This window comes from Nyctereutes procyonoides, unplaced genomic scaffold (assembly GCF_905146905.1).
Source record: "Nyctereutes procyonoides isolate TBG_1078 unplaced genomic scaffold, NYPRO_anot_genome, whole genome shotgun sequence".
NCBI lineage: Eukaryota > Metazoa > Chordata > Mammalia > Carnivora > Canidae > Nyctereutes > Nyctereutes procyonoides.
The window spans coordinates 48598090-49055298 of NW_026575146.1; the positions used below are offsets into that span (position 1 = coordinate 48598090).

Sequence of the window (457209 nt, forward strand, 5' to 3'; positions counted from 1 at the left end):
TTATTTTTATTTTTTTATTTTTCGACAATGGAAAACTTTAATTGTGGATGGCAAAGTCCCAGAAGATGAGTCATGATTTTTGTAAACACAGCAGGGTAATCAATCTCATTACTCTTTATCAGATATTTGCTTTCAAGCCTTCTTTACAGCTAAGGTTGGCCACAGGACCTAGTTCTGGTGTATACTCTGAGCTCACGAGGCACCTATATGCAATTGTTTTTATACCTATAATCACTCAACAGATATTTGCCTTTATACCAAGAGATATTTGCTTTTGTACCATTAGATCTGTAAGTCACTAAGGAAATAGAAGTAAACAAAACAGACGTCATCCCTCTTATCTTTCTTCTTCATCTGTATAACTTTTTGTTGGTGGTTTTTTTTTTTTTTGCCTATGTTGAGAACAATGAGACATAGGTAGCTTTATTTATTTATTTATTTTTAAATTTTTATTTATTTATGATAGTCACACACACACAGAGAGAGAGGCAGAGACATAGGCAGAGGGAGAAGCAGGCTCCATGCACCGGGAGCCCAACGTGGGATTCGATCCCGGGTCTCCAGGATCGCGCCCTGGGCCAAAGGCAGGCATTAAACTGCTGCGCCACCCAGGGATCCCCATAGGTAGCTTTAAATGTGAAACTCCAAATACATCCTTAAATTTTGGCCTCATTTATTCATTATCAGATGTTGTTGATATGTGGTGATCAGTTAGATTCAAAGTCTGTGCCAGGCAGGCATTAACAGAATTCTTCTTTCTCTTTGAAACACAATCTATTTATTTCATTTATTTCATTTTAGTGAAAATGCAGAATACTGTTTATTTTAATTGATGGCATCTAAGCTTGGGTAGGACACTGCAGTTTCTTTTTTCATGAACTCTGGAGCAGACCTCCTTAACTCTGAACTGATCTTGAAATGTCTATTTCAGTGTGAAATTTATGCAATAAGGACGTAAGTCTTTATCTTGAGTTTTAATCTGTTAACTTATATATAGTTAATGTCTACAATTACCTAAAAGGATTTGTTTCGTCCTTGACCCTCAGGCAAGATGATGCCCTTGAACTGCAGGATCTCATTCATGCTCACTGGCATCACCCTTGGTGATTCATTGTTCCTATAAATTCTATACCGTTAAAACTAACCTCCAAATGGGAGAGATACAAGGATTACTGACAGAGGCTAGGTTCATTCTTCAGTTAGAAGAAAAAACAGGGACTTGAAAGTCCTAGATTCAAATCCCAGTTGGATCACTCGCAAACATTCTGACACCACCTTGGTTATCCATTTGTAAAGAGAGAATCATATTACTGCTCCATAGCATGTGTGTTGTAAAGATTAAATAAGATCATATGAAAAAAGTGCCTATGACTATGTTTGACACATAGAAGGCATCAAAAATGGTATTGTTATGATTTTTTTTTTCCCAAACTAGATCAGAAGCTCCTTAGGACCCAAGATCTGGTTGGTTCCACTTGCTGGTGTTTCCTAGGATCTAGAACGATGTCTGGCACATAGTCAATTCTTAATACATACTTGGTAAACTAATATTATCACTACTCCCATCATGAAATTCAAATCAACTACTTATTAACTCCAGTGAGTGTTTTGAGGACTATCTTCCACATCCTCTTTTTCAAATTAAGTCAAAGCATGAATCTCCCCCATGAAAGCACCCACCCCCTAAGGCTTGAATTTGCAATTGTCTTGTACTTCTCCTGCTTAACTGACACCACCTCTCCTCCCCCTTCCCACTTAACTCTGCACTCAGGACCATTATCATTGTCTAGTTGTTTCATATATGTGAACCCTGGCTTCTTATAATTCAATTCCACCAAGAGTTCTTGATTTCTCACCAAATTTTGGGCACTGTGCCAGGTTCTGGAAAGAGAATAGTTGGCACCCTAGGGAATCAAGTAGCTACCCCTCTTTTAGTAGATACAGATATATAATTAAATAGTTACATCACAATGTGATGTGAGAAACTGTATGCACAGAGCATATAGATAGCAGAGAGGTGAAAAAGTGATTGATCTTCAAGGTGGTCAAAGGAGACCTCCCAGAGAAGTTAGAGGAAGGAAAAGTGATTTTAAAGGATGGTCAGGAAGTTTCCAATGGAGGGAAGAATATTCCAAGGAGAATGAACAATGTGTGCCCAAGGATGGGAAATAACAAGATGTTGTCTTGGATAGCTTAGAAGCAATTCAGGACACATGGGGAATCTGGAAAATAAGGAGAGGTGAGAACTGGTGGGTAACAGAGGCAGTGGCTCTGTCTTGCAATATTTGAATGTCAAAGTCAGCATGGATGATGGGGATCCCTGAATGCAATGGGCTCGTGGACCAAAGATCTGGTGGATCTTTGATAGAGGGATAGAGGGTAAATTGGGAGAAATAAAAAGACTGAAGTTCAGCAAAATTCAGGAGGAAGCAGGAAAGGTCCAGATGAGAGAGACTGCGGACCTGAGTCAGTGATGGTGGGGTTGACAGACAGATTGGACTGATTTTTAGGAAGAAGCTTCATAACTGCTATGACTAGCTTTAGTCATTGAAAATAGAAAGACAAAAAGAAGAAAAACAGTGCTCTTAACAAACAGCATTGTAATGTGTACCTTAGTTGGTAAAGGATACTACCAAGCACACAATGTGCTCTGAAATAAGCTGTTAATAAGCCAGTCCCCATTCCATTATCTGGTCTTGATTTAATTTTGTTTCCAATTTTAAAATTGCTTTATATGAACTGGAACCTTCTAAGCCCTTGCTCAGCCTCTTGGTGCATTTCCAGTCTATAAGATCCTCTTAATATTTCCAAGTTATTTGCAAACAGAAAACCAAAAAGTGACTTTGTTTTCCAACCGCGTATTTATCTCTTTAGACAGTTGTTCACATAGTATGCAAAAGAAGTCTGAGGATAACGTGGCATGATCAAGAACAAAGAAGGAAAGATGTCAGACGGTACCAACACACAATACTAGCCTTTTTACCAGGCTCACATAAGGTAACAACACAATTTTTCTTTGTATTCATGGTTATCTCAACCTCATTTAATCTTTACCTGTGTTTCATAAACACAGATTTTTTTTTTCCCTTGGGAAACAATTTCCAGGCTGCACAAAGAAATGGTCCAACTCAGTCTATCAGGGCTTTAGAATTAATCAGGGAAGAAGAACAACACAGAACAAAATTGAACAAAATTACTCTTTTGCATAGACTATAATTCTGTAATTTTACAGCAAAGGATAAGAAAGGCTTCCATTGATACGATGGCTATCTTACACCTATTTTTAACTTCTAAGGATTGAAAAGAGAACTATTAGAACTTCAGATAGATTTTGAAGAGATGATTTTAAATGATCAAAAATGCTGGAAGTATATCATATGTGTATAAAAACACATGGACTCTTGAGAATGTATATATATATATATTTTAAGATGAGGTCGGCAGATATTTATTTATATTTTTTTAAAGATGAGGTCGGCAGGCTAAGTCTTTTAGCCAGTCTGGCCCATTACCTGTTTTTGGACTCCCCTGAGCTAAGAATGGTTTTACATTTTTAAGTGCTGGAAGACAAAAAAATATCAAAAGAACAACAATATTTCATGGTATGTGAAAATTACCTTAAATCCAAATTTCAGTGCCCCTAAATAAGTTTAATTGGAACACAGCCCATTATTTGTTCTGGATTGGCTACCTTTGTGCCACATGGCGGAGTTGATGGTTGTGCAAAGCCTAAAGTATTTACTATCTGGCCCTTTCGAGAGAAAAGTTTGCCAACCTTTGTTTTAAGAGAATTCCCCTAAAGAAACACCGAGGCCTTCAGTACATGGAAGGCTTCTTCACAGAGATTTTCTGCATCAGTGATACGTTATATTAAAAGAAAAGGAGAATGCATGAATTTAGTAAGGGTAATATTGTTGCCATATCATGAAATAAGATAATATACACTCTTTTACTACATTTAGGTTGCTTCTTATTATATGCCAGTATGGTATAGCTACTAAGACTATGCACTTCAGGGTCATTCTTTTTCCCTGAATCTTGATTAGCTTTCTATGACCTCGGGCTATTTACTTACCCTCTCAAAAGTCTTAGGTTTCCTATAAAAACAGGATAATAATGGTGCTAAACTCATGCAGTCATGGTATTAAGTGGGGTGACTTTCTTCTTAAAGGAATTATGTAGCTAGATATCTATTACATATGAGGTGTGTGACAAATTTTTTAATGAGCAGCATTGTCATCTGAAAATGTCATTTTTCGTGATCCCTTCACAGGACTGCCTGTAACTTCTGCTTGGATAAGAAAATCTGCAAAATCCTGAGTATGTAATTTCACACAATGGCCCAGTGCACAAATCCAAGCATGTACTTGACAGGAGAGTGGACCAAGGAGAGCCTAGAATGTCTAGAAATGGATCAGAGTGGTAGAGAGTGCTGGAAGGCCAGTGGGCGGCTGGATTAGGCTCATAAGCAGGACGTTGGGATTTCCCACGTTAGAGAATCCGTTCCGACTTTTTCTATAAGGATCCTCTTAATATTAACAAGTTGTTTGCACGTCTCTCAGGGAGCTCTCAGTCTGTGACAGGCTGTCGATGAAAGCTTTTTGATTTGGTAGCTAAAAACTTTTTTTTTTCAGAGTGGATGTAGTTCTCGTCATTTTATCCCATTTTATGTTGGGTTAACACTACCATTTTTCTTTTATTACTTAATGTCTTAGCTGGTGTTTCCAACCACAAAAATCATGAGAGTGTAATGCTGTAATTCTTGGGAATGTAATGATTCCTGTCCTACTGGCTTGCTGCTCCCTTGTCCTGCCTGAGCTTGCTCTGTCCCTAGGACAGTGACTGTGGATTCCTACAGAGGAGCCAGAGCCCAGGGAGCACATAGTTCCTTGGCTCTGATGCTGGCTCCCTTTTTGTGCCTCATCTCCAAGTAGGTTGTGAACACCCTTAGCGCAGGTAGTGTCTTCTGCTCCCCAGGGACAGTCTGGAGGCCAGTGATAAAGGGCATGAGGAGGAAAACCTTTAGCTGGTCCTAACAGAACTGACCTTTGCCTAAAGATAGCTAATGGGGGAGAAAAATCTCCTGAGACAAACAACTCTTTTGTCTCCCCATCCCCCCAGAAAATCATTTACAGAAATATCAGAATCCCAGAAGGCAGAAAATATCTCCGCAACATAGCTGAGAAACAGAATCCCTAATAGGTCCACTTTTTTTTTTTAATCTCATGAAATGTACAAATCTCACTTTTTTTTTTTTACTTTCTGTAATTTTGATTTATTATTCTGAGAAAAATCCCTCTGAATTTTATCCTTGTTTCTCAGTTATGGTTGGTTGAGTTTAGCCGCTCCAAAGAAGAACTAATTATTTCAGCTTTCTTCCATACTTTAGCTGGACTTGTGGTTAAGGGGACCAATACAAACACCCACACGTCAGCCTGTCGTGTGGGGATAAAACCCCCAAACTGTAACACCCGCATACATGCCTGTGAGTGGAACGGGGCAGAGTTGGGGGGCGGGTGGTCTCTTGCCTACTGGTAGGAGTAACTCTCATCATCGTATTCCAGCTCATCCTCCTCATCATCATCCAGCAGCCCATACTTAAATTTCCGGTAAACAGTGCCATCTTGGCCCATGTAGACGATGTCATCATCATCATCTTCATCATAGTCCCTGTCCCTGTACTCAATCACCTGATCCTCTTCAAAGCTGGTGGTTTCATGATGACTGCTCTTAAAGGACACATATGACTTATTAGGGTCAGCCAGCTTCTCATAGCCGGGCTTTGCCACGGGCTCACCTCGGCCCCGAGATTTCTTCCAGACAATCACAGCTGCCCCGAGCAGAAGCACCAACATAACGGAGGATGTGATCAACAGGGCAGTCTTGGTATGCTCACCGGCAGGCCCTATTTCACTTGATTGAAGGATACACTCCTCTGTTGGAAGAAGACCCCAGAGAAGGGCAGAGAGGGGAAGGGTGGAAGAGGAGAAATGGAATGAGGAAAATTAATTTCTGAGGTAAAAAGCTTTGCTTTATCTTTGAAAACCAAAATGGTAGAATCACTGACTCTGATTTTCCTAGAGTGCACACCATGCTACAGAATTGCATTGTGTACCCCCCTGAGAGTCCTAGTTGGCATCTGGTGATACCAACAAACCCTTCTAGGATGAAGGTCAGTTTGAGAGATAGAGTCCCCTCATCCTCATACCATGTGAGTCAGTCACCAAGTCTCCAATCTGACCAATCGATTTTTCTATTTCCCTCTTAAGAAAAATATTCCATCTGGGCTTGTGCTTCAGTTACTGCTAAATGCTGTTTTTTGTTTCAAATCCTACTTTCTCTAAGACTGATTCCTCTCCCCAGGTGTCTTCAACCTGGTCCAATATTCAAGGGCAGAGAAGATTATTTATAAAACCATTGACTTTTTTTTTTTTTAAAGTAGCCTCTATGCCTAATGTAGAGCCCAAAATCATGATCCCAAGATCACGAGTCACTTGCTCTCCTGATTGAGCCAGTCAGGTGTCCCCAAACCATTGACTCTTGAAGCTGTGTGGGGCCTTAGAAATTACTTAGGTCAGAATTCCAGAGAAGATGGTGGTGTAGGGGGATCCTAGGCTCACCTCAACACATCTAGATAACACCCACATCAATGTAAATAACCCAGGAAATGACCCAAAGACTAGCAGAACAGACTTCACAGCTGAATGTAGAGAAAAGGCAAATCAACCGGAGAATTAGGTTCATTGATTGATTTTTAATTAGGCTCCACATACCCAGTGTGGAGGGCTCAACACAGGGTCTTGAACTCATGACCCTAAGATTAAGACTTGAGCTGAGATCAAGAGTCTGATGCCCAGCCAGCTGAGTCACCCTGGAACCCCCGAAGATTTGTTTTAAATATCAAGTTGTGTTACTCAGGCAAATTGGTAGCACTCAATGAAACAATAAAAAAAAAAAAGAAAAGAAAAGAAAAGAAATTAATTACGTCAATCTGTTTCTTGACAGTTGAGGAAACTGAGGCCCACAGAGAGGAAGTGACTTGTCACTTGGTAGAGGCAAAAACTTGTTTGTGAAGCAATCAAAATTTGAACCCAGGAATCCAAATTGCATGCTATAGACTGGAAACATTTGGGCAAACATTCTGACAACTGTGTTTTTGGTGTCATGGCATTCTGTAGCTCTAATCTGACAGGAAGAGAGTCAGTTTCTTTAAATTCTAATTACCAAGTTTAATAATAGGGGACTCTTCTATCATAATTCAGATTTCTGAAGTTGAGAGCTCTGCCCCTTGTTGTTCATTCACTGGTCTCTGTTTCAATGCCTTGATCAAGAACATGGAGTAACCAAAACTAACAGAAGGAAGGACCAAACAATAAGTTCAGTGATGAGCTCATTTTTCTTACTTTTCACTCATTTATTCAGGTGGTATGATTTGGGTAAGTTACCCACTTCTTTTCCCCTCTTCTTTAACTCACCAGAGGCGAGAATAAAAGAGAGTATGAGAGCACCAGGGAAAAAACTAGCAGGCTCTGTTGGATGTACAAGTTAAAATACAGGGTAAGTTTTCCATAAGTGGTTTCTAAACCACCTGGGTCTGCCCCCAGGATTCTTTTATGAGATTCTAGGTATGTTATATATACTAGCTTAATGGATGTAATTCTGCTGCCAATTATTTTAGGGGCAATTATTTTTGCTAATTACATACTGGCCAATTGGATCTGATTCATCACCACTGTGTATTTCCCACTCTTTTTGCTGGTGATAAATAAGTTGCCTATTTTATCCCAACTTTCATTCTTATGGGATTTTTGCCCATCAAGCAGAATTTCCTCTTCTAAAATAATAGCACTATCATAATTGTTTTTGTCATTAGCAATACCAGCACAGAGTTTTTCTCTGGAGGAAATACTAAAGCACCAGAGGGATGGATAAGCAATCTGTGTGCAGAACTTGGAGATAAATACTGCCTAGGGCAGGAGAATCAATAAAAGATGTTTCAAGATTGTTTCAATTACTAAGGCACCATATGCAATCATGTCGTACTCTTCTCCAGGCTTAGGTCTGCAGAGTTAGGGTCAGACTCTGTGATCTAGTTTCTTTGAAGGAGCAGAGTGTCTCAGTAAAAAAATGAGCAGGTAATCAAGAGTATTTAGACTTATGCAGAGTTGCCCCAGGTGGATCTCCAAGTGTTGCAGAAGGCCCAGGAAAGCTGAGTAAATAGTTCTTAGTTGGAACGTTTCTGAAGAAACTCTGCACCCAATGTGCACACACTTCTGGTTTCATTTAAAGCCATTGATGTAATGAGGGTTATTATTCTTAGCTGACATAGTGTGGATATCAGGCAATCATACCCTGAAGGTGGATATGTATGAGGGGCTGGAGGAACCAGCTGTTTGTAGGGGTAGAAAAGCTAAAAGAAGGAAATAATCAGTTTTTGGAAATATAATCTTTAGAATTTAATTGAAAGGGCCAATAAAAAATAAAAATGACTAGTACCAGCTATGGGTCTGAGATTTACTTCACTTATGGACAGGCTCACATTAATATGATGTCTCTTTGTCAGGCCATGATACATCTGAACCCCAGAGAAATGATCTGCTTTTGGACTGGAGAATATATTTTAAGAAAAAAAAATATATAAATAAAAATATATATTAATCATATATATATCTTAAAATATATAATATATGTATAATATATCTATAAATATAGATAATAATATATCTATAAATATATATATCTTAAAAATATACATATATACTTTTAAGAGGGAATCACCCCATTTGGGATCTTTCTGAGTTTGTGGCCTATGAAGACCAAGTACCCATATGCATATGGATGGAATTGGAGGTAGGAGACAGCGGGGGCGGGGGGCCTGGGAATTGGTAAAAGGGGTTTTGTTTCTTTCTAGCTTTGATGAAAGTTCATTTTAAGTTCATCAGAGACCTTAAGTTCTCTAAGAGGAGCCTTAGATTTTGGCTAACTTCCATAGAATGAGTCTACAGAAGAATCAAGGTAATATTGGTATCAGCTTTTTTGATAATTCTTTTGCTTTATTTCCCCAGGAGGGAAGGATAAAAAGAAGAAAGTGAATTTCTAAAGATGAGATTCAGGGGGCACTTGGGTGGCTCAGTTGGTTAAGTGTTCAACTCTTGGTTTCAGCTGAGGTCATGATCTCAGGGTTGTGAGATGGAGCCCTGAGTCCAGCTCCATGCTCAGTGGGGAGTCTGCTTGAGATTCTTCCTCTCCCTCTGCCCCTCCCCCTGCTTGCTCACTTGCCCTCTCTTTCTATCTCTCTCTCTCTAAAATAAATAAATAAAATCTTTAATAAAAAAATGAGATTCTAGACGAACTTGAGTTCTTATTTTAGAGGCAGCACAGCAGTGGAAAGAATGCAGGCTTTGTAGTCCAAAGGGCCTATATTCTAATTCCAGATGAGCCCTTAACATTGCAACGGACTCGAGTATGTTAATCAAACCCTTAGAGCCTTGGTCTCCTCATCTGAAAAACGGTATTAATAATAGCTACTTACAGGGGCACCTGGCTGGCTCAGCAGGTAGAGCATGTGATTCTTGATCTTGGGGTCATGAGTTAGACCCCCATGTTGGGTGTAGAGACCATTTTAAAAAAATCTACTTGGGACACCTGTGTTGCTTCGTTGGTTAAGCTGTTGACTCTTGATTTCAATTCAGGTCATGATCTCTGGGTCCTGGGATCAAGCCTTGAGTTGGGTTCCAGGCTCAGTGGGGAGTCTGCTTGAAGATTCTCTCCCTCTCCCTCTGGCCTTCCTCCCTGCTTGTGCTCCCACACACTCTTTCTCAAATAAATACATTAAAAAATTAAAAATTAAAAAAATTGCTCAGATGAATTGATGGATAGAAAGCTCTAGGTACAGTAAACACATTGCAGGCACTCAATAAAAAGGTAGCTCTATTTATTCTCCAGAACTTTCCAACCTCCTCTCTCCTCTGCTCTCATCCCCTTCCAGAAGAGAGGCCCTTCCTCTGCAGGCTGCTCTTCAACTCCCCTCACCTGTGGTGTCCCGGCAGTCACAGCACTCCTGGGTGTGGGAGGGATCAGAGACATTACAGCAGTGTAGGCAACGGCCATCATCCATTAGCAGCAGCAGGCTGGCGGGGCACACGGTGCAGTTTTTGGTTCCAGGTCCCTTGCATTCCACGCAGCTTTCGTGGCATTTTTCACAGGTAAAATTGTCCCCCTGTTAAGAACAATCAGGAGATTCTTTTTGAGTGTGGATCAATCAACAAGGCACTGGAGTTCCCTGGTGCGAGTTCCATCTTGTCCCCATGAGGGAGGGAGAGAGGCATGTGGGGGATAGTAGAAAGATAGCTTGTTGTGGGTCCATTTTAACTGTTGAGAATGAAAGATAGACCCAACTGTCCTCACTTGAAGGAAACCGTTGATGGCTCTTTCCATCTGAGATCCACTGATAACAAGAGTGGGAGAACAGGCTTCTAGAATAGCTTAAGTTACTAACTGACAGCTCATGTGCTGTATCTGGTCAAGAACAAGTTTTGTCTGGCTCATACTAAATTGACCTTCACAGTTTAAAAAACTTTTGATTCATTGCCCGCATTTCAAAATTAGAGTATTTCACTTGTAAATCAGTTCCTAGTTTCTCTTTAAAAACTACACTGTCACTGTCATCACTACCACATGGTAGCATCACAGACAGCTGAACGGCAGTGGCCCTCTTTTTGTGCTCTCCTGGTTGATTGAGTCCTCAGCACTTGCTCTGATGTCACCAACATAGATGACACTCAAATTCGACTTTTTTTTTTTTTTTTCAAATTCGACTTTTTATCAAGCCTGTGCTGGGATTTTTCTTTGACCCGACACCCTTCACTCATGTGCGTTAAGCTGATTTGCCTCTGTGGTTATTAGATTCTTGTGGCCCTGCCTCATTATAATATTTGTGACTGTTCATCTGAAACAGTGAAATCTCAGTGACAATAGTTGAGAGAGAAGGAGAAAGTGGCTTCGTATCTGACAAATTGCTCCTTCGGTGGTGCTAAAAATGTAGACAAGGGAAGATATCTTCCTATTTTACTTCTGTGCTTTGGAAGGGTGGTATGGTAGAAAAGGAAGCACTTTGCCTTTGTTGAGCACTTTGGCATATTTCGGGTGCTGATAAGGTGCTTTCTCAGCTGTAATTATTTTACCAAATCCTGGATTAGCCACCAGGCCCCCTGGTTTCAATACCAGCTTTGTTACTTACTACTCATGTGATCTTTAGCAATTATTTAATCTTTCTGATCCTCAGTTTCTCCAAAGTGTAAGGATTTAATGAGAACTCCTAATGTGAATATGTTGGATCATGTTAATTTCACCATGGCGAGATTTACTTAATTTCTAAAGTTTGGAAACACAAGAAGTTAGTGAACTCAGAATATCCATGGTTTCTAGGCAAGGAAATCAAGCAATATCTCTCTTAGTACACCATGCAGGGGGGCAGGAAATGAAAGATCAACAGCAGTTGTGTAGTTCTGACATTATTCAGGCTTTTCAGGTCAGACAGCAGAGGGGTAGGAGAGAAGATATTTCTTCCTTCTTCTTCTTCTTCTTCTTCTTCTTCTTCTTATTCTTCTTCTTCTTCTCTCTTCTTCTTCTCTTCTTCTTCTTCTTCGATTTATTTATTTGAAAGAGAGAGAGAAAGCGAGAGAGAGAGAGCAAGCTTGAGTGGGGGAAGGGCAGAGGAAGAGAGAGAAAGAATCTCAAGCAAACTCCATGCTGAGCACAGAGCCTGACATGGGCTCAATCCCAAGACCCTGAGATCATAATCTGAGCAGAAATGAAGAGTTGGATGCTTAACCCACTGAGCCCCCAGGCACTCCTAAACTTCTTAATTCTGATGTAGTGTTCCTAACAGGACTTCTAAGATCATGAGCAATGAATGTAAAGGTAAATCTGAGGTCCTTTTCATCTAATTTCTCCATTATTTATCTCAGGTCATCTCACTTCCTTTGACTGAAATTGAGGCCACTGGTGGGTAGCACCATTATTCCATGATGCAGAGGTAGAAGATTATAAAACTAGAGCAAGTGTAGGAATTTTAGGACTTTTTGACTTTGCCCAGAATGACAGGCCAAAACTAGCTCCCATGCCTCTGCAGAAATAGAGGAAGGCACACCATGTCCAGCTCTCTGTACCTTTCCCACTCTGTATTCCCCCACCAGACAGTCTGAGGCACAGATTCCTCCCATTAGGTGGTAACTCCACACGCAGGATAAGCAATTCCATGCTCCTTTTCCTGAAAGAAAGAAAGAAAAAAAGAAAAAGATTCTAAATTATGAGGGCTGACGTTAGATTTCAACCTCTGTCTTGGGTTCAAAACTCTTAGGAGCAAGGACTATGTCAAGAAAATTGAAGTAGAAGGATGATTGATTGAGGAGATGGGGGAGGGGGAAGTCTCCAGGACACCGAGTGAAGACCTAGAAATTATCCAATTAGTCAATCAATGTAAATTCCCATTTGGAAATTGAGGGTTTGGAAGGAATAGATCTTTTATGACAGCAAAAAGAAAGATTTTCAGAAAATGAGAAATCATGTGGAAAGCTTATAAAACTTTTGTCATTCTGCTTATTGTTTTACTAATATAGAGGAACAGAATGATACCAGATGATTTGGAGGGTCCCAATACTCATTCGGTGAGAAAATCATGGTTAGGCAGTCTCTAAGAAATACCAGACTTAAAAAAAAAAAAGAAAAAGAAAAAGAAATACCAGACTTAGAATTTAAAATGCCAGGGCTAAGAGAATTTAGCAGATCAGTTTGTCCAGTTGTTCTTAATTTGGGGAGGGTGGTGGTTGTGGTGACAGATTCCTTTGAAATTCTCTTGAAAGCTAGAAACTTTCTTTTCAAAAATTGGAATGCTGTTATTTATTTATTTATTTATTTATTTATTTATTTATTTATTTATTTAGAGGTAGAGAGGTGGGTAGGGGCAAAGGGAGAGGGAGAGAAAGAACCTCAAGCAGGATCCATGCCCAGTGTGGAGCCCCACACAGTGCTCGATCTCACAACCCTAAGACCACCTGAGCTGAAATCAAGAATCAGATGCTTACCTGACTGAGGCACTCAGGTTCCCCTATTATTTTTTTAAAATAAATGAAAAATAAGGCCCAGATATGTCAAGTTATCCATTTAAGGTTACATAGGTAATGGTCAAGAATCAAATTCAGATTTGTTGACCCACAGTCCAATGCTCTTTCAGTCATACTATCTGCCTTAACATCTTATGACCCATTATATAGAGGAGGTCTGAATCTACAGGCTCTGTGTTTGTGGTGGTAATATCCTACTCCTAATTGAGAGACCCCAAGAATGATTGACCCAAGCATTACCTTTTGCCCAGATATTAAGGGATACTTCTAGAGAGGGTTTTGAGACAGGAGACCTGAATTCTCAACCATTCCCTTAGGAAGGTCCTGGTGTTTTTGCTGAGAATTTCAAAACGAGCAGGGAGATAGACGGGGGGCATGGAGTGTGTCTGGTATTGTGAGTTGGAACTTGATATAGGTTTTCCCATCAGAAGAATATTGTACAGAGTCGTTAGTTGCATTTGAAGTAGATCCAGGAATCTTGACCTTCACAATCACTATGGAGTTAAATCAACTTTTCATGTCTAATCTATGAACTCAATCATTTATGATGTTTCTATGGAAGAAAAATTCTGAGCTCTGAACAACAGTTTAGAGAATAAACCTTTATTATCCAATTGCTTTTTAGATTGGGAGCTGCTTGTAGTGATACAAATTTTATAATAAAGCCATTTTATTATTTTTAAGTTTTAAATCAAAGTGTAGTTGACATACAATATTATATTAGTCTCAGCTATACATCAGTGATTCAACAATTATGTACATTACGAAGTGCCCACCATGCTAAGTATTGTTACCATCTGTCACCACACAAAGTTATTACAATATTATTGACTATATTCCCCATGTTGTACTTTCCATCTCTGTGACCTACTTATTTTATAACTGGAAGTTTATACCTCCTAATGCACTTCACTATTGTACTCCTCCTCCCACCCCGCTGCCCTCTGGCAACCACCTGTTTGTTCTCTGTATACTTATTTGTTCATTTATCTTGGTTTTTTTTTTTTTTTTTTGGATTCCACATAAAGTGAAATCATGTGATATTGGTCTTTCCCTGTCTGACTTATTTCACTTAGCATAGTACCCTCTAGGTCCATCCATGTTGTTGTGAATGACAAGATTTCATTCTTTTTTATGGTTAAGTAACATTCCATTGTATAAATATACCACATCTTCTTTAGCCATTCATCTACTGATGGACACTTGGGTTGCTTCCATAATTTGGCTATTGTAGAATGCTGCTATAAACTTAAAATGCATATATCTTTTCACATTAGTGTGTGCATTTTCTTCAGATAAATACCCAGAAGTGAAAATAATGCATCCTTTGGTATTTCAATTTTTTATTTTTTGGCAAATCTCCATACTGTTTTCCATAGTAGAACATGAAACATTCCTACTAATCGTGCACAAGGGCTCCCCTTTCTCTACATCCTCACCAATACCTGACATTTCTTAGCCTCTTTGGTACTAGTCATTCTGACCAGTCTAAGGTAGATTTCTCATTGTGGTTTTGATTTTCATTTTCTTGATGAGTAATAACGTTGAATATCTTTTCACGTGACTACAGGCCATCTGTATGTCTTCTTCAGAAAAATATGTATTCCAGATCTCTGCCCATTTTGCTATCAGATTATCTTTTTGTTAAGTTGTATGAGTTCTTTATATATTTTGGATGTTAACCCCTTATCAGATATATCATTTGCAAGTATCTTCTTCCATTCAGTAGGTTGTCCTTTTGTTGATAGTTTCCTTTGCTGTGCAAAAGCTTTTTAGTTTGATGTAGTTCCAATTATTTATTTTTTGCTTTTGTTCCCCTTCCCTGAGAAGACAGATCCAGAAAAATACTGCTAATACATGTTGCTGATAAATATTGTGATGTTCAAGAGTTTTCTCTGTGTTTTCTTTTAGGAGTTTTATGGTTTCAGATCTTACCTTTAAGCCTGTAAGCCATTTCGAGTTTATTTTTGTGTAGAGTGTAAGAAAGTAGTCCAGTTTTACTCTTTGGCACGTGGCTGTCCAGTTTTTCCCAACCCATTTATTGAAGACACTCTCTCTCTTCCCCACTGAATATTCTTGCCTCCTTTGTTACAGATTAACTATGTAAGCATCAGTTTATTTCGAGGTTCCATTAATCTATGTGTCTATTATTGTGCCAGTACCATACCATTTTTATTACTATAGATGTATAGTATAGTTAGAAATCTGAGAAAATCATTCTATTTTTATCTTACCTCTAGCTTCATAGAGAAATTCTTACATGTTCTGGAACATATTGTGGTTTTTGATAAAAGAATCAATCTTCCCCTCCTTCTTTCTTCTTTCCTTTTCCTAACCTACATTCTTCTGAAATATAGCTTAGGTGTCTTATTTCAATTTTTTTAAATACAAAAGATTTTTTTTTTAATGAAGAAAAATACGGAGTAGAAAAAAATCAGAAAAAAAGTAGTAAAAAGATTAGATCACAGTATTTGTGTCTTAAGATTGCTTCTATTTTACAGAAGACGAGCAGCAATTCATCTGAAGCTTATATCCTGAGTGATCCCCAAAGGCCCTACATGTCACCAGTTACATGTCCTATATTGACTTATTGCAAAATCTGTACACTGAGGGTACAGATCCTTTTGCTAAAGGCAGTTTGTTAATTTTCAGACTGTTTTCTATTCCAAGTTTAACAAGCTATGTTTATCATTGCTTCTAAGGATCTGCAAGAACCGTGCGACCTAAAAAGATTGTTTTGAAATTTCCTCAGAATTGAGAATTCAACTATTAGTTTTTCCTGGAACTAACCCCTGCGGGATGAGTTCAGCACTGCAGAACAACCCCTGGGGACATCCATGGTGTCATTCCACACAGGAAGAGGAAGCTGGAAAGACATAGGAAGGTTGGCTACCAGCTTTGATTTTTATTTCAAACAGTTTTGTGAGGAGGATAAATAAAAAGTTAAATGTGTAAAGGTAAGGAATGAGCTAATTATGGAGGAACCAACTGCATACAAAGGTAATATTTGGCTTTATCCCCACCCTGACCTGTTCAGTGCTTTGACATATTTATTATTATTTTTTTTCTTAAAAGATTTTATTTATTTATTCATGAGAGACAGAGAAAGAGAGAGAGAGGCAGAGACACAGGCAGAGAGAGAAGCAGGCTCCATGCAGGGAGCCCGACGTGGGACTTGATCCTGGGTCTCCAGGATCACACCCTGGGCTGCAGGCAGCGCTAAACCACTGAGCCACCAGGGCTGCCCTATTATTATTATTATTATTATTATTATTAATTATTATTATTATTATTATAAATACCATTGGACAGTCAAATGTGAATGAAATAAATCTAGTTGGTAAATTGCTTATTTAGCTTGCTAAATTTTCTCCTGGAAATTTTGTGCATCCTCATTTCTTAATATGACAGCTAATGTTTTAGCTTTCTTTTTCTCTTTTTAGCACTGAATAGTATTTCATTGTCTGCATTTGTTGATGAGCTTCTGGGAGTGAGAATCCTCAGAATTCCCTTAATCCACCAAGGAAATCTCAAACCTACTTAAAAAAATTTATAGTTTTTCAAACTGTGCTGACAAGATCACTAATAATTTCTATAATCCCTAAAAAAAAAAAAAATCTTATAAAGCTAGTGTTCTGTTTTGGCCGGCTGAGGTTGAGACACTAATTTACCTAATGATGGTTGCCTGGTCTTAATTAAAAACTCAAGGGCTCCAGCCCACTGCACTGCCCTAGGGCATTGGGATTAGGGTTGTCAGATTTAGCACATCAAAGCAGAGTGTTTTATCTGGCAATCCTAGTTAGAATAAAGGCCCCACACGTCTAGTAATGATGATATATAAAAAAAAATCTAAAATCTAATGGAAAGCCAATACCGTATTTACTATGATATGGCCAGTGATAATGCCAACTTTCCACCACCCTCTTACCCCACGCCCACTCCAACCCCCCATTCAATGTATTCTTTCATTTATCTTATTCTGGTTAGAAATTTTGAGCAGCAACTATAGGTGCCCCTGGAATAAAAAGAAGACAACACAAATGAATGGTTACTTAATGCAAGATTTTTCAGAAGGCCCTTTTTCAAAGATTGGAGTCAACTGCAGATGGGGGAGGGTGGGAGCCACTGTGTGGCAGAGTTTTTGTGGACTTGCCTCAAGGACTGCCTGTAAGTGGTATGCGGCGGGGGCCCATGAGCGGATTTGAAGTGGGGCTCTTGAGATTCCAACTGTGCTCCACGCTCCAATCTGGGCTGCCCTGCTCTCGTCAATTTACACAATAGCATTCAGCTTAAGGTTTCATCTGAAGAAGATGGACCGCTGCTAAAATGCCATCTGAAACCATTACTCTAAATTACTCATGTGCTGTCCAGTGCAGGAGCCACCAGCCACGTGTGGCTATTGAGCCTTGGAAATGTGGCTAGTACAGCTTGAGTCGTGCTGTACATGTAAAATAAACATCGGATTTCAAAGATTTTGTATTAAAAAACCTCTCAGCTTTGGGATGCCTGGTGGCTCAGTGGTTGAGCGTCTGCCTTTGGCTCAGGGTGTGATCCCGGCTCCCCGGTCCAGGGATTGAGTCCCACGTCGGGCTCCCCTTGAAGCGCCTGCTTCTCCCTCTGCCTATGTCTCTGCCTCTCTCATGAATAAATAAATAAAATCTTTAAAAAAATTCTTAGTTTTTATGCTGATTACAGGTTCAAATGATTATTTTGTGGATATATTGCCTAAATACATATATTATTAAAATTTATTTTACTTATTTTTGTTCTTTAAAATGTGACCACTGGAAAAGATTTAAATGTGTGTATGGTTTGTATTATGTTTTAGTTGGATGGTGCTGGTACACCATGTTGGGAGTTACTCAGAAGAAATTCTAGGGCTGGTATGAATAGCGTGTTACCACTCCCAGGCTAGTTTACATTGTCCACTAGTCTGAGCATTTTGCAGCTAAGAATAATATAATGTTTATGTCATTGATAGTCATTCTAAAATAATAAAAAAATATTGAGGACTCTCTCCAGCTTTTTTTTCCTTCTTGGTATTTAGACTTATTTTTTTTTTTTTTGTTATGGTTATACCAGCCGAGGAAAGTGGGGAGGTGGGTCGTGACACTGACTCCATGTTTCAGAGAAACGCACAGGTGGCAGCCCCAAGCAGGAACAGGTGGTTCTGGAGCTAAATATCAAGACCAAGACCAACCACGCCCTGCGGGCAGGTGTCCTGGCTCAGCCCAGCAGCCCTGCAATGAACCCCATGGACTCAGGTTCCTCTGAGCAGCAGCTCCTACTCTTCCAGCATCACTTCCTCTTGTAGCTTTTTCTGCTCTTCTGCTTGTAGCTTCTTGGGCTTTTTCTGATTCGGAAAGAATTCACGGCCCCTCTGCTTCCGTTCCTTCTTGGGAAGCTCCTCCTCTCTTTTTCTTTCTCTCTCCAATTCTTCCTGTTTTTTTCTTTTCCTTGGCCCTGTTCTCTGCTCCTCCTCTTGGTGCTTTTATCTTCTTGGCTGTTCCAGTTCCTGAAGCCTCTCAAGCTGTTATTTCCTCAGTGAGGCATCACTCAGGTGTTTGGAGTCAGAGAAACTTTTTTTTAAAGATTTTATGTATTTATTTGAGATAGAGAACATGAGTGGGAGGGGGGGGAAGGCAGAAGGAGAGGGAGAAACAAACTCTCCACGGAGCAGGGAGCCCAAAGTGGGCCTCAATCCCAGCACCCTACCTGAGCTGAAGGCAGACACTTAATTGGCTGAGCCACCAGGTGCCCAGAATCAAGAGAAACCTTATGTAGTGGCAATTGCCTGGCACTCCTTGCCTTTCTACACGACCTTTGGCGGCACAGGGCACTCAGGGCGTGGATGAAGCCCATGTATGTACTTGCAGTTTGCAACCTTGGCTTGGAAGTTCAAGTGTTCCAGAAATTGGAGGTGTGGAAGTTCTGGCCTGTCGTCTCCTCCCACTGGGGGGTCCAGCATGGGGATGTCCATGTTCCATATTTCCCCTGACTTATCAAGCACTTTGACCATGACCAACTTGCTGAGCTGACTCCTCAGGGCAAATAATTTGCAGGGCAGCCCCCTCCAAGTGACAGATGCCTGGCCTCTCTCTGGGTAGCATTTCATTCTCATCCTTTTCGTCATGGAAGAAAGAGTTCCCTGGCATGTGAGGAAATTGATTTTGAACTTGGCGGCATGCATTGACTTGGAGGAAGTCACCAAGCTTAATGACCTTGCCATGGAGGCAGGCCAGGAAAGAGGTGACCAGATTCTTGTCTACCTTGCCTTCCAAGTGGATGAAGTCCATGGTGCTTTTAGAAATCTGCAGGGTGGAGACCTAGTGATCGTGCACCATGGTCGTAAGACTTTTCATCACTTCCTTGGCTGCTTCAGCTGTGGAGGGCCATGTTGATGGTCACCTTCATGATGGGCCTGAGACAGAGGCTGACAGAAGACAGAACGCCACCATCCTAGATGTGTCTTGGACTGTGGTAGCTGCTGCCTTAGCCCAGCAGGAGCTCCCCACTCGGCACCACCACTGTTTCCTGAAGGTGTCCTTGGCGCCACTGCCTGCCACCACTGCCTACCCCTATGTCTGTGCTAAGTGCTAGAGACACAAAGGTAAGTGAGACATATTAATTTGTGCCTTTGAGGACCTCAGTTTAGACACACAGAGAGAGATAAAGAATAAATAACATAAAATATGCCCTCTGGACTCCAGAGACCTGACTGCCTTGTTCACAGCTGAATCATTGTCTGGGCCATACTGTAAAGATTTGTTGAATACATAAGTAGATTAATGAATGCAGAGTACTAAAGGAACACAGAACAGAGGGAATAAGGAAGGTTTTGTAGAGGAAGTGCTGAGTAATGGATTAGAAAGAGGTAGCCAGGCAAATCAGGCTGGAGAAAGTATTCAGGAAGGAGAAAGGGCAAGGTTTGCTCAAATTTGCAGTAACTGATTATACCTGGTTATAGAAGGTGGTGGAGGAAGTGGTGAGGGGTGAGGTGAGTCCTAGATGAAGAACTTCATATGCAGAGTTACTAAGTTAAGATTCTATCCAAAAATCAATGGAGAGTCACTTTTTTTTTAAAGATTTATCATTTATTTGAGAAAGAGAATTTAAACAAGCATGGGGGAGCAGCAGGGGGAGAGATAAGCAGACTCTGTACTGAGTGTGGAGCCTGATGTCGCGCTTAATCCCGGGACCCTGAGATCAGATCCTAAGCCAAAACCAAGAGTTGGATGCTTAACCAACTGAGCCACTTAGGAGCCCCTGTTGGAGAGTCATTTTTAAGCAGAGAAATATTATTATGTTTTTTTGTCACATAGAAGGATCAATCTGAGAACATAATGGAGGACTAGTTGGTTACAGAATGGCTAATACTGGAAGCAAGAAGACCAACTAGAGATTGGTGAATAACTCAAGTAAGGGGAGATATGAGTTTGAAATAAGGCAGTGATACTACAAAGTAAAGAGAGGGACTGCCAGTTGCATTGCTGATGGCATCTGCACTGTTGTCAGTATCCCCTTCAGGAATGCTGAGATGTTCTGTTTCTGGACTGCGTTTCAGGGTGGGAGGCAGGGGTAGTGTTAACCAAAAAACTGCTAGACTGACAGGAGTAAGGATAAAGGGAGAGAGAGAGAGGGAGAGAGAGAGAGAGAGAGAGATGAAATTTTTCATTCAAAAAGAACGTAAGGCCAAAAATCCAAAGTATATGGAAAAAATGAACATTAAGATGACAAACACAACAATTATAACATGAATTTACTTTAAAAAATACCAATTTTATAGAGAATTTTAAAAAAGATTTCTATTTATTTAAGAGAGAGCAGAATGCACGCAAGAGAGAGCACAAGCAGGGGTGAGGGGCAGAGGGAGAAGGACAAGCAGACTCCCCACTGAACAGTCTCAACCCCAGGGCCCTGGGATCATGCCCTGAGCAGAAGGCAGATGCTTAACCGACTGAGCCACCCAGGTATCCCTCAATTTTATAGAGAAATTTGACAAAGTTTTAAAAATCAGTATGTTGAAGGTATTCAAAGAATAAATGAAGTCATGATATCTATAAAGAAATGATAAATAAGAAAAAACAAATGGGAAGATGTGAAACAAAAAGATAGGGATATAAAAAGAAATAATTTAAAAGTAAATCATTTAAATAAAACTAAAATGATAGATGGGCTGAACGTTAGACTAAACACAGAGAACAAATTGGAGAAATGGAATAAAGCACTGAAGAATTAACCTAGTATAAACTATAGAGAGTGAAAGAAATAAAAACAAAACAGCAGGTAGGAGACCTAGAGATCAGGAAAGTCTGAGTAATGTTAAATAAGGAATTCCAGCAAAGGAGAATAGAGGAAAGGGTGGAAAAGCAACATTTGGAGATCTAATAACTGAAAAATTTCCAATCTGAAAAAAGACTGGGATTTGTTTATCTCGGGTTCATTCATTCATTCAGCAAACACTTAATGAGCACTTACTATGTAAGTGTTGGAGAGCAGGTCCATTGACAGAAAGAGTGACTATCAGAGGAAGCCCAGATTGTGTTTACTCTGGGACATGTTGATTGAAGAGTTCTCTGGGACAGAAAAGTAGGTATCAGGAAAGTAAGAATGGAGCTCAGGAGAGCTGGAGACAGACATCTTAAGCAGTTGTTGAAATGAGAAAAATAAAACTCCCTAGACAGATTCCAAGTTCAACAAGTAGAGGAGGACAGAGCAGGTGGGAAACACGTCTTGGGGGAGATGAAGCCTGCGGATGGGAGGGTCTGAAGAGAGTAGTATAGCGCAGGGCAGCCCACGGTGGAGGGCAGATGCAGATGAGCCCGAACAGAGGATGCAGCTGATGCTGGGGGCGACTGGCTGGATTGGCAAGCCAGAGAAAGCCCTACAGGTGATGGAAAAAGGCGGACCAAGCGCGAAGGAATCCTATTTTTCCATTCATATATGCAAAATGACAGATACGCCCTCACCTTCGCATTTGTCGCAGGTTGGGTGGCATCTCTCACATGTCTTGGTTTTTTGCTCCGCGTAGTAATGCTCTGGGCAGGTGGGGTGACACTCTCCCTCGGAGCGGAGCAGAAAGAAAAATGTATCGCAGGACAGGCAGTCGGTGGGCCCCGGGCCCTGGCATGCCTTGCAGCTCTTGCTGCACCTCTCGCACCGTCCAGTGGAGATTTCTGCGTAATACCTGAAACCGAGCGGGGAAGCAAAGAATGAACCCGGGGCTTTGCTCTTAAGTTGGGTGTGGTGGGAGAAGGCAAGATCGCGGAGGAGTAGGGTCCCCGGGTCACCTGGCCCCACCAACTTCCCTAGATAACTTTCAAGTCATCCTGAAAACCTACGACTTCGGCCTGAGATTTAAAGAGAGAACATCTGGAACGCTACAGAGAGAAGAGTTCGCGCTTCTATCAAGGTAGGAAGGTGGAAAAAATAAAAGAAATTAAAAAGACTCCAGTGGGGGAGGGGCGGGCTAAGGGGGGCCGCGAGAGCCCCCAGGACAGGAAAGCCCAGGCCGGGAGAAGCAGGAACTTTAACAATCTTCCCGGATGGAAAGGCGCTCGCAGGGAACTTGGGCAGGATCCCAGGAGGGGCAGTGGAGCCCCCAGGTTCCCGGGGTCACTAACAGAGGAGGGGCGCCCGGGGGAGAGCGCACCGCACCGCGCAGACCGAGCTCCCTAAAGGGCTGCAGCGCCCGGCGGGGCCCCGGGAGCAGCGCAGGCGGCGGCGCAGGCCCCGGAGCCCAGGGCGCCGGGGACACAGCCCAGGATCTGGCGCTCCCCTGGGACAGGCGGAGGCGGGGAGGGCACAGGACAGCGAGGACCTCCTGTCACCTTCAGGCCGCCCGGAGCTGTGCAGGTCAGCGCCTCGCCCCGGAGCATCCAGGCCTGTGCAGACTGGGAGGTGTGGTAGTTCCTGCAGGAGTTGACTCATGGGCTGGAGAGCTGACCTCCGCCAGTGTGGTTGTTCCTCCTGGTGTCACCCTGTGCCTGGGAGGGGCGGGGCAACCAGGGAGCAGGGGCCTCACAGGATAAACAGCTCCCACTGAGCCCTGCACCTGGCAGGGGGCGGGCATCTCCCCCAGGTGCACACACCTGAGAATCAGCACAGCAGGCCCCTCCCCTGAAGACCAGCTGGAAGGACAGGGGAAGAGCAAGTTCTTAGCTGAGCAGCGCTAGAAAGCTCCGGGGAAAGTCGAGGGATTTACAGTATATAGAACCAGAGGATACCCCTCCTTGTTTTTTGTTTTTATTTGTTTTTTATTTTTCTTTCTTCTCTTTTTTTTCCCTTCCTTTTTCCAGGAAAACTTGTTTTTAGCCACTCTGCACTGAGCAAAATGACTAGAAAGAGAACTCACCACACAAGAAAGAATCAGAAACAGTACTGTCTCCCACAGAGTTACAGAATTTTAATTGAAGTTCGATGTCAGAAAGCCAATTCAGAAGCACAATTATAAAGCTACTGGTGGCTCTGGAAAAATGCATAAAGGATTCAAGAGACTTCATGACTGCAGAATTTAGATCTAATCAGGCCAAAATTAAAAATCAATTAAATGGGGGATCCCTGGGTGGCTCAGTGGTTTAGCGCCTGCCTTTGGCAATGTGTGATCCTGGAGTCCCACGTTGGGCTTCCGGCATGGAGCCTGCTTCTCCCTCCTCCTGTGTCTCTGCCTCTCTCTCTCTCTCTCTCTCTCTCTCTATCATAAATAAATAAATCTTAAAAAAATCAATTAAATGAGATGCAATCCAAACTGGAGGTCCTAACGATAAGGGTTAATGAGGTAGAAGAAAGAGTGAGTGACATAGAAGACAAGTTGATGGCAAGGAAGGAAGCTGAGGAAAAAAGAGAAAAATAATTAAAAGATTATGAGGAAAGGTTAAGGGAAATAAATGACAGCCTCAGAAGGAAAAATCTACATTTAATTGGGGTTCCAGAGGGCGCCAAAAGGGACAGAGGACCAGAAAGTGTATTTGAACAAATTATAGCTGAGAACTTCCCTAACTTGGGGAGGGAAACAGGCATTCAGATCCAGGAGATAGAGAGATCCCCCTGCTAAAATCAAGAAAAACCATTCAACACCTTGACATCTAATAGCGAAATTTGCAAATTCCAAAGATAAAGAGAAAATCCTTAAAGCAGCAAGAGACAAGAGATCCCTAACCTTTATGGGGAGAAATACTAGATTAACAGCAGACCTCTCCACAGAGACCTGGCAGGCCAGAAAGGGCTGGCAGGATATATTCAGGGTCCTAGATGAGAAGAACATGCAGCCAAGAATACTTTATCCAGCAAGGCTCTCATTCAGAATAGAAGGAGAGATAAAGAGCCTCCAAGATAAGCAGAAACTGAAAGAATATGTGACCATCAAACCAGCTCTGCAAGAAATATTAAGGGGAACTCTGTAAAAGAAAGAGGACACCCAAAGAAATAACCCACAAAAACAGGGACTGAATAGGTATTATGAGGACACTAAATTCATATCTTTCAATAGTAACTCTGAACGTGAATGGGCTTAATGATCCCATCAAAAGGCGCAGAGTTTCAGACTGGATAAAAAAGCAAGACCCATCTATTTGCTGTCTATAAGAGACTCATTTTAGACCTAAGGACAACTACAGCCTGAAAATAAAAGGTTGGAGAACCATTTACCATTCAGATTGTCCTCAAAAGAAAGCAGGGGTAGCAATCCTCATAACAGATAAAGTTTACCCAAAAGACTGTAGTAAGAGATGAAGAGGGACACTTAAAGGATCTTTCCAACAAGAGGACCTAACAATCAAGAATATTTATGCCCCCAATGTGGGAGCGGCCAAGTATATCAATCAATTAATAACCAAAGTTAAGACATATTTCAATAATAATACACTTATACTGGGAGATTTTAACACGGCACTTTCTACAAATGACAGCTATTCTAAGCACAACATCTCCAAAGAAACAAGAGCTTTAAACCAGATGGATTTCACAGATATTTACAGAACTTTACATCCAAACGCAACTGAATATACATTCTTCTCAAGTGCACATGGAACTTTCTCCAGAATAGACCACATACTGGGTCACAAATCAGGTCTTAACCCATACCAAAAGATTGGGATTGTCCCCTGCATATTTTCAGATCATAAAGCTTTGAAACTAGAACTCAATCACAAGAAGAAATTTGGAAGAAATTCGGAAGAAATTCAAACATGTGGACAGCCCTGATGGCCCAGTGGTTTGGTGCCACCTTCGGCCCGGGGTATGATCTTGGAGACCTGGGATCGGGTCCCACATCAGGCTCACTGCATGGAGCCTGCTTCTCCCTTTGCCTGTGTCTCTGCCTCTCTCTCTCTCTCATCAATAAAATAATAATAATAAAAAAACACGTGGAGGTTAAAGACCATCCTGCTAAAAGATGAAAGGGTCAACCAGGAAATTAGAGAAGAATTAAAAAGATTCATGGAAACTAACGAGAATAAGATACAACTGTTCAAAATCTTGGGGATACAGCAAAAGCAGTCCTGAGAAGGAAATACATCACAATACAAGCATCCCTCAAAAAACTGGAAAAACCTCAAATACACAAGTTAACCTTGCACCTAAAGGAACTGGAGAAAGAACAGCAAATAAAACCTACACCCAACAGAAGAAGAGAATTAATAAAGATTTGAGCAGAACTCAATGAAATAGAGAACAGAAGAACTGTAGAACAGATCAACAAAACCAGGAGTTGGTTCTTTGAAAGAATAATAAGATAGATAAACCATTAGCCAGCCTCATTAAAAACAAAAAAGATCTAATTAATAAAATCACGAATGAAAGAGGAGAGATCAAACCAATACCAAGGAAATACAAACGATTTTAAAAACATATGAGCCGTATATTATACGCCAATAAATGAGGCAATCTAGAAGAAATGGACGCATTTCTGGAAAACCACAAATTACCAAAACTGGAACAGGAAGAAATAGAAAACCTGAAAAGGCCAATAGCCAGGGATGAAATTGAAGCAGTCATCAAAAACCTCCCAAGACACAACAGTCCAGGGCCAGATGGCTTCCCAGGGGAATTCTGGGAAGAAACAATACCTCTTCTACTAAAGCTGTTCCAAAAGATAGAAAGAGACAGAATACTTCCAAACTCGTTTTATGAGGCCAGCATCACCTTGATTCCAAAACCAAAGACCCTACCAAAAAGGAGAATTATAGACCAATATCCCTGATGAACACAGGTGCAAAAATTCTCAACAAGGATCCAACAGTACATTAAGAGGATTATTCACCATGACCAAGTGGGATTTATCCCTGGGATGCAAGGCTAGTTCAACATGTGTAAAGCAATCAGTGTGATAGAGCATATCAACAAGAGAAAACACAAGAACCATTTGATCCTCTCAGTAGATACAGAGAAAACATTTGACAAAATACAGCATCCATTCCTGATCAAAACTCTTCAGAGAGTTTTATAGAGAAACTCTATAGAGAGAACATTCCTCAGCATCTTAAAAGCCATCTACAAAAAGCCCACAGCAAATATCATTCTCAATGGGGAAACACTGGGAGCCTTTCCCCTAAGATCAGGAACATGACAGGGATGTCCACTCTCACCATTGCTATTCAACATAGTACTAGAAGTCCTAGCCTCAGCAATGAGGCAACAAAAAGAAATAAAAGGCATTCAAATTGGCAAAGAAGTCAAACTCTCCCTCTTTGTAGATGATATGATACTGTACATAGAAAACCCAAAGACTCCACCCCAAGATTGCTAGAACTCATACAGCAATTCGGCAGTGTGGCAGGATACAAAAATCAATGACCAGAAATCAGTGGCATTCGTATACACTCACAATGAGACTGAAGAAAGAGAAATTAAGGAGTCAGTCCCATTTACAATTGCACCCAAAAGCATAAGATACCTAGGAATAAACCTAACCAAAGAGGTAAAGGATCTATACCCTAAAAACTACAGAACACTTCTGAAAGAAATTGAGGAAGACACAAAGAGATGGAAAATATTCCATGCTCATGGATTGGAAGAATTAATATTGTGAAAATGTCAATGCTACCCAGGGCAATTTACACATTTAATGCAATCCCTATCAAAATACCATGGACTTTCTTCAGAGAGTTGGAGCAAATAATCTTAAGATTTGTGTGGAACCAGAAAAGACCCCGAATAGCCAGGGGAATATTACAAAAGAAAACCAGAGCTGGGGGCATCACAATGCCAGATTTCAGGTTGTACTACAAAGCTGGGGTCATCAAGACAGTGTAGTAACTGCATGGAGTCAAAGCCAAGCAATTCCACTTACGAGCTGTGCGACCCCGGGCAAGTCACACAACGTCCCTGTGCCTCAAGTCTGTAATATGAGGCTAATGTTAGTAGCTAAAATTAAGTAAGTTATTATTGAGAAAATTGTTAGAACCGTGCTGGGTTCATTATAAGTAGCACATATTAGTGATAATTATGAATCATATGATTAAATCTAAAAGCAAACCCAATCCCTATTTTACAAAGGAGGCTCAGAGAATTTAAACGGTTGGCTTAATGTCAAGCTTGTGAAGCAGGCTACTGTGATTTGAGCATATCTGTTACATACCTGCTATAACAAAGCAGGGCAAAGTAAGTAAAAAAAAAATTTCCAGTAAGATAGAAGAGAGAAAAGAAATCATTGGCAAAGATGAGCTTCCATGGGTCATCTGATGCTTCTTGGCATCTCTGGACACTTAAACTATCCTAGAAACTGGAAGGTTTGCCCTTGGCTTCTCTGATGTGAAACTATTTGCTACATTAGTTTCCTTAGAATTTATTTCATTTCTTCTAATTTGTTGGAAGCTAAAACCCTGGCTAGGTAGTGCTGAGCCTGCCTCTACCTAGCCACCTGTCACTGACCTGAGCGAGGGCTCTTGTACTTCAGTGGCCTGGCTTGTGGCAAATCAGGCCTTGCTTTTCCTTCTGCAGTTAGGTAAGAAGCAATTATTGCCCAGTCAATCAGTAAGAGACAGGGTGATGAAGGGAGGACAAAGAAAACATCAATCACGAACTGAAGAGCTGATAAAGACCACAGAACAGAAGGTCCAAAAGAGAGCCACCGGAAAAGGTAGAAACCCACATTTTCCCACACAGAGAATACATGGGCTTGAAGTCAGAAGATCTGATTTCCCCTCGTGGCCCTACTATGTATTAGTGGCCTTGTGACTTTGGGCAAGTCACTTAAGTTCCTTGAGCCTCAAGTTTCTCATCTGTAAAATGGGGAGAATAAATCAATCTCTGAGGATTGTTGGAGAACCAAATCATAGTTTAAAAATATATTCTGAAAAAAAATAAAAATATATTCTGAGTAGAAATTCTTTGTAAACTCCAAAGCAGCGTACATGTTCTTTACTAAAGTTACTAATGTGATAAGTTGTTTTTAAGATGAAAAGCATTAGTAGGGACTGTGGGGAAGAGAGCTTATTAATACACCATTTTACTTTTTTAATACACCATAGGTCTTAAGAATTATCAGAGGACAAGACAGTGGAGAGTGGACTAGGCATGATTAAAAGAGTACAACACCACTTCTTCCTTCGATGACTTGTGTGATGTGGCAATGCAATCTCCAGAGCCTCCATACCTTGAATCAGATTTTGTGCACAAGCGCAAACATTAATTGGAGGCTTCCAAAACTTGCTCTGTGGTAAAAGATAATTATGTGTGTGGGTAAAGGGTTCAGAGGATCATTTACCTGCCTTTTTAAGGCAAAGAGATTTACCATACGAAGTTGATGCGGTGCAAGAGGAACATTGATTTTATAAGAGGAACCATTTCTATTAAATATTTCCACTTATACCTCATTGATATCCCATTTGTTCCCCATTAAAGAGATTTATGGCAACCTGTGCCTCTCTTCTCAGTGGGTAATTTCACACACTTCACAACGGAACAATTGTCTTCTTAATTCCGTGGTCCACAGTCTATTTAGATCACAGGATTATACCCTTTTGTGTAAAGAGTATTTAATGACTTGATTTGAAGGAGATGGAGATTACTTTTATTGGATCCAGATCTTTTCAGGCATTTTCTGGAATGAAGATAAAAGCTAACCGAGGTGGCCCCATCTCCCTCCCTTGTTGGGTAGGACCCTTTCTTCATGGATCAATTTGGCTGCTGTTTTTGAGGGGTGAGGTGTGTGACTTTGTGCTGTGTGTTGCAGTAATATGTATGAAAAATAAGAGGTTTTTTTTTTTTTCAGGTGCTTTTAACTTTCTTGGTAAGAAATCTATGGGAAAAATCCATTCCTTTTTGTATTTTAAGATTTGTTTGGTTTTTAAGATTTGTTATTTATTTGAGAGAAAGTGAGAGAGAACATGAATGGGGGTGGGCAGAGGGAGAGGGAAAAGTAGACTCTTTTGAGCAGAGAGCTTGATGTGGGGCTGGATCCCAGGAGTATAAGTGGGAATATTTAACTGAAATTTTTCCCTTTGTAAAATCAGTGCCCACATACATTACTTAGACTTCACCTATTAAATCTGATCGGAACAAATCCTAACGCAGAAGAGAAAGAAACTACATGTATAGTCTTAGACTTCTCTAAGGGAAGAGTGCTTTGCCTCTGTCTTGTGATCTCCTGTACCTTCAAATTAGTAGTGAAGTTTGACACGTGATTCTGACTTGATAATCGACCCTTAATGTTATCTCACTGGGTCACTCTGCCTCTCTTCTGTCCTCATTCATTATATGAACTAGCTGAAATCCTTTTTTTTTTTTTAAGATATTTATTTAAGAATCTCTACATCCAACGTGAGGCTCAAACTCATGACCCCAAAATCAAGAGTTGCGTGCTCTACTGACTGAGCCAGCCAGTCAGTAGAGCTGATATCCTTTAGGGACCATTAGACCTCAGTTGGACTCTCCTCTTCATTTCTTAGTAGCACCGAGACTTCAGTCTGGTGTTGTAGAATTTAACTTCCTCGTCGGCCAAATGAGTTTGCCAAGAGTGCTGTCTAGAGTGGTTTTGGGAAACGAGTGTGGAGCACCTTACCCTTCCCTGCAGTAGAGGAGGCACTCCTTTTCCAGTTGGAATAAGCCTGGCTGGCAGGAGAGGCACTGTGTGCTGCGTCTCCCTTCACATGTCCTACAGGAGTTGTGGCAGGGGACACACTGGTGGGTGTCCTCATCAGCGTAGTAGCCCTCGGGGCAGTCCTGCACGCAGGTGGTGTCTGCCAAGGAAGGAAAAGAGTCTGCCTTGATATCAGGTATGACATGTGTCTCCCAAACCTCCTCTCTGTGCTCCCCTCTGTGAACCATGGTGGGAGTGGTGGATGCAGGAGGAAGGAGACGATGTCCCTGTGAGTATCTTGCTTCTCAGGTCTCCTGGGTTGGGGAGATAGATGCTAACACTTTCCAGATCTTGGGCATATTTGTCTCCCCGCCCCCTGCTCCTCATGCTCCTCCACTACTCCTTCTTCTGGCTGAGTGAATTTTGCTTCATTTTCTTTCTCACATGCCTGTGTGAAGCCTAATCATGGTATTCCTGGAAACCTGAGGGCATTGCTTCACATCAGAGATAACCTTCAAATATGATCTGCTGGAGGTGGCCAGCCTCAGACCATGCCAGACTTCAGAAGATTTATTAATCACTGGTTGCAAAAGCCGGGGGAAATTCTGATGAGGGGCTGAGTACCCGCATGTTTGTAAAGTGTCTCTCCACCGACTGCTTATTAATCCAAGGGAACATAGTAACTAAGTAATGGAGACATTGGACAGCACTCTGAACAGATGACCACAGCTAGCATCCCTGTTGAAGTATTCTGGCTGAGAATGCATCATCTCCATGCAGCTGTGGGCAGCCTCACACAGGCTCCAATGGACGGACAGGGACCATATTCTTCTAAAATGTTGATATGATGTAGAAAAACTGTCTGTGGAAATGTTTCAGATTAAGGGGGGCTTCAGAGAGCAATACCTGGTTGGAAACTGGCTCCTGTTCCAAGGGGGAATTGCCACACTTATAAAAGAGATGATATAGTAAAGTAGTGATGTTAAATTCACTTGCATCGACAACTGTACCATGGCTATGTAAAAAAGCATCCCTATTTTTAGGAAATACAGACCAAAGTATTAAAGCTAAAGGAGCCACAATGTGTAGGTCACATCCTCAGATGATCGGGAAAATATTTATTGGAGATTGAGAGAGAGCAAGAATAAGCTAGTGATTGAGTAAATGGGGTACAAGATGAGGGGTGGGCAGAGTGGGTGAAGGGTACATGTGTGATGTTCTTTGTATTTTTGTTTTTTCTGTAGGTTTGAAAATTTTCCAAATATAAAGTGAAAAATTAGAAAGATACCAAATACCTCCTGGGCACCAGTTTTGCAGCTGGAGGGAAAGAAAGAGCCAGCCCGCAGCCGAGGAAAGGTAACTCACTGAGAAGAAGGCTGTCCCTTGGGCAGGAGTGACACTGTTCCTCTGTGGGCCCAGTGCAGCGGAAGCACTTAGCATGGCAGGGCTTGCATTTCAGAGCCTGCACATCCCAGTACTCAGAGTGGGTGCATTCCTTGTGAGGCATGCAGGTCCCGTGGCTGTTGACCTGCAGGCCTTCCTGACAGGTGATGCACGTCCCAGATGACAAGCAGGTCTGGCAGGACTTGTGGCAATCTGTTGGCACAGTGAGAGCAGAAGAGCTAGTGAGAGAGGGCTGGGGTCCCTGCTGGAAGGTGTGTTTCCATTCCTTCCTCCTCTGTTTCAGAGATTTCTAGGGTTCCAGGTCAAGGACATGGGGCCACCAGTTGGGTAGAGCTCTGGGGCTCTGGGTAGAGCATTCTGGTCAAATGAGAAGGAAGATGGCCATTGCACATTCTCTATACTATCTAGGGAGCCCCTTCTTGCACCATCCAGAAATACTGGACTCAGTGTAGTTACCAAAACTGCAACAAAATAATAAGCTGGTTTGTGGCCTGCTCACCCTGTAACTCTTACGCTATGGTCTTCCACTGACCTCTCAGAACCCCTGCAGCTTAATACTAACATAACAATTGTTGGGGTGTATTATAATTATCTGTTGATCAAAAAAAAAAGCCTCTTTTGTATTCATTGATGAGCGCACAGTCCCCTGTGAGGGGGCCTGGCATGTAGCAGGTGCTCAGTAAATTTTTGTTAGGCAAATAAAAACAAAACCATTCATTTATCCTGGGAATTTTAGCAATTGCTGTTCCCTCTGCCTAGAATAAAGGTGCAGTTTATTTCCTTCTGTTTTTCTTTTTTATCCTTTTCTTTTAAAAGGATTTTATTTATTTATTCATGACAGACACACACACAGAGAGGCAGAGACATAGGCAGAGGGAGAAGCAGGCTTCCCAAGAGGAACCTAATGCAGGACTCAATCCCAGGACCCCAGGATCACACCCTGAGCCAAAGGCCATCGCTCAACCGCTGAGCCACCCGGATGCCCTTCCTTTTATTTTTCAATGATGTCTTCAGGCTGCCTTCTCTCTGATTTCAACTCCATGTTGGCCAACTTCCTGTTCTCCTGCCCTGCCTTTCTTTTCCTTTTGACTTGCCTTTTTTGGGGTCTGTCTTCCCTGCTGTGTTCTGTCTGTATTGCCTCCTGCTTTTCCCCAGGCCCGGAGGAGCACACAGCACATAGTAGGCCCCCAGTAAGTGCTCACTGAATGAGCAGACACATGGCATTATTGTCATCTCATTTTATCTAGATCAGCAAATTGAGGCTGAAGTTGTTAAGTGTCTTGGCTGTGGAAGGCCCAGCATTAGAGGGTGAACCCAGGAGCTTAATCAGAGCTCTTGCTGTTTCTGCCCCAGTGCTTTGGGACAGTGCCTTGAGAACCCCCAGTAGGATTCTCAGAGGTGCCTATGCTCCCTCATAGAAGATAATCTGGATGATCTAAATGGATCCCAAGCCCTTGTGTTTCTTAGAGGAGATTCTGCTTGGTTCCAGATGCTTCTCTACACCTATCCAAATCTTAATTTTTCAGGTCAGACCTTTGTTTCTTCTCTCTGGAAAGTCCAATAGTCACCCTGTTTCTTCCAGTACCAGCTCCCCTCAGCCTGCCTTTGGACTGGTGAAGGAGCCATACATAGCCTTGCTGGGAGAGCTCTCAAGTTAGTTCCCAACAGCTGAGCTGGCCTGAGGGGAGCCCAGGCATCTGTACAGTTGTATTTTCCTGTTTTTTGAAGCTTCCCAGGTGATTCTAATGGACAACCAGGGATGGAGATCAGGGGCCTTTCTTAGTGAGAAAATTAGGACAGGTAAGTCAAGTACATGTACATGTACTGTGAGGCCTGCAAAGTTCTCGGTACGGCCAGTTCCCTTTGTTGCTGAACACCAGAGAAAGACCAGAAATCGACCCTTTTTTCCTGCTCAAGCATAGGCACGATGGCTTCTCAGGTCTTTGACCGAGCCACTAAACTTCTCTGGCCCCAAGCCCTCTCCCACCCCATCTTCTGCCCATGTTCTAGTCCATGCTCTTTCAGCTGGAACATGGACACTAGAGTGCCATACGTAAAAACACGCCAGATCATCAGGCTAGAGTAGAAAGCTGTCAGGAGTCCGCTACATCTTCATGTCCCGTGATATGAAAAACATTTTCCTGGGACACCTAGGTGGCTCAGTGGTTGAGTGTCTGCCTTCGGCTCAGGTCATGATCCCGGGGTCCTGGAATCGAGTCCCGTGTCAGGCTCCCTGCAGGGAGCCTGCTTCTCCCTCTGCCTGTGTCTCTGACTCTCTCTCTGTGTCTCTCATGAATACATAAACAAAAAGTCTTAAAAAAAGAAAGAAAAGAAAAAATAATTTCTCTGAGTTTGTCCTGGGACATGGGGGGCCTGGGGTCTCTCTTGCCACATGGGTGCACCCTCAAGCTCCTGCTGCTGTTGGGACCACCTGTGTACATCTAAGCAGTGCTTGCCGAATGGCAACACGGGGCCAGGTTACTACTGGCTGCCTAGCTGGAGTGAAACTCCAGGAAACTCCAGTTTTCAGGAAACTCTGGGAGAAGTTCACCCAGGATGATTCATTTGTTTTGCGAATTCTGACAATAGACCACTTACTGTATTTTTCCTGTTCTGAGGCAAACAGTTGATACCTAGGCCAAACATCAGGAACAAGGGCAGATCCCTGCTTGAGCAGGGAGGGGTTGACCTGCTGGGGGGTAGGGGGGCGTATGGGTCCCCAGGGTCCTCAGGGCAGGAGCTGCCAAAGCACATAAGGAGCCATGGAGGGGAACAGATCCATGAGTGACTCAAGACACACCAAGAAAATCCTCTGTGGCACAGCTCACCTCATGCTGCTGTAAAGTGGCTTCAAGTTTTAAGAAAAAAAAAAAATCTTCCATTTTGGGTGACTTGTGAAGGCTCATCTCTGCTGTGAAACTTCACATGAGAATTCTTTTTGATCAGTAGTTCAGAGCCCCTTTTGTGAGGAGGGTCAGTCTGATGTGTTATTAAGAAAAGTTACGTGGTCAAAGCTTGTGAATGATTCATGTTAAAAGTAAATAATAAATTAGGGCAGATTCAAAGTCTGCTTTCTTGAGCAGGAGGGAAATGGATGGGATGACAGCTTTGGAGCTGGAACCCTGCAAACCCCAGCACCTGCTTCATCTCAGCAGAAACCCACAGTTGTGTCAGGCTCCCTGGGATGCTTGGCCATGCCCCCGCGAGTCTTTACCTCTGCAATCCTTAGTCTCTTTTTCATAGTAAGTTCCCACTGGGCACTCGTCCAAACACTGTCCATCATAGAAAACCAAGGAGGGCTCAGCACAGAGGTCACAGTCATCGGCTGAGGGGCCACTACACTCCAGACAGTCTTCGTGGCAGGGGACACACTGGCCTAAGTCCGCATAGAAGCTTTGGGGACAGGATTGATGACACATATCCTTGTACAGGAACGATTGAGGCATACATTCTAGGGGAAAGAGGATGCAGCAAGTTACCCCCAGGACACAGGAGAAAGGAATTCATTCCTTTTGTAGTGGGCTGGCCTGTCCGGACCACACCGGCTCCTTTGTTCTGAGTGTTTCATGTACGTGCCCCATGACCTCTCTAAGCTTTGGGAGAGAAGACCACATAGGGTGGCCTGATGATGTGGCGCTGGGTTTACAGCCTGAAACGATCTGCCCCTTGGAGGTGTAAAAAAAAAAAAAAAAAAAATGCAGTGCTGTGGCAGACCAGCTATGGCTGAGGTGCTGGAGGTATTGTTGACGACCCAGAAAACTTGCTCTATTCAATCCAAAAGTGGTTTAAAAATCCTTGCATTAGTTAAATTTTCATTCAATGATAGGGTAGGTCAGTGACATAGACATGGTTGCTCAGTGTGAGGAATGCATTGTGGGTTTCTTTCATTTGTATTCATTCTCTTGAGGGAAACCAAGAAAACATACTCAGTCACACCAAGAGAATCCTTTCGATAGAACAGCACCAGTTAAATGAATCTTGCTCTGGAAAGGAAATTAGCCCTTCTTGGAGATAATACCAGAAAAAAGAATTCCTAGCCAGAGTGCTATTCTGTCACCTGAACTTTTCTTTCGTATCTTTTGTGACAGTGGCAATTCTCTAGCTACCTCTGTGTTCCATTAATATCAGCCTCTTCTATAAGATTTTGGGCTCAAAGAGGCAGGAACTTTGGGTTCTTATTTTTATCTCTAGCAGCTGGGATGGTGAGTGGCACACTCCTAAGTGCTCAGTACACCTGTGCGGAAGAAATCATGCAGCAAAGGGGTTTGCATTTGTCTTGGCTTGAAGAATCTATATGGGAAGGCATTAAACTCATCTTTGATTTCCTCAGTGATGTGCACAGAGGTGGTTATATTTCAGTAAAGGTAGGGAGACTGGTTCTCTCCATTCTGCATGGGCACCCTCCCCACCCAGCTCAGATCATCAGTCCCCAGGGAGGGTGGTTTGTGAGAGCCACACTCTCCCCTGGGATGCTCCCAGGTACCTTTGCATGTTTTCTCATGGATGCAGTCCTGACACATCTCAGGGCAATGCTTGCACACCCCCTCCATGGCCACGTGCCTCTCAGGGCAGGCTTCCCAGCATGCTCCCTGGTGCAGGATGAGGCTTCCTTGGCAAGAGTGGCAGTTGGTGGCATTTCCTTCACATGTTCTGCAAGGAGAGCTACAGGGCATACACGTACTGTCTGCTGCGTAGAAGCCCCTGTGTGGAGGACAGAGCACACCTGGAGAAGCTTTCCAACTAGGGAAATGAGTCATGCTTGGTGGCACAGGATTTGGGACTTGAAGAAAAAACTAGAGGGACTATTGCTATTGTGGGACCGAATGAGGCCATCAGACTTCCCAAGAAAGAGCAGTTAGAAATCAAATCTGGGAGGAGAAAAAGGAAAGGTACAGGCATTATCCTTGTGAATTTGGTTTGTTTAAAGACAATTTGTGTTAATTTGCGTAGAGTTTGGCTATCTTCCGGGTTCCCATTTTATCTCCTAATTTCTTTTCTTTTTTAATTAGAGCCTTATGTTAGAGTAGAAGATGCTTTTAATGCATTTTTAATGAAAAATTTTAATTTAATAAATTACTGAATTTAGTACTTAATATAAAATGATCATTCATAATTAGGTTAAGAAGTTGTTTTTAAAAAGCTCCAAAGGTTTAATGCCCTATAAAATTGGAACTGCTTTTGCTTTCCGATGCTCTCATCCAACCTCTGGTGGCTTCTTTTAAACACACACACACAACATTAGCACACAACATCAAATGTATTTACAGTAGCTGTCAGTGGAGTATATATTTATGTGACTGACTTTCTTCAAGGTGGATTCTGATGTCTATATGTATATTATACCTCTGAATGATTACATTATCATGCCATAGACATCTCTCACTGATTGGTGAACATAGTACATATGAAAGCCTCAACCTTTTCAAATATATCAAAGATGAAGGAAATATAAACAATTTCTTTGAGGAAGAAAGCTGAAGGAAAAGCTAGAGCTTGCAAAACAGGAAAATCATAAACCAGTGTAGAGAATATGGACTTCTGATGTTCTAGGTATCTGTTCCAATTGTTTCCTATAATTTTCAACCTGTTTGTCAGCTATTGCCGTAATAGTGCTGTGTGACAAAACACCCCAAAACTCATCACCCGTGCATCTGTGGGAAGGCAGATCTAGGCTGAGCTTGTGCTCAACGAGGCATATGTCATTGTACAGGGAGAGCTCAGGCATGTACTCCAGGGGAAGGAGGCTTCGCCCTGCGATACACAATGGACCCAGGTCTTCTTCATGTCCCTTTATCTTCCCTAGCATAGGGACCTACTGGAGCACATTCTTCTCTTAGCCAGAACAGAGCACAAGAAGGCAGGTTCATCCAGGCAAACAGGTTTTAAGCCTCTGCTTCCCTTCTGCTAATATCCTGTTGGCTAGAGCAAATCAACCCGGCCCAAAGTCAAGTGTCAGAGAAATCCATTCTGTGTCTTGCTGCAAAGTGACAAGCAGAGGGCACGGGGACTTGGAGGGGTGAAGAACTGTAGCCAATTACTCAGCCTACTAGAGTCCTTTTTGAATCCATGCCAATAAGCAATCCTATATGACGTCTTGATGTTTTAATGAACTCATTCACATCTGTTCAATCATTCTTTTAGCCATTCTTCTATTTATTCAGTAAACAAAAATAAACTGAATGTATCAGGAAGATATAGGACAGGGGTGAATAAAGGTTACATACCTAATGTAGTTTTAAGAAAGAAAAATTGAAAATGAAGCAGTTTAGGAGAAGAGGGGGAACCAAATAGTATCTGGATGAAAGCTACAAGCAGGCTCCCCTATCCAGTAGTATCTTAGGTTTTTTTGGACCATGATGGAGAACAAAGACACCACTGCTGTGTCCAATCAAGGCAATCTGTTAAAAATGAATTTGGCGAGACAGTGGATAGAAATACTTTACACACCCAATAAAAGTTTGATTAAATTTGAGAAATTTGAAGGTAGGTGGATTTAGTGCATTCTCAAAGCTATCATGTCTTCTACCTGAATGAGAATTTGGAGGATTCATTGTTTCTGTGTGTGTGGAGGGATTTGACTCCACCCCAGGAAAGGTCTGGCTTTCCTCCCTAGTGAACCTCTGAATTTGTAGAATTTCCCAAGTGGTAGGAATGTCCTTGTTATTCATCATTGTCCTTGTTATTCATCATCCTTTCTGGAAAGGAAGGACTCAGGGTGGGACTGGCCACCCCCTGTAGTTTTAGAAGGGGGCACTGACCCCCCCGAAGGCCAAGAGATTGGAGGCTTTGGGCCACGTGATGTTACTTGACCTCTGGGGAATTTTCAGCACTACGCCTAGTCAAGGTCTCTGCAGATTTGTTTCTGGATACCAAACACAAACAGTTTGAGTAAGAATTTGTAAAGATGTAGCGCTAAGAAACCTTTTCCAGATTCTTCTCCTAGGAGAGTCTGTGCATGTCCTACAGTATGCTCAAATAAAAGGAATGGATTCAGGCAAAAAAGAGAAAAAAAATATGAAGTGCATGGGATCAAGTTTGCTAATCTGTTGATTTAAATAGAAAATTTATCCTGGCTAATCAGGGTGAGTCAGGATATTCACAAGGGTCTAAAACATGGAAGAATGACGAGAAATAGAAAAATGTCCACGTGATTTGATATGAAAAAGACTCAAATGGATATTATTTTTTTCAATGGTTTGTTTAGTGATTCTTTCCCTACTAGCATAACATTTTATCCACTTCTAATGTTAAAGCACAATACAAAAATATTGAAGACTATTGCTAACTAAAAAATATGTCAATCCCAGAAACTTGTCAGGAGGCAGCCATAAGGTTCTTCACTTTCTGAAAGCAGCTTTCTCTACACATGTTATGGAGAACAAAGGTAAAAGAAATATAGGGGAAATAATTAAATTTCCTGATAACTTACAGCCCATTGACAAGTACTTGGACAGGCAGAGTGAATTTTCTCCAGGACCTCAGCTGCATCAATGTCAATACTTTGCTGGAGGTCCAAGGCAACCTTAGCTTGACATTAGCTCAACCTGCAGGCTTCTGTAAAATTCCTTTGGAAACTTCCTTTCTCCCCACACTCCACCCTCCTCTTCAAGATACATGTTAGCAATCATCCCCCAAACATAAGGCCCACTGATCTACATCTGAAGGGCTTCCAGGACTAAGGTTTTACTAGACAGGAGTAAGTGAGTTTTCCCCAACAACAGCTAGCCCCTCAAGGTCCTTGCTTCTGAATCCTTAGAGACTTATACTCTCCCTAACCCCCTTCCAACTTGAAAATATATGAGTATCCATTCCTTACGACTCCAGTATGGCTCTTTCTGCCCACAGGTCTTGTCCCTGTGCTTTAATAAAACCACCTTTTTTTGCACCGAAGATGTCTCAAGAATTCTTTCTTGACCATTTGCTCCGGTACCCCAACATCTCACATCACACAGATCTTCCCAGTGATCTGCCCTCCTGTCTTCTCCCTGCATTTACAAAACTTTTTTTGTTAATATTTTATTTCATTGTTTAGTTAAGAAGAAAAATAATATTTCTTTTGAGAAGAAATGGCCACTTGCCTTAAATTGTTAATTTCAAAGTACTCTAGACTGAAGTTTTTCAGCCCAGACAAATATATGTAACAAAAGCTGAATAGTTCTGGAGCTTCACCTCCAGACACTTTTATAGACACCTATGACAGTGACTGCCAGCACTTAAAGTAAGACTGTATTTTTCTTCTATCAGAGCTTCATATCTTTCACATTTGGTGAATTTGAGCACACTTTTTTTTGTTACCTTTTAAACAATCACTATAATGATGTATGTTACTACTTAAACTTTTCTTTTTTATGAACATATACCATATTTGAAAAAGTGGTGGTCACTAATGCTGACATGGTAATTTTTTTAAAAATTTTATTTACTTAAGTAATCTCTACATCCCACTTGGGGCTCTAACTCATGACCTGGGGATCAAGAGTCACATACTCTTCTGACTGAGCCCGCCAGGCACCCTGACTTAGAAGTAATTCTGAACATTTGGGTACCATTTCATTGCAGGTTATGTTCCTGTTACAAATATTACTGCTGGTTTATGGGGGATCACACCCAAAAGGGTGATTTTTCAGAAATAGCAATGAAGCTATGAAGCCAAACTGGATATTATATGTTTCTCAGACTTTATCTTCCCTGTTTTTTTCTGTAAACACAAATGTAGGGGACCTACAGTAACAAAGCTACCCAAAGCAGGGGAACACTTGCTCATGACTCTGTAGTCTGCAGGACTTTCAGACCTGTTAGTAGCTTCCCTACTGCTCAGAAAACACAACAATTTTTGGTTACTGTGTATCTGCATACTCTCCTATTGCTTCAGAAGAGTGGCTTGATCCAGATTTGGAGAAGTGTTGAGTAATCAACTCATTGGAGGAAGGCAAAATGCTGCTCTTCCTTCTTCACTTTACTGCATTGTCTATTCCTATAACATTCAAAGAATCCAAGATAGAGTTGGTGAAGGGTGGTTATGATTAAATTGCCACCATGGCAAAGGTAAACGAAGAGGCAGAGATTGACTTTGGGACATAGATTATTGACCTTCACCTTTGTTTTACTATCATGTCTTGGCTAACTTTGCTGCAGCTAGAATGTGGTTGCTGGAGCAGCAGGGCTGGGAGTTCCCTGACTCTGTCTTACAGCATCCTTCCTCATCTCCCTGGGTTCTCTTACTCTAAACTTTTCCTTCCATTCCCCTACATTTTTTCCCTGAGAAAATCCTTCAAGAGCTATTCACCAGGGGTGCCTGGGTGGCTCAGGTGGTTAAACATCTAACTCTTGGTTTCAGATCAGATCATGATCATAGGGTCATGGGGTTGACCTCTCTGCTCAGCTTGGAGTGTATTTGAGATTCTTCCTTTCTGTCTCCTTCTCCCTCTCCCCCCTTGCATGCACATGCATGCTCTCCCTCACTCTCTCTCTCTCAAATGCATAAATAAAAATCTTAAAAAGGAAAGAGCTATTCACCAGTATTGGTATCTGAAAATCCAGATACCCAGGTAGGGAGGTACCGAGGAAATATGCTATGTAAAAGAAAGCAGCCTCAAAGATCCCCTTTTGTAGGATTCTATTTGTATGAAATGTCAAGGAATAAGCAAATCTATATAGAGAAAGTAAATTAGTGGTTGCTTAGGGATGGGGGAAATTGGGAGTTTCTTTTTGGGGTGATGAAAATATTTTAAAATTAAACATGTTGATGCTGCACAATTCTGTGAATATACCAAAAACCATTGAATTATACACTTTGTATGAGTGAATTCCATGGTATGTGAATTGTATTTCAAAAAAGCTATTCTTAAAAAAAAGAAACCCCAGTTAGATGAGAAGTTGGCATTGTATAATGACTAAGCACATGGGCTTGAGTGCTAGGGAGATTTGGGTTAAAATCCTAACCAAACCACATATTTGTTGTGTGATGCTGGCATGCTACCTCTTCCCTCAAATGGCAGAAAACAGTAGTATCTGGATAAGAGGATTCTTGTGAGATTAATGGTCTCGTACATTTGGAGCCCTTAGCCCTGTGCCTGGACAGCACAAGCACTCAATAAGTACCTGGTTTTAAGTGGCTTCCTTTCTCTTGGAAGTTCTTAGCCCTTTGTGTTATCTAGGCCCTAAGAAGTATGACACTGATTGATGTAAGTCTCCCCTACTGGACTCTAAGCCTTTTGCAGGCTCTGACTTCTTTCAGTTAACTTAACTTAGCTTCTACTATCGATTCTTATGCTAAATATTTATCTGCAGAATTGAACTGAATATGCTTGGTTTCTACACTAGATTGGAAGCTTCTTGAGTACCCTGACTTATGTTTGTACCCTACAGGATCTATATAAGCAGAAGCAGATACAGATACTGATGATCTATCTCTAGCCACGACTGAGATAGATCTTGTAGAGTGATCTAACATCAAACTCTTTTCATTGGTGAGCAAATGAAATTTCGAATTCCTTAAGACAGATTCTGTTGATCACCCCTCCAAACTCCTTTCTTGCCTCCCTCTTTCCAGTCTTCCTGGCTGTCAGTGTTCTGATATTATTTGAGTGTTTAGGAGTGAATCTTGTGTAGCCTAAACTGATCCTTCTATTTCCATCCTTCTTGCCAGATGTAAGTGATGCATTCTGGCTAATGAGATGTGAAGGGAAGTCAGAGGAAGCTTTCCTTCCTTTTAAAAAAGAGACAGAGGAGAGTCTCTGGTTGTTGCAGAGTAGGGCGGTGAGGTTTGGAGACGGGGCAGACAGCGTGGCTCAGGGGAGGGCAAGCTAAGAAAGATACAAGAGCAAAATGGAAAGACTGTGGGTGTTTAATGAAGTGTTGGCCACTGATGTAACCAATGCTGGATTTTAAACTTTTGTTATATGAGATAATAAACCCCACATTGTCTCAGTCATCCTTCTTAGAATTTCTGCTGCTTGTCACTGAAAAGTTTCGTGACACACTTTTCCATTTGCTGTTCCCACTTCTTTTTTTTTAACCCCTGGAGGTGGAAGCATTCAGGGGAAGAGAAAGGCATTACAAACCAGAGGACTGAGGAAACCACGAGAAATCAATAAATAATTAACCAGGTATTATTCTATATTTATTATTCACACCTCACACCTCACCTACTGTAACCATTTAAAGAGAGATTCATGTGTCCACAGCCTCAAAGACAACTCTTTGATCATAAACACCAGGTGGAAAAAGAGCATACTTTCACAAAAGTAAAAAACACGTACATATAAGAGCCACCAGGGAGAAGCGTGCATCTGGCCTTATGTACGTTTTGGCTGCTGTGGCGCATGGTGATGTCAGAGGCACGAGGGGACACTTCCAGAGGCTCTGTAACCAGGGAGGGGAGGAGGTCTTTGGTGCCAGAAGGAATCGCTGTAAAAGTACCGTAGGAGGAGGAACCCGAGTGGGACGTGGAAGGAAGAGGGAAACTTACTCAGGGCACGTGGTGTAGCACCTGCCTTCGTGGAGGAAGACAGGGAAGTCTGGCCAAGTCTGGCACTTTCTGCAAAGATTGGCTCCGGAGCAGGATGCGCAGTCCTCGGTACAGTTCTCACACCTGCCATTCCTCGCCGAGGGCCAGGTGCCTTCGGGACAGGAGGAGACACAGGCTTGGGCCAGCAGATAGGTGCCTAGAAACCCAGGGAAGGAGGCAGAGCAGACGGTCATCGTGTGCCTGGTCCAACGGCGCACACGTCCATGCAGAGAACAGATGCTCACAACTGCTGTTTTAAACCTCTCCAAAGGCCTACATATGGGGAACACTTAATTCCAGCAAACCAAAGTATTTATTAGTGATGCTCAGTCTTCCACAGTGAGTTAAATCTCCAGAAAAGAAATAGACAGTGGGAGGCTTTTGCCTTGTTTCTTTTACTTTCCTACTGGTGTTGGTGTAGGTCCCTCTGGGGCCTCCCTTTGCCCATTTGGGTTATTCACACCATCGCCTGTCTTCCTGTAAGGCAGTTACCCCTGTGCGGCTCAATGGTGTCTATTCTGCTTCCCCAAAGCCTCTCCCGCTCGACACTAACATAGAAGCAACTCTTCCATCCAACGCCACCTGGAGTGGACAGTCCATCTTTTTATCTTTTTATTTTTATTACTTATTTATTTAAATTCAAGTAGCCAACATATAGCATATCATTAGTTTCAGGATGCTGTGTTCAATAATTTATCAATTGCTCATCACACCCAGTGCTCATCACATCATGTGCCCCTGCTTATGCCCATCTGGATCTTCATTTTTAATTGGAAAAAAAATGGGGTAACATCATTATTGAGGAAAATGATTTTAAAATCACCCTCGACTCCAAAATCCCAAGAAAATTCCTTCAATTTCTGTTTGTAAACTTCTATATTTCATACTTTTAAACGGTTTTGCCTCCCATCCCACTATGTACATTGCACATTCCCACACAATGACCACTTTAATGGTCACTTTTAATTCTTAAATTCTCAATAGTGATGTTAATAAAATACCTCCTGAATTCAGGGAAGTTGTTTCTGATGTTTTGTTATTATAGAGGATGAAGCAGTTCATCTGTTGAGCTGTTAGGTTGTACTTGAGTTTGTTTTTTTTTTTTCCTCCTCTAAATTCAGAAATGAAGAAGGGAAGAATGGGTAGGGTATTTACCCTCCCCTGGAGTCTCTACCCTAAGTTCTCTTGTTTTGGCTAATGTGCTTTAAAGAGTAGTGGAACCCCTAGAAATGTCAGGTACCCAGAGACCCTAACAAAATCTGTGGCCAAATCAACAGATAAGTTCATCACGCCTTTGGATAAGAACATTAACATTTTTCTTTTCTTTTCTTTTCTTCTTTTTTTTCTTTTTCTTTTGAAAGCCAGTTGCTTTTAGGTTTTTTTTTTTAAATATTTTATTTTTAAGTAATCTCTACACCCAACATGGGGCTTGAACTTACAAGCCCAAGATCAAGAGTTGCATGCTCCACAAACTGAAAGGTGCCCCTGAAAATCAGTTTTTATTAGAGGTCACTCTTTGGGTCCCTGCATTTTTCCAGGGTATCTAGTGTGACAGGAACAGTGAGGAGACTCGATCAAATCCTGCAAACCTTTTACATAATGATGCTGATGTACATGAGAGACAGTGAATTGGCTTGGCCACTGCCACCTCTTGGCATATTCCACACTGACCTTTTGGACATGAAGTGCACTGGGTTGCAGATTCACCACAGGTTTTACAAGAAGGATGACATGGCTGGTGTTCTCTTAAAATGTCTGTGTAGGGACAGAAACCAGAAGTCAGTGTCCTTTGAACAGGTTCATACATTGTATTAACATGTTGGAAAGGATCTCATGTGTAATCTTCCTTCCTGCCCTGAATAGAACCTCTTCAATTTTGCATTGGTTCAACACTGGTACCTGCTCATTACCTGCACGGTAGACTTAATTCATTTATTTTTTCTCTTTCTTCCAATGGATTATCAAGACATTGTTTGCAAACGTCCAGTGACAGGATAGCCTTAAATACAAGGAGGCTGTTTGAACTAACCGGTGTTCCTTCTTTCATATATTAGAAATCTGTAGGAGTGTGTGCTGTGTGTATGCATGCATGAAAGAATTTTCTAGTTAAAGGTCATCACTTCTCAAGATTCTTAGGTGACCATTTCTCTTCACTCCAAGATGATAACAGAATTCATTGTGTCTTTTGTAGAGTAACTTTTTCTTTCCTTCCTCTCTGCACGCCCCCCCCCCCCTTTTTTCTTGTTCTTTGGAACCAGGTTTCATAATCGGTCGATGTTTGGGTTTCTGCGTTCTTCAGAGTAGCCACTGTGGAATGCAAACTTAAATTTATCTCCTTCTAAATCATCATTAAACATTCACATAATGGAGCCACCTGTGAGCTTTCTGGTCGATCAGGTGATCTGTAGGCCATCCCAGGTCAAGGCACCATTAACCTGGGAAACACTAGAGGTGTTCTTTTCTGCCTTACCCCACCCCCAACTTGAGAGCATTAGGTGGCCAGGCTTTTCCAGAGAGTCAGCAAGTCCACAGGACAATGTCAAAGAGCTACAGACTAGCCTTAGTGGCATCACTCAGTGAGTACATGAGATCTTGACTGAATCTCTGGAGCTGCTTGGAATCAGCATGAGTCTCACAGGAGAAAATTTGAAAAAGAAGTTCTAGCTCAGGATGTGTGATATGAATGACCCTGACCCTCAGTCAATTGTTCTTGTTGGCATCTCCCCATCCCTCTCCCTTCCTTCCCTCCCTCTCTCGCTTCCCACTCCTTCCTGCTTCTCCTGAGAGTCAGTCTGACACAGTTGGTTCTGTAGTCACACCTGCCTTCAGAGCCCAGCTGTGCCGCTTACAGGAGGGTAACCATGGATACGGTAATTAAACTCAGAGAGTCCTATTTTCCATGCCTCTAGAATGAGAGCAAATGGTGGTTCCCTTACAGAACTGTCGTGGGAACTGAATGAAACAGTGTGTGTAACACGCACACACAGCGGCACAGTAAATGCTAGACCTTCTGCTTCCTTCCTGCCAGTTTCCTCTGAGGTTACCCTACCTCCCCATTTCCCAGCCTTGGACTTGAGTTCTCTTTTCCCTCCATTCAATATGGAGTGACACCAGGGGGCATTGCTTGGTTTCTCTGAAGGCTTGGTTAATTAGCTGCAGAGATTTGCCACAGAGAAAACTAGGGGTAGGTAGGTAGACAGATTGGTGTGGGTGTAGATATAGACAGATAAACATCAATGACCATCCTGCCATGCTAAGTGTCAGTTCTCTTTCTAGTCTGGAGAAAGAAATATACCCTGGTTTTCCAGAAGACTGAGTCACTGGTGAACGGTCCCTTGTGGGAGCTGGGAAGAGTTCAATTAGCCTTGTGCACAGCAGTACCAGGCATAGGAACCTCACAAGAGACAGCGGGAATCTCCACAGGACCTAGTGTCTTCCCGAAGGCCTTTTAAACCAGCAATTCCACTTTTGTGTAAATAATTGAAGGAAATGAAATCATAGTCCTCAAGAGGTACCTGTACTCCCATGTTCACTGCAATAGTCAAGACATGGAAACCACCTAAGTGTCCATCGGTGGATGAATGCATAAGGAAGATGTGGTATATGTATACAAAGAAACACTATTTAGCCATAAAAAAGGAGATTTTGCCATTTGCAACAAATGGATAAATCTTGAGCATTATGCTAAGTGAAACACGTCAGAGCAAGAAAGACAAATACTCTGTGATTTCGCTTCTGTGTGGAACCTAAAAAGAACCCAAACTCCTAGAGTAGATTGGTGGTGGCCCTGGGTAGGGTAGGGGTAGGGGTCAGAGGAATGGATGAAAGGACACCAAAAGGTACAGACTTCCAGTTATAAGATGAAAAAGTGCTGGGGCTGTAACATCCAGCATGATGTCTATAGCTAATACTCTTGTATATGTGAAAGTTGCTGAGAGAGTAGCTCTTAAAAGTTCTCACCACACACACACAAACACACACACGCACGCACACGCACACACACAAGGTAATGTTAACACTACTGTGGTAATCATTTTACCATATATATACATCAAATCATCACATCACACACGTTAAGCCCGCCCAATGTTACATGTCAATTATATTTCAATGGAATGAAAAACAAGATACTTCATGTCTGAGAGGAGTTCTTAAAAAAATAATAGCAAAATAATACTTATCAGACACCTTGAAAATCTTTAGTATTGTATATTGAGGCCAATGGCCAAATTTTTCTCCCTCCAGGTATTGAATTTATCATTTTTATACTAAACTTTTTTATTTACAAAGATATGAGATTTTAATGAACTTTCTCAGTTTTTGTTAAATATAATGTATATATCTACATATATGCATGTGTTTATAATTACATACGTCTCACATTCTGGCAATTTGGTATTTTACTGTGAAACGTTGGTTATAAAATTCTGTAATGCCTGCATGCTACCACTAGAGGGAGATCTGTACACACAGTTAACAGCAATTACGTGCGGCAATGGATTGTCCCTGCCAGACAGGGACTTTTTTCATAAAAGATTAGTGATTTAATCACAACAAGTAAAATTTGACCTTGAGCATAGTTTTTCTTTTCTTTTCTTTTCTTTTTTTTTTCTTTTTCCACTCCAGAAATTCTGGACTGGACAAGACCTCAAAGAAAAAAAAATTACCCTGACCAGGAAAATGTAGTGTCTCTTCTTCAGAAACGACTATAGCTAAACCATATAAAACAGAAGTTTTATTTTTAAAAACTTTGTTTTAAATAAGCAATACTAACACAGTTTAAAAACCGAATAAAGGGAATATATCGTGAAGTACCTCTCCGTCTTTTTCATATAAACTATATCTATTCACACTGTTTATCACATTGCCTTTTTTTTTTTTTTTTTTGTAATGTATTTTCGGGCCCATTCTCTATGGCTATATAAAGAACCCCCTCATTCTTCTTTATGACTCCATATTGTTCCATTGCATGGATGTATCATAGTTCATTTTTCTAACTGAGAACTCTTGGTGACCACTTAGTGTTTATTTGTTTTTTCCAATCTCAGCTCTTCCAAATAACACTACAGTGACAGGGAAGGCAAAAAGCGCTCTTCCAGCCTATTCTTATAGAGCTGCAGGACCAGAGCCTTCTCTTTCTCTTGATAGCCTCTCCCAGAGATAACCACTCAGCACATCAGGAATTCTCTTAAATGCTCCAGAAAGCTCCATTGCTGAATTTCCTCCCAGTCTTTGGCCTTTGAGTGCCTACGTTGTGGTCACCACCTCTTTCTGTTTTCCTTTTAGGAATTCTGCACCCCATTTCCTCCTTGTAGCCCAGCTTCTTGGGTTAGTTTCTATATCACAAAGGTTTTTGATTCAGTGCGATTGTCTTCTCCCTACTTCCCTGTTACCTCTTTTGATTTGAAACTTCCGCCGTGGCTTCTGTGGCAGGCTCTTCACCAAAGATGGACTTGCAGTGGGCACAGGCTCTTTTTTTATTAAAAACAAACAAACAAACAAAAAACAAAATAAAGTGTTTTATTTTTTTAATGCAAGAAAGATAAAGGTCAGTTTCGCCTCTCACCTTACCACTCAGAAGTGCCAGAGATGTGTTCTTCAGCCCGTAGGTTTCCCATCTTCATATTGAATGTGAGTGTATAATTACACATGGATGTGTGCATGTAATCATCTACGTCTTCTGCAAATACCATACTGACCATTTTGCATTTGATATTATTTTATAGGCATTTTTGCTATTAAAATTCTTCATACACTGTATTTTTAATTGTTTATGTATTTGCATGAACCGTAATTCACTTAATTTTTTCTTTTGTTACATTTTTAGATTGCTCCATCCCCCTCTTTTTTTGGTTATTATAAATAACTCTGTTATTGATATCTTTATACACATTATTAAGTCAAGACTCTGCTTGGCTCTTAGGCATCCCAGCTGACCATTATTTGCTGCCTTCTTTCTGGAACTATTTTTTCCCTGACCTAGCCTCCCCAAATTACTTGCTTTCTCATGACAGGGAAGATTGTTTTAAAAGTGAACTAGTGTTTCCTGTGTGAAGACAGGGTCAGGTTAAAGGGTTGGGGAGCAGTATAACTTTTATTGTGTCTTATTCTGTCCTGGGAGCTTTCTGTGTGTTCTCTCATTTAATTCTCAGATGACCTTGGCTGAAATAGTTCCATGTTCCTATTTTATGGGTGAGGGATTCGGACAAGATGAGTAACGTGTTCAAAGTCACACAGTTAGTAAAGAAGAGAGCCAGGATTTGAATTCTGGTACGCTGAACTCTAAAACCTACATGCACTAGAGAGACTTTTTAGTGATTTAATTAGGATTTTAAAATAGTTGGGAAAGAGGTCAAAGCAGTGGTGTAATATGACTTTTTGGAAAATAAAACAAAAAACTTGATTTGTAGTGTTTGCCAATTTCTGTGGTGTAAATACTCTCACCATAATGGATGTCAACCTACCAGTGGTTTAGTGATCCCCCAGTGAAATTCCTGGATATTTAACAATCAGTGCAAGTGGAGACAGGTGGTTCCTTCCTGGATCCAGTGGGCCACAGGTAATTATTTACTCATCCAGGGTCATGGGTTTTCTTCACTGAGTTCTGGTTTGTTAATTAAGTAAAAATAATGTTCTTATTTCTAAGTGAGGCAACCAGATAGATAGATAGATAGATAGATATAGATATAGAGAGATCTACAAAGTCCTTCTAAAAATCAGATTTTTGTGGCATTCTTAAAGTTCTCTAAGATTCGGGATCCCTGGGTGGCGCAGCGGTTTGGCGCCTGCCTTTGGCCCGGGCGCGATCCTGGAGACCCGGGATCGAATCCCACGTCGGGCTCCCGGTGCATGGAGCCTGCTTCTCCCTCTGCCTGTGTCTCTGCCTCTCTCTCTCTGTGTGACTATCATAAATTAAAAAAAAATTTAAAAAAAGTTCTCTAAGATTCAGTTGCTCACAGGCAACATATCTCCCCACCATTGAGATTTATTATTTACATGTGGCTCTCAGTGTTGTGACTGATTCTGGAATTCTAGGCTTCCTCTGGGCATAGGAATTAAGATCAAAAGACAGTCTAGTGAGAAATTGTTAGGATGTGGTCAAAGATAAAAAGTTAATTTGCCATGTCTGTATTTTGTAGATTAAACTATCATCATAATATGTAATTGGAGCCTGTGACAAACAAGGTTTTAATCGATGATGGAAATAGGTGGGTAGAGGAAATGTGCAGGAATTATTTCTGGGACTTCCCGGCACTACCAGGGGGAAACCACTTAAGAAAATCCACATGATTTAACAGTAATAGGGTAAACTGTTTCCATTCCCAACAATGGTTTCAGGAAAGCAGCCGAATCTGGGGCGTGCCACACCCGAACGTTTTCACCAATGGTTGCTCTGTGATGCCTGAGTCACTGCTAAAGCCTTTAGCAGCCTATTTAATGTTGGTTCTGCTGTCATGCAGGGACAGAGGGCTGAGTAATCTTCACAATAGATTGTGACTAAGACAGGGGATCCAGTAGGCATCTATGCTTCCATGCAAGGGATTCTTTGCTGGCAGGAGAACAGAGTTGGGCGGCCATCTTTGGAGATTCCTTTGTCTTGGCTGGAGGATTTACCAGGCATGGCCAACATGTGGGGAAAGCTCCATCCTTGGGTTGGGATGGGAGGTATTCCCACAGCGTGTGTAATTACAAAGAATGATGGTCCTCTCATTGTAAGTAGCCACCTCACTGAGAGAGGGGTTCAGTGAAATCTAGTTGGATTTTTATTTCAAGGCTATTTCCCCAACACATGCTGGCACAGATGATGGGGGCGGTTGCAGTCTCTGGATGCAAACAAGATCTTATTGTTTCCACTGGGAAGCCATGTGGGTGGAGGAATGGACTGAAGTTTGTCCCATTTCACCTTTTCTACATGGATCTGCAACTGTGTTGAAAACCACAATACCTTGCTGAGAGCACATAGGCAGCTATATTCTTTTATAACTGTTCTATACATTGTTGGAGCTCCCTCTGAGTTGACCCATGATGACTGCAACCTGCTTAGCATCATTTTAAAGGTGTGGCTAATTAGTGCCTGTTTTCTGGAACCTTCTGCCCTCCTATTACAGCCTCAACTTTGTTTTGTTTTGTTTTGTTTTGTTTTAAGAGAAGTCAGGAGTAAGATGTAGGCATTGGCTCAAATACACCCAGGACTTGAAGGAGTGCATTTCCACTTACTATCTACCTCAGTGGTGTCTAAATTCTGCTGGGGTAGCTGAGCTACCTCCTTACCTTGCTCAGTGAAGAAACAGTTTTTCCTCACTGTTAATAGTCTGCATGTCTGATTTCCTAGATCATAGAAAAGTACATCCATGTCATTGACTTTATTGCTTTTGTCCAGCCATGAGAAACATTCTCATCTGCTTCCCAAATCCCTTATTAGTGCTGGATCCCCAAATGGACTAACTCCTTCCTTTCTTCAAAAACACTATATTTTGACACTAGAAAATGCAGAGGGGTGGGTGTGGTGCTCTGACAAAGGGGAACAATCAAGGCTTGATTTCTGCTTGCAAAGTGCGTAGTCCAGTTGAAAGGGATGTGTAATCATTTGGGGAATCAAATCTGCTCTGACTCTTGGCTCCCTGGACCTTTTCATCATCTGGATGCCAGATAAAATACAGATGTTCTGAGCTAGAAACACAGCACCAGACTATTTTCCTCTTGGCTTGCACTGCCTCTTAAATGCCTGAATGCCAGACAAACTCGTTTTCAGCATTTGGGTCCAGTTATAATTCACAGAAGATATCCCAATCTGGATTGAATGATTGTCTTCCCAGCTATGTCTCTGAAACTGGCCCATGTTCTCCGTGGCCCTTGGCTGCTGGGTTTGTGATGGTCTCTGAGCTGCTTTTCCTTTAAGTCACACATGGTGACACTGTCGTGGTGGATAGTCGCCATGGATGTCCCTCCTCTGAAATCCAGCAAGAGCCTTTCTCCTGCCTGGGATCTATCTGTCTCCCCAGCCCATTGAAGACTCATCCTGGGCAGACCTCCTCTGCTGCTGCACTGAAATGACCTTTTTTTTAAAAAACAAATCCTTGCCTTGAAATCAAACGGGAGAGCATCCCTTGTTTTCATGAGCATCTCTGCATAGAATGTGAGTCAGATTTTTTCCAGCAGGTTTTGTTATTTAACCACCGGAGACACAGAGAGGTAATTGGAGTTTGTAACTACCTTGCAGAGAGGTCATTGGAGTTTGTAGCTTCTTTGCAAGGAAGCCTGTGACTGAAGCTCCTGTGTGAGGAGGTCAGTATTGAAGATGCAGGTAGGAAAGAACATGCATGAGCCTTTACTATTATATTGCAAGCTTCCACACCCTTCCTCCTGCCCCCATCAAAAATCCCCACTTTCCTTATCTGCAACTGGAGGAAGACTTTTATTTTATTTGAAAGACAGGGGAGGGGCAGAGGGAAGAGGAAGGGAGAGAGAGACACTCAAGCAGACTCCCCACTGAACGTAGAGCCGGACTCGAGGCTCAATTTCATGACCTGGAGATCATGACCTGAGCCAAAATCAAGAATTACATGCTTAATCAACTGAGCCACCCAGGCACGCTTGGAGGGGAGCTTTTAAAAGGCAACCTTGAATGATGCTAAGTTCTAATCAGCCAGCCAGATTAGCTGCCTCAGCTTAAGATCTAGTACTTTAGAGTGATTCTTCCTTGCCCAGCTGAAAAAGCCCACCCTTGCCAGTCGTTTTCCTTTCCCTTGGATCAAAGCTACTCTGAAATCTTTGAGACAATGGTCATTGGGCCATTCCCCTACAGTTCTCTCCTTACCTGCTCCGAGGTCTCCTCCACCGGATAGGCACTCCCTGGCCATACCAACCGAAAGGTGTGCTTGGGTTTCCCACCAGGTCAGATGCCAACCAACCACAGCCTCCTACCCAATCCTGCCCAAACTGGATTCCCACTCTGAGCTTTGGTTCACTGCCCTGCCTTTGTCTCTGGGATATCCCAAAAGCAAGTGTTAAGGTGGGAGAAGGCAGGCAGAGAAGGTAGCCAGACACCTGCTCATACTCTACCTCTCTCTTTCTTGGGAGGCACATACCATTCCAGAATTTGCCTTCCACGTGGGGCTGGGCAGGACCCACACACGTCCCATGCTGCAGCTGCAGTCCTTCCTGACAGCTGCTGCACTGGTGGGGGCCGAGGCCAACGCAGCTCTTGCAGGCCGGGTGGCAGGGCTCACATTCTCCCACTTCCGGGTTGCCATAGAAGCCAGGGCCACATCTCCTCACACAAGTGCCACCTGCATGAGAACAGAGAGGGGGCATGAGGGTGAGTCCCTGCCAGCTTGGCTTGGTGCTCCATGCAAGGCTGAGGGGAATCTCAGGACCAATTTTTTGTTTGAGTTTGTTTTTATAGAAACCAAAATGACATAAGCCTATTTCAACCAAGAAATGTGTCCTAAATCCAATATTTCAGTCCTCTTTCAACCAAACATTTAAGTTTGCTCAAGGGGCTAAGGGGTTAAGAGCATAGAGTAAAGAGCTTTAAATTCTTAGGGCTTAGGAAGAGAACAAATAAAATGAATCTCTGTGCAGAACTGCTGGGGATCAATGTGGGCTGTCCGCCGCACCATCTTCTCCTGCAAACATTCAAGAGCACTGGACTGTTAGTCCCTTGACTGGAAGACTCCTAGTGTGTTTCTTTCCTAACCATCTGGGATTGCCCAAAACCGAAGACAAAGGATCCTGTTTAACTTTTACAGTGCTTAGGAATATATAGCGTGGATTGAGTCTCAAGGCAAGAGTCATGGTTCTGAATATTCCAGGTGATTCATTCCAAGGCATTTATCTTCAATGTTCCCACCACCCACCCCCTTCACTCTTGTTTCCATCAGCTTGGAGATGTTTGAAATTAATTAGTGAACTAGGAACTCTGCTTCAGTAATAAAAGCAGAAGGAAGTAGTCCTGGCTAATGTTTATTTTCAAACCAAATTAAAATCCATCCTTGGACAAGAGGCATAGGAAAAGTCTGAAACCAATCAAGCAAGTGCTCTTATTTCTGGATGGGGCTTGGGAGCCTTCTTCTTCCTTTGTGCTATGCCATTCTCGGGCTTACCCAGGAGAAAGAAGCCCTCTTCACACCAGTAGCACTCATGCTGGTCACAGTTGCTACAGTTGGTATCACATGCTTTACATTCAAATTCTTCACTGTAGGTCTTCTCAGGACAGGTTTTATAACAGTGGTGGTCAAACCTAGGGAGGAAGAGATGGAGTTTCTTCCATGAGCTATGTTGATGTATTTCTCTCAACCACCACAATTTAATTTAATTTAATCCTTACATTTGTCTACACATCATTTTTTAACAGGTATAGATATTTGGGTTTCAAAGGCAAAAACTTTGTCTTGGTCTATGTATGGTCACTAAGCAAGTCATGAACCACCTTCCTCTGGACCCTGAGGACCCTTCACCCATCAGCTGTGAAGAGGCTGGGGAGAAGGAAAGGGTACTAATATTCATTTATGGAGTATGGATTTTGCATTAAGGCCTCATTTCAACTTCCATGCAATTCCCATATGGTGGCTATTACTCGTCTTGAATTTCTGGTTAAGGGAACTGAGTCTCAAGGTTAAGTACTCAAAGACCCATAGGGAGTTAAAGCCTTACCTGGGATTTGAATAGCTTGTGTGCTTTTGTCACATGGCAATAGGAAGGGGAGGTGATATTGAGACCTACCATCTTTGACTTGTAGAGTTGAATTCAGGGGATGATTCAGAGCTCATAAAGTACCTGCCTTCATCCTGGATTTTCTGACTCCTGATAGGGACAAGGTCTCCATGCAAACACTAGGAAACGGCTCAGTGTTGAGTTCAAGTAACATACCAAAATGTCTACAACTAGATTATTTATTATTATGATTTTTTACAGCTAGATTATTAATATTAAGAAGGAAGTGTCTTAGCTTGTACGTATTTATATTTTTATGCATATTATCCCTTCTTATTCTACATTCTAAGTGTTGTATTTCAGACTCGGTTGAATTACAGGCTCATGTGAAGGGGGAGTGGAATCAAGCTGATCTTTGCCCTTTGATGAATTTCAGAGCAATGACAAGGTATCTGAGGAAAGTTTTTATTTCTTCACTAACAACTTCTATTATATAGTGTTTTATTCGCTATCTTCAGAGTTACTAAACCTTCTAAAGGGTTATAAATGCATGTTTCTTGAAACAAGTATCTCATGTTTTACTCTCAGTGATACTGGGCACGTTCTTTCAGTGTGTTCGTCTCTCAAGGGGTTTTCTGGAACCTGCTCATTAGTGGCCAGCAGCACGCAGGAGCAGGGCTGGCTCCAAGGTTGAAGGGGATGCTCCCGGGTGACAGGGGAAGTGGATGCATGTTCGAGGGGTGTGCTCTCATGTCAACATGAGGAAGTGTGCAGTTAGGCTGGAGGGATGCAGTGAAGAAGAACCAGGATGGAGGAACTCCTCACCCACTTTTTTCTTTCTGTCATCCACTTCTGTGTCGTCACTATTTGAGTCTAAATTCTCCTTTCTTCATTCTTCGAGAAATATTCTGTGCCCCCAACCATGTGACCTCACCAAAGAATGTTTGCATTTCTGCTGTTGGTCTCTGCCCCAGGTGGTCTGTGGCGGGCTGTGTGCTGGGTAAATGCTGACAGATTGCTTTCTGCTCATTTACTTTCATCTGTACTACCTTATAATAATTAAGTTTGGGGGCCTCTTCTCCATCCTTCCTCCCCTGTTTAAATGGAGCAGTAAATTAAATCAGTAGGTCAAGAATGTGGAGATGTAGACCTAGTTAATGTAGAAGGGAACAGGCTACTCTACAAGAGTTGAATGACAACTATACGCTTAGGTAATGATAAGGCTAACTGATTCTTTTTGAATCTTGATGTGATAGAGGTGAAAGGCAGTGTGGTGACAGGAGGACCCAGCCCACTAAAGTTGAGGCGACCTAAACCTGGACCCCCCCCGCCCACTGGCTTGTGGTACAACATGAGGAAACCCACAGCCTCTCTGACCTTCAGTTTCTTCCTCTGGAAAGTAACATCAATCCCGTGTCCCTAGCAACATTTGTGGAAAGGTGAAGAGAATAACTGGTGGATGAGTTTACCATAAAACTCCCCTGTTCCTAGCATGACAGGGAGGAATTATGCAGCTTATGCATTATTTAGGCCTTCCTTTTCTTCTCCTCTGCCTTCTTATCTTTTCTCCCAAGATAGGCACCAGTGTGCCCTAGGAGGTAGACTAAGATAGGAAGGGGAGGTGATGTTGAGACCTACCATCTTTTACTTGTAGCGTTGAATTGGAGACCTCTGGGAATGATTATTATCTGTGTTTCCTTTAACCTAGTGGTCCATGTGTCTCATTACCCAGAAGATGATTCAGAGCTCATAAAGCACCTGCTTTCATCCTGGACTTTCTGACTCCTGTTAAGGACAAGATCTCCAAGCAAACATTTGGAAATAGCTTGCGTGGGGTTGGGTATATTGTTAAAGTTTGTCCATGAATAGCAAGGTCTGAATCCTGGTAACCCATGGCAGGATTCCTAGACACCAGTGTCAGGTTGGGTGACTTCCAGGACCAAGAAAAAGAGGGCCTCCTTTTGAGGCGAGAAAACAGCTGGGCTCTTATTGCTAAATCCAAGAATTGTTCATTAATAGCCTGACAGGGCAGAGTCGCTTCAGGCTGCACGGCCTCTTTGCTTTAATCACTGGATTTAGGATTAAGTCAGTAATGCTTAAACTGCAGAAAAGTTAGTGCCATGAAAAAAAATGCCAGACTTACATGTAATACCCCGTAGTGCATGATGTACACGTTCCTGGATCATCTAGAAGAAAATTATAATAATGAAACATAATAATTACCAAGAGTCCATCATTTGGAAAAATGGGCTTTGGAGAAGTCGTGGCTTGAGACCAACAATCTTATGGGATGTTTCATGAAAGGCACTGTCCAGAAATGATATTCGCACAGATTATACCATTTTTAATTAGTAACAAGATGTATGCTATGACTTAGCTTTATCAAAGCTAGTCAAATAAGAGTTCTCGTGAAGAGTTGGCCCTGATTTCCAAGAAGTATAGTCTCAAGCTCCTAGGTCTTCAAATTGCAGAGTAGGAACCATCCTCATGAAGCATCTCCTGGCTTCTACTGAGGGAAAGGCATCAAACATCCACACATGTGTATTTGGAAGGGGCTATGGGCTTCCTACTCTGAATGGTAGGTTTTCCATGAGCTACCCTAAATGCCTGGCAATGTGAGGGATTGTGATCTGGGAGGCTCCTTTGAAACCTGGACAATTATTTTTTTCCAATACAGTATCTACTTTGTGTTGGGTACTTCACAAACCTCTTGAAGAGGCTTACATTACTGTCCTGTTCTCATTAAGTACAATGATTCAATGTGTCCCTTTTGGGTCAGAGAAGGGACTCTTTCCTACAGCTTTTGGGGACTTAATGAGAGAGAAAGGGCTTTGAGAATCACTAATTCAGTCTATTTCCCTTCGTTATAACCCTCCCTGAAAGATGCCAATTCCCAATCCAATTATTAAGGGAATTCTATAATTTCCGTTGGCTGGCCCTGCAATTCCTGTGACTCACAGAGCTACCTCCAGTTAAGTTTCTGTGATATTCCAGTTCTGCGCTTTTCATTCCAATAGGAGATGGAAAAAATAATTACTCCTCTTTAGAATGTGAAGATTGTATGCGACCTTTAACTTTACTTAAACCAAACAAAATTATGTCCTGTGAACTTTGTGCACTGCTTTCCTTTCTAATCTACTCTAGACTCTATTTTGGTTTTCACAAAGTCTGTCCCTCACTCAAATCTTTAGCCAAATGTCCATCTCGGGTTCTCCTAGGGATGTTGCAAGGCAATACTATTGCATATGACACATCATATGGCTAATGTATTACACCAAAAGTTGTTGTGAAAAAATTTCTATGAGAGGCTCTGCCACTTATCCAGGGATTGATAGGACATTCTAGAAATAGCCTAGTGATGATGCAGTGGAGAGGGTACTGGCCTGGGAACTGGGCTATCTGTTTCTAGTTTGAAGTTTTACCCCTGGCTTAACTGCCTTGTGAACTTGCATAAATGTTGCTCTGCTTTGTGGGCTCTGATTTCTGCAGGTACAAAATGATCTGGTTGGAGAAGATGGTTGCTAAGACTCTTCTAAAGTTAAAAATTCTGAAAATGAGTCTAGCGGGGTTTGGCAATGTATGATCCACACTGGGGCCAGATCCAGCCATGCCCCTTATATAGGAAGGATTGAACAAGAGTCAAGACAGCCAAGGACATAGCCAGACCATGTAATGCAGGAGACCATGATATGCTTACTGTAGGGAAATGGTTTTCGTGTCTGTTAGATGGTGACATGGTTTGTTATAGGGCGACCAGAGCTGGACAGAGAAATGAACCATAAAGCAGGCTAATTAAGTGATATAAGGAATCTGACGCTAGAGGTACCATGAAAAAGAAAAGCACACCGAAATTCTTAGAATTCCTGAGAGTGTGTAGAGGGGGCTTTATGCATCTATAATCCATTGTTTGGGGATCTGAATCCATTTTAAGGTGGGATACAAATGCCCCAGAGAACACTAGTGGTTCCACTGGGTAAGTTTATTTCCTGCTACAAGTCTATGCTTGCATCTGCATTCTTTTCAGTTCTATTCCTAAATAAGCTGCTACTACTCAGCTCACAGTTGGGCAGCTTACTTTTCCCTGCCTGTCCCCGATGAACATATTTGACTCTGACAGTTTTGCTAATTTGGCAAGGGCTGGGGAAATTCTAATCCTGTTCTCTAATGTTCTGGCCATCCCTCCCATCTAGGAATTTAATGAGTTTGCTCTCTGCTCCTTTAAGCAGGTCACTGATGAAAATGTTAAACAGAACCAAGCCTCAGAAATGTGCATACCAATGTAATCTTGAGTCCAGGGACCTTTCCAGCCCAGATGCACAGTGAATTTGGTACCTTCACAATAGTTTGCATAAATGAATAATGCATAGTACAGGAAGTATGTCTTATAACAGCTTATGAATGCCCATTAGTCTTTCTCATTATTACTGGCTATTCTGAAGAATAAGAATTATTTAAAAAAATTTTCCACCCCAGAAGATCCACAAGTCAGACATAAGCTAAATGGATTTAGCTTGACCACTGAGAAGCAGCTGTTATGGGATTAAGGAAAGGTAACAGTCCCAAACCTAGAAGTTGACTCTAAGTCAAATTGGCATTTGGATGGTAAGGAGGGTTGGCTTAAGGAGAAAGATGAATTTTCCTGGCTTGTAGTGGTGTGTGTGTGTGTGTGTGTGTGTGTGTGTGTGTGTGTGTGTTTGGGAGCTGGGGGTGGAAGAGTCTAAACAAGCTAGAATCATGGACTGTCTTGGTGGTGGTATCCAAAGTTTAAATGTTTAAATAGCTCTGCTTACTTGGTGCTGTCAAACTTTTGAGCTGAGAGAACACAGTTTGAAGGGACATGGGGCAAGTTCAGTCAGAATTCGGAGAGAACCTCACACATTTGGGGAAAAAAAGCCTTCAGAAACAGTTACTGGCTTCCAGCTGCTCACATCCCCACTAAGGAGAATGTATGAGCAGATGCCTTGTCATGATGGAGATACAGCCTACTTTACTGAGAGAACTCTTTCTATTGTAGAAAGAGTTTCTATGGGGTGGGGTGGGCAGGACTACGATGTCCCCTCTCTTTGGAGAGGTCTTTGTGATCCTTTGTGTCACTTTTCCATAGTTTCCTTAGCTTTGTCAGTGCTGGGGCTCATGGAAAAGTCATCCTTCTCATGGAGATGTTGACTGCTGCTGTCACCTTCACCCTGTGGTCAACTTACACCCTCTGCCATTTTGTTCTCAGTAATACCTATAGGCTTCATCCTTGTATACGGATGGATCAGGGCTACATTAGGAGTTATATATATCAGGGATGCCTGGGTGGCTCAGCGGTTTAGCACCTGCCTTTTGGCCCAGGGTGTGATCCGGGAGTCCTAGGATCGAGTCCCACATCGGGCTCCCTGCATGGAGCCTGCTTCTCCCTTTGCCTCTCTCTCTCTCTCTCTCTCTCTCTCTCTGTGTGTGTGTGTGTCTCATGAATAAATAAATAAAATCTTTAAAAAAAAAAAGGAGTTACGTACATCTAACTCACAAAATGCATTGGAAAAGTGGTATTTTAAACTTGAAATGGAGCCAAATTGTCAAAATGTCCAGAGAAGAAGAATGTGTTGCTTATGGTTTACATAAACTTGGGAGTCACATAATTAAAGATACATAGAAGCTAAAATTATTCTAATTTGGTTTTCTAAATTATTGTATATTCATTTTTCACTTGAAGGAGACAAAGGAGACATTCTTTTTTTCTAATTTAAAGAATAGCCCTTTATCATTATAATATCTGGATATGCCAGAATTAGCCATGGATCAGGTATATTGGCTGAGTGGAATTGCCTCTGCAAAACTGTGGGGAAAAGTTAAGGTCAGCATAGTTTGTCTTTCAAGATTTATTTTCAGGCTTCTGGATTTCCATCCAGACCCCATGGTAGCCAGGCCTCCTTACCACTGCCCGTTGAAACTTGTCAGTTCTGTAGTCCTTTACTGCACAGACCGACTATTACTGCCCCAGGATGATAGACTACGGACACGTTAAATTTATGCTCTTGAGAGGCTTCCAGGTTCTTCCCTACTTCAGTCCTTCCTCAGGTGTCCTAGACTCATTAGGCTCCTTTGGCTTTGACCTCTTAGGCCACACCTGTAAGCGTTCCATAAAGCAGCACCTGCTTTATTGTAATTCATCATCCCTAGATGCTTGCTTTTCCCACATGACTTCAACCTTTTGGCTTAGTTACCTTCCCAGTTCCAATCGCCTGTATTCCAGACTCGACCGTACTTGGGCCTGTGTTTGCCTTCCGAGTGCTTCTCACACTAAAGCAAAGTAGTGGGCCAAACTGATGCTTCGTCCATTCTTCATAGGTTTCTAGCCCCACAATACTCTTTAAGTTCCCTAATTCCAGAATCTAAAGTAATAATATCCATACTGTTTTGACTGATCACCTCATTAGTTAAAAAATTTAGCATATGCCTGCAATGTACATATGTGTGTGTATGAATTATTTGTGTGCTAGTGCATGAATGTTTTACATTTTAAAAAATATATAGTAGAAGAATAAAATAGAAAATGTAATAACAAAATGATTGTAAATACAAGTCCTGTCTTTTTCTGCAGGTCAGTGGGCTGTCTTGCATATTTCTATTCAGAGATGAGTGACTTAGGCCATACCTAACAGAATGCCACACCTGAGGTCATAAATTCATATACTAATTTTCCAGAAATATGTTTTACACTTGATTCTTTAAAGTAGCAACCAGAAGGTATGGTTCTCTGATGGGTTCACACATCTCATGTGTATAAGGACTTCCTCCACTAGACTTTCAGCCCTTCCATATTTATAGACAGACTCTATGATTCTAATTAACTTGTTCACCTAGCATTTTGGGGTTGGGAAATAAGTTGAAAAGATAGATGTAAATGAGCATATTTGAATGATCTGACTAGATTCCACTTTTCTCACCCTCCCATTGCCCTCCACAGCTTTTGTACGTAAATGTGTTCTCCAGAGAAAACCTTCTAGATTTAAATAACCAGTGATTATGTCCTATGAAAGACAACATGAAAATTCATCTGATGAGAATACTTTAGAAAAGTATGATACACTTATACATTAAAATTTTGTTTCTCGAGGATATTTAATGACATGGAAACATTTTCATGGTAGGCTATGTGAATAAGGATGATAATCCACATCTAGATATGTATATAATATGTATGCATATCTATCTGCATGTACAGATATGACTATCAAAAATCATAAGAAAAAGCTAGTGTTAATAGTAATTATTTCTGATTTTATGTATGTGTGTGTGTATATATCTACATACATGTTTCTATATTTTCCTCATAAATGTGTGCTATGGAATTAGTTAGAAAAAGAAATATATTAAGGAAAGAAAGTGCATGCTCATGTTATGAGTTCCAGGAATCATTTATGCCACATGTTTGGAAACAGTCTTCTCCAAAGACCTCTCTCCCCAGAGAACTGGTCTTTTGGTCACAGTCTTCATTTTCTGTCCCTTTTTGACACACTTCTACTTTTTCATATTTCCATTTTGTTTCTCAGCAATTCCTAAGTCTGTATCGCCAGGACAAGACAGACCTTCCATGAGGTTTGGTTAAAACCATGGCAGATGTTTATATAGACTTCTTTTTAAAAATTCACTTTTAATTTGAAATGTGTTTCTGATAGGATTCTGTAAATGAGACAGAGCACCAGGAAGTGGGGTTATTCTTGGCTCTGCCTCAAGACTGGATAAGACACTGCCACTTGGGCCAAGCATTCTTAAACTGTTCTCTTTATGAGCACCTGCGGCCTTGTTGGCGCATCAGCAGAGTGTCCATCCCCTACTGAGATGTACTACTGTTCCCACAAGCAGCCAATACTTAAATTGTTTTGGAAGTTAATTAAGCATGTTGTCAATAATGCATATTCTCCCCGAGTAAATGTGTACTTAGTTATTGGATGGTGCTATACAAATCTGTAGGAGAGGCACTGGCGTTCTTCATTCCATTCAAAAATAATGACTGGGTAAGAGATTTATATGCCCATAGAGTGCAACTAATTATAAGCCCCAAATAGCACTAAAAAGTATGTAATTCGGATAGGCCTTGTCACTCAGAATTGCTTCAGATTGCTTCAAAAACACTCACATACAAAATGGACCTTTGATCAGCTTTGCCAAAACAAGATTTTTCTGGAAGGTTCAGTGGTGCTGGGATACAAAGTACTTAGGGGGACTGTTGATGATTTTCAATCATTTTGTCCTCACCGGTGTCCAAGGACAATGAGTAAATATTTGAATTGGCAATAATGTAAATAGTACAGCTGACAATGGGGTACAACCCCCTGGAGGGACACAGTAGTAGAGAGACCAGAATAAATAATCTAAATCATTGTCTACAAATGTTTGCTAAAAGAGGGCTCAGTTCTCTATCGGACTCTAGTCTTTACCATGTCCCCTGGTTCCAACAGTAGACTATCATAATAGGCAAACTGTTTCTAGATTTCCAATCCTCTCTCAACCAACTAACCAACAGGTGGAAGTGATGGATTAATAATATACACAGCTGAGTGCCTATGAGGATCGTTCACTACAACTGTTTGTTCATTCACTTATTCCATCATTCTGAAGCTTACATTTTAGAGGGAAAATAGACAATAAAAGGAAAATTAGATAATTATTATAATGTAAACTAAATGTAAGTCTCCAATAAATGCACAAAACAGCCAATAAAATGCAGGCTTCATGAGGACAGGTGGTTTTGCTTTGTTTTCTTGTACCTCGGTGCTGTGAGTGTTGCCTGGCATGTAGCAGAAGCTCCAAAAATATGCATTGAAAGAAGAAGAAAAACAAGTAAATAAGTACATAAATTTGGATAAAAGGTTAGAGAGTGATGAGATTAGAATGGAGATAAGAGGTCTTAATTTGGATAGGTTTGCTGGGGAGAGAGCCTTTCAGGAATTGACATTTGAGTGGAGATCAGAATGGGAACAAGGAGATAGCCATGTGGGTTCTGAGGGTAGTGTTTCAGATAGAGGCTAAGAAAGCTTCCTCTGTCCAAGGGACATTGAGAAGGCCATTGGGGCTACAGTGGATAAAGAGAAAGAGAGAGAGTCAGGAGATGAGGCCAAGGTCATAGGCAGGATCAGATCAAATATCATCTTCTAGGCCAGGCTTAAGAGGTTTGCATTCAATCTAAAAGTAAAGAGGAACCATGAGAAAATTTATAAAAAATATCTGATGTGATCTGATTTTCTTAAAATGATCATTGTGCATGCTGCATGGAAAATGACTTCTTTAACGGTGCAAATGGTTATATCCATTAAATCTCATAAAACTAGGATTCTATGTAACACATTTGAGAAACACTCTTAAGGAAAATACTGTAGGAGAAATGGTTAGGCATAAACTCAGACTACAGCTGCAGTAATTAAAATAAAGCAGATTTGAGAGAAACTAAAAAGATACAAATTGAGGAGATCAGGTCATATGATGTGGGAGGTGAGGAAGTTGGATGGCCCCTTGGCTTTGGCTTGAGTGCTTGGGTGGAAAGGAGGAACATTCAGCAAGGGATGGATGTAGGAACAATAAACAAATACTTAACAGATCCTGTATGAGAGTCCATACGCTGCTTTGGTGATTATAAGGAGTATATACTGACAAGAAATGCAATCCCTACCCTTAAGGAGTTTGATGAGGAGATGGTAATTAGTAAAGCTAATTAGAGAAGAAACCACAATGTGGCAAAATATAGAATAGATAAATCTCTAATCTAGTATACCACAGAAATATTTGCTTAGGGCCTGAAAGAAACCACATCATGATTCTCTTTCTCTCTTACCACTTAATTAAGCTTTATCTCTCTTTTTTAATAGAAAAATTTAGAGCATTTTTGTGAGAGTTATTCTTGCCAGGTAAAATACAAGACTGAAATGGGAACCAAAGGATTACAGTTTCAGTGTAAGGATGAATGAAAAATAAAATTGCCAGAAGAAGGGGACAGCAAAAAACATCATCCCAGACTTAGCACTGACATTGGATAGATGAAAAAGCAACAACAAAACCTCCTCTGAGAATGTCTAACTGTAAGCTGGATCTCACATATCTGAATTCGTGTTATCTATGTGTTCAGGAACATCTCAAAACGAAAATTCAATTTAAAGTAGTCCTAAGTAGATAGTGTCCCAAGGCAATTAGTGGAAGCAAATGCAAATCCTCTCTAGAGAAATATAATCTTAACAAGATCGCAAAGTATTCTTGTAGGTAAATTTTCAAGGAAATTGGTCACATTTTAAAAACAAGAAAATGAGGCACTCTGAGAGAAATGTGTCAGAAATAACAGACATCACAATCAGACCCACAGAGACCACTGATCTTGAAATGATATGACACAGAATATAAAAATAGCAATTGTTTAATTTTTTAAAAAAGATTTTTTAAAATTTGTTTGAGATAGTGAAAGAGAGAGCACGAGCCATGGGAAGGGGCAGTGGGAGAGGGAGAAGCAGGCTCCCCATTGAGCAGGGAACCCAACATGGGGCTCGATCCCAGGACCCTGAGCTGAAGGCAGACACTTAACAGACTGAGCCACCCAGGTGTCACCAAATGTTTAATATTTTTATTTATTTTTAAAAAAGATTTTATTTATTTATTCATGAGGGAGAGAGGCAGAGACACAGGCAGAGGAAGAAGCAGGCTCCATGCAGGGTGCCTGATGTGGGACTTGATCCCAGGTCTCCTGGATCAAGCCCTAGGCTGAAGGTGGCACTAAACCGCTGAGCCACCTGGGCTGCCCTGTTTAATATTTTTAAAGAAAAAAAAATAACATCTTGAAAATAGAAAAGTAATCAGTTTGGAAAAGAAGCAAATATAATCTTTATACGTGGAAGACATAAAAATTCAAAATTAAAACTCGGTGGACATATCAAACTATAGATTAGGCATAGCAGAAGGAGAATGAATGATCTCAAAGATAGATAGAAAAGAGAAAATTCAGAAGGACAAAAAGGTAGAAAACAGGAAAGAGCAGTAAGATACAAGGAGGTTAGGATGAGAAGTTTTGATATATCCTAGTTTCAAAAAGAAAGAGTGGTGAAGAGGCAGTATTCAAACAAAAGGAAAAATAAGAATGCCTGAGAGTTTTCCAGAATTGTTAAAAGATACCAACCATTAGTCCCCAAAACTAACCATATGTATATATTAGACACGTATTAATAAGGCAGGCACTTAACCAACTGAGTTAAGTTGCCCCTATTTGTTTCTTTTGAGTTCTGTAGTTCTTCTGAGAGAATGAGCGTTTTGTTTTGTTTGAACTTCCAATAAACTTAGTACTGCTGCTATAGCTATGATCAAGTTGGGGTGTGGTGAATGGTGAATGGTCCGCATTGTCAGTAAATATATCTTACTCATCTCAGCAGCCCTAGTGCTGTGTGTTATGTCCGCATGTTATGGTTTCTTTCACAAGTATATTTTCAGTCCTACTATTCACTAGGGCTAAGATAATGACTAACTAATTCCTAGTATGATAGGGAGGTCAGGGTGTAGGGGGGAATGCAGCAAGGAGAAAGATATTGCCATGAATGCTATGTAGTGTTACTAATGGGATTGTGAACAATTGACTAAGAAGAAAATAGGGTGATACCTAAAGCAGGGTGTGTGTTTTGGGGGAGGGGAGTACGGTTATGAAATGGTTCCTGAAGGAAGTGAAGGCTTCATGAGTTTGAAAAATGAATTTGAAGGACAGAGGGCAAAATTCTTGCCATGTAGAAATACCTGAAGGTAGAGAGGTATTTCTACTAAATGTATGGAGATGATTCCTCTAGTAAAATGGCTCATGAGTCTCCCATTGAAGAAACTACAGAGGGAGGGGCAAGATATTACCAGAATACAGCCTGGTTGCCCTCTCCTTAAAAACACACAGGATTTTAAATAAAAGAATAGAAGAAGTACAAAATAAATTGCCAAGAGTTTAGGGTAGCTAGAGTAATGAGAAAGCAAGAAGAAACAAGGAAAAGAAGACAGAAGAGATAGGAAGCTGGGTCATGAAGAAGCTCCTATGTCACGTAACAGATTTGTTCAAAGCCATGGGAAATCATTTTAGATTTGTAGGTCATTGTAACGATCAGGTTTCAATTTTAGAAAGAACATGGTTATTGTGGCATAGAGAATGGATTTCAAGAGTGAAAGAAAAGAAGAACAGAGATCAGTGAGAAGATGATGATTGCATTATCCAGGTAGGATATGTGGGTAGCCTAAAATGAAGTAGTGGAGACGGATCAAAGTGGAGAAATGAAATATATGTGGGAAGTGGAAATGACTTGGTGACTGCTGTGGATTGAGTTACGTCCTCCAAAACAGTAGGTTCAAGTCCTAAACTCTGGTAGCCATGAATATGACCTTATTTGGAAATAGGGTCTTTGTAGGTACAAAGACATTAAGATCAAGTCACACTGGATTGGGGTGAGGGGGTGCTAATTCCAATGATTGCTGTCCATAGAGGAAGGTCAGGTGAAGACAGACGGATAGACACAGAAGGAAGACAGTAATGAGACCGTCAAGGCAGAGATTGGAGTGTTGCAGCTGTAAGCCAAGGAATGCCAGGGATTGTTGGCAACCACCAGAAGCTAGAGAGAGGTGAGGAAGGATCCTCCCTTAGAGCCTCCAGAAGCACTCAATCCTTCTGACTCCTTGATTTTGGACTTCTGACCTCTAGAATACTGAGAATGAGGTATCTGTTTATTGTTTTAAGCCACTTTGTTTGAGGTACTTTGTTACAGCACCTTGGGAAATTAATACAGTGATACAATGAGAATTTACAAACAGCATCTTCCCCCATGTTTCTGCTTTGATCCTTGCATATTGGGGAGATAGCTTCTAGTCCTTTCTAATTCACCTACTTCTTTTTAATGGAAAGAGGAATGCTTTATTCTCTATGCTTAGTAAATTTGAAAGAATTTTGTGTGTCTGGCAAGTTGGATGCAGGGCAGGGAGGGTTAGGAAGCTTACTGTTCACATATCTAATTCACCATGTTAGCTTCAGAAGTACTCAAATTGATACTTTGGTCTTTTTCTATATATGCCACCTCAGCCCCTTCTTCCCCAGTCTTTGCGTTCTCTTGGGTCTCAATCTTGGAAAGAGTTCTTTTTAACAAAGCTCAGACAATGAGAGAGAGAGAGAGAGAGAGAGAGAGAGAGAGAATGAGAGAGGGAGAAATGGAGTATCCTACAATTTGGGCTCAAGCAGCTGAGTGGTTTTATATTCTGAGCCATATCACTCAGGAGTAGGGGCTTTTGGGGACACAGGTGAGAGATGATGACATGTAGCATATGCTCGCTGAATTGATGGTGGTCCAACTTCCTCATTTTAAGGATGAGTAAGCTGAGCCCCAAGGGACCTCAGTCCCTTGTCCACTATCCTACAGAACAAACACAGACTTGGAAACTTCCATTCCTATGAACTCCAAATGATTTCCCTAACCCCTCCACACTGAATACATATCCTTGCTCAAAAATATTTAATCACCCACTCTAAAAGACCATATTATGCAGCCTTACCATCCTACTCAAGATCATTGACCCCTCCTCTGATTAGCAAAAGCCCACATCGCAGCATTGGCTAAAGACTGGCCAGACCATGGGCCTTGGGACACTTAGCTGGGCTTCGTACCAACCATTTACCCAAATCATTCAATTAAGAGCCTTCCACCACCTACAGAAGGGGTCCCCAGGATATTTTATCATTACAGTTTTCATTTCGAGACCTTGCTTGGAATCTCCAATCTATTTAGGATATTCTGCCAAAGTTGAACAGCCTGGAGCAAAACAGAACAATCCTTTTGGATACTGAAATAAGTGTCCGGGGCAGCAGGAGCCAAGCTGGAGAAGGCTAAGGGACTGGGTGTGCAGTCCCACCGAGGTCATATTTTTTTATTACTTGTCCATTTAGACAACAAGAGAAGGCTACAGAAAGCCTAACCTTTCATTTCCTGACTCTGCTTAGGTGCATTTCACATTCTCAGCATCCAAGGAAACTCCAACAAAATATATTGTTAGGAAAAAGAAAACCAAGACAACATACATTTGTCTCCCTTGCTGCCTAAACAGAAACAAAACTGCTGAAAAACAATTTATTCTCCAACAGACATATTTTCTGGTCATTACTTTTTGCCCAAATTGCTGGTTTGTGTAAGCAAACTAAGGCTTGTGTAAACAAGTCCGGTTATCTGGGGAAGCAAACAAACAGCCATCTTCTGTGATGTGCTCTTACGGGGCAGGGGTGGTGGGGGGTGGTGGAGAAGGAGCCTCTTACATTTTAAAAAAGATATTTTTAAAAACTCTACCTATTCATCATCAGGAATATTTTAAAGAAATGATGTTTTCTTTTGTGTATCTTCAAGTTGCTATAGCAACTGGATCACTTTTTACTCATTAATCAGGAGGCACCAACCAGAGAGTCTATCCTTCCCCCTAGATTTGGAGCCTTTGACTATTATCCTACCTCTTTAAAACTTCACAGATTTTGAAAATGGTTGTCTTCAAAAATGTTTCCCTTGATCTGAGAGTTTTGCTGTGTTTGGTGCTTTCTTCACTGCTACACGTTTTCTCTTCTGGGTTATTTGATGGCTTCTCTGGACTCCTAGGTGTGTTTCAATTGTTCCTTTCTCTGTACTTCTGTGCTTTTATTTCTAACAGCTATGGAAGCTTTTGCTGAGTCTCCAGAGTCAGTTTGGTAGATTGTACAGAACCCTTCTGCTTCCTCTTCCTTACACAGGCCATCGGCCAGAAGGGCTCTTTACAGCTAAAAATTGAGTTTTGTGTCCTTTAATTGTTCTTTCTAAACAACTTCTCCTTCTCAAAAGTCAGTAGTCCCATCTGGATTTTCATTAGTAACTCTTGGACCTGCTGAAACAGTGATGAGTGATGAGCAAAATTTGTAATCATTTTGATGGCCTGAGGGACTCAGTGACCCTCTTTCCCAGGTCCATACGCTCTTCTGAATACTTGGTTTGCATGCCAATTGTTGGGTGACTCCAGACAGCATATAAAATAAGAAAGAAGGACCTGAGTGTGTCTGTAGGCCAGAAGCTGCTAACTAATATGTTTTGTTGGCGAGCACTATGTTGACCCGTACTCTGTTCAAAGAAGTCAAAAGATTTCTCAAGAAAGTTTGGATACTTGAAGTTCTGCCTGTAGCACTTGACTGGCTGAGCTGCAGACAGCTCCTAGGTGGGTATTCCCCAGTGGGTCTGAGTCCCCAGCTGGCCACCTGATCCTGCTACCTGCTTAGTACCACTAGGTATTTGAATTTCAGACCCTTGATTTGTTCAATTTCTACCTCCTTACCTCCCCCCTTTTAAAAATAGATTTTGAGATCTAGAGTTTTCAGGACTTGACCAAAACCAAACGATCATTGGTGGTAACTTGAATACTAAATCTAAGTCACTGACCACTAGCCTGGTGTGTTAAGTTTGTGGAAGCTCAAAACCCTGTGTTATAGTTTCTTTTTCTCCTACAGAGTGGAGTACACACTAAGTACTCAGGAAATACGTTTTCAGCTATGACCAAGAACTGTATAGATCTCCGCAGGTAAATGTCACACCAACTCTTGTCACTCTGAGCATTTTGAAAGATGCTCAGTGTGTTATTTACAATAAGAAGGGCACTATTTTTCAGGTACAGAGAAACACATCGCCAGGTGCAGAGTGTGCATACGTGCATATGCATGAGATAGGATGGGCAAGAAGAAAGGAGAGAGACCCTCGGAGCACATTTTCCAAAAAGTGGCAGCTTTTCAAGATGCTTTGAATGCAGCAGATTGATCTGAGGGCTAAAAATTAAGAAAAGGATGAAATAATGTTGGAAGCAGTACTATAAGCACAACACTGATCTATCTAGAAGGTAGTGAAACATTAGAAACATTTTTATGTTCCTTGCTCACCAATTAATAAATGGCACATGTCCTGGTCTCCAGCACAAAGGGAGTCTATACACCTACCAACCCTGTGTTAGCACAATGCTATGCCTATAGTGTAAGCGTTTGTGTGTGTGTGTGTGTGTGTGTGTGTGTATTCCTACAAGCATGTATGTAGGTTTTGTGAGGGTGGGCAATAAATTACTGAACACAAAGGTAATACTCTTCAAATTTTGGAGAGCCCCTTCTCCTGGTAGCCATTTGTGAAGAGAACAAAAATTAATAAACAAATCCTGGTTGTTTGGATGCTGCAGGAACTAAAATGAAAAGTTGGCCATAAAGGACCTCAGGCTGTGGTAATACTTAATCTAAAAGATTCATGGGGAAATGAAGCCATTATCATAATAAAAATAAAAGCTTAGCACCTGCCAATGAGACAGGCGACCAATGAGACAGGCGACCACTGAGACATTATATCTTGGGGGTGGGGGGTGGGATTGCAGGGCTGGAAACACTGCTCTACGGTAGCGCCTACAATGGCCTTCACACAGGAGCTTTGTGATGACAAAGAAAAGATTCCATGGAAGAGCCGAACACCCAATCCCTGCAAAGCCAAGCTCCTCTTCCTAATGAACCTCATGTGACCACTCGAACAGCATTCCAGGGGCACTTAGGTCTGAAAACAAGGGAGATTTCACAGTATGATTAAGTCTACACAATAACACAAAGTAAAAAGCAAGTTGATGATTATCTGCCAAATTTGGGGAGTGCTCTGTCCCACCATGATATAACTGAGATCGGCTGGGTATCTAGTCTGGTTCTTTGGATAATTGCTGGCTACGTCTTCCCTTCATTTCACATTTTATGGGCCTGATTGTTCCGCGAAACTCCTCTATTTTTCTTCTCCATGGCATAGGAACACCCGAGGACTGCTTTGCAGGGTCCACTTAGAATAAGAGCTCCATTTCGTTCGGCTGACCATTCTGCAGTCAGCTGAGATTCCTCTCTCTGACACTCCAGAGATTCTGTCTCTAGGGCCATTGTTCTTCCTGTCATTTCGCAGCCCTGCAGGGGCCTCCATTCATATTGGCAGGTGATAAGCTATTTTCAAGGCATGGGTAATCATCGTAATTCAGCGTTTTTCCTTATTAGCTCCACTGAATGCAGAAAGTGCACGGAAGCTGCTCATCTGTGCTATTTCTTTTCTCTAGGTTTAGAGCTTTTATGCTCCAGATGGGCTATGTTGTTAGTCCAAAGGGATTCAATGAAAGAGAGTCTCCCAATTTTTCTAATGGTCACAAATTACATGGATGAGAATGCTGTGTTTCTTCCACTGTCATTTTCATTCCTGGCTCTTGAGACACTATTGAATGAGACATTATCAAATGCTAGATGCACACATGGGTGCCTAAGTGTGGGAGTCTTCGTTGTTGGCGATGAGGCAATTTTCCCAAGCACCGATACATTTTGGGAATCTCTAGCATTTTCTAAAAATTTTGGCCCTGATGGTAGGGGGACCAGCTTGACCACAGAAAGCTCAAATGCTCGCATACTTCAGTTACATGAACAGAAGGGAACAGGATTCGGTTTCTACAAAAATGTTGCCACAGACATCAGTGTGCTTTACCAACACTATAAAAGGTGGAAGGACTTATTTGTAATAAGAATTAAATAGGCACACACTTAGGAACATTCTGACATACCTGTGATTACGTAAGCCACCACGATCCCTTCTCTGGGCCCCTTGTTGTCAATTATGTCTACGTGTGAGTACGTGCAATTACTTTTTACAATGAACCATTTACTTCATTCATCTAACACTTCTGCTGACAGCCTTGCCACCTATTCGGGGAAATATGCTTATTTTGCCTATGACATGAATATTTCTCAGCACTATGCTAGCGGTCCAGTGTCTTGGAACTATCACATCTAAAAGGAGTGGATTATTTGAAAATTGTACTTTCATTGACCAGGACTTATATTTAATATGCCTACAGGGAAGCTTGAGAACATTTTCTGTCTTAGGCTAATTTTGGAAGCTATGCATTTGAAAACACAGGTGGTCATAATAAGATAGGTTCAGATGGAATGACAAATTGGAAGAAAACATGTAGCTTGAATGGGCATTATGTGTTGACGGTTCCTTCTCTTTACTGGATGGCAAACTCGACTGATTTCTCTTTTATCACTTTATTTGATGATAACTTCAAACTTACAGAAAAGCTGGAAGAATGAAACAATTTACCCTTTACTCACATTCGCCAATTAACTTTTCATCCCATTTGCTGTATCATTTGCACACTTGCTCTCACTCTGCATTTGTTTTTATTTTTTTTATTTTTATTTTTATGAGTCATTCAAAGTCAGATGCATCCATTGTAGCTCTTTACCCCTAAATATTTTAGTGCCTATTTCCTAAGAATAAGAACTTTCTCTTGTGTAATCACAGTGCAGCCATCAACTTCCAGAAATTTAATGTTAATATATACATTTATATAATCTGATGTCTATATTCCATATTTTTTTCAATTGGCCCAATTCTAGGATCACATATTGCATTTAGTCCCCTGGTCTGTTTGATCTTCTCTAATCTGGAACAACTCCTTGGCTCGTCTTTGTCTTTTGCAACACTGACATTTTAAAAAGGCAACATGTCCTTTTTTATAGTATGTTTCTCCTTTGGCATTTGCTTGGTATTTCCCCTTGTTTACATTCAGGTTAAGTGTTCCCAGCCAAACTGCTCATAGGTCACGTGGTGTCCTTTTCAGGTGTCCTATCCCGAAGTATTCCCTAGCTAGCTATTGCTCACTAGTGAGTCTCATTGGCACCATTGGTTTTATTTTTCAGGAAATTTCCTCTCATTTCATTACAGCACAACACTCAGTCCATGAAGCTGGTGACAGATTCCCCAAGACAGTTAAAAGGGAGCTATTCCAGGAGAGACAGGACAAAGAGTTTCAGAATTCAGAGCTCAGCGTCAAGGCAGAAAGAGATTTTTTGAGATTGTAAACAATATTAATAATTATGCCATTAATAATGTTTATAGAAGGGGAACCTGGGTGGCTCAATGGTTGAGCATCTGCCTTTGACTCAGGTCGTGATCCCAGGGTTTTGGGATTGAGTCTTTCATCAGGATCCCCGTAGGGAGCCTGCTTCTCTCTCTTCCTGTGTCTCTGCCTCTCTCTGTGTCTCTCATGAATAAATAAATAAGATCTTAAAAAAATAATAATGTTCCTAAGAAATATTGGTGTTTGTTGAATCCTTACCATGTGCTATTCACTTTGTTATGTATTTTAAATAGTGTAACAGTTTTCTATTGCTGTTATAACAAATTACCACACCATGAACAGCTTAAAACATTACAGATGTCCTGTGCTACAGTGTGTGTGTCAGAAGTCCACTGCAGGACTCAGTGAGCTAAAATCAGAGCCGTCACAGGCTGGGTTCCTTTCTGGGGGCTCTAGCAAAAGGATGGTCTCTTCGGTCATTCGAGTTGTTGGCAGAATTCATTTCCTTGTGGTTGTAGGACTGAGAACCATGTTGTGGTTGGCTGTCCACAAAGGGTTATTCTGGCCTTTTGATGCCCCTGCATTCAGCTTAGGGGAGGGAGCCTAAAACTAGAAGTGATGGATTTCTGCTCTCTCATCTCTCTCTCTGACTGCGGCTGGAAAGCTTCTTTATTTTCAAGGACTCATATGCTTAGCTCTGGCCCATCTCAATAACCCAGGATAATATAGCCCTCTTAAGATATTTAGCCTTAATCACATCTTTGAATTCCTTTTGCTGTTAAGGGAACATATTCATAGGTTTATTCATAGGGGTTTATTTAACTTGAGCATTTAAAATGTTATTTAAGATGACAGGCAAGCCTCTTTGGCTAAATTCAGATATAGTAGATGATTTCAGAGAATGGAGCTACCAGACCACCAATCCCATCCCATCTCTCTGCTTCCAGATTAGTATGTGAGGTCCAGAGACAAGTTGGAATGATTTGCCTGAAGTGAGTCTGAGACTGGAGACTGGCTCTTCCACCCTCTCCAAGGGCTCTTTCAAACTGTGCACCACAGTGGACCTGGTAGGAGTCTGTTTCTTTATTCATTCAAAAATCATGTATTGAGCATCTAATTTGGGGTAGACAGGATTATAGGTACTGTTATACAAATGAAACAAAGTTTCTGCCTGCCCAGGAGTTATATTTTAGTGAAGGAAGAATTATAGTAAGTTTTAAAAGTAAATAAAACAATTAAAATATCAGATCATTAAAAATAATAATAATAAAATAAAAATAAAAAATAAAATATCAGATCATTGTATATGATCTGCCTGAATTAAAATAAGGTGAATGATGTGTGTATGTGTATGTGGGGACTGCGAGGTCAGGGGAGGAGGAGAGAAGGAGGGAGAGAGAATGAGATGCTGCTTCCTATGGATTGGGTACTGAGGGGATGGAAGCCTCTTACAGCTGATATTTGAACTGAGATGTGATGATGGGAAAGAACCAGCCCCATTAATTTAATGTCTCAAGAAGAGATTTTAGGTCAAGGAGCAACAACAGCTAGTGCAGGGTCTGGGAGCAAGAATAGGCTAGAAGCAATCCAGATCAGGGCCCTCCTGTGTGTCTGGAGAGTGAGGGGGAGAGGTCAGTGATGAGGTCAGAGATGTGGAAGAGATTACATTTGTAAGGCTCTTTTGATTAAAGCACACATCTGTCGGTTGTCAAGCAATATGTAACAGTTCTAGCTTGAGCCATGGAATTCCCAAGGAAAAGATCACTGGCTCCTTGGCAATGCAAAAGCAGAATGCCCCATCAGATTTTGTATTTGTTCATTGGACAGGGTTCTGAAGCTTTTTCCCAGTGAGTTGCTAGATTCCCAAGTGACCCATCCCATTGATCCAGATTTGGGCACATAAGAGGACAGTTGGACAATGGCTTTGGGCAACTGTCATTAGCCACACATACCATGGTAAAGTTATGCTGTCACTGACTTCATGGTTCTGATTTGCATTTTAACATTCAAGGGGGGTAAATACTATCCTTAGTCCCAAGGAATAATTGACAGATTTTATGTTTGAAATTTCAGTAGGTCAAACTTCCCATTTATAAAACTTCTCAGTTGCTCCTTTGCTGAGCACATAAAATGAATTTACTTCTGAACCGAGACCTTGTATGCCAAAATTTTACAGCCTTAAATATAGTATTTTATCACTACTATAAATGGTTCTTGATTCACCTCCCACAGACCCATCAGTGCTAAAGGCAAGAGGCCTCCCTAATTCACTTGTTTCAATTCATGGAAGATTTCTAAGTAGAAGCCAGGTCATGTGGATAATATTTCAAATGTACAGGCTGCATTCTGCTAAACATAATAAATCTGCAATTTTACAATTGGCTTGGACAGCTAGCACGATTGTACTGGGCTTTCCAATAAGCATCTCTTCGAAACAACCTCCTTTTTCTTGTAGGTCTCACCTTCAGACCTCACCCAAAGGCTCAATGTCATCACTGAAATGTTGGGGACATGGTAATAAGGCGACCACAATTTAGGTTGATTTATTTTTCTAGTGGAACATCCGGGTTTCTAGCAATTATTTTAGGGCATAAAGTTCTATCATGGTGATAAATCAAGCTGTCAGCTCGTTCTGGTCCAAATTAGAAGTTGGAGAGACTGAGAAACTTTTCTACTCTAATATTCCACCCTTTGCATCCCCAAATTATACATGTTACCCCTCTGGAGGCAATGCTATTCTTGGATTTGCTTGTGCTGGTGATCTGTTTGAATGCAGGGTGGGGTGGGTGGGGTGGGGGTGCTTCTCAGTCAGAAATTCTGCTCTCCAAGTACCCTAATGGGCATCCCAAACCCTGATGGCCCTGGTGAGATATCTCTTCATTGCCTGCCTGGTTCACACAAAACATTACTCACATGTCTCACCTAGTGGTGGATAGTTTATGGATAGTTGGAGCATAGTTTTTATGGAAAAGATTTAGAAAAAAAAAAAGTTGGCTGCTACAGATGGCCTTGGGCACAGCTGGGAGGATAAAAAGCTTGATTGACCCAGTAACATCACCAGTGGGAACATGACTAGTATTTGGAGATGTCAGCCTGGATACCCCCTGCCTTCCAATACTTTGACTCTGGATACTTAGCCAAGGGCTGGTAAATGAGACATTGCCCTGCCCAGACCCTTTCCCTGAGCCCTCTGCCTCCTCCAGCATGCTGTGCTGTTTGGTCCCCATTCTGCTGCTCACACCCTGGATTGGCCCATGGTGCTGGAAGCCGTGCTGAAGGCTGTCGGTAGGGCTGCAGCCAAGGTTTGTCTGGTGGGAGTTGCAGGGAGACTTCATGGAAAGGATGAGTCTGGACTCATACCAAATTACACTCCCGCTGACTTTTGGAAGGCTGGAATTTCAGACTCTAGAGGTGCAGAGGCAATTTACTGACATTCACTGTTGGCCTAACTCTTAGTTGGAGACTTGCCTTTTGAGCAGCTGGGTATCAATATGCAGATGCTCCTCACCCACACTCAGCTTCTCTCTATTCTGGTGTCTGCTCTGTGGCTTACATCAATTTTTTTTTTCTCTTCAACCAGTGGAGCTTGAAGCTCTTCCTACCATCTGGTAAAGGATTTGAAGTGGCTATGTGGCAGTGGCATAGGGGGATGGGACATTGGGTGAAATGAAGCCCCCTAACAACAGGCTCAGACGCTACATGTTTGCTGGATGCCTACCCAGCGTTAAGCGCTATACTAAGTGCTTATGATACAGTGGCACACAAGTTAGATGTGTGGCCTCAGATATACCAACAGGCCTCTTAATAATGGCAGATATGATAGGAAAGAAAATGGGTGGAAATGGAGAGAGAGAGAGCAAATAAAATTTTATTTTGGTAATAACAGAGCCTCTTGGTTTCTGTCTTTTAAAGAACTTGAATTATGAGTCTCTTTTAGTTTTCATTATAATCTCTAGAGCCATACTAGAAGGTAGAAGGAAGGCAACTTACAGATGGTTTCTTTCATAAAACAGAATGGAATTAAGAAACCAAAGAGTATACGACTTGCCCAAAGATTTTCACTGTGGTAGAGGAAGGATGGAGGTAAATAGATACTAAGATTTCAGACTCCATTTTTTACAATTCCACAAAATCAAGTTGGACCCAATCTTCCAAAGTTCTAGTCATTATTGTTGGTCTCACTTTTACTTTTGTTTTGAACTTGATAGACACAGGCTGAGATCTTGGTTGCTGAGGGATTTTAGAAAAATAAAAAATATTTCACCAAAAGAAAGTAATTTGACAACGTTTTTCCAACTTTTTGCTCTTAAGCATGTGAAAGAGATGCTCTCACTGGTTTCTAGATACTTCTGTAAAAGTGAAGTCCATTCCATCAGCCCAAATGCCCCTGCCCCCAGTCACTGGAAGTTTAATGCCACAAACCCCACATTGCTCTCAGGAATGGCAGACGGTCTTCTGAACCCCTCTGCCCTATATATTGTGCTCGGCCACACTCTATGCTTTTGTTTCACTAGGTTTGTTTTGGAAGTACTTGGCTCAGTTCTCTTTGTACAAGCATACGTGATCCAGACAGCCTTGGCTTGCAGCTCAACTTTGCAGGTCAGTTACACAACAAGTAGGAGGAATTTTGATTATACCCGGCTCTGGGGGAAAACAATGTAATAACACCAGGAGCCAAGATGGTGAGCTCATTGCTCTAGAATTGAACTTAGAATACCTCGCCACTATTTTCTTCTCCCCCGTAGCCATAAGAATGTGAACTTGAACATAGGACAGGGAGCAAAGGGAAACTTCACAGGGCACAGCTATAGAGCATAGGAGAGTAACAAAGAATGAAACAAATATGGCAGGTTGACCTTTCCATGACTGTCGTTTATATTCTTTAGAAAAATGGTGTATAAGTACAGTCTACTCTGAAAAAAAGAGCAAATTATTTGGATGTTCTGTGGGTCTCGAGCCATACAGTCCTAGATTTGAATTTGGCTCTAAACCTGGCTAGCTCTGTGACCTTGGGCAAATTACAAAAACTCCCTGGGTCTTGGTGCTCTCATCTATAAAATGGAGGTAAGGATTTCGAACAGAGAGGATCATATGGAGGATTAAATAAATATCATGCTTGCAAAGTGCCTACGTAGCTGAGCACCTAACATGAAGTTGACAATAAGTTATAATTATTATAATAAATCTACCTCTGCTTCAGCTTCCATTCTCAACAAAGTATTCTAAACATGTTGAAATTATGTGTTTCTATGCCCATCTTAATCAGCGGTTTGTGTATACCCATCTTAATCAACTCTGATTGCATATTAGAATCACTTGGGGAGTTTTCAAAAAACACTGATGCCTGAGACTTACCCCAGACCGATGAAATCAGAAACATTGGGAGTGGGTTCCAGCATTGCATTTTACCTCTCCCTCAGGGAATTTGAATGTGCATCTAGGGCTGAGAACCACTGGCCTTCTCCATTTACATGTGAGCCCTTTGAGAGTAGAGAACATGCTTTACTCTCTTTCATATCCCCATCTTAGCCTGATGTAGATGCTTAGCAAATATTTCTTGAACCAAAATTTTAAAAATGAAAGAAAGTTGTCCAAATTCCCAAGACTGGGCTCATATGGACACATTCCTTGGGCAGCAGATAAAGGCAAGGGTACTAGCTTATTGTTATTCTCACAACAGGGATTTGAAAGAGTGGGGTAAAGAAAGGTCAAGGTTCTTTCAGCTGACAGTTCACCACCCACTGACCACATGTCATTTATCACTGGTCCTTTTTTTTTGATTCTTCAGCCGCCAAGGGATCAGAGAAGTGAGAGAGAGCATACTTTGGGAGACTCCATCAGTTAAAAAAGAAATAGCAACTTCTTCAGAAGAATTCTTTTGATAGAAGGAAAAAGTGAGACACTGCCAAAGGAGGATAATAGGCAAGGTCAGAGGGGCATAAGACAGCAATCAGTAAAACACAGCGGGCACATGTTTGAGACAATTTCACGCACAAACATATGACGTGAGACCTCGGCATACACCAGTAACAGTCCCAGTCATCACCATGGTGAGAATGGCATAAGACATTCGTGGTATTAGTTCCTCTCTTTATGTAGGAAGATTGCATTTCCCCATCCTGTGAGCTCAGTCATGGCCACATGACTCGCTTTGGCCAAAATAAATGTGAGCAGTTGTTACAAGTGTCACATCTTGGGGAAAGCTTTAAGAGCCAATGTACTTTCCTTTGCCATGACAAGGTAATGAGTACTCCATCAACTTGAGCACTGGGTCGAGGACCATGAAGAGCAGAGCTCCTAACTGACCCACAATGGGGACATAGCACAAGTGAACAAACACCTTTGTTGTTTTCAGGCTCCTGAGATTTGGGGGTCATATGGTATCAGGGCACAACCCTGCCGATCCTAGTGTGTACATGTGACAAAGAGCTTCTAAGTCAACACAGTAAACAAAGTTATGCGCAAGTTGCTTAGGGCTGACCATCTAATCATTCTGTTACTACCTACACTCATAAAATGGATCGAGTTTCAAGACTTCCCTAATCCTCAGTTTCTCCATCTGAAAACATCATTAGATTGTAGATGTGAGGACATATCATCTAACATTTAGTGTTTAGTAGTGTGCTGGTGAATGATGATGCTTGATAAATACTAGGTTATTCGGTCCTATTATTTGTGGAATAAACTGAACAAGTGATGGGATGGCAGAAAGCACAAAAGCATGTAATAAATATTTGCTAAGTGAATTTATGAAGAAAGCCAGGATGACTAAGTGACCATGACACTGCAGAATTTCTGCAAATTCTTCCAACTTTTGGTCCCCCCTTTTTAAGTTTTTCTTTTTCTTTTTTAAGATTTTATTTATTCATTTGAGAGAGAGTGAGTGGGGTAGAGCAGAGGGGGAGCTGGTGGGGCATGCAGATTCCCTCTGAGCTAGGAGACTGATAGGGAGCTCAATCTCATGATCCTGAGATCATGACCTGTCTCAAAACCAAGAGTTGGGCGCTCAACTGAGTGAGCCACACAGGTGCCCCTAAGGTTTTCTTTTTTCAAAACCCTCATCTTTGAAATGAGTTTTCATTTAGAAAATGAAGGGAGAGGAAGGCTCTAATGAAAAAGACAAGCAGTTTATGTTGTTTTAATAAATCACTCTCTAATGGAGCTTGCTTGTTTCTCCTTTCTTCAGCAAACTGGTGACAGTGCATTTAGATTCTAATCCTTCTTCTGAAGCTGGCTTTTGTTTGGCCATTTATTTTATTTATTTATTTATTTATTTATTTATTTAAGATTTTATTTATTTATTCATGAGAGACAGAGAAAGACAGAGAGAGAGAGAGAGAGAGAGGCAGAGACACAGGCAGAGGGAGAAGCAGGCTCCATGCAGGGATCCTGATGTGGGACTTGATCCTGGGACTCCAGGATCATGCCCTGGGCTGAAGGCAGGCACTAAACTGCTGAGCCACCCAGGGATCCCCACGTTTGGCCATTTAAAGAAGAGAGATCCTGAACTGTCCATGGAGTTCAGGTATAACCATCCAAGTCATACACTAAGGTTGCCTGGCTAGAGAGTGATGCCTTTGGTTTGGAAGGTACCCAAACTGTTTGATACTGGTTCCCCCCCTCCCCAAAAGTTTTTGGAAAAGTTCCAGTGGAAGATCTGCGTAGTGAAATAAATAGAGATCTGTGATCACGATATCTGATTTGAAACTCTGTATGTTTGCCCCACTGGAAAACTAAAATGTGAACTTGTCTCAGATGTTCATTTCTTCTATGAACGAGGTCTCACTCCTTCATACAACGATAGAGTAGCAAGCTTCAATGAGATTGGTTCTCTAATTCCTGGACCTGAAACTTGAATTTAATATGATACAGAGTGGGGAGAGTTCACCTCATATTCATGTGGAGGAGAGAGGGTTATTTCCTGCCAATCATACCCCTATAAGGGCAGTGGGGGAATCCAGAGCTAATTGAGAGCATGTCTGCCTACTTTCTGTTATGGATTCCCCTGTCTGCTCTGCCTAGTGTCAGAACATTCCAGATGTATGTCCTTAAGGCTGACAGCTTCAGGTGAACCATGACCCCAAATCAATTTGCATGGCTATTATCAACAGTTTCACTGTTTGCCTGGTAAATTCAGTCATGTCATTGGATATAAAGCTGTAGCCCAATGAAGTACAATGGTTATTGTGTGTAGACCTGAGGAAGGGGGCAGGAAGTAAAATTTTCTTTTATCTTTTTATGATTCCATAAAGCATAATGCTCTTTTCTCTAGAATTAGAAGGGAAGAACATTCAGTGGTATAATAGAGTAGTTGTCAAACACACAGGTTTTGGTCTTGGGCTTTGTAGAATCAATTCCTACTTTTAGTAGTTAGCAGCCCTGTGACTTTATGCAAGTTGCTTCACTGTTCTAAGCTTAATTTCTTCATCTGCAAGATGTGAACAACAATGACATATACTCCTTAGAGTTAAAAGAGGTAATATACTTAAGGAACTCAGTATAGCACCTGAAACATTAGTAGAGTGTGCAGTAAGTGCTAAAACAGTTAGGTTATTATTACGTTAAGCCATGTAGGGACAAGAAAGAGGAGGATTAATAGTTTACTGTAACATTACACTTTTTAAGTCAGATTTCTTGAAATATTTTCATAGTGTAATATTTGTCCTTTTTAGGTGTATAGTTCTATGAATTTTGACAAATGTATAGCCATATAATCACCCCTAGCAGTCAAGATAGAGAACACTTCCAAAACCCCAAATAATTCTCATGCCCTTTATTATGATGACATAATTATTATTAACTGAAGTCCATAATGTATTCAGATTTCCTTAGCTTTTAGCTCGTGTCTTTTTCTATCCCAGGATCCTCTCCAGGATACCATGTTGAATTTAATTGTCATATCTCTGTAGTCTTTGCTTGTCTGTGACAGTTTCTCAGACCTGATCTGTTTGATGATCTTGACAGATTTGAGGAGTGCTAATCAGGTATTTCACAAAGTATTCTCTATTGTGATTTGTCATGTTTTTCTCATGATCAGACTGGGGTTATGGGTTTTGGGGTAGAAGACCACAGGAGTGAAGTGCCATTCTCATGACATCATATCATCATATCAAGGGTATGTGTTGTTTTTTTTTTTTTTTAAAGATTTTATCTATCTATTCGAGAAAGAAAGAGATATTGAGAGAGAGAGAAAAAGAGCACATGAGCAGGGGGAAGAGCAGAGGGAGAGGGACAAGCAGACTCCATACTGAGCATGGAGCCTGATGCAGGCCTTGAGTCCATAACCCTGAGATCATGACCTGAGCCAAAACCAAGAGTCAGATGCTCAACTGACTGAACCACCCAGATACCCTGGGTATGTGCTATTAGTATAACACTCTTGGTGTTGACCTGATCACCTGGTTGAGGTAGTGCTTGTCAGATATTTTCTATAAAGTTCTTTCCCCTCTCCCTTTCAAAGTGTGCTCTTGGAGGTCACTACATGAAATCTACACTTAAGGGGTGAGGGTTATGCCCCACTTCCTGGAGGGAGGAGTGCTAAATAAGTTACTTGGAATTCTTCTGCACTGAAGATTCATCTCTCTTCTCCATTTACTTATTTATTCAACCATTGACTTATTTATATAAATATAAACTTAAGAAATTTTATTTTATTGTTGGCTAATACTATTTTATTTATATTATTGCTCAAATTGTTCCTGCCTTGGCTATTGGGAACACTTCTAGTTCCTTTCCATGTCCCTTTGATATACCTTCTACACCGTGGTGTTTTTCTTTCTTGGAGCATTTCCTTACTTTCTGTCACTCCAAGATGCCGTAGGCTCATCTGTATTTCCTGCCCAGTCCCAGAATCATCAGTTCTCCATGAGCCTTGGTGTCTTTTTTGGAGAATTGGGTTAGGAAATCAAGATCTGGACCTGTGGTATACTTATTGCTATTTGGATGTCTTTGCCTCTGTATCCTCTCAGCTGAGAGCATGAAGTACTTTTATTCCTCCAGCTTAAAACAATTTTTAAGCTACAAAATGGCTGAAATAGTGCAATGAACAACTTTGTATGCTTCAGCTAGATCTTTCTTCCCCCTGAACCCTATTTGAAAATAAGTTGTAGGCATCATGACATTTCATCCCTAAATACTTTTCCATCCATCTCCTAAACAAAGGAACAGCTGCTATTTAATACAGCACAATTGCCACAGCTGCAGAAATATTAATTCAATATTATTCATTTATATTCAAATATTCTTAATTGTCCCCCAAATATTTTTTAAAACTTTAAAAATCCAATCTCCAACAAATATTTACACTTGTTTTTAGTTGTTTTAGCTCTTTATTCTCTTGATTGACTCCCTTTTTTGTTTTTGTTTTGTTTTGTTTTGTTTTAGGAGTGTGGGTCAGTTGTCTTATAGATATCTCACATTCTGGATTTATCTTGTAGTGCTCCTCAGGCTAAATACGAGTTTCTCAACCTCAGGATTGACATTTTAGACCAGATGATTTTTTGTTGTTGAGGCCATCCTGTGTATTATAGAATGTTTAGAAGCATCCTTGACCTTTGCACACTAGATGCAAGTAACAACGCCCTAGGCGTGACAACCAAAAATGTCTCAAAACACTGACAAATGTCCCCGGGGTCATAATCATCTCTAGTTGGGAATCATTGGTTTAGACAAGGATAATAGGATACTAGATAATGTTGTGTAATGTTGTCAAGGATACTAGGTAATGTTGTGTACTTGTTAACGTATCACATCAGGAAACACATGGTATCAAGTTGGATGGAATTTATGATATGAAGTGTAATAACTTAAGTTAGTAACCAGCAAATCCCCCCCCATTGTCATTAACTATGAAGTACTCTGAGTCTCCACAATTATTGTGTTCCCAGTTTTTCACCCACTGATGACTTTCTTTTGAGTCAATACACTAGGGGGTATAAAATGATAACCTACTTCTTTCCTTGCATACATGCCAGCTAACACTGTTGTAAAAAGCCATCCCCTTTATTTTCCCTCCTTTTTCCTTTCTCTCGTCTTTAAACATCATTATTGATGCATGGATTATTGTTATTAATTGAATTGTGATTCTTTATCATCCATGTTTTGACAATCAAATTATCCCAAAGTGGCCAGTGGGGACCATTCACACTAATTAGTATGTCATTTCCTATGAATATAGAAACCCTTACAATGATTCCAATGAAAACTCTGTACAAAGATATATCTAGAGTAGCTTTCTTCCCATCTCCTTCACCTCTTCTGGTTTATTCAAAAATAAACAAAAAAAATGTATATAAGCTCACAAGTATATCCAAAAGGTAGAATACTGTGTATGGTTTTTTTTTTCTCCTTGCCTTCTACATAGCAGTACTTTGTGAAATCACTAACAATTCGTATGGATCTTTTTTCTTTTCATGGCCACACAGCACTCCCCAGTGTATGTGTACCTTATTTTATTCAACCAGTCTTCCATGAGTGAGCACTTAGGATGTTTCCAGTGATTAACTACCACAGATAATGCTACAAAGAGTAACACAGTGAACGTGCTGTTTTGAATGTGTGGATGTGCATCTTCAGGGTAAATTCCTAGAAGAGATGCCATAGGGTAAGGATAAATGCATATGTAATTGTGTTATATACTGCCAAAATCTCCTTCAACAGTAGTTGTAAGATTCTATCTTTCTAATAATAAGAGTAATAAATAAGAGTGTTTGTTTCCCTACAGCCTTGCCTATACAGTGCATTGTAAGCTTATAAATTTTTGCCAACCTGACAGGTGAGAAATGGTATGTCATGGTGGTTTTAATTTGCATTACCCACAAAATGAACAAGGTTAAGCATTTTTTCTTATGCTCAAGAGCCATTTGTTGCATCTAGCTCTTAAAACCTAGCTCTTTCTTCATAATTTCCTGGCTGTTACCTTAGATCAGGCTCCTGTTACTTCATACCCAGATTTCTGATAATTGGCTGATTTCTCTGCCTACTGCCATTCTTCCTTTCAATTATCCTGGCTGTAGTTAACACAGTTGCTAAGTTAATCTTCTTAAAACACCTTTTCAAAACATTCTCTCTCTTTTAAAAGAACTTTTAATTATTCCCTTTTAGCCACAGTATACTTTAAAACTTACTCAACCAGAATTCAAGATACGGTTTTCCACCTGTTCTCTAAACTTCTTTGTTTTTTCTCTTATATTTACTTTATAGTACTTCCCTCTTATCTGTAGGGTATATGTTCCAAGACTCCTATGGCTGCCTGAAACCATGGATAAAACCAAGCAATATATATATATATATATATATATATATATATATATATATATATATATACTATGTTCTTTCCTATATGTACATAACTGTAATAAAGTTTAATTTATAAATTAGGCACAGGAAGAGATTAACAACACTAAGAATAACTATAATAACATATACATATAACATATAATAAGTTATGTGAGTGTGGTTTTCCTCTCTCAAAAATGTTTATTGTACTGTACTCACCCTTCTTGTGATGATAAAATACCACGTGATGAGATGAAGTGAGGTGAATGACAAAGGCATTGTGACGTGGTCTTAGACTACTACTGACTTCTGACAATACGTCAAAAGGTGGATTCCCTGCTATTGGACCTCAGTTGACTGTGACAAACTGAAACCACAGAAAGTGAATCTGTGGATAGGGTGGTGGTGGGAGGAGGGATATACTGTATTCCTTCTGCAAAACAGGTACACTGAGTGTCCTACAATCCATGGGAAAAATTCTTCCCTCTGGACCTTTTTTTCCCCTCTGTTTTCTGATTTGAAAGCCACTCCATAATGTAGCTCTGCCTTCTTATCTGTTTAAAGTCCATGCAAATTCCAACACCCATCCTCTTGGAAACTTTCATTGACCATTTCAGTGCCCAGAGGTTCCCTCCTTTTCTAAATTCTATTGCTACAGATGTTGGTCTCCTTATTTAGCACTTAATTTATTTGAGCTTTATCTTGTAAAAAATGTTTATTATTAAGTACAGTTGATATACAATATTCAGGAGCATAACACAGTGATTTTAAAATCTATACATTACATAATGCTCACAATGACATAAGGGTAGTCACCATCTGTCACTATACAATGTTATTACAATATTATTAGCTGTATTCCCTAGCTGTACTTTCTAAAATTTTTTTAAAATTCTTATTTATTTATGATAGTCACAGAGAGAGAAAGAGAGAGGCAGAGACATAGGCAGAGGGAGAAGCAGGCTCCATGCACCGGGAGCCCGATGTGGGATTCGATCCTGGGTCTCCAGGATCGCGCCCTGGGCCAAAGGCAGGCGCCAAACCGCTGTGCCACCCAGGGATCCCCCTAGCTGTACTTTCTATCTCTGTGATTATTTATTGTATAACTGGAAGTTTATACCTCTTAATCCCCTTTACCTGTTTTGCTCACTCCCTACCCTCCTTCTCTCTTCCAACCATTGATCTGTTCTCTGTATTTATGAATCTGTTTTTATTTGTTTGTTTTGTTTTTTAGGTTCCACACGTAAGTAAAATCATTAAGATATTTGTCTGTCTCAGACTTTTTTCACTTAGCATGATATCCTCTAGGTCCATGTATAGGTCCTATAGGTCCATGGTGACAAATGGCAAGAGCTCATGTTTTTTTATGGCTGAATAATATCTCATCGTGCATGTGCATGTGAGCATGTTTGTATACACCTCACCTTCTTTATCTATTTATCTACTGATGGACATGGGTTGCTTCCATATTTTGGCTATAGCAAGTAATGCTGCAATAAACATATGGGTGCATATGTCTTTATAAATCAGTGTTCTCATCTTCTTTGCATAAATAATAATGAAATTACTGGATCATATGGTAGTTCTATTTTTAATTTTTTGAGGAAACTCCATACTGTTTTCCACCATGGCCATAACAATTTACACTCTTACAAAAGTGCCCAAGGGTTCCTTTTTCTCCACATCCTCACCGACATTTGTTAATTCTTGTCTTTTTGATTATAGCCATTCTGACAGGCATAGGTAATATCTCATTAATTTTAATTTGCTTATCTTTAGTAATTAGTCATGTTGAGCTTATTTTCATGTGTCTGTTTGCCATCTATATGTCTTCTTTAGAAAAATATCTATTCATGTGCTCTGCCCATTTTCTAACCAGATTGTTTTGGGATTTTTTTGGTGTTGAGTTGTATAAGTCCTTTATATATTTTGGATTTTAACACTATTGGATGTGTGTGATTTGCAAATATCTTCTCCCATTCAGCAGGTTGTCTTTTCATTTTATTGATGGTTTCCTTTGCTGTGCAAAATCTTTTCATTTTGGTGTACTGCCAATAGTTTATTTTTGCTTTTGTTCCCCTTGTCTCAGGAGGTATATCCATAAATATTTTGCTAAGGCTAGTATCAAAGAGACTACTGCCTATACTTTCTTTTAGGAGTTTTGTGGATTCGGGTCTTTAACCAATTTTGAGGGTTTTTTTTTAAGATTTTATTTATTTATTCATGAGAGACACACAGAGAGGTAGAGACACAGGCAGAGAGACACAGAGACAGAGGCAGAGACACAGGCAGAGGGAGAAGCAGGCTCCCTCTGGGGAGCCTGATGTGGGACTGGATGCTGGGATGCTGTGAGCACACTTTGAGCTGAAGGTAGATGCTCCACTACTGGTGTCCTGAGTTTACTTTTATGTATGGTGTTAAGAAAGTGTTCTACTTTCATTCTGTTGCATGTAGCTGTCCAGTTTTTCCCACCACCATTTGTTGAAGAGACCTCCCCATTGTGTTTTTGCCTCCTTTGTCATAGATTAATTGTCCATATAGGTGTCAATTTATTTCTGGGCTCTCTATTCTGTTCTGTTAATCTCTGGGTCTGTTTTTATGCCAGTACCATACTGTTTTGATTATCATATCTTTGTGGCATATCTTGAAATCAGGGAGCATGATACCTCTAGCTTTCTTTTTTTTTTTTTTTTCATGATTACTTTGGCTATTTGTGTTCTTTGTGGTTCCATACAAATTTTAAGATTACTTGTTTTAGTTTTGTTAAAAATACTATTTGGTATTTTGATAGGGATTGCACTGAATCTATAGATTATTTTACATACTATGGATATTTTAACAGTGTTAACTTTTCCAGTTCATGAGCATGGAATATCTTCCATTTATTTATGTCCTCTTCACTTTCTTTCATCACTGTCTTATAGTTTTCAGAGTATAGGTCTTTCACCTATTCAGTTAAATTTATTCCTAGGTATTTTATTTTTTGATGCAGTTATAAATTGGATTGTTTTCTTAATTTATCTATCTGCTACTTTGTTATTAGTGTATAAAAATACAACAGATTTCTGTATATTGATTTTATATATCCTGCAACTTTACTGCATTCATTTGTTCTCTCAGGTTTTATTTGGTGGAGTCTTTAGAGTTTTGTGTATATATAGTGTTATGTTATCTGCAAATAGTGACAGTTTTACTTCTTCATGATTTGGATACGTTCTATTTATTTTTCTTGTCTTATCATTGAGGCTAGGATTTCTAGTACTAGAGATGGTTTCCAATGTGTTGATGCTCACTGTTTCATTCCCAGTGCCCTGAATCTATAGATTAGGAATGGACATTCTTGTCTTGTTCCTTATCTTAGAGGAAAAGTTTTCAGTTTTCAGCATTGAGTATGATATTAGCTGCGAGTTTTTCATATATAGCCTTTATTATGTTGAGATATGTTCCCTCTTAACCTATCCTGTTGAGAGTTTTTATCATGAATGGATATTGAATTTTGTCTCATGATTTTTCTGCATCTATTGAGATGATCATGTTTTTTAATCTTTCATTTTGTTAATGTTACTATCACGTTGATTGATTTATGAATATTGAGCTATTCTTGCAACCTCAGAATAAATCCTACTTGATCCTTTGAAAATATTGTTGAGTTCAGTTTGCTACAACTTTGTTGAGGATTTTTGTAGCTATACTCATCAAGGAGAATGGGCATTAGTTTTCTTTTTTTGTTTTTCTGTGGTATCTTGTCTGATTTGGGTATCAGGGTAATACTTATCTCATATAGTGAATTTGGGAGATTTCCTTCCTCTTCTATTTTTGGTCCAGTTTGACCCTTATTGCCTTTTTCTTTTATTGCAAGTACTTAAAGTTTTTCAATTTGTGTATATTTTCTCCCAAGAGTAGGGACTTAAGCCATTTAAATGAGCAAAAATTAATGGAATTTTATCACCTACTTTTAAGCAAGATAAAGGCATATTGACATTTATTTTATTGACAAGGTAAGGAAGTAAGCACATCTTAGTAATTTGATTAAAATCAATTATTAAGTCAGTGGAGTTGTAAGTATAGGCCCTAAGTCTTTGGCTATAATCAGGTGTCATACCTATTATTACACCCTTTATTTTATTTTATTTTTTTAAATTTTTTTTAAATTTTTATTTATTTATGATAGTCACATAGAATGAGAGAGAGAGAGGCAGAGACACAGGCAGAGAGAGAAGCAGGCTCCATGCACCGGGAGCCCGACGTGGGATTCGATCCCGGGTCTCCAGGATCCCGCCCTGGGCCAAAGGCAGGCACCAAACCGCTGCGCCACCCAGGGATCCCTTATTACACCCTTTAAATTAAAACCAAAAAGGCACCTCAACACATTAAGTAAAAGTGAGTCCATTTACTTATTCTCTCAATTAATGAAGAGAGATAATTTCAAAAACTTTGATTTATCTTAGTTAAAATTTCCATTCAAGATACTAGCTACAATGAAAAAGGATGTTGCATCCAATCATCTTGGAACAAGATGGCAATATATAAAATGCTATCTGTTTGTTCAGACTAATAAAGAAAAGAAATCCAAGGGAGAACAAATTGGTGGTCACCAGAGGCAGAGGGTGAAGGATGTCAAAAGATACAAACTTCTACTTATAAAAGAAATAAATCCTGAGGATATAATGTGCAGCATGATGACTATAGTTAATAATACTGCACTGTATATTTGAAGTTGCTAAGACAGTTGATTGTAAAAGTTCTCATCACAAGAAAAAAATCTGTAACTCTAAGGTGACAGCTATTAACTAGACTTCTTGTGGTGATCACTCTACAATGTATATAAACTTTGAATCATTATTTGTACACCTGAAACTAATTTTCTATGTCAATTATATCTCAATAAAAAAAGAGAAATCTAACCCCATAATAATAAAAACATCTTTGTTTTATCCTAGAATAGCAAATTCAATATTTTCCTCAAAATACAACAGCCACTTTTTAATTTTGTTTCCTTTTATCTCCTCTTTCTGGTAAAGTTTTCCTCAGAATAATAAATAACCCCACCGAGGACCTAGACAAGATCAATCTGGAATTTGAGTTCTTTTTTATTGGGTGTAAAAAAATCTTAATCTATAGTTGCACTAAATATCTGGAAAGCAATAAAAAACCTCAGAAAAAATGTCACTATTTCCAACAACTAATCATTACATGGTGTAGAAAAAAATGTGTCAAAGCAACTGATTTCACTTTTCTGTAACTCTTCTAGAGGTTATCTAGCTCAGGTTTAAAGATGAATCTACATTATTAAAATGGAAGAAAATGGAGCTCTTTCTTTCTAAAGGATGATGTCCCTTCTCATAAGAAGAACCTTAGGAAAATCTATGGTAAATTATTTATATCTTTTAACATTTATGTTTGTATCTTATTAAAAATATGAAATCCAATAAACCGGGTCCCTTTCAAATCTCCCTTCTAGTTCTAATATTTTATGAATAATTATTTATTTCTACATCACATGATTTATTTACTCTTCTTGGCCCATTAAAGTTTGAATAGAGAAAACATCATATCTAGATCCCTGGGTATCTTGAGCCGTGCATCTCCATTTTAAGTTTCAGCAACTCTCAAATTCAATTCAATGAACATTATACATCATACATCTATTGTACATTTATTATATCCTAGGCCTGCTGCTAGTTCTTTTGACAGCACAGTGCATAAGTCATAGAGTTTATTCTAAGTAGTTTAGTGTCCAGGCAGAAAGATAGGTATGCACCAAATATTACACAGATCAGCTGTAAAAAGTTTTATCATTGGCCTACAAACAAGGGGAAGCAAGAAAAGAGATTTAACTCAATTGCAAATATCAACAAAGACTCCAAAGATAAGGTGATAATTGAATTCAGCCAGGGCAATATAAAAATATACAAGGTCCAACATATAGAGACTTTATAAATTAAAATAAAATTTCTAATTTAAAAGGAGAAACTGGCAACATTTAGAATATTCCAGTCCTTTTCCTGTGATCTCACTGAACATTGTACCTCTCTCCATTCTGGCAAGTTGCCCTGTAAAAGATTTAGTTCCAGGTGTGTCACTTGTTAACAGCCAGAGAGGCCCTTATAGTAGGATCACAGCCACATCAACTTTATATTCCCAGTGCCCCAGTGAGCATCAACACACTGTAGACCGTTTAAATTTCTTCAAAGAGTGAGTGAACTAAATATTTCAATAGCTCTTTGCAGAGTGAATCAAACTTTCTAGTTTACCTCTTTTTATAGGTTGATTCTTTGGGATTTTGAGTCCCCAGATGGCTTATATCTGATATGGATTTTATTTTCCAGTGGCTACCCCTGGTCTCATCTGTAGCCAGATCAGCTAAGGGAAGGGTGGGCACAATGTAGATCCCTAGTGATCATGCTTGTCACTGTTTGCAAGTTTTATGATTTTACAGACAGGCAGGTGTGCACACACACATACACAGACATAATCACACCCTTCTCTGTGATACACAAAGGTGCTAGCATGGTCACATAACATATAATAAGAGCCAAGGTGCAAAAGGAGACCACAAAAACTAGCTGGAATATGAAATCTGATGGGGAAATATAGTTTGAAATAGGCAAAATGTGAAATCAAGATAGTCAAGACATTTATCCTTGCTCCATGAAAGAAATACCACCTCCTATAACTTTACAAAATACATTAGAATTTGCTTATCTTTTCAATTTTAGTACTTTTATTGCTTATGTTTTGGTCTATTTTTGCTTCCCAGAAAATTCACATTTTACCCTTAAATCGCTTACTCTAAATGTTAACACTTAACTCTAAATGTCACACTTCTTGAGTGTGATTTCTTTATTATATTTTATTTTCCAGTAACATATGCCCCATTTCATAGTGGAAGATAATGGGAGAATGGTATTCAAGTTCCTAAAACCTCTGTTTTGTAGTTACAGATACTATAGAAAATATATTATTTCCAGGTAGGGCAGAGAGAACCCGTTCCAGCCATCAGATAAATTATAATTCATGTATAACATTTAAGAATTCAAGGAAATTCATTAGGTAAAGCCAATAAAAAGTCTACTTAATCCTGGCATAGCCTGACCTCTTGCAACCTCATGAGTGTTTGATGAAGCCTTGGCTTCACCAGGCAGCTTATTAGAAATGTAATTCTCAGGCCCTACCTAGATCTGTGAATTTGCATTTTGCAAATCTCCCATGGGATTTGTGTGCACATTAAAGTTTTAGAAGGAGGAGTTAACCAATAATAGAGAAACTCCATAAATAGAAATAACTCCATCAATCTTTAATTTACGTTGGGTTTCCTTTCAAAGATCTACAGATCCAAATGCTAATTATTTTAAATATCTTGACTAAATTTGCATTAAGATACATTCTTGGAATCTGGTGGCCTCTCTATATTTCATTTTACATCCAATCCAGTGGTTTTGTATGGTACAGACTGTCCCTTTCCTCCTATCCACAGAAAAGCAGGTATACATGGGGAGAAAGAGATCAGTGATTTGAATTAGAGAATTATGTGGAAGACTGACAAAGACAGTTTTTTTTTTTTTGTTTTTTTTTTTTTTTTTTATGGTGGGGATCTCAACTCATTGTCAGCACATTGCTTTCTTCTCAAGGGTTGTCTTAGGCTTCAACCAGTGGAGCCATTTCTGCAAAGGAAAACTCCCAAAGTTGGAGGTTTCTGAATCACATGCCAGATGAGTTAGATTAACTAGGCATTTCTTTGCCTTTGAGCTTCTTTCTTCTACCACTGTCTCCTACCATCATCTCCATATTTGTGACATTGAGAAGCCAAGGAGAGGCCACATCCTATGCAACTGGAAAGATGGTTGCGGAGGGTATCCCCTGCCAGATTACCAACAACTGGAGGAAAAGATGCCTGTACTTTCCTAAACGTGGGTTTCATGAAGATAAGTGACCTCTCCTTTGTCTCAAAAGGGAGCATCTCTCACCACGACCCTGTTTGCATGGGAGTGAGCCTACTTAATGGGTATCAGTGGTGACACCAGTGATGACAAATTCCTGTTGAAAAAATTACGTTGTGTGGGAAGAAAGAAAAAAAAAAGGCTATTTAAATTCTTTAGGCAACAAAGAAAGGTGGCATACCCAAACTGCATCCCAGACATCCTTCTTCACAAGGCACGCACTCTTCATAGTCTGGGTCTTGGATTTGACCTATACAAGAGGAATGAGAAACAATTCATTTTTGCTAAGTGGAGACACATTCATTGCTATGAAACTATATTGGTATGCAGCTTATTTTCTTCCCTTTCCCTTTTCTCAGAGACAACAAATTTTAATTATTTTAGCTGTTTCTTGTAGTTTTTACCCCTGAATCTCTAAATAACATGTTTATGATGCTACCTCTTGATTTTATTCTTCTGCATTATCTGTAGTGGTCAAGATTCGCTTTGTTTCACCACAATCCCAACAAACACAGACATACTTTTCATCCTCCCAAATTATAAATTTTGCTAGATTAATATTCAGTATTTATGTTGTAATGATTATACTATTATTATTCATATTCTGATGACATTGGGGTTTTTATACACTTTATTGTTTTCTCTTGTGCTACTATTTTCTGGCATCTTTGTTTTCTCAATATCTGTTCTTAATTCATCCTCAACTGTATCACAAGTAGAAATCTTGCAGCTATTGGATTACTATCTTGTTTACTGTCATCCTGAGGATTCCTTTCATCCCTCTCCTCCTTTGGATGTCCCATTTTCTGGACTTTATGTTTTCTAATTTCTTGTTCTGATTTTTGGTGGAACATATCCTCTACAAGTAATTTTCCCAAGAAAGGATACATGGGAGTTAAAGCTTTGGAAAGCTTACATGATTGAAAATATTTCTACCCTCACACATGACTCATGGCTTGACTGAATTTAGGATTAAAAAGAAAAATAATTTCTTTTCTCAAAAGTTTGAAGTTTTTGTTCCATTTTTATATTTTAGTTTCCAGTATTGTTGGGAAGTTCAATGTCACTCTGATAGCCAATCCCTCTTGTATAACCTGCTATTTCCTGCTACAGGAAGTAGGAGTTTCTAAGATTTTCCTTTTGCAGAAAAAAATCTATTTTCCAAATTCTTACAGTGATATGTCTTGATGTGTGTCTTTTAAAAATCCATTATGCTGGCATGCAGAAGGCTTGTTCAACGTAGAAGTTCATGCCTTTCAGTTCTGGGGAAATTTTCTGGATTATTTCTTTGTTAATGTTCTCTATTCTGCTTTTGCTGTTCACTCTTTGAAAAACCTACATCATTTGAATTCCTGGGTTGACTCTTAATTTTTTTCCCTCTTCTTCATTTTCTACTTTTTCTTTTGGTTCTAGTATCTCAGTCATTTTTAAGTTTTTATCTTTCTACCCCTTCTTCATTTCCATTCTTCTGTAATTGTTTTTTTAATTTTTGAAAAAATTTAAAAAATATTTTATGTATTTGGGAGAGAGAGAGAGAACGAGTAGGGGCTGAGGGGCAAGGGAGAGAGAAGGAGAGAGAAAGAGAGAGAGAGAGAGAGAGAGAGAGAGAAGCACACTTCCTGCTGAGCAGAAAGCCCAATATGAGGCTTAATCCCTGGACCCAGGAATCATGACCTGAGCTAAGTTAGATGCTTAACTAACTAAGCCACTTAGGTGGCCTCTATGATTGTTTTTAAATATTTATTTATTTATTTGAGACAGCAAGAGAAAGAGAGAGAGAGAGAGAGAGGGAGAGAGAGCCAGAACGTGCACATGAGTTGGGGGAGGGCAGAACGAGAGAATCCAGACTCCTAGCTGAGAATGGAACCCAACATGGGTTCAATCTCAGACCCATAAGATCTTGACCTGAGCCAAAACCAAGAGTCTGATGCTTAATCGACTGAGCCACGCAGGTGCCCCTGTTTTTCTTCTATATATATATTTTAATGTTTTCAAGATCACATTTTTGTTTTCTAAATATTCTTTTTTAATGTATTTTTAAATTATGTGTTTCAGGTATACATCATAATTTGATATCTGTATATACTGCAAAGTAATCATTCTGAAAAATCCAGTTACCATCCATTACCCTATAATTGGCCCTCTTCAGCCCTTTCTCCCATCGCCATGCTTCCTTCTCTCAACCACCAGTCTGTTCTCTGTACTATGAGTTTGTTTTGTTTCTTAGATTCTATGTGTGAGTGAAATCATAGGGTATTTGTCTTTCTCCTGACGTATTCCCCTAGCATAATGCTCTCATAGTCCATCCATATTGTGAATGGCAACATTTTATTCTTTTTTTTTAAGTTTTTATTTATTTATTAATGAGAGACAGAGAGAGAGAGAGAGAGAGAGAGAGAGAGAGAGAGAGAGAGGCAGAGACACAGGCCGAGGGAGAAGCAGGCTCCATGAAGGGAGCCCGACATGGGGCTCCATCCCGGGTCTCCAGGATCACACCCTGGGCTGAAGGCGGCGCTAATTTATTTCATTCACCTGTTGGTGAACATTTAGATTGTTTCAGTTTTTTGGCTTTTGTAAAAATTGGAGCGATGAACACAGGGATGCATATATGTTTTCAAATTAGTGTTCTCCTATTTTTCAGATAAAAACCTTGTAGTGGAGTAACTGAATCATATGATAGTTTTATTCTTAATTTTTTGAGGAATATCCCTATGTTTTCCATAGTGACTACATCAATTTACATTTCCACTAACAGTGTACGAGGTTTTCTTTTTTTCTGCATTCTCTCCAGCACTTGTTATTTCTTGTCTTTTTGATAATAGCCATTCTAACAGTTATGAGGCGATATCTCATTGTGGTTTTGATTTATGTTTCTCTGAAAATTTAGTGATGCTGAACATCTTTTCATGTCCTCATTGGCCATCTGTCTGTTGTCTTTGGACAAGTATCTCCTCAGACTCTGCCCATTTTTAAATTGGTTTATTTGTTCTTTGTCTTGAGTTGTATTAGTTCCTTATATATTTTGAATATTAACCCTCTATTGGATGCATATGACTTGCAAATATCTTCTCCCATTCAGTAGATGGGCTTTTTGTTTTGATAATCATTTTCCTTTGCTGTGCAAAACCTTTTTAATTTGATGTAGTCCCATTTGCTTATTTTTGTTTCTTTTTCTCTTGCCTTTGGGGTGTGATTCGTAAAACCATTGTTAAGACTGGTATCAAAGAACTTACTATTTACATCTTCCTCTAGGAATGCTATGGTTTCACGTCTTAAATTCAAGTCTTTAATCCGTTTTGAGTTAAATTTTGTGTATAGTGTAATAAAGTGGTCCACATTCCTTCTTTTGTTTGTAGCTCACAAGTTCTCTCAGCATCATTTATTAAAGACTATCCTTTCTCCACTATGTTCTTGGCTCTTTTGTCATAAGTTAATTGTCCATATATGTGTGGGTTTATTTTGGGGCTCTCAATTCTGTTCTATAGATCTATATGTCGGTTTTTTGTGCGTGTCAGTACCATCTATTTTGATTACTATAGCTTTGTAATATAGTTCAAAAAAAGGGTTATGATACCTCCAGTTTTTTTGTTCTTTCTTAAGATCACTCTGGCTATTCAGTATCTTTTGTGGTTCCATATAAGTTTTAAATTTATTTATTTATTTAAGTTCTATGAAATCTGCCATTGAAATTTTGATAGGAATTATATTCAATCTATAGATTGCTTTGGGTAGTATGGGCATTTTTTTTTTTTTTAGTATGGGCATTTTAATAGTATTAATTCTTCCAATTCATGAACACAGAATTTATGTCTTCGATTTATTTCATCACAGTCTTATAGTTTTCAGTGTACAGGTCTTTTCTCTTCTTGGTTGGATTTTTTTCCCCTAGATATTTGATTCTGATTGAATTTTACAGTTACAATTGTAACTGCACTTAAGTTTTCTTAATTTCTTTTTCTGATAGTTTGTTATTAATGTATAGAATGCCACAGATTTCTATGTATTGATTTTTTATCCTACAACTTTACTGAATTCATTTATTCTATCAGTTTCTTTTTATTGAATTTTTAGGGTTTTCTATATATAGTATCATGTAGTCTGCAAATAGTGACAGTTTTAGTTCTTCATTTTTAATTTGAATGCCTTTTATTTTTTTCCCTTGTATAACTGGTTGGAAATTTTTTGCTTTCAGCAGTTTGAATATGTCACACCACTCCTTTCTAGCCTGCCTATAAAGTTTCTGCTGAAAAATTTGCTAATAGGCTTATGAGTTTTCCCTTGTATATTAAATAGTTTTTCTGTACCTGCATTTGAGATTCTCTTTTTAATTTTTACCATTTTAATTGTATATCTTGGTGTGGTTCTCTTTGGCTTCATCGTATTTGGAACTCTCTGGGATTCTGGGGCCTAAATGTCTGTTTCCGTCCCCAGATTAAAGACATTTTTAGCCACAATTTCTTTGTATATTTTTTCTGTGTCTTGATGTGTCTCTCTCTTTTTTTAAAAAAATATTTTACTTATTTTAGAGAGAAAGAGAGTGCATGTGAGTAGGTGGAGGAGCAGAGGGGGAGGGAGAGGGAATCTGAAGCAGAGTCCACACTTAGCATGGAGCCTGATGTAGGGCTTGATCTCATGACCATGAGACCATGACCTGAGCCAAAACCAAGTGTTGAGTGCTTAACCAATTGAATCACCCAGGTGCCCCTTGATGTGTCTCTTTTATCTTTTGTTGTAGAGGTGTTGTTTATCTATTTTTCATGTCCTTTTTTGGGGAAAATTATTCTTCATGTAGCTATAAAATTGTTGTATCTGTAGGAGGAGATGAGTTCAAAGTCTTTTTACACCACCACCTTGAATTCTTCTTCTTATCTCTTTCCATTAATTTAATAGATTGGATCAGCTTGATTGGTACAAATAAAACAAGTTGGACTATATGCCATGCAACTAGTTTTGACATCAAGCTGGTAGATTTTATTTATTAAGAAAATAAGTTCTAAAAAAAAATAAATAAGTTCTGCTTCTGGGAATGTGGAATTGGGTATATAAATGAACAGATTCTGTCTTTAAATCTGCCTTCTGAAATTATTGTTTTAAATTTTAAATCCTATGCAACATTAGTAAACATAAAGCAGAAAAAGGAATGTGTCTCTTAATTATTCTAGAAACATCTTGTAACTCTTTTTAGCACCAGACCAGGCATAATTCTTATACAGATCAGAGAAAGTCTTACATGGAAAAGAACAAAAACTATAAGCTTTGTTTTTTAATCTCCCTTTTTCCATGTAAGATAAGGAATTGGGGAATAGCAATAACACATATGATTTGCAACATTTAATATTTTCCAGTAGCTTTAGGTAGGCTTATTTCATTGACTTTTCACAGCAACCATCTTGGTGCAATCTCACCCTTTCACACATGAAGAAAAAAAGGCATAGAGAAATTAGATTGATATTGCATGGGTCTCATAACTAGTAACTGGAAAGGAGAAAATTGTTGGTCAGGACCTTCAGATTCTAATTTTATTTTCTCTCCACTATACCCTGCCCACAAACCCTTCATTCAATATTAATTTCTCTGTGATTAGCTGAATTCCTATGTCTCTTGAATGTGAAGAGACCCAGAGGATGATATGTGGAGGAAGAGAGAAGAAAAGCCATCACTGTCCCCACTGGACATACGGTCACATGAAGTCATCCCAGGTGCCAAAGTTAAAGCCAAGAGGTCAGTTCAAATCTCCATCCAGGGGGCTAGCTCCTCATACTACCTCCTGGTATAAGACAATGGACCATAGCAGCCTTACCTTGTCCACACTGCAGCTTCTGGCAGGTATGGTTGGTGGGCACTATGAAGTAGCCACTCATGCATCGTATACAGATGTGTGCACTGTGGCAAAGCTCACAGTTGTCTGAGCAGGGTCGGCAGGTGTGCCCCTCGGCAGGATAGTGGCCTGCTGGGCAGCTCTCCCAACATTCCCCCTGATATAGGAAGCGCTCCTGGCCCTGGTTGTCTGAACAGATAGAGGGGCAACAAAAACAAGTAAAATGTACAAAATTAACTGTGTAGCTAATACAGCCTAAGATATTTTATTAAAAAGAAAAGATGTAACAAAGTGTTTTGTCTGCTAGGGGATCAGGAATATAAGAATGCATTTAACAAAAAGTAGAATATATATATACACACACACACACACACACACACACACTTATGGTTGAAAAGTTTTCCTTGCAGGGAATAATTTTTGAATATTTTGTATCTGAGTGAGTAGAGACTACCATCTGGGATGTCACTGCAAAAGCAAAAACCACACTCTGTGGATAAATATGAGTCAAAAAGTGTTTAGCTTTCCCAAGGGCTCCTTTAGGTATCTGTGGAAGCTCTCAGGCTTGGGAGCTATAGAGACCCTATGAGAATAAACAAATGCTTACTGATAGAACCACCTTTGTAAGAGTGCAGTCTTTTAGATGATTTTGAATTCTGTTATCAAAATCACACGCTTGTATTAACTGTCCAAAAGTCTGAATTTTTGCATTGTTGCCAACTCCTACCATGACAGCATATCGAAGTGCTAGACCAAGCACACCTTTTTGACTCCTTAAATGGTTTTTTGAATGTCCTGAGCTTCTGTCAGGATTGGAGACTACATGGAAAGAATTAGCAATATGTTGAATATGAGACTATGGGAATTTGCTTGTGGAGGGAATAGAAAATTCTAACCAATTATAAACTCACAATTAATGAAAAAGGATTATAATCAGTTTATATGTACATAAAACAAGATTAACAAGATGTGTAACCCTCATCCTACTGCAGTTTTTGTTTGTGTTGAGTGTGTATCCATCTTCTCTGTATCAAGCCTCCCATATGCTCCTGCCTCTGCAGAATAGCTGACCTATGTTACCCAAAATAACTGGCACTAGTGTTCACTCGTGATATACCACATGAAGATCCAGAACCATTGACCTTCAAGGTGCAAGGCAGCTGAACCTGTGGATGAAGATATCACTAACCCCATGTTGCAAGTGCAGAATCTTAACATCAGTACAATAGATCGAACGACACGAAATTGCTGACATTCAAGTATTTTTGTGTCCATAAACTTGGCACTCTCAAATTATCTAACCTGATATATGTCCGTAATTAAGCCCCTAGTTCAAATCCAATTTAAAATTTACACCCTTGGATTATGGGCTCTGAAGCTCTTTCTTTTTTGTGATTTCAAACCAGAAAGTCTACTGGTTTGTTCCCATGGGACAATGCAAGTAAAGAGGACTTCCAGAGGGTGGTGCAAAAAAGTGTCTGCCCTCTCCAAGTCTGAGTTGGAAGAACATTAACCTTTAAGGGAAAGAGAGGGTATGGGAGGATGTAATGCACAGTTGGAGATTCTACACCCACAGGTTGATATGCAGCACAAACCCCTGCTCTGGTGGAACATGGAATCTTGGCACCACACAAGGGTCAACCTTCCAAGCCGTGTTCTTCTCAGATGCTTTATGAAACCCTAGCAAACCCCATTTCCACCAAGACCCATTCAGAAAAGATCCTATTTATCAGGGGACCAAACTTCTCAGATATAGGCAGGAAGATTTGAGGAGAACAGTGAGAAGCTACTCCCTTTTCCATTCAGCAGCTGCTGTCCATTCTCTATACCCCCATATATCACCTCAGGATCCAGAAGCTTAGAACAGCCCAGCATATGCTGAGTATATCCTGAGTTTTAAATGGAGATTTGTTGCATGAATGCACGAGTGGCTAAGTGCATTAATACTTAGCAATATTCCTTTTTTTCTAACATATCCAACTGGATCAACAATATAAAAATTAACAGTGATAGGTTCAGATATCAGAGGAAGTATTCTCAAATCCCACTTGTATTGTTCAGACATGGCTTTATTATTTGAACCACTTTGGGTATTACAATTTGAGTTTAAAAAACAGATATGGATGGTCTTGGTATTTAAAATACATGACTGTTTAAAGGAGTTAACTTAGATACCTTGATCATGGGCAGCTTTGAGCTAGAGAGATTCACATGCCCACAGGAGCAAGTAGGTACAAACAATAACAGTGGTAGTAGTAGCAGTAGTAAAGGTAGTAGTGAATATTTATTGAGTACTTCTTATGTGCCCAGCCCTGTTTAAGTGCTTTATTATTTTATCTCATTTACCCTCATTTCATTTTCATAATCTTAAAAGCAGAGAAAACAAAACAGGATAAAACGAAAACAAAACTGGATAAAACAAAAACAAACAAAAAAACAAACCACCAAGGTTTTTCTTTGTAGTTCCCCAATTTTTAAATTTGGCTCAAGTGTTAAAAATATCAAATAAAATATGAATCTGACCCACATGAGCTCAAAGTGGGGGACATACATATGAGGGGAGGTTGGAAAGGGATTCAAGGGTCAAACTGCAGAGGACATTTGAGATCATGGAGTATAATCCAATGACAGCAGAACCTTGACTTGTTAAAGCTGAGACAAAAAGTAATATTTTTGTATTGAAACAATTCCTTTGTTCCTACAGGAGGGCTCTGACAACTTCTAAAAGGCATAGCTCAGGGCTGAGGAGACCTTGACACAGCTTCTATTTCAATAGTTCTCTTAAAGACTGAATGTGTCTCCCTTAACATCCTCGCTTTTCACTTTCGCCTCAACAAATCTTAGCTTTACTGACAGTCACATGTCTGACATCATGTCTGAATGACCTTTCTTTCTCCTTCTCCATAAAGACATCTCTTAGCTTCTCTCTCAACTCCTTAGGGGCAGTGAGTCTGTGCCTGCAATAATGTGAATTCGTTTCCTGACAAGAAGCAGAAATTTCAAGGTTATACACACTCTCCAGTGAACAGCTGTCTGATATCAACTCCTTGTCCCCAGAGTTGAAGCTTCTGAGTCAAACCAGTGGGGGAACAGGTTTGAAGAAAGGAAGAAGAGAACAGCCAGACTTCCTCACCTACTCCACAGGAAGTGCAGTTGGAAGGCTCATTTCCTTGGCATTCTTGGCAGGTATAATGGCATAGATGGCATTGGTTCTGAAATTCAAATTTCCCGGAGGGACATTTGAAAACACAGCGGCCTTTGTCAAGAATCCTAGAGGAAGAGCAGATTTCAGAGTTTGTAAGGGTGACTTTCTGGAATGGCTGTAAGTATTGGAACATGTGGTGTTCATGTTTCACTGCACAGACTTGATTTCGTTGTTCCAGAAACCAGGAGGATGTCTGGGACTGATCATCTTAGAACATGTGGACTATTAGTCACGTACCCATCCTTGGCCCAAGGTTTGGACCCAACAGCAGGCGTGCCAGAAACTGGCTCAGGATGCAGTCTTGATTCTGATTCCAAATAAACTAACCAGTGCCTGCAGGGATTAAACCCATATTGTGGGCCCTAGCCAAACATAGTCCACAGTCAGATGGAGGTCTTTAAGCTTTCAAGACACTAAATAGGTCTCTGAATCCAGAGGCCTTGGAGAAAATATTCTTCCTTTGGTTATCAGCAGGTGTACACTTTACAAGGGAAATGTCAACATCAAGGGCTCTCAAAAGGATAGAATGAAGCACTGTCCTGTAGCTCGCATACTACTTATAAACTTGCCCTGTACATATGGCGAGTAACCTGTATACTCTGATTTTGAGCATCATTTTTGCAAGTGCTTCCTGATGTATAAAGTACCAACTTATTTAATCTCTCTTGCAAACACCCACAAGGACACCCCAGATGAGTTAGTGTGTGGGCTTCTAAAACCTTTGATTTTATACACATAAAATACGTATCATAATGTTATTGCTAACATGTTCATAGTTTTGCTTCTTTTCATCCTTGCAAAGTAGTCCCAAGAACAAATGTGAGTAAGTAAATCATACCCAAGAACTTTGCTCAGAAATATACAAAATGTTTACCAAGTCTAAAAGTCCGATAGGTAATGCAGATAGATGAAGTGAGCTGTGGATCTCCACCTCCAGAGTTTCTAATTCAGCAAGTCTTTGGGGGAGAGAGCTGAGAATTTGTATTTTTTAAGTTCCTGGGTGATGCTCATGCTGCTGGTCGAGGGAACACATTTTGAGAACTGCTGTTCTGCCTTCTGCTCACTGATTGTATGGATTACTGTGGAATTTGCTAAATGAATTCCAAGTTAACACAGGTGGTGCCAAATTGGGTCTGTTCGAGTTTCCCTATAGTAGTAGTGATCATATCAGTTGTGAGGCTAACTGACCATGTAGCATACATATGTCCCCAAGGGCATAATGTTGGCATCCAGGCCTGAGAGAGCAGAGGGCCTGTCAGCAAAGGTAGGGCTCCTTTCTCTCTCTACCACTTCTCTCCACCCAACCTGGATATCCCATAGAAGGTCAGATGTAGGCCTGAGGTGCACTGGCATGTCTGAATCCCATTGTTCAGAGCCAGCCCTGAACTGGGGATGGGCCATTTCAGTCACAGGGTTGGAGGAAGTTGGAACGGGAGCAAGGCAACCTGAAGACTATGCTGCTTGCTATCTTCCGTCTTGTCTCCACACCCTGAAAGTCTGTGTCATTTGCATCTGTTGGAAACTATGGGATTAAAGCCAACAACATAAGACAGACAGCCACCTCATTCTTGCATTCTCTGCCCTTCAGGTTCTGGTCACCACATCAAGCTCCACTGGAGTGAACAATCCTTTTGGCCCACTGCAGAGCGTGGAGTCCCAGCCCTAAGCAGACACGTATGCACATCTGGTTGTCCATGTCAAAACAGATCCCCTGTGCCATGGTGTATAATGAGAAGGCTGTGCTCCCAGCCCAGACTTTTAGTTGATGGCACTAATGCCAACTGGGAATATCCCAGCCCCACCCTGGCTCCGGTTTCTGAGCTAGGAGATTTTTCAAGGAATCATTTGGATGTGACTAGTTAAAAAAACAAAAATTGCCCTTTAAAAAAAAAAAACTGCGTAAAAGCTTTCTGAGGTCTCTAAACAAGGAAGCTACTAGATAGATGCTCTGCTGGAAGGAAGAATGGGAATGTTTATTGTGAGGGCTCCTTATTTTCCCTCTAAATTCAGTTGAAAAGGGAATGAAAAGTGTATCATCACTTTTGCCTTTTATAGGAAGAGATGAATTTGTTTAGGGGGGAAATCATTTCTCTTGGGAGAGGTGATCTAATACTCTCACTGATGGGAACCATTTAGAAGCATCCACAAAGTGGCGGTGGCAGACTGGGGGGTGAAGCCGATGGTGTAATACTTTTGTGTTTATATATGGATGGGGCTGCCTTTCTTACTTGAGTGCTTGATTTTTAAGAAAATATCAAGCACATAATTGTGCTTTAAACCACCTCCCTTCATATCTACCCTAAGGAAAGCATAGGTGAAGTACATTGTTTTTTGTAAGAATGTGATTCTTTGTAGAGCTCAAGAAAGAGAAGGAACACAGTCATGCTTTGGTAAAGGCACTGAATTACATCATCCCCTGCATGCTTATCCCCCTCTAGGAAAATTGCTAAGGAACTTGAGAAATTTCAAGTGACTTGATTTCCACTGACACTAACATATCTTCCCTAGTGGAAGAGGATAGATGCTTTGCTCTAGGCTCCATGGGATTGAGGACAATTTCCTATAAAGCCAACTCTAGCCATCTTTAGGATTGCTAGTCATCCAGTCTGGACTTCTGAGAAATTGGAAAAGCTAATCTCTGCAGGGGAGGCATTTCTTCCCCCAAGTTATGCATGCTCTTTGCCTTTTCATAAGCAATGAACCATTCCAGTTCCAACAGGGCTTATGGAAAGGAAGAAGTCAGCAATATCAAGTGCTAAAGAGCTGGACAGTGGTAATGTTCTCAACATTGGCACTAAATTTTCTAGACATCCCAGTGTGTGTGTGTGTGTGTGTGTGTGTGTGTGTGTGATACAAACTGGAACAGAAGAGAAGGCAAGTCAGGGTTAGTGGATCCTCTGCTGATTGTTGTTTTGGCCTAAATAAGCCATCACAAGGCACAAAATTTAATGGCTTAGTACTTTAATATTAAAACAGAATGAAAAAAAATAAATAAAACAGAATGAAATCTGGCAAAAAGTCTTTTTCTCTCCTGACTTCATTGAAATAGATCAAATAAAACATTTGAGGGTGGGTCAGAACAGAGGTGCTTCTAATGCTTTTAATCTAATGCTTTTAGTCATAGAGTTCATTGACTCTATGACTGGGTTGGGAAACCAGCGTGGGCCAGGAAGACCATGAGGACCACGAGGACCATGAAGATCATGGCATAGCAGGGCTATGCATGTTAGATAGCAGTGCCAAAGGAACCTCTTGCTTCCTCCAAGTTTTTAATTGTCTCTAAGGAGCTAAACCCAAGGATTTACGGAAATGTAAAGAGAGAACTAGAATACAAAGAGAAAGCTTCCTAAAGTTTGATTTTCTGTAAAACAAGTTCAGGGTTACATTATTTTTTAAAAATCTTATTAAGGAAAAAATTAAATATACACAAAATAAACACATATACAAGATACAACAGTACCCTGTTCCCTGTACTCATCTTTCAGCTGCAACAATTTCAGTATGTGGCCAATCTTATTTATATCCCCACCGATTTACTTCCCTCCCATATTATTTTGAAGTAAACCTATAAGTTAAATATGAACACTCTTTTCCTAGATAAAAACTCTTTTAGAGATGATTTTTTTTCTTATAGGACTAGAGATATTCAAAAGCTTAAGACTCAGAAGAAACTCAGACAAACCAACTGACCCAGTTATTCTGTCTCCTTATCCTTGCTGCAGATCCATTTATTGTCACTCTCTGTCCTGCTGTGTCCTTGAAATGTGCCCACTAGAAAATGCCTCCCCATGCTTACTTCCCTCACTTGTAAGTGGTGTTTCCCATTGGCCTCGTTAGTTTTTTTTTTTTTTAATTTTTTATATATTTATGACAGTCACACACAGAGAGAGAGGCAGAGACACAGGCAGAGGGAGAAGCAGGCTCCATGCACCGGGAGCCCGACGTGGGACTCGATCCCGGGTCTCCAGGATCGCGCCCTGGGCCAAAGGCAGGCGCTAAACCGCTGTGCCACCCAGGGATCCCTGGCCTCGTTAGTTTGAGACAGGGAAAATGCCAGCAGATCTGAGAGACAGGTTGGGGGTATTTATTCCTCCTGGAGCTGCAATTCTGCTTTCTTCTTCCATGGTTCTGGAGTGGATGTGTCCCCTACAACTCCAGTTTCTATCGGGCATCCCCTCTTCTGGGTTGCAGTTTTTGCTTCAGGCCTAGGGTATTAAAGCTGTCCCACCTTTGCTTGTCCCTTAGTGCTTCGCCATATCTTGACCTTGACTTCCTAAGCTACCTATAAAAATTCATAGACCTTGCACCTAACTCAGAGTTGGACCTAAAGCAGGTGCAAGACCATCTGATTCCACTCAAGGAAATGGATCTGACTCCACTCAAGAAAATGCTTTGGAAAATACTTAAGAAAAATACTTTGCTGCCCTTTTAAGAACAAATAGGTCAACACCAGCATCTTTCAAAATAGTTTTAATTCCTCATCTTCTCAACCCTGTTCTAGGGGTTGAGGGGAAGATGCAGATTAAAAAGTCAGGGGGCACTGAGGGAGGCACTTGATGGGATGAGCACTGGGTGTTATTCTATATGTTGGCAAATTGAACTCCAATAAAATAAATAAATAAATAAAATTTTAAAAGTCAGGTAGTTGCCATGATATGGTGCCCTTTCTTGGACATATTTGCAAGTAAATTTCATCAAGGAAGAGAGATTAGTGAAACAGAGCACTCAGAGAAATGAGAAGAAAATTCTTTTTAGGAAATAAGATTTCCTTAGGAGGACACATGAGTTCAAGATCCATGAACATGCTTTCTTTAAAAGGTAAATCATAAAATAAATAAATAAATAAATAAATAAATAAATAAATAAATATAAAATAAAAGGTAAATCATGAGCTGCTTAAGCCAGTTATACTTCTTCAATGGCCCAGGAACTATATCTCTGGTCTTTGTGTACCAATGGGCTTCAATTTTGTTAATGGCTGCTTATAGTAACAGAGGTTTTTTTTTTCTCATTTTTGATGAGGCTGGGACAATCATGACTTCTGCAATATACACTGGATGATGGTAGCTGCCTTAGTAAACAAATGCTAATAAGTTCCCTTAGTTCAAAGATGTCCAAACATGCAGTAGAACTTTATTGTTGATATGGTGAGGAGTTAGGAGAAACAGGACTCATATTCAGAATGATGTTTGCAACTAAGAGTATGTTCTGAAGCTGCTTTGCAAATCCAATATTTAGAGGCATAGATATCTAAAACAGACACTGGGAAAATGTTACCACAGCTGGCATGGCCAATTCTTAAGACTGTTCTTTGGTGTCCATCTCCCTTCCTCCCTCCATCTCTTCCTTTCTTCTTTCTCTTCCTGAGGGAGCTATTTGGAGAGCCAAGCCCATGATTTCAATTACACACTTTATCATTTCTTGAATTATTACTATGCATTGATCACTGTGGGGTAATGGGAACAGGGAGACAAATACAACCACAGTTCCTGCTCAGGATATTAGAGTCCTGAGGAAGAATTAGATGAAAAGAATGTTGTACAAAGCAGAGGCAGTGTCTATCCTAGAGATTCATCTGCCACTGAAGCAGCCTCATCGTACTGGTCTTGAGAGAGACTGTTTCCTGTGTATCTAGCAGAGCAGTGATGGGGCTATTCATTCAAACATTCAGTCAGCCAGCAAATATTAAGTGCTCCAATCAGAGGAGTGTTGACTAAAAATGCAACAGGCCTCCAACTCTCTATGCTAGAAATTCCCAGTGTAAAAAAAAAAAAAAAAAAGAAAAAAAAAAAGAAATTCCCAGTGTATTAGCAAATTCTCATTCCTTTCAGATACTTGTTATTTCCCCATTCATTCGGCTACCAAACATTTATTGGATACCTACTATTTTCCTTGTGCTGTGATAGGTAATGGAAATAAAAAGATGAGTATTTCAAGGGGCTCATAGTAATATAGCCCCTTTATAGCCATATAGAGATTTGTAAATTGATGTTTTAAAATGTCACAGGTGCTCTTATGGAAATTTATACAGAGCACAGAGGAACAAAGAGAAGGTTAATCCTGGGAAGAGGCCAAAATGTCCTCTTAGAACAGTTCACCCTTGAACTGACTCTAGAAATATGAGTAGATATTTGATAAGCAGATGGAGATGATGGGTGTGTGAGAGGGGATACAATTGCAGGCATCAAAGGCACCATTATTTTCATTGATGAGAAAGTCCCTCTAATGTCCAGGAAACTGATTCTTGCAGAGGGTATAGGGCATCACGGGGAGAAGATGCTATAGAGGTGAGTGGTGGCCAGATCATGGTACGTTTTTGTGTTATGGGTAGGAGTTTGGTTCTTTTTCTCTGCAGGACCAAGGTGATGTCTTTAAGGTGGTGAACACCTCTGCTCTCCATACTGCCACCCATGAGCTCCCAACCACAGGAGATACTGAGAGGCCACTTACCTTGTGATGGGGCAGCTAGTGCAGTCTTCCTGAGTTGGCCCCCAGCACGTGGCACACGAGGCTTCACAGATCTGGCAGTGGCCATGCTCATCATTGTATTCTCCTAGGGAAAAAATCCAATTGTTTACTTCATTTCTACATGGCAGTGCTGCTTGGGCTGTCAGTCTGAGAGCAGCCAGATCTCTCTGTGGCTGCCTGAAAGCAATGGAAATAACACAGCGAGGAGACCTTGAATGGCTTCAGTTGTCGGTCCTAAATCCTGACCTTCCAATAACAACTGCTCTTCTCCCAAGGGCCTTGGAAGTTGGATCCTCAAAAAGTTATGAGGCAATGACATAATTTTGGATCTAGTCAACATGTGTTACAGATTTTATAAGTAGAGAGAGGCCAAGGGGGGCTTTTTACAGGACCCCTTTACTGATCTCTTTCTGATTTTCCTGCTAAAGGTTGAGGGTTCTTGGACCTCAGAGACCCCAGTTATAGCCTTGGTTCAAGCCAAGCAACAAGCAGGACCCACCCACAATTCTGAGGGTATTGTTACTAGTTCAGAGGGGGTGTCTAAGCTTGCCTAACATTTGACAGATGTGAGCTGCCTCTTGTCCTGAAAGAATAACTAAACTAACAGTGAAGAGATAGCCAGAGAATTCTTCATTTAATTGGAAGGTTTATCTTTCCCTAGGAGGCCTTTCTACAGAAGCAAGTCCAGCCTCATGAGCTCTTTATGAACATTTAAGAAATTACTTTCATAGTAAAGATAGTAGAGTCAGGCTAACCTCTTTGAAGGTGATAATCCAGTGATAAAAACCAATGATGGGTCTCTACTCATTGAATTCAACCCTCTACTCCTACTACACATGTCCTCTCCTCCCATTGTCCTAAAGAAATCAACAAGTTTCATCAGTATGATCCAAAGGGCCACTCTGTATGGTTTGGAAACTGATCATGCTCAGAAAATATAGTTTCAGATTTCAGCAGAATCACCCCACCCCATGAAAGTATGCCTGAACATTACCAATCTGAGATCCAGCTAGAATATTGAGATAGTACTTACTTACCCATGGTTTAACCAGGTCATCTTACTGAAACTCTAAGATTTGCTGCCTGATTTATTGCAGTTGCTTTGAAGCATGGAAACATAGACTTGATTGGTGAGAAATGGAGGGAAATCCACCCCTCTGCATTGTCCCGTTGTTTTACTGAACTAGTGCAGTTGGGTGAGGTAAACCTTATATACATAAATCTTTCCCTTGCGCTAAACCACAAAAATGAAAATGAAGAGGTAGGAGTTTATCCTTACATACAGAAAAAGCCTTTAATGTAGCGTTATTCTATTAGTTTTGTTAACTAAAGGGGAAAGTACATATTCAGAGCAATGCAATTACCTAAGGGTGGCACACCCTGTGTATTCTAGACTCTGCTTTTCTTTGTCTTCCAAGTTGTTGCCAGGGAGTCTAATATATAACTTTTAGAATGAAACCATGGTTTTTAGCTTGGGAGCGACTCCCAGGAGCCTGAGGCCCAAAACTGTACCCAACGGAGGCAAAGAATGTAGATGAGTAAATTGCTCACTGCACAAGGTGACTGGCCCAGTGATCAAGTAGAGGCAGAAATCCAGTCCAGGGTCACCTCACCAAGCCATGCACTCTGGTGTTGGCTGCCTCTGCTTCTGTAGGGGATGCCTTTTATTAATTCACAAAAAGGAATTAGAATGGACTGGATGCATTCTTGGTAATCAGAAAAAAAGCTTGGTTTCCAAGGCAGAAAAAGGCTAGAACTTCTCTCTAGTAGGAGTGGGAGATTTCAAGTTAACACTGCCACTCAATATAGGCATCATATTTATGCAGTCTTTTATTTATTCAGGTTCCCCATTCTACTTCTTAATTATTGCCTTTGTTGTAATCTCTTCCATTTTTGTCACAGTGTGACCTTTGCCACAACCAACTGAGCAGTAATTTTCAGTCCAGACATTAACAAGATAAAGAGCAGAGGACCTCGAAAGACCTGGTAGGAAGAAGTAGATCTTGCCTACATTGCCAATGCTGATAATTTGTTGTTATGAAGTTGGATGACAGCTATATATCTTTCAAAAGGTGTGTGCTGAGCGGGACAGGACTGAAAGATGGTTATGCAGAAGCTTTGAACCCCAAAGAAAGTGTACTCTAGAGAAACGTAGGATCATAGATTCTTCATTCATTCATTCCATGGATATTTTTTGAACAGCAGTACACTAGGTACCAGGTGAAATTTAGAGATATACAAACTGAAAAGATCCTGCTCTTGGGTTCTCAAAGATTTTGGAGAATGATTTGTAAAGAAGTAATTCAAATACTAACCAGGAGACTCTGACTTCCTTGGGGAGTCTAGATTAGAACAGAAAAGCAAGGGCATACACCTGACTCTCTGCTAGACCTAGAAGCAATGACTGTTACTTTGCCTTGGTGTGCATGCCAATAGGAACGGACACAGTGGTTTGGTTTTCCTAACTCCTGATATCCATCTACCTTAATCTCCATGGTGTCTTAGATCCCCTGTTAGGGTAGGATTTAAGCTAAATGCACCTTGCTCTGCTAAATCGAATGCTATTTAGATGGTCCTGAGAGTGATTCCATATCTATACCTGAAGTGTCCTTTGTAATCACAGAGGATACATGGCTAGGTCAAGCAAGTGTTATTCAGATAGTACTGGGAACATTTTAGATTCTCTGTATCTTCTTTGCCTCCTCATTGGCTTCCATAAGCCAGTAGGTGGCACTGATACCTTGGCTTTGTACCTGATCTGCTCAACTGTACTGGCCTCTATGGGCACTCAGAAAGTACACCTTAGATATAATCATCACCTGAAATAGCCCCATTTTTGAGATTTCAAATAACACCTCCAAAACACCCACTCTGACTTTAGCCCACCCTGCTGGATCACCCTTTCACTCATCAGTCCAGTTGCCTCTTGCCTTTCTTACTGGGGCTAGGCCTAAACTTCCCAAAACTCAAGTTCTACTCATTCTTTTTCAGAAGGTGACCTCACTACCTAATTTGCTGATAAGGTACGGAGTTTCTCCAGCATTCTTTTTCTCAATGCCAAAATTTGTCTCTTTTCTGAGATTGTTCATTTGTCTCCTCTCTATGGAAGGTACGTTGCTCCTGGTCATTGTTGGCTGTCCATTTAATGCTCTGGATATTCTTTTCAGGATAGTTCTCTAACAGTCTCTTTGTCTTCAATCATTTCTTCACATCTCCCGTCATCCTCTGATCTACAAAAGTTCTCCCTAACCCAAGACCTTCCCAAGCACTTTTCTTCCCTGATAACCGACTCTGAAAACATGTTTTTCCCTCCTACCATTTGGACACAAAATGAAGAAAACCCTCATAACCTTGAGGCTGATGTAAGTGAGTCAGTGTAGGACAGCTAAGCTGTACACCTCTCTCAAGCCTGCATGCCTCTTAACTCTAGAGCAAGTCCTAGCTTTGGAACGGATGAGAATAGAGGGACCTGCTCCGATTTCCATAATTATGCAGATGTCCAATTAGTTACATAAACAAATGTCCCCAACCCCAGCCCATGCAGGCACAAGTTTTCCACTGCACATCTGAAACCAAAAAAAGGCAGATTCAAAGGATATAGTGAAGTTTTTTTAAATTTTTTTTCCTGGTTCCTGGAGCAGCAAACTCTTGTCATCTGTCTTCATTGCACAATGAAACTAAATGTTTATGACAGGCGTGATATACAAAATTCTTGGAAAAAATCACTTTTAGCACAGACTTCAGGGGCCAATATTTTGTTCTCCACTTCATCCTACAAGCTCTTCCTTCTGGAGTCTTCATCTATTATTCAGCCCAAATTATCTTTCTACTGTGATCAAAAAAATTTCATTTCCCTTTTAGTTCCTTTCTCATCTCATCCTATAATAGTTCAAAGGACATGAAGGAAGTGGTGTCTCACGGAGAGAGGTGATGTCTCAAAAGCTGATGACATAGCTTAAAATTAGTACTTGTCAATTGAAAAATTTACCAGTAAGTGGCTTGCTGTGCTTGGTCTACCTCTTGTTAACATTACACAATGTGTTCATGTTTACAGATCTAAGTTATAAGTAAAGTCTATGAAATCACCCAGAATATGTAAACATTTATTATATCATCCACAGCTACCAAGTATGATTGAGACTCACATAATAATTTTTAGGCAGACATGACCAGGAGAACTTCCATTTTTCCTGCAGAAATGCTATGCTTTCTTTTACACTTTGTAATATCCTTTATTGATTTGGGTCAAATTTGTAGTAGCATTTAAGCAGATATGTATATTATACACACATATAGAGTCTAAATAAATTAATAAACACATAAGTAGATAATGATGTGAGTGTGAAACAACTTTTTACCAAGGGTGATTAGTAAGAGAAGATGGAAAGAACATTTGATGGGAAATCAGTCATTTGTTTTAGACTGGTTATTTCAGTGAGCAACCTTGGGATACTGAATTATATGTAGTCTTCTATATATGTGCTTTATCACTCAGATGCCAGGAGTCATAGAGTGTAACTTTCCTGAATGACTCTACAACCACAAGGGCTAATCAAGGAACACTGTTTCTTTGCAAGGATGCCAATACCTAGTTTCCAACTTAAGATACTGTTGTGTGAAGACAGTTGTCATGAAAAGAAATCCATACATTTATTACTTTTCACCAGCTATAATAAATACTCAGTAGCTTTCAAGTTATATACTAATGAAATAATTCAGTTTTTAAAGCCTTGTTGAGTGTGACATTTTATAGCAAGGCTCAAAATATGAGGCCATAGAGTGAGACCACAGCAGCTTTTACTTATAAGTCTACACAATTATTCTGCCTTCAAAAGGAAGGAAATTCTGAAACATGCTACAACCTGGATGAACCTTAAAAATGTTATGCTAAGTGAAATAAACCAGTCACAAAAGAGCAAATGTTGTATGATTCCATTTATATAAAGTGCCTGGAAAAAAATAAAAAAAAAATAAAGTGCCTGGAGTAGTCAGATTCAGAGGGAAAGAAGGTAGAATGGAGGTTGTCAGGGACTAAGGGGAGGGGGGAAAATGGAATTGTTGTTAATGGGTATGTGGTTTCAGTTGGGGAAGATGGAAAAGTTCTGGAGACAGATGAATAATGGTGTTGGTTGTGTTACAAGGTGAATGTAATTAATGTCACAGAATTATACACTAATAATGGTTAAAATAATACATTTTATCTCATATACACCCCCCCCCCCAATAAATCTAAACACTGAGTTTGTTCTGTAGCAGGTCAATACCTAATCTTAACAAAAAAACTCAGGCTTGTCTGCCCTTTGGGGATGAGTCCAAAGAGCACCAACCATCTTGGGGAGCCAGTTTGTTGAGCTGAATCTTGGGAGACATCCTGTGATAATGGAGATCAATAGATAAATGGATAAAGCTCATGAAAATGGAGACATCTGACTGATGGGACACTGCTGTTTCCTTAATTTGTTACTGTTGTTTGTTTTCCATTGAGGACTACAAATGCAGAATAAATATCAAGCAGCTAGAAGGAGAGATCTGGTGGTGTCTGGGGGTCACTGCTTTTCTATTTTGTCCTCTTAACAGGACTTTCCATCCCCTCCAAGCTTTTCTGATTGACAGGAGGTATACTTCCTTGTCCCATTGCTTTTTTTATTCTCAGGTGTTGGCATTCATCCGGGTGGTTTTGCAGATGCTCTGAAATGCTACTCTGGCACCGCCCATGGGTTGGCACCTCTGCAAAAAGGGTGGATTATAATTTGTGGCTCTAACACACTTGCAAATGTTTGGTTTCCTCCTGCCTGCATATTGTCCAAAGAGCAAGGAATTAATAAGAGTTGATCCTTTTTGTTTCCACCACTCTTTGGTCCCTGACCACAGTCAGGCTGCTTAAAAAAAAATGTATCCAAAGTGAAGTCTTGGCCAACACACCTGAACATAGTGGTGATGTAGCAATCACACAAGTTCTTATTCATTGACACCTAGTATATTACAAAGTGCTGTTCTATGTACTGTTTAATCCAGACAACAGCCCTTTTATAAATGAGAAACAGATGAAAATCAAAGAGATGAAAATCTTGCATAAATTAATGCAACTAGGTAAGTGCAGAGTTGGGCCAGGTATGTCTGAACCTGAGCCCATGCTCTTTCTGCAGTATTTCCTTGGTGTGGATTCATTTCCCTTTTGGGTGTTCCAAGGCACTTTGCTATTTATAAAAAGAAAGAACTTGAGCACAAGCCCCATCTAAACCATTTGGTGAGGTAAGGGAATCAAAAAGGAATGCACTGTGAAAAAAAAAAAAAAAAGGAATTCACTGTGAAAACAAATGAACTTAGAGCACGCATATTGCGCAAAGCAGATTTACTCAATGATTGAATATACCCTCCAAATTTATTTTCTCTGATAAAATGTCCACTATTTATTAAAAGGCAATTCCGTTTATCAGACTGAGATTTTACAAGCAGTTTGTTGTTTCCACTAGGTTAGAAGCTCCTAAGAGGAAACCCAAAATGGTTTTTTTGAGTGAATAAAATAATGAGCTGGGGCTCTGCTGGGGATTTTCTATACTACTTAACTGCTGTCAAAAAACAAAATAAACTGACTCCTCAGAAATAGTTTATAACCAGACTTGTAGCAACTTCTCTCTGGTATTCCAATGTATATGGAAATCTAGTATGAATGGATTGGTTCCTATATATCTTTTCCTCAATTAAGAGAATTTTGCATTACCTCTATTTTTGTGAAAAGTCCTTCTAAGTCCTAGCTTAAGGATGCCTAAATTAAAAAGACACTGAACAGTTGGTTGCAAAACCAGACACAAGAGGGGACAAAAGACATGGGTGTGGTTATTAACGGCAATTAAACAAAGCTTATCATCCAATCTGTGGAGTCATGAATACTTTCCTATAAAAACAGTATGGTAGATGGAAATCCATTTGTTGCCCATCAGAGGTGTATAAAATTGTCTTGCCATTATCTTTATTTAGTGTTCTGTCTTTGTTATTCCTGCAAGTGAACTTAGAATTTCTGTAGGTTCTCTAGTGCTCTCAATCCCCCTACTGCTCAGGTTTGATGCTATTCCCCCCAAAACTCCCACCATTTGTGGCTGAAGTGGGACCATTTTCATGGGGAAACTGTACAGCATCTGATTTGTTCACAGTGAGGGGATTTGGGGGTTCAATACACAGTGACAGAAGTAGGTGACCATCTTTTGGAAAACGTCACTGATTACCTGAGGCAGGTCCCAATTGGGTGAGATGTGAAACCCACTAACTGAGAATGTGAATGACTTGGAAGGACAGGCTGTGGGCAGAGCTCCTGTGTGCACCCCAGTGAGCACCGTGCTATGGAGCCCGAAGGGCTGTCTCACATCCTCCCCTCTGGAAGCAATGAAGGATGGCAGTTGAAATTCTCAGAACCATTGAGCATTCCTGACACTCTTAAACTCAACAAGGGTCCTAGCATGCAGATCAGATCAGATAAAGCCCAAAGGCTTTCCTGAAGAGCTGAAAACCATCAAAATGGTCTCTGGTGGTAGGAGTCCTGCAACACAGGCATAAGGATGAGACTTGTTATCATCCACTTTCATTTCTATGGTGAACCAAAAGAGCTTCCCTAACCTCTCATTTATTACTTGCTCTTAAATCCTTCAAAGCACTGCTGCTGTTCCCCACCCCCATCCCAGAGGAGGGAACATCCTCAAATTACCCTCCTTCTCTACTAGTTTAGCCACAGGCCTCTGGAAGTTGCTGGCTTCACCTTTCTTCTCCCACACTCCCTTAGTCTTTCCTCAAGCCCAGCCAGCTGGTCTAAAACATTGCAGCCTAATCATTAATTAAGAGAAAAGAAGAAGCTCCTGGAAAGAGAAGGAATTTGCATTCCAAGACCTAGGGCTTCATGTGCGCTGTAGCTGGTAATTGACATTCAGTGTTTTATTGGGTCATCATTACTGCTGCCCACTCACAGGCAGTGAATGCTGCCTTCTAAGGGATCCATTGGTTGGCCTAGTGACAGGTCTGAGTGGAGCACAGCCCCCAGGACACCTCAGCCCATTAGTGACTGGGTAAGCATTTGATTATTTAAGATGCTGTATGTTTTACTGGGAGTAACCGAATTGTGCTCTTTAAAAAGCCCAAGTGTGGACATAAAAAGAGGGAACCAAAGTTTTTGTTCCATTGGGTACCAGCACTGTAGGAAGCACTGGGTTGGAGAAATACATTTTTTGAATCATCCCCACATTTTGGACTCATCCCCACCTGGGTTTGATTTGGGCTTCCTCTTCCAGCTGTCTGACATTAATCAAGTCACAGATTTCCCTGACATTCTTCTTCTATTGTGGATTGTCTCTTATAGAATTTGGTAAGGATCAAATGAGAAAGTGGACCTAAGCACCTAGCACAGTGTATTTCAGAATATTAGTGATGATTCTCAATACTTTAGTGTGTTATCGCATTCCACCTCCAATAATAACATGCGGTAGGGCTGTCAACCTCATTTGACCAAATAAGGAATTGAAATGTCAAAATGTTATCTCTTTGAATGATGGTTCAAACCCTTGTCTGCCTGGATCCCAAATTGTGCCTTACCTACCCACCTTCCCCCTCAAAAGAACTTGAAAACTATATTGGCTGCACATGGTGGAGCAATGGGGCAACCACAATTACTGGCCCTGTGTATCGAGAACCACAACCTCTCAAAGCAATTCAGCTACAAGTTGCCACCCATGCAAGTTAATCTTGATAAGCAGCCCTTTGGAGACAGCCTGCCTGCATCAGAGCAAAGAGTGTCAGCATTTCCAGGGCCCTGGAGCCACAACTGTGCTCTTTCCAGGCTGTTGAGGTACAACTTTGTCAGAAGTAGGTGGACCTCTGTGAGCCGGGCACAGAAGATGACTACTTCCAGGCTGAATTTCAGAGTCAGGTGCACAACGTGAGGTTCCTGGTCCTGTTGTGGAGCTGGTACCATGCTAGGACTGACTTCCTGCTTCTCCTTTAGGTGAGGTGCTCTGGATGGACTATGCTTCCTCACTTGCAGGGCTTTGGGACAAATCACAATTTCCTTTCTGTCTCAGGGAGGGTGGAGCTCATAAACAGATGAAAATGAAAACGGGCAGCGTTGTTTGGTTGTGAGTGTGTGTGTTCTGGGTGTGGGGAGGAGGTGGGTGGAGAAACCGTGAGGAAAGGATCTCCCTAATCCCTAGTTGTCAGAGACAAAGAGTCTCAGGTGCTTCCTGCCTACCAACCTTCTTCTACACAGTTTGCATTTTAATAGAGCTTTAGATTCTGTGTCCAGCACATGGAATCCAGGACTGAAATCTCACTGGGCCCTGCCATAGACAGAATGTTCCCCTCCATGCCTAAAAGATTCCTCTCATTCCCCCTGTGTGCTTAGATGACTATGAGTCATCCCTCTCCCCACTTGAGGGAGAAATGTGATACAGGTGAAGTGCATGTACCTGGCACCAGATGTCCTTGAGTTGAATCTTTAGGGCTGCCTTGTGCAAGTTGTAAAAAAGTTACAACTTTTTAAAAGTTGTAAAAGTTTACACCTTTCACAAGTAATATAACATCAGTCAACTCATCTCTAAAATGGAAATAATCACAGTTGTGTCATAAAATTGTCGGAAGGGCTAAATACATTGATATGTGAAATGTACTTTGACGGACACCAGCACACAGTAAGTGCTCAGTAAAAGTTAGCTGTTACTACTGTTACTATAGCTGTGGGCACAACCAGGTCCCTTAGATAAGCAGCAAAAGAAAATGAAAAAACCTTTAGAGCCAACCAGCCTCAACTCACTTCTTACTGTATAGGTGGCTTTGAAAAATTTATTTGGCCTTTCTTCATCTGTATAAAGTTCAGTTGCCCCAAACTTTGTAGCTCCCTGTTTTTTTACTTGCCTTAAGAGCAGGCAGTAGTGTCCTTTTTTCTACTGTGATTAGCTTAGAACTTACATGGTAGATACAAAAGTATCTAGAAAAGATTTCCTTCCTCTACCACTGTTCAGGGACCACTTAGAAGAATAGACTCCAACAAGTTTATTAACCATTATATTAACTTTTAACAACTCAACAGGTGTGGTCCTGTATGATTAGCATCAAAGTGCAGTCTGTTCCGTTCAGGGAAATGGCAACCCTCTGCCCTTTCACTATCCACCCTAAATCCACAACTCTAGAACTATTAACTTGCTAAAAAACTGTAGGCACCCCAAACCAATATTTGACTGCAAAGGCAGGTCAGCTGTTCTTCTGTTGCCCAATATTATACCTCTTGTTGCCTTTTGGGGACATTTATTAGGAATAACTTAAAATTTCCTGTGACTTTAACTGGTCTTTAATCGGCTCTTAACACAGTGGTCAGGGATTGATAGTGAATTTTTTTTTTGATTGTGAATTAATTTGCACAACCTCAACATGAATCTAAGAGATATCCCTTAGGCATTATTAATATCACAAGAGGGTTTTGGCCCTGTCAGAACATTCCAGAATGATATGACTCAACGTGCCCTTGTCTTACCTTGTACCTTAATGCCTTGCTATCTCCTTTAGAAGTCCAACATGCATCCCTGTGCCCCAAATACATCTCAGAGAGCCAGGGTCTGCAGTGAAATTACAGCCTGTGCATCCCTCCCTCATATAGACCTGAGAACTTGCCCTCTCAACCTACTCAGAGAAGTCCTGCAGAGAATGGAGGAGGACATTGCAAAAACCCTTTGCATTCCGCCAGAAACCAACAGCTCTAGGAAGTCTACAGGAGCCTCGAGAACAATTCAGCTCCTCTGAGAGAAGAGCCAAATAAATGGCTGGAAGGCAGAGATCTAAGTACTTGAGGAGGTCAGTATGAAGTCTTGCCCCTTTGGCCTAACCTCTACTCTCCTGCCAGGCCCACCGTGAGCAGATCCTTGGCATTTCCCTAAGGGACTGTAGCACCTTCCTGCGCCGGTTACCTTGCTGTCTAGGGGATGGGGACTCTTCAACATTTCTAGGGAACATGCAGTCAAGGCAAAAGTCTGGGCCCCATTTTAGTGTGTCCTGGGCCTTTAGAGCCCAGCCCTTGGCTCAGGTTCAGAGCCGCCAGGCAACAAGGCGGGGTTCAATGTCCAGAGCTCAAAAAGCCCGAAACTCCCTGGCAACTGGGCTCCCAGATCCCTGCAGGCAGAACTGGTGAGTCAGGCTCTCCTCCTCTTCCCAAACTCCCTGCAGGGGCTGCCTGACCTGCTTTGACTCCTTTTTGCTTTCAAGGTTGCTCTTGATACTCATCTTAACCTGATTTTACACAGTGTGATGTGCCTGGGGCCCCAAACCTTTCCCGGAGAGGGCTGATTCTTCTCTCCTGCTGTTCAGTTTGCCAGAATGGGCAGGGACTGGCTGCAGAAGAGCTGCCTGTGTGCTCTGGGAACTTGAATGGTCTTTTGCTTATGCAATCATTCAGTGTAATTAGATTGTAATTTTCTAAAGATGAATTTGTAAGGGGCCCATTTTCTATGGGATGAAAACAAAATAAGCACTTACTACAGTAGCACAGATGATGGGCAGGTGCAGTTGCTAAAAGAAGAAGAGGCAGGAGGAAGAGCTCCTTGCAGTGTAGCGGGGGCATTAGAAGCCCAGGCCTTGAGTTAAAGATAGGGGAATCTTTTCAGGCAAAGCTAGGTGCTTTCTCAGTGCTTCCACATTTAATTCTCTGAGCAGTTTATGGTGATGAGGACTGTTGTCATTTTAAGGATGAGAAAAGGGAGGCCCAGAAAATTTGTCATTTGCTCAAGGTCACTGAATTAGTACTAATCAGAATAGCTAGTACTAGTGACACTCCTATGCTACAAATTGTCCTGAATGCTTTACACAGATGTACTCACTCCTTAAAATAATAATCCTATGGGGAGGAAGGGGGCATTGTGGACCACTGTGTGCCTCATTTTTCTGTGAAAAAAAGTTGAGGCAATGAATTACTAAATGAAAGATTATTCTGATGGCCGAGCTGGGACCTAAACTCATGAGGTAAGACTCTATTCCTCTAACCAGGATTTGCTGCAATCCTTTTCCCCAGAAAGTGGTGGTGATGGGGTTTGATTCCAAGTCTGTCTGATTTCAGGTGTTGTGTGCACCTTCAGCATTGCTGGAAATCCAAATAATTGGTGGTATGTGTGTGTGTCTGAGTGAATATGAGGATAAGTTCAAAACATGCAGTCCTAGACCCCTCAATCATACAATCCATAACTATTGCTTGCCTTCCACTTTTTGGAAGCTGTGTTAGAAGAGCTCAGCATGAGCCCTTCAGGAGACAGAATCAGCTCACATAACCAGGTACATAAACTGATATAGAATCAAGTGCTTAAAATCTAATGGTTGCATAGAACAGCTGGTTCTGATTGCAGTCTTCCCAGAGGACAGGGCCATTTCTTGTTCATTTCGGGGTCCCCATGGCTTTGCTGCATGAGTAGAAAATTGTTCTTAGACTTGATTTGTGTTTTGGGGGGAGAAATTCATTAAAGTTTTTTTTACTGAAATGAAACTGACTTGGGTCTGAAAAAAATGGATGTGGTTAGGTGGTCAAGGGGAAAGTAGAAAATGTTTTAGGAGAGTAGAACAAAGGATTTGAGGCTGAAATAAGCATGATGTCTTGACCCAGGCAAATGATTGGATTGACAAGCAGAAACAGAGTTTGAGCAAATGAAAAATGAGTTTGGATAGAGGCTGTAGATAGGTCATGGAACATCAGACAAGGATGTATCAAGTGGGTGTGGATGGCCAAAGGGAGCCATTGAAGGTTTTAGAAGAAAGTCAGTGATGGGAACGAATTTGGCAGATCACCCTGGTCAAGTCAAGCTGGATGAATTGGAAGGGACAGCTGGGAAGTCAGCTAGGAGATGGCCTCAGTAGGCCAAAGTGAGGGGATGGAGCTCCAGTGACCAACATGGTCAGGACAGGGTGGTTCCCACAAAACAGTCCCAGGATCTTGGGGGAGGGACAGGTTTTAGAGCTTGTCTGCTCTAGCTGCTTCCTTTTCTCCTCTCCCAGGGATCAGGCTTAATTGTCTCAATGATACTCTAGTCTAGTGACTGCTCAGTGTTTGTATAAAAATGGAGAGTCATGGAGAACTCACTATCTCTCCTTTCTGCTTTTGGAGAACTGTCTCTGAAAGGTCTTGGTATAAGGCCAAAATTGGCCTCCTAGGGAATTTTGTACAATGGTCATTTCAAAAGAAAGAAACAGCTGCTCTGAGTGAAAAGCATGATATGTATGGGAATAGTAAAACAAGTCAGAAACCGAGTCCAAGGCTCAGCTGGGCTGGCCTTGAGCAAGTCAGGTGAACTCTACGTGAGTTGTGACTTCTGTGACAATGAGGACAATACATGTCCTGCCTTATACTCTGGTCTGTTTGGATGATCAGACAATATGCTTGTGACAATGTTTTAGAAACTTCAAAATGCCTCCTAAAGGAAAAGAACACATGACTTTTATGCTCCACAGAAGGGAGCCGAGTACAGTTGAGTGCCAGAGAAAGCTGGATCCCAATTCCAGCTCTACTACTTCCCAGCACTGTGATTTGGGGCTCCTTCTCCAACCCTCGTTTCCATAACCGCAAAATGGCATAAATATCATAAATACAGTCCTGCCTCAGGAAGGTGTGGCAACGAAAGGCGTCTGTAAGCACTCAGCACAGGCTGCGCCTGACCTATGATGATGACCTGTAACCTGATGGCTGTGTAGAGGAGATGAGTAGAAAAGGAGTCCGATCCATGGCCTTGAGCTTGAGTGAGGAAAGAGATGATGGTGATATTGGTGGTCTGAAAAGGGGAGGGAAGCTGACTGATGATCTGGCAGATGTTTTGAATCTGCGGCTCCTGGCATAGCTCTTAGGTTTACACCCATGACACAGGCACTGTTTTGACAGTGGCCGTTCTTCAGGCCCGCTCTATATTGGGTGGTCATGCTCCCTCTCTGATGCCCAGTCGGTTAGGCTGCAACGTAGCGCAGGCGCTCACAGCCCATCCTGCCCAGAGCAGTGCCATAAACAACAGGGTGCTTGCTGCACTGTCACTGGTTAGAGTGTCCTGTTGAGATGCCAAGATGGTGAAAGAAATGTCATCACCTATGTGTTCCTACCGAGGGACTGTCCTATTCTTGGCCAGGATGCCTGTTTGGCAGAAAAGCCAAGCATTTGTAGACCCTTGGACGTAAAACCTATGCTGAAGGGAGGCACATTGTCAAAAAGGGCTCTTATCACAGTGGTTTCAGCTGCCTGCTTTGCATTTTCATCACATTCTGAAAGCTGTTTCTTCACTAAGGAACCAAGTCTTAGGTAAAGGATGAACTGGTATCGGGGTTAAAGGTGCATGCTGGTGCTTCCAGTTTCAGTGAGGAGTGACCTTTTACCAACCAGGCTAAGTGCCTAGTGAGGTAAGGGCTTGAGTTTGATAACTTTTTGTGTTCAGGAGAGCAAGCAAGCTTTGGAAAGTCCATCTTTCTAGAAAGTTTCTTCAATTGACCATCAGACAAGCTGGTCTCCACCTAGGAGGCCCCCTTCCCCAGATGAAGAAGCCAATCATAGCATTTAAACAACTTGCCCCAAATCATACAACTTGTCTTACTCTTCCTTTCTATCCAACTATGCTGAGGGTGGGGGGAAAGCATCATTGTGGGAATATGTAAAGAGAAATAAAGGCAAAGCAATACTCAGAGACCATCGATAATGATGCTATCTCTAGGTTGGCAAAGGAATTTGTACTAGAAGGGTGGTGAAGTAACATTTAATGGACTCCTATGGTAAATGTCTAGTTGTTTATTCTGAAATTTCTTCTGCTTCCCTGTCTTCAAATATCTTCCATAAAGTGGATATTTGAAAATAGCTTTTCACAGTCCAGATCAGTCTCCTGAATTCAATAAGCCTGCATTCATGGCCCACCAGCCTCTATGCGTGAATACTTCGCAAGTACCTCCAACACCACATGCTCCACAAGCCGAAGCACCTTCCTTCAGTAATTGTACTCCTTCTATACTACCCATCTCAGGGAGTGCTTCCAACCGTCCACTCAGGAGAGCCAGTGTAGAGAACTGATCCTCAGCTCCATTCTCCCCTACGTCTAATCTCACGATTTCTGCCAACTCTATCATCTGAACATCTGAGTTCTGTTGTCTCTTCCCTGTCTCCAGCACCACCCCTGAATTCTAGCAGTCTCTCCTATTTCTTTTTTTTAAGATTTTTATTTATTCATGAGTGACAGAGAGAGAGAGAAGAGAGAGAGAGAAAAGCAGAGACACAGGCAGAGGGAGAAGCAGGCTCCATGCAGGGAACCCGATGTGGGATTCGATCCTGGGACTCCAGGATCATGCTCTGAGCCAAACGAAGGCAGGCACTCATCCACTGAGCCACCCAGGGATCCCAAGTCTCTCCTATTTCAAGTGGAGATTTATCTTCCATGTTGGTCTCCTGGACTCATTAGCTGCTCTAGCCATCCCATTCCCATTCTGTCCTCTCTATAACCAGGATGATTTTTCTCCAAGTCAAACTTTGTACTACTCTTTCACCTAAGATCTTCCAGTCCTGCTCCCTCAATACAAAATGAAGCTCCAAAGAATGACTAACAAGTGTCTTCAAATTTGGTGCGTTGCTTCCATTTCTAGCCTATTCCCTGCTGTTCTGCTTGGTCTCACCAAAGCAGACCCTTTGGTGCCTGGCACACATCCTTTGGCTCTCCCATGTCGGTGTGTAGAAACCAGTTTCCAGGGGAGAGCATCTGCTTCTAAGAGAGTGAGACCTTCTTCAGTCCCTCAGAAGCCTAATGGATACACATGGAAGGCCAGAAGAAGTAGATTTCTGACTCCTAGAAGTTTTCTTCAGCCAGTGATGGGGATTTGGTGATTGAAGACCACAGCTCCCTTGCCCCTTCAGTGAGATAATGGAGGACTATGTTCTTTTTTTTTTTAATAAAGATTTATTAGAACAAGAGCAGGAGGAGCAGAGGCAGAGGGAGAGGGAGAGAGGATCTCAAGCAGATTCCATGCTAAACATGGAGCCCGACCTGGGGCTTGATCCCACGACACTGAGTTCATGACTGAGCCAAAACCAAGTCAGGCACTTAACTGATTGTGCCACTCAGGTGCCCTGAGACCTGTGTTTTATAACCTTTTCCTGAGATTCCTCTCAGAACTGTGTTCTTGTCACCTCCATGGTAGCTGGCTTGACAGTATAACTTTTACTGGCTGCCTTTTCTTTCTGATTTCACCTTCTCACTCTATGCCTGGCATCGTCTTTCATCTCCCAAATAAACCTTTGTACTTGCATCTTTGTCTGAAGTCTGGTTGGGGAGTGGGAGACAACTGAGATACCTGGCCAGGCTCTGGCATTCCCAAGGGATTTCCAATTCTCCATGTGCATCCTGTACTTTCTCACTTAGAATATCCATTTGGTTTGTATCTACTTCCTTCTCTGTTCTCCCAGAAAACTACTTATCCTTTATAACTCAAAGCTGCCTCTGATATGAGCTTTCTCTGAATCTTTCATATCACACTATTATGCAGGCAAATTGATTTTTTTCTGTGCTTTGTACATATTTTTAATTCTACACATCAACTGGTATTTCTGCCCACATGTATCTCCTCCATGGATCTAGGTGTTCTTTGAGATCAGGAATAATTTCCCATGATCTGGACTCCTAGTTGCCATGTGAAGAAGTGATCAAAACATTTTGGTGAATTAATAGATGGACATGTTTGGAGTTAGGGATGCAAAAGAGTCACCAGGTAGCTGATATCTCCATGGAAATGTATTCATTAATGCTCAGTGTAATTATTTTTGGACGATTTATTTTAGCAAGAGTATGTGAGCAGGAGGAGGGGTGGAAGGAGAGGGAATCCCCAAGGAGACTCCCTGCTGAGTGCTGAGTCCAGCATAGGGCTGAATTCCAGGACCCTGAGATCATGACCTGAGCCAAAATCAAGAGTCAGTCACCCAACCCACTGAGCCACCCATTCAGCACGATGGTTGAACACCTACTACACACCAGGCACTATTCCAGCTATTTGAGATACAATAGAGGGCAAAACACAGATCTCCTCTCTGGTGGAGCTTATATTACAGCACAGGAGAGAGTAAATGATAAATAAATGAGTACATGAGTACATTTTATATAGTTTGGGTAAAAGTTAATATGAACCATGGGGGGTTGGGGCAGGAAAGAACAAGGAAATCAAAGTGCTGGTAAGGAGTGACAATGGGAATGCAGGTTGTAAGTAGTAGAGTATAATAGAATCCAGAAACTATAACAGTAGAACCCCAGAAGAGAGTGTGTGATTAGGCTGGAGTCATTCTGAAAGTTAGTTGACAAGGTTAATTACCAACATGCAGTACAGTAATTTTGCTTCCAGTAGGATAGACATTTGTGCTTCGGAGTACACAAGCCCTATTCTATCTAGGCTTGTAATATCCTTAGTTAAAAATGACTGCTTTCCTAGACATGTGCTCCCCAGGCAGATTGCCTGCTGTGAATCCAATTTTTAATGCAAAATGTCTTTCCAGCACAGAAGTGCATTGCCAATTTATTAAAGTTTGTGGAGAGAATGATACCAATAGACAAAAGCATATTAGAGAAGGGTGCTGTGTTTTGGGAGATAAAGTGAAGGGGTGAAGCAGACCGGGGATTCTGTGTGTAGGAAAGCGGGCATTCTCCACTAAATTCACATCTCCCTTACCACCAGTCAGCAAAACCATTCAGGTTGAAAAAATATAGTACATGGGCAATCACAATGATTGTGCTGTACCTAATGTACTAATAACAGTGAATTTATCTTTTGAACTTTCTCAAAAAGAACCACAGGATAGGGCGTTAAATGGGATCCAAGGGTATAAAAATAATTTTAGGAATTAATGGTTTAAATATGAGACTAACAGAGATTCTAGGGGAGATAATGGCTCACCATAATGAGAGACTCTAAAAATAAAATTCCAAAAATATAATCCACAACAGGTCTCAGTAAGGAAGAAAAGGCAAGAGGTACTTCAACCCGTACCATGTCACAGAGAACTCTGCCAAATTTGGTATCTGTCAGGAGGCTGGAGCTTTCAGGCGTTCCTGCTAGGAGCCCCCATATCCACAGGAGATGGAATATCAAGGGGGCTGCCTAAAATTTTTAGGGGCTCCCTGAGCACAAAACAATATCCACATCCTTTACATGGTACAGTGGGCAATTCACAGTTAACCCTGGGCTCCATTGTTAGCTTATCTCTCTCACCCTCTGCTGCAGCTCCTTGCACCCAGGGCTGCAACAGGGAGAAACTTCTGGCACTTTCCAGGTGTTCTAGGTTATTTTGCACCTTCCTGTCCCTTTCCAGTCTCTTCCCCTAGCTCTATCCTGCCTCCTATCCCGAGGACAGACTACTACTCTGTGACATGCCTATAAGAACATTTCCTTGCCCTTCTTTTCAAAGAACATCAGGGCATTTTCTCTTTAGAATGTATGTCTTGATCACAGTATAAATCCCATACAGGTAGAGTTCCTCATTACATTATATTCCATGTGACTAACACAGTACCTGGCACATGGTAAGTGTTATATAAAAGCTGAGTAGATGAATAGACTTAATGAATTAGTGTAACAAAAGAATAGCAGGAAGCATTTAACAATCCAATGTACATTTCTTTAGTAATTTAAAGTGTACCATATGGCAACTTCTCATGAAGGTATATTATTATTTCTATTTTTCTAATGAAAACTGGTGGCTCAGAGGATTACCCAGTCTCTTAAGTATGGTATGCTAAATAAGGGCTCCCAAAGATAGCCAATTCCTCATCTCTGGGACCTGTGAATGTTATATTATGTGCAGTAGAAGGGACTTTTTGCAGATGTGATTAAACTAAAGATTTTGAGGGGGGAGGTTACACTGGATTATCAAGGCAGACCCAAGTATCCTTGAAAGAGGTAGAGGGAGAATTTGCTACAGAAGAAAGCAATGTAGTGACCTCAGTAGAGAGTGCTCTATAGATGCTAATGTTGACTTTGAAGGTGAAGGGGTCGCAAGCCAAGGAATGGAAGGCAAACAGCGTTAGACATTGAGAGCCAAGGAAATGTTCTCTCTTTTACTCTCTGGAGGGTGGTTCTACTGACACCCTGATTTCTACCCAGTGAGACCTGTTGCCTGCTTCTGACCTCCAGAACTGTAGGAGAATACACATGTATTGTTTTTAAGTGTCCACGTTGTGGTCCTCTGTTACAGCAGCTATAGAGACTAATATATACCAAGATTCAAAATGTTAGGAATAGAAGATGTATCATCCTGACTTGGGAGCTCTGCTTTTACTAATTGTGTGGTTTTGGATGTGTCATTTAACTTCTCAGTCTCAGGGCAGAAAACCACATGGGATACTTCTTGCAGGAAAAGTATTGAACAATAGCTTTGTTACCTGTTTGTGACAGGGCCTGAGGAGCACCTGATGCTTACCTTAGTATTGCCCATGTAGGTAAGACACTCCTGGACATAGGTAGCTGGAAGCTGAATTCACTGTGCCCTGCCTACCACCCAAATGTTTCACAGCAGCCCTGCCAGGGAGAGCCACATGGAGCATCCGGAAGCCCTGGGAGAGGGGGGGCTGTGAATGGGACAGGGAAAGGGATTCTCTCTGTCTGTACTCACGTGTAGCACCTTGCATCCTCTTTTTGAATGCTCAGCAATGGTGTCATTATTACTTTCAGAGGAGGAAAATGAGGATTAGAGAAATTAAGGAATTTATCCAAGGTTATAAGGTAAGTGGCTGAGCTGGGATGAGAATCTACATTCCTCTAGTTTAATTGCTAAGTCTGCGCCTAACATCAGTGCTGTGGTTCTCCGAGTGGGACCAGCAGCATTAGCAAGACCTGAGAATTTATTAGGTAAATTCTCTGCTTTCATCTTGAACTTACTGAATAAGACATTCTGGGGTGGGGACAGGGAGCAGGAATTTGCATTTGAACAACCTCTTTAGGTGATTGTGAGGCTTCTCAAGTTGGAAAAGCACTGTTCTATGCTGTTCCTCTTGGAGTCCTTTGGAAGGATGATGGCCATGTTGGCCCAGGCTCAGGCTGCTTGGTTTTCTGAGTTACTGCTTAGCATGAGCAGTAGCAAATGGCCAATGTACATGGTGCAAGGACATACCAGATCTGCCATCCTGAACAGTGGCTGTGACATAAGGCCTTTTGATGGAGGGCGTCAGAGGGAGGAAGAGGAATCCAGCACAGAGTCAGAAATTCTGACTGTGTGGTGTGGTTTATGAGTTTGGCCTGAAACACTTAGAAAGAGTCAAATAAACATCATCTCTCATCTACTTTAGAGTTGTCTGTTAGTTAGCCTGAGACAACAAAAGGGGACTGATATTGTTTCTGTTAACATCATAGCTACATTTTTAAAGCACCTGCCTATAACTGGAATTCTTGGGGCTAGACAAGGTTCCTGTGTTCTTGGAGCTTATACACCAGATAATGAACTTCAGTGATGAGAGGCCTAGAGAATACTGATCACAGAATGGGGCAGGGCCTGAATTAGATTCTGGGTGAGGGTTTTAGGCCTCTGTGTTCTCCCAGACTCATGAAGGACTTAGTGACCTTGGGCATTCCTGGATGGTGTATTTATGAGGTTCTTTTCTGGCACAGGTATCAGAGGTCACATCGCCCCAATCCATTCCTGGAAGGTCCTTCTGGTCTGTGAATGTTTGGCTACCTCCTCACACGGTCTAAGTGGGTCTCCATTCTCAATCATGGTGTTTTACTCCCACAGAGCTAGAGGGTAGAGGTGGCTGGCTGATTAAAAGCAAAGGGCAGCAAGGTCTAACCTAGTAGTGGGATAGTAGTAAACTGAGGTGTATATATTTTGTTGGGGGATAAAGAATCTCAAGATAAAATCTTTCTAGGAAGTAGCCCTACAAAAATAGAAAGGAGAATGAAGAAAGACTGTGTTTTGCTTCGAGTTGTTCCTCTGTGCTCACTCAGCTGCTTCCAACATCATTCACAACGTCCAGGTAAAGGTTACATCTGCTCCACAGTTATCCAGCCAGCCACTGAGTTTTTGATCTTACATAATTTAGTCTTGTCTTCTGTATCCCCAAACCAGAGTCAAACCCCACAGAAGCTCCATGGCCTTACTTACCCTGCCTTTACGTTGTGCCATAGTATTTTCATCCATCCATTCATTCTTTCATTCATTCATAAACTAACAAAGGAGCAAATATTATGTGCCAGTAAGTACCAAGTATGAGGTTACAGTGGGTGTGAAAAAGCAAATGTAGTTCCTGCCCTCATGGAGCTTACAGTTTGGGGTAGGAGATAGACATTTTTTTTTCTTTGAGAGAGAGTTCGTATGCAGGCACATGAGTTATGGAGGGGCAGAGGAAGAGGGACAGGGAGAGAGAATCTCAAGCTGACTCCCTGCTGAGTGCAGATCCCGATGTGGGCCTAAGATCATGACCTGAGCTAAAATCAAGAGTTGGAGGCTTAACTCACTGAGCCACCCAGATTAATAATCACAGAATCAAATGCAAAACTGTGACTCTAGCAGTTTGAGGGAGGAGCTAACTGGGCATGGAGGGTGGGAGTAGGGACAGAACCCCTGCAGAGATTGCACGTGAGAAGAGGGTTGGCAATGTGAAGGACAGAAAGACCAGAGTGAACAGAGGGGAGACAGGGAAATAGGGAGAGGGAGTTGAGGAAGGGAATAGGAGGGAGAGGGGGAAGGAGGAGCAGGAGAAGGAGATGGGGAGAAGAAGAGAAGAAATTGAGAATGGGGCTGTGCATGGGAGAACTTTCAGGATCTTACAGACCTTATATGGTCCTGTATTTACCCAAAAAGCAACAGAGTTCAGCAGAAGAGTATTGTGATCCTATTTGCATTTTGAAAATACCACTTTGGCTGCTTTGGAAAGCCAGGGGCCCTAGAGGGTGCAGGAGAATTGTTTGCAGATTGCTTTAGGCAAGTTATGATAGCAGCTAACCTTGTGTGCTAATGGAGGGGTTGGAGGGAAAATCTATTCAAGAGTTAAATTTAACAGGATTTGGTGATGGATGAGTTGCAGGACAAAAAGAAAGGATCAGGGATGAGTCCAGCTTGGGGCTTAGGCAATAATAATAACACATATTGTGTCTAAAACACACAGGTACTCTTCTAAGTGCTTTAGTAATTTTAAGTCCATCCTCACAACATCCCTAGATCAGAGAGATTGTTATTATCCCCATTTACAAATGAGGAATCAGAGGCACAGAGAGATTAAGTGTATTTCCTAAGATCACACAGCTAGTACCTGACAGAATTATGATTTGAATCCAGGGAGCCTCCCACTGGGGTCTATGATTATAACTATCTCTTATGTTGTAAATATCTCTGGTATTGAACTATCTCTTGGGAAAAAAATGGATAGAGACTCCTTTAGTTAGACATGGATGGAAACATACAGTAAATTATCCTAGGTTCAAGCTGGTCTCCACTCTTAACTGCCTTAAAGGACAGGGACAACAGTGGGAGATCTACTGGCCAGGAGGACTTGGAAGGCTGGGATTCAGAAAGAACAGGAACAGGGGCAGCTGCACTGCTGGAGGAAGAAGGCTGGAATCAGAGCCAAAAGATGTGACCAATCATATGGCAGGAAGAGAGCAATTGACCACTCTAGTCCTCTGATTGCTGACCTTGAAGAGGGGGACAACCACACCGCATTTGCTAAGTAATGAACACAGAAGGCATAGTGCAATGCCTGACTGAAAGTAGGTGATCAGGAAATGGTAAATACTTTTTTTTAAATTGAAGCATAGTTGACACACTACGTTGCATTAGTTGCAGGTGTACAGCATAGTGATTCCACAAATCTATAGGTTATGCTGTGCTCACCACAAGTGTAGCTCCCATCTGTCACCCTACGACACTATCACAGTATCATGACTCCCATTGATAAATCTGAGTACGCAATAGGGAAGCAGAGAAGGATAAGGCTCATAGTTGCCCATCTTTCAAAACTGTGGCTAATTACAGCTCTTATTTAAGAGAACAGGTATGGAAAATGGTCATAAGGACAGAGTGAATCCATCACAGTGAGTACAAATGGCACTAAGGCAGAGCTTACTGGTGAGCTGGCTATTTGTTTTTAGATTGAAGTGTAGTTGACATACAATATCATCTTAGTTTCAGGTGTAAAACATAGTGATTCAACATTTATATACATTACCAAGGGATCCCTACCATAAATCTAGTTACTATCTGTCACTGGGCAAAATTGTTACAATATTCTTGCTATATTCCCTATCCTGTGTACCTACATCCTTGTGACAATTTATAACTATTTTATAACTATTTTGCACCTTTTAATCCCCTTCCCCTATTTTACCCATTCTCACCCCCCCTTTCCCTCTGGCAACCACCAGATTGTTTTCTATATTTGACTCTGTTTGTTTTGTTTTTTAAAATTTCATAAATAAGTGAAATCATACAGTATTTATTTTTCTCTTTTTTCACTTAGCATGATTTCCTCTATGTCCATCCCTGTTGTCTGAAATGGCAAGATTTCATTCTTTTTATGGCTGAGTAATATTCCCTTGTATATTTATATTACATTTTCTTTATCCATTTATCCATCAATGGAGACTTACATTGGTTTCATATCTTGGCAATTTTAAATAATGCTGCAATAAACACAGAAATGCATATATCTTTGCAAGTTAGTGTTTTCCTCTTCTTCAGGTAAAGACCCAGAAGTGAAATTGCTGGATCATCTGATAGTTGTATTTTTAATTTTTTGAGGAACCTCCATACCATTTTCCACAATGACTGAACCATTTTGCACTCCCATCAGTGCTGCATGAGGCTTCTCTTTTATCCACATCTCACTAATACTTGTTATTGTCTTTTTGATAATAGCCATTCTGGCAGGTGTGAGGTTTATTTCATTATAGTTTTGATTTGCATATCCCTGATGATTAGTGGTGTTGAGCATGTTTTCATCTTGGCCATCTGTGAGTTCTTTTTTGGAGAAATGTTTATTCAGGTCCTCTGCCCGTTTTTAAATTGTATTTTTTGGGGGTGGACTATTGATTTGTATGAATTCTTAATATAGTTTTGATATTAACCCCTTATTGGTTAGATCATTTGCAAATATCTTCTCCCATTAAGCAAGTTGGGCTTTGCTTTGTTTTGTTTTCTTGATGGTTTCCTTCACTGTGTAAAGGCTTTTTAGTTTGATGTACTTCCATTTATTTATTTTTGCTTTTGTTGTTCTTGCGTGAGGAGACAGGCACACAAAAAATATTGCTAAAACTGATGTTGAATTTACTGCCTATGTTTTCTTCCAGGGGTTTTATGGTTTCTGGTCTTATATTTAAGTGTTCAATCCATTTTGAATTTTTTTTGTATATAGTATAAGAAAGTGTACAGTTTTATTCTTTTTCACGTAGCTGTCCTGTTTTCCCAATACCATTTATTAAAGAGACTGTCTTTTCCTCATTGTATATTCTTGCCTCCTTTGTCATAGGTTAATTGACTGTATGAGGTGTGGATTTATTTCTGGACTTTCAATTCTATTCCATTGATTTGTGTGTCAATTTGTGTGCCAATACTGGATCATTTTGAGTACTATAACTGTACAGTATAGTTTGAAATCAGGAAGTGTGATGCCTCCAACATTGTTGTTCTTTCTCAAGACTGAGTTGCTCTCTTAAAGAGAGCATGGTCTTTCATGGTTCCATACAAATTTTAGGATTATTTGTTCTAGTTCTGTAAAAAATGCTATGAGTATTTTGTTAGGGATTGCTTTTAAGCCATAGATTGCTTTGTATAGTATGGTCATTTTAGCAGTATTCTTTCAATCCATGCACATGGTATATTTTTCCATTTATTTGTATCTTTCAATTTTTTAAACCAGTATTTCATAGTCTTCAGAGTACAGGTCTTTTACCTCCATAGTTAAACTTATTTTCAGGTATTTTATTCTGTTTGATATGGGATTTTTAAATTTATTTTCATTCCAATTGGTCAACATATGCTGTAATATTAGATTCTGGTGTTCAGTACTTCCATACAACACTTGGTGCTCATCACAAGTGTACTCCTTAATACTGGGATTGTTTTCTTCATTTCTCCTGCTACTTTATTATTATTGTATAGAAATGTAACAAGCTCCTGAATATTAATTTCATATCCTGTAGCTTTAGTGGATTCATTAGTTCTAACAGTTTTTTGTTGGTGGAGTCTTTAGGGTCTCCTGTATATGCTATTATGTCATCTGCAAATAGTGACAGTTTTGCTACTTCTTTCCCAATTTAGATGCCTTTCATTTCTTGGCTGATTGCTGTGGCAAGGACTTCTAATACTATGTTGAATATAAGTGGTAAGAGTAAGCATTCTTGTCTTGTTTTTGATCTTAGAGGAAGCTTTTAGCTTCTCATTGTTGAGTATAATGTTAGCTGTGGGTTTATTAGATATTGCCTTTATTTTGTTGAGAAACTGTCCCTCTATATCCACATTGTTTTTATTATGAACAGATGTTGAATTTTATCAATTGATTTTTCTGCATCTATTGAAATGATCACATGATTTTTATTATGTTTTTTTTTTTATTAATGTGGTGTGTCATATTGATTTTGTGGATATTGAGCCATCCTTGTATCTCTGGAACAAATCCTACTTGATCATGGTATATGATCCTTTTAATGTATTGTTGAATTCAGTTGTTAATATTTCGTTGAGAGATAGCTGGGTTATTTAAGCATCTATGGACAGGCTTTGTTATCTGATCAACTGCTGAAAGCCAGTGTTGGGAGCCTGCAAACAAATAGCCAATTTACATCTTCAGCATAATAGCTCTGGTTATCAGGCTTACAGCCTGGGGATCAGAACACTCTAGCTGCTCATTAGTTACCTTTTTAAACTTAAAGTGCTACTAACTTGCCTCAGCTCTCCTAGTTAATGGCCAGCCAAAGACTGGTACTCAGCTTCTTAATTCTTGGATGTCCACTATTTAAGAATATGAAGTTTGCAGTAATGGCTTTGAGTAAATCAAGAGAAGGCTTCTCAAATTCAGGAAAGAAGTATCCATCTGTGACAGGGCTTCTTAAACTTAACTGATGTGCTCACAGATCATCTTGGCATCTTGCAAAAGTGCATATTCTGACTGAGTAGATCTGGTGTAATTGTACTAGTTTTTTATAATAAAATTTTTTTTGAATGTTTTGAGATTTAATTGACATATTAGTTTCAGGTATACAGCCTAATGATTTAATATTTGTATATAGGGGATCCCTCGGTGGCCCAGCGATTTAGCACCTGCCTTCGGCCCAGGGCATGATCCTGGAGTCCTGGGATTGAATCCCACATCGGGCTCCCTGCATGGAGCTTGCTTCTCCCTCTGCCTGTGTCTCTGCTTCTCTCTCTCTCTTTCTCTCTCTCTGTGTCTCTCATGACTAAATAAATCTTTTAAAAAATAATAATATTTTTATATATTAACCCCTTATCACATATACAATTTGCAAATATTTTCTCTCATTAGTAGGTTGTTTTTCATTTTGTTGATGGTTTCCTTTGCTATGCAGAAGATTTTTAGTTTGATGTAGTTCCACTTATTTATCTATTGTTTTTGTTACCTTTACTTTTGGTGTTAGATTAAAAAAATCATTGCTCAGACCATTGACAAAGAGCTTACCAATTTTTCTTCTTGGAGTTTTATTGTTTCAGGTCTTACATTCATTAAAATCTTTAATCCATTTTGAGTTTTTTTTTTATGGTGTGAGATAGTGGTCCATTTTATTATTTTGTATGTGACTATCTAGTTTTCCCAATATCGTTTATTGAGGAGACTGTCCTTTCTCCATGGCATATTCTTTGGCCTCTTGTCAGCATATAATTGACCTTATAGGTGTGGGTTTATTTCTGGGTTCTCTTTCTTCTGTTCCATTGATCTATGTCTGCCTTTTATGGAAATGCAATACTGTTTTATTTACTATAGTTTTGTAATGTAGTTTGAAGTCAGGGAGCACGATGCCTCCAGCTGTGTTCTTTCTCAAGATTTCTTTGTCTATTTGGAGTCTTTTGTGTTTTCATACCAATTTTAGGATTGCTTGTTCTAGTTCTGTGAAAAGTGCCATTGGAATTTGATAGGGATTGCACTGAATCTTTACATTGCTTTAGGTAGTATGGTCATTTTAACAATATTCTTCCTATCTATGAGCACAGAATAGCTTTCCATTTATTGGTGCCATCTTTAATTTCTTTCATCAATGTTTTATAGTTTTCAGTGTATAATTCTTGGTAGAATTCATTTCTACAGGTTTTATTCTTTTTGAGGCAGTTGTAAATAAGATTCATACCAGTAATGAACTGCCTTCATTACTGGTATAATAATGCAACATATTTTTGTGTATTGATTTTGTATATTGCAACTTTGCTGAATTTGGCTCTTAGTTCCAAAAGTTTTTGGAGCGGAGTCTTTAGGGTTTTCAATCCATGTTATTTGAAAATAGTGGCAGTTTTACTTATTCCTTTCCAATTGAATGCCTTTTATTTATTTTTCTTGCCTAATTGCTCTGGCTAGAATTTCTAATACCATGTTGGAAAAAGTGATGAGAGTGAGTATCCTGTCTTATTCTTGATTTTAGAGGAAAAAGTTTTCAGCTTTGCGATGCTGCATATGATGTTAGCTGAGGGCTTGTCATATACGAACTTTATTATGTTGAGGTATGTTCCTTCTATACTCACTTTGTAGAAAGTTTTTTTTAAGAATGCATGTTGAATTTTGTTGAATGCTTTTTATGCATACATTGAAGTGATGTTTTTTTTATTCTTTGTTAATGTGGTGAATCACATGAATTGATTTGTAGATGTTAAGTCCTACTTGCATCCCTAAAATAAATCCCACTTGATCATGGTGTATGATCTTTTTAATGTGTTGTTGAATCCAGTTTGCTAATATTTTGATGAGGATTCTTGCATCTGTGTCATCAGGGATATTATCCTGAAGTTTCCTTTCTATGGATTTCTTATCTGATTTGTTATCAGGGTAATTCTGGTTTCATAAAATGAGTTTGGAAATATTCCCTCCTCTTCTACTTTTAGGAAGAGTTAGAAAAGAATTATTACTAAATCTTTAAACATTTGGTAGAATTAATCCTTAAAGCAGTCCTGGACATGTAGTTTTCTTTGTAGGGAGGCTTTTGATTACTGATTCAATCTCTTGCTAATAATTGGTCTGTTCAGATCTTCTGTTTCTTCATGATTCTTGGTAGGTTGTATGTTTCCAAGAATTTTTCCACAAATTGTAGTTTGTCCAATTTGGTAATAGCGCTCTGCTATCCCTGTGACAGTGGGGCAGGACAGAAGAGGAGGCCTAGTTGGAGGCTCCTGCAGTAGTTCTAGATGGAGATGATGGTCGCTTAACCCAGAATTACAACTGTTGGACCATTTAGAAATTTATTGTGGAGATTTGGTTAAGGGGACTCTGCTAATGGATTGGATTTGGGGCAAAAAAAGAAGAGTTACTAGGATTTGGATTTAAGCAACTGGGTGGCTGGGGTGTAATGCCATTTATGGGGTAGGAGATACTTGGAGATAATATTTATTATTATCAGAGGAGTCTGGAGTCTCTTTTGGACAGGTTAATTTTGAAATGCCTGTTAGCTATCTGAAGGGAAATGTCATGTAGCTATTTGGAACTATAGGTAGAAATCTTGAGGGAAGAGTTCAGGAATATATTCCCCACTCCCAGCGTGAATAGTGAATTTCTGCCTCCTCTGCAGAGTTATATTAAGATCCCAACAGATCCTAGGTTCTCCTGCCTCTGTAGGTCCCACATCATGTCAAACATATTAAAATTAACCTTTATCCTACATTAAATTTAATTATAGGTGGTTCCTTAAGAGCTGAGTTGCAATTGACTAGTTTGACATGTTGCATTCTGTAGATATTAAAATATCATCTGATTTTGCACATTTCAGAGGTAACGATTTTTAATGAAGCACAGTATTTTTGGAAGCCTTTAGGAAGCTCCTAGTAAGGATATGGAAACTTTAGCACTTAATTGGTAAAGTGAGCTTGCTGCTTCAGACTGCCCCACAATATTTTTATGCCCTTTGAAAGGCACTTAAATAGATTCATTTTACAATCCTGTGTTTTTGTGTCTGTGCCATCCCCCCATTAGACTATCAGCTTGTAGAGGACAAGAACAACCTCAGAGCTTCTAATATGACAGGGACTTACTATTTATGGAAGCAATTAAGTTGAGCTTAAAGAGAAAAAGCCAAGTCTAGGGATCCAGCGTGTCTTCTACCTGCAATTGAGAAAGGGCTCTTAACTTTGCCTTGTGGCATGTGTCATATGGACTTGTTTTTTTCTCTGGCATTCTTCAGAAGGAGGCAGTGTTGTGCAGAAGATTGATGTTGAGGGCTCCAGTCCCTACCACACCCTTTACTAGCTGTAAATCTTGCAACAAGACGTTAATCTCTACAGGCCTTTGAGTTTCTGTGGGCCAGATTAAAGCCATTTTAGTAAAACTCTGTCAGTCTTAAAATATCATATTCTTAAAAAATGTATTCTTTCCTAAAATTAAAAAAAATTATACATTTTAGGCCTGAGCAAATGTTTCTGGCAATTTTTCAAAGTAGGGATGCAAAAAATCCCTACTTTTTTGCCTGATACCAGGCTTTGGAAAAGCAATTGCCCTTCCAAATTGCCTCCTGTTGAGAGGAGACCTTGCAAGAAGATGCTTCAGTAATATGAAAAACCTCCTTCTAAGTCCTTTGAAGTTAGAGTGGAAAGGAACTGCTGGCATTCCCAGGTGCCAGGTCCCAGGCTGGCCCTCTGAGACTTTGTGATGCTGCATACCTGCATCCTTTTTGTCCAAGAATTGACTCTGGGCCAGATCTTCACCTCTCATGATGAAGAGGAGACATGATTATGTGCATTACAGCCCCACCTCTGGTGCCAAGTAGCTCCAATGAGCCACAGTGAAATTCAGTCCATCTTGGCTATGCCCCGCTCCCTTTGTCAATGGCTCCAAAGGATACTGCCGAGAACTTCCGATTTTATGGGTTTGCAACAAAAATAACATTTGGACAGGGCTGTCAACTAGAAGCAGGTTTACACTTTCTGCCATTGATACATACTGATTTGGGGTCCAGGGGCCAGCTTGGGCCAGGTGAGGTCAAGCTGTGGATGACCTTTGAGTTTCCTCTACCATTTTGTGTTAGAGGGTGGAAGGAGGGACTGTTGAGCTGGCTAGGCCATAGTTTAAAGTTGCCTCCAATTTTCTTCATATTTATCAAGCTGCTGTATGTTATTGCTCTTTGCATGAAGCTGAATGAGGATATGAAAGCAGTTAAGAATACCTGCCTACTTATATGTTAGCTGCCTGATATTTCCTTGCACTCAGTTGGCAGGTTCCTCAAAATGAAGAGTAGAGTGCTGAGTGGAAAACAGTGAGTCTGATAGAAGAGGTCAGCAGCAGGCAATAAGCCCCTTAACACTGGGGTGAAAAGTGAGGCAAGTCTGATCCATCCACAGATGGATGCTGGTGATTAGCAAGGTCTGCCACAGATATGGGCACTGAGGTTGGGACTATTCATCTTTTGGAAAGCACAGAAATGTAGATCCTTCCTGACTAATCCATTCAACGTTGAATACTGTTCTTTGTAGCAGTTTGACAAAACCATCCAATTGACTTGATTCCCCGAACTCTCTTCTATAGCAAGTTTGCTGGTATAGTCTTTCTTCTCTTGTCCCACCTTAGTTAAGCCTCAGCCATAGCTCCAGGACCAATCCTAGTTCCTGAAATTCGCTAATGTTGTCTTACTGTTAAATTTTTTCTATTGTTCTGTCTGGTTACATAATCCCAATTTATTCCAAGCCCATCTGCCTCAGTTCTCTTGTTTATAAACAGAAGGTAATGTAAATTTGTAAAGTAGAGCATACCTCTACTTTAGAGTTTTTGTGAGAATTAAGAGAATTTTCATTAGTGTGCATATACTCTGTATTCCCACATTGTGCATGATGTACTAAGTGTTCAATAAAATCAGTTCCCCGCCCTGTCCCCCCATCCTCATAATGAGATTTCATGGCAGCAGAGGTTCTCTCTTACATCATTTTGTATCCCTAGATCTTTAATCCTAGTTGAAGTTCAATTTGCTTTCACTGATTCTCATTTCTCTTCCCAAAAGGTAGGGCATTAGACCTTCAAAGCCAGTGCCTGCATCTCATTCAGGGTTCATGAGGATCTATAATCCATGGTGGTTCTTTGCTAACCTTACAGTCCCAATCTGTGGCATGTACTGGAGATTTAATTTAGACCAAGTTACCTTCTAGATATTCAGGGCTTCAGCCACTGTCAATTTTACACAAGACAGCAGCAAATTGAACAAAGTCTTTTCCCCTTTCAACGCTCCAATGCTCCCGACCTCCTCATGCACTGTCCCTTGGCCTCCACTCCTTCATACACCCTAGTGAGTGTGCAGTAGTCCATATCCCAGGGGATGTGTGTTGGGGGAAGCCCAGGGAAAAAAGCCCCGATGGCCCAGTCTCTGGGGCTGGCATCTGCATGATCTGCTAAACAGTGTGCCGAGCTTTTATAGATTTTTAAAATTCACTTGCTTTCTTAAATGGGATATAAATCCTTCAGGACCAAGTCTAACTAACTTCTTCCTTTCTCATACTGCTGTTACTTTGTCTCTCCTTTTCAACTTCTTCCTCTGCTCATCCTTTCCTTTCCAACTTTATTTAGATGCTCTGTCCATTTCCATCCTTTTCTTCATATCCAGCCTCTATGTGGAAACAGAAGTTTCTCCTTATCTCACCCTTAAGGAGATATTTACACATGGGTATGAACAGATCAGATAAACAGGAACTTAGGTTAATTTAATAGAAAAAATAAAATATGGAATAACATTGATTTTGGCCAGTATCAATTACAACCATTCTACTATATTTTACAAAAAAACAACTGAACATTTTACACATGTACAGTATTTTTCAGTAAAAGTGGATTTGGATTTAACAGTGGATCACTAATTAAAAATAAAAAGATAAAAGGAAACAGAAGATAGGACTTTTGTCTCTAGAAGGTTAGAGCATTTGTTAAGTCTCCAAACTTTGTACTATCCATTACATATATCTCATTATGAATATATATATTTATACATAATATATAACATTAACTTAAACTTTGAAAGCATTATGTTCTAGTTAATAATATTCTGTAGATAAACGAGGCAGTAACACACTAGTAGTTAAACCAGTATTTCCATGATGTGCGCCTGCATGGTTGGTGGGAAATGGAACACACATTGGTAGACCCCAATGAATTTGGCTGTCATATTAATGGTTATTTGTCTAAAAATACAGACATCATTTTAATATTTTCTATCACAGTAACTTTGTGCCTCAAATAGTATGGGCAGGTTCAGTAAAATGGATTCCTTTGCAGGCAAATCTGGTTTTGCCATCTGCTTGACCTTGCTTTAGGCTTGCACTTACATTTGTCCGTTTAGAGATTGTGCCTTTAAATGTGAGACACTATCTGTCATAATCTGGATTAATTTACTTTCTTCAGGTCAGAAGGGCATGCAGTGTTAGGAAAACAAGTTGCTCAGTAAAATCAACTGATTTCCTAGTCACTTATAAATCATTATGTGACTCAGTATCACTATAATGCCATTAAGAAGATCATTAGACTATAATTATTCACCTTAGGTCAGACATTAACTTTGATGTCTAGGAATGAATATTTTCAAGGTAGGACTTTCACTAGCTTGTTGTTTGGATGGGGACCTTAGCATCCACTTCTCAGTTCCTTCCTCAAATAATCTATGTTGATATCACCCTTGTTCTTGGCTGTGAGGCTAGTGACATCTTGGAAGTGAGGCTCTCAAATCATAAAGCCTGCAAGATGGCTGACCACTCCAAAGCAAATGAGGTCACCAATGGGGCTCTGATATGAAAATTGAAGAAACTTGATATGAATCTATCCTCCCCTAAATAGAGAAACTCAGAATTGGTAAAAAGATCTATCAGGCATCATTTCTAACCACTGATCCAAAATAGTTTTTACATAATTCAGTCTGCTAGATTTCAGGATGTTTTTAAGAGCTGTATAGAAAACCGGTGAGGATATTTCCAAGAAAACAGACGATCTCATTGACATCCAGTGGACAGATGTATCATAGCACGGTTATAGAGGGACAGAAGAATGGGAAATAACAAAACCAGGAGGGTACAATCATGCCACCCATGTTCAATTTCCAGTTTTATTTTCTTAAAATGACAAAATAAAACTTCTAATAAGCACCATTGAAAAACATTGCTTGGCCAACTTGGGCACAAGCTTAAATATTAAATAATTCCATTTCTTAAAAAATACAGGACCTTTTAGAAGCTATTGACTCCAAGAAGAAATTTCCCGCATCATATCCAAAATGCTTCCCATCACAACAAATGGAATTTTTGATGGCCTTAAAAAAAAGTGCTATGGGGATAATGGCCATATAGCACCAGGAGATCGTGCAGGATCTACAAAGTGAACACTCTGGATTTCAGGGGAGCTGGATCAGTCCCAGTTATTTTGTGTAACTTTGTATTCTGTCCATCACCAATCTGACTATGCAGAGTGATCCCATTTGACCAGCTGTGTGTAAAATAACCCAATCTGCAAAGCCAAAGCCAGTAGCAGCAAGTCTATCTGATGAAACCAGTGGAGCAGACTTATCAAGTGAGTATAATGCCAAAACCAGCACATAATGCATGAAGTAAATTATGTGTGGAAAGGATCAATGTTCAACTGTGAAAAACTAAGACAAACAACCCTGAATACAACTCTGCGGGATGTTCTTAATGCCCTTAGGTCCACTTTTCTGCCATTTCCCCAACAGTGGACTCAAGCATGAAAAATGACAGATGCAAGAGCTTTCTCTTTGATTTTGATCTATGTCTGCTCTTGTGATGTTTTTGAAAGATATTTTTAGGCATCTCAAAGGGGAAACAAGCAAGTAAATGCAAAGGGGAAAAAAATGGACCTTCAAAACCAGGGCAGGAAATCAAATCATTACTTTAACGTCAAATTTTGGCATCAAATGCTTTGGTCATACAATACTGTCTCTGTGGTTCTGGCTGTTTAGCACTAAACACCCAGTTATAAAAGGTAGGCTTGTTGTAGGTTTATTTTTTTTTCCATTTAAGTTCTGACAAAACAGTTCACCATCTCCCTGTACAAATTTGAGAGAGAGAGAAAAAGAGAGCAAAAAAGAGAGAGGTGGCTTGCTTTTTTTTTTTTGCTTGTTTTTTTTTCTTTTTAATAATAATATGGAGTAATCTATAAGTCTACAGGAACAAAGAAATCTAGGATGGCCGCTCAGCCTTGGAATGTACATGTTTTGCAGCAAAGTTGTTGAAGAACCTTCCGCTGGCACAGATTGTTCTTTTTCACTAGCATACAGAAGCCTCCTTCGGCCCAGGACTCTTCCGTTGCTTTTCCAGGAAGTCAGCAAGACAGAGAGGGAGTTGAGGACGAGAGCAGCATGATGTACACACGGAAGAAGGTTTTGATTGGCCAGAGAGGCAGATTGGGGGATTGGAAGAGATCATTGAGGAGCAGTCAACAAGGAGGAAATTTGGTCCACCCAAAGTGATTTCAGTCAACAGCATTGTTTTTCAAGGAGAGAGATTGCGGTCCAGTGGTAAATGTGATTGGTGTCCATTTATGAAAGGAAAAAAAGATTTGAAAAAAGAATAAATTAGAAATCAATAATAATATAAGCAAGGAACTTGTCTTCTCAGGATTACCTAGAGCAGAGAGTATACAGTCATTTATACTATATTTCATTGAGTCCAAGACACTGGATTTAAGATGCATCACTATTTTAAGTGGCATCAAGAAAAAACATGCTTCATGCTTCTTACTACATGGTGACACAATAGTCTCCTCAATTAGAATATTAACTTTGTGCTTATGGAAATATTAGTTAAGCATTAGTTATATAACAGGCTGTTTTGTTTTGGTAATTATACAGAAACTCTTCCTTTGAAGATTAAACAATTTTTTGAAGCTATTTTGAACTATAAGTTCAACACAAGAAGTAGTAACCATGTGGTTACTCAGTGGACTAGACAGCTCTGTGACTAAGTCACAGGCAATGACAGTATGTCATATTAAGCTCCTGGACAAGTGATTGTGAGCTGCCATAAATTATAAGATGCATCTGATTTCAGAGATGTTAAAATGTTAAAAAAAAGGTATGTCTTAGAATCATTGAAATATGACTCGTTGAAAGAGAATAAATTACAAACCCATAAATGTAATTGCTATGTGATCTGAAAAGCCTGGTGAGCCATAAGTGATCTCATTATTTAGCTGACCTAAAATGGACGCATTACAAATTATGGTTCTTCATTTTCTACTCTTGCCCACATTCCTGGACACTCCACTTCTACCAAAGTGCCATCTGGCATAACTCATCCCACATTTACCATGGTTTAGAGAAATATCACAGTTAAAATATCACCAACGTGGCCATGCCTGGCATCAAGTGCTATGGGTGAAAATTTCAAGTGATTGTGGATCTTCTGAGTTTAGAAAAATACTCCTTTGTTTTGTTATTAATTTAAAAAGTCTGGTCAGATCCAGCTATTGGGGAACCATATTTTTAAGTAAAAAGTGTTATTTCCATGGTCCCTGGATGGCCATCACCCCAACCCTCTATGCCCATGTTATACGGTGAGAACAGAGCCTGAGTGGGTCTGTGCCATCCCTGCTAGATCAACCCTACAGCCAAGAAACCATAAAAATGCAAAGTCAGCTATGATACTCTGTAGAAATGAGACCATAAATGATCTACATGAGCCATCGTGTGCCCAGTTCTTTCAGACATCTTTTTGAAATTTCGCATAGGAAGTTTTAGAATAACCATACAAGGTCAATAGGATTCGTCTACTCATTTTTACAGCTGAAGGAAGTGAGGCCCAGAAAAGTTTATCACCTGCCTGAGACCTGGAGCCTAGGAATGAATGACCATATTCTGACTCCTGAATCCATATTCTCCCAGAGCAGTTCTACCTCTTGTGAAATTTCCTCTTCTTCCCATTCAGAGGAAAACAAAGAATAAAAAAAGGGAAGTGCCCTTGTCCAGGAAGACTGTTCCAAATGCAGACTTTATTATTCTCCTTTCATAACAATCCAAGGATATTTAAAAACAACAATGGTTTGAAATGATTTCTTTTTATGTTACTAAGGTACATGTCTGCATAAAGTTCAGGCTCACATTTCACGGACCCTTCTGTGTGAATTATACCAAGGGTCAAAGTTCACAAAATGTTAAAGTTGGAATAACTTAAATTCATTTATTTATAAATGGGGAAGCTGAGGGTAGAAAATTGAGAGAACTTGGATTTGCCAAGTTGTCAGGGGGAATGGAGTAAGCCAGAGATTCCCAAATCTGGATGCACATTAGAAACACTTCAGAAGCTTCTAAAAATATCCACACTTAGATAGCACCCCAAGACCAATTTACTATGAATCTTCAGGGAAGGTGTATGGTCCTGGCATTTTGGTTGAGAGCCACATGTGCAAAGAAAAGGTAAATGGATTAATGTTTAGAATTAGAAGTCTTCAGTTCTACACTTAGGTCTATCATTAATTCCTTGCCTTTCAGGTTTAATGAAAGATTCAGGTACCATCTGAGTATAATTTACATGTCAAAATTTTGAGTAATCCCAATAAAAGGAGTGGCAATAAACTGGCATCTTCACATGATAGAATATTATGCTGCAATTAAAAATGAAGGTTCTGGGGACTTTGTAGACAAGGATGCTTATGTCTAATGATGAGTACAAATAGCAGGATACAAACCTCCATGTGCATGATGTCTAAAAAGCCTGGTCAATAGTACATATGGCAAAGGATGGGAAAGAAATACATGAAAAAACTAATTGGAAAAGATTGCATATTACATTCCAACTACATAACGTTCTGGAAAAGGCAAATCTATGGAGACAGTAAAAAAAAAAAATTAGGGGGCAGGGAGGGAGGAAAAGGTAGAGAGGATTTTTAGGGACATGAAAGTGTTCTGTATGGAACTACCATTAGGGATTCATACCCTTATACATTTGTCCAAATCCATAGAATGTTCAACACCAAGAGTGAACGTTAATGTAAACCATGGACTTTGGGAGATAATGATGAGTCGGTGAAGGTTTACTGATTATAACAAATGTAACCACTTTGGTGTAGGAGGCTGAAAGTGGGAGATGGTGAGGGTGTGTGTGTGTGTGTGCGTGCGTGCGTGCATGTGCACGCGCATGCGCTGTGGTGGGGGGGCAGTCAGGGCATATATGGCATCTCTGTACTTTCTGCTTAATTTTGCTGTGAGCCTAAACCTCTAAATTAAAAAAAAAAAAACCAAAGTCTGTTAATTAAAAAAAAAAAAACCCACATAACTAGTGCCATTTTTGCCGGTGGAATGGTAGATAATTTATTTCTCCTTTTAATTAAAAGAAATAAACCAAAACCCAAACCCACTGAGGATGTGAATTCAAGATGAATGAGCTCTAACAAGATACTGGGCATGTTCTATCTGACTCATGCTTGATAGTTTCTTTCAGTGGAAATATATTTGATCTTAACGTAAAAAGAGGACCCTTTGCTCAGAGGATCAAAATGAACAGTTTGTACTCACCGTCCTTGCAGATGGCTCCCATCTGACATGTCCCTAAGTCTAGGAGATACCCACTGAGGCAGCTCGTACAGTTCTTGAAGCCTGGACCGTTGCATGTCAAACAGCTAGCATCACATCTATGGGAAAAGGTATAATTCATGCTTTCACACATTGTGTGCAAGAAAAGATGTTTGCTATCAACCTCTTAATAATGCTTTAAACTTAATTTTCCCTTTGAAGATGACACAGAAACCTCTTCCTACCAAACTTGCTATGTTTGGCAACATTAAAGAAAATCCAGCAGGTAGACTGATTTTAAATGGGGGAACGAGGGATCCCTGGGTGGCGCAGCGGTTTAGCGCCTGCCTTTGGCCCAGGGCGCGATCATGGAGACCTGGGATCGAATCCCATGTCGGGCTCCTGGTGCATGGAGCCTGCTTCTCCCTCTGCCTATGTCTCTGCCTCTCTCTCTCTCTCTCTCTGTGTGTGTGACTATCATAAATAAAAATAAAAATAAAAAAAATAAATGGAACGCAGTCCTTGAAACAGAAATATTACTTTCAAGGTTTTAAAGTGCTCCTGAGACAAAACCCCAAAAATATTCAAGGTAGGTTGGGTTAAAGCTGCAGGGCAGTATCCACAGGTAAAATGTGGAAACTTACTTCCTCAGTAATAATTGTTTTGTATTATTTACGGAGGGGGTCAAATAAGGAACTTGGTGATCAAGTGCTAGGGCTGAGGGGGCTGATCCACTTACTTTTTGCAGGATTTGTATCCGTTCTCTGAAGAGTGGTCAAAGTAGTAGCTGAGACTACAGCTCTGCACGCATCTCCCATCCTCCATGAAGTAGCCTTCCGTGCAGTTAATACACCCATCAGCGCCTGGCCCTTAAATGCAAGACAAATGCAAGAAACAGAAACAAAATCTCAGAAAAGCTTGCACAAGGTGCTGCTCCTTGTGTGGCTGGTGAAAATGTCATGTTAAGAGTCCCCATTTCCTATTAGTGCTTTTTTCTTACATTCTGGGGGAGGGGGGCTGCTCCCATTTTAAACTGGACCCATTTTCCAAAAGCACTGTATCTCTTTGGCAAGAGGAGGAGACCTCACTGGGAATGTTTAAGTGTCTCAACAAGGACCCAGTGCACATGACTGACTCTACGAGAATACGTGCATGGGTATTGGGGGAGAAGAGGATTTCTCCAGCATTTACTTTACAAGTATCTGGTGGGTTTGTATGAGCGATGGCTAAAAACAAAGCCACACAAGCCAAACGAGAGCCAAGGGAATGAACAACAGGGCTGGGGGACTAGGTACCAGCACAGGTGGCGCAGAAGCGGTGGCAGGGCTGACAGTCCTGGCCATTGAAGTACTGCCCATCCTCACAGGTGATGGAACACCGGGATCCCTGCAGGCTGAAGACACAGACACAGACACTGTGATCAAGGTGACGAGGTAATGACTCCCCAACTCCATATGCAACAAATACAGCTCCTCCCCGAGACCAGGGGCTTGGCAAAGCTTCAAAGCTGGGGAAATGGTCCCCTTCCCTTCTTTTTATCCTTCCTGATGCCTATAATGATGGCTGTGGTTTGTAGCATGTGCTGCAAGCCTTGTGGGTGTTCTTCTTCATTGTCCGGCTGGCTGGCACATCCCTTCTTTGTTCCCCAACTTAACTACCCGGATGCTCTTAACAGTAATTTATTGACAAAACTCATTACCTAACATATACATCTGACAATGGTGAAATCCAGACCTACTATATAATAAATCTCAAAGTTGTTTTCTAATTATAGGAATACATGGTAAAAATGAATTACAACTCAATGAAGGGCACAGTGATCTCTGGCTAGCCTACACTCCCAGGAGTAGCTATTTTTGTTTTTATTTTTATTTCTGGTCTTTGTTGTCCTACTGGCTGCCATCAAAACAACACAACTGTAATACATGTTGCCTCTATTTCCTGATTTCTTTTGAATTCCAGTGAATAATTTAGTAAAATGACCCTATCTATACTGCTGAATCCCCAAACACTCCAACTCTTCTTAATTGTATTATTGTTCCCAGGTGTTCTCTATACCATATTTTCTCCATTTAGCACTCTTGGTATCTATTGTAGTTGCCAGAATGCTGAATGAGGAATGCACATTTTTTCTCTCTTCTAATTTCTATCAATTGTGATAGCTTTCATAGTGTACAGATTGATTCTTAAAATTAAAAAAAAACATAGAAATTATGACCTTTAATATACAAATATTGGTCACTGAATCAGTAGTGTGATTGGAACTATAGGTTAGCACTTGTAATTCTGTATCACCAGATAGAGGATTCTACAAGATGGGTATCTAAGCAACAGGGTCAAATGGTTTTTATTCTCTTAGACTCTTGGTATTGCTCCAATTCACATCTTATTTGAGTGTGCTTTGTATTTGGATCACACTAACTTGGAGAAGGAAAATTTATTTTTCCCTATTGGAAAGAAAATAAACAGGTAATTAAGGATCCCAAACAGGTTTGTTAACATTTTAACCTACTTCCATCCAATTTGATGTGTATGTATCTTTTCTTTGTTCTTAGCCACTATTAAAAAACTTTCAGGTCTCTTGAGGCCAAAATGATCGACCCTCAAAGCCTGCAAGGAAAAGACAGGCAATCTCAAAGAGATGGAGGGCAGCATAACTCAAAATGTACTCCATTCACAGATCTTACTGGCCAGGGACAGATGTCACTTAAAAAGTCAATAAAAGAAAATCCCTTTCTGTAGAATTGGAAAAAGGACATTGCATTAAATGGATCCTTTCGTGGGAGGAAATTGGACCACCTAAAAAACTTATCAAAGTTTTTTTTTTTTTTTTAAAGCTTCCCAGTTTTCCTAATAAAGGACATTCCTTCTGAGATTGGAATGTATTCAGCATGAGACAGAGGCTGTGCTGTGTGAGGAAGGAATGGATGTAAGTGGGCCGTGCAACAGAGCAGGCACCATGTACACTCTGAATCCTGCCTCTGCTTCCAAAACACAATGGTGGAGTGGCTAACTGGCCTGGTAGGGTGGACACCTGGGTTCTTTCTGTGATAAATTGGCTAGGTCAGAACTGTGCTGTCCCACATACTTGAGCCCCAGTGACTCCCGAGCACTTCAAATGTGGTTAGTGTGGCGCAAGAATGGAATTTTAAACTTTATTTAGTTTTAATTAATTTCAGTCTAACTCTTACAAATTGGCCCTTGGCTCAATGACTGGCCAAATTCTGAGTAAGTCTGGAACACCCTGGCTACGTAAAATCTACTTTGACTAAACTTTGTAAAGATCTAAATAGAAATCAAGTATTTCTTATCAAACACTACTGTTCCAAGTTGAGATGTTCCATGCACTTTAGAGGTAAAAGGCATACCAGATTTCAAAGACTTGGTATGACAACAAAAAAGAATGCAAAATATCTTGCTAGGTCTTTTATATTGATTACATGTTGAAATGATAATATTTTGAATATATTTGGTTAATATTTTATTTTTTTATTATTTTATTTTTTGGTTAATATTTTAAACAATTTCACCCTTATCTTTTTACTTCTTTTAATGTGGCTACTGCCATATTTAAAATGAACATACGTGGTTCTTGTATTTCTATTGGGAGTGCTGGTTAACTTACTCAGTAAAATGTTCCCTAAGAAATACAGTTGATTTGGCTCTTGAACAACATGTGTTTGAACTGCACGAGCCCATTTATAAGTGGATTATTTTCGATAAAGTACAGTGCTCTAAATATATTTTCCTTATAATTTTCCCAATATTTTCTCTTCTCTAGGCTTACTTTATTGTAAGAATATAGTATATAATATACGTAACACAAAATATATGTTAGTTGACTGTTATTTGTAAGACTTCTGGTCAACAGTAGTAATTGGTAGTTATATAGTTAAGAGTAACTTAAGGAATTAAAAGTAATATGTGATTTTCAACTGTAGGAGGATGGGGTCTCTAACCCCTGAGTTGTGCAAGGGTATAACCATATAGAAAATAATCATAAATCATCTTTCATTTCTCATGGGCCAGTTATGTGTTTGATCCCATAGCTGATTAGCAGAAAACAGTTTGAGCCCCCGTCTATCTTGTCTCCCTTCTTTTTATTAAAAAAAACAATCTGCTCCTCCAAAAAGAAGACTGATATTAAGATTGAAAATCTTAAGATGAAAGGTGCTAAGCAAATTAATACTGAATGCACTTATGAAAAAACCCACAAGACAATCTAAATGAAAATGATATCCTGAGATATATATTTTTAAGATTTTACTTATTTGAAAGAGAAAGAGAAGAGTATGCACAAGTGGAGGGAGGGGCAGAGAGAGAAGTAGAAGCAGACTCCCCACTAAGCAAGGAGCCTGAACCAGGGCTTGATTCCAGGACCCTGAGATCTTGACCTGAGCTGAAGGCAGAAGCTCAACCAACTGAGCCAACCAGTGGCCCTGATGTTCTGATTTTTTTTTTAAGATTTTATTTATTCATTCATGAGAGATAGAGAGGCAGAGACAGGCAGAGGGAGAAGCAGACTCCCTGCTGGGAGCCTAATGGGAGACTCACCTAGGACCCTAAGATCAAGACTCGGCCACAGGCAGTCAACCATTGAGCCACCCAGGTGCCCTCTGATGTTCTGGTATTAATTAATATGAAGAATCACCTGCCTGGAGCCTGCCCACTTCACCTCTCCAATCAAAGGTGGAAACAGAGACATTTTCAAGACTTAAAAAGATTGAGTGCAGCAGATTTCCGGCTCTTTGTAAATTCAGAGTCCAACTCCTTGCCCAACAGAGGATGGTCTGACTTTCTCTGTGGATATCAAGAGGCTACCTAGTTCATTTGAGCCCTGTGTTGTTCTCCTGCAGAATCTGTCAGCTATCTGGCTTCAGTAATGAGCAAGTCATCCAGTCAAGAAAAACATCTCCAGGTGTTAAATCTATGTGCATACCACAGCATAATGGAACCAAGCCTGAGGTACTTAAGATAAGAGAATGATTGGCTATATGGAGAGAAATAATAAAGATAAGGGAAGAGTTTCCGACCATCAAAGGAATGAATCAAGAGGATTAAATATAATTCATTGGTATTACCCAAACAGTAATCCTTGACAGGGGCACTGCCGGTCATAAAGCACCAAGAAAGCCTCTCAAATAGCCATTTTTATTTTCTTATATCTGATCCATCTTTCCTGAAGGAAATTTTATTTGGTTTATAAACCTCTCTTAGCCAAGATGGCATCCAATTTCTCACATATAATGGTAAAGATAATGCAAATAGCAATCAAATGTTGGAATGGGAGTCAAACCAAGGTGATGGTAAGAGGATAATTCATTTACATATTTTATTTACATTGAGAAGCTCCCTGGGCTGTAGGACTTGACAAGATCCTTCACTTTCTTACCTTAACCCATCCCTACATTCTGTACAGTTGTGGAATTCAGTACACGTCTTGCAGTTTTCACTGCATTTCCGGCAAAGATTTTTCTCTGTTAAAAACAAACAACAAAACGCATACACAAAAAAGTAACAAGGTTATAAATCAGTTGGTCAGTTGAATTCCATAAAAGGAGGCGGAGACATTCTAATGTTTGCTAACATACACGATGGTATACATACCTGGCCTTGAGCAGAACGTTTTGGGAACAGCCCCCACATTGAACATTGGCTATCACTTCTCAGCAAAGCAAACAGAGTTAGGAACTGCAGCACTGGGAAATGTGGGAAATGCCTGACATCTCTACCATTTTGCAGATGAGGGAACTCGTCTTTAATTCTTTGTTGAATGGTTGATTGACCTTTCTCCCCCTTCTTCTTCTGCTTTGTCCCAAGCAGAATTTCCTAACTGCCAACACTGAGAATCACACTGACAAATAAGCTGGGGCAAGACTACTATGTGAGGGTTGAGAAGCAGTGTGGAGGCTGTGGAATGGAAAGGAAGGCTTTCCCCGGGCCCCCCATACTCACAGCTTGTAGGACCACTCTGACGAACTAGACCAGAAAAGGGAATCTACATTTAAGACTGCAGGTTAAGGGCTGACCATTTATTTCTTGCATTGTCAAGAATAGTGTCATGTACTTTATAGTGGCTGTGCCATTGATATGTTATTAATTATAGTTCAGATATATCTGTATTCTGGAGAATAGAAATATACTGGATTAAAACAAATACCTCTGAATATGGCTCTCCCATTTAATACCAAAGACTGATCCCCATTGGGGAAAACAGGGCAAATGCATACCTATTCTATAATGAAAAATATTGACTTGTTACATCACTGAGACCAAATTCTTCTGGATACTCGATACCTTCTCTGAGATGCAAATGGATTATAACCACATACGTGTTAGGTTTGAATGAAGCTTTGTTCATAAGTTTCTTTCTCTCCATCTACTCTTTAAATGTTGGTGTTCTTCAACATTCCACAGAGAAACACTGCTTTAATGGGATTCCTGTAAGGAATCCTAATGGATTCCTGTAAGGACCTCCTTGGGGTGCACCCCCGCCAAGAAATATGAAGTTCTTTATAATCTTATGATAGCCTTCACATGGTCTTCCCTTCACTATGCCATTGAGACTTCTGGACATGGCTTAGGATCTGAGGTCAGAGGACCTAGTTTTGAATTCTGCTTTTAGCATCTCTAGGGGGCAAGTTCAGAGTCTGTTCTCCCACTTATTGAATAAATATTACAATGATGCCAAGTTCTCTCAGCTTGTCTTCAGGGGTTAATGAAATTACTCAAGGGAACTATATGAACTTGTAAATGTGTTGGCAGTAATTATTACTAGTCACTACGTTTTATGTCAACAGACTCATTTTAGGAGGAAAATATAACAAAAGTCAGTCACACACAAGGAGAGAGAGAGGCAGAGACTACTATCAGCAAAGCCATTGGTTGAACACCCTTCCTTCACTACCTACCTCCCAGGCTCTGGGGTAACAAATAATTCTATTATCTTGACCCTTTTATACACCATCTCGAAACAAATTCCTTTTCCAAGATTCAGCCTTCTTGATAGAATTTTGAATTTTTTTTTCAAGAAATACTACTTATTTCTGGGGATCCCTCAGGCTCCCTCCCCACTCTTATCTTTCCTTTCTCTATCAGGTGGTAGCTTAGTGTTCCAAATCTGGGAGAAAAAGAAACTACAAGAAAATCCTACCCATGGTTCTACAGGGTAAGCTGAGAGACTTCGACTGCCTTGGGGAGAAATGCCTGCCTTTGGGTCAAGGGACTTTGATTTCTTAAGAAGCAACAGTATACATTTCAAAATTCTTGCCTGATTTCTTAAAAACAACTCTTGTTCATTTGAGCTTGGGTTTTCTTCTATCTTAGGTTGTGCCGAAACAGGAAGCATCAGTGTCCTCACTATGATGGTGTGATATTTACTAAGACAAATTATGAGAATTCAGAAATAAAATGGCCCTACCAGAGCTCTAACAGGTACGAGTACCCAAGGATTACATAATTCTCCAAGGAATGTACCTTTGTCTGTTTCCTAATGATGACTGATTAGGACCCAACTCCCTGAAGTGACATGTTAATTTATAGATTTTTGTTTGGTAACATTGCAAATGATGTCTGCGTGGATACTCCCCCCACCCCCAAGCTCTATTTGTATTGCCAGGTAGGAAATTATTCATTTTTTAAATTATTTTAAGATTTGTGTGGAATCAGAAAAGACCCCGAATAGCCAGGGGGACTATTAAAAAAGAAAACCATATCTGGGGGCATCACGATGCCAGATTTCAGGTTGTACTACAAAGCTGTGGTCATCAAGACAGTGTCGTACTGGCACAAAAACAGATACATAGATCAATGGAACAGAATAGAGAATCCAGAAGTGGACCCTCAACTTTATGGTCAACTAATATTCGAAAAAGGAGGAAAGACTATCCACTGGAAAAAGACAGTCTCTTCATTTTTTAATTGAAGTACAATTAATCTACAATGTTATATTAGTTGCCAATATAGAATATATAGATTTGATGATTCTATATATTACTCAGTGTTCACCACGGTAAGTGTAAGCCACATCTGTTACCACACGATGCTATTACAATATTATTGACCATTTTCCCTAGCTGTGCTTTTCATTTCCACCACTTACTTATTTTATAACTGGAAATTTGTACCTCCATCTTTTTTTGCCAATCCCCCCAGCCACCTCTGCTCTGGCAACCACCTCTGCTCTGGCAAATTCCCTGTATTTAAGGGTCTTTTTTTTTTTTTTTTTTTGTTAGCTTCCATGTACAAGTTAAATCATATGAAATTTGTCTTTCTCAGTCTGATTTATTTCACTTAGCATAACACTCTCTAGGTCATCCATGTTGTCACAAATGGCAAGATCTCACTTTCTTGTATGGCTGAGTGTGTGTGCATGTGTGCGCATACACACATGTACATACAGACACATGTTTTTCCTTCAGATAGCAAATTTATTATTTTTTAACACGTTTTTAATTCCAGTGTAGTTAATACAGTGTTAGAGTAGTTTCAGGTATATAATATAGTGATTCAACACTTCCATATAACACCTAGTGCTCATCGCAAGTGTATTCCTTAATCTCCATCACCTAACTCACCCATCCTCCACCCACTTTTCCGCTGGTGTTGCCATCAGTTTGTTCTCTATATTTAAGAGTCTATTTCTTGGTTTGTCTCTTTTTTCCTTGATCATTTGTTTTTTAAATTCCACAAGTGAGTGAAATCCTATGGCATTTGTCTTTCTCTGAGTGACTTATTTTACTTAGCATTATAATCTCTAGCTCCATTTATGTTGTTGCAGATAGCAAGATTTTATTCTTTTTAATGGCTGAATAATACTCCATTGTGTGTGTGTGTGTGTGTGTGTGTGTGTGTGTTCATCTAAAAATTATCACTTGGGTTTCTTGAATACCTTGGCTATTGTAAATAATGTTTCAATAAACATACGGGTACATAAATCTTTTTTAATTAGCATTTTTGTATTCTTTGGGCAAATACTCAGTAGTGGGATTACTAGATTATGTGGTATTTCTAGAATTTTGAGGAAACTCCCTACTGTTTTCCACAGTGGTTGCACCAATTTACATTCCCACTGCAGTGTGTGAGGGTTCTCTTTTCTTTACATCCTCGCCAACACTTGTTACAATTTCTTGTTTCTTGACTGGTGTCAAGTTCTTGAGAGCCATTCTCAAGTGTGGGGGAATATCTCATTGTGGTTTTGGTTTGCATTTCCCTGATGATTAGTGATGCTGAACACCTTTTCACACATCTGTTGGCCATCTGTCTGTCTTCTTTGGAAAATGTCTATTCAGATCCTCTGCTCATTTTTTAAAAAATTGCACTGTATTTTTGGTGTTGAGTTGTATAAGTTCTTTATATATTTTAGATATTAAGCCCTTATCGATACATTTGCAAATATCTTTTCCTATTCATTAGGTTGCCTTTTTATTTTGTTGGTTTCTTTTACTGTGAAAAAGCTTTTCATTTTGGTGAAGTCCCAATACAGTGTATTTTTGCTGTTGTTTCTTGTGCCTGAAGGACATATCCATTAATATGTTGCTAAGAGTACCTTTCAAGAGATCAATGCTTATGTTTTCATAAAAGGTCTCACATTTAGTTCTTTAATCCCTGTTGAGTTTCTGTGTGGTGTAAGAAAGTGGCCCTGTTTCATTCTTTGGCAGGCAGCTGTCCAATTTTCCCAGCACCATTTGTTGAAGAGATGGTCTTTTCTTCATTTTATATGCTTGCTTCCTTTGTCATAGATTAACTGACCAAATAGATGTTGGTTTATTTCTGGGGTTTCTATCTTGTTCTGTTGATCTATGTGTCTATTTTTATGCCAGCACTATGCCGTTTTGATTACCTTTGTAGTAAATCTTGAAATCTGGGATTGTAATACCTTCAGCTTTTGTTCTTCTTTCTCAAGATTGCTTTGGCTATTCAGGGTCTTTTGTGGTTCCATACAGGTTTTAGGATTAGGATTATTTTTTGTAGTTCTGTGAAAAAATGCTCTTGGTATTTTGACAGGGATTGCAATGAATCTGTAAATTACTCTGGGTAGTATGAAGACCTTAGCCATATTCTTCCAATCCATGAACATGGTGTATCTTTCTACTTGTTCATGTCATCTTCAATTTCTTTCATCAGTGTCTTATAGTTTTCAAAATACAGGTCTTTCACTTCCTTGATTAAATTTATTTATAGGTATTTTATTCTTTTTGGTGCAATTACAAATGGGATTGTCTTCTTAATTTCTCTTTCTGCTACTTCATTATTAGTATATAGAAATGCAACAGATTTCTGTATATTAATTTTGTATCCTGAAACTTCACTGAATTCATTTATCAATTTCACTAGGTTTTTGGTGAAGTCTTTAGCATTTTCTATGTATAGTATCATGTCATCTGCAAATAGTGCTTTTTTTTTTTTTTACTTCTTCCTTACCAATTTGGATGTCTTTTCTTTTTCTTATGCGATTGCTACAGCTAGGATCTAATATTATGTTGAATAAAAGTGGTGAGAGTGGACATCTTTGTCTTGTTTTTGATCTTAGAGGAAGAGTTCTCACTTTTCATTATTGTGTATGATGTCCATTGTGGATTCGTCATAGATGGCTTTAGTAATGTTGAAGTATGTCCCCTCTAACCCTACGTTGTGGAGAAGTTTTAACATGAATCGGTGTTGTAGTTTGTCAAATGCTTTTTCTGCATCTGTTGAGATGATCATGTTTTTTTTATCCTTCCTCTTGTTTATGTGATATATTGATTTGTGAATATTGAACCACACTTGCATCTCTGGAATAAATTCCACTTGATCATGCTAAATGATTTTTTAAATGTACTATTGTTGAGGATTTTTGCATCTGTGTTCATCAGCGATACTGGCTTGTAGTTTTCTTCTTATATGATATCTTTGTCTGACTCTAGGATCAAAGTAATGCTGGCCTCATAGATGAATTTACAAGTTTTCTGGGTTTTTGGGGGAATAATTTGAGAAGGATAGGTATTAGCTTTTATTTAAGTGTTTTGTAGAATTCACTTGTGAATACATCTGGTCCTTGATTTTGGTTTGCTGGGAGTTTTTGACTGCTGATTCAATTTCATTACTAGTAATTTGTTCAGATTTTCTGTGTCTTCTTGATTTAGTTTTTGGAAAATTGTATGTTTCTTGGAATTAATCCATTTCTTCCAGATTGTCCAATAGGTTGGCAGATATTTTTCAACATTTTCTTATAATTCTTTGTATTTCTGACTTTAGCCAGACTTATCAAGAAAAGAAAGACTCAAAGATTTATCAGTTTATCTTTTCAAAGAACCAGGTCTTGGTTTCACTGATCTCTACTTTTTCTTTCTACCAGCTTTGGACTCTGTTCTTTTTTTAGTTCCTTTAAGTGTAAGGCTAGGTTCATTATACAATATTTTCCTTGTTTCTTGAGGTACGCCTATAGCACTATCAATTTCCCTCTTAGAACTGATTTTGCTGATTCCCAAAGATTTTGGATTGTTGTCTTCATTTGTCTCCATACATTTTTTTATTTCATCTTTTGTTTTCACTGACCCACTGGTTAATTAGTAGCTTGTTGTTTAACCTCTGTGTATTTTTTCCCATTTTTCTCTTGATTTCTACTTTCATATCATTTAAGGAAACATACTTGATATGATTTCAATCTTCAAAAATAAGTGAGACTTATTTTATGGCCTAAAATGTTATGTATCCCAGAGAATATTTCATGTGCACTTGAAAAGAAAGTGTATTGCTACCCGAGCTGCTGTTTTTTGTGTGTTTTTTTTTTTTTTTTTGCATTCCATTTGCATGTTTTTTCATCCCTTCACTTTCAGTCTGTATGTGTTAAGTCTGAAGTGGATTTCTTGTAGGCAGCATATAGATCAATATTATTTTCTGACTCATTCACTGTATATCTTTTGATTGGAGCATTTAGTTTGTTTACATTTAAAGTAATTATCATAGGTACTTATTGCCATTTTGTTAATTGTATTCTGGTGGTTTTTATAGTTCTTCTTGATTTCTTCATTTTTCTCTTGCTATCTTTCCTTGTGGGTTGATGATTTGCCTTAGTGATATGGTTGGATTCCTTTATTTTTTGTGTATATTACAGGCTTCTAATTTGTGGTTATCATTGGGTTATATACTGAGTTGATGGTTGCTTATGTTCAAACACATTGTAAAACTCCATGTTTTATGTATGTGATGTTTTATTTTACATTTTGTTATTTTGTGTCTCCCTTGACTAATTTTTCTAGATATTTTGCACTACTTTGTGTTTTAAACTCTACACTGGCTTTATAAGGGATTAATCTATCTTTACTCTGTTTGCATCTACCTGTAAATTTTTTTCCTTTTACTTTTTTTCTAGTGATGGCCTATTCTTTTCACTTAAATAATTTCCTTTAACATTTAAGGCTGAGTTGGTGGGATGAAATCTTTTAACTTCTCTTTGTCAAGAAAACACTTTTCCTCTGTTTTGAATGATATCCTTTCTGGGTAGAGTATTCTTGGTTGTAGGTTTTTTTGTTTGAATTTAGCATGCTACTCTCCTCTGGCCTGCAAAGTTTCTGCTGAAAAATCAACTGATAGCCTTATTGGGTTTCCCTTGTATATACCTTTTTGCTTCTCTCTTGCTGCTTTTAAAATTCTCTCTTTATCACTACCTTTGCCATTTTAATTATTGTGTGTCTTGGTTTGAATTTCTTTGGGTTCATCTTGTTAGGGGTTTGTTGTTCTTCCTGGACCTGAATGTTTGCTTCTTTCCCAAGTTAAGGAAGCTTTTAGCTATTATTTCTTCAAATAAGTTTTTTGCCCCTTTTTTCTCTCTCTTCTCCTTCTGGGACCCCTATAATGTGCACTTACTATGCTTGATGGTGCTCCAGAGTTCCCTTAATCTATTCTCAGTTTTTACTCTTTTTTCTTGTTGTTCAGCTGGATTGGGTTGTTTTCTATTACCTTGTCTTCTACATTACTGATCTGTACTGCTTCTTCTGATCTACTTTGATTCCATTTATTTTTATTTCAATTCTGAAATTCATCAGTTTTGTTTTGTTTACATTTTCTTTCTCTTTGTTGAAGGTCTCACTGAGATCCACTGCTCTTTTCTCAAATCTAGTATCTCAGTGAACATTACTTTGAGTTCTTTATCAGGCATATTTTTTATTTCCATTTCATTTGCCATATATTCCTGTCTCCTCATTCTGTCCCTGTATATGTATATATATATTTTTTAATGTAGTAGGACAGTCAGCTATGTCTCCTGGTCTTGAAAGTAGTGGCCTTGTGAAAGAGGTACTGAGGTGTTCTACAGTGCAACCCCCCCACTGGTTACCAGAACCAGACATTCCTGGGTGTGTCCCCTGTGTGGGCTCTCTGTGCTCCCATATTGTGACTAAGTTGCAACTACCTTCATCCCAGCCAGCCACAATGATCCACTTTGTGGATGGTGTCTTGGGTAGGTTGAGGCCTGTCTGAAGCAATGATAGGCTTAGAGAGTTGGGCCAGCAGTAAGTTTAGCTGTCTGCAGTTGTCCTTCTGACAGAACCACAGGTACCCTGAATGGCAGGCCTTACGTCTTGCATAGCCAACTATGAGGTTCCACTGCAGGGACTGCAAGTGTGGTATTATGTGAGCTTGTCTCCTCCCTCCCTATGGCATGAGTTACTCTGAAGAGACACCTTCAAAGTAGATATGTTGGGGCACAAGCCAGTTTGAAGGGAGGATTGCTGAGTTGAGTTGGACAGGAAGGGCACACAGCTACAGCAAAGTAGATAATGAGTGTTAACTACCTCTCACAAACATCCAGCTATCTAGGGCTTGGAGAGGGGGAGAGGAATAGCATGCACCTGCACTTCTGTTTCTAGTGAAATATTCTGTACATCTCTGTCAGATATATTGGCAGATTAGTCAATATGTCTCCTTCATATCAAACTGCTGCCTCTGTACTGGTTTGGCTGAGTTATTTAGTATGCTGGATCTTTAAGGGTGATGGGGACTCAGTTTCCTATTGCCTTCAGGCTCTCCTAGAACTAAGCCCCACTGGAGTCAATATCTCCTGTTTTCTAAAGCCAGACATTGTGGGGATTCAACTTCCTTCTCCATGCTTGTGATTTCCCTCCTGGTAGTAGTTAGTGAACCAGGGGTTTGGTTTCCAACTATGTCTCCCTCCTTCCTGCCCTTTTCAAAGTGGCCTTCTCTGTACAGTTAACTGCGGCAGGTCTGTTCTTCTAGTCTTCAGGTGGCTTTCAGCGTTTTACAAATGTAGCTGTTATCTCCATGTGTCTGAGGGACAAGGTGAGTTCAGGATCCTCCTATTCTATCTTCTCAGATCTCTCTGGAAGTTACTCAGTTTTGTCTCAAATTCAGGAAACGGGTTTCATTTTGCCTTTCCTAGTGGACAGTAACACCTGGTAGTCTTTGAATCCATCGATCACTTTGTAGATTTCCCCATTAATGGCCCAGCATTAGTAGTCTTTGACACACGTCTACATGAAAGTCATGTTTTCTAAACTTCTTGAGAAGTACACACTGATATGGTCCAGGCCTGGTTCCTTTGGTTAGTATGTAGAAAGGAACAGGCTTGGCTGCTATCTTTTGAAAGTGTTCTTATAGAGTTGGCCCAGGGCTAGTATCTGGGAACTCGGATTTCAGGATGGTTTAGGGTTTCCATCACCCTGACCAGAGAGGATCATGGTGCCTAAAATGTACAAACAATATGCTTTATGCTGAACATTTGCTTTCCTTCTAGGAGCCTGGAATTTTGGTATGTGCCAGGCAGAGGGTGTCTTCATGACCACAACCCCGGCCATTGAGACTCTAAGGAAGTTTCCTGGTAGACCACATTTCACACGTGTTGTGACCAACTGTTGCTGGAGGATTTCTGGGAGAGAACTCTTAGAAGCTAGTGTTGGTTTTCTGTTGACTTTGTCCTATGCTCCTTTTCCTGACTTTACTTAGTAGCTAAGAGCTTATGAGTACAACTATATAATAAGTCTTGTGTGTCCTCCTAGCAAATCACTGAATCTAGGGATGGACTTGAGAACTTCCTGACAGTTACAAGCATTTTTACATAAATTATTTTTTTACAAAAATTGTTATAAATTCATTTTTACAATTCTAACATGTTCTTGTAAAAACTGGTTAGATCCTGTTTGATATAACCAAGGCCACACTTTCTCTCCTCATGTCACTTAAATGAAAACCTTACATTTCCTCTCTAAAACCCAAATATTTGAAATCAACTCACTGGTGTCCGGGTATGATCCATCAGGGCAGTGGATAACACAACTGTTGATTTCTTCATTTAGGAAGTATCCATATTTACAGGACAGGCATTGGTCAGCATGGCTCCCAAAGCAGGACTCACAGTTGAGGGCACACTTTCTGCATCGCTTCTTGTCAGCATGGTAGTGGCCAGAGGGGCAGCTGGAGACACAGATTCTGCATTGCGGAATGATAAGAAAGAAAGGCAGCATCACCAGAGATGGAGTCTTCAGCACTATTGGAGGCACTCAACCAACAGCAGTCTAACATCTCAAAATCCTTTATAAACCATGAAAGTAACACCATATCTGAAGAGCCAAATTCTGTTGGTTGAAGCCTTTTCCTGTGTAGGGCACTGAAGTAGCAAGGCAGCCACATCCACCATACCAAGTCCACTAAGTCAGGCATGTCTTAGTCTGAACCAATTCCGGTTTGGGTCCAGCTCTTCATTAAAGGGGATGATGTTTAAAAACTGAGTCTTAAGAGGAAGGTTGTGGCCTGGGATTGAAGGGAAACTATGTGGGAACTCTGATTTTATACAAAAAGGTTGCTAATGAGGGGTCACTTCTGTTTTTGTGTGTTGTCATATGGATCCCGTGTGCTATTGTCTAACTTGATGTAAATAAACTTGGTTGGTTACAATAAACTTAAATAAATTGTTTGTCCATAACTGAAGGACAGCACTTTGTTTATTCATTCAACAAATATTTACTGAGTACCAAGGAAAATGTCAGGCATTTTGCGGGTCTAGGCGATGAGAGATCCTGCAGGAGCCAAGGGCCCTTCCTTTAAGGCACTGAAATTCCAGCATGGATGTAAACAGGAACTAGAACATGTCTGGGTCTGTCTGGATGACTGAAGTGTGGACTCTCTGCAGGTCAGCTACTATAGTAAGTTTTTCCTGAAGGGGGACAAAGAGGGGGTAGGGCTGTGAGAGAGGCCTGGGGCAGATAGTCTCTGACTTGCCATCACTGTCCCAGGGTCCTCCCTGTGGACAGATTTGCACAACTTGGGGCACAAGTCAGGGGCTTAGAGTTAACGGTGTCCCAGCAGGTCCACCTCACTGCCCAGCATGGAAGAGTGAGGATAAGCAAGGCCTGGCACCTCTGCCACACGGGAATGTGGGAAAGCAGTCACTGGGCTGTATGCTGAGTTTCATGAAAAGCAAACCTAGCTCTAGCATCAGACGTCCATGGAATGGAAAAGTCTAGAGGGGAAGACCTGTCCTATGTGGAGCTGGTTCCTCCCCACTGCCCTTCCAAATGTGAGATAAGACAGCTGCAGCTTGATAGCCTATAGGTACATTTTCTGTTCTATGACTCAGTATTGGTTTCAGCATTTGGAATGACACCAGGAGGTGGTGGGCTAGTGCAGCATCATCTTTTCTGTGCTTTGGTCCTGGTGGGAGAACATTAGCAGATACGGCTCCAGCACACCCGTGGGAACACCCAGGGCATGCTACAGGGATCGGATCAGGCTCCTCCTTACCTGGTGTTGTTTTTCAGCTTGTAGTAGTAGTTCAAACAGTCATTGCAGTGGTCTGGTCCTGGCCCGTCACAGCCAACCTCACTACACTCAGGGTCACAGGGACCTTTTCAAAAAAATAAAAAATTTAAAACAACACTTAGAAAAAACAATTTTAAAGCAGGTCAGTTTTACTTTGAATTTGGTATAAATTAGACTTTTTTTCTTCCTTAGGCAGTAAAAGTTTCTATAACATGGCTGTAAGCATGGAGACGCACTCTTGACTTCTGGGGGAAAACCTCAATTACTAAGTATCAAGAATGTAAATCCAGTCATGGCCCGGTTTTCAAAAAAAAGCACATATGGCTGCCTTGTGGGAGATAACAAATATCTCAGAATTCAAATGAACAATGCCATTGTAGCAAAAAGCAACTGACTGCAATTAAATATGCATAATGATAAAAATGTTGGATTTATAAAAAATGAGAAGTTAAGCTGTTGACAGAAAAGAGAAAAAGTTTATTATTCAAAGCCTGGACCAGATTGTCTGGCTTGCCCAAGGTCATTAAAACCACTGAATACCTCTGAGATGCTATAGCCAGCAAGAAACATCATTATGGCATCTGGCGCAAGCTTATCAGTATCTGGTCTTGGATTACAAAGCAGGTACTTCAGGCACAGATAATAGATTTAAAATTGTGTCCTGCCCACAGACCAGTGGGCAACTCCACAAAAGACAACTAGACATAAATTTTTAAAAATGCAAGCAAGCTTAAGGAATTCCAGACCTATAGGATGATGGTTGCTAATCTCTCATGACATATTCTTTGGTATGGAGTTAGGGAGAATGCACAGGCAGGAAGAAAAAATGCCAGAAAGATGGAGATTTTTATAATTGATGAAAAGCCTTCTAATTACATGGGCTAGAGCTTTTGCTTGCTTGAACTCTCTTTTCCCTCGTTCTCCATATCTTAGGACATTGGGTCTTATAATCTTGGAGCTCTTTGCTGTGGAAAACTCACATGATTTTAACTAGCAATAAACATACTGCACAGAATGTACAAACAGTAAGTTGACAGGTCAGAAATGTCTGATCCATAATTATTTGAATCAAAAGGATTTACTGTTAAACCTTAACCTCCTTTAGTCATTACAAGACTCTGTTCTACAGTTACTGAGCCAGAACATAAAATGGTAGAACCTGGGAGGAATGACTTAGACAAAAATATTGTATTCAAACACCCTCATTTATGCAGTGTGAAAACACACTTTCCAAGAGTTAGAGTGGCTTGTCCAGAATCATATAGATAGGAGCACAAGGATTAACATGGGTCCCTCTTCTTAGTCCACATCCCCTACACAGGGGAAGTAAATGAGGTACTAGTGATGAGCTTTCAAAATGAATGCAGACTGGAGATAGATATACTTCCAATGAATCACAAGTCATGTGACAGCACTGTTTCTCTCCTTGTTCTCCAAGCCTTAAAGCAGACCTCTAAAGTAAATTCCACAGTGACTGTAACTTGGGACCTTTTAGCTCTCTGCTGTGATACAGCAGGAGAGGGTGTCTCTGTATGTAAGGGTTGATGCCCAGCCAGCCGTGGGTCCTATGGCCCCTGGAATTTGATGAAACAGTAGAGGGATCTGCTTATGCTGATACCATCTGTCCCTTCAGCCAAGCTGACTTCTTCATGAAGGTGAAAATCACAGCTCTGAAGAAAAGGAATCATGGGTGGCCCTAAATTTTCACCAGATGATTTCTGCAGTTAACCCCCCCCAACTTATTCTTTATACGTGCCAAAGGGCTCCGTATGGCAAGTTCACATGCTGTGCTATTTCTTTTGTAATCTTAAACTGTCCCAGATGCAGTTGAGCATTTTAGGTTGCAGGGTAATAATGGAATAATTGTCTTTGTTCTCACACAAGTGTCCGTGTGGACATTTCGGAGATGTAATGAGAAAAACCACAGGGATATGTAACCATTTGTTCAGAATTTTAACATTATCAAAATGTGGATTGGAAACATAGCATAAGGCATACAGCAACAGGTTATTATTATGCTCAGTTTATGTTTGTGGATACCCTTTCTCCTATCAGAGAAGATGAAATGGTTTGCTAGTTATAAGGTGAATAGTAATATTACAAGCTCAAAACCAAGTAAGACAAAATCTAACACAGTCAAGCTCTGGTTGGCTCAACTGGTTTAAATTATTCAAGCTTATGATGGCCTCTAGGATACTACCTGTTTAGAATAAAAGCAACCATGTGCATGTTTAAGATATTCTGTTAGGGTGATTAATGAAGTACTTTAGTATCTAGAAAAAGAATACAATTCTCATCTAAAGGCACATTAAATTGCTATTTACAAATAGTTTTCTCTTGGGAGCAGCTTTGTTCATTAAGTATTATATCGTATCCCAGGAGAACTGAATGTTCCTTTGAGTGAGTCAATGCAATGAGACAGAAATCCAGAGCTATACTTCGAAGTAGGAAAAAAAAACATTGCAGATGATATGGGTATAATACCTAAACTGCTCCAGAAAATCAACTATTAAACATAATAACTGGAAGGTTGAGCAGAATGGCCAGTTAGAAGATAAAGATGCAACCACCAATAGATTTCCTGGATACCAGCATATACTAGTTGGAAAATATGGCATCTTTACCATTATAATAGCAACAAGACCCCAAAATAAATAGGAATAACACTGAGAAGAATACAACAAAAAATTAAAAGATTTCAATAAAATTTTAGGGGACATGATCTGTGTTTTGGATGGAAAGAGTATATATTGTAAAAACAATTCTCACCTAAATAATTCTTCCTATGAGGTTGCGTGTAAATTCATGTTAAATTCCAATGTGATCTTTATAAGCGGACTTAAGAATTGTTATGAAAACAAGAAGATGTTCAACAGAATTTATTCTATTGTTATAAAGGAAAGCTCCTGGGGTATCTGGGTGGCTCAGTCAGTTAAGCCTCTGCCTTTGGCTCAGGTCATGATCCTGGGTCCTGGGACTGGACCCTGTGTCAGGCTTTCTGCTGAGTGGGGAGTCTGCTTCTCCCTCTCAAATAAAATATTAAAAAAAAAAAAAAAAGGGAAGATCCTAAGCTAGTAAAAGAAGGGATGATAATCCAGTCAATAATGTTAGTCTCTTTCAAAAATAAAGACATATTTCATCCTATGTCTCATAAACCAAAGTAAGTTCCATATGGATTAACAAATGTAAAAATCAGAGATTAGAAAAAAATGGATATGGATACTTAGTTGATTTTAAAGAATAAAACTTTTTTTTTTTTTTTTTTTTTTTTAAGGAGAGCAAGTGAGATCTGAAACTATAACCCTACCCTCCAATTTTCTTTTTCCATTAAAACAACACAAAAGCTACATTTTGGAAGCAAGCAATAACTGAGAAAATGTTTTCAGCAAACATTGTTCCTCCCCCAACTTATCTGTGGGGGATATGTTCCAAGAACCTCAATGGATGCTTGATACTATGTTTAATTTTTAAACTAGGCACAGTAAGAAGCTAACAATATAGAACAATTAAATCAATACACTACAATAAAAGGATGTGAATGTAGTCTATATATCTTGTATGGTGCTTCTTGTGACAATGTGAGACGATACAATGCCTATATGGTGAGACAAAGTAAGGGAAATGATGTGGGTATGGTAATGTAGCATTAAGCTGCTAATGACCTGATGATCTATCAGATGGAGGATCACTGGCTTCCTTACCCTTAACAATGGGATGCTACTGAGTAGTAGTAGTAATACTACTAGGAAAACTTAGGTTAGGGGGATGAAACTGTGGATAAAGGGGAACTACTATATAGAAAAATGTGAGACAATAAAATACAGAGTTCTTATAAATAGATAAGAGAATTGGTGTTAATTTGAATAGAAAAATAGGTAAAATGTGATTATGTTTAATTCCTAGAACTATAGAGGAAAAATAATTTTTTAATAAAGCTATAAAAATTAATTTTATTTTTTTACTTTTTTCTTTCCAATTTTGGCAGGAATGAGTATAATAAATGCACAGCTGGTCACAGCATAGACTGGTACATCTTTTTGGGAAAGGAATGTGACCAAATTGTCCAAGCCCTCGAACTGTTTATTTCCTTTGATACTGTAGTTCTCAGAACTCCGTTGTACAGAAATAATTAAAGACATAAAGACTGATAAAATAATGATGTTCATCCAAACCTTATTTAAAATAGTGTAAAAACTCTAAGCAACTACAAATCCCAGATTATGTATTAAATATAGTACAATCATAGGATGGACTATTATGCTGTCCTTTAAATATCTGTTGTGAGGATATGTGACAACAGGGAAATATGCTCTTAACCACAAGAGAAAGAAAAATGATATGAAAACTCTATATAGTATGCTTTTAGATTTGAAGAAAAAACACAGTTTTCTGAATATACACATGCAAATATTTGGGGGGATAGAAAAGAAGATGGAAGAAAATCTATTAGAATATGGGTAGAAGTTGATCTCTGCATGGTGAGGTGATGCACAAGAGTTCTTTCCTTAGCTCATGTCCCTGGTGGAAGCCAACTCACCTGCATAATCCTCTGTGCCATAGTCATCCGTGGGGTCTTCGACTCGGCTATAGCGGACACGTTCTACTTTAGGAAACTCGTTGGTTGGTGAGTATGGCTGCACGGAGGTGCCATAGAGGACCAAAGACCATTCTTTCAATTTCCCTTGAGAAACAATAATGAAATCATAGCATGACCACACAGTCATTCTTTAACTTTACAATTTCTTTAACTCCTTCTCATCTAAGAAAAAACAACAGTAGAAGAATTGGGGCAAGCATATTCATATGAAGCATTGCATGAGGCACATAGCTAGAAACACACATTTTCTACCAGTTGCAGAATTAACAATTCACATATCACATGTTTACTGAGCACCAACTATAAGATAAGCCTTAATTTAACCAGCATTTATAGGGAGACTGAGACATGAACACCTCTCAGTTGGACCAAAGACTGAAATTTCAAGGTATGGATATTTAATTTTGCAGAGGCTGTTGTTTTTCTGGATATAAATACCTTATTTGAATTAAAAAAAATTGATGTAATCTGACTTGTTTAAGAAGACAACCATTTTGTTCCAACTGACTGAACTGGTCATTTAATTTTAAGGATACATCACTATTTATGCTATAGACCTGAGCTGTCCAGTGATAGCCCCTAGATACCTTTGGGTATTTAAATTAACTAAAATTTAAAAATTGAGGTCCTCAGTCATACTAACCACATTTTAAGTGCTCAATAGCCATATGTGGCTAGTGGCCACAAATATACAGTATTTCCACCCCTGCAGAATGCTACAGTAAAGCATTTTCTGGTCAATGGTGCCTTGAGACATGAGGCAAGTGTTCTAACTCCTTTGCAGAGAAGGCTCTCAAAGAACATTTTGCTTTAGTCCTTATTTAGTTTTGTAAAGCTAAAGAAAGAAAAACTACTTACAGGTGATTAAGCTTAATAAGATTTACATAAAGAATCAACCATACACAGAAGTGATTAAGATAAAACCATTATAAAGGCGGAAGTATGCTGATAGGAAGCAGGCCTCCCTGAAAGTCCCTCTTCCACTTAGCCAAATACAGAGAGTCCAGACACGGTTAGGGCAAGGGTTCTGCCACAGTCCTGAGAATGGTGAACTTGAGGTGTCAGCTAAGCCATTTCAACAGTTGGGAGGTACGTACTTGAATTCTCAATATATAGATGAGGGAACAGGCATAGATGCTGATAATACTCATAAAGGCACTAAGACAGACTGCTATTAAAACCCATCTGGGGGGTTGAGGACAATGTAGGAAGATTCTGAACCCACCTCTTCCTAGGGACTCACTGAATCTACAGCTACACAGGGAACAATTTCCTCTGAAAAAGCAAAACCAGGGCACTTGGGTGGCTCTGTGGTTGAGCGTCTGCCTTTGGCTCAGGGCGTGATCCCAGGGTTCTGGGATCAAGGCCCACATCGGGCTCCCTGCAAGGAACCTGCTTCTCCCTCTGTCTACGTCTCTGCTTTTCTCTCTATGTCTCTCATGAATAAATAAAAATAAAATCTTAAAAAAAAAAAACCCAAAAGAAAACCAATAGTAGTTGAGTGGCTCCTACATGGTAGGCATCCCCCCCCACCCCCGGCGAAAGCAGGTAAGAGAGGCTGAGACACAATCTTGGAATAAACCCCATCCCTGGTCCTGTGACCCTGAATCAGGATTCAAAATCCCAAGTTTCTCTCAAAAAAGCAAAAGATTTGAACTCCATATTGGGTGCCCCAACTTTGAATACTTGTGCCTGAGATGAGCTCCCCAAACCATCTCGCTTTGAAAACTAATAGACTTTGAGACCCACAAAGCTATAGTGAACTGACTAGTTTTTAAAGAGCTTCCATGGGTGGACCCACCCACTCCAAGGCTCAGTGTGGGGCAGCCAATTGAAAAGCACTGATTTTCTGTGAAAGAGGCTTTTTTCCTTACCTTAACATACAGCTAGGGGCCTACTGAAATACTCTCCCAAGGCAGAGGCTGTTGAGTACCATCTTTGCTCTCTCCCTCAGACTTGCTTCAACTCACTAGTATCTCCCAGAAGGAAACTATACCCTTTATCCAGCACCCACATTTTTATGGCTGCATCCCAGGGGACACCCTAGGTTGCTGGCACTAGTGGTCAGCAGAACTTATGTTTACTAGGAACATAGGACTGTAAACAAAATTGACAGATCTATATTTAAATTCACCCAGAAGAAGAGAGAGAATCAAAATTAGAAATGAAAGCGAGAGGGGCACCGGGGTGGCACAGTTAAAAGTTTGACTCTTGATTTCAGCTCAGGTCATGATCTCAGGGTGGTGAGATCAAGCCCCATGCTGGGCGTGGAGCTTGGTTGATTCTCTCTCACCCTCTGCCCCCCTCCCACTCCAAGCAGCTCATTCTCTCTCTCTCAGTCTCAAAAAAAAAAAAAAAAAAAGACGTGAGGTTATAACTAAAATAAACAACCTAGAAGAAATGGATAAATTGTTAGACCTATACAACTCACTAAGACTGAATCATTAAGAAATAGAAAATCTGAACAAATTACCGGTAGAGATTGGATCAGTAATAAAAAACCTCCCAACAAGGAAATGACCAGAACTATATCTTCTCTGGTCAATTCTACCAAATATTTTTTTAAGATTTTATTTATTTATTCATGAGAGAGACACAGAGGCAGAGACATAGGCAGAGAGAGAAGCAGCCTCCCTGTGGAGAGCCCATTGCAGGACTTGATCCGTGGCTCAGGTCATGATCCCAGGCGTCTGAGATTGAGCCCCTGCCTCAGGCTCTCTGTTCAGTATGGAATCTGCTTGTCCTTCTCCCTCTGCCCCTCCCTCCAGCTCATGCTCACTCACTCTCTCTCAAATAAATTAAAAAAGAATCTTAAAAAAGAAATCCACCTAACTCAACATGAATTAAAGATTTGAACATAAGACCTGAAACCATAAAACTCCTGGAAAAAAACATAGGTGGTAAGCTCCTTGCCATCAGTCTTGGTGATAATTTTTTTGGATCAGACCAATTAAAAAGACAAAGAAAGGAGAATAAAGAAGTCAGACTATATAAAACTGTAAAAGACTGCACAGCAAAGGAAACCATCAAAAAGATGAAAAGGCAACCAACAACCTACTGAATAGGAAAGAATATCTGCAAATCACATACCTCATCAGAGTTTAATCTCCAAAACATATAAAGAACTCCTACAACTGAATATCAGAAAAATAATCTGATTAAAACATGGGTAGGGAATATGACTAGACATTTTTCCAAAGAAGACATATACATAATCAATAGGCATGTGAAAAGGTGTTCAACATCCATCAATTAGGGCAATGCAAATCAAAACCACAATATCACCTTACACCTATTAGAATGGCTATTACAAAAAAAGACAAGAAATAACAAGTGCTGGTGAAGAAGTGGAGCAAAGGGAACACTCTTGGTGAGAATATAAATCAGTGGAGCTCTGATGGAAAACAGTATGGAGGTTTTCCAAAGCAACAGAACTATTATATGAGTCAGCCATTCTACTTCTGGGTAATTATAGGAAGAAAACAAAAGTATTAACTTAGAAAAATCTATGTACTCCCATGTTCAATGCAGCGTTACTTACAATAGTCAAAGATATGGAAACAACCTATGTGTCCTTGATGGATAAAGAATAAAAATGTGGTATTTTTACCAGTGGTAATAATGCAGTAGAATAATATTCAGCCATAAAAAGGAAGGGAATATTGCCATTTGTGAAAACATGGATGCATCTTGAGGGCCTTCTGTGAACTGAAATATCAAAGACAAATACTATGTGATCTCACTTGTATGTTGGCAACTTTCAGGTATACAGATGGAGCATATAATACAAGGGCAATAAAGGAAATCCCATCCATCAGTCACCCTAAAATCTGGCTCTTTAACTTAAGATCAGTTTGGATCTAAAGTTTATCCTTGTGTAGGACTTGGAAGAATGCTGACTCATAGTTGATTATTGCTATTTGTGTCATTTCTGAAATGTCTCATAAGCCCACTGGCAGCATACTTGTCAGGCAATTCATCTCTTTATGTTTCACTTATTATGTAATCTTATTTCCTCAGAATCTGCCACAATTCACATCAAGTACTGCCATATTTGGGCCATGTTTCCCTTATCATGTTTTCCATTTGCTAAATTACTTAGGAGATTTAGCAGTCAATGATGCAACTTTCTGTTAAGAAATTGTTCTGTGAAAACAGAATGACAAAAATCTATGTTGGTACATGAATGCAATCTGCCCAAGAACGAAAACCCAAGATAGGTCTAATGGGTAACAAAACAAAGCTAACAATTGAAAAAATCCTTCAAAAAATCTTTACTGTGGATCTCTGGTTCAAGATGGTGATGCAGAAGACCCTAAACTTACCTCCTCCATAGACAGAGCAAATATATATCTACGTATAGAACAATTCCTCCAGAAGTAAAACTGAGCCTGAGTCAACATGTCAAGAACAAGAAAAGATAGACCATATAGAGAATGGCAAGAAAGATTGAGACACAGTAATGAAGGGAATTTCTCCTCTTTCAACACTGTGAACTGCAGCAGTTTAAAAAGATAACCAGAACACAAAATATCCAGCCCTAGAACTCTACTGAATGGTGGGAGCAGCTGTTGGAGATAGCTCCAGGATGGAGGGGCTATGAGTGCCACAGTTTACAATCCTCTTCCACCTTGAAAGCACAGAGGGGAGCAGGGTCTGAAGTCAAGGCTATCCTGTTGCCTCAGTGAGTTCTGGGCCCTTAGTCCACACTGACCTCCAAAGCCCTGGGGTACAGAAACACAAACACACACACACACACACACACACACACACACACACACACACTTAAAATAGGAACTAGAATATAAAGGATCTGACTGGAATTCAGCCAAATGGTGGGGAGCTACTGGAAAATAGGAACTAGAATATAAAGGATCTGACTGGAATTCAGCCAAATGGTGGGGAGCTACTGGAATTCTCTCTGCCTCAGAGGGGCTGGTGAGTGGCATGGTTTACATTCCTCTTCAACCTCGATAGTGTAGACAGGAATATGGTCTGGGTGTCCTAGACAGTTACTACCTCCATGAGTCCTGATCCCCTAGCCCACATCAGCTACCAAGGCAGTCCCAGCATGGTGCACACTGGGACACCCAGGTCAGTGCTCACTATAGCTCTAGCCATCTCAGCAAGGTGACGCCTTTGCAAAGCATCCAAGAATACTCTAAACCCACAAGTTGGTTCACAACTTGCCAGGATCCCCCAGTGCAAGGTGCCCCAGGATCTTCTGGCCTGAGCCTTCTTTGGCTCTAGATGGAGCTTGCATCGACTTCAGCTTCAACTGTCCTCCCAAGGTGCCTGCAGCACAAAAGCACAAAGAGCCCCAAAACCCCCTGGCTTATATGTACTTTGGTTTCAGCTGCTCTGTTGAGGCACCATCTGTGTGGAGAGAACTGGGATTTCCTCAGTCCCCCTTGTCCATTTCAGCATTAGCTATCTTGCCAAGATACCCTCTGCACAGAGAGTTCTGTGATCCCCTGGCTTGCACCCACTTTAGCTTCATCTGTCAGACTACAGTGCCCTTTGCACAGATTCCCTCAGGACCACCCTGACCCAGCCTATGCCATCCCACCAGGGTGGCCCCAGCATGGAGTGACCTGGGACCCCTAGGCAGTCACCTAAAGTCACTAGACACATACAGTCAACACAGGGGATGATCATACAAGATTATTTCTTCTAGTTTAAGTAGCTGTTCTAATTCTTAGAAACAAACACAGAAAGCCAAGCAAAATGAGTAGACAAATGAAAAGAATGAAAGAACAGACATACCTCAAAGAACTAAATTAAATGTAAATGAGCAATATACTTGATAAACAGTTGAAAATAATGGTCATAAAGATGCTTTGTGGACTAATGACAAGAGTGGAAGAGCTCAGAATTCAACAAAGAAATAGAAAATATATAGAAAAAACAATCAGAGTTAAAGAACACATATTAACTGAAATTAAAAATATACTATAGGGAATCAACAGATTAGAGGACATAAAAGAATAGATCAGTTATCTGAAAGACAGGGTAATGGAAAGCATCTGAGCTGAACAGGGAAAGAAAACAAAAAATTAAGAATGAGGATAGGCTAAGGGACCTCTAGGACAACATAAAGTGAACAACCATTCATGTTATGGGGTTCCCAGAGGGAAAAGTGGCAGCAAACTCATCTGAAGAAATAATAGCTGAAAATTTCCCTATCCTCGGGAAGGAAACAGATATCCAGTTTTAAGAAGCAGAGTTCAAAATAAGACAAATCCAATGAAATTCACACCAAGACAGATAGCAATTAAAATGGCAAAGATTAAAGATAAAGAGAGAATATTAAAAGAGCAAGAGAGGGCAGCCCGGGTGGCTCAGCAGTTTAGCGCTGCCTTCAGCCCAGGGCATGATCCTGGAGACCTAGGATGGAGTCCCACGTGGGGCTCCCTGCATGGAACATGCTTCTCCCTCTGCCTGTCTCTCTCTCTCTCTCTCTCTCTGTCTCTTGTGAATAAATAAATAAAATCTTTAAAAAAATTTCTAAAAAAAAAAAAAAAAGAGCAAGAGAGAAACAATTAGTTACGCACAAGGTAAACCCCATTAGGCTTTCTGCTTATTTTTCAGCAGAAACTTTGCAGACCAGAAGAAAGTGGCATGATATATCTGAAGTGCTAAAAGGGGGGGGGGGAGCCAAAACCTACAACCAAAAATACTTTATCTGGAAGACTATCATTCAGAATTGAAGGTGAAATAAAGAGTTTCCCAAACAAAAGTTAAAGGAGTTCATCACCATTAAAGTAGTCTTACAAGAAATGTTAAAAAGGACTTCTTACTTGAAAAAAAAAAAAAAGGCCACAATTAGAAGAAAATTATGGAAGGGAAAAATTTCATGAGTAGAAACAAACATACAGTAAAGGTAGTAGCACAATCACTTATGGAGCCAGTATAGAGATTAAAAGACAAAAATAGTAAAGTCAATTATGTGTAAAAAAAATAGTTAAGGGGAATCATAAAAAAAGAGATGTAAAATATGAAAATATATGCAAAAATGTGGAGGTGGGTCATATAAATGGAGTTCTTTTAGAATGTGTTCAAACTTAAGTTATTGTCAATTTAATATAGATTGCTATATACTTCAGATGTTATACATAAACTCCATGGTAAACACCAACTAAAAGCCTTCAATAGATACACAAAAAATAGAAAGTCAAGCATAACACAATAGTCATCAATCACAAGAAAAAAGAATAAAACAAGAACTACAAAAACAACCAGAAAACAATTAGTAAAATGGCAATGAGTACATGCCTATTGATAAATTACTTTAGATGTAAATGGTCTAAATACTTAAAATCAAAATACAGAGGGTAGTGGAATGAATAAAAAACCAAGACACATCTATATGCTGCCCACAAGAGACTCACTTCAGACTTAAAGGCACATATATATTGAAAATGAAGGTATGCAAAGATATTCCATGCAAATGAAAGCAGGAAAAAATAAAACAAAAATAGTCTATTAGACAAAAAATACTTTAATCACAAAGACTATAGTAAGAGACAAAGGAAGACGAGGATATAATAATTGTAAATATCTATGTACAACATTGGAGCAACAAAATTCACAAAGCAAAAAGACATAAAGGAATAAATTGACAGTAATACAATGATATAGAGGACTTCAACACCAGACTTACACTAATGGATAGATCATCCAAACAGAAAATCAATAAGGAAAAAGTTGTCTTGAACAACACATCAGATCAGATAGACCTAACAGTTATACAGAGTAGACTGTCAAAACCAACAGAATATACATTCTTTTCAAGTGTACATGGAACATTCTCCCAGGATGGAGCACATGTTAAGCCATAAAATATGTCTCAAAACAAGCATCTTTTGTGACCACAACAGTATGAAACTAGAAATCAATTACAAGAATAAAAGTAGGAGAAAACCCCACAAACACATGGATGCTAATGACATGCTACTAATCAACCAATGGCCTAATAAAAAATACCTGAGATAAATGTAAATGAAAACATAGTGATCCCAAATCTTTGGGAAACAAAGAAAGCAATTTTCAGAGGGAATTTTATGGCACCATAAGTCAACCTCAACAGCCTACCTCAACAAACATGAAAAATTTTAAGTACACAATCTAACCTTACACCAAAAAGAAGAACAAAGCCCAAAGTTAGTAGAAGGAAGGAGATAATAAAGATCACAGTATAAATAAATTAAACAGAGACTGAATAAACAATAAAAAATTCAGTGAAACCAAGAGATGGTTCTTTGAAAAGATAAACAAAATTGATAAACCTTTATCCAGACTCATCCAGAAAAATTAAGGGAGGACCCAAATAAAATCAGAAATGAAAGGTAAGTAAGAACTGGCATCACAGAAATACAAAGGGTTATAGGAGACTACTATGAAAGAGTATATGCCAACAAATTGAAAAACCTAGAAGAAATGGATAAATTCCTACAAGCATACAATCTTTCAAAATGGAGTCAGGAAGAAATAGAAAATCTGAACATATCAATTACTAGTAACGAAATTGAATCAGCCAAAAAAAAAAAAAAGTCTCCTAAACAACAAAGTCCAGGACTAGATGTTTCACAGGTGAATTCCACCAAACATTTAAACAAGAAATAGAAGAGGAAGGAAGGATTCTATTAGACTAGTATTACCCTGATACCAAAACCAGGCAAAAACACTACAAAAACAGAAAACTACAGGCCAAAATCCCTGATGAACACAGATTCAAAAATCCTCAACAAAATATTAGCAAACCAAATTCATTAACACATTAAAAGGACATTCATAGTGGGATTTATTCTGAGGATACAATGGTGGTTTAGTATCTACAAATCAATCAACGTGCTATACCACATTAATAAAGTAAAGGATAAGAATCCTATGACGGTCTCTGTAGATGCAGAACAAGCATTTGACAAAATTCGACACTTATTCATAATAAAAACTCTCAACAAAATGGGGTTAGAAGGTCATACCTCAACATAATAAAGGCCACAGGACAAATCCATAGCTAATGTCATACTCAACGGTGAAAACCTGAGACTTTTCCTCTAAGATCAGAAACAAGACAAAAATCCCCACTTTTGTCAATTCTAGTCAACATGGTAGTGGATGTTTTAGCTGTAGCAAACAGATAAGGAAAAGAAATAAAAGACATCCAAATTGGTAAGGAAGAAGTAAAACTGTCACTATTTGCAGATGGCATCATATTATAGATACAAAATCCTAAAGACTCCATCAAAAACCCTAGAATAAATGAATTCCATAATGTTGCAGGATACAAAATTAATATTCATAAATATGTTGCCTTTCTATACACTAATAATGAAGTAGCAGAAAGAGAAATTAAGAAAACCATCCCATTTATAATTGTACCACAAAGAATAAAACACCTAGGAATAAACTTAACATAGAAGGTGAAAGATTCGTAGTCTAAAAACCTAAGACATCGATGAAAGAAACTGAAGATGATCAAACAAATGGCAAAATGGTCTATGCTCATGGATTAGAATAATTTTAAAATGGCCATACAGATAATACTAAAATTTGTGTGAAGCTACCAAAGACCCTGAATAGCCAATACACTCTTGAGAAAGAAGAACAAAGCTGAAGCATCACAATCCCAGATTTCAAGATCTTCTACAAAGCTATAGTAATCAAAATAGTACAACAGTCAAAAGAATATGGCACAAAGAGACACAGAGATCACTGGAAGTGAACAGAGAGCCCAGAAATAAACCCAAACTTATAAAGTCAATCTACCACAAAGAAGTCAAGAATATATAATGGGAAAAAGCCTCTTCAATAAATTGCGCTGGGAAAACTGAACAGCTGCATGCAAAAATATGAAACTGTGTCACTTTCTTACACCATATACAAAAATAAACCCCACATAGATGAAAGACCTAAATGTGAGACCTGAAGCCATAAATATTCTAAAAGAAAACAAAGCCAATAATTTCTTAAACATTGCCCTTAGCAACATACTTATGGATAGGTCTCTTCAGGTAAAAGAAACAACAGTAAAAATACACTATTGGGACGACACCCACATAAAAAGCTTTTGTACAGTAAAGGAAACCATTAACAAAACAAAACAGCAACCTAGTGAAAAGAAAATATTTGCAAAGGAAATATCTGATAAGGGGTTAATATCCAAAATGTATAAAGAATTTTTACAGCCCAACATAAAAAAACTAAATAATCCGATGAAAAATGGGCAGAGAACCTGGATAGACAGTTCCCCAAAGACACAGATATGTCCAATAGATATACAAAAAGATGCTTAACATCACTAATCATCAGGGAAATCCAAATCAAAACTACAGTGGGATATCACGTCACACCAATCAGATTGGCTAAAATAAAAAAGACAGATATAACAAGTGTTATTGAGGATGTGGAGAAAAAGGAACTCTCATATATTGTTGGTAGGAATGCAAACTAGTTCAGCCACTCTGGAAAACAGGTTGGAGGCTCCTTAGATAATTAAAAGTAGAAATATCCTATGATCCAGTAATTTCACTAACTGGATACTTACCCAAAAAATCAAAAGCACTGATTCAAAAAGATAGATGTAGGGGCACCAGGGTGGTGTAGTCGGTTGAGCATTGGACTCTTAATTATGGCTCAGGTCATGGCCTCAGGGCCCTGGCATTGAGCCTCATGTTGGGCTCCGTGTTCAATGGGAAGTCTGCTTGAACTGCTCTCTCTCCCTCTGACTCTCCCCCACACTAGTGCTTTCAATAATAAATAATAAATAAATAAATAATAAATAAATAAATAAAAATAATAATATTTTTAAAAAGTATATGCACCCCTATGTGTACTGTGGCATTTACAATAGCCAAGATGTAGAAGCAACAATAGATGAATGGATAAAGAAAATATGATATATCTATATTTATATCTATATATATAGATACACACACACTGGAGTATTACTCAGCCATAAAAAGGAATGAGATCTTGCCATTTGTGACAACACGGCCGAGCCTAGAAGGGATGATGCTGGGTGAGATAAGTGAAACAGAGAATAGCAAATACCATACAATTTCACTCATAAATACAGAGAATGAACTGGTCATTGCCAGAGAGGAAAGGGATGGAAGGATGAGAAACATCAGTGGAGGGGAGTGGGAGATTCAGCCTTAGGGTTACGGAATGAACAAATCACAGGGATGAAAAGCACAGCACAGGGAATAGAGTCAACGGTATGGTGCAGATGGTAGTCACACTTGTATGAACACAGCATAACACAAAGAATTGTCAAATCACCATGCTGTACACCTGAAACTCATGTAGCATTTTGTGTCAACTGTACTTCAATTTAAAAAAAATCCTTAGTATGTATTTTAGCAATAAACAAATGGGAAGAAACAATAAAGAAGTATCAGCTCAGTCTGATATCAGGAACCTCTACACTTGGGAATGAGTCTACCATTTCATCAGGCTCGAAAATTCTACATCTCCAATTGAATTTCTAGTAGCTTATTAAAGAAATCCCCAATTAGAGAGAAAAACCTTACATAGGAATGTACACCACAGGAACAGTGACAGAAACATACACACACACAGAAGTAGAAGTTCCTTTTCAACGTTGTGACTAACCCTAAACTGGAAGATTGGCTGAAGGAAGGATATTCAAACACTGTGTGAATCTATTAAAGCCTACTGACCCCAGACCCCTAATAGCATTAGGATATCTCTCTTATGGCATAAAAGGACATCTGTAAAATGGCTAGAGGTGACTGGGATTACACAGGAACATATACACATTACACAGATAATCTAGTTGCCTCTTGCACAGCATTGGCTTCTCCTTAGATTATCTGGGCTCCTGCTGAGAGTCTCTCACACAGATGATCATCATAAACTCTGGAGAGACTCCGAACTCCTAGAGGGCAGAGAGACTGATATTTGTGGCCCCTGACCCTTGCAAATAAATACCAGGTCTACCGTGAGTTCGCCCCTAGGGGTAGTTTGCTCTTGTGGGAAGGAGCACTTTACCATTGACATTCTTTAGAATTGCTGGTGCATGGTGATAATAAAGAAAAGTCACTTTCAGTCAGTTCTGTAACTGTCTTATATTCTCAACAGTGTGCCTCTATGTCTGTACCTTAGGCTGCACCCCCAGGCCAACCCCCACCCCCTGGTATACAACTGCCACATTTGGACAGTGATTATTTCCCTGGGATCTCTTGAGATGTAAGACCCCTGAAGTGCCACTTGCTGATGGATCAACTGGGGTTGGGCAGCACACCCATGTCACCATGAGTGCCCCTGAGGGTCACAACCCAGTATATCCCTATCACACGAGCAATGAGCCTGGTCTGGAAAGAGGAAGAGACGGGAGGGGATGTTCCTGGGGACTAAGTGGATGATGAACCAATTCAAGTGTCTAGAGACCACGGTCTAGTTTATTCTAATGTTTTCTATCCACCCTGCCTTGTGGACAAACATTCGATTTCTGGATCACATTTAGGCAACTGTTATATTCCTGAGGCATGCTGGAGATGAGCTGGACCTGGCTACTTTTTAAGAAATCCTTTATCCCGATTCACTGCGACCTTGCTGCCATGCTGGTTTTAACCTCCCTGAGTGTGGGTCGGCTGTGGCAACACAGATGAACCACCTCACAGAATTAGGGAGAAGAGATGGCCAGATGTGGGCCAAAGACGATCTCTCAGAATGAGTAACTTTCCCTGACTGGGGGGTCAAAAATATGGCAAATGCATGATCCATTCCTGTGTTCCTCCTTTGCCCTGCACAGTCCACAGTATCTGAATAATATACAGTGGATCACAGAATGTCTGACTTAATTAATTCTGTGATCAGGAGAGGGCTTGAATTGGATGTCAATCTGAAAATGTTCTCAGGCTTGGATCTTCTGCAGATGGGCTGCCACAGAGAGAGCACTGAGAAGCATGAATTTATTAGATGGTTGAAGATGTATCCACAGCTGAATGGGAGCTGGGGTGGTTGTCAAACAGATCACCTGCCATTGAGCCAAGTACTACGTAGGCTCCATCGCAAACAACACAGGTTGCTGTGAAAACCTGTTCAGTCTCCTGCCGCACGCTACATTTGTACTTTCTCTTACTTTGTGTTACAAACAAGCTTTATGTATTAGCATGAAGAAAGAGAGAGACCATATGCTTTTGCTAATGTGGTAATTTCCATGTTTTACTTTTCTAGAAAACATCTTTTTCCTTCTCTTCGGCTCACATGGGGCAGATTACCACCATTCATTTTCTTTATTGGTAACCAGTTAAACTGGCACAGGCCAAGCTCAATGTCTTGTGAGTACTGAAAATTAATTTTTAGAATAAACTCAGAGAAACAGATAATTAAGGGAACTGCCTCTTCTCATGACCAAGCAATTTAACCCACTGCAGGTAGACAAGGCTGGTTTGCTTATCAGAGAAGCTGGTTAGAGATGTGGATCATATACTCTGAAACATCAATTAACAGCTGCCACGTTTTATCCTGTGCTTACACCTAAACATTTATTATTTAATCCTTCAATTATTACCTCTCAAATGGTGATGCTGAGAACTGGAATATCTGCAGATAACTCAAAGCACGGGATCACATGAAAAAGGGTGATGTTGGGGCACCTGGGTGGCTCAGTGGTTGAGCGTCTGCCTTTGGTTCAGGTTGTGATCCTGGGATCGAGTCCCACATTGGGCTTCCAGTGGGAAGCCTGCTTCTCCCTCTGCTTATGTCTCTGCCTCTCTCTCTGTACCTCTCATGGATAAATAAAATCTTTAGAAAAAGAATGATGTTGATATATAAATGCAAAAACACTTCCAGGCCAAAATATATTCCATCATTGGTTTCTGCAGAGTAAACCAAACAATAGAAAAGGGAGTTCTTACCTGGAGTCTTGAAGTTCCTCAGCTGGGAGGGTGTATCGTACACTTCAAGGATCCAGTCACCGGTGGCTCGTTCTCCCCAGCAATGAATGGTCATGAACTCCCAATTTTTAAATCCTTCCATAGAATGATCAAAAAGCCTGAGAGAGAATCATAAGGCATTGTTTTGTATGTTACTTAGAATCCAGTGAAGGTCAAGTCAAGACCATGATCAATGATCTTTTTGTATCCATCAGCATGTTCAGCTCAGCACTGGAGGCTGTCTTCCTCCTGGATGTTAGTAGACCCAAACATGTATCATTGTTATCATCGTTCTACCACAGGCAAACAGGCATGAGGGTGGCCTTGTAACGGCAAATCTGGAAGTGGTAAAGGTTTGGCTATCAGGAAAACCAGGCTATGACTCTACCCATGAGACTGATAGTACCGAGGGTTAGACATGTGGAGCAACTGAAAATCTCTTACACTGCTAATGGGAATGCAAAATGGTACAGCTGCTCTGAAAACAGTGTGGTAGTTCTTACCATGTAACTCAACAATCCCCCTCCCAGATATTTACCCGAGAAGTGAAAACATATGCTCACACAAAGAACTCCACATGAATGTTCACAGCAGCTTTATTCATCATCATCATCAACTCAAACATCCCTCAACTAGTGAATGGGTAAACAAGTTCTGGCATACTGATACAACGAAGTACCACCCAGTAATAAAAACTATGGAACTGCTAATACATGCAAAAATATGAATTAATTTCAAAAGAGTTTAAGCTAAATGAAAGAAATCAGACACAAAAGACATTCTAGAAAAGGTGACATAAACAGAAACAGATCGGTGGTTGCCAAGGACTGGGAGGGAGGATGGGGCATGATGGAAGTTCTGGGGTGATAGAACTTTTTTATATCTTGAGAATAATGGTGTATGGTTATACAATATTTGTCAAAGCTCGTTAAATTACTCATATTAAAAAGTGAATTGTATTGTATGTAAATTATGCCTTAGTAAAAAGAGCCTGCCCACTAATCGTAACCAGTTCAGGGAGTCATGCCTGGAACTCCAGCCTACATTCTGCTCTTCTAGCTCTTCCTGTGATTTTTATAAGCTCCTAATTCTCTAGACAAAATCTATTTCTGTTTGAAATAGCTAGAATTATTTGTTTCATCTGATGTAATCCTGAGGTACATAAAATATGAAGAAAATTAAAAAAAACCAGAATCCTCATTAAGAATAAAGAGAGGTCGACAGATAACGTATTAAACAAGCACATGAAAAAAGAGGCACATCATTTATATAGGCACATTATATAGGTCGGACTACCCAAAGAAATATTCAAAAGATTTCTATACAGGGCTGCCTGGCTGGCTTAGTCGGTAGAACATGCACCTCTCAATCTTGGGGGCATGAGTTCAAGCCCCATGCTGGGTGTAGAACCTATTTAAAAAAAAATGATTTCTATAGAGATGGGACACAGAAGTTAAAAAAGTAAAAGATGGGGCAAGAGACAGATTTTTCTTTTTAGAGTACTTAAAATTATGTGCATCTATTAGTTTTATTGAAAAAAAAATAATAGAACAAGAGGAAGAATTTGAGAGCTAGTGCTGTAAACAGAGAGACAAAAATATCTCTAGTAGTCTTAGGAGCAACCATCCCATTACCGGGACCTATCTGTCCTTCGGTAAAGACAAAGTTCATGGCAACTCGATGTTGATGGCTATTCAGAACATGCAATCAACTCTTCTTGCTTTAATTTCATGCTCACCAAACGGGTGGTTATAATCTGAGGTTCTTTGTATATCTTTCCCATTGGGAGACAAAGCGCCCTTCTAAAACCAAAAATAACCAGTTTAATTTCCTTATAATTTAATATACCAGAATTCAATTTTTTTTTTACATACAAAAGCATTCTATCAATATGTTTGAGGATCCCTCTAAAATGCCAGCTGGATCCTGAAACTGACGGGTTGGATGGCACAACTGGAGCGTATTAGGTAAATGGTGGCCACTTGGCAGTTTTCCCTAGAGAAACATAATAAACAAGAAAATCACCTCTACCTCAGCCCTTAGAAGAAGAAAAAGGGCAAGTACTTATCAGCATTCTCAAAAGTGTCCCATGGCTGGAAAGTATGGGAACATTTGAGAAAGGCTGTTAGAGTGGAACAGATCTCTTTACAGGAGAACATCTGAGATCGTTGGGATATTCTAGTATGTTTTTTAAATTTCCATAATGAGGTTAATGGTAGGAGGTGATTTTCAAAGCTTCTGTGAATGAGAAGCCCCTTTTTCTCATTTTAGGATATCTGTATACTATCTGTAAGGGTTAGTTCTGATCAGAGGAGTGCGGCATTTCAATGAGAACCATACTGGATGCGGTAGCTTTCCCTCACGGTAACAGAGATGGAAATAGTGGCTCCTTACACGAATGTCTCTTCAGTGTAAGAGAACTCCACTAGATTAGGGACAATACATTTTGTGGAGATCCTATAATTCATGTACTACCACAATGGGGATTGTTTCATAGCTTATGGCTTAACACTGGACTCGGCCAAGAAGAAATTGCTGGCTCATGTAACTGACTTACACACCTTACACACAGAGTCCTTCACGTAAACCCAGAGGGTGAGGGTACTGGATGAAAAGGAGAAACAGTAATGGGGGGGGGAGGAGGGGGTTTTTCAAAGAGCCCTTCCTCTCAGACATCCCAAAAAGGGAGCATGTTGACATAGAAATGAGTGGAGGCAGAAACCAATCTAGAACCATTTCTCAGCCCACAGACGTCTGATTTAGGCTCCAGTTTGCTGAAGCCATTGTGCCATTTGAGGGCACTGAAGCGACAACTTGTCGCAGAATACCTTTCCAAGAGTGCCGGACTTAAAAGCAATTCCCAAACAGTTTAGACAGAACCTCTGGCTCATTGCCTCACATCCAGAAACTACAAAGGAGACTTGAGGCTGCCATCACATGAGGGGCAGCCTTGTTTCCACAACCCCAGCCAACTTCTAATTACTCATGGGTCAATTATTTGACTGTTGGATTAGCGGACCCTGTGTTTCTCCCCTTCCACCCTTTCCTGTCCACCTTTGAAACCAGTCCACTGCTGCCAATCACTTTCAAATCACATTTGGAACCCAAATTAAATATAAACTGGGTGCCAAGAAGAAATATCCATAATCGGCATTCAAATAAGTGTTTCAAAGCCCGAATATAAACGGGCTTTGTCTATCTGGCTAAGCAGTTTCTCACCCCGGTCTCTTCCCTTTATGCAGAGCTGAATGCTCATTAATTTCATGTGGACATAAAAGTTGAGGAGAGGAATTAAAAATGCAGCCAAACACGATCATTGCATTTTGCTAAAAGAGTTGATGGGGAAAGAAATAGACACTGATTGCTGTTGGCCATTCACGTTTCTAATCTCACCCCCGTTCTTTATTTTCTTCTGATTCAGCACTTAAACCCTTCCCTAGTTTTGGCCCCGTGACATTGAACCACCCTGCCTCATCTGTATGTCACAAAAGGTAATGCTGGTAGTAGATTCGATTTGTGTTGCAGAGCAACACACTTGCTTGAGACAAGCAAGTGTCAAACCACTGGACGCCAGCTAAAGAGATTCTAATTGTGTGGTCTCCCATTTATCAACTAAAAAGTCCAATGCCCAGCCTGAACGTCAGTGCTGTGCCAACAGTGAAGAAACCCGATACATGCCAACATTATTAGCATGGATAAAATGTCAATAGAGCAGGGCCAGTGTGTGGGAAGCTGGAGTAATTAACTCCATGCCCGATCCGCATCTCCTGTTGCAGCGAAAGAAACCCTGCCTGTCAAAGTTGACTTCATAATCATGTGCTCGATGAAATGATATATGCCTGCGGTAGCACAAATTATGCATCCAGTTATTAAAATGGTGCCCCACAGCCCTATCCCTGTGAGCGGTTTTCAAATAAATTACTTCGGATGAAGCCTGGTAGAAAAGACTGCCATTAAGTGTAGCACATCCTTTTGAGGAATTAACTCAGGAAATAACTCATATAATTAGTATAAGCTTTCTTCCCCCTTTCACTTAAAGAGTCTAGCCAATGTATCAAGGCTGCAGCATTCTTCAGTGGTGTTATGGCAACTAAATAACAAGACATTTTATAAGTACTGACAGCTATGTGTTATCATATAATTATTTCGAAAATTCTAAGTGGATCTTAATTTTAGAATCATCTACTACTCCCCAAACAGTATTTATGTTCACTACAGAATTAGACTTTAGACAGATATTTTTGGAAGTTTCCTTTTTTTTTTTCCTCTCTCTCTAAGATTCTTAATTATTATTTTCTTCTTAGCGCTTTATCGCAATTCAACGTAGAACTCACGGAATGCTCGAAGCGCTTATTTGGCTTAATTGTAATTCCGTTTTTGATTTTCTCGAGCTGTTTGGCTTTTGCAAGTTTCAAATGATTTGCTTCTGAAATAGGGTATTTAAAACACACTATTAAGTTTTTCTGTCTCTCCCACTCCCAATTGAAATTACTTCTTTAAGAAAGGTTGAGAGAGAGATACTACTTCTACAGGTTTAGAATACCTAAAAAGATGATTAAAAAAAAAACAACTTTCAACCTGCATACTACTTACTGATCAAGCCCGAAACGCATTCCTTCTTGTGGATCTATGATGTCTGCACGTAATCTTGCAGATTTAGGAGTGGATGGCTTTTATCTAAGTATCTGTTTTAGATTACAGACTCCTTTGTAAATTATTTGCACAGCACCCAGCAGCGTTCTGCTTCCAAGTCTTTTGAGGACACGAAAATAACAAGAATGTGTCTGAAAAGTTGGGTGATCTTTTAAATCGGTGCTATTGAAAATGCGGTCTATGGACAGGCAGCTTCAGCATCACCTGCGAGCTTCTTAGAAATGCAAATTCATGGACCTCACCCAGACCTACAGAATCAGACTCTGGGAGAGGGGCCCAGCCATCTGTGTCTGATGGAGTCATTCAACAGGTGCTTTGAGAAGCACTGTGTAAATAAGGGTTAGCACTTATTAAGTGCTTACTGTGTGTTCCAGAAGCGGTGCTACGGACTTGCCATATGTGATCTTATTCAATGCTTGTGACAACCGTGTGAGGCAGACGCTGCGGCATCTGTTTTCTGGATGAATCACTTTTCAGAGTTAAACACAAAAATTGGTGAAGTCAAGACAAACCCAGCTCCAACTCCAAAGGCCGTACCTTCTTTGGGAGAGAGGAAGAGGGTTCTTACGGTGAGTCCTTACTGGAATGTAAAATTTCCACTGCAGAAGTGTCATTTTTACTGCAAGCCACAAACGCACTTATATACGTGACCCTTTACAAATGTCAATAGTCACTGAACATTTGGGCAGCAACAAAAATGACTCAAATATAAACACTACATTTAAACAGAGTTAATTATAGAAGCCTATAGGTTCTGCAGACTCGAAAGGGTACCTTCTCTCTACTTGAGACCATAATTAGAAGCAGAGATATTCATCTGTAATTAAATTTAGAAAGAAAGGCAAAGTTTCGGCTTTCAGTTAGAAGCCAAAACTTGGAACAGAGAGCCAATACAGCTACACTAAATCTAAAACTCACTGACTGGGGCCAGGGTTGGGGGAGGAAGGGGAGATTCAGGGGGAGAAAGATAGCTTTCATAATTCTAACAAATGCAGCTGAAGGAAGAATCTGATGAAGCAAGCTTTTGTCTGAAAACATTTCCACAGGCAGAATTTGAATATGTGGTGGTATTTAAAAAAAAAAAAAAAAAAAAAAGGCCTCCACCTGAAGTTGTCCTTGTCTGAAAACATTTTAAAGGAACCTAAGCCCACCTAAAGCACTGCCCCCCCACTGCTAATGTGAGACCTCCAGAGGCTCCCCAGAAGTAAATCATTTGTGCTGATTATCTGGTTTAGCTTTTTTGTTAGGCAGGGTGTGCAGGCCAAGAGGAGGACCGGGAGGCTTGGGAGGGCAGGAGAAAACAAAGGGATTAGAAGAGACTAACCTATTTGCCCATTGCAGGACTGCTTTGTGTACTCAGCGCTCCCACCCACTAAATTATCAACCTGGCTTGCCAGGGGTGCTCGCATGCTGGGCTAATGGGGTAGGCTCAAGTTCGACTGGATCTGAACTCGGCTGAGTGCCTTCCAGGGCTCAGCACCTGCAGATGCTTGGGTAAACGTTCTTCCCCCAACAGCTGTTCTCCGCGGGAGTTCCAGCAAGTGCCCTGTGTCAGCAGGGGCAGGGAGGCCCTGAGGGGTTCCAGACGGCCCACACTGGCCAAGTGTTCAGCGACCTTGCAGAAAATCGAATCCCAAGGAACTGCTGCGTGGTGGGGGAATAAACAACACTGAAACAATCCCTTGGAGTAGGAGAGATGGCGTGGGGACAGTGCTTGGCCACCTTGGCTCTACCCCTTCATCTCAAATGACCCCTCCACTAAGGAACCTCCTGTGGTGAAGAAACTTCGTAAGTGGTCCTCCTTAGAAATCTTTACTTCTTTGAAAGAAAGATAAGCATCCAACAGGGCAACCATTTATGGCTCTCATTAATAATCTCTGACACACTATTTCCTTCCCAAACTTGACCTATTCACCGCTCCTTGAGGAAGTCTCATTGCCTTTCAAACCGGCATGAAGGACCCCAGGAGGGAAGCAGATCTTCCCTTCATCAGCCTGTCCCTACCTGTCTTCTATGCTTCTTGTCCTCGGCTCCCAATCCAGGGAATGGGCCTTGAGACAGGGCCATGGTGAGGGGATGCAAAACTCCCTGCTTACTAGGTCAGAGACTAAAGGGTTCCGAGTAGAGATTTCCTCTCATCAAAGGAAAGCTTCAGAACGTGCCAGGAGGAGAAAAATGCCAAAAGAAACTGTCTTTCCATAACTGTCGGGAGAAGGGATGCTCCTAGCATCAAGCCAGGCAAGGGCGGGGGAGCCAGCTTTTGGGACCGGGTGCACCCAGGAAACAGCTGCTCTGAGTGATGTATATGGGGAACCATGGACAAACGAGTTCATGACAACCTTTACATCTCTTGGGTGTCTCCAGCCCTTGGCCACTCCAGTCTGCCCACCTCCTTGGGGTGGCTACTTATTTTCAGGACTGAGATGGAACACATGCAAAAGAACAGCCCTCTAAGGAAATGTCCCAGACAGAGAAGACACACTCCAGGTGGCAACTTTATTCCTAGGGGGTCTCCTGGATGGCGGAGACTGAGGTAAACTTTAGGACTCCTGGTCACTGAGCATCTGAAATACCTGCTTCTTTTCTCTGGTACAAGTCAAGCAGCCCTGTTGGGGTGGGCACTTTGTCCGCTGCTAAGAATGTGTGTCAGGTGGAAGCCAGTGTCACCGTCATCCACTGAATTCTGTGACAGGGTCCAGGACTTCCCTATTTACAAGTCTGCTCACCAAAGTCATTCCTGGGGGGAAGCCAACAACAAATACTGAAATATGCATGAAAAGCCCAGAAAGTCTGAGCGCTCTGAGCTTTCCAAGCCCACAGCAAATGGGAAGGGACTGTTTTCTCTCTAACAGAGGAGGCTGGAACGACATCGGCCCCACATGCGTGCAGCAAACCTCTGCGCCTCCGTGTTTCACCTGGATTCTCTTTCAAGTTTAATGCAGATGAATAAAGGCAAAGAAAATGAAAGAACAGAGAAAAAGGTCTTTTCTCGCTGCAGTAGCAACAGCTGGTGTGACCCCGTAATCACGTAATTGTGCATCTGAAGGCCTTGCCTGCTGGAAAGAAGCATCTGGCAGGTAGCGGCAATTATCTGGCAGGTAGCAGCTGAGACCCCTGTTTGTGGAGGGAGGAGGGCATGGGTGGCACAGCCAGTGATCTGATGCCAAAGCAGCCTTCCCTTCTTTGCACCTGCATCCACTTATTCTGGCAAAGCTGCGCTTCATAGAGCACTAAGCCCACATTTTCCCACGCCCTGATGGAGGACTTTAGGTTTTAAGGAACACACATCTTCCAAGCAGAGAAGTAAAATGTAATTACAGATTTCAGAGTCTGTTCCCCCAGTCACTACCATCCAGAAATGCAACTGCTCTCCGTTTTTCCTCACAGTCCTAGAGATGATGTTGGGGATTTTGCAAAGCAACTGGCACTTGCTCATTTCTGGTTCTGCAGGTTTGCATTGGCCCCTGGCCTTTCCACAACCACAGCCTCTCCACCCTGCTGCCTTGTTGTTAGTCCTAACAAAGACCACCATGGCCGCAGTCCCCAGGCTGTGTGGGCAGGTGGCTATGTCTGCATAGAAGGTTGGCTTTCATTTGGACTATATATGCCATTCATGAGATGACTTTTGCTTCCATTAAATGTTCATCTTGTAGAAAAAAAAAATCAAATTAAAGAAGCTTCTAGGCCTCTGGCTGTGGTTTATATCTTCGAACCATAGAGGGGACAAAGCGTTTAAGACAACCTGCATTTCCCCATTCTGGTCCCACTTTTTGGCAAGCACCTGCTGCCCATGCTCCCAACCATTCAAAAACCTACGGAGCAGGGATGCCTGAGTGGCTCAGTGGTTGAGCACCTGCCTTTGGCTCAGGGCTTGATCCCGGAGTCCTGGGATCGAGTCCCACATCGGGTTCACCTCAAGGAGTCTACTTCTCCCTCTGCCTATGTCTCTGTCTCTCTCTGTGTGTCTCTCATTAATAAATAAACAGTAGGATCTTGGCAATACAGTTACAACCCGGGCCAGTGTCTGGAGGGAGCCGAGAGAAGGCAGGAGGCTAAGAAGAGAAACTGAGTACCCTCTAGAGCAAAGAAGACTAAAGGGCCAACCTTTCCAATAGGGGTCAGCCAATTCCAGTCATCCCTCAAACCAAATCCAGCCTGCTGCCTGTTTCTGTAAATAAAGTTTTATTGGAAAGCAGGCATGCCCATTCATTCACACTGCCTAGGGGCTTTTGCGCTCTGAGGCAGAGGTGAATAGTTGCCACAGAAATATGGCCTGGAAAGCACAAAATATTTACTAACTGGCTTTTTGCAGAAAAAAAAATTGCCCACATCTGTTTTAGAACAGAACTTCCTCTAACATTGAACAAGACCTGGGCAAGAGAATCCAGTTAATCTGTAACAAACATCAGCAGCCACTTAATTAAGGGCAGAGGAGAGAATCTCAGAGGACTAAGGAGTTAGTGCTCTGCATTTTTGTCACGATAAAGAACAACAGGTGGCTTTCAAGTTTTCTGTGGCATCCTTGCAATATTATCCAAGTAGTAAAAGTGATACTATTTGTGCCTACAGGTTCTAGGCAGTTTGACACTCATTTTTTAAAGAGAACGGGTTGATTGATTGATTGGCTGTGGCAGGGGGAGGGACAGAAGGAGAGAGAGAGAATCTCCAGCAGACTCCCCACTGATCGTGGAGCTCAACCTAGGACTTGGTCTCACGACTCTGAGATCATGACCTGAACCGAAATCAAGAGTCAGACAATCAACTGAGCCACCCGGGCACCTCTGCACTCCTTCATCTATGTATGAGCAGTAAGAGCTTGCACTGTCCCATCTTGTCCCATCTAAGTGCACCCTTAGTTGGTTCTTAGCATGTAAGGAGCAGCTGACACTTTCTACCTTCCACAACAGCTGAGTGTTGGTGTCACCTCTATGCACTGGTGGCCAGAGGCCATCACAGTACCTGTTGGCCAAAAGCTGGGACCTGGTTCCTGAGGGCGAGGTCAGGTAGATGGCCAGGTCTCCCCTCCTGGGATGGGTGATGGTTATGCGCACAACTACGTGCTCCAGGTAGTTGACGTGGTGGTTGGGGTTATCAGAACAGCCCGAAGCTTTGTAGATGGAGCGCACTGCGCTGTTGGGGCGAATCGTCCTGCAACAGAGAGAACAGAGTGTGAGCATAGCACACAATGGGGTTGGGCTGGGTGGACCTGCGGGCCTGGAAGGATTACACAGTGACATGCAGGTGGCTGGTTGCTGGATACTAACTGACACAGTGCTATCACCCAAGGCCACTTCAAGGATTAACCTGGGTTATTAGTGGGAAAGATGTGAGAGAATAGGAATTAAAGTTCTTTTATCTTCATGCAGGGAGTAGCTATGGAACTTGAGGGTACCACCTTGTTAAGACAGAGGGCTAAGCCCCTGCCCATGATGTCTGATTCAGTAAGGCTGAGGTGGGCTCCAAGAATTTGCATTTCACCCAAGAACCCCGGGGACAGTGATGTTGCTGATCTACGGGATATATTTTTTGGACCACCGGTAGAGGGTACAGTGGTAGGGGGAAGGCCTGGGGATGACCATGACCTTGGTTCAAATCCCTGGTCTACCATTTCCTTGCTCTATTACCCATGGGCACACTCTTCCTCTTGCCTGAACATTCCTGGCTTCTTCACTAGCTTCGTTTCATGCCAAGGTCCCTCCTGAACACTGGGCTCCAGTCACGCTGACATTGGTTCAAGTGTGTGTGTGTGTGTGTGTGTGTGTGTGTGTGTGTGTGTGTGTGTCTGATTTGTTTCTCACCTCAGAGACTGCCTGAAGTTATTTTTTAATTTTTTTCTGTTCCTATGGTGACTCTTCCTCTCTCTCTTCATAGTCAAAGCTTGACTTTCAGTCTCTGAGACTGTCATTGAACCACAGGAAAACTGTGTCCCCTACTTCTTATTTTCTGTCCATTTTATATTTCCAACGTATTGTTATTTTTACATATTATGTTGAAAAAATAATTTGTAATTATAGGTTATGTACTCAGTTTCCAGAATATAAAGCTTAGCTTTTTGGAGTTGCTGAATAAGGGAGAAGAATACTTGAAACCATTAAAAAGAAATATTGGCTGAGCAGAAACCTTAAGAATGCCCATCTGCAAGGGTCCTCCAAATCCTCTGCTAAGAGATGCTTTTAAGGATCCTTGGGTCCTATTATGTAGATTTAACAGCTTAGCATCCTAGACATTCTATTAGGATGTTATAATTGCACTATGGAAAAAAAAAAAAAAGGAAAACTACACAAGCTTTCAGCTTCCATGTACAACAAAGGCCTGTCTCGAGCACTTGTGGGGGCCTGATCCCTTTCAGGGCATCCTTTGGCTGTCTGCTTGCAGTGAACATTACTTGATTTGCCGGTCCGTGCTCTCCACACACACGCGCTGCTGGGGAACGGTGGTCCATTTCTCCGCTTCCATCACCATGGCTTCTGCATCCATCAGTCCAAAACCATAGAGGTGGCTCACTATGGAAGGCAAGAGGCTGGTCAGCTTCATGGAGGTTAGGAGAAACCTAAGCTCTATATGTTGAGGTCTGCTTTCACTCAGCAGGGAGGCCAGACACATCCCTCTGGGATCCTTGCTTTCTTTCTAGCAATGATTGAAAAGCAAAAACAAAATCACGCAAGTGAACAAACCTAACAAGAAAATAAAATGGCTATATATTATTCAGTGATTATGTATCAGGACTAGGAACATGACTATCACTTATGAATTCTTACTACGTGGCAGGTGCTGGACCGTCCCTCTCCATGATCTTAAGATGTTAGTGCCATTTATGATCATCATTCAGGAGAACAGAATGCTGAGGAACAGATAGAAACCTAAGACCGAGTAGCAGTTCAGTGGTTGAGCTGGATTCTGACCTGCATAGTTTTGCTCCAAGGCTTTACTGTTAACCACTTCAAGTGATGACATCATCAATTTTGTAAGATAATTAATAGGTTTAAAGAGAAGTGACAGTGTATTCTACCCTCCCCTAGCACAACAAGAATGTACATGCAAGAAATATCAGCTTTCTGACATATCCAGGAGTTAGGCCGAATATCTCAGAAGACAGAAATTATTACTTTTCCTCCAGTATGTGAAAAATTGATTAAACTTTATGCATGCAATATTTGGAGGCCTCGACACCTTTATGCCACTGTCTTTGAATGTTGTAATCTTTTGGTTCTCAGCAAGAATATCTATTGATCGAAATTTGAATTTGACAATAACCGCCTCAGAAATTTCAAGTACATATACGAATATTTTAATGATGATACAGCAATATCCACGTGTTGTTCTTTTAAAAGAAATACATTAAAATCTCAGTGAATAGTTAAAAATCTCCACCCTATATGAAACTCATATCTTTTTTTTTTTTGTTTTAAATATTTTATTTATCCATGAGACATAGAGACAGAGAAAGAGGCAGAGACACAGGCAGAGGGAGAAGCAGGCCCCATGCAGGGAGCCCGACGTGGGACTCAATCCTGGGTCTCCTGGATCAGGCCCTGGGCTGAAGGCGGTGCTAAACCGCTGAGCCACCTGGACTGCCCATAGCTTTATCTTTTTTAACACAAAATCATATTGCTACCAGATCTGTTGCCTAAAATATTTTCCTTATAACATTATTTTACATGAAAATGTCTGTAGCTGCCAGGCTGATGGATTATTTAAATACTTCAGCCTGAAATTCAAGACGTTGTATAATATAGTCCCATCCGACCTGCAAAACAACTTCTTCACCAGAACCTGTGCTTTAGAAAGCTCATTCCTCTACAGTTCCCAGTCACACCTTGCTCTTTCTGCCTCACTGCTTTTGTTCATGCTGAGACCTTGGCCTAGAATTCCCTCCTTATTGCTCTATGCAATACATTCTATACCTGGAACTTTCTGGAAGGCTTAGCTAGTCTATCTTCTCCTTGAAATATCCTCTGACCAATAAAAGTCACTCACTAGACATTTACTGAAATGCCATCTGTCATGAATGAACTTTTCTCTTTTCTAGTCCCTGTAACTCTAATAAATTTGTCAGTCCATCCACTCTTCTGCCCATCTAGCCATCTAGCCATCCATTCACCCATCCATGCATCCATCCAGTATTTTTTGAGTGCCTTCTCTATGCCAGGTGCTGTATTACACACTGCACTTTTTATTTGTGTCATTAATTGAATTGCTAATTAATTCCATCAGCACACATCTTTTTACCCCAAATATATTTTAAATGGCTTGATGGCAGGAACTAGGGCTTATATTTCCTCCTATGTTTCATGGGATTTAGTAGAACTTTATACATATGGGGGAAAAAGATGATTGCATATAAAAAAGAAAACTGTTAGGATTCAGAAATACTGCTTTATTTCTGAAATTTGCCAATTACATAATTCTTGACAAACAAGATAAAATAGTTAATCCCTAATTTCCTTGTGATATGATTGTCTGTCCTGTCACCATTACTAAGTTGATTAAGTATTATAATTTGTCCCATGTGAGAAAATCTTCATCAAGACCTATACAAATGTAAGGGTTCATTATTATAGTATCAGGTACTCAGCCAGACAGGATATTCTGAATGAAACTGAATAAACCTTCTTAGGTATTGCAAGAATATATGTGGGATTCTTATATATGTACTTTTGTAACTTCTTTTATAAATGATTATTTCTTGATTAAAAAGAAATGTATATGCATTGTGAAAACCTGGAAATACATCCAGAAAAGAATGAAGAAAGCAAAACTCATCACAAATAACCTCATCACAAATTGGTAATATATACTAACGGGTCTGTATTAATAACTCTGTATATGTAGTTGTAGTTACAGGACATGATGCGAGGCAATTTCACCTCCTTAGTTAAAAGAGAGTCAGAGTGATCCATGTGTTACAGGAGAAATGTCAAGCGTGGGCTTAAGGAAACCGAATTGTAGAGATCTTTTACGCAAGTTCATGGAAATCCCAGGTTCTCGCTTATCACTTAGCTATCTATATAGGCAATGACCTGTATCATTTCATCATGGACATTCCAAGGCACTGTTTTTCCTAGAGGAACTGAAATTCTTGCCAAACATGCTATATGCTAGGCCAGGCTCTCTAACTCTGCACAGTACCGGAGTATCCCCACACTAGAGTCAAGTGGTTTTATTTTATTTATTTTTTAAACTTTTTTTTTTTAATTTTATTTATGACAGTCACAGAGAGAGAGAGAGAGAGGCAGAGACACAGGCAGAGGGAGAAGCAGGCTCCATGCACCGGGAGCCTGACGTGGGATTCGATCCCGGGTCTCCAGGATCGCGCCCTGGGCCAAAGACTGGCGCTAAACCACTGCGCCACCCAGGGATCCCGAGTCAAGTGGTTTTAAACCAGCACAACTTACCATTTGATCTCAGTTTAGGGGAAAAAGAGGAAAGATTTGACTGGCAAGTAAGGGAAGAGGCTGGGTGGGGACTTGGCAGGGAGGGGGCGGACAACACAAGGGCTGCCTGGACTTTGGTTCAACTGTACTTGCTGCTGCCTCAATCCCCAGTAACTGTCGACCTAACATCCATTAGGACATAAATTAACACCTCGAGTCATCAAATACAACAAACACTTCAGGCCCGAGAAACCACCACTTGAGTTAAGCAGAAAAGCACCTCGAGTCTTTATGAAGGTCATAAATTTGTTTCCTTTTCAGAGTCAATTCCTACCCTCCAGAGACAACGTCCATTCATGCAACACTCTAAGTAGATGTTCAGAAAAGAGGCTGAGTTCCAGTTAAACTACAAACTGGCAGGTCAATGGAAAAAAAAAACATCATATTAATAGAACATTAATAAATGAAGGAATTAGATTAGATCAGTAAAGGCTATTCAGTCAGTCATGGAGATTTTTAGTATTTTAAAATACCGGAAATTATTTGTCCAAATCATAGCCTAAGAAAAAAAGAAAGTAAATTTATATCTTTTTATGGAGGGGGCTGCTGACAGCAATATTTCAACTCCATGTATTCTGACTGGCAATTATTTGTTTGGCTTTTAGTAAATACTGAGAAAATAATCACACAATGAATGTGTTAGGAAGGGAAACTCTTTTAAAATATGATGCCATCCAGGGAAATACCCATTAAACAGTTGAGAAGCATGAATATTTTTTCAAAAATATAATTGACATAATTTTTTAAATATTATACAAAGTTTTTTTTTTTACTCTAAAATGACCTATAAATTCAGAAACAGACCTTTCTTTTGGTGACTATCTGGGTCAAGTCATCTTGGCCATCACACTGTCACCATGAGGGGCCTCAGGAAGTGGGAATGCTCATGAGTGGCTGCAGAGCACCTAGCTAAGAGTAGTGCTTCTGTATGGATTTGTGAAGTGAATGAATGCAACTGACAGGAGAAATTTAATTCACCAAGTGGCATACAGTGTTTACATGAGAATTACAAGGGAAATCTGGAGTTCTGTCCTTTTTATTACCAACTTCTATGAAGTCTTCATTAACGCACCAAATTTGAGTAGAGAGCCAATATTCACATTTAAAAAAATTATGATTGTAGCAAATATACCAGGCAAACAACTCCTTGTACTATGGCCATCCATACCTAAATTAGTTTTATTTATGCACATTTCTCATGTCAAGCTCAGAGCAAAACCTGAGCCTGAAAATAACTTTATGATGATCAAGTAGAACTGTCTCTGTGCAAGCCATGAGTACTATGCAAAACTCTATGAAGATAACGGTGTGAGGAGGAAACCAAGCAGCTCAAACTGAATTTCATTTCTATGAATGTGGGCAGCAAACAATTATAGTTTGCACATTAATTAAGATTCAAAAATCAATATTTAGAAAGCTATCAAGGGAACAAACTAGGTTTACAGAGTAATTAAAGATCTTGAAATTTACTGAAGTATATTTCAGAAAGTAGAATGATGCTGGGCAAGCTGAAGAAGGGAATCTGAATACTTGAATAACATTATATTTGCCTCATTAGGCTGCATGACTGTTTATGCAGATAAGCGGAGAAAAGTGGAATTGTCTGGTGCCAGAACTACAGCTAGTTTTTATTCCAAGGAATCTGAAGGCTTCCCTGCTTGGGCCAGCTAGATGAATGAGAGAAGGCAGGGAAATAGATAATGTTCTCCAGCAGGTGTATTTCCACTTTGTGATGAGACCAGAAGTGCTGAGGGAAGCTAATCGTTAAGCACGTAAGGAAATGACTGCATAGTTTGGAAGCAGATACACTTAATACAATAGCTCTAGCTAGGAGGCCTGAACGGTTCTAGAGAAAAGCTAGGAAGCTCAGCAGGAAAAAAAAAAAAATAAAGTTCCCAAGCACAGGAAGCTATAACCAAGGGAAATTTGGGATGCTTTTATGTCTTTTTAGTGGAATATCCTTACTGGAGACAGCTATTTTTTTTTTTTAAGATTTTCTTAACTTTATTTTGACAGAAAGAGAGAGAGAGAGACAGAGAGAGAGACAGAGTTAGTTCACTAGCAGGGGACAGAGAGAAGCAGATTCCCCACTGAGCAAGGAGCCCGATGTGGGACTCTATCCTAGGACCTTGGGATCATGACCTGAGTGGAAGGCAGATGCTTAACCATCTGAGCCACCCAGGTACCCCTGGAGCCAGCTGTTTTAAAGTTTTTTTCTTTCTTTCTTTTTTCTTTTTAATATTACACCGAATGGAAAGTTCATGAGACTCTGAAGGATATAATAAAGGACTTGATTGGTTAAAAAAGTTTGTTTTTTACGTCTTTGAGCACTTGCATCTTTTAATACCAATAATTGAGTGACTACAGGATATACAGCAGCTTGGACTTATACCTGTATTTGTTACAATGCACATAATCACCAACATAGGAAACGTGGTTGATAAATTAGGCTCCATTATTTGATTATTAGAAATGCTGAGCTGAAATTTGGAGCCAGGTGAGATGACCCAAGAGGGAAGGGTGGTATTTGGATTGTGCTTTGGTGCGTGACAAGTTTTAAAGTTTTCAACGAGGCAGAGAGACCAGGAGAACATTCCAGGGGCCAGGATGCAGCCTCCTGGTTAAATAATCACCAGGTCTGTGTGTGGTTTACTGGGGTGAGGAGGAAACCAGCAGCCCTGGAGTGGGTGGTGTGTGGGGTGAGTGGTCAGCAGGGGATGGGCATTAGTGGTAAACATGGCAGGAAATAAGGGGGTGAGAGCAGACTGCCGTGGAACTGCGAGCCAACCACGATTGTGGGGTGTCCTCTGCCATCAATCAAGCTGTTGCTATTCTCATCTACCTGTAAGTAAACCACCAGACTAAAAGGTAGTTACGCAAATTCCTTTCTTGAGGGGGGACTGCTTGATCTGTGTGGGTAGAGACTCCAACTCAAGATCAAAGAGGTCCTGCAGCTGTCAGAGGCCTGTACCTTTGGGTTCTTTGATCCTCACGGCACTAAACCACCTGCTCTGAAATGACTGCTCCCACCAGGGACCCTGTGCCTCCTGAACCAGTTAATCAAACCAAGCCAAATGCGAGGACGAGGAGGAGGGAGTGAAACAGGAGAGGGCCTGTGACACTTGCCTTAGGTTGCCCGCTGAATCAGTACGGCCCTTGTCAAGCAAAAATAAATAGTTAAATAGGAAAACATAAAATGTAAGATTCCTAAGGATGAAAAATGGAAAGTAATGCTCTTCTGTCCTCCTATGTTAGCATTTCTACACTTAAATATCTCGGACAGATGGAAGGAGGATGCTTCCAGAATCACCCATTTCTTCCCTTTCCTTAATCCGTTTCTCTGACATCAATCTCTTCCTTATGTACCCTTTTAGGTTTCAGTGTGAAAGGCACATAAGCTTCTTAGCAAGTCAGAGCAACAGTTACCATGATTTCTGTCTCCTGGTGCAGGATGCAGACTCCCCTAGGGCAGGAAAACAGAGCCGACACCTGCCTTATTCTGCATGGTTTGTTTTTATTTTTCCCTAGCTCTTCCTAAAATCTCAGGCGCTCCCAGCAACTCCAGCCAGATCCGAACATGCCAGCAGTCACCAGCCATACTGAGGTCTTGCATGTGGAAAGTTTCCAGACACTGCTACCTGGCTGTCTGCGGGGTCTGCACTTCAAAGCTCCCCTTGGGATGGGTTTGGTCAGCAGCTGCAGGGAGTCTGACAGGCTCATCATTACCCAGACGAAATAAGAAGAGCTTAGGAAAACACTGGTGAGCGCTTCTCCATGTGCAATGTATTTCATTACATACGGGCATATATTACACGATGTATTATATTCTACATGCATATGTAAAAATATATGGATTTTTTTTTAATTTAAGGAGTTAAGATAGGAAGATATGCCAGCCTTCTCTCAGGGGTCTCTTTCTATTCTAAGAAACCATATTCTAACATGATTATAATAAGCAAGTAATTTGCTTAAGGTAATTGACTAGTATTTCTTGAATGAAGGTAGAAAAACATTTTAGCAGCTTGGGAAGCTAGTCATACATCTCAGGGTCTATCAGATCACAACTGTGCTTGTTTTTAGGAAACTAAGATTGTTTGGACAGAGTTGAAAATAAGATCTAAAACATACTACAAGGGACTTTGGGTAACAGCTAATTGAAGATTAGACTGACCATTTATCAGCTCACCAGCCTAGATCTTCTTGGTGTGTAACTTGAGCAAATAATTACTAGCCTGGGATCTTGAGTGAACCAGTAGCCAAAATTCTTATTTGTGAATCACTTACATATTATTTTTAGGTAACTCTTCATTTAATTTTCCCTTACGTTTGCTTTGTCCTTAAATTCTCACAGAAGGAAGGAACAGAAATTCTGGTTGATGTTTATTCCCAGTGAATGTGTTTTCACATTTAACCACTAAATTAAAGTTATTCCTTGCAATGGGAATGTCACCATCTCATTGGGAAGAAAGTTAATACTTATCCTTCTAGGTTTCAAATACTGTGTAAGGCTTCTCATGATCGTTCCTTTTCATTTACATAAAGCTCAAATAATTTTTAAGCTTGGGAGACCAATAAATAATATTCCTGTATTCTCAGAAAAACTCTCAGAAAAATAGGCCATTAATGAGGACCATGCATTCTTTTAGAAGAAAAAGACTCAAGTTGCTTTTTTTTTTTTTTTTTTCGAGTTGCTTCTTAAAAGATTTAGATTCATGGATGTTTATCTGGGGCAAAGCAATGAAAGCAGGATATTTGGAGTGGTGGCTTCCTCAGGAAAGCTGTGTGGCCCTGGAATCCCTTGGGTGGATTTCTACCTCAGGCAGTGAGTAGCCAATGATCAAGGAAATGACATAATTTAATTGATATTCTAGAAGGAGGGATCTGGCATTGGGATACAGCATATGAAAGGAAAGGAAGCAAGCAAGTACGGAACTGGTTATTTCTACACTGCAGGCATGAGGGATCATAAACTGGGTTATGGACATGGTGAATGAAACAAAAGGTCAGCTAAGGAGGGTGCAATGAAATTTCACAACTCACACATCATGGGAGACTGAGGAGAGAGAGAGGGCAGATGGTGAACAGGATGATGTAGAGAAGAGTAGCCCCTGATGACAGAGGTATATTTTAGGGAGAAGCTATTTAGTAAAAAAGATGACTGACAGATCCTGTTCCAGGAGTTTTGAGTTCACAATGACATAGGGGGAGCCCTGAGCAGAGATTCTAGATTGGTAATGGATGAAGCCAACATTGATGACGTAGCACTGAGTATCACTAATAAGAAGGTGCTACTCATAACTGAAAGGAAGGCAGAGACGTGGGGGGAAAAGCTGAGGAATCAAGAGGCAGTGAGAGGGAGGGTGTGGGGAGAGGGCGAGGAGTGTGCAAGCTCCCTCTAGAATTCTTCAAGCAACAGACCTTAGGGAAATGGCTAAGGTAAAGGAAGGGATCACTAGTGTCAGAGAGGGAGGGCTTATCTTTGCATCACAAAAGGCAAGGAAAGAGATCTGGAGTGGGTAGATCAAAAGCAGGAGATCATACACAAAAACAAGAAGCTTCTTATTTGGCAAGCAGGAGATGGCTGAAAATCTCAGAGTAATTTCACTTCAAAGGTGGAAAGTGGAAACAAGATTGCAGAGAATTACAGCGGGGCTCAACAGTAAGCAAACGGAAGCAGCTAATTCAGACTACTTGCTGGGAATTTTTAGTTGTAGAAGGGAGGACCTACCTAAGGCAGTAGGAGATGGAAAATGTTTTCTCCTTCCAAGATGGCAGGGGCGGGGGCGGGATACAAAGTTTGAAAACAGAGTTATGGTCCGGTTGACAGAAGAATGAGTGCAGCTCGGTGCAAAGGGCCAAGTGACTGACAAGGGATAAGATGGTTTTTATGTTGTTGTTGTTTTAAGTTTTTATTTTAATCTAATTATTTTTTAAGGGATGAGTTTTTTATTTTAATCTAATTATTTTTTGAGGGCACCTTTCAAACCTGGGATTCCCTCCTCAAACTAAGGAAAAAGAAATGACTTGAGACTTTAGGTTTTCACTTTTTCTAAGGCTAGTGCTTGATTAGCACCACTTAAATGCACAGAAAAGAAGGTAATTCACTACATGTGGCAGAGGACTTGGGTCGGTGGTTCCTGGACTTGTGTGAGCATTAGAATCACCCAGAGGACTTATGCAAGCACAGGCTGCTTGGTCCCATTGATTAGTGGTTTTAAAGTAATGTCCAATATAAAGAACTTCTACAACTCAACACCAAAAAATGCCATACTATCCAATTCAAAAATGAACAAAAGACCTGAATAGAAAATTCTTTTCCAAAGAAGACATGCAGATGGCCAAGAGGACACATGGAAAGAAGCTTAACATCACTCATCATCAGGAAATTGCAAAACAAAATCCACAATGAGATCACCTTATACCTGTCAGATTGGCTAAAATAAAAAAACACAAGAAACAACAAGTGTTGGCAAGGATGTAGAGAAAAAGGAACCCTTGTGTACTACTGGCAGGACAGAAAAATGGTGCAGCTGCTGTGGAAAATAGTATGGAGGCTCCTAAAAAATTTAAAAAATAGAAATACCACATGATCTAGTAAATCCACCACTGTGTATGATCCAAAGAAAGGAAAAAATACTACTTTGAAAAAATATATGCACCCATATGTTTACTTTTACTGCAGCATTATTTACAATAGTGAAATGATAGAAGGAACCCAAGTGTCCACGGATAGATGGTTAGATAAGGAAGATGTGGTACATATACGCACGTGCGCACACACATACACACACAGATGCATGCAAACTCCAGAGTATTACACAGCCATAAAAAGGCTGAGATCTTGCCATTTGACAACATGGATAGTTTGATGCTAAGTGAAGTAATCAGGCTTAAAAAGACAAACACCATACGATTTCACTCATATGTGGAATCTAAAAAAACAAATGTATGAACAAACAAGTGGAATCAGACCTATAAATACAGAGAACATGATTGCCAGGGAAGGGGGGTGGAGAGATGGGCACATACATGAAGAGGAGTGGGCAGTATGGGCTCCCAGTGATGGGACGAATAAGTCACAGTAACAAAGGGCACAGCACAGGGAACACGATCAGTGACACTGTAATCGTGTATGGTGACAGGTGCACTTGTGGTGAGCACAGTATAATGTATAGAGAAGCTGAATCACTATGCTGTCCACCTGAAAATAATGCAACATTGTGTGCCAACTCTACTTAAATATGATTAAAAAAAACAATGAAGAAATTAAGGCCCAGAATTTGCATTTCTAACAAGGTCCCAGGTAATACTGATGTTGGTCCAGGGACCCCGTCATGAGAGCCGCTTCCTGAGGGTGTCGGGGCTGGCATCTCTCCTGCAACCCCAGTTAATAAAGCCTGGTTAATTAGGCTGGCATCTTCAACATGGGGTCTGGGTCTTTGGAGGTGGATTCTTAAAGACCCTTCCCTTATGCCAGTAGCATAAGAAATCAAAATTGGCTGTACAATATACCCTGCTAATGCCTTTTCATGGGGATCATCACACAATTTTTGCTTCCCTTATAGAGATATTTTCAGAAGAGAATCATTCCGAATTAACCTATACATATCCCTGACTCATCGAGCACTGGTTGTTCTAGATAGTTTCTTCTTTGGATGCACGTTACTCAAGGAGTTAAAGTCTATTCATTCCTAGGCCAGAATCCAGGTTTGACTGAGATGAGATACAAAATCAAGCTGAATTGCAATGTTGAAAATAGTAAATGCTCTAAAGGTTCTATTTAATGCATTTAAATCTATCTATTTTATCTAATCTTACTGTCTCTATAGTTGGAGTACATTTAATGTATCAAACATGTTTCCCCAAATAAGACGCCCAGAAGAAATTTTATATGGAAGGTAAAAATAATATCTTACATATGCATTTTATTATGTATTAGCTAATGAAATCTTTACAACAGTCCTATTGGCAAGATAGTATTATTCAGATTTTACAGCTGAAAAAATAAGCCTCATAAACATTAAAGGAACTTGCCCAAAGTCACACGGACTCGATCCCAAGTGTTCAGAATCTCTTTGCATCATGCATGCATCCATCGATCACTGTTGTCTATAAGACACCCAGTATTTCTGGCAACTAATTTCTCAAATCAAGCACTGTCCTCAGAATAACGAGATGATAAGGGGAGTGGACACATTTCAAAAGTTTATAAACCACAAGCGAACACGGCGGCAGTTTTATCCTCTTTGCCTTTTGCAAATCAGCTGCATGAAAACTGCTTGCTTCTTCAAGGCTCATTAAAATATCCTGTGCAGAAAAAGATGTATGTGGGGTTTTGGAAGGAAAGTTAACATCTGGCCCATAACCGTTTTCCCTGTTCTTGCTGAGGGTGACCTTCCTCAGTCATTTCTATCAGGGATTTTCTCTGAGTGTGAAGATATTATTCACACGAAAAAATATTTTATATTCAAGCCTAGACCATTTTTTAAAAATTAGAGCTAACGAGGCATGTGTGGGTGGAAGAATGGCATTGAGTGGCAAAGAACAACTTTGCATTTGTTAACATCCAGCAGCGATCACAACACCCTTCTTCTCTGGCTCTTTCAAAGATGACTCTGGAAACTTTAGGGTGTACCCTGTCTTCTGGTATAATACCATAAAACGAAGCCTGTTGAAGCCATTATCAGGATGTGTGATAGAAGTTTAATTGCTTTGAAATGCCTAAGGCTAGCAAGATGTGAACATGTGTAAAGAGTTTAAATTGAGATTTTAAGGAAAAAAAATGTCTGGATCTATTTATTTCATAGAAGATGTATCCAGATGGATTCTACAAAGCAACCGCCTGGCGTGTAACCATACCTTGCTGGATGCAGTGGCCTTAGGAAGTTCTGCATAGAACTAGGGCACGATTCATTTTCAGGATCTCCTTCTGAGACTTTAGATCTGGTTTATATTGCAGGTGTTGGCACCAAGATCTCTCCAGAGAGAGAAAAAAAGAAGGATGGGCTCCACCATCTTTACTAAATAAAACCGTAATTTAAAAAGATTCATCAGAAGGCCCTTTTTCCCTCTTATTCATTCGGGCTCCTTTATCGATCCTGAATCAGTTTTCATGGCTGAGGCTGCCATTTACCATTAACTCAGTGTGGTGACACCAAGTTTGAGCCCCCCACCCCCCCGCCCCTGAGTGGGGACAGAGTTGGTGCTGCAGTCTGTGCTGGGAATACTGAGGTCAGAGTCCAAGCTGTTGTGCATGTACAAATTCCAATCAGAATTTCTCCCGTGCACCTCAGTCACACTGCTCCTTTCGCATTGAAAACTCTATTCCACAGGTGGTAGAAAAGATGGGGAGTACCTTCACATGACAGCTTGATGATAATCGCAGAAGCTTCGAATAAAGCCTTCATCACTGCTTTATGTCTGTGCTCAGGCAGCCCGTGCATGTCAATATTCAAAAGGACTCTTCACCCCAAATATAAATCTTCTACTGGCCCCAAATGATTATACATTTGAATTCATGAGGCATCAATCATTGTTGGTCGCAAAAAATGAGAGAATGTAAAAAGACTGTGAAAAGAATAATAGATTTGGACTTGGCACTCACACTCACTTAAAATTCTAAGATTTTACTTCGAACTCTGTCTCGAGAGCTGTGATGAAATCATCCCAGACACTGGAAGACTCTATTTGACTCTAGTAACACTGAGCTAGTTTGCTAATGAAGGCTTTGTGAATGTCAAGGTTGAAGCAACAGGTGAAGGTTAAAATGAACAAAACCATCTCTGGGTAGGTATCTTTGAAAAGATATTCATGCCTTCGACAATCCTGAGAGAAATTACAGCAGAATTTTGTGCAACAGGGTTGCCCATGTGGGATCTCCGTGAACTAGAAAAAGGTACCTCTTTCTCTGAGGGCGGGGGGGTGGCGGGGGGCTTGTCCCACTCCGGGGCACATGGCTAGGAGAGTGGATCACAGGCTGGATTTCAATCTCCCACCCAACCCCTCACTGTGGCCCTCTAGCACAGTTAATAACCTGTGCAACCAACGATGGCAGTCCCATCACACAATCTTAGATATTTCTTGCATTTTTAGCTATCTGCTCTGATTCCTTAGCCAAATGTGGCTGGAACCCAGCAGGGAATTCTGAGATGCACAATATCAAATTCTAGAACAAAGCTAAACACATATCTTCTGCCTTAGTTCTGAGGATACTTCTGAGGATACAACATGAAAAGAAGCAAATGATTTCCAGACAAAACCATCTTGCACAGTACATTAAGAAAGCATATAGTGGTAGCCTCTGGTGGGTGCAAATAAGCAATGCAGTTTCCTAGGATCATAGACAATTCTAAGTTTGCTTCGCGGCAAAGAAAAAAAATTAATGTAAACTTTAAGGAAGAGAAAAAGTCATTTATAAACTGTCAATGCTTCTGTCACACAAGCTGCATCCATCTAAGAGCAACTCAAGAGGCTAGCCCAGATTTTATGTTGCTTGCTATGTTTAAATTTCTGCAAAGCTACATGGCAAATACAGACTATAATTGCATATGAAAAATAATTCAAACATCGGAAGTTAAGTGGCTTTCTGAAGGTCATGGTGAATGAGAATGACCAGTGAAAAGACTTTGATCAAAGAGAATGTGTAAAGCCTTCTCAAAGCACAATTTCTGGCCTGACATTTTTCAAGGAGCAATCTTGTCACCACACCTTTTGCCCTGGGTTTATTAAAGAGTCATTTCAAAAAGAATTTTTTCTCTTCTTTAAAAAAAGAAAAAGAATTTAGCAAAGATGATTACATATCTTAACTCTAGAACACTCCTCATTCGGAAGGAAGGCAAGAGATGATCAGAAATTTCACTGAATGTCACAGCCTCTAAGGTCAGGAATATACAATTGCATACTAAGATAATATAAAACGATCACCATAGAAGAATTCACATCCATTTTAGCAAGTCTGTCTCTTACCTACATGTCATTTTGTAGGACATATCATAGGAGCAATGGATTCACACCATCAGTTTCAGAAATAAACTCTTTCTGACATCAGATAGGCATCTAAAATCAATTTGCTCAAAAGTCATTACTATTACCAACTTACTTTCTCAAACTACTGCAGTAGCTCCAAAGCATCTTTCAAATGATGCCCTTTCTACACACTGGGTCCTTTTCCTTCTCTCTGACTGTTGCTTTCCCCATGGCAGTTTCATACAGTTTTAATCCCCAATCATCCGAGAAATGCAAATAAACAAAATTAAGGGACATCTGGGTAAACTGAGTAGCCATCCTAGAACCTACTTCAGACCAGCTTCAGTTCCCAGGGGTAACCCAAATTCTCCAACATCTTCCACCCTCTTCTAGTTATTTATGCTTCTGATCAAGTTTACATATGTAGCATTAGTATAACTCATTAACGATCAGCAGATTATGCTTTTTCTCAATACTTTTGAGCCCATTTATTGAAATCCAAGTAGTCTTAGAGAAAAACGGAGCACACAAGAAAGTTAACCCTTTAATCAGAATCATCAACTAAAATCACTGACAAATGAAAACAATAACTCAAATTATACTAAAAAGGCGAGAATGGAGGTGTTACAAGAAATAGGTGAATATAAAGTAGTGCGTCTATTAACTGAAAGCGATAGGGGAGCTAGTTTCATCTCTAAGCTACCCACAGCTCTATGCACATTCATGCACATATATGCTCAATTTTGATCGTACAAAAATCTTAACCAAGAATATTAACTTTATTAGATATTAAAAGTGAGAATGATGCATGACATGCAGGTGACAGTTTCACTCACGTGCATACTATGAATGAAGAATGTTGCCAAATTCTGTATATAATACTGCTTTTCTCAGCCTTGCCTTTGCCACCTATGCCAGCTATGATGGCTTCCCACCCGTTCCCTGACCAAATCTTTATCTAAGTTGCCTGACTTGCCTGATGCTCTACACACGTGGTTAGCCATTTAGCTTGCTCATCGTTCTTCGGGTCTGTTTAGTCTTTTTCTGACTGTCTACTGTTTACAAAGCTGTGTCTGCCCACACCCAGGCTTGTACATGAATACTCATACCAGTTTAACTCACAACCCTGGACCAGAAACAACAAAGTCATCCATGAAAAAGTGAATGAGTCAATACACAGTGGTATATTCCCATGGTGGAATATCACTTAGCAATAAAAAGTAATGAATTCCTAATAGACCTAATGATTTAGAAGGACTTCAAAAATATTATATGGAGAGGAAGAAGCCACTCCTAAAAAATTCTACTTATATGAAAGTCTACAAAAGACAATATAATCCATAGCTACAGAAGTATACTAATTGCATTGGCTAGGATTGGCAGTGGCGGGACTGGTGGTATTGGGGATGACAAGAGCACAAAAGACCTTTCTGGGGTGATGGAAATGTTCTATCCTTGACTGTAGTGATAGTTACATGGGTGTATACATTCGTACACTTAAAATGGTGTTTTTTTCTTTATCATATATAAACTTACTCCAGTCATGTGGATTAAGAATGTATACAGATTACTGGATATACTATTTATTTGTCTATATAATACAGCTAAGAATCAATCCCAGACTGTTTGACTTCAGAGCCCAGGTTCTGAGGCACTCTGTTGAGTGAGTTTTTTGTTTTGTTTTAAATAAACACAAAACGCTCAAAAAGAAAATGACTGTTGAATTTTAAAAGCTTTTGTAAGAGACTGTGTCTGTATGTGTATATGTATTCTGATAAGGCAGTCTTGGCTTAAAGCCTTTTAGGGTATCTTATTTTGTAACTGAATTCAGAATCCAATTATTAGAGCTTCACAGAAATCCATTTCATTACTTTTTAGTCACAATACACTTTTGCCCTGAAAATGGCATTGCCCCTGGTTGATTACCCTCTGTAATCACCAGGTTTAGGACTTGATGATTTTTATCTTCGCCTAAAATATCAGTTGTAACCACAAAATACCAAGATTTGCTACCGGTAATAGACAAACTCATATGCTGAAAGGAAGACTTTTAAAAATACCTGGGGAACTCCAGCCTCATTAGAATTAGTGAAATTGATTTTCATCAAGTAATTACACAAAGAGAGACATCAACTCTCTCTGAAGTCTACAAGCTTCTGCATATTGTTAAAAATAATATTTTATGCTCACAGCTTACGTACTGTATTTTAATGACTCAAGAGTCAGTAGGACATTGATAGTTACAATCAGTTCAGATTTCTATCATTAGTTCCTATGTTGAAGCAATTAATTACACCTGTTAATGTTTAGTAGGTTGAAGCCATGGTGACATTTAAACATTAAAACTAAATTGCAGAAAAGAATTTAAGTATGGCTGTGTTTGATATACGATTATACTATAGTCATATCGATATGTGATTATGATGTATTAGTGATGATTTTATTACAAAGTCCTTAGTATATGTTTTTTCTCACCCTACTCAAGATTAATAAATTTCAACTCCAAACAGCATTCTAATTCACAACATAGTTCCATATTTTTATCCTCACTTCCAGGAGCAGGAAGCTGTGACATAAAAATATACATTTAAGACCATTTTTAAAAAAGACTCTTTTTATGTTTGGTATTTTCCATTTTCAAAGCATTTTCATTCAACTCAGCCTTCTCATTATGTTTGGTAGGAGTTACCCACATTCTAAAACACCAAGATACAAAAACTTTAATTGGCTTCCTCAAAGGCCACAGAAAATATCAATAACAGACTGTCTACTAGATTTAAATGTTCTTAAGATTGTGGCAAAGCCACAAAACTACTCCACACATAATTCCTTTCATTAAATACTTATATCTGGTATAGAGATAACAGTCACTTAGAGCAACTATCATTTTAATTCCATTTTGAAGATGGATTTTAAGTGTGAAACATACATTTAAAACTTAAACATGAAAAGGCAAAACACAACTGAACAAAACACCCCCAAAGTCTAACAAACCTAATGCTACCATTCAGTCAAAGATCAACATGGAGGAAACAACATTTTTCATTGGTAGAAGGCATTTTTAAACCTCACATATTTAGGAAGTATGAATGGAACATTCTTTCTTATAGGACAAGTAGATATTCTGGATACAGGACTCTAGATTAAGCAGTGATCAAGCTGTTTGCTGTCAGGGGTTCTATAGTACTGTTCTCAGGTAGATATTTAGATAAATCATCCACCAGACAAATGGATAAAGATAAAATCCGTAAATTATGTGATTCACATCTTTTTTTGTAAATGAGCAAGAAAATAAGTCCATGTATTCAATGGTCAGTAAATAGCAAAAGGAAAGGTTTTATGTTAATACATATTAAATGAAATTGAGTTCAAAGAGTACAGTAGTATAAAACATGGAATCTTGAAAGAAAATCAGGTAGCATTTCCAATAGGCACATTTTATTCAATAGAATCAAATATATTTACTTCCCTTTTTCTTTGCATTGAAAGAGAAGAACTCAATGACTTATTTCTATGGATAGGACGGGGCCTGGAATCAAGCAACTGATTCTAATACTAGCCCCGACACTGACCAGGTGAATAACATTTCACTTTGACCTTTCTTCAAAAACATGATGTGCAGATTACCAATTATGTAGCTTTAATCAACGCTACCAACATCACATCAGCATGCTAAGTGGCAAAGATGAACTATTATTTGTGCAGTGAAATAATAACATAAAATATAGCTTTACCCTTTCAAACGGTAATACATCAGATATCACTTCATACACTCAAAAAAAAAATACATTTCAAAACCTTTAGTTTCAATTCAACACATGGCATGCTTAATGGTTTCAGCACTTCTAATTCTTTTTAATACGTGTTACAAACTGAAAGCAAGACAGGTAGGTATTAAAAATATATTGGAACATCTTAAAATTACCAGCCCTACCAGTGGAAATAAAATGATGGCAATTAAAGGTAATAAAGGTTATTAAAAGTTAGGGCCTTGGAGGCTAAGAAGTCATGTTAGACTGTCAATTGTTTTCCCATGGTGGGAAATCAGTTAGAAATTAAAAAAAAAAATCTAGTAGTTTAGTGGTGGTCAAAGAAAGAGTCAGTGGGGATGGGGAGGTTTCAGCAACATGCTGGTAGAAAAAGAGAGACTTACATAGTCTGGGAGGGCAGTGAAATGGAAGGCGTGGTAACCTCGCTCACTTAGTTGTCATTTTTGATTTTCAATGACATTTTTTTCATTCTTTCGCCTAGTAAAGATGACAGAAGGTCCTAATTTATTATCTGATGTCTATTCCTGTTCCTAAATTTAAGAGAGTTTAACTGTATACAGTCATATCATCCAAATACAGACACTTTGAAAAAAGCTAGAGCACCGATGTTGCATGCATTCAATTGCACTTGTAACTGCTTCCGCCAGCAAACCAGAGGTAAGAACTCCTGGGGTGGGGGGCAGGGGTGGGGGAAGAGGAGGGTCAGTCTGCAGAGTACAGCCCAGGCCACTGAGGGGATAGGTGTGGTGGATTTGCAGGTTCCACAGATGGGAACAGTAGAATGGAGGGGAATAATCACAAAGAGCTCAGTGCTTCTGGACATGATAAGAGCCATGGAATCTAGAAGAATGCACAATGAAAGTCCTCAGCATGGCTGAGTTGGTTCATGGATCCTCTATGCACAAACAGAACTGGTCAAAATATCTGTGACTCGTCACAATAGATGGTCACTACCTCAGATGCCTTTTCCTGCTGAGGTTAGGCTGCATTTTAGATGACCAGGGAGGTTTGCATTGACATGTTTTATAAACATGACCTGGCAGATCGTTTGGGCTTGACAGAAGGGAAGAAAAGTGCAGTGTAAAATTCTGTTTCTGTATGTAAATCATACTGTGGCCAGATCAGATTAGGCAATGCCATGCCCCCCCATTTCCTTTTGCTTTCCCTTTCTGGGCGCACTTCAACATGTGTTGGGCTGGCATGCTGAAGGTGCTCAGGAAGTGTTTGTAAATAAATAAATGAAGAGACTGCATAAATTAAATTCTGTGAAGAAAAACACCCAAATGGCAAAAAGCCCTTGCTTCTACAGCTGATTTGTCCATCTTAAGAAGCATGGAGGGGGGGATTAAAAAGCATAGAAAAGAAAAACAACAGAGAAGACTTTTCATAAGACGAAGGGAAGGCATCAAAGGAGAAGGAAATAACATTGGAAAACCCACATAAACGATTTAATGCCAAAGTCATCTCCCGGCATTGCAAATGCTGATGGGCAGCAAAATCCGGGAATTTGGATTTCAGTTCTCTAGTGGCAAATATCACATCTGTTCATCTGGCCTCATACAAATACTTTCCTACCCTCATGAATAACCTCAAGGAGATTCTTTAATAAGTGCATGGTATTTATTCCATTTATTTTTAAGGAAACTATCTTTGGAGGAAGTTTAAAGTCAAAAGGCGTATGAAATTTTGCCAAAATTATTTACACAATGAACAACAAATAATGTTTACCTTGAAAAATGGATCTTCTGCAAAAGACCTTTCAACTATATTATTATTTACAAAGTAGCAAGAGAATATCATCTTAGTTCAGTTAAAATTGTTAAAAATTAAGATGCCATTAGCATAAAAATATTGATGAGCAGCTTCCAGTTTGGGGGCTCCTTTCACTGTGAGCTAATTGTACTATCTGATTGTTTATTGCATGTTCCTATAATGAGAACACAGAAAAAGGAGGAGAAAACTCTGTGCACCCAGCTCATCAGTATGCAACTCCAGGGTAATCCTACTCTCAGAAACACACAGATGAGTCAGCAGAGCGCCACATTCTTTGGTTTTTCAAGGCCAACCTCCTTGTCTGAATGAGAGCCTGCCTGTGCCAGTCAATAGGAAGCCAGCAGCTGCTGCTGGAGGGAATCTCTTGCATTTTCCAGGTCCATAACACATGTGGATTAGAATGCATCGAGTAGGCCTCGTGGAGAAGCCCACATCAGTCTAGCTGCTAGATCATCTGGTTCTACTCTCTGCCTGGGAGGTACTGCATATGGGTATGCCTGAAGAAATGCAAGGGCACTGCATGCAGAAATGTAAGGACTTGGCAGGGTCTGGTGAGAAATTGTTCTTGAGGGTGTTGGCTTCTGGGACACGATCAGTGATGACTATAAAGTCTCTCGATGACAAGATCCCAATACTGAATTGGTTGCTACCCTTGCTGCTTCTGCTTTACCTCATGAAAAGGAAATTCTTTTGTTGATATTGACATCCCCAATGCGGAAGAGCACCTACCAAGCCATCTGTGAAACTATTCTCAGGTTTTTGGGTTTTTTTTCCTAAACACTTTAAACAAGTTAAATTGCTCAACATTAGGGCACAAGAGCAAGCCCAGGGAAGCAGAGATGCTCTCAGATTCATTTCAGGCACACACCTCATGCAGGGTCAGGACTAAGTTGCATAGAAGAGGGAGAGGGGCCATGGCTACATGCTCCTGTTTGCAGTCTTCTCCTGTCTAAGGAAAAATGTTTGGCCATGTGTTCCTGTTAAGGGAGGCCTGCAAAAGCTGGCTGACCTAATTTAAAATATGAGCTCTCGCTGAGCTCTCATTGCACGAAACCCTTCCAAAAGTTAGCTATTTTTTTTTGTTTGTTCAGTTCTTATTTCATAAAAAGTCACCCGTCTCTGTTCAATCCCGGTGACCTGCATCCTCTCCTTCCCCAAAGCACATGGCTTCTCCTGCGAGCCTCTGCCTTAATCACTTTTATTTGTAGGACACTAGGGAGGGGATGGTAATGCTTAGGGTAGGGAAGAATATAGGTCTTTAAAAAATTATTCTTATTATGACCATGTTTAGATGAAATATGGGGCTTGCCATCAACAAAATTACAAAACAATTCCACTGGGAGTCCAGACCATTCAGGGTAATTCATCTATGAAAAAGCGAACTTTAATTGTTACTCTTGGCAGCAATCTAAGAGAAGAGTGAAATATTATACTAAATAATGCCACGTGCAATAGTAAAACTCTCTTTCCTCCTTGCCAGAGTGCTGTATAGCCCCCTTCAGACTCAGGGTTGGATCTGGAGAGTTAGTCTAAATCCTCTGTTTCCCCCTCTCCAAAACCAACAGAGGTTTTCAAAAGAGCTACGTTTTTTAATTTTTATTTTTATTTTTTTTATTAGAACCATTTGCTCTTTTTAACTTGCCAAAAAGGAATCAGTAAAACTAAGACTTTTATTTGGGTTAAAGTTGATTCCCCAGCTTCATGGAGGTCAATGTACTTAGTCTGTGAACCTTCTGCTAAAAAGTTCACTGCAGCCCTGAACCAGCCAAGGTTATGTTTTGGTCCCTTCTTCCCCTTCCCCAGATCTACATCCCAGCCTCATGGATTTAGATCGTAAGAGCTGGGAGGGTGCAGAGGCTAATCAGACTGAAGCACATCTATGGCAAAGTACATCTTGGATTTTTTACAACTGAAATTTCACATATTTTGGATGCCGCGCATAACAATTGCTATTTTGAGGTTGAGTGTCTTGATTTGGGCTTCAGGAAATGTGATCTCAACAAGTATTTATGACTCTTTAGATTAAAAGCTCATCGAACACTGCTGTATTACATAATTTACGAATATGGAGAGGTGTCTGATACTACTCAAAAGCAGAGAGAGACTTTTTCTAAAAATAGAGTGAAGCCTTCATTGAAGATGCTAACCAAAGAAATATTTTATATGGCACTGATTATCTGGTATATTTATAGGTTTTGGCTAAGCATGAGACTATAATTGCAAATAATTTTTAAATTACATTTTATGTATGGATATTTGCATACATGGGATATAATTCACTAAAGACATATTAAAATCATATTTAAGAAATTGCACGTAGATAATATTATTCAGTTTCTAAAATGTTCAAGTTGGAGAAGGTAGGGCCTAGAATAATTAAATGACTTGCCCAGGATTATTCAACATGTTACTAAGGATCTGAGGACCAGTACCTCAATTTTTAAGTAGACATTCCCTATTGCATTACTTTTTTTTACCCATAATGGTACCAACATTATTTGAGAATAAATTTAAAGTCTGCAGATACGACCGAGAGTAATCTTGGTTATTTAAAGGATTAAAATTTAGGACATCTGCTTTATAAAATTATTTTTTTATTATACTGTATGTTATGGATGATGACAAACAAAATGGCCACCATTAGTAAGACAGTTTGAGGGAACTATAATCCTCAGTCATGGGAAAAAAGAGCACTTAGGATATATTGTGCATAAGTGTATACTCTATGTTATAAAGCTTCATAAGAACTTTTAACTTATATAATATCTTAGAGTTAGCTGTTTGTGGAAGTTTAAAAAAAAACAAAATGTAGAGAAAGCATGGCCTAGAAACTGACAGTGAACAAAATATACCAGTTATTATTGAAATGGATGTCATCACTATAGAAGATGAGAAAGTTTTACATACATTGTTACAAACACCACTCAGATAACCAATGACAGCAATAACACACTAATTAGAAGCCCCATAGGTCGACTATACTTGGAAGTTGGTTGTCTTTTAAGAAATTGACCTATGATGTGGGAAGCCAAGGAATTCTGCCTTTTATGTGTTGCTTGAATTTAAAAAAATCAGTCTGCCTTTTATTTACTAAAAGAGCAAGCTCTTTGTGTGTCAGCACACGACTTTAGGTTTCTTTTGAGGGGTTCTACTTCCTGCTCTCCATTTAAAATGGGGGAAAAATAAAAATATTTTGCCTGTGACAGAATATGAAAGAAGTTCTCACCCTTAAAACCAGCAGCATTGGTTTTCCAGTCATTAGCGTTCAAATGTCCTGCACGGGAAGTCCTGACAATAACATGCTGCACGTCTCTCCAGGTCAGAAACGGACTGGGGAAAGACAAGGTAAGAATCATTGTACCAAAAAAAAAAAAAGATGGGGGAAGCAGAGAGTCACAAGCAAATTAAAAAAGCAAAAGCAAAATGGCAAAGTACTAAAAACAAAGGGTCAGTGATTTGGGTTTGGGGTGAACAAATGCCAAATGCCGCTCTGGTTCTTAACGTGGAGAAGTGACGTCAATCTGAGGGAGGCAGAAAATGTAACCTTAAATTTAGGAAATAATGTGGCATTAGTTAGCTGTTTTTAGAAGGGTGAGGATTTCCAGTTTCCTCAACAAAATGGCTCCCAAATCTGGCCTGGTCATCCTTTGTGTAAAATCGGGCATCAGCATCTGAAAATTACGATAAGCTCAAGTCACAACTGAAGTCTTCTGGAACTTCCTTGTCCAGCTGTATAGCCAGCCAATTGATTTTCATTTAACAGAGAACTCAGCATTCTGCGTATATGTATGGGATATGGAAAAAGCCTCAGCTGAACTGAGTCCCCAGTGTCAGTGTTCTCACAGAAAGAGAATTCGGGACAGGGCCCAAAGCTGGGCTCCAAGACACGGCTATGGGAGTACCCTTAGTCTGCAATAAGTAGTTATTAAATTACTGGATACCTATGTCTTGTGACTGTTAGCACTGAAGAGCACAAAGACATTGAGTAGAAGTTCCTTTCTTTGGAGAACTGCAATACGATTCATGAACATATAGAAGACAAATCCATGTGCACGGACTTTTGTTCTCTTTCAAAGAGTATGTATATACTGGAAGGCATTTGACTCAAAGCACGCACAGAATTCTAATCAAGAAACCTCTTCATTTCAGTCTTGAATGTCAGGTGTGACAACCTTTTACTTAATTAGGAAATATGGCAGTTATCATGCAGCTTGGATAGTTACTCTGTTTCTTGTCTTTCACCTTCCTTTTAGAAGGATATTTGCCAAGGCTGGTTCAGAACATTGAGGGGAGGGGAACGATGATTTGCTACCTTCTTTGAGCTGTGACAAGAGCATGTGGTAGCTCCTGTGGCCCCTCATACGCACATATATGGAGGTTGGCATCTCCCAGGCAGAGGGAAAACTTGGTATCTTAATCATAGCTAATTTTCAATAATGGAGCTGCATATTTATACTATGTTTTCCCATTACACTCGCCTCATACATGGTTTTGAGAGTAGCCTCCCTGACAGAGAGGGCCCAGTGAGCAGATTCTGGCCTTTTCATTTCCTACTTTTGTGAAATTGGCTTCTCAGGGTTTCAGGTTCCCCATTTAGCATGTGGATGTTAACATCTACTTTACTCCATTGTACTGATTGAATCAAAGTGATGTCAAGTCCTTAACCCAGCTCCTGGTGCAAAATAAGCTATCAAGAAGTGGTAGAGAGTACAACAGTCTGCTACGTTTTGAGCCACAGATCCCATTTGGTGGCTTGAATATGAAGGAGACAGGGAGAGAAACGTGCTATAGAGTTTTGACACCTTTTTGCTAAGCCCTCAGATTAAAAATAAAAGAGACAGTACTGCCATTTCCAAAGTTTTCAGGGGGACAAGATTGGATGTAGACTATTTTGTAAGGTTGCATTCACACAATGACTTATACTAAGGAAATTAAAACCCAACTTCATGCGTTTTAAAAATATAAGAAGGAAAACAGTTATTTCTGTTTTGTTTTACACAACACTTTGTTAGGAACCTGATAACGCATGAAACTCTGGAGATAGAGAAGGAGATTGCGTGATGGGCCCAGGAGGTAGGTAAGTTTTATTTCTAAAACAAATAGCATGATTTGGCCCTTGGTTGATGGATATTGAATCCACATAATAATTCAGTAGACTTGTCGCACCATGGTCAGAAAAATTAGGAAAAGCGTCAAAGGATAATTCTGAACACTAGGGTGACCATAAGATGCTTTTCCTGATCTGCCTGAGGTGTAACGCTAATTTCCTTTCTCTTTCTCCATGCAGTTATTTGGGTGAGAGGCAAAAGCAATAACAAAAAAGCTCAGCCTGGCAAGATTTTCCAGCCTCTTGACGTATGGTACAGCAGGATCCTCTCAAATGGACATGCATGTATTTTTTTTTTTTCACAAGCAAACAGCAAGACACCTGAAAGTATACTTGGATTTGATACATATGTCTAAGTTAACCTAGTGAGTTTAAAATAACATTTAACACACAGCTAGAACATTCACATTTTAAATATTACTCTTCATGGAAAAAAAAAAAAAAAGAAATGAAGCAAGTTTCCTATGGTACCTATCACCAGGGCAAGATTCTTTCAGAAACATCAAGTTCTGACCATTGAGAGACCATTTCCCTACTGACCCTTAGCACTAAAAATATAATAGTGGTGGTGGTGATGATGATGATGATGACGATGACAACAGAACAGGGAACATTTATCTCATGCCATAAGCAGCTGTATTCAGGCAGATTCAGGAAGCCTCCTGCATGCAAGTCAGCCTGAAGAACAGGAGTTACTTGCTCTCATGCCGGGTTGTAAAAACTAGTTCTTCTTGGAGTACTTGTAATTAGAAGGATGAAATTAGCTTCAGGAAATTGAAACTATGCATGGAAAGGAGGAGGTGTTCAGGTAATTTTACTCTGACATTTGATAATGCACAATTTCAGAAATCATTTAATTTCAAAATTTCCTGAATTTCACCAAAATGAAGTGAGGAAGTTAACATGGGAAACCAAGGGATTTTGCAATCAGTGGTGTTTCTACCTGTGGGAGGGTAACTAATGATTAGCTCAGGAAATAGCCATAGGTTAATCTGCTAGTGTCCTGAGAGGGCTTGTATTGCTGGGGGAGTCTGATTCACATTGTATGACCTATTTGTATTTATGCTGTCAGGGATGCTGCAAAAGTTAAGAAGTCAGACTATGAAACTTCTAGTATGTCATATACAGAGTGAAAGCAAAGAGAAGGCTATATGATCCCTGTTCTGGGAACTTTGCAGGCCACAGTGGTGAAGTAGGAACCCCTACAGCCTACCCCCTTCTGCCAATTACCCTGGAGCCACATTCCACTGGCTTCTGAACATCAAGACCCCTCTCACCTCCAAGAACAGAAGACAGCGCAGAGATCTTTGGGGGCAAACAACAATCAAGAGGCCACAAGCATAACTGACCTTTGGGAAAAGAGTTATTTCTCTCAATTCTGAGCCTGGAGACCGTTGAGCCCATGAAAAGCCACAAGGATTTAGGCCACATACCCCTTAGGTTTCTACCTGAAATTATTGACAATTATCTTTATGTTTTTTTAAGATTTTATTTATTTATTCATGAGACACACACAGAAAGAGAGAGGCAGAGACACAGGCAGAGGGAGAAGCAGGCTCCATGCAGGGAGCCCGATGTGGGACTTGATCCTGGGACTCCAGGATCACGCCCCAGGCCAAAGGCAGGCGCTAAACCGCTGAGCCACCCAGGGATCCCCAACAATTACCTTTAAACAACAATGTATACTAAAAGGGTAACATTTATAAATCCCTGCTAAATGTGGCTAGCTAGCTATGAGCTTTCAAGGCAATAAAACATACATGATTTTCTGAGGAGTTCTATATGTGTCGTCTTTTCCTGTTAGGAAGTTTTGCATCCTTTAGGGACTTCAAATTAATAACCAACATTAAATGAGCACTTGGTCAGGGCCAGGTATTGCATGTTGTACATGCATTATATATACTGTGCAATCTTAAACATCACAGGAGGGGCACCTGGGTGGCTCAGTTGGTTAAGTGTATGCCTTCAGCTCAGGTCATGATCCCAGGGTCCTGGGATGGAGCTCTGCATCCAGCTGCCTACTTGGTAGGGAGCCTGCTTCTCCCTCTGCCCACCCCCGCGACCCCCGCCCTGGCTCATGCTCATTCTTTCTCTCTCTCAAGAATAAATAAAATAAAATAAAATAAAATAAAATAAAATAAAATAAAATAAATCCTTAAAAAAACAAAAACAAATCCATTATATGAATATTTTTATTCCCATTCCACAGAGGATAAGCAGATTGAGTTACACACGGTAACTCGAGTACATACAGGTAGTTAGTGGTAGAGTTACAATTCAAACCAGCAACACCTGGCTGGCTGAAGATCCTGTTATCACTCACTATTTAACACCATTTCCAGATGGACCCACAAAAGTGGAATGAACACATACATAGTGGTTTACCAGGTAGTTCTTTGACAACTGGATCAGGAAGCCAAGTGTGGCATGTCATGTCCTCATAGTCACACCATTTTTGTACCTGTACTGTGTCTTTTAACTCGGTTGAGTTTTGTTTGCCATAGAATTCAGACGATTCTCAAGTCTTAATTTGGGGTTTAGGTCCTGACAGCTTAACTTTGGCACACTCTATCAAAGATAAATGGAAAGCTATTGAACTAGGAAATATCATCTTATTTTTATAAGAGAGTATCATATGCTTATACTGTAGATCATAACATTAGATTATTTAGCATTATGGTTTTGAACTTGCCACCTTGCTTGACATGTTCATGCTCTGATGTAGTTTGTAGTCTGGTTGGGTTAACACTTCTCCAATGAGCGGAGCTCATCTGAACCCCATCTCAAACACGTCTCATTTCCAGCAGCAAAAAACCAGGATAATTAATGACACGATCACTACCTGGTGTTCGTATTCCATTTTTGTTCTGAGCAGTTCAAAGTATTTCATGGCCCCAACAATAGGTTTAGAAATAGGACGTATCCCAAGAAAGACATTTTGTGTAGTGCTTCCTGTTGAGCTTCTAAGCTCAGCTGCTAGCATTTAAATTCAAAAGCAAAACACAACAAAATCTCTCCCAAGAGAGATTTCAAGGCAATAAAACATACATGATTTTCTGGGGAGTTCTATATGTGTCATCTTTTAGTTTCCTTTGTACCTCTTGGCTCACCTGCATGATTTGTCATGACACCTAAAACACATCAATTAAGTTTTCTGTGGCTTTACAAACAAATGGCATTGTGTCTGTAAGCTCAGTCATTATTTCCTTGAAATACGTGCTGCATAAACCCTTAGGGGATACAATGCGATGGACGGTCACACAAAGCTGAGTTTTCTCAGCTAGTTCTGCACATATGTGAACCGTTCAAAATCAACTGGTACTTGGTAGTCCTTAAAAAACAGGGACCAATTCTGAAACCTGAGTGACTGACTCACCTGCATTTATTAAGAAGAAACAGGAAGCAATCCTCCCCGCTAAATCCCCAAATGGATCTAGCATCACGGGCAGTTAAGAGGAAACTGATTAAAGGGACAACATCTACACATCTTGGTACAGAAAATTTCTCAACATGAGCAGCAATAGCAAATCCAGATAATGAAAACTGTTTCCTGAACATGCCAATCTTCTTTACATACAAGAGTGATTCTATCTAATGCAATGATGAGCAATTTCAAGAAGCAATCCTATGGGGAAACTGCACGACCAATCAGCAAGCACTCAACTGACTAAATATCCCACACAAAATCTGAGACGAAACCAGTCTCGTTTTATGATCCTTACGACTGTGTAAAATAGAAAAGGGAACAAGTAGCCAGAAAATTAAAGTCATTGTACAGATGCTAAATAAATCAACAATTAAGAAGAAAGATTCATTGTCAGCTGGGATAACAGAGATGAGAGAGAAGGTGTTTAAAGCCTTCTGAGATTGGTAAAAACAGTATTCTGACTGTACCCCATGCGTGTCTGTGACAACTCAAGAATAAAATACCGACCATCCGACAAAGGAAACCCATCTTCTTTGGTCAGGGAATGAAGCCGCTGGAAGGATCATCAGATGTCCCACGGTAAACAGGGTATAAATTGCTAATGGGAGTGTGTTTCGGTTGTTGTTTTGTTGTGTGGTACCTTGTGATCTACATGAATTCAAAAGTTCCAGGCCTCAAATTGAGTGTACCGACAGAAAACACAGTTAATAATACCCCCAGATTTGGAAATGTGACTTGTTCTGGTATCCCCTGGACACCTACTTATGATCTGTCCATACCTGAATGGAAGTAGAAAAGATAAAAGAAAAGAGAAGATTGGTTCAGGACCACCCAAGTCAACTTTTCATTATACTCTCTTGTATACACCATTCACTCATTACGTGAAGGGAGTATAAAGTCAAAGGTACAGAAACTTGGTCTCTGAACACACTTCAGGGAAGACAGACCCTAATTTACAAAGAAAAACTCTGCCATTTAAACTGAAGTGTCTTCTTTCCTTTGTACTTCTTGGCTCACCTGCATGATTTGCCATGACACCTAAAACACATCAATTAAGTTTTCTGCGGCTTTACAAACAAATGGCATTGTGTCTGTAAGCCCAGTCATCATTTCCTTGAAATACGTGCTGCCTAAACCTTTAGGGGATACGATGTGATGGATGGTCACACAAAGGTACACTAACTTGAGATCACATGCATGGAAATCAATTCACAATAATGGAACTCAGTGCCACTTCTCCCTATGGATGCAATTCCCTCCAACAGTATTACCCGAGGCTATAAATATTGGCCAATCTAAAGGTCTCTCTCTTCATGTACTCTGAGACCTGGAATCCAAGTCTGACTTTCATTTTCATCCTCAATCTTTGAAATCTCTTCTAGTAGACAATAAGTGACGGGATGAGAACTCCCCACCCCCCGCCCCCACCCTGCAAGCTTATCCCACTCAGGCTGCAAGAAACCCAAGTCTGGGAAGGAAGCAGGAGGACAGACGCAGCCCAAAGACGTACGCAGCTCTAAGTGCACCGACATCGTCCTGCAGGAACACACTGCCATCCGCGTTATTTTTATTTCTCATTTAAATTGGTTCTTAAAAATAATAATAAACACTGCTGAGTCACATGAGAATGATAGAACTGTGCTTTGCCATCAGGAAGACTTGGGCTAAATCATCACCTGCTATCTGATGCTTCTATGATGCCAGACAATTTTCTGAACCTCTCAGGGACTCAGTTCTTTCAGCTGACAACAGAGGTGGTACCACACAGTCTGCAGGGTGGTTGCAAGAACCCAAGGTGATGCATACAGAGTGCCTGGCACAGACTCCCAAAGACAACAGCCATCGTGATTTATTAGGACGCACAACCTATCATCCCGAAACAATTCAGAAGGACCACTCTAGAGTTTCTGCTAGCATTGAGTTTCTGCTAGCTTTTGATGGTTCTCCACTTAATTAAGCTGTTTTTTTTTTCTATTCCTAAATTTCGATGGTATGGTCCTGTAACAAATAAGCAAACTAGCATTTTTGACACATCAGTGTGTTTGTGCTCGGGAAATAATAATGCCACTATCTGTCAAAGGATCTGGTTTTAACGAGCCAATGGTGCAGGCGTCAAGCTGACCGGTTAGGGAAACAAGTGCCCTGACCCACTGTGATTGTAACAAATCCTCTCTCTCTACTCATGGGAATATCTTGACAGTTGGCCACTGAGTGATGTAGAAGGTGGTGGAATGTTCTTTGTGTGGACATCAGAGTGCCATATGGTACCAAATGTTAGGATGAAGACTGTATATACTTATTTGCTCAAGTGAACTGCTAGACTGCAGTGTTTTTGAAACTTTTCTACTAGAGGTTAGGGATTTGCAAAGTTCTCACCTCAAAAGCCAGCAGTTGAACCCTTGGACAGGCAACAAAAATACTTGGCTGCATCTCTGTTATTACTATTATTCTAAGTTACAGCATTTTCTCTCATTTTTTCCCCCACTGAATACAAAGAATTAAAGTGATGCTTTTCTACCTGCTTATCAAGAAGTATATTTTTAAACAGGGATTTTTCAGTGTTAACCTGCCTTTTAAAGTTCAGTGAAAATCAGTATGCATTTTGGATTCTAGAATTTTAAGTAAATGTTATTCTATTTTAGAAACTCCTAGTTTATTATGTCAACTCCTAGCAGTCTTTCTAATTACTAGATGTCAATGGTAACAAAAAAATATTTTTAGGGATGCTCAGTGTTGAGTGTCTGCCTTTGGCCCAGGACGTGATCCTGGAGTCCAGGGATTGAGTCCTACATCAGGTTCCCCGCAGGGAGCCTGCTTCTCCCTCTGCCTATGTCTCTGCCTCTTTCTTGTCTCTCATGAATAAATAAATAAAATCTTTAAAAAATATTTTTAAAAAGCCTTATGCACTGTACATACCCATTGTGGGAAAGATTAACAGAAATCTAGAAAAAAAATTCTGTATTTTGTACAGAATATTTCAAATAACCTTATAGCTGATGTGACTGGAATAAGCAAAAGAATGTTTAACATTTCTGTACTTTACATTAAGAAAACAAAGCTGGCTTGTCACTTAAAGGAAAGTAGAGGGAGGAAGTAGTGATGAAAGACCCCCGAAAAGTTAAGCCTGCTTCCCCATCTATCCCCTGAATTAAAGACCAAAGATACTCCTGGCCTAAGAAAGTATATACATGATTCTCTACTAGACATGTACTCTTTTTTTTTATTTTCAAGGCAGCCCGAGCATTAACTCTGCTATGTGTTCTATCTTTATTTTTAGAGTTTCAATTCCTAGAAATTATGGCAGGAATTAGGGGGTAAATTCTACCTTTCTTTTTTACTGCCTTTCTTAGTCTACATGTGAAATACCAAAGTCATGTCCCCCAGATGCCCCGGCGGGGAGGTGTGCACATGAGATGGAATTCTGAGTAATAAAATGTAAGTGGGAGTCTACTGGGCTTTTCTGAGAAAGCCTTTGCTTTCCTGACACAGGCACTCCCCAATTTTCCTTCACTCTTTCCTTCCTTCTTTTACTTGAATGTGGACGTGATGGCTGGAGCTGTAGTAGCCATTTAAGAAAAGACAGAGAGGGGAACCTGGGTGGCTCAGTCGGTTAAGTATCTGCCTTTGGCTCACGTCATGATCTTGGGGTCTTGGGATGGAGTCCCCTGACATCAGGCTCCCCACTCAGCAGGAGTCTGCCTCTCTCTCCCTCTGCTCCTCCCCTAGTCATGCTATTTGTCTCTCAAAAATAAATAAATAGTTACTTACTTACTTAATTAATAAAAAAAAGACCAAGAGGGATGCCTAGGTGGCTCAATGGTTAAGTGTTTGCCTTCAGCTCAGGTCATAATCCCGGAGTCCCACATTGAGCTCTCCATGGGAGCCTGCTCTCCCTCTGCCTGTGTCTCTGCCTCTGTGTGGCTCTTATGAGTAAAGAAATAAAATCTTAAAACAAACAACTTCTCCTTACCTGGCACTCCTCACTTTGGATCTGATCTCTGCCAGGATCTGATAATTGACCAAAGGGTTTTGTCTATCATCTAATCCTTCAAGGGCAAGTTTGAATAGGTCTGTGCTTGGATGTTAAGCAGAGCGGGGACAGCTCACACCCATTCTAAAGCTAGAATTTCTCATTGAGAGTAATTAAAAAAAAAAAAAGGGAAAAATAGGAACATAGGAAGGAAGAAGGGAAGGAAAAAGGAAAAAAGTAAAAGGTACTTAGAAGTACAGGGGGCACCGGGGTGGCTCAGTGGTTGAGCATCTGCCTTTGGCTCAGGTGGTGATCCCAGGGTCCTAGGATTGAGTCCCACATCGGGCTCCTTGCGGGAAGCCTGCTTCTCCCTCTGACTGTGTCTGCCTCTCTCTCTATGTCTCTCATGAATAAATAAATAAAATCTTAAAAAAAGAAAGAGGGAAGTACAGGGACAGGAAAAATGAAAAATAATATGGAGCCTGTGGAAAAGACAGTGAATGAAAAGCAAATATAGCAATAAGGAAGGCAGGTTTAGATGCCAAAATAGAAATTGAGAGAAAGACTAGAAGGAGCATAGAGTAGTATTAGCAAAACAAAGTTTGCATTAGAGGGAGTCAATTGATAACGGATATGGATACTGTGAAACTGATAGTATGGAAAATTGAGTTAATAACGTGGACTACAAATATAAGAACTCCCCACAAATTTTTTTTTTTTTAAGGAAACTAATGAAGAGATGACAAGGAAATGCAAGATGACAGAGCTGGAGGCCAGGAAACAGAAACCCACTTTGAGATAGGAGTTTTGTCTGCCTCTGAGGACCAACACCTACTGAGTCTTTACGATTTACTTACAGTAATGCACACAAACCACTGCAGGATGCAGATAATATTATTCTTCCCTTTACAGGGAAGTGGAAATTAAGGCTTAGACAGGTTACATATGGATCCTAAAGTCAGTAACAGTGAGAACAAGAACAGGAATTTGCATGCAGGTCTCTCAGACTCCCAGGGTAGGCTTTATTAGTAATCAAAATCCCACTTGATTAAAAATGCCCCAGGTAGGCTCGAAGAACTCAGTATGTTTCAGGAAATATGAAGAATTGCATCTCTTACACTCATCCTGATATGTGTATATGTATGTGTATGTGTACATATAGATAATCTCAAACACAAATGAAAAGTATCTTAAAAGCTATTTAGGAATTGGGACACCTGGTTGCCTCAGTGGTTGAGATCCCTGCAGGGAGCCTGCTTCTCCCTCTACCTGCGTCTCTGCCTCTCTCTCTGTCTCTCATGAATAAATAAGATTTTTTTTAAAGTTATTTAGGAATTAAAGCAGAATTTCTGCCTTAGGATTCTCTGCAAAGCTCATTTCAGGAGACCCATGAAAAAGGACAGTTAAAACCACTGAAAGGAAATAAGCCTAAGAATTTTATGCTAACCTCCTGTCCTTCATGAGTAAATGCAGAAGACACCCATTGATAGGACTGACAAAGTCAACCAACCTACCTCTCTACAAACACACGCTCTGAAAACCAAAATAAAGCAAACAGATAACGTTAAGATCTATTTCAGCCGATGAATATGTAAGTCCAAATTAAAAACCCTAGAACGTGTTGTTGTTATGAAAGGCCTTCCCATGGCTCAAAAATAAACACAGAGGGAAGACTTAACAAGTACCTTAACACAATCCTTCAAAAAAGAAAAAAATAATGGGAAGAAATAAATTAATTAAAATAGCCTGTTGTGGGACGTTTGGGTGGCTCAGTGGTTTCACACCACCTTCAGCCCAGGGCATGATCCTGGAGTCCCTGGATTGAGTCCCACTTCAGGCTCCTTGCATGGAGGCTGCTTCTCCCTCTGCCTGTGTCTCTGCCTCTTTCTCTCTCTGTCTCTCATAAATAAATAAATAAATAAATAAATAAATAAATAAATAAATAAATAAATAAAATCAATCTTTAAAAAATTAGCCTGTTGCATAAATCCAGATTATGGTATTAAACATGGATATATAAGTGTAGGTGGGAACAGCAAAGTTAGCGTGAGCCATGTTCATATAGCAAGGAGGCAAAGGGGGGAACTCCCTTGTTGTAAAATATATTTATTTTTAAATATCAGCTTTATTTAAAATCTAAAATTTAAAAATTATTAAAATATTTTAAAATATTTTTTTTTCCTAAAAAAATAAAATATAGAAACTAAAAATTAAAGAAAGGGAGAGATTTTTCCACAACACACACACATGTAAAGGTATGGATGACAAAATTAATTGAAATACTATAACATTTTAGACATAGAGACAATGAAAAGGGGATGCCCCGGGGCTCAATGGTTGAACATCTGCCTTTGGCTCAGGTTGTGATTCTGGGGTCCTGGGGTCCTGGGATCGAGTCCCTCATTGGGCTCTCTGCAGAGCCTGCTTCTCCCTCTGCCTGTGTCTCTGCTTTTCTAACTGTGTCTCTCATGAAAAAAATAAATAAAATCTTAAAAAAGACGCTGAAAAGGACAAGGAAGTACAATTTAGCAGAAAGATAAGGTAGTGTCTATAATAAATATCTAACAGCATGAAATGTTTCTATCAAAATGTATGGATCCAGAGTGGCTGCACCAGTTCACATTCCCACCAACAGTGTAAGAGGGTTCCCTTTTCTCCGCATCCTCTCCAACATTTGTGGTTTCCCGCCTTGTTAATTTTCCTCATTCTCACTGGTGTGAGGTGGTATCTCATTGTGGTTTTGATTTGTATTTCCCTGATGGCAAGTGATGCAGAGCATTTTCTCATGTGCATGTTGGCCATGTCTATGCCTTCCTCTGTGAGATTTCTCTTCATGTCTTTTGCCCATTTCATGATTGGATTGTTTGTTTCTTTGGTGTTGAGTTTAATAAGTTCTTTATAGATCTTGGAAACTAGCCCTTTATCTGATACGTCATTTGCAAATATCTTCTCCCATTCTATAGGTTGTCTTTTAGTTTTCTTGACTGTATCCTTTGCTGTGCAAAAGCTTCTTATCTTGATGAAGTCCCAATAGTTCATTTTTGCTTTTGTTTCTTTTGCCTTCATGGATGTATCTTGCAAGAAGTTACTGTGGCTGAGTTCAAAAAGGGTGTTGCCTGTGTTCTCCTCTAGGATTTTGATGGAATCTTGTCTCACATTTAGATCTTTCATCCATTTTGAGTTTATCTTTGTGTATGGTGCAAGAGAGTGGTCTAGTTTCATTCTTCCGCATGTGGATGTCCAATTTTTCCAGCACCATTTATTGAAGAGACTGTCTTTCTTCCAGTGGATCGTCTTTCCTCCTTTATCGAATATTAGTTGACCATAAAGTTGAGGGTCCACTTCTAGGTTCTCTATTCTGTTCCATTGATATTGATCTGTGTGGAGGTTCCTCAAAGAGTTAAAAATAGACCTGCCCTACGACCCAGCAATTGCACTGTTGGGGATTTACCCCAAAGATACAGATGCAATGAAACGCCGGGACAACTGCACCCCGATGTTTCTAGCAGCAATGGCCACAATAGCCAAACTGTGGAAGGAGCCTTGGTGTCCCTCGAAAGATGAATGGATAAAGAAGCTGTGGTCTATGTATACAATGGAATATTACTCAGCCATTAGAAACGACAAATACCCACCATTTGCTTCAACTTGGATGGAACTGGAGGGTATTATGCTGAGTGAAGTAAGTCAATCAGAGAAGGACAAATATTATATGTTCTCATTCATTTGGGAAATATAAATAATAGTGAAAGGGAATATAAGGGAAGGGAGAAGAAATGTGTGGGAAATATCAGAAAGGGAGACAGAACATGAAGACTCCTAACTCTGGGAAACGAACTAGGGGTGGTGGAAGGGGAGGAGGGCGGGGGGTGGGGGTGAATGGGTGACAGGCACTGAGGGGGGCACTTGACGGGATGAGCACTGGGTGTTATTCTGTATGTTGGTAAATTGAACACCAATAAAAAATAAATTAAAAAAAAAACCCAAAATGTATGGATCAAACACTATAAGAAAAAAGAAGTAACTGAGGGACCCAGACTACTATTTAGGCATTTTATTTTATTTTTTTCTTAAAGATTTTATTTAGTTTTTCATGAGAGACACACAGAGAGAGGCAGAGATGCAGGCAGAGGGAGAAACAGGCTCCCTGCAGGGATCCCAGTGTGGGACTCGATCCTAGGACCCTGGGATCATGCCCTGAGCCAAAGGCAGATACTCAATCACTGAGCCACCCAGGTGTCCCAGTCAGGTAATTTATTTAATCCATTTATTTCAGGGAAAAGACTATAAAGGATTTGTTTACATAAAAGATATACGTTAATAGTATTAAAACATCTCCTACAAAGAATAATTTCTTTTTCTTAAGAATTCACGCACCAACTAAAGAGCTTTTTTACTTGCCGATATATTGAGCCAAAAGGAAACCTCAACTGTCCTAAGGAAAAACAATACTTCACATACCACTAGTGTGGCTGATTATCTAACTTCATTATCTGACCACAGCATAGTGGGGGAAAAAAGGTCAATAATAAATCTCAATAGAGACAAAGTTTGTTAATACTTAAAAGTATTATTCTCAATTGTCATTCTACCAAAGAGGAAGCCCAAACATCCTTAAAAAGTAATGATAGCCAAAAGTGTGTTCAGAAGTAAATCTGTAGGTTTTTTTCTTTTTAAATCATACTAATGTAAAAGGAAAAATAAATGAACCATGATTCAACCAATAAGATTAATAAAGAATGAAGAGTGATCACAGGAAAACAGGAAAGATATTAATGAAAAAAACAGCATTAATCATTAACAAATCTAAGAACTGGCCTTTTGAAAGGAAGAATAGCAACAAAACATCTAACAAAGAAAATAATATATAAAATATATCATATTAATATCATATATATTAAAATAATTATATTATGCTACAAATTACAAAATATGCCATTATATTACAGTTATATATGTAACTATATGTAATTATTAGTTAATAAATTTGAAAATCTTATGAAATGGACCTGGTTCTGAAGAATATAGATGAAAAAAAATTAAGATTGAAAATTTATCAAAGGATCACCTCTCAAAGGCTTTAGGGACAGATGGTTTCCTTCAAACTTACAAGGATAGTAATCGTAAATGTCTCTAGAGGAAAGAATAGATGCAAAGTTTCACAATTTGTTTTGTGAATTTAACATCTTGATATAAAAAAACAACGATAACAACGAAGTGGTAGAGAGGCAGAGTACAGACAGGTTAAACCAATCTAGGTTAGGAGGCTTGATTCTTCATTTACTACCTATGCAACCATATATTTGAGGAATAAATGAGAAAAAAAATAAAGTACACTTTACGAGATTCTCCTCATATCTCATAAGTACACAATTAATATTAGCTAGGCGCTGTAACAATATAGAACATATACACATACACACTATCCAGTTCAAGAAACTATGGGGATCCCTAGGTGGCTCAGCAGTTTAGTGCCTGCCTTCAGCCCAGGGCGTGATTCTGGAGTCCCAGGATCAAGTCCCACATCGGGCTCCCTGGATGCAGCCTGCTTCTCCCTCTGCCTCTCTCTCTCTCTCTCTCTCTCAATGTGCCTCTCATGAATAAATAAATAAATAAAAATCTGAAAAAAAAAAAAGAAACTATAAATGTCACTTAGGAAAATAAACACAAAGGCATGTATAAAATATTCTAATACTAAACCAACTGCATACTAAAGAACCAAATTTCACTTGTAATATAAAAAGAAATAATATTAAAAATCTATTATTCTAATAAGTCCCATAAATGATTCTAATATGGCAAACTAAATGTTAAAAACCTCAACAGATACTGAGAAAAGATCCAAATTCCATTTTTAACAAAACCTTTGTAAAACCAAAAATGCTGCATAGCCACATGAAGAAAAAAACAAAATCAACAAAAAGTGAAATTAAAAAAAAAAAAAGAATCCAGAGAAAATCAGGACCTAGACATGAAAGCTTATTGTCATTTTTGATACTTAATATTTTAAATGGTGGGCTAATATAACAGAAACACTAATCATGATTATATCAGCTTCTATATTTGTACTACTTTCCATATGTCCATATCTGTTTCATCCTGGCAACAATCTGGTGATTCTGGGTTATTGCCCCAAATTTCAGATGAAGAAACTAAAATTTAATGAGGTCAAGAAACATAATTTTCACTTGTTCAAGGCTACCTAGGTAGTAATAGAGTGGAGGCAGGACTGGAACTGATGTCAGCCTGACTCTAAGACCTGCAGTCATAATGACCGGTTTGTAAATGAAAACAAACCCAGAAAAAACTCAAATGAACAGAGAGAAGTATTACCATAGTCCAAAGTCATGTATATATTCCCTCCCCTCAAAAAACAAGGTAATCAGTTACAACACAATGTGAATTAAAGGGGCTAGAGAAAAGAAAACATACAAAAACAGTATCTCTGTTATACATGATATAACAGTAACAGCAAAGCATTCAAATATTTACTATTCCAAAAAAGAAATCTACCCAAAAAAGTATGGAACTAAAGACAAGCCTGAAATGTTATTTTGCCAATAAAAGAGAGATCTGAATAATTCAGAGGCAAATTTTCTTGAATGGGAAAACAAACTGTTATAAAGAAGCCAAGATTCATACAGTTGTCATAAATTGTCATTCAGCCTGTTTTGGGGAACATGGCAAAATGGTTCTAAAATTTTCCAGGAAAAATAAACAGGTAGAAATGCTTCAGAAAATATTTAAAAAGTGGAATGATCATGTAATGTCAAAGAATAGACAGAATAATAAACAGAAAACGCAAGGGAGACCTTGATAAATTCAATGACTGGAATGCAAAACAAATTGTTTTTGGAGAGGAAGATTACGTAAGAAATGGCATCAAGTAAATGGATCTCTATAAAAATTCAACTTAGAGCCTCATACTGAATGCCAAAATAAATTCTACGTGGTTAGACATTAACACTGAAAAATGAAATAAGGGCAGCCCGGGTGGCCCAGCGGTTTAGCACCAGCCACCTTCTGCCCAGGGTGTGATCCTGGAGACCCAGGATCCAGTCCCACGTCGGGCTCCCTGCATGGAGCCTGCTTCTCTCTCTGCCTGTGTCTCTGCCTCTCTCTCTCTCTCTATGTCTCTCATGAATAAATAAATAAAATCTTTTAAAAAAATGAAATAAAACCCTAGATGAAAATGGAAGTTGGTATTTGAGACTTTGAGATAGGAAAGACTTTCTAACCTGAGCTCTTAACTTGGGCCCATAGGTTACTTTGGGGTACAGAAAATCCTCTATTATACATGTGCCTGGGCTCATTTTAGGGGGAAGGCATACATAGCTTTCTTAAGCATACATAAAATTCTCCAGAAGGTCTAAAAAATGAGTCATGACTAACTGCAAAATTTATTATAAAAAACACAGATAATTGACTAATAATAATGAAAGAATAAAGAAAAAAGCCCCCTCTGCCAAAACAATCTGAAGCAAACTTGAAAGTAGATGACAGGCAGCCCGGGTGGCTCAGAGGTTTAGCACCGCCTTCAGCCCAGGGCCTGATTCTGGAGACCCAGGATCAAATCCCAGGTCAGGCTCCCTGCATAGAGCCTGCTTCTCCTTCTGCCTGTGTCTCTGCCCCCCCTTCTCTCTCTCTGTTTCTCATGAATAAATAAACAAAATCTTAAAAAAGAAAGTAGATGACAAATTGATAAAATATTTGTAATAACTATGGCCAGGGCTAATATATGGAGCATATGCCAATAAGAAAAATGTTAATAACATAAATGATTATTAGTACATGATTTGTAGAGGATTCGCAGCATTACAGCCCTTTCGAGTGACTTGGAAACACGTTTCTGAAATTCAAGTTGAGTATCAGTTACTAGAATTCAGGAATTGATTGACACCCAATTTTCAACAAGTGGACAGAGACAGAACTCACAACGACCTAGAATCTTCTTGAATCTAATCTTGCTTGACTGTGTTGGACACAGTATTATGTGGTTAAAATGGATGGTACAAAACTAATGGAGAAGGGAGGACAAGAGGAACAACAGGATCTGAAGGGAAGGTGATAGGCAGATTGAAGACAATCAAGTAGGAAATATTTTTGCAATAAATACATTGCGTATATTAAGAGTGTTTGAAACAGGCCTCATAGTATTAGAAGTTACTGTACTATTCAAGCATAAAACAGTTGCTGAGCTGCTGAAAGTTGTGTAGGGATGCTTTTGATCTTTGTTTCTATATTTCTACATGCTTTTTTTAAAAAAATGGTATGTATTATTTTAGTGATAATAATCTAATTTTTAAATGGTTCTATTGCTAGCAATATTGGTGATGGGTTTGCTCTTCTGGGATCTTTCAGTATTAAATATTTTAGTGCAAATGGAATCAGTGGATGACTGGTAATTTAATTTTGCCAAATAAGGACAGCATCATTTTATATAATTAAGAAATATTTTTACCAAAATAGTACATAATTTCCAAATAAGTCACTTAAGAATTTTTTAAACTAAAAAAACCCCTTTATTTTAAAAATTACCTGAATTATCTTACCAATATTATTCTCCCCTGCCTGGTGATCTTTGAACACTCTTGCTAAATAGCATCTCTACAGACCAGATGGTCTCTGGGCAAACTTCCAATGTTATGATTTCTCAGACAAACTGATCACAAGTATTTTCTATTCCAGGTATGGTATTGCCTATAATGGGGAGTTTTAGCACAATGAAAATTATAAAATTGAATACATCTGCTATGGCAATGAGGCTATTAGATGTCACTTCCAATGGCACCTAAATTCAGAGCAGTGAATAAGAATACAGCATGACTAATATGATCACTCCCAGATCATGCTTTCTCCAGGAAGCTCCCTCTTACATTCTTTCAAGTCAGTTATAAAGGTTTCCAATAGCCAAATCACAAGCAGGCTCCTCTGAGAGCCTGCCTTAAATTTCTCTCAAATCTCTTCCCTCCTCCCAACATTCCCTGGCTGTGTACCAAGTTTTTCAGATAAACTAGTGTGTCCACCAAAAATCGATAATTAAAGGGTGTCTGGGTGGCTCAGTCAGTTAAGAATCCAACTCTTAATTTCAGCTTAGGTCATGATCTCAGGGTTGTGAGATCAAGCCCTGCATCTGGTTCCACACTGGGCATGGAGCCTAAGATTCTCTTCCCTCTCCCTCTGCTCCTACCCGCCCTCTAAAAAAAAAAAAAAAAAAAAAGAGAGAGAGAGAGAGAAGACTTTGACTAGATTCTGGATGAACAATTTTAAACTCTGAAGTGATGCCCCATTTTTAATCATATATGGGCATGTTTCTAAATAATGGTAGAAAAATATGGATTATTTCTCCTTTTCATTTGGCCTTCTGTTATATAAGTCTTGGTCTTGATTTCAAGCACAATTGGATAAAAAAGGGTGAAACTCAGTTAGTGCTGCAATCAAACAATAACAGTAAAAACTCATAAAAACCAAGTATAAGTTGGATCAACTTTATGACTCCACTTTTAGCAAAAATGATATCATTTCATTGGTGGCCTACCTAATCTTTTCCTTATTTGCCATTATGCACCCTTCCCTACCCTTAGCCCACGAGCAATTTCTATCACAATATCATCCTTTGTTTTACTTTTTCTTTCATAGTGCTTAATGTCAGATGTAATTAACTTTTATGCTGTCCTTAGCTGGAACGCATGCTCTCTGAAGGCCAGGTTCGAAGCATCATATGCATTTGGGATGAACCTGCTCTACCATTCTGGCAGCTAATGCTTGGAACATACATGCTTTGCTCATAGCTGTATTCTAGTTCTAAGCATGGTGCCAGACATACATGGAGTTACATCCGAATTCTGATGCTAGGGGATCCCTGGGTGGCTCAGCGGTTTAGCGCCTGCCTTTGGCCCAGGACGCGATCCTGGAGTCCCGGGATTGAGTCCCGCGTCAGGTTCCCGGCATGGAGCCTGCTTCTCCCTCCTCCTGTGTCTCTGCCTCTCTCTCTCTCTATCATAAATCAATCAATCAATCAATCTTAAAAAAAATAAAAAGAATTCTGATGCTAAAGGTTGCAACAGTGACCATAAGATGTATTGCAATTTCTGAGATGGCAAAAAAAAAAAGTGTTTCAAAATAAAGAGATGATGGTAACAAGCATGACACAATAAGTATCTCTTGAATGAACCAGTCAACATTTAAAGTTAAAACTAAATTTGTCAGCATTATACCCCACTAACTATAGCTACGCTACCCAGATACCTATTCATATTTTTGGATAACTAAGAGATTTTCTTCTCGCTACTTATTCATTCACTTGTTATATGAATATTTGATTGCCTTCTATGTGCCCAACCTTGTTCTTGGTGCTCCTGGGGCTCACAGCCTGGGAGAGTTTCCTTCCTGTGATCTAGAGACCACTTGCAATTGAATTACCCAAACTATTTTGGGGGCTTCAACATCTGCATTTTAAAAAAAAGATCTTATTTTTAAGTAATCTCTATACCCAACATGGGGACTGAACTCACAATTCTAAGATCAAGAGTCACACGCTCTACCAACTGAGCCAGCCAGGTGTCCTCAAAAACCTGCAACTTTAAACAAGATTCCGTATGACTCATACATACTAAAGCTGAAAAAATAATCCTTAGAGTATAGCTTGAATCCCTCTTTTTCTATAAAGTCCTCCTAAATCATCCCTATTCCAAGTTTTATCCCCTTTCTCCATACTCATGGCCCTTATACTTCATGGCGGCCATTTGCAATTAACCATGTCTTGTTATAGCTCTTTAAACAGAAAGGTGATGCAGTGCAATAGTGCATTCTGGCATCACATCGCCTTGAGTTCAATTTCCAGATCTACCATTTACCACCTGGATAAACTTCTAAACCTCTTCCTACATTTGAAATAGGGAGATAATGCCTATTCAGAGCAAGCATTCAGTGAAAGCTGTTTTTATTTTTCAGCATTTTATTTGTACTTTTACGCACTACTTCCACACTCAGTTGAGGCCCATGGCATGCAGAAACTTTTGTCTCATATACAGCATATCAGAGTCAGATGTACAATGACTTTATGGGTTAGAAAGACACTACCAGACTTCAAGGGAATTCTGTTTTTCTGGGATATGCAAAGAATACAAAACTTTACTTCACCTTCGTCATGCCTATGATCACTCAGTAAGGTTCAGAATCACCACAAAGAGAGAAATGAAAATTCAAGATGGCAAGAAATAAGCCAATCTTCTACATGCAAACTATCTTTCTTTTTGTTTGCAGGTCGTATACGAGGTATCACAGCTTACTTCACTATGAATTTGTTGCTTTGAGCTTTTGACAAATCAAATGCCATAATCGACTTGTTGAGGTCAGAACGAATAAATCTTGTATGCTAGTGAAATGACATGCTTTTCAATCTGTCAGCTCCACTTCTCTTCTTTATGTTTCTCTCATACTGATGGCAAAACATATTATGATTCTTCAAAAACAGTAAAAAGAATGCTGGAATCAGCTAACCACAAAAATATTAGTGTCACTAGTAACAATTAGCTTCTTCTGAACAAATGACACAAACATATCCTAGAGGTAAAAAATTACAGGTGAAGACCACTTGACCATATGCCAGATGGACTCAAATCTCAGCCTGAGAGGATAAATCAGGGTTGAGTTTTAACTGGGTTTCAATATAGAGTTTAGGAAGAAATCTGAGAATGTTCAAATACAAAGACAGTGATATCTGATGAAGCCATACAGTAAGTCATTTTGGAGAATGTACTTAAAATATGCTTTGATTAAAGCAATGAAGTTAGTAAACTATGGTACAAAACTATAATGGGCCCTGGGGATAAAAAATAAAAGCTTCTCTTATGCTTAGCAAGAAAAATTATATTTCATAGTATTTGGGGTGTTACCATAGACACTATCAAGAACAAAAATTTCCTGGCAAAGAATAAAATCCACGAACCCTCAAGAGATTAAATTTAAATACTAAATTTTACATACTTACATACTTCTTGAAAACCTACTAACTCATTAGGTTTTCTAAGCAATCTTAGGGGTAACTGCCTAAAAGTCAATTTGCTATTAATGCTCTATTTAAATTAAAGGACATGGCAGCCGATGAACAATTTATAATGTAAATAAATCCATATTCTATATTTTCTCTCTTTTAAAAAATGTAAATTGTCTTAGTCATTTATAGAAACCATGATCTTAGTGAATTCTATGAATTACATAATAAATTGCTAGGGGAGCCAATGCACAGTCAGTAATTGTAGGAGGAACTGGCTACTGGCTACAGGTCTTGTTGCAAGACCTGTAGGCCCAGTGATCTAGTCCTATGGGTATTTAAGCTTCTTTTCTCAGAATCCCAAATGGAACACAATCTAGCCAAGAGCTCTATGAAGAAACAAGAACTCAGCCTTCAGTTTTTCTTTTCCTTCAGAGCACATTATCTAACTCATTCCCTGTTTGCTGCACTTGCAAAATGAACATCAAATCTATCCACTTCTGTCTCCATCATCATCACCTTGACCAGGCTACCTTAATCTCTCCTGAACTATGGTACTAGCTTCCAAAATGGTACCTGCTTTGCTCCCACACCAAGAGTTCTCCAAGCAGAAACTGGAATAATCTTTAAAAATTTTAATCAAATCATGTCTCCCTCCTTAAAATACTCCACATACCTCTATCATGCTTACTTACTATAACATCCTATGTGATCTAAACTTTTCCAAACTTTCAACTCATACTACCGATGCATATCTTCCTATTTCTCAAACCCAGAAACCTTGTTCCAACTATGTGGTCTTCCCAACTTGCCCCTTACTCTCCCTGGAATGCTCTGTCCAGTTCTCAATAAGTGAGCCATCTTATATTTCAGGTCTCAGCTAGAATGTGACCTCCTCCAAAAGGTCTCTCCATTATCACTCTAGATAAAATGGTTCCCTTCATCAAATCACTCTTCATTATTCTATTCTGTTTATGTTGTTCTTAGTACTCATCATTTGGTTTGCTATAGAGTGCCTTGTCAAATAGTACAAAAATTCCATGTGTGTCAACCCACCATTCAACTTACAGTGTCTAGTGTAGGAACTGACAACTAGTAGACCATTAATACATGTCGACTGAATGGATGAATGATTCCATATAAGCTCAATATTACCAAAAACCATATACTCTTTATACACATTTCAGAGATGAGGAAAATGAGATTTGAAGCTTCTTTCCAGTGGTGCCTGGTGACTCAGTCGGTTAAGTGTCTGCTTTCAGCTCAGGTCATGATCCCAGAGTCTCAGGATCGAGCCTTGCATTGGGCGCCCTGCTCAGTGAGAACCCTGCTTCTCCCTTCGCACTGTTCATGTTTTGTCTCTGTCTCTATCTTAAATAAATACATAAATCTTTTTTTTTTTTTAAAGAAGTTTCCTTCCAAAATCCCTTCTCACACACTTTTTTTTTCCCTCTAGGCTTAAACTATAAGAAGCTTCCAACATTGTTATTTTCTCAGAATGGTCTCATTGCTTATAGAATTCTCAGGCCCAGTGTCCTTTGAGATGGAATTCTTGTCAAGATGGTGGAGAGGATGGCATATCATAGATAGTGATATAATTACTATAAAATGGGTCAAATCCCAGAGGACACCAGAAAGGTCTTCTCACCTTTGTCTTAAAGTGATATTGCTTAGGTTAAATCACAAATCTTGGAAATTTATTCCATGAGATATTTCTAATGTAACATATGACACCTGATAAGGAAAAATGCTGGGGATTACAAATGAATAGAGAACTACTCTTCCTAAGAAGTGATCTTTATTTTTTAACTTTTTAAAAGATTTTATTTATTTGTTGAGAGAGACAGAGACACAGGCAGAGGCTCCCTGTGGGGAGCCCCATGGGGGACTTGATCCCGGGACTCTGGGATCATGACCTGAGCCAAAGGCAGATGCTCAACGAATGAGCCACCCAGGTGCCCAGAAGTGATCTTTATTTATTATGAAACTAATAAGAGTAAAATATGTTCAGTGAATAATTACTTTTGAACATACAGCTAAGCAAAAGAAGCAGCTAACAATCACCTGATCACCTATCTGTCCTCAGTGCACTCTCTGGGCGACTCGACTACCCATCCTTTCTTAGTTTCCCCATCTCAGGAAGGGGATAGAAAACATGAGCTGCATCTCAAGACAACACAAGGTGAAGGAGCCTCCCGACCAGGGCTTTCCAGCAGTTCAGGACACCTCTGGAAGCTATACTGTTTTAAGCCATTAACCACTAGTTAGGTACAAAGTTGAGTCCAGTGAAAATTGGCTTCCACATAATTTGAACTCGAAAAGTGCTAGAGGACACAGTGTATTGTCTGTGTGTGTGTAGACATAACAAAGCTATTTTCATGCACAGTCCTGGCAGAAGGCCCGTGGTAACTGCTCTGTGAGTCTGGTTACAATTATTTCACTATAGGGAATAATTCAGGACAGTACATCCCTTCTCTGTCCGCTTGGCCTCAAGTGGAAATGTGTGCTGTTTTTACCTCACCAACCTTTTCAGCCTTCCTCCCTGATCACATTTTAAGTCTCCCCACCCTCCTCATGCTACATATCCCTACCCTTCATGCCAGAAACCTCAGCTAAATGCTAAGCCCAAACTATGACACTGAAGCACTCAAGAAACTCTTGAGAGTATGGGGAGAGGGGGAAGGATTGTGCGTTAACTCCATCCTTACCCTTGTAATTCTACGGAATCTGGGCACACGTGCCTATATTCTCACTCTTTGTGCATGTGCTTCTGAAGTTCTCAGCAAAAGAAGCAAAACTCTCCTAAAAGGAAAGAGTTGGTATGTTCTCTGCTACTTTACCTCAACAACCAAATGCATTTGTCTCTCCGCCCACTGCAGCATTTCATACAGGGGAATGTGGCCCTTGGGAGAATTTCTGATGGAATATATTGACATGTGTTTTTAATTAAAAAAACAAAGATAAGAAGAGTTTACAAGATATTAGGCCTAAGATGCTAACCCCAATATTTAGAAATGTTTATGTCTATCGAGTCCTTCTTATGTGGTCTCTTTGTGAGACGGGTCACTTCTAGAACTTTGAAGCCCCTCAATCAGTGACTTCAACTCAGCTTATTAAAAACTCCAGACACCATCTCAACTGTCATAGGTATTAATTCTCACAAGAATTGAATCTCAAATACTTGAGGCATTTCCTCCTATTTTTCCTGCACCGGAAACATACAGAAGACAGAAGTTGTAACGAAAGGTAGAGCCAAAGCATACAGTGGTTGATCTGTGGGAACTGCATTAACATTTTTTTAAAAAAGATTTATTTATTTATTCATGAGAGATACAGAGAGAGAGACAGAGAGAGAGGCAGAGACACGGGCAGAGGGAGAAGCAGGCTCCTTGCAAGATGCCCCATGGGGGACTCGATCCCACGATTCTAGGATCATACCCTGAGCCGAAGGCAGACACAACTGCTGAGCCACCCAGGCATTCCCTGCGTAACATTTCTATAGATGGACTTTGTAGGTTTAAAAGAAATGCAGATGGTAAGTTTAATTTCCTGAGAAAAGAATTTTCAGGATGGTTTTCCTGAAATCAACAGCATATGGTATGGATCTTCTTGTGGCTCAACACGTCTTTAATTCTTCACGCATTGACCTTTCCACGTTTCATATTAACCCTTCCACTAAAGATCAGAGGTAGAGGGGCTTCTCTTGGAAGCTAAGGGAAGGAATAACATCATGTCCCCTTTTTACCTACACTAAGCCCAGTTCTAAGGAACGATAAGTCAACTGGGTAAGAGATGAGTTGAGGTAGTGTGAGGAGAAGTCACTAATCAACACCAACTAGAGGAACTGAAAGATAAAAATAATGAATATATGAAATTGAGCAATTCTGTTCATTTTATTCTCCTGGTACAGAAAAGAAGGTTGGACTAGATGGACTGATTTAATGTTTGTTTGGAAATGACCTTTTGCAAAATGCTGTGCTTAGATGTCATGGAGAATATAAAAGTGTCATGGCGTCAATGTTCCAAGTTGGATCATGGAGGCTGGCCATTTCTATTTTCATCCAAATCCTCCACATTCTGAAACCCTTTGCCCCAAAATGATGTCACTGGCTTTCTTAAATAATTTGTGCATATATGTTAGTGTACATTTGCCTCCCTTTGAAGGCAAGTGACATGTTTTACCAATAATCGAATTACATCCTGCTTAATTCACTTAGCATCTAGCATAAAGCTTTAACTTTTTAAAACCATGCATTAGATATTTGTTATATGTATATAAATAAAGACTGCAAGGTACAATCCTTAGTCTCAAGGAGTTTAAGACTCATTTGGAAGAGAATACAAATAAAAATATCTGTAGTACAACAATAAATTAACTAAGTTACCTAGTACCATATTCTTTCCATATACATTCTATAACCTGTGTTCTACAAATACGAATATATGTTATGTTCCAACAGGACATTTGAATTAGGAGAGAACAGATAGGTAATAAGAAGAAAGTAAATGAGCCTACTTAGAGATGTGTGTATATGTATACCCATGGAGCTAGCTAGCTAGCTAGTATACAGAAGAAGCAGGTATATTTTCAACATAGAATGAAAGCTGTCACCCCAATTTACTTATTTCCAGAAGTTAGGTTCAGATATATTAGATGTTCTCAAAGGAAGGTATCCCTGAGGCCCCTGAGATATGAGATTTGAGGAAAACACTTTGAGGTCACTTAAAACAAGGATTTGTGGAAGATGCTTTTGTGTCAGTACTCTCCTTGTCAAAGTCCTTTATCTAGGACTTTAGAAGTTTCTACCTGACTCAGTCCCTTTTACTCATCATTTACTGTGTAATATTTCTTGGTTGCTAAACATATATCACTCAAATTTCCAATGAGAGACCATTTACAACTTAAGGTCAAAAGGTTTCTTTAGTAAACTTAAATTTTGAATGTTCTGAGTTAATGCTGGTAATTGAGCACATAAAAGACACCACTAAACTAGCTCCTCTTTGCTAATAGTTATAGACTCAGGTCAGGGAAACTTTCAGTAAAACATAGTTTAAGAAACTGAATAGTAGGGGCACCCGGATGGTTCAGGTGGTCAAGCATCTGCCTTCAGCTCAGGTCATGATCTCAGGGTCCTGGGGTCCAGCCCTGAGTTGGCTTCCTGCTCAGTGGGGAGTCTGCTTGTCCCTCTGCCTCTTCTTCCCCCATCTTATGCTCTCTCTTACTCTCAAATAAATAATTAAGTCTTTAAAAAAAAGAATCTGAACAATATATTTGTATGGACATCAGTTATTTCCATCTTTATTTTATAAAGCATTTTACAGGAAACATCATTTGCTAGCAACTCTCTTTTCTCTTCCCAGGGGGCTAGAGTACTCTCTCACACACTCTCTCTCTCTCTCTCTCTCTCTCTATATATATATATATATATATATATACACACACACACACACACACACACACACACACACACACACTAGCGTCAAGATGTACTAGCTAAATATATACTAGTGTCAAAATCTAGCTCTTTATACATGTGACCTAGTGTTCCAGGCTGCTTATCTAAAACTGTTAGTCATGTTTCACTACATTCTTCATTTAAGGACACTCATTTTATTAGAACTCTCTGAGTTATGCCATGCCAAAAGACATCACTTTAAACAGCAATGGCCCAAATGAAAATTAGCTCACTCGTAATCACTGATTATAAAAATTCCCTCTTCACTCAGCTGAAAAACCCAAAAATTCCTTTCAAATACACAAAACCCCAATAATCGAAATAATATAAACCTCTGAACTAATATATACATGACGAAAGCATCCCAACACAAAAGTTTTATTCCCTCTCTCTTATGATGACAATATTTTCTCTTATTCTGAAATTGCTTACAGTGTTTAGAAGGCTAAGAAATGTATGGCTTTCAGTGCCCAGGAAACAGGTTTGGGAGCAGGAGGAAATGGCCTTATTTACTAAAAAGGCAAAGTTTGCAACCAGACTGCCAGAAGCAGCTGGAGAGAAGAGGCTCAAACCCAGGAAGAGCAGGAAAGGTGGTAGATTTTTAGAGGCACCCAGAACCCTTTCAATCTTGGGTATAATATACTTTTACCTGAGTATCTGGGGTGCGCTACTCTGGAATCTGTCACAACATATGTTCTTACACACTTGTGGGAAAAAAGGATGGCGTTCGGAGTGGGGGTGTGTGTCCTGTGAGCTGTCACAGCAGAGTTAACTTATGACCAAGCTTTTGCGGAGCTTGGATAAGAGATCTGCACCCTTTAAGCTTATCTGTTTCTATGTTTTGTATCTGTTTTTGTTTTCTTTCCTCTTAGATTCCTAAGAAGGTGTTTTGTTTTGTTTTTTTGTTTGGGGGAAAAGTTCAGAGCATAGGGGAGCGAGAAGAATCAGGATGGCAGAGCGTAAGCTCGAGAGGAGAGTGTACTGTTCTACTGATGCAGCCAAGCACCTGGGGATGCAAAGAAATTGGGCTGTGAGCAGCTCAGGAGGTGGGAGCCTCCCCTGAGTGGACACTGTAATCAGGCATCATTAGGAGAAATGGGAATTCCTCCCTCTAGGGCATGGATAGTTGGGTCGTGCCCACACATGGGGACTGAAGCCCCTGCAGGCAGCTCTTCCCCCCGACTAGGCCTCACCTGAGCAGGGGATGCGTATCTGAAGTAGTGGCAGTGCCCCTTGGGTGCCTTGCTCTCTCCTCTCTCCTTATAAGGGAGTATCTTGGAGATCAGGCTTTTCAGCTTGTGAGAGGAAAGGCTGATTCTCCAAATACCAAGGTCCAAGTGTTGCTGAGAAGTACTAGTATAAGAGGAGCTTCTGGGGGAGTGGGGGCTGCTGAGTGAGTGGGTGTATTTGCAAGGCTTACACTTAGCGCTTGCAAAACTGTAGCCTTGGCCTGCTGTCACTTGAGCTCCTTGCTACAATTTCTTACTTCCAGATACATTTGACTCATGCGGGAGGCCCACGGCTTATTGACCCTGGTTTATTATCATCAATATCTGACCCACTGTTTTAATATTCAGCCGTCTTTTTCCTTAACCTCCAACTTCTCTTACAGGCAAAGACTGGCCTGTGGAACAAGCCCATGGAGTTAAGAGGCAAGGCTTATCCTGTGTCATTTTATCAGATTATTGACCATCTACTTTGGTACCATGATCAAACTGTACTGCTTAAAATCTTAGCATACAGTGGATTCTTCCGGGCAGAGCATATCCTGCAAGCTTCCTTCCACCCATCACAGTTTAGTCTTTAAAAATGCTCAAAATGCAAAGAAAGAGAAAACAGGTAAAGCCTTTCAGGGTGTTCCCAGCCCTAAAGCGAATTTATCAGCCCAACTGAGTGGGCTGTTTGGGGCACAAAAATAATGATTTTCCATTTGAGCTTAAACAGTGGTCAAAAGAATTGTTGATATAGTTATGTTATATTAATATCCCAATACCCAATATGGTATTCAGTTCCATATACGCTAAGTTTGAGATTATAACTGGTTTTTTGGGAGGGGTGCAGGCAAAATTCCTGACTTTTTCTTTTCCCCTTCAATATTTTGTGCACAGGAAAATATTCCTGAGAGAAACCCCAAAACTTCAGGATGAAGATAATATATTTTCAAAAGTCCCATCAACAGTGGCCAACTTAAAAAAGACAGTTAATGGACTTCTGGGGTCACACCTGCCCAGTGGAAAAGTTGTCAAGTGAGAATTTAATAGGATAAGTATAACACAAGTTCTCTGCTACTTTATTTTATTTTAAAGATTTTTTTTATTTATTCATGAGAGACACACAGAGAGAGAGGCAGAGACACAGGCAGAGGGAGAAGCAGGCTCCATGCAGGGAGCCCGACGTTGTACTTGATCCCGGGTCTCCAGGATCACGCCCTGGGCTGAAGATGGCATTAAATCGCTGAGCCACCCAGGCCGCCCTATTCTCTGTTACATTAAAGGATATAATATGCTGAATGTTTACTTCTTTAAAAGCTATAATATGCGTTTACCAATTTAAGAGGTATAATACGCTGAAATGATTAACATTTAACCTCATCAAAAAGGAAGAAATACGGGGGGCACGTGGGTGGCTCAGTGGTTGAGCATCTGCCTTTGGCTCAGGTTGAGATCTTGGAGTCCTGGGACTGAGTCCTGCGAGCCTGATTCTCCCTCTGCCTATGTCTCTGCCTCTCTCTCTGTGTCTCTCATGAATAAAGAAATAAAATCTTTTTTTTTTTTTTTTAAAAGGAGGAAATACAAATACTTGTGGGAAGCTGGATATTCCTCAGCTCCAATCCTTAGGCAAGGGGCCAGCAAGAGAGAGGACACCTGCTATGTCCTGAATGCTTCTATCCTCACGAAATTCATACGTGAAACCTACTGTCCAATGTGATGGTACCAGGATGTGAGCCCTTTAGGGGGTGATTTGATCAGGAAGGTTGAGCCTTCATGAGAGGGATTAGTGCCCTCTAAGAGATCCTAGAGAGCTCCCTTGCCTTGCCTCTTCCTACTGCCCTGGGACCCACCCTGGAAGCGGGCTTTCACCAGACACCAGATCAACCAGTGCCTTGATTTTGGACTTTCCAGCCTCCAGCAAAATGAGAAATAAACGTTTGTTGTTTATAAGTTGCCCTATGTGTGGTATTTTGTTGCAGCAGTCTGAACAGACTAAGGCAGCCCACATCCAGAGCTGTGTTCTTCTGTCTGTCTCCAAAGCTTTCAATTTGCTCTTTCCATATTACATTAAGGCCCGATCGCCCTAACACAGGCTCCCTGCCTCAAGAGGGGTGGCTGTAAATGTACTATGGACGAGTCAGGACCTTTCTTATCAAAGCACCTGAGTCTCGTCATGACTCTGGTATTCTTTTCCTGTTACCTGCTATTGTTGCACATCAAGGGTACAACTAAATCAGAGTAGCTTTCCATTCCTCCCCCCCGGGCAGGGGCCGAAGGCTATTTTCGGAAAAACACTTACGTTATTACTTCAGTGGCTTTTATGATCCTCTTGTAGGAGGGTGTCAGAGCGCAGACCCACAGCCCCCTTTCTAAAATCCTTGGACTTGACGCATTTGGAATTCAAAGTTTTTTTGAGATACAGCATCCACAGCGTATATTACATACAACTTCCAGTAGGGGTCTGAGCCAGCACCTCATAACCAAACACATTCATATTTCTGCAGTAAGATGTATGAATTTTCACAATCAGGACTGCGAATAGCCTCAAATCAGTTCAGGACAAGCTCTGCCATCAGATGAGTTTGTGTGTCAAATGTGCAAAAAGAACTTTCAGTTTTCTGGACGTTTCATAATTTTGAAATTGAAGGTAAGAGAGTGTAGATCTGTATGAGGTTTTGAAAGAATTAAGATCAGTTATTTCAAAGAGTGAAGACAGCAAAATCTGCTGGTGTTTACAGAAAGAAGAGGTGAGACCTACCGCTCGTAATCTAAGGGGCCTTTCAAAGGGAACTTTTCCGACACAGAATTTGACCACGTTGACTAAGACTGAAGGTAGTAGATGGGTTGTTCCTGTCTCTGTGCTTCGGTCCTATGACCTTGACACATTCTGTCCCCCAGAGGGAGCGCTATTGTCATGGAATCTGAGCTGCCTCACTGTTCTGCAGGGTAAGGGCCCCCAACTGCTCTGAGACTCCCAGGAACATTCCCAGACTAGAATAAAAACCTCAACAAGGCAAGAGTGTTGGAGCCAATTGGCATGCTTGAGCTATGACTCCATAATAAAGTAATTACACAGTTTGATTTTTTAAGGATATAAAAACCAAAAAAGAAAAAAAGGTGTTTTTTTTCTTAATATAGGGAAAACAACTCTTTTTAGAACCCTAATCTTTGGCGTTTTAAAGGTGGGATTTAGAAGGTTCTACTCTGGGCTCTTGTGCTAGGGATCCTATAGTAGGGAGTGGGTAAATTGTCCTTGAGATGAGGGGTTGTCGCCAGCGGAGACATAGGGAGATAAAGGCTTACTTGGCTTCCAGGGCCAGCGCGATGATGCCCGCAGCCATGGGGGCCGAGGCTGACGTCCCAGTGTGGTTGTCCGTGCAGCGCTGCCTCAGATCCGTAGTAATCTAGAAGACAGAAATGGAAAATTCAGGATTCTGGGGTCAATGTGAGTCAGATGCTAGTAGAAAGATATTCACTCATCAAAGTGGAATGGAGGGGTGTTGAAATAGTTGTTTTAAATTCCTTGTTCTTGTACTCCTGTGACTCTATCACTTCTAGAGAATTGCCTGTGTAAATCAACTTTGAAAAGAGGAGCATTTGGAAATCGGACTCCACTTCTGTTAAAAACCAGGGTCAGGACAAGTCTCTGGCTTGGAACATAACTTGGTTATGCAAGTGTCACTTTAAATTTTACCGCCCCCCACCCCCCTTATCCCTTGCTTGCTTCACCCCAGACCCAGCTCTAGTTAAAACTAAAGTTCTTTCATTATCCCAAACATTTTTAATAATCAGATATGATGAACCGATAACCAGACAGTGAGCTGGGCGTTGGTAGCAGAGAAGCACACGATCTGGCCCCTGCCCTCCCAGAACTGAGCTACTGGGAGAGCCACAGGTTGAAGCAAAGGCATGCTCTGCCGAACAGAACACCGGTTTTTAGCATCCATAGACACGTTGCATGGATGAACCAAGACCTCCTCAAAGATTTAACGTGAATACTAAAAACAAGCTTGAAGACAGTGTGGTTGATGGAAGATTACAGCACTGAGTGCCTGCCGGTATATTACAGAAGGAGAGTCACCATTTCTCCCATTTTTGAAATCGGAATGTGAGGACTAGATCATTTTTTTTCTCTTGGTTTGAATCCAGTTTACTTCAGCTGTGGCTGAATAACATTCCCATCAGCAAGAGCTGTGCCTATTAACCTTTCTCTCATGATCATTCCACCCCAGGAGAAAGACGTTAAAGCGAGATTCTCCTTAACAAGACAAATTAAACACTCTGACATAAGATTTCGCAAACCAGTGAAACACTGAAGATTTAAAAAAAAATCCTCCCCAACAAGCATCTGCTTTTGCCTCCTTGGGGCTGATGATGCTCCTGCTGGGAACACACAAGTCTTGTGAGAGGAGCTGGTGGTTTCTTTGCAGTTATTGGAAGACCAGTAGTTAAGCTTTCTTTGGCATCAAGACAAGCTTATTGTCCCTATTTTACAGACAGGAAAACTGAGGTGAAAGGTCATCAGAAAGGTGTGGGGGGATAAAGGCGGCTGAAAACAAAGTCTTGCTGTTCTGAGGCGTATCCTTCCAGAGGCGTGTCAAGATTGGTTGATTTGGAGAGAAATCTGATCTTCCCAGGAAGACAGTGCTGTGTAAATTTTCAGAAATAAGCCAGCCCCTAAAAGTTTCCTCAGGGTTCTATGAGGATGTCTGAATGAACTCTTTAATTATCTGGGGTGGCTCTAGATTGACACGCTGGCTGGCCTAGTTTCACATAGGACCATCAGTTTTGTCTTTTCTCTGGTCCTTTTGACACTTTTAGTGTCACCAGACTATCCATCAGATAGTCCCTGATACACAAGTGGCAGAATGAACGAAAATATATAGAACCATAAAGACGTGGTGGTGGGAGACAGGAGGCAAGCCTTACCCTTTTTTCTTGAATAACCAAATGGTGATCAAGAGCCCCGAGAGTGTGTTTGGCAAGCTTCTTGATTAACGGACCTGATTAACTCGCCATCTTCTGAACCTCCATGTTGGATGCTTGCAAGATGTTTGGGTAAAAAGAGCACTACCCACTTGTACATAAGAAACTTTCTGGGTTTTTAATTGTTGACTATGAAAGGTATTTCTTTTTTTGTTGTTGTTGAGATAAAAAACACGCAACACAAATTTACCCTTTTAACATTTAAGTGTCCAGTATAGTACTGTTAGCTACATGCACATCACTGTACCACAGATCTCTAGAACGTTTTTTATCTTGTGTGAATAAAACTCTACCCATTAAACAACTCCCCATTTTCCCCTCTGCCCAGCCTTTGGGCATACCATTCTACTTTCTGTTTCTACAACTTTAACTACTCTGGGTACCTCATATAAATGTAATTGCATAGCATTTGCCCTTTTGTGTGTGTGTGACTGATTTATTTCACTTAGAATAACGTCCTTGAGTCTCATTTTGTGGGAGCATACGGCAGGATTTCCTTCGTTTCAGGCTGCATAATATTTCATTGTATGTATTTACCACATTTTCTTTCTTCATCCATCCATCAGCAGACACTTGGGTGGCTTCCATCCCTTGGCTGTTGTGAATGCTGCTGCAGGAACATGGGGATGCAAAGATGTCTTCTCAATCCTGTTTTCGATTCTTTTGAATATACAACCAGAAGTGGGACTGCTGGATCATTGCAAAGATACTCCTACTTCATTTGAAATTGCGGGTAGATTTGTAGCCTTGTTTTCCAAAGGCCTGGTCCCTAAGTCAAGGCATAAACACCCCAGAAACAGCCTGTTTCCGAGTCTCCAGATCCTCTGTTGTTGAGAGATGGCCCTGCCTGCATTCTTCTCATTTTACCTCACCCTCATGGTCACATTCCTTTGCCAAATTTTCTTTTTTTCAATGACTTGTGCCTGGATTCAAGATTTTTCACAATGTCTTCCCACTTGGCTCCTTTTGCTTATTCTTCAGCTGTACCAGACACTTTCGACGCAGAGAAACAAATCCAGAATAAACACCCCAAGCGCGTGTAACGTTTTTGAGTCGAATAAATAACTACCTCCGGCCAACCTCAAACGTGAGTGATAAAAACTTTATGATGTCGGGTCTGCAACAGCAATATGCCTCATCCATGCACAGTCACCAGGTAGAGACATATATGCTGTACGTTTAAATAAAAAGCTGCTCTGTACTTTTCTATACAAACACCAACCACATGTTAAATGCTCTTTAATACGGGCAAGCTTGTGGGAATTCCCAATCGGCATGGGGCTCTCACTTATTTATTTTTCAGTCATTTTATCTAAATGGAACGTGAGTAGTGAAAGAGTGAAAGGGGGTGGAGCAGGAAGGTGACGGAAAGTAGAAGGGAAAAAGGAACAGAGAGAAAAGAAACAAAAATAGCCTCCCTCCCTCTCATCCTGCTTGAAGGGTGAAATTCCAGCTGGGTCATTTCAAGAGGAAGTTACTGTCACTGGTGGAAATATTTAGGTGTAAATTACCGGAAAGATCTAAGGCAGGGCTTTCATCATTAAGAGAAGCCACAGTATCAGGGAGTTTTTAGGTCTATCTTTAGAATGAAAAGGCAAAGACCACCAAGGAGCACGCAATCTTGAAGAAAAATGATGTCCCGAAAACTGGAACCACATGGGGTAACCCCATTAATCACGACGCATGCATGCAAGATCTGACAGCGTAATTTAAAAGCAAAGTTGCGTGGACCAGTCAGCCGGTGTCACGGAGCAGGGAGTCTGGAGGTTCTACATGTGAAAACGGAACAATAAAGCCCTTTTAAAGCACGTCTCAAAATTTGGTCTTCAGTCTTAAGGGCGCATCTTACGCCCTCCAAATTCCCTCGGTTCACAACCCAAATCAGAAACAGAATTTCCCTCTGCAGAACTTCTCAGATTTGCTCAGGAAAATATCCTTTCTGTCCATCAGAGTGAAGGAAACAGGAGATGACACCAGGCCTCGAGCCAGATCAAAGCTGTCCTGATCAGCAAATTAGATGTTCAGCCTGTCTCAGGATGGGTAGCAGATGGTTTTTTGGACTCCACCAAGTTAGGGATGTCATCTTTATTTGGTGAGAACGGGTGGGCGTGGCTCAGGTCTAGTCATACTCCCTCTGAGTAGAACCATGGGTTTTTCTCCTCCTAAGCTCCTATTTCCTGTTATTTCACATTTCATTAGTTGGGTTGATTGGATCTTTTATTCCAGCCTGTTGAGGAAATTCTCCAGGGCACCTCAGCTCAGATTGACTTTGGCCATGAGTGACAAATCTTCATAGCAACCCTGCAGTTAAGAGTTTCTATCTCCCTGATATCTTGTGATCTCGTTTTATTTTGAAGGTGCCATATTGTCTCATATCTGTTAAAAGAGCAATGGAACAGATATTTTTAAAACATGAAATGATTCTACTGTCTGTTAGGTTGAATTTGTTTCTGGTGTGGATTTTGATTTGGACTAGAAATGTGCCAGAAAAGCTGTTTCAAACACAGAAATGGGGGGATAAAGGCAGAAAATAAATCTTCAATGTGTCAATGAACAAAATAGAAGAAGCTGATTTATTAAGCACGGCAAATTAAAAACAGGATGGAGGACCAATTAATGCTTTCTGTGTTCAGCCAAAGTCTGGTATAAAAGTCAATCATGACCCACGAGTCCACACAAAATCCCAGTCCTGTGTTGGTATAGGAATCTGTAAATGCAAAGTACAAATGTAAGGTTTTGCTTACAAATGTGAGGTTGCTAGCACCAGAGGAGAATGCCATCTTATATCATTTTTGCATTTCCATCATGTTTAGCTTGGCGCTAGGTATGGAGCAGAAGCGTATTTATTGGCTAAGTTGAATTACTAGTATCAAGCTCCCTCATACTCATTTTGCTCTACACTTTAAACTCCCTCAACCATTAGGAAAGACTGCCAGGTTGCTTCTTGGTCAGCTCATACACATAAACTTATAAGCCACCTATAAAAACTATGTGTGTATACGCGTATGTAAAATCCAGGGGCTACAGTACAGCTATCCCTCACCACTGCCATTGCTACCGCAAGCTGGACTGCTTAAAAACTACCACCATTTGCAACAAGTGGGACAACATGCAACAGGTGCTTACACATGTGTATGCTCATGTATGTGTATGAAACTACATTTAAATCCACAGGAATTCTGTGTGCAAGATACGACATTATTAACTCAGGAAATGGAGGCTCAGGGAGACCAACTTGCCTAAAGACACATAGCTACTAAAGAGCTGGGTAAGTGGTGGAGCATAAATCCTGATGTGGCAGCAAGAGAAAAAGCTGGGTTACAGAGGGTAGCCATCCGTGAGAGCCATGGTGGCCATTCCGGACCATCACTGGCCATGGCGGTCATGATGGCGGAACTGCCCTTGAGATCTAGCTCAGGTCAGCAAGTGGGCATTCACTTTCTCCTTCTGGCCACGATGGAAATCAGAACTTTTCAGGACCAAACTTTACTTTCTTCTTTTTAACATTCTCAAGAGACTATGTGTCCCACTTCCAAACACACTAAAGACATCTGGCTTTGCTAGTCTTCAGTTTGAAACATAATGATATATCTCAAATCAAAAGAAGAAACAGAGATGATAGAAATCAGCCCTGGTGCAAAATGGTGGCTGCTCCTGAATAATGATTGGGGGCGGGGGATGGGGAGCAGGATGTTTCTGGAAAAAAAAAAAAAAGAAAGAAAATGTGTAGCTGCTTAGGAACCCTGCAAGCAGTAAGAGAATTCCTTTACATGGAAATGGTCGCTCAGTTCCAAGCCTGAGATACCCTGGGCGGCAAGTTTGTTTTGAACACAAATAAATAACATGACGTCAGGAGAGGGCTGAGCAGAGCATATATTCTCAACCCTTGGCTCGCAAGACCCCTCCCTGGAGGAATACGATCACCACCATATTCCAATCTCCAAGACAAACTACTAGAGGAAAAAGGGCAAAGGTTGAACGAGTCCCCAAAGAAAGAGATAATTTAATGATGGGAAGGGCTGGGGAAGAGAGGGAAGCTTTATTTCCCAAAAACAGAACTAGGGAGAAATGTCAGGAGGCAGTGAGGGTTACAGATCTCTCATGCTCTTGGACACCAAGAAAGGTTGTAGGTACAGCTTTATCACCTAGCCAGGTTCCTAGGTGATAGGGCAATTTCTGAGGTCAAATTATTTTATTGTCAAATACCCTTTGCTTTTCACCCACCTTCCAGAACAAGGAGTTTCTCTTAAAGAGAGAGCATCTCCCTGTCTTCCTGGAGCTATATAAACAACTAGTGAAGTTCCCATCCCTCTCCGTGTCTGAGCATGATTTATGTACAGAATATTTCCTCAGCTCAGGCTCTGGGAAGGAACAAGGCAAAGACTTCAACCTCACATAATTTCCAATCTAGTGTGCAAAACAGACAGTCAGCAAACATGCAATGTACTAAGCAGCTCTAAGGGCAGGAGAAAGAAAACTGCAGATCAAAGAGGGCAGGGGAGGGGAGTGCCACAATTTTAGGGGAGGTGAGAAAGAAAATCTTCCCCCGTAAATGAAGTGGTATCTGGAGATACAGTGCCTTAACAGACGACATTTGTCACACAGAGCACCCTGGCTTGAACGTCACACAAAAGGCATAACCCGGAGGAGCTCAGTGCTGACACTGGGCCCCAGGAACCAGCCATCCAGACTGGCAAAGAGCTTTAGGTTTCTGCAAGAGGACTGATGGTCTTAGGGGATTATGAAATCTTATGGCATGAAAATTAAATCTGCCAAGTAGTGAAAAATAATGGACACCTATATATTCAAAAATATATATATTTATATTTTTTATTATATATTTATATTATTTTATTTATATTTTATTATTTATTATATATTTAGAATTTCTACACTTTTAGTATATACACTAAATAGAATATTTATAGAATTTTAGAACATATATATTCTTATATAAATTTCATGTAAATAAATCTATATTTTTACAAAATATACATATATTTTTTAAAAGATTAGTTATTTATTTATTCATGATAGACAGAGAGAGAGAGAGAGAGAGAGAGAGAGAGAGAGGCAGGCAGAGACAAAGGCAGAGGGAGAAGCAGGCTCCATGCCAGGAGCCCGATGCAGGACTCGATCCTGGGACTCCAGGATCGTGCCCTGGGCCAAAGGCAGGTGCTAAACCGCTGAGCCACCCAGGAATCCCCTGTTTTTTGTTTTAATCACTGCATTGTGAAAAGAACCCCAAACAGGTAAGAGCAGCACCATTCTTTCAGAGAGCCTCCATAGTGGATGTCCTTGAAAAGTATCCAGCATGACCACATACTGGTTATAAGATGGGCTTGAGTCTCCATTCGGACTTTGGTGGAAATCCAGGCTCTACCACTTACTGCTTAGGTTTCTTTTACCCTTTTAAGCATTAGTTTCTTCATCTGTAAAGTGAGGACAATACCTAGTTGTCCTGTGTAGAGTTCTGAGGATACTATGAGACAATGCATTTAATGAGCACAGTCCAGTTCCTGGCACTAATTAGAAGAATGAAAAAAAGGCCACATTTATGGCCTAAGAGGACTGTGAACGTATGACATATTCTACATAGAATAGGATGTATGCAATATTATTAATGAAAACATATGATCTGATCATATGACTTCATGGATATCAGTCATTTCAACTGATTGCTATTTAGCTTACAGGGGAGCTTCTTATTGTAGCAATCTTGATACTTTGGATGTGCTTCATTTGCTGAAAAGAGATACAAGGCCATCACTGATCTGAATCTATTAGAGCATGAATGAAATACCAAGGTTCACAGCTGTACTAATAGCAGTGGCAGAAAACCAAGAGACAGAGAGATCTGGCTGGTTTTGAAACCCAGGGCAAGGTTTTCCTGTTTGCATACCATGAAAAGACATTCTGTTGGGGACAAGTAAAATTTATTCAACAGAAGTGCTTTTCCAGAAGCAGAGATATCTTTCCTCTCTCCTGAATCCTCAGCATCTGCCTGGTTCAAATCGCAAAGGTGCTCTCCAAATAAGAAATGACAACTGTGCTCTCCCAAAGAAGCTGCATATGGCACAAGGAAATGAATGGCCAAGGGAGGAGAGCCCCAGAACGAAGGGAGGCATACACCACCATGCCTGTAACACTCAATCACAATGCCACGGACAGGAAGCGGGCATCTCCGAGGGGCCAAGGGCATGTGGTTCAGAGCCTGGTGAAGGAGAGGTCCCAGACGTAACACAGGATTATCTGTCATTCTGACATCTAGATGGAAAAAGGGGTCAGCTGGACCATGAGAGGCTGATGTCATTGCCAACTCTACTCACGTTCAACTGTTAACATGTTCGCGATCAAAGTGCCTTTCTTGATAGGGTAGGTGGTACAGTTTGCAGTGTTTTGTAGGTTGGAAATATGGAGGTGCAAGGAGTTCCAATTCTTTTCAACAGTTGGAAAGATGGCCGGCCTGGCCTCCCAGGATGCAGAAAGCCACCCCAACCGCAGGGACAGTAGTATCAGCCACTCCTGAGTGGCTCTTTGCACCAGTGTGGTATGAGGACCTCATGAGATGTCCAGCATCTCATCTCCACCAAAAATCCATGAGGCTGGAGAGGATTCTACTTGCCTTTTATAGATGCCCAAACCCAGACTCTGTGAGGTTCCCTGAAACAGCTACCAAATTTCCTCTCCCATTTATGGTGATCTAGAGATTCAGGCAAAAATAAAGAGATTCTAAGAGCTGGAGGAGAAAAATTACTAATAAATTGCTGCTGTGAAAATAGGAGACAGAGATCAAATAGAAGGTAGAGACAAGTATGAGTTAAATATCTAAAGTGGGTTAGTAAAGGTTCTGGTATCAGAAAGAGCAAGTAGGGAAAAAGTGAAGTCTATGACTGGATCTACCCAGTGAATGGATCGTTCTTTCCTCCCCTGGGAGAATACTAAATTGCCACCTGTCACTGGGGGATGGGAGGTGTCACAGGAGCTACCACAGCATCAGAGCACGATGAGGGCCCAGGAAGGTCAAGTCTAGGGAGTAAATCTCACCTAAGGATTTTGAGGTCCCTCTCCCCACACTGTGTTCTCCCATCCAGGACCCGGAAAAATCTCTTTTGAGATTTTGCCTGCTGGATCATAAATTTCTCTTAAGAAAGGCATTTATGGAACTTCACAATACCCTGTCGATGGCAACCATCCCACAAGCAAAAAGAGAGTAAATGGGCAGAGTTGCTTTGAAGCCATGGCCAGTTTGCCTTCATACTTGAGAGGTATAGAAAGAGAACTCTTATTCCAGAGAGTTCCATCAGGATTTTTACAGTGCAGAACTAACAGATGCCACTCAGTTTTAGTGGACTGTGATGCTGAGTACTGAGAGATAAGCAAATTTGAGAGCAGAAGGGGTGGTCCTAAATTACAACAATGTCATAACGAGGGTAAAATATCATGGGACATCACTTTCCCATTATGAAAGCCAGGAAACTGTGAAACTTGTTATTTCTGTATTTTTTTCCCTTTTTACTTTGTAAAATTTTACTTTGTATTACAGAGTTATGTGTAGTGATGAATGATGGAGGTACTTAAAGCTGGATTCATGTAACATGTTTTTTTAATCCAGTTATTGTGGGGGGAATTAGAGAAAGATGGGGCAGATGGGATATGTATATGGGTAGGTGATTTCTAATTAAATCAACACAAAAAATGTAACTAAAGAAGCTAATAAAAAGTCACTGGAATCAAGAAGAACCAAATGGATGTGGATTACATGAAGGGAGTAATATTCTATCACCTGTATTTCCACTGCTGCATAAATGTCAGATGTGACCCAAATTTGCATGAATCTCTAAGACTCGAGAGCAAGGTCTTAGCTAAATACTAAAAAGTATCAAGCAAAGCAGCTTAGCTCCATTTGAGAAAGACAGCCTGTGACAGTTTATAAAACTATGATCAAGAAAAGAACAAAGCACAAAAGTGTTTGGAATTTAGCATCAGAGGCACAGGGCATCCCAAAAGCCAGACCTTCCTTGATGGGTCAAGTAGTGTGCAAAGCACTTCTGCATTATTTTTTAATTACTCTACAAGCTATATAATCCTAAATGCTCACACTTTATAGGTAAGGGTGTTGAGACAGAAAAAGTAAGTAATGTGTCTAAAGTTACCCAGCTTACAATAAATAGTTCAACAGTAAACAAAACACACGTAGTCTGGTCCTGCGACCTGAACTCTTCATCAGTTTGCTGTCTGCACAGAGAGCAGGGTGCATAGGAACTGAAGCTTATTCATGTCTAAGACCACATCCAATGCTGGAATGTACTGATCCAGACAAGCTTTTTCAATGAATTGGCAATAGAATGACATTTAAAAATACATGGACTGAGCAACTGGCTAACTTCCATCTATTACTCGTCTATTTCCACATATTACTTGTGCATATCAGTTTATGCTTCTTCCTCTGTGTGTCACAGTGAAAGATAAATGAATAAACCACGACAGACACTCAAATGTTACATACTATTTTCTTATCATACGATTCTCCGCTGCTGTATGTGGTGGCCAGCGTGGATGAACACTCTTCCAAGTACCAAGGCTTCTTTCCACTCTCGGCTGTGCTGCTGATGGAGATGGTGTAGATGCTGTTGGTGTAGCCATCACAGGAACAGTGGTCTTTGCTCCTTCCACCGTTTCCTGAGGCCCAGACAAAAACAGAGCCAAGGCCTCTCCGCCCCTGTTCAGAAACAGAAAAAGTTAAATGATAGAAGACACAGATCATAGACTCCAGATGCAGAGCGGATCACTATCAACAGGGCACATCAAATATTTGTAGGAGGGGTATGGTGCTGTTTTAGTAATATGCAGGATTTAAGCTGGTGTTTTTTTTTTTTTTGAGGTTAGAGGAGTTGCTTTTATTATATTATTTTTATTTAGAGAGAGAAAGAAAGAGTGAGCAGGAGGGAGAGGCAGAAGAAGAGGGAGAGAATCTTAAATAGACTCCATGCTGAGTGTGGAGCCTGACCCAGGGCTCTATCTCATGACCCTGAAATCATGACCTGAGCAGAAATCAAGAGTTGGTCACTCAACTGACTCAGCCACCCAGGTTCCCCAAGAGGAGTAGTTCTTAGAAACTAAAATAATCTGGATGTAATGTATAGCCTAGTGACTAGAGTCAATAATACTGTATTATTTATTTGAAAGTTGCTAATAGATCTTAAAAGTTCTCATTACTAGAAAAAAAAATGTAACTATGCTATGCTTCATGAGGGATTTTTTTTTCCATGAGGGATGTTAAACTAGACTCACTGTGGTACTCATTTCACAATATATACAAATATCAAAGCATTATTTTATACACATGAATATAAAAGTATATGTCAATTATCTCCCAATTAAAAAAAAACCCTAAAATAATCTCTTTCACATGTCATAGCCATAGAAGTAATGAGAGCACCAATGATGACAATAGTAGGGTTAACATTCATCAAGTACCCACCAGGGACCAGGCACAATTATAATTGTTTTACATGAATCAGACTGAACTCTTCCAACTACCCTTGAGAATGGTACAAGGTTTGTTCCCATTATACAGAGGAAGACTTGAGCTACAGAAATTAAGAAACGTTCCCAAGGTCATATGGCTAGGAAATGGAAGGACAAAATTTGAACTCATATGGCCAGACCCCAGAGTTGGAATATTATCAGTATATTCCAACTATATAGTATTATCTATAATTACTATAGACCTATAATAATTATAGAACTCTTTATCCACGTGAAATGGGTGCTTTTATGCTTCCTCGGGTGACATATGAGCAAGAGGAGGTGTGGAGACCTTATGTAATTTATCCTTAGATCTCATCATTGGTGAGGAGCAAAATGAGGGATTATGTGCCTTCCAGAGCTATGTCTCTGCTATGTATGGCATGGACACTAATTATGAAGGATGTTAATAGAAGCTACAGAAATAAAAGAATTTCAAGATTAAGTACGCTTGGGAAACTCTAAGTTGAGCAAAATGAAACAGGTTCCCCTATTGGATAACTTAATAAACGATTGCTCAATGCAAAATTCTAAGGGAGGAACAATCTGATGTTTTTTCCAAACATATTTGATGGTGGATACCTTCTTCAACCAGATCCATGAAACTTTTCTTACAATGCTAGGAGATAAGGTTACATTCTTTATGTGAAAACTTGGCATACACTCACCGAGTTTCCTGAGGTCATAAAATAATTAAGGAGAAGAAGCAAAGTAGAACATAGATGTACTGAAGCATAATAACTATTTGGTTGCATAAGATAAAATCTTCAGAAGAAAAGAGAGAAGTTCACCAAAGTGAAGTGTATTTCTCTGAATAGTGACAGCTGAATCCCTCAGAAATTGTGCCTTTTTAAAACTAGAAGTCACATTGAATGACACATAGGCCAAATCTATCCTTTGGTAATTAAAGAGTGAGAACCAAAGTCTCACTCTCACTTTAGCTGGTGACGGCTAAACCTCTTTCTTGCTTCGAGGCTTTCTGGTCTCAGGTGGAGGGAAAGTATTTGGGATGCTGTCTTGGAATTTCTGGTAAAAGAGCCAAGGAAAAAGAGACGACAAAGAATTTGAAATATCCTTGATAAACTGTCTCTGACCTTGAAACCTCAAGGAACAGAATATTTATGACACAATTTGACCTGAACATAGATTTCTTTTTGTCCTCAATGTGGAAAAATGCAATATGATCACACAGGAATGGGAAAAATTCGTGAAGAGAGAAGGAGAGAAAGTTCTGGATGCTACTGCCACCAGACAGCTGGGTCTGGTTTACCATCCTTCAGTTTCTCACCAAAATATTCATGAAATGTACAGAAGGATGCAAAAATCACTAAGCCGTCATAAATGAAGGATTTTGTTCAATGCTTTGTAAGTATCTAGAAAGAATTATTCCTCACTCTGGTGTGGATGGCCAGATTGAGAACCTCTGGTGACTGACTCAAATAGCCTCACCTCAGAGACAGAACATCATAGCCAGAGAAGGAAGCGTCCAATTCACCACCAACATGTACCCTCTCTATCACATGCCAAAGGGCTGTGTCGTTGGCAAAAAGCATGGTCACACTGGAGCTTTACCTGACAGGTCAACAGAACACATGATATAATACACCCCCCCCCCCCAGTTTAAGTGGCACTGTAACAGATAATAGATTAAGAACCATAAAACTGAAAAAGCACGTATGGCACGATCACATTCATATACCTATACAAAATTAGGGCCGTGTGCCTATGTACAAAATTTGGTGAAAAGATCTTTAAAACATACTTGATCTTAAAGGAGTATTTGCTAAAGTATTTAGAAGGTATTTTTATGTTTACAACATAATTATAAATGGAGGATACAAAATGATATGATACGGTCGCAGTTTAGGAAAAAAAAACGTATGTGGGCATGTGTGTGTATGTGGGCCTGTGTGTGTGCGCGCACGTGTGCATGGAAAGAAGTTAATGTGTATAAAGTTATATGACTAAAGTTACCGTAAAGTGACAATGTAACAGAACTTATTTTGCTTGGTAAGATTAGAAAAGATTTCTTTTTTCTTTTTCATACCATCCTTCTATGACCATATATGATTTTTATAAAAAGAAACAAACATATTTATTCCCCTCTTAAGAGGGAAAACATAGGGCCAATTCTTGAGATTTTTTACTTTATGATTAAGAGGGTTTTACACTCGAAAGATTCATTGTGTATGAAAAACAGCAGAAACTAACATTTATAGAAACTTGTCATGTGTCAAGCACCATACACACGTTATTTCGCACAATTCAAGTCTATACCATCATTTTACAGATGCGTAAACAGGAGCTCAGAAATGCTCACGACTGCCAGAGCCAGAGCTTGAAATCCAACTGGAGCTAAAGCCTATGCCCTTAACCCTTAACAATAGTCTTTTGGGGCGGGGGGCAAAGAGAAGGCTGGTGATTGCTGTACTATTTTTAGCCAAAGCTCCAGTGTCTTCATTAAAGTTTGGTCTTAGAATCTAAGAGCAGACCAGCTTCCAAGTTCTCTCCAGACCTGATGTCACGATTAAAATGAGAAAGAAAGAAAGCATGCATAGTCCTGAGCATTCTCAGGGAGAAGGAAGTAGGTTTCAGATGCAAAATTCCACCTAGAAATCCCAACCTGACCAGGAATCCCTCAGAAGTAGGAGCACAGATCATTCTATCATGGCAGCATCCAGAGAGGACACCACTGTAAAGGAACTATAACATTATCATGGAGTCCTTTGGAGATCCACTGGGTTGAAAGAACAGTGGATTGCCACTGTCTTGGAAATGTCCTTCCAGATAGAGGTGACATCCTTCTATCAAACATAATTTGAGGGAATTATTTTACAGCTGGCCATGGTGAAGGAAACTTCAAAGGACAGTATGAGATTGATAACCACCCAACCTCCTTAGGATGGAAGGAAGCTGGGGTGTGGGGGTCACTGGAACCGAAAACAGGCTAGCAGAAGTTGAGAAATAATCAGGGGACATACCAACCCAAGGGGCCAGGGGAACATGTACTAAGACCTCAGTCTCTTTCTCTTTCTCTCCCATCTCTCTCCCAGAAGACAGAGGACCTGAGATCCCAGGGGGATCAGTATCCCTGAGCATGCTGCTTGTGGAAAGAAGGGGAGAAGGGATCTGGAGAATCTCTTAGGAGACACCTGGCATTGTTCTTAAGGTATGTCATGTCCCCTCCCCTTTAAACTCTTATGGTGACACTTTAACTCCCAATGTGACTGTATTAAATACAGTGAAGATACAGCAAGAAGGTGGCAGTTTCTTAAGCTGAGGAGAGGGGCATCACCAGAACCCAACCCTGCTGGCACCTTGATCATGGACTTCCGGACTTCCAGCGTCCAGATTTTGAGAAAATACATTTCTGCTATTAAGCAACCCAGTCTGATATTCCGTTATGGCAGCCTGAGCTGACTAATACAAGGGTAGAGGGCGAGACAAAGGGTGGCCTGCCCCCCATGTAGGCGAGAGAATATATAGATGCTGCCGCCCAACTATCCACCAGGCATTCTGACCTTTATGCATGTGTGTATAGTTTATGATTAAAGTCCCAGAAATAAACTAATTTGTGGGTTAAAAACACCATAAAGATCTATGCTAAAGATCTATGGGGTTAATCTGAAACAATTAACAATTCAAAGATTTATTTACTACAGATGCACAGCAGATTCCCATTAGTGTGCAATATTCAGAAAAATCAAAACATATGTGGTAAAAGAAAATCTGGACATTTCTCCAAAATTCAGAGTAATTTCAGAATTGAATCTTAATGTGGGCTGTAGGGAGAAGGGAAGGTGGGCAGAGTAGAATAAAGAGAAAAGACTCTTGAGGCACATATCTTCCCAAAGTGTATGGAATGATATTTTCTAGTTTGGTTAAGTATTGTGATTGCAACTGGTTATTTAAATATGGCTTTGGATGAAAAAAGAAAAAAAAATCTTCCAATTAAATTGGGTGCTAAGTTAAAAGTTGGTAAACTCAAGGCAAAACATTTTGTGAAATCCATAGAAAATCCATCTGACCAAATGCTATTTTTTTCCATTGTGTACTTAATTGTACATGTGTTTCTTTTCATGTATGCCTTACAAAAGTCAACTTATAATACCCCATAATTGTATAACTAAAGGCTAGAAAGGAACTGGATTTTCTTGTGGTTCCAGAGGTGAGAAAAGGCTACCTTAGGCTGCATTACCAATTAAATCTTACACCTGAGGCTAGGTTTTGAGGTTTGATGGAACCAAATTTCTTTCTTTAAAATGGTGTGATAATTCTTTAGCCAATGCAGTTAGGTTTTGATATTTTAATATTACTTTCTTTCCCATGTCGCCTAGAAAATATTCTTAAAGGGGCATGCATAAGTGACTAGAGACTCCTGAAATTTACAAAAAAAAAAAAAAAGGTGGCTGGACATTGTGCTGGTGCTTTCACAAATATGGGTTGATTTAGGGCAACACCAGCAAGTAAAATATGTATTTTACAGATTAGAAAACCGAGTAACGCTAAGTAATATGTAAGCCATCAGAATTTGGAGGAGAAAGGGGACTGAGGTCCCAACAAATCTGATCAGAAGACATGTATCTGTATGTGCCAACATGAAGAGACAGGACGATACAACACATGATGGGTAGGATGAGGAATTTTCCTTTATCTGCGATGTCTTCCATAGCCTGTGTGCCCAATTACCAAACCCCCTACAACACTCCAATCCCCATCTTTTTTCGATATTTGTTCTTTTGGTGAGAAAAGAGCACCACCCTCTAAGGAAGCTCTTCCAAACCTCGAACACAGATAAAGGGGATTCAGGCCAGAAGAGGCAGAGGAAAGACAAAGATAGCCACAATATTTTGTAGCTGAGATATGAAGAAAGAGTTGTTCATTTTTTTTAAAACAAAATCAATCATCTTTTTAACAAAATCAATCTTATTCTTTAATGGAGCAGGTTCATTAGCAGAAATAGGTCTGGTCTAGAAACATAATAGGCAAGACAGCAACAACACACTTCTGAAAGGTATTTGTAGCACTTCCACAAAATCTTTCAATATTCTAAAATATATATTGCTTTTTAAAGCTAATAACTCTTTGACTCTGGGGCACCTGGGTGGCTCAGTCGGTCATGATCCCAGAGTCTTGGTATTGAGCCCATGCTGGGTTTCCTGCTCAATGAGGAGTCTGCTTCTCCCTCTCCCTCTGCCTCTGCCCCTCCAGAGGTATGGTCATCTTCTCTCTCAAACAAATAAAATCTTAAAAAAAATAATGCTTTGAAGCATTATCATCAGTAGGCTAGATGATTCACATAAAAACAAAAACTTCTTAAAGGTGATCTAAAATGTAATCCAAAAAGAAATACAATACATAACTGAGAACAAATCAGAAGCAGATGGTCACACAACTTCCAATGCCTTGGAGACAATTCTGGTTGAAGTTGGTGGGACAAAGTCTTTGGGAATGCACCAAGAGAATGCAGCCATGGTGCAGATTCAGTAAGATGTCTTTGGGAAAGCCTGGGATTTGTTTCTCTAATCAGTTCACTGGGGCAAGATGGGGACTGTGGTAGGGAAACTCATTACAGTTGACCCTTGAACAACTACACGAATCCACTCATATGTAATTTTTTTTTATATAAATACAGTACAACAGTGTAAATGTACCTTCCCTTCCTTACGATTTTCTTTTCTCTAGCTTACTATATTGTAATTCAACAGTATATAATACATATAACATACAAAATGTATGTAATTGTGTGTTATCGGTAAGACTGCTGGTCAAGTAGTTAAGTCTTGGGAGAGTCAAAAGTTACACAGGGAGTTTTGACTTTGCAGAGGGTCAGTGTCCCTCATTTCTACATTGTTCAAGGGTCAGCTGTAAATGAGACTCATTTGAACCCAGGGTATCAAGTGAGCTACTCCCCACCAAAACACAAGGGAATCGAAGAAGACAGATAGTGAGATACTCTTAAAGAGTAAAAGAGTAAAAGATGTGTTGAGGGTTAGAAATCTATAGGTTAAGGGCTATTTTATCAGAAACAATCCTACGCCAAAATGGTAACTTTGTCAGTCGTGACTGTGGTGTCTTCCTTCACCCAGAAAATATGCACGTGCAACCCTTATTTCTATGATCTACTTACTCTGCAAGTCAGAGTGTCTGACATAAAGAGTATACAGGTTTCACTTAATTCTACTTCTGCTCTCAGAATATTTTATTATTGTGCTCTAAGGATTATTAAGTAAAACAGAGGAACTATTTGAAGTATTTTTAAATCAATTAATTAATTAATTCATTCATTCATGAGGGACAGAGAGGCAGAGACACAGGCAGAGGGAGAAGCAGGCTCCTTGCAGGGAGCCTGATGGGGGACTTGATCCTGGGATCTGAGTCAAAGGCAGACGCTCAACCACTGAGCCACCCAGGTACCCGACTATTTGAAGTATTTAAAAACCAAACCATCATCAATGATGGTTTATTTGGTAATTTGAGTGCAGCCATCAGCTCCTAATTCCTCTAATCTCCAAGCAAAAGTTCTAGGATTGAAAATACTTAACAGTGCTTCCCAAAGATGATTTCAACAGAGAGCCAACAAATAAGAGTGTCCTCCAGCAACACCTGTTGATGGTCAACTTTCCTTTGGCCCCAGTGCCTCCCCACACTGCTATTCTTAATCTTTCCACACCTGCTGTAGCTTGTCCACTGCCCAAATTACCATATAGCCCTAACTTGAATTTGTGGAGGAAGGACCGTCAAAACATCCATAGACTAACTTACAAAAAGTACTCCGTGGGCAGCTCTTCACTATTCTCATTCTATTCTACTTACCCTGTCCAAGCATGGTTGATGATTGAAAAAGACTGAAAATACACATACAGTTATTTTTTTTTTTAAGTACTAAAAGTGAGGTGAAGAAGCCTTTTGTGAATGGTAAGCTGTTTCTCCCCATTTTTGTCTTCCTACCTTTTCTTGTGTCATAGGACTTCACCCTCTCTTCCCCTCCATGTCAGCCTCACCCACCTTTTCCACTCCCCATCAGACTTTCTTCTGATTTGCTGTGTATACAACTGGTAGCTAAGCCATGTATATTAAGCATTTTTCCATGTTCTGTAGGTTTTTTAATACATTGAAAATATCAGATGTAGTTATTAGCAAGCATATTAGTTTTACCATGCACAAATGAAAAGCCATTTTATACACATCACAAACATACCAAGCGTAGCCAACTTCCCTTTATGAAGGAATAGAGAACTCAATCTGTGATCATGGAATCAACTATTGGCGAAAATAGATGCAAGCAAATCTGGCGAAATGATAAATATGTTTACACTTATAAGCTACATTTGGGGTCTTTTTGCAACATTGTTCATGTTCTAGTACCTGAATGAGCAGCATGATGTCTTTAATTCAGGGAACCTAAAGGTAACTTTATTTGTTTTCTAAAAGGACACTTGGAATAAATAAAGGGCCAAAACTAGCATAAAAATTAATCAATTCTGTAAATGCAAAACTCCCTTAGACTCAGGTTCCTGATAAAAAGCTATATTTATGTTTATCATGTAAACAGAAAACAATTTTTAAAAAACGAGCTGCTTATCTGCCAGAATATAAATTCAATAGAACTTCAACTCACAAAACAAACAAACAAACAAACAAACACAAAAACTTCAGCTCACTAAAGGCCTGGTAAGACCAATCCTGTCCTGGAGCTGCCTTTTCTTCAGGAGGTTGACACTGAGGATTTGTACACATAATACAGCTTCTGACACTTTATCACCACAGTACACAATGGTGTGACCCTTGGCTCCCAATGACAGTATTACAACAGTGTAGATTTCTTTTACTTTATTTGCAAAGTATAACTGCAAGAAGAAAATCAGTCTTTCATGGAGAAAAGGCAGACTATCTAGCAGGAACTAAAAACCAGGTACATTTACTAATGGAAATAAATATGCTTTCAAGAGAAGTATTTTATTCCTATTATCCTTTAGATATTCTGTACATTTAAGAATTTTTATAATGCAAATGCGGAGTGGAATAATGAGCTATGGATATTACTTAGAACTGGACACATAAGAGGTTCATACGTTGAAATTTTAAATTCCTCTATCAGTAAACTAAGGAGATGAAGGTCGCAGAGCCAATTAGTAGCAGAGCTAGAACCAGATGGGTCCATTCCCACCTCGACTGAAATGCTCATGCCCAATGACTAGTACTGCCATGAGGTGTTTCTAAAAGTACATAATAACATGGTTTAGGGAAACCTTCTTAACAATAGTGTACTGGACAAAACAAAACAAACTTTTCTCTTCCTGCCTTATCTTACCTGCCAAATCAACAATTCCCAAATAATTGTCTATTAATATTTTCTCTATGGTCAATTCATAATGGTCAATCCTTCATTTTTTTTTTCTCAGGCCTTATCTTCCTTACTGACTCACTGAACCTCAGCAAATCCAAGTTATGATTTACTTCTTGTCACTCCCACAGCCTCCATGATTGGAGTTCTATTCAAGTTGTTTTCCCAGGACCTTAGGATCTTGAATACTGGCTGGGAGGAGGAACATGCAAATTAGGTTTCTCAATTCCTCATTCCAAGCAGCTATAACAATACATGCAAATCTTATATACTCTCTGAAATAATCACAGTCAATACTTAACAGCACCAATGCAGCCATTTCAGGTACACCTACTATCCCAGCATTCCCATTTTGGGGAGAAAAAGAAGACCTACATAAGAAAAGTTTCTATATCTTGGATCATCCCAGAGCAAAAGCAAAATCAGGCTCAGGACTGTTTCAGGAGAGATAGGTTTATGAAACTGAGGACATTGCTGATATTAATGTTCATTACCTATTATGAAACTGCCCAGAAAGATACCACACCTTTAAATTTCTGTTAAAGGAGTAAAATTTGAAAGATTCCTTTCACGGAGGAAAAAAATATTTACTATGAACAGGGGTATGAATGGAATTTATACCATTTGGAAAGGCGTTTGGAAAGGAGACAAGGGATACTCTAGCAGTAATGAAAAAAGGTGCCTGGGTGGCTCAGTTGGTTAGGCATCTGCCTTCAGCTCAGGTCATAATACCAGGGTCCTGGAATCCTGCGGACTCCCTGCTCAGTAGGGGTGTCTGCTTCTCCCTCTCCTTACGCCTCTCCCCCTGCTCGTGCTCGCTCTCTCAAATAAATAAAAATATTCAAAAAAAAAAAAAAAGAGGAAAGGTATATATTCTTCTCTACATTAGCTTACAGAATGCCTCACTATGGTGGACTGGTCCCAACTGCCAGCTCAACTCAGAGACAGCAAGCAAGCTGTTCCTCTCCAAAGCTCACCGGTGGGTCTGAACATCACAGGCCATGAAATAACTCCATGAAATAACCACTTTGGTCTTTTGTGAAGCAGCCCATAACATTTCTGAAATAAAGAAAATCAGTCCTTCACAGTTTCTTCCCATAAACACAATCCTAACTTCACTGAAAGCAAATCACACTTCTGCTAGGATTACACTTGATATCAAGCTTGTATTATTTACAAGATCCTGTGGCGGGTACTCTGGGGTCCTTAAAGATGCATCAAGCGTGGCCCTTCCTCTGAGGAGAAGACCAGCAGTAGGTCTGAGCACTGCATTTGTCTGTCATGAAGACAGACGGCTCCACAAAATAGGCATTATCAGTCTTTCCTTTGGGAAGCAGAAGCTCTGATAACTTAGCCACTTGACCCGGGTCAAAACACTGGAGGGAAACCAAAAAGATTTCAACCCAGCTCCCTGTGAATTTCAGGTCAGTACTTTCTACATTGTCACAGCTTGTGCCCAGGGAGGCGGATCAAGAGACAATACAGTGAAGTTCAGCATATGCCAAGTCAGTTTGCTCCAATGATGTTTCCCAGGACTTCAGAGAAGAGAGCATCCACTTCAATGACCATAACTATAGCTACCGTTAGCAGAGAGTGAATATGCACAGCCAGACCCATGTGATGCACCTGACAGGAGTGGATTCACACAGCCTGGTGGTGAAGAAGTAGCCAAGGGAGAGCCACATTCATGCTTCTTAATGGTCAGGTTACCTACTCTGCGAAGACTCAGCTTCCAAATCTTTTTTTTTTTCTTCCCCGGGGCTCCAAATGCGTGGTGGGGGCACCAGGGAAGCCTTGTGGACAACCTAACACAGGAGCCCGGAGCTTGGGGTGGACGCAGGCAAGGTCGGGCTAGGGGGAGAAGCCTCCCTGTGGGCGGTGACATCCTATGAAGACCATTGTTATGCCTAACCCAAGTGGCTAGAATTCATAGTAATCATAATGTTTACCATCCTGAATATTAAATTTGATTGTTTTCCTCCTTCAGAGGGGACTGTAAGCTCAGGTCAAGGGAACAAAATCTGCTATAAAAGTGTACACACTTTAAAATCATTTGATATTATCAACTCACTTCAATTTATCCTTGTTTATTTCACAGTGGCCTTTTTTATCATGGTCACTCCAAGTTATGTTAAAGAACATTTCTATCACCTTTCTTAAATTTATGCTCTGAATCACAGAAATGCAGGTTTGGTACGGACTTTAACTTGACCTATCCAATCCCTGTATGACATCCAGACTACACTAGAATGGTAAGGGCTTCATGCCCTCCCCGATATGTCACTATATATAGAACAAAATGAGCAAAAAGAGAAAAACGATGGCTACTGATATCTAGTTAATCCATAAGGAGAACAGAGGGAATTAGAATGGCATTTGCTAAAGTTAGTATAAACTACTTACAGAGTCAATCTCTAAACTAAAACTGAAAACAATGTGACAATAAATAAATGACATTTGCAATTTACACAAGGGTAGGAGAGATTAGTGCTCCTTTCTATGCAAATATATCACAGTTCACAATAACCCAGGAATCTAAAACTGATACTTGGATGGCAGATAACTTTGTTAAGATTATAGAATGTGAAACCACATCGCGTATATATATTTATATTTATAAAGACAAACAATTCTGTTTCCAAAACGGAAAATGTTAGATTGAGTCCATTTGGCAAATCACTTCTTAGCTTTGTTACAGCCCTAAGGACACAGAGTTCCACCAGGATATAGTTAGATACTAATGGAGGATTATTAAACAAACTCCAGTTAAAGTCAATTGTGATTAAGTGGAACCAATATTAAATAAACTCCTTTGTCTATCTTTGCCTATCCATATACCATTCCAAAGTTTTAAAACGTTTGCCAACTAATTCAACAGCAATCTGTCATTTATTAAAATGCGAACTGGTACCAAGCCTGTTACAGCTAGATGTGTATCAGACAGAAATATATTCTTCCCAAGTGGAATTGGTTAATTTTATTATGATTATTATTACTGCGTTTATTATACAAGCTCATTATACCTTTTCTCTCCCCTTCTGGTGAACATATGCCTTTAATTTAAGGATTGGAGGAATGTGTGTATGTGCACATGTGTGTATATAAGGGACAGTGTATGACTGTAAAGCAACTCTGTTTTCAGCAAGTATTCCAAATATCCAATCAGGTATAAAATCTGGTAAACTGAAAAGGAAATAGATGATAGGAAGGGGATATACTAATCAGAGACTTCATAAAAGACTCAACAGCCAGGCATGCACTGTATAGATGTTCATTAAATGTCCTGGTTTCCATCTGGAGTTCCTGAGAAGAACAGAGAGAGGATGGGAATGAAGGGAGATGAGAGGCCAATGATTCAGATTTCACCCAATTTTGTTTCCCCATCCTTGATATTGATTCTGCTATGAATACATTGGTACGCTTTCATTGATAATCCCCAAGCCTAAAAAACCCAAAGAACAATGATCTGAAATTGAAAGTATACCAGTAGATAGCACAGTAAAGAAAATTCTAGAATCTGCTCCTATAATACGTGCAATGAGGTACATGATTTCTCCAGATAAAAGAGTAAGATAAATGCCAAATTAGTGCTTGATATGTAGCAGGGACTTGAGAAATATTTCTCAGTAAAATAATAAGGGAAGTACTGGTAATCTGAGTGTAGGATTTCCTGACTACAAAAAAACCCCGAAAAGATTCAGTCCCAATTTTTGCTTGTTTCCCGAAGGATGTTATAAAATACCCTTGTCAGGAAATTGTGAAAACCTGTCAATGCATGAGATGCCTGCTGACGAATGTAAAAATGCACCCAATATTAATTAAGTTTAATAACCCAAATGGGGCAAAAAAGAGGATTGTAAGGCAACTAGACTGAAAACAAAAGTTTTATAATTGTATGCTGTGTAGTCTGTCCTTATTGCTTACGAGATTCTAGAAACTGAGGGGTCTTGGGGAATTTGCTTGGCACTTTATTTAGAACATTTATTCATCATTACACAGTGAGCTTCCCAAACACAACAACTGAGTGTTACTCATCTTTCACTACTACCTAGCAAAGTACCTACTAGAATATTGATAATCACACAGTGAATGTCTCCTGAATGCAATCAGGAATAAAAAAAATGAATAAAGACTATCAAAGAAAACTTCAGGCAGTTAGCTTCTTATTCTGATATCAAACCTTGGGTCACTTATATCTAAAACACTGTCAACTGACTTACTTGTTTTGTAAAATCATTTTCCTATTTAGAACTGCCTGGGCAGACAAACAAAGAGTTTTCCCCAAAGGAAGGCTTTGCCAGTCATAACTAAGGAGCCAGGCCATATGTTTACCATGGTGACAGGACATGTAATCGTGTCAGTTTGAATGAGAGTAAGGTATAAATGGTCCTTTCCTTTGACGACATGCAAGATTTTGATTCTGAGATTGCTGGAAAGATTGTGAGAGACCTTTGTGCCCTATTAAGAAGCTTAGAATATTCCTTGTTGAAAAAAAAAAAAAGAATATTCCTTGTTGGTCCTAGGGAGAAGTGATAAGTTTTAAAGAGAAGACAAATGACAAGATTTACATAAAAAAAAAAATACTTCTTTGGCTGCAGCATTCATGCTGAATTGAAAGTTGAAGCTCAAGCCAGGAGGACGGAAGCTTTGGAAGGATGCTATGGCTCAAGTCTGTGTGAGAGATGCTGGTTCTAATTGTGAGGACAAGGGGACACATTCCGTAGACTTTTAGGAAGTAAGACAGGAAAGAAAGATGTACTGGATGACTAGCCTGAGGAAAAGAAGAAATCATCCATTTTAGGAAGGTAGATAGGATGACCCATAGTGAAATCAACCAGTGAAAAAAATACAAATGTCGGTAAAAATCATTCAACCAAATTGCTTCCAGTTCTAATGTTCTGATTCTAAAGGCCTAATAGGTTTAGCTGAACTTTTGTAAAGCAATTCCAAACAGTTTAAAATGAAATTAAATTTACACCAATTCAAAATGAGTCACAAAAATAGAAGTTTTTCTGTGGTTAAAGTTTAGAACATTAAGTAAATCAAGTTACACACAGTTCTTTACTGTGGAACTTCTCAAAGCCTTTAATATGCTTTTAAGTTTTGAAAGGGAGCATATAAGAAGTGGTGTTTCTCAAGTCTCCTTGATAGCAAAATCCTTCACCCATCCCTTTTTGGGCATTTTATTAATTAGTGTTTTACAGAATAGACATCAGCAAATATTCCCTTGGATATGCTGTCCCATTTATTTTGGCCATTCCTTAATAATAATCTCAAGACTGTAGATTTACCTTCTTTAAGGATGACTCAGAACTATGAAATGGATTAATCCACTAACCTAGAAATTTTGGACAATTAAGACTTTTTAGAGTATTCTGCACGATTAATTAGTATTTCACTTTTATTACCCTGGCCTTTTTAGAAGTGATAATGATTAAGACTCAAGACATAATTAGAGACTTTACAGCGTTCCAGAAACTCTGCTGCATATTTTACAGGCATTAATCACATAATCCTCACAACAGTCCTATAAAGTAATTACTAGCATTTAGCTCCATTTTATAGAGGAACAAACTGATTCTCAGAGAGGCTAATTAACTTGAACATGGTAAAAGTGTACTGAAACCCACTAGAGAGTCTGAACCTGTAGTCTGTGTGCATTAATCACCAGAATACACCATGTATGTTAGTAACTCATTTCCATATTATTAATAAAAAAAACAATGCAAGTGTGATCCTTACATAAATTCACTCAGTATATGCAGCAAACTGGCATGGAATTCACTCACACAGTCACAGTCGTTCACTCATCACTAAACAGATACTATTTTAGATACTTGGGATATAGCACAGAGCAAAACGCTCCATTTGGGGGTCTTTATAGAGGAAACAATTCATCCACAAGATAGGAAAATACACTAAATAGAAAGAATGAGGGGTTCTGAAGGGTTGGAGCGTGTGTATTTGATTGGGGACCAGAAGAAGCAGGCAGTTTTCCTTGCCAGGAGGGATCAGAAAAGAGCCCTGGGTTTTACATAAGAAAGTCACTGTGGTCTTGACATGAACAGCTTCTGGGCTGTGAGGGGTCAGGGTTCTGATGAGTGGCTTCAAGAGACAATGGAAAAAGAGCTTGTAGAGGACAAGTATGAACCATGGTATCAAAGAGGGGGGGAAAAAAGAAATGAATCAGTAATTGGAAAAACCGAAGAAGACCGCAGAGAGTCTCACTTCTCTCTTCTGAGAAAGAACTGACAGGAGGTGGATGGCAGTCAGACAGACAAGAGGCAAGTTTAGTTGATGATGAGAGAAGAGAGAACTGATCGAGCCATGTCTTTAGGGAGGCGAGAACCTAAGGCATCCAGTGAGGAAATGGAGGAGGTGGGTTTAGGTAGAAGGTGAGAAATTAATTCACCAGTAACAGGAGAAAAGCTCCGATGTGTGGTCACGGACGATACAAGGAAGTCAGATGCACCAAATCAAGTGGAAATGATGACATACAAAGTAGTGTATTAGATTTCTTTGAGGCTCACATTCTGACTTTAGTTCTGCGGATACCTGTGTTCTATAAAATTGGTGAGAACAGGATTTATCTTATGTGACCATCGTGAAGATTCAAAGTTATCTATTTTGGATCTCAGAGGAGTGACCATCCTCTAAGAGACTGGCAAATGTTAAGTGTTTTAGTATCATTACTATTATTACGATTATTATTATTACTATCATCATCATCCATCATCATCAATTGTACACCACTCAAATTATGTACCTCCGATTCCTGCATTTAATTTTATAGCTCCTAGGCATCAAATAAATTGCAATTTCTGGGGGAAAAGAGCAAACTGTCACTGGTAACACGGTTTGTTCAACATAGGTTCGTCTAATGTGACGCTGGCACCTTAATTCTGAAGGTTATAAATTGAATCAATTCTGATTTTGTTAGTCTTTGAAAAGAGTGTTACATTTTACTGAACCAAATGCTCATCTTATAGTAAACAAATAGGGAGCATTTTGAAATCCAATATTTGCTACGTTTTTTGATTAGCAAGCAGAAGGAATGGACATGATCAATACTTGGATTCCGTGAGCAAAATATATTTCCTTTGTGAAAATCTGTCTTGATACGTAGGCTTTTCCCTCCTGCCACACCCCTCGCTACTTGTCCTGATGTTGCTGCCACCCTCCCCTGGCTTATCACCAACTCTTCCCTGGACCATTTCAATCTTCCACAGGAGGAATCCTCCCTGCCCCTCTCCCAGAGAGTCCATTTCCTGTACAGCAGCAAGCTCTGAAAATTTTGTGTCCCTGCAGGCCACTGCTCAGAAAACCTCTAAGGGTTTTCTGCAATGCAATAAAATGCAAACCCCCATCTGTAGTTTATATATGTTTTATAATTTTTTAAAAAATATTTTATTTATTTATTCATGACAGACACACAGAGAGAGGCAGAGACACAGGCAGAGGGAGAAGCAGGCTCCCTGCTGGGGGACTGATGCAGGACTCGATCCCAGGACCCCGGGATCATGATCAGAGCCAAAGGCCAACACTCAACCAGAGCCACCCAGGTGCCTCCATCCATGGTTTAGAAAGCCCTGCTGGGCTGGCCCCTGACTACCTCTCTAAACCACCTCCTACTGTCTGCTTTCCGTCCACATTGCTCCCATCACTCAAATCACTATTTTGTTCTGTGAACGAACAAACCCCCATCATCCTCCACTCTGGTGTTTTGCTCTAGCTGTTTCTTCTGCAGAAAACATTCCTTCCACATAACTGGCCTTTTCCCATTTACATTCCTACTCATGGATCACCTCAGAGAGGACTCCCCATCCTCCTGAACTACAGCAATTCTGCTTTGCCCCCCTACCCGTTCATCTCATTTAGAACACTTATCTTTAGCGGGTGGTCTTGATGGTTTGTTTCCCGGCTTGTTGCTAGAATGTATGGACTTTTATGTGTTGCATATAAAATTTAGACGTCTCCTTCATTGCTTTATCTACATTACACAGAAAATGAGAGCTCACTAAATTTTATAGAAAGAATAAAGAAATTTCAATTCCTGTATTTTTGTAAGTGATAGAGTTAAAACTCTAGTAGACCAGAATGACTTTAAGCTGTCACATAGGGTTTCATCCAGTTACCAGAGGGAACTATTATAGTAGTTACTTATTTCTTCATTCCTTAAATTACACTGCCAAAAAATCACTTATTTCTTAGTTGCACTTTATAATCTAACTTTGTATAAAGTTTTCATCTAATCATTTTCTACATATTTGACAATGTATATCAAGAACAAAAATCAGGATAAAATCTCAAAGAATATAGAATGCACTGTGCCATTTGATGCCCGATAATAAAGAAGTGAAGTTTTCTTTCTCCTGGGAAACTAATATACCGCTTTAAAAATGTTAAATTATATATTCATAGATATTTAGAGAGAGACATCTCTTGGGAAAATATAAATTAAATTCAAGACTGCAAACATAGATAAGTAGAATGAATCTATATATCAAGAGGTTATCTCAAAATGGAGATGTGCTTTTAAGGGCAAATGAAATTGGAGGTGAATACAGACATAGGAAGAACAAAGTATATGACATACGAGAACTCAGAAAGTCTATGCTGACTTCTATATATTGTTTTTAATCCACCACTACAGGTAACTCCGTGGAATCATCTAGAATTCTGTAGTGTAGAAATGGTAGACAAGCATGAGCGACTGAGGAGAAATACGAAGTTTTTTCAAAGGACATGGTCTCTTCTCTGAAAAAAAAAATATGTGTGGGTATACATACACACACAAATACTATATACAAATCTATATACATGTATATACACACAGATACCTATAAATATACATACACATACACACAAATACCATAGGTAAATGTATTTCTTGAGCACCTGTAATGTTCCAGGTGTTGTGTCAATTGCTTTATATGCATTATCTCATTTAACACTCATAACATCTCTGTAAGTACTATTATTGCCTTACTTTAGTTGAGGAAATGGGAACAGAGGTGATTTGATCTGTATCAGGTCAGAGAGCAGTAAATGACAGATTCTGGACTCAATCCTGGCTAAGTCCAAAGCCTATGTATAGTAAACACATAAAAACCCTATCCTGTTGATCTAAACACATTTAAATAGGTCACCACAGCATTTCCATAATTGAATGTGCCATGATACCAGCCAAAGAATAATCTATTGTTTTTTACGAGTTATTTCTTTTGTTACTACCTCATCTCTAAAAGTAAATAGCTCAACACCACCACCACCCCCTGCCCCGCTTCTTTTTTCAGTTTAAAACCTTGAACAATCTTCAGTGAAATGTTGGAAATATCTCCATATTATAAAAATGTTGAAACATTATAATAAATGGGTTCTATCCCTATGAATTACCCTGGAAGAATGCCCATTACAAAAGAGCAACACACACACAGGCCATGTGACCCCTGTCTGCTGTGTAAATGTACACAGAAGTGCAGAAGGGTGTAGTCCCTACTCTTAATGGTTACTTAATTGTGTGGGGAATCTATTTTTAATTTCATCTTTATAAAATTATGATTTACTTTAATAAGCATGGGTTACTTTTGTAATTAATAATGAATACAGAGTAATTTTTTCAAAACTGTTTCTAAATATAATCTTCCTATAAGTTTGAATAGCTTCCTCAGAAGATCTTAACCCTTTCCTCCTTCAACCAAAGTACCAGATTTTTAATTTGTTTTACATGTTGAACTTCCAGTTAAGATTACCATTGAATGAAAGATTCTCTAGCAAAAATACATTTAAAAACATAAGTTCATGTCATCTGATTCAGTGGCAACTATGAACATGGGGCATTCTCTATACACTATTGAGATTACTAATTACTAATTACTAATATATTAATGAGAAACTCCAGCCTATTCTTTATGTTGTATCAAAAGCTATACACATATAATTTAAAAATTAAATATGACCTAACTTTGATCTATTTAACTTGAATCACCATTCAATTGATAGCACAGAGAATACTCATCTATAGTCCAGGGCTTCGGTAATGCAATCACCAGATCACTTAGAATACATTCATTTGGTGTTCAGACACCTCAAAAGGTAAATTCTAGACAAAATGATTTAAAACACAATTCTATAGCTTTAAAGAACTCTTAGTAGCTAAAAATTGACAGAACTAGAACATACACCTTAACCAAACCTGAACCATCTTTCAGTTAGGAAGCATGTCCTGAACGAGCGCATTAACTTTCCCTCCCAGTCTATTTCAAAATAACCAGCAGGTAGCTTAGCTTAGTCTTGTGCTTAAACCCCAAAACCAATCCCACAAAGGTGGAAGAAGCATTATTATTTGTACTCCAGCTGCTACATGACATCAAGCAGCTGCATGCATTCCACTGCTCCAAATCTGGGCTGAATACACAACTATCCTGTGGCTGGCATAATTCATAGTAAATTAAATGAGATTCCACAAACATTTACTGAGGACTCACTAGAGTTCCACGGACTCCATGGGTTTTGCAAAGCCCATAAAGATGGGCAGAGCACAGGCTTGGTTACCTTGGGACATACAATTTAATGAGGAAGATAGAGGCAAGGATAGCTCTGATATAAAGCACCATATGATAATGATTACGTGCAACTCCAGGAAGAACATAAAGTGTACTGGGGGCAGGGGAGGGGCTGTTGGCCCTTAGCTCTAGGTTGGGCAGTGAGAAGGCTTCTGGGGAGAAGAAGCATTTTAACTGAGGCTTGATGGTTCAAGAGAATCAGCTGTACAGTCATTGGACATGGGAATGAGGCAGGGATGTGCATGGAAAGCAGCACGCACTAATGAATGGGAAGAGTGGAATATGCTTGCTTCAATTCCAAAAGAGTAAAGAGAGATAATGAAGGAAAGGGAGGATAGGTCCAGATCATGACTAAAATGCATGCTTTAAATCACCCCAAGTATGAAACAGAAAGGAGTTGTTTCTAATGGGGTGCTCCTCCTTCCATGATTCCAAGCAATACTGTGGCCTTATTTTTTTATTTAATTAAAATAAGAGGATTTTTTTTAAGATAGGATTTTTTTAAGATTTGTTATTTGAAGGAGACACTTTATCACCTTAGATTATGTGGTCAGTTTTTTTGAGGGGAAGAGTGGTGAGTGGATTTTTTTTAGTGAAATCAAGGAAAATGATGATGGTTGAGCTGCCTTGTTAGGGAACTCGGGAGCCAGCATAACAATAATACTGTCCTGGGACAGAAGTGGAACCAGGGAATGGAGTATGAAAGGGAGAGGCCCAGAAAGGCATTGCTGGGTGACCTCAACACCAATCGGAGAGGTTCAGTATCTCCATTTCTCCTCCATCTCGCAGTGCTAAGAATTTATTCCTCCAAGACAAACCATGAAAGACCCCTAACTCTGGGAAACAAAGAGAGGGTTGCAGCAGGGGTGGTGGGTAGGGGGATGGGGTAACTGGGTGATGGGCACTAAGAAGGGCACAAGAGAAGATGAGCACTGGGTGTTATACTGTATGTTGGCAAACTGAATTTATTTATTTTATTTATTTATTTATTTTAATTTTTAAATTATTTTTATATTTTTAATTTTTTGATTTTTTAGTTTTTATTTTTTTGGCAAACTGAATTTAAATAAAATATTTAAAAAAATAATTTAAATCCTCCAAGTGCAAGATTAATATATTAATGAATACATTTCCTTTGAGCAAATCTAAGCATCTGAATGTACCTCTGTTCTTATCAGGGCAAACTCTCCAGCCCTTAGCTTATTTGTAGAACGGATTCAACACACAATCCCAAAGGCTCAGTGCCTCTTTCTTTCTTCCTTTTAAAATTTATTTGAGAGAGACAGAGACAGAGAAAGCAAGCAGGGGCTGGGCAGAGGGAGAGGAAGACAAGCAGGTTTCCTGCTCGGTGGGGCTCGATCCCAGGACCCTGAGACTATGACCTGAGTTGACATCCAGAGTCAGCTGTTTAACCAAGTGAGCCACCCAGGCTCCCCTGAGTGCCCCCTTCTATACCTGTCTCAGCTCTGTCCGTTCCTCTAGACTGAAGGACTAGAACCCACAGTTGCACAGATAGCTTCCCGAGAGACCATCACCGATCGACAAAGTATGAGCCCAGGGGCTTTTAAAACCTACCATTCTAACGCCGTTTTCAAAGGCTTGCCGGGTGAGGGGAGCCGGTCCGTCCACGGTCTTGCCATCGTCATCTGGGCCCCAGCTTGCACTGTAGATATGCACGTGCTGGGGATTGAAGCTAACCGATTTCGCTTCAACCATGTCGGTGACATCTCCATCCAGCATCCGAACCCCTTCCAGACAGAAGGGAATTAGCTTGAATAGAGGCTTCACTATGTAACACCCAAACAGCCCAAGACATATTTGGGGGCAAAGAATAAACTTTTTAGTCCACACTTGATTAAAGTGAGCGTCTTCACCCCCCAGCCCTGCAAAAGATAATACAGACCCTCCCAAACCTTTCTTGGAGAGAAAGTAAGTTACATTGTACGTGAAAGAGAAAAACTTCTTTAAATTCGCTTTTATCCATTATTCTCTTTCTTAAAGTTTCCTCAATCTCGCCCTTCTCTTTATCCCTGTCTTCAGAGAGTACCTGACAGAGAGTGCCTCAAGCAATCCATCTTCCCTAAATTTCTCTTCATTAGGTAACTTGTGTTCCTAATCGGTATACAGCATTCTGACCTTAGCGGGCTCACAAAATTTGGAAAGCTGCCAAGTTAGGTTGGTCTAATTTCCTCCATATTTAATATTATCTCCTAATCGGTAAGACTGATGTGAATTTAAGACATTATTTCTTTGCCAAGTTATTTATAAGTCAAATAATAAATGAGAATGCTCTCTGTGTATGTAACACATCAAATAATTCTCAAAGGGTTTTAACCATGTTCAGTCATTAATCTTCATTTAAGCATATTCCCACCAGACAGGAATTTATTCTTAACCTTAATAGGAAAAAATAAGACAAAGATAGGCAAAAATAAGTTGCATGTCCAATGTCAGGCTTTCCTTCTTTCCTTTTATTTTGGAGACTCAAAACGACAACAGAACATCTAACTGTTGAGTAAACCTATCGATCCTCCAGCTTAGGCTAAATAGCATCACTAAGATGCTATATTATTTTATGATTATATCTTTATAGCCCACATTTACTCCTTGGATAAACCTTGTTCTCTAACAGGATTTCAAGTTTTTATTGCTTAAGCTCCAACACATGGGGGTTACATAATAAAAGCCCAAATCAGGCAGCTTTAATACTGTGTGGTCTCAGGTGGGACTTCCGGTAGAAAAGAAACATGTTCTTGAGAAAACTATACCTTCTTAAGGCTTTAAAGAAATGTTTATCTTTTAGCTCTAAGATTAATAAACATAAAAAATAGAAGGAATGACCATGGGCACTGACACAGGTAATACTCAACAACTGGTAACATTCCTCCATATTCCCAGCAGAACCTTTTTAAGCTACGTGACAGATGGGTCACTACATGCTTTGTTATTTACAAAACAACAGTGGAAATCAACACTTAGGATACATTGCATTTCCTCAAAGCGCCCCAAAAGACATTGCACCTGATTGTTTTATCTCGAGTCTTTTCCTCTAGGCTTCTGGATTTTTAAAGGACATGTATAGAACAGGTGATGTGGACACCAAGGGTTGTAATAAGTCACTTTAAAAATTATCAAATGGAAACTGTATTTAGCAAGCTTTTCAGCACTCTGTTTTGTGGGAGTAGAATGCCTGACTTGGTGCACTCTGTGTGTACTAGGTCCTAAGCAGCCAATGGTTTGCTTTAATTTGCCATGAATATTCAAAATTCATCTGCACGATTTTTACTGAAAAAAGGATGAACTACTTCATAGTCTCCAGTTTTTACTTCTTGCTGTTTCAAAGCAGAGAATGAACTACAGCTGACCCTTAACAACTCAGGGTTAGATGTGCTAACCCTCTCTCACCACCACCCAGTCAAAAATCCATGTATAACTCTGACTCCTCAAAAATGTAACCACTAATAGCCTACTGTTGCCTGGAAGCCTTTTTGATAATGCAGTCAATGAACACATATTTTGTATGATATATTTATTATTTATTATATTCTTATAATTAAGTTAGAGAAAAAAGATTATTAAGAAAATCTCACGACAGAGATAATACATTTGCAGTACTGTACTATATGCATTGAAAAAAATCTGTATATAAGTGGACACACACAGCTCAAACCTGTGCTGTTTAAGGATCAACTGTATTTTATCTGCACAAAGAGGTCCAAAATAAACACCAGATTATATGACTGCCTGGAATCATCTAACCAGTAATTCTAAATGCCAACATGTAGCAGTACCTACACAGTATCTAAATGTAGTTTCTAGGTCATGCAAGTGATGGAAGCCCATGAAAAAAATGCTTAATGAAATCATATCTAGAGGGCAATATTCCTTTCCTGACCAAAAATTAACAAGTAAGAATTTTTGCTTCCTCAAATTTACAGATGAAAGGTTGATTTTGCCTTATCGGACTTTGAGCCTTCATGTTTTGGGTCTAGGGGTTAAATTTATAATTCACAATGTTCTTGTTTTGGGGATGACAGGACATTTGTGAGTCATTGCCATACATTTATTTTTCTTGCTGAAGTCCTATCTGGCTAGACAAGCAGCTTATCTGTGAGTTCCTTCTTTCATCCCCTCAAGGTCAGTGAGCGCTGGGTTAGCACTGAGAGTAATAAGGGGGATATGGACGTGTGTCACTGTATGTGGGGGACTGTGTGTGTCATGACTGGGACAGCAAGAAGGGTTGTTTAGGCACCCTCATCATTCTTCAGGGAAAATTTCTTTAGCTCTTTCATGAACCTTGTCCTTGACACACAGCAGATGCTCTCAGAGTACAGCTAATTACCGGTTAACAAGCTGCCATACTATAAGAATTCAGTGTGAAATAAAGGAGAGAAAGAGGTCAAATGTTCTGAGCACTAACATTCCATGTAGTGTCAGAAAACCTTCTCTTAGCACCATTACTAGACACCCCAAATATTTCATGTTACGAGACCTCTACATTTACTCTAGAAAGGACTGTTTTTTTGTTTTGTTTTGTTTTTTTAGATCCAATTTTCTTTACCACTTGGCAACAACTCTGTACTGAAACTGGAGATGTCAGTCTGCTTACCAGGAACTTCGTTCATTCGTGACACTGTTTAGGAGAAGCCCCCAGGGGCCACTTTCAGAGCCACTAGGATCTGTACTGTCTCTTATAATGTGTCCTCTCATTTGTATGTTACTGTGGCACCCGGAGATGATTACAAATGGGAAAGAGTTTGCTTCTATTAATGCCTTGATTTATATTCCCTGGGTTAGGTCCTTGTAGCAGGCATATGTCTATTTGAGTGTGTGCATGTATGTATAATGCATATACATAATCTGGAATTATTAACAATAACTATATTCCTACCTTATGGGACTACAAAAGATTTTTACCACTCTCTTAATTTCAATTAAAAAGGAACTTTCTTAAAAAAAAAAAAAAAGGAACTTTCCGTAAAACCTAAGGAAAAACAAAAAAAATGGATTTTCTATTCTGACATAATTTTAAAACGTTTCTCTCCATAGAGTTATTATGGGCTTTTGTTTAGATGATCAGTTATTTCCGACCCAGGCAGCAATTGTATAGCTTGGGACAGATGTCAACGACCCCATCTTCATGTCTGGACATTTTCTTCATGTCTGTCTTTGAGAAAGAAATGTCTGGATTTGCAACCCTGCGGGGGTACTGCTTCAAAGGCCTTTAACTGTATTTAATGACACACATTAAGATGGTCATTTTCCGCAACAGTTGAACACTACTCTGCAAACACCGCCCTGTCTTTAGCTCAAAAAGGGGTCTACATCTACCCAAGTTTGTTTCCCATACCTCCGATCTTGGCATTGAAAGCAATTCCGACTGTGCAGTGAGAGTTGTTCGCTGCGGCTGCCACTTCTCCAGCACAGCGGGTCCCATGCCTGCGGGAAGAACACACACACTCGCTCAAGTAAGACACTCCGTTCTTACCAACACACAACATCATTGCCATCATTCAGACTACATAGGGGGGAAGACTGCACCAAACTGTGGATGCTTCTGGAACTTGTACCCCAGTAGCACTAGCCTGTTCACTGCAAACTGTTAATATTTTATTATATTCTATTTGGGATTCTATTATTGATAGATATAGGTATAAATATATATGTGTGTGTGTATATATTTTTTTTACTATCTATATATTTCTCTATATATTTCAGATCTTGCTTTCCCAACTAGAAAATCTCATTGAAAGCTAAAATAGAATGCTATGGTTTTTTTGTATTCTCTAAACTTCCAGGATCCAATATGGTAACCACCAGTCGTCTGTGGTTATTGGATACTTGAAATGTGGTTTGTGTGACCCAGTCTCAAGTTTAGTTAAATTTAAGAACTAGTACTCAATTCTTCTAAGATTTAAGCATGTTGGTATATGAGAATCTGCTTCTTAAACTATATAAACTTAAATACAGATCAAGTATCTCCCACGAAATCTGTCATCTAAAATACAATGCCCTGTCCTTGTATACTGGGTTTCTAAGATTTTGCATAAACAAACAACATTAAATATTCCACAAATACTTGTTTTATACAAATGATACAAAATCATTTATGCAAATATATCATCCATATTTATTTTACCTGTTTCCACCTTTTTAAAAATGCAGCTTTTAAAAAAGAAAACACGTTTTTCTGCAAAATATTCCTTTTATTTCTCACCACAGTGACTCTGTTCCTTGGTTAGAAAAAGCCTTTAGTTGAAAGGACTTCTAAGGTCATCCTAGGCAAGGATAGCAAAGAAGTTTCAAGTGCAAAGTAGAAGTTGTTTAGAAATGTTGACCTCCATCTGTGTTGAGAAGAATCCAGAGGTATATACAGCTGAAGCCAGGGAAAGAAGACTACGACTAATGACTACTACCTGCCCTGGATGCAGAAGAGGGATATGACAACCACTACAGTGTATCTGTCATTGCTAATGAAGTCCAAGGCTCACTCTATTGCCCTCATTTTTAGAGATGAGGGTGCTTGAGGAAGCTCTGAGATATAAAAGAGGGTGAAATCAGTCCCACAGTGACTAAGGCTCAGATCTCCCAAATTCTGTGTCATTACTTTTTATTTTACAGCATAAGCCACACTCGCCATGGACCTATGACTACCATATGTGCAACTGTGAACAAATTATTGCTTACAATGGATAGGTACACACACAAGTTTATACAACAGAGATACATCACTTAGTAGTGTCATGCATATCTGCCTATGTGAATATTAGCCTGTGTCATTTAAAAGCTTACTATTACCTCACATCATCTTTTAAATGGCACCCTCCCCCCTCCCCCATAATCTCTCAGAACGCCTCAATTTCTGGAAATTTACCCAGTTTTTCACTGAGAGCAACAAGGCTATGAAAAAATCTTGAGCATTTATATAATGTTATACCTTGAGATAAATTCCTACAGGTGGAATTACTGGGTCAAAGAGTACGGGATATACTGTCAAATTGTAAGCGGAAGATTACAGTCATAAAACTAAACCTCAGAAAAACCCCTGCAAGATGGATATTACAAAACATCAAATTTTTGTGCATGACAAAAAAAAGACCATAAGCCTACTCAAATGACAGTATAAGAAATAGAGAAAATATCTGAACGAACCCATGTCTATAAACCCCTATGTATGAGTTTTTCAATCTTTTCATCCTTGCCAATCTGACATGAAAAATGGTATCTCATTGTTGCTTCCCTTTTTATCTCCTCAGATTACATTTGGTGTTGTCCATCTTTCTAAATATTTATTAGCTCATTCTATTTCTTGCTTTGTGAATAACCTTTTCATGCCCTTTGCCCAAATTTCTTATTGCTTTTCCATCATACCTGTTGCATATACATTTCCAAATGTATTATTTGGAACACAGCCATCTTATTTATGGCAATTTTAGGTTGCTCTACACAGCAATTAATTTTGATGCACTCATAATTATCTTGCCCTTCTGATATTTGACTGTACCACTTTTATCATCAGAAAAATGATCCCATTTTAAAAGAAAAAAAAAGATTTCTTTTGTAAACTACAAGCTGAATTCCCAATGTTATCCCTGAGCCCAGCAAGAATTTACTGTGATTCTTCATTAGTCTCTGATTGCATATTACTTCATGGCGTAAGTTATTTTCTTCCTGAAATGTCAAATTCCCTTTATGAGTCCACTGCTCTTATACTTCACTGCATCTATTATTAATTAAGGCAAGTGCTATAGGATCACAAGGATCTGATTTTAATTCTCCAATTGTTATTTATGAGTCCCTTATGACAAAGGTTGTTCATTGTATTGTGGATTTGATCATGTTTTCTGCAGTTCTGTAAATTTTTATTTTATTTAGAATGGCATTATTAAATCTTCCTAGTGAAACTTTTTATGAATATGTAATAAAACTATAGGATTCCTGCAAAAAAATTAAAATAATGATACTAGGTTAATTATTAAATTGTATACCTTTTTGCCTCCTTTAATGTCAAACATTTTGTATTCATGTCAGTTGTATCTGTTATAAACAGAATGTAATTGCATTTTTTGGAACTAGACTATATCTTAACTCAAGAATAAGTCCATTTACAGCAACTAGATCCATCATTACATGATATATTTATGTTCATCTCTGTATTTTTCACTCTGTATAAGTATGGATTTCATACACTCTATTAGCTAATGCTTACTGTAGCTATTTGCTCACGGATACCTAATATCACAAAGTCTAAAGTCATCAATACTTTTTGTTAGTTTTTCCCAAATAGTACCGACTAGAATGTTTTAACTGTGATTATTCACCCTTTAACACATGAAATCCCTATGATTATAGTTATACCTTGGATTTTTTAATTTTGGAAACTATCCATCAGTGTCTCTATTTTGAATAATCAATATCCTTTAGATATACAAATATTTTTTGCTCTATTTGTTTTTATTGTTCATAACTCCTTCTGGGATCACTGATTTTTTTTTCTGAAGAACATTCTGTAAATGTATCCACCATATTCATCTATAGCCTCAGAAAATGACTTTATTTTACTGTTGTTCTTGAAAAGTAATTTTGCGGGGTATAGAATTCTAGACTAACTGCACGTCAGACACCATTCCACTGCCTTCGAGCTTCTCCTGTTTCTGCTGAGAAGTCAGCCATCTTGGCAATCTAGTTCTGTCAGGAATTAGAATTCTTAGAATTCTAATTCTTTCTTAGAATTCCTAGACCTGTAATTTAATGCTTAAATTGTCAGAAGTCTCAGCTAGTACCTTTGAAAGCTACCTTAAACTTTCATTTCACCATCAGATTTCCCATGCCTTTCTCTCCCTAGGCTGCTCTCCACGTAATTTGCTTAGTTCTAGATTTCACTTATCTTCAGCTATGACTAACCTGCTATTTAATCCATTCACTACATTACTCATGTCAAGTGTTTATATAACTTATTTACTTATATTTTGAAGTTCTTTTTCAAACTACCTGGTTAATTTGAATAGACTCTTTTCTTAAAAAGCACTTTTCAATTCTATGTATTAAAACATACATTTTTTTAAAAAGGCTTATTTATTCATTCACGAGAGACACAGAGAGAGAGAAAGGCAGAGACACAGGTAGAGGGAGAAGCAGGCTCCTCACATGGAGCCTGATGTGGGACTCGATCCCGGATCCTGGGACCATGCCCCGAGCCAAATGCAGATGCTCAACCACTGAGCTACCCAGGCATCCCTACATTTCTTGATATAAATGAATTGTATGTAATAATTCTCAGATGTGTCAATCTAATTCTGCTCTTTTTGCTGCTAGATTGTTTTCATGGTGATGTTTTCCCCATGCGGTGGGTGAACTGTCCACTCGGGAGGTCACGTTATTTGGGCTTTTATCTTTGTGAATTTTTTGAAATTGGAGTGGATGATGCATCAGTATTTCTGCTTTATGCAAGTCTTTTCTTACCTCACTGCAATCCCTGTGGTTTTTTTTTTTTTTTAAGATTTTATTTATTTATTCATGAGAGACACACATAGAGGCAGAGACATAGGCAGAAGGAGAGCAGGTTCCCTGCGGGGAGCCCGATACGGGACTCGATCCCAGTATCATGACTCAAGCTGAACACAGACCTCAACCACTGAGGCACCCAGGCGTCCCTAAACCTGTGCTTTTAAAAATCCAGCTCTAGGTTGGCTGGGTTTGGCTGATCACTCTGGAAAATTCCTAGTGTACAGCTATTGCCTACCTAGTTCATAGATCTGAACTTTTGCAGAGAAATACTCTAGGTGTCCCATTAGCTCAACTATGCACTAAAAATTTCTTTACTATTTTCCCAGGAGTTTTAGATGTACTACAGTATGAGAGATTTAATTGAATATCATTTTTACCATAATATTTTAAAAATGTAAGAATTGTCTCTGTATTCCTAAAATTCAATAAAACCCTGCTTATATTATGTGCATCATTAATGTACAGTGAATTCTCCTAAGAGTGACCATTTCCTTATAAAAATGTTTTTTAAATGTAGTTAACAGAAAGATTTTTTTTAAGATTTCTATTTATTCACTTATTTGAGAGAGACAGAGAGAGAGAGAGAGAGAGAGCGCGTGCACATGCATGCACATGCACACACAAGAAGGGGAGTGGCAGAGAGAGAGGGAAAAGCAGTCTTCCCGGGGAGCTGGGAGCCTAATATGGGGTTTGATTCCAGAACCCTGGTGCCCCATAAAAACATTTCTTATAAAGATTTCTCTATATTGCTCTATATCATAAGCAATGATGAACCATTTTTGAGAAATAGGGAAGTTATCACTCTACTATTGATGCATAGATTTTAAATAGCAGTTAAATAATATACTGTAACATGCTGTAATTGAAGGTCCAAATTACTGACTACATTTAAACAGCTGCTCTCTTCAGATGACAATGATCATTACTTCAAGTAAAGTACTAGTCATATATCTTAGTTGGAATCAGTGTTTTGATGGATTTAAAATAGATCCTAGAACAATGGATATCATCATGACATCATGACCTGTTCAAGCATATGAACAAGATTCAATTTCTCCCTTCTCTTAAAGAACAAGAGTGGCCAGCATTAAGTATATTCGTGATGTCAGTTAATTATAAAAGTCACAAAATAGACAGAAGTCTTTGTTTCAGATGTATTTTTCTCCAGAGACAACAGAGGATGAGGATTTAGAGTATTTTCAGCATAAGGAGAACAATTTCAGTAGATTTTAGTCCAGAAAACAATATTCTCATTATATTACATTCTGACCCATATGTGCCTAAATATTAATTTACTGGCCAACTTCCACATAATGCCCCTTGGAAAATTAATCAGCTGGTTAGCTTCTTTGCATGTGTCCATGCTATCATTAAGACACATTATTTTCTGAGACCCCAGACAGTAAACTATTGATATAAATTATAATGGATCTTTAGACCAGTGGCAAAATAAATTGGACCTCTTCTAAAATAAAGTGGGTGCAGACAAACTAGGAAGTAAATAATGCATCCCTTCACTAATTCTCTGAAGCATATTGTCATTGCTGCCAGGGCCCTAGTAAGTGCAAAATATTCTATTACATAATTTTTACTTGAATAAACCATTTTTGCTCTTAAAGAGCATCTTGAGTGAGAGATCATGACAATCTTTGGCCACTCCAGGTTTTCTCATCTACTACATGATCTGTTCCCAACAATAAGCCATTGAAATTAAAGGTCTCCAGAAGTTTTATCTGGGGTCTGTGATTGAAAAGAAGGAAAATGAGATGAGAGACTGCCTGCTTACTCATTTCTATAATATTACGAACTCACACAAGTGAAATGAGTACAGAATATGAATTCATAGTTGACTATAAAATACTGATTTTACGTATTCTCGTGCTTTCTTTCTCCTAGTCCCAGGGTCACGCTGCTTCATGAACTTTATTTCCTCCATGTGAGTTAGTGGGGATGAAAATATTAACTTACTGGAGCTTTAACGCGGATGTGAAGACAAGATACAAGTAAGCTCAGCAATGAATCTTCAGACATCACGACACAAGAGGTCCACCCCCTATGGTTGCCTCTGCATTGCTTGCAAGTCAAAATTACACTTGCATGCATCAAGCAATGACAAGTTGGAGAAAGACTACTTTCTATTTCATTTCTTTCTTGAAACAAACATCCTAAACTGTTCATGGATTCAGTCTACCCCCTCACTGTTTCTATTCCCTTTTGACATCTGGTGTGCCCATTCTCTTTGGCATATTTTGGTTTTGTTTAAATCTAAGTGAAAACTTTCCATTTCAAAAGCACCCTTAGAAAGGGAGAGGAACAAGAAATAATGATGTGTTTGATGTGTTCTCCAAAATATCACTTAGAACTGATGTTTTCCACTGTTCACATTGTTCTCGATAATACTACCACCTTATGTTTACATCACACCATCAATTTCTCCCAAGTGTTATAACCTCAACTGATTCTCACCTCAACCCTCTGAAGCAAAATGGGTATCACTCCTCTAGGTTGACGTATGAGAAAATTCAGTCAGATGGTGATTGGAAGGTAAAATGTGTCAAGGTAAAGACTAGATATGGCTCTCCTGAATCCTGATGGGAAGTCTTTTCACCATTCCAGCAAAAGGCAGAGAGGCCCCTGTCCCTGTCTTTGAATGGCTGCCAAGATTTCATGACTTCTTTGCCTGCTCCCCTACTTATTTCATGTGGTAGTGGCAACTTTATTCCTTCATGACTACTGATGACAGGATATTTGACAGTATATTTTATAGAGTATCATGAATAAATTATTCAGCTTCAGTCAGAAGGAGGAAATGCTGGGAATCTTAAAAATGAAAACTTAAGAAGGGAGAAGAGCTGAAAGAAAGCTCCCCTTGCTTCAGTGAAAAGGTTTACCAAAGCTCATGAAACATGTTGGGGTGGGGGGAAGGTAGATTGAAACTTTTGAAAAGTAAAAAACAGAATCACACATTCCACTTTTTGGTGATTAGTTTTTGTGAGACAATTAAGATACTAGCTTCCGAAGCGACTGCAATTATATACAGTCCCTGGGGCTTCCTTAGTATTACATTTTTTTTTTTATTATTATACAAGGAAAGAATTCAGAACTCATTCAAAATAACTGCTAAAGACTCAATCCTTGTGCCCATCCCCACCCTCCAATCATAGGTTGAAATCCTAATCCCAGTGTGATGGTATTTGGAGTGGGGCTTTAGGGAAGCTATTAGGTCACAAAGGTGGAACCCCCATGATGGAATTAGAAACAACAGAGAGCATGCTCCCTTTCTTTCTCTCTACCCTGTGTGGATACAGTAAGAAGGCAGCTTTCTGCAAGCCAGGAAGAGAGCCCTCCCTGAGACCTGAATCTTAGACTTTCCAGCTTCCCAAACCATGAAAAGTATTTATTGTTTAAGCCACCCAGTCCATGGGACTCCATAGCAGCCTCTACTAAGACAATAACAAGTAACTATATAAAATAAGATATTCAGAGACACTTCGATAGACTCATTATTGAAAGAATCTTCAGCATGAACTTTAAACTTTGACAGCTCATATACTTAGCAATAGACATTGTGAATCTTCCCCTTGGTCTTCAATAGATACACAATATTTAAAGAAATTAACAAAAGGCAGTATTCATCAACTACTCCAAAGTTGAACAGATATGTTGTAGGCAAGAGAACAAAAAATATATTTTATAATATTAACTAGTAATAGGCCACTACTAAGAGTTAGCATCAGATAACATGCAAATGACTCACAAAGGATTTTAAAAAGCAGAATATTTCTTTTAGAGGTTTAAGGGTACAGTTAGTCTGACACACACACATAGATTATACATAAAACTGGTGAAATCTGAATAAGGTTTTCAGAGTTATTAATGCCAATTTCCTGGTTTTGATATTTGACTATAATTATATAAATTGCTATCAATGGGATAATCTAGAAGAAGGGTATGGAGGACTTGTACTATTTTTGCAACTTATTTATAATCTTTTAAAAGTTAAATAATCATTGTGGGTCTGAAGAATCTATAGTTATTTGCAGTACTGGTTGTAATTCAAGTCAGACATTTTAGTATTTAGTATACTGCCTTTAGATTTTTCATAAACTTTTAAAAATTATTTTACTTCTTTTAAATTGAAGTATACTTAACACAATGTTATATTAAATATACACAAAGTATAATTAACACAATGATTTAACCATTATATACATTTCTCAGTGCTCATCAAGATAAGTATACTCTTAATTCTCTTTATCTATTTCACTCATTGCCACTCACACTTCCCCTTGGCAACCACCAGTTTGTTCTCTGAATGTAAATCTGGTTTTGTCTCTTTTTCCTTTTGTTCTTTTGTTTCTTAAATTCCACATGTGAGTGAAATCATATGGTATTTGTCTTTCTCTGACTTATTTCGCTTAGCATAATACCCTCTAGGTCCATCCATGTTGTTGCAAATAGGAAAATTTCATTTTTTATGGCCAAGTAGTATTCCATTGTACATATACATCACAACTTCTTTATCCAGCCACCTATCGATGGACTTAGGTTGCTTCCATATCTTGGCTATTGTAAATAATCTTGCAATAAACAGAGTGGAGTATATATCTTTCCGAGTTAAGGGTTTTATTTTCTTTGGGTAAATATCCAATAGTGAAATCACTAGATCATATGGTAATTTCATTTTTAATTTAAGGAATTTCCATACTGCTTTCCATAGTGGCTGCAAAAATTTGCATTCCCACCAACAGTGTCTGGTGGTTTTTCTACACATCCTTGCCAATACTTGCTATTTTTTGTCTTTTTGATTTTAGCCATTCTGACGAGTATACTGTGATATCACATTGTGGTTTTGATTTGCATCTCCCTGATGATGAGTTATGTTGAGTATCTTTTCATATGTCTGCCATTTTTATGTCTTCTTTGGAAAAAAAAATGTCTATTCAGGTCTTCTGCCCATTTTCTCAGATTATTTGCTTGTTTATTGGTGTTGAGTTGTGTAAGTTCTTTATATATTTTGGATATTAACCCTGTATCAGATATGTAATTTGCAAACATCCTCTCATTCAGTAGGTTGACTTGTCATTCTGTTGATGGTTTCCTTCATTGCACAAAAGCTTATTGTTTTGGTGTAGTCCCAATAGTTTATTTTTGCTTTTGTCTCCCTTGCCTTTGGAGACATATCTAAAGAACTGTTGTTGAGCCCAATGCCAAAGAAATTACTGTCTCTGTTTTCTTCTAGGAATTTTATGATTTCAGGACTCATGTTTAAGTCTTTAATCCATTTTGAGTTTATTTATGTGTATGGTGTAAGAAAGTTGTCCAGTTTTCCCAAGACCATTTGTTGAAAAGACTGTCTTCTCCCCATCTTATTTCGTGACTCTTTTGTTGTAGACTAATTGACCATATAAGCATTGGTTTATTATTTCTAGGCTCTCCATTCTGTTCCACTGATGTATTTTTACACCAGTACCATACTCTTTGAATTACTATAGTTTTGTAGTGTATCTTGAAATGTGGTAACTATGATATCTTCAGCTTTGTTCCTCTTAAGATTGCTTTGACTATTTAAGGTCTTTTGTGGTTCCATACAAATTTTAGGATTATTTGTTCTAGTTCTGTGAAAAGAATTAGATTGCTTTAGATCTGTAAATTGCTTTAGGTAGCATGAACATTTTAACAACATAGGTTCTTCCAGTCTACAAGTATGGTGTGTCTTTCCATTTGTTTGTGTCATCTTCAATTTCTTCCATCAGTTTTTTATAGTTTTTAGAGTACATGTCTTTTACCTCCTTAGTTAAGTTTATTCTTAGGTATTTTATTCTTTTTGGTGCAATTATAAATTGGATTATTTTCTTAATTTCTTTTTCTACCACTTCATTAGTACATAGAAATGAAACTGAGTCCTCTGTATTACTTTTGTATTCTGAGACCTTATTGAATTCATTAATCAGTTCTAGTATTTTAGTATTTTTTGGTGGAATCTTCAGAATTTTCTATATATAATATGTCATCTGCAAATAGTGAAAGCTTTAGGTCTTCCTTATCCATTTAGATTTTTTTATTATTTCTCTTGCCAATTCACTGCTCTAAAAATATCCTCTTACCTCTATCATTTTCCCTCTTCTTTACCCTTTTTGGCCTAGGCCTTTGACACCTCTTTTTTTTTTTTTTTCTTCTCCTTCTGTCTGCCTCAGCCTAGAAAATAGGTTATTCATTACTAAGTGAATTCATTTTTAATTATGGTAGCCTATCCATCAAAGAAAAAATAGCTTGGTTTATCAGAAAACCTAGTTTGTTAACCTCACTTCTGCTGCTTTCTCAAATACAATGCTGCATGCACTGAAGTATACCAAAACCCATGACAAGTACATACACGTGTATGTATATAGTCTTGACCAAGATCTTAGCCACCTCCTTATTAGCCTAATTCTCCTCTCCTCCCTTATCTTAAAGATTAACATCATCATCAAAGCGATAGAGTAGGAGAGATCCTTGTGGATGAAATCTACTAATCATGATGAGGGAATGAGGCTCTTGTTATTGGCTCACTGGTTCTCTATAGATTTACCTATCATGCTGTTCAGTTCCTCTTTTTTATTTTACTGATTGGTTTTTCATGTAACACATAAATTTAATTCTGTGAATTCAGATTGCCCATGCTTGTTTATATTCCCTAGTGATTCCATGGTGCTATTCTTTCCCCACTGGGTCTATTAAGAGCCCATTAACTCTACTCTTCAAACTCCATAACTTCTATTAGAGGGTTCTGTTAACTGTCTGAAACTTAGATCTACTAGTTTTCACTCTATGTAGTTAGAACTTTGAGAACAGTCTGATCTCATTTTCTACCACAAATGGAATACTGCAAAAACTGTCTCCCTTACCCCTTGACTATGAATAGACAGAAATTAGTCATTCTTGCTGATTCATTTTAGGTCTGTTCTCAGAGAGCTAGGAGTCAAGCGTTTTCTCTTATAAGTTTATAAATGTGGATCTGGAGGCTCCAACTCTTCCTTGGAACAGGAGGGTATGACATGATGCCCATCTTTTCTACTGGACATCTGTCTGCTTTACTGAGTTAAGTACTACCTATAATTCTGGAAAACAGAACTCTTTATGTGAAGAATAAACTCTGTTAGAAATATTGCTATTTTCTTGAAAAATATCAAAGTACCTCCCCAGAAAGATTTTAGATAACAATATTGGTTCCTTCCTCCCTCCTCCCTTCCTTCCTTTCTCAAGTCTAGATAATTCACATCCTAGGTCCTAAGCATTTTTCTAAGCAAGGGGTACACAAAGTTGAATATTCTGAGGCTGTGGTACTACTCACAATCTTGGTGGAAAAGACTCTGAGTAAAGGATGAACAAAACTTTTTTTTTCCTTTTCTATGGGAAAATTATTTCAGATTAACTTTCCATCCCTGCTTCCCTTGATACCTGGTAAAGGTGGGATGTCAGCTACCACGGATCACTGCTTATGGTAAAAATGATCCCTGGTTGGTGAATTACCACAAACTGGGAAGTCTGTGGGCAGGAGGCTGGATACATAATGAAAAATCTTGGCTTTGGGCTTCTGAGAGTAGACACTAGAAATTGACTGTGGCCTTCTGTATGCAGTAGGCTATGTGTAGGAACAATACTGTTCCTGACAGCATAGGGCTTTTAAGGCAAAGTGACTTTTCTGCCCACTCACATGGCTCTTTCTTGTGCAACTGAGGTGTCATTTGGGTACTCAGGGGAAAGAAGAGGAGGAAAAAATAGCCTGAGACTGGTGAACACCCTTGCTAAAAAAAAAAAAAGAGCTGATATTGGCCTATAGGTACATTATATTCTTATCCTCCTAATGACCACTAATGAGTTCTAGGAGTTCAACTGACCACCATTGAACCTATGACCACAGACGGGGGTGGGGGAGGGGTATTGTTAAGATTTATGATTTATGCAAGTAATTACCAAGTACTGAGGTACATGCTAATCAAAGTTTATGTACAAGATGTTATAGGGATTTCTGCTCCAAGGGTTCTGGCTTGAAGTCAGTGTTTGCGAAAATGCTTGGTATGCAATCTAAACTTTCTCCTCCTTACACCTGAACTGATTTTCCTACAATTTTGCAGCATCATAATTAGAAGAAAATTTCATAATTAAAACTCAGTAAAGCATGAAATATGAAGTATATACTGAGTATATATACCGAGAGACTGGAGAAAGATCTATAAAGATAATGAAAGAAATAATGGCCTGTATCAAATTATAATTTTGATTTTTTTGTGGTCTATTTCTTTCCATACATATTTCTCTTCTCCAAATGTATACTGAAAACCACTTCATTCATATAATTCTAAAGTAGCAAAAACAAGAGACCAAAATGCTAGCATGTACTCTACATAGACAATATTTCAACTTCATATATTCCTATATAGGTAAATTTCCATTTTATGAATATTCATATACTGACCTAGTTAACTAGACATAATGAGACTGTTCCCATGTACTGCCCCATAATTAATTAACTTTTCTGAATCATTCGTTCAGCAAATATTTATTGAGTACCTACCACATGCTGAGGAATGAATTAGTTACTAAAGATTCAATAGTGGGAAAAATAGACATGATATAATGTTGTTTCAATGAACTCCATTGGTGTGGAAATCCTGAATAAGAGGCAATAATTCACAAGTCTCTATTCATTTAGCAGTTATCAATTTAATGGTTCTGCTTCTATTTGTTTTTGCTAAACTATTCAGGTAAAGATATCATTCAATAACTATATGCTGTAAAACAGGCTAAAAATATTTGCTGTTTTGCTCAAAATATGTTCATGGCTGGTAGCAAAAGGTGATCTGTGTTTGACTTCACTTTGCTTGAGATGCTTCCAGATCAGAAACAAACTATCAAAACACTTCTGGGGACTTAAATCTTATTTTGCAGGGACTAACATCTAAAACAAGTGACTATTACATTACCCAGTTTGTCTGGAATACAGGTAAACTGGGGCCACAGAATTAGGATCCAAGGGCTCCCTTGGTGTTCCCTGCAATACACTGAGAGTCTGAGAAGTTTGGTGGTGCTTGGTCCAAGAGGCCCCCAGCACTCTACAAAACATCCTCAAGAATAATTAAGTAGCTCACACATCTTATATTCACTGAGCTGACATCATTTCAGCTTAGCTACACCAAGCAATGGCCAGCCCTTCCATTTACTGATAGCTGCTCCTGGTTTTCTTTGAAGAGTTCAGCAGGGTCATTTCCTTACACATTGAAAGGTTCTCAAAATTATGCAAGTACAAAAACCAACAATGAAGGAATGCCTCCCTCCCAAACACAGATTTATCCTATTTCTTATTATCAATTTAACATTTTAGCATATACACATTTTGCTGGGGAATGGCACAAAGACTGGGTCTTTAATATGACAGTGTTTGTATGAGTGACCAGGGGTTGGCAAACATCTTCTGAATGGGCCAAAGAATAAATATTCTAGGCTTTACCGGGCCAAATACAGTCTCTGTCACATAACTCCCTGTTCCCCTTTTTAATCTTTTGAAAAAATAAAAAAAAAATTTTTTTAGAGTAGCCAGGCAAATCTAATCTGCAGTCAGTAGTTTACCAACCTGTGGTTTCTAGGCATGATGGGTAAATACAGTCATAGCTACTTAGGCCTTCTTGGGAACCAAGAAACATATGCTTCTACCTTTTCTAACTCCACTTCCTATGATGTGATACTGAATGCTCTTTTATGTAAATTAATCACCTCAACAAATACATTGGATCATTCATATTCACTGATGTAATGATTTCCATTTGAAAGCATGCTATTTTAATACAATTTGCAATTGAAACTTCAAATCAGGGGCCCCAGGGTGGCTCAGTTGGTTAAGCAGGTGAAGCTCCTGACTCTTGTTTTTTTTGGCTGGGGACAGGATCTCACGTGAGATCCAGGCCTGCACTGGGCTCCACAGAGCCTGCAGAAGATTCTCTCTCTTTCTCGCTCTGCCCCTCCCCCACCCTGCTTAGGCACACACGCGCACCCTCTCTAAAAGCAAACAAACCAACATCAAATTAATAAAGGTGATGAGATCACTTATTTATTATTTGTCAGAAAGTGTTACTTGCCTAGGTTCACATATTTAATTTGCTCTCTCCAATAATCTTGCACACATTACATGTACCTTTATCCACACATTATAGGTAAGAAACAAATTCTTATGGGTTAAGTGACTTCACCAAGGTAATAAACCTGCTTACTGCAAGAGAACACAAATGCAGATCTCCTGACACCAAGTCCTAGCGTTTCCAACAGTGAACACATTATATGTTTACAGAAGGACATGCATACATCCTCGGGCATGCACGTACTTAGCAGGGCTGAACAAAATAACGATGACTTGAGATCTTACCTGAGAGGAAGGCTCAGAAGCTGCATTGTTGAAGGTATCTGGATCACAGCCTATGAGTTCTTTTTTAAGATAGGGTATTGTAATTATTAGGTTTCCTAACTAAACAAGTACAAAAGATACTCAAGAATGATCCCATCACTAATGAAATTACTGCCTATTCAAGCATCCCTATCCTCTTCCAGTGCCAGAATTTTATATCTTTGCGTACACATAAAATGCAAACAAACAATACAAGGCAAACCAAGCAAATCAATTGCCTAATGAACATTCAAAAGACACAGGATTTCATGCAATCAGTAAATTTCAGAACAGCTTTAATCAATCTGAAAGCTGTGTTGAAGAAGAATCCAGAAGAGCGAGATTTAGTAAAAATGGAACAAGGCTGGCGACATGACAGTGGCTTTAAATGAGAATGATTTGTCAATAAAATGATTCCAAATGGCCCTTAGAAACTGAAAAAAAAAGTTCTTATAAACTGAGTCTGTTTATGACTCTACTAAAATTCAAATTTCGTAATATTCCAGAAAAACTACAACTTTAAACATGATTCATTTTTGTCTGACGTACGAATGGCTATAGCTACATGTGCCATTAGATAATAAACTACATTATTTTCATCATTTTGGTTTTATTGTTTAAAATAAAACACCATTTTCATCGCTCATTACAAGAATCTGGCCTCAATTTAAGTGGATTCATTTTTAATATTTTCTCTCCCCTCCAGCCCCCATTTATCTCTGTAATGAGTCCCTCCTGCACTGCTTCTCCAATGCAGGAAAGCTGTGGATGAAGTAAGAGACTAAGAAACTTGCTCTCACCTCTTGGGTGAGCACAAGCAGTCACAGAGGTTACTGAGTCCCTGTCATAGCTGGTTTGGCTCACAATCTTCAACTTCAATGTATATTCTAAGCAGCTTCCTTTCTACACCCTAAATGCTTCTTCCTCAAGACGCGGGAACACAACATGCTGTTTATACCAAAATAGTTATCAGAGTGATATTCCCCCATGAATACAACGTGATAATAGCAAATGTCAGGCCCTGAACTGCATGCTCAGCATCAGGACAATTTCCCCTGCAGTATTCATGCAGTTTCACAAGCCTCGGATAAGGATCATATTTCCTTAGTTGACACATTACTTGCTTTGGCTAGGTGTGAGACCACACTTAGAGACGCAGGGGCAGCCCGTGGCTGGAAGCCATTATGTCTGGTTTCCTTTATTAAATTTAGACTTTGGGACATAAAAAAACTCCTTATGTCCCAAGGGAAGTGTGCTCATAGAACCACACTGGGTGATGTTTAAGAACTACAGTCACATTCCTTCTCGATCTAGTATCGAAACATCCTAAAATATAAAAGAAAACATCATGGGTTAGTGTGACTAACGTTTTATTTTAGCCTTCAGATTGATTCAACTTTTCAGGCTCAAAAAAAAAAAGACAAAAGAAAACAACTGTATTGATATGCAAACATTCCAGGCAAAAGCACTTGTTATACACTTCACTATCCTCCTCGTGGAATACTTCCAGAAAATGCAGTAGTTACAGGCAACTACTCAGTAGTGGAGAGTTCTTATGGCAAAATTAACCTACGTTCTCTCATGAGTGAGAATTTTGTAAATTGCACCCCCCCACACACTCACACTCCCTCTATCACCAGATTATTTTCTTTTCCCTTCGGGTCACAGATCACTGAGAATCCCGGGCTGTCTCTTTCCAACACTCTGACCACTCTCCTGTTCTGTGCTCATCACTGGAACAGCAGGTGGACAACCAAGAAGGTAACTGCAGGCCAGTTAAGTCACAATGAGGTAAGGAAGTTTGTGAAAGGTGGACAAGAGATTTTAGTGGATTAGCTGGAAGAGGCACTCGTTGACATTGTGCGTGTCTCATAACTGTCCATCAATAGCTCAGACAATCATAAAATTGTATCCTTTTCAAAGGAAGAAAAGCAAAATGACTTGGCAAACATTTTCTTTTCCTCTCCCTCTGCCACTTTAAAATGGAAGAATTCTGGATCCTTGCTGTTAACCAAATGGCATTTACAGCTCTCAGTTGGCATAGGGCAGCTGAGAATCTAAAATGAGGAATGCTTATTCCATTTCTATTTCCATGGAAACTAGTCACCAACTGGTGAAAACAAGGTAGATCAAATTTTTGAATAAGAATGTTGAAATAATCACTCCCTTAAAACTTTTCTCTTGCATCAGGACGAAGAGCACAGTTTAAGCTCAGGAACACACAGAGATGTCCATGTGGGTAAGCAATTCACCACTGGTTTATTGTTGCAACTCTTCCCATGTCACAGTAATTACTGTATTTGTACATGGGGTTTTTTGGTTATTCTTTGGAGGATGAATTTCTACAAACCCAATAAATAAATACTATAATAAATTGTGAAAATTAAATGAGTTTTAAAGGGCTGTTTATTAAGAAAAGCTTGGAGTAATCAACTAAATCTGATAACTCCTTTCAAAATTTATGATCATGTTCCTCTTCTACACTCTCTTAGCAAACACTTGAGGCAGGATATGGAGATTTACAGAGAATGACTGTACTATAATCAGTTTTCTTGAAGAGCTTTAGAAGGTGTATTCCATTTTTTTTTTTTTTTTGGAACTCTGCAATAAAAATCTGACTTTGAAAAGACCATTGAAACAGCCAACTGTAACAGAGCAGAGATGATCTCCATTAACTCTTAGGTCCATTTAATCTTTCCATGAGAATTTCAGACCCATGTCCTCCTGTGCCAGAAAAAATCCAGATTCCACTCCCACTGTTTGCACATGTAGAATATAAATGTTCTAAATCGGATGGAAATAATTTCCCCCAGACAAGTAACAGGATGAAAAGTGTCGATGATTCATTTGACTTGTAGCTCTGCCACCAGGCATTCCTAGTGATAAAACCTCTACATGAGCTCTAATACCATCAGTTAGTACATAGGCTAATAGGGCCTATGGTATCCTGAGCACTCAAAATGCATTATCTGCAATTCCCACAGCAAACTCAAAGTAGCTAATTTTGTCTCCATTTTATATGCAGAAGACAATTAGATCTCCCAGTGGACAAAAGACTTGCCCCAAGTTATCCCTACAATCATTCAGCTTGTTTACCTGTGTCAAACTTTCATGTTCATAATCCTCCTGTCCAGATGCACTTCCCTATTCCTAGCTTATAACCCCAATTAAAAAATATCATGTCTATTTCTAATCTCATTAATTTTAATCTCCTCATATTAGAAGATAAATATATGCAGAAATGTCCGACCTCAACCATCACTACTTATTGAGTGTGTGCAACTAATTCATGATTATTATTATTTCTAAGTTTTCAGCTAAATTCTAGATCTCAGGTTGTGCTTTAAGTGGTTCAATTATTTCTGATTTCTTTCCTACTTAATGCTAAATATTTAAGAGGTTTGACCTTAATTTTTAAGATGAACGTTAAGTTAATAAGAATACAATTATAATAAGTAGGGATGCGTGTGTATGTCGGTAAGTAGAAAGAGACTGATTTTCACTAAACTTCAAAATCTCAGAATTATCTCAAGTTTTACAGATCAGTAATTGCATGTGCATGGTCATCCATTTTCACCTTTTCATCCTAAAATTACTTAGTGAAAACATTTTTTAAAGGTTATGCTACTCGATTTACCTCATTATTTCAAGAAAAGCATGCATCTAACATCTGAAAGAAAATTGAAACCTAAATCAAAGTTTAATTAATTTATAATTTCCTTTCTGTTGGCTAAGAATAAGAATCAGTTGACGTTAACGAACACAGCCCCAGGTAATCTGCAATATTTCATTTCTGTGTAAACTGCATCCTGTCTTTCAAGTCTAAATAGAAGCTTCTTAATTTTAGCCACAGAAAATACTTGCAACAAGAACTCGGAATAAAGACAAGCTTTTTTTTTTTTCCCCTGTTACTGAAACAATCAGTTATTTATAGTTATTTAAAACAAATAGAAACCAAAAGTGGCAGAGCAACTTTATGCAATAATTTGGAATATTAGAATAAGAACGTATTCAAATTCATTTAAAACTTTATATCTGACACTGATTTTTGATTCTTCATCCATAAAATCTGTGTTTTACATTTCATGGCCTTTTCTGCTTCCCTGTTTGCTCAAGTGAAAAGGGGGCAGTGATACTGCCACAGAGCAGGGATGCACTGATACTCAGCCTCCAACTGGGTTACATTAGCAATAACCACAGTGCACGTTGAGATGACATCTTATATATAACTGATAAGCATGGTAGAATGATAACAACATAACCACTTAAAGAGTGCTTACTATTTGCCAGTCTCCAGTACAAAAGAAGCATGCTACTTCCAGATAGCTGTAAAAAGATTAGTTAAAATTAGGGCGTGATGCAATATGAGTTAGGTGGTGAGGCTAAGAGACAATGGATCTATTATAAATTCTTTGCACACACGTAAGGACCTGGTCATAAAGGGTTTGAAGGTAGAAGACAAACATGATCAGATTTGAGTTTTAGATACGAGAGAGGCTCTAGGGAAAATAAATTTGTGGATTTTCCTTTTAACAAAAAAGAAAAAAAAAAAACCAAAATGGCCAAACAAGAAGATGCCTTCCATCCCAAAGCTTATAAGGAGCTCATTAATACAGAGACACATTCGTCCATTACAGACTCTCAGTAATGATTACTGCCTTCAATCAGTCCTTTTCCAAGATCCAGGTCAAATTCTACCACCTTTGTAAGCCTTCCCTACAATTTGTGCCTACTTCCAAACACAACCCCTTGGAACAACCTCTCTAAACCCACTCCGCTGGCCTGTAGCACTGGTTACACTATGGCTTGTTTTGTATAAACAGAACTTTTTACTTCAAACATAATCTTGGGAGAAATTGAGCCATCCAAAATAGATTTTAGTGTAGATTTTAAAAAGTTGAGGAATAGAGGGCTTTACTCATTCCATATAGTTGCCTGAGTGTCACCTGGGCAGTCTGAGAGATCCATCAACAAACTTGAGGGTTCCATTAAATACTTTTGAAAAGCCAATGGTTTCCAGTTCATATCCTGCCTACTGGTTTAACTGCTGTACCTTATCAGTTAAGTGACAGATCAATGTTCAGTGTCTCCACAATGTAACTATATCCATAGTTTGATTTTTAATAGCCAAAGCAAAAATGCTATTCTCCGGGTACGTATTCAAAGTCTTTTCTAAATGAAACTACAGGACACAAAATAAGCCCTAAATTCTGATCAACTATATTTACATGAATTTAAAAGTACCTATTGTTTATGAATATTAAATTCAAAAAAAGAATATCTAGTAGCATGCTCCAAATTAAGAGTATAATACATGATACAAAGAACATGAGTTTGGAGGCCAGACTCACTTTCATCAGTTATGTGAATCTGCCTCGAATTTTACTTTCTTCCTCTGAAAAGAGGGGGCAAAGTAATGAGACATAATTCCAGCTTCTTTACCATAACTGCTGAGTGAAGCAGAAAAGTAGTTTATTAAAAGAATATTGGGAAGCTCAGAATCATTAGAAGCACAAAATAACCAACATGGAGACTAAGACTGAAGAAAAACACAGCTGCTCTGCTGACAGAATGAGAATGAGAGAGAGAGAGAGAGAGAGAGAAGTTAAGAGAGAGAAAGAGTGAGACAGGAAGGAGAACCTGGGCAAGTGATTGAGTTTTCCTGGCCCTGAGGTCACTAGCCTGCACAACTGCTCCTGATTTAGAATCTAGATCCCTTGGCCTGGGCCCTAGACTAGAACAAGGGAGGCTGTGCAAGTTAATAACATTTGCCACTATCAGCCACCATACTGAAAAATAGTCTTTGCTCTTCACCGGGGCAGAAAATTCCCTATACATAAAGAATTCAGATACTGGGACACCAAAACAATTATGTACTACCTCTCCGACATGAAACTGTACAATTCAAATGAGAATATGTGTAGACATGCTTTGTGAACTAAAGTTCTATATAAATAATTATTTTTAGAAGGTGGTTCCTCTGTGTTTGAGAAGATGAGGTCTGAGATGACTTGGAAGGATTACTGCTAGTCAAGGGAACCAGAAAATCTGCTATTTTCTCATTCTCTTATAGAAAACATATAGTGACCCCACTGAACTTGATTTAGACTCTGCTGAATTTCTAGCCCAAGGCAAAACCAGTCAGGATTTCTGGGGAGACAAAGTTGTTCTCTGCTCCTCCACCACATCATATACAAAGCTTCCAAAGCTACAGAACTACTCATAGGAAGCCAAATATACAGCTCATTTTACAATAATTTAAAAATTATTATGATAACAACAACCTTTGGGATGCCTGGGTGGCTCAGTGGTTGAGCATCTGCCTTTGGCTTGGGGTGTGATCCTGGAGTCCTGGAATCCAGTCCCACATGGGGCTCCCTGCATGGAGCCTGCTTCTCCCTCTGCCTATGTCTCTGCCTCTCTCTGTGTCTCTCATGAATAAATAAAAATCAAATCTTTTAAGAAAAAAAAGTAACAACTTTTCCCAAATGAACCACATGTAGTGCTTGTCCATGTGTCTGCATTAGGCACAGTTCTAGAGGCTATTGCTCAAAATATCCTCAGTGTATAAAAGGATTATTCAATTTTATTAAACAACTTATCTAGCAAGCAGTTACTTGGACCTCCCTCCCCATACACATTTCCCTATTTCACTTCAAATATAGATCTTGGAAATCTAAGTGAAATTCACATAGATTTCAGAAACCCATAAATCTTATAAGAAAAACAGGTGAATGTAATACAGGAGTATCATCCCTCACAAAGTTTACTTTCTCAACATAGGAAGAAATTTCTCCCTAACCAAAGACAAAGATAAAACATAACAGAACCTATGAGTATTTTTTTCCAACTAGGATGCATTAAACATGAGTTTGTATTCCCTATAACTGAAATGAGTTTTACAATGAGGATTCTTGCAGAAGCTCACAGAAACACAATGAGGACATTGGATGATGATAAATGTAATCAACTGATGTAAAACAGTATGCATGACCATAAAAATGAGAGAATGAACAGCCACATAATTTGCAAATGGCTTACCTGATACCTTCTCATACTGCATTTGGGCTAGAGATTTCAACAAATTTGAATCAACATTCCTACAAATGTCTTTTGTTCCATACTTCCATGTTGTGGAACATGGTTCCACCATGATAATGCTGCTAATATTACTCCCCACAGAGGCCAAACAATTTGATACAAATTCCACCCACAGAAGAGTTGATCCACAGCCGCTGTGGCATCCCTGCATTGGGAAATACTACAGTCACAACAGAGGCCTCTACTGCCCCAAGAATGGTATGCTTCAAAGCATGCATGACCAGGCAAATGCATGGTTTTTAGTAGAGCTAGTCCTGAGATGCTCCCTCACTTGAGGACCCCATTTGTCTCTATTCAAAATCATTTTCAACAAAGTCAAGGTCTCTAATTCTTTAATCTTCTCAATTCAAACCCCAGCTCCTTCTCAGATGGCATGAGAGGGATGGGCAAGAAATAGAAAAAAATAATCCAGTGTTTTGCCACATATATTTGCCATTTTGAAAAGCATTAAAGGAACTTCTAGTTCTGTTAGGAAGAAAAATAAATATATTTCACAAAAGAGTTTGATGTTCCATAAAATTAACAACAAGGGTTGCAGTTAAGACTGCTGAACAATTTAAATTCTAGTCAGATCACCTAGTACAAACTGTGTAAACTGGCACCCAGACTGGGCCCATTGCTGGAAGCAGATGTGAGCCTCCTCTGCATGGTGACAACATCATGCTGGTACCCAGTGGAAGACCAAGGTATCAGGATGGTGAAAAAAGAAAGCGATCCATAACAATCTGATACAAGTAGTGCTGCGGGGGGTCGGGGGGCAGGGGATGAGTCAATATTTGGTAATTGGGATGGAGGTGGAAGGGGGTATGACCCTGTGAGGATGAACCTCAGAAGGAGGAAAACCAACCAAGAGCAAAAAAGGTCAGACAAAATCTTTAGCAGTCAGCTAATCTCAGCCCAGGGTGTCACCACAAGGTATTCTATCTGCAATTCATGCAAATTCAGATGCATTTACTAGCATATGTAAATTATATGCAGATGGCGTGGGGATATCTAAAAATAGGAAGAGGTAAACTCTCCTAACAAAGGTCAGTCTTTTTTAAAATTCATGAGATGGCAGCTTGTGATGAGAACACGCTGCAGACAAAGTAGGGATTCAGGGGAATTTGCTGGAAAATCTCCAGTAGTCAACTGTTCTTCTCAATTTCTTCAAGCTATATTAGGTGCAGAATAATTCACCACAATTCCCCAAAGTAGGACACCTCCTTCCTCAAGACCCCACACCCTTCTTAAGGTAGGAGAAGCTTCTCAAGTCCTTGGGCTCATTCTTTCCCTCCTACTGAGAATCTTGCAGAGCCCAATCTTGCAGAGAACCCTCTGGGGTTGTCATTTAAATACAAAGACATCAGGAAAATGTCTGTCAGTTATAAGATTCCAACCTCAAAGAGTCCGTATCTCCATATAGAGCAATGTGAAAATTAACTCCCGCCCTCTGAGAATTAGACTAAACTTTACCTTATTTCTTAATTATTACCACCTTACTAATAACATCCATACCTTTGACAATTTAACATAGTTTCTCAAAACATTTATTTACATTATAACCATCTGGTCTTCATTCAATTTTCTTATAAAGCTATTAATTTACACTAGATTCATTTGAGAACAGAGACTCTAGCTGTGTCTTCCCCATGCCAACCACTGATCAGAACATGCCTGAAGCCTTCCTTTTCAAAATTTCTTCCTTTCTCCTTCCTTCCTCTCCCTTCTTTTTAATGATAAAGCTTTTCCAGTCCTGTGTCTGCCCTTGGGTCTCTTCAAGTGCTGGTGGCTGAGTCCCTTGCTATAGCAAGCTCTGAATAAATAGCCTCCAGATTTATTTGGGTGGCTTTCATTTATCTCCACAGAATACCATTGTGAAGTCAGAGAACTATATAATCATTTTCTGTAATAAACGATCTCTGCTACTTGTTCAAAGTCACAAGCACACAAGGTATTGGCAACCTTTGTGGCCCAATCCCCTCTCTGTAGAAACAGGGCTCTGAGTGCCTGCACTCGGTATGGCCAAGCTACTGAGTATTTACCAAACACAGCAGTGCAGCATTAAGGTGATTACAGTTTTCCCAAGGTAGTAAAGTTACTGAAGCATGCGCTCAACACAGGAATTAATTTCTCATCTACTTGACCACAGATTAATTTAGCTATGCAGGTAAATAGATGCTGCAGGAATAAATGAGCTCAAATTCTGACTGTCACTCGGTGACATTAGGCATTTTATTCCACCTTTCATCCAGTCTTTTGCTCTGGATGTGGGTTGCTGTGAGCAGTAATGAGAAAGCAACCAGATGTGCTAATTTTATTAACAGTTGCTTACCCTACATTCAAATCTAGTCAAGTAGCAACCCCACAGACTTCCAGATTTTTTGGTTAAGCCAGCCAGGGACATTGAGATACTGACGCGACAAGGGAAGCTCTGATAAGGATGCTTGTCGAAGGCCACAAATACCAGGAACAAGGCTGGGACTGGTACACAGATCACACCCAAAAACAGGACTTTATTTTTTTTTCCCACTGTTTCACCTTCCCTTCTTTGGTGACCTATTTTATGAGAACTAATCAAATATATTCTGACCTAAAAGACCTATTTTCTGCCTTTCCATCTTTTACTGAGGATTGTAATCGAAATGCACACCTACCATTGATAATAAACACATATACTAAAGTCCACTGGAACAGGCTTCTACTGTAATTGACTGAATTGCTAAAACATAAATATATGACATCCTGTTCAGCTAGTAAAAAACAGAAATTCTAACTTTAGCCTCTTAACTTAGAAGGCATTTGATCTGAGCATTAAGACAACCAAAATTTAAATATTAGCTTGTTAATATTAAAATGAACAATTAGCCAGTTTGATTGATTATATTTTCAGCCTATTCTTCTAGTATCTGTACAGGGAGTGAGATAAACAAAACCTAATTCTCTTTTCTCCTGAGTTTGCCTTCTCTTTCAGCATCTAACATGAGTGTCTGTTGGCTGAACACACTTGAATGTCCTTGGATGCCTTCTCTACAGCTCTGTAATGATACATGTAATGCACTGCTCACACTGACTTCTCCAAGATCTTCATGCTCCAAATTTTATGTATTTCAGAGTATAAAGAAACAAGAGAAAATAGATCCAAGGTGGAGGTTAGAGGAAAGAGGAAAATAGAAAAATAGAAAGAAAAATAAATATACCTGTCTGGAAACCCTGCTCAAGTGCTTAATCCATTATTTAAAAAGGATACTTCTCTTTCCCTTACTGCAATTTTCATCTGCTTTAGAGGCCTCAGGAATTTGTGAGTTTGTTTTTTTAAATAAGAAATTTAAATTGAAGCAACAATCAATTATTCATGTCAATAGTGCACTGGGTTTGCATAAATTATACCCAGACCTCATTTTAACCTATAGCATCAATCAGACCCTTTACTGAAACTGTTACTGAGAGCCATAAGAGACCATATCCCCAAATCCTGGAAGAGAACACACCAAAATCAACAAAGAAAAAGGGGTCTGAAGACTGCATTATCATGATTCTAATCTCTAGAATGATTAGTGCATTGTTTTATAGAAACTAATACTTCCAAGTGACCGGTATAAAGGAATTCTAGATTAGATAACTTTTTGTATTTACTGGTCCCCATTCAAAAATAAACAGCCATTTACACAACTCCTATGAATCTAGTTATTTTCTTTCTTGGAAATGTCTAAACATGTTTTCTTTTAGTCTACCAAAGACACCAGGCTAAAAATGAACACACCCTGTGCCACTCAGGGTGGAACAGAAACACTGGACTTTTTTATACTGGGTAACATGAGAAAAATTTATTCAAGAGACTTAAATAAATACGGGGGCAGGATTTGGGGAAACCAATAGGGAATAGCATGGTGTTCTAAATCACAAACACTGGAAAATCCCTAGATCTAAGGAACCTTGGGGGAAAAGTGGTTTACTGATGCCCACAAAGGATAGCCCTCAGGAGGTCAGCCTTAGGGCATCTGACAGGAAGTATGATCTTCAGGTACACAGCTACTCCCCAGTGGTCCAGTAAGGAGGGGGCAGAGAATAAATACTCCTTCTTTACTCTTCGGTATCCCAGTGGTCTCCTGCTTGAGCCTTCCATTGGCCTTCCCACACATTGGCTTCTGGGCAGAGAGAGAGGCCTTTTCCTGCTGTATCCCAGCTTTGTGTGAGGCCCCAGACTTGGGCCACTTTCCAGAATCTAGAAGATGGTCAAAAATGTTACTTATCTCAATGTATTGCATCATGACCCCACAGGAAAGAAACAGGTTTTCTAAAATATTTGTTGTATGTTCTTTCCCTGACATAGGATGTATGCCTAAATGTGAAAAGTGTCCGATATCTTTCACAACTATTTGTTTCAGACGCATTAAGCCTCTAGCATGTACAATTGTAGTCAATGTCACAGAAATTCATTTGATAACCACGGATTGAGTAAGTACTGTGTAGTATATCCTAGTGTTATTTTGCAAAAAGACTGAAGGAAAAATGTTGGAAATATTTGGAAAAATATATCAGTCACTGATTCTTGGCTCTGCTTTTCTTTGGTAGGTGTTTTGCTGACCTGTTTAGCTATAGGATAATTTTATCTGAACTCGCTTAGCTACATCCTGGGTACTGGAGGGTATTATGCTGAGTGAAATAAGTCAATCGGAGAAGGACAAACATTATATGGTCTCATTCATTTGGGGAATATAAATAATAGTGAAAGTAAATCGAAGGGAAGGGAGAAGAAATGGGTAGGAAATAACAGAAAGGGAGACAGAACATGAAGACTCCTAACTCTGGGAAATGAACTAGGGGTGGTGGAAGGGGAGGAGGGTGGGGGTGGGGGTGAATGGGTGACGGGCACTGAGGGGGGCACTTGATGGGACGAGCACTGGGTGTTACTCTGTATGCTGGCAAATTGAACACCAATAAATAATAAATTTATTATTAAAAAAAAGAAATAAGGCTTCCATGGAAAGATATTATTCAGGTCCTCTGCCTTTTTTTTTTTAAAACTTCATTAGTTGTTTTTATTTGTTTATTTTTGGGTTCATTTATTTATTTATTTTTTGGTGTAGAGCTGTATATCCATTGTTTATATTTTTTGGATATTTACCCTTTACTAGATATATCACCTGCGAATATCTTCTTCCATTAAATAGATTGCCTTTTTGCTTTGCTGATAGTTTCCTTTGCTGTGCAAAAACTTTTGATTTGGAGATAGACCCAGTAGTTAAATTTTGCTTTTGTTTCCCCTGCCTTAGGAGACCTACCTGGAAAAATGTCACTATGGCTGATATCAAAGAAATTACTGTCTATGTTTTTGTCTAGGAATTTTTTGGTTTCACGACTCACATGTGGGGCCGCTTTGAGTTTATTTTTCTGTATGGTGTAAGAAAGTGGTCCAGTTTCATTCTTTTGCATGTAGCTGTCCAGTTTTCCCAACACCATTTGTTGAAGAGACTCTCTTTTTCCCCACTGTATATCCTTGTCTCTGTCATAGGCTAATGGATCATAAAAGCAAGGGTTTATTTCTGGGCTCTCTATTCTCTTTCACTGACCTATATATCTATTTTTGTGCCAATAACATGCTGTTTTGATTACTACGGCTTTGTAGAGTATCTTGAAATCTAGGATTGTGATACTTCCAGCTTTCTTCTTTTCCAAGACTGCTTTGGCTATGTGAGGCTTGATTTCTTTTCTTTCTTTCTTCTTTCTTTTTTGTTTTTTTGGTGGGGGTTTTTGGTAGTTCACCACAAATTTTAGGATTGTTTCAGTTCTATGAAAAAAATTTGGTATTTTGATAGGGATTGCATTAAATCTGTAGATTGCTTTGAAAAGAAATACATATGTCCAAAAGACACAAGAAAAGATGCTCACCATCACAAATCATTGGGAAAATACAAATTAAAGCTACAATGAAAGACCACTTTATACCTGTCAGGATGGCAATATCAAAAAGACAAGAAATAACAAGTGTTGACAAGGATGTGGAGAAACAGGAACCCTTGTGCACTAATAGTGGGAATGCAAACTGGTGCAACCACCATAGAGTCTATTATGGAGGTTTCTCAAAAAATTAAAAATAGTAATGTAATTACTATTGGATTATCATGTAATCCAATAATCGCACTACTGGGTATTTACACAAAGAAAATGAAAACAAATTTGAAAAGATATGTGTACCTCTGTATTTATTGAAGAATTATTTACAAAAGATATGGAAGCAGCTCAAGTATCCACTGACAGATGGATGAAGAAGACATGATACACACACACACACACACAAACACACACACAGGAAGATAATTCAGCCATAAAAAGGAATGGAATCTTACTATTTCCAAAAACTTAGATGGACCTCGAGGATCTTATGCTAAGTGAAGTCAGAGGAAGAAAAATACCTATGATTTCACTCATGTGGAATTTAAGAAACAAAAGAACAAAGAAAAAAGGAGACAAAAAAAAAAAAAAAACGGACTCTTAAATATAGAGAACTAGTGGTTGCCAAAGGGAAGGTGAGTAGAAGGATGGGTGAAATAGGTAAAGGGAATTAAGAGAACACTTCTATTGGTGACCGCTAAGAAATGTATAGAATTGTTGAATCGTTTACAGCATACACCTGAAACTAATATAACACTGTATGTTAATTATACCTGAATTTAAAAATTTAAATAAATATAATAAGGCTTTTACCGATTATAGATCTAAAGATAACGTTATAGACCTAAAGGTATGTTTTCTTTTTTTTTCTTTAGAATTGAGTTACAGTATTTTCTGTAAGTGAGAAAACACTGGTTATATTCATTGGCTTTGCTTTTGAACACTATCTCCTGAAAACAGTCCTCATCTGCAGGAATTAGAAAGAGAAGGCCATAGGTACTTTGGTTTCTACAACATGGCGACATTCTTAAAACCAAAAGTGACATGTGCAAGGAGACTAAAGAACCAGAAAAAAAAAAAAAAGTGCTTCCATCAAATCTTTCAAAAAATAGATATAAGAAAGAAAACTGACAAAATTAATTCCTTTTAAAAATGAGTCTTTAACCTATGGATTGGTTCATTTGGAAAAGGAATCAGATTCTGGACCCACAGATCCCCCATCCAAGATATAATGTATACTCTCACCTCTACTAACTATGTTGCTGTGACTTTTAAATGGAGGGAACATTTAACCAGAAGCAACCTGAGGAAGGAAAATTTTAACTCAGATATCAATAATTCATTTTTTCAGAAATAGGAGTAGTGGTGAGAAATGCCAGGAGACTCTTTCATATGTAGGGAGGCATTTTCTATTTTAAGCCTAGAACAATGCAGTCACCTTTATTCCACAAACTACTATGAATGGAGGCAAAGCTGAATGGAGGGACAGCTTTTATGGTCTCCTCTACTAAGGCTATTTCTTTAGCCCCTGTTATGGGAGATGTGAAAAAGTGACAAAAAAAAAAAAAAAGAATTTTTATAACTTCTGTACTTTCGAGGTGATTTCCATCACCCTAAAGATTTAGTACTAGAAACATAATCATGTCAGCCTAGAAGAGATGATTGGCGTGGAGTTTTAAGGGTGATTTCTCTCATAGTACTAAAATCCATCAGGCATTAAAGCTTCTTAAGTCATCTACCAATTAAATCCATTAATTCTCAGCCTGAATTATTTCATCCTCGTATCCCCCAAGCATTTAGCACAGAGCCATTCACAAAGTAGGGTCCTGGGGAATACCTGTGGAATGAATGAACAGATGTAGCTAAGCATGACATAATTCCAGATATACTCTTGAAGCCTACTGGTCAGATCACACAAAGAGGAAGTATTCGCATAGCCTCTGTCAGAACTGCTCCATTCTGACAATAATTAGAAATGCCTCCTCTTCACTATCTTACATCAAATTCAAAGACTCATGCTCCGGTGAAGGAGGTAGGTAAAAGGAACTGAAGAAAAGCGGATTTTCTGTAGACTGAATGAGTCTCAGCTTTCACCACCTAAAGCAGCAAAAAACCTACCGAAACCTCTCATCTTAGAAATAAAGACCTCCAAGTCATTTGTACATTCAATTTGAAATGTTCATATGCACATATATTTTGAGATGATTATGATTATTAATTATTTATCAGGAACCAGCTAGAGGAACAGAACACATAATTACAACAACAGCTATAATTATGATTATCCAGCACCTAATAGAGACTCAGTTGTATGTTTGGGGTTTTAGGCATTTTACTGGTAACCTTTAGAAGTATTATTATTATAATTTTAGAGATTAAGACAAAACAAAAAAAAAAAAGGACTAAAGCTCAGAGTACTCAGACCCAAAGATGATAAAGTTAATTAAGGAGAATGAAAGCTAACTGTCAACTCTTCTGAACTACAAACTCACTGCTAATTTCCTGATGCCAAGTCATTTCCATTCAAACAGAATTATCTAGCTTAAAGACAGATCCATCAATCACATCTATAATTATGGTCTAATGAGCAAAGAGGATATCTTAACCTCAAATGCCTGAATACATGCTTTTGTTTGGCAAGTAAAAAATCAGGGAGCGCTCCTGAGAGGGGGTAAAGGGACATCTGATGCCATAAAGCAGAAGTAGGGAATACTGATGGTGTACCTCTGGAAACACCATATTTCACTGTCAAGACTACAAACACAAGCACAAATCTCGAACAATGCCTGTGCATGCTCCAATAACCAAACCCACACTGCACTCAATGAACCGTGGTCAGTACTTAGAATGGGTTCAAACAGGACACACTAGAACATGCCAGCGTGAGCAGACCCATGGCGATGCTTCTTGAGATAGGTCTTGGGGAGAGGCACGTTTGAAAGGAATCCTTGCACAGGACATGGTTTTTAAAAGGCAGCCTGTAAGAAGCCATCAAAGCCAATACTGTCTATGTTAACCGCAGCATCTGTGCTTAGTGATGGTAGTCACACATCAGACAGGCCTGGGAAACAGTCACCATTGCCCCCGAGAGTCTCGATGTAAAAACTCACATGTAAATTCAGACTGTACTGCCTACAGGGTACAATACGTTTCTGGTTTCCACCTATAGCCTCTCTTGTCCCTTGACATCCTGTACAAAAAATACTTTGGGTGTTAACATGATCTGGTCTTCCCTACAGCTCTCCTGATCCTCTTTGCTTTCTACAAATGTTGATGGAATACATCAAACCGATGGATATAACATCGTACACATAGCATCTCCTATACGTTCGCCTCGAAAACACAAATTTCTTCTGACACCATTGATGTGTTAGAGAACAAGGTAAGCACGATGTGGAATTTACATGTGTGATGCACAATTTTGTCCTAGAAACTCTAAGTGTAGAAAACACACCCTGCTCCATGGGAATATACAACATGCACACAGTTGCATACCCGGGGAGCACCACAGTCCACTCCTAGCCATACCTGTGCACACCTGCTGTTGCTACTCTCTGATTTCGACTGCCTCACCTTCCACTTCAGTCACTGTTCAGTTGCCATGCTTCTTTAGGCCATTCTGGGGCTTGCGGGGGTGGCACAGACTGTCCTCCACTTTCATTTTTCCCTCTCCTCTCAACTGATTCATTTTCCTCCCTAGTCTTTGTTCCTTTCCTAAATTTTCATCTTTATATTTTATCTCCCCCCTTTTTCTCTCGCACACAGAGTGGCAGGCCTGTGAGCAGGAGCCGATGTAATGTGCACACACTTCCACAAGCAAACTTAGGTGTTTTTCAAGATAAAGTGGTGCATTTATTGTAATTGTACACATTTCATCACCACTTCACATGGACAGAACTGAGCCATTGTTTTTGAATAGGTCCCTACTATTTTGCGACGAAGCTTTTGAGTGCTGATCTCAAATCTCATTGTTTTATCACTTGGCGGCTTAAGATTTTGCAGAGCGCAAGTGTTTTCAGGAAGGTGGCTGTCACATTAGAGCAGAATGGACTATATGTTGACATTTAATGGTGGTGACTTTTTGATATTGAAGCTTCAAGATTCTTCATCAATGTTTCAGGCTGGTTTTTAAATTACGTGAAATAAATGAGCTCGCACTGTTTCGCGTTATAACCCTTGGTGTAAAATTCACTATAACTTTAAACAGTATAATCTGGACAGCAATAGCCAGAACTGAAAGAAACTAACCTGTTTTCTTTTTTTTTTTTTTAAGTTTCTGAAAAATTCCATCTAAGTCAATTTATATATTAATGCTTTCACCATTGAATCCAATCTGTAATATTAACTGAATTATTAGCAAACAGCATGTACTTTTTTGAGTCTTCTTTGTAGATGGTGAAAGGAGGGGGAAAAAAAAAGAAGAAAAATCCATGTGCAGTCACAATTATCTAGGTCAGATGGCTTTATCTAAACTTACTGACTTAATCAAATAATACTAAGAAATTTTTCCCTAAAGAAAAACACAGGCTGAAAAGAGCACGTAATAAATGGGCAAAGCACCTCTCTTTGCTACTTCTGAAATTCCAAACTAAAACATGTAAGTAAAAATCGAAATGATAGTATTTAAATCACAGCATTATCCTGGAAGAGCTTTGCAGTAAAAGGGAAAAAGCTAATGTGATCTAGAGATTAGAAGTATCTACTAATATTAGAAGTATCTACTAATCCTTTAAAGAATCTGCATCATTTTAAGCAGAAAAAAAAAAAACAAAAAAAATAAAAAGCCATTCCCATTTCCTTTGTGAAGAATGTTAAGATATTCCATGATATCAAATGGGTGTGCATTTTCATCCACTCTCATGAAAACTACTGTACTAACTAGAGTGGAAAAGTGGTTAAATGGGTTTCTATGGCTCTTGAATGTGAAGATAGAAAGGTAATGGGTTCTGTACATGGTGAACCCTACAGGTATTTCATGTACATTAGTAGAAAACACAATCATTACAGAATAGAAAAAAAAGCAGCAGCATGTAAGAAAGTCCCTGGCAGACCTCAAGCACAGGAGTCAATGAAATCTGTTGAATTTAACAGAATAAAGTAACTCTTTGGGGGTATACTTTGTTTTGCCTTTCCCATTAGCCCTCCATCCCAAAAATGTGTCAATATTCCCATTGCCCCCCAGATGAGGGGCAATATTCCCCAGCTGTGCCCTCAAGATATGAAAATGCTGAATCATTATTCCCCAGGGTTCTCTCTGCGACCATTCTTACCATGTAGACCACTGCTTTTTATTACCATGTAGACCAACCCTTTTTATTCCTTTCAGTGTAAAGATACTTGTTCATCTTGGAGCAAATTTATGGATCCTTTGTTACCAAGGTGTTCTAAGAAAATGCTTCCCTCAGCAAGAGTAAAACACAAGTCCTTGGCAGCCACACACCAGCCACCCTCACTGGGCCTTACTTGTTTTCGTTGCTTGCATCATAACGAGGCATTGGGTCCAGGTCGTTCCCATTAACGTCACAACTCGCTAGAGCATCCTACGGCCACGGAGGAGAGAGCAAGAGGAGGAGACAGGCGTTTAGTAATTAGCCATTAACCTGAAGGCTCATGCATTCTTAAACACATTTCTGCAAGAGAGTAATTAGATTAAATAATACATTCATGGTTCAGTGGTGTCAGGATGCCTGGTTCAGTAATAATCACTGTTGTATTTTTCTCCTTAAGGTGAAGAAATACTCTCCACAGACCCAGCAAGAACCCAGACCATTCTTGCCAACACATTTTCCCTCATACCTAGAACTGAACCCTCACCCAATTCCTTTGAAGAGGTCCTCAATGACCACATTCCCGGTGAAGTATTCTTGGACTCTCTAGAAGCAAAGTGATTTATTTTCCAGGGATTCTCTCTAGTCCTTACTTCATTTCTGGAGTGTGTAAATTCCTTGTAAGTCAAAGATTTTTTTTGAAGATAATTCACAAATAACTGACAAGCCAATTAAAAATCAGTGTTAGAAATTTATCATACTAGGTATGGTGGTACTTATACCAGGCAATAGCTGTCTGGTTTCAGATGGTGTATCCACTATAAAAGAGTCTGTAATTCAGACTTTTTACTGATACCCAATGACCCTCTGTCCCAACCAAAATAATGAACAAAGTTTTACTGTATTTGTCAAGGCTTCAAACTGAGGCAAAAGCATCTCTGAGGCCATAGCTGGATCTGTCTGTTTTTAAAAGTGATTGTGAAAAAATTTCCAAATTTCTACATTTCTGTCTCTTGATGTTCCAAATTTCCAAAAAGAAATTACTGGCTTACTTCCTCACTGCAATTTATATCACAGTAGGCAGAACTCATTTAGAATGTTTTGTATTTTCTGACGCTTTAGGGTAATTCCCGATTTCAGTTTTAGTGAAAATAAATGCAATCTTTGTTTTCTAGCTCTCACGAAGGCTCTTGTTTCTGAAAATAATCCGTAGTACACAGAGTCTGATGTTTGGAGAAATTAAACGAAATACATGGGGCATATGAAGGTGGTAGGTAAACTCCTGCTTCCTGTATTAAGGTGGCCCTGCAGCTCCCCTTTCCCTATACTGGTCACTAGAGCATGAATGGTGTGTATCTAGTATGAGTGACTAGTTTTATTTGGAAGGAAACGGAAGCCTAACACAGGCTAAGTACCTTGATCAAAGGCATGAAATAAACCAGCCCCTAAAACCATGATTGGAACCCAGGCCATCTGCTTCCCCATCCCCGACCCCACCCAATGTGCTTTATCTCTACATGTCACCAGCTCCAACATCAGGACAACTGCAAAGCACCAGTACTGCTAATCACACAGATAGGTTCTGGAGAACCACTTCTCTTTTAAGGGGGGGGGGGAACAATAAAAGAGGCAAAGAATGCAATCACAATTAGGTTAAAGCTGTCTGCCTTTCATCAAATATGTTCCTAGGTGGTGGTAGGCAGGAACACCACACTGTGTATGACTGGAAAGACTCCTCTGCTGGGAGAGAGGTCCCCACAGTTCTGTTCCTTATAAAACCTGGGCTCCCTCATTGCAGCCTTCAGACCCTAGTTTCTACCCTATCAAAGAGGAGACGGAATGGAAATTTCTTTTTTAGCTCTCAAATTCTATGCTGTGAATGTCTGAGTGTGCTTGGAGGCAGGGGAAGAGCAGCCACTCAAATGTTTTGTTCAAATGAGAACGGAATGAATTTGCAGTTACTTCTCTCTCCCTTTTTAACCTTGGGGAAAAATCATCTAATTTAGCAGAAATTGTTTCAATATGTCATTGTAGAAAATTAATTTGTGAAGTTTCTGGGGCTGAATGTTTGAAACAAAATGGGCAATGAGAAGACAGTGAGGAAAACATTCAAGTGTGAGGGGACACTGGGGGTTCGTGTGCAAGAAGATTGTTGTGGGTCAGAAATGTGGGTGACTGTGAGCCTGGGGGAGTTCCTGAGGTGCCAAGGAAGTGGCTTGGAGGTATTTTATTTGCAAAGATAAAATGGAGTCTCTTCAGGAGAATTAACTTGAGAGTCAGTGTCATGAAATAAGTGAGACTGGGCAAATGAGAAGGGAACATTGGAGAGAATGTAGTGATCTCTGTCTAAACGGTTTCATGAGACGCTGGAACAGTAGGTGAGGAAGAGCAGAGGAGACACAGAGGCAAACATACAGTGACACCCATGGTGTTGAGAAACCACCCAGAAACCAAGTCTTCCCATGCCAGAGGAGATAGAGACACAGAGAAAGAGAGAGAGAGAGAGAGAGATCAGATTTCAAGAAGGCATCACATCCCTGTCTCTGAAAACTGGCCTTAAGTAAAAAGTCAGGTCCCTTCTGAGTGAGTCCAGGACAACATTCCCCAGGGCCTCTCTATGTCCACTGAGGCAGCAGGCACGTCAGGATGGCAAGTCCTTTGTGCCTCACAGTTCTCTGCCAGCTTGGGGCACAGGGTGATGGGGTGGGCTTGCTGAGGTCACTCCTTTAACAACCATAAACTGGAATACAGAAGACAAAAATCTGAAGCAATGTGGTCTTCCCACTTATAGAACTCAGGATTCTCTGTGGGACGCCTCCCAAAAACACAGGGCAAAGCTTCCTACCCCAACCCATGATTTTCCTCCTTTCGAGTCAATAAGAGTCCCGCAAAGGGAAGCAAAGTAGACTTCACTGTGATTTCGAGCTGCTTGCATTTTTAGGGATAGGACAGGAAACTTGTAAGCGGATAGAAAATCACCAATTTTAAGAGCAACTTTTTTTTCAATACCAACATGAAATATAATTTAGGAACATTCAAGACAGCCAAAAGTTTGGAATGAAAGCAATCAGGAAGGAAGAGAGGGGGGTGGAGGTAAAAACGATGGTAGTTTAAGTGGCATGCAGTGATATCAGTGTTGCTGGGTGGAAACAGTTGTCACCAGAAAAAAGGTCCCAGGGGATGTTAGAACACATGGGTGTGAGTGGGATCCAGGGAATTTTCTGCTGAGCCCCGATGGGAATCAGCACTGCACTTGCAGATAACAGGGGGTCATTGCAGGCTCTTGATAAAAGAAGAAATATTTTAGAGAGAGAACCAAGGTGTCAGGAAACACAAATTTGGAGCTGACAGAGAATGGCATATGGAGAGATAATTATGGCACTCTCAACCACACTTCGAAAGGAGAAGCCAATGGAAGGAATGAGATTGGAGAGGAGAGCTCAGAGAAATCATGAACACATCTCTAGGCGGTGGCTACCACAGTAGTAGAGGGGACCCAGAGGCCCAAGGGGCAGAAACTGACCCCAAAGTGCAGTGGGCACCAGACTGGTAACCAGGATTTGCAATGAAAGTACTGAGTATCAGCACTTGCTCTGTGGTCTTGGGCTCATCCCACCCTTTGAGTCCTGGAATCACAGTTCCTTCTTAAGAAAGGGAACTGACTGCTTCCTAGGACTAGTAGGAGGCTGATCATTATCCTTTGAAAGAGGAGAGTAAAAAAAAGAGAAAAAGACCAGTAGAAGAACTTGAGAAAAGTTCTAAGTACGTGTTTCTCCATAAAAGAAACGGAGCATGTTGTGTGGGTATGTGGATGAACCGCAGAGCTGGGCGGTCATCATCAGGAGTAGATGGTGCTCATAGTAGGGTTTCTGCTGCCTTATCACCTGCTTATTGTCATCAGAACAAAGAAAGGCACCTGGAAGTTGAAAGCAGCATCTCATGTTTCCTGTACTCAGACGGTGCATCTTTTTTATAAATTGGAAGCAATACTCAGAGCCTACTGTATCCGTTAGCTGCACTTCTCAGCAGGGTCCCCACGTTCTGACAATCCTGACGGGCATTCCCTTATTTCCCAGGAGGGAAGGCGTTCGGAGCACAGCACACACTCACGTAGTTCTGCATCAGATCCGGGTGGGTTCTCTCGATGCCGTCGTCCAGGATGGTCACCACGATGTTCTTTCCCGTGTAGCCTCTCTTCCAGGCTCCTTCGATGTTCATGTCTGATTGGCAGGGATGCGTGTTGTCGCTGCAGTGCTAAGGAAGGAAGAGGGAGAATCAGACGGTGCAGATGACTAATAATCAGAGGACGGGAGAATCGCCTAGCTGTCGAGATCATGGATTAAGGTAATTGGAATGTGGTGGTTGCCTGCAGAGCAGAAGCCCGGGTCTCTAGCATAGTAACAGGAGAGGGTGGGAAGGAGAGACGTGGGGAAGGCAAGCAGAACAGAAATCTCCTGCTAGCTCTGCGCTTGCCTAACACCATAGATCCTTTGGGGGAAAAATAGAGTAAAATAAAGTACATCCCAGTAGCACAATAATGGATGTGTCATTTTATTGTTAGCATGCATCAATGACACATAAAAAGGCATCGTAACATTTCATTTATAAACCCCATCCAGGCAACTGAAGAACGCATACTTTATAATTTCTTAACCAGGCATCTGGAAGCCAAGCTGGCCAAAAATGAGAACTCAGGCAGCTTTTGGACAGTGTCAGCCAGAGGTGTGCTACTGTGGGAAACCCACGAACGAGGAAAAAAAAAAAAAAGTAACAGTGCCGTCAAACTTCTTTTGATGAATTGACCACAGCTGTCATACCATGATAGGTAGGGGGCAAGCCGACTCGGTCAGCAGTACTTGGAGAAGAGAAAGGAGGAATGGAACCGAGTCCAGACAGGAAATGTGTGTGAGGGATTCAGAGGGCAGGCTGGAGAGACACTGAATCGTAGCTCGCTATGTACAGTCATTTCATTCTGTAGGGCTACAACATATAAACACAGCAAGAACTGCATGAAAGCAGCAGCTCTTCATGATATACTAGCATTCATCCAACCCACACCATGCCCCCCGCACGTCCATGTCTTCAAAGTAGCCCTCTGAGTGGTGGTGAGTGGTGTTGCTTCCCAGGTTCTTAAGACATCGTAGAGGAACATAGGGAAAAAGACCTGCTATAACATAATGCCACAGTAACATGGGCCACCCTGGATCTTACCATTTTCTTCCTGTTTTGTAACAGTTCAGCTCTTTAGGAGGGTAGGAGAATGTGAGCTTTGTAGGCTCCGAGCATAATGGAGACCCCACCGCCATTGACTCATCTAACCTATACTTTATTGAGCACCTACTACATGCTGCAGTGTGGTTGTAAGCAGGAAGGTTCCTGTCCTAATGACCCCTCCAAAGGGGAGACGCAGATAATAAACAAATAAACAATACCATTCAGAGCCCTCCTTTGGCTTAAAAGAAATTAAAGAGGGTGAGAGGATGGCGAATGCCAAGGGACCAGAGCATACCACTCTAGGTGGGAGGGAAGGTGGAGTCTTTGGTAGCAAGGAGTGAAATCAGAGCTGATGGATGACTGATGAGAAAGAGCTACTCTGCCCAAGAGCCTAGAGCTAAAAGTCTCAGTAGAGGACACAGTAAATGCCAGGGTAATGTAAGGCGGGGAACGGCTCAGCACGCTGAAGAGAGAGAAAGAAGGCAGCACATGGCTGAAGCTCAGAGAATGAGGGAAAGAATGGTCTGGATGACAACCAACTAGAAGGGGAAGAGAGGTCAGACCATCCAGGGCTTTTCTTCTGACTACAACCTAAATAAATTGAGGCTCATGCCAAACTTCATCCATCAAAATCCAAAGCTAACTAGACACAGATACCTCTAACAGCCCCTGACATGAATCTGTAAATTTATTCTCCAAATGAGACTACCTTTTGTTGAATGTCATAAACACACTTGAGTAGTTTCGAGGATTCATTCTAACAAAGGGTGTACCCATTTTTCACCACAAGGAATAGCAATTTTAAAGAGGATGGGGCTTATATATTTTCCGAACATCTGTATTTTTTCTCACCTTCTTTCTGGCATTTAAGGCCCTGTACACACACACAAACACACACACACACACACACACACTACTACGACACTAACCCAAATTCCATTCTCCCCATGTCCCCCCATTTTCCAGGCACAGCTTAGGCACCTACACTTTTTCCCACAAAGACTTCTTATGGCCTTTGGCCAACGCATCTATCTCTTCCCCATCCTTGAACTCAAAGATGAAGACAGATACACACACACACACACACACACACACGTTCTGTCCTATACAATCCAACTCCTACTTGCTAAATTCTTCTGAACTGCTGTTGACTGTTGAGTCTTGTGTGTGAATTTTGTTTTATTGATGGTAAGCCCCTCTCAGACCATGCATTAAACCAAGTCTAACTGAGCAATGCAGTGAATACTGGGCTGACTGATCACATGCCAGAAGTGAGGGCACAGCCTCAACCTCATTTCCAAGTTCACAACTGCTATGACGGGCACTGCTCCGACCTCGTCAGAGATACCTAGTCAGCTAATGCTCAGTTGGCTAATGGAGATGATCATGAAAGAAACAGTGTAGATTTCCAAAATGCCTATGTCTCCCAGAAGTCTCTTTCTGGCCAAGAGTGTGGGCCTCTCCTCACCAAACACTGCAATGTAACACAAAGCAACCTTGACAGGTTTCCATGTCATTTCCCCTTTTTCAGAACCTGTTCTGGCCACCTGTGGTATCGTTTGTGACATGAAGTAATGTTAATGTGGCCAAGAGGTGGGCTGGAGGAAGGAAATGCACAGGAAATGGGTAACCCACAAATGGGATAACCATCCTGGAGTGGAGGGATGCTGCCTGAAATTGTAATTACGAAAATTGAAGAAAACCAGCCGTCTATGGAAAACATGTGTGTTAAAAGTGAAGCAATTAGGTTTCTTTCTTCCACCTCTGCTTCTGTTGAATCCGACTCTAACAGATTAAATATTTTTGTTCCTCCTTTTTTTCTTTTCATCTGCCAAGATGGAAGGGAAAGGAGAGGAAATATCCAATTGATACTTTCATTTGGATAATCGAATATAGCAAGTAGCCAACATGTCAAAGGAAAAAAAAAATCAGGGCCTGGGGTGTTCCTGCAAATGAACAATAAAGTCAGAGGACCCTTAAACCAGAACCCTAAATTCTGAATGTGAGCCTTAGGTTTTTTAGCATATATTTCAAGTAGTCCAGGCTGCCAAAGAGGTTTCTGGTGTGGTTGTTTCATACACCCAAGGTGTCCAGAGAGCAAGGACTATGGAAATATACTGATGGCAGTCAACAATGACCAAAGATAAGAAGGAGTTAATCACTTCTTTAACTGCCTTGTTGAGACGGTCTTTAAACTGGGCTCAATTTACTCAACAAGAATCTATGTTACAGCATCAGTCAAAGGCAAAAGGAATATAGATTAGCCCTGATTTCCTCAGACATAGTCAATCAGTGTTGAGAAGATATCTGCCAGAGCTGGAACTCAAGACTAGTTTCCAGAATTGTGTTACCAGATATGTACTCAATAGACCGGTATTTACAAAAGAGGCCAGTCAGACCCTTGTAGCATATCTGAAGCTGATGGAAACCACATATGTGCACAGTATATGCAACACAAATATTTGTAGTAAATATATGCACCTTCAGTTCAGAAAAACATACTGTATTTTCAATGATAGTCTATGCACAGGTGACTAAATATTTAGGAATAACACAAAATGGAATACATCTGTAGAAACAATGATTGCCACCTAAGTGTCCCATAGTATCCCTTTTATGGATAGTCTCCCTATCCATAAAAACTTTTATTCTTTTTTAGGAACGTAATTTGTAAGAGTTTGCTCTGTGGGCTCTACAAATGGCCTTTTCCATACCTGGGTTATGATCTATTCTGCTTATAAACCACTCTGGGTGTGTCTCTTTTTCTTGTGTTTTAAACACATCACAGTGTTTGCTTAATGAAAGAACAGTTTATACTAAAAATAAACACCTTTGTTATGTTCTCATCATCCTTTTCTTGGGGGACGGGAGGCAAGGCAACTCTCAATGTCATTCTTTTTAAACTTCTCCAAGTTCTGAGGGTCTTCAATGGACTGCCAATTTATATGCTGCCAACAGCCCCGGAACATTGAAAATATCTACTGTTCACTGTCATCGATACAGTGGCTCCTAAGACTGCATCTCTGAGTATACACTGTTAATAAGAATGCAGAATACACAACAATTCAAAAATTTTATAAACAAATTCAAAAACATATCTAGTCAACTTAGTAAGGTGTATATATATTTGAAATTCTTTGTAGAATTTGGAGTCCAAAAGATGTAAGAAATTGAAAACAACAACAACAACAAAAACAAACCCAGAATCCATATTCCCTTAAGGGGAAATGAAACTGATACCTACAAGATCCTTACCATGGCCAAGCATCAGACTAATCACTTTATGTGGTCTAGCTTCATTTAAGACTCAGAACAACTGTTTGAAGGAGGTACTTTTATCATCTGCTTTTAATAGATAAAAAAAATTGGGGCTTAATCAGCTTCGGTAACCTTCCAGAATTCACACAGCTAGTAAATATTAAAAGTAGGATTCAAAAAGAAGCAGTCTGACACCAGACCACAGGGCTACGGAAACTCCTGTTCAAAGTTAAAACAGAAGGAGCTTAGAGGAAGACCTAATACATAACACAGCAAATTCAGGAGTAGATAGTAGATATTGGACAATATAGCACCAGTTAAATTCAAATCACAAATCTCACCTGCCTTAGCATGGTGATCAGTGCATTCAAGTGAGAAGGTAAAATATACTTGAGTAAGACTTTACGGACCTAATTCTTCTTAATTCTACTTATTCCAATACACTTTTTTTTAAAGTTTAATTAATTTTATTTTTTTAAAGATTGTATTTATTCATTCTTGAGAGACACACAGAGAGAAAGAGAGAGAGAGAGAGAGGCAGAGACACAGGCAGAGGGAGAAGCAGACTCCCTGCAGAAAGCCTGACATGGGACTCGATCCCGGGTCTCCAGGATCACGCCCTCAGCTGAAGGCAGCACTAAACCACTGAGCCACCTGGGCTGCCCCCAACACATCTTTTAGGAAATCACAAAGTTTCTATTTTCATAGTTGCATTGATAGAGAGCTTACTTACTTGGTAAATAGACAAAGATGTGCTGGTAAATCAATTCTTTTTTTTTTTTTTTAAGATTATTAATTGATTGAAGAGGTGGGAGGGACAGACGGAGAGAGAGAATCCAAAACAGACTCCGCACAGTGTGGAACCCAACACAAAGCTCGATCTCATGATCCTGAGATCATGACTCGAGCCAAAATCAAGAATCTGAGACTCGACTGACTGAGCCATGCAGGCACCCCTCAATTCTTAAAAAAAAAAAAAAAATCCCTTGAGTCGCCTGGCTGGCCCAGTCAGAAGAGCATAGTTGATCTTGGGGGTCATGAGTTTGAGGCTTACAATGGACACAGAGATTACTAAAAAAAAAAAAAAAAAAAAAAAAAAAAAAACTTTAAAAAATCCTTTATTTGTAGTGTTTGCGAATTTCCATGGTGTAAATACATCATGGTGAGTCTTAAACTATCACACTTGCAAAATTCCTGAATCTGTAACAATAAGTACTCATGAGCTCTTGGAAGGCAGATTGAAACCATCACAGGAAATGGCTCACTCCATTGTTAGCCTTGCTCCATTTAAGATGAAATTGTCCTTTCTGATGGGTCTGACATCTGTTTCTCAGTACTAGAGACTAGATAACTACTGGTAATAAATACACCTAGGCTTAGTTGTCCCCTTGATAGTTTCAGACAATCATTTCACTTCTCTTTGCATCTATTTGGAGAAGGTCTTTCTTTAGCCTTTCCTTTTCAAGGCTACCTAGAGATATTTGACTTTGGACTTTTGTGAGGCCATAAGCTGATGTGCTTGCTCTTCTTGGGATGCATGAAATAGAGTTTCTATGGCTCCAAAACCAAAGATGACTTCATAGATTTTTGAACATCTCAATTAAACTAAGGAAATCCTAAGACATTTACTATTTTATTTATGAGTCCATTTGAGGGACTTGAAATCCTTGGTTATCACACACATGAAAAAAAAAGAAAAAGATGCCCCTAGCCAAAATGGATCTAACATCCAATTATTCAAGGTTGATTATTCAATTTGTAGATTTTCCAGAAATTCCAAGGAAGCCCAGTTTCAATCGGATGAAACTCAGCATAGCAACTAATGACTACAGCTAGGGGAATCAGAAAAGTTAAGTCCTACCTCTGCTACTTTTCAGCTATGTGACTCTGTTAAGTTCCCTACATTCTTAAAATCTGATCTGTAGTTTGAATGCAGAGAATAGCCATAAAGATTAAAGAAGATAAAGTACATTAACAAATGGCTGCTGAAACCACAATCCTGTTGTTGATGAAAGCACAGTGATAGGAGGCATGAGTGTACCCAATAGTTTAGTAGAGAATACTAATTAGAGAGAGAGAGAGATTACGACAAAATAATACAATAATGATTTTCTTCATTGTCTGGAAAGGTAGGTCAGACAAACTTAAAAGGGCAATTGATCCTTTGTAAGCATAGCTGGGATGACCTGAATATTTTACATCTGTGGCTGTGAGTCTAGAGACTAGGGAGGAGGTGTGGGAGTAGAGAACACTGTCCAACTATTCTGTTACATTGGTCAGATGCCTCCTATGAATCATCACACATCTTTTTTTTTTTTTCAACTCCACACATTTATACCAGTATTCCAGCTCTTCCAGAACCATGGTTCACATCTACTATAATATAATTGGACAGTGGATCATTTCTCAGTTATAAAATCTCAAGGGTGTCTCACATAATACCAAAGAAACATCAGAAAACAGTGGATGTTAGAAGAGGGGCTGTGGGGTATGAAATATGCCTATACAGAGGAAAATGAAAAGAAATCCAGTTCCTAAAATCCTACTCATAACTGAGGATTAAAAAATCGAGGAAGTAAAAAACAAACAAACAACAACAACAATAAAAAAGAAATTGAGGAAGTATCGTCAACCAATCTTTGACAAGAGAGCAAAGGCAATACAATGTACCAAAGAGAGTAACGGTGCTGGAACAAGTGGACATGCACAAGAAGACAAATGCATCTAGACAAAGATCTTACATTCTTCACAAAAATTAGCTCAAATTGGATATAAGACCTAAATATAAAATGCAAAACTAAAATTCCTGAAAGATAATGGCAGAAGAAAAGCTAGATGACTTTGGGTATGATTTTGCCTTTTTAGATAGGACACCAAAGGCATAATCCATGAGAGAAATAGTTGAAAAGCTGAACTTCACTGAAATTAAAAACTCCTGCTCTATGAAAGACAGTATCAAGACACTGAGAAGACAAGCCACAGACTGGATGAAAATATTTGCAAAAGACACATCTAATAAAGGACACATTCAAAACCTACAAAGAACTCTTATACTCAAGAATAAAGAAACAAAAAATCTTATTAAAAAATGGGTCAAAGACCTTAATGGACACCTCGTCAAAGAAGAGATACAGATGGCAAATCAAGATGCAAAAAGATGTGCCACATGACCAGTCAGCAGAAAACTGCGAATAAAAATGAGATGCCACCACACAACTATGAGACTGACCAAAATCCAGAACACGGACACTCCCAGATGCTGGTGAGGATGTGGAGCAATTGGAACTCTCATTCACTGCTGGTAGGAAGGCAACATGCAGCCACTTTGGAAGACTGTTTGGCGGTATCTCACAAAACTAAACATGCTCTTGCCAAACAACAGTTATATTCTTTGGCATTTACCATAAGGAGTTGAAAACTTATGTCCAGGCACCAAAAAACTGCACATGGATGCTTATTTACAGCAGCTTTATTCACAAATGCCAATACTTAGAAGCCACCAAAATGGTTTTCAGTAGGTTACTCAGCATTAAAAAGAAATGAGCTCTCAAGCCAGGCAAAGCCATGGAGGAAACTTTAATGCATGTTATTACTAAGTGGAAGAAGTTGATCTGAAAATGCTACACATGGTATGATTCCAACTACAGGCCACTGTGGAAAAGGCAAAACTGTGAAGAGAGTAGAAAGATCAGTAGTTGCCAGGGATTGGGGATGGGTGGAATAGAGAATTTTTCGAGGGGTGAAAATACTCCTTGTGATACTCTAATACTGGATCCATGTCATTATACATTGGTCCCAAACCACAGAATGTGCAATACCAAGGGAGAACCCTAATTCAAGCCATGGACTTGGGTGATTATGCATCAGTGTAAGTTCATCAACTGTAACAAATGTACCACTCGGGGAGGAGATGGTGAGAATGTGGGCAGCTGTGCAGGTGTTGGGGCAGGAGGCATACAGGAAATCTCTACCTTCCTTCAAGTTTACTGTGAAGCTAAAACCACTGTAAATAAAATGGTCTTGCGAAAAAAAAAAAAAAAAGAGAGAGAGAGAGAGAAGAAGAAGAATTGAGGGCACCTGGGTGGCTCAGGTCATGATCCCAGCGTCCGGGGATCGAGTCCCGCATCAGGCTCCCTGCAGGGCGCCTACTTCTCCCTCTGCCTATGTCTCTGCCCCTCTCTGTGTGTCTCATGAATGAATAAATAAAATCTATTTTTTAAAAAAAATGGAAGGAGAATTGAGGCAGAACAGCTGAAGGCTCACTGGGCAGTCGGTGCATTTAGCTGAGTGCACGACATTTCTCTCTTCTGTAAATTTCAAGATCCTCTTCGCATCTTTCCGACCCTGAATTAGAAACTTTGAGTTCACTGATTGTTAAATACACATCAAACAAAGCAAAACCCAAGAAGCCCGTGAACCTTTTTTTCTGTTCTCCAGAACTCCTACACGTTCTGTCTCAGGGTTCGGAGAACTCGTTTCAGCTAAAACCCCCGGAGTCTAAAGGGTAACCCCACCCCCGTGGCTAAAGGGTAACCAGAATCTCGAAGATTCACTGGACATTTCCGAGACGATGAGACTGAGCTTCCCTTGACGTGTTCAGCCCACCGCGCTGCCAGGGCTCACATCATTTGCAAATACATCAGGTCTAAATACAGTCAGGTTCTGGAAACCTGGATGGAAGCCTGTTCTTTAAGTTGTTCCATGTCACCTCCCACTTTCCCAGAGCCATGAGGTTCAGGCTGTTGGCCTCGATCCACTTCTTTTTAACCTTTCTAACCTGTCTGACACTTCTAACCTATCCCCTTGTGTTTAAAAATGATTTTTCTCCAGATCTTCCTATATTCTGGTCCCTTTCCTGGCTCGGACGCTGTCCCCCTGCGCTCACGTCCTTCCAGTCTTGTCTGGGTGATGGGCAAGAAATTTCACAAAAACACTTGCTTAGGATTGTAACGAGGGTTTGTGGGGGTACAGCGGGAACACGTACCTGATCAGGGGGAAGACAAGAAAGAAAGGCTGCACGCTCTCTCTTGAGAAAAGTGACACTTCAACAGAGCTCCCAGGCAGGAGCTGATTGAGCCAGGGGGCAAGCAAGGGGCAGGGAGGATGTGCTTACTTGGGGTAAGGGTAGAGAATAATCGGGAAAAAACTCAAGCGCTAAAGGAACCGAAAGGAGTTCGGTACCACTGGAGGGTACAGATGGGAGAGTGGTGGGGTGAGAAAAAGTGGAAAGAGAGAAGCCTGCAGAGGTACGCACGCTGGGGCCAGACTGTAAGTGTACTTATGAGCTATGTCTGCTTGCTTGCTTGTTTGGGTTTCAGCATAATTTAATGTAAAATCATTTAAGGGTTTTAAGATCAGGACTAACACAGTTTGGATGTCTAAAATGCATCTCTAACTGGGGGCACCTGGGTGGCTCAGCCAGTTGAGCATCCAACTCTTGGTTTCAGCTCAGGTCATGATCTCAGAGTCCTGAGATTGAGCCCGTGTTGGGCTCTGTGCTCAGTGCAGAGTTTGTCTCTCTTCCTCTGCTCCTCCTCCTGCCCTTTCTCTCTCTCGAATAAATAAAATCTTTAAAAAAATTAAGTAAAATGTATCTCCAACTGAATTCCGAAGAAAAACACTTGATTTCTCCCTACTGGCTCCTACAAAGCCCTTCATACCCAGGGTTTTCCATGTCCCCCACACCAGTTTATAGCATCTGGCTCCTCAACTTCTCTATAAACACCCGTCAGCAGATCTTTCAAAAGAACTCTTAAACCTGACCTCGTCCCACCATCTTCAAGGCTACACTGTGATCCACGCTATAACTATCTTTTATTCCCCTCTATAGTCTGTTTTCCACTTAGCAATAAAGCGATTGTTGTGAACTCTATCAGATGTAATCTCAATAAACATTCCCAATCAGGGATGCCTGGGTGGCTCAGCGGTTGAGTATCTGCCTTAAGCTCAGTTCATGATCCTGGGGTCCTGGGACTGAGTCCCACATCAGGCTCCCCGCAGGGAGCTTGCTTCTCCCTCTGCCTATGTCTCTGCCTCTGTCTCTCATGAATAAATAAATAAAATCTTAAAAAGAAATTCCCAATCATTCTCAAGTGTCAATGACTTTCCCTCACAGTTTTAATGATATACCAAGACCATCCTGTGGCCTAATGTGAAACCATCCCCCTGACTTCTTCCTCATTCTATTCCACTACACCACCCTTTTTCATCCCAATTCCACTCCTACCCCAAGACTTTGATGCTTGCTATTCTCCTTCATTTCCTCAGACAGCCATAGGGTTCCCTCTCTGATATTCAATTGTCACCTCCCAAGAGAGGCTTTCCCTAGTCCATCTGTCTGGAATGGCATCCTGTGTCACTCTCTACCCATGACTTGGACTTCATTTTCTTCATGGAAATCACAACTACCCTATTATATATGAACTTGTCTCCTCGTCCCATGTCTCTCACACCAGATGAGAAGCTCCATGAAGGAAGTCACTTTGCCCTATTGATTTCTGTATCCAGAATCTAACACACAGTAGAAATTTGGTCATTGCATGCCAACTGAATGAACATTTGGTTTTAAGAAGTCACAGTGGCGACAAAACATGAGAGACTCCTAACTCTGAGAAATGAACAAGGGGAAATGGAAAGGGAGGCCGGCCGGGTATGGGGTGACTGGGTGATGGGCACTGAGGAGGGCACTTGATGGGATGAGCACTGGGTGTTATACTATATGTTGGCAAATTGAACTTCAATTATATATATTGACTTTATATATATATGAAGTCACAGTGGGTAGGTACTACAGAACTTGAAGGAAAACATTGGACACCAATTCATTAGGAGACAGCTCTACTGATGGAGAGATGATAGTGGTCTAGGTTAGCAGGGACAGGAGAAAGCATAGTTCATGATACACAGTAGGCAGCCTAAATCTTTGTGGTTAGTAACAATGAATGAGTATGGCGAGAGAAAGAATCAAGAATCATGAGACATGTGGCTTGGACTACAAAGAAAATTATGGGATCTCTTGCTGAGAAAAGAAGCACAAGAAGAAGTTTGGTTAGAGAATGAAAATACTGACTTTAGTTTTAGAAATATGGAAAATACAGTGCCATCCAAATAGGAGTAGTCTGTAACAACTAGATATGTGGATCTAAAGTTCTTTCTGCGCAGATCTACAAGTGAGTCCTTTCTAAAATTCTGGCAGCGTGCCATTTCCCACCTCAAATCTTTTTCATGTCTATAAAGCACCAACATCTTCACCCCTCAAGGCACTCCATAATCTGGCAGTGAACACACTGTCTGGTGCCGTTTGTTGCCTCAAAGTTGAAAAATGCCTAAGGCACCATAGACTCTATAAATTTCATGGTCTTAGCAAAATTTGGGGTCATTACCAGATGTGTTTAGAACAAAACTGGACACAATTCTCCCTGCTCCCTACACCTATGGCACTTGGAATTCCTTCCATCGAGCTACGAGGTTATTTCTTCCCTCTTTGAGATCGGGCTGGCCTGGTGACTCACTTTGTCCTAAGAATGTAATAGATGTGACAGTGCTCTAGTTCCACACCTTCCACACTCTTTCTCTTGCAACCCTTCCTAGTGGCCAAGTGAACAAGGCATGGTGGCCAGCTATGAGATGAGTGATCACATTAAACAGATTAAAGCTGTCCCATCTAAAGCCATGCCCCCAGCTGACCCAGAATGGCTCATGGAGGCATTAGTGATCCCACATGAAACAAGAGAATGGCTCAGCTGAGGTCAGCCCAAACTCAGGATGTGCAGAATCATCAATCTAATAAACAGCTGTTTTTTTACCCTCCGAGGTGTGGAAAGTGGTTTTTATACAACAAAAGCTAACTAACATATGAGGTTATCAGTCTGAGGGAAGTAGGCCAAACCCGGAAAGGTAGGAAAAAATCGGAGCATTAGGTTGGCAAAAGTTCCCTGGAAGAGAAGAAGGGCTGGCTGTATAATCAGGGAGGAACAGCGGTGAGGATACATGACTGTATCAAATGTGATTCTAACGCAAATTTTGGGATCGCTGTGTACCAGTTCAAACCTTCCCTTCATAGAAAGCCCAGTATTTCTCTGCTCACCCTATCCTGCCCTCACACCAGTAATCTCTGATTATATTTGGGTTTTATTTTCGCAATGAAATGACAAGACTCTTGAAGTAATGGAGTCTCCATCATGTGCCTTTATAACGTCTAGAGTTCACAGTAAAAATACTCAAGTTGTAAGTTGATGTTTATTGAAGAGAGAAGGCAGAAGCAAGCTGTGGGGAAGATGCAGAAGATAATCTACATAGTGAAGCCATGTTACGGAGGTCACAGGTAATAGGAAAGGTTCAAGTTGGATCTAGAAATCTTTGCCTCCGCACACGGGTTCCTAAAAGGGCACAGCTGCTTATTCAACTTTGCCAGTGAGAAGATTGAAGAAACAGCATAGGAAATGTGCAGGACTGAAGGCTTCACAAGGAATTGCAGAAGAAGAGAAGACGACACTCATTTGGGGGTGCTGATTATGTTAATGTGCCGCTGGTGATGGTCAGGAGTCCGGGCTGAAGATCTCAGAACAGACACATCAGTGACAAATGAGCTTTTATCCCCTTACAAGACTGGTGGGTAATCTCCCCTGGCCAGAGAGGAGCTCAGGGCACAGGTCGGCTTCCTGTAGAACAACACATGGCATGATGGAAGTAAACACTTCTCCACTCTTCTCTGTTTTTTAGTCAACAGTTCTATTGTAATATTATCTTTCATTCTGTTCATGCTGGAGATTCTTTCATGAGATGAGGAAAAACTCAGTTTGACTAAATGACTTTCTTCCTGGCTATGAATCAAGAACCAAGGATTCATAATATACTACTCTCTACCCAAATGGTGCAATTAGTAAATCAGTAAGTTGTGTTTACTTAAGGGTGATCTCAATTAAAATGCTTTCCCTAAGCATCTATAAAGCCAAGAAATAATTCCTATGTTGGAGCTCATGAAAATGAATTTTAGAAGCAATTGAGTTGCATTATTTAATAATTATGCAAACATTAATAAGAAACAAGTCTCATTCTTTTCTAAAATGTAATTCCTTTGTTTACATTGTGTACAAAATTTTGCCTGCATAGAACTCTTCACCCTCTTGGTCTCTATGCATAAATCTGGCTCAGAAGGGGTGCCTCGGTGGCTCAGTTGGTTAAGCGTCTGCCTTCGGCACAAGTCATGATCCCATGGTCCTGGGATCAAGCCCTGTGTTGGGCTCCCTGCACAGCAGTAGAGTCTGCTTCTCCTTCTCCTTCTGGCCCTGCTCATGTGTGCTCTCTTTCTCGCTCATGCTCTCTCATAAATAAATAAATAAAATCCTAAAAAAAAAATCCGCCTCAGAAATGCCAGTCTACTTTTTTTCCCCACCAAGATCTCAGGAATCTGAAGAGGAGGAGGAGCTAAGAGATTACAGGGCTTTTCCCATTCCTTAAAATGAGCAGGATGTCGTATAGTTTGGATAAGCATCACCAACCGACTCCAGAATTCAAGTGCCCTACCACTTTTATCTTTCCAAAATCACAGAAGAAATTTTGAGGCAAAACAAAAATAATTATCTCTAATACTGGAGACATTTAAGGTCAGGGAAGATTAGAATCTGAATATCATTTGAAGATACTTAAATACAACCTTACTAAGAGGTCATGCTTCTTCATTTATATTATTTCATGAATGACAGTATTCTCATGAAAAGTAATGCCAGAGGCAGCTATTTTTCAAATGAGGAAAAAATCCATTTTGCAATTGAAAAAAATAATGAGGAATGGGGATAAAGTTATACAAGACCTTCCCAAACCCTCAGTCATTCTGCAGGAAGGTTTGACCATGTTATTGTTTTTTCTTAAATAGATGTGTGGATGTATGGATGTATGGATGGACTAAGGATGGGCAGACAAGAAAACAATAGACAACACATGCAGGTAACCTTCCAAGTCCTACCACACTCAGACTCCTGTCAGATTTTTAATGAAGGATGTGCCCCTTTCTAGGACTCTGTAGAACTACTGAGTGGTAAAAGCTACTTCAAATTCCCCAAGTCAGCTCCCCAAATTCCCATCAGTTAGATGTTCCCACAGGATTTTTTCCATTCAAGACCAGGTCACAAAAATGATACATAGAAGGAAGAGAATACAGAAGAATAGAAGAGGACAAGAGAATCAAGTCCATGCAACAGTGAAGTCACACGTCTTCAAGTGATGTCCAGAACGAATACATAAGCTCCTCCTTTTCCAGAATAAAAATCCACCTGAACTTTCCTAATAAAACACAAGCTTAACTTGTTAAAATTTAACATATAGAGCAGCAGAAATAGTCTTAAACATTAACAGTGGTTCATTCCCCTAATTTTTGTCTCAAGAAAAGGCGCTCTAGTAGATACCATGAAAGGACAAGTAAGATTTGGTGGTCTGTTGGAATGATTCATAAAAATTAATGGGATGTGGAATTTCTAACAGCCATTTTGGATCTTTAACTTCGTTTCTCTCTGGACTGGAGATTATGGACTCAACTTTCTGAACATTCTCAAGTCTCTGAAAGACCCTCTATTAAGTCATTACCTCAAATAAATTTATTTCTACAAGAAATCTGTTATTGGTCACCTGGGTGGCTCAGGGTTGAGTATCTGCCTTAGGCTCAGGTTCTGATCCCGGGGTTCTGGGATCGAGTCCCACATTGGGCTCCTCACAGGGAGCCTGCTTCTCCCTCTGCTTGTGTCTCTGCCTCTCTCTGTGTCTCTCATGAACAAATCAATCAAATCAATCAATCGATCGATAAAGAGTCTGTATTGTCAGCCCTTTCTTTTTCCTACAGTATAAACTAGCCCATAATCTAACGGGCTGACAGCAGTAACTGCTATGGCTCACAGTGCTGCGGTGTGACAAGGTGGTTCTCACTAGGGCCTCCCATTCAGTTGCCAGCAGATGTCCCTGGGGCTGCCGGCCCCTGAAGGCTCGAGTGATGTGGAATGTAAGAATGTACTAAATGTACTCTTTAGTAGAAGAACAGAAGATCATTGAACATGATCAGCTGGAGAATTTTCAACCTTATGGGTAAGATTTAGATTTTAAGGTGTATTTGTCCCAGTTATCTGCCAGCCATCCTGAAGGGCATGTATCTAATGTGTCATAATGCCATCCCATAATAGCTACAGGAATGGCAGTTATGTTACACCTTTTCTCTATAGCTGTTAGCTGTCAAAACATTTCTTTCATTCACTTATGTCCCATTAGTTTGTTTTTCACATCCCAAACAATACTAATTAAATGTTTTGTGGATGCTGAGTCTACATCACAGAATGAGAAAACAGGGTCTGGCCTTTGCTAGGTTTCCATTCAAGTCAGAGTAGGCCGATCAGAAATAGACAAATGAGACACACAGTAAAATTAACGATATAGCAATAGTAACAGAGGAAATAGAAGAGATTTTGGATAATATCAAGGGAATGTTATTAAATGTGCATCTCGAGTTCTTTACAATTTTGCTATTACTAAACTAACCTTTACTCGATGAACACAGAAATGTCGTTTTGAAAAGAGATGTTTATGTGAATCAGATAATCAACCCCAGACCTAGAAGAGCAAGCTAGAGCAAAATTGAGGATCCAGACCTATTGCCATTTAAAATTAAAAAAAAAAAAAGCAAAGCAAAACAAAAACCACTTCAAATAAAAATTACAAAACAAAAAAATTTCTAAAGTCAAAGAACCCCCAGCAGCATAGAGTGTGAAATGTGCTATTACTGTGATGGATCCACAGAAAAATAAATCTGTTTTTACTGCGAAGCAAAAACAATCTTACCTTTGGCAATCAACAAAATCAACTCAGATAACTACTGAAAAGCCTACTTTAATACTGTTCCTTCTAGACGGAATAAAAATACGTCTTAATCTACTTGAACATCTTTGCTTTCAGTGTCCACTTAAAGACGTAAACTTGTATAAAATCTACCAAGTTGCTTGTAAGGAAATGAAACATTTTGATTGGAGAGGCCAATCACATATCTAGTGCTTCTTTCACTGTGGCAAACAGTACATGCTTCAGAAAAGATGAAGGTTCTCTAATATACTGGATGAGCTATTCAATAAAGGAACCCACAGAAAAGATTGCTTCTTCAACCTGGTGAAGCTTCTCTCCAGACTCTGAAGTATAATGAGCAAGAAAACAAAGTCATTTTTATCCTACACTAGCAAGTGTAATTGGAAATGTTTTTCTTACTAATAAAAAAAAGGCTGAATCCTTTCAAGAATCTAACCAAGCAGCTTGCTTTAATAGCATCCTACAGAATTTCTGTGGTTGGAGAAAAATAGGAATTCCAGGAAAGCACTAAAATAAATATAGTAGTCCATCTTCATTTTCAGGACAAGGGCACTGAACCTTCTCTGTAGTAACTCTTACCATGGCATATTCAGGGCAAACTGGAACACTGCTCCTACAACACAGGTCACTTTTTCCCCCCATTTACTAATGGGAGGAACGTTTCATCAATTAAATTCAACACTAGTATTTGTACTCTTCATGGACATACACGCCAGGACTACACTATGTATCTACAACACCATTTTCTGAGCATCTGTTGTCATTTCTACCTACCCAATTAGCAGGCTCTTCATGGGGAACTAATATAAATACTTCACAGTCAGTTGCAATCCAAAACATCCCAGCATCTAACAATGGTATGTTTCCACCTTTGATTTAGGGGAGAGACTTCCAATGTTGAGAAAGTGGCAAGATACCTTATAAGATGTTGAATTGGTGTTGAAGAGATTCAAACAGCTGCTCGAATGACAGGACACAAAGCCTTACTCTCCTCCTTTCAGTAGGAGGGAAGAAAAGGCCAATAAACAATAAAGGGACAGATCACTGCCCCCCCCCACCCAAAAAAAGAAGCCTGTAACTAAAACAAATAAAAAATAAAACTTCCTGTTAAAAGATGGGCTTAATCTATAAAATTCCTACAGCTACTTTCTAGTCAGAGTAAGTTTCTATTAGCTTGGAATGTTTTCAGCTACAAAGAAAAGAACATCTAATGAATCAGAGTCAGAAAGGTATTTAATTATTACTCAAGGAATCAGGAAGTTGAGGATTCCAAGTTTGGTGGAGTAGCTTAATGATATCATTAAGGAACCAGGCCCTTTGAGGCTGCTCAGCCAACATGCTTAGCTGACCTCTGCCCCCTGAAAGTGTCTTCTGGTTGCAAGGTAACTGCCACAGCTTCACATATGACATTCCTCACCAGTATCCCACGAAGGAGGAAAGGAGGGAAGGAGAGAGGAAGGGGATGAAGAAGGGAGGATTTTCCTCACAAAAGAAGAAGACCCTCAGTATCAGACTCATCCTTTCTAACATATCCCTATTTGACATACTTATACTAAAAGTTATTCATGATTTACCTGAATTATTATTTATCAAATTTAATGAGGTTTCCTATATTTTTATTAGCTAAATCCGGAAACCTTTAGTGCCACAAGTCTAATAGGAGGTGACTCTGTAGAAAGATAATAATTTGTCTATTATTGCTTATGATGTCTCCTAGTTCAACCAATTGCATCTGGGTCTCCTAAAGAAGAATTAAGATGGTTTTAGTAGGAATACAAAGAGAAGGAAAAATATGGCATTCCATTTTCTTCATATCCAGAACAAGCTCTGAGAATCTAATCCTGGTTTGAATAGGATAATGAAAACCACTTAAATTGTAATCTCTTCATGCCTCCTTCAAAAAACATATATGTATCAAATAGGAGAAATTATTAAAATATTGGTAATATAAATCTACATCCTAATTAAGATAAAAGAATAAAATGGATCCCAAAGCATGTTCAAATCCAGCAGAACCAGCTCTGGAGACCACTCCTATGCATATAGTCAGGTAGAGACCAAGCAGACACATAAAGAGGCAGCAGAAGCCCAGACAGTGATAGAACACAGATACAATTATCACATAACAAGAAAGCTCAGTCTTCAGTAGAATACTAAGAACATATCTGAAGCCCAGGTAGGGCTCAAGGTGCAAAGAAGCAGAAATGGCAGTCTTGGAAGGCATCACTTTTGGGCACTAAAAAGCAACTTGGAAAAGACACTCTTCGAAGACTGGATGGAGAAGATAAAAAAAAAAAAAAGATAAAAAGTAGAAGTTAAAAAAAAAAGAAAAAAGAAAATCACAGAGTCAGAAGACCAACTCCCTCCAAAAACCTTGATCAAAATGGATGAACTGTACTGTATCAAAAGACCATTGCACTCTTGAACTCTAAAACTTAACTAGTCACCTGAACTCCTATTTTTTTTTCTCTGCACAGCTGCTACTAATGGTCTAAGAAAATAGTTCAAAATGAATGGAAACTAGTAGACAGATATCCATGCAAGGTTTCTACAGGAATAAAATATAAAGTGAATCAAAAATACCCCAGCTTATAGAAATTCTGCTCAAAACTCTGCAACGGAACAAAACTGTAACACCTGAACCCAAATGAAACACACTAAAATAGAACCTGTAGATATGAGACTATAGCTCAAATTAAAAATTTAAAAACATACATGAACAGGAAAAAAAAAACCCAGAAAGATGTGAAACTAGTATTGACTAAAACCCTAGAAATAAAAAATGAAACTAGATTAAAAATAGTAATTAAATTAATTAAATTAGGAGCACTGAGGAAAGGCAGCCCCAGTGGCCCAACAGTTTAGCGCTGCCTTCAGCCCAGAGTGTGATCCTGGGGACCCGGGATCGAGTCCCATGTCAGGCTCCCTGCATGGAGCCTGCTTCTCCCTCTGCCTGTGTCTCTGCCTCTGGCTCTCCTGTGTCTCTCATGAATAAATAAATAAAATCTTTTAAAAAAAAAAAAGGAGCACTGAGGAAAAGTATAAATATATAAAGAGAACAGAACAAAAAACAAAGTAGAGGTCAAAAGGATCCAAGGGCAAGTAACTAAAAAAACAGGCAAAGAAGATCCAATATGCTTATAACTGTCTAATTTTTAAAAGTACTCTAAAAGAGTTAAAGCAGTACTCTAAAAAAACAAGGATTAAAAAAAAAAAAACACAAAAAATCTGTGCCACTGGATCAAAGAAAAAAAAAGAAAGAGGGAGAGAGAGAAAAGAGTCACTAGCAAGGTTAAAAAAAAAATCAATCAGTGTCCTTCAAGTATTAAAGCTACAAAATATATTTTATATAATTAAGAACTTAGGGAATACTAAACCCTTCCTTCTAGGCCGTGTAGAAGAGGGTGTGCTTCACCCAACCAACACATAAGTGGCAGAAGAACTGATCATGAGCATGAAATACATTTAAGTATAAACTTAAGACTAAAAGCAAAGGTAGGAACAAAGAGGGAGAAAAAATAAGCATATATTCTGTGTTCTGATAAAGCAGGAGAAATGAACTTAAAATGGAAGAAGGAATAAACAGAAATGGTAAAATGGAGTTAATGAGTAATAAGTTAATGAATAGCTAATGAATCTTACCGAATGATAGGTAAGAGTTGAATAACATCCTTTAAAGCTGACAATCTAAATATAGAAGGCTAAGTGAGGAAAAAAGGAATGAAGAGGATATAAATGTTATTTGTAATAATCACTAAAATAATAATAGAAACCTTCCCCAAAGCCAGAAGAAATTATTTTAAAAGAGCAGAAATAAGCCACAAGAAAACACAGTAAAAGTCACACCATACAGATTACATACATATGTATGTATATGTGCATATACATGTATATAAAGAAGCATACATATATGTATATAAATGCACATATATAAAATTTATATGTATATACACAATTATATAAAAATGTGTATGTATGTAAAATACATGTGGAGATAGATATAAAATAAAGTAGTATGACAAAATTGAGACTTTTTGGTCATATTTGTACATATTTATATATACAAGTTTAAAGGTCACCACTAAAAAAATACATTAAAATTGGCTCATAAGGCACAATCTAATTCCTAAGAGAGTATTTTCCAATGTTGAAGAATAAGAGATGATAATGATATAAATTATATAAATATAATGAAAATGATATCAAATAGGCATTGTGATCTTAATATCAAATAACACACAGAAGTGCTCTTTCCCACCTGCTAGACCCACCCAAATCACAACTGACAGTACGGTAAGGTGGGAGGGGAGGTCCCCTTAAACCGCATCGATGAGAATGTAGACTCTTCTAGCCCTGCTGAGGAGGTTAAGCAAACTCTAACCTTTGCTTCTGCCTTTTGACTAAGCAATCTCACAATCAGGAATTTATTCTGAAAATAAAGCCCTAATGTCACTGAGAAATATACGTACAAGGTTAGCCAGTATGGAGGGGAGGGGAGGGGAGGGGGAGGGGAGGGGAGGGGAGGGGAGGGGAGGGGAGGTCTCTATGAACTAATATGGAGTGATTCCCTGGGTATATTAAGTGATTAAACCAAAAAGAAAAACAATGCATGTGTAGTATCCTATGCATTTTACTTTGAACCATATGTTCTATATATTCCAAAAGAAAACAAATAAAATTAAATATACAAAGATAGGGGACAGAGCTCTACAACCAAACAGAGCAGAAATAAATTAACCTAGCTATCTATCAAATTAATGATCAAACCATAGAGGGAAAAAAAGTATTTATTCAAGCAACTTTTGATTCAAGTAGCTTGCCTCTTGCCTCTGTGGGATTTATTCTAAGAACAAAAAGAAATCTTGGGTTTTATGTAAGTCCGTCATTGGCAGTGGTATCAGTAAAGTAATTCAAGAACCATTTGTATATACAGTAGTAAATTTATTAATATTGATGAGAACCATGATTCTCACTGTGGGAGGGAAGGGACAGAATGTGAAATGGAGTGGGGGGTGCCTGGGTTGCTCAGTGGGTTGAGCCTCCGACTCTCAGTTTCTGCTCAGGTCATGATCTCAGGGTTGTGAGACTGAGCCCCGAGTCAGGCTTTGAACCTGCTTGAGATTCCCTCTCTCCCTCTCCCTCTGGGACGCCTGGATGGCTCAGTGGTTAAGCGTGTGCCTTCAGCTCAGGGCATGATCCCGGACCTGATCCCACGATTCAGTCAAACATAGAACTTCTATTTTCATTGCACATAGATTGTCAACAGTGGTTGATGCAGATGAAATCATTGTCTTGGACCAAGGCAAGATAGCTGAACGTGGTACCCACCACGGCTGGCTTGCGAACCCTGGCAGTATCTATTCAGAAATGTGGCATACACAGAGGAGCCGTGTGTAGAACCATGGTAACCCCACATGGGATGTAAAGAAAGAAAATGTGTCCAAAGAGGAGGAGAGGAAGAAACTACAAGAAGAAATTTTCAACAGTGTGAAAGGCTGTGGAAACTGTTCGTGCTAAGTTGTATGAGACATTTTTTTGACACATTTGCACTGAAGCAAAATTGTTTTATTTAAAAAAAATCATTAAAAAAATCCAGGTCCGGGATCAGGTCCCAAATCAGGCTCCCATTAGGGAGCCTGTGTCTACCTCTGCCTGTGTCTCTGACTCTCTCGCTGTGTCTCTCATGAATAAATTAATAAAATCTTAAAAAAAAAAAAGAATATGAAACGGGGTGACAAGAGGATATACATATGCTATTGCATCACAACCAGGGTGACACAATGAACTCCAGACACAGATCTCTATACTCTGTCCATTGAAAGGGGACCTAGAATGAGGGATGACACCCTTACTACTAAAATTTTCACTACAAAATATCATTCCTCAACAGGAGAAACCATCTACTTGGAGCTATGGCTCTCTCTGGGTCGGAGGTAGAGAAAATACAAAGGGAATATGTTGTTTTACTGTATAAGGGGAAGCACAAACCTGCTCAGGGACTTCTTCAAAGGACACAGGAGTCAACCTGAAAACTCACCCTCTCACCAAACACGGGACAATTTAAGAACCAAAAAGAAATGATGTCAGTAAGGAGTTGTTACATTTAGAAAGCATCCGTGAGCTCAGGGGAATATTAAAAAGGAAGAGGAATGAAGAAGGGATCATAGGATTAGAAAATCCTCAACCTGCACCCACTGATCTAGCAATCAATTTAGGCAGAAATCTCCAGTGTATGCTCAAATCTTGGGGAGAAGTTGACAGGCAACATGATATTCATGAGTCTCAAAACACTACCCCTCAAATTTCTGATTAATTAAAGAGACAAAACATAGATTTACCATGGAACAATCTAACCGATGCCTCAACCAACCTAGTAAATACATTTAACACCACCAAAAATAGAACTTCTAAACTTCTTACGTGAAACCCTGAAAAGGCCATCATCTCACCTGGGTGATTTTGGTACCAAAAATGTTTACTTCTCCTTATAGTCCTGAAAAAAAAAAAAAAGCCACCAAACAAATCCCAAGTGTGATTTATTCTACAACTACCACCTGGACTCATCAAAACCATCAACATGAAGACCACTTCCTACCCCCAGTAAAGGGACAAGGGGATCTTCTAGATTAAAGGAAAGAAAGAGATGTAACAAAAAATAGCCATGTAGGATTCTGAGTTCCAGATCAAACAGATCAAAAGGAATAGATGAACAAAAATATTCTTTTTTTTTTTTTTTTGGCGACCACTGGGAAGATCTGAAGATAGTAAACTGGGTAAGATCACTTTCATAGAAGTGAAAATGGTAATTTTGGTTATATGGGAAAAGAGTCTTGGGAGAGGCATCCTGAAACATTAAGGGGTGCATTTTTATAATACCTGCAACTTTCAAAATTCAGGAAGAGTGTGAGTGTGTGTGTGTGTTTGTGTATGGTGAGAGAGAGAATATTAACTTTTGGCAAATCCAGGTGAATGAAATGTAGAGGTTACTACTAGTCTTCCAACTTATCTGTAGATTGCCAGTTCATCAAAATGAACCACTGGGGAGAAAGTACGACTACAAGCACAACTTTTTTCTTTTTTTAAAAAAGTACCTGGCAGTGAACCCCAAAGGGCATGAAGCAGAGTCCACACGCCATAATGACAGCCTTCCAGACGATCCAGGGAGAGGCAGCTGGCAGCTGGCAGCACCAGGGAGCCAAGTGGAAGCCACGCCAGTGCCCCGCAGACCACCCACTGCCCTTAGACGCGGGGCCCTAGCTGAGGAGGCGGGCCAGCTGTCTCTTCTTTCAAGCTGTCTGGTGGGGGATTTGTATCAACAGCTGCCTTTGCTTGGGCGGGGAACATGCATGACAAGGGTGCCCACCCATGCCCCGAGACGTCTGTCGAGGTGGAGAGACTGCCTTCCTCCCTCCAGCCTCACATTTGTTACTTTTGCTACCTAGTTCCTGCTCTCCCTCTAAGGCACTGTGTCCCAAGGGTGTTGGACAAGGCAGGGGAGACTCACTGGTCAGAAAACAAGAACAGAATAGGGGAGGAGGTAAGGCACGATGGACAAGGTGTGCACCCCCAAGAACTTTTCTCAGAACATCACAGCAAAAGCTCTCGTTGTTCCATTAGATTTGAACTAGGGGTTACGGACAGGTGACTTGTAATGAGCAGAAAGCTTGCTTGGAATGAGACCAACACTTGGAGGGATCAGAGCTACGTAGAGTGGTAGGAAGAACCAGGTCCCAGAGAGCCACTTTAGCTCCTGGATCAAGGGAGAAGGGCCAGGCTGTGGTCACACATGCCAATCAATTCCCTCTCTTCTATCACTTTTCCTTCTCCCACAGTCTGGACTGAATTTTCTGATAACTTACAATTCAAACAATCTCAAATGAAACATTTCATTCAAAATATATTTTCTTAGGACAAGTTAGAGAAACTTTTTTTTTTTTAACATGTATATCCCTCTCTCACCAATTCACAAAGCATATTAGGATAATAAAGGCTCTGAGAAGTCCTGCAGGAAAGAAGTGTTTTTAAGTTTGTTCAAACCAGTACATCCCAAACCACTTGCCTTTGGAGATATCTATTTACAATCCTTAGAAGTTGTGTTTCATCAGAACTAAATTTTGTAATGGCTGTGGAAATCACTCACTCTCCCGAAAAAGAAGTCCTATCATGTACCATCACTCAATTGTCATCACTTAATTTCCACTTCCACATTAGAAATTTGAGATCTGGGCAATCAAATGAAAGATTATAACTCCATATCAAACAGCTTAAATATACTTGCAGGGGGCCACAGTACTCATGTGCATGCCTGTACTATGTTGTTAACACAGAAAGTCAGTGATTGCTCAGCCTGCCTATGACTTGGCCAGGGAATGGAGCACACAGCTTTTTTCAGATTTGTATCCCCAGCAGGTTAACTTATGTCTGATACATAGGAGGAGCTCCATAAACGTTGCGGAATGAATAAAATCATTACTAATTTACTTTTTTCTGTGGGAATTACTTTTCTTGTTGCTTTCCTTCATTTTCCCTTCTGTTACACATTGAATTAATGCTTTTATTGAACGGTCTGTGTTAACCCCTAGTTCTTAAGTCCTAGGAGGATAGAACTAATTCAATGCTCATTAGTGTGTACAACCAGTTTAAATGATTTGTTCATTGCACATTCCCTTTTTCTTGTCCAGATTGAATCAGGTTTGATCATTACGGATCTCTTTAATCTTTCATTTCCTTCGACAAACTTCTACAATTAGAAATGTTTCTAGTCCTGTTTTACTTCATCTTTCAAACTAATAAAGAATGGCAAGTTTAATATACTCTTTTCTAAAGTAGGCACATTAGGGGAAATAATTATATGCTATTGTCCATAGACCTAGTGAAGTTAATTTCATCCCTTCAAAATAGAATATTAATTCCCAGGCATCAGGTTGCTGGAACAGATGGTTTTGCTCCTCTCCATCTATTGCCTCTACAAGCTAGAGAAATATATGTCTTTGTAATATTTCCTGTTCTTCCACTGACAACCCAGAATGTGAAATAAATTAAAACATGTTAATAATAAAAAAAAAAAAAGAAAAACAACTATGATGGTAGAATAGATTTAAATCAGCAGGGAATTCGGTTGGCGTCACTGAGAACGGAATTGTCAGCATGGGAAAAGATACAGATGCGAGACTAATGAGAGTAAATAAACTGTAGAATAGCTTTCAAATTGGACGTATCTGTGTAAACTCCTGCTATATTTTATACATAATAATGCACATTTCCAACTCTGTTCACTACAAAGTCCTAAAATCTAATTCAACAATAGTGAGAATCTCAGCACTCCTATTATTGTCTCTAAACATCAAATTAAAAAAAAAAAGAGGGGGAGAAGGGGTCTTTGGAGAAATGGTTGATTCCATGTCTGGAACAGGAAATACACATGAAGAGTATGGGACAGCTTGTTATACCACAGAAAAAGAATATTGGGGTCACGTCAAAAGGACCTAGGAACTCAGTTAAATGGGTTTTCACTGCAAAGAAGATATTTATAATGTCAATGAAATAAAATACATGAAATATATTTAAATCCACTCTTGGTAATGAAGCAAACAAACAAAAAAAAAACCTTGCTCATAGCTTTCAGTGAATGCTTCTGATAAATGAAAGAACTGTAGGAACTGTACGTCATGGTGGCAAAAAATTGATGGGTAATCCCTTTATATCAAATCATTTCAGCCAAATAAATGAAGAAGGAATCACAGAAAGAGAAGATCACTATTTTCTAAACCCTGATGGATCTACAAGATGGTAACCACTAAGATCACAAAGCAGACACTCTGTACCTGCTGATGGAGGCACATATAGCAAGTAGGTACTGAGCTATCTCATCCTCACCTTCTCAAAAATAAATTTGAACTTGAATCTGATTGAGCCTTTACCTCTTACTACCTATTGACTTAGTGGTAACATTAGGAACAAAACATGCTAAAGGACCCCATGGAAATGCAATCAGCAAGATCTAGACCACACCAAGCCCTAAGTAACCTAGATTCTTCAACCAAAAATTTTCAAAGGAGAAAAAAAAATGGAGGTAAGCTATAAAATAAAATTTAAAAGAAATACCAACCAATCACAAAGTACGAGCCTCATTTGGATCTTGACTCAAACAAATTACAAAGAAAAAATTTATGAGACAATAGGGAAAATCTGAAACAGATGGGGCATTTGACAATATAAAGAAATTATTAATTTTTTACAAGTAAAAAGATATTATGATTGTATTGTGGAAAAAAATGGTTCTTATCTTACAGAGATACATACTGTAATATTCAGGGATGAAATGAAGTGTATGAATTGCTTGAAGATAATCAAATAGAGGAGGCAATAAATGAATGAATATTGGCCTTGAGTTGATCGTTACCGAAGTGGGTGATAGGGACATGGGGTTCATTATGTTATTCTCTCTACTTTTGCTTTCAATTTCCAAACAGTTCCTGTAATGTTTGCAGTGAAAGCTGGTGAAATAGGGATCAGATGTGATCCTCAACCTGGAATTTCGACCTGGAATTTAGGAGTGCATAAAGCAACAGGGACATAAGTTTCTGATCAAGTATGAGGAAGTGTTTTTGAACTAAATTGTTCATTATGGGAAGAAAGGGCTATCTGAGGAGAGTATACTTCTGGTTAGTGAAAATTTACAAAGTGGGTATTGAACATGAGCTGAGGTTATTTTTCAGACTCATTCCAATTTGGTGGTCTAGGAGCTCCCACCTCCCCCGTATCTTCTTAAAGACCACCTGACTCAGAGCACTAGTTGCCAAAACATTCACAGAACTGGTTTCCGTGTGCTTGTGTATGTGGTGTGCATGGATGCGAAGCAGAAGGGCCTGAGATTTAGTGTACAGGCATGAATGCAAAACGAGAGGAGGCATATAAAACACTTCAGCATATCAGGAATGATCTAAAAGCACATTTATGTAGTGCTGCTATGCTTAACTCACTACTGTGGAGACACTCAGTGAAGTTCTTTTAGTTCCTTGAAAAATAAAAATGGTTTCTCTGTCACTAGGTAACAAACCCAAACATCAGGCCTTAAAACACTAATTTAACCCGGTTTCCAGAAACCATGCAAAGAGATAATTAAAAGAACTCAATCCTGTGCTACCTCGGCATGATTCTCTTTACTTCAGACATGCTAATTTAGTCTGTTTGGATCAGAACTTCCATCTCAGTAGGCTTTTTAGAAGGGTCAAAATTCGACTAACCAGGAAACTAAGAAAGATTAAAAAAAAAAAAAAGAGAGATACATTTCTTCCAAGTAGTCATTAAGGCTATCCTGTAAATTTTGTGCTAAATATATGAATAGGCATATCCAAACTGACTTTTTTTCTTAGCATAAAGATATTACTTATAAGGTTCTTCTCCTTTTAATCAAGGAAAGATTAATCAGTGAACACATTCTTTGTCCACACCGCCTCCCATCACAAAGAGCACCTCCACGTTATAACCAAATTTTGATTCTGACCTATGCGATTAAGTAATCAAATCCTCTTCCTGGAATTTCTAGTTCCAATCTACCTATCTCGCTGTGATTTGCCTTCATCTGTCGTGCAGGGAGTCTCTCAGCATGGACTATTTGCATATTGGATTATCCACTGCTAGCCTAGAATCCCATCCCTAGGCTGAGACCGTCTACCAAGGATTTTCTCACACTTGAGAAACTGGAAAAATCATATTGATGTGTGTGTGCATTCTATTTGAAGACAGTTATTACTTTCTCTTCCCCAGGCAGCTGGGGCGTCTCAATTCTTCTCATCCCTGCAATGCAAAGAATCATTTCTTTTACTTTACTGTAAAAGTCACGTTCACTGCTAACCAAGATCAAGGAAAAACAGCATTCCGGATGCCTCTGATAATTGTCACATTTGAATTCTCAATGCAAGACATTTGAAGGCACATCATCCTTTCGGAAGAGCCAACTCAGTTCTATGAATTTGGAAAACGCCAGACGAAGACTGAACCACTGACTCTCTCTCCTCACTTTCAAACAACATTTACTGAGTACTTACTAAGAGAATCCTACTTATTGGCCGAGAGAGGAGTAAAATAAGCCAAAACTGCTTTCATCACTGGAACGAGCCCTAACGTGGGGTGAAAAATAAATGAGAAGTGAGGAATTCAGAGAAACTATAAAAAAGAACTTGTCTTCAACATGTTAAGACAACCACAGATGAAGGGAGCTGAAGGGTCAGTTGCTACCCACTCTCCAACAGAAAATGAGTTACTAATGAAAGAAAAGGTTTGACTAAAATCTTGATAAACACACCTTTGTTTCTATTCACAGACCCTTCATCAGGTGAGAGTGGGGCCCAAAGGACCTGACTACCCACATACTTTCCTTCTTTGAAAAGAAGGCTGAGAAGATAAGTGACCAGTATGGAATAAGTTCTAGCTTGCTCAAGGAAATTCATAAAGACTCTAATAATTTGCACCTGGCAAGGTTGACTATTATCTGAAGTGATTTTTTTTTCAAGTGGATCATCTATTACTGGCACTTTGACTAGTTAATTATAGGTTACTTTCATATTCCTAACATACGGACTTCCACCATAGCTGGCATGTGGGGTAGCGAAATCACATGAAGTCCTCACAGTCATCATGATAATAAGCAAGCAACAGAGTTCTGCTATGGCACTTCTGCAGACTACCATCAACTGATTTGGTCAAGTAAAAGAATCCAAATTTCTACCCATAAAATGTTCCACTGACTCTTCATTAAAGAAGGTACTGTGGCCAACTTATTGACCATCTTATCCTTGGTGTTGGGAGTATTTGAAATGCTGGGAAGAAAATAAATCTCTGCTAAATAGGAATGAATGAACGAATGAATGAATATTTGCCTGACAATAACTTTGATTCAGCTGGATTTCCCAGTCTACAAAACAAATATGGACCATACTGGGGATTCAGTTTGCTTTTTGGGAGGGAATACTTCTGAGCATTTTTCTTTGGTGTTAATTTACTTGTTCAGTGAACACAAAGTTTTAATAAAACTTGAGCTATTCTTCAACTCAGCCACTTGTGTGTTTGGCCCCCCTAAATGCCCTTGGCTGGCATTTGGGAACTTGGATTTGGGTAGAGTTCTCACCATTCTGTCATCAAAATGTTTCATTATGCCTAAAGTGTTTAGCACAGACCATATTGTGTGCATAAATACCTTCAGGGAGCATGGAATTTGGGTACATGGGAGGCACTGAGTACCTATACAACCATCCCCAATAAAAACCCTGAACCCTGAGTCCCTAATGAGTTTCCTTGGTAGGCAACATCTCACACATGGTGTCACAATTTGCTGCTGGAAGAATTAAGTGCTTTCTGTATGACTCCACTGAAATAAGTCTTTTGGAAGCTTATGCTTAGTTTCCTCTGGACTTTGCTCCATGTGGCTTTTCTTTTTGCTGATTCTGTGTTGTACCCTCTCACTGCAATAAATTATAGCCATGAATGTGACTATATGCTGAATCATGTGAGCCTTCTTCATGAATCACGAAACCTGGGGTGGTCTTGGGGACCCCCAACACAGGGGACATAGTGAATCTGAGCTACTAATGAAACCAAAGCACGGTACATAACAGTTGGGAGCTCATGGGGTGGGTCTGAGCCGTAAATCAAGACATGAGCCCCTGGTGGTGTGTGGTCTCTCTTGACCCAGTATCCAGTTGAATTTGCGATGTGGAACTAGAGGACGTTCAAGCACGAATGAACTTAGGAAAATATATCCAGACCAGATTTTTCATTTTTTCAGATGGGCTAAAGTTGATCTAAAATACCTTTCTACAGGTCACAGAGCTAGTTAGAAGTAAATTTTTGTACACCAAAATCATGTCTAAGCCCCCATTAGTTCCTACCAGTACATCATTTGTTGCTTGGCTGGAGTCTGTCCTTCCTCAGAAGACCTCCTGTTTGCATCAAGATGTGCCACATGGTTGCAGATTTGCACCATGTTGCATTTTCAATTAAACCAGCTAAATGGGGTGTTTTAAAAGGATGATTTCCAAGCTGCCAGGACAATAATGCCACAAACTCCACCAAATTTTATTAGAGTCAAATGACAGTATAAATCATTAGGAAAATGTGTGCCAACCACAGAAACAGCAATGTCTCAAACTCTTGGAGTACTGAACACCATCCAGTTGGCTGAGAAAGAATCATGTGGCTTAAAATCATTTTTCACAATTACTATCCTAGCTAGTTCATAGTTTTTGGCAGATATGCCCCACATGCATAGCCGAACTCAGCTAATTTTCACTCTGCTGATCGACAAATATAATTTTTCCCCTCAGAAAAGCCACCCAGAGAGCTTTCATGAAATCTTGAGGTAGTACATCAAAAAAGTAAGTCCATTTATTAGAGCCTGGCATGAAAAATGCATATTAAATAGGCCACCCTATATTCATCACAGAAAATTCTAGTGTGCTAAGACAACACGCTCAGAATTCAGTCATACCTACTACTAAAGTCTGAGTCAAAGAGTAAGATTTCACAAGCCCTTCCTCACTTTTCCCTTTTGAACTGAGCTTCCATCAGTCAGGAACCAAAAAATAATAATAATAATTAAGTTTTTTCCTATGGGCTTGTCTAAAATAATTGTTAGTTTTTCCTTTTTCCCCCCAAATTATTAGTTCTGTAAGTTAGACAAGAGATATCGTACAATGCTCCATCAAATTCTTTACACAATAAAACATTTACATGACAAAAAGGAACAAAAGACCTTTTCTATCAAATTTAATTTTTCATCCAATTTTCATTTCCAGGTGGTCTTCTAGAGACTGTTGGTCAAGAGCCGAGTGTCAAATTCAAGCCACGAATGGGTGTTTTATGATTTCAAATAATGTTAATCTGATGCAAATTGAATACCCTCCCCACAAAGAGAAGCATCTGCCTACAAAGGGGATCTCCCTCATGTACTTCAAATTCTGCATCTGCTAACTCTGTAGGGGATAAAGGGATGCTATTAGGACAGAGCTCACAGGGGGCCAACAGTATAGTGTTCTATTCCTCAATTTGGGCAGAGGTGGATAGGCATCCATGGCATCCTTTACAATTTCTGTGTATCTGAATTATTTTCCAATAACTTATTTAAATATTTAACCACCTGAATTTGTTCGATTGGCATTTCCAGACTCTTGAAGAGGCACCTTCTACAGCCTTGCTGTCTCTAGAGTCACACTGAATTTTCTTTAGTAGGATCAAAATGTTCCATTATACCAGCTGGGTACGTTAAGACCATTTCTGCCATACTGAGTTCCTAAAGACTTGGCTAAATCTTCATGACCTTTCCTGTCAGATAACCTTTGCCTGTGGAGCATCTTGAAAGAATATATAAGCCAAGAGTATTTTCAATCAGTGCAAAGTAAAAATGTCTTCTCATGTCAAAGTTGCCAGTTTCCCAACTAGAAAATGTAAGAAAAAGGTAGAAGATCAAGAAAAACAAGTTAAGTTGACCAAGTGTGCTTTAAAGTGTCCCATAAGTTTAAAAACCCCTCCGTGCCCCAGCTGATGATGGGAAGACAAGAGCCAGCTGTATTCATAGAAAGTCATGTTTGAGGTAGGGTAGAGCAAAGAGGTCTCGAAGGGGTCTTGGGACCCTGACATCAGCATAGATTGGGAAACTGTCAGAAATGCAAATTCCCAGATCTGGGATGGGGGTGTGAGTGAGGTGGGTAGCAATCCCTCCAGATGATTCTGACCCCTAGCAGTGTGTATACCATGGACATCAAGGTTAGAAGTCCAGCCTATGGGGTCAGAGTTGCCGGGTTTGAATACCAGCGCTTGTCCCTGGTAAGCAGGGTGACTTTGGACAAGTTACTTAATTTGTCCTTTCTTTAATTTCCTCATGTGTAAAATCACTATATTAATAGTCCCCAGCTCACTGGAACACTGGTATTAAGATAATACATGTAGAAGTCTAGCAGAATGCTTGACACATACTAAGCATTCAACAAATGGGATTATTTTGTCTACTGTGGAGATCATCACAGATTTCCTTTTATTCAGCTTACTCAACTATTTATTTGATGAGCATTTATTGAGTATTTACTATATACTAGACTCAGGGCACTAAGTAACACAGCATTCTTACCTAGCTGCCGAGCTTCTCCATCCTGAGTTAGCACCAATGAAATCCCACCACTCGAGCCACACTCTCGAAAACAAAGAATCGCTGATGGGGGAGCCCAAGCTTGGATAGGTTTTAAAAAGCTACTCAGGAGCTTTTAGCTTCTCCCAATGGAAGTAGCAGACCTGCAAGCAAGAATTACAGTCCAAAGCTCAAGGAGCAGAGGCTGGATGTACGTATATGATCCCAGAGAAACTTCTGGAAGGAGTCCTTTGCCCAGCAAGCTTTCATACTGAGCTCTGCCCAGTAAAGCTCCCCTGCTTTACTGACCTTCTTAGGAAGCACAAATCATGGCTTCCTCAAGCCTCAGGGCTTGCCCCTTTGCCAGACAAAGAGTTAGGTAGGGGAGAAGTCTGTTGATGCGACAAGAGGTGAGTGCTAGTTTTAGGATGGGGCCCTCCTGACTCCTGGAAGCCCGAACACAGTATTTCAGGACAGAGGAGTAATTATACAGCCATGGTCTCCTCCATAACCAACTCTTGTAGATGCAGATGTACATTTCCCTGGATAAACTGCCCAAGCCCCAAGGCCAGACATAATGGTTTCACACACCAGTTTCCAAGGGGAGGAGCAACAGAGGCAAAGCTTTTAAATTAATTAAAAGAGACACTCAGGCACACTTCATGCCATTCTTTAATCTCCACTCTCCTGTGATAAATATAGAATGACAGGTCGGGGCCCAGGCTAATGAGTTGAAGGCAGGACCCTATGGAGGTTCGCCAAGCAGCCCTCAGAAACTGTAGCAGGGACCAGGCCTTAGAGAAAGGAAAAAGAAAATCAGTATGTTGCCTCAGCTGGGTCACTGATGTGTCACTAGAGTGCTCTGAAGAGTTCCCACTGGATATATGATCCCCCCCCCTTCCTTGACTAGCAGCGGTTTAAACAACAGACAAAAGGAAACAGCATGTATTGCATTAAAAGGTCAGAGAGCAATAACAGTTAAGATTTATTAATGGTTTTCTAGTGTCAGAAAAGGCACTGTGCTAAAGGCTTCTCATGTGGTAATGCATTTAGTTGTGGGGACGAGCTTCCCAAAAAATCCTCACACCTCTTCGCGCACACACCCTCACCATACGGTCCCCTCACACACTAAATCAGAGCTGGCACATGGAACTGATAGGAAATTCTAGAAGAAACAGTCTGTGACTTCTGAGTTTAGATGATAAAAGCCATCACCACTTCTAACATGATCTCTTGCATCATATGCCCTGGGGGAAGCTAACACCATCTCAGGAGCCCTGTGGTGAGGCCAATAGCTAAGCCACTTGTGAATGAATCCTCCAGCTTCACCCAAGGCTTTGAGTCATCCAGCTCAAGTCCCAGACACCACAGAAAGGGAAGCCATCACTGCTGGGCCCTGTCTGAATGCCTGGCCCAAGAACCCATGAGATAATTATTTTGAAATAGATTTTCTGTGATTTGTTACACAGCAGTAGCTAACTCATATATAAGAGCCAGATACTCTTATTTTACAGTTGAAGTGAGTTAAAGTGATTCACTCATGGCATAGTAAGTGAAGCAATGAGGATGTGCATCCAGGCTGGCAGATTTGAAGTACTAGTACTCATTCTATCATATTACTCCTGGCAGATATACATAAGGTGTGTAACGGACTTCCCATTGCTTTTGTTCAGGGAAAAGCAATTACTTCATAGGAAGCTTTGAAACACTCTAGTTTTCCAAGATAATTTGTTCGGCTTCCATGGCACCCACCGTTCTGCTTGAATTTTAGCCATTTCTCTATGTTTGGAAGTCCTTAGAGGGTTGAATAGAGGGTTTTTCCTATGATAGTGTTTGTAAATAGCAGAAGGGTGAGGTGAGGACAGGATGCCAGGTCACTCCCATGGACTCCATTAACTTGCTTGGTTTGGCAGTCTCTACCACTTCCAGGCTGGGTGATTTTAGGCAAGTTGTCTAAATAACAGGAGCTATCGACTCCTCACTCTTAAAGCGACCGATACTCATACACACACTTTTGTTCACACTACATTGTAAGCATACTCAAACTATTTAGCACCACTGCTTGGCACACAACAAGTGATCCCCAAACAAAAGCTCTTCCATCAACCTTTCATCATAGTGAAAGGGAATTTACAAAGAAACAGCCATGGTTCTTGGGGGTGAAGAGATCTCGCTCCACAGGCTGGCCAGTGTGCTAATGCTTTGGCCATGGTTTCTTCTAGAGCCTAGGCTGCCCTGCTGGAGTGACGAAAGGGAAAGCTGCCCTGCATATCCACCATTCAGTGAGACAGGTGTAAGGCAAGGGGGGGAGGGGAGGTGTCTCCCTCTCCTTGGCCTTCTGAACAGAGGTGGCAAGGGATTTTGCTTCCATCCTCTCTCTTAATCCCATTATACTTTTATCATTTTGTCAGCATGGACAAAGCCCCTTAGGTCCTCCCAACACTCATTCTAATGCCTTCCCATGTGATACACACTCTTCCTTGGTCTTGGAGCTTACCAGCTGTCAAGTATCTTACCATTCCCTCAGGTGATTTCTACTGAAAGGCTATTTAGAGTTCCACCTCCATTTGAATTTAGCTTTATGGCTCTCTAGCTTGCACGCACACACACACTCACTCTTTCTCTCATTTGTTACATCTGAAAGAGTTCTCTATGCAAAATTCTTTTCAGGTCCAAAACGAGGGGTTTCCACAACCTTCCATTTCTGGGTAAGACTAAGAAAAGGGAAGTGGAGGAGAAGCCAGCCACTTCCACCCATCTCAAAATCAGCACAAATTTCTGGCACTGAAACATGCTAGGTCAGGTTCTGCAGGGGACCCTACTCCTCATCCCGTGTAACAGGGGAGTATGATTAAAATATCAACAGCTGTACAACAAAGAGGCAAGGGAAGAATGCCATGCACGGTAGAGACAGAAGGCCCGGGACAGCCAAGGAAGGAAAGAGTGGACAGGTGAAGACCAGGGAGACTTGGACCAGTGAGCCTCAGTCATGCGTCCGGAAGACTGGGGGAGTGACCGCCTAAGGCCGTGGGAAAAGGCAGGAAGAGCGCCCCCAGGAGGAAGGAATGAAAGGCACGGAGGCAGGAAAGCATAAGACCGGTCCACACCATGCTATGGATGTGCAAGGAAGCCGGGACAGGATTGCAAAAAATACAACAGGTGAGGGGAAAACCCCCTGGCAATAGTGAGCAATAGAGACTTTCAAAGAAGATTAAAGTGTCTTTGTAGATTACAGAGCAAACTGGAGACACGAAGATTTCATGAAGAAAAGTAACCGAGTTCTCAGTGATCACCACTGCAAAACTCGGAGACTGGGGAAACAGAGTTTCCAAGGAGGCAATGCCAAGGGAAGAGGTGGACTGCTCTTCCCAACACTTAAGGCAGTTCCCCTCACTGCAAGTTTTTGCTTGAACCACCGAACTAGCTACAAGGCACACCCTCTCCAACTAGTTTTGTCCTTGGTTTAAAAAATTATTTTCCCTAGTTTTTAAAAATGATTACCTCAAGTAAGCAGGCACGTATGAAATGACCAGCAGGGTCATTTCAATGATTTCCAAGAGCCAGGATCCATTACCCAGACGGGTTTCAAGGTGGAAGCAATGCATATCAGAGAGGAACGGGATTACTGACAGGTCTAAGGGTGTCTGTCTGGGCCTCGGTATATTTTTCTATCCTCTGGCTCAGATTTAGAAGGCTACCCAGAGTAAACTCTCAAATGGAAATTCCATAAGTCCCAAATCCCTTCTCTTTCTCCTTAGAACCAAAGAGCAAAGCTCCAAAAAGATCCAGAAAACATCCTGTGCCTTCAACCAATCTCACATGGCGAGTCTTGAAACAGAAGAATGTCTCTGGCCCTTGCTTCTGTGTCCTCCCAGACCCCAAGGACATCCCCTGCACCACACGGCCCCAGGTCAGGCCTCCTCACCATATACCACATGCTTGGCCACTTGGGATCGTTGAAGTAAGTCGGCTGGGCACGACTGAAGTCATAATCCCTCTTTGTCCGCTTTTTTACCACTTGCTGTTGGATCCACTCCACCTGCCAAGAAGAAGGACATTTGGTGAGTGTTCAAAGTCCCACCAGGGTTAGCACAACATCAATGACAGTTTGTGCGGCATGTCCCATCCTGAGCCGACTCTGTGCAACTCACAGACTTCATGCAGGTAACTTGATTCTGAGTCCAGGGGCTCGGAGTCTCTAGAATCCTAGTTCTCCTTTATTTTCAAGGCATATGGGCTTGTTAGTCTTAAATGACACATCATCTCTATCTCTTAACAACATGCTACCTTTTAGCTTCTTCGGAAAGCATATTTTACTCACAAATTTATTGCAAATTGATGAGTTAATTTTTATACTAATTTTTTTCACCCTGACCTCATATTAAGGGTCAGCAAACCTTTTTATAAAGATCCAGACAATAAATATCGTTTTTTCTTTTCTTTCTTTTTTTTTTTTTTAAAGAAATGGCTTTTTATCACATAGTGTGATAGAAACAGCAATATTTGGGGAATCAGAAAACCAAAGCCCTAGACCTGTCTCTGGTACAAAATTGGAGAAATCACTCAATTTCCTGAGCCAAATGCTCCATGCCAGTTCAAATTCAAACCTACAGCGCTTGAAGAAGTCTGAATATTTAGCCACCACTTGTGCTAAAACAAAGCAACCGAGAACTTCTGAGTTTAATACAGAATTGTAACCTGTTAGGGCTCCATATGGGTTTTTTTTTTTTTAAGAGGTCATAACAGCAACATAAAACTAAGCATGTTCTATTTTGAATGCTGCATCTGACATGCAGTATCAGCCCTAGTGTCATTCTATAATTTGTTCCTAAGTAAGTTCTTCTCTGTTGGATCTCTCCTGCTAATTTAGCCACAATACTCTAAAATGTTCTGTTCTACCATTTACCCCTACTCTTCACAAAGAGATTAAAAATTGAGGGGAAGGAGACTTTGTAGTCCACTAGAGATTCCATATTCATCCATTCAATAAAGATCTCAAAATCACTTTTGCCTACTGATTAACAGGCTCAAAAATGCACAGCCATAAACAAGGCACTAAGGCCAAAAGCCAAACTAATAAATTTCCCTGATTCACCTATCAGGAAATATACTCAACAAGATTATTGATATGCAAGATGAATTTAAAGAGTGAATTCCAGGTTACAGCACTAACAAGGCAGACAGAATTACATAGCTTCCTAAACAAATATAAAAGCCATTTATGATTAGGATCACAGCTAAGCATCATACATGTGCTGACAGGTATTTTAGGCAAAATTATCAGTACAGAAAAAAAGCCAAATAAACGAAAAATAATATTCTAGAAAATTAAAGGTGTTCCTGCTCCTGTTTTATTTAACATAGACTAAGTGACTCTTTGGCATTGAGTCATTCTACACCCTCCGATCCCCAACACACGTAACTGTGCATACTGGATAGGAGTGACTGTGTGTCTTTCTTTGAACTACAGGACAATGGTTGTCAGGAAGCTAAGAGGGATCTTGTGTTTTCTTTCACTCAAGCAACTGCTCTTTAGAAATCACATCGAAACTAATGTGGCATTAAAATGCATGTAAAATTTCTTTTAATGAAGAGGGTAATTTTTAAGGGACTGTTTCTAAAAATAAAGGGGAAAATCAATTTCCTTCTCAATCAAAATGGAGCAGCAAGCATGGGCACGGCATGTACTTTTTTCTATTTCCAGGAAACGTTTTAATCTCTTCATTTCAAATAATATTGCTAAGGAATGAGTTTCATTCACCCACTTATTCATTCAATAAGCATTAAGTGTCTATTCTGCACCAGACACTTTGCTGGCAATATAAAGATGAGTTAAAAAAGTCTTTGGCTTTGAAGGACTTACATTTTACCAAGAAATATTTAGCATGTATTTCAAAATTATCCACTTAGTAAAAGATGCAGTTATCTACATTAATGGCATCTATCACTCTATTAATTGGAGTATCTGTGAACATTCTATGTAGATTATATTTGCAATCCTTACATTACTGTCTGAGTCATATCCCAGTACGATTAAATCAGTACCTATTCACACGCTTGGTAAAAAAGAAGGCTGCAGAACTGTTTAGATGGAACGCTTTCCAAACTAATCCTATATTGGCGGTGGCTTTTTCCCCCGAACAGAGCCTCCAATCAATTGTGAATTGCCACCTAGATGTGTACATAAACTGGAAAGTGTCAAATCCCCCAGTGTGGTCTCAAACAGATTGCTGGAGATCAGACCAAGTCTATACCGGGAGGGGAGCATATCACTGTTTCTACAACACCACTCTAAGTACATACTTCCCATAAGCGTGCGCACACACGTATACACAAATGTGGGATAAGTATGTGAGAAAACCAAGTGACAGCCATTTTCCTAGATGAACTACAGGTACTAAAATAGAACAAAACATCCTACCAAACAGCATCTCTTCTATAATTTTACCAAACACAAGTGCTGGGCTTGGTGGCTAGAAGGTGGCACTGCAAGTTGGCCTCTAGATTTGGCTACAAGTCATTCTATCCAATCACAGGGCTGAAATATTCAAGAAAAGTATATTGTGTTTTGTTTTGTTTTTAGCGTCAGGTATCATGTATTTTGTCTTGGTGCTTTAGGAGTATGAGTATAGAGCCCTACATTTTTTGGAAAGTGGGAAAAGCACCTCTTGGATTGGAAGATTTCTATGACTGGAAAGACTATATATATATATTTAAACCATTATCCATATGTCTGTCCTTGAGCCCTTTGAGAAAAAGCTCGGAGGTAATGCATTATACAGATTTCACTTTTTGCCAAGAAGCCACAATGCATAGAAAAGATGCTTAGAAATTCATTTTCAAAAAACTAGTCAGCCCAGGACAATAAAAGGAAAACTGTGTGCTTTCCTTCACTGGCTTAAATTCTGAAGGTTCTATTTCTTATATATTAAGGAACTACAGTTAATCCAGACTCTAAAAACCACAGGACCTTTGAAGCTTCAGAGTAGACTTCATTAACTTCAACAAATGTGTGCTGCATGGCTTTAAGGACACTCCCCTTTACCAATACAGCTCTCCTCCCTATATGGTCCGAGTGAACAGTGGGCAACTCCCTTGCCAGAATCTTTTTCTAAAGATGTTCTCTTTCATCCGATTCCACGTGTCAAGCAAAGCACATTACATGAAAATTCTGTGAAGCCTACCCCCCCCAGACAATCACAGCTGAACTCATCTCTCATTATTTTGCAATTTAAAAACCTTCTGAAATAGGATAAAAAAGAAGTTATATGAATACACATTATATAACTTATTATATAAATAAACTTGGAAAACAAATTACAATAGCACAAGAAAGACAAATACTGCGTGGCATCACTTATATGCAGACTCTTAGGAAAAAAAGTCAGACTTGTAAAAAGTGGTTGTCAGAGGTTGAGGGGTGGCAGAATGGCAGAAATAGAGACAGGTTGGTAAAAGGGTACACATTCAACTGGAAAATGAGTAACATCTCAGGATCTAACATAATGGTGATGACAGTTGATAACACTGTATCATATAATTGAAATCTGCTTAGAAAGTAGAACATAAATGTTCTCGCCAAAAAAATGTATATATGTGTATATACACATATACACATATATCGTAATGAATGTTAAATATATATATATAATAATCACAACATACACTTTAAACATCTTACAATTTTCTATGTTGATTATGCCTCAATAAAGCTGAAATTTAAAAAAATTAAGGTGCCACTTTAAAAATATATCTTGCAGTGGGGAGGAACTAGCCTTTTAGACATTAAAATATATTAAAACTAATGATTAAAACATATACTGGTAGCAAATGTCAACAGATTTCAATGGAATAGAATGGAAAGTCAAGAAATTGACCCCAAATATAGTATATGATAAGGGTGCTACCTTAAATCATGTGGGGAAAACAGATTACTTCATAAGTGATGGTAAAACAACCAACTGGGGAAAAATAAAATAAAATTGAAATCATGCTAACATCTTACATCAGGACCAATTCCAAATGAATGACATTTAAATGTAAAAGTAAACAAAACCATAAAAGTACCCTGAGAAATATGGGAGATTTAAAAAAATATCTTAGAATGGGAGATGCTTATCCAAGTATAATGCAAATTGAAAAAGTGATTTAGAAAAAGTGACACATTTTACAACATAAAAAAATAAATTTGGCATGGCAAAAAAAAAAAAAAAAAGCTTCAAAAGCAAGGCAGATGACAAACGGGAAATGTTTCCAGCTCCTATTACAGACAAAAGGCAATTCCCTAATATATAAAGAGTTTCTACAGTCAATAAGAGAAAAATTCAGTAGGAACACAGGCAAAGAATAGGAGTACAGAAATCTCTGAAAAGATAGTTTCTTAAATGTATAAAAATATGCCTAACCTCATGCAGATAAAGACAAAAGTAAATGAAAACCACAGTAAGATACCACTTTTCTACCTTTCAGATACAAATAATATGAGATAACATCCTATTAGTAAGGGCATGATACAGCAATCATTCTTATATAATGATAATGGGAACAAACAGCTGTCCAGCTCTATGGAACATAATTAGACAATATCTACAAAAATTTTACAAGAAGTAATGCTACTTTTAGGAATTTAACCCACATATTTATTTATACATGTAAACATGCAAGGCTATTCACCAAATCACTGTTAGTAATACTACTGCAAGCTGTAGACAACCTGAATATATACTGATAGGGATTAATAATGACATATCAATACAATGGAGTACAACGCAACCATACATGAGAATGTGACTAAGTTATGTACTGAGAACAGTCTCCATGATACAGCTTGAAATGAAATGAAAGACATAGTCTATAAAGAAAACTATGATCTTTGCATTTCTCTGAAGTGATTACACACAAAACTTCTTGATATAGGGGATATAGACACAGGAGAGAAATCTTTAGCACATGCCTTATCATACTGTGTTACTTTTGAATTACATGAATATATCACTTATACAAACAATTTATAATTTCTTTTAACTTAATATGTTCCATTGGTTGAGTACTATCATATAATCCAATGATCTAAAATGTGACCAAATGTGCATACATGTTTTTAAAGAAATGAGAAAAATAGTATATAAAAAGCATTTTAGATGGCTTTGTATAATGTCTTAACATGGTGAGTATTGAGAAAAATGTGGATAAATAACAAAAAGAAGTGGTTGGAATGTGGAGAAATCAGTTATAATGTTAGATTTGCCCCCAGTTACCTATGTGACCTTGCAAAATCTTCGTGGACTTTTTTATCTTAACGTGAGAGAAAACAGACAAAATATGTCCTCTAGTCTCCTTCTAGCTTTGCATTTTTATCTATATATTCTATTCTCTGATTTGACTGGGAATACCAAGTTTGTGCTAAACGCAACAGAGGTACTTAGGTGCTCCAGTTGATAAATGATCTCAAGTCATTCCATGAAGATGTGAGATTAATATTTAAGAAAGGAGTATAGTAAATTTTAGTATTGTTTTCATGATCTTATGAGGCAGTTGCCAGGAAATAAAATATGTAGAATTCCATATTTTGTATCTTTGAGTACCACTGACAAAACCGAGGGGAAAAAAGAGCATGTACAGATTTCTCCCCTCCATTTTCTTCTCAGACTTTGAAAAAAACAAACAAACACACAGAGCTGCCTTGATTAAAATATATCTATATCAGGTGCATAATGGCTGTACACTTGTTCATTGGAAGAGAAGGGTCAACTAAGACAACTTACCACTGACAAGCCACTCCCAAACCCTAAAATCTAAACCCAACATATTCCAAAAGTTTTCTAAAACTGATGCAGAAATCAGTTAACCAGTGAACGAATCAAAAGAATCTAGCAAAAGTGGGCATTTAAAGGAGGGTATTGTGGTCTTTAAACCTTTCTCCAGCTAGTAACTGGTAATTAGTGAGTTATTCAATATTGACATTGGTATTTCATTTGACTCATACTTTAAAAAGTAAAAAAAAAAAACAAAACAAACAAAAAAACCAATTGTTTGGAGTTTCCTAATTTCAGACAGCTACTTGTGAATAAAATAAGCATTACTGTTTATTTGATAGAGGATTTTATTGATGATGTGCTTGAGATAGGCATTTTGAATCCTATTTAATGGCTGCAAACCTCAGAGGCTTGTATTAGAGAATCATCTATCCAGGAATACGAGGAACCACACTGAGGTTTGGAAGGTCAGTGAGAAGAAAAGTTGTGAAATAAATACTGCATGTACATTCAGAACTGTGTAATCGAAGACAATACAGGCCAAAGTGAAAAACTTTAACTCTTGTAACATTTCTTAATTTGTTGGCTTTCTCCAACAGAACCAAACTTTAGAAGTACGTCATCAATTTCACCTCCTTCTTTGTTCAGTGGAAAACTCATAGCATTATTGGTCTAACTGCATTACTCACTTCCAGAGAATTCGAGTCCTGTTCCACCCCTTAAATGATTCCATTAATATTTGCATTGCTTCTAAACATTTAATTTCCTAATTTGTTCCCAGTTTTTTTTTTCTCCCTACTTCTGATAAGATGACGTGTGAAAGGAAAATATAAATGTTGCAAGCAATTAACACAGTAAAATTTACTCCCCACACTCAAGGAAGACCCTTTCTGTGTCTATTCATTCCAAAAATATCATATAAAATATCTACTATGCAGCAGGCACTGTTCTGGATGCTATAGGATGGCCTTGAACAAAATAGAAAATTTCCCACCTTCCAGCAGTTTCCATTCCAGTGAAAGGTAAACTATAAGCAGCATGTAAATGAATAAAAGATTATATAACAGACTTTCATAGCACAAAAAGCAAATAACACAAGGTGATAGAGATTGCGAAGGAGGGGGCTATTCTAGGTAAGGTGGCCAGAAAGGCCACTTTAATAGAATTCTGAATAATAAGGACCCAGCCCTATACATGCCCCCAAAATAAATATTAGAGGCAACGTGAGTCCTTAATGCAAAAGCTCTGGAATGACCAGATGTCTGTATTTTTGTCTACAGCTCAACCAAAGGCCACAGACGCCTATGGTGATCCCTCAAGGCCTAGGGGAGGGTATACCAGTAGTGCACTGCGCCCTCCAGTGGAGAGAGAAAGAAAAAGATTCTCACGAATCATGGAAACTGATCCCCAGACATCTGGTCAACTAGTTCTGGGCTCCTGGATACTGAAAATATGATCTAGAAGTGGACACAGTTTTAGGTGGGCATGTCCCCAAAGCCCCACCAACTCCTTGGCTGATGGAAGCAAACTCAGCTGAAAGAAGGCTAAACGAGGTCCTCAGCAAGGTACCATTATCTAGGACTTGTACTCCTGAGATGCTCCTCACTATAAACTGGTTCAGCGAGGGGCTTTGAGGCAGATTCTGACCTTTCAGTTGTATAGTAAAAATCACAAGTTCAATGTCATCTAAACAGCAGAGAAACAAATGATTTCTAGGACAGTGTCCCCAGTACAAAGCATTCAAGCACAAGGTAAGGATAGGGACCTAAATTGTTATTTAGTGTAGCAGCAGGTTTAGAGCATTATACTCGGTATCAGAAGTCATAGTTACTAAACTCCCCATTTCAGACATTATCACTGACCACCTCTGCAACTCCAAGTAAAAGGACATAGTATCTGTTGTTGGACAAATCTTGCAAAAACAATATTTAAGCAGGCACATTTTTTTAATAATAAACTTTTTACTGGTGTTCAATTTGCCAACATACAGAATGACACCCAGTGCTCATCCCGTCAAGTGCCCCCCTCAGTGCCCGTCACCCATTCACCCCCACCCCCTGCCCTTCTCCCCTTCCACCACCCCTAGTTCGTTTCCCAGTTAGGAGTTTTCATGTTCTGTCTCCCTTTCTGATATTTCCTACCCATTTCTTCTCCCTTCCCTTCTATTCCCTTTCACTATTATTTATATTCCCCAAATGAATGAGACCATATAATGTTTGTCCTTCTCTGATTGACTTACTTCACTCAGCATAATACCCTCCAGTTCCATCCACGTTGAAGCAAATGGTGGGTATTTGTCATTTCTAATGGCTGAGTAATATTCCATTGTATACATAAACCACATCTTCTTTATCCATTCATCTTTCGATGGACACCGAGGCTCCTTCCACAGTTTGGCTATTGTGGACATTGCTGCTAGAAACATTGGGGTGCAGGGGTCCCGGCGTTTCACTGCATCTGTATCTTTGGGGTAAATCCCCAGCAGTGCAATTGCTGGGTCGTAGGGCAGGTCTATTTTTAACTCTTTGAGGAACCTCCACACAGTTTTCCAGAGTGGCAAGCAGGCACATTTTTAAAACTATTTCTGGGGATATATGCAGAAATATCTAGTGTGTGTTCTTTTATGCTATGCCACTAATAGGCCAAGCAGAGTAAGGAGATGGGAAAACATGCCACCTGAGTTGTTGGTAGACCACCAATCACTAGCCTGGCCACTCTGAGCAAATCACATAAATCCTGGCATTCTGTATTTTCATATGTAAAATGTAAAATTGTTGTTGAGACACAAAACGTATTATGTTACACAAATGGAGGCTCTGCAGGACTTAGTACTTTGTATTCTGATTGCAGGTTTCCCCTCACTTCCTCGTAAGAAAGAGGCTACTAGGTCTGAGTATTCCTAGTACCAAGGGCAATGGTTAGCACTGGCCCTCCAGAAATAATTGGAGATGGATGGACAGTATTTTTGTGCTGCACGGATACATTTTTTAGTAGGCATGTCTAAATTTTCTAGTTATTAAAAAAGTAGCAGGCAATTTTAAACTGGAAAGAATACCAAGAAAGGGTATCTACTTAATCTTACCAAGTATATTAGGATATTTTGTTTTCCAACAACAGAAAGATGTTAGCATGAGGATGATTATGCTACCAGCAATGAAAAGGAAGTTACGGTATTAATGTAGGATGTGTTCTTTCTATATATAACTCTATATATTTTTAATGTAGCATGGAACCTTTCTCGGTTTGACAACTACCCCCACTTCCAACTTGGAACATATTGCTCTATAGATTTTGATCTTTAGAGATGGGATCATTTCCCTCACCTCCCTAGCCTAAATTTCAGAAGCAACAAAACACAGTGTCCACAATTAAAATGAATAAACACTGAAGAATTAAGTAGTTGACACATGCTGAGAACCTGGAATAATACTGCAGACACCAGTAGTCATTCTATAACTTGCAAGAGCCAAAAATTAAATGAAGTTGATGGATCCCGCAGTGCCAGTGATACTTTGTCCCAGTGACAGAGTGTTTCCCACATTTTAGTGGTCACGGACTAGTCCATAATCAGAACACAGAGCAGACAAAGTGTGATCCTACAAGCAATTATGGGAGCGCCTGGGTGGCTCAGTTGGTTAAGCATTTGACTCTTGATTTCGGCTCAGGTCATAATCTCAGGGTCATGAGATCAAGCCCCAAGTTGGGCTCCACACTCAACAGGGAGTCTGCTTGAGATTCTCTCTCTCTCCCTCTCTGCCCCCCACCCCGCTTGTGCTCGTGCTCTTTCTCTCAAATAAATAAATAAAATCTTTAAAATCATTTATGGAAGGAGAAATAGAAAGATCAAGGTAATGACTAGAAATCAACTCAAAGATAAGTGAAAAAAAGATGCCAAATTGATGAGAAAATGTTAGGACATATTACTTAAAAGAAAGTTTATTTTTAAACATTTAAATTTAAGGCTTTGCCCATCCTGGTCACTAGCAATAAATAATACCCAACAGCAACAGTTTCTTCTCAACTTTCAATGACAATATATTGTTTTACCTTTATCTTTCTTGGAAAGCTGATCTCAGAAGATTTCAGGCTCATTTCCCCATCGATGTGTCACTCTTTAAACATTCTTAAAATCTCTTGAAGGCAAATACTTACATTTGTCTCAAATATAATACATTTGTTTCTTGAAACAAGTTTAATTTGTCCTCTCAAAGAAAAAAAAAAAGCTTCCTATTCCTAGTCATGCCAAAATGCTTTCCAAAGGGTAAAACAGAATTTAATTTCTGTTAAAAAAAAAAAAGGTATGTGCGCATGCATGCACACATGCACACAGAACCCACCACCACATGGAAAAGCTGGTGACGTGAATTCATTAGAATACTTGTTAAATGGCAAGATTATACCAAAAGAATCTTGCATATTCTAACTTGAATTTCAATTTCTTCTATTTTCAACTTTAGGACAATTCATTTAAGCAATGAGAGGAAATTTGAAAACAATTTTGATTGCTTAAAAGTATTAAAAGGAAATAGAATTCTAAAGTATCTAAAATTAATCCTACTCTTTTGAATACCACCAGGGGTTAAATTCACACTTTTGATTAAATGCAATCTTAATTCAGGGATTAAACTGGGACAGCACATAATTCCCTCCAGCTTCACTCTGGGATCAAGATTATCACTGCACTAAAAATACAGTGGCATGACTTCACTCTATACGTATTTGTTTTTCGATAATCATCCTCTAAGCAATTTGAAAGCCAAGGCAATGGAATAAAACCTATTCTACATGTCAAGTAAGTTACATCTCATTCTGCCTTTAATACAGCTGAAGTTGGAGACATCTCAAAGAGTGACGATTTTACCTTAAAACCAAGTATTAATCACTTGACAGATTCTGGTTTTCTTTGACCAATCCTGCAACTCTATTTTCCAGTCATTCACGATATTCCCAGACCCGCATTTGCAGAGACTGGGTGCCCCTGCCTATCAAGTGAATACAAAGACGAGCATTATTTTGTACAGAGTGGAGAAATTGTTCAATTCAGCTGAGATTAATATAAAAAGAGGCAAATGCTGGCAAAGCAATGGGAGTCATTTTCATTATTTCTCCAAGCAGAGGACATGGGGGTGATCTGCTAAATCTCAAAACTATGTCAGCATCTTGCTTCTTCATTCCATGGCTCACAATGATCATGAAAGTTCTATTCACGTGGGGAGAAATACTCTTCCCTAGTGACTATTTCAGCTCCACTGCACAGACTGTCTTAGTCTCCTAGCTATTTAAATATAAATAACAATGGCATTTGTTTCTAAATTTCCATGGACCCTACTGCTACAATTTTGATCACGGTGGAAAGATCTGAGTGGGGGGGTGGGAGAGTGAGTCCCTAACTTCACAACTGGGTACCTGAAGTTATCATTTCATCCATTTAATTCTTTTTTTCAGTGTGAAGCATGCTCAATATTCTGGTAGCTTCAGATTTTTAATCTTTCTCTTTAAATCTCTTCATTGTCAAGATTTCAAATCTTAAAAATCAAGAAAGTACCAATGGTTATGCTGGCGAGCTCTAGCTATGAATCAAACAGGCGGCTGGATTATAGGTCAATGTCTTTTCTTCCTCCTGCTGCTAGAAGATAAATATGCCATTTTAGGGGCAAATGCACCAAGTGTGCATAAATGCTCCATGTTCTCTTGAGGTTAATCCACATTTTTAAAACCTGAAACGAGCTGAAAAATCTGTAAGTAAGTAATATGAAGTCACCAGTGGTGAGAAGCCTGGATGAAGACCCCCATGGTGGACTCCCCAAGCAGCAGAGAGAAATGAGAAAGGTCTTTGGAGTGGGTCACTGACTTGAGTTTCTATTATATTCCTTTTTTTTTTTTTCCGGAACTCTAATCTTATACTTGGCAGGGAGGGCAGGGGTGTTTTGCAACGAAAACACTGGAATTGTGGCAGCTCTTAAACACCATCATCACCCTCTGAAATATTCAGCAAACAGCTACTTTGGTCAGGGTGGGGGAGAAGCATGCTTTTGAGCCTCAGGGAAAAATACTGTCCAAAATCCTCGGGCCAAACGGGAAAGAAATTGGCATATTCCCACCTAGATCCAGTCGCCTGAAGCCAACCAAATGCTTTCTCAATTTCAGGGCTGTTCCCTCACCTCTGAAACCACTGATGAGACTTCCAGCAAGGTGGTACTGGACAAAACTCGCAGGTCAGAGCGCATTAAAGAGCTGGAGCAGGCCCCGACACACGAGGGCCCAGGCTGGAGCTCCCGCCGGCCCTCCGCATGTCACAGTGGAGGGGTGCCAAGTCACTCCACTGCGCCTCCCTCTCTCTGAACTCGTAATTCATACCCACTACAATTACAGGAGCCCTGGGGCCAAGGCTTGAGGAAGGAGAGAGAAAACACATTTTCATCACTGTCATCAAACCGGACACATTTTCAGCATGAAGATCCAGGAGCTGGGGCTCTCCCCCCACAAGCTTCCTTCTTTCCTGCTGGGTGTTTTGGATGGCTCACCCGGAGTCTGTTGTGTCAATGTTCATGGAAATGTGATGCATTTACTGCACCCGGGGGCTGGCAGTAATTCTCTCTAGGCAGCAACACCGCACCCCCCACCCCGCCCCGCCACCTCCAGCAAGCACCACTCTGGCACATTCGGGCTCTCAGCACTGGAGTGGCAGCCGGCCTGGACCCCAGTTCCCAGTAACCCCTGCCGAGTCTTGGCCACTGGAGAAAGAGCATCTGCTGAGCATGCTCCTGAGAGACTTTGATCTGCAGAACACTGAGCAGCTCAGTCAGTATCCAGGTGAGGGAAGGCAGAGGACAAAAAGTGACACTACGAGCAGAGAGACTTTGAGGATCATGCCTTGATTTCGTTGAAGGTCCAGGAGGACCAAGAGTGGCCTCTCGGACTGTCTCCAGCCCCCGACAGCAGCTCTGCTGTGCCTTAGCCAGAGCAGGCACCCAGTAAGGGTTTACAGAAGGAAGGATGGTATTAACAACTCTTACAGGAAAGAAGAATTGATGGTCCAGCCCCACACATGTAAGGGAAAGCAGAAGAGCAAGCTCTAGGTTACTCTTACAGGGAAGAGGAGGAAAATAATTTTATATCATTTTCAGACAAGAGAAATCAATGAAGTGGTTGTTTGCTGACCTAAGGAATAAATCACATAGGTGGTGGTGGGCTTTTCCGCTACTTTGACTTCCAACGGGTCCAGAAATCCTTGGCTCTCATGACTCAGAAAGCACAACTGTGTGATTTTTTTGTTGTTGTTCATGTTCCCTGTAAAATAAAATCAACCTACTATTTCTTTAATACCACCCACGTGTTCCATGAAAAGATCATCATTTTACCAGTGGGGATACTGAGGCACAGGGAGGTCAAGTCACAGGACAGTAAGGGACCTGAAACCATCCTGATTAAGTAAACCCATGCTCATGTCTGTTGCCGCAGAGCACAGCAGCTCCCTTCTGAAATATCCTCTCAGCTGATGAAACAGATTGGGGAGCACATCCTTTTTCTCCCTCCTTGGATCATTACAAGATTTCTATGCCTGGAGCTTACTCAAAGCTCATCCCGCAACTGTATTAGAAGCTTTCCTGGGTGAAGGATGAGGGAAGGAGGGTGTAGAGGACACAAAATGGAGCAATGCTGGAGCTTTTATTATCTATGCAAGGAATTCTGCAAAGGTCTTCAATTACTCAGCAGGAAGCACTTTAAGATGGGTTAAGACACTCATTGAGTCCACAAATGGCAGGAGAATTGTCTGATGAGTGAAAAATAAAAATCTCAATGGGGAAGAGAATTCTTAGCACAGATCTGGCAGTGATGACAGAAATCCTTTCTCCCTCAAGGGCACCTTCTTCACTTGTAACTTAAGTGCACATGAAGGTCAAGATCTGAAAATTTCCAAATTAAAAACAAAAACAAGCAAACAAAAAAATCTAACTCGTGACTAAAATCCTTAGTTACCCAGCTGCTCTGAATTAATTGGAATTGACAAGAGGAGACAAAGGGAGACATGATGGTTACTGACTAAAAGTTGGGTTCTTGCTCGGCCAGAGAAAAGCAGGTGAACCTCAGACAAGGTACTTAACGTCCAGATGTAAAATGGGGAAGGTAATTGAACCTGAAGAGTAAATGAGCTGATTTGTGTCAAATGCTTAGCACTGTTCCTGGCACAAGAATACCCACCATGCTGCCATGACAATGCACTGGTGTACCGAACGATGCCCATGGGGAGTGGACTAGTTTCATTAGCCCGAGAGCAGCAAGCTTTGGTTTAGTCTCAAATGACCAGAGTGTGACATTGACCATGGAAGTTTTATAAAGGCATGCTGGACTAGAAATCAGGAAATCTGTTATGATCTATCCCTGTCACCTCTTTGATTTCAATTTCCTTCCCTATAAGCTTAAAGGGTTAAGATCAGATTAGTGATTTGACCCCAGGGGTCAGAACATGGCCACCAAGGCCAACAGGGGAGGATGGGGGTGTGAAGCAGTAAAGCCAATCACTGATGTGGGCCCCATCCTCTCCAGCCTCCAAAGTAGGCCATGTCTCAAATACAGTGTTCTGCTTCAAACCAGAGAAGAGTCTCAAAGGATTTGAGATCCCACATGGTTAGCAAAATTCTATGGAATCGCTGAACATTTTTAGACCTACCTTTTCTCTAGTGTTAGGACAATTTGCATTAACTTTCAAGAAGTGGCACCCAGATCATAAAACAAAACAAAACAAACCCACAGGGGCACCTGGGTAGCTCAGTGGTTGAGCATCTGCCTTTGGCTCAGGTTGTGATCCTGGGGTCCTGGGATCCAGTCCCACATCAGGCTCCCCACAGGGAGCCTGCTTCTCCCTCTGCCTGTCTCTGCCTCTCATGAACAAGTAAATAAATCTTTCAAAAAAAAAAAAAAAAAACCAACAAAGCTGTTTTAAAAATCTTCCTTGTTTGTTTTATGCAGATAAACTTCTTAACAATTATTTTTCCTATGGAGTCATCAGCAGTAGTCTTGAAGACTGGAACCAAGGCAAGTTCTGTTGATGCCAGAACTCCAGTGGGGGCAGCCATGAGGTTTGTCATCAAAGTGGATTTCCAGGCCCTTCGTAGGACAATTCTAACGAACACTGATGTCTTCGAGTTTTCCAAAGCCATGTTAAAAAAAGTAATGTACATAATGAGGTCCATGGTAAGTAATTGAATGAGCTCACAACAAAGAAGGTCACAAAAGAGCCTACAAACCATTTCAAATGGCCCCTACCAATGACAAGAGAGCTGATAAGCCTGCCTCTGTGAGAAAGATCAGATCTGACCACTTCTCAGCATCTCCTTAGCCTAACTCTAACTCAGACCCTCATTTTGTCTTATCTTGCTCACGGAGATCCCTAATCATCCCCTTGGGATTTCTATAAAGTGTGGCCTTTGTATGTTACACCTTGCAAGCACTTGCCAGAGGGCTGCAGTAAGTACATGCTTTCATCCTAGCACCTTCCCAGGGAGGGGGTCTTTCCTTCAATGGTTGGGAAGCATTGAGCACCTGTGCTTATCCCTACCACAACTACAAGTAAAAAGCATTTTAGCTGTTTGCCAGCCTTCTCCATGAACGCACACACTCCTAGAAGGAAGAGACTAGACTTTCCGTATCGGTGTCCGTGGTATTTGGCAGATTACCTGGCTGACAACGGATGTGAAGTGCCTGCTGAGTGAATTAATCTGTCTGTTAATACGTGAAGAGTAGAGGACTTTGTAACATAGACTCACAGTCAAGGCCACTTCCTGAGAATTGGTCTAGTTCCTGGGACTGATTGCAAGCCTGGTTTGATACCGGCAGTCCTTGCTAAACTTTCAAATCCATTTGATTCAACATACCTTCTCTGAGCACCTATCAGATGCCAGGCACTGGTTTTATCAGTCACTCCACCAACAAGCCCCTGACTTCCTGGAGCAGGGAAAGACAATTTAGTTAATTGCTGGCAATTAACAGAAAGGCTGATCTCTGCCCTCCATCACTCACAGCCCAGCGGGTCAACTTACTGTAACACCAAGGGGCACATGTCGTAGCAAGAGAGGATTCCCTTTGGTCCCTTCTTGCTCCAAAATGTTCTTTCTTGCAACCTTCTGGAAGCTTCAGCATGTTCTTGCGCTGTGCTGTGTGAAATGGGTCAACAATACAAAACCCTGGAACCTTCAATCCGAAAGCGGTGTTGGTACAATCTGTCCATCTAAAGCACATCAGAGGTGCTTCAGGGCTCTGGCTAACAGCCATCACCTTGTATTTATAGTAAGACTCAAGAGAAAATCCCCCTTCCCCTTGGAGGTTACCCGTCTACTGAGACTGTCCATGACCTACACCGAGAGGACCAGAAGCCAGGAAGGGGGTAGACCTAGTTTTCCTTTATATAAAAGATAGAACTTGCAGCGATGAGTGGTTTCATAGTATGTGTTGTGTAGAAATAGAGACAAGACTAGATGGCTCTAAATTTAATTCTAGAAAGCAACACTTACTCTATAACGCTGCTTGAGTGCCTGGACCTATCTCATTATTAGTCACCTCATCTTGTTGTGACCCAACGTGGAGGGATGGTAGAAAAAATAGTTCCTTTCCAAACCACCCCGGCCCCCGCATCAGTCTGGGGAAAAAAAAAATTGTCTTACATTTATCAACAGCTCATAAGGACACACTGGGGGTTCAAACACGAGTAGATCCACCTGTAATTAGGTGAATTGTATTGAAATCTGTAAAACCACTGAACACATGACACTCTATAGCAAGAAAAGAGATTTTTCAAGAGCACATTCCCACAAGGTTGGGATGGGGAGTTGTCTGTTTCTGGGTGGCGTATCCAATAAATACTCTATCTTAAGTAGGTACTTAAAAGCCACTGTCCAGGCAAGTGACAACCATGATGTCATTTTTCACTTCTGAGCTACCCCATGCCCTTCAGAATATGATTCAATTGTCATAGATTTTGTTCTCGAATCACTCCTGTAAGCAATCCCTGACAGGCACAGTGGCCAGCACCCTGCTGGTGAACAACCAGCTGCGGCTGACTTCCATAAGGACTTCTAGAGAGATTTCTCCTCTCTCTGACATACCTCCAGGGTGAAGAAACCATGGCCTTTTTCTGTCCTGCCTCAGCACTGGCTGACAGGCCCCCACAGCAACTAACTCTGGAGTAACTTCTAGATGCACTGGCTGATACAAGGGCTTAGAGCTAAGAGCAGCCAAAATGGCCTAATAGGGCAAACCCCATTGAGGGCAGGGACTGGCTCCTTGTTTCTATACATGTCATGTACCCCCTGCCATCTCTCTCTAACAAGCCCTGGATCCTGCCTCCAAACTGCAAACCACATCACTGTGGAGAAGCCAGGGTTGGGAGGTAGTTGTGAAGTTCAGGTTATCGTTCATCCCAAGAATTCCCTCCTATTCTGGAATCAGTGGCTAAAAAACAAAAAGCCACTGTCTATATCTACTAGTCTCTGCTTCAGATACCTAAGGAAGGAGGGAGAATAGCCTTACCAAAAAAAAAAAAAAAAGTCACCAACAGGCATGTGACGGAGGCCAACAGTACACTTTGGTTCACTTCTTGTGTTCCATCACAGATTCTTTGCCACTTGGGCAGGGGTCTTAAAGATCATCAAGCTCAAACCCTTCCTTTTACAAATAAGGAAACTGAATCCAAGTGAGGTCATACTTTTCTTGTGATAAAAAAGGTCTCCCTCCTCTTAGGCCTCCTTTTTGACCACTATTACATGCCTAACATTTGAGGATTGGCTTTTAGCCTAATTGAACCAATATGAATAATGACCTCCCCTCCAACCCCCCCCCCCCCCCCAGTGCGGGCAAGAAGAGACAAAGGTGCTATTTAAAACAAGCTTTTAGCTTCCTATAATTTGACAATGAACTGCTGATTTGGAATATGGGCCTATAAGGAAATTGCCTCGTTACACATAGATGGTGGATATGCCGCAAGGACTTAATTAATATGTGAAGTTGAAATGAACCATGAATTAATAATGGCATTCATCAAACTGAAATTCTACTGCTATTAGTCATGCTTTGGTATTTGTGGGCATTATTCCCTCAGTCATTCGTAAACACGCACACACCTAGTAACCATCAAATATCAAGGACAAACAACCCAGGTGCAAAAGCAGCCCAGGATCTGGGCTTTAGTAAAGCAGCCAGTTTTTGGGTGGGACAGAGCTGCCCACCCCAGAACTCACTCCACTCTTGACATTTTTTTCCCAACTGTGTTCTAAACACAAATATTATTTCATTGTTTTTATCTCAAGATGTGTGTGAAATATTCAAGAACATTGAGATAATGTCAGGAAGAGTGTTCTGACAACATTCTCAATGTTCTCAAACACATTAGCCAAGCAATACGTGTTCATAGTCTTGAGGTAGAAAGAAAAAAAAAGGAAGAAAAAAAAAAGAGAGAAAAGAACACTGTGATAATAAGGAATTCTTAGAGCCCCGACCTGTTAGTATTCTTGCCACAGGACTTTCTCCTTGTTATGATGTGACCTACCTACGTATGGCATTTAGATTTTCCTGGTATCCTGGCCCATGCCCTCCCAACCCATGCAGTTTAGCATGTTCTCTTGAGACGGGAGAACAATGCAGCCTCCAGCACCCTCAGATCTGGTCAACAAGGTCCACAAGGTCAGTCCCAGGTACTCTACCTATATAACCTCTAATCTTCTCAACAAAAGTCAAGGCTGGGGCACCTGCGTGGCTCAGGGCATGATCCCAGGGTCCTGGGATCGAGTCCTACATCAGGCTCCCCAAAGGAGCCTGCTTCTCCCTCTGCCTATGTCTCTGCCTCTATCTCTCATGAATGAATAAAATCTTAAAAACAAAACAAAAAACAAGGCTGGATGTAATATCCATCTCTCAGACTGAAAACTGAGATTCAAAAGGCTAAGCAAAGTGTCCAAGGTTACCCACCAGGGTACGAGAGCTGGGGTGTGAACCTGCTCCTGAGCCCATGCCTTTCCACTACGTTATACTCAATCAGTGAACTCTTCTTTAGCCAAAAGAAAAAATGAACTCAAGCAAACGCTCTTACATGAGCGCCCCTCCCTTGCCTGGCACGAAGTCTGCGCCTCTTTAAGTTGGCACAAAACCACGGGAAGCTGAATGTCAAGATGCTCCGTGTAGCAGACACTGTCAACAAAGTGATTGAGGTAAAGATGCCCCTCTACAGTTCCTCTTCCAAGTCGCTCATTTTAAACACAAAAGCTCTGGAGATTTTCACTGTAAATTGTTAGAACTAGAAATGTGAGAGTAATTTCAGAGGAAAGCTGTGACTTCCATGGGTTTGCCAAAGTCTGGAGCCCAGAAGAGCCAGGATTGTATTACTTTTCCCCAGAGGGGTGTTAGGAGAGTGATCTCTCAAGATCGTGTCGGATCGTTTCCCCAAATGCTAACCTGTCAACCATGGCCCAATCTGCTCTTTTAACTTTCTTTTTATTCGGGAAGGTTTTTCAAAAAGAGAGAGAGAGGCTAATAATGACAATAGCACCAATAATAACAGCCACGATTTGCTGGGCACTCTCTAGGAGTAGGACACCGTATATAAATCCCATCGTGTAATCCCCGTGACAGTCCTAGGAGGCCGCCTTGCATCTTGGAAGCAGGGAAACTGAGACTCAGGGAAGTTCAGCTCTTGTGCCCATGTCCCTGCCGCTAGCAACCGGCAAAGCAGGATGCAGACCAGATCTGCCTCCGGAGCCCACCCCAGTGAACCCTCCTTACACACACTGTTTCTTAGGAAGCCACACAGGACCCGCATGGGATCTGGCAAGAGGCCCATTTAGGACTCTGTTGCCGCTCACCACGCTTGCTGGTCCCTTTACAGCGTCGGCCAACCTCAGGGGTGGGTCTGACCCGCTCCCTGACACCCACACATAGGGCCACTGGCAGATCACGTGTGCCCATGGCAAATGCCGGTTCTCGGGCCCCTCCCGATCTCCCCGAGCCCTCCACGGCGCAGAGAAAATGACTGTGTCCCCCAGGGCGCCCCGTCCCTTCCCCGAGTTAGGCGGCACAGCGGAGCCAGCCACACACCCGGCGCCACCACTGAAACCTGCCACGCGCTCTGCTGTGACTACTGTGTCGCCGAAACGGAAAGTGCTTGGATTGCTGTGGAAGAGCCACCCTGTCACATTCCCGGCGGCGAGCATGCAGCGGGCTCCAGGACGACGAGTCTGCCAACAGGCTCTCGCCCTGCGCTGGCTGGCTGCCTGGTCCCTGGCCCAGCTGGCCCTGGGCCTCCCGGCTTGCCAGGCCTGCCCACGAGCCAGAGCTTTCCCTGCAGCCTCCGTCTGACCCGGGAGCCCAGGGCGTGTTCCCGAGGGAGCGAAGGCCGCACAGGAGGCCCGCGCTTCCAGGCCCAGATCAAAGGGCTCTTCGAGGAAGACTCACCATCTCTCCTGGCTCTCCCTCCTCCTTCCAGTCTAGGAGCACCCCACCTGCCGCGCCCCCAACCGCACTCTCTGTACCCGCCCCCACCCAACCCTCACCTCCAGCGCTCCAGCACCCCTGCATAACTGCTCCCGCGCCTTACCTCATCTGGACTCGTGCTGATTATTTATGTGTATCGTTTTCTCTCCATCCTCCCGCTGGAACCCTGTGCTCTCCCGGGGCATTGACCTCACGGCCTCCGTGCCTCTTGTCTGCCCAGAGTGCAGCGAGGGAGACACTGAAGGCAGCCAAGGCCTGACTCAGCGCTAGCCAATAAAGAGAGAATGCAAGCCACATGTTTGCTTATAGTAAATTCACCAGTGGCCACATTGAAGTTGCAAAAGAAACAGGTGAGGGACTCCTGGGTGGCTCAGTGGTTGAGCATCTGCCTTGGGCTCAAGGTATGATCCTGGGGTCCTAGGATCGAGCCCCGCATCAGGCTCCCCAGAGAAAGCCTGCTTCTCCCTCTGCCTGTGGCTCCCTCTCTCTATGTGTCTCTCCTGAATAAATAAATAAAATCTTAAAAAAAAAAAAGGAAACAGGTAAAATAAATTTTCATAATATTCTATGGCCTGGTTCACCCAAACTATAGTCATTTCATCATGTGGGACGCCTGGGTGGCTCAGTGGTTGAGCCTCTGCCTTGGGCTCAGGTTGTGATCCTGGGATCCTGGGATTGAGTCCTGCATCGGGCTCCCCACAGGGAGCCTGCTTCTCCCTCTTTCTCTGTGTCTCTCATGAATAAATAAACAAAATCTTTTTTAAAAAATCATTTCATCATGTAAGCAAATAGGGCAATTATTAAGGAGGTATTTGATGGTCTATGTTTTGGTTCTAAGTCTTTGAAAGCAGATTGACGTTTCGCACAGCACACCTCAACTTGGATACGAAATTTTCCTTGGAAATATCTCATCTGTATTGAGATCCCATAAAATTGACCCTTGAAAGAGCAGATTCACGTATCCGAATTGTATCAAACACACATAAACATTTCCTAATACCTGAGTCCAGGGTAAGTTTTAAATTTTAATGTTAATAAATTAGGTAAAAGTAAGACACAAGTGCCACAGATGTAACAGCCACATGCCAGGGCATAATGGCCCTACAGGGGTGGTAGCTGCCGTACTGGGGAGTCAGGTTGGAACAATTAAATGAAAGAACACATTCTAAAATAATGACTGATGGGTGACACGCATCTGGGAAAGGCCTTACATTGTTCGGATTTTCTCTGTATCTTAAATCCCTTTCTCATCAGTCAGCGCAATGCTGAGTCACTTCCATGTGGGGGTACACCAGCTCCACCATGTTGCCAGGGGTGGCACAGAAGGCCACAGAGCAGGCCCTGGATGCAACTGGGAGGCCTGGACTTCGGGCTCAGCTGGACCACAAAGATTCGATTCAGATGGGCTGCAACAGTAACTAGTCAAATCAGGGACCCTCCAAGTCACACAGCTCTTTTTGTGTCATTATTAGTTGCTGCTCGATCCAGTCTTCTGGCACCGTACCACTTCTCATTCTAACTGGTCAGAACATATTTCAGCTTCCCCTAAAAGGCAGCTAACAATCTGGGGCAGAGAGAGCCTCCTTATTCATCGCTGACCAGGGAGACTGGATGTCCCCGCTGGACCCGCACAACTGCGGTTCAAGCCTGTGGCCCCGGTGTCATCTGTACCTCTTCCCACTCTCAAGATTCTAGATTCTACCGTATCATGGAGTCTCAGAGCATCAAACCCCTAGCTGGCACTTGGGAAACAGCTGTTGGATATTCACGCACAGACCATGGCTGGGGTCCCAAGTGCACCTGATGCTCACCTCTGACCATCTTCTCCTCTGTAAATATAATTTGGGGGAACATCTCACAGACACAACCCTGTGATATAAAAAAAAAAACATAAACTGGCCTTTATACTAACAAAATCCTTTAGCATTTTAAACTTCCTTTTGCTCTTCTGTAGTCTGTCCCCCGTGATCACATGCTCTTTGTTTTCTCCTGAATATTAACATTAGGTTTTTTTTTTTTTCTCTGATACTTTCTATTGCCTTTTTTCCCTTCTCCTCCTTCTTTTCCATCTCCTCTCAGTGATCAGCAGCCCAAGAGCTTTGGGAGATCTCTTAGATTTTTTTTTCAAGCCCACAGAAATCTGGCCTATTGAGCTGCCCTGACCTCTGGTTGTTTCCTGTTCCTTCCCATCCTTTCAGTTCCCCCAACTCGCTAGCTTGTTAAAATGTAACAGTTGTTCTGATGGATTCTTCTGACCTGATTTAAGAAACGTAAGGGCAACAAAGAGTTGTCAGTTTGATTTTGATTTTACAGTTGAAAAAGGACCCTAGCTCTAGCCTACATAATCACTTCCTACAAACCTCTTTCCCTCTCCAGTCTCTGCCTTCTATATGCTTGGTCATATACACGTCTGTCTCCATCATCCACCAAAAGTAGAAGTTGAAGCATGGACTTTGCTGTTGGGCATGTGAGCCTCAATCCCAGCTCCTCTACAAACTGGCCGTGTGTGCAAAACTGCTCATTTCAACCTATATAGAATAGGGATTATGACATCCCTCTCAGAGGACTTCGGAATATTTAAATGACTTAATACAATTAAAGCGCTTCCAACCATGCCAGACCCATACTGGGTGCTCAAGAAAAAGCTATTGTCACCACTCCACTGTGAATCTTTAACCTTGTCTTACATTCTTGTTTCTCCCCTGCACTTAGCCCAGGGCTGAGCTATGCACAAAGCAAATGTCCAATTAATGGTCTTTTAAGTTGAATGTTGACTGATGCATGGCTCCAGTGGGCGATGGCTCTCATAAGGACACTTAAGTTTCACCTGGCAAAAATCTCAGTTTGTCCCACAGCCACAGTGTGGGCCCCAAGACCAGCCACCACTGGAATGTGTGCCACTGCTGAACACGGAGAACCGAACAAGAAGCCAACTGGGTGAACACGGAGAACCGAACAAGAAGCCAATCCTTTAGTCGGTAGGAGGGTATCACAGTGTGTGCACAGCTCTTGGTGACTCAGTAGCATCACCTTTCCAAAGGAACATGGAATTCTACAGTCTCATATATACCACAGGGCACCCCGAGGCAAGCAAGATGAAGCCTAAGCTCTTCAGCAGTAAATAAGCAGGGCTTTGAGACCTGGTCTCTAGGGCATCAACCTTATCAACCTCTTCTCTTGCCCCTCCCCACTCCACTTGCCCCATATACACATACCTAAGCTCTAGCCAAAAATGAAATGAGGCCTAAATAAATGACATTTCCTGTCACACACCTGAGACCCTACCAGTCTTCTCCCTTAGAACATCCTTGTGCTACTTACATTTTCTTGTCCACCAGCCAACTTCTATCCTTTCTGCATTGGCTCAAAGGTCGCCCCTGCCCTTTCTTGGGAATATATTCCAGCTCAATGCTCCTCCATGTGGGGGGCATATCCATCCCGCTGTCACCATCAGCATCTATGTCTGTCTGCCCTCCCGACTGCTAACTCCTTGTGGGCCAGACTCCAAAGTAAAGGCGTAGCGTGCATCGGATCAACAAATGAATTCATAGACTTCTTTCAAGTTTACAACATGTCTTTTGCATAAATTAACCTCCAGAATCCTCATACCACTAAGGGTTCTTATTATTACCATATCCATTTTATGCAGAAGGAAACTTCTGCTCACAGAGCTAAAATCACATGCCCAAATGTTCACTGTCAGTGCAAGAGAGCAAGAGAATTAGCCCTTCTGCCTCCAAATCAAGGGTCTGCTCTTCCGTGGGAAGAAAATTCTATGTACATTATCTCAATTCGACTACAAAACCACCCTGCGAGACAGCATAAACTGAGGCACAGATTCAAGCTCATGAATTCTTACCTAGGTAGTGGCCTCTGAAGCTCATGTCTTCCCCTGAACCAAGCTGTCTCCAAGCTGCGTGGTTCATAGATACGCATGGATACTCAGAAAGCAGAATTTCTTCCAGCTGTTTACAGTCAGGCTGGGCAAACCACTGCTAAGTATACAGAGTAGGCTTAAATGTCCTCATAAACTGGGTTCATCTCCACTCCTGAATCTCCTTGTATTCCCACTGAGACAGGCGTGAGCAGAGGGCAGGTCCTGAGTACCACCGAGCCCGGACTGGGTCAAAGGCTGAGTTTATTCTAGGCCTGCTTCGGGGGCTTGTTCTCACCCAGGCATCACAAAAACCAAAGTAAGTTTACTCAGCGTAGACCTTACACTTTACCACTGATAATGTGCTGCTTTTACATAATCTCGAATTTACAAAACAATTTTAAATCCCATTAGAACTTTCCAACAACCAAGATAGATTGACAGGACAGATGTTATTATTCCTAATAAATGACCTTGTGTTACATAAAAGCAATCTAAGATCTGGAATTCAGGGCATGGAGTCACTGTTCTTTCTTTGGTTTTATAAAACTCTCTCCCTCTCAGGTAAAAGAGGCAGATGTTTGCGTGCTCCTAGATTGTCGGTGGGATGCTAAATGGGAACAGAATCTCTCAAAATAAAATTACCGAAAAGAAGCGGTCATGCCCTACAACCCCCCAGCAAGCAATTGTTACTCTGTATGTATATGATTGTCTCCATGGGGAAACAAGACTATTAAGACAGAGGCAGTCTCTTCTCTTCTTGCCTAACAGAAAATGTTATTTGCATTAATACTCCTGTGTATTTCAATAGAATATTTTAAATTTTAAAAAGTGAGATTTGTAAAAAAAAAAAATTAGAATGAGTAAAACCAAAAAACTAGACAGGTTAGAACCTCTGAGGCAGATACCAAAAAGCCAGCTAATTAGCAGGATTCTGGACTCGACTGGAAACACCATTTCAGCCTTCCACAGGGAGATGCAGGACTGCATTTCCCAGCAAAGGGTAGCCAAAATACTACAATTCTATTTTTGTAAGAAGATAGGAGGAAGGGCATTTTTCCCCCAGCGACAGTTTCTGGTTCTTTGGTACACCCACAAGTCATCAAGTGTAGGAAATTTAAGCTAGAGTCACTAATTTGCTATTTATTGTAACAACATTGCCTGGTGTTTATACAGCACATTCCATTCTGTGATCTCCAAGAATGTTACGATCGTTCCCACTAAAACAGATGGAGAAACTAAGGCACACAAGACCACCAACACAGTCACCCCAAGGAGGCAAGAGCACAAGCCATATCACTCATCACCCGGCCCATAGTCTTTGGTTGGGACTGAATCAAGATCCAGATTCAAACAAGACACTATAACCAGAAGAGGGAGGTAGATTTCACTGAGCATGGGAGCTCAGATCTTGGAAAAGGTGGGGAGATATGGGGAATCCCACTAAACCCACACTCGGTGTGACTTACAGACCAAGGAAGAGCGCTAGGGTGAATGGACCACAGCCATCAGGTAGGATGCCCAGGGCTCGGGGAAGCCCTCCTAGGAATTTCCCAGCTCTGAATCTAAATTGTCACCCTTAATAGTTTATCCCCTAAACTTTAATTTGTGCCAAACTGCAAACCCTCTGAGGAGAAATAATGCTTAAGCTACTAGTGGTCTTTCACAGCGTCTTGTGAATTAAGGTTTTGAGAGTCCATCTGAGAACAGTTGAGGAAGACGATGCAAAGATGCTAAGAGAAAAATATAAAGATACAGGAAGGCGTGAAGCTCAATGAGAGGCAGGCACCAAGGGAAAAAAATAAAGCCAACAACTGCATCTATGTTGTAATCCTTCCCAAGTTCCAAAGTATTTTGTTTTCCTCTCTACTTGATCTCCAGCCGGCAGTGCCTTCTAGCCAGAGTTCCAACACTTCTCTGCAATTTGTATCTTCAACTATGCACAGCTCTTTCTATGACTCACTTCGATTTCACAAAAGGTAAGCTCAAGTCACTCTAGAATCTAGAATTATTTCAAGGAAACACTTGAAGGATATTGACATATTTTCAAATATGTGATGATGGCAAAAGCCCATCCAGAACTTAGGCTGCAATGGAAGATGATCCAGAAGTGGCCAAAGAGACATGTGGGCTTTGGAACATAACCAGTCTGGATGGCTTGCCTCAGCCAGTAGTTTCTCTATAGTTTCTTGAAGCCCACAGCTCCTCCCCGACTTCTCTGTAAAATGAAGGTAAAGGACACCCACCCTCCCACAGGCTACCAGGAGGATTAAAGCAGACAATATCATGAGGAACTTCATAAAGGGCTAAGACAGGGTAAAGAGGAAAAGATCCATGCTGAGAATCACAGAGTATAGAGTATGCCAGGGCCAGCATCCAACTGCACATGAACCAGGAAGAACAAACTCAGACACACTTGATCATAATTGTGATCAAATATTACTTTTTTTTGAATATAGTTGTGCCTGCTTCTCCACGGTTTTGCCTTCCCCGGCTGAGGTCACCCCCATACAACTGGTCCAGGAGCAGGTGCTCCCCCTTCTGAGAAATCGTCAGGTTAGTAGTAGCCTAATGCTAGGTCACAATGCCTATGTCATTCACCTCACTTTGACTCACCAGATAGCCTCTTATCAATCCAGGTCATCCCAAGGAGGGAGAGTATGGTACAAGAAGATCTTGTGAGAGAGAGACCACACTCAGATAATTTTCGTTACAATATGCTGTTGCAGTTGTTCTATTTTATTAGTTACTGTTCATCTCTTACTGTGCCTAATTTAGAAGTTAGGCTTTAGCATGGGTATAGAAAGAAACATAGTAAATGCAGGGTCTGCTACAATCTTCAGTTTCAGGCATCCACCTGAGGGGGTCTTGGAACATATTTCGGGTGGGTAGGGGGATATAACTGTATAAACTGTGTTCACAGCTAGTAGCCAAGGTATGAATAACTGGGGGGGGGGGGGTAGAAGAAGCAGGGTAAGAAAGTACAGACTGAAAGCTGTGGTTACCTATTAGTAACTATTGCCTTGAACAGGTTACTTAACCTCTCCAGGCCTCTGTTTTCTCATCTGTAAAATGGACAGACTAATTAACAGCACCTAATTCTCAGGGCTATCAGAGCATCAAATTATGTGAGTGCCTACTTCTCAACAAGAGAGATATTGTCTTAGATGGTGGAAAAAAAATCTTAGAAAATTAGAATGGTTTGTGTTCCTCTGAAGCTCGATGTTGCCTCACAAAAACGTATCCCTTAGTATTCCATTTTTCTCATGATGGAGAAATTAAATGTAATTCAAATTCAATTTAATCTAGTGTATTTTAAGTTAAATTATACTTTTCTCCTTCGCGGGACAATAATGAAGCAGAGGTTGAGAAACACTGAGTTTAGTATATATAAAGCACTTGCAACAGGGTCTGACATGTAATAAGTGTGCAGGAAGTATTTATTATGATGATCTTTATTCTTTATTTTTAGTAGAAGCAGTGGTATCCCAGCTCCAATTAAACGCTACAGCTACATTAACTGGAACCTTACAATTTCAAACTGAAGTTTAAGTGTTTTAAATGATTTAAAATTACTTAAATCATTAAAAATGGCCATAAAGTATGTGTGTTGGTGAAGCAGCTTTAAGGACGGGGAGACGGAAGCTTCTAGAAGGGAGCATTTTCAGCCATGCCTGAGGGTTCCAGCCTAAATCATGTCAATTTTTCTGAATAGCTACTACTTTTTACCCACGTACTTGTTATCTTTGTCAGAGAGAAGACAGACAAAGGCAGGAGAAAGCACCTTGCAGGAGAGCAGCCAATGCTTTGGTGAGTGGCCTACTCTGAGTCTGCTCCCTGCAAAGAAGCGCCCCTTTCTCAAAAGTTTGTCAAGAACATCAAATGACAGCACTCAGGTACTGCACAACACAGAGTTCAGCATACAGTAGAGGCTTCATAAAGACTAGTTTTTCCTTCAAATTATGTATTTTGAATTACGAAGAGCTGTACAACAGAGGTCGGCCTGAGGATGCACTCAATAATCAGTGTAGAACTTAAAACATATTTGCAAGGAAGAGGTCTAGAGAGAGAAGGGAGGAAAGGAGAGGGGATGGAAGGAAAGAGGGAAAGAAGGAAGGAAGAGACGGAGGAATTGTTCTGATAGAATGTGCCAACAGACAGCATTTCAAAGCTGTGTAGGCAACCGCTACTGACTAAAGAACTGACATGTAATAAGTGTGCAGGAAGTATTTATTATGATGATCTTTATTCTTATTTTCAGTAGAAGCAGTGGTAGTGGAGTGGGCTTTCTCAAAATTTACCCTTCTCCCTGGAAAGTACTGCACAGATCTGGTGTCCTGTCTAGAAAGCCCTAGAAGCCAAAGAGCAGGGCAGCTTTTTAGGCCACACCCCCCGTGAGCTGGCTGGATGTGGCGCTTGCAACGCTTCCAGGGGCATGCACGTTATTCCCCTTTGGTTTTCCTGAGTGCTAAATCCACTTGATCCATGCAGCCAAACCCCCACTTAACTCTCGTTAATAGTGACGTGCTAGAGAGCCAAGCATTTTAAGTGTAACAAATTGCCATTGTACCAGCTGCAATTATGAGTAAATTTGATCTTGAAAGAAGCCAAGGCACTGTAACTCAATAACTTTGTAACAAAGCTATCGTTCTAATAAGGATAAAGTGCCACAGTGTTTTCCCGGGTGCTTCATCAGCTTCCTTTAAACTCCAGAAGTGGGGGAGGGAGACGTTCAAGGATGCCCTGCCCCTCCCTCCCAGGAGGCTCATTAACCAACTTTGTGGGCTTATAAACTCATAAGCCACATCGAGGTTTGCAAACACCAAGACAGAGGATTGACGTCTGCTGAGTGTTCGAGTGCCTGATGACCCTAATCTGAACAATAACGCACATATGAAGACAAATGCCTTCCTGATGATAATCTCAGAACTCGCACACCAGCTCTCACGTGGGAGAAAAAAAATCAGCCTGTTTCTAGAAACAGTACACCAGGCAGGTTGCAAAATCACTTGGTTCTCTATGTTTGCATGTACCGTTTAGCCACACAATGTAGATGGCCTACAATGTCATTATATTACTGTTTAAGGTTTATTATCAGCCTAATAACCTTCCAGTGCGATGCTGAAAAGAAAGTTTCCTGCATCACCATCTCCTTCCGTCCCACAGGGCTTTACTGAAGCTCCTAAGTAAAATTCCATCCCTGCCTAAACTCTTATCATCATGATAAAACCACGTTATTTTTTTTATTAAGGTCTGATTATTCTGACTTACAGTTTCCAAAGTGTGGGGATTTGATAGATGCTTAATACATTTCTGTTGAATAATTAAGTGAGTAAACGAATAAAGCAAATACTCTTATTGGTTATCTCCAACTCTATTATAAATGGGTGTACGCACATACACACACGCACACGTGCATAAGATAAAACTACCAAATTGTTTCTGCTTTCACAGAAAATTCAGGAAGCAAGAAGAGACAGGCAGGTTTCATCCCAGTAGGCACCTGGCAGCGGCTTCTCACATTTGGCACAGGATCTCTGGCCAAAACAAAAGCACAATCCTATGGTGAAATGCATCCCCTCATCATTCTCTCAGCTCACTAAACCCTGCATCAACCTGACTTACTGTTAAGCAATTTGACCTGGTATAACCACTGCCACATAGCAACCTGATGAAATATTTATTGGTGCTTGTTAATGCTTCTTGGAGCCCTCCCTTCTCCTATATCCTTCCTTCCTCAACCTCACTTTTCTTGCCTCCTCACAATCAAATCTTTACTTTCCGTGCTCAGAACTTAAGGATGGATTATACATACTTGCTCCTGACATGAAACTGGAAAATCAAAATATTTGTCCTGCCTGGCAAAGAAAAATACTCAAAACCCACTTGAAAAAAAAGATCACCCATGAGACAGACATTTATAACTATGAAATTCAAAGAGTTAATGAAATGTTTTTCAAGGTTCCCAAAGTCAAAATGTGAAATGATATGCATACTGATAACTTAGATTTACAAACTGCAAATTGCATGGGAGTAAGATAACTAAATTTTCTTCAAGTCATACAATCAGGGGTTCTAGCAACCCCTGATTGTGCATTTGTCTTATGTCTGGTAGTAGATTGAGAATTCACAAATAAATACCAAACCTGCATAGTGCAAAACTACCTTATTCTAGACTTAAAAACATATTCTATTCAGCGGATAGTAGCTTTACTCCTTTTTTTAAAAAAAGATTGTATTTATTTATTTATTCATGAAAGACACACACAGAGAGAGAGAGAGAGAGGCAGAGACATAGGCTGAAGAAGAAGCAGGCTCCCGGTGGGGAGCTCTCGGTCCTGAACCTTGGGATCACGACCTGAGCCGAAGGCAGATGCTCAGCCATTGAACCACCCAGGCATTCCTATAGTAGCTTTGCTCCGAATCATTGAAACCTGATTAAACCCAAATGTCCTTCATCTGATGACTAGATAAACTGGGATATGGACACAGAGTGGAATACTACTCAGCAACAAAACGGAACAAACCACTGACACACACACAACCTCCCAGATGCATTTATGCTAAGTGAAAGTATCCAGACTCAAGAAGCTACATATTATATTATTCTAATCATAGGACATTCTAGAAAAGGCCACACTAAGGGGCAGAAAACAGACCAGTGCTTGTCAGAGCTGCGGACGGGGGCAGGGGTTGACATATATAAAGGCACCCAACTGAGTGGGGAAAAAATAGAGAGGAAGACAAACCATAAGAGACCGCTAACTCTGGGAAACAAAGAGTTGACAGGCCCTAAAGATGGTACTTGATGGGATGAGCACTGAGTGTTATACTATATGATGGCAAACTGAATTTAAATTAAAAAAATAGGGATCCCTGGGTGGCGCAGCGGTTTGGCGCCTGCCTTTGGCCCAGGGCGCGATCCTGGAGACCCGGGATCGAATCCCACGTCAGGCTCCCGGTGGATGGAGCCTGCTTCTCCCTCTGCCTGCGTCTCTGCCTCTCTCTCTCTCTCTCTCTCTCTCTCTCTGACTATCATAAATAAATAAAGAAAAAACATTTAAAAAAAAAAAAAAGAAATTTAAAAAAAAAAATAGTCAAACAAAAACCAAACAAAAAACCAAAAAGCAACCCAAGAGAATTTTTGGTGGTGATGAATTTTCAGGGTTCTAGAGCTTGACTATGGTGGTGGTGACACAACTGTATACGTTTATCAAGACTCACAGAACTGTACACAATAAAAAATAAATTTTATTTTTTGTAAATTATAACTTAATTAAAAAAAATAAGCCTGTCAAAGCTAATTTGTGGTGGGGGAGAAAAACCAAACAGTGGCTGCCTCTAGGGGGAGACCACCTACCAGAAGGAAAGCGCCTTGAGAGAAGCCTGTGAGGTGATGGGAACAATTTATATCTTGCAAGGGATTCAAATTATGTACATGTATGCACTGGTCACACCTCAAAGACTCTGTATTTAATACCTGTGAGTTCCACTGCATATAAATTTTATATCAAAAGAAAAAAGCCTGAAAATAAATATATTAATGATACGCCACCTGAAGTACTTAGGAGGAATAGGCGGATGTCTGCAATGTACTTCCAGATGCCTTGGAAAAATTAGATGGATTAATGGATGAATAAAGATGGACAGGTGCAGAGACATATGATAAAGGAAGTAAGTAATAGTGGACTCTAGATGCTAAGTATAGTGTTCACTTCGAATTCTCTAATTTTGCTGTGCACTTGAAAATTGCTGTAACGAAATAGGGAAAAAAAATCCATTCTAAAGAACTAAAATATACATACAATCTAACAAGGATTCTAAAGGATTTAATAACAATATATGCCATTAACTCTTGAAAAGATGCAAGCTATCATTTTTCTTATGACTACCCATTTCCCGCCCGATAACATATTATTCAGATTCAAAGCTTGTAAATGATGCCACAAACACACAGCTGTGCCTGTCACTTCACAGGGTTTGTTCAACTCCAAACTTGAATTAGACACACGAGGCTGAGCATGGGGCCTACTTAGCCACTGACGATAGGAGAAAACCCACCCTTCCAGAATCCTAATTCCCTGCCACCGAATTCACTCACGATGCAGGAACAGGGGCAGAAGGAAGAACGGTCTATAATTTCATTCCCAGCGATGTAATCCCAGTGCTCCCCAAGGTCCGAGCTACGGAGTCATGAAACCGAAAAAGGCCAGCTTATTGGCTGGTGATTCATCTTGCTATCTCCGTTCAGAACTACTTGGGGCACCTTTGCCCTCTTGGAGTAATTCAGCATTCTCAGATTCTGTGCCAGGCTGGACTTCTGACCCAGTTCCTGTCAGTTAATTCCATACACTGTTTAGGGTTTATGCCTATGAAGTTGGAACTTGCCCCTGTGCAGGGGCACTGCTACAACTACACTGCTTTGAAATTTCCCCAATCCATACATCTACAGATTGTGTTGCTTTGCTTACAATCACACAATCCAAAAGCTGAGAGCTGATCAGAAGGCTGATGCTTTGATTTAAAATGTCCCTGGGGTGGCAGCTCCCAGGTGAGCTGCAGCAACCCTCTACCCCAACACACACACACACACACACACACACACACACATACACACACACACACATTCTATTATAGAGGTTTATGGGTCAGTTATACACAGCTCAGTCTCTGAAAAAAAAAATTGGCTGTGTCTCTTGGAATCAAGAATAGTTTATGAAGTGTTTCACAAGGGGCTGAAAGAGTGTGCCTTTCTACTAAACAACAGAGATGCAATCATCGTGGGGTGGGGGTGGGGGGAGAACTGGAGGGCTGGATTACAGATACTACGATAAGCTGGGAAACCAATCGAAATGACCCAACATACTATCGCCATGGGATACAGGTATCCCCGGCTTTTCACAAGTTTGCATTATACCACTTCGCTTTTGCAAAAGACCTACATTAGTACCTGTTTTTGCTAACTGGAAGAAATCCCAAAGCATATTTTCACTTTGACTAAAAAAGCAAAAAATAGAGCTCTACAGTGACTTTGCAGTGAGCCACTATAAAGGCGGTGCGCAACCCAAGCCACAGGCATGGCACTGCCAAGCTTTTTTTGGGGCGGGGAGGATGCCGGGGGGGAACTATACTCAGCACCTAAGCCTCAAGCTGGCCCCTGCAGCTCTGAACTGTTTCTGTGAGCATCTGTGCTTTATCTCCATTTATTCTCTGCATCTATGAGCGAGACATTTCCTAAGATAGCAGAAAAGCCTGAGAGGGGTTACTTTCGAGGTCTGGAAATGCTCAACTATTTTTTTTTTTCCATGTAAATGAAGGGTCACCAGTTCTTGGCTTTATGCCCTTTTGTTCTTTGGAACGTTCCACTTTCAGATAGCTGGAGGTTACCTGTACTGGGATTTTGGTCAGTCTTCGCTGACCTTAGCTACGCCTCACTATGTGTACTCATGCCTTAGTATCGCTAGGCTTTTTTTTTTTCCTAATTGTAATCTCAAGCTGATTCAGGTACAAATTAGGGCTGCCAGACTGACTAAATAATAACATGAGACACTTAGTGAGACTTGCATTTCAGAGGAACAACAAATAATTTATTTCAGTGTAAATATGGCCCATGCAATATTTGGGTCATGCTCATATTAAAATTTGTTCTTTTCTCTGGCAGCCCTAGGTATAAATATAAACTTGATATGAGTTAGTAAAAGCTTTTAACAGCTTCACACTGTTGCCAGCATATGGGTATAAAAACCAAGGCTGAAAACTTGGATTTTGGCTTCAGGCCTGGACTCCAGATTTACTAGATGGTAAGCTGCCTGAAGGCAAGGACTCCATCTACTTTTTTAGTTTTATCTCTGATGTCTGGCCCAGCACCTCATACACAATAAGCTCTCAAAATCATCCATGGGGAAAGCTAACAAATGGGTGAAGTCTGGTATCTCTCTCATGCTACCTCATTCCTAGGCAGCTTCAGTTTTCCCTGTATTGAGGGAGGACCAGATTTTTTCCGGATCCTTCAAGAAATCTCCAACTTTGTCATTTTCTCTCAGTGCATCAATGGGTTGAAAAGGGGTTGCCCATGGGTTCAAAGAGTAAATCTGAAAAGCATGTCTACATCTTAAGACACATTACTGAAACAAAGCAAAGGCTGCCCTTGAGTTGAGGCCCAGCAAATTTGTCCTAAGGACACAGTCCTGTTGCTCAACTGCTCGCTCTGCTGGTCTTTTACATTTGTTGTTTTTATTTTTTTTTTCCCCCGGAATAGCAGCTTGGACCTTACAACTCATATATGGAAATGCTTGCTTAGCTTTGCCAATGGATTAAAAAAGAATCTACATGTCCACCAACAATTTTCATTAATCGTGTCCACCCTTGATTCAATCTGATTTTATTTTTGGCTTCTTCTATTTCCCACCTCCTACCCACATCCCCATCACTACCCTCTGAAAACATTGCTCATTTCTCATTTGCGTGGCTAGGCTTTTAAAAATCTGTTCTATTGTGTTGTCATTTCAGAAGATATTCCATTTTCCTTCAGAAGAACTTGTATTAAGCACAATGTTTTGCAATTCGATAATGGCCTTCTTCTGAAATTCATGAACAACAGTAATAAGAACTACCATTTTCATTCTCAAACTCTTGTATCAGTGACGGATGTGTACTATGACAACAAAGAAGTGATGTTATTCCTCATTTATCATGTGCATTGCTGAATAGCTAATATCTACACCTACCTCAAGACTAACCAGGTTAATCTCAAGTCTAATTGTACAATCAGCTCTCTCAGGTAAAATAGTGTCTTGGAGGAGAGCTAAATGTGTTAAAAAATACTCCAAGTATTAGGGAGAAAAGGAGAAAGTCTGGAAATGTACTAGAAAGAGAATATGAAAAGGGCACATGTGGTGGGCAATGTGGACTAGCAGTAAAATCACAAGTGACATTGGTTCAAGATGGTAATTAATGGATCGGAATGAACATTAGAAAGTAGTTCATCTGCTCCACGATTTTATAAGTGAAATAAGCTCAATGAGGAGTGACGCACTAATAGCAACTCTGAGCTAGTTGTAGAGCTGAGACCAGAATCCAAATATCACATGCCCGGTCATTGTGTCTGATAACAGAATGTTTCTCCAACTGGTTGCTCCCATGTCTGTGGCAAAATGAGACAGTACTGTGTATGCTACCATAAGAGGATTTAAATTCTAGCAAAATTAAGAGAAAATTACAGATGATAGTTTTATTGTTGTCTCCATCATTGATTTTCCATAAAAATTAATTTTAAAATATCATCCATTCATTCTTTCTACTGATAGTCTTCCATGTGCCAGATACTATGCCAAGTCAAGAAAATACCAGGATTAACAAGATGTTTGGGGCTCCTGCCTCTACTGAGTTTATATCCTGGAAGGGGAAAACCAACAACAACCAAATAAAGAAGCATATGGTTTTGGATTCAGGTAGGTAACAAAGAGGAAAGTCACATGTCAAGGCCAGACAGTAGCTGGGTAGATGAGATTGAGGGTCCACTTTAGGAAGGAGGATTGGGGGAAGTTCTTCAAAGGAGGGGTGACCTTTGCTTTGATATGTGAAAGATGAGAAGATATCCATCATGCAAAGCCTAAAGGAAATGCATTCCAGGCAAAGGGAAAAAGAGAAAGAGTTGTGTTTTGAGAGGTCCGGAGGCCTAAAGGTAGCTACATGTAATAAGCAAAAAGAGGGCATTTCAAAAACTAGCTCAGGGAGGTAGTAAGGGGCCAGATCATGATGGCCTTTGAAGACCATTACAAAAAAAAATTGGATTTTATTCCAAAGTCAATGGAAAGTCATTGAAACATTAGATCTTTGTATATCTTAAAAAGCATATGCTCAGTGGAATACAACCGTGGAGAAGAACAAGGGTGGAAATAGAGGCATTTGCTATGGTCCAGGTCAAAGATGATGGGTGGGATTAACAAGACCAATGGTGGTGCAGGAGATTTGCAGACTGCTCTATTTTGGCTTGAGCAACTAGATAAATCATGGCACATGATTTGCTAGGAAGGAAAGGGTTGAGGACAAAGGTGATGCATAGGAATTAAAAGTATCATATATGTCATGGGACACCTGGGTGGCCCAGTGGTTGAGCATCTGACTTTGGCTCAGGTTGTGATCCCGGGTCCTGGTATTGAGTACCGCATCGGGCTCCCTACAGGGAGCCTACTTCTCCTCTGCCTATGTCTCTGTTTCTGTCTCTCTGTGTGTGTGTCTCTCATGAATAAATAATTTAAAAATCTCAATCAATCAATAAATGTATTATGTGTCATACTTTGCTTTAGATGCTTACTAGACATCTAATTTAAGATGTCAGGTAGATGACAGGAAGAGGTATAAATCTGAAGCAAAGACACCAGCATAAAGGTGAGCCCTGGGTTTCCAAAATTGGTATGTGAGGTAGAGGGGGTGCCATCAATGACAAGAGTAGAACGTGTAGGAGAGGCAAGAAAAAAACAGAAAGAATGTAGTCTCAAGAAACTGAGTCACTTTTCAGGAAGGAGCAAATGATTGATCACTATGTCAAAGGCAAGGTAGCATCAGACGAGGACGAAGATATACCCACAGGCCTTGAGATATCAAAGCGTTGCTGATGTCAACAAAAGCAGCTGCACTATAATAGTTAAAAAAATATATCACACGGTGTGGAAGGTACCTATCAAGAGTCATTTTCAGGTGTTTGTTTATCCTTCCAAAACTACCCTGCATGGAATTACATACACTAGGACACAAGTCCTTTTTTTGTCATTTGAACCTAAAACATAAACAAGAACATGTCGTATATGCTCTTTCTATATCACTTATTTTGAAGAACTTTCCTTATCAGTCTGTATAGACATAGAACATCATTTTATTGGCAACTTACTACTTTGTTTAAACTGTGCTTTGATCTTTTCTTGCACGTACGGTTCATTATATTGTGTAGGACAGTACACTTCTCAAGTGTATCGTTGGTGTACATGTGCTAACAAGGATCAATCTTCCACTGTGGGGGAGAGTCAGACAAAGGAGTTAAGGGATCACCGTACAGAGATCAGAGCTGGAACCAAAACTCAGAGATTCTTTCTGTGACTTCATAATTCCTCCTCTTATGTTGTAAGAATTGATTGACATTTGGTGGAACTGAGCACAAATCAATAAAATGTACAAGCCACTTATTAACAAATCAGGCCTTTTCAATGGTGATATTCTAATTGGATTTCTTATTTTACTCTTGCATTCATTAAAATAAATAACACGAATTGGTATGGTATCTCTTCAAAGCCAGACAATGAAAATGGCTTTGACTTTTGTTGCTGGTTACTGGGTTTCGTTCATTGTTTGCTTATTTATTTCTCCCTCACCTGCCCTGTGGCTATAAAATTCCCTTCTTAAGACCTGTTATAGACTAAACATTTGTGCTCCCCCCCCCCAAATTCAGATGTTAAACCTCTAATATCCAATGGGATGGTAGTAGGAGGTGGGGCCTTTGTGAGGTGAACAGGTCATGAGGGAGGAGCACACATGAATGGAGTTAGTGCCCTTATAATGGAGGCCCCAGAGATCGCCCTTGCCCCTTCTGCCACGTGAGGACACAACAGGAGGACAGCTGTCTAGGAGCTAGGAAGTGAGCTCTCAGCAGACACCAAGTCGAGGACACAACAGGAGGACAGCTGTCTAGGAGACAGGAAGTGAGCTCTCACCAGACACCAAGTCGACCAGCACCTTGATCTTGGACTTCCCGGCCCCCAGGACAATAAGAAATAAACTTCTGTTGTTTATAAGCCACCCAGACCATGGTATTCTATCAACAAACAACTCGAACTAAGAAGACCTATCTAGAATATTACCACCCTACATTTTCTAGATACAGCATCTGCTTTTTTGGAATCTGACCCCCCAGAAATCCTACATAAACTAAGAAAATAAATACAGATTTTACATTTTGTACCCTTCCTTCAAGTGGCTGAAGTGACTTATGCAAAATCCGTAGCTACCCTACTCTGCCCCCATCAATTCTCTTTTCTTATTTTCACATGGCCATCACTTCATTTGCCACTTGTTCTTTTCTCTGACTTACCCAGTTTCCTCTGACCTTTATTTCCTTTTAAGACTGTTTCTCCCAGTACAGTTACAGGTATCAGCAGGAAAGTGGGCAAAGCACAAGTGAAACTAGAACGAGCCCTCTATCCTGTCCTCAGCAGCTTGAGACTTTGCTACAGAACTCAAGTGACCTGCACCTATTGTTTATGCCCCAAAGATACTCATATTTCAATCTGGAGACAAAGGCACAGAGAAAAATCACATTTGAGCCACTCGGGGGAGCATGACCAACCAAACAAATGCTGGTGTTCGGGTGAGGGTAAGACCCAAGGAAAGTTATGGAAGTGCTGGAATCTTTCACGCCTCCTTCCCTTTCTTCAGACACAGCTCAAGGGGTCACAAACTGGGATGCCTCTTGGCCACATTTTCTTTGGCCCACACCAATGTTTTAAAACTTTCCAATTATTTGCCAACATTTAAAATCAGGAAATGTCATGCAGACATTCAGACTTGCCGGTTCTTTGGAATTAGCAGAACCGAGCCGGCTTGCCCACATGACTAGTGGCTGCAGCAGAGTGGCAGCTGCTCCCCTACACACAGCAAGGGTTCTCCACTTTGCTGTTTGCCCAATTATTTTACATCTGGCCCATCTCACTCATTCTTGTTATCTGCACTCCCACTGTAGGCATGCGAGTTTATAACCTTTGAAAATGAAATACTGCCAAGTGCTCTCTAATAAAGATTTGGCAACCTTTCCAAAGTAGCTGAGAATTTTATTTTTTTTAAATTCACTCCTGCCTATAAGGGATTTGAGTCATGACTGAAACCTTCCCATCAGACAACCCTGCAGCGTACAATCTGACTCTCTGGTTTCTGACCATACAGACATCTGAAAGACCTGGACGTGAGACAGGAAAGAAGGGGCAGTGGGGAAGACAGTGGGATCTGCATTCACATACCTCCTTCTTTCTCATACATCCAGGCATCCTGCCACCATAAATGTATCAAAGGTTGCAAACTTGTGGCTGAAATGCTTCTGCCTAGGATATATACATTCTAGGGGTGCCTGGGTGGCTCAGTCAGTTAAGCATCTGCCTTCAGCTAGGGTCATGATCCCAGGGTCCTGGGATCGAGCCCCACAGCTGTTTCTCCCTCTCCATCTGCCCCTCAACCCACTGGTGCTCTCTCTGTAGCTCTCAAATAAATAAAACCTTAAAAAAAAAAGAATATATGCATTCTAGTAGGGTTTTTAAGACACAGAGATGCTACCAAAACCAGACAGGATTTTGCTATAATGGTTGCATTTCACAGCTGAAAAGGTGGTGAAGAAGGTAGTCTGGAACATGATAGCCTCCGCTATGCCCCTGTACAGCCAAGTCCATGTCCTCCCTGTACATTGTCAGAGGCAAGCCTATGCTGCTTTCAGAAGAATTCATTCTCAGGATACTTGGTAACTGTCATTCACTGGTGAGATGCTGAGAGGCATGTGCATACTGATCATGGTTATGACATAGCTAAGGACACAAGGACTCGGGTAACTGCCTGAGAGGACACCACTACTGTCATCCCACCTCAACATGTTCAGGATCATCCCACACGGCTGGATGAGCACCCACCCGGAGACATTATATTACAAAACTGCGCTTCCCCCAAGAAAATTCAAACCATTAAGTTATTACCACATTTAAAAGCAAAGAGCAGAAAATTAACTGCCAAAGAAAACAGTTCACAGGAGCAGCAGCTGGAATGAGGGCAGGTGGGGCAAGTGGAAATGGAGCATGACCTGAACAGGAAGCACCTGAACTCAGGTGAAACCAATACCACAGCCGAATCAAGCCGAATGGAATCTTCTCGGCAAAAAGGTGGGGCTGCAACTCATGCCTGGGAGCCAGGTGAGAGGGAGTTCAGACACTTCTGAGCATATATTTCCCACTAAATCAGGCTTCTTCCCTTCCAAGGGTCTGCTGGTAGGTCAGGTGCATGTGGACAACTAACTGGTCTCAGAGCTAAGAGAGAGAGGGAATGAAGGTGCTGGTGTCCCCATGGACCAACTCAAGATTAATCAGAAGTGAAGAAAAAAATATTCCAAAATTACAAAATGAACCCATGGGTGGAGGTTAAGTTTGACCAAAAACAACAGGATTTGCACAGTTCTTCGAGAACATGGCTGCTAGGCAGAGGGAGATACCTCTGTACACCTACTCCATTCCATGATCGCAGGTCATTCACTTTTTAAGGCAGAAAAAGTAAATGCCAGTCATCTGAAAAATCAAATTCTGGCCACAAGAGATACCACCCTGGGTTGGTAAGGACACTGAGCTTTCCTGTCGTCTTTCCCAGGGCTTATCTCCCACTCATCTTGCTAACTACACCCAAGCACTTCCATTTTTCTCTTCCTTCCTTTCCTTGTACCCCTTTATTTGTCACTGTTCAATGCTTGAATGCTCTGTTTGAAAAGTCTCTTCAGAGGAAATGGCTTATGGATAAACGTAACAAATGGGCAATATCTCTGGGAGCAATATAAGCTTGCACTTCATTCTGGGCCACATTTATAGAGGAACAATTGCTGCTCCTAGAGAATAAGCAAGGGGCTTTAAGTATTTAAAGAGCTGTTATGTATAAATCTGGAAGGGAAAAAATAGATTCAAAGGGTAGACATAATAGGCAGCAGATTAGAATCCACAAGCTGAATCTCTTCATTATAGAAATGTTTGCTTTATCCAGTATTGAACTCTTTCACTGGGCATGCTTATAGATCTAAAAACAAACAAAAAACAAAACAAAAAAACCCACCACCCTCTTAGGGTATGCTGGAAAGCATGCCAGCACGGATAGGAAAAAGAGAAGTCTCCATCTAAGGATTCTATGATTCTGCAGTAAATAATATCATACGAATAATTTTTCATAATGAGATGAGATATATAGTGTCACACATCCATGTGATGGGGCAGCTTGATACACATGAGCTTTAGGAGAAAACCAGACAGGAGAGGCGTCTATTCCTTATTCCATGGCAGAGGGTGATTCTATCCTAGATTTGGAAAAAAAAACGACCTATAAACAGACTCGAACTCAGAAGAAGTATTGGAAAAAATAAAAACAATGGAATATTACTCAGCCATTAGAAATGACGAATATCCACCATTTGCTTCAACATGAATGGAACTGGAGGGTATTATGCTGAGTGAAGTAAGTCAATCGGAAAAGGACAAATATTATATAGTTTCATTCATTTGGGGAATATAAAAAAATAGTGAAAGGGATTATAGGGGAAAGGAGAGAAAATGAGAGGGAAAAATCAGAGAAGGTGACAAAACATGGGAGACTCCTAACTCTGGGAGTCGAAAAAGGAGTGGTGGAAAGGGAGGTGGGTGGGGGGATGGGATGACTGGGTGATGGGCACTGAGTGGGGCACTTGATGGGATGAGCACTGGGTGTTATACTCTATGTTGGCAAATCGAACTCCAATAAAAATATATATACAAAAATAAATAAATGGAAAGGCTAGAACATTCGAGATAAAATCTAATGGGCAAAAAGAGCTGTATTTGTATGTTACACATGGACAGGACATGAGAACCTAACTTAATGGCAAGGGTTTTGTTTGTTTGGTTGGTTTTGTTTTAATTTTTAAATATCTACTCTAATAGGAAACTTAGGATTCTGGTTTTTCTCTTCTGGGTAAGGAGGAGGAGAATGAAAAATCTGACCTCCACCCATGCCTGTGTCTGTGTGGGCAACACAAAAGCTATAAGGAATTTCCATTGTGGGGCGCCTGGGTGGCCCAGTCAGTCAAGCATCCAAATCTTGATTTCAGCTCAGGTTGTTGTGATATCAAGCTGTTGAGATCAAGGTCCCCATCCAGCTCCACACTCAGTGGGGAGTCGGCCTGAGATTCTCTCTCTCCCCTCTGTCCCCACCCCTGCTCACACACACACACACACACACACACACACTCTCTCTCTCTCTCTCTCTCTCTCTCCCCCCCCTCTTCCACCCTCACTCAAATAAATAAATAGATCTTTGAAAAAAAAAAAAAGAACTTCCATTCCAAAGCTTTCTACAAATGACAGCCTCCTTGACCAAATGCTACAGGGCTGGCAAAGATTTCTAAACAGATTAATGAGAGGCTTCTGAGAATGTTAACTCAAAACTGTTGTTTTTAAAATTTAGCTTAGATCTCTTTCAGAAAAGCTAGTCAGTCAAAAAGAAAGGTATGGATAAGGATATTGTAAGATTCACTGGTCCAACCGCTGTAATACGGTACCAACATTTTCTGCAAAACTGTTATTACGGTACTAGTGACACTGTCTTAGAAGTCTGTGAATCTCTGTCATTTAAAAAGCTAATCATAACATAATGTTACATATGGAGACCAGGCTATTCTGGTTCTCTGAGCTCATGTGCCCCAACTGACCACAGCATTTTCTTAGCACCAGGAAGCTTGTTCTTACAACTCTCCTGGTCATTTTTGCATTTCCTTCTTTAGAACCTTCTAAATAAAAACAAAAGCAGAGGAAAAAAAAAAAAACATGCAATTTACTATAGCAAGTAAAAGCCAGGGTCTGTGTTGTGTGTGTATTCCCTGCAATTGATCAGTATGCCCTTTATTAAGAAAATGGCAATCAAAAATAACTTTGATCCATCACCAATGTTTGCCACTAAGCTATTTCCTATGGTCCCATCACCCAAATCACACATGTGCTCCACTGTGGCACACAAGCCATCCACCACATACACATCCAACAGTAAGAGGAAAAGAAGATCTTCCTAAGAAAGCAAATGTCATGTGGACACTAGCTCTACACTCCCAATGAGGTCTGCTGGGAGTGAAACAGAGTCAGCCCATACACATTTATGTGGTCTCTAAGCATCTCCCCATAAACACTTATTCATTAGGAAGGGGAAACTAGTCATTTTAACATAAAGAAAATTGGCAGATACCACATGTGTCACCACCAAGATCCCAAAGTTAAAATCATGAGTACTGAAACAAGTCAATATCATGCACATCCTGATCTGATGCACTTCTTTGATATTCTTGCTAAACCTGAACTAAGCATGATATTGGATAATCTACAAAATAACTGGCCTATAATCTTCAAAAAGAGTGCTAGTTGTTGGAGTGCCTGGGTGGCTCAGTAGGTTAAGCACGCAACTTTTGATTTCGGCTCAGGTCCTGATTCCAGGGTCCTCGGATGGAGCTGTGTCCTGGGCTCCATGCTCAATGGGGAGTCTGCTTGAGGACTGTCTCTCTCTTCCTCCACCCCTACTCCTGCTTTTATGTGTGTGCGCACAAGTGTGCCTGTGTACGTGCTCTCTCTCTCTCTCTCTCTAAAATAAATCTTTAAAAAGAAAAAAGTGCTACTTGTTTAAAGAGAAAAAAAAAAAGGGGAAAGAAGTATGACACAGTCTACAAAGGGGACATGGGACAAATGACAACTAAATGTGTTCCTGGCCCAGAAAAGAGACAACTGGCAAAACTTGAATGAAATCTGTAGACTGGATAATAATATTAAATCAATGTTAATATCCAGATTTCTACCAGAATGTTAATGGTTTGTACTTCTGGTTATAATAACAGAATGTCTCTCATTTTAGTAAATACCCAGTGAAATATATACTCAAAGGGACATCATGTGTATAATTTGTTCTCAAATTTTCAGAAAAAAACTTATATACAAAGATTTGTACATACACATGTTATAGAGAGAATATGATCAAGTGAGTCTGGTAAAATGTAAAACATAAATATTTGGGTAATGCAGGAAGCTTATATAGGGATTCCTCACAACATTTCTGTGACTTCTTCAAGTAAAAAGTTTTTCAAAATTAAAAAATAATAATAGTGACCCACCTAGGCCTGAGCTTTTCGAGGAGGGAGCTGGGGAAGGAGGAGGAATGTAATGTACCTCCATCCCATTTGCTTCCCCATCCCCAACACTGGATTGTGCTGGGTTTCCCTGAAAGCCACCGTGGAAGCCTGCCGTGAGCTCCCTTAGCGCACCACTGCAGCTCCAGATCCTCAGAGCCTACCACAGGGCCTGTCATAGACTATAGGCTCAAGGAATGGCCAATTAATGAATGAATGAGCTATAAGAAGTATCTGAAAGAAACTGTGGACAGTCCCCATCATGGTGCTCCATCTGCAAAGTCAGTCGGATCATGGCCCTCCTGTATAAATAGCTGGGTGGGAATGAGGGGCAAGAGGCATCTGAATAAAGAATAAGATATTGTTTTTCCCAAGGGGTATTTTTTTTATTGAGGAGGAAGGTAACTGAGTATGTTCCCTAGAGCTATCCTAAAATGGCCCTACTCTCCTGGACTGGGTGAAAAAGGCCATACATTCCAGGTATGCTGGGTGCCAGCATCCAAGGTCTCTGTTGGATCCTGGATAAGCTATCTGATGCACTGAGATAAAAAAAAAAATGACCAGGGGCACCTGGGTGGCTCAGTTGGTTAAGCATCTGACTCTTGATTTCAGCTCCGAGCACGATCTCATGGGTTGGGGGATCAAGCCCCAGGAAGGACTCCACACTCAGCGGAGTCTGCTTAAAGATTCTCTGTATCTGTCCCTCCCTCTTCTCTCTCTCTCTCTCTCAAATAAATAGATAAATATTTCTAAAAAACAAAGAAAAAATGAAGACCAAGATTCCCCAAGATGGCATTGAAGACTGAAACAGCTCCATATTCAATAAACCCTTCATTATGAACACAATGCCTCATTACATTCTGTTCTTACCTCCCAAACCAGCTAGTACTTGGTTTCTCAAATTCACACTGACTACACACATGAGCTATGAAATTGGAATCATTTTAATTACCAAAGTTCAAGAAAGCTTCAAAAAAAGTTGTTTAGCAGATGAAAAACGTGACTTCGCTTCAAAAATTTAGCTAATTCAAGAACATCCCAACAGATTGCTTTTCCAGAGACATTCAATTCTGAATAGAGATGAAGGGAGAAAAAAAATACAATCCTCAGGCCACTGGAGTGTAAGTCTTAGGGGATGTTCTTATAACCCAAAATTGGGTCATAGAAAATTGGGACCTACAAGAAATGTGCTTTCTCAAACCACCAAGATACCATTTCACAATCATGAACACTGTGATAATATTCCAGAAACAAATTAAACAAGGCAAACCGTGGCACATAACTGAGGGCAGGACTCCAAACTGCAAACCTGATTTGCATATTAATTCAAATAAGGACTTTTGGCTTTAATAAGGAATATAATTTTCGTGGAATCTCTAGGTGAGATTCCTAGGCTTGCTTGTAGGGACTTGTTCACCAATTTATTTGAAAATGAGTTCATGTGGCAAATCCAAAACACAATGGGTGGGAGGACCCTTCCTAATCAATAAATAATCAACAGAGAGCCCACAGAGGAACTGGGGCAGGCTGGTACAGCTGCCTTCTCTCCCACTTTACTAGCCATATCCAGGGGGGCTAAGCAGATCCCCTTCAGAGTCAATGCCTTTCCTCTAACTTAGTAAGGGCAGGTGTGTAACTCATCCTGAGTTTTAATTGCTAGTTACTGGTTTGCTGGTCCCTAATGCCCTTCAGCTTCCTATATTCCAGCTTAAAGCTGTCCCACATCTCTAGGATGGAGTGGGAGATCATGCATGTATCATATCTCCTTCTTGGCAATCCCAGGGGTATGTTGGCCAAATAACCCCAAGGGACATGGAATAAAGACAACGTACAAGAAAGTTACCTGATGAGCCGTAACTCAAGAGCAGGAGCCAGTTTCTATCCCTTCTGTGCTCAGTGCCCTTCTCATCCCAGACACGATCTAGTCCTTGGGCTGCCAATGACACGGCTCTATCAGTCCCACCTGACATTGTGAGGACTCAGGGTGACCAGACCCCTGACCTAAAGACTCTGTTAGAGACCCCTCTATGGAGTTCAGCTAGAACCTCAGATCTGCAGGATGGTGTGGTATTTGTGTTATTTCAGTACTTCTGAAATCAATCACTATCTCTCCTCCCACACACTCCTCCCTTCACCATGAGAACCCCTATTTATGATACCCCGAGGCCGTTCTCCAGGTGGGACATGATCCTGGCATCTCAGTGAAAATCAAGCCATTGTCTATTTTTGTCTGAAGCGGAAGCCAAGCTGCTAGACCCCAGGGTGATGTGACGGCTCCTGAAATTTGAGTCTTCACGCTGGTCATCGGTTCCCAGTGTGATATTACCAATGAAAAATGCAGAAGCTTATGCCTCTTGGTCCCCACCCAACTGGTTCTTCTTACCTTTGGTTCCATTGAAATGAAACTGTGGGTTCCTCTGCTTGAGAGAACTGACCTTTTAATCGTCCTGCTATGGTAGAAGTGGTAGTAGTCCTTGAGGGCCCCGATCTGTGGAGACAGGAGGGGAAGCGCAAAACGGAGTGAATGGGAGTTAAAGGGAGTCTTCTGTTTTCCCTGTTTTTCATTAAAATGAGGATGCACAACAAAACAAGGTCCATAAATTATGCAGCTGCCTCGATGCTCAAATGTTACTTGAACCTCGGTGATCACTTTTCAAAAGCAAGACACGTGATATGAAATGGAGTGTCCTTGAGGCAGTGACTGCAGAACTAAAGATTATAATGGGACAGCTTAGCCTCTCCGTATCTCCTTTTAATGTTTAATTTATATGCAGCATTTTAAGTAATTCTATATCCATTTATATCCAAATGTGGGAAAGAGAAAAAAAAAACCAAATAGCTATCTGGTTATAAAAACACACTGCATTCTGTTTGCTTGGAGAAATGTACAATGAAGGACCTTGTTAGATTATTTATATCATCAATTTGAAACAAGTCCTGAGCAGTTGGTCATTCACAAAGAAAACACTACTTAGTTTGTTTTCCTGACTTAAGCAGACAGTATAAATACATGGCAGTTATTCATTTATTGCAAAACTAAAAGCGGGAGGGCAGTGTCTACAAGACAAAGATCACATATCATACCTATCAATGAAGCATCCCCTATACAAATAGTTTGATCCACTTTATCTCAACCACTTCTTTGACAAATTCATATTCTCATCTGTGCTACCCTCCCTTTAGTTGAAAACAGGTCTGTTCAGGATAGCTTTGAAAATAAGTCACTGTCCACTATCGGGAAAACAAACAAAATCCTAGATAATCATACTCTCTCAGCAGATTATAAGATGTGGGTCACATACATGGAAATTGAACAGTACACCAAATGACGACAGAAGAGCTCGGTCCTCATTCTGGCTGACACTGTTCAGAAGTGGCTTCTTGGCTAAATCCCATATACTTACTCTGTCCCTTTTTCTATTCCTATAAAACTGGGCATTGGGCTAGTTAATTTTAAGATCACTGTAGCCCTCAAATTCTAACAAATTCCATTCTTTGACACTGATACTTCTTTTGTTTTCTTTTTGTAAATACATCAAATGGGCTATTTCCCCAATACCATGGCTCTGACCTCAAAGAATGACCATCAACAGGATGTTTTCCAATTGGGACAATTCAAAAGTTGGCTTTCTTAATTAAAAAAAAGAAAAAGAAAAAATAAATTAAAAAAAAAAGAAAAAGTCATTGGCCCAGCTTCATTCTTCCAAGAAAAAGGTTTATTGTTTTAGTTCTCTTCTTTCCACCAGTTCTCAATCATCATCCCATCCCCTCCAGTAAGGATGATCAATCCATCTCTATGCCATTTTAGAGTCACCCCCTCTCTGAGACTTTATGCTCTAAATGAACATCTCTAATCATTATTAGATCTGACAAGCTGAAGTCACACGTTTTTAACTCAAGTGGAAACTGCTCAGATGTACAAAAGATCCGGGACTTTGAAGCAGCAGCAAACAATGAGGAAGAGGACACAGATGCTAGTCTCAGTCTCCAAGAGGGTTTCAAGGAGGGATTTATGGGCCAAATTTAAGATTCCAGAGGACTAAGGGTAGAATTCACAATGGGCTGTGTAATCCTTTATAAGAAAATCTTAAAATCCCAAGGAGCTTAGAGCTTTCATCTCATGTAGCTTTTGTCAAGAGTGCTCCTTGGGTAAACACAGTAGTTCTTTTGGAGGGGCATAAAATCTTTGAGGAAGAACTTTATACAGAACCTATCACCAGCATGAAAAATGTCCGTGAGTTTCAGACCATGTCCACCCAACTGTAATGGAGCCTCTTTGATTATAGGAAATAACTGAATTCAACTAAACTATTAAACTCAAATATGGATGAAACAGACCCTGAAGGTATTATTCTGATCCTTTGTGGCTTCTTTGGTAAAGACTGGAATCCTGGACTTACGTACTGGGTACAAAGCTGGAGAACAGAGCCCTTGTCTTGACCTAACTGCTTTAGGATGTTAGATACAACACTTAACCATTTTGGGTCTTGGTTCCTCAACTGTAAGATCAGGACACAGGAGGAACAGTGGACAGAGACTGCGCATCAGAGTCAAATGGCAGATAAAAATGTTTATGGGTAAAGGTGGTTATAAGGACTGGAGGTTGTAGGAACAGGTGCACTGTCTGGTCAAGTCAGATTACTGGTTTCCCTTCTAAATTTATATTTAAGTCCTATTTTCTCTCACCTCCTATCTTGCAATTGATCCCTTACCTCTCTATCCCTTGGTCAGAATTCCTCTTGGTGTACCCTAGTATTTACCTCTTAACTTCCCCATCTTAATGGGCAAAAGTCAAAAAGTGTAATGATGCACTGTTGGCAAGCATGCAGGCACAAATGCAGCTTATTTGGATTGGTAAAGAGCGTTCCCTGGGACAACTGTTTTGAGAACCATTTGGTGATATAAACTACCTAATTAAGATATAAACTATACCTAAACTTTAACCCAGTCTTTCCACTTCTAAAAATTTATTATACAGATACAGTCACTTATATATAAGAATGGATGTTAGAGCAAATTTTATAAAGCAAAAGAATGCAAACTAGCTATAATCGGTAGGTGTTTGGTTCTATATGAACTAAAATGAATTATCTTCAAGGTAGGAAAGAAAAAGAAAAAGAAAAGAAAAGAAAAAGAAGAAGAAAGGGAAGGGAAGGAAGGAAGGAAGGAGGAAGAGGGAGAGAGAATGAGGGAAGGAGGGAGGGAGAAAATATGACCCAATTTTTGCAGGAGAACAAAGAATGAACCTGTATTACACATATGCTTAAATGCATAGCATATTTCAGGAAGAACACTTGAACTACAACGAGAGCCTGTCTTTTCATTGTTGATGTATAGTCACTATTTTTAAAATAAAAAAAACTAATTAAAAATGAAAGAAACAAACAAATTAATTAATAGTGCTCACACACACACACACACACACACACACTCATACCCCACCTACTCTTCCAGGGACAAAACTGCTTTCCAAAGTCTGTGTGCCTGGTACAAGGGCCACATTTGTCCTCCCCATTAAATCGCTCTAGCAGTAAGCTCTAGTTTATCTTCACCTTTCAGGGATTCTGTTTCCTCTACAGGGTTGGCGAATGGTGTTCAGTGATGGACTGATGTCTCATTTACTGAATGCCTGCCATGTGCTAGGCATCTTGCTGCTCCTTCCACATGTTATCATATTTAACTTAATTCCCCCAGGAACCCTGGAAGATAAATATCATTACCTCCAATTTGATAAGTGAAGTTACTGGAGCCCTGGGAGTGCCCGCAAGTACACAGCTAGTATGGGGGGTGGGAAAGAAATGTAAATCCCTGTTGAACGTCTAGAACCAGGGTGAAGTGAGGTCACGTGGTGCATCCTAAAAGGGGGGCCCATTCCAACATCCTTATAGTGAGTTTTCCTATACTGCACAGCTAAAAAGCTAAACTCTATGCAGCCAGGTTGATCAAAGTTCTGCCAATGAAAGGTAGACTACAGCATCCTGGGGCACTCTCTTGGAGGCCTTTATGCTTTTCAGCGGTGGTTGTGGCAGAGGTCTTAATGCCTTGGCCGCTAGCTTTCTGCGCATTCATTTTGCACATCCCATTTTACTGATAAATTAGCAAGAGATTATAGAGGACTATGAGGCAACAGAGAGTAGCTTCCTCATTCTTCAGCTTTTTGTTGAGGGCAAAGTAGCAACTCTTGTAAAGACCTATTCTGTGATGTGGCATTGGCGGACGTTTCTGAAAGCTTTGCTTGCTCAATTGATTCTACAAGCTATTTAACAGTCTATACTACATGCCTTCCAAAGTAGAATGACTGGTGGACTCCATGGTAGGCTCCCTACTAAATCTAAAATTGGATAGATCACAACTTCTGAAAAAATAGCTACACATTTACACAATCTTATACAACTTAAAGACCTTCTGAGTTATGTACCTCCTGAGTCATGGGTTATAGGTACCAGTGAGCCCCAGGCCCCCAGGTGACTCACTGTGTCTGTTCTGACCACCTGTCCGATGACTACACTCACTTCTAGTCTGCTCAGGGCCATACACACCAACCTCCTCTCTCAAATCTGTTTTCTACTCGGCAGCCAGAGAAAGGCCACAAGATGCAAATTTGGTCCTATTGTTGCCTAAAATTTGTAGGGGCTTCCCTCTGCTCTGAAAATAAACAGTAATCGTTAACAGTGAATGTTAGTTAATACTATAGTTTATAAAGTAAATCAGAAATATATGCCTGTAGTTAATACTTTGATCTGTATAATGTCTCATCCCCCACCGCATGCCTGTATGTTCCGATGAGACAGATACACCTGTCGTGCTTACGTTTGATTCCAGATCCTACTATAAGGCTCAACACATAATAAGTTCTCGACAAAGACTGCGGAGTGAATGCTATGGACATCAGAATCCCTGAGCTGCTAAAATAGCGTATGTTAGACCTATAGATGATTCAAAATCTCCAACAGGAGTATAACAGGACTATCAAATTAAGATTAATTTCGGCAAAAAAAAAAAAATTAATTCCACCTTCACTGAAGCACCAACTCTGCCGGAGTTATGGTTCAATCATTCTACATCATTTAAACAAAGCAGTCGGTCATCTTTCAGAGTTATACACATTTTTTAATTTAAATATATACATATATTTAAAAGCATGTTTATGCCTCCCATCTATTAATAAGCATGTCCCTTATTGGCGAGAATTGTGTCTTTCATATTCTTTCAACAGCACTGAGCATGCTGAGGGCATTTAATAAACATCAAGAAAAAAATGTCATAACATGTTGAGAGCTATTCAAAGGAAAGACAGTGTATGAAAACAGAGCAGTAATATTATCTATAAGCAGACATTCCATCCAGCTCCTCCAGGGCAATGTAAAACAAAAGATGACTGTGTTTCTATGTTACCCAATGCTGACAAGGGCTAAAACAAGGAACAATATATAACTATCATGGGGAGGTTTTATAAATAAATCAGAAACCATAAGGCATATATGAAGTACAAAATCAATAGAATAGCCAATGCTCAACCTTTTCCATAATCCCACATAAAGGCAGGAGAGTAATTCCTTCCCTCTTGACACTTTTAAGCTCCTTTTCTCTACAGCCATGCACAAAACACTCTTCCCTGCCTCACAACACAACCTTTGACAACACTAAGCCAATAAATTTCATCTTTTGTCCTCAATTCTGTCAAGAATTTGTGCCTTTTCTTCCTTAGTGGTAGCCTCTCATCCTTGAACCCAGAATTTTCCTATAATGACCCTTTCTCAAACCAAACTGTTCTTAGAAAAGGTTTTGTTTTTTTTAATGAGCTATTTTATACTAAGGTGTAAATGACTGGTAAGACTCAATGTCTTAGTTCTTCCAGGAACAACCGAATTTGATCAGAAAATTAAAACTGAAGCCAAATAAATCACTGTCAGAAAACAAATACTGGAGTGTTTTTGTTTTTTTCTGCTAGCAAGAAGGAAACTTCCCTGTGTAACTAAAATCTTCTGTCACAAGGGAGCTACTGACTTCTGAGCAGAGAGTTAGGAGTCAGAAGACGTATATTTTACAATGGCTTTGACCCCAATGAGGAGCTGTGTGGCCTTTCTGAATTCATTCACCAAACAGTGTCACATGTGCTTGCGACTAAAATTTCCTACAGCCTAATAACTCCAGGCATATAATTTGCTAATTTTTTATGCATAGTTCTATAGGGTGACCAACCATGCTGGTTTTCCCAGGACTGAGGTATTTCCAGGGACAAAGTACTTGTTTATACTTATACTGGGGCAGTCCCCATCAAATTTGGTCACCCTGATTATGAAGCAGCAAGGTCAAGGGCCCTGCAGTCACCTCAATGAAACCTGTCTGCCTTGTTCTCCCTCTTACCCTCTCTGAGTTACACATTTACCCCAATTCTGAACTCCCCTTTGGAAGGCTGTTTACCTCCATTCCAGAAATTTTTTTAAAGGAGCAAAAATTTGAAAAGACATTTCACCAAAGAAGATATACGAAAAGCCAATAAGCATGTAAAAAGATGCTCAAATGCAAATTAAAATCGTAACGGCACTATATGCACACCCAAATGGCTACAGTTTAAAGGACAGACAATACCAAGCTCTGATGAGATTGTGGAGCACTGTAACTCTCACCCAATGCTAATGGGAGCATAAAATGGTTCAACATCTTTGGAAGATTGTTTGGTAATTTCCTTTGAAACATACATCCTCCTCATCAGCCAGAACATTTCATTTCAGATTTCTCCCCAAATGAGTCCTGTTTTGAAGGAAAACTCATATATAAATGTTTACAGCAGCTTTCTTACTAACAGCCCCAAACTGCAAATATCCATCAACAGGTAAATGGAAAAACAAACTGTGGTATATCCATACAGCGGAAGGCCCAGCAATAAAAAGTAACAATTTCAAACTGCTTCTCCATCATTTAAATGCTGACTGTGATGCCTCTTTTGTGCTTCCCCAAGAATATTAAAACCACTGTAATAATTTGCCTTCTGTGTTCCAGACTCCATAACATTCAAAATAGAACCAAAGAGAGTTTGGCCATGACCACTTTCCTTAAATAAAGTCACCAAGAACCCTCCAACCTTAGGATCTCTGCACTTGGTTTTCCTCTGCCTGGAATACTCTTCTAAATCTCAAATAGTCACAACCTCTCTACTTTCAATTCTTTGGTCAAATGTCCCCTTCTCAGGGAGGCTTTCACTGACCACCCAATTTAAAAGTGCCATCATGACCTCCAGCGTACCCCACACCCCCTTCCTTGATTTATCTTTTCCTGTAGCATTTCTCACCATTTAACACATTACATATTATTTTCATTGATCCCATCTATCATTGGTCTTCCCCTATTAGAATGTTAGCTCCCTAAAGGCAGGGAGTTTTATTTGACTCACTGATGGATTAGCCTTACCTCCTCTTAACAGTGCCAGGCTTACCCAGCGAATGTGTAGAACAAATGAATTGCCTCTGCCCGTGGGGAAGTCAAAGAATACTGAGCATGTCTCTAAACCTTTGGGTAAGTTTCTTGCTCATTTCTGCATAACCCTTCCTGTGACACAACGTTAACATACAACGTAACATATGCTATATGCTTACTAAATGCTGGAGGAATGAAGTCACCACATGTAAACATGTCCGGAAATTAAGAATTTACCACCAACAACCACTCACTCACCAGAGTCTGCCTTTATGTTTCTTAATTCCCTTCCTTGTCCCTTCATAGTCAGCGACCTCTTGGAATCACTGAACAAAAGTGATATTTATAACAAGGCTGTTGAATTCATTAAATATTAAGTGAGAAGTCAAGTAAATGTAGAAATCTGATAAATTGTTAATATTTACAGAGTATGAGCTAAGTGGCCAGCACTGCTGCACTGTGTCCTCATCACGCAACAGCATGGAGGAATGCAAAAAATCATAGGCTCACAAAGTCTAAGAATTTGTCTAGGGCCACACAGCTGGCAAAGGGTGAAGCGCAGGTGGATGCCAGCTAGCCTAACTCCAGAGCATATATTCTTAACTACTCTGAGAGATGTTTAAAATGAAAGGTTCCTAAGGGAAGATTTCAAACCACAGCTATCCGAGGGTGCCTGAGTGGCTCAGTCGATTAAGTGTCTGACTCTTGGTTTCCACTTAGGTGGTGATCTTGGAGTCATGACATCAGGGTCATGGGATGGAGCCCTGTATCAGCCTCTGCAGTGAATGCAGTCGGCTTGAGGTTTTCTCTCCCTCTCTCTCCACACTTCCTGCTAACATGCTGTCTCTCTCTCTGTAAAATAAATAAATAAATAAATAATAATAAATAAATAAATAAATAAATAAATAAATAAATAAATAATTGAAATCACAGCTACCCAGAAGACAGTGTTCCTAAGAGCTGTACACAGAGGGAATGTCTCCTAGGGATATTTCTATCTACTTTGAGCAGATGCAAAAGAAACGTACATTAGTATCTTCATTTGAGAAAGTATCTTTAAAGCATATCTTCACAAGTTCAAAGGGCATTCCAAGTTGAACAAGTAATATCTGGCATGACTCATCTTAGATACAATTGTACAGGGCCATGGAATGCTACAAAATAACACGAACAATATCTTTCTTAGACTCTAGTTTCAGTCAATCTCTCAGAGAATACTTGTGATTTCTTCCTAAATTCCTTCAAGTTCAAGGCTCAGCATTTGAGCTCTTCAGACAAGTCTTGAGAAAATGGCACTAGAGCAAAAGCACTATAGTAATTTTTTTTTTTTTAAATCAGGGTGCTCAAGGAAAGATGTATCATCTGTGTGATTTCAGAGTAATGTCCTAAGATATACAGGCATGGGAGGAGTTGAATAGTCCTCACATCCCAATTCCCAGAACCTATGAAGAATTATCACTGGATATGGCCAAAGGGACTTTGCAGCTCCGATTGAGGATTTTGAGATTGGGAGATTATCCTGGATTATCTGGGTGGATCCAATGTAATCTCAGGGGGACTTAGAAAGGGAAGGCAGCAAAGTCACAGAAGATGTGATGGTGGAAGCAGAGGACAGAGACAGAGATGGAAGCACAGACAGAGGTGGGGGGAGAGAAATAAAGAGAGGGAGGGAGAGAGAGACAGAGAGAGTTTAAAATGCTATGCCACTGGTTCTGAAGGAGGAAGAAAGAACCACAAACCAGACAATGTAGATGGCCTTTGGAGGCTGGAAAAAGCAAGGAAATGAGTCTTCTCTAGACTCTTCAGAAGGGACACAACTCTGATGACACATCTTCATTTTAAGGTCAGGACTTCCAGCCACCAGGACTGTAAGATAATACATTTGTGTTGTTTCAAGCCACTAAGTGGGTAGTCATTTGCTACAACAGCAAGGGGAAACTACCAGAAGGCAGAACCAGCACCTCCCTCAGTAGACATCTGCAAGAAGCCAAGGAAATGAAACTGGACTATGGGTATTTGGAGCCTATTTATATTTCCTTATTCTCAGGACCCTCTGGGTATTCAGTTATCAGTCCCCAAAGAACTGTATCAATCTCAGAACAGTATTGAATACTGCCCCAGCACTCTGCTAAGCTCTGTATTAGCTTAATACAAGGTTAATCCTAAAAAAAAAAAAAAAAAACACAAACACAAAAAATATCCTGAAAAACCAAGACACTTGCCCAGCAAAAGAGAACGAGCAAATGGCTTATTTTCTTGAAAGCCACTATGCAGCTCACAGTACTAATCACCAAAGTTACCACTTAGTGATGTTTTCCTACATTATCTTTCCAACAAAGGAAGAATTATTCTAATTGTAGGCAGGAGAAAATGGAGTCCATACACGGAGAAGGTCTAAGTCACATGCCTGAATAAGAAAGTATCCGAGTCTGATCCCAAAAATCTAAGCTTTTGCTCCAGCACTTTGACTCTTGCCTGAAATACATTCAAAGGGTTTTGGTTCACCGTATGTGATTCAATGGGCACACTCAAATATTCCCACCCCGAGCCACCTCCTTGCCCTCACTAATACAAGGCCTCATTATTTCATTCTAAAACTTCCTCATCAGCAGAATGTGAGAGAATCTAGGTCCCCGTAGTTCATCTTAAGAGCGAGTAATCAAAAACATCTTACTGCAAATCCCGAACAAGCAAGAAATAGATACAATTTCACCAAGGAAAAGTAAAACGGAGAAAACAGAGTAAGCAACAACTTTTCCCAATTTCAGGTGAGAAATCTACGGTCTGCCCCACAATTCACACGAGACATGAGTCTTGTCTCAAAGCAAATCACAGAATATCAGAATTGGAAAACAAAACAATAAAACAAAACAAAAAACCCTACTTTAGCAGGATTTTAATCTGACTTAGCCCGCTGATGTGAATCCATCCTTCAAACTGGTATACAGGACTGCATTTCCTGGGGTAGCCCATTTATCAGAAACTTCTCCCAGATAATTAGCCTAAATCCACTTGCTAGTCCTGGTTCTAGCCTGTGGAGCCAACCCAGAAGGGTCAATCCCTCCTCTACAAACCAGACAGCCAACACATCCCTCCTGGATCTTCCCTGTTCTTGGCTGAACATCCAAGTTGTTTGGGTTTTTTGTTTGTTTGTTTGTTTGTTTGTTTTGTTTTTGCCTCATGCAACAAGTCTTCCCAGGACTTGCTTTCTTTAGACAAGCCAACATGTATGATACCTCCCCAGGAAAGTTGGAAACCAGAACATTAACACATGTCAATTCCAGGTATGATAGCGCCAGGATGCAGTCCATAATAACTCCATGACTTCTCCTGGTTATGTTCTTCTAATTAGAAGTAGCTTAAAATTGAAATATTTTGAGCAGAATGAACTTGGCCAACTAAAAAGTCCTCAGAAACCTTTTTTCATGTGATTCTCCTCTACTCTATATTTTAATTTCTTAGGTGTCAATGTAAATATGAACCTTGAATGTCAGTTTCTATATTCTGCTCTATATTTTTCCAGCCTGCTGAGACACTAATGTATTTACTGAGTGTATATACAACGTGCCAAGCACCGATCCAAAGACACTACAGATAGAGCAAACAAAACAAAGCCTCTACTAAAATGCAGATAACTTTCTGACTTGACTCTGACAACTCCAGTATGTCAACTGCAAGTTTGAAAGTTGTATCTTCTTCACTCAATCAGAATATCTCCCCAAAAGGAACTCTATAAATAATTTTTCATGCTAGTATATTAAAGATTGGGTTCAGCATCCAACATATATGATGTCTGTAACAGTTCTTTAAGAATGAACTATAAATGGCATTAGGCTTTTATTTTCTTTAATCCCCTTTTTGTCCAAAATGAGTAATTATGTCGTTCGTGTAAAATAATCCTTGTATATTCCTTAGATAAGAACATTCATTACAGCTATTTATAGTCAAGCTATTCTTTTACAGAGTTCTTAAAAACCCATCTGTAAGTAATTTCTGGAGAAACTAAAAGAAGTTATTGTTTAATATTTAAGCTATTCCACCTGCTTGTAAGACACACATTGCACACCCACAAAGGAAATCGTCCAAGAGAGGCCGAGGGAGAGAGAGCACACGTAGCCTGCATTTAGGTCTGTATTATTTTCATTACGGATCACCTTAGCAACTTGAAGCATTTCCACATATATGGAAACAAACAGAGAATAGTACATATTTTGATAGGTGGAAATGTTTCTGGAATTACTCCTGGAATGGTAAATCTTTTCTTTAGATTCAATAACTCTCAACTCCTATTATACATTAGAATTATATGGGCACTAAATAAAATACTAATGTTGGCTCCCCCAATAATCACCCTGGAGCTTCTGACTTAAGCATCTGAGTTAAGGCCAGGGTATCAGGATTTTTTAAGAGCTTTCTAGGTGATTCTAGCATACAACCAAGGTGAAAAATCACTGTTCTAATCCATCCATCTCATTCTGCAGGAACAGAACAATTACTCAGTGTTTGGCAATCTCTATTCAGATATTCCCATGTAATTAACTAACATACATTTAAATGAGAAATATCTCTAATTAATTTGACTTTAACACCAGTGTAACTGGCATGCTTTCCTCTTTTACTCATTTATTTCAAAAGCCCTCCTTGCCTTCAAAAAAAAAAAAAAACTGGAAAAATGTACTTAGTATATAACCAGATTTAGAATTCCTAATGTTTGATCATATTGGTAAACAGAGGCTATATTGAGCTCTATGGCATTTTAAGTAATATATTTTACTCTTACAAAGGAAGACTTTGAGTGTAAAGGCTGTAAGCATTCAAAACGTGTGGTAGAGACTAAGTATATTCAGGACAGTTGATGGCTTTGTTATCATCAATTAAAAAAACAAAACAAAACAAAAAACCTTACTAGAAAGTGTCACAATCCCAGATTTCAAAACATACTACAAAGCTAAGTAAACAAAATGGTATGGTGCTAGCTCAAAAATCGATAGATCAATGGAACAGAACAGAGATCCCAGAAATAAACCCACAACTATATGGTCAATAAATCTACCATAAAGGAGGTAAGAATATACAAGGCAGAGAAGACAATCTCTTTAACAAATAGTGCTGGGAGAACTGGACAGCTACATGCAAAATAATGGAATTAGACCACTTTCTTACACCATATAGAAAAATAAACTAAAAATGGATTAAAGACCTGAAACCATAAAACAGCTAAAAGAAAACATAGGCAGTGATCTCCTGGACATCGGCCTTAGCAACATATTTCTGGATATGTCTCCTCAGGCAAGGGAAACAAAACCGAAAATAAACTATTGGGATTACATCAAAATAAAAAGCTTCTGCACAATGAAGGAAAACCTCAACAAAACAAAAAGGCAACCTACTGAATTTGCAAATGATATATCTGACAAGGGGTTAATAGCCAAAATAAATAAAGAACTTACACAACTCAACACCAAAAAAAAAAAAAAATAAATAAATAAATAAATAATAACCTAATAAGAAAAATATGGGTAGAGAATCTGAATAGACATTCTTACCAAGGAAGACATACAGATGGCCAATAGACGCATGGAAAGATGTTCAACATCACTCATCAGAGAAATGCAAATTAAAACCACAATGAGAGATCTCCTCACACCAGTCAGAATGGCTGGTATCAAAGACACAAGAGATAACAAGTGTTAGCAGGGATATGGAGAAAAGGGAGCCTTTGTGCACTCTTCACGGGAATGTAAATTGGTACAATCACCATGGAAAACAGTATGGAGATTCCTCAAAAAATTAAAAGTAGTACCACCATTTGATCCAGCAATTCCACTTCTGGGTATTTATCTGAAGGAAACAAAGACACTAACTCGAAAAGACATATGCACCCCCATGTTCAGTGCAGTCTTATTTATGATAGCCAAGATATGGAAGCAACCCAAGTGTTCACTGATAGATGAATGCATAAAGATGTGCCATAAGAAAGAATACGGCCTGCCGTTTGCCACAACATGGATGCAACTAGAGGGTATTATGCTAAGCAAAATAAGAGAGACAGAGAAAGACACATACCATATGATTTCACTTATATGTGGAATCCAAGAAACAAACAAATGAACTCTTAAATACAGAGAACAAATTGGCAGTTGCTAGAAGGGATGCAGGTGGGAGATGGGTGAAATAGATAAAGGGGATGAAAAGATACAAACTTCCACTTACTAAAAAAAAAAAATATTAGAAGTTCTCCCCTATCTTGGATAATGCCTGTTCACAGATGCCTTGTACATTTGTCCCCATCTTGGTCCTTCCTGGGGATTGAAAGAGGTAGCACTCGCAGGGTAGTGACCCCCCCCCCAAATGGGCCCAGAGCAGGGGATAAATAATTGCATCTATGACGTAATGGCAGAGGAAAAGAAGGTGAGGTTTCCAGCCAGATGTGAAGTTCTGCATCTAGGCAGATGGGTGGTTGGGGTCCTATTTTTATAGCTCATGAGGCTCTGCCACTGTGGGCAGATACTGGCCAGTTGTAGGAATTAAAGATGTCATAAATATACATCTACTAAAATAGAGAAAATAATAGAAAAAAAATGCCAATACCAAGTGATGGTGAGGATGTGAGTAAATGTAAGGCTCATACATAGTTGCAGGGAATCCTTGAAATACAGGTTAGGAGTTTTTTTCAAGAACTAAACATTCACTCCCTAGATGACCCAGAAATCCTACTCCTAAATATAATCCCCAAGAAAACCAAAAAATTATATTTACACACAAACTTGTACACCAATATTTATAGTGGCTTTAGTCATAATCACCGAAAACTAGGAACAACTCAATGTCCTACAACCAGTGAATGGATAAACAAACTGGTAGATCCATACAACACAACACTTTTCATCAATAAAAAGGGCCAACCTACTGATTAATTAATCAGAGATGAATCTCAAATACATTATAGCAAGGGAAAGAAGCCAGGCTCAAAAGGTTGCATACAGTATTATTCTATTTATAACAAATTCGAGAAAAGGCAATATAGACCAGAAAATACATTAGTGGTTGCCAGGAGTGAGGGGTAACAGTAAGAGGCTGAATTCAAAGGAGTATGACAAAAGTCTTTTAAGGAGACAAAATTGTTCTTTATCGTTCTTACAAAGATGGTTACATGACTATGTGCATTTGTCAAAACTTAGAGAACGGTACATACACTTTACTATATGCAAATCATATTTTTTAAGATGTTATTTATTTATTCATGAGAGACACAGGAGAGCCAGAGGCAGAGACACAGGCAGAGGGAGAAGCAGGCTCCATGCAGGGAGCCTGATGTGGGACTCGATCCCAGGACTCCAGGATCATGCCCTGAGCCGAAGGCAGACACTCAACCGCTGAGCCACCCAGGCATCCCACAAATATTCCAATAAACCTGATCCATTTCTTAAGTTCATAAGGAAAAGCTCGGTCAAAGTGAGCTTATTGGAAAGGGGATACAAATGAAAAAGCAAAAAGTTAAAAGTTGTCTGGGTGAAAATATATCATCAAATTGACTTTCCTCAATTGAGGCGCTTCCCTAAAGCTATAGTAACCATTTCAACACTTGGAATTACAACATGCAAACAGCAACCCTGAGAATTATTCAGAAGATATAAAACTTTATCAAAGGAATGGAGTATTTCAACACTTCTTAGTACAAAAGTACTGCTTTTCTCTAACGTGACAACTTAGGCACAACAAAATATGATTGAATGTACTAAATGAACTACTGTAAACTGTGAAAATATGGCTGACGATTTTGAAACAAAGATGAGGGATCCCTGGGTGGCGCAGCGGTTTAGTGCCTGCCTTTGGCCCAGGGCGCGATCCTGGAGACCCGGGATCGAATCCCACGTCGGGCTCCCGGTGCATGGAGCCTGCTTCTCCCTCTGCCTGTGTCTCTGCCTCTCTCTCTCTCTGTGTGTGTGTGACTATCATACATAAATAAAAATTAAAAAAAAAAAAGAAACAAAGATGAGAATGCTCAAATGGCTCAGGATCTCTTAAGTGCCATTAACCACACACTTAATACCAGTGCTTTGAAAGTAAGTAAAAATCTATGAATCAGTGACTCTCCAAGTATGGCCCTGGGACCAGAAGCATCAGACCAGTAGTACTGGCATCACCTATAAATTAAGTAGAAAGACACATTGATGTGCCCCACCCCAACCTAAACAGAATCCAGCCATTGCCCTGTTGAACCAACTCAAGAGGAAGAGACAAGGAAATGGCAACCATGCATGACTGATGAAGTAACTTTTTTTTAAGATTGATTGATTGATTGGTTTAGAGAAACAGCACATGCATGTGCGTGTGAGAAAGAGGAGAGGCAGAGGGTGAGAGAATCCTCCAGCAGACACACCACATTGAATTCAGATCCTAACACAGGCTTTGATCTCATAGCCCTGAGATCAGGACCGGAGCTAAAACCAAGAGTTCGGAAGCTCAACCCCCTGAGCCACCCAGGCACTCCTAATGATGAAGCAACATTTTAAAAAGGACATGAGCACATCATTCTCTCTCTTGACTGGTACAGTCAGGATGAAGTATAAACCTGCCCTTCCACGTGGCCATCCGATCTGCATAGTTACAAAGGGGCTTAATTCTAGGTTTATTATTAAAAGGGTAACTTTTAATAATACTAAGAGCCCATCTCAGTTTACAATAAAATCAGGTTTCAAGTAGAATTCTATCCAAACTCAATTCTGGAAGATAATTAAAAACATTAATAATGTTTGCAGCACTAAAAGAGGTGTAGTTATCTGTGATAGATCAGTTCATTTCAGAACCAAGTGAGTTAAGTTTCGGAACTTAAATTTTCACAAGTGATATACATGTTAATAATTATAACTATTAAAAATTAAAAGTTGTCCTCCAATAACCATTGGGTCCTGTCCTATCCTAATTTACATGTACTATATCTTCTTAGCTTCTGCTTCCCATACAGAAGGATCAGCGACAATTCCCAAATTTTCAGTAAATGTCTCAAGCCATAAAGATCAGGTCTTTTTCCTCTTCAAGAAAAAAGGTTTTGCTGTCTCAACAGATGTCTTTGTAGCAAAAATGTTATTTTCATCCATCTGAATGAGGGTTCATTAAGCACAAAGGATTAAGTCATCCCCAATATCACCACAATTATGTCCACAGATATGCTCACTTTATTTTTTTAATTTTTTAAAGATTTTTTATCAAAAAAATATAAAAAATGTATTTACTTTTTTGAGACAGATAGAGACGAGACAGAGAGAGAGAGAGAGAGAGAGCATAAGCCAGGGGCAGATGTAGAGAGAGAAGTAGGCTCCCAGCTGAGCTGGAAGCCTGATGTGGGGCTATATCCCAGGACTCTGAGATCATGACCTGAGCCGAAGGCAGATGCTTAACCAACTGAGCTGAGCCATCCAGGTGCCCCAATATGCTGTTTATGAAACAAGGTTTTATTTCCATTAAATTATGAACATCTCCTCTTGGGAGTCCTGCTTTAGTCACATTATCTGTCCATGATATTCAAAACCTTCAAATTCATAATTTTGCATGAATGCACTATCTGGCCTTTCAATCACCCCGGGGCAAATATTTAATACGATGCTACTTCTCAGTTGACATCCAGTGCTTCAGGAGATGCGTGGGTCACAGGCAACAAAATCCGAACACTGGCTTAAGCAAAATACTACCAGGGTAGATCTATTGCCTCTCACCTACACACACACACACACACACACACACACATGGCCCCAAAACCTAAAAAAAAAGAATGCCGGTGTTTTGGATTATCTGCATGTTTTAGCTCCACTGTCTATTTTAAGAATTTTACAACCTTATAAACAGGATAAATAACTCATTGGGCCACATGTGTTTGTCTTCTTCCATCCCATGTAACAATAGCTTATATTCCACATGCTGTTTCCACCTTTAAAGTGTTTCTCCATATATGGTTATATAGAGGGCACTAAGATAATGTCATACCACTTAGTAAAACTGGCCTGTTACTTCTTGTCACATATATAGTACAATCAAAAATGTCCGTATTTGGCCCATAAGGAGTTATCAGATCTGTCTCCTGTCTACCTTTCTAGGGCCATTTCCTACCACCTCCACCTCATTCACTGGGCTCCAACCCCACTGACCTTCTATGTAGCCTCAGGATATTTGCACTTGTTACCCCAACCCCCTGGAATTCCCTTTTTCCCATTCTCCTATTGTCTAATCCATTCTTGTCTTTTAGATCTGAGCTCCAACATCACTTCCTCAGAAAAAGTCTTCTCTGAGCTCCCAGCTAACTTCCCAGTTACTCTCTATCTGGCAAAGCTGTTTATTTCCTCACTAATTTTTAAATACTGGGATACTGCCTGTACTCATCATTGCTTGGCACACAGTATGCCCAATAAGCACTTATAAAATGAGTGAGTGAGTGAATGAATACCATGAAATAAGAATTACTATCCAGATTTGCCAAATAATACAACCGAGGCCCAGGTAAATACAGGGATTTACCCAACCTTTTACTGTAACCAAGTGATAGGCACAAGATTTTTCTGACACCGAGCTCAGTATCATTTTCACTATTCTATACCAAACCTAAGGAGGCTAAAGAATATCATAATTTGTGCTTGGAGTCATATTCTCAATTTTTATTAAAGGTTCAACTCCAACCTGATTAACTTTAGGATTAATAACTTTATCTCAACAATTCCTGAGCCTGGCTAAACCACCAAGCTTTTAATTTTTTTTCTTACCATAAAATGTCCATTGACCTTTATCTCAGCAGTTTACTGGGTCTTAAATATATGTCAAATAAACCCAAAACGAGAGTTTAAACAACCATTATGCCTACCAAGTAAATGTTTGTATCCATAAAATAGAAAGTTAGAAGTGATGTTTAAGAAAATATACTCGGTGCAGTAGATTGAGTTTTAAGTTATCTCTGTTCTATCATTCCTAAGTACTTACTGTTGACATAAAAGATAAACCCAATACAGTGTTTTGCCAAAAGAATCATTGCAATGTTTACAGGTTTTTGCAGTAACTGAAGAAATATACTTATCTGGACAAATACCTCATATCTGGATAAATGAGGAAAAAGTGTATATAATAAATATATATATATATATATATATATATATATTCACTTTCTATCTGAGGCTTCCACAGGACTGAAAATTAATCCATGAATTATTTTAATATTCCAAACACTGGTTACTGCCTGATTGCTACATTTGTATTGCTCAAACAGATGCAGGCAATTTAGAAGAAGAGCAGGGCTTCACCAGTTTTCCTCCCTCTTAGTTCAAACATGCCAACATTCTGTAGCTAAGTTGTGAAATAGGTTTAAAGCCCCAATAAACTAAAGTGATAAAGACCCAGGGTGGAGAATGGTCTGGGCAGCCACAGCATTTACTCCCATTTCAAATACATCATGGTAATTTCAATTCTCACCATGGCTGCATTAGATATGCTGGTATGTCACTATTCTGTTGTTTTTGTGAGTGATGAACTTCCAGAGATCTATAAAAAAGAAACTTACATGCTCAATGCAAGGGATGCAGCAATTGACACCTCACTGCACAGTTTAACAAAATCCCATAATACAGTCAGGATCAGCCATAGAACATCCAGTTTAGCTTGCAGTCACTGGTAAAGGCACCCCCATTATAACATGACCATATTCCTACTTGCAAACGGGATTACTACACCTACCTTTCCCAACATGAGACTTCTGACTTTCCTCAGGGAAGAGTTCTCTGGTTCCAGGGACCCACTGAGATGGTCATGCTTTAGATATGAGATCAATTATTTCTCTTCCTACTCTACAGCCACCATGGTAGGACTGACATTTTGCTGTATCAAAGGCAGGAAAAAAATATCTAATATTTCCCTTCAAGGTATTTTAATAAAAGGGTAAAACAGATTTTCACAGAACTAGAGGGAAAAAAATAGTGCCTCCAAAATCAGCTTCTTTGTTCATATGCCACATACCTATATATTCAAACTCCCTTGTCTAAATTTTCCCACATGCGTATCTCCTAAAGACAAATAGTCTCTGATAAAAAAAATTAGAAAAAAATAATTAAAAAATTAGCAGTAATTATTAAAGAAATGCATATACATCCTACAAAAGATCAAGATGACTAGAAAAGTAAGTTTCTCTACGTTACTGATAAGGCGGGTGCCTTAAGTGCCTCAGGGGGTGCCTTTTATAATTGAAACTTGAAGACACTGGAACTCAGATCTGCTAAATTCCAAGTCCAATACTTTACCCATGCCTCTTATCTTTGGGCCTCAGTTTCTTTTATCTTTATATTGGGGGTGGGCACAACATTGCCCACAACTCTAAAACCCAATGGTTTTAATCACCTAAGGGGCATTTACAGTTTAGGAGATATTATTAGGACTCTTCTCAAGCCACAGAATGCTGCAAATGGCATTTCTTTCAAGATAAACAAATTACCATTATTTAATACACCCTCTACCTCCATTCCACACACTTTCTTCCCAACTATAAGGAATAACCAAATATAATATGGTGATGTGGGGACAAAAGACAGTGCCTTAGTGGAATGCTAGATCCAGCAAGATTCAAGCAATAAACTTTATGGAACTTTGCCATACTCTCATATCACAAAGCCCTTTATGGTAACCCTCAAGTAAATCCATCTGGTTGAGTTAATAATTAGTTTAAATCTGTTACAAGTTAATGATGCCCAGACAAGTCATTCTGGGTACATGATGATACAGCAAATTTGTGATATAATTTACAGATAATATTTTGCACTGCCTTTCATTTTTCTCTATTTCCTACTCTGATTAGAAAATAAAGTCATTAAAGAACAAGCAGGGGCAGCCCTGGTGGCTCAGTGGTTTAGCGCCGCCCTTCAGCCCAGGGCATGATCCTGGAGACCCGGGATCGAGTCCCACGTCCGGCTCCCTGCATGGAGCCTGCTTCTCCCTCTGCCTGTGTCTCTGCCTCTCTTTCTCTCTCTCTGCGTGTGTCTCTCATGAATAAATAAATAGAATCTTTAAAAAAAAAAAAAAGAATGACTTCTTAAAAAAAAAAACAAGCAGGACCTTCAAATAAGACAGATATACCTATTGGCTGAATTCAAAGGGAAAAAAACATTCTCAGGAATCACATAGGGTTTCAGAAGGACCTCAAAGGCTGAGACAGATCCCAGGCCATTTCCATATTTTAAGATGCCTGTTGTATTATAAAATAAAGAAATGCTAAAATATGTCACATATTTATTTAGTACAAAAATATAGCTATGCTATTCACCAGATAGTTTCAGAATGTGCACTGCATATTCATTTGTAGTGTACTTACTATAAACAGCGTAGTAATGAGACATGAGATGGAAGTTTTCATACGGACATTGTATTTCAATTCAACGAGAACACAAAACTGTAGGTAAAGGCTCACTGGGAGATATTTTGGAAATATCAAACCTGCAAGCTAAATGATCTTCCAGTCCATCGTCTCCAGGATCCTGTCTCTCAGGTAAGATCCTAGGGTTCATTAAATGTCTATTATATGGCCATGGCCTTTCAATATCCATTACACAAAAAGAGCACACAAATATGGGACCCTCTAAGTTACCTATTTGGGAAGCTCTGTATATGTGTATCATACAAAGATCATTCCCCTCTCGAACACAGAGAGGTTGTAATTTAGCAAAATCTGACCACTGAGGCTGGAATCATCAAAATGCAATGGGGTTGAAAATGAGTTAATGATTCATGGGTTTTGATGGTAATGAAAAGAGAGAAGGCTGAGGTCAGAGTTGGTTGGTGGGGTGGAGGGGAGGGGATGTACTGGGGTAGAGAATAGATTCCTCAGGAAAAGAGAAGCTCTGAGCTCTCTGGGAACCACCAACATACCAGGTGCCAAGCACAGGGGTTGTTCTCAACCCTGCCTGCGTATTTAAGAAACCTGATGCCCAGACCCCATCTAAGGCCAATTAAGTTCAGTGTAGGATCCCAGGTGACTGGAATGTGTAGACAGGGAATGAAAACCACTGAGTCAGGAGGGTCGAGGATCAGGGAAAGAAAAGGCCATATAGAACAGCTCCTGTAAACATGATTTGGGTAACTGTAAGGAGACAGAGCCAGTGTGTTCTAGAAGAGAGCTGATATGGGAATGGGATAGGGTAAGAGGTATCCAGAGATAGAACGCGTGTTTATGAACCAACAGAGGGTAAGGACATAGTGCTGGAGAAGAAAGGACACTCAGATGATTGAAGCTATGGCAAGTTAAATTCAGACAACATTCTTCTCCACACTGGACTGCATGATGTCTCCATGTCCTAGCACTGTATGTATGTAAATATTTCCTTCTCTCATCACGTAACAGAGAGTCGGTCATGGCTCTGCTCGAAACAGTCTGATGGCCTTCCTACCACCTCAGAGAAAATCCAGTGCTTACTGCACTTGGCCTGTAAAGACCTGCAGGCTGGTCCTTGGGCCAGCGGCAGCAGCACTTAAGATCTACAAGAGCTTGGACAGCCTGGGTGGCTTAGCAGTTTAGTGCCCCCTTCAGTCCAGGGCATGATCCTGGAGACCCAGGATCGAGTTTCCCTCTGCCTGTGTCTCTGCCTCTCTCTTTCTCTCTGTGTCTCTCATGAATAAATAAAATCTTAAAAAAAAAAAAAAAAAGAACTACAAGAGCTTATTACAACTACAGAACCTTGGGACCCAGGTCCCAGACCTGCTCAATCAGAACCTGCATTTTAACAAGGTCCCCAAGGGACTTAAATGCACAAACGTGAGAAGCACCAATCTATAGACTCGACCTCCCCTTTCCAGTTCACCTCCCATGACCTCCCCAGCCCATCTGCTACCAGACTCTCTCATGCAGCATCACTGCTCTTCCTCCTCTTCCTTCTACATATCTAGTTCTCGGGACTCCTGGGTGGCTCAGTGGTTGAGTGTCTGCCTTTGGCTCAGGTCGTGATCCCAGGATTCTGGGATTGAGTCCTACATCGGACTCTATGCAGGGAGCCGCTTCTCTCTCTGCCTGTGTCTCTACCTCTCTCTCTCTCTCTCTGTGTGTGTGTCTCTCTCTCTCACAGATAAATAAATAGAATCTTAAAAAAAATATCCAGCTCTCTCCTGTCCAGGGCTTTGCACTGGTTGGGTCCTCTACCAGAATGTGTTTCCCCCAGGTAACTGTAAGGCTCACTTCTTTACCTCACCTTCTCCGGCTCCTTCCTCAGGTCATCTTCTCCAGGAAGACTTCCCTAGCCCTACTGTTTATAACTGGAAAAAAAAAAATGTCCAGACATCCCCCCTTCCCTGCTCTCTGTCCACAGCACTTACTGCCAACTGACATACTTGTGCTTTTCTACTCAACTGTTTATCAACAATCTCCCTAGGGGTAGATTGCAAAATATGGCCACATTCTTTGCATCTCTTCCTACGAAGGAGGGAACTTTATGTCTCCGCCTCTTGAAGCTGGGCTTGGTCATGTGGCTTGTTTTGACTTAGGGAATAGCAGTCAGTTAGATACCAGCAGAAATTTGAGGAGGGCTTCCACTGTAAGAGGACTCCTCTCTCTGGCTGCAAGGGTACCTTACTGTCCCCACAGGAAGAAGCAACCAGCCTGCCTGTGATGGGTAATGGGAGGCACATGGCCAGTTATACCCCCATAATCCAAGCCAGTACCCAGCACCAGCCTTCACTAGGTGAGTGAAGGCATCTAAAACCAACTGGCTGACCCACCAGTTGACTGAAGAACCTACCAGTCCATTCCCAGCCTCACAGCAATCATGATTACTTGTTCTTACCACTGGGTTTGGGTGATTTGTTTTGAAGCATGCTGGTACACTCCTTCTAGGAGTATTTAAATTACAAGAAGTAGAGATTTTTGTGCCCAGCTGCATCTCCAGGGCTTAGAGTACTTAGCATACTGTGGATATTCTAAAATACTTGAAATGAACGCTAAAAGACAGACAAAGAAAAAAATTTCAAGTGAAGGAAGTAAATGCCAGGGATGGCCTCCATGGCTGAGAGACTAGAAGGCAGGAGAAGGAGGACCTTCTGGGTTCATTAGAACCTTGGTCTCTCTTCAAAGTCAGAGTGAAACTAAGTAAAATTCTGACGACTTTGGTAACAGACTATTTTAGCAAAAATAAAAAAAAAATTCACATGCTCACATGCACTGTTTCAAGTGTATTCAAAATAGTCCTAGTTTCGTGGTGCTTAACTTGTCTGAGACGGCACAACCATGTGACCTTTAGAATATTTTTCACATTATGCAGCACTTACCCTCCTCGTTTTAAGTTATTCTGATTTTTAACAGCTCGCAAATCGGCGAACCAAATCACTGCATGTTGCTTCAATTCTGTCTTGCCAAAGAAGAAAAATCTGCTGCTTTGGATTCATTTCAACAGTTGGAAATTCAGGCCATAACATTTTAAATCTCAGATGTTCCCCGCTGTGTCCACATCACATAAATCACTAAGTGCACAGATACCCACGTTTGGGAAGCCAGTTCTCTAACAACTGAGGCATAACGGCCAGCGGAATGGGGCGGCAAATTTAAGTGGATTCTGCAGCAGTGGGTGTCATAACTCTGAAAGCACAGTGTGCCCTCAAAAAGGCACAAGCAAGTGTGACCAGCAAGCAGAAAGCATGTTCCTTATTAAGCAACCACCAGAGGTAAAAAAGCAACATGTTGTTTTCATTTCTTGGGGGAAAATAAGACAAGCTGCAATGCACTAAGTTTCTATCTTCTTGGAAAAGAACAAACCTTCTATTTTGTAAAGAGGCTTACGGGTCCTGAACAGGTACATCTAGACTCATGGAGCAAGCTTCATCCCAAGGGCTGGCAAGGCCAGATAGAAGCAACTCAGTGCAATTAGGCTCTGGTACCTTTAGGCTTTCTTTCAGGAAATGCAAATCTCTAAGCAACAGAACTGCATACATACATTTGGAAATACCTATATCTGGCTTCTGATTTTTTTTAATCTATCTAATTATCACTTGCATAATGAGCAAAATGTAGACGAGACCACTGAGGTCTTCCTATTATGTCACAGGGATCTTATCCAGAGCATCACAGAATGTTATCTCCTCCTCCTATCGCGTACATTAGCCTATACTGTGTGCAAGGCTACGGAGAAAAGCTAGTGTATTTCTGCCTTAGTTGGAATGAGCAAGGTTCCACAGCAAGGAACACAGGAACCCATGCATCTCGGTGATTTAGAACAACAAAGGCTTGTTTCCAGTTCGTGTTACCTGTCCACAGTGCATTGGCTGGGAGTACAGTTCATCATGTCCCGTAAGGACCCTGGCTAATGAATGGAGTTCTGCAGATCACAGCCAATCACGCCCACACTGTTAAAGATGGGACACATGTCACTTGTGCTCCCATTTCCAACATTTTGACGTTGGCCAGCGGAAATTACAGTAGGGAAGTATACCAAAAGTAGGGAAGTACAATCCTATCACATGGCAAGGAAAACCAGAAATATTCAGTGGGCCATACTCCTGTCTGCTGCAGTTTCCATTTATCCTCTGCCTTTATTTATTCACAGCCATTTATCCATTTCAGAATATTTTTCCGAGGGCATTTTAACTACAGAGCGCTCCTCCAGGCACCATATATAAAACAAAGATGAACCAGAAAAAAATCCTGTCTTTAAGGAGATTGCTCTCTAGTGTGCACGCACACACACACACACACACACACACACACACACACACACAGTGTATAGGATCTAAATATGTCAAATACCAGGGAAAAGAAGCTTGCAAATTTCAATGAGAATTTAAAGGAAGGAGGTTTTAGCTACAGGCAAGATCCCTCAAGGAGATACCATCTGAGAAGGGCTTTACAGAATGAGCGCTGCAGGTGAGAGTGTCCAGGCAGTGGGAATGACATGAGTCGGGACAGAAAAGCAGGGCATGGCAGTTTATGTGCAAAGAATGGGAAAGTATTTAGGTTGAATTATGTTTAGCATAGGGGAGGAGAAGAAGGAGAGGGAGAAAATTACTCTCTGCCTTATGTGGCAAGCTTTGAAGGAGAAGACAATGGAGACAGGATAGGCCTGGTGCAATAGCCCATATAAGAAATAACAAGGGGCTTAGCTACAGAACAGCATCGCAATTGAGGAGAGGGAAGAGGGCTACTCTAGAACCACAGACAGCATGAGAACACTCAGCTTTTCCATCTCCCTTTCATCTGACCCAGAAGATATAATTCACCTTTCCCTGAAGGACTGGTCATTTGAGGCTTCGATCTGATTAGAGTGCAAAGGTCAGACAGGGAGACCCATCTCGATTGAGAGACTGGCTTCCAGCCATATCACCCAAACAAGAAAGCATTCCTTCCATAATGAAGTGAAGCTAATTCCTAATGGATATTTGCTCTATTTGTCTTGAGTTTATTTCCTATCTCCAAGGATATTTCTGAAGCCACTCCTTAAGGACAAAGCTGCAGGGCTTAATTTTATGTCTGTTTGTCCCAGAGGTTGCAATCTCTCCTCTCGGGCCACTTTAACTCCAGCTTTGGTCCTTCAAAAGACCCAATCCAGGTAAGCCCTGCCACGAGTCTTTGACCATCACAAGATTCTACTGCTTACATTATCCTGAGCTTTGGGATGTTCATATGAACCAAATCTGCTTATTTTTGCTACTCCCCCTGATTCCACACAAACAGTAAAATTTGCCTGTGAACTGAAATGGTCTCTTATGACTGACCAATTCTTTCACTGGGGGAACGCTCTGTGCTGTTCTCAATGCTCCATCAGACAGAGGACTTCCATTGCCACCCCCAGGAAGATGATCACAGCCAGCAGGGTCCTCAAGGTTCCCTGGCATCCATGGAGAAGCAGTCGTAGGATGATGTGAGACTCAGCGGAGTTGACAATATCACACTGTGTACTCTGACTCTCACACGAAGAATTTTCATGGAAGTCAAAGCCAGAAAGAATGACCATGACAATGATGCCAAGGTCTGAAACACTTAAAGATAAGGGTTAGGCTAGGTCCCAGGAAGCCCTGGACTTTAGAATCCATACACAAATGACTCATCAATTCTAAATCACTGCTCCTTACCCATAGTCCTTTCCAGAGTATACTATACACTGTTAGTCATCTTTATGGGTAGAATCCTTTTGTCATTTTTCTCTAATGTTTAGATTTTTCATTTTATATATACTGCATGTCTGTAAAATGCTTTGGAATTCAACTGATGTTTAATGACTGATGTTTAATGATATAGAACAAGACTATCTGAGATGCTACAGAATAATTAAATCCCCCAAAAGGGGGGAAAAAGAAAGAAAAACCCCACTATTCCTTAAGAGAATTTTGTGCAAACTATACCTACGTTTTACATATACTTTCAGAGCAAGGTATAGCAAAGAGGTGACATTGAGATGTGTGCCTTCGAGAAGAGATAGGATTCCCAGAAGAGCAAGGAGGTCAGGTGAATATTCCAGGTGGAAAGACTGGCACAGAGACAGGAAAGCATTAAGCATAATACCTGGGGAACAATGGGAAGTCCAGTTTGGCTGTGGTCAGGGACAGAATAGGAAAGATGATAGAAAAAGTTCTCAGGACAAGTGGGTAGAGGCCTTTAAAAGCCCAAAGAAGAAATCTGTTTAAACATAGTAGGAAACGGGAGCTACTGGTGGCTTCTGAACCCAGAAATGGCATCACCAAAATAAGCGTTAAGATCATTCTCTCCAACCTCAAGCTCAACCACTTGTTAACTAGACTCTATTTATACCAGTAGCTTTCAGTTCCTCAAGAGCATTGGCACTGGCTATCTCCTCTGTACACACATGACCCCAACCCAGACCTCCACGTAGTTGGCTCCTTAATATTCATGTCCGTAGAGGCACCTGGGTAGTTCAGCTGATTAAGCGTCTGCCTTCTACTCGGGTCATGATCTCAGGGTCCTGGGATCGAGCCCTGCCTCAGGCTCCTTGCTCAGCGAGGAGCCTGCTTCTCAGTCTCCCTCTGGCTCTCTCCCTGCTTGTGCTCTCTGGCTCCGTCAAATAAATAAATAAAATCTTTAAAAAAAAGTATTCAGGTCTCTGCCTCAAGTGTTTCCTCCTCAATGAGCCTCTCTGACCAGATGGTCTACAGAACTCCCTGCCACCTCTACCATTGCTTTCCAACAACACCTACCATAATTGATATTATTCTATTCATTTCATTACTGACTTACAGTTTGTCTCCTCCCACTATTAATATAAGCTCCGAGTGAGTAGATACCTTATCAATGACAAATATAGTAGCACTGTGGCTATTAGAATGGATGATACATAATGGGTACTCCATAACTATTTTTAACAGCAATATAGCTGTTTGAGACATAATTCACATACTATACACTTCACCTATTTTAAATAAACTGTCCAATGTTTTTGTATCTTCACAGAATTATGTGAATATGACAATTCATTTCAGAACATTTTTTCTCACCCCCAAAAGAAACCCTATACCATTACCCTATTCCCATCAACCCTTCCACCCAAGGTAACCACTAATCTACCTTCCATCTCTATGGATTTACCTATTCTAGACATTTCATAAAACAGAATCATACTCCCTGTGGCCTTTTATGACTGGCTCTTTTTACTTAGACTAGTGTTTTCAAGATTGCAGCATGGATCAGTATCTCATTCATTTTTATTGCAAAATAAAATTCTGTAAATTTGTTTACCCATTCATCAGTTGACAAGATGTGGGTTGTTTCCACTTTTTGGAGTTTTGGTGTGAACAAAGGTTTTCACTTATTTTGGGCATATCATATAGCTAAGAGTGGAATTGCTGGGTCATATACTAACTCTATGGTTGACCTGTTGAGGAACGAGTAGACTTTTTTTTCCAACAGTGATTATACCACTTCACATTTCTACCAGCAACATACAAGTCTGCGAATGACTTCATATCTTTGCCAACACTTGCAATTACCTATCTCTTCAATTATAGCCATCCAAGTAAGTGTGAACTAGTATCACACTGTGGTTTTGATTTGAATTTCACTGACGATATATATATAGCTTCATGTGCTTATCACCCATTTATATATCTTCTTGGGAGAAATGTCCATTCAGATTCTTCATGCTCATTATTAATTGGGCTATCTTTTTATTACTAAGTGCATATTCTGGATCTAATTCCCTTATCAAGTATGGCTTGCAAATACGTTCTCCCATTGTGTGGTTTGCCTTTGTACTTTCTTTGTAGTGTCCTTCAATAACTATGTATGTTAATAAAACAATGAATAAAACCAATATTTTAAGACAGAGACCAACTCTTAAATGTGGGGCAGATTAGTGGCAGGGTGGGACCTAGCAGAGGATGCAAGTCACCTGCCTTCTGTCTCGAGCTTACCTACTGGTTCTCAAATTGTCCAACCAGCCCAAAAGCAATGATATCATCCTACGATAATTCAAAGAACGTAGCATTTGGTAAGTTGGCTCAAGAGCAGTAACCAAATAGAAAGATGCCCTGCAGTTTTTAAAAAAAAAAAAAAAGGTTTTGCTGGAAGTTGGGCTGTAATAAATCCTAAGTGGCCCACAATTTAGTTTTCTCTTGAAAAACTTTGAAATTGATGAATGGGGTTCCACAGACACAGGAAAAAAACAGATATTAGTTAAGTGCAAGTAGAACAGGCCCAGGATGAGTATGCGGGAAACTTCTAAACTTATACTTCTGGATATCTGCTTACAAGATTAAAGGCCCTGGACATGTCTCCCCCTTCCTGTACTATATTCAAACTAGCGAGCACGGCCCAGTTTTATTTTGGTTGAGAAACGTCAACTAGTAAAAACAAGGTACAAGCCTGGGAACAGTGACACGGAGGGGACTGGGATATTTTTACAGCTGTAAGAGCTTCTTAGAGTAGAAAAATACCAGATCATAAGCACTTATTACAAAAATATCAGACCTTAAGTACTTAGTACAAAATAAAAAAAAAAAAATATATATATATATATATATATATATATATATGGAAAGGCAGCAGGAAAGGACTTGCTTTTAATAAATCTTAACTAATTTCAATGCTGGTATGGTACCCACATTATAATTTTCCCAAGACAGAATTAACCTCTTAGATAATGCACGGATTTAATTAGAAATTTAATGCTTCCTTTGTGATGCTAACCCTAAATTAGCTATCAGATTACATACAAATGCAAACAAGATTAATCTAACATTACACAGAGCAATCTAAAAATATTATATATGAAATATAGATCAATCTATAAATAACTGTTAAAACACATATTTAAAAACATATGTATATTCCTATAGGGCAGTACAGTTTGGGCTAAGAATTCATAAAAGACGTGTTCAGAACACAGCTTCTATATATTTTATAAAGAGCAGAATATGTGTCATGTGAATAAATTATAATAATGATTTATTATAAGGGAAGTGGGCTATATGACAACTTAGGGTAGAGGCAACCACAGCATGTGACAAAGTATATGCCATTTTAAAATCATCCTTAAATACTGTTTCTGGTTTCACATTCTCCGTTTACACTCCTCCCTCTACAATCAGCGTTCCATGCAATCTTCAGTTTTAAAATCAAACACAGAAAGATACATTCGGGAGTTGACAGCAATCATCCAGTTGTCTATCCTGATCCTTTAAGCTGATCCAGGACCTCCAGTACAAATAATAGCACTCAAATGGAGAAAGTAGTGATAATACCTAAATTTATCCAATCGCAGTGTGGGGTACATGTCACGTTTACCTGCCTAGTGAGTTCACCAGCACAATTACTTGGGATCCTCATCTTACACAAACTGATAAAGACTTCCAACATCCCAGCCCCACACTATCTCCACTCTGTCTAACCCACTGGCCTTCACTGGTTTTCTATTTAATGTTAATCAGCTCACCAGCATGTCCACCTGTTAGAGCAGAACAGCTCTAACGTGGAGCTTACAATCAATTAATCAATCAATCATTACACATCCACCCTCTGGGATGCCTCCATCCTGTGTCTCCACTTCTTCCACTCTTGACAAACTGGCCCTCCATTTTTATTTTGTACTCACAGCTCCTACGCCCACCCCATTCTTGGGTCCACCAGCCCTATTTGGGCCCCTCTGCCCTCCTCAAAGCTTGGACACTGTGCTGTGTCACTTCAGAGGTGTGACCCCTTGTATTCAAGAGCTAGTTGATCCATTTTCCCCTACCCCTAGCCCACCCGCAGCTGCCCACAGATCTTTTCCCTTCTCTCTCACCCTGGCAAATTCTGTCCTGTTCCGATCTCAGGTGTCTAAGCATTAGTGGCCAAGGCACAAAGCCATAACAGTTTGGTTTATCTGTTGGCTCATTAATATTCAACCACTACTTGCTGAGCCATAACTAAGAACAAGCAGCAAATAATCTCACTGCCATTTGGCTATATTCTTTCCATAGTCATTCATCATTGATTCTTTTTTTTTTTCCAATTTAAGTAGAGACATGATGTTATATTCATTTCAGGTGTGCAGTGTAGTGATTTGACTAGTCTATACATCATTCTATGCTCACCACAAGTGTAACTACCATCTGTCACCATGCAGTGCTGTTACAATCCCACTGACTGTTATTTCTCATGCTGTGCCTTTCATCCCCAGGACTTATTCATTCCATCACTAGAAGCCTCCTGTCTCTCACCCCTTCACCCATTTTGCCCATCCCCCACTCCCTCCCCTCCAGCAGCCAACAGTTCATTCTCTGTATTTATAAGTCTGGTTCTGCTTTTTGTTTGTTTATTCACTGGTGGGTTTTTTTAAATTCCATATATGAATGAGGGGATCATATGGTATTTGTCTTTCTCAGCCAAACTTAGTTCACTTAGCATAATACCCTCTACGTCCATCCATGTTGTCACAAATGGCACCATGTCATCCTTTCTTTATGGCTTCTGATCAGAATTTCCTTAACATGTATCAAAACACCAAAGCACGTGGACACCAAACTCACCCAACTCTTCCCAGTGTCTGCAGGTGACCTTCACCTAGTCAGTGACTAGAGATTGAGCTATCCCACACGTATGTTCCTTTACCCCTCAACCTGAACTCCCCGGAAACTCCACTCACCCCACGTTACACTCAAGGCACCAGTGCTCCTCTTGCCTTCCAAACCTATTTGTCTTTATGTAATGTTTCCTATCTCAAGTGTACACTGTGCTTCTCTGATGCCATGCACCGTGCTAGGTGCTGGGGACCCAAACGAGAAAGAGGCATCACTCTGGCTCCTAGCTGGTGGAACGACATGTAATTAAACACACACACACACACAAATATGCATACAGTTAGGGTAACCATATCATTTCTCTTCCAAATTCAGACATGTCTGAAAGTAAAAGGGGATATTAAAAAATACTTAATGGAGGCAATACATAAGTCAGGATTATCCCTGGCAAAATACAAGTAGAGTCACACGAATTATAACATAGTGTGATACCTTCAATTATGCAGCCATTGAAATTTGTCTAAAATTATTTAGTAACCTTGGAAAAGGCTCACAATACAATGTTAAGTGAAAACTATAGGATGAAACCATAGATAGAAACTGAGTGTTACTTGGTTAAAAACAAACAAACAAAAAAACCCAAGATCTAATAATAGACACTTACTATGTAGTATGTGCCCAGCACTATTTTAACTACTTTTAACTAATCCTCTCAATGATTCTATGAGAGAAATACTATTGGATCTTTTTCACGCATGAAGAAACTGAGGCACAGAGAACTTAAGACACTTGCCTAGGATCCCCCCACTAAGTAGTAGCAGTGTTAGGAGTCAAACCCTTTTGGTTCTAGATCTGTGAGCTTAGCTGCCCCCATGCATCGATGAGAGACAGAGAAAGAACACAAGTAGGTGGGCATGTGCAGTAAGAACCTTCTGTGCTCATTTCCTCTACTGTCCCACATCCTTGAGTTCTCCTCATTATCCAACCAAGCCCTGGCATCAAGATCATAGTCAACCTCCTCATCACCAAATCTTTAAGCCATATTTCAATTCTCATATGCTGGATTCTCTTTACAGCTCTTTTCACTGGTGCACACCCTATAGAGGGAGCACATATTCCCATGGATTCCAGGCTCTACTTTTGAGGCCTCCCTCATTCTTCGATACTCCTTTATCCCTTTACCCTTAAGTAGAGACATTGCCCTAAGACTCCATCCTCAGCCTGCTCCACCCCCTCCATGCTGCATCCCTTCTCAATCCTATGCATTTCCACAGACAGGATGAGTGCCTTTCTTCACTTCTTTCCTGTGCCAAATCTCTTCTGCACAGTGGATTTCTATCTGTGTGCCTTTCTCTCTACCAACAACACTAAGGCTGAACCTACCCTTTTGTTCTCCAAATGCTCCTGCAGATTGCTCCAATTCTATAAATGGGTCCACCATGCTCCTGGTCCTGTGGCCATACACTTTATAGTTACCTTCACCTTCTCCCTCCTCCTCAACCTTCACTTCTACTTAGTCTCCAAGCCATACCGAATCCACACTGCTACAAGAAACCAAAGCTATTCTCTTCCCATTGGCTCAGCTTCTGCTTCATTACCAATAACTTTTACCAACACAACAGCCTGTCTGCCTCCTCTAGCTCCTTAGGCACACCTCAACCAGCAGATTCCTCCCAGGCCGAATGATTGAACCATATTGTGCTGTCTGTTACCCCACTTGTATCTGTCCTGCTGAATGACAGCTATGAGTAAAAATGTCCCACCTCCTTGAAAGCAGAGAACATCTTATGTATATTACATGGTAGACCTTCATGTGGGTTGAGTCAGCAGGCTGTCACCTCTTCTCAGGGAACTTCAATGGAACACTTTGTTCTATGGGATGAAGTTGAAACTCCCCAGCCCAAGCATTTAAGGCCTTATATAACCTGATCTGTAGTGGGAGGTATTCTTGTCCTGCCTCTGCTTTCCCTCATTCCCCAGCAACAGCACCCCCTTTCCCTTGAGGAACTGTCTCTCCCCAGTTGTGAGTTGTCCATCAAAAGTCAATATCTCCCTCACTTCAAGGGCAGATATGTGACCCAAGGTGACTCACCAACATACTGCCATCCCAGAGGACAAAGTCAGTGGCCTATGAGTAGAGATATAATCCTATGAGGAAGCACTAGAGTCTTTTTCCAGGGTTTATTTCAATAGCAGGTAAGGGGGGTACTAAGAATCGTACGAGCTTTGCTGCCTTGGAGAAAGGGCCTGTGTGAGAATAAAGCTAATAGAGGGAAACAGGAATATCTGACGTTAGCACTACCTCCGGACTTTCAGCTGGACAGACTCACAGTCACCTTTTAAAAACTCTTAGATCTAGGGGCCTCTAGGTGGCTCAGTGGTTGAGCATCTGCCTTTGGCTCAGGTCATGATCCCAGGGTCCTGGGATTGAGCCCTGCATCAGGCTCTCTGCAGGGAGCCGGCTTCTCCCTCTGCCTGTGTCTCTGCCTCTCTCTCTGTGTGTCTCTCATGAATAAATAAAATATTTTTAAAAAATAAAATAGAAACTCTGGGATCTAGATGCATTTCAGAATTCAGAACTCTTCAGATAAGAAACGTACAACAGTACACATCCTGGAGTGTATTGTATACACCTCGACCCACCTCAAGGACAGCATCCTCCTAATCAAACCCATTAAATGCATTTCTGCAACAAGACAAAAAAAATTAATGCCCTAATTAATCCCAGTATAGGTCAGGATAGGTTTTGCCATGAAGAAAGTACACATCAGGTAAGCCCTGTTTGCACCAAGAATTCAGTTTCTGTTTTCAGAACCACATATACCAGATCCGCATGCGGATCTGTTTAATCAACAGAGTCCCTGTTTCCTTATCTGATTGTTTATTAGTTTTATTTCAGCAGCAGGAGGTTGGGTTTTCAACACTTGCACCCAGAAGAGTCCCATCTGTATTCCTATATTTCTATGTTTCAATTTTGTTTCCCATTACTCCTCTATACATACTCACATCTGAGTCAAACGCAAAAGGATAGCATAGGGAATATACTCGATAATATTGTAATAATGTTGTATGCTGACAGATGGTGACCACACTTATCACAGTGACCACTGAGTAATGTATACAATTGCTCACTCAATACTTTGTAAGTCTGAAACTACTGGAACATTGTTATGTTAATTATACTTCAATTAAAAAAACCACTGTGTTTTGACTTTTTAAAAAGATTTTATTTATTCATGAAAGACAGAAAAGCAGAGACACAGGCAGAGGGAGAAGCAGGGTCCCCACTGAGCAGGGAGCCTGATGCGGGACTCGATCCCAGGACCCTGGGGTCATGACCTGAGCCAAAGGCAGAGACTCAACCACTGAGCCACCCAGGCATCCTGTGATTCTTCAAATAAAACATCTTGCATCCTCCAGGTTGTCTATGCCTTATAAACAAAGCTGTCTGACCCAGAGATCAGGAACTTTAGCTGGGTGATTTTCTCGTCTGTTCTCCCAGCCCTAACCCTCTGTCCATGGCCCTCAGGGAAAAGTATAACTATCCCTGTCCTCTGAAGAGAGGATCAGCAATGACACTGACTCCCCTTCCCCTTCCCCTTCCAGCCCCTACTCGATCCCCAGGGACAAGCACAAGAATCTAGAAAGTCTCAAGTCACTCCACTAAGAAACCTGCATGAACCATGGCATTCTCTTACTTTCCTTCTAGTGGCCTTCGCATCTCCTTGGAGCCCCAGTAGATCATGTGACACTTCCTAGTCTTACTTTCTTTATATACTCGTGTTCGTTATTAGGCACCGGATTTCAACCCTACAAGGTGGCTCAAGTAGTAACAGGGTCCCCTCTTTGAAAAGCGAGGCAATGGGGGTCAAGTTGGTTAATGAGAGAAAAAACCCTTGAGTTTGCTGACTCCTACTCTTGTTCTCTTTCTGGTCTCATTTTCCTGCAGGGATTAACCCACACTGAAGGGTTTACTGGCACTGATTGTCCTTTCTTGCTACCTTTAGATGTAGAGATCTCATCTGTTGAAACTTGTAAGAATACTGCATGAGCAATTTCACTCTAAATTATGTGCATATTTAACTTTAACTTTGATAAAAATAAAAATTAACAGATATATACATATGGATGTACACACGTCCATATATCTGCATACATATATTCTAGCAGGCATGAAGGTCTGTAAGCATTCATTTTTCCCCACCCAGGAAGCCAAGCGTCATTCTCTGTCATCGAATCCAACCTGAATTAGCCAAGCGATAAAGTCCCGAGGCACAGCAATGCCTGGAGATACTTCAGCCTTGGGAAAACCCAGACACTGCTTCATATAACTAGAACAGACAAGGCAAATACCCCTCCCTGCCCAGGGGATGTTTCTGGGTCAGGACTCCCTCCCTTAACCAAAGAGTCAGACATCGTTGGCCACTTTCCCAGCACACTACCCTGCTTCTCTGGCTGACCTTTAAGGTTAAGACCTCTGGATATAAGCTCATGAAAGACAGTGATAAGGCAAATTCAGCTGCCTTTGGGTGCATAAAAATGCAGTTTTTCATTTTCAATAGACCCCCAAATCCCAATGGCCACATATGAGCCATTCCTGGCCTATGAGGTTAATGCAACAGATCCACCATCACCAGGCCAAGCCCTCTGAATTGCTGTTTTACAGTCGAGGTTCTCCTGCTCATGAGAACGAAGCATGTGAGAGCTGCTAGCGGGGGTCAGGGCTGAAGTTCTTGGGTGTGAAGAGCTGCTGCGCAAAGCCAGATGGACTCCTACATCGATTTATTTTGCTGTTTACAATATGCCTAAGAATGCAATGAGGGGAGCACAGTCCACTCCCATTCAGCCCAGCAGGCTAGCCACGTCCCTACTAGCAATGCCAACCATATGCACCCAGAACCCACTGGCCACTGTTTGTCAGCACTGTGATCACCCCACATTACTTGAAGGTTAGAATTCATCAGCAGAGTGGGAGGCCCTCAGCACATCTCTGAACAAAGTTCCTCCTACTAAAGATCCCTAGGAAATGCTGCTTCTAACTCTACATTCAGAATTAAAATATAAATTCAAATACGATCTCATATAACGTACCAAGGTAAGAGGCTTTATAAGGTAATCAATCCTCAGATATTTTTCTTCTCTGTCTTCCATCTCCGGAGAGCTTATCCTATAATATTTAATGGACCACAACAAGGATCAAGCAGGGAGGAAGGCACCATCATGGGAAATCAGCCAGAATTGTTTAGAGTCCAACAGAAACTATTTTTAAAGTATTTTATATTGTTAGTTGAAATGGAAAACCATTTTCCCTGTCTACAAAGCTTTGATTTAGCGCTTTTTGCTCAGCCATTAAAAATTTATTTTCCTGATCTTCACATTTTGCATCTCCCAGTTTAAAAAAAAAAGTCTTCCTTTCTCCCTATCTAAATAAAGTTTGAGTCTCACTTATTTCAGATTCAGATTCAACAAACCTTCCTCTGCAAGCCTAACTATGTTCTGAGCAATGCACAGTCAACTCAGTTATCTAGAGATTTATCGTCTTACAGATGGAGGCACAGGGGCTCCATTAAGTTCACTGACTTTCCTGCTTTCAAAGACCTTGCAAGTGGCATCCCTGGAGTTTCCAAGTCTCTGCTTTCAATGGGAACTCCAGGTAAAATATTTCCCCAGTACTGCTTGCATCTGGCTTTATCCTTCTGGAATCTTGCTCAAGATAAGTTACATGGTTTGAGGAGAGCTTTTCGCTACCGGTAATCTCAGTTTGGGATCAAGGATTATATGCAATTCACAGAAGGATAAATACAGCTCTTGCACACGGCAAACAACCCCCACAAGGGACCTTCTGAGTTCAAATAACCAGAAATTAAGCCCCGCCGGTTTGTAGAGTCAGTCCAAACAAAGGTTCACAATTAACACCACGTCAGGTCTTCATTCCTTTCTGTCACTGCCACCCTCTGACCACTACACTGTTAGTTCTGAGAGTCAGAGCAGGGATTGGGAGGGAGGACCAAGGCCTCCCTTCCATCCGCATGAGGCCACAGGCAGGGCATCCCAGAGCCTAGGAGGCCTGGCAGTCAGGGCCGGCAGGGGAAGAAAGGGCAATCTAGTACCAAGCAAAACAGGATACACACCAACGTGACGACAACTACTACTACTACTGATGATGGCATCATTTCAGATTTCCAAGGCATAACCATCCACAAATACTACCATTATGTGGAAAACCTATCAAAACATAATGCTACCTCTGTAGCCAAAAGCAAGAGAAGTCTCATTATTCTTCCCTTCCAGGAAGCCAAGCATGTCCTTTTTGCCTGTCCGCTTGCTCGCTCTTCTGTTCCTCTGCGCATCCTATTTTTCATGAATGCAAGAGGCACACCTACTCTTTTTCTGTGGAATTCTCGAGGCCAGAGACTTCTACCTCTGGTGACTCTAAGTGCTAAGAGGCCATATAGAACATCACACAGAAATTCTGATTAGCCCAAACTGTACCTTAGCTGTGGTGAAAATTCACTACCTTACTCACCTAAAATATTGCACTAAAGACGTCAGAAACACCCCCGACGTATTAAATGCTGCCACTGGCAATAAGAGGTCTCAGTTCCAATCTGGACCCACGAGGTGGGACCCCAAGCCCAATGGGTAAAGACAGAACATTCCAGGAACGTTTGCAAATTAGTCCCTGCCCTCAATGGAAGAGCCACTGGCTTAGGGATGGAGATGCAAAGAAAGAATAACAAGAGGATGTCTAAAGTGTTAAAAGGTCAGGGCAGTAAAAGAAGAATAAGATATATGTTTGGCCCTCACACTGCAGGGAAAGTGCATGTGTGAACTCAATTCACCACCCCAAAGACTTAGCATAGTGTCACACCCCCCCCCCCCCGCCCCGCCTTTGATCTACAGAGCAAATGCTTCACACTGTAAGGCTCGCTGACCTTTTTACACTGTTATGGCATCAGTTCAAGGGGTCCTCTGCAACCTTTGAAAGCACTAAATTTCTTCATTGGGATTGTAAAAACCACAATAAATGGTATTTGGTGTCATCTGTACAGAAAGTTTCTTTGCATCACTTTTTAAATGAAAAGCCACCACTCTTCATCAGAAGACATCCTGTAAACACAGTCAGGTGAAGTCACACACGACACTGCAGTGTCTGCTTGCTCAAAGTGGGTTCGGGGACAGAATCTCCTCCCTCACTCTGCCAGGCTCTGCAATATCTCAGTTCTATTTAATGAGTTCATTAAGAAACAGGTATTTCTCCTCTTGCAAGTCATGAAGCTTCTCAGAGTCAAGAAGTCCAGGTCCGTTTGAAACAAGTATCTGTGAATTAATACTGAACGTTTGTTCCCAGTCTACTGAGCCACTAAATCAGGGATCTGGGGATGTTACTTTGCTCCTCTTTCCACCTATGGGATGGTGGAGGGGGAGATACCCTAAAAGGCAGAGTTCACGCAGGAGGAGGCCTGGGCCAGAGAGTCCTAGGTCTGAATCATGGTTTTGCCACCATCTAGCTGGATGACCCTCTGTGGGTCATCCTCTCCAGGATCTTGGGTTTCCAATTTGCTGAGTGGGCGGGGACAGCCACCCAAATGGTCATTTTGCAGATTACCCCCAACCCCCAAAAAATGTATGTTCAAGAACTTATTTTCTAAATATGTCTCCTATATGGGAGATGCACCTCTGGAAAGATAATTAACAAGGCTCCTTTGATTGTTAGGGTTCCCAGTTACATTCCAGGGTCACACCCAGCACCCAATTTCAAGCTCAGGTAAAAGGAGGAGCGATTCTGTTTCCTTCTAATCTTTTCTTTTTTTTAATTTTTATTTATTTACAGAGAGAGAAAGAGGCAGAGACACAGGCAGAGGGAGAAGCAGGCTCCCTGGACCGGGAGCCCGATGTGGGATTCGATCCTGGATCTCCAGGATCGCGCCCTAGGCCAAAGGCAGGCGCCAAACCGCTGTGCCACCCAGGGATCCCGATTCTGTTTCCTTCTGATGAAATACGAAGCTAGTCGGATCCTTACAAGCCATTAGAATAGAACTCTCCTGAAGATGACAGGCACTCAGGCAACAAAATCTAGCTCCCTTCCCTTCCCTTTCTTTTCCTTCCTTCCTTTCTTCCTTTCTTGCTTCCGGGTGTGTGTTGGATAGGGACCGACCAAGCTGTGTGTATATGTGTGTGTATGTGTGTGTGTGTGTGTTTGTAGGGGGCGTGGCGGGGGTGGATAAAGACTTTGCCCCTTGCCCTGGTTTCCGTCCTCAAAGGACTGGCCTCTCAGGAACACGTCGTCCCTCTTGACCTGTAAAGCCCCAAACCTCAGGCTCCCGCTCCTTTGAACAGCCCCCCCGCCCCCAGCGCTCCCGATCTCCTTCCAGATGCAGTGACAGGCGCTCTGCCTCCCTCCCTCAGGGCCGCATCCCCCAGGCAGCTGCGGGGCTCAGCGCTCCGGGCTCGGGCTCTCGTTCCTGGACGTGGATTGCAATAGCACCAGCCACCGTCTGTGCCCTCTCGGTCCCGGGGCACCCGCAGCCCCTTCCTTTCCCTTCACCCCGGGAGAGCACGCAGGGCACGTGCATCCGGAGCAGTCCCAGAAGCGGGTGCCCATCACCCTCGCCGCCCACCCCCAGCACAGTCAGGCCAAGGTCTGGCCAGAGCCCCCTCCTCCGGCCAGGCCTGGAGAAGTGAGTCACAGAGGTGTGAGAGTAGGGGGGGTGGGGGCTGGGGGGGGGCGATCGCGTCACTTTCTCGGACCCGTGTCCGCAGCCCTTGCCGCTCTCATTTCTTACAGGAAGGAGGGCGAGGGTCGTTTAGCTCGGAAGTCCCTCCAAATCTGCTGCGCTCCCAATCAGCCCCGCAACACCGTTTAATTCATCGTCTCCCAGCTGGGCGGCTGTGCCGAAAGCCCGGGAGCGGCACCCCGCAAACGCCCCGCGCCCCGCTGCCGGCCCGACTCTCGCCCCACGGCGCCGCCTCTGGGCCCCGCGCGCCCCTGCCCGCGGGGAGCCCTGCAGCTCCCCCCGAGCAGAACCCAGCCAGCGGGGCTCGGGAGTTGCCCACCTTCCTTCTCCCGCCCCGCTCCGCGAGGCCCCGCTCGGATCTCCCCAGAGAGCCGAGGAAGCCGGGAGGTGTCTCCCCAGATCTGCGCTCACGCCGGGTCCGGCCCTCCCTCCCCCTCCCGCCGCCTCCCTCCTCCTTCCAGCTCCAGTCCCCGCGCCTCCTTCGCCTCCAGCGCCCAGCGGTGCTCTCCCCGGGGGGGGGGGGGGCGGCAAACTACTTTCTGGGCTAAATTCAGGTCCGAGCCGGAAAGGCTTTCCCTTCCTCGCCTCCTCCTTACCCTGGCTCTCGGAAACCGCAAGGAGCGCGCTCGCCCCCTCTAACCGCCCCCCACCCCCCCAAAAAGGAGCTCAGGCTTCCAATCCTCTCCGATTTTCCAGGTCAAAAGATCCGGTAGGGTCTGAAACCACCACGGGGGTATGCATGCACACTCTGGATTTTTCCAGAGACCCTACCTGTCCCTCGCGGCTTGCAAAGGGAAGAAAAAAAAAAAAAAGTAAACAAAACCAACCCTAGTAACTTTGAGGAGTGTGTGTGTGTGTAAGAGAGAGAAAACCGCTCAAGAGTTAGGGCAACAGCTGCAAGAGCACATCTGGAAGAGGGGGAAGGGGGTTGCCCGGGCGGGGCGGGGGGCGGGGGGGCAAGAAGCGCGAAGTCGCTGGAGGCTGCCCCTGCCCCGGCAGCTTCGGGGCCAGGGGCCCGGCCCGCCCGTCGTTACCTGTCCTATGTTGATGAATCCGTACTTGCTGGCGATGCGGTCGGCCTCCGGGAAGCCGCCGGCGATCTTGACCGCCCAGTGGTTGGTGTAGACGCGCGTCCGGCACACGGGGAGCAGGCAGCCCCCGAGCAGCGCCAGCACGCACAGCAGGTCCAGGCGTCCCGGGCAGCAGCCGCGGCTCCCCCAGCCCATGGCCCCGGCGCCGCTCTGCCTCCCTCGCTCGCTCGCCGACTCCGCGCACGAGCCGCGCGCACAACTAACTTCTCCGGCCTGGGCCGCCCCGGCGCGCAGCCCCCGGCCGCCGCGGCGCGCAGCCCCGGGCGATCCGCAGGAGGCGGCGAGCCCCGGCTGGGAGCGAACGGCGAGCCTCGCGGTGAGGCTGGACCGCCTAGACCATCCCTGGGGCTGCGGGGACCTGTGCTCCCTGCCCTCCGGCCCGCAGGGCGAGCGGCGGGGGCTCCCCGGCCCGGGCGCAGGAGGCGGCGCGGCAGGCGCCCTCCCGCAGTTGGGGCTCGGCCGCTCGGCCGCTCGGCTCCCGACTCTGCGACTCGCCCTCGCCCTCGCTCCTCCCGGGCCCCGGAGCGCGGCGGAGGCGGCGGTGCAGGCAGCGGCCGGGCGCCCCCTCTGCTGGCCCGGGCTCCGCGCGCTCGCTAGCTCGCTCCCTGCGCTCCCTCCGGCTCCGAGCGGCGCGCGGGGAGTGTGAGTGGCAATGGCAGCAGCGCCCGCTCTGCATAAATGACTCCCCCGCCCCCCTGACACCCCTCCTCTCCCACAGCCCCCTCCTCCTCTCCCTCCTCCGCCCGCCGGAGCGCGGCCGCAGCCAGGCACCAGCCGGGTCCTAGCGCCGCCGGCTTCCCGGGGCCGTAGCCTCCAAGGGTCCCGGGCGGCCCAAGCGAGACTTTTTCCCAAAGGGCTGCGAGGGGAGCTCCGGGCGCCGCGGCCCTGCCCCCTCCTCTTCCTCTCCTCCTTGCGTTGGAATCGATTTACCGCCCCTTCCCGAAAGACGGCGGAGATCTCCGGGTCGGTGCCGGCCGAGCGCCCCGAAGATTCATTCATCCTGGCTCTGAACCTCCTTAAACGACTCCGCATTTAGGAAGGTCACTTGCGTGTCAATTGCCGAACAAATAACTCGAGATTTTCACTTCGTTAATTCTTCACGCTTTTCAGCAGCTGTTTATGTTACACACCCTGCTCCCGGGAGAGGCCACCACGCGGGACCGGACCGCGCATCGACTCTTGCAAAACCCAAGCACCGTAGCTCCGAAGCCAAGTCTGTTGCCTGCTGACTTTCGAAATCTGTGCATCTGATAGGAGGCGAAGCCACCGGGGAGTAAAATTCCAGTCGCAGCATTGAGGAAAGGTGTTTCTATGAATATCTGGAACGAAAGTGGATGGAGACGTTGGGCCAAGGGAATACATTCATTCATTCGTTCCACGGAGTCTGATGAGGGCGGCTTTCTCTCCACCAAGGGAAAAGTTTTCCAACTTTTCCAAGCGAGGCCCTGCAACAGCGAGAGACTTCGATATAAAAAGGACCACAGAGGAAGCTCAGATGAAACCTGGGCCTGCGCCGGCTTCTTTACTGTCTCCAGCGCTGTGGCTGCCCGGGCAGGAGCGAGCTTGGATTAACCCCGTTTCTGCAGAACCACCTCCCTGCCTCTTTTGGTGGCACAGGACGATCTCTCACGAAAAGAAAATGTACCCTTGATGTAATAACTCAGCTGGCCTCAGAAGTATTTACCATACCCCTAACCCCCACGCGCCCCCTTTATTTTCTCTCCTTTCCCATCCCCCTCCCCAGCCAACCTTTTTCTTCTTAAGGCGTTGGTTAAATGTATTTGAGATGAATTAACCCATCACACCTCTAGCTTTGGATAATGATTCTTTTATCTGCCTAGGGCCCCATTTTTCTCCCTTTCTCCCCTCAGCCGTTCAACCGTATCTGCAAACTCAAAACTCATAAAGTTCATGAAACCCAAAAAAGTGAAATTATCGCTTTATGACATTTTAAACATTGTCTAAGGTCTTCCATGTATGTTATCTAATCTTGAAACCAAACTCACGAAAATAACATTATCCCCCACCCCACCCCATCTTAACTGATGAAGATGTGGAAGGTCAGAAGAGGTCAGTCATTTGCAGAAGGACAAATATTTTATTCTGTTCGACTGATTTGGAACATCTCTGGAGCACCTCTGACTTGCCAGGCTCTGTGCTGGACACTGAAGAAAGAGGAGGAGGGAGGGAGAGGAAATGGAGCACAAAGGATTTAATGGAATTCAGTGACCTCTGACTAACTCTAGAGGTCATTGTTGTTAGTACTATTATTGGCATCGTTATTTACAGGTGGAAAAGCATAAGCAGTATTACTATTATTACTATTGTTGTTATTGTTATTTACAGGTGGAAAAACATAAGTGCTGGGCTTTCGAGTTGCAGTACAGTCTTGCTACTGGCCAGTCCCTGTGCACACACCACTTCCTCCATCCCCAGTCTGGAGTCCAGAAAGTTTACAATCTATTAGATCACTGTTAATTGCCACCCAGGCCACCTGCACCTACCCATGGGACACTGGATTACTCTTCCAGTAGCTACCAGGTTTCAGATGGGATGGGAAGAGATGGGTCAAAATCCCAAACTCAGTATACATCAGTCATTCTTCCTTTCAGAAGCAGGGTGGAGGGGAGGCGGGCATTAGCTGTCTGTGGGTAGGGCGAGCCTGTCTGGGGATGATCCACAGGACGGTGGCCACTGTGAAGACCACACGAGGTACTTTATGAGTCCAGTCTGAAGTTTTCTCTGGGTCTCTGGGGCCATTATTGTTTAGGATCCCAGAAAGACAAATGCTTCTCTTTGAAAGCGATGTTGCCCCTGGGCTTCCACTTTTGATTGAAATGAAAAGGAATCACTACACCTGGTCTCTTGAGGCCTGGAGGTTGTTTCCTAAGAGTAACAAAACTACTCGTTGATATTTTTTTCTCCATGGTGTCTTTCCCTTTTTCTTTCCAACTAACACTCTTGCCTTCCATGAGCATGCCCTGCTTGGCACGCACACACAGCATTCACTGCGTTGAACATGAGAGAGAATTGGAAAATGAGGTAGGAAACAGGCAAACCACTTTTCTGCTTTGTAAACCAATCCCGAGGCCAGCTTTTGAGCTTACTCAAAGGGTATATTCTTTCATTTAGACACATATGTATTTAGAAGGGAAAATCCTAGCCCTGTTCAAAAAATGAAAAAGATCTGGGACTCCATGCATCGGTCACATCGTACACATGAATGTAGATTCCTTCTTCTTGTCCATCACTTTTGTAAGCTCCCCTTCCAGTTTGCTTTTGAAGAGTATGATTCTTAAACTTCAGTGAGACCAAGGAAGCCCCTCTGCCATTGCTGTGAAGGCTTTGGGATCTGCCTTCATGAACTCATTAGCCTCCTTGATTAGGGCCATTTGGCCTCCATGAAGGATCAGGAGCTATGGCAAAAAAAAAAACATCTTCTTTCTCGACCTTAAGCTCTGCTGGTTCTCAGGATCAGCTCTGTTAGCAATGGCTCAGGAGCCAAAGGAACAAGGAACTGATAGACCTGGTTAGTGCAAAACCATCACTGACATTGGCAAAGAAGCTAAATCCAAGATTTGTGCAAATGCTTCCTTTTTCATGCATGGAGTAGCCTTGCAAGTCTGACCCTGTACTCTTCCTCCAGAATGTGCCATATGGCAGGAAATCAGGCAGTTTTAAGTTTTACTCTACCTTATACTTAGCAATACATTACTTGATAATGAGGCCCCACTAGTGGCTGGCCTCTCTGTCAAAGTCCCTCACGGCTTTAAAAGCAAATTTCAGTGAAATGCAATGAACAGAAATCCAGGCAGTTTCGTGGGAGAGGTGAACAAGAACCCTGTAAGGATTCATCTTGAAACTCTACAAATGAGCATTAGTCTGGGAAGAGTTTGCCTTATGAGACACCTCATTTCTTCCTCTGCTACATCCTTTGCTGGAAATTGACCTTTAAGGGCTCTTCTAACCTGAAATTCTGTGAATCAATAATAAATTGGTAATGGACAGTTTGGAGCTGACTGAGACGGAAAAAATGCCACTGAGAATTTCGCTGCTCAAGAGAAGGGTCACCAAATTTATGGAGATTCTAATCAGTTTTCCAGTATATCAGATTCAGAGTTGGCAGTGAAAATTTGTCAGATTTAATGATAATAATAAATGGTAATAATAACTACCATTTATTAAGGACTAGTAATATGCCAGGCACTGAGCCAAACACATTTCAGGCCTTAATCTCATTCGTAGAGCATCAGAGCTGAAAGAAACCTTACATATCAGAGAATCTAACTTCTTTATTTAATAAAGAAGAAAACTGAGGCCAATATAAAACTAAATTGGAAGACAGCAATCTCATCATGGGAAAATGAGTTCACGATGCATGAATAATATAAATAAAACAAAGGAGTGGCCGCAAGGACCAAAGATGATAGTGCGCTAGGAACCTAGGATTGATGTTGATCTGACTGGCACACCGGGATTAATAACTTTCAGTAGAATGAAAATATGACTTAGCATCTCTGATTCCATATTTCCGTAGATGATTAACCACCACCACTTAACAATATCATCCATGACACATAGGAGCTATCACAAGACTTATCTCAGGACTCTATAGTGTCTTCACTGCAAAATCTGTAGGATGCTAACAGCTGACTATACCAGATTTCAGGAGGCTTTTGCTCCATCTTTGACCTGTTTGAAGTTGATTTAGATTGGCATAGTTGACCCTCTCCTGTGGACATTTTTTTTTTAATTTTTTTTTAATTTATTTATTTATGATAGTCACAGAGAGAGAGAGAGAGAGGCAGACACATAGGCAGAGGGAGAAGCAGGCTCCATGCACCGGGAGCCCGATATGGGATTCGATCCCGGTCTCCAGGATCGCGCCCTGAGCCAAAGGCAGGCGCCAAACCGCTGTGCCACCCAGGGATCCCTCCTGTGGACATTTAAATCCTGCAATGAGAAGCTGGTTCCCAAAAGGCTTTCAGTGGGAAGCAAAGTGTAAAGGTTGCAGGTGAAGGATACCAACTGTCTGTTACCTTCTAGCTTCTACCTGTGATCCCAGAGCAGTATCCCTCTAGGATGGATATGATGGATGGATGTGATGCCACTTCTCCTCACCCAGACTCTAATCCAGGGAAAAGCAAGTAGAGAAGGGGTGGGAAAAATCAAAGCAGTAGGCTTGCGTATTGGAGCTTCACCCACCAAAAGGAATCTACTCTCCAACCATGGTAGCAGCCCTCTTCCAGGAGTCAAGACTTGCTCTTTTTGGAATGTCTCTGGACCTTTCTTTCCAAAACATTTTCTCGACTTTTATTTTTATTCTTAAACCTCTCAGAGAATCAAGAGTTAAATAACTACCGACTTAATAACATGATCTTGCTTTGGAAGACCAAGTTAAATGGACGCTAGGAATTCAATTTCTTTCTTTCTTTCTTTCTTTCTTTTTTTTTTTTTTTTTGAGTCCGGGCAGTAGCTCTAATTCGTTGATGCCAAATGATACATTGTAATTCAAAACATATTCAGTATGACTTTTACTTGTTTATCTGAAGCAAGATAAATTATGACAAAATTATTTCACAAATATCTTGTATGAGTACATACCTCATGCTTATTATATATTCCAGAAACTGTATATCTAGATCGCTGTGCATGACATAACTTCATTCTTCCCCTGGTGTATGCAGGATGGAGTTACTACAAAACCTTTGTGTACCTAGTGTTCAAACACCACCCTGCCAACCTTCCCTGGCCCTACTTCAGATTTTAGTAATGTGTGAAAAAAAAAACACACACACACATCTTTTCTCTCTCTTAACCCTTAGATGCATGGTAAAAGTATTTATTAGTAATTTAATCCAGAGCCAAACCTCACTGCAATTACTTACCAGGAAGAGAAGGAGTTTGGTTTAAACTTATGCCAGTGAACAGCTCTTATTCTGTTTATAGAACAATGGCAAGGTTCTATTTTCAAAAAGGTTGTTCCATACTTACTAATAATTCAGTGATAAATTTTATTTCTCTAAAGGCAGTGGAATACAATCAATAGGAAGCTTTTCAGGGCTTTCCAATTTTAAAAAGTATAAGATTTCCCTGGCTCTGTGTTTACAAGTTCCCTATGACAGCTCAAAGCCAGACACTGCATAAAGAAAAAGCTGACTCTCATCTGAACTCTGGCAAGTGCTACTCTTTTAAGTCCTATGACTTGGTTGTTTTCTCAGAAAATCAAGAATGAAGAGTCCACTAAATCACTGGAGACCCTGACAGGCTTCCCTCTTCAGTTTTTTTCCAAGTCTGAACAGTGAAAGCCTGTTTCATAGACATACTAAATAAGACTATCACACAAATTTGCCACATAAATGCTAAATATTGCCTTCTGTGAGTGAAAATGAGACCAGGTTTTTGAAAATACTATGCATCATAGTTAGAGTTTGGGGTGCTGAAAATATCTTTCTCTATACTGCTGTACTGCTGTTTATTTCTTTAGAAAAAATAATCAGAGCATTGTTTTGAGATCTGGTACCAAATTGAACTGTGAGCATGGGCTGAATCCTGTGCAGAAAGAACAAGCAATATATTCGGTATCATTAATCATTTCTTATTCTAGTCTTTGTCATACATTTGTGTGTGTGTGTGTGTGTGTGTCCATACAGATACAACTTGGCAAATTCAGAGGATATTTGCATGTTGACATTTTGGCAGCCAAATGAAAAATGAAAAGAATTTTGCAGAAAATGTCAGCAATGCAAAACTTAGTGACATTCTATAAAACTGGGCTAAGCATTATTAGGGAAAAAAATCTTAAGGGATGTTGGAAGTTAAGACTTTTGGAGTACATAAGAGCAGAATGCTGGATGCTAGACAGAGAAGGAAAGTTAAAACTTACAGGTAGAAAGCTGACCACCCAAAGGTCAGTGAAATATTCAAGGCCAAATTGTGGGCTAAGTGAAATAATTGGATCCACATGGAACTCATTCTGAATTTAATACCCTAGACACTTTGGAAAACACTTTTTCTACCCAAGTGTGTGTCTGCAGTGGGGAGAGCTCTGGGGTAGCTGATGGAGTCCCGTGTTCTGAGAGATGTGAAGTTTCAGAAGTGGTTCAGTTATGTGTGGAAACTAATGACTCTGAAGCAAATTATCTAATCAATATTCTATTATCCAATAGCCCTTTACTTAACATGGGGCCTGAAGTGCCACAATTTTCCTGTGTTAGTCATGCCCTCTGAATGTTTAATGATAAACTCTCTGCCAAATGGAGTCTAGACAGGAACAGGCCTTTTCCTTTCTCCAAATCAAAGAAAATTCCCTGAAAACATCTGGATCAAAGGAAAAGAGGAAATTGGCAAATCTGTAGAGTAAGGGTGAGATCGCATCACATCAATTGGATGAATTGCGACTTAGAAGGTGATCATGGGCCGCCTGGGTGGCTCAGCAGTTTAGTGCCTGCCTTCAGCCCAGGGTGTGATCCTGGAGACCTGGGATCGAGTCCCACATCAGACTCCCTGCATGGAGCCTGATCCTCCCTCTGCCTATGTCTCTGCCTCTCTCTATCTTTCATGAATAAATAAATAAAATCTTAAAAAAAAAAGATGATCATGATGACCATTATTGATAGAGCATTACTGGTACAGCCTTTTATAGCCTCCCTGGAGTTCCTTCTGGTTATTATCATATTTACTCCTCACAGTGTCATGCCAAGTGATGTCGTTGTCTTTATCTTAACACCATGGTGTTGAAAGGCTCTCCCTGGTTGCCCCCAGCTGGTCATTGAGAGAACATGGGCTGAATCCAGTTGTCCCCAGTCCTGTGTTTGTGCCTAGTTCACCCTCCCAGAGTGACAGCAAAGTCTCTACAAAGGTAAGCCCTCCAAAATAAATACTTCTGTTCTGTCCCTGGGCATTTGTTTGTCACTCACCATGGAAAATTCTCATATTGTTGGTTGAGGAAGAGAGACTGGAGAATTCAAAGCCAAGGGCCTTTCTTCAGGGCTTCCTGAGTCTGTCATCAAACTGCAGTGACCACTCCTGGCTCCCCTCATCTCTCTTCACCTCAAAGTCCAGTTATTTCTCAATTCTGTCCCCAGATGCAGATCCAAATCAACACCACCCCAGGAGTTTCTAGGAAGAATGCATTCCTGTGATTGGTTATGTCTACAAAGGCTTTTCTCCTTTCCCGACTGAATTCAGAGATTTTCTTTTCACTCGCTAATTATCCAGATCCTACAAACTGCAGATGTAACTGCAATGTGCTCATGATGATGAAATGTCACTATTTTTATCAGAAGCAATTGTGAAGTCCTATTGGAATTCATGATAAGAGACATGCTCCTAAAGGATCTTGTAAGGCTCCCAGTTACACGCTTGGCTTGTAAGCCTTTCAGTTATCAATCACTTGATAGCCAAAGGTGAATTTGTAAAATTGGACCCTCCCTCACCTTGCATCAATTATACTTCAATAAAGCTATTTCAAATATCATGTTCACCTACCACACACACACACACACACACACACAGCTGACACACATAATTAGTAGAACTTTGAGAACCACAGAAAAAAATCAATGCAAAAGTAACTGGATAGGTGTTAGATGACACAAGTGAAATTCATCATGAGTGATGCACCATGAACTGAGTCTCCTTCCTCGTATGGCAAATTTTGTTTCTTCACCCCACATTTTCCCCATCTTCTTCCCATATCTCCCTTTTCCCAAGTTCCCTACCAATTTGTCTATTCATCACATGTTACCTTCCATTACTGTGATCTTCATAAATAATAATAATAGAGAAACATTTAGAGTGGTTTGGGAACAAGAAAAATAGTAACATTTCCATTGCTGAAACATAGCTATTTTCACATTTATGTACTCTCTCCTCATATTGGTCTCAAAACCATATCTTTATTAAGTTATAGGCATTATGCATACCCACTTTTACATTCTGCATTTTTCACAGAATATATTCGATAAATATATCTCTATGGTCTTTGTTATTAGCATTTTAATGATGGTACTCCATTGGGTTGATACATCATAATTTACTAAACTCTATTGTAAGACATTTAAATTGTTTCCAATTTTTCCTTGTTGTAAATAATACTGCAGAGAATATCTTCATGAATAAAGGCTGTGTGTTTTAGATTTTTTTTCCATAGGATGAATTAACATCCATTCGCTCTCCCATACTCCAAAAATTAGAGAATGGTTTGCAGCCTCAAACTGTATAGGAACCAGGCATGTAATTTAAAAAAGTGAAGTGGCCCCATAATGTGATGAATGAGTTAGTTCTTACCTCTGATAGCATTCCTCAAAACTACTGCCCTAACAATAGGGATGCTTCTATCTGTGCATCCATCCATTCAGTCATTCTATCCATTCATCCATCTACACTTCTGTCTGTCTGTCCATCAGTCACTCATGCTAAGCCCCACATCAACAAACTGAGACTTAACTCAATTACAGTTTCAGGTTTCCCAGAAAATAAATCTTAAACCAGTCAATCAGGAATCACCTGATCAACATTAGTTAGGTTATCTGCCTAAGAGACCCCTACCATCCCCTAAAGGAAAGTGACCTTGCAATAACCAATCATTTCTTGCCTCTTGTAACTTCCTTGTTCTTGCTCCCTTTTGCCTATTAAAGTGTCTCATTTTGTATGGCTCCTCAGAGCTTTTTTATCTGTTTGCTAGATTGGATGCTGCCCAATTCATAAATTCATAAATTGATGAACAAAACCAATAAGATCTATACATTTTCTCAGTAGGATTTTGTTTTTTTAACCGTGGGTTAGGTGCTATGTTCAATGACTAATGTAGAAGTCATGATTTCATAAGGTGAAACTCTTGAATTATTGTCTTATTATTTAATTGGCTTGATTGTCAGTGCTAAGTACTGACACTAAGAGGTATTGAGGGAATGAGAAAGATGTTAACTGGAGTGGTCTAGGCAATTTTATGGAGAATATAGAGCTTGAGGAGCACCTGAGCGGCTCAGTTAAGTGTCTGCCTTCGGCTCAGGTCATGATCCCACATCCTGGAATGGAGTCCCACATTGGGTTACCTGCTTGGCGGGGGGTGGGGGGGGAGGGAATGGATGTCTGCTTCTCCCTCTCCCTGCTCTTGCTCTCTCTCTCTCTCAAATAAATAAATAAATAAATAAATAAATAAAATTAATTAATTTTTTAAAATTAAGAAAATAGAGCTTGAGATAAATTTTAAAACTTATGTTCGGGGCTTGAGTTTGAATAGAATAAAAGTAACATAGGATTCCAGTAATTGGCGGACTTCTCAGTGCCGTTTATTGGGGACCTTAAGAATTTTATACCTTTGACCAAAGTTTTCCAACTCTTCAAGTTGAAAAGTACCAAGTAATTCCTCTTCAACCAATGAGAATCTTTATGACTTTGTGTCTTCCCTTAAGCATAAAAGTCAATTTCTGAGCAAAGTATGAGGATCTGGACACTTGATCGGATTAGGGAAAATTGGCCTGTTCTCCAAGACATTTAAAATCCATTAAAAAAAAAAATCTCCTAGTCCTCAACATAGGAAGAAAACCAAGGCTAGGTAGGAAAAATGGAATATCATGACCCTTCCCCATAGAAGCTACCAGTCTGCCAGCAATATCCCCCAAATGCAGCTTTTGGCTTCTAAGGTAACCAGAGAACAAGGACACGTTTCCAATGAGCTCAAGCATTCTGAAGGATGCTTGACAGGCCTATAAAGTAATTTAAAATTTACTTGAAACTCCTCAATCTAATCAATGATACCAGAGGCCTCACTCAAATGAGACAATCAACAAAATCACCAATTTCCTGCCTAACAAAAAAATGGCCATTCCCCCATCCCTTCGGGCCTCATTCATGTGGGTTTGCTCCTTAAATAGCAGATGTGCTGGAAGTTTCAAGTTTCTCTAAAAATTTGAATTTCTTTCTTCATACTCTTTCCTCCTTTTCTGTGTAAAGTCTTTAACACGTCTTGTCTGCAGCTTTAATTATTTAATTTCTTCACTGCATTATTTAAAGAAGACAGTTCTGAGGATGCAGGAAGGAAGTATGACTCCATGCAAAATTGAAGAAAGCTGTGTAACACTGCCATACAGCACATTATTTAGTACCGAATATTTTGCAATCTCTAATAATCTTTTATTTTAATGCATCCTCCTGCAAATATGGACTAAATGATCATTTTGCTGGCTATGTCAGTTAAATATCAATGAAGAAAAGACCTTCAGGAGCTTGAAGAAAGAGGACTTATGTGAAAGTATATCATTATATTTTGTTAAGATCATTTAGAAATGGGCCAAGATAAAGGCAAGACTAGAAATGCTAAAAAAAAAAAAAAGACTAGAAATGCTGATCATGGCATTTAAATATAGAGATTTCTTTGACTCTTCCTCTCCCAATGTAAAAATAGGATCCAATATCAGTAGCTTTGGAGCATGAGTCCGGTTTGAAAAAAATGCATGATTCTTTTATATTTATGGCACATTTTTCAGCCAAAATTTTAAATACCTCAAAAATAGAGGTAGATACCCTCATAAATAAAAAGTCCTTTTTCTGACTGGATCAGTATAAGTTTATTGTAGAAAACAGTAAAAAAAAAAAAATTCCATAACTCCCTACCCCCATCCTAAGACACTATTAATCTCTAATCTCTACCTTGGCATATATATGTTTTAATCTTTCTTCTCTCTCCCTTTCCTCTCTTGATAGATAGACAGACAGACAGATATAGATATATGTGTATAGATAGAGATATCCAATGAATATCAAATACCTATGTATCTTACACACATCCATATATATACCTGTAGTTTTATCCTAATTTAAAATTTTAGTTATTTTAACTTATTTTTACTTCCATATTTAAAATATATCCTATTTCCCCATTTTTTTAAATATATCTTTTCATGGCTACAAAAAAGTCTTATCATATAGATATATTACACACACACACACACACACACAAACACACACCCCACACATAGTATCTACACACCTACATAACCACTACTCTGTTGTGGACAATCTGTTTCCATTTCCAATTGGGGAGTATATTAAAGATAATACTGTATTGAATATGTACAGAGATACATTATTTTGGTCATAAGCTATCAAAGTCAAATGATTTTCACAGAGGTAATTTCACAGTGTCATAATGACCCATGGCATAGCCTGACTCTACATGGAAATCACAAACTATCAAAAAAATTTATAATGGGGCAGCCTGGGTGGCTCAGCGGTTTACTGCCGCCTTCAGCCCAGGGTGTGATCCTGGAGACCCAGGATCGAGTCCCATGTCAGGCTCCCTGCATGAAGCCTGCTTCTCCCTCTGCCTGTGTCTCTGTCTCTGTCTCTGTCTCTCTCTCATGAATAAATAAATAAAATCTTTAAAAAAATTATAATGAAGATATACTGTATGGTGTTAGCACTGTAGATTCTGAAATCTCACTGCCTAGGTTCAAACACCAAATTTACTGCTTCTATGATCTTGGGTAAATTCCTTAAACTTTTTCTGTCTGTATCTTTATCTGTAAAATGTGTATAATTTTAGGATCCACCTCAGAAGTCTATTGCAATGATTAAATCACTTATAAAAAAGGTATTTAGCATGTTATTTCACAGTAGGAATAGGAATTCAGTAAATGATATTTTTATTAATATCATAGTCTATAAAATACCTATACCCAAATACCTCTAAATATATACCATCAAGTGGTATTTCAATTTCTCCCTGCAAGTATTTTAACAATATTTCACTGAAGCACATATGAGAAAAGAATAACTCAACATTTAGAGAGTCTATTTAATTGATTTTTTTAGCATGCCAGCTAACATTTATCTACTTTGTCATGTTATACCACAAATACTCAAATCCAATAGACCCATTGGGTAATATTATGCAGGGTTTATGGCACAGAGTCACCCTGTGTAGTTTATACTTTCTGATTTGCCCAGATCCACATACAACCCCTTCCATGCAGTATCTACTGAGAATTTTTCTAGGTGGACTAGGAGATCTCAGATATGAATGCTAGTGCATGTTGTCAGAGGTCACAGATGAGTAAACCTGCCCTCTCTCTGAGACTAGATTCATTTTGGAGGTTCTGTCTAGAGTTAAGAGTGGTTGACTGTGGCCAAGTGTCAGAGTGATGCCAAATGGCCCCTTTGGAGAGCTGATTGGATACAGTAATTTCAACAAATGAGTAGATAAGTCTTCCACATGCTGCAGAAGTCGGGGGCTTTGCAGGGTTCTTCCCACTACCTGGAACTTCCTTCACCTTGTGCATCATCATTTGGTGATGAATTTTCAAAATTCACTCAAGGAATCAGTTTTAGCAAAAAGCCTTTCCCCAAATTTTGCCCTCCCTTGTCTGCAACAAACTGCATTGTAGCCAACTCTAAGCCTTCTTATTTGTGCCTCTCCCTCCAGCTACCTACCCACCCACCCACCTATGTGCATACATGTGCACACATGCACACACACGCATGCACACACACACCGAACTTAAAACTGCTGAAGACAGATAGCATGTCCAATTTTCTCTTCTATCTCAAGTAACATGCATGTGTTAGGTGCCTAATATCTGCCTGTTGAATGAATAATTCTGTAGTCTTTCCTTTTGGGAATAGACTGACGGCTCACATCAATTCCAGGAGATGGGCTGATAAACGTAATATTGATAGGGATTAAAAAGCATATCTCTTTTGAAGGATTTATGAATGGAATGATAAGCCTGGGATATGCCTCAAAAGAATCTAGGTTTCCCGGGGTGGGGGTGGAGTGCCAGAGGAATGGTGACAGAAATTACAGGTACTATGAAAAAAATTGGCCACATATTGATAATCGTTGAAGCTAGGTGATAAGGAAGAGTCAAATGAACTATTCTCTCTACATTTCTCTTTGAAAATTATAATTTTGTATTTGAATATTTTCATAAAACATAGTATATATATGCACAATTATGTATATACATATATATGTGCACAACCACAAAACATAACACAT

At 40.3% G+C, this 457209-nt stretch overlaps 1 protein-coding gene and 1 long non-coding RNA gene across 4 annotated transcripts; one reads left to right on the forward strand and one right to left on the reverse strand.

The window, feature by feature from the left end:
• Window positions 1-2860: 2860 nt before the first annotated feature.
• On the reverse strand, window positions 2861-443843 carry PCSK5 (proprotein convertase subtilisin/kexin type 5). 2 transcript variants are annotated; one of them, XM_055310345.1, is made up of 38 exons: window positions 443148-443843; window positions 402393-402497; window positions 355910-356023; window positions 319665-319808; window positions 315751-315827; window positions 282739-282827; window positions 278964-279136; window positions 257455-257667; window positions 247263-247363; window positions 216020-216123; window positions 193237-193354; window positions 191811-191999; window positions 182181-182317; window positions 168232-168375; window positions 163677-163779; window positions 162172-162365; window positions 152335-152419; window positions 148238-148335; window positions 147682-147811; window positions 146946-147061; window positions 109293-109395; window positions 102771-102907; window positions 99620-99826; window positions 94001-94069; window positions 56853-56895; window positions 54160-54296; window positions 53143-53343; window positions 48448-48525; window positions 44726-44809; window positions 43016-43211; window positions 36029-36246; window positions 34760-34996; window positions 31507-31737; window positions 30124-30301; window positions 22094-22311; window positions 12171-12271; window positions 10033-10219; window positions 2861-5935 (listed from the first exon to the last, which is right to left on the reverse strand). In XM_055310345.1, the coding sequence occupies exons 1-38, from the start codon at window positions 443337-443339 to the stop codon at window positions 5529-5531; spliced, it is 5658 nt and encodes a 1885-aa protein (XP_055166320.1). In that variant the 5' UTR covers window positions 443340-443843; the 3' UTR covers window positions 2861-5528. The 2 variants fall into 2 exon arrangements, with proteins under 2 accessions (XP_055166320.1, XP_055166322.1); XM_055310347.1 differs by lacking the exons at window positions 2861-5935; window positions 10033-10219; window positions 12171-12271; ... (13 more) ...; window positions 102771-102907; window positions 109293-109395 and adding an exon at window positions 141118-143742.
• LOC129500185 (uncharacterized) lies at window positions 198996-245895 on the forward strand. Of its 2 annotated transcripts, none has more exons than XR_008662512.1 (3): window positions 198996-199129; window positions 199814-200045; window positions 244857-245895. It is a non-coding gene; the product is annotated as an uncharacterized LOC129500185 (long non-coding RNA). The 2 variants fall into 2 exon arrangements; XR_008662513.1 differs by lacking the exon at window positions 244857-245895 and adding an exon at window positions 218081-219670.
• Window positions 443844-457209: the final 13366 nt, after the last annotated feature.

Coding starts and splice junctions, on each gene's coding strand:
- PCSK5 (XM_055310345.1), bottom strand. CDS start 443,339: ATGGGCTGGGGGAGCCGCGGCTGCTGCCCGGGACGCCTGGACCTGCTG. Junction 94,070..99,619: donor GAAGCTGCAGTGTGGACAAG/GTAAGGCTGCTA, acceptor CCTCTTGTATAG/GTCAAATCCAAGACCCAGAC. Junction 53,344..54,159: donor AGAGGGCTTCTTTCTCCTGG/GTAAGCCCGAGA, acceptor GTTCTCATGCAG/GTGGCACTTGTGTGAGGAGA.